Raw genomic sequence first — 560,172 nt, 5'->3', positions numbered from 1 at the left:
CATGTCACTCCCAATTTATCAACTCCCTTTGAGTAACACAGGAAAGCTTTTATTGCCTTGGCAATCTTCTTGTTCAATATTCAGCACAACAATAATAAAGTACAGCAACAGTAAGAGTCAGTGTTGGGGCTATAATCATCACCACATACTTAAGTATGTATGCATATACAATACATAATAGTTCAAAGCTCATGCCACAAGTCCACAATTAGCAAAGTAGGGCCTTTATACTAACAATCCAAGCCCTAGCCAATCATACTATTCAAGCAAAGGAAATGGCAGCCTCAGCTTGACCTTATCTGAGCTCAGAAGCTAAACATGGTTAGATTTGGTTAGGACTTCAATGGGAGATTATTAGGAAATACCAAGGTTGTAAGTTGGACTGGGAACTTGAAAAACAACCTGGAAGACAGCAATGGCAAACTATTTATGTACTGTTGCTACAAAGATTGCATGGCAGACTCTAAATGATCACCAGAACTTAACTCCAACTCAATATAATATTCATTTTCACTTGTCTTTGAAGGCCAAACTATTTATGCCATCCTCAATAAATGTTATTTCCCTAAATTAATCCTGCATGTTGTAAGACTAGACAGGGAACAATTCAACTAGGAAAATGATGAGCACAAGTTACAGTCCTATGCCCAATTCTGTTAGATGAAAGATGTCTTTGAATGATATTTGAAGATTCAGGTGCTGATTGTCACCTTTAAACCCTACATGGCTTGGGGTCAGGTTATTTGAAGGGCTGTTTTTTCCCAGTTACAGCAACTGACCAACAAGAGTGGGGAGGCAGAGCGTGTTATGGTTCCTTTCTTTTAAGGAGGTCCATTTAGTGGGACCAAGAAGAAGGGCCTTCCCTGTGGTGGCTCCCTCCCTCTAGAACAGACATGTCAAACTCACGACATCACGTGCCATCGCGCAATGTATCGGGATGGTTTTTCCATTGCCGGCAATGGGGTGGGCGCAGCTTCCGCATGACGCATCCAGCCTGTGGGCCGGCAGTTTGACATGTCTGCTCTAGAACATCATTTCCACAGAGATAAGATTGGCCTCCACTTGATTCTCTTTCAAAAAGCCCTGAAGACATGGTTTTGCCAGCAGGCCTGGGGATCCCAGCATGATATGGAGCCCATCAGGTGTTCTGTTTGAGGAGGCTGGGTGTTCACTGGGATATATATTTGGGGTTTTAGTTCTGTAAGCCATCCGGAGTCATTGTGAATGAGTTGGGCAGTCATATAAAGGTCTTAATAAAATAAATACCCTGAATCTCAAGCAAAACAACTATGGCTTAGTCCACGGCAGACATGTCAAACTCACGACATCATGTGACGTCACACAACGTATCGGGACAGTTTTGCCATTGCTGGCAATGGGGTGGGCGCAGCTTCTGGATGACGTGTCAGGCCTGAGGGCCAGCAGTTTGACACCCCTGGTCTACGGCATGGCATAAACCTACTTGCCCATCACACACTAGCATGCTCTAATGCTATTCTCCAAGTCTCAGGCAATCTAGGTAATGGTCAAGGTGTCAAACTCAATTCTTGTTCACCTTCAGCACAGAAGCTCACAGTTTGACACCAGCAACTCTGCCAGATGTGGATGTGATTGTGGGAAGAAAAAACAGGAAGGGACATTATATCAGTTTAAGCTGCAGAAAGAAAGGCAGCTTGTAAATCATTCATGTCCATAGGTATGCATATTATATATATATATCACACATAATTGAACCTTTGATTTTCACAGCAAAATTTGTACCAAGCTTTAATGCCTCTTCAAAAATGAGAAACCATCTTTACAAAGTCCTTTCTGAGTACCATGATCCCACTTCATATCTCTCCTAGTCTCCTGCATACTGTGGCTATTTTCAATTTTAAAAGAGGAAAGACAGATTTCTCAAAGTCCACCTTATTTATATTTGCCCATGAAATTCTCCTCTTGCTACAAAAGCTACTCAGAATTAAAAAGCCAAAGCAACAAGCACTTAAAAGTTTTCTACTGGATCCTAGCTTCAGTGCAAGAGCAAACGATCGATCGTCTGTCCCATTTTACAGACAACCATCCTCAGCTTGATAGTGTTTTCTGCTTGAAAAACTGTTTTTCTGGTGAGTCACCATGGCCGTTAAGCAAATCACAGGGGTTGTTAAGCGAATCCAGTGTGTGCAATGTCTGCTGGAAAACAGCAAAAAACCATCAAAAATTGTGGTCATATGATGTTGCAAACGGATGTAAACATGAGCTGGTTGCCGGGCACCAAAATGCAAGTGTGTGATTGGAGGTGGGGGAGGGGAGTGTCAGTTGTAACTGTGAGGATGGGTCGTAAACAACTTTTTAAAAGCTTCTTGTAACTTTGAATGATTGTTAAGTAACTGGTCATTAAGCAAGAACTATTTGTGGTTGTTCTGCAGAGCAGCCAGTCATAAAGAGAACTGGCGAATTTTTGCGTGTTTTTCTCTCACAAACACCGAGACAGACAAGATGGGGATTATAGCAGAGAGACAGGAGACAAATACCCGGAGACGTATAGTGTTTAATAAATGGTTCTGTGAAAAAAATATTAACCCCTTTTTGGATTTTGTAAAGTTGTGAATATCTTTGCCACCAAATGTCATCAGAGTTTTTAATAGGTCCTCATGATGCATGAAACAAATAACCTGAGTATTTTTCGGAGATTCTCAGTCATCCAGGTCATGGTTGTCCCAAAAGGTTTTTTTTTTTTTCAAGAGGCAACTAGACTTTCTTGTTTTGCTTTTGAAGACATCTCGCTTCTCATCCAGGAAGCTTCTTCAACTCTCCCAAAAGTTTCTACCTATCCAACTTGATCTCTATGGAGATTCTCAGTCATCCAGGTCATGGCTGCCTCCTTTTTTCCAAAGGAGCTGAAGAAGCTTCTTGGGTGAGAAGCGAAATGTCTTCAAAAGAAAAACAAGAAACTACACTTGCCTCTTGGAAAAAAACAGCTTTAGGACAACCTCTGTCTTTGGTGCTTACTTCATTTATTTCATAGACACAGTCATCTGCCATGTGAATGGCCGCTGTGAAAAAGCCATTTCCTTCTTAAATTCAGTCATTGGTTGCATCACCTTTGGCTGCAATAATTGCAACCAAGTACAGGTAGTCCTCGACTTACAACAGTTCATTTAGTGACATTCAAATTTACATCACTGAAAAAGTGACTTATGATTGTTTTTCACACTTCCGACCATTGTAGCATCCTCATGGTCAGGTGATTTACATTCAGTGACTCATATTTATGATGGTTGCAGTGTCCCGGAGTCATGTGATCACCTTTTGCGACCTTTTGACAAGCAAAGTCAAAGAGGAAGCCAGATTCACTTAACAACCGTGTTACTAATTTAACAAGTGCAGTGATTCGCTTCACAAATGTGGCAAGAAAAAGTCATAAAAACGGGGCAAAACTCAACAAATTTCTCACTCAACAACATAAATTTTGGGCTCAATTGTGGTCATAAGTTGAGGACCACCTGTATTTCCTGCAGTTGACAATCAGCCTCTTCCATTACCCTGGGGGAATTCTGGTCCATCCTTCCACGTCAAACTGCTTTAATATTTCAGGTTTTCTGGCGTGTACCGCTCGCTTCAGAGCCTGCCAGAACAATTTTATGGGCTTTCAGTTGGTCATTCCAGTAGAAAAGATGATGCAACCACCTTCATGCTTGATAGCTAGTAAAAGGTTGTGCAAAATTGTGCAAGGTAGCATCTGGTTTCTACCAGGCATGCTAATGCCTATATGCTATCTAAAAAATTCCATTTTTAATGTACAGGTAGTTCTTGACTTACAACAGTTTGTTTAGTGACCATTCAAAGTTAAAATGGCACTGAAAAAAAGTGACTTATGACCATTTTCCATACGACCGCTGCACCTTCCTCAAGGTCATATGGTCAAAATTCAGACACTTGGCAACTGACTCGTATTTATGACGGTTGCAATGTCCTGGGGTCATGTGATCCCCTTTTGTGACCTTCTGACCAGCAAAGTCAATGGGAAAGCCAGATTCACTTAACAACTATGTCATTAACTTAACAACTACAGTGATTTACTTAACAACTGTGAAAAAGAAAGGTCGTAAAATGGGACAAAAATCAGTTAACAAATGTCTTGCTTATCAATAGACATTTTAGGCTCAATTGTGATTGTAAATCAAGGATTACCTGTATATACAGGGGTAGGCAATCTTGGCTCTTTTATGACTCATGGACTTCAACTCCCAGAATTCCTGAGCCAGCATGGCTCAGCTTGGAAACCTCTCCCTTTCCCCTCAGCATGGCTGGCTCAGGAATTCTGGGAGTTGAAGTCCACGAGTCATAAAAGAGCCAAGATTGCCTACCCCTGCCATAGAATATTCTTCTACAACTCTAGTGTCATCTACGTGCTTTGGGGCAAACTGGAGATGAACATCAGTGCTCTTCAGAGGGAGCAATGATTTCTTCCTTGCTATTCTCTACAAATCCCCCTTTTACAAAGCCTTTCTTTGCAGGGGATAGAAATTAAGAGCTGTGGTGTCACAGTGGTTAGAATGCAGTATTTCAGGCTAACTCGGCTCACATTGCCAGGAGTTTGATTCCTCGATCCTGACTGGCTCAAGTTTGACTTAGGCTTCCATCCTTCAGAGGGTGGTAAAATGAGGAACCCAGATTATTGGTGGCAATATGCTGACTCTGTAAACTGGTTAGACAGGGCTAGGAAAACAGTATACGTCTAAATGCTATTGCTGTCCTCTATTACTCAGACAGGAGAAAGCAAGGAAATATTGAATTTATAGGCTACATTTTGTTAACTCATGTCCCACTCTTTGCAGGACATCAGCCCCCTCCCCCATCCTCCACTGCCCAAATTCATGTTCACTGCATCAATGACACTATCATCAGCTAGATTAGGAAGTTAAAAAGAAGAAACAACTTGGCATATCAGTTGCCAAGAAAACTATATATGGGCTGCATACAGCTGATTCAAACTGAAGTCTGTTGCATGAACAGCACAGTCTTCTTAATAAGAACATGGCAGAGATATGGACTGCAAGAATTTCAGTAATCAAATTATTTCCCATTAGAAACAAGCTACCTTCTAGGACAGCAGGGACAGCTTTATATAATTTATTTTTAACAGCTTTTGCTTGAGCTGCCCAGGTGCCAGGCCTCTTTACTGATAATGCAGGAGCCTGGAGTTTGTCTGTATCCTCAATCGTCCCTTGAATCCTTATCAGCTGGGCACCTGACCTTAAAATTACATGAATTTCCAAAGAGTCACTGATCAGCAAGAGTCAAGCTTGACTGGAAGGAGACATCTTTTTACTAAGAAGGAAAAAAAATTGCCTTGATACTGTCGATCAACAGCACCTTCAGCTGATCAACTCATTCACCGTGGTTTCCTTTACTAGCAAGAGATGCAGTGTTGCTTATTACAAGCATTATCATTTCTTTTCCATTCTTACTGTATGGACACAAATAGTATGTTGCACTAGCTTTTAAACACTGATTTATCCGACTAGCTTATTGCTTTTTTTGGTTGGGTCTCCTCCGCATGTAAAGTTGCACAAGGGGATGAAGCTGTTTATTACTTTCTAAATATGTTTTAATGCATGGGCTGGGTTGGGGGATTCACATTCCATAGAGGGTTTTATGAGCCAGAGTTACCCAAACACAAGTTCTGGATCTTGGATACACCAGTTTTGGATGATATGTTTCATAACCCTTGTTAGCAGAAGGTATATGGTGTGAAGTGGGGAATCAGGCAAGCTGGTTTGTATCTGTATGACTGATTAGCAATCAACCGTGAAAACCTTCCTAGACCCAGGGCTTTTTTTCTCATAGAACGCTCAGAACGGAGTTCCGGCACCTTTTTGGGATGGGACCTTGTAGGGTAGGCAAGGTGGGTTGTATGACATGTGTGAGTTACGTCACCTTTTTCTTTTACAAAAAAAAGCACTGCCTAGACCTAACATTATCATTTATGCTGGTTTTGTAATATAGGGTTTATTTATTATTTGAGAAACAAAGCACGAGAGAAAAAGAATATGGATTTCTAACAGACTGGAGGTCCAACATCATCAGAGTGATGAGCATCAAATGAAGTGGTAAATGAAGTGAACACCAAACACATTTCAAACTCCCAGATGGACAGAGTGAAATCTACATGAGACATGATTTCACTTATTTTTCACTCAGCTTCTCTTTGTTTGTGTTCCATCTCCTAGCTCAGTCAGCCATGGTTTGCTTAAGTATGTTTGCTAGGCAAATTGCAAGTATTTGGACTCACACAATACACTAAGTTAAATGCTCAGAATCTGAAATGCATTTGCCAACATGTTTCTTTGTATCCATCAAAGTCCCCAGCTTATCTGAATGTTAGTTTTTTTTTTTAAAAAAAAAAGATTTTTAAATTTTTTTAAATGAGAAAATTGATTGCTAGAGAGCAAAACGCCAGCCTGATCTTTATTTTCAACAATATTTTCCAGCCTCACGTAGACACCAAAAATGTTTTTAAAATACTGTATAAAATGGTGAATGGCTACAGTTGTGTTTTCTTTGTAAGAATGCCTAGAGGTTTCCCCCAAATCAGAGAAAAACATAAGATGATAGTAAGCATCCTGAATGTTCAAGAGAGGATTTCTGTCTTCTGGTATCCATTTTCTTAGGATACCCATAACATATTCTCAATATTCCAGATGCGTCCATATATTTATAGTAGAATTACTAGATTCTGTAACAGCTTTGTGCCTTATGCTGTCTATCTTGTAAATTCACAGGATTCTATTTTTTCACCATTTATATGTATACATTCAAACTAGACTGTGATGTTTCTCTGTGTTATATATGTCCGTGTATGTGGGTATAAGGGACGCGGTGGCTCAGTGGGTTAGGATGCTGAGCTTGTTGATCAGATGGTCGGCAGTTTGGTGGGTCAAATCCCGAGTGCTGCGTAGCAGAGTGAGAGCCTATTACTTGTCCCAGCTTCTGCCAACCTAGCAGTTCGAAAGCACGTAAAAATGCAAGTAGAAAAATAGGGACCACTACGGTGGGAAGGTAACAGTGTTTCATGTGCCTTTGGCTTCTAGTCATGCCGGCCACATGACCATGGAGACGTCCTTGGACTAGCACGCATGTGCGGGGGAACCTTTACCTTTACCTTTATGTGGGTATAAGCAAAATGGTATTTTTTTGAGAGCTGAATGCAACAAAATTTCATTTTAATGTATGCTGATTAGTGTACATTCAAATGACAATAAAGATTCTATTCTATTCTATTCTATTCTATTCTATTCTATTCTATTCTATTCTATTCTATTCTATTCTATTCATCCTCCCCATAACATTGTGAAATCCCCCTGTAACTAGGTGTTGCAATCATATTAAAAATGTTCAAACAATACAATAAGGTAACATCAACTAAAACATGTTAGGGATCAGCCAGGTAGTGCTAACAGACCTGGTGTGCAAAAATATGGACCAATAATAGATGGCAATAATGGCTTGTAATTCTCTTGCCTAGACTAGAGAATAAGGCCACTTGGAGTTTTGCAAAGCAGATTTGCTATTAGTGCAGAAACACATCCTCTTAGGTGGGAGAAAAGAGAATTCTTCAAAATCCTTTTCCTAACATCCAAAGTGATTGCTATATAGATATCTCAAAGAGAAAAATACCTTGACATACACTTGCAAGCATAGATGAAACTGATGACTGATTTGAAATTTGTTCTGTGGCTGAAAGTTCAAAAATGGCCCACAGAAACCACAACGAAGAACTTGACCATTATGTTTATAAGCAATCTATGCAACAAATAATGTGGAGAAAGTCATTGGACTCAAATCTTACATGTTTTGATCTTGATTTGCTTAACCTACTGCCATTCCAATAGTCAAGGTGCAATTTGTGTCACACATCCTATGCAGAGCAAAACATATGGAAATCACTTCAGACTGTTTATAAGAATGCTGATCTCCTAAATCCATAAATAGCATTCCTTGGGGAATATTATGAAGGGATTAGGGAAGACTGGGTGAAATTTCATGAGATTGAAAAAGAATGTATTTATCCATCCTTGGTATTGTCTGCCATCTAGAGGATTTGTTCTTTCCTACTCATGTGACATTTGACGATGAGCTAAAAAGTCCTACAGAGATGCTGCTCAGTTTCTCTGTGAGGGCATCACAAAGTCCAGAATAAATGTTTAAAATATATCCTAAGATTAATCTCACTTCATATCCAGATTCAAATTAAACCACAGTTTTCAAAACTGTTTCAAAATTGTGGAATTAACTGCATACTCTTCATAATTAATTACATTCAGTTTTGGTCATCACATGACAAAAAAAGATGTTGAGACTTTGGGAAAAAGTACAAAGAAGAGTAGCTAAGACGATTAAAGGCCTGGAGACTAAAACATATGAAGAATGGTTGTAGGATTTGGATTTGGCTAGTCTGGAGAAAAAAAGGACTAACAGTATTCCAGTATTCCAGTATTCTTATTTATTTGTTTGTTTATTTGATTTATGTGATGCCCATCTCGTATAGATCTATTGTCTTCTTAAGAGAGGGACCTGTAATCTAATCCATCTACCATTATCTACTCTGCTGTAGACCTTAGGTCAGTGATGGCGAACCTTTTAGAGACCAAGTGCCCAAACTGCAACCAAAACCCACTTATGTATCATTGGGTGCTGGGTGGGCGTGGTCCATTGGGTGGGTGTGGCCCACTAGGTGGGTGTGGCTGCGGTGGTAATGGCAGATTGGGTGGGACTAAAAAGTTCAATCAATCCAACTTTGCAAAATCTTTTTCTTTCCCCAAGAGAAGTTGAAATTGATTGATTGAACCTTTTTTTTTGCACACAGCAGCGGAGACCTAAAGCAAAAAGGTTTTATAAAACCCAGCTGAAGGCCTAGGACTGGGGCGACAGCGCACGTGCCCACAGAGAGGGCTCTGCGTGCCACCTGTGGCACACGTGCCATAGGTTCGCCACCATGGCCTTAGGTTAACCTCCACAAGTAGACCACAGATCCTGTGGAAATACAAACTCGGGTCTAGGTCTCTTTGTGCCTCCTTTGGTATCATGCAAGGATAAATGCATATTAGGATTGGGCAGAGTTTCAAATCTGAAGGTGAAAAGGTGTTTTGGAGTGTGCCGCAGCAGGAATGTAGCACCTGTTTGCAATTACCTAAAGCAGCCACACCTTTTCCCAAGAACATATGCCAGGGAGCTGTATAATCCTGTGAAAAGCGCAGACACATTCCAAAGCACTCAAATGGCTGCCTAGTCTTAGTGTACCATTCATAGCCTTTGACATGCAAAGGCCAAATTTATATGTCAGTTAGGCAGAGGAGGGACCAGGAATCTTCTGTAATCTTTTGACTCTAATACTTTGGATTTTCCAGCCCAGCTGAATGGAAAGGATCAGAAAATCCAATGTTCCTTGAGATAAGTACAGTAACTGCTTATTCCCTTTTACAAAGGAGAATATTTGTAGTTTAGGATTGAAATGAGGGATCCTTGGTGCTCTCTGAGTGTGGTTGTTTTGTTTTTGTTTTTTGCAGAGGTTTCATTATCCAAACTAAGTAACATCCTCAGTTGCCAGCACTAGTCCCTAGCACTGATGATGTTATCTAGTCTGGGAAATGAAATGTCTGCAAGAAAACAACCACGCTCAGAGAGCACGCCAAGGACCCTTTATTCTCTCCTGTATGAGATAATAGTGGAATAGGAGGCCAGGTTTTCTGATTTTTCCACCAGGTAACAGATATTCACAATTCACAAAAAGTAAACAAACTAGATGGATGGACGGATGGGTGGATGGATGGATGGAAGGAAGGAAAGATGGATGGATGATTACCTCCCAGCTTGGACCAGTATTTTTAAAAGGTTCAGGAAAAATGTAATCTGAAGGAAGTGAAATAGTTATTTTTTTCAACATATAATTTTAATTACCACAGCAGCTTGTCAGAGGTTTAAATTCTGACAGAAAGCTCCAGGAAATGGTGCATTCTGAACATTTTATGGAAATTAATGACTACATGCGAAGCACAGTGTAACCAAAATCAAAGCAGCAAGGCCTCTGGAGACTGTAGAAAAATAAGGCTGTTTCATTCTAACTGCCATATCATATGTGATACATAAGCAACAATGCGATATCTAACTGTAACATCACATGGGCGTATTGCAAAAGTCACTGGTTTATTCCCACTAATCATTCTAACGACAGGGTGTGCCTGAAATGTAGAGAGGAGTGCATATTTACACAATGTTGTCAATAAAGTCAATTTTAAAAAATGGAGGAAGTCCTCATTTTATAAAAATTGTTCTTACCAAGAACATTTTAGTGCTGCCTTAATCTGTGGCACGCCCTATCTTACGGGTAGTCCTCGACTTACAACCACAATTGACCCCAAAATTTCTGTTGCTAAGCTATACAGTTGTTTATCCAAGGCACAGAAAAACACTATTCACATGATGCTAGTTATTTAAACATGGGCAGACCTCTTTATATGACAGACCCCTCCCACCCTTAGCTTTTTGATAGTTTGACACTGAAGGCATTTCTAGCCAGAGCCTGCTGCTTTAGAAGTTTAAGGCCACAGTTGTAATACTGCATAAGCTTTGGTTGCCACAATGTAAAAAAGATGTAGAGACTCTAGAACAGGGGTGTTAAACTGCCAGCCCACGGGCCAGTTTCATCATACCGAAGCTGTGCCCACCCCATTGCCAGCAATGCAAAAAGAGTGGCGATATGTCACGATATGTCCCCCTTCATGGATTACTACCTTGTCGTGGCGACGGGGCTTGCGTAATTCAATGAAGCTATGAGCTATGCCGTGCAGGGTCACCCAAGATGGACAGGTCATAGCAGAGAGTTCTGACAAAACGTGATCCACTGGAGAAGGAAATGGCAAACCACTCCAGTATCTTTGCCATGAAAACCCTATGGACAGTACCAAAAGGCAAAACGATATGACGCTGGAAGATGAGCCCCTCAGGTCGGAAGGCGTCCAATATGCTACTGGGGAAGAGCAGAGGGCTAGTACTAGTAGCACCAGAAAGAATGAAGTGACTGGGCCAAAGCCGAAAGGATGCTCAGCTGTGAATGTGTCTGGTGGTGAAAGGAAAGTCCGATGCTGTAAAGATTTTTTCTCCATAGAAACCTGGAATGTAAGATCCATGAATCAAGGAAAGCTGGACGTGGTCAAACAAGAGATGACAAGACTGAACATCGACATCTTAGGTATCAGTGAACTAAAATGGACAGGAATGGGTGAATTTAATTCAGAGGACCATCAGGTATACTACTGCAGACAAGAATCCCTCAGAAGAAATGGAGTAGCCTTCATAGTCAATAAAAGAGTAGGAAAAGCAATACTGGGATACAATCCCCAAAATGACAGAATGATCTCAGTTCGAATCCAAGGCAAACCATTCAATATCACAGTAGTCCAAGTCTATGCCCCAACCACCAGTGCTGAAGAGGATGAAATTAACAGGTTCTACGAAGCCCTACAGCACCTTATAGAACTAACACCAAAAAATGATGTCCTTATCATCATGGGGGATTGGAATGCTAAAGTAGGAAGCCAAAAGATAACTGGAATAACAGGCAACTTTGGCCTTGGAGTACAAAATGAAGCAGGGCACAGGCTGATAGAATTTTGTCAAGAGAATACGATGGTCATAGCAAACACTCTTTTCCAACAACCCAAGAGACGGCTCTACACATGGACATCACCAGAAGGTCAACACAGAAATCAGATTGACTATATGCTCTGCAGCCAAAGATGGAGAAGCTCTATACAGTCAGTAAAAAAAAGACCAGGAGCTGACTGTGGCTCAGACCATGAGCTTCTCATTGCAAAGTTTAGGCTTAAACTGAAGAAAGTAGGGAAAAGCACTAGGCCACTCAGGTATGAACTAAATCATATCCCTGGCGAATATACAGTAGAGGTGACAAATAGATTTAAGGAATTAGATCTGATAGACAGAGTGCCTGAAGAACTATGGACAGAGGTTTGCAACATTGTAGAACAGGTAGCAACTAAAGCCATCCCAAAGAAAAAGAAATGCAAGAAAGCAAAATGGCTGTCTGAGGAAGCTTTGCAAATAGCTGAGGAAAGGAGGGAAGCGAAAGGCAAGGGAGAAAAAGAAAGATATGCCCAACTGAATGCAGAATTCCAGAGAATAGCTAGAAGAGATAAGAATGCCTTCTTAAATGAACAGTGCAAAGAAATAGAAGAAAACAATAGAATAGGGAGGACCAGAGATCTTTTCAAGAAAATTGGAGAGATGAAGGGAATGTTTAATGCAAAAATGGGCATGATAAAGGACCAAAATGGCAGGGACCTAACAGAGGCAGAAGAGATTAAGAAGAGGTGGCAAAATTACACAGAAGAACTATACAAGAATGAGCTTAACGTCCCTGATAATCACAATGAGGTGGTCACTGACCTCGAGCCAGACATCCTAGAATGTGAAGTGAAGTGGGCCTTAGAAAGGCTGAGCAACAACAAACCTAGTGGAGGTGACAGTATTCCAGCTGAGCTATTCAAAATCTTAAAAGACGATGCAGTAAAAGTGCTACACTCAATTTGCCAGCAAATTTGGAAAACTCAACAGTGGCCACAGGATTGGAAAAGATCAGTTTACATTCCAATTCCAAAGAAAGCCAGTGGCAAAGAATGTTCAAACTATCGCACCATTGCACTCATTTCTCATGCTAGTAAAGTTATGCTTAAAATCCTACAAACTAGACTCCAGCAGTATGTGGATCGAGAACTACCAGAAGTACAGGCAGGATTTCGAAGAGGCAGAGGAACTAGAGATCAAATTGCCAACATACGCTGGATCATGGAGAAAGCTAGAGAGTTCCAGGAAAACATCTACTTCTGCTTCATTGACTATGCTAAATCCTTTGATTGTGTGGATCATAACAAACTGTGGCAAGTTCTTAAAGAGATGGGCGTACCAGACCATCTTATTTGTCTCTTGAGAAACCTATATGTGAGCCAAGAAGCAACAGTGAGAACTGGACACGGAACCACTGATTGGTTAAAAATTGGGAAAGGAGTCCGGCAAGGCTGTATACTGTCGCCCTGCCTATTTAACTTACATGCAGAGCACATCATGAGAAAGGCAGGGCTTGATGAATCAAAAGTTGGAATTAAGATTGCTGGAAGAAATATCAACAACCTAAGATATGCAGATGATACCACTCTAATGGCAGAAAGTGAAGAGGAACTAAAGAGCCTCTTGTTGTGGGTGAAGAAGGAGAGTGCAAAATTTGGGTTGAAACTTAACATTAAGAAAACCAAGATCATGGCATCCGGCCCTCTCAATTCCTGGCAAATACACGGGGAAGAAATGGAGGTAGTGACAGATTTTATTTTCCTGGGCTCCAAGATCACTGCAAATGGGGACTGTAGCCAAGAAATTAAAAGACACTTGCTCCTTGGGAGGAAAGCCATGGCAAATCTAGACAGCACACTAAAAAGCAGAGATATCACCCTGTCAACAAAAGTGCGTATAGTCAAGGCTATGGTCTTCCCAGTTGCAATGTATGGCAGTGAAAGTTGGACTATAAAAAAGGCTGAGCACCAAAGAATTGAGGCCTTTGAACTGTGGTGCTGGAGAAGACTCCTGCAAGTCCCTTGGACTGCAAGGCGATCAAACCGGTCAGTCCTAGAGGAGATCAACCCTGAGTGCTCTTTAGAAGGCCAGATCCTGAAGCTGAAACTCAAATACTTTGGCCATCTAATGAGAAGGAAGGACTCACTGGAGAAGGGCCTAATGCTGGGAAAGATTGAGGGCAATAGAAGAAAGGGACGACAGAGAATGAGGTGGCTGGATGGAGTCACTGAAGCAGTAGGTGTGAGCTTAAATGGACTCCAGAAGATGGTAGAGGACAGGAAGGCCTGGAGGAACATTGTCCATAGGGTCGCGATGGGTCAGACATGACTTCACAGCTAACAACAACTACATGTTGCGACACGTCACATGGCATGGCAAGTTTGACACCCGTGCTCTAGAAAGAGTGCAGAGAAGAGCAACAAAGATGATTAGGGGACTGGAGGCTAAAACATATAAAAAATGGTTGCTGGAATTGGGTATGTCTAGTTTAATGAAGAGAAGGACGAGGGGTGACATGATAGCATTGTTCCAATATCTCAGGGGTGTCACAAAGAAGAGGGAGTCAAGTTATTCTCCAAAGCACCTGAAGGTAGGACAAGGAGCAACGGATGGAAACTAATCAAAGAGAGAAGCAACCTAGAACTAAGGAAAAATTTCCTATCTGTTAGAACAATCAGTGGAACAACCTGCCTCCAGAAGTAGTGAATGCTCCAAGACTGGAAGTTTTTAAGAAGAGACTGGACAGCCATTTGTCTGAAATGGTATAGGGTTTCCTGCCTGAGCAGGGGGGTGGACTAGATGACCTCCAAGGTCCCTTCCCACTCTGTTATTCTATATTCTGTTAAGTCACAGGAATCCCATAAAAGATGTAAAAATATGTATAAAAGCAAAGAGGCAGGAAGAAGAGGATGTTTCATGAATAAATTACAGAATCTGCAAAGCTTGTTTATTAACTCAGTCTTTAAATGGAATTACTTTGTCCTGTGAATCTTTTTTTAATAATTTAGAATCCATCATTTGCTATTCTTTGTCCTCAGCATAATGGTATGCTAAAACTTGCCTTTTAATTTTTCAGATGGTTGCCAAAAAGAGGACTGAGTTTTTGAGCTTATTTTATCATTGGAGGTAGAACAAAGTGTTCTTTAAATATAGCATGATTTGTTTCCCAAAATGTATGTAGCCATTCATGAAGTCATTACTAGCCAGCAATATTCTACTGTGATTTTTTTTAGTTGTTAAGTGAATCGGAGTTGTTAAGTGAATCACTGCAGCTGTTTAGTAACACGGTTGTTCAGTGAATTGGGTTCCCCCATTGACTTTGTTTGTTGGAAGATCGCAAAAGGCGATCACATGACCCCGAGACACTGCAACCATCATAAATACATGGAAGTTGCCAAGTGTCCAGATTTTGATCACTCGACCATGGGGATGCTGCATTGGTCATAAGTGTGAAGAGCGGTCATCAGTCACTTTTTTCAGTGCTGTTGTAATGGTTACTTACAGCAACAAAGTACTGTAAGTCAAGCACTACCTGTATACTAAAACCAAGAAATAGAACACTCTTCCATGTTGCTAGCATTTAAATCCCCCAATATCTCAAAAGAGGTTTCAGACCAATCCTCAACATTCTGACAACACAAGGAACCAATCCATGCTACCTCCAACTGATCAACTGGAGACTGTTACAAATAGCCTGTAATCTGTTGCCCACTCTCATTCTATGAAAATTTCCTATCTCAAAATCCAAGCAGTTGCCATGTGGGGGAGCTTCATGGCTGCCAAACCACTTGCCCCTTCTGCTTTCTTGAAATGCATGTAAAATAGTAGTATCTCAGAAAGACAGGAAGCTGAGCGTCTATGGAAAGGGGGAGAAGTCCAAAACTGAGCCCACACTGATACAGGAATTCCCATGAATGGAACAATGGCTCGCTCATCTGTGGTTCTCCAGACCTTCAGAATTTCCAATGGGAAACAACTTGATTTGAGATGCGCTACAGCAGGCTCAGAAATAAATTGTCTTGGCTCAGGTGACAGCGTCAGCCTATACAACAGTGAGGTAAGGTCTCTGCCAGGAGATTTAATAGCTTAAATTCCCTTCTACAATGAGAAAGAGTTGAGAAGTCATGGTTCTCATGAGTGAGAACTGATCTTGCTGAACCACAATCATCCTTGAGCCAAGGGGGCCAACAGCAATGGATGATGAATGACACAGTTTCGGCCATGTACTTGTAAATCCAACAAAAATCAGAATAAAGGCACACAAGGCTGACATTGTGTTAGGATTTCAGTGTGCTTGCAAGTGAGCTGATAATAAATTTCTTTGTTTATGACACAACAAGCACACAAAAGCCTAATGAGCTGATAAACATCGGTGAGATACATTGAAACGGAGTTGCCCATTCCATGATACTAATTGCTGAAATAAATGATGATGCATAGACTTGCATTATAACATACTGGCTGAAATTACTGTTCCCCACCCCCACCCCAGATCTGAGCCCTCACCTTATGGAGGATAATTATAAATCCAGATGGGTTATGATGACCATTCCACAAAAATTCCAACAGCCTCTCCAAGGAAGAGCTCCTAATATTAAAGATCAACAAGACTTGTCTGTTCTATCCAAGAACGTTTCTCTAGAGCAGGGGTGGGGAACCTTGGCTCTTTTATGACTTGTGGACTTCAACGCCCAGAATAGCTGACTCAGGAATTCTGGGAGTTGAAGTCCACAAGTCATAAAAGAGCCAAGGTTCCCCACCCCTGCTCTAGAGCAATCTGTCCCTCACCTTCACAAACCAATGGGATATTTATATTACATAACTGTTTCTAAATTTCAGAGGGCACTAACTCTAGCACATTGAAACTCTCTCTCCACAGCAAAAATGTCCCATACAAAGGGCCATTGCAACCAACAGCTAAGGATTCACATTTTATAACTCCTTACCTGACAAAACCTTTCCTTCCCATCTCCTAAATTATTTATAAAACACACATCAACTGCATTTGCAGAATTCATGTCCAGCTTAGAAAGACGTTAAGAAACAATAAATTGCAGAAGGAGGTACCACTCTCCTTTAACTGAACTCAAGAAAGCTGAACAAGTTTATATCTAGCTGGCACTGATAAAGAGACCACCAGGAAATACCAGGATTGTAACCTATACTTAGAAATTGGAAAAAAAATCCAGAAGATAGCAAGCCACTTCAATATCATTGCCAAGAAATTGACATGGATGTGTTGCTAAAATCCCTAGAATTCAACCTCCATTACACTATTACATGATTCAACAAAAGTGTCAGTGGCAATCTGGGGAATCTCGTCAAATCTCTTGGGATCTACCGGTGGTCAATGTGGCAATGTCCCCATTTTGGCAATGGTGAGATAAGATGGACCACTATTTTCATCTCTTCCATCATGACTGAACTGTATGGGGATTAGGGGTGTTGTCTGCAATTCAGAAAATTTGGATTGTAGAAGACTGATCTAACCAACAGTAAGAAAATAAAACGGCTTCCTATGACTGAGTTTGCAGATCACAAACTTCTCTGTGGTTGTTTAGTTTTATTTATTATTCTATTTATTGATTTGCCACATTTTAAAATCACCCATCTCCCTCACTGGGGGAAGGCAGTTTTGGCTTGGCGTGCTATGATAAACCAGGCACTTGCAATTAATCAACCAATGGCTTAGTGCAATTGATTATAGTGCTAGTACATAATATTCAATAATGCTGTGACTTACCTGTTCCTTTTGAGTAATCCTCACACAGGTTCCATAATATTTTCAGGATCAAATTGCAACAGACAAAATCCATTCACCATTTAAGGTATGCATGCATCTATAAAATCTCTTTCGCCATTTTATGGACATGTAACAGAGTTTCAAATAAACCCTAGCAGTTTTCATTCAATCTTGATGGAAGATGGTTTTAATTAGATTTTTTTAAAAAAGTAGTGTTTCAAGGAAATTCTTTTGAGTAAAGCCTGATATTCCTCCATATCAGGAAGTGTAATTTTGTTCTGTGTTTGATCAGCCAGTTCTTCAGCTAGTCCTTGTTTTGTGACTGCCTTGTTTAGTGACTGTTTATAGTTACAATAGTGATCAAAAAGCAACTTTACAACCAATTCTCAGATTTACAACTCACAAAAGTATCAAAGGAAAGCTGAAGTCAGCATCATAAGCTCAGTCACTTTTTCATTTACAAACCCCTTCATTTAATGACCAAGGTGCCAGTCCCAACTGCAGTAGCTAAACAAGGATTACCTGTACTTTTATACAAAATTTTCTTCCTACATTTTTAGTAAATCCCTAGGGAAGACATCAAGAGGAAATCTCTCCGACCATTCCTTTCCAGTAAAACGGTTAGTGAAGAACAGATTTCTGTTCTTAAGACTCTTAAAGAATTTCTCCTTGGGGAAAAAATCCAGTTTCTCTACTTACAAATTTGGTAGAATATTTCAAAAGGACATTTGTTCCCAATTCTATTTTCAAAACTTTCAAGGCTGTATTCACATATCTTTAGGGCATATTAAGTGCAAAGCCTTAATATTTTCGTGTGTGCGTGTATGTATTCATACAATGTATTAAGTTTCCTTTATTTTAATCTTGGTTAAGATTTTAAACTTCTGCCAACCTAGCAGCTCGAAAGCACGTAAAAATGCAAGTAGAAAAATAGGGACCACTACGGTGGGAAGGTAACAGCGTTCCGTGCGCCTTTGGCGTCTAGTCATGCCGGCCACATGACCACGGAGACGTCCTCGGACAAGCGCTGGCTCTTCGGCTTTGAAACGGAGATGAGCACCGGCCCCTAGAGTTGGAAACGACTAGCATGCATGTGCGGGGGAACCTTTATCTTTACCTTAGGATTTTAAAGACTTAAGGGCAGGGCTTTTTTTCTCTTTTTTTTAATTAAAGAGTTTTACAAAAACAAGATTTTACAATATATCCCCAAATCCCCACCACCCCAAACCCGCCCACTCCCCCCCACTTCCTAGAGCTAAATACAGGATTATAGTTATAATAAACATATTCTAAATAAAATTTTTGCATAATATACAATTAACCAAATTCATAATGTGCTTTAACTCCCCTTTAACATAACTACATACAAAGTACCAACACTAAGATCAATAACAATATCCCTCTAAAATCTACTCATAAGCTAAATGGAACTTTTTAGTCCCATATTTATTCTGAATATAATCTATCCATCTCCTCCAAACTGAAATATATCTTTCCTGTGAATGATCTTTCAAGTAAGCAGAAATCTTAGACATTTCTGCAAGACTCGAAACTTTAAACACCCATTCTTCTATAGTAGGCAAACTATCCTTCTTCCAATATTGTCCCACCAGTAACCGTGCTGCTGTTGTCATATTCAACATCAGAATGGAGTTCTGGCACCTTTTTTGGACGGAACCTTGTAGAGTAGGCAAGGCGGGTTGTATGACATGTGTGAGTTCCAGCACCTTTTTCTTTTACAAAAAAAGCACTGCTTAAGGGTGTTGCTCTATTTGCTCAGTTGATGGTTTAATGAAATGTGCAACCCTAGATCAAGGTCTAGAATGAAGTTCAACGTCCCAAGACACTATCCGGATAGGAGACCCTTTAAAAATAAACCTTTTTTTTTTTTGTCAGTTCCCAGACGCTCTCCAAAGCTGAAAGGTGATCTCTGCATTTTTAAATGTTCACTTTTGCGCAGATTTGCATGCAGTACATATAACAAAACTGCCAAGGAAGGGAAAAAAACCAAACTTCCTGGTATGGGCAGTGGTGGCAGTAACAGGAATGCGTGCGATTTTAATGGTTCTGCTTTTCGACAGTCGCACGTTTTAGCACAGTGGGAAGATGAATTTTAAACGTGTCACTCTTGAGAATTATCAAAAACTTTAAGAGGCGGTATAAAGAAGAGATCGAGAGACCGGTCAGAAGTATAAGGCTCTAGTAGGCAATGCTTACTATTCAACGAATGCCATTTCAGACGGCAAAAAAAGAGGAGAAAAATATATTTTATGACTTTTTAAAAAAATGCTGTACTTTGGGGCAAAAGGAAAAAGAGAAAGGAGGAGAGAGGGGGGGAAAATCTCTCTCCAAGAAAGTTTCACGCGACTCCCGTTAGGTGTCCTATGTCCCCACAATGCGGACCGCCAGAACGATCCGCACACGCGTACAGACGTGCTTTCAACCGGCTCCCTGGCTAGAAAGACGCCAAGATTACCTGGACCTGAAGCGGCTGCAAGCGGAGCGTGGCTGGAAGTCGTGGAGAGAAGCCGCAGCGGAGCCATCCGGCGGAGAGTTCCTTCTGCAAAGCTCCTGCAAGGGGCGGGGAGGCCCGGCCGGGAAGGCGTGGACGGATTTGAACACACTCCCGCCCAGGGGAATTCGCACGAGAAGGCTCTGTGTGTGTGTATGTGTACGTGTGCGTGCTGAGAGGCAGGATCCTTAGAGGGGTGCCCCTACGTGAGCTCTCCCAGCAATCCGACTGTCTCTGGACGTTCTTCTCTGGACTCTTCTGCAAAATAAGAATAATATATATAATATATTTAATATATATATTTTAAAAAAATCAACCCTGAAGCTGTTGTTTCAGTTTGGTGTGTGTGTGTGGGGGGGGAAGGGCACCACTTTATTTTTTGTGGTGCAGAGGTGTTTTTTTTTTGTTTGTTTTAAAAAAAATGTAAAGAACAAATTACCTTTTTGGAACAAAATTATGCAAAGCCACTGTGCTCCAGGAAGGACAGCTGGCTCCTGGATGGATTTATGCAGAAGTCCTAAAGGTGCTTTTTCACGAATCAACTGGGCTTTCTTTTTTTTTCTTTTTGAAAACGTTTCGCTTCTCATCCAAGAAGCTTCTTCAGTTCTTGACTGGATGGTGGAGAATGGAAGGATTTATATTCCTTGCAGACAGCTGGTCATTTACGTTCTTTTAAGGGGAATATAAATCCTTCCACTCCCCACCAACCAGTCAGAGCTGAAGAAGCTTCTTGGATGAGAAGCGAAACGTCTTCAGTGAGAAAAAAGAAAGTCCAGTTGCCTGGTGAAAAAAGCACCTTTGGGACAACCGTGGCCTGGATGACTTGAGAATCTCCATAGACATTTATACAGAAGTTTTTCCTCAGCGGTGGTTTACGAAGGGTTTCAGGAAGCTCTCCAGAACCCAAGTAGCCAAAGTACTCTCCTTCTCTCCCAGCAGGATCCCTTCGCCCACCTGATGTTACATTTGGTAGATGGTCTCAACAAGTGGCAGCCGCAAGCTCAACTCAAGTGCTAAGCAGGTTCTGGGCTGGTTTGTCCTTGTAGGACAGGGGTGTCAAACTTGCAGTCTCACGTGACATGTCATGACATATCGCGACTTTTTTGCCATTGCCGGCAATGGTTTGACACCCTTGTTGTAGGAGGAATTCCAAGGAATCCCAAGCCTACAGGTGAGACTGGGCTGTTGAAAGAATCCCAGAAGGAGGCTAGTAGATCACATCTGTGGTCCAGGGAATGCCAGAGAATCTGCTGAGACACGGCCACGAAGTTAATAGGAGCTGGAGGTGGTTCAAACAGACTGTAGAACCATCTGGTTAAATGTGCTCCTGCCTTTGCTGCAGACCTTGTACAAGTAGTCCTCGACTTACGACCACAACTGAGTCCAAAATTTCTGCTGTTAAGTGAGATGTTTGCTCAGTGAGTTTTGCCCCATTTTACGACCTTTCTTGCCACAGTTGGTAAGTGAGTCACTGCAGTTGTTAAGTTAGCCACACGGTTGTTCAAGTGAACCTGGCTTCACCGTTGACTTTGCTTGTCAGAAGGTTGCAAAAAGGTGATCACATGACCCTGGGACACTGCAACCGTCATAAATACGTGTCAGTTGCCAAGCGTCTGAATTTTGATCGCATGAACGTGGCAATGCTACAAAGATCATAACAGTGAAAAATGGTCATAGGTCACATTTTTCACTGCTGCTGTAACTTTGAACAGTCAGTAAACGAACTGTTGTAAGTTGAGGACTACCTTTACATCGTATCTGTGTCCGCATCTTGGCAGAGAACCTGCTGCGACATGGCCCTGAAGCTAATAGGAGCTGAGGTTGCTTCAAACAGAACTGTAGATATATCTGGTTAGATTTGTTCCTGCCTTTGTTACAGGCATTGAGGCAAAAAATCAGAAATCTGATGGCACGTTTTCCAACTAATAAATATTATTAAAAGAGATAAGCTGTCTTCTCGGAATTCTAGGTAACCCACATAAGATTCCCCTCTCCGTTTCTCTACACCAACAATGCTTTGGAGAACATTTGATTGAGAAATAGGGAATCGCCCAATAATGATGAACACATCTTTCATAATGCAGTATCTTAAAAAGCACACAGCACAAAGTGAATGGAAATGGCATCTTTATTTCCCAAAACATTTTTGGGCCCAACAAAGGATTCTTAGAACATCAGAATGGTGGCTGGTTGCAACCTAGGGCGTTAGAAGAAAGGGTGAGAGAGCAGTGAGAGAGCAACTCTGAAGAGCAGAGTTGCTAGAAAACAGATGCTTGTTTCATAATAAATGGGTGTATTTTTAAGATGCCACCTGGCTCACCACACTATGTACTTGCGTAGGTCACGGTATGCTTAACTCTTGTTTATTTGATAAATGACAATGGGTGGTGCTCAAATAATACATTAAGTCACCGGAACCCCAGGCGCTGCCATTTATCAAATAAACTAGAGTTAAACAGCGTTTTAGTTTAGATATTAATCTCCCCCCATTTTGCTTATTTAATTCCTGCCAATTCTTCATAGATTATTGTGTCCTTTTTGGTGGTTCTGTTGCCTTTGATTTTCAGATAATCTTGCAGCTGGTGGATTCCCAGGCATAGTGGAATCAAAATGGAATCTCTCAGATAAAGAGTTCTCGTGCCAAACGTTTCCAAGAAATCCAACAGCAATATCAAAAAAATTAGGTGTTTTTTAAAAAATAAAATAAGGGGGAATGTCCATCCTGGAAACGCACAGTGGCCCTGTAATCTATCTCCTTTAAAATATGTACAGGCAGTCCTTAACTTACCACCACAGGTGAACCAAAAATGTATGTTGCTAAGTGAAATATTTGTTAAGTGAGTTTTGCCCCATTTTACGACCTTTCTAGCCACAGTTGTTAATTGAAGTTAGCAACATGGTTGTTAAGTGAATCTGCCTTCCCCATTGACTTTGCTTGTCAGAAGGTCACAAAAGGTGATCATATGATCCTGGGACACTGCAACCGTCATAAATATGAATCAGTTGCCAAGCATCTGAATTCTGATCATGTGACCAAAAGGATGTTGCAATGGTCGTAAGTGTGAAAAACGGTCATAAGTCACTTTTTTCAGTGTCGTAACTTTGAACGGTTGCTAAATGAATTGTTGCAAGTTGAGGACTACCTGTATATATGTATACATATACATTTATGTTTACATTTACGTATATGTATACATATACATATACATATACATATACATATACATATACATATACATATACATATACATATACATATACATATACATATACATATATATATATATATATATATATATATATATATATATATATATATATATATACCGGTATATGGCTTAGATATCTTTCTTGTTCTGCTCATCTGAGTCTCATGTAGGTAGAAGCTACAGCATTATTTGTCCCTTTTCTTTGCTTTTTAAGTAGTAGTTTAAGTTAGTTATACTGCAATGTGATTTTGTTTACAATTTTTATTAGCAATTTTGGATTCCATTGGTTGAAGGGAGGGTATAATTCAAAATAATAAAGATCCCTTCTGCCAAAGAAATAGTACTCAGAATGACTAACACACACACACACACACACACACACACACACACACACACACACACACACAGACATAAATGTACAAATAAAAATCACAAAAGAAATGAAGACACAATGAAAAGCAAACCTGAATACTCCAATACAACAGTTACAAGCAGAAAACTTAAACTATCCTAGAATAGAGAGATGATTGGAATGACCCTAATCACAATTTACAAATTTGCCCAGTGCAGCAGGTGGGCCTGTCAAAATAATAGCGCTTGAAGGAAAAGTAAGCACCAGAGTGTAGGCCTAGAAGCATGTTGAGCACAGCCAACTCAACCAGTTCTGCAAAAACTGAGGCTAAATCAGCAGCTAAGACCAGGAAAAGTTTCTTAACTGTCCCCTACAGCAGTTTTTAATCTCAGCGAGCGACTCAGAAAGTCTCATACTTAAGGTGAAGCTAATGTTTTTATAGCTTTTCCTTTAGGCAGCTAAAGCAGGTAGAGAAGATGAGCCTGTTCTACCATGGAGCTGAAACTGATGGTTACCTCTGAAGCTAAAATTATGTGTAGCTAGTGATAGTGAAATAGGGACGCGGTGGCTCAGTGGGTTAGGACGCTGAGCTTGTCGATCAGAACGTCAGCAGTTTGGCGGGTCGAATCCCGAGTGCCGTGTAACAGAGTGAGCGCCTGTTACTCATCCCAGCTTCTGCCAACCTAGCAGTTTGAAAGCATGTAAAAAATGCAAGTAGAAAAATAGGGACCACTACGGTGGGAAGGTAACAGCGTTCCGTGCGCCTTTGGCGTCTAGTCATGCCGGCCACATGACCATGGAGACGTCCTCGGACAAGCGCTGGCTCTTCGGCTTTGAAACAGAGATGAGCACCGGCCCCTAGAGTTGGAAACGACTAGCACGCATGTGCGGGGGAACCTTTACCTTTACCTAGTGATAGTGAGGTATTGAAGATCCAAGCTTTGTTTGCCATGTCACCTGTTCTTCTTCATTTAAACTGATGTCCTTCCTTTTCAGAGTTGGCAAAGCGTGTGGATCAACTCTGATTTTCAAGGCTGATAAGTGTTCCTCAGCTATTATAATATAGCCCTTGAAAGCAAGATGAAAGGAGAGAAGAATGATGACCAGTGAGAAATTTCCACTGTTGGCTAAGAAAAGCAGAAAAAGGCCTTGATGGATCAGACAAAAAAGCTGGCCTTCTCCAGTTTTCTATGTTTCAGTGACCTTCATTGTTGCTGTTAAGAAGCAACTTTGAAAAAGTTGCCATTTAGAGGCCTTTATTCCATGAATTGGCTCTGTCCATCATTTTAAAAAAAGGTGGACATATTTATATCCAATGGTGGCAAATTCCATATTTTAACTCTGCATTATATATGGACAGTACAATATAGGAGACATATCAGTGATTATATGAGTTCTGTAGATGCTATGTGATAAAGAAAGAAAGAGAGAGAGAGAGAGAGAGAGACAGAGAAAGAAAGAAAGAAAGAAAGAAAGAAAGAAAGAAAGAAAGAAAGAGAAAGAAAGAAAGAAAGAAAGAAAGAAAGAAAGAAAGAAAGAAAGAAAGAAAGAAAGAAAGAAAGAAAGAAAGAAAGAAAGAAGAGCAAAATTTACTGTAGATGGAATGAAAAACCCTGGTTACTACAAAAAAAACCATTATTCTGCTTAAAGTTTCTCACAATATGGCAAATGTCACAGAGATGTTAATGTAAATGCCAGTATGTGTCATGTAAATGTAACATGCAGGGTCACTCCCCAACTAATCAAGGCTAAAAGTAACTGAGTTTAGCCTATTGCACAAATGAATCTGACATTCAGTTGTGAGAAGTTAGCCATTGTGGCAACAGACATAGCCAGCTTACATTGTGTGGTTCTGAAGATCTTGTTGTGCTTCCTCATATAAACACCGTAATAGTAAACAACAATATTAGTAACAGAAACACTAGCAGAGAGAAAAGAAGCCAGCCCAAACTGAGGTCTCTTTCCCAGGTTGCTACTTGAAATGGCTATTTCATTAACCACAATGATAAGGCAGACTCTGAAAATTGGAATTCTTTGCTGGCTTATGCAGTTAATTGTATTTGTCTTCAGTGAAAAATTGAACACATAAAGGGGAATGCAGTTCGCCTCTTTGTAAATATAAGCTTTTAAACTGTAAACAGCTTAGACTTGTCATATAGACTCATTCATGAGTATAATGTTTAATCCCTGTTTGAATCTGGAATGCTAGACAACCACCACAAAGCAGAAGAAAGTATGATAATAAAAGGCTCTTGAATAAAAATAAAATACTATAAGAAGGGAGAGGAATGGACTTGAGGCTGCCCTCAAGAATAAGCACCTAGATAGGAGTTTAAGTAAATAAATACAGGTACTCCTCAACCTACAGCAGTTCATTTAGTGACCGTTCAAAGTTACAGCGGCACTAAAAAAAGTAACTTATGACTGGTTTTCACACTTACGACCATTGCGGCATTGCCATGGTCACGTGATCAAAATTCAGACGCCTGACAACTGACTCATATTTATGACGGTTGCAGTGTCCTGGGGTCATGTGATCACACTTTACGATATTCTGACAAGCAAAGTCAATAGAGAAGCCAGATTCACTTAACCACCATGTTGCTAGCTTAACAACTGCAGTGATTCACTCAACAGCTGTGGCAAGGAAAGTCATAAAATGAGGCCGAACTCACTTAACAAATGTCCCACTTAGCAACAGAAATTTTGGGCTCAGTAATGGTCGTAAGTCGAGGATTGCCTGTCTTCTCTGATTAATATAGGACAAGTACATGGTAGACCAGGCTTTTCCACCGCATCTAGATTTTGCTGTTTAAAATGACCAGATTGAGTATTTGGTCTGTCAACCCTGAAGATTTGCTCACCTTGGAAATGACGCAAAGCATCCATCCTTGAAATACAGAAGTGAGATTAAAATGGCTCTGGAGGACAGTAGGTCATAAAAACAAGAGCATCAATTCAAGATCCATATCAAAGCGGCAAAAGGCTGACTGCTTGGCCACCTTGCACAAACAGAAGAAGGAAAAGGATACAACAGTACAGAAATTTCCTATATTGGCTCTTTGTATTGGCCTCATATGCAAGTGGAACAGAAAAATTCCTGAGGAAATCTGGGAAGGATCTTCTTTTTGTTCTCACAATAAATACGGTGAAAGAGACAAAAGGACATACGGACTTGTTTAGAAGACTGTAGAGCAGAGAACTAAGAGCATCTCTTTGTTGTTTGCATAAAACACAATGAGAGGCACACTTGGTCAGTGACTTAATGATGCTGGAGATGGTCCTCACTCCAGTAGTTTGAATCCTAGCATTGTATGGTGGGATATGCTCCTGTCACTCACCTCAGCTTCTGTCCACCTACCGTGTTTCCCTGAAAATAAGACCTGGTCTTTTTTTTGCCTCTAAAAGAGGCACCAGGTCTTATTTTCAGGCAGTCTTTTTTCCACTTACCTCCGGTACTGACAGTCCCATCCAGCCGGCCCACTTCTTCTGTATCTGAAGGAGCAGCTTCATTCTGCAGCTGAGAATGGAGCTCGGGCCTCCATTTTGCAATCCATAGCTCGGTACTCAGTTGCATAGGCCTTCTGGAATGCAGGCTGGAGCTCCATTCTCAGCTGCAGAATGAAGCTGCTCCTTTGGACACGGAAGAAGTGGGCCAGTGAGGCAAGTTCAATCCATGGGAGGCCTAGCGGCAACGGTAAGCTCCAGCCCCCCCACCCCTGTCTTAGCTTGATTTTTAGGCATGCGCCTTGGCCCCAAACTAGGGCTTATTTGGGGGGTAGGGCTTATATTAGCCCCCAAAAAATCAAGCTAGGGCTTATTTTCAGGGTAGGCCTTACTTTCGGGAAAACACGGTAGCAGTTCGAAAGCATGTTATATGCAAGTAAATTAATGGCTACCACTTTGGTGGGAAGACAAGCGTCCACTAATTCTAGCTCTAAAAATAATATACGAGTTAAAGGAAGGCTACATCTCCCTATGTTGTCAAGCAAGAACGTCCGATGTTAGCAGCATTGACACCGGCACTTTGTACGGACAGTTAGAATCCTATTGATGCTGGACCTTCCTGGTTGCAATCCCTGTTTGCAAGGTGGCTTTGCTGAAGGGAGAAGGCCCAGGATGACACTGCAGGAAACCATTCATCTTTCTTTCAACTCTGAAGCTAGCTCGCCCCCTTGGAAAAGCAGGCCAGTGTGAACCCAACAGGGCTAACAGTGTTAGCATTTTAGTCTCCTGGCTAATGTAACATCACCATACACTGACTAAATAAAAATAAATAAATAAAACACAGTAAAACTTTAGCAAATGTCCTTCTCTGCTCCCCATTCCTCTCCATCTCTGGATTAGGCCAATACAAGTAATCCTCGACTTACGACTGGTAACTTTAATGACTGTTCAAAGTTCTGACAGATCTATCTGGGACACTTATAACCCTGATTCTAAATTCTGATGGTCGCCCCTCCCCCATGAGTACATGACTGCATTCTGGGTGCTCAGCAACTGGGCTGCATTTACAGCCATTTGCAGCATCCTGTGGTCATTTGACCATGTTTTACAATGACTTTGCCAAAAAACAGCATCTGTTGGGCAGGCTCCATTATGATTAAAATTCCAGGACTACCTGTAGAGCTTGTGAAAAAACAGTCAAAATGGCATTTGTCTATCATGTAGTGCAGCTCTTTGCCAAACCATGAGCATCCGTCTACCTTTTTAGCCACAACTCAAGGATTGCATTTGGAAGCCTCCTTGTGAAGATATAATAAAGGTGCCTGGGATTTCTGGGAGTTGCAGTTCAGCACATTGGGAGGTGCACCAAAGACAAGATTGAACATTAATTTCTTTAAATTAAATATTCTTAAGGACATCGAAAAGCTTAGGTACATAAGATTTTTTAAAATCTTTGGCGTGACTTACATGCAAGATGACTGTGTCTATGTCTGGAAATAGTAATTAGAGCCATAATAATAATAATAGTGTGTTTGTGTGTGTGTGTGTGTGTGTGTGTGTGTGTGTATACATGTGCCTTTGAGTCACTCTTGACTTCTGGGAAATGCATGATTTCCTTGACAAGATTTTCAGAAGTGGTTTGCCACTGCCTGCTTCCTTGGGTAATAATAATAATAATAATAATAATAATAATAATAATAATAATAATAATAATAATAATAATAATAATAATAATAATAATAATAATAATAATAATAATAATGAAGTTGGAATGAACCTTGGAGGTCATCTAGTCTAATCCCCTACTCAGGCAGGACACCCTATACCATTTCAGACAAATGGCTGGGCAATCTCTTCTTAAAAACTTCCAGTGTTGGAGCATTCACCACTTCTGGAGGCAGGTTGTTCCACTGGTTAATTGTTCTAACTGTCAGGAAGTTTCTCCTTAGTTCTAGGTTGCTTCTCTCCTTGACTAGTTTCCATCCGTTGCTTCTTGTCCTGCTTTCAGGCGCTTTGGAGAATAGCTTGACTCCCTCCTCAGCCCCTGAGATATTGGAACACTGCTATCATGTCCCCCCTCATCCTTCTCTTCGTTAAACTAGACATATCCAATTCCAGCAACCGTTTCTTATATGTTTTAGCCTCCAGGGCTGAGAGAGAGAGTGACTGGCCCAAAGTCACCCAGATGTCACCCAAGGCAGTACTATAACTTACTGTCTCCCAGGTTTTAGACTAAAGCTTTAACTACTACACTACACAGGCTCTCATAATTTATACTGTAAAATAAAAATAATCTACTTTGTGCCTATTTGTTACACATATGTATGGTAAGATAATTTATTTATGAGTTAACAGTTGAATGCAGTCATATCACCAAAGATCACTGGAATAAAAAGTAAAATGAGAATAATTTTTTAATTTTAATTCCATTTATATCCCGCCCTTCTCCGAAGACTCAGGGCGGCTTACAAGCTTAGCAGTATAAAAAATAAATAAAATAAATAAAAATATATGGTAAGGAAGGATAGCAGAGCAAAGAATAGGGAACATTTCTGCTTAAGTGTTTTCTAAGCAGACCCAACTTTCCAGTTTCTAACCCTGTTTAGATAACCTCAGATTCATTTCTGTGTTATCTGCAGCAACCACCAAGATGCTTCTGGGAAGCCCACCTGCAGAATCCGAAGCCAAGAGGTGTCTCCCCTGCTTTCTTCCAGCAGCTGATGTTCAAACAGGCATGCATTTCTTCTGGAGTCTAGTTTCAGTTCTCATGACTCAAAACTGCTGGAAGACAAGTTCTTCTATTTTTCCCTTTCAATACCAGCTAGAAACTAATTCAGGCACTTGGAAAGTAACATTGTGGGGGCCATCTGCAGTAAATCTATTTCTGCTGCCCATAAACTGCTGTTGAAGGAAAAGTCTTCATCATGGTTCAGTCCAAGCTGGGAATAAACAATATTAATATTCTTAAATTTCTGGGAGTCTACCTCTGTGAAGATCTGACCTGGAAAGTTAATACAACCCAGGTGGCTAGAAAGGCCCAACAGAGGCTTCACTTTCTTAGGGTCTTGCAGAAGAACAGGGTAGAACAACGGCTAATGACCCTCTTTTACTGGTCTACTAATAGAGAGCGTCCTCTCGTATGGTATTGTGGTTTGGTATGCTAGTCTGACAGCCGCGGATAGGAAAGTGTTACAGAGGGTGGTGAGCACAGCACAAGACATTGTGGGCTGTTCCCTGACACCACTGGATGACATCGCCAAGGCTCGTTGCCTTGGAAGTGTGAGGAAGATTCTCAGGGATGACTCACACCCTGGACGGTATCTCTTTACTCTCCTACCATCCGGTAGGAGATATAGGAATATAGCCACCCGTACCAACAGGCTGAAAAACAGCTTTTATCCGTGGGCTGTTAGGCTTTTGAATGGGATATAATCTCTGTGAACTTATGCAGAATTGACTTGGGAGGCCGGTGTGTGGTGTAGTTGGTTCACATGGTGTGGTAGGATGGAGGGTTTGTTGTCACTGTGTGTTGGGGGGAGGATCAGCTAATCTCAATGTACACATGTTGTACTTTGACAATAAAGGTTTATTATTTATTATTATTATGGCGACTGCTTTAGAAAGAAGGTTGCAGTTTATTGAAGAGGAGTGTACTGTAGGCACCTGTCCAGCCGCCTGATTGGTCCACCTGGCCGGCGGGAATTCTTGGGTTGGGTGACACCTGCACAGCGGGAAAATGGAGCCAGCGGGTTGGCTAGCACTAGGTAGAGTCTGGGGGATATAAGGGCAACCTGGGCAAGCAAGGGCAGTTCGGCCACGTGGAGTGAAATAAAGTAGAGTAACCCTAACCCTGTCTCTGAGTCATCTGTCGCAGCATCCGGATGTAACAGGAGAGCCAGACAGAAAGATGGCTCTGGAAGAAAAGAGAGTGAACACATGTAGGAAGTGGGTTTTTATACCCTCTGAAGCCTTTTTGTTTGGAGTTGTTCCTGTGGCATGAACTTTGACCTGAGTCTGAGTGTGCCTTTCTGGTATTCTGATGGTGGTGGGTTAATCCTATTATGTCCCAAAGGTCATATCCTGCTTCCCTGGGGCTGTGGGTGATGACTCTTAGATTTTTGGTGTGAGGGATTGTTGATTCTAGGGATCTGTCTTCCTAATCCCGGTTTCCTAACTCCAGTCTTTCTGACAAGATTATCACATCTGCATTTCTGCAGACTTGGTTTCTGTTTGGGACAGAGAGACTTGGGGAGGGGGGGTTGGTTTCTGCCTTTAAAATCCTTTAGGGAAATATATTCTGCCTTTTAAATATTTCCAAGAATATTTCTTTCTCTGGGGGGGGAGGGCTGACTCCCCACACTGCTAATTATGCCCTTTCTGTTCTTTACTTTCTTACATTTATCTTAAAATCCACACTAAAGTGGAAGGATTTCTACAGACCTGAAGTTACTGTAACTGAAAATCTCAGTGGAAGCTTGATGAAGTTAGACTCTTGACCACACTGGTTTTGTCAACATTCTGAGGTTTCTCTTCAACTTCCAGTGAATATTTCTGCAGCTCTTCCTATTCAACAGGAGCTGATAAGAGGAACAGGAGCTTTGCCCTGGGTAGTAGGCCTCCTCATCACTCCCTAGTAAAGTGTGAACAAGATTTTGATTGGTATCCTATTTTATAACAACAGATTCTATAATTAAGTCCTGCCTGCATGCTAGCTGGTTTGGGGTACGTTTAAAAAAGCTATTTATCAAACAGGATTTATCAGTCTATCCAGAAAGTCTCAATAAATAACCAATGTGAGCTGAATTTGGTGGGTTGCCACCAAATCAGCCTTGCATTTTTGCAATTACAGCTCATTTGTCACGCAGACGCTGTAGCCAAGGAGAACTGCTGACATTTCAATGCTTAAAGAAAGTAAGAAGAGAGGAAGTTGTTGAATCCCTGCAGATAAAATGTAACTTTAGGAAAGACGTTAGAGGATCTGGTGGCTGAGCAAGGAAACTAACATGCAAGGCAGGCTGAACCTCAATTGTTGGCTATTTTGGGGACGAGGTTATATAATACACCGATCTCATGATCATTAAGGAAGTTTTTTTATGCTAAAGAAAAAAGCAGGTTGCTAAGGCAATTTGGAATAAGGTCCCCAATATTGGGGAAGTGAAAAGGAAGGCTTATACAATTATCAGCCTGTGCACACAGCCACATGGAATAAAATCCTTCTAGATTATGTAGAGATTTATCAGATTAATTTATTTATGTATATGTACATACATACAAAGGGACGCGGTGGCTCAGTGGGTTAGGACGCTGAGCTTGTCGATCAGAAGGTCGGCAGTTTGGCGGGTCGAATCCCGAGTGCCGCATAACAGAGTGAGCGCCTGTTACTCGTCCCAGCTTCTGCCAACCTAGCAGTTCGAAAGCACGTAAAAATGCAAGTAGAAAAATAGGGACCACTACGGTGGGAAGGTAACAGCGTTCCATGCGCCTTTGGCGTCTAGTCATGCCGGCCACATGACCACGGAGACATCCTCGGACAAGCGCTGGCTCTTTGGCTTTGAAACAGAGATGAGCACCGGCCCCTAGAGTCGGAAACGACTAGCACGCATGTGCGGGGGAACCTTTATCTTTACCTTTTTAATACATACATCCTTCTTTTATTAGTTTTGGATGAATATTCAACAGCTAAAAGAAACCGTGTTTGATAGGGTATCGTGGAGAGCACTTGCCTATAAAGTTGTCAAGAATTGAACACAACTGAATGGTTAAAATTAACTAACTTTATCATTTTTACCAATAACTCAAGGCAGCGAACACACCCAGCACATCCTCCTCCTCCTATTTTCCCCACAACAACTCTATGAAGTGGGGTTGGCTGAGAGAGAACGACTGGCTGGCTTTCATGACTAAGGCAGGATCTGAACTCACAGTCTCCTGATTTCTAGCCTGGTGCCTTAACCACTAGACTAAATTGGCTCAGATTTCTTCTTTGGGAAGCTCTGGATCGTACTTAATCTTCAGATTCAACTGCAAATGCTTGGTTAGGAAGGACATTGAGATGAACGTACCAGGTAGAAGAGGCTGGGGACGATTACTCTACAGGTACTCGAATGATCACTCGTTCAGCAGCTGTTCAAAATTACAATAAATAAACCAACATGTGGTACTTACAGCCAGTCCTCAAAGTTCTAGCTGTCCTAGTACCTTCCCCCCCCCCCCCGCCCTGCAATCATGTGATTACAAATTGCGTGCTTGGCAACCAGCTCACACGTATGATAATTGCAGGATCATGTGATGATCATTTGCAACCTGCCCTGCCAGGTTCCAACAAGCCAAGTCAATGGAGAAGCTAGCAGGGAAGGTTGTACTCCAGCAATGTTTCCCCCCAAGGAGCCCAGATCCCTCCCTGTGGCAGCCACTTCTCTCCCACCCAGCAGCAGCCATCGCTGGCCCCACCTCACTTGTGCTGCACCTTGATGGCCACCCACATCGCTTGCACCCCCTCCTTCACCTGGCAGCGGCCACATGCCAGCCCCGTGGCACTCATGCCCCGTGGCCACTTGTGCACAGCCACCACCACCCAACAGCAGCCACTTACCTGCCCCCTAACCTTCTGTAAGCCACCTGGGACTTGTGACTGTCTCTCGTCTTCCCCATTGACTTGGCTTGTTGAACCCAGCAGGACGTTGTGAAGAGATCCTCACTTAACAACCCAGAATTCCCATTTAAAGATGGCAACAGGAAGTGCCAGGATCGCTAGGGACAACCATCGCTGAGCAATGTGGTCGTCACTTACCAATGGAAATTCTGATCTGAAGTGCTGTCGTAATCTGAAGCCTAAAGTGTTGGAGCGTGCAAATAACCTGTTCAGGTAGTCTTCGACTTACAATAGTGTGTTCGAAGTTACAACGGCACTGACAAAAATGACCATTTTTCACAGTTATGACCTTTGCAGCATCCCCATGATCACGTGATCAAAATTTAAATGCTTGGCAATTGGCTCACATTTATGACCATTGCTGTGTCCCAAGGTCACGTGACCCCCTTTTGCGACCTTCTGACAAGCAAAATCAATGAGGAAACCAGATTCACTCAGCAACCGGGTTACTAGCTTATCAACTGCAGTGATTCATTTAACAACTATGGCAAGTAAGGTCATAAAATGGGGGCAAACTCACTTAACAAATGTCTCAACAACAGAAATTTTGGGGTCAGTTGTGGTCATAAGTCGAGGACTACCTATATTACCTAAGTCAAATCTTTGCCTTTAGGAGGATTCTGTCCCATCAGCAGCTTTGACTACTTGTCTAGTGTTCTTTTTTTGTACGCAATGGGTAGGAAGGGACCTGACTTTAGCCTCTGCTTTGAACAGTAATAACATCTTGGGTTGGCCCTAAATCCAAGTCAGATTTCACGACTTCCATGCATTCTCTCTCCTCCATTCCTTTTCAGACCCTGACATGCGCTGAAGGTCTGGTTAAAGCCAGGTGCAGCCCAGCTGCTTCACAGCTACAAGGTCTCAATTTCAGTCCTTGGCGTCTGAAGGCCAAGACGGAAAAAAAATGCAGCCTGCAATCCTGGAAAGTTGTTTTCAATCGTGTAGACAATGCTGGAGAAGAGTTGTCAAGGATCTGACAGTGCAGCTGGCAGATTCCTTCTGTAATCATTATGGTCCCGCATCTGTTGCGAATCATGAAAGGCAATAGAACAGGGCTTATTATGGAAAGAAAATCTCCATCAAATTTCAATTGATGATGATGGCAGTGGTAAAGTAAACGTAAATGTTTCCCATTTTCAGTCATGTCTGGCTTTTGGAGAAAGTGCTCATCTCTGTTTCTTAGCCAAGGGAGCCAGTGTTGTCCAAAGACATTTCCACCATGGTCATGTGGCCAGCATGACTATATGCCAAGCTGCACAGAACACTGTTACCTTCCCACCCATGTGGTACCTGTTTATCTACTTGCATTTGCATGCTTTCAAACTGCTAGGTGAGCAGAAGCTGGAGCATGTAATGGGAGCTCATCCCTCACACAGCACTTGGGTCTTGAACCTAAACTATCAGCTTTCCAGCTAATAAGCTCAGTGTCTTTAACCGCTGAGCCATCGCACCCCTGTTGATGATAATGATGAGTTGCAAAAACATGAATATTACCCCATTCAACCGATGCTGGACAGTTCCCATAAAAGTGAGAGAGGGGGGGAAAACATTAATAAACTAAAATCATGGGTCACAAAATCAATCATAAATTGATAATCACTATACTGAAGGCTCAACAACAGTGGATAGAGTTAGAAATTAATGTTATCTTCGAAGAAATGTCTAAAGAGCATTCTTTGCTGTCAGCCTTCTTAATAGTTAGTCAAAGGTAATGGGGATATCAGTGGTTGGATGCATAAGCTGTTTCAAAAAGCCAGAATATTATTGATATTGGGACCTTTTTAAAAAATGATAATTTTCCAGTTGAGTTCCTCATTTTAGGATGGATCGATGGGTTGATCGATGGGCAGACAGACAGACACAAACAGACATTGGTTACCCACTAATTTATAGGATCGGTGGCAATACAGGGTGATGACAGCCTTCCTAGCCAACCTCATTTTCTAATCTGGTCGACACTTTGAGGTGCCTTATGTCTTTGTGATTGCTTCATTTAGTGCAGGGGTGTCAAACTCAATTTCATTGAGGGCCGCACCAGCATTGCGGTTGCCCTCGAGGGGCCGGGTGGACATGGCCAGGGTGGGCGTGGCCTACTGGGTGGGCGTGGCTAGAGTGCATATGGCCCACTGGGTGGGCGTGGCCAGCTCTACATCGTTCGCATCAAGGGTGCCTATGGGGGCCTGGGCAGGAGTGGGACAGATCTGAGGGTCTCTGGCAGAAGGAGAGTCTCAGGGCCAAGGCAGCGGGGGCCATTCCCTCACTGTATTCCAGGATGGCTTCGTGGGCCGCATGAAACCACTTCGTGGGCCGGATCCGGCCCCCAGGCCTTGTGTTTGACATGTCTGATTTAGTGGTTCAGAATCAAAAGCTATGCTAATTTGGAGCCATGGTTATAGAGCTGTTAAGTGCATGGAGTGGAGGCCTTTGGGGCAGGTTGTCTTTATTAAAAACCAGTGTGTCAAGCCTGACAGAATCTTGGGATTTGGGATTCATTTAGATGAGGAAGGAGGGGAAAATGCATCAAACGGCATCAAATGTTGGCAAATGGTCACTGAATATTGGCAGCACAAACGTAGGAGCTAAGAAGGATTGATTGCTTTATGCCCATCTCTAAGGTCCACCTCCTCACAACTGTTACTATACTACCATATCATGTGGCTTTTCCAGAGTTAGATGCTCTTCTGAGTTAGACCATTAAATATCTTAGCTTGTGGGCCACATCCTCATTTATGCTTCTCATTGCAAACATCTTCTCCCTCTCCTCTTTACCAACACAGCGCTACACTGTACTTAGAGTGTACATCATTCATTTCTTCTCACCATTGCTGTGGAGAATGCAGTTTTTTAAAAATAAATTTTCTTTTTTCCCCACTCAAATATATGGAAAAGTAAGTCTAACTGAACGAAAGCTTATAAGAAAAAAAATTCCATCCCTTTCTTTTTTCTTTCTGGCTTTGTAAACTATCCAGACAAGGAGTCCTTCTCCTTTTTTGCCAATAAAATAAAATAAAATAAAATAATAAAATAAAATAAAATCCCAAACCAACCAAATCAAAACTATGAAGCAGAATTGGTTGAACTAAATATCTGCATTAGACAGAAGCATAAAAAGTTTGCCTTAATATTATCATTTACATTTCTGAAGGAATTATTGGGCAGCAAATACTTTTCCAGATTGTTGGGTGATCCTTCAAAGCAAACAAAACTACAACAAAACTAAAATTGTTTTTTTTTAAACCGGAAAGAGATTATGATATAGAAAAAAAAACCAAAAGATTGAGCACTGGATGAGTTTAAGGCTGAGACATTTCTAAGAATGGCAGATTAGGAAAACCCGAGAATGCTAGAGCTCCAATTGTTGCTGCCTAGCGACACCTAGTGTTCTTCCCCATTATGACAAATTTCACCGTGAGAAATTAATAATTAGCAAAAAAAAAAGGAATGTGAACCAGATATATAGAGAATATCAGAGTAAATTCACACGAATATGGTTTTGTTTTGTACCTTGAAATGTTTGATTATAGGTTTCTAGTTCTAATGTAGCTGAATCCACTACTGCAGGTTTCTCTCTTCATAAAACTGGCTGGGGAATTCTGGGAGTTGAAGTCCTAATAACTAATCTCTATCTATATTGGGGTAGGCAACCTCGGCTCTTTTATGACTCATGGACTTCAACTCCCAGAATTCCTGAGTCAGCTGACTCAGGAATTCTGGGAGTTGGAGTCCATGAGTCATAAAAGAGCCGAGGTTGCCTACCCCTGATCTATATCCTTGAAGTTACATCTCATTAGTTCTAGTCTTACTCTCTAAGCAAGTGAGAAAAAGTCCAAAATGCTCTTCAGTGTGGCAGATCTTCCAATATATGGAGATAACATTCTCTTAAGCCTCTCTTCTGCAAGGCAAATCTTAATCCAAAGTGGGCAGAATTCCCTCTGAGACCCACCCCCCCCTTTGATAAACCCTTTATATTTAATCCTGAAGGGGGACTGTGATTGCAAGACAGGGCCATGTTTAGTTCCTCCTTCTTAGCAGTTGTCAGAGGTTTTTTTGGGGGGGGGGGTTATTGGGACACACAGGAAGTTCGGTTTTCATCTGAGCTCAGCTGAACGTAATCCAAAACAATGACTCTGACTCAGCCAGAAGGTCAGTAACTCTGTGTACACAAGGAAGTGGTTCATCCTCCTGGGAAATTGGGCAAAAGAGCTGTTTAAGCAATAAATCAGGGCACTTAAAGAGAACTGTCTTGCTTCATACCAGGAATCTCCATTGTTTATAATTTAAGATTGAACATATGGTACAAACATCCCAATCTTTCTTTGCATTAATATTTTCTCCCCAACATCTCGGGATTTTGTTTAATGCCTGGGCCATTGGAATACCATTGGAATGATTAAATTCTTAATGGCAGCCAGCTCTGTGAGGAACTGCTTTGACCCCGCTAATAAATAATTTGTCCTAAACTGTTGCACTGAAAACAAATGGCTTAAATTTTGCAAAACATCTGCTGGGATAGCAAAACAGAGAAAAGCCCAGGAGAGATTCTAAGATATGGATCCAGAAGTTGCAGCTTTCCAGATGTTGCTGAACTACAAAACTCTTCACCCCAATAGCTAAGAGTGAGAGGCTGTAAATAATAATTAAATCCCTTCTGAAAAAGCCACTTTTTCTCTGCCCTTTTTTCTGGATATGTACTGAATCTTTCCCTTTTTCTCTCGTCTCAGCAATGTCAAGGTAGAAGCACACTATTCCTGATCCATTGTTGTATTACCAGCCTTTGCCATAAGCTGAAGATCTTGTGCAGTTCACACCGAGAGGTTTTCATTTGTTTTCCTGCCACATGTCTTTCCTGCCACATGTGTTTCTTCCACATTCCTGAGATGCCAGAGACTGTATTCCCATTGGATGGAGCCTTTGGCTGCTGGCTTTAGCATTAAGCAGAGTGATCGGATCACTTTAGGCAACAGACACCGAGAAGTGTTATTATTCCTCCTGAATTTCTCAGTCACCCTCCTCTCTTTGAAAACAGAACTGTGTGCTACCCAACTTATCCTGCACCCCAATTGCAGGCCATTACCCTGCGGTAACAGGGAGACGGGGTCAAATAAGAACAAACTGAACAGCTGACTTCTTTATGTGTTGGTGGTGCTTGTCGACCTCAGAACAAAATCGCTTGGATCAGCCCCATAAACTTTCTTCCGAAAAGAAAGCAGCCATGGAATAGTTCTGTGAAGTATGAAGAAACTGTTAAAAATAATGTCTTTTGGCTCAGGAACGTTAAAACCCTTCATGGCATGGGTCCGGTCTATTTGAGAGACCATCTCACCCCACTGTTGCTGACAGATGATGGGTTGGGTTTTTATTGTCATTTTTAATATATGTATTTACTGTTTTTAGTTGGGCATATGTTTAATTTTCTTTTAACTTTTGTATTTTTGTATTTTTTATATATCTGCCCTGTTCACCGCCCTGAGTCCTTCGGGAGAAGGGCGGTATATAAATAAAATTATTATTATTATATTATTATTATTATTATTATTATTATTATTATTATTATTATTATTATTATTATTATTATTATTATTATTATTATTATTATGTTGCAGGTCCCATCAATCCGATTATTCTGGACGGCTAGATCCCGGAGGACAGTGTTCTGTGCTGTTACTCCTGCCTTCTAGAACATCTTGCCGCCCCAATGTGAGGTTGTTCCCAACCCTCCCATCCTTTTGTAAGGGCCTGAAGACCTGGCTCTGCCAATTAGCCTGTGGCCCCAACAGGGGAGCAGCACAGTCGAGGTGGTTGATCCACTAACAGCAGATCCCACCTCTCTCCACTCCATCCCTGCCGTCTCCACCTGTCATTAGATTTTATTTATTCATTTATTTATTTTTGGGACTTATATGCCACCTTATCTCCCGAAGGACTCAGGGCAGCTAACAACAATAAAACACAATAATACAAATGTTAAAAAAGATTAAACTAACAAGCCCCAATGATAAAATATTAAAAATATTCTACTTAAAAATCCCTATCGTCAGTCCAGGTCAGCCTGATGGAAGAGAAATGTTTTAAGGCTGTGACGAAAGGACCGGAGATCCGGGGCCATCCGGAGCTCAAGGGGAAGTTGATTCCACAGGGCAGGTGCTCCCACAGAGAAGGCCCTCCCCCTGGGGGTCGCCAGCCGACATTGTCTAGCCGATGTGTAAGCGCACCGGGCGATGGGAGGTCGTTCCTGGCAGCAGACGGTCCTGCAAATATCCCGGGCCTAAGCCATGTTGGTTGGTTTTAATTTATTTATATTTTTAGTTTATATGTCTATGTACATTTTTATGACTGTAAGCCACCCAAAGTTACCCTGTGGTAAGATGGGTGGATAATAAATTTGATAGATAGATAGATAGATAGATAGATAGATAGATAGATAGATAGATAGATAGATAGATAGATAGATAGATGATAGATAGATAGATAGAGTCACTCCTGAAAGGATGCACAAAAGAACCAACTGACAGCCCTACAAGGTAGACCAGATTGAGAAACCAATACCTAGTAGTCAGAACTCCTATAGAGCTATGGTAAACAGGATCTTACAAGTCTGAATGTGCTTCCCCCCTCTCTCAAGTTACCTTTGTGTGAACTAGGGAGGGGCTTGTTTAAGATATGTAGAACAGAACAGAACAGAATAACTAGAGGTCTTCTAGTCCAACCCCCTGCTCAGGCAGGAAACCCTATACCATTTCAGACAAATGGCTGGCCAGTCTCTTCTTAAAAACTTCCAGTATTGGAGCATTCACAACTTCTGGAGGTAGGTTGTTCCACTGGTTAATTGTTCTAACTGTCAGGAAGTTTCTCCTTAGTTCTAGCTTGCTTCTCTCCTTGGTTAGTTTCCATCTGTTGCTTCTTGTCCTGCCTTCAGGTGCTTTTGAGAATAGCTTGACTCCCTCTTCTTTGTGGCAACCCCTGAGATAATGGAACACTGCTATCATGTCACCCCTAGTCCTCCCCCCCATTAAACTAGATATACCCAGTTCCAGCAACTGTTCTTTATATGCTCCTCTGGTTAGTTTCTTGGCTCATATTCAAGCCCCATTTGTCTGACCATTGCTTTTTAGCAGGAGTTTCTGCTCTCCTTCAAGGCCACTCTTTATAGCCTCTTCACCAACCTTCTCTCCTTGATAAATCTTGAGATGTGCTTGCATTGAATTTCAGCTAGGAATTTTGGAAATCCTAACATACTTTGTTATCTTAAACAAAGTGGGGGATGTCATCTTACTGAATTCCCTTCTGAAGAATAGACCTGTGTATCAGCTGTGACACACTTTCTTGCATATGCTACAGGTAGTCCTCAAGACCAATCACTTCATGACAAATTGAAGTTATGATCTGTTATGTACTGGGCTTGTGGTGTTACACCATGTGCGTTGCTGGAGTGGCTAACGGCTCTCCAGCAACCCAGACTAGCTGTCTCCGGTCCTGTAATTGGCTAGCCCCAGGCAGTAAGAGTGGGTTCAAACCTATTGGCTGTCGCCTAGGGGCTAGACTATATATTGTGGCTGTTTGCAGCCCAAGTTTCAGTACAGTTCTAGCAAGAATAAAGTATGAGTTATCCTGTACTCAGCCTCGTGTCATCATTCCTGCACCCAAGAGCCCACGACTTAACATGACCTATCCTGAAAAAAAGGGACTTATGAACCTGGATTTGAAGTTCTAATGTCCACCTGACCCTGTAATCATATGACTGCACTTTTGGTGCTTGGCAATCAACCTGCATTATGGTTGTTTGCAACCTCCCACATAGTCACATTATTATAATTTTGTCTTCTTTTTTCTGGGAACTAGTTTCCAGCAAGGAATGGATTCACTTAAGACCAAAAGAGGCTTAATGGTTGCTTAATGATCTCCTCTTTTGCTTAACAACTGCTGCAAAATGGATGTAAATTGAGGCTAATCATGTGGTGATCTGCTGCACAACATCACGGTGTGGGAAGAATCCAGAGAAAGAAATATTTTGGGAAATATTAAAAAGGCAGAAGATATTTCGCCAAAGGAATATGGAGAAGTTCTTTTAAAAAAAAGACAGAAACCAGCCCTCAGAAATCAGAACCAGCCCTCTAGGCAGAGGCCAGCTTTTAGAAATGCAAATTCAATAATCTATTCAGAAACGTTGGGGCCAGGAAGCTAGAAGCTATGAGATTAGGAAGACAAAGACCTCTAAAATGTACATAACCCACCCAAACTCTAAAAGACATGACCTTTGGGGACATAATAGGATTAACCCACCAATACCAAAAGGACATACTCAGACTCAGGTCAAAGTACGTGACACAGGAAATACAAAGCCTCAAACAGGAACAGGAAACAACCTCAAGAGTCCCAGACATATAAAAACCCACCACTCCCAACATGTGGTCAGCTTTCCCAGAGCCATCTTTGTGTCTGGCTCTCCTCTTCAATAAACTGCAACCTTCTTTCTAAAGCAGTCTCTATTTTGTTTATTCCCAGCTTGGACTGGACCCTGAGGAAGATTTTTCTTTCCACAACAGTTTATGGCCAAAATTGTAGGCTCAGTTGTTAAGGACTACCTGTAATTGTTCCTAATTCCACTTCAGTGCCATGCATTTCAATTATACAATGAAATGTGATCACCTGAGCAAGCAAACAATAAGGAAACACCCCTGACAACTGTCTCCAAGACACTTTAGTGTGTAGTGGTATGTGTCAGCCTATTGTACAATCTTGTGCAATTTACAGAAGGAAAGAAGAAAGATTCGAAAATGAACACAAGGAAATTGTTTTTAGTTACTGGAAAAGTGCTCATTTCCTTTGGAGTCCTAAGCCTCATTTCGGGAATTATTGCTTTTTTTCCTGTTTTTTCTTATAAACCAGGGTTTGTTGGATGGAGCGTTCACCTTGCTTCTCCCATCTGGAGTGGATATTTGGTAGGCAGAATTAATAGATGTCTCAGAAAGAATGTTGACATGGTGTTTATTTAAGTGACTGGTTTAGAAGATAACTTGGTATCTAAGTTATTAGAAGTTTATTATACCAATGTGTTTGGAAATACCTGTCAAATATTTGAAGCTTCAGTATCATGGTTCTAGAATGCAGTTTTTCTACAATGTTGTTGTTGTTAGCTGCGAAGTCGTGTCTGACCCATCGCGACCCTATGGACAATGTTCCTCCAGGCCTTCTTGTCCTTTTCTACAATACTAATGATTAATTTCTAGTGAAAATATGCAAATGGACTGATTAATTTCTAGTGAAAAAGTTACCCTAAGAACAAAAGGGCTGTAAAAGCTTTTTTTTTCTTTTTAAGCCAAAGATACATAAATTCTTGGTAAGCTTGGTTGCGGATTTCAGGGGCTTCAAAAAGCAGTTACTAAACATAATTTGTAATATGATCGTGGAGAGAAACTATGAAATATAAAACCGAAGAGTAACTTCATTAATCATATTTATTTTTCATAATTATAAACATCAAATGAAATCAATTTCCATTTTTACCCTGGCTTTATCAAACCAATGTTTTTAAAAAGTATAGCTCAGATCAATTGCAGCTCAAAGTCAAGATAAAGTCAGGCACTTCTTTGAGATTGGTGTATGGAGATTGGGTAAATATTTGAAATACTGAAACAAAACCCGTTATATGAATACATGTTTTTCATGCAGAAAATTACTAGTTGAATCAGTGTAAGCTTCTTTAAAAGGGTGCATAGAATGTGATAGAAAGAGAACAATGAGAATGTGAAATTGGTCAAATTGTCAGAGAAATGTAACTCATTTGTAACCACCAAATACATAAAGAACTTTAATTTCTGATCCAGAAACTTTAGTATTTTTGTTGTTGAACCTGAGATTGCTTGCAAGTTTGTTTACAAGTAGTCCTTGGTTAACGATGGTAATTGGGACCAGAGTTTCCATCATTAAGCAATGCACCCATAGTGTGATGTCATGTAACTGCATCCTTAATCCCAGCACTTGCCATTGCTGTTGTTAAGCAAGGATTGTGGTTTGTTAAGTAAGTCCTTGATGGCTCTCAAGCAGGCAGCAGCAGGCAGGTAAATGGATTCACAAAATGTACAGGATGGATAGTATGATGCAATGCGAGGACTTCAGGACTGGGGGCTTGGTGGCCACTGGATGGGGGAAAGTGTAAACAGCTTACTGGACAGACTTGCAATTCTTTTCTGCCAACTTCTCCATTGAATTTGCTTGTGGGAAGCCTGCAGGGCAGATCATGTATGGCAAAACCGTCCCGATATATTGCACGACATCACGTGACATTGTGAGTTTGACATGTCTGATATATGGCATTACATGACTGCAGGATGCAGCAATTGTTGTAAGTGTGAGATGGTTGCCAGGCATCCAGATCACAATCACGTGACCACAGGAGCGCTGGGACAGCTGGAAATTCAAGGACTGATTGTTCAGCAACATTGTGACTTTGAACAATTGCTGACTGAATGGTTGTTAAATGGGGACTACCTGTATATTTTTTTTTGCCTGGGCTTCTTAGGGCTGTGCAGATATCTGGGTTCAAAGGACATATGTGAGTGGACCTGTAATATTAATTAAGAATATTTTAAACCAAATGTGTTTTTCCTCAAGATTGTACATCAGTTGCTGAAGGTGCAAAAGACAGCTATTTAAGCTCAGAATAGATGGGATGCAGCCTGCTTTAAGATAAGGCATTTCATCATGCAACGGGGGCACTCATGCATTTCTCCAAACACATTTTGTCCTTCAGATCTGATTCTCCACGCAGTCCTCTTTTGAAGAATTACATGTTCTAAATAGTCCTGGGATTAATCACTGTCTTAATGTATTTAAATGTTTCGAAATGGGGGCGTTGTACACAATTTAAAGGAGGGCTAATTCCAGCCACTTGGTGTGGAAGGGAGGAGAGATATATGTCATTCAGCTCTTAAATCCAGGTTCAGCCTGTTTCATCTTTTGTACTGCAGGGGAATGGCTCAGAAATCAAGAACCAAGGAGAGTTATTTGCAATTCTTCAGTACTACTGCATCAGTCTTAGAGACAAGATCTTAGAGAATATGAACATTTCAGATTTCTTTTTCTTAAAACTTCATCATAGAACTTAGCAAGGATACGCGCTTCCAAAAGTGCAAAACGACATACAGTTTGTAAAGCTAGCAGTTTAATTCTTCTGGCGTTCATGGTTATCTAGAAGAGGAATCTTACCTTATTGGCCTGTGATTTTTCTAGATATCAGGATAAGATAGGCCACCAAGAACTCTTCCATGGCTGTGAAAACCATGTGCAATATTGTTTGTTGACAGCAGAGATACTGAAGATTAAGCATGCAGCAGAAGAAACTAAGGTACAGCCTTGGTGGAGCAGTGGACTAATGCCTCCTTAAGTAACACCAGCTGCCTGCAATTAGTGCAGGTTCGAGTCCCACCAGGCTCAAGGTTGATGACTCAGCCTTCCATCCTTCCGAGGTAGGTAAAATGAGGACCCAGATTGTTGGGGGCAATAAGCTGACTTTGTAAAATGCCGCTTTGGGGGGGGGGGCGAAAGCCCTAATAAGCAGGCATATACATAGAATGAAGATTTGTCTCTTGAGAAACCTATATGCGGGTCAAGAAGCAACAGTGAGAACTGGACACGGAACCACTGATTGGTTCAAAATTGGGAAAGGAGTCCGGCAAGGCTGTATACTGTCGCCCTGCCTATTTAACTTATATGCAGAGCACATCATGAGAAAGGCAGGGCTAGATGAATCAAAAGTTGGAATTAAGATTGCTGGAAGAAATATCAACAACCTAAGATACGCAGATGATACCACTCTAATGGCAGAAAGTGAAGAAGAACTAAAGAGCCTCTTGTTGCAGGTGAAGAAGGAGAGTGCAAAACTTGGGTTGAAACTTAACATTAAGAAAACCAAGATCATGGCATCTGGCCCTCTCAATTCCTGGCAAATAGATGGGGAAGAAATGGAGGTAGTGACAGATTTTATTTTCCTGGGCTCCAAGATCACTGCAGATGGGGACTGTAGCCAAGAAATTAAAAGACGCTTGCTCCTTGGGAGGAAAGCCATGGCAAATCTAGACAGCACACTAAAAAGCAGAGACATCACCCTGTCAACAAAAGTGCGTATAGTCAAGGCTATGGTCTTCCCAGTTGCAATGTATGGCAGTGAAAGTTGGACCATAAGAAAAGCTGAGCGCCAAAGAATTGAGGCCTTTGAACTATGGTGCTGGAGAAGACTCCTGTGACTCCTTTGGACCGCAAGGCGATCAAACCGGTCAGTCCTAGAGGAGATCAATCCTGACTGCTCTTTAGAAGGCCAGATCCTGAAGCTAAAACTCAAGTACTTTGGCCACCTAATGAGAAGGAAGGACTCACTGGAGAAGAGCCTAATGCTGGGAAAGATCGAGGGCAATAGAAGAAGGGGACGACAGAGAATGAGGTGGCTGGATGGAGTCACTGAAGCAGTAGGTGTGAGCTTAAATGGACTCCAGAAGATGGTAGAGGACAGGAAGGCCTGGAGGAATGTTGTCCATAGGGTCGCGATGGGTCGGACACGACTTCGCAGCTAACAACAACAACAACAACAATACATAGAATGAAGGCTATTGCTAAGCACATTGATTTGTGCTTCTTAGATTGTAAGCCAGCCTGAGTCTTCGGAGAAGGGCGGGATATAAATGGGATTAAAAAAAATACTTTGATAGACATTCAGTAGGCTTTATGTATATGCAGACCAAGAGTAGTACACCACAGGATGCTCGTGCAAAATATTTTGACTCTGCCTTTTGCAGTCTTATAAAATTTAGCATCTACAGTAGGGAATTCCAACCTGTGATCTTAGGGACAAATACATCCTGCTCTCCAGGGTTTTGAACTTGTTTCTCTTTATTTATATTGATGTTCCTGCTAAAATGTAACTTTCAAGTTGACTGAACAGGAAAGCATTAAACACGCAGGGGAGCACCTTAGAGGAAACGTATTATTGAGATATTTTTTTCAGACTGTTTTGACACTGAAATAGATTTGGTAACCCTAATGGATGATATTTAGCAGGAGAAATAAGAGATCTTTGTATACCTTTGGGTACACTGACCACGGTATCCTTTTAGAGTACTCAATAAATTGGAGATCAGAAGCTCAATTTTGTTGTGTGTCCTTTTACTCTCAGAAGAACCATTTAAGGATCAAGGGTTGCCCTATAACAACATTTGAATGCTTTGGGAAAAAAAAGGATGATAGGGCTCTTCTGTCTATAAGCTCATTTCTGAAGTGTTTTTCTTAATTTCTAGCAATTGGAACTGTAATTGCTTGGAACCGAATTAATCTGACCTGCTATGAAAGCTCCATAAATAGATCATGAATTAATGATATTGTGCCAATATTTTTAGCAGATTTATGTGCGGATGAAGATTTTTTTTTTTAGGGGAGGGAATGAGGCACTTTTTTGGGGGGACATGAGGATGTACCGTGGTACTTTAGAAATTACGGCTATTTTTTTTTTAGGGGAGGGAATGAGGCACTTTTTTGGGGGGACATGAGGATGTACCGTGGTACTTTAGAAATTACGGCTATTTTTTAACAGAAAAAACCACTCTGGGAAATATTAAAATGGAATTCCAACATCATGTCTAGTTTGACCCAAGATGGTGAGGGAAGCACAGTATGGGCTTCCAAAGGGTTCTTGAATCTTTCTGATGTTCCCTGTAGGTCAAAGTTCAAGAATATCATGGTGAGCATCTTCTAGATAAGCCACAGGGTTAGCAAAACTGTTGTTGGAATCAGTAATGGCACAAAAAGTGAACAGAAGTATTCGCCTGCATTTTCTCTACTAGTTTCCTGAGTAAAATTCCTTCAGGAATATAATTTTGGAGAGTACTGTACTTTATCTCCAAATTAGGCATATTTAGTGATAAGGTGGCCACAGATTATGTCAATATCCTGCCTTTTAATCTCTCCCAATGGTCTGCCGTTACCCACATTTCCATTAAATTTCAAGGAAAAAGAAGACATTTTGAAGGAACTCTTCCAAGTCAGCTTTTCTGGAGAAGTATTACTACAATTTTCAAAGAAAATTTCTACCATTAAAAGCTCTCGGGGAAAGAAGAGAAGAAGAAAAGAAATTCAAAGCCTATCTTTCCTAGTTAATGGGTTTTTAATTGTTGTTTTGTTTTTGCTATGAAGACACACAAATTGCACATGTTTCCTAAGAAATTTCGCTCCCTCAGGCGAAGGAGAATATGTTACCCCATCCCATATTTTATAATAGCCAGTTGAAATGTAGGTCAGTAGTTCTAACATGTTGGGCGAGATCTCCATTGTGCTTGAGAAATCTGACTGCTTAGGGGAGGGAATAGGACAGACTGTCTGGAAAACACTGGAAAACTTAGAGAAAGTAGCCAAATCATATTGATACCTGCTGTCAGGCCTAAGGAACTAAGAACGACACAAGGAATTACTTTAGCGCAGTGTCTTTATTGTTGCTCGCCTATAGACAGAAATCTTGCCAGACCAGAGCATTTATTTGCATAACTCCTAGGTATACACTGTGAACTGCTAGGTGAGGTTCCCCCTTTGCCCCTTTCCTGCATGCCACAGATTCCAAGCTTCTCTGCCTCATTGCTCCCTGGGAAAGATTCCCCACTCTCCTGCAACTATGGATTACATTCCACCCATACCTATGCCTCTTCTTCACAAGATGCTTGCCTTAGATTGTCTAACGCAGAGGTGGGAAACGAAAGCCCCCTTTATGTCAGGAATTCTGAGAGTTGAAATCAGTGCTGGGATTCAGATATGTGAAAAACCGGTTCTCTTTGTGGATGCCGCTTCCGGAAGTCCATTTTGGGCCTGGGCAACAAAAAATGAGCTACCGGTTCTGCCGAACTGGACCAAACTGGCTGAATCCCACCACTGGTTGAAGTCCACAAGTCATAAAAGGGCCATCATTCCCCTCCTGTGGTCTAATGGAATGGCCCAGAATACTTGAGGCAGCCAATCTAGGATGATATAGCAGAATAATTACGCAGCAATGGGAAGGGAGGCAGGAGATTGAGACAGGAGTGGGATAGGAAGGGGGGGCAGGTGACTGAGAAAAAGAGAAGAATGTGAGAAAGAAAAACAAACCTGGTAAAGCAGGAAGAGGCATATAAGCAAGAAATCCATCATTTTAACAAGGCTGTATTTTCCATATTATTTTGAAATCTTCAGACCTATTGCTGACCTGTAGCTTAGAACATTTTGCAAAAGATGAAAACTTAAAATGGCAGAATCAGGGGAAGACGGACACCCAAAAGAACAACAACAAAATCTCTGCAAAACCATACTTTCGCAATGTTTGGGCGGAAAAAGCAAGAGAGATTTCTTGCCATTACATTGAACGCAATGTGGAAACTGATAATCTAATAGCTTAAACTCTCCTCCTGGAGTTGGCCCAGCAGCCATGAAATAATCTCTTCTCTGTTCTGTTTCTCTTAGTTCCCTCCACCACATGTGTAAATGAGGGAGTCTGGGTTGGAAAGGCAGACGGTGAAAAAAAAAAGGCTTCCCAAATGTTCTTATTCTGTTGTGTTATTTGTTCTGGCCAGAAACACTGCAAGCATTTTTTTTTTACCTGATATATTTTGCCAACAGTCACTCATGAGTCCAGATGTTTCTGCTTTTGTTCATGAGAACTTTTTCATGGTGTGGAAATGCCAAGATTATAATTTCAGGCTTTTATAAATTATCTACTCAAACTTTTATTTTAATGTTGCTGTTAAGACCACAAATGTGAACATCTAGATTTTTAGACTATTGGAATGGAGTGTGGGAGGGGGTGGGGGGGAGGAGGGATTGGGCAGGGCAGGGTGGGGAAGAAGCCTAATGAAAAACTAAAACCCAAATCTTTATTTATCCCAGTTCAAAAATATTACCGGGTAAATGAATTGAAGTTGGAACCAATGAATATTATATATAAGGGAATGCTATAGAAGATCGGCAGTTTGGCAGGTCGAATCCCAAGTGCCACGTAACAGAGTGATCGCCTGTTACTCATCCCAGCTTCTGCCAACCTAGCAGTTCGAAAGCATGTAAAAATGCAAGTAGAAAAATAGGGACCACTACGGTGGGAAGGTAACAGCGTTCCGTGCGCCTTTGGCATCTAGTCATGCCGGCCACATGACCACGGAGATGTCCCTGGACAAGCGCTGGCTCTTCGGCTTTGAAATGGAGATGAGCACCGGCCCCTAGAGTCAGAAACGACTAGCACGCATGTGCGGGGGAACCTTTACCTTTACCTTTACCTTTACCTATAGAAGGAATGTTAATGAACTTAGTAATCACACCCCTCACAGTGGTTCAGGTGCCTTGGCTGGAAGAAGTCACCTACGTATGAGTTGAGTGGTTCTATAAATTTGTTTAATAACATACATTTAAAAAAATTATAAATGGAACTCATCCCTAGAAGTTTTTGTTTCCTCAGCACTGGAATGCTCAGGCAATCACACAGTGTTACAAGTCACATGAGCAATCAAGGAAGTGGCCATTTGAAAGAGACTTGGGTTAGGAAGGGTTCTCCTGATGTTGCTGTTACTGCAAAACAGTGGCAGGTGCAGGAAACCATGAACTGCTTCCTAACCCCAATACCTCTGGTGGCACAGTGGTTAGAGTGCAGTATTGCAGGCTAACTCTGCTCACAGTATGGAGTCTTAGGCTGCACTGAGTTAGTACCAATTTATAATGGCTAGATAAGACCACAGTTGAAATATTGCATCCAGTTTTGGTTGCCACCATGTAAAAAAGAGACTCAGGAAAGAGTGCAGAAAAGAGCAAGAAAGATGATTGGGGGACTGGAGGCTGAAACAAATGAAGAATGTTCAGAAATTGGGTATGTCTCGTTTAATGAAAAGGACAGTGATAGCAGTGTTCGAATATCTAAGGGCTGCCACAAAGAAAAGGGGGACAACCTATTCTTCAAAGCACCTGAAGACAGGACAAGAAGCAATGGATGGAAACTGAATTGTATAAACAGAGGCATAGAATCAAGATCACGCCAAGTTTATAAAACCCTAGCCTAGTAAGACCACACCTGGAATACTGCAGCCAATTTTGGTGGCCATATCACACAAAAAATGATGTGTGTGTGTGTATGTGTGTGTGTGTGTATGTATGTATGTATATTCAGTTCTTGGCAGGATTGGTGGTTGAGAAGTAATTAGCATTTTTTTCATTTTTAAATTTGGGGTCACACTTTTACACTAAAAATTCAAAAAAAGATTTTCAATTCACCAAAAAATTTTTAAAATAAGAAATTATTTACCTTTTGCACGTTGTCAATCACTGTACACACACCCACACAAATCAGTTGTGTAACAAAACATAATGATCGCTGCCCCGCAATAAGCACTGAGCATGTGACCACACGACCAATCACAAGCCGAGCAATGCCACAAGCCGAGCAGTGCCATCACAACCAGCGTGGACGAAGTACGCATGCATCGGACTCGACACACAAGCAGCCTGCATGCACCATTTTAATGATTTTGCTGCCGACCTGCTACACTCGACAGGGCGATTCAAGTCCACGTGGACCAAACATCAAAGTTTCAAAAGTTATTCTTTATTGTTGCTCGCATATTATATCTTGAGGAGAAAATGTGTGCATACTGAATCCATCAGAAGCTAGATCAACAGGTGCTCTCTTGAATCCTGACCCCAAATATGAAAAGATCTTTGAAGCCAAGAGATGGATGCCAGTTTAAAGCTTAACACTCTTAGTAAATTCATGAAAGGGATGAGATTTGTATTGAGTGCTTTCAGGCTGTCACTCATAGCAACAATGCAACAACTCCACACCAGCTTTCCTGAGTTCATCATTAAAAAACAAAAACAAACAAACCACCGTGCTGAACAGACTGAGTTATTTTGTCTTCAGTTATAGATTGCCAACTCTTTATTCCAGAGAAGATGTAAGCAAATATTTCAAGTAGGAGAGCTTGAACTTCAGGGCAAGAGAGATATTCAATAGAAGCAAGATTTCATCCCTTTGTAATGAAAGGACAGTTTAATAAGCCATACCTGTCATCGCTGATTGCAAAAATAATATCACCGGCTTGAAAATAGAGTTCCTCCACTTTCTGGAAAGTGGATAAAAGAAAGTTCTTAACAGTATGGTTTTTGTTTTTGGGTACAGAACTGTGATGGCAGGGATATTTTCAATCAGCAAGTCATTCGGCATGTCGGTCCAAGGGGGCACTGTCTGTTATAGAGGACTCCTATACAGTTTATTCCCTTTTTCTGGTAATGTAGATCATTGCTATGAATAAAGAAAACCAATATCCTTTCAGACTTTAGTTAATCTCAGTCATTTTTTTTAGAGCCTATATACAAATAATGTTGATTCTCTGCTTGTTCCCTGCTGCAAAGGGGGCCATCATTCTTGGTCATTCTTGACATTTCATAAGTTGGACAATGCAAAGTGGTTATCCTGCCAAATTGATGTGCTGTTGCGTAGCTACTTTATCAAAGTAGAAATAAATATGACATTAAGATTGCCCAGAATAGCAAAGGCATATCTTCCCCCACTTTATTCTTTGAAATATTCTAAGAGAAACAGATGACATGATAGATATATTTATATATTAGAAGCACTAAGCTCCATATTTTAAGTACGAAGAGGAAGAAGTTGTGCACTCCCTTTTCCCAGACTGGCTAATGAACTGAGACTACACTCCCAGAATTCAACAATCTGAAAGGTACTTACATTAATAAGGTTGCTCTTACTTGGAGAGTTATATAAAAAGAACAGCATTTATCAAAACAAATGCATACTATATGTCTGTGAGCTTTCTCTCATTGCATGGAGAAAATGGACAAATGTCTTATTGCTATAGATAGCCTATGTAGGTTTTCATTAATGAGTACTCATCAAAAGTAGAGAAATTATTATGTTCTATCCCTAACCTTCCTTCTAATAAATAATGGTAATTAGAGCTTTCAAATTCTTGTTCACTGAGCTAACTCTTTCCTGTCTGGATCACAAGAAGGGAAATTTAACATATGCAATTAAATTAAATTATGATTTCTCTTGTATCATCAATTGTTTTCAACCATGCTATGATGGATAGAGTAGAATAGAGTTGGAAGGGACCTTGGAGGTCTTCTAGTCCAACCCCCTATATCATTTTAGATAACTCGCTGTCCAGTCTCTTTTTAATAACCTCCAGTGATGAAGCAACCACAACTTCTGAAGGCAAGCTGTTCCACTGTTTAATTGTTCTCACTGTTAGGAAGTTTCTCCTTAATTCCAGGCAGCTTCTCTCCTTGATTAGTTTCCATCCATTGTTTCTTGTCTTGCCTGCTGGTGCTTTAATAGGTTGACCCCCTCAACCTCTGTGAGGTAGTTCCTCAAATACTGGAATAGTGCTATCATGTTCCCCCAGTCCTTCTTTTCTCTACTATCCAAACCCAAATCCTGCAAAACATCTTCATATGTTTTAGTCTCCAGGCTTATGCTTTGCAGTCACATCCATTCTCTTGGCAAACTAGTTTGCTAATTATTGCCATACCTTTCCATAACCATTGTTTCCAGCTTAACCGCCTATAAAAGGTAAAAAGGTAAAGGTTCCCCTGCACATGCATGCTAGTCGTTTCCGACTCTAGGGGCCGGTGCTCATCTCCGTTTCAAAGCCGAAGAGCCAGCGCTTGTCCGAGGACGTCTCCATGGTCATGTGGCCGGCATGACTAGATGCCAAAGGCGCACGGAACGCTGTTGCCTTCCCACCGTAGTGGTCCCTATTTTTCTACTTGCATTTTTACGTGCTTTCGAACTGTTAGGTTGGCAGAATCTGGGACGAGTAACAGGCGCTCACTCTGTTACGTGGCACTCGGGATTCGACCCGCCAAACTGCCGACCTTCTGATTGACAAGCTCAGCATCCTAACCCACTGAGCCACCGCGTCCACCATCTATAGATGTATGCAGATTTCAGAAAATCCCATTCCTTCATTCTTACTAAGCCCGTGATAAAAAGATAAAGTGTTGTCTTTGGAGATGCACCCAAACATTGGCCAGTCATTTTCAAATTTGTCTATATTTAGAAGGACAATAAATTTGTTGTTGTACGCCTAGAGCAAAATTTTCTAAAACTGAGTAACTGCTGCTCCTGATTTCTTATTTTATTCTCTGTTTATCTTTCCATTTTGGGATCAGTAAATCCACAAACATACACTGAACATACTGAAAATTCAATTGCCCTCACTACTTTACACTGATGCCAGGATTTAGAACTCAAACTAATAGTGTGTATGAGTCAGGTCTGCAGGAGATATGTGCTGAAGGGAACAAAATACATGAGTAAGCTATCACATGGTTCCTTACCCCATTGGATTAATCACTGGGAGTCATTATGGACTGCAAATATCATTTCTACTTAATTATGGTTTAATAGGAACCTATCTAAATCTCAGTACCAGATAAAACATATAAGATTTTTTTAAAAAAATCTATAGCAAATCCCAAAGGTGCTTTTTCAAAAGACAACTAGACTTGTCTTGTTTTTTTCTTGAAGACGTTTCGCTTCTCATCCAAGACGCTTCTTTAGTTCTGATTGAAGAAACTGCTTGGATGAGAAGCAAAATATCTTCAAGGAAAACAAAGAAAGTCCATTTGCCTTTTGAAGAAGCACCTTTGGGATAACCGTGACCTGCATGGCTGAGAATCACCATGGACATCTATACCACATCCTTTCTGTGCATGATGTAGAAAGTTTTTCTAATGTTAGTGAATTTGCTTCCTTGTGCTATTTTTTTTAAAAAAAGTCTGTTCTGCAAAATACTTCAGAGAGAACAAAGGGACTGTTAACATTGTTCACTTTATGATATAAATCCATATGTTTTTCCTTCTGTCTACAGGCTGTTATTGCAGGTGTCCTTATTACTCTGGCTGAGAAACAGTGGACTTCGGGATACCTGGTAAATTTATGTGGTTATTTCATATGATGTCACATTCTAGACAGAATTAAACTAGCATAGATACAAACTGGAAACCAATGGGGTTTTTTATGCCTTAGGATATAAAATAAAAATAATGTAAGGTTTTTGAGTACTGTATACACAATTTAAACTTGCCCCAATTTACAAAACTGGGCAAGAGCTAGAGATATTTATTTCCTGACTTGAAAGAACCAATAAAAGCCACATCAAACAAATCAATTCATTTTAAACAAAATAAATGTTTTGATGCTTTTTTGATGCATAGGAAATGAATAAATGAGATATGCATTTGGGGAATATCAAGTAAACATGAAAGTTCATTCTTACAGTATAAGCTCCTTAGAATAAGGGTTTGAGGGCATCTCTTTTTTTTATTAAAAAGTTTGCAATACATTTTATCTTTAACAAAACAACCCCTCCGCTCCCCCATCCCCCCTTCCCAGCCCAACCCAACCCTCCCCCCCTCCCCTTCCCCCCTCACCGACTTCTCAGAGCTAAATACAAGGTATAAAAGTAAAAAACAATCATAAACTACCATATGCTAACAACAATAAACTATTAAGTCTATCGCACTTTAGCTCTATAAAATGACTACAAGCAATATAAACACATCAATACTTACGAATTCAAATGCTAAATGAAACTTTTTAGTCCCATACTTATTCTGGATGTAAATTCCTCCAAGTTTGAATCCTTTTTAAGAATAGGTATCATTTGAAATAAAAATAGAAATTTCGGCAAAACATTCATTTGCACTGCTGCAGTTCTTCCCAATAAAGACAATTGTAATTTTTTCCAGCTATCCAATTCTTTTTGAACTTTACCCCATTTTGTTGTTGTTGTTGTTGGTTGCGAAGTCATGTCCGACCTATCGCGACCCTATGGACAATGTTCCTCCAGGCCTTCCTGTCCTCTACCATCTTCTGGAGTCCATCTAGGCTCACGCCTACTGCTTCAGTGACTCCATCCAGCCACCTCATTCTCTGTCGTCCCCTTCTTCTATTGCCCTCAATCTTTCCCAGCATTAGGCTCTTCTCCAGTGAGTCCTTCCTTCTCTTTAGGTGGCCAAAGTATTTGAGTTTTAGCTTCAGGATCTGGCCTTCTAAAGAGCAGTCAGGGTTGATCTCCTCTAGGACTGACCGGTTTGATCGCTTTGCACTCCAAGGAACTCGCAGGAGTCTTCTCCAGCACCATAGTTCAAAGGCTTCAATTCTTTGGCGCTCAGCCTTTCTTATGGTCCAGCTTTCACTGCCATACATTGCAACTGGGAAGACCATAGCCTTGACTATACGCACTTTTGTTGACAGGGTGATGTCTCTGCTTTTTAGTGTGCTGTCTAGATTTGCCATGGCTTTCCTCCCAAGGAGCAAGCGTCTTTTAATTTCTTGGCTACAGTCCCCATCTGCAGTGATCTTGGAGCCCAGGAAAATAAAATCTGTCACTACCTCCATTTCTTCCCCATCTATTTGCCAGGAATTTTGATATAATGCCCTAATTGGTTGTAAAAATTTATCCCCAAAATTCATTTTATCTAATACTTTCATCAAGAATTGCCAATTCAATTGATCAAAGGCTTTCTCAGCGTCCAAAAAAATCAGCGCTGCAGGGATCTGGTTGTTTCTTTCCAGAAATTCCAACAAGTCAACTATATGCCTCACATTATTTTTCATTTGTCTACCACTTATAAACCCAGTTTGATCACCATGGTTTGAGGGCATCTCTTTGTCCACCCAAAGATATTTAGGTTTTTAACATTTTATTTTGAAGAATGTGTGTGTGTGTGATGTGCATAGTTTTAATCACATTACCACCACCAGCTTCACTTTTTCATTGAAAACCTGAGGACATCCCTGTTCCTCTGAAGAGTAGTGCAAAGGAAAATGTTTTATATAAATGGACAGTAATAATAGCGGTGGTAAAAAGGACTTGGAATGGAGATTTTTTTGGGCCCATCCTCCAAAATCTTCAGCCAGCAGAACAGGAAAACCATGTCAGACTTGTGAAAATGTTCACGGCTTGATTGTCTGATTCCTGACATACATAAACATTACATAGAAAATAGTTTAATACAACATTATTTTGTGAAGATATGAAAAGTGAAACCAAAAGTTAATTTAGTTTTGAATTTCATAGCCTGTGATTGTCCAAATTTACACCATAGCAGATCTTGCTTCTTGGCAATAGGTGTTTAAAATTGCAATTTACCTTTCTAAGTTCAGTATGCTTCTTTTGATTTTTCGTAGTGTTTGTGATTCCAAAGGCGTCAAAGAACAAAAACAATGTCAAAAGGTACATGAGAACATCACTAGCTGTTAATAGGCAAAAAGATTGCTTAGGAATCACTAGAAAGAATCACAACTATTTTGTGTATTATGTGATGGCCAAATGTCACCACAGACTTTTGTTTCTATTGCAGTGGGAGGCTGCTTTTGCCTTTAGCATCTTCAGTGTCATCAGCTCTCCTGTTCAAGGCGCTATTGCAATGGCATCTCTCCTTCTGGGCCCCTATTGCTATTATTCTTTTGCTGGGGTTTCAGGTACAAACTATCTCAGTTATGCCATTTCATCATTTTTTCCTTACGGCAAGTTTGATTCTTCATGCAAAGATCCACTGCATTATGAGTGGTATCACCTGGTGCTGCAAATTCTAGACTTCATCTCTGGCCTTGTCATTCTATGTGCATCCTTGACCACTTTGATCAAGCTCACAACAAGACTCTTCCAATTTGGACATTTAAATGTGAGTATTAATCCCGAGTGCCACGTAACAGAGTGAGCACCTGTTACACGTCCCAGCTTCTGCCAACCTAACAGTTTGAAAGAACGTAAAAATTAAAGTAGAAAAATAGGGACCACTCTGGTGGGAAGGTAACAGCGTTCCGTGTGCCTTTGGCATCTAGTCATGCCGGCCACATGACCACGGAGACGTCCTCGGACAAGCGCTGACTCTTCGGCTTTGAAACGGAGATGAGCACCGGCCCCTAGAGTTGGAATCCATTCATATAGTGAGGGCTTTCGCACAGATCCCATGATCAGTTATAATCTATCCTGTTTTAACATGTCTTTTTGAAAGGTGGCTTTTTGTCCTTTTTTGCGTGGCTTTGTTTTAGAAAATCAGAGGCTGAGGAAATTGAGTTGAATTTGTTTACTTAATTGCTCAAAATGGCCTTACTTTTCTTCCTTTTATATTTGTTATGTTGAAGTGTTAGTACCACTTTATAATGCCCTGGTAAGACCACACTTGGAATATCACAGTTTTGGTCACTGCCATATAAAAAAGATGTTGAGACTCTAGAAAGAGTGCAGAGAAGAGCAACAAATATGATCAGGGGACTAGAGGCTAAAACGTATAAAGAAAAGTTGCTGGAATTGGTTTTGTCTAGTTTAATGAAAAAAAGGACTAGGGGGTGACATGATAGCAGTGTTTCAATATTTGAGGGCCTGTCACAAAGAAGAGGGGGTCAACCTATTCTCCAAAGCACCTGAAGGCAGAAGCAATGGATGGAAACTAATCAAGGAGAGAAGCAACATAAAACTAAGGAGAAATTTCCTGACAGTTAGAACAATTAACCAGTGGAACAACCTGCCTCCAGAAGCTGTGAATGCTCCAACACTGGAAGTTTTAAAGAAGAGATTGAACAACCATTTGTCTGAAATGGTATATGGTTTCCTGCCTGAGCAGGGGGTTGGACTGGAGGATCTCCAAGATCCCTTCCAACTCTGTTATTCTGTTATTTAAAATATCTACCTGTTCCCAATAGCCTGAGGCCATTGTGAATGCTATCCCATCAGTGCTTCTTAAGGTGCCAAGATAATGTTTTAAATTGAAAGCTATCAACCCTCCTTGCACCACATGATGTTATGCAGGAGGAGTCAATAAGATGTTAGCTTTCTGGATCTACTGGGAGCAAAATTCCCATATTTTTCCCCTTTACAGTAGGTGGTGGCTAGTGTCTCCTTTTTCATATTTAGTAGCCTTGTGTGTTTTTTTCTTTTGCATCTAAAGTTGAACCTCTCTTAGATATCAGGATTTATTTATTTATTTACACTGGAGTCTGTCTTCCTGTAACTTTAATCCATCCCATGTTTGGAATGCAACAGTGAGCAAGTCCATGCTTTCTTCTACATTAGAGCCTTTAAGACAGTTCTTAAACATGGGTAATTATCTCCAGAGGGATAATTTGGGCATATCTTGGGAGTAATGGAGCAGTTTGCAATCGATTGTGAGTTAAAAATCCAGTTTGGAAATGATGTTGCTGAAAAGCTTCTGCAAACAAGATGGTCTGCATTTTTCTTTTGTGTGTGTTTGTGTGAAGGCAGTAATGGCATTATTCATGACCAGGAAAAGAGGTCATTGGGTCAAACAGTTTAAGAACCACTACTTTAAGTTGTTTGAATGTTACTATCATCCTGCTTCCCATCATACTGAGAAGCTAGAGACCACCAACCTCAGTCTCTCTCCCTGGAGAACTTAGCTTCTTCCAGTTTCTTTGAATTGGATACAGTATTTAACACAGAGTCTGCTTGATGAGTGCAAAATATATCTAGTTCCATCTAGTTCTGTGTCATCTGTGTCAATTTAATAAACTCTGACTCCACTTTTTCATCCAAGTCAGTAATGAAAAGGTTGATGGAAATTGGGCTGAGCAGCTGAAGCCTATCTGATGTACCACTCTAATTTGATGAAAAACTGCTGGTGACTATGCTTTGAGTAGCAGTTTCAAGCCATCTATGGACCTACTTATGCCATCCAGCCTACGTTTAACCAGATTGCTAGCCAGAACGTTGTATGATATTCTGTTATTTGCTTTGCTCCCTATTATTTTTTTTCTGAGGCTTTACTAAATAAGGAAACAGTGCTACTTCAATGAACCCAGGCCTAGAAGTCAAAAATTCAGAATTAAACAGCTGGATGTTGAAAATGAGAACAAGAAATCTGCAATCCACTAAACTATGCAGTTGTTTATCCCTCTCAAGGGCCTTATTTATAGAGTTCCAGAATTGTTGGCCCTCTTCACAGGAGACCTGAAATGACCCTTCACAATTATTAGGGAAATTGATTATTTTCTACCCCACTTTCCTGCTTCTTCATCCAGAAGCAATAAGATCAACCAGTTCCTTTCCTTCTTCTTTGGGTCTGCAATAGAAATATCAGTAGAACTAGCATTGGCTTTAAGCCAAAGTGAAGTTTAATGCCTTGAAAACCAATATGCACTGAGTATGTGTGTGTATTTAATCATTAAACTGTAATGTATTGGGCTTTGTCTTGTTAAGGGAACACCACGTGGGTTAATCACTGGAAGGTTGCTTAAGCAGGGAAGCTGGCTAACGGCTCCCAGCTGCTCAGACAACCCGTCTCCAGTGCCGCCATTGGCTGCCTCTAGGGCGGCAATAGTTTGCTTCAAACCTATTGGCCGCCGCCTAGAGGCCAGGGTATAAATTGCTGCATTCGCAGCCCTATTTCTCAGTTCAGATCCTGCAAGCAATAAACAATGATCTTTGCTGAACTCACTCATCTCATCATTGAAGCAATGAACCCAGTATCCAACATAAACAGCCTATGAATTTGAATTTGAGAACATAGTTCTGGCAACTGTAGGATTGTAGCACTACTTAATGCACAGCAGTTCCTAAGGCATGTTAGATCCAGATAGGATGATCTAGTACTGTTTTTACCAAATTTAAATCAAGCATGCAGAACTGGACAATTTTTATTACGGTAGGGCTAGGCAGATAAGAAGAAAATGTTCAATATTTCTTCCCTTCCCTTCCCTCCCCTTGCCTTGCCTTGCCTTGCCTTGCCTTGCCTTCTCTCATCTCATCTCACCCCTTCCCTTCCCTTCCCTTCCCTTCCCTTCCCTTCCCTTCCCTTCCCTTCCCTTCCCTTCCCTTCCTTCTCCTCCCCTCTGCTCTATTCCTCCTGTCCAGTCTCTTACTGCTTTTCTCTCAATAGAAATTAGAGCCTCACAGGAAAAAACCCAAAACCCTACAGAGAAGAGCATGCATTAGTACGTTTGTTTATAGGATTCTGGTTTTAGCTTTGTTCTCAATATGGACTAAGATCTCAAGCTCATCAGTCAGACAGGAATGAGCAGGATAATTTTCTTGGAAGCCGATTTATGTTCCACATCATGCTAAGAATAAACTATGGACTCCATAAAGCAAAGCAGTCTCTAAATCTACAACAGAAAACCAATCAGGTTTTTCTGATTCACATTGCTCTATCAGCAGCAACACCTAAAATAGATTGTATTCAATTTATTTATTTATTAAATTTGTTTGACACCCATCTCACCACAATGATACCTAAATAAGGTTGCTAAGAAACCTAGTTTTAGGAAAACCAGAAGTAGGGTTGTGGTGATCTGCCATATTATAGCCTGTTCCTTTGAATCTTAGAAGATGTGTTAGTCTTTCATATCAGTTAAATGCAATTTGGTTGTGTTTATAGTTAACCAGTGGCTTATCCTGGTTATGGGAGCAAAATATTTTTCTAACTGTTTTGAGGGATGTGGCCACATGACAGTGCTTCTTTCATACCCCTAATCCACTGCTGGGGCAGCTGAGAACCATTTTTAGTTGCTGTAGCTTGGAAGTGGTGTTTTTCTTGTTTTTTCCCCCTGATATAAAACATCCCATGCTGACAATTTAAGGCATCTTGGAGATGAGTCATGGGATGATATCATCAGGAACAGCCATCTTCTGAGTTCCACTTAGCCTTGTAATTCCACTGTGGAAACATCCTCTTCCCATTCAGTGACTGAAGATTGCATCTTCAGGCTATTTTTACCATCACTGGATTATCAGTCTCCCATAAAATTGACAGATTCATCAGACAGAGTCCTGTTCCTGTTTGTGTGCATTATGTTATGTATGTGAATATTTGTATGATAGCAAAACTGCATGGGACATATAAAAATAAAGGAGTCCCTATGGATTTTAGTCCTCTAGTCATTGCCAACTATAGGGGGTGGTGTTCATCTCTGTTTCAAGGCCACTGAGCTAGCGCTGTCCAAAGATGTTTCTGCAGTCATGTGGCCAGCGTGATGTCACAGAGCGCTGTTACCTTCCCACTGAAGTGGTACCTATTTATCTACTCGCATTTGCATGCTTTCAAACTGCTAGGAAGGCAGCAGCTGGGGCATGGATGGGAATTTACCCTGTTACTTGGCGCTTGAGTCTCCAATCATATGTATCCTGAGGCAAAGCAGCAGTGAGAGCTCTCTGAATAGGACTTTTTCTGCTTTATATTTCAAATCACAGTTTTTGAAATCAGTCATTAGGAATGCTGGGAAGGGGGGGGTTGAGATATGGGTATATTGAACTTCTGTAACAAGACTATCAATTTACTGGAAGATTGATACAATCATCACATAATGAACGATGAAAAATTAAGACTAAATAGGTGAAGATTTTAAAAAAATTAAAGCTTGGCACACATGCCAACTTGAGGGAAAGGAAGTGTTTAGTTTTCCTGCTAACCTGGTTCCACCAATCACTGCCCTGAAACTATGCTGCATTAAGTTGTGTGAGGACAGCAACACTGCCCATGGTTGAAACATTATAAAGATTGGGTGTGGGCAGTGCAACTTATTTCTCAACTCAAGGATGGCTAGCAAATATATTATTGTGATTGTGGGGAAAAGCCTGTGGTTGTTGAGTCCTGACATAAAATGCTAAGCATCCTTAGTGTTAACACTGGTGAGCTTTACTTGGCCTAGTGTGTAATGCAATCCAGCCTGTTTGGTTAGCGTATAGATCAAGATATGGTACCTCCCAGAGAGTGTGGTTAAGGGAATTGTGTAATTGCAGCTGTTGCAATGGTAGAAAATTCTTCCGCAAGTTTTTCCCTTTATTCCGTTGAATAGAAGAAAATATGCTTTCAAAAGTCTTTCAGAGAAGAGAATTTTACGCTCTTGAACAGAGCAGGATGTTCTTGCCCTTATTCAGGGACAAGACAACTGAGAAATGTGTTCGAATGTCCTGTCTTCCATTGTGCTATAATCAGCCTAGCAGTCTGCAGCTGCTCTTAGGGTTAAATGGTAAAGGATTTATGCTTCCATTAAATCCCAAGAGAAGACAGCATGATGAAACAGCTCTTCCGGGTTTTTTTTTAAGCAGTGGTGGGACCAGTAAGTACTAAGTCAGATTCCTGTCCTTGAGCAATCATCTGAGAATTTCTCTTTCCCCTGGATAAATTCAGAGAAATGTTCTCTTCCCCAGTCCCTCTGCCCACACATCTGGTGAAGAATTTGGAAAAGCCATTTGGATCCCGCTCTAAATTTGTTTGCATCACTAAGCCAAATTCTAGCTGCATCTTTCCAAAGTCAAGTTTGCAAAGTTGCCTTTGGTTATTCAAACCATACAGTAAATGCTGGGTGTTAAATTGAATTAACTCATTTCTGCCCTCTGAAGCCAAAATGGAGAGAACAAAATGCATTTACGGAGCGTTTTACTAAGCCAAATGCAGAAAAAAATCAGCACAGCAAAGAAAGAAAGTTTTGTGGAGCACTCACAAAAAAAGTCAACAAGTGGGTAGAGCCACGTACCAGAAGACAATATAACAGGTGGTAGCTGCTAGTGGATCCTGGCTGATCTCAGAACAACTAAGCAGAACCAGATCTTGTCAGCCATTGAATGATGAACATCATTGCAAGAGAACATCAGGAAGTCCTAGGACCAAGGGATAGATTGGAAGATTGAAAGGATCCTAACTTAAAAATCCTGAGATTTTTTTTCCCTAGACTATCAATCTACAGGTTTGCTTTATCTTCTTTGGGATGGGATGGGAACAAGGGGATGCCTTTCCAAACAAAACAAAGGTGTAGATATCAACCATTTTTTTTATTTTTGAAGATGAATGGGTCCCAAAAATATAGGTGGAAATAAAGGTAATATCGGGTGCCAATGTCTTGCTTTCCAGATATTTATTTCATTTTTAAATATTAAAAATAGGAAACGTACCCAAAAGAAATTGATCAGAAAGCTTAGTTTGTGCTTAAACTGCAACCCCTGAACACCATGTTGCAACTCCAGTGATAGTTCAACTCAACATTTTTTGGACGGCTGATTCAAACTGGACATTCACATATTTAGTAGACTAGATTAGACTCTTAGAAACTTTCTTGGTCACTATCTTTAACATGCCTATCTCCTTTAAGAGAAGCTGCAGTGTAAAAGCAAGATGAAGCTAGATAGACTTGTGTCAATCCATCAACGACACATTTGTGATACTACTTTTGGAACAGTAATCTGCCTGAAATGGTATAAGGTTTCCTGCCTGAGCAGGGGGTTGGACTAGATGACCTCCAAGGTCCCTTCCAACTTTATTATTATTATTATTATTATTATTATTATTATTATTATTATTATTATTATTATTATTATTATTATTACAAAGTGAATATAAATGAGTAGTGTGAGGTGGCTATATATAAAAGATAACTATGGTGGGTTTTTTTAAAAGTTTGTGCCTGTATCAAAGAGTTTCCAGTCTCCAGTCCACTTTCTTTTTCGCTGGGCAGATCTCTTCTCCACTATTGGGACACCATACTTTAAGAAAGATTTAGAGCAGGGGTGTCAAACTCAATTTCATTGAGGGCTGCATCAGCATTGTGGTTGCCCTCAGGGGGCTGGGTGGATATGGCCAGGGTGGGCGTGGCCTACTGGGTGGGCGTGGCTAGAGTGTGAATGGCCTGGGTGGGCGTGGCCAGCTCTACATCGTTCGCATCAAGGGTGCCTATGGGAGTCTGGGCACGAGTGGGACAGATCTGAGGGTCTCTGGCAGAAGGAGGGTCTCTGGGCCAGGGCCAAGGCAGCGGGGGCCGTTCCCTTATTGTATTCCAGGATGGCTTCGCGGGCCACATGAAACCACTTCGCGGGCCGGATCCGGCCCCCGGGCCTTGTGTTTGACATGTCTGCTTTAGAGAAACTGGAAGAGATTTGGAGAAAGGCACCAAAGATTATCAGAGGCCTGGAAACTAAGCTATTAATTAATTAGTTTATATTTCATATTTCTGAACTGCCCATCTCTCGGAGAGGAGCTCTGGGGGAGTGAAAAGAGATGGAAAGACCAAAATCTTGAGCCTTGAAACAAGACCAGTGAGAAGAAATTGGACAGTACCGTTTAGATACCTAAAACTATCAAGACCTCTTCTCCACTATTCCTGGATAATGTACAGAGAGGATCATGGATTTAAGTTACAGGAAAGCATATGCTGACTGACTGACTGAATGAACCTTTATTATCAAAGTACAACGTGTATACAGTGAGATTGGCTGAGCCTCCCTTCATGCCCCCCCCACCACAACTCACAGTGACAACAAACCCACCATCTTGTTACACCATGTGAGCTAATTTCACAACACACCGGCCTCACAAGTCAATCATACATAGAGTTATTTCCCATTCAGGAGCCTGACAGCCCATGGATAGAAGCTGTTCTTCAGCCTGTTAGTGCAGCTGGCTATACTTCTATATCTCCTACCCGATGGTAGAAGAGTACCTACCAAGGTGTGAGTCATCCCTGAGAATTTTCCTCACTCTTCCAAGGCAGCGAGCCCTGGAGATGTCATCCAGTGGTGTCACGGGGCAACCCACAATGTTTTGTGCTGCGCTCACCACCCCCTGTAATATCTTCCTATCTGCAGCTGTCAGGCCAGCATACCAAACCACAATACAGTGCGAGAGGACGCTCTCTATAGTAGACCAGTAAAAGATGTTGGGGAAAACTGTCTTTACAGAAGAGCAGTTCAAACAGTGCAACCAGTTACCCCAAATGGTGGATTTCTTTTTTCCCTGAATGTGTTTACAGGGTATCTGAACTTGAATTTCAAAAAGCAGAAGCAAATCAGCTTCTTTTAATAACATTAGTTTGATTCTACCAGACTCCTGATTTTTTACCAATGCAGTTTTCCTCCTACAGTTTGATTCTAGATGTCTGCTCAGAACAGGAGTTGGACTTGAAGGCCTCAGTGGTTCCTTCCAATTCTGTTTCTTTGATTTAAGAATGCAAATGTGAAACAGCCATTGGTCAAGATCTGTGTTTTTCTTGGCACAGTCTGAATGGGAAATGAAAGGTTCAAAACAGTGTCTCCCAACTTTGACAATGTCCAGGAGGTGAACTCCAATTTCTAGAATACAACAGCCAGCACAGCCATTGAGAATACTAGGAGTAGAAGTCCACTCACTTAGAACTTGCTAGGATTGGGAATGATTGACCCAGAAATTCTCAGCCAGATATGGCCAACTAACAGGGATCATCATTTCTTTTTCCTCTTCTTCAAAGAACCACTCCTTCCTCCACTAATTGTGATCTTCCAGCTTGTTTTCATTTAATTATTGGAAGCGGGGATGGGGGTGGGTGAAGAGAAGAACAGCTGTGAATAGACACAGAGAAAAGCAATACTGCAGGAGCTTTTCAGACTTGATCCCAGCCAGCTTCTTTAAAATAAAAGAAGAAAAGAACACTTGTTAAAACAAACATCAGTCTCACTTTGAGGGGTAAAAGAGTCCATGAAAAGAGAATGGTTTACTATGCATTAAAAATGTTATTTAGTAAAACCATGGATAGAATCATTAGCAAGAGAGAGAGGGGGGGTGGAATATATCTATCTCAGTGGGTGATTTCGAAAGTTTCTATCTCTCAGAGTTATCAGTTTATAATGATAAGGATTTAATAAGATTCTCTCCCAGGGTGTTTACCTTCCCAAGGAAGAGGGAAATCAAAGGCCCTGGTAAATGTGATTTTAAAAAAATCTATTTCCTTGAGGACAAGCTGACCTTGATGGCTTCATGGATACATTTGCATAGTTTTGGGCAATAAAATACAAGTAGTTTGCCATTGTCCATATCCAAGCTCAGCATCTTCCGGAGAGGTAAAAAAAGGCAAGATGGCAGCTGTAGCAGCAAAAGGACGCCTCACCCCTTTTGCAGTTGCATTAGCATTGACAATGCACATTGATAAAGGGGTGCATTTGCCACTGTCTTGTCTTTTATGATCTGCAACCCCACCATGGCAGACAAGCTTTAACAACTTCCTGATCTAACTCAAAGCCTAGAGCAGGGATCTTCAGACTTGGCCCTTTTGTGACTTGTGGACTTCAACTCCCAGAATTCCTCAGCCAGCGTGCTTGGCTGAAGAATTCTGGGAGTTGAAGTCCACAAGTCATAAAAGGGCCAAGTTTGAAGACCACTGGCCTAGAGTGAGGCCAATAACCTCCCCCCCCCATTGCTCTTGCACAGGCATAGGATTTAGCATTGGTAGCTCAAACACTCAGGCAAGCACGAAAAGAGTGCTTGGGCTGGCAGAAATGTATATTTAATTCAAAGTAATTATCCCAATGGGGGTGCCCACAGGATACAGTCCAAAGAATCAAGATGGTGTAGCTCTGATTATCATCATCTTGACTTTTTTTTAATCATAACCTGTAGACACTTTTCCATCTAAATATGTTGCTGCTTCTGTCCAGTCTGTACAGGTAGTCTTTATGACCACAACTGATCCCAAAATTTCTGTTGTTAAGTGAGACATTTGTTAAGCGAGTTTGGGCCCCATTTTATGACCTTTCTTGCCTTAGTTGTTAAGTGAATCACTGCAGTGGATAAGTTGGTTAAGTGAATCTGGCTTCCCCATTGACTTTGCTTGTCAGAAGGTCACAAAAGGTGATCACATGATCTTGGGACACAGCAACGGTCATAAATATGAACCAGTTGCCCACACATCTGAATTTTGATCAAATGATCATGGGGATGGTACAAAGATTGTAATTGTAAAAAGGGGTCATGTCACTTTTTTCATTCCTGTTGTAACTTGGAACAGTCATTAAATGAATTATTGTAAGTCAAGGACTACCTGTACTTAATTGTGTGACTGATCAAATGAAATATTTCATGTAGCCTTTTCTTTATAGGGAGAAAGGAATTCATGGTGATCTGGGACCTCCGTACATCTGGATTGAGCGTCATGGAGGTGCTTGCATGTCAACATCACAACAGGAATAATTGCCAACTAATCTCCAGTTAAATGATACAATAAACATTTTAATTTAGATGCATAATCATATAGGAATATAGATTCTTAAAAATCCAAATAGCATTGTAAACCATTGTAAACAATTAGCTTCTGGTACAGAAATCTACATTTTTCATCTATTTCAGCTGTATGAAATTTGTTTTCAAAATGGCCACCCGGATTCTCTTAAAATTCTCTTAAGAACATCTAACAAAGGAAGATCAACCACCTCCTAAGGCAGCTCTGTTCCATTGTTGAACAGTTCTTATCATTCAGACATTTTTTCCTAATGCCCAGCTGCAATGTACTTCCTTGTAAATAAACCATTGTTTCCTGTCCTGTTTTCTGAACAACTATGACTAATTCTATCCCTCTTTTACATGACGGTCATTCAGATAGAGATAGTCCTCACATTACATCTATTCATTCAATTACCATTCAAAGGGGCACTTATGACTGGTTTCATAGTTGTATCAGTTGCAGCATCTCACGTGATTGTGGTCACATGATTGTGATTTGGTGTTTGGCAACCAGCTCACAGCTGCAACATTGCAGTGTCCCACAATCATGTGATCACCATTCGTGACCTTCCCTGCCAGCTTCCCATAAACAAAGTCAATGGGAAAGTCTGAGGGAAGTCACACAGTAAGTTGCTCCTGCATGTTGCTCTTCTGTGGGTAGTAGGAAGATACTGCCCTCCATAGCTCCTCTCTACACTCCATAGAACCCACCCAGCCCCTCACACCCCTTCTTGCACCCACCCATAGCATCCACATGTGACTGCCTATGAAGGCCATCTGCTGAGAAACTAGTGAACTTCCTTGTGCAGTTGTTGGCCACTCTGAGATTAGACAGCAGGACTACATGGCAATTGATCTGCTTATATTCTTCTGAAGACAGTTCAAGTTTCTGCAAACTTTTGTTCTCCAAACTAAACTCATCTGATGCCTCCAACCATTCTTCATATGGTTTTCCTTTCAGCTCCCTTGTCATCTTTATTGCTCTTCTCTAGACATGCCCTATTTTGTCAATATCTTTATTAAGCTGTGCGCCCAGAACTGGACACATTGTTCTGAATGTAGCTTGATTAATGAAGAATGGAGAGGAACAATTATTTCTTTTTGATGTGCATATCAATGACCTCACTTTCACTGTATTACAACAGTGGTCTTCTATACTTCTATTAAATCCCAAGAAATGATATAACGAGAGAACTCATTTGGGGCTTTTCAATGGTAACTCAACTGCCATTACTAAGGGAAGACCTGTCCTTGAGAAAGTCTCTTTTTCCTGGAAAAGGTCAGAATAATTGCCTATTCAATTTCCCTGCTGCTGAATTTGGTGAAGAATTCCAAAAGGCAATTTGCACTCAGCTTTATATGTATCGAGTAGGATTTAGAGACTTCCATGCACAAAGAGTGTTTCTAAGTAGAGCTGGACTTAATTTGTTGACTTTTTCTTCAACACCAGCCATTCATGGATTGCAACACTGAAGCACCTCTGTTTGATGGACTTATATGCAAAGAGAAATGAACCACACACAGGAGAGATCTGAAAAGCTTTGCATGTGCAGGGAGCACAGGATTCAGGACTCTGGATATTGAAATATTGTTGAATTACAGATCCTACTAACAATTTTCAGTAGTAATTCAGAGAAGAGCTAAAGAGCGTTTCCTGCAACTCTCTTAGCTTTCCATGAAGGTATCAGCAGTTCTAGCATTGCAAACTAAGTTTGCAAAAAAAAAGTGAATGGAAGATATAAATCAATGATGTTCAATTGCTTGTTGCATGAAATGATGCACCTGGTATTTGAAAGTTCTTCTAAGGACTAAATACCAAAGAAATCAGTCAGGATCACAACAAAATCTAATTTGATTTAATTTTAAATTTCATAAAACACAGTTCAAAAGTTCATTCTTAATAGATTTCATTCTCCCCTCTGTTGCCATATTCAATATAATAACCTAGCTCCATAAAGATTTTAAAGTGGTTGTGTATTGTGGGTTTGATCTGTGGTCTCAGGTAGTTCCTTTGAGTAATAATGAGTTTAGAATCCAAACTACAGACCAAAATATGCATTAAATTTATGTAGGGCTTGTTGTCATATGTGGAAAATATTTATGCCTGATTTGACAAGCTCATTAATATATAATATGATTTCTTTAGATATGACTTAGCAGACACATGAACCCCTCCTTCTTAACAATGATGATGTTACCTAGTTTGGTAATGAAACATTTGCAAGAAAACCACTGAGTGAAAAATGTACCCACAGTTTTTAGTGGTGGTTTTTGGCAGGTTTGGGTAACAAAGATTGTAACCACCTGAGATCCTCCCATCAAAATTGACTGGCAAAATTACTAAGTTTAGATGCTACAGTGTTGGATATTTGAGAGTAAGCAGGGATTTTTAAGGATGTGAAAGCAACCAGTTTCTTTCTCGGCGTCCTTTTAGTGTGATTAGGATGGGAATCATAACAAGAGGACTTTGAGAAAGACCAACCTCAAAGAATCTCCTCCCAAAAGAAAAATAGACCAAAAAAAAAAATCAGCCCAGTCCCTTTCCAAGGATGTCATTGTGTAGTCAGACAGGCATCTGGAACTTTGTGAAAAATCGAAAGGGTGCATTGTAGCATATGATTTCTCACGGCTAGCACATCTTTGATTTCTGGCTGAAAACAGTGCGTGAACTCAGGGAAATCTGGCTAAATAAACACTGAAAAACACAGAACCCCGAGGTTGTTCCTCATCACTCTTCTCCGTTCTGGTACCCATGATGGACTCGACTACAATCCCAATATTACTCAAGCAGCATGGCTTTGGACAGAAACTGATAGGAGGAACTAATTGGAAAAGCTAATTTTCTATGACTTTGAATTAAGAGCTATCCTCTATGGTTTTACTAGTATAGTTCTCCTGGAAGTTTTTTTTTTCTTTCCAAAATATGATTTATAAAATGAAGCGTATATATGTATTTATTTATAAGCATGTATGTCTTTCTTAGAGAAAGCCCAAGTCTGAGACTTAACTTTCCTGTGCTAACAGAGTGGTTTGTTGATAGCCATAGCTAAGAAACCCATTTGCACAGAGTATAGCACCCAAAACATCTGCTCCTAAAACTTCCATGGTTTCTTTAGCCCTGTTACAGCAAGTGAAGAGTTAATTACAACCTCAAAGATTTCCAGTAAATCCTGTTAATTTGGAGTACTTGATTCCTGCTCAAATATACACTCTGTTAGGAACATGGTGAGATAAAGCTTCAGCCAACCAACCAGTAGGGACTGAAGACTCTTCCTCCTTTTTTTGTTTTTACTTATCAACCACATGTTGCAAGTACAGTGCAGTTTAAATGTAAGGCCTGACCTTTTTAAGATCACAGGCTGTTGCTCTGCAAAGACAAAGATCAAAGGTCCAAAATGTTTGCAAGGGCAGAGACTCTTTTTTTTATTGTTTACTCAACCTAACTCATTTCTTTTGGAGCTGGTTGACACTGGCAGGTTAGATTCCATGTGCCTGAACAAAGTTTTCCACTGAGCAATATTCACATGGAGATGCAATCTCTATAAATCACACAGGAGAGTTCTCTTGTATTACTGCAAGAATGTGCGCAGCTATGAAAAATGTATATTAATTATGGCTAGGCAGTGTGCTTTTGGCCAGTTCCAGAATAATGTTTAGGAGTGCATGAGAACATGAACTTATCTGCCTGCAACTCTTTACACTGGGATTGTGCTATTTCTAGGATTGCATAGAGATTGTTTTACAGAGGCTCCCAAGCTAGTTTAACGAGCTGCTGATAGATACTATTTCATGATATTTTATGTTCCAAAGCTCCTCTTTGGAACACAGTCTTAAATGCTACACAAACCTTAATATTATAGGTCTCCTTAACATATGACCTTCTAAAATGTACTTAAGACCACCAAGGATAGGCCAGGGCAGAACAAAATTATAAGGCTTTAGCCAGCCTTCTTCAACCAAGTATTTTCTAGATAAACTGAGAATACACCTCCTCTTGTTTGTAGCCAGTATGGCTTCTGAGCTTGGAAGAATAAGAGTTGTGATCCCAGAATTATATCCAATAATATATAATTATTGCCCAGGGTACATTTTGCCAAGTCTTGAAAACTTGACCTTTTTTAGACTGATTCATATGTAACTGAAGTATTGTGCCTCACTAGTAATGGTTAATATCACAAGTCATAGCTTATTCAACTAACTATGGCTTAAAACACCTTGGTTTAGCATTATGTTTGGTTGTCAACAGACATTGGGAGGAGTACTATTTTACTTACCGTTTGGCTTCAAGCTTCATTTTTCCATTTGATCTACTATCACTGTGCTAGGAGGTCAACCCTACTTTTCCTGTGGCAGCTAAATATTTCTGCCTTTGTTGTTGTTGTTATCTACTAACATTTGTCAATCTTTCCCATCCTTGTGGACTTATCAACACCCCATTTTTCTTTCTCTAAATATACTCCCATCCCAAATCTTAACATCTTTTGCAAACTTCATCTCAGATTGCACTCTTCCTATGAGTCTGACTCTGTTTGTACTTGCATTTGGTGATCTGCGTCTCTCTTTTCTATACATTTCCCCATTCTATTTGTATTCAGTGGAATTCCTTCTTCTGTATCTGTCACCGCTCTTTTCAAATATCACCACTTTTCCTTGCTTCCTAGTGTAGATTACCGCTGTGCCTTTAGTATCTTGCTTTTAGGGTATCAACCCATTCACCTTGTTAGGGTCTGTATTGGGGCAGCAAGACATGACATTTAGGTATATTTCCAAAATTGTTGGAAAAACAATGCAGAGTAACCCCTGCTGTTTCCTCTATTTATAAAGGAAATTAAAAGGGCACACACCTTTTAAAACCAGGATGAGTTGGGTGGGATCAAGAACCATTTCTGGATGGAAAGTTCTTTTTTTTTCTTACATTCAAGAACTTTAGGCTGGTGACCAGTAAAGTCAATGGAGGGGATTGACATTTACAGTCTTTTTTTGTCAATTTGGAAGGAGATGAAGGAGAAAATGCTTGCATAAGTTTTGCAATGGTTTCACATCTATTTTGTCTCCTATTTTGGTTGAAAAATGAAGGGGAAATGGTGAACATTTGGTAGTTTTCTCACCAAATTTTAACAGTGATGAGGCAAGGTGGAGCACAAAATAGGGCTGGGGTATATTGGATCATTGGCCATGCATTACCATCCTCTAAAGAAGGACATACTACAAAGACCATGAGTCTTTTTGTGTCCAATTTCCACTTGGCACCATGCACTCATCTTTCTTCCATTCTTTCTTTCTATCCACAAGTATAAAGAGACTTCAGTCTGTTGCTTTCATTTTTGTGGTACTTGTGCAATCAATAATCCATAATCCCTTTATAATAAGGGAAGCTAAGGGACATTTTTTGTCTCCTGCAATCCCCCTTTCTAGGCCAATGTTTTTCTGGGCAGGAGAATTCTGGGAATTGACATCCATTCACACATGTTAAAGTTACCATGGTTGAAAAACTCCTCTCCAATCAATCAGAAAATACAATCTCAGTCCATTCCGGCCAATTTCACAATGCCTGAGCTTGATTTGCAGTGCTTACAGTATCAATTTTGTATATATCTCTGAGTAATGTCCACATGTTTAGATAGAGCTTCAGCTTTGACAAAATGTTCCTAAGTGAAGTGGGAAATTGATTTTTGCGGGAAAGTATCATCAGAAGACTGATTGTGTATTCTGATTGCTAGGCTATCAACACACTGATGGCTATAACACCTCTATAAATCAGCCTTTGAATCTTTTCCTCCTGCAAAAGTCATACCCATGTGTTTAACTTTCCTAAGGCCTATGTTTTTGTGAAAAGAATTCAAAATGTGTGGTCAACTATCATTTGAGGCACTCAATCTTTTCATTCCATTCACTACGCCAGCTCTGTTGATGAGGTAGAACATAGAACACAGAATAACAGAATTGGAAGGGACTGTGGAGGTCTTCTAGTCCAACCCCCTGTTCAAGCCTGAGACCCTTTACCACAGGGGTGTCAAACTCAATTTCACTGAGGGCCGCATCAGCATTGCGGTTGCCCTCAAGGGGCCGGGTGGGTGTGGCCAGGGTGGGTGGGGCCTACTGGGTGGGCGGGGCTAGGGTACGTATGGCCTACTGGGTGGGCATGGCCAGCTCTACATTGTTCGCATCAAGGGTGCCTATGGGGGCCTGGGCAGGAGTAGGACAGATCTGAGGGTCTATGGCAGAAGGAGGGTTTCTGGGCCAGGGCCAAGGCAGTGGGGGCCATTCCCTCACTGTTTCCAGGAAGGCTTTGCGGGCCACATGAAACCACTTCACGGGCCGGATCCGGCCCCCGGGCCTTGTGTTTGACATGTCTGCTTTACCATGTCAGACAAATGGCTGTCCAGTCTCTTCTTGAAAGCCTCCAGTGATGGGGCACCCACAACTTCTGAAGGCAAGCCACTGGTTGATTGTTCTCACCATTAGGAAATTTCTCCTTAGTTCTAGTTTGCTTCTCTCCTTGATTCTTTCTCTCCATCCATCCATCGTTTCTTGTCTTCCATTGTTTCTTGTTCATGCTTATATGTGAACTTAGGTGAAATACTCAAGGCTCAGTTCAGAATGATCATAAGAAATAACAGATATGTGATCATTTCTAAAATATCTTACCTCATACTCCCTAAATAATTATTTTCTTTCAGACCATTTTGTCTACATGCCAGCATTCACCAATATCCTGTGTTAACAAACAGTGTACACAAATGTTCAACACAATCTTAGGCACTAAAACCAAAGCAAATTGCTGCATTAAAAAACTCTCATTCAGCCCTTTTTTCTCCCTGGGACACCTGCTAATGATTTATTATAGACAATCTAGTTCTTGTCTGGATTTGACATCAGGTTTTCCCTCTAACTTCCTGTTAGTCCTAAGAATGTATCCTTTCTCTCATCTTTTGCCTGCAAGGCAATTTTTTAAATAAAATAAAATAAAATAAAATAAACCAAATGAAAGTTGGTCATGTTCCACTCCATTTCTGATATGTGTGGGTTGTTGTTGTTTTTTTTTTAAAAAGAACCAAAAGTAAAGAAAAAAGAAATGAGTATATGGTAGGTGGGAGGAAGAAGGGGGAGATGTGAGCAGCAGCAACAGCTGTCATTAATGCTGGGGGAAAAAAGATTCCTTTCCAACCATCAAAGGTTTTAAAAGCTGCTGTTAATGGCAACACTTTCCTAAAACAAAACAGAAAAATCCCTTTGAAGAAGATGACAGCTGAGGGAAGAAGGCTCAAGTGGGTGCCCTGGTTGTAACATGTAGTAGTGATCAGAGGAAGGGAAGAAGAAGAGAAGGAGAAAGAGGAGGAGGAGGAGGAGGAGGAGGAGGAGACATTAACTATGGCATGCTCTTCAACATATCAAAGCTTTGCCTAGCATTTGGAGTAAACCTGCTCCAATTCAAGAGCTACAGTGACTGCACTTCACCAAAAATAGCCTCAAGTCATAGACTTCTTTTGCCAACTGTTTTGCAGATCAAAGGGAAGCCCAGTTAAATCACAACTTATCCTCTTGAGATAGATACCTGGGAAAGAAATGGGGGCATTATGTGACCAGCTTTCCAGTGAGCTAAGATATAGCTTTATATTCTATTTTAGTGCTATTATCATAGCTGCAAAAAATGTGATTAACTGCTTGATGGCAGAAATGGCCAGTTGTAACACCTTGCCACCAACCGAGGGTGATTTGCAATGCAGAGATTGTGGGTCCAATCCATTTCCTAGGGAAATATAAGATTTTTTTTAAAGATAGACTTTACCTGTGCTGATCCACAGTTACAATAATAACCATCTTTTAAGGCAGGTCTATTAGGTAATTATTATTTTTTTATTTTGGCACCATGAGATGAAGCTTCATTTCAAGAACCATGATCTGATCCCAGAAGAAAGCAATGTTAAACCATGTATCTTTCTGTTGTGAAGAAAATGATATGATCTGGTAGGTAACTACCAGAAATCAAATTTAGCTTCAGGAATGCTTTGCTTTTAAATATTTTGACCCCCTACAGCAAAAGTGCTTAAATATCACCTAATGTGACTTGCTTGCTATTGACTTTGTGTGTTGTGCCAAATGGGCAATGAATAAATCACGGTTTCTTTAAGAACATTAAACCATAGTTTTCAGTTCATTTACCAATAACTTTTATACTATTTCAAAAGGTCATGATCACTAATTTATTTAATCACCAATAAACAAATAGTCTACAAGCAGGCATGAAGCAAGCCTGTACCTTAACAACAGATGCAAACAAGGTTGTGTGGTTTGTGATATTCTGACTTATCCCTGCTTGTATTTCTCCCTCACTGAAGTCTCTAATCGGCCTACAGTGATATAAGTCAAGTCCAACTTGAAAATCATGGGGGTAACCAATGATATTTGAAGGGAAAAAACAGCCATTATTCCTCAGCTTGTTTGCAATAATCACTGTCTTGTTTTGGGCTTTGAAAATAAACCATGACTAAATATGATGGAAGGGATTTGAATATGAAACTATTTGATCCTTTGTTTGTCGCTGGTTGTTTATTGTAATATGTACTGGCTAAGTGACAATCAACTCAAGACATTGATAACTCCCTATCTAGCTTCATTTTAAGATAAGATAATCTTTATTGTCATATTTTTACTGTGGGCACATTGGCACACATTAAAAATGAAATTTCTTCAGCTCATGAGTCTATTCATCCATTGTTTCTCTTGACATTTGGCTTTATATTCACTTCTTCATCAAATGGTGTAAAACACATAAATAGGGATAAAGATTTCAGATCATTGCATCATTTTATCCTTGCAGTTGATCTGATTCTGAATTTTGTTACCTGCTCCATTGCTTTCCACCCAGTGGTGGGATTCAGCCAGTTCACACCAGTTCAGCAGAACTGGTAGCTATTTTTTTGTTGCCCAGGCCCAGAATGGAATTCTGGAAGTGGCGTCCACACAGAGAATCAATTGTTCACATATTTGAATCCCACCAATGTTTCCACCCTGCTGTTTGACCCATCCTGGCTTTATCATTTCTGCTTTATAGTTTTTGTTCTACAATTATCTTACTTTTTACATTTTTAATTTTATTAATGCTTCCCAGAGAACCTCAGTGGTTGGGCGGGCTAAGCATTCTTTCATTCATTCATTCAATCAATCAATAAAAATAATCAGCTGTACATGGAGCTTTCCTTGTAAAGTGTTTGAGAGTATCAAAAAGTGAAAAATATACCAACTGGTCTGTCCTTCTATCAGTGCTTGAGATCCAGAATGTGAATCAACTACATTAACATATAATTTGTTTCAGACTCAACTAATGGTACAACTCTGCACTTATCTACCCCTCAAACGGTTTAGGACATTTTATGTAAATTATATAGTGTGTATGGAGAGAGAAAAAGAAAATTGTAAAGAATGTAATTAGAGAAAGCAAGCAATTATTAAGGTTAAAACCAGCAAATAAATGCAGAGCAATTTTGAGGGAAATAAAACTAATGTTTTCCAAATATGTGAAAAGAGATAGATATGGATGTTTCAGCAAAATTCAAAATAAATATGTGAAATCAAGATGAAGCGAAATATTAGTAAAAGGTAAAGGTAAAGGTTCCCCCGCACATGCGTGCTAGTCATTTCCGACTCTAGGGGCCGGTGCTCATCTCCGTTTCATAGCCGAAGAGCCAGCGCTTGTCCGAGGACGTCTCCGTGGTCATGTGGCCGGCATGACTAGACGCCAAAGGCGCACAGAACGCTGTTACCTTCCCACCGTAGTGGTCCCTATTTTTCTACTTGCATTTTTACATGCTTTCGAACTGCTAGGTGGGCAGAAGCTGGGACGAGTAACAGGCGCTCACTCTGTTACGCGGCACTCGGGATTCGACCACACCTGGAATACTGCAACCAATTTTGGTCACCATACTACAAAAAAGTTGTTGAGACTTTGGGAAAAGTTCAGAGAAGAGCAACTAAGATGAGACTAAAACATATGAAGAATGGCTGCAGGACTTGGGTTTGGCTAGTCTAAAGAAAAGAAGAAGCGGGGGTGACATGAAAGCAGTATTCCAGTATTTGAGGGACTGCCACAAAGAAGAGGGTGGTCAACTTATTCACCAAAGCACCAGAGGGCAGGACAAGAAACAATGGCTGGAAACTGATCAAACAGAGAAGCAAACTGGAATTAAGGAGATACTTCCTAACAGTGAGGACTATTAACAGTAGAACAGCTTGCCTTCAGAAATTGTAGGTGCTCCATCACTGGAGGTTTTCAAGAAGAGACTAGAGTCTAGACAGTTACTTCTATAAAATGGTATACGTTCTCCTGCTTGAGCAGGGGGCTGGACTAGAAGACCTCCAAGGTCCCTTCCAGCTCTATTCAATTCAAATAATGTGTGATGAAACTAAGATGAGGGGATTTTTAGAGTTTGTTTTAGAGAATTATATAGGAACTATAGTGATGCGTTAAAGGTTGGGTCTGAAACGAATGATGTTGTGTTCTCTTGCAAATTTATCATTAATGGGAGCAAACACGACAGGTTGTTGATTTCCATTTGCATTATGAAATTTGTATTGTGAAAAGCAACCAAAGAGAAGAATTCCATGCATTTAAGTAATGCTGCATCATAACCTCCCTTGCAGTTTTCTTCTTTTCTGAAAGAGGTTTTTTCCCCTCTTTCTTGATACTTTCTTCTTGCATCGTTGCGTAAGGATTTCTTTTAAAGACACATTGGGATCTGAAAGAACTGCTAGAGAGAAGTTCCCTGAAGTTCAGAAGACAAAATTCTGGTCCCGGTGACCTACCCAGCTTGATTTCTGATATAATTGGTGGAGACAAAGAATGCTTTATTGTTTTGACATTTCTTGGTCATGTTTTGTGGGGTGAACCTTGATAGGGCTTATTTTGAACGTAGGGAACGTTCTTCAAGATCTCGGAAGATCTGAACCCTAATTTACACATATTTTAACTCTTGGCTACATGGGCCTGGTAAAATGCTATAAAATTAATTGCAATATCAACATTCAAATTCTGCCAGACTTGTACTCTAGTTATGATGCCACAGTTATGAAGTGGGGTGGAGTTTGCATTAAGATGTCCTAAAGCCTGTTTTTGTCTCTGTTAAAAATTCTGGATGGCTGTGTTTGGCCCTTTGGAACTGAAAAAAATGTGATAATATGACATTTCTCTGATGAAGCTCTCCAAACATCTCTTTTTCAACTTTGAAAGTAAATGCTTAATCAAACTGAATGAGAGCTGGCAAAGGAAAAGCAGGAAAATTGGCAAGAAAATTAATCATTGGACCAGCTTGCCTCTAGAAGCTGTGGGTGCTCCAACACTGAAGGTTTTTAAGAAGAGATTGGACAATCATTTGTCTGAAATGGTATACAGTTTCCTGCTTGGGCAGGAGGTTGGACTAGAAGACCTCCAGAGCCCTTCCAACGATGTTATTCTGTTAAAAAATTACTGATTTATAAGATAATTCCATATATTGTCATTCAGAGAGTTGTCAGGTCTGCACATAAAGATGATTTTGGGATCAGTTTAAACTAGTGCTTCCCAAACTTGGATAAAGTACCCAAAACTGAATAAAAGTGCTCAAAACTGAATAAAAGAGCCTTGGTGGAGCAGTGGGCTAATGCCTCCTTAAGTAACACCAGCTGCCTGCAATTAGTGCAGGTTCGAGTCCCACCAGGCTCAAGGTTGACTCAGCCTTCCATCCTTCCCAGGTAGGTAAAATGAGGACCCAGATTGTTGGGGGCAATTAAGCTGACTTTGTAATAATGCCACTTGGGGGGGTGTATGAAAGCCCTAATAAGCAGGCATATACATAGAATGAAGGCTATTGCTAAGCTTGTAAGCCGCCCTGAGTCTTCAGAGAAGGGCAGGATATAAATGGAATTAAAATAAAATAAAAATAAAAATAAAAATATGAACATCGACTGAAAATGCTTTATCTACAGTGAGTAAAAAGGACTTTCTGATAAGTGGTTTTGAATAATGAAGGACAAAATTTGGGAGGCCCTTGGTTTAAACTGTTTTGAAAAGCATCAAAAGCAAACTATATGAGCTCTGAGTTTGACAGCAAAGTGTGTACATTGGCTAATTTGAAGAGTTGTAAGTAAGCAGAAAGGATTACAAAAAATACGTGAAGTTTAAAAACCACTTGAATTATACAGAGGAAGGAAAATGAAAAGATGCCAAGAAAGCGGAATTCATGAGAAATTTAGCTTCTTTCTTTGAACAGTAACGGTAAACTTACTCAGGGCAAGGGAAATTGATTTAAAACATGCTGGTTTAGAGAATTCTTTTTTGCTGTTGCTGTTGCAAAGATTAAAGGGGGAACAAATACTCTTGCAATTATATTGCAAATCATTCAGAGACCTGCCATTATCTAATCCCAAATTAGCCCTTTGAAAAAGAAAGCTGAACCATACTTTCAACTGTCTTTAAAGCAGCATACTGGGGTCACGCTAAGCCCTCAGGTGTAGCTTTTTATCTTGCATTTTGCTTAGGTGCCGAATGGAGTCAGAATTCCACTGGCAATCCTGAGTCCAGATTTCATTTCCTAGTTGTGAGCTTTTCTGGTTTTGATAACTTCCTTCCTCACTTCTGAAAGCAAGACTTAAAATGAAAAATCCTAAAGGAATTATCTCTTTGCCAGTCATCCTAAAACACAAATGTAGGGGAGTGAGTCTATACATATGTTGTATTAGTATGTTTTAGGTGTGTATCATGTGTGAGTTTTACTTTGAGAGCGGACAACTAAATTTCATTTTTGATGTGTGCCGTTGTGCCCACAGTAAAAAAAATAACAGTAAAGATTATCTTATCTTATAAATACCCACCCCTGTAAATTTTAAAGCAGCATGCTGGCTGAGGAATTCTGGGAGTTGAAGTCCACAAGTCATATTAGGGCCAAGTTTGAAGACCCCTGTTTTAAAGGGTTCGTGTGGCTACTCAGTTCCTAGTAAGTTAGAACCTAACCTCTTTTTTGGCCTTAAAGACCCCCAAAAATATGCCTTTTAAGCAGATTGTCAATGCTGATTTTATGTATTCTTGTGAGGTGCTAAACTATCTTATTGGTCACTTATATAGTCAGTTGAAAGCATGCGTTAAATAAGCCAAAGACCATAAAATAGTGCCATTTTGCCCCTTGCTGGCATCAGGATCAATATACAGTACGAAAACAAAATGTACTGGTGGGTGTCCAGGGGAAAAAAAAGAAGAAGGACTAAATGGTAGGAAAGGTCCATGTTTGTACTGTGAAATCTTACCCTGTGTGTGACCCTTCACTAAGCATTTTTGTTTTTGAAGCTGCAAATTAATTGGACCCCAGTTAGAATTAATCTTCTGCCTTCCGCCCCAAGGCTTGCCTGCTATAAGTTACATAAACAGATATGGAATTAGAACACTTTTAAATGTCTTAATTATGGAAAATTAATTAAGAGACTTTGCCCTGTGGGCTGTTTGAAGTCAAGCCGTATGATTGGCCAGGGGATAATTTCCAACTAATATTGGTTTAACATCCTGTTGGATTGCTTCCTGTGACTCATGATGGTGGCACCAGAGCAATATAAAAGCTGGCACGGTGCCTTTCAACATCAATCCTCCTTTATGGGAAAAAGGAAGTCTTAAGCTTCTTATTTGTCAATTTGCAGCATGAAATCGGAGAGCCTATTTCAAACATTAACACATATAAACAAACACAATGTTCTGCTTTAGAATACTGATGGCAGCAAAACCAATGTTTTTGCTTTAAGATTAAACCATTACTTAAAATAACACAACAGTTTGGAAACCAACACAGTTTTACTTGCAAAATCTTTGTCAGGAAAGCATCAGGCTATAGACCTGGAAGTTATTGATGGTTGGTCAACTACCGACTGCAGAAGAGCAATTTGAATATTTTTAAGATTTCAGACACATCCTTTATACATGTTATTCAGAGCAATTTCAAGGCAATCGTTTTATAGGAACAAAACATGTAGTTATTCCATGTAGTTATTTAGTGGGGCTGTACAAAATAATTCTGAGACAGAGGTCCCCGACCTTCACGGCTCTGTGGACCGATGGGGGTGACGGCAGTGGGGAGGGGAGAAAGGATGATTTTGCACAAGCAGTGGGTGCGTGCACTCGCATGTGAAGATCCATTTGTGCAAGCAGCACTGCTTGTACAAATAGACTTTCGTGTGCTCACCCGCTCACCCACTGCTTACATGGCTTGGTTCCCAGCGAGCCATGGCCTGGTACCAGGGGGTTGGGGACCCCTGTTCTAAGAGACATTGTGTATCTCTAAATCCATTACTCAAGTACGCACTTATCACAAGTAACTAAGCCAAGCTTCAGGAAGATATTGCCCTTTGATACCAGTTCACACACTTGCTTTGCTCAGATGATACAGCATTTCTCCAGAGTGTCAATGGAGATTCTCAGTCACCCAGGTCATGGTTGTCCCAAAGGTGCTTTTCAAAAGGCAATTAGACTTTCTTGGTTTTTTTTTCCCTTGAAAATGTTTTGCTTCTCATCCAAGAAGCTTCTTCAGCACTGAGTGAATGGTGAAGAATAGAAGGATATCTATTCAGTCCCAAGAAGGTTCTACACCCATTTGCACTCTGATTCAGGTGACCCTGAGGGTACAGATAAATCCCCAAATGGCCTCAACAACTCCCAGAGAACAAATGACAGACCGTCAGAGTGCTAATGGCCAGATGACTAAAGAATATAAATCCTTCTGTTCCCCAGCAGTCAGTCAGAACTGAAGAAACTTCATGGATGAGAAGTTAATTGTTTTCAAGGAAAAAACCATTTCTTGGTTTGTTTGTTTTTCTAGTTGCCTTTTGAAAAGCACCTTTGGAATATTTCTCCAAAGACTTTTGCAGACCCCTGGCATCTAATGACTTTAACAGAACGGAACAGAATAACAGAGTTGGAAGAGACCTTGGAGGGTCTTCTAATCTAACCCCCTGCTCAGGCAGGAAGCCCTACACCATTTCAGACAAATGATTGTCCAATCTCTTCTTTAAAACTTCCAGTGTTGGAGCGTTCACAACTTCTGGAGGCAAGTTGTCCCACTAATCAATTGTTTTAACTGTCAAGAAATTTCTCCTTAGTTCTAGGTTGCTTCTCTCCTTGATTAGTTTCCATCCGTTGCTTCTTGTCTCAGGAAGCAAAAGTGACTATCGCTTGTTCTCAAATGGTAGAACTACCTACCTTCAAACTCATCTTGCAAGCCAACATTTTAGATGAGCAATACAACTTAGAGTCTGGTCTTATGATCTAATAAGGTAAAAATATTTGCCTATAGGAAATACACAAAACACAAGATCTGCCAATTCAAAGGAAAATACCAGCTTATGTGAAATTTCCAAGAACCTGGAACAGAATCAGAAATAAGTTGAGCCAGCTCTCTTAAACAAATGACATCTTTGGGTTAATCAGTTCCAGAGCTAATTCTGGGTGAAAGAAGTATTGACTGTTGGCTCTTTCCTTTGTACTAACTCAGCTTCTCCCCAGATTCTGGGATTTGTACTTGGTATTCTAAAAATAGTTCCTGCAGGTTCTTCATGTAGCTTACTTTCTCTGTTGTGAAAGCAATGAGAATTCTACACTGTACTCTAAGCTGCTGGTCTCTCACGCTCCCATCAGCTGTTTCTTAAGCCAACTTCAGAAATTCCATTCCAGATGGACGTACATTAAAACCTGGACAGCCTGATGCTAAGTCTGGATTACAGTCACCATAAGACCTGACTGGTCATTCCCCTACCTCTTGTTTTCCTCACCCATGCTGGAAAAGCAAGTCTCAATGGGTGACTTTTGGGTGGACTGATCTAGCAGCACTTGACTGTATTTTAAAGGATTATTCATTCCCAGCCTTCTCACTGTGGGATTCAGAGACCATTCATCGCAGGGTGTCCAAAATGTCTCTCTGCCTACGGAGAGTTTATTGTCTTTTATACAGTTTTAACAAGCAGGAAATAACGCACAGCAAAAGCATTGTTTATTGGTGTACTCCCTAGTCAATCTTAGAGAACATCCGAACATCCCAGCCAGGGCAGAGTCTCTCATATCTAGCTGGTTCCTGGCAGTCCTTGGCAGTGCTAACTGGAATGAGCTCATAGACATGCGGATAACAGGATACTAAGGCAGGCAGTTTGCTGCACACGGTCCCTTCATATCCTTGACCTCCATCTCTACATCTCACATTACCTCCTTTGACATTGCCATGCCAACTTCTCTTTTTTTCCTTCTTATGATGGCATCACAACTCTGATGCTACAATGATCAAAGCTATAGGAAACAGGTGGTCCTTTCATCCTTACCTTCCTTTGTAGGTCTTTGGTAAGTGAAATAATTGATAGTTTCTAGGAATATTCTAGAATATTCTTATCATACGGCATAAAAAAAATAAAGGCAGTGGAAAGGAAGCTTTGCATAACTGTGGGAAGGGGGGGGAACATGCTTCAACTAGTCTGGTCAAAAAATGGAAAGGGTAGCTACTAGATACTAGAAGGTGGAAGGACAGAATGGAGCATGAGTATCAACATCCACCTCAAGAATCCAAATAAAACTCCAGGCTCATTCTGTCTCCAAAACTTTTACTGTTTATTGAATACACTGCATGGTACTGTCAAAGCAAAACTAACTCTGAGGTTCCAACACCAACTCATAGACTTAAACAATAATATTCCCAGCCAAATCCACAATGTCTGCTTCAAATCCACACATGTTCTGGGTTCCTTGAAAAGGTTTCAGGCTCTCAAGGTCTTCAGTTGAATTGTAGAAATTTTATTTTTCCATCTAACTGGCTTGAAAATAACACCTCCCCCCCTTTAATCTAAAGGCAAATTGAAACACGGAGGCATGTAGCTGCCAAAGTTTCATCCTTGACAATGAGCTTCTAGGGTTGAAATACAAGTAATCCTTACTGACCATTCAGCAAGCATTCAAAGTTATGACAGTGCTGAAAAAAAGGAGACTTATAATCAGTCGTCAAAGTTCCAGCCATTGCACCACCCCCATAGTAACATACTGTAATTGTTATCTGGGTGCGTGGCAACCAGCTCACACTTATTTATTTTTTTAACCCATCTTTGTCATTCTTATAAATAACTCAAGGTGGTGAACATAACTAACACTCCTTCCTTTAAAATTAAAATAGTATCTTTCCTTCATAAATGCTTCTTGGATTTCTTGACTAAGATTGTTATGTATTAGACTTTATTGGAACACCTAAAGCTTGTATAAGAGTCACCACCGGGAGGCGTTGAACTGTAACTGTTTTGGTGGGAAGCATTTTCGGCGGGAAACAGAGGTTCAATCCGATTGGTTGGTTGAGTACCTGGCCAGGTACTGGCCAGGTATATATAAGAGTGCAGTTAGCCCCTATTCCCCCGTACAGTCACTTCCACTGAATAAAGTGCTGTTATGTTGTACTCATCGGCCTGGCATCCTTCCTGCTCTCCAGAACCCACTACACAACAAAGATCATTCATGGTAGGACTTACAAAGGTTTTCCCAATGAAATTATCTTCTGGATCTTGCCTGCTTAGCTTCAGAGATGGAATTACAGCAAGTCACCACTAGAGAAATTCCCTGACATTATTTCCAACCAGTTCCTACTTGGTTTAATGGGGAAAAATGTATTTGAAAAAGTGAATTGCAGTGAAAGTGGAGATTTTGAACTTATTTAGTTACAGAGGTGATCAAGAGATCTGGCTGACTATCCTCTCTTTCATTGCACCATCATCTTGCCAGCCTTCTTTATCCACCCCGGCTTCCCGGGCTTCTGTTTAATCCCAAGGGAAAGAAAATCATCATGAAGCTTCCCCTCAGCTGGACTCCTTCTTTTGCAATTTTTCCTTCTTGTGGAAAGTTGCAGTGCCATCATCTTACCACATTATCTGCCAGAGTGTTTAGTGAAAGATTTGCAAAAAAATATTGTGCCCAACTTTATATTTTCTGGACCACTGGATTTCCCCCACTCAGGCCATCAACAGGAGAAGTGATGACTCACTGGTTAAAGATGCTGAGCTTGTCAGCTAGGAAGCTGACAGCCCAGGTTTGAGACTGAACACCATGTGACAGGATGAGTTCAAAATCATGCAAATGCAAGTAGGTACCACTTCAGCGGGAAGGTAACAGCGTTCTATGCACTTGGGCGATAGTCATGCTGGCCACATGACCGTGGCAATGTCTTTGAATAGTGTTGGCTCTCTTGGCCAAGAAACAAAGATAAGCACCCACCCGCCCACCCCCAGGAGCTGGAAACGACTGGGCAGGGGAAACCTTTACCTCTAGGCCACCAACTAAGCTTAGATATGGAAGGCCTTATGTCTTGACTAAGTAGTCCTGCTTTCTGTCAGCCAGCATTGCATATTACAGGACCTTAATTGCCTGTTGCTGTATGAAACATGGATATTTGGTTAGTTAGATGTTTTCTTTTTTAATCTAACTGTGTGAGAGTTTTAGTTCAAACAATAATGTGTTTTTTTTTCCAACAGCCAGACTTTTATCCTTTGCCCTTGCGGAGATTCATACTAACACAATCCATGACTTGTCCTTGAGGCTTATGTGAAGATCTGTGAGATTGCTCTGTAAACCATCCACTCATTAATTTCAGCCACAAATAACTGTGCATCATCCAGCCCAACAAGAGAGCAGCTGCCTCTCAGAGTGCCTAGTGTGAAGAACACAGGCTAGCAGGATGCAAAAATAGGAAGATGAGCTCACAGTATTTGCAATTTTTATTATGAACAAAGGACCATTTTCAGGTTCCAGGGAGATCATCTGAAAATAAATCCCCATGCTGAAAGCTAGATAAAATTCATGTTGCCACCCAAATATTACCCAATATTTATGCTATATCTTCTTTGGATCTTGGTTCCTGGCTTGCTAGAATTGCCTTTCATTTAGGAGACACCAAGATATTGATGGCAATGCTAATGGTTTGAATTCCGTCCGAGTTTTTTTTTTTACTCGACTATTCAAGGAAGCTAAAAACAGTTAAAATGCAAAATACAAAATATAATTTGAAAATAATTTAAAATAATACTCACCTTAATTAAGATTATATCGAAGTCTTGGCATATTTTACTGCCCCACTGAAATATTTATTATTCTCTTGATAATTGATTTCATAAATTGTTATAAGCAAATAGAAATGTTCCAGGGCTTGCTTGCTTGCTTGCTTGCTTGCTTGCTTGCTTCCTTCCTTCCTTCCTTCCTTCCTTCCTTCCTTCCTCCCTCCCTCCCTCCCTCCCTCCATCCTTTCTTTCTTTCTTTCTTTCTTTCTTTCTTTCTTTCTTTCTTTCTTTCTTTCTTTCTTTCTTTCTTTCTTTCTTTCTTTCTCTCTCTCTCTCTCTCTCTCTCCCTCTCTCTCTCTCTCTCTCTCTCTCTCTTTCTTTCTCTCTCTCTCTCTTTCTTTCTTTCTTTCTTTCTTTCTCTCACTTTCTCTCTTGACCATTACACTATCTGCATTTGTTTTACGAGGCAGTCTTCTTCCACACAAAAGTTCTGAGAAAAGGAAGAAGGAAGGAAGGAAGGAAGGAAGGAAGGAAGGAAGGAAGGAAGCAAGCAAGCAAGCAAGCAAGCCCTGGAACATTTCTATTTGCTTATAACAATTTATGAAATCAATTATCAAGAGAATAATAAATTTGTGTGGAAGAAGACTTCTGAGAATACCATAGACAACCTAGAAAACAAACCAGTGGATCATCAAACAAATCAACCGAAAGTCTATGGATTCTCAATCATCCAGATCATGGTTATCACAAAGGTGCTTTTCAAAAGGCAACTGGACTTTCCTTGGTTTTTATCTTTGGAAAAGCACCTTTAGCAAATCATCCAAAAGTTCAAAGGCATCAATATTTTTTCCTATCCTCCTTTTTTAATATGAATATTATTAGTGTTAAAATATTTGAAATATTAGTCTTTTATGTTGCTACTCAGCGGTAACATTAATCTATAAAAGGTAACGGTAAAGGTTCCCCCGCACATGCGTGCTAGTCGTTTCCGACTCTAGGGGCCAGTGCTCATCTCCGTTTCAAAGCCGAAGAGCCAGCGCTTGTCCGAGGACGTCTCCGTGGTCATGTGGCCAGCATGACTAGACGCCAAAGGCGCACGGAACACTGTTACCTTCCCACCGTGGTGGTCCCTATTTTTCTACTTGCATTTTTACGTGCTTTCGAACTGCTAGGTTGGCAGAAGCTGGGACGAGTAACAGGCGCTCACTCTGTTACGCGGCACTCGGGATTCGACCCGCCAAACTGCCAACCATCTGATCGACAAGCTCAGCGTCCTAACCCACTGAGCCACCGCGTCCCTTGTAACATTAATCTATATCTATATCTATATATCATTTTTGTTCTATATGGTACTTTGGAAGAGTGTTTAGTTTAAAAGTAACTTACATATTTGAATTGTAACATAATAGGAGGAAGTGTCTGGAATCCAGATCAGGGATCATTCAGACCTGCAGTATTTCCTTGCTGGTTTCGCTTGTCCATTCTACCCCAGCCACAAAACCCAGGGGTGTGGACACAAATCCCAATCTGAGCATTATTCACTTGTTGCAGCCTTTGGGTAATTTCCACAGCTGTTTTGACTGGGCCGTATGTCCTGTTTTAGCAACAGGAACAACCTTTTTCAGTTGATTAAGAATCATTCTTGCAGATTCTAGGGGAGCTATTATTCTGCCAGTATCAGGAAATGATATTTCAGAAAATAAATTTCTTTGCCTTGAGGCCACAGCAAAAATTAACTGTTCCTAGGAAGCAAGGAAACAGTTGGCTGAGTCTAGATGCTGACAGATTTATCATTCCTGTCAGTGATGATAATGGGGTGATTATTACCTGAAAAAGGCATCTGCAGATTCTGAAGGGCGGCAGCAATGTCATCTTGATGAACTACGAATCCCATAATTGGAAACAGGCAGTCTGGGTACCATATATCCAAGTCAGTGCTTGCAAACCAATCTTTGTGTACCACTCTTACTGTAGTTCCTAGAGCACAATCAGAAGGCAAGAATGTCTTTTCAGCCAACCCAGCCTGTTCTAATCTGGCAATTTCCAGATGTGTTTGACTACAATTCCCATAACAACCATTTGGGAGAAAGCTGAGCCAACCTGATAGCTGATTGATACTGGAAACAAGGCAGTGATTTATTTTTCTGGTCCTTCTCAGCTTTGATTTCCAATTTTATTCTCCTGGTGCCTGGAAGTCTTGTTCTTTAGAGGTACGAAGGGGCTGGATATATATCTCTACATATCTAAGTGACTGGATCTATTTTTCTCCCTTTCCTGTAATAGATTGGGGAAGGTGAATTTGAGCAGAATACAGAATAACAGAGTTGGAAGGGACTTTGGAGGTCTTCAGACCCTTGCTTGAGCAGGAATCTCTATACCATTCAAGATAACATCAGACCACCCCCCCCCCAAAAAAAAAGAGCATCGATGCACATCTGGAACGTTTTTTTGGCTCCAATAAAAGGAAAAGGGAACAAAACGAAAGAGGTGATCTTGCCGTTAATTTCTAGTCATTAAGTCATTTTATGCTGTGATGGTCCATAATCTAAAAAGTACCATGAAAAGGAAAGATTCAGAAAGATTAAATTATCCGTTCTATTGCTGTTCCTGCTTCCTCTTCTTTCCTCTCTATGTGCCCTCAAAAACAAAGATGAGTTTAGATGTCCTGTATTTCTGGTCACCATTTTGTTTAGCCTACAAAATGAGGATAGGTAAAGGTAAAGGTAAAAGTTCCCCCACACATGCGTGCTAGTCGTTTCCGACTCTAGGGGCCGGTGCTCATCTCCATTTCAAAGCTGAAGAGCCAGCGCTTGTCCGAGGATGTCTCCGTGGTCATGTGGCCGGCATGACTAGATGCCAAAGGTACACGGAACGCTGTTACCTTCCCACCATAGTGGTCCCTATTTTTCTACTTGCATTTTTACGTGCTTTCGAACTGCTAGGTTGGCAGAAGCTGGGACGAGTAACAGGTGCTCACTCTGCTACGCGGCACTCGGGATTCGACCTGCCAAACTGCCGACCTTCTGATCGACAAACTCAGTGTCCTAACCCACTGAGCCACCGTGTCCCTTATAAAATGAGGATAGAGATAACCAAATTATATAAATAATACAATCCCCTCCTTTTCAGAATGTCCATATAAGCTAAAAGGAAGACAAAGTAGACTAGGATACTTGAAAATTAGACTAAGCACTCATCACTGAAGGAATAACCAGGCCTGGTAAGAGTCTGCCTTTATTTATTTTGGCCAGCAGGGACCTTGGCTGAGCATCAAACCAACTCTGAAGAATCCATGGAGAAATCAGAATAGATCCTCGTTTTCCAAATTGCCAGAAGTGATGATCAAACACCAAAGGTGAATAAGTGCCAAAAAGTAATCGCTCAGTAAAGGTTAGCTTTGACAAACCAACAAGTGATTAAGACAGTCCTGACTTATTTTTGAATTAATCATCATAATTAAGGCATGCTCTGCTAAAAATTGGGTGTGTTCTAAAATGCCAATCCAAAACATTTTTTTTACTAAAAAGGATTAGTGAATGATGCTCCTTTCAAATCAAAATATGGATAGGTAGTCCTCGACTTACAACAGCACTGAAAAATGAGTTATGACCGTTTTCACAGATACGATCTTTGCAGCATCCCCATGATCATGTGATCAAAATTCAGATGCTTGGCAACTGGTTCATATTTATGACCGTTGCTATGTCCCAAGGTCATGTGACCCCCCCCTTTTGCGACCTTCTGACAAGCAAAGTCAATGGGGAAGCCAGATTCACTTAGCAACCAGGTTACTAACTGATCAACTGCTGCGATTCACTTAACAACTGGGACAAGAAAGATCATAAAATGGGGCAAAACTCACTTAATAAATGTCTCACTTAACAGAAATGTTGGGCTCAGTTGTGGCCATAAGTCAAGGACTATCTGTAGTATATACTCCCAAGCAGCCACATTTTTGGTCTATGAAGTAAAAAAATTCATAAGCATTTTTTTTCAACCCAGCCATAAAAATACACTCAAATTAAGTTTGCTCATTTTAGTAGTTAACTATTGGAAAGGTGTGGCTTTCACACACTAATAGAGCAACCAGGCATACATTGAGGAATACACCAGGCTGTTTGCATAGCACACTTGCCACTGCCGGTTTTGTTTTTAATCTGTACATTGCCCAAAGTTGCTACTGAACTGGGCAGCTTTAGACACCTAAATTTTAAGTTAAGAAAATCTTTGTGGCTACCTAATCAGTTAATTAGATGGGGCAAGTCATCCTGGACCAATATTTTTCTGAGCCATATACTGTAGGTAAATCCATACTAGAAGCTCAAATCACTTTATCCAGCTGAACTGACAAAAAACAACACCAGCTTTAGGCATCCTAATGCAGTCCCTGATAACCAGTGAACTTTTTAGCCTAGTAAATGGCCCACGAAATAATAATAATAAAAACAAACAAACCTGCTGCTGAGATTCTTGATTCGAGTTTCCAGGTACTTATTCATCATAGTTTAAAGCTAAACAAATTATTTTGAACAAAACCTTGTTGATACTCAAAACAGAATTAAACCTGTCAGTAAAATTGACAAGAAATTGCTGGCAATGAAATCTGTTTAGATACCCACTATAAAGACCTCTCTGTTCATTCCAACCGTTCCTGCATGTTATTTAACTTAATTTATTTAAATTAATATATAGTTTAATATATTTTATTATACTGTATCTAATTAAATATGGCAATCCACCCCATTGCAAGTTCCAAATATTGAATGTTTTAACTGTTTGTTTATTTTCTTGTTGATGTTGGTTTCCATTCTTGTACAAGGCTGTAAGGTTTATTTATTTAGCCCGTTTGTGTAGCTGCCCACTTGACAAGCAACTCAGTGGCTTTACTGTTAAAACAACAAACAGAACTATGAAAATAAAACACAATAAGACACAAAGTAGATTATTTCAGAATCAATTCAACAGTACAAAGTAATAAAAATTGGACAGTCCGTCTTAGGACTAAACACCAGCTGGGTGACCTTGGGCCAGTCACTCTCTCTCAGTCCTAGGATGGAGGCAATGGCAAATTACCCCTGGAAAAAAAAAACTTGCCAGGAAACTGCAGGGACTTGTCCAGGTAGTCTCCATTGAATGAAAGAAAAAAAAATGTAATAAAAGGAATAAACCTTATAGTGTTAACATTTCAGTGAAGTGTTTTCTATAAGCTAAGGCAATAAGTAAAAAAAAAATTGCTGCTACATTCAGCAGCGAAACACCTGACTGTTGGTCATTTAATAAGAACAGCTCAAGTTGCCTCACCATGAATGGTACTTATCAGATTCAAGAGCAGATGTATTAGTTCTGATTGCCAGGGTGAGAAGCAGTGGTGGGATTCAGCCAGTTCACACCAGTTCGGCAGAACCAGTAGCTAATTTTTTGTTGCCCAGGCCCAGAATGGACTTCCAGAAGCAGCATCCATACAGAGAACCGGTTGTTCACATATTTGAATCCCACCACTGGTGAGAACCATAGGCGCCCAGTTCTCTATGTTTGAACAAACACATACTTAACCATCCAGAAGAAACAGCTGTTTCAAAATGCAACAACCCAAGCAGTAATGGGTGCCTCTTGATGTGCCAAAGTATTACTCCTGCAAGCTGCACTTGCTGCCAGTTGGCTTTCAAGAGCAATTGAAAGTGCTGGTTATTTCCATTAAAGCCCTGCATGATGTAGAGTCTGGATAGCTGAGTCATCTCTTGTTTCCAATTGTTTCTGGCTACCCAGTATGTTCCAGCAGGGTGGCCGTGCTCCAGATCCTTTCTTTTAGATGTTATCATCTTGCTCGACCAAGGAAGTGTGACTTCTCTGTTGCATGCCCAATCCTCTGGTACAGCATCCCCCAGAGATAAGGGCTCTGAAAGTCTGACTTTGGTCTCAGGTCTGGGCTTGAGGTCTGTTATTTGTTTAATGGCCCCTGTTTTATTTTGTTGATTTTGTTCTTTGTCATTTTATGCCTGCATATCTGACTTAGCAATTTTATGGGGTTTTTTAAAATTTTTGTATGCTGCCCAGAGTCCATTGGAGTAGAGAGGGAGGGAGGGAGGGAGGGAGGGAGGGAGGGAGAGAGAGAGAGAGAGAGAGAGAGAGAGAGAGAGAGAGAGAGAGAGAGAGAGAGAGAGAGAGAGAGAGAGAGAGAGAGAGAACAATAGCACTTAGACTTATATACCACTTCATAGAAGTTTATAGCACTTTCTCAGAAGGATGGAAGGCTGAGTCAATCTTGAGCCCATAAGGATTGAACTCATTGCTGTGGGCAGAGTTTGCCTGCAATACTGCATAGATGAGCTGGATGGATAGGTAGCTAGGTAGGTAGATAGATAATAGATAGATAGATAGATAGATAGATAGATAGATAGATAGATAGATAGATAGATAGATAGATAGATAGATAGATAGATAGATAGATAGATAATGGATGGACAGACAGATATAGATAGGTGGATGGATGAATGGATAGATAGATATAGATAGGTGGATAGATAGATAGATAGATAGATAGATAGATAGATAGATAGATAGATAGATAGATAGATAGATAGATAGATAGATAGATTAGATAGATTAGGTAGGTAGGTAGGTAGGGAGTTGATGGATGGATGGATGGATGGATAGACAGATAGATAGATAGATGGATAGATAGATAGATAGATAGATAGATAGATAGATAGATAGATAGATAGATAGGCAGATAGATAGATACCGGTAGGCAGATAGATAGATAGGCAGATAGGCAGGCATAAGGATCCAGCTGTCGCTCTATAGGGAAAATAACTATGTTGGTGAAGGGGACTCTTCCATGTGGGGCTATATAGAATCATTTAGAAGAAATCAAGGAGTGTCAATAACATTCAAATATCAGATTTTTTCCAGTTGAATTTTCTTCTAATTAAACATTCAAAATAAAAATTCATAGCAAAAGGATTTTTAGCCATAGATGCTCAGTCTTCTTCAGAGTTAAAACAGATTGATCAATGTCCATTTAAAAAAAAAACTACCATAACTAAAGGATTTGTTTACAAAGCCAGTTTTATGTGCTTTCATGGTACAAAATATATAATTACATAGAAAACATTCTAAAACTGTGGAAAGGATTAAAATATAAACAGCAATAAATAATGTGCTTGTTTAAAAAAAAAAGAAAGAACAGAAACTACACTTTGTTCCTCCCAGACGTGTCACTTCCTTGCTCCAGGAGATGGTCTTCCTATTACATAATGAAATCCAATTATAAACAGAAAATCTCTTTCATAAATCTCTCTGTCTCTCTTTCTTGCCCCCACCCCTCTCTTCCTCTGAGAGAAAGAGGAAACCCGACAACTTTATGCACAGGATTCTGACAGGTGCAGTGTAGGTTAAATACATACGTAGCAAAAATCTGCATGCAAAGTAATATAGTACATATTTAAGAAGAGAACAAATTAACCTTATGCTGTGCAGGACATGACACAGAGTGATCCCTTTTTTACTGGGATTCTAACTTAAGCTGAAACTGCAATGATGCCGTTGCTTGGGGCAGCTGTGCTTCGCCCCTGAAGCCAAAGTTGGCACTGTCAACTTCCTTATTGAGCATTGGCTCTCTTGGCCAAGAATGGGTTTGTTTTCCTTAAGTGATTTCTCTTCCCCTACTTGATCCAAACTCTGACTGGTCTTGAAAGAATTTGGCAGCCCCTCTTTCTCACTTCATATGTTTCTTTTCTTTTCTTTTTTCCTGGAGTGCAACATTGCCATTTTGTGGAGCAAAACTGTACGTTAATAACCAGCTTTAGCAGAAAAGCACTCCATACCTAGCTGACCTCGGACATGACCCTTTGCAGAATAAATGGATGAGACTGCAATCTGAACAGAGGCTTCCTTTAGTTTCCACCAACTTGTTGCCCTTGAGAAGTGTTGAACTACACCCACAAACATTACCTTTATGGCAAGATTATGCCAGGTGGAGGTATCCTACTGCAGTGATAAACCAAAGCTCCACTCACACGAGCAGAGGGCACTCAAGTGGAGGCTGCTTGTGCTCATATGCAAAGCTCTGTTTGTGCAAAATGGAGCTTCACGCCTGAGCACTCTCCACTTGCACGAGGCCATGGGCTGTTAGCCTTTCTATTTTTACATCTGCTGTTGGGAGGTCTTCTCATAAATTTCTTGAACCACTCATCTTCAAGAACTGAAGAATTCAGGGAGTGAAAAATTGAGATGATTTTCATTTATTTCTGCTAATGTCAATGTATCTTTGCCTGTGGGAGTTTCTAGATTTGTACTTTTGTATACTTTGAGCTAAATGCTTGGGTTTATCCTATTTCCTGCATTCTTTCCCATAAGATGGATAGGGATTTAGCTCTGTTGTTGCTATGCTTACTTAAGCCTCTACCATTTCTGTATATCATTTTGATCAAATGGTCTTCTAGTGGCTAACCACAGTTCTGTTGAACAAGTACACATTCACAAAAGTCCTGCCATGTCTCTTGAAATAAAGCCATTGGAATTTAATCCCAAATAATTGTGATTTCAATTACAAATTGAAAAAACCCCAAACCTAACAACCCTAAACCAAAACACAAATGATCAGTGATTAACTGCAACAAATACCTTTCTAATATGGTAGTTTTAACTGCCTCAGTATGTTCACTAAGCAAACATCTTCAGGGATAATATTTCATAAATATGGTCCCATGACTTTGAAAAAACCTGATTTTACCAACAAAATTCTATTTTCCTGAAAGGAAAGTAATTCCCAGTTTAAGAGAATGCTATTTCAAAAGAAAAATGGACTAAAATAAAAATAAAATAAAATAAACTCAAAGAGTGTCCCATTCTCCACTTTATCAGCCTGAAACTGCCCAATTTGATTGGAATCAATTCAGAATATTTCCCCTTTCTAGTAAATGTACATTTTTATCATCCCTTGATTAATTGCCTGCAAAATAAAGTGTAAAAACAATTGCCATAATTATCTCTCTTGCAGATTAAAGCATTTCCGTGCACAAATACTGTACACACATTTTCATATTTGGAACTCTGGCGACTTTAAAATTTAAAAATTCCCAGAATTCCCCAGCCAGCATAAAGTCCAGAGGTCTTGAAGTTGTCAAGGTTCAGAAACCCTGTTCTAGTAGGATCTAAAGAAAACTTGTAAATATAATGCTAACAGAATGAGGAAAGCCATAGCTCAGAGGTGTCCAACCTTGACAACTTTAAGACTTGTGAACTTCAACATCCAGAATTCCCCAGCTACCCTAGGGTAGCTGCATTGGGACAGGAAGGAAAATGAGAAGAAGATTTAGTTGGAAGTGCAGGTGAGTAGAAATTAGAGAAGCTGTACCTGGACCTTGCACAAAGTGATAACTCACCAAATACAGGTTCTCTCCTTACAACAGTTCATTTAGTGACCATGCAAAGTTATAAAAGCACTGAAAAAGTGAACTATGACTGTTTTTCGTATTTATGACCATTGTAGCATCTTCCTGGTCATGTGATCAAAATTCAGATATTTGGCAACTGAGTCACATTTATGACCGTAGCAGTGCACCCAGGGTCATGTGATCACCTTCTACCATACCACACCATTAATTTAGTGAATTTTTACTGACCTTTTAAATATTTTAATGTCTGTTTTCTATTTTACTGTGCAAAATGCCCACCTAGTTTTGAACACCACTTGGGAGAAAGCAAATGAACAAACGTTACAAATAAATGAAAACATACAACTGTACGCCATTTTCTATTTTGTGCCAATTTCACTAGTGGCCTGGCTCCCTATTTTCAAGCAATGATTTATCATTATTTTTCAGAAGTGGTTCCACATACTGTTTCAGCAATATTGTTTGAAGAGATGTTCCAGACTGTTGGGGAAGGCATGAACATAGTCACTGTAGTTTGCAAAAATGGTTTACAGTTGTGTTTATTAACTCATCATGATTTCACAAATCATGTCTTTGTAGGAGATGACCAGGCTGAGCTCGAAGGAGGGGTCAAACGTGTCATCAGCCATAAGTCCCTTCATGTCCACAAGAGATCTAAGTCCAGCCCACCTTGAATGCCTTCTTAATTCCCACTCATTTCCCTTGACAGTTAGTAGCTCAGATTCTTGTAGAGAGCTTAAGCTTGCAACAAATCTTTATACTCATTTGAAGTGCCTGAATCTCCTGATTTCCCTGATTTGACAGTCTTACTGCAATGGGGAAATTAAATCACTTGTCAAATTCACATATTGCATTAAGCCACATGGGTTCATTCATTCATTCATTCATTCATTCATTCATTCATTCATTCATTCATTCATTCATTCATTCATTCAGTGTATGTGATTGCCAGTCTGGGGTTCATGACTCTGAACAACTAACCATAATTAAAAAACATCAGAAAATATAAAAAGCAAGAACTAGCAACACACATTTGATTTTAGCTTAGCATAGTTCAGAGCTCCCCAACCTTTCCAGCTTGGCAGCCTGGAAGGAAAGGCAGCAGCAGGGAAAGGTGTGCATGCACATGTGCAAATGGGCACATGCATGATGGTGGTGCTAGCATGTGCATGCATGCACAAATGGGGCTGCTAGCAACCGTGTGCAGCAGGGCTACCACGAGTGGGGGGGCTTGCCAGCTATTCCTGGGACCTGGTGGCCAATAGGCCACAGCCCAGTACCAGGCCACTGACCATAGGTTGGGGACCCCTGGCATAGTTAACATTGGTTTGGTTTTAGATCAGCTTGTTTTATGACTGCAGATATTGATTTCTTTGGTAAACTTAAGCAAATCTTGTTTTTGCACAATGTGAAAAAACTGTTACCATTATTTCTTGTCAAACAATGGCTTGTTGCAGTGAAGACAAAGTAATTCAAACTTACTTATTTCCAAGTGGCACCTAGGTCAAATTATTCCAAAGTATATGTTTATCCAGTGGATATTACCAGCATAGTATTCGACAAAGTAACGTTAGCTTTTTCAATCTGAAAGAACCAAACACAGGCACTCTAGTTATATGCATTCAAGTAACATCAGGGAGAGGGGGAATTTAACAGTTTTTATTACCAGCTTTTATTTACAAAGTCATCAGAGCCAAAGTATATCAAAGTGTATTTGAAATACCGGTAGTCCTCGACTTCATTTAGTGACCATTTGAAGTTACAAAGGCAATGAAAAAAAGTGATTTATGACCCTTTTTTTTATTGAAAAGTTTTACAATACATTTTTGAATACAAACCCCCCCTCCCCCTCCCCTCTCCCCAACCCCCCCAATCCTCCCCTCCCCCCTCCCCGACTTCCCAGAGCAAAATACAGGGTATAAAAATACAAACAAACATAATCTAAAATATGCAAACAACAATAAAATATTAAATTCTATCGCACTTTAACTCTTGGTAAAATAACTACAAGCTAGTTATACATCATATATATCCGCTACTTATTCAAATGCTAAGTGAAACTTTTTAGTCCCATATTTATTCTGGATGTAATCAATCCATCTTCTCCACTCCACAATGTATCTCTGTTGCGAATGGTCTTTCAAATACGCTGAGATCTTTGCCATTTCCGCCAAATTGGAAACTTTTAAAGTCCATTCTTCTATAGTCGGCAGTTCTTCCTTCTTCCAATATTGCGCTACTAAAAGTCTCGCTGCCGTAATTAAATTCAACATCAGCTTAGTGTCCACAACGGTGGTATCTGTGATAATACCCAGTAAAAACAGTTGCGGAGAAAACTTTATCCTTTTCTTAAATATTTTTTGCATGTTCCACCAAATTTTAATCCAAAAAGCTTTAACCTTTTTGCAGGTCCACCATATATGAAAATACGTTGCATCCTCACAACCACACCTCCAACATTTGGGCTGACAGTTCGGATACATACTTGCTAATTTTTTAGGATCTAAGTGCCACCTATAAAACATTTTATAAAAATTCTCTCTTAAATTTTGGGCCTGTGTAAATTTTACATTTCTAACCCAGATCTTTTCCCAAGTATCCATTGTAATAACTTCTTGAAAATTCTGAGCCCACTTTATCATACAATCTTTAACAAGTTCTGTCTCTGAATCAATTTCTATCAATGCAATATATATCCTTTGCAATATATATCCTTTTTATTTATGACCATTTTTCACATGACAGTTGCAGCATCTCTGTAGTCCCATGATCAAATTTTGGATGCTTAGCAACTGACTCATATTTATGATGATTGCGACATCCCAGGGTCATGTGTTCCCCTTTTGTGACCTTTTGACAAGCAAAGTCAATAGGGAAACACACGGACCAGAGGGGCCATGGTTTTCCGTGCTGCCTGCATCCTGCTGATGGGGTTCCACTTGTTTGCACGGCCTGGTTTCTGGTATGCCATGGATCCCTGATCTAGCATGTAAGAGTTGGGGTTCTTTGCTGACAAACCTGTTGAAAGCAAAAGAGCGTTTATGTTTTTCCTGCCATAAATTGCTCAGCGTTAGAATCAGGTTTATCTTAAATAAGGGGCAGAAGTTACAAGATTTTAGTTTATTTAGAATCCTTCAGTCAATCAAGATACTGAAAAGTCAGAGGACAAAAGGAGGGGGTTAAAACCGGTGTAACTTTGAAGCCATGTCTGATCCAAGTTTTAAATATTGATGGACTAATAACCAGTTTACGAATAACTTAACATACACATCAGCAGACTAGGGGTGGCAGTAGTCAATCCACAGCAGAGAGAAACAACTCAACCAATTTTTAGCCTACAATTTTTAAGTCACATCAAAACCAAGTTATACTTAACAGAATAAGGAACCTTGCAGGTCTTCTAGTCCAACCCCCTACTCTAGTAGGAGACCTTATATCATTTCAGACAAATGGTTGTCCAATCTGTTCTTTAAAAATCTCCAGTGTTGAAGCACCCACAATTTCTAGAGGCAATTCGTTCCACTGATTAATTGTTCTCACTGCCAGGAAATTTCTCCTTATTTCTAGCTTGATTCTCTCCTTTTTTACTTTCTCTGCCTTACTTCTTGTTCTGCCTTCAGGTGCTTTGGGGAATAGGTTGACTCCCTCTTCTTTTTGGCAGCCCCTATTGGAACATTAAGGGACGCGGTGGCTCAGTGGGTTAGGACGCTGAGCTTGTCGATCAGAACGTCGGCAGTTTGGCGGGTCGAATCCCGAGTGCCACGTAGCAGAGTGAGCGCATGTTACTCGTCCCAGCTTCTGCCAACCTAGCAGTTCGAAAGCACGTAAAAATTCAAGTAGAAAAATAGGGACCACTATGGTGGGAAGGTAACAGCGTTCCATGCGCCTTTGGCATCTAGTCATGACCACGGAGACGTCCTCGGACAAGCGCTGGCTCTTCGGCTTTGAAATGGAGATGAGCACCGGCCCCTAGAGTCGGAAACGACTAGCATGCATGTGCGGGGGAACCTTTACCTTTACCTTTTATTGGAACATTGCTATCATGTCACCCCTCACCCTTCTCTTCGTTAAACTAGACATACCCAATTCCTGCAATTGTTCTTCATATGTTTTAGCTTCCAGTCTTCTAATCTTCTTTGTCGTTCTTTCTGAAAATCAAACCAAGCAAAGTTACTATGACATCACCCAATGATCCAAAGCTGCAGAGTTTGGGTGTGTGGGAGAGAATCTGTGTGGATAACGGGCTGGAAAAACCTTATAACCCAATGGAAGGCCTGTCATGTCAACCCTGTTTCTTGTTAGTTCATGAGCCGATAACAGCTGGGAAAAAAAAATGCATATTGTAAACAGACCGCTGTTGCGATAGCACTGTAGCCCATTCAGTTACAAACTCCACAAAGCAGAGCAATTAGGACTTTCTACAGTTGCATTTGTTTTGGGTTATCCTCTCCACCTAATGATCTCCTTTCCTTTATCTTCTTTTTTTTTCCTTTTTGCATTTTCTTATAGCAAAAGTGGCCTGTCCTGGCTGGGCTGGTTCTGTCAATTAAGATCCAGCTGTGCAGAAATAGCCCCAAAGCCTCTTGTCATTACAGTTCTAGAAAATGATGTGCCCACCACACAAACACATATACACACTTCTTTTTAAGTGCTCAGGAAGGACCAGACTAACGTTTCATCTTTACTGTGCTTTCAAGTTCTTGAAAAACAAATTCTCAGCCCTGCTTCAAAGGAAATGACCATATCCTAACTGCTATTGAGATTAGAAACTTCGGGTGTGTCAAATTCCTGTGAGGTTTTCACCTGGTCTGAGTTTCAAGTACCTTATTAAATAGATTACAGCTATAGAAACAGAGACAGAATAACAGAGTTGGAAGGGACCTTGGAAGTCTTCTAGTTTAACCCCCTGCTCAGGCAGGAAACCCTATACCGTTTCAGACAAAAGATTGTCCAGTCTTTTCTTAGAAATTTCCAGTATTGGAGAACTCACAATGGAAGCAAGTTCTTCCATTGATTAGTTGTTCTAACTGTCTGGAAATGTCTCCTTAGTTCTAGGTTGCTTCTCTCCTTGATTAGTTTCCATCCATTGCTTGTTGTCTTGTCCTCAGGTGCTTTGGAGAATAAGGTTGACCCATTCTTCTTTGTGGCAGCCCCTCAGATATTGGAACTCTGCTATCATATCATGCCTAGTTCTTCTTTTCATTAAAGACCATCTATATCACCTGCAGACGGAGGAATCTTCTTTGGAATCCCAGTTTTTACCCTTGTCAAAACACAGTTTTGGACTTGCCAGTCTTTAAATAAATTAGCATGTTTTGTTTGAGTTGGTCAGTGTTAGTATTAGTGTTAGTCCTCAACTTAGGTAAAGGTAAAGGTTCCCCCGCACATGCGTGCTAGTCATTTTCAATTCTAGGGGCCGGTGCTCATCTCTGTTTCAAAGCCAAAGAGCCGACATGACTAGAAGCCAAAGGCACACAGAACGCTGTTACCTTCCCACAGTAGTGGTCCCTATTTTTCTACTTGCATTTTTACGTGCTTTCGAACTGCTAGGTTGGCAGAAGCTGGGATGAGTAACAGGCGCTCACTCTGCTACGTGGCACTTGGGATTCGACCTGCCAAACTGCTGACCTTCTGATCGACAAGCTCAGCGTCCTAACCCACTGAGCCACCGGGTCCCATTTAGTGATTGTTTGAAGTTATATCAGCACTGAAAAAAATGACATGACCATTTTTCACACTTACGACCATTGTAGGAACCCCAGAGTCATATGACCTGCGGGAAGAATCCAGAAAAAGAAATATTTTGGGAAATATTAAAAAGGGAGAATATATTTCCCCAAAGGGATAATGGAGAAGATCTTTTAAAAGGACAGAAACCAGCCCAGCCCCTAGGCAGAAGCCAGCTTTTAGAAATACAAATTCAATAATCCTTTCAGAAAGGTTGGAGCCTTCCAGCTAGAAACTGAAGAAATTAGGAAGACAAAGAGCCTTAAAATCTACATACCCTACGCAAGACAGAACATAATAGGATTAACCTGCCAATACCAAAAGGGCACACTCAGACTCAGGTCAAAGTATATGACACAGGAAATACAAAGCTTCAAAGAGGAACAAGAAACAACCTCAAGAGCCCCAGAAGGTAAAAGCCCACCAATCTGCTCCATGTGGTCAGTCTTTTCCAGAGATCATCTTTCTGTCTGGTTCTCCTATTCAATAAACTACAGCCTTCTTTCTAAAGCAGTCTCCATATTGTTTATTCCTGGCTTGGACTGGACCCTGATGAAGATTTTTCATTCAACAGACCAAAATTCAGATACTTGTCAACCGACTCATGTTTATGATGGTTGCAGTGTCCTGGTGTTATGTGATCACCTTTGGCGACCTTCTGCCTTCTGACAGGAAAAGTCAATGGGGAGGCCATATTCACTTAACAACTGTGTTACTAACTTAACAACTGCAGGGATTCACTTACCGTCTGTGGCAAGAAAGGTCGTACAATGGGGCAAAACTCACTTAACAGCTGTCTTGTTTAGAAAAGGGAATTTTGGGATCAAATGTGGTCGTAAGTCAAGGACTACCTGTAATGGTCCATCTGTAAAAGAAAATATACATTTCACACATAGCTCAGCCCAACCTACCTCACAGAATTGCTGTTGTGGGGAAAATAGGAGGAGGAAGGAATATTAGGTACTTTCACTGCTGTGTGTTATTTATAAATATAATTACAGTGGAAAATAAAGCGAGAGAGATAAATTCAGTGCATTTAGACACAAATATAGTATGTTTGTGTGTGTGTGTATGTGTACGAGCATTTATGTATGTAAATGTGACTACCTCCTACATTTTCCAGACTTGTTCCCTTTCAATTTGAGGAAAGAAAATTGCCCTTTCAAGTTTATTTAAGATAGGGGTCCATGTTTATTTAAGACTGGGCCGTGGCCTATTCTGAACTGGGCCACGTGAGGGGTGGGTTGAGGCACACACATGTACACACAGCTCAGCAGGTGTGAGTGGCAGGCCAGCATGTGCACGCACATGTGCGCAGCTCAGCTTGCACAAGTTGACTGTGTGTGTGTACATGTGCATGCATGCCCGCTTGCTGCTCAGGCAAATCGAGATGCATGCCGGCCCACTGTTCAGGCAGCCTGGTTCTTCTCCCCCCGCTGGCTGGCCCACCAGGGTTGGGGACTGCTGATTTAGGAGACCGAAAAATTAATGACATTCTCATGGGTGGACTATGATGCCCTCAAGATGGCTAAAGGGTATGTTCAAATGTCCTGATTTTTACTGTCATCTGCAGATTTTCTGGTTTCCACAATTTTAATGAAATCACACAGATGATCTTCCTAGGGGCCCTTCTCAGAATAGGATGCGTGGGCAGCAGCAGAGGCTTTTGAGTGGTTGAAAGAGGTGTAGCAGAAATAGCACCAGTAGTAGCTACACTGCCACCTCCACCAATCACATTCACTCAAAATCTTATCAAGAGGACTTCAAAGCAAATGATCAAGCACCCTAAGAAGAAACTGTTAAAAAAAACCCAAAAACCTCTTTCCTAGGGGAAGAATACATTTGAGAAATTGCCAGACAGAATGTGGCACATTAATTAAAATTCCACCCATGTTCTGCTTTTATACTGACAATAAAACATCTTGAATCTGTTAGCAGCTTAGTTTAAAAAAAAGCTTGGAATTTAATAAAGGTGAAAGAAATTCCCTTGCTGGAACAAAAACCTTCATAAGACCACCTTCCCCAACTTGGAAAAAGTTTTACAATCTCTGTTATGCATCACAACAGTGGCCAGGTTGATGGAAATTTCAATCCAATGCATGTTAGAAGTAGGAATTGATAATGCTCCTAAATAGAAAAAAAGATGTTTGGAGTCATTCAAAGCGATGATTAATCACACCAAAAGAAGCTCCATTTTTTTTTAGACTAGGTGATATCTAGCTCAACAGCAGTAACTGTGAAAGGATCTTGGAGTCCTTAGTGGACAACCAGTTAAATATGAGCCAGCAGTATATTGCAGCTGCCAAAAAAGTCAACACAATCCTAAGCTGCATTAACAGAGAGATAGAATTAAGATCATGTGAAGTGTTAATACCACTTACCACCTTGGTAAGACCACACTTGGAATATTGCATCCAGTTTTGATTGTCATGATATAAACAAGATGTTGAGATTCTAGAAAGACTGCAGAGAAGAGAAACAAAGATGATTAGGGGACTGGAAGCTAAAACATATGGAGAACGGTCACAGAAATTGGTTATGTCTAGTTTGATGGGGGAAAAAATAGCAGTGTTCCAGTATTTGATGGGCTGTCACAAAGAACAGGGAGTCAACCTAGTCTCCAAAGCACCTGAAGGCAGGACAAGAAGCAATGGATGGAAAATAATCAAGGAGAGAACCAGCCTAGAACTAAAGAGAAATTTCCTGACAGAACAATTAACCAGTGGAACAAGTTGCCTCCAGAAGTTGTAGATGCTCCAACACTGGAGGTTTTTAAGAAAAGATTGGACAACCATTTGTCTGAAATGGTATAGGGCAGGGGTAGGCAACCTCGGCTCTTTTATGACTCATGGACTTCAACTCCCAGCTATGCTCCCAGCTATGCTGTCTCAGGAATTCTGGGAGTTGAAGTCCATGAGTCATAAAAGAGTCGAGGTTGCTTATCCCTGGTATAGGGTTTCCTGTCTGAGCAGGGAGTTGGACTAGAAGATCTCCAAGGTCCCTCCCAGTTCTGTCATTCTGGTTTGGTTTGGTTTGTTTTTTATATGAATTTTAGAGTCTCTAGCAACATTGTCAAGGAATTTTGGTACCTAGAATTATACTTTCAGACTTCAGAAAAATATTAGTTTCCCTTGTGCTACACTGCATGAGCAAAAGCTATACATTGCCCATTGCCATTAATCCAGTCTTTTTGAAAATATTATAGTTTTAGATCCTGTGATGCAATGCAGAGAAGGAAACTCTTACAAAAATTGCCCCCGAATTGTTAGAGATCATAATCAACATCTTGGACTGGGCTTAGAAAATAATAGGAAGCATTTGGCTTTCAACTTACCCATATATTTATAAGAATGAAGAATCATGCATGCTGGACATCAAACCTAATTGACTGGACTTACAGGATATGTTAAGCCATGAACCAGCATTTACAAACTGCATTTGGCATATTAAGCAAAGCCAAATCAATCATATTATTACACAAAGGGTGAATCAAATCAGTCTACCAGGGATCAAGCTATGAGCCTGGAGAGTAAGGTAAATTTTTTTTTTTCTGTCAAAACATTATAATGAAAGAAAACTAATTAGTTCTGGGTTGTGCTTTTCTTTTCCTGAGACGGGACAGCTCTTTGCAGGTGTTACCACTGGTCTGAAATAATGAGATGCCACTATGAAGGAGTAAGTGGCAGCAGAATTATTATTTTTTTAATTTTAATTCCATTTATATAACCCCACAAACTTTCCCAACAGGCAAAAATGTAACTTTCACCCCTTTCACCCCTTCCAAATGCAGTTTGGTTTACTGCTTTAATTAAGGTATGAAAACAACCCAGAGGTATGGAGGAGAAGAAAGGAAGGATATGAGTGGCATAGGAATAAATAGCATCCATCTTGTGGAAACTGACTCTCCTTGGAGGCTGAAATGTCTCCCAGTTCCTTATTGTTCTGGAAATACTGTTGTGAGAAGCACTGATTATGCTGTCTGCTGCCCCTATCTTACCAAGGGCCCCTCCCAGATTAAAATGAAAGTGGTTTTCCCCATGGGGGGGGTGCGATGGCTCAGCGGTGATGTCACAATGCCTGTGTTGTCATTTTGTCACCATGGTGACCTGCCATTGACGCCATATTCTAGGGGTGTCAAACTGCTGGCCTGCAGGCCAGTCGCGTCCTGCCAAAACCGAGCCCACCCCAGTTCTGGCAATGGGGAAAAAGTCGTGATACGTAGTGACACATCACGTGATAAGGTGAGTTTGACACCCCTGCCATATTCAATTAGAGTTATCCTTGATGGTGGGAGCTGAGTGCTTTAGTGCACTTTGTTTACTTTATGATTCATTGTACTATATCAGGGGTCTTCAAACTTGGCCCTTTTAGGACTTGTGGACTTCAACTCCCAGAATTCCTCAGCCAGTGTGCCAGGTTTGAAGACCCCTGTACTATATAAACCCTGAAAATGGAACTATATTATGTTCTTAACTTATATGCCTACCTGTATTCTAAGATCATTTTCCCATTCTGATAGTGGAAGGTAGAACAGACCTTTTTCAATGTTAGCTTTTGCAATGCCTTTCCAGTATCCTATAGCTGGCATCCCTTTTATTATTTTTTCATTAGCAAACACATTGGAACTATCTTGAAATGTTATCTTTTTTTAAAGATTATAAAATCATTTACGGGTATTGTTCTGGAGATATTTGCTAATTTTGTCAATTTGCTAACTTCTTCAGTCTCCTGAGATTTGTTGCTGTAAGCTGCTTAGATAAATGAAACAGCATTACAAATGCAATTAATTAATTGCACTAATTTTAAATGCATGGTTTTCTAAGAAATTTAACCAAGGATAAGCACGTCCCTCTCACACACAAGTAATAAGACCCCAGTGACACAGATGCCACAAAGTTTTCTCTGAATTGAAATCTTATGGTTTTTCTCATTAATGAATTAAAGTTCTGGTTCTCAACTTCCCCTCCTACCCAATCACTGAGTTAGCACAAAACAAAGCCAACATAAAACACGTTCCTATATGCTCTTATTTAGTCTATTTTGAGTCACCGCTTGTTAGAGGTAAGCAAGTTGGTTTTCTGCTCTGGTTTTGCTCTTGCCCCTCTCAGTAAGTCACTGATCAGCCCTCAGTCAGGTCTTTGTAGCAAGGTTGAGGAGAATCTGACTTCAAGGTTCTATCTTCTCTAGGGTTTGAGAATCTGGCTGGGGAATTCTGGGAGTTGAAGTCTTAAAGCTGTCAAGTTGAGAAACATTGGTCTAGACATCCACTTTGAGAGTTTCCCAAGTGTAAAATAAACTTATGGAAGAACACAAGGCAGTTAGCCCAGGAGACCTATAATGATTGTGCAACCAGCTGAATCTTGGAGAACCAAAATGATCTAAGCCTTGAAGCAGTCACTGGAATTGAGTGATTATTGGACAAATATATGACAAAACAATGTTTTCTGGCCAGTGCAAGAAGAAAACAGAAGTGTGATGGCCATAAAGGATTCATTTTGTGTATTTTTGATTACTTTTAAAGCAGACTAGAATCTGCAGCTAGAATGCTGGAGGTCTAGTACTTATTTATTTTTTAACTAATATTTACATAGCAGCCTATCTAACATGTAAATGACTCTTTCTAGTACTTTTAGAACATTGTTAACACAAGTTCTTTTTATACTCCAGATAAAATAGTGGAGCTCAGCTCTGCTCTCCCTTGTTAGAAGCCTGCAGAAAATTTGTTATAAAAAGTAAGAGGGCAGAAAAATACAACTGTAAAAGAAACTCAGGGTACAAAAAACCTGGTTGTTTGAACTGTCTGGCCTGGACTGAGGGATTTTAAATTTTAAAGTATTTTAATTAAATCATATTAAATTATATTAAATTAATTTTAAAATTTTATTTTTTTATTGTTATTATTAATTGTGGGCTTGTACTAATTTAATTCCATTTTATTCTCTTTTTTGTACTGTTTTAACTGCCCTGTGAACCGCCCTGAGTCCTTCGGGAATAGGGCGGTATATAAATTCAACTAATAAATAAATAAAGTGCTAGTGCAGAGAAATGAGTGTAATGGAGGGTGGCTAGTGAGCCAAGGAGAGGGGACATGCTCACACCTCCTAGCACTTCTAAACTACACTTCTGATTGCTCTCGCTACTGAGGCTGGATTTTGCTTCCACGATACTCAGTGTCAAAGTGGAAAGGAGTTTATGCACCTTGAGGTTCTGCTAGGGTAGCATTGGAATAAAGGGCAAAAGCTTCTTTGATGTTACACCTAAGCATATCCCACAGGTGCTTTTTCATGAGGCAACTGGACTTTCTTTTTTTTTCTCTTTGAAGATGTTTCGCTTCTCATCCAAGAAACTTCTTGGATGAGAAGTGAAGCGTCTTAAAAGAGAAAAAAAGAAAGTCCAGTTGCCTCGTGAAAAAGCACCTTTGGGGGAACCATGATCTGGATGACTGAGAATCTCCATAGACACCTAAGGATGATTTTCAGGGAGAAGACTGGCATAGACAGTGTGTAAAGGTGCAAGTAGGAGGTACCTCAAACAAGAATAATATAACATATCTAACTAAAGGAGATACGTTAAGACATCCTTCAGTCAACCAGGTTCCTGGTACTCTCAGAAAGACTTGTATCTAACATGAGTATTACGACCACAACTGAGCCTAACATTTTGGTTGCTAAGAGAAACATTTGTTAAATGAATTTTGTCCCATTTTATGACCTATCTTATCATAGTGGTTATGTGAATCACTGGAATTGTTAAGTAAGTAACACAGTTGTTAAGTGAATCTGGCTTCTCCCTTGACTTTGCTTATAAGAAGGTCGCAAAAGGGGATCACATGACCCCAAGACACTGCTACCGTCATAAATATGAGTCAGTTGCTAAGTGTCTGCATTTTGATCACGTGACCAGGGGGATGCTCATAAAGATGAAAAAAAAGTTCATAAATCACTTTTTTTCAATGCCAGTTGTTCACATATTTGAATCCCACCACTGGAGAAAGCTGATGTATTCAAAACAAGTAAAAACAATTTTGAGCTGAGTTTGATGATGTATCCATGCAGTTTCTTGCAGCATTATGAATATAATTTACTAGTGTTTTCTGCTGGGGTAATTTTTCACTTCCCTATCCAGGTTACAAGCCTGAAATTGCCAAGGAGTCTCCCACTAATTGGGCCAACCCTCCTTAGCTTCCATGATCAAGTGTGTTTAGCTAGATACAAGGTGCAGTATCAATCTTATATGCAAGTCCTGCAATGAACTTTATGAAGCAGTGCTTTCTTCTTTGAGGAGGACATATTTTTGCAGATAAAGGCTGATATCAAACCTGCCAAAAGAGATAAAACCACCTTCTTTGTACACAAGTGACGTGCAGGTCAGAAAGTCCTAACTATTGGACAGTGACCTCAACTTAGTGCTGAAATAAATGTGACCTGAATGAAAGTTAGTTAAATATGTACATATTTATATAAATATGTGTTTTATTGACTGATGATAAAGGGGTTGTCATGAAAACCTTGATATCCACAGTATCTGGATATTACACTGAAATTTTGAAACCAGCAGCAGAAATCATGTATTATGCAATAAATTTTCCTTCCTTCCTTCCTTCCTTCCTTCCTTCCTTCCTTCCTTCCTTCCTTCCTTCCTTCCTTCCTTCTTCAGGGTTTTCCTTTTAATATTCCAGCATAAGACAATTGTCTATTTGCTTATTAAGAAGACTGAATAAATAGAAGGCTTTGGATCTACCTCAGCGTGTCAAACTGGCAGCCTGCAGGCCGGATGTGTCACTTGCATGCCACACCCACGCAACTCCACAAAGGCACAAAATGCACTGAAATGTTATAAGTCGAGGACTACAGATATAGGTATAGATATAGATATGATATAGATCGATATAGATATAGATCGATATATAGATATTCATGCAATTTCTCAGCAATCATACAGAAGTGGTTTTCTATTATCTTGCTGTAGGATATTTTTTGACACCCACATCCAGCCTAGCCTACAGCCTTGGAACTCCCTAGCAACTCTACACCTACGCATCTACCAGCCTGACACTGTTTAACTTCAAAGCTCAGACTAGGTTGGCCTGGGGGTGTCACGTGGTAAGATTTGAACAATGGGATGGGGTTACCATTCAAGGCTGCTGCTGAAATCCAGCATTCTGTCATTCTTCATGTGCAGGTGAAGGTTTTATTTGCAGCTGGTCATCATCCCCTGTACAACTTTCATTACAGCTATGGTCTACTCTTAGCTCTCGCCTTTGTAGATTTTTATCATGGAAAGTCAAGAGCTGAGTCAGTGAAGGCCCACTCTGAACAATTAAATGTAAGCCTTCAGAACAGATAAGCCTTTGCAATCCTTTTCACAACATGGTTCATCAACCACTGCCAGATTTGTTTAGGTGAACAGTTCAGCTTGTAGCAGATTATATTCCACCATTATAAGTGATTTGGATATTGCCTCTGCTGTATGACTGATCCTGACAGTGGTTTATAGTAAGAAGCAGCATGACACATACACAATGGTGTGCAGCCATTGTTTGCTAGCTGCTAGTTTGCAGAAAGTAGGAGATTTAGAGACCAGATGGGACATTGGAAACAGCATTGCAAGGAAATATGGGACTCACATACTCTGGGGTTTTTGGGTTTATTTATTTATTTTTGCAACTAAGGGATGGGAAAAAAGCAGAGTTATTTTAGACTTTATGGCTGGAGTTTAAGGAGCTTCAGAAAACTGATCATTCCACTTGCATTCTTAGATCAGTATTTCTCAACCTTGGCAACTTTAAGATGTGTGGACTTCATCTCCCAGAATTCCTCAGTCAGCACATCTTAAAGTTGCTAAGGTTGAGAAACCTACCTTAGATCTGTATTACAAGGGTGAGGAGTAAGGTAGTCCAGTCACATTTCTTCAGATTAAGTATCTATTTTGAAAACCTTGATATATTGCTTTAGCTCTCTTAGGTTCTTCTTGTACATTCTTATATTTCTGATTGGCTAGTAATCTTTTGTACTAGATCTGACAGTGTGACATGCCTGGGTATGAACTACACATGGGTCTACATCAACTTAGGATCCTTCTCAGAAAGTGGGGTTGCTGAAGTTATAAGATGCTCTTTCTCAAGAAGACTATCAAGTTATCTTACTTCTGGCATACTCCAGATTTTCTGGGAATGGAACTGCAGTTCTATTCTCAAAGCAGAATACCTAATTTGAATTTGAAAGCAGAGTATCTAAAAGCTGAGATCAATCTTTTATTATGGTCATAGACCAGAATTAAAAATTAAACAAAATGGAGCAAGACGTAATAGTATATTACAGTTCATGGTGAGATCATTGATGGACGGCCAAAGTCTGCCTGATTTTATGGACACTATAGCAGAATTTAGCTATGTTCAATTTAGCTATATACAGTACTAATCCAATAGCAACAGCTTTACAAAAAGGAGAGCAGAATTTCCCAGTTATTTTATCAGATAAGGGGGTATAAAATGAATCAAGGGAACAATATAATAGGACATGTGTGGTTTCAATGGCCCTTTGTCCACAGGGGCACAATCACAGCTCCTATGGGACTTTTTGTATCCAGAACTGCTATGGGGACAGCATTATAACATGGTAGAGTTAGCGCCCTCCAAAATTTAGAGACAGTTATGTAATGTAGATACTTTGCTGGTTTATGAAGGCAGCCTAATTGCTCAAGAGAACATTTTTAGATAGAGCAGACAGGTCCTGATGGACTTCTTGATCTGTAATACACATTGTTTAAGTGCATTGAATGCAAACTCATAGCCTATCAGTTTGGAGAGATCAGGTAGGTCACGGGTGTCAAACTTGATTGTGTCACATCACATATCATGATGTGTTGCGACATTTTGTGCCTTTGTGAAGCTGGGTGGGTGTGACATGCGCATGACACATCTGGCCCATGGGCTACCAGTTTGATACCCCTGAGGTAGGTTGAAGTTTTTGTGAAATAGGCCTAACCCATGTTAATTTATACTGTAATTATCTTCTATAGGAAAGTGCTCAAACCTGTGAAAAAGAACAGTAATTACATCCAGTAAAGCTGAGAATTTGGAGGGTATCCAGTGGGAGAAAGCCAGTGATGGGATTCAGCTGGTTTGCACCACTTCAGCAGAGCCGGTAGCTAATTTTTTTGTTGCCCAGGCCCAGAATGGACTTTCAGAAGTGGCATCCACATAGAAAACCGGTTTTTCACATATTTGAATCCCACCACTGGAGAAAGCTGATGTATTCAAAACAAGTAAAAACACTTTTGAGCTGAGTTTGATGATGCATCCATGCAGTTTCTTGCAGCATTATGAATATAATTTACTAGTATTTTCTGCTGGGGTAATTTTTCACTTCCCTATCCAGGTTACAAGCCTGAAATTGCCAAGGAGTCTCCCACTAATTGGGCCAACCCTCCTTAGCTTCCATGATCAAGTGTGTTTAGCTAGATACAAGGTGCAGTATCAATCTTATATGCAAGTCCTGCAATGAACTTTATGAAGCAGTGCTTTCTTCTTTGAGGAGGACATATTTTTGCAGATAAAGGCTGATATCAAACCTGCCAAAAGAGATAAAACCACCTTCTTTGTACACAAGTGACGTGCAGGTCAGAAAGTCCTAACTGTTGGACAGTGACCTCAACTTAGTGCTGAAATAAATGTGACCTGAATGAAAGTTAGTTAAATATGTACATATTTATATAAATATGTGTTTTATTGACTGATGATAAAGGGGTTGTCATGAAAACCTTGATATCCACAGTATCTGGATATTACACTGAAATTTTGAAACCAGCAGCAGAAATCATGTATTATGCAATAAATCTTCCTTCCTTCCTTCCTTCCTTCCTTCCTTCCTTCCTTCCTTCCTTCCTTCCTTCCTTCCTTCCTTCCTTTCTCAGGGTTTTCCTTTTAATATTCCAGCATGAAATAATTATCTATTTGCTTCTTAAGAACATTGAATAAATAGAAGGCTTTGGATCCTATAAAACCTCAGTTCACTTCCATAAACCTTTTCCTATCCACCTCCTCAATCCTTCAGCGGAAGAAAGATATTAGAACTTCACACTGTCACATGAGAAAAATTGCCAAGGACAATCTATAAAATTTAGTAGTCCTCCTAAGTGTACTGGGCTACATTTAGAATAACTTGGGTTCTAATGTCAGTTGTTACTCTTTTCAACCCAACAGAAGTTGGAAACAAATTACTGCGTGTCAAGATGTTTGGGATTCTGCCTGTGTATCTTTTAGCAGGATAACTCTCAGATAACCTAAAGCATACATGTCTAACTCACGATGTCTTGTGACATTGTGCAACGTATCGGGACGGTTTTGCCATTGCCGGCAATGGCGTGGGCGCGGCTTCCGCATGATGCATCCGATCCACGGGCTGGCAGTTTGACACCCCTGACCTAACGGGACAAAACCAAATTTGGTAGTGGTGGTGAGGACTGACAAAAGAAAGATCTAGCTTAAAATTGGCTGCATTTGGTTGAAGTCTGTGGTGGAAACAAAATCCAGGGGAAAAAATGCCCCGATGTATCTCTATGGGACAAGCAGCTGTAGAATGGTTCAGACTGATGGTGACTGCTCTCTTGTAACCCACTTTCTTTTCTCCATCTGGTCACATAACCCAAAACATATGCAGCTTACCTTATGTTTTTCAGTGCACACATAGAAATGCACACAGTTGCAATAGAGGAGGAGAGCAAAGACAAGCAATGCAATTCATTACTTGTTACACAGAAGAAAAGAGAGACATCTCCTATGACCACTTGCTGGTGCAAGGTTGGAAAGAATGTGTATGTATATGTGTATGTGTATGTGGCAAAGATTGCCATTTGCCTGGAAACCCATTGCACTGCTCTACCTGACATGGATTGAAAAATCAGATTCCTGAATTTGAGGTGGGCGGCCATATAAATGGAATTAATGAATATGCAATCTCCCTTTGGACTTAAAACAATCTCTTGGGTGAAATCAGATATGTTAGCCCATTTCAAATTAATGTCTACATTTGTCAGTAATCTGCACATGTGATAGACCTTCAAGGTTGTGCAACTGAAAAAAAGCACACAACCTTCATGAAAAAGACACCTGTTATCAAGGAAATTTATCAGGCAATTTACATCATGAATTTTTCTGATAAAATCTAAATGCAAGGCAGTGCTCAGGGACAAAATTCTTCCTTCCTTCCTTCCTTCCTTCCTTCCTTCCTTCCTTCCTTCCTTCCTTCCTTCCTTCCTTCCTTCCTTTCTTTCTTTCTTTCTTTCTTTCTTTCTTTCTTTCTTTCTTTCTTTCTTTCTTTCGATAATATTTTAAATTAAGACAAAACCATAATAAAATCACCATAATATGGAGCCCATAGAATTGCAATGGGATAGCACAGCATTTCTCACAGCAATTTTAAGGTGAGTGGACTTCAACTCTCAGAATTCTGGGAATTGAAGTCCACTCACCTTAAAGTTGCTGAGGTTGAGAAACACTGGGATAGAGGTTAATATAACAGGATATGCAATATAAATTATCTCCACGATGGTATACCCCAGGCAACTTTCTGTCTTAACAGAGCAGCTAAAAGTCTATACACATGGTGACCTAATAGGATATTGAATCCCTCATGGTCAAAAACAGCAATTAGACTACAACAGTTCTTTTAAGAACTCACTGACAAAATATACTGGACCACAGATCCATATTATTTTTTCTTTCTTGTGACTTGATTTTTATTTAGAATATTTTTATGAAACAAGTATTTATTCTCCATATTTGAAAATCTATGTTGAATTCTTAGAATGGAACATGTTCATTTTATAGGTGTCCTTAACTTACAGTGGATCCCTTGGAGACCATCTGAAGTTTCCACAGATTTCCCTGTGAACTACTTATGACACGAATTCAAAATTCCAATGTTTAGGCTCCTCCTACAGTCATGTGACCATAAGTTGGGTGCTCGCCAACTGGACACATTTATGGCTGTTTGCAGCAGAAGTAATTTCCAGTTTTCTGCAGTCACTTCCAGTTTTCAGGAAAACCAGCCCTGTAGCAAACCACAGGGTCACTTAATGTCCATGGTGTTCACTTAATGTCTAGGCTATTCATTTCATAACTGCAGCCACAAAAAAGTCATAAAATCAGATTGGTCAGGTGACAAGCCTGCTTTACAACCATCACAATTTATGACTGTAATGGGTAGGCTCCATTATGGTCATAACTTCAGGATTACCTGAATAAAGAAATGGAATCGACATTTCTGCTCTGATATTCTTTATCAGTTGTTCATTTGTCCTCAGATACACTTTTAGTTCATTTATATATGGGACGATCTAGTTGCTGCAAGTTTTTGCTGTCGTGGCCTTTCCTGAGTCACTGAGCACTATGGGTTATTTGTCAGACTGACCTGACAAGCAACATCAGTTGAAGAAAACCACTTGAAAAACTCCAGCTGCAAAGAACAGAATGAATACATAAGGAAGAAAAGTTTTAATGTGCCCATCTGTTCCAAGATGCCTTCTTATGAGTCATCAAAGAGTAAACAATAGAACACAGAGATTTGCATTTCATAATTTATACACAGGGATACAAATAGAGAAGTTACTATTATAAATGAAAAGGAAATAGTCACTTCTACTGGTACTAAGAAAGATAGTAAGCAGGGAAACATATGCTTGCTTTCCAGGTGCTGTTAGGTATTAAGTAACTGGCTGCCTTTCTTATGGTGGTTTATTTTTAAACCAGACGTGAGCAACTCTTCAAAAAGAGGATGACTTCATACAAAGATTGTCCTCTGTAAAGTAGGATGCACCGGTATTCTACTTAACTCACTGTATTTCTTTTTAAACTGCTGGGACTTTTTTTTAATGTAGGAGAGCATTAAAAAAAATAGGATAATCTGATTATCCCCTTGAATAAAAAAGATATTGTTAATGTGTATGATTTAATTCTTCAGATTAAATCAGAGCCATTTTCAGAGCAAACTAAAAATGCAAAGCAAAAAAACAGTAATATACCATACTTTTTTAAAACTTTGAAAGGCCATAGAGGCAACCATTTAATAGCAAGTCGTCAAACTGACAAGGTAGTTTAAGCAAGAAGCACCCTCAGTAATACTAGTGCTGAAAGTACATCCTCCCCCACACTTTACAGTCCAAGAAATGTGGAAGGCCTCTTTCTGAAATGTTTCTACACCCCCATTTCTTCTATACACTTAGCAATCTTTTATTTGTGACTCTTCCTCCTTCTTCCTATACCCCAAGCTCATTCCTACATATCACATGCAACTTATAAGTACTAAATACTATGCTGTGCAAAGCTTTAGCTTCAGTTCTAAAAGGTTGTGTTGGAAATTTTGGGTAAATAAAGGTAACATCTCTCTACATCTCATTAAAATTTCCGTGGTTTTTTTTTTGGCAAAACCACATCCTTCGGTTTGGTTAATGTCTATGGTGGCTATTTTACAACCACTGTGTTTGCTTAACAACTATTGTGTAGTGGGTTCTGGAGAGTAGGAAGGATGCCAGGCCGATGAGTACAGCATAACAGCTCTTTATTAGGTGGAAGTGACGTATTGGGGAATAGGTGTTACCTGCACTCTTTATATACTGTACCTGGCCAGTACCTGGCCAGGTACACAGCCAACCAATCGGATTGAACCTCTGTTTCCCGCCGAAACTGCTTCCTGCCAAAACAGTTACAGTTCAATGCCTCCTGGTGGTGACTCTTATACAAATGCTTTAGGTGTTCCTTTAAGCCTAAATACCCCTTCCCCCTTAAGGATGAAACAATATACATATACAAGGAACTTACATTCCCCCCGTCACCTTCAGTGTTGCATCTTGATGGATTGCCCCCCCCCCTGATTTACAATGACAACCGATCCTCCCCATGGACCTTGCCATCCGGCTTCCTTATTTGTGCACATAGTCAGCGAGGTAAGTGGGTGGCCTATGGGGCCGAGATGAACGTCTTAGGGTTTCTCCCCCCTTGTGGCCTGGCGCCTTACTCGGCATATCCTGGATGTCCAAGTTCTCCTGAACTGGAGAGTCAGCAGGTAAGCTCTGGCTGACCGTTTCTGGTAGAACCCCCCCCCCCATAGTCAGACCCTGTGGCAGGGTTAGCCCAGCAGTCCTGGGAGGGTTGCTGTCCTGGTTGATCGGGGTTCTCCCGATTCAGTTCTGTGTCAACATGGTCCTCCTCGGGCTCGGACGCAGTTGTTTGTTGGTGGTGCTGGTCGGGGAAATGTGAGCTAGCTTGTGTGCTAGCTTGAAAACTTAATGAGGGGTAATTCTGCCCGTGGTCACTTGGTGACCATTCTGGAACTCTTTTCCTTACTTGGTCTATGTGCCGTCTGACCTGACGACCCCCCCTCCACCCCTACTATGTAAGATAAGGGCCCAGTTTTGTCAACCACCCTCCCCAAAATCCACAAGTGTCCTGGCCCAAACCAAGTCACCCGGGTGTAGTTCTCTTGGGGTTTTGGGTTGCACGGCCTCAGAAGCCACTCTGTCGGGGTGAAGCCTGTCCAGTTTGGTGATGAGGTGTCTGCCCCAACGGAGCTCCGCAGAACTCTTCCCCGTGGCTGTACATGGTGTGAAGTGTTGAGACAATAGGAATTCCGCCAACCTGTGGTGCCAGTCACCGACAATAATGCGCCTGAGTGCATCTTTGGTTGTTCTCACCATCCTTTCTGCTTGCCCATTAGTCGATGGGTGGAAGGGCGCGGATGTGGTGTGTCTAATCAAGTTTGCTCTCATGAAGGCCTGAAATTCAGCAGCGGTAAATTGAGCCCCATTATCTGATACCACAACATCAGGCAGACCATGTGTGGCAAAAAGTCTCTTGAGCACTTGGATTGTTCTGGCCGTGGTCATATTTGGGACTGGCACTACCTCCAGCCATTTTGAATGGCTATCTACTACTATTAGGAAAAGCTGTCCTTGGAATGGACCAGCGTAGTCTATATGGACCCTGGACCAGGGTGTATGTGTTGCCTCCCACTTGTGGACAGGCGCTTGGGTCATCTCAGGTCTGGACCTTTGACAAGTGTAGCATCCATGTACCTGCTCTTCCACTGCCTTATCTAACCCTGGCCACCAAAGGTAGCTCCTTGCTAAAGCCTTTATGTGAACTATGCCAGGGTGCCCTTCATGTAGAGACTGCAGAACTCTCTCTCTCAGTGTTGATGGTATAATAACCCTACTATCCCACAACAGGCATCCTTTATGTGTGGACAATTCATGCCTCCTTAAAAAATATGCTTGGAATTCCAGGCCTGGACTTTTATCCTGCCACCCTGTGAATACCCAAGACTGAACTCTGCTCATGATTTTGTCTGGGGCTGTCTCAGCTGCAATGTCCCTTGCATGGAGAGGGCATTCTGGTAGCTCTTGGAGTGCCAGTATCTGTGTAGCGGGCACCGGATCTGGTTCTATGTTTGCTAGGGGTAGCCTATTTAACCCATCTGCATGGCCCATTTCTTTCCCTGGCTTATGAACCAGTTTAAAATTGTAAGCCGATAAGAATATGGACCATCTGAGCATCCTTGGGGAGAGTATTTGTGGGGTTTGTTTGTCAGTGGTGAATAAGCCTGATAGAGGCTTATGGTTCGTAAGCACTGTGAATTCCCTACCATACAGATAGCTGTGGAATTTTTTGACCCCAGCCACTATTGCCAGGGCTTCCTTGTCTATCTGTGCATAGTTCCTTTCTGCCCCTGACAAGGTTCTAGAGTAGTAGGCTATGGGAACCTGTGTATCATTTTCCTCCAGATGGCTTAGCACTGTTCCCACTCCATAGGGTGAAGCATCACAAGCAATGCAGATAGGCTTCGTTTCAATGAAATGGGTGACTGTGGACTTGTTGGACAGTAGAGACTTTAGGTCCTGGAAGCTTTTGTCATGGACATTGGTCCATTTCTATGCAGCTTTTTTTTTATCAATGAGCCTATTCAGGGGTTCAGTTATGGCTGCTTTGTGGGGTAGCAAGGAGTGGTAAAAGTTTAATAATCCCAGAAAGGCTTGCAGTTCAGCCTTGTTTTTGGGAGTTGGGGCCATCTTAATTGCTTTCACATTTGATTCTGTGGGGTGAATCCCCCTGGCATCAATTCTGAACCCCAAAAATTCTGTGGCTGCAACCCCTATGCTGCATTTGTCTCTTTTTAGCTTGAGACCTGCAGAGCGAAGCCTCTTTAAAACTGCCCTAAGTCTGTCTGCTAACACTTCCTCTGTTTCTCCTGCAATGAGGACATCGTCAAAATAAGGGCATACACCTTGGATGCTCTTAAGTGTTCGCTCCATTACCTCCTGAAAAATTCCTGGTGCTACACTTACTCTGTTGTGGCCCCAACCCCCGAGCCTGTCCTACCCGAGGAAGAGGACTCTGAGGATGATGGGGAAGAACTGGCAGGGCCTCCCTCTCTGGGGCCCTCTCTTCTGGCAAGGCCTCCCTCTCCAGGGCCCTCCTCTCTGGCAAGGCCTCCATCTCCATCTGAAGGCCGACAGGAGCAGCCTTTAATTAGCCAGGGTGGGATGGAGCCCGAGCAGCTGCAGCAGATACAGGCTAGCGAAGATGAATCATGGCTAGACCCCCAAGAAAGACGCAGGGCCAAGCGTTTACAGCAGCGTAGGAAGAGTAGGAGGGCCAGGGATTAGCTGAGTCACTGAGCCACACCCCACAAGGTATAAAAGGGGGTGTGGCTGCTCTCAGAACTTTGTGATGAACAATAATTCAAACAACTTCTGGTCACGTCTTTGAAACTCTGGTCTGGATTCTTGACAACGTTTATTCACTTCTGTTTTTGGATTGTTTACTTGGATTAATTGTTTGGCAGTTATCTCATTTCAGCGGACGCTTGAGGTAACAAGCTTATTTTTTGCTGACTGTGGGTATCTTGCTGCCAAGGCTTTATCGGAAAGCAATTACTACAGCATAGTAATTTACCGGTCTACTATAGAGAGCATCCTCTTGTATGGTATTGTGGTTTGGTATGCTGGTCTGACAGCCGCGGACAGGAAAGTATTACAGAGGGTAGTGAGCACAGCACAAGACATTGTGGGCTGTTCCCTGACACCACTGGATGACATCGCCAGGGCTCGTTGCCTTGGAAGAGTGAGGAAGATTCTCAGGGATGACTCACACCCTGGACACTCTTTACTCTCCTACCATCCGGTGGGAGATATAGGAATATAGCCACCCGTACCAACAGGCTGAAAAATAGCTTTTATCCATGGGCTGTTAGGCTTTTAAATGGGACATAATCTTATGCAGAATTGACTTGGGAGGCCGGTGTGTGGTGTTGTTGGTTCACATGGTGTGGTAGGATGGAGGGTTTGTTGTCACTGTGTGTTGGGGGGAGAGAGCACGGGGGGAGGCTCAGCTAATCTCAATGTACACATGTTGTACTTGGACAATAAAGGTTTATTATTATTATAAAGACTTAACCCTTGTGAATCGTGCCTGCTTGTCTGTCTGTTTGTACCTTGGGAGGGGGGAACAGAACATACGCCAAACTGCAGGCGGTTAACTCTGAAGGCTCCCTTATAAGTTACAATTGTTAGTGCTGCTGCTGTCTCCATGGTAACTGGCAGCTGCTGATATGGCTGCGCGAGTTCTAGTTTAGCAAAGATGGTACCGCCTTGGAGGGAAGTGAGAACGTGGCTGACCATGGGGACTGGGTAAGTGTGCTGGTTTAGGGCCTTATTTAGGGTGCATTTATAATCCACGCAGATGTGGATCTCCCCGTTAGCTTTGAGGGGGTGACTATTGGGGTCTCCCACTCTCCCCCATCTGCTGGCTGCAGGACCCCCTGTTCTACTAGTTTGTCTAGCTCTTTTTCAATTTTGTGTTTGAGTGTGAAGGGGACTCTCCTGGGTTTAATTCTAATGGGTAGGACACTGGGGTTTAATTTAAATGAAATGGGGGGCCCTGTGTACCTTCCCAGCTTACTATTGAATACGTCTGCAAACTCTTTGCAGACAGATTCAATGTTGTTTCCCTGCATTCTGTGGATGCCAGATATTGCATGCCCAATGCCTCAAACCAGTCCAACCCGACTAAACTGGTTCTATGGCCTTCGACTACGATAACATCCAAGTGCCCCTGAAACCTCTTAAACTGCACAGAAAGGGTGGCCTCCCCCTTAACTTTTACTGGTGCATTTTGGAAATCAGTTAACATGATACTGGAGGGCCTCAATTTAACACACTGCTTGCTCCGGCCGCATACAAGTTTAAACGTCTTGTCAGAAATAATCGAGACTGCAGAGCATTTTAGTTTGGGTTTAAGCAGCCGGCGGGCCCTGGTTCGGCAGATGGCCCCCCGGCTTCCAAAAAACCCCACGCTTGTTGAGCTCTGAGCCCCGGTACCTTTCCACGATGAGTTCTCTGACTGTCACTTGGGTAGGCTCTCTCGGAAACGGCTACGGCAGACTGCTGCAATGTGGCCCGATTTCCTGCAGGCCTGACACGTGGCCGACCAGAACTTGCATCTCACCCATGCATGGTTGCCACCGCAGCCTCCGCATTTCGGGGAGGGAGCTGCCCTCTGCTGGCTCTCCCTGTGCTCGTGTCGTCGATCCCATTGTTCTGTTTTTCGCTGGATCTGGTCGATGTCGGTTTCTTCCTCATCTGTGTGCTTGCCGTACGTAGCACCTTCGTAGTGTATTGCTTCCACTGTGCTGCTGGGCAGGGGAATCTGTACTGCTTGCACTGCACCTCCGGCCACCTCGTCAGCCAAGATCTCGTCTTGAGTGTCTTGGAGAGTTATCTCGGGCCTTGTGAAAAGCCTCTGTTGCAGTCACTTGTCTCTTAGGCTGCACACAAGCCTGTCCCGTAGTCTCTCATCCAGGTTGGAAAACATGCAGGGGCGGGCGGCCTGTCGCAAACCCGGATGTAGATTCGCCCGGCTGTTGCACTCTCTGGTCAAAACGGAACCGCCAGGCCAATTTGGACATTCGGGGCTTGAAATGCCCGTTCAGCTCTTTCGTAAAGTCTTTGTATGAGATGGTTTCGATCGGCGTCAGTACGAATAGGCTTTCGGCCAAATCAGTGATTTTGTTCGCCTGGAGATAGTTCTTGACTTGCCCCAGGTGTGATGGCCACCGTTCAGGATGGCGGATGTCGAATTGTCTGGGCTGGTCGACCTTTGGCATCTTCTTTCTCTTGTTCTCGGATCCTGCTCCGCCGACTCAGACAGTTGGTTCTGAGTATGTGTGGCCGCTAGCGTGGTGACTAACCGGCCATGAAGGGGGGGAAAGATGCCTCTTTCCTCCAGCACATGAAGCCGTCCCCTCGTGAATTCAGCTCTTTAAGGCAAAGCAGAATCCCATCCTCATCACCACTATTGTGTAGTGGGTTCTGGAGAGTAGGAAGGACGCCAGGCTGATGAGTACAGCATAACGGCTCTTTATTAGGTGGAAGTGATGTACCGGGGAATAGGTGTTACCTGCACTCTTTATATACTGTACACAGGTACACAGCCAACCAATCGGATTGAACCTCTGTTTCCCGCCGAAACTGCTTCCCGCCAAAACAGTTACAGTTCAAAACCTCCTGGTGGTGACTCTTATACAAATGCTGTAGGTGTTCCTTTAAGCCTAATACATAACAACAACCACCAGGAAAAAAGATAGTAAAATCAGGTTGGTGACATGACTAACCCATTTTACAACTGTCATGATTTATGACTGTGATGGGAAGGCACCATTAAGGTTATAAATCAAGGGTTATCTATATTTTAATTGTCCTCTCCCTTTGAAATGATGAGGAATGATGGAAGCATCTTATCCTTGGTGAAGGCAACAAAATGTCTTGGACTGTCAAAGAGGAGGCAGGAAGTGAAGAGCTGATGAAAATTAATTTTATGAAGCTCTCCATTTTTATCTCATCTGGGAGGCTTATTTATGAAACAGGCTTAGCACTGCTTGCTTCTCAGACTGTGAATGCACCAAATATTTGGGAATCCATGATAGATGACTTAAATCCTACTGTCTATGAACAATATTCTCTTTTTTCTTTAGTATTGTCTTTTCCTACCACAGTCCCTTCATTAGCTGAAATGACAGTTATTTCATTTATAAGTTCATTTATATACTTATAATAATTTATAAACTTCAAATAATTTTGTTAGGAAAAGAAAATGTAAGACCGATTTTCTCCTCTTCCAGAATAAAAAAGAAATAGCTAAGTTTTTGTTTAATTCTTGCCCATTTCTTTCAAACCTATATTCCTCGGTAGCAGCGGGGGAGGAGAAGGACGGACGTTCTCAGTTAACTTACATAAGCTTGAATGCGGCAATTTGCTTAATCATAGTATCACCTTTCTTTTCCTGTTTAGTTTTGCAATTTCTAGCAGTAACTCGCAAGGCCATACTGTGGATTCATTATTCTTCTGCAGCAAGGTTTTGAAATGGAAGTGTTTGCTACTTAAAATGTGCCCCTGTTTCTGAACAGGGTTTGTACAAATCTGGATCTCCGCTCCATGGTAGCAAAAAAAAAAAAAAGTGACTAAGATATTGAACAATCTCCTACAAAATGCTTTTACTTTAGAAGTCAAAGTGTTAATACAGTCAGTAAGTAGCATTTGCTCTGTTTGTATTTTTAAGTCTCAATGGCAAAATCAAAAAGTTATCAGCCAAAGGAATCAAAAGTTTTCCTTAAGAAAATGTTTTGATTCTGTTCAGGGCCAGTTTTATGCATTTACTTAAGAGTTAACTTGGTCCAGTGAACACTCCACACTATCTGACTACAGGCTAGAAGTTCACTTTCCAAATGCGAGTTTCACCGAATTTGTGTTTCAATTTTTTTATATATATATATAGCGAATGATCCAAAAACATTTCAGGAGAGGACACAAAAAGAGAAAGAAAAAGAAAAATCAAGCATAAAAAAACAAGTTTTTATGCTAGCTCTTATTTTCTTATTATAAACTCAGTGACAGTAATAATAACTTATTTGAAAACAGCAACTTCAACCCTGAGTCTATGAACTTTATATCTTTCTCTGACGATAGAAAAGCATTAATTTTGCTAATGATCTCCTCATGTTTTTACTTGAAATGAAACGCCCAGACAAGTCACTGGAAGTCCAAATAATATAAATAGCCTGGTCTGGTTATCTTATTTCTTTTGGAATAAAGGCTATTAAGAAGGTTGACTTCTGGGAATATTTTGTTATCACTGAAATTGGCCAATGGGTTTCAGTATTTTCATCCCTTGAGACATGCAGATTTTCCACATCAGGTTAATTTCTTAATAAGGCTAGAAATACTCTAGAAAATATTCTAAGATATACAGTACCTCCCCAAAGTATACATCTGTGGCCAACTCCCACCTATCCCTGCCAACAAGTCCGACAGATGTGGCTGATAGAACTTGGAGTCTTGGAGTCAACTTGCAGTGAGCTCTATAGATTTTCCCACTCATTTTTTTAGGGTCTAGAGCATAATTTCAGCATATTCTTTGCAATTAAAACATAATCTCTTAAACTGTAAGGCAGCTTGTTCATTTCAAATTTGTTTATCTAGGAACCATGAAAATATCTGAAGACGTCCAAGGTTCCTAAGATCATAGCTTGAAAACTAGCGAATGTAATCATTTCAGCCAGATGTCATAGTTAATTATGATTAATTTGGATGGCAATGTGCCTAGCCTTTCCCCAGATAGATTTGCACATTCCTTCTTTCTTCATGCAGAATGAAGAATACACTTCCATTTCTGATGCATCCAAGCTTCATTAGAACTCAGGAAGTTGTGATATATCTTAACCACTGTTTGTTTAAAATTAACCAACTTTAGAGATTATAAACCTTCATCTTATTTAAATCAGAAGAAGAAATTTCTAATCTCCCCATGACTATACTGAGGAAAAGGGAAGGGAGGGGAAACATGTGTGTCTGAAGACAGACAGAATTGGGTTTTTTCCTCTTAAGATAAGCCATAATACGTCATGACATTTTAATGTCTTCTAGGATTTGTCTTCTAACCAAGCAGAGAGAGATCACTTCAATCTGAAAATTTAAAAATAACACATTTGAACACCTCTATTAAAACAAAACAAAACTGGAAAATTAGCATGTTCAGGAATCAAAAATTCAGCCTACTTTTTCTAACACGTGCATATTACAGCTGTCAGATGTAAGCTGCAGAAATCTAGGTCGCAGATCAGAAACTATGGCCCATGGGCCAAATCTGACCCACTACCTGTTGTTATACTGTGAACTAACAATTGCCAGGGAAAGTGGTAGATTACCTGGGGTGAGCTTTAGCTAAGCTACCAGTCCAAATGGGCAGGTTGTTCTGGGCAGCACTGGCATCTATTCAGTGCCTCTGGACGTGGAGGAGTGGCAGGATCTAGCTCATTTCCAAAATGTTTGCAGACCCCTAATCTAGATAATCACTAGATGAGAAACAACTTGATGATGTTCTAAAAATGGCCAAACTTACCTTATATAATTCTTAGATTTTGGCTAGAACCAGGAACATATGAAGGGGGGAGTGTGTTGAAAATGATGACAATGGCAAATACATGTAAAATAAGGACAGAACTTCAATTTCACACTGATGGCTGCCATCTTTACTTTTTTTGTGAAGTCCTTAGTTGCTGTCTAGTTTGATTGTTTGCTTGCAGACATTTTATTACCTAGGTAGGTAACATCTTGCTAGAAGGGAGTGAGGTTTGCTCTCTGATTATGTACACAAACTTGTCCTGTTAGTATTAGTGGGAGTGTTATTTTCTCTTTGATAGTTCCATGATTAGAGTATTGTTTACTGCTTGGTTGTTTGTCTGGTATTAATCCCTGCTTATCTGGACATTGATTGCTGGTTAGCAGGAGTTCTTTTTTTTCCCTTTTTAACTTTTTATTGTCTCTTTTGAATTCAGTAAGCAATTTGGCAAGCAAGCAACCAAGCTCAGAGAGCGCCAAGGGCTCCGCAATTCATCCCTGAACTACATAGATTATGTTACTTTCGAACACCCCTGCCCAGAATTATAAAGAGGAAGAAAGTTATCCTAAACTTCGAACTTTTCTAAGGCCCATATGTCAGGAAACTACTGTCAAAAATGCAGTCCTTTACAAAACAAAGAAACATTAGTTGGCCTAAATTAAGGAGAGTGTCTAATTTTGCAACTATAATCCAAACATTTTTTTCAGGAAAAATGTATCTATTACACAGACATGTCTGGTCTGCTTTCAGCTTGCCACCCGCCACATCTGAGAATATTTTACATTCTTCTGTCAGTGAAAACTTGAATACCCCTTTATTTGATGTAAGATGTGCTCCTTGCCAAGCTTGTATTGTAAAGCCTTCATATACAGTGTTCTCAGCTCTCTCCTTCTACTGAATTTAGTTCCCCTAAATATAACTTGAAAGCATTCCTGAAAAATTATAGGCTAAGAATGGTTGGTAGTTTGCTTCAGTTCCAAACTATAGGTTGCTTGCTGGGCATAAAATGATACCCATATCATGCTCTTTTTTAGAAAACTCAAACCCTCAAGGTCAACTGGGAACAAGCAAAGATGGAGAGAGAGAGAGAAAGAGAGAGTTCTGTAGTGTAATGGCAGAAGGAATGACTCTTAGGAACAGGAGGAAGAGCCAACTAAGGCAGTGGACAGATAAAAAACATCTGAGTCAGGGCCAGAACTGTATTCTGATAAAGCATCTCAGACAGAATGCAACCCTCCCTATTTCTTATGAGGGTAAAGGGAGGGACAAGTGAAGTATATTCAGACTTGAAAGATTCTGTTTCTATAACATATTAAAAGTAATGTTAGTCTACATGACTTTGGTTTCTTTGTCTGGTCTATCTCGAAGGGCTGACACATACCTTCCAGATTTCTTCATGGGATTTCGTTTGAATGCTTCTTTATATGTGTTTTCCAGGTTCTAAAAGCACATCCATGTTTTATATAATATATCCAGGTTATTATCCTCCTATCAATACTCCACGATCTCTGGCTGGCACAAATCCTTCCCTTGGCAGAGTTTTCCTCCTTCTCAATTCTTGATGCCTGCAATTACTGCTCAGTGTTCTGGATCCATGTCAGCCCTACAAGGAAGACCAGACTAAGAAACAGACACTGCACGGACCTAAAGCTACAGTATTTTCATCACAACAGCAGCTGTAACAAAATCTTGCAAGTCTGAATGTGTTTTTCTTTCTCTTTTGTTTTCATGAAAATTGGTGAGGGAGGGGAAGTGACTGAGACATTTTCACAACTTGCTTTCTTGGTCTGTTCATTTGATTATTGCCTTGATAATGAATCTTCCGTCTGTTCTTCAAAGCCACCCTATATATTTTCTTTACAATCCAGCAGCTCTGACAATAGGATGCTCCATTCTGGAATAGAAAACTCCATTCTGAAGCTTCAAGCAATAAGAGCTAAATTGTCTGCATGTAACTTATGCTATATAGTAATATGCAGTAATAATAGCAAAATAGAAGGTTGTTCTTTTATAGTCTAAGAACCCATTTTTTAAAATGAGCAAAACTGGACAAGTAACCATTTTTTAAAAATATGATGTTGGGTAAAATGTAACAGGAGTAACTGAAACAAACAAAAAAACAATAATCCTAACATTTAAAGTCTCCGGATTATGATGTAAAAGCGAATGAGAAAAGCAATTTTGTTTAAATGCATTTTGAAAAGCTGAGCAATCATTTGAATTACATTTAAAAAATAATTATTAGAAGGAAGATGTAAAGAAAATATTGTTAGGAAGTTAGTATCAACAAATCAAAACAGATTTTTTCCCACCATTCAGGCTCTTTGTGCAGATGAAAAGTAGTTTGGACACATCAGATAAGCAATATAAATATATAATTTTTGTGAAAATAAAATACATTGCTAGCAGATTTCAAGGTGAATCGTATGTTTAAAATTTGAAGTTCTGTTTTTATAGAAGCATAAGTATAGGAGGACCTTATTAGCAAATTTGGTTTATTACAACTTTGAGTGCAATACACAGGGAAAAAATTAACATTATCTTTGATGGAGAAATGACTTTCAAATTTTCAGTAAAATTAATGTCAATTCAAAAAGATTTAGGTATCGTAGAAAATCAACACTGCTAAAAATAGGAAGGCCTACTGCCTTATACTCCAATGAAACTAAAATATGCAACCACATCTGTTGAGAATTTGAATATTTTGTTTGATATTTTGAAGATGATATAATAAACATTTTGAAATACTGAAATTTTAAATCCATTTTTTTCTGATAATATATTATACGCAGTATTTGCAGTTTCCCAAATGGATTTTCTTCTGGAGATTTAGAGAAGCATAACAGAATAAGTGATTTGTATCCATCAAGAAACATATTATATCCAAAGAATGTATTGCCATCATTCTAACAAAGTTCCATGAATTTCCCAAAAAAATTCAAGGGCGCCAAAAAAGGAATATACAGGCAATTCTTGACTTACAACAATTCTTTTAGCAACTATTCGAAGGGACAACAACACTGAAAAAGTGACTTATAACTGGTCCTGACAGTTATGACTGTCATAGCATTCCCAAAGGCACGTGATCCAAATTCAGGCCCTTAGAACTGGCATCCATTGATGATGGTTGAAGCATCTCAGGCTTCCATTTATCGCCAACTGCGGTCTCCTCAACCTGCTTCCAACAAGCAAAATCAATGGGGCAAGCCAGATTTGCTTAACAACCATGGAGATTCACTTAAGGTAGTAAAAACGGGTGTGATTCACTTAACTGCCTCATTTAGTGACAGAAGTTCTGAGTCCCAATAGTGATCATAAGCCAAGGACTACCTCTATAGTTTATAAAATACGGGTAGTTGAAAGAGTGCTATTAAGAGTTTATCCTAATGAATTTTTTTTTAATCCATTTTTTTCAACTACATTTAGAATGGACAATAGAAATCATGATTAAACAAATCGCAGCTTAGTTCAAAGTATGAATATTACGCATGTAATATATCCAAGAAAATGATTTATTTCATTTTTGAGATTTATACAGCTGTTTTTCATAATTGTTTTATTGTGTTTTCCATTACCATGCATGATTTACAGCTTGACTTCTACAGAATCCAAAAAGTTCATGCTCTGTAAAGATCCTCATAGTATTTAGAACAAACAAATATAAATGAAGAATAAAATTATTCAGAGAGCTAGATTTGATGCCTAATGGCATGTGCTGTCCAGTTATTCCTTCAAACCTAGCTTTGTCCTCATTTTTAACATTCACTGATGTTATCTAGCCTGGAATGGTTGAGAGGATTGAGCCTTGATAGTGCTTCCTATGGAAAACCATGAAATAATGCTGTAGCCACCACTACATTATTGTCAAGAAAAATATATGAATACCTCCGTGAAGTTATCAGGGGTCAAGTTCAATGGAAAGGCAATTTTGTAATTTTCCATTTGAGATCCAAACAAATTTTAGAAAATATTATCAACATTATTTAAATTATTTTGAAATTGCTCGAGAAATTTTAATAGCAAAATATACCACAAACATCTCAATTTTATATACTGACCCAATTTGGTTGATAACAAATTTAAGGCTGAATGTATCATCACTGCAATAAAGTGATTGTCAATAAGAGAGGTAATTTTATTGATCCCTTAAGAGTGTTCAAACCATCAATGGGGGGAAAATTGTTTTTCCTCCCCTTGTTTAAATATTTATTTTTAAATACCTCCAGTTGTTCTTTCTGTATCATAGTCATTCACAGCCCTAAGGTAATTTCTGACTAAATTAAATCAGTGACATTTTTAATCACTGTCCATCTTGGCAGTTAGTCAGTCATTCTTACTCAAGACTGTAATTCTCTTTTTCCTTGAAACACTTAAATGGAAGGTGTAATGTTAGGTAAATTTGCTTCCAATAATCTTTCTAATGTTCCTCAGCATTGATCTAGAGCAGGGTTCTGCAACCTTGACAATCTTGACAACACAGCTGGCTGAGGAATTCTGGGAGCTGAACTTCACAAGTCTTAAATTTGTCAAGGTTGCAGATCCCTGATGTAGAGGCTGGTAGTTTATAGTTTCATTTGCAAATGAGTATTTATGCTAGACTCTGTAGATATTGGTAGATTCATATTCATATTTCTCAAACCTTAGAGTGAGGGACAAATGAATTGATAGTTTTTCAATTTCTAATGGTTTTGCCACCAACTAAGGTACAAGTTAGAAATCATGTTTGTCTTTCTCCATCTAAATAGCTCAGGAAATCTATATTATTTTGAATCCCCCTTTCCATATGAAGTGTCTGAGAAGAAATGAACAGAATAAACAAATAATGTACTAAATAGGTCTAATCATTGAACCTCTTGAGGAAGTTAAGGTATTTTGAATCCTATTGATCAAAGTAGAATAGAATAGAATAGAATAGAATAGAATAGAATAGAATAGAATAGAATAGAATAGAATAGAATAGAATAGAATAGAATAGAATAGAATAGAATAATATAATAATAAGTTGGAAGGGACCTTGGAGGTCATCTAGTCCAACCCCCTGCTCAGGCAGGAAACCCTATACCATTTCAGACAAATGGCTGGCCAGTCTCTTCTTAAAAACCTCCAGTGTTGGAGCATTCACCACTTCTGGAGGCAGGTTGTTCCACTGGTTAGTTGTTCTAACTGTCAGGAAATTTCTCCTTAGTTCAAGGTTGCTTCTCTCCTTGACTAGTTTCCATCCGTTGCTTCTTGTCCTGCTTTCAGGTGCTTTGGAGAATAGCTTGGCTCCCTCTTCTTTGTGGCAGCCCCTGAGATATTGGAACACTGCTATCATGTCAACCCTCACCCTTCTCTTCATTAAACTACACATACCCAATTCCAGCAACCGTTCCCTATATGTTTTAGCCTCCAGTCTCCCAATAATCTTTGTTGCTCTTCTCTGTACTCTTTCTAGAGTCTCAACATCTTTTTTACATCGTGGTGACCAAAACTGGATGCAGTATTCTAGGTGTGGTCTTACCAAGGCATTGTAAAGTGGTATTAGTACTTCACGTGATCTTGATTCTATCTAGAATAGAATAGAATAGAATAGAGTAGAATAGAGTAGAGTAGAGTAGAGTAGAGTAGAGTAGAGTAGAGTAGAGTAGAGTAGAGTAGAGTAGAATAGAATAGAGCTGGAAGGGACCTTGGAAGTCTTCTAGTCCAGCCCTCTGCTCAAGCAGGAGAACCTATACCATTCAGACAAGTGACTGTCTAGTCACTTCTTAAAAATCTCCAGTGATGGAGCACCCATGATTTCTGGAGGCAAGCTGTTCCACTGATTGATTGTCCTCACTGTCAGGAAGTTTCTCCTTAATTCCAGGTTGCTTCCCTCTTTGATCAGTTTCCAACCACTGTTTCTTGTCCTTCCTTTTGGTCCTCTGGTGAACAACCTGTCCCCCTCTGCCTTGTGGCAGCCCCTCAGATACTGGAATACTGCTATCATGTTTCCTCTATTTCTTCTTTTCTTTAGACTAGCCCAGGGGTAGGCAACCTTAGCTCTTTTATGACTCGTGGACTTCAGTCCACGAGTCATTAAAGAGCCAAGGTTGCCTACCCCTGGACTAGCCAAACCCAAGCCCCACAGCCATTCTTCATATGTTTTATTCTCCAGACCTTTGATCATCTTAAGTTGTTCTTCTCTCTATTTTTCCCAAACTCTCAGCATCTTTTTTGTGATATGGTGACCAAAATTGGCTTCCAGGTGTGGTCTTATTAGGGTTGCTAAGTTCTCTTTGATATACCCTAAACCAGAGGTCTTCAAACTTGGCCCTTTTATGACTCATGGACTTCAACTCCCAGAATTTCTCAGCCAGGCATGCTGGCTGAGGAATTCTGGGAGTTGAAGTCCATGAGTCATAAAAGGGCCGAGTTTGAAGACCCCTGCCCTAAACTGTGTTAGAAGGACCATCTGGGAGACTGTATCTAGAAGAAACCCAACTGCTAGTCCTTCTATCCTTAAACACTTTTTCACAAAATATCTGTGGTTTCCATGGTGGATGAGTAGAGAACATTTCAAGGAAACTTTAGTTAGAATTTTCTAGAATTCTCCAGTCATTCATTAGGGTTTAGATTTAGCATACATCTATGGTTGAGGTAAGCCTATTAAGAAAATCTAGAGTTTCTCAGGATAAAAAAAATCACTAAGAAAATGACATACTCCAGTAGAAAGCGAATATTTCAATTTTCATACTGGGGGAGACAAAAAGAAGAAAGAGTCTCTCTCTTTTTTTCTGGTGGAAGAGCTTGAAAGTATCCACTTTCCAATCAGGGAAAAGCAGAGCAGACACAATAAGAATTATAAAGAGAAAGTCTTTGCTTGTGATCTCTATTTGCAATGTTTTCAGTATAGTATTCCATAGTAAAAAGGTTGCAAAGAACTGATGGTTCTAATTCTGGCCAAAGTGGCCTAGTGGTTAAGACATTAGTCTAGAAACCAGGAGACTAGGAGTTCTAGTGAGTCCCACCTTAGGCAGAAAAGCGGCTGGGTGACTTTGAGTCAATTACCAGTAGACAGTGAGTTTTAGTCCCGCTTTAGGCATGAAAGCAACTAGGTGACTTTGGGCCAACCATCAGGACACTGTGAATTTTAGTCCCATCTATCATATAAAATCCCGAGTGCCGCGTAACAGAGTGAGCGCCCGTTACTCGTCCCAGCTTCTGCCAACCTAGCAGTTCAAAAGCACATAAAAATGCAAGTAGAAAAATAGGGACCACTACAGTGGGAAGGTAACAGCGTTCCGTGCGCCTTTGGCGTCTAGTCATGCCGGCCACATGACCATGGAGACGTCCTTGGACAAGCGCTGGCTCTTCGACTTTGAAACGGAGATGAGCACCAGCCCCTAGAGTCAGAAACGACTAGCACGCATGTGCGGGGGAACCTTTACCTTTACCTTATCATATAAAAGCAGCTAGGTAACCTTGGGCCTATCACCAGGAGACTGTGGGTTCTAGTCTGGTCTTTGACATGAATGATGGCTGGATGAGTTTGGGGCAGTCAGTCTCTCTCACCTGAACCCACCTCATAGGGTTGTTGTTGTTTTTTTGAAGAAAATAAGAGGAAGGAATATTAGCCATGTTTGTTGTTTATCACATTTCTAATTTCCTTTCTCTGTCAAGGAAGGACTCTGGGCAATGTACAAAAAAATATTCACTGCCTTGAATTGTTTGTAAAAAATAATAAAGGTGGTATATCAACAAACAAACAAATAGGATAGAGCTTCAGCTGGTGGAAATAAACTCAAGGCAAATGACCTCAAGTTCAGCAGAAATTTAGTATGGGATTGTATTTTCAAAGCAGTTTACATACTAAAAGATCGACCGCTTTTCTTTAGAAAAGAAAAAAGAAGTCAAAATTCTATGAATAGATTTTGTAGGAAATCTGTGGGGGGGAGGGGGAAATGTGGTCTATGGGAAATAAGAGCAATGTCATGGAGACAAGGTGGAAAGTGGCTGCAGCCCAACTATAAATAGCATTCCTCCAGAGAATCATTAGATTTCTGCCCTGACAGTCTTTGAAACTTGGGGTGGGTGGGTGGGGGGTTTAAGGTGAGTGGCAAGCCCCTTACTCTGGGATTTTATATGTAAGGCTGAATATTTTCTCTTCTCTTTTTCTTTGCATTGTTTTATGCTCCTTATTATTTTTAACAAGCAGACACGGTGGTGCAGCAGGTTAATGACACTAGAACTGCCAGCCAGAAATGGTCTGCACTCCAGCAGTTTGAGTCCAGCTGTGCAAGACAGGATGAGCTCCCGCTGCTTGCTCCCCAGCTCCTGCCCAGCAGTTCAAAAGCATGCAATATTGCAAGTAGATAAATGGGTACCACTTTGGTGGGAAAAACCTAGCCATGTTCATGTGTGTGGAGAGCAAAAGCTGGCACTGTACCAGATGTGAGGCAAGGCAAAACAAGGCAAGGCAAGGGGAGACCAAAAGAGGAGCCATGGAAGAGCCACCAACCCGAGCACCTCTAGTTGACTGGTGGAAGCTAGTTCATCCGCCATGCTGCATCAGGGATACGTATGCAAGAGCTGAACAGAATGAAGAGCAATTTAGACTGTCAGGACTGTCTAGCATGTATAGATTTCCCTGGACTGGCATGCCATATGCTAAATAAATAAATATTATTTCTAATATTGTAAAATCACCAAGAATCTTTACGGAGGTGGGAGGTCTTCTAAATATGATCAATAAATGCATGTGCTGTGCTTAAATGCAAGCAGGGGCAAGCAAGACCACAGACACTGGAAACTAGTGAGCTAAAGCTGTTGCATTCACAAACATTTCTGGTCAGTGCTGGCAACAGCCAAGATAACCGTTTCATTGGAACTATTGATTTCCTGCTTCCTTGATTGTTTTGGAGGATTATCAGAGCTAAAACACATAGCTGAAGAACACTTTGTAAAGGACTGGGTCTGAGAAACATTTGCTGTCTCCAGATTTGCAGTTTCCAGTAAGTATGCATGCTTATGGCTATGAGTTGACATAACTCACATTTTTCTGTCATAATACTGTTAGTACATTATGCAGCTGTAACAAGGGTTTTTGTTAAAGTTATGCCTTGTCCTACGCTGCCCAGAATCACTTGCTTGGGGAGATGGATGGCAATATAAATTGGAAAATTAATAAAATTAAAAAGTTCATTTTTAAAAAAAGCAAAGTTAGTTGTTTGCTGGTCCATCAGATTGATCCTGGGCCATAGGATATTGTGAGCGGGCAGGCTGCCTGCAAAATACTCTGTCCCTTTAACACCTCTCCATAGCCAGTGACTATAAAAGCTGAGCAGAAAGCCAGCTGGAGTGGGGGTTGTTGATGTGAGAGGAAAGGTGGGTTATGTTGGTTTGGAAAACAAGCAGCCTGAAGCAGCCTAAGGCAAATAGGAGAGTTACTATTCTCCAGAAGTAGGGCTCACAAAGAGTAGTGGAGGAACAGGATTTCTAATAGAAGTCAGGAAGAATGGTATGCCAGCTTTTGAGTACGTGTGGGCTGTGTTGTCTGGAGTACTTATGGAGTTTTGTTGGCTCTCTGGGGTTTGAGAGCCCACTGACCTGGGAATACCTTAAAGAACACTTGACACTTGGTTTCCCTTCTGGAGAAAGAGCATCAGAAGGATCAGATCTAATTCTCCTTCTTGCTTCACTGTTGGCAAAATAGAAGGTGACTCAAATAGAACTGACTTCTTCATCATCCTAAAATTGCCCTCCGGCCATCTACAATGAGTTCAGATATCACTTTGATTTAGACCAGCTTGAGAATTGCTCAAAGTTTTTTTTTTTCTTTTCCCTACTCTTGTACATAAAGAGAGGAAAACCACAACCATTACAACAAGATGTGAAACGTAAACATATCTCTGTGCTCATTTCTGCCTTGCTGGCTGCTTTAGGCTTCTTCTGCTCCCTCTTATCATCTGGGTTTTCTCACAAAAGAAATCCAAGCAGCTAGAACAATCAAAGATCAATAAAAACCAGGACAGAAGTCATCTGAAAAAGTAAAAAAAAAATATCACTGCAGTTGGAAAGTCAAAGAATTAGCAAATCTGACCAGCCTTCAGCAAATTTAGTCTTGAAATCAGTCAATCAATCAATCAATCTGTAAAGTTGCTCATCTCAACAAGTGGCTCTTTCTTAAGAGGTTCCTGTTACAATACCAAGTAAGCAGCTAAGTAAGATCATAGGCAGGAGATTAAAAAAGTCAGTCCAATGTTTAGACCAGGGTAAAAGAATAACAACCAGACCACAAATTGGATTTAATTTAATTTAATCTACAGTTCGTTTGATTTCCTTTGCTCCCGTTCAGCGGCCTCAAATCTGTCCTTTATTCTATATGACAATTTTTTTTAGTCTAAACAATAGTTGTCCAACAGTGGAACATCTTGTCTTGGAAGTAAAATATTTCTTTCATTATAAGTTTTAGCCATCAAACAGATATCCTGCCAGGCACTAGAGTGTACTATAGAAGGGACTAGTAATGAAATAGCCCTTAGCAATAGCACTTAGACTTATATATTGCTTCATAGTGCTTTCCAGCCCTCTCCTAAGAGGTTTACAGAGTCAGCATGTTGCCCCCAACAATCTGGGTCCTCATTTTACCGACCTCAGAAGATGGAAGGCTGAGTCAACCTTGAGCCCTGTCAGGATTGAAACCCTGGCAGTGGGCAGAATCAGACTGTAATACTGCATTTTAACCACAGCACCACCACGGCTCTTATTTTGATGAAGCAAAACAGATTGTACCAGATTGTGTAGCTGACTAGCTTCAGAATAAAGGGAAATATTGCTTCCATACTAGTCCAGTAAATAACTGACAGCCATTCCATGAACCGGGGATGAGATGAAAGTAAAGACCTGAGGTAGAAAATGAGGCTTATAGCTCAAATGCTAGTTGAGCCTTAGAGATACTAAAAAGAGTAGCCTTGAAAATAACAAGATTTCCAGTTAAAATCAATAATTGCTTTAACTAGATCAGCCCAGGTGACATTTAGAGACCAGGCTGGTCTCTATGCTGGCTTTGGTCCTATTATTGCTAGCTTTGGTCCTGTTATCGCTTAACCATGATTTCTGAAACAAATCATAGGCCTCACACTACATTTTGCCATAAATGATTGTTTGCCAATCACGTTTGCTGAGTTCATACTAGGCTTATATGAAATGGCTATATTGTACATTGTTTAGGCACTGGGAGCTCTGGAGCAGCACCATTTCCTGTAAGTACTATATGTGTTTATTTGATTTATATAGCCACCCATCTCACTTTTACTTGATTCTAGATGCAGTAATAGTGCAGGTTATCTTGTCACAGTATTCTAAAAAGTAGTCTTCAACTTGTGTCAGCTTGCTTAATGACTGTTCAAAGTTACAGTGGACCTCTGCTATTTTGTAGTGTCCTGCAGCCACATAACCATATTTTGCCACATTATACCACAGTTTTGCCAAAAAGAAATGCTCTTTTTTGTGCAAAACCAGCTCTAGTAAACTGCTGGTTCACTTTACAACTGTGCATTTGCTTAATGACCATGCAAAAAAGATCATAAAATTAGGCTGGTCACACAGATGTCCTGTTTTATGATCTTTATGATTTGCAGTCATACTGAGCAGGTTCCATTATTGTCCTAAGTGGAGACTCTCTGTATACATCTTCCAGCCACTGGAAGTACTGAAGGAGGTGTTAAAACAACACAAAAGCTTTGTTTTCTTTATTGGAAGCAGTGGTTATAGTCCCAGTTCACAAATCAGACTAAACAAAAGCCAGACAAATTTACTTGATTTCCTATTATACTTGCATGATCTAGCCAGAGAAAGTTCAAAGAATGATACTGTTATGTGGGGATACCTTACCACGTGTACGCTGGAAAGCTAACGGTTCTCCAGCAACACAGATAGGACTTTCCAGTCCTGGCTGCAGTCATCTTGGTGGGAATGATGGGTTCAATCTGATTGGTTGTTTAGACTACGGGAGACTATATAAAGACTGCATGGTTACCCTTAATCCTCAGTACAGTTATAGTTATGATAAAGCAACTGTTCTTCTGTACTCATCTGCCTGGCGTCTTTCCTATTCATCCAAACCCGAAACATAACAGATACTATCTGAGCTATTCATTTATGAGATCAAACTGTGGGTTAATAGTCATACCTCCTAAAAACATTTTCAAAGAGAAGACCAAAAAAGGGATCATGGGATGACCTTTATTTCTCTGTACCTACAGTAATACCGCTCCACAGGTCTTTAAAGCAAGTTCAGTAAATTTGAGATACAAAAGGCTGGGTTGTCAGTTGAATCTACCAAGTCAATATGAGACCGTCAGTAAGTTCTCATCTTTTTCTAGTTACTTCTAGAATAAAAGGCAGCTCCGTTTAACTGCCAGCGACCTGGCTGATCTCAGACCCAGATGAAAATCTTATCTCAATATTAAAGACTAGTTTACTTGCGAGAAGACTCCAAGCTACAGTACTTGTGACTGAGCCCAGAAATTATGTTGCTAAGTGAGAAATTTGTTAAGTGAGTTTTGCCCCATTTTATGACTTTTCTACCACATTTGTTAAGTGAAGCAGTTGTTAAATTAGTAACACAGTTGTTAAATGAACCTGGTTTCGCCATTGACTTTGCTTGTCAGAACATTGCAAAAGAGGATCGCACGACCCCAGGATACCACAAGCATCATAAATATGAATCGGTTGTCAAGCATCTGGATGTAAATCACATGATCATGGGGATGCTGGAACGGCCATACGTGTGAAAAATGGTCACAAGTCACTTTTTTCAGTGTAACTTTAAATGGTCACTAAATGAAGTGTTGTAAGTCGAGGAATACCTGTAGCTTACTTCAGAATTATTACATTTTTGCCTGCAGAAGATCTACCAACATATTGGTCTATGCACTGTGGTGTATTTACTAGGCCTTTATCCCTATCACATCTTTTTGAGTCAATTGATTTTTCAGCGGTTTTCTTGCTAGCCTTAAAGAGACATTTGATCCGTATTAACATAGCAGTTCTCTCTAATCTGAGAACATCTGGTTTCTGCTTCACCAGCTTCATTTCTTACAAGTGCAAGAAATCTGCCTGTGACTTATCAGATGCAGCTACTAGAAACTGTGTGAGATAGAATACAGGGCTTGATAACACTTTGGCCTAAACCTGCAGGATTATTATTATTTTTTTATGTGCTTCTAATGGAAATATGAAGATCCAGGTGAGGTCAGCAACTGGGGTTCTGATTGCTCCTGTTCATAAGGGGCAGTCACTGGAATATGTAGATATGAACAAATCAAACGTGCTGATCAAAGTAAGAAACTTTAACATGTGTTTTAAAGTTGCAACATGGATTCTTGGGCCAGGAGGGGAAAAAAATGAATTTGGCAAAGAAATAAGAAGGGGGGGGGAAGATGTTTTCTCCTTTCAGTGTCTGAAGTAGATGAAGCCCAGATGTTTCATAATAGCAAGTATGAAGTTTCACGGAGGACACTTCAGACTAAGAAGGGACATTTTTCTACTGCAATATAGTTTTCCCCCCCACCTGTAATTGAGGTTGTGCTGTAATTTGCATTGGATTGCTTTGGACATAGGAGACCTTTGTGAATATTTTGTTGAAAATTCAGAGATCTATCAATGTGTAATGATCACATAGGTTTTTCAATTGCCTCTTTTGGAGGCCAAGTTAACCCTGAATTCCAAGCTGAATTACATAGCAGAGGTTGTCTCCTCCTACCCCACAAATGTGGGAAAATTTAGGAATGAAATTTAGTGAGCCATGTAAGAGGAAAAGCTTATTTTCTTAGTTTGGATACAATGTTTTCTTAACTTTTTTTTTATTTTGGAGAGAAAGCAGTAATAAAAGTTTTCCAGGCAAGGCTTCTAATAAAGCATTCATTTTCCAAATTGAATTTTCAGAGACTATTGATATTTGAAGTATTTCCTCTTTCTCCTTCCTGGAAATTAAATCTTTAGAAAGGCAAAGCAAGTGGGGCTACATTCCCTTGAAATGCATGAATTCACTCGTTTTGCTAGGTTAATAACAAGCATAGACAGGAGACTTCGAACTATGTCACTGAAGATGCAGAAGTGACTTGACAGATTGCTAGATGGATAGAAATCGTTTGTGATCAATTAAAAAAAGGCAAAATTTAGTGTTCTACAGTACGCCTCAAAATTTTAATTTTAAGTATAAAGACAAAAGAGACTAGAATGGACCTTTGGAAACAATGCACGTCACCGCTGTTGTTAGAGGATTCAGACGTTAATGTAATTGTTATTACTGGGGATAACACTATCGCTTTGAGTTGGGGCATTGAGGGCACCGTGATTCCCTTTTATTGAGAAGAAGTTCTCTTCTTTTATCCCAAAGGTGCTTTTTTTTTTGAAAAGGCAACTGGACTTTGTTTTATCCTTGAAAACATTTCGCTTCTCATCCAAGAAGCTTCTTCAGTTCACTTCTTTTACTTTACATCTTCTTTCCTGATTCCAGTCAGGGAAAATTGAGGAGTAGAGATCATTTCCCAAGCCCCTGCTTTGTGGGGTGTGGTAGGGTTTTATATTCTTTCCCCTCCTTTTCAATACCTACATGAAACCACTGGGTGAGATCATTGACCAGTTTGGGGTTCAGTGTCATCAATATGTTGAGGATACCCAGTTACATCTTTTGACTCTGGGCTGGTGAAGTGAAGTTGTTGAGATTTTCTCCCAGTGCCTGGAGGCTGTGCAGGTTAGGATGAGCAGGAACTATCTCCAGCTCAATTCTACTAAGACTGAGCAGCTGTGGGGGTTTGGACTACCCAGCTCTGGGGATATTCCAACTTCAACCTTTGATGCGGTGGCACTTCAAGGATGGTGTGCCTTTTGGAATCTTCCTGGACTCCCAGATCAGTGGATGGCAGCTGCAGCTTGGAAAGACTTTGTATTGGAGGAGTGGCGCCATTTCCTAGGTCAGGAGGCCCTTTGCGCTCATGCCCTAGTCACTTCACAACTTGACTACTGCAATGTACTCTACGTGGGGCTGCTCATGAAGACCATCCAGAAGTTTCAACTGATCCAGAATGTAACAACATGGGTGGTTAATGGAGATGCCTCAGAATGCCCATGTAACACCACTGCTTTGCAAGCTGCCTTAGTTGCCAGTTTGCTCCTGGGTGTGAATCAAGGTGCTGGTTGTTACCGACTGGTTAATTGAGGCACTATCTGTCTCCCCTAATACTTGCCCAGCCAATCCGATTGGCAGGATTTGTTGCTAGCACCCCAGATTCCTTTGATTAAATGGTGCTATCTCTCAGAATCCCAGAAGCACACATTTCTGGAGCCATAATACAGATTCAAACAGTCCTCACCCTGCTAGTGTTTCAAAGGGCCCTGAAGATCTGGCTCTACTCCCAGGCCTGATTGTGAACGTTGTTGTCTTTGATTCCAGCCAGTTTTAATTTTTGCCATTTTTTTTTGCTACTTTGTTGTTTTTTAATATTTTTTTAACAATTTTTTCCACTGTCCAGAGTCATTGGGAGTTAGTTGGCATGTAAATTTAATAAATTATTTATTGATCAGTGACTGAAATATAATGATGGACTCTTATTATGGTTGGTCACACAGATGTTTAGACTGGATCTGATATTTTTACCAATCTATCAAGTCCTTCCCCTGGATCTGGGATAGGAAGATATTGTTTGATGGAGTTAAAGGATGTAAAGCATGGGGATTCAAACTTGGCCCTTTTATGACTTGTGCAGTTCAACTCCCAGAATACCTCAGCCAGCCTGGCTGAGGAATTCTGGGAGTTGAAGTCCACAAGTCACAAAAGGGCCAAGTTTGAAGACCCCTGATGTAAAGGATATTGTCGCAGGATGTAAGCAGTTCCAAATAAAGTGGACTTTTACAATTGACTGATGGTGATTTTTGTCAGTGTCGATGGTGTTCAAGTGGTGCTCCAGATGTTTTGGGATTGCATCCAAGGTACCTATTACTATTGGTACTACATTTGCTTTCTTTGGCCATAGTCATTCTGTTTCTATTTGTTTCTTTGTATTTTGTTCTTTTTCTTCTACACTGCTGTCTTCAGGTACTGTGACATCCACAATCCAGAGATATTTTTTTTAATCTTTCTTATTCTTATTATCCCTAAATTGGTGAGCACCACCCTGACTAACTTTCTGCCAAGCACTGCTATAGGGAAATGCTATCATCAAAGCTTCAGTGACATACCCATTTGGTTTCTGCATGCAGCAGAATGAAAGGCAACATCCTGCTTTTCAACTTGAGTAATAAAATAACTGAGTTCTGGGCAAGCAACATGAATGTTAGTCCAGAGGCTTTTTAAATATATATATATATATATAGTTCTAGAACATTTCCCCCATGACACTTTCAGGGGTCCTCAAAATCAAAACTATTTGTCAGATATTGAAGATACTTGCAGATGTTTAAAGCAATGATACTCTTTTCATTTTTAAAAACATTGCCTAAAATATAGGATATCTCATGAAGAATATTTTAATTATGTTAATACTTATGGATTTAATTATTACAATAATAAGCTTATTAATATTAATAAATCTGATTTAATACTGTTATTTTTAGTCTATTTCAGCATTCTACGAGATCATTAATTTTTTTTTAAATATGGTAAATATTGGTAAATATAACCCATGCAAGATAATTTTAACAATGGGACCAAAACGTTTAAGAAACACTAGGTTACACCATGATTTCTCAGTTATGTTTTTTTTTATAGATTTTGTTAAATAGATGTGATCAAAGGGCTAGGGTTACCTGTGGTTGAGCAGGGATGATTTATTTAAAACTAAAGGTAAAGGACTCCTTTGAATTAGCTTGATTCCTAATGACTTCTAGACACAGCAAACAAGAGTGGTTTGTCACTGCTCTTTCTAGGACACATTTTTTTTAAAAAAAATCTCCCGGACCAGAGAGGACTCGGATTTAAACACCGACTAAGCCTGGCCGGCACTTTGTTGTTTCCCAGGCTCAGAGGGGGGAGTGTCAGGTGCTGCCACCTGCTGAGATCCAATAAAAGACAGGTCAAGGGGCTGCCAAGAATTGCTCCTGTATGTTTAATCATTGTACAAGAGGCAGACATTTATGAACATCCCACCCAAGGAAAAACAAAACTCCAGACCCAACATTTCTTAAAGTTCTTGTCTGAGACAAGAACAGGGGGCTGGACTAGAAGACCAGAAGGCCTCCGAGGTCCCTTCCAGCTCTACTCTGTTCTAAGTTAAGGGTGCAGAATTTCAATCTAAGACGAAAGATGGCATTCTAGAAGAAAGATGAAAAAAATAGACCTGGCTGGGAAATGACTGTATTTAGTTGGGAAGAATGGGAGGATTGGACTGCACAGAAGGTAGATGTAGAATACAATATTTCAGATTTGTTTTTGTTTGTTTATTATATTCAAGTTAGGGTTGACTCCTGGCAACACCTGGCAACTTCCTGGAGCAGTCCCTGCTTGTTTCTTGGCTACATTTTTTGGAAAGTGGCTTGCCATTGTCATCTTCTTCCTAGGGCTAAGAGAGAGTGACTGGCTCAAGGATGGCCAGCTGACTTTCATGGTTAAGGTGAGACTAGAAGTCACAGTCTTCCAGTTTCCAGCCTGGTACCATAATTTCCTGCACCTAGCTAGCTCTCTAAATTATATTGGGTTTTTACTATTAAAATTAATACAAATATTAAACTTCTTGTTTTGTGAGTCCTCTTTATAGCTAAGCTCTTTCCTTCTTATTTGTCTTTCCAATGGCCAGGAAGAACATAAATGGGGAAAACTGCAGAGAGCTAGAAGGAAAAGACTGGGGGATATAAATGCTTAATTATGAATTTCCTGAAAATACAACATAAGCAGGAGCAACCGGATAAGATTAGTATTGCAATTTTCATGTCCAGCTGGTGTTTTATGAAAATATCATGGGATTGGTACAAAAAACCCCACCACATTTCTGGAAACCTGCAAGCAAATATAAAATACTTCATTTCTTCTTAAGTAAGATTGCCTAGGTTCAAAGGAGAAAAACAAATACACAAGAATGAGTATCAAGGGACTTATCTTCTGTATGGTCAGGTGCAAACAAGTAAATAAAGAGGTATATAAGATCTTAAAATAACTGCTCAGGAATATCTCCCTGTCTCCTTACAAACAGATCATAATTACTGAAAAAATAGGTTAAAGTACAAAACAGGTCATGTATGGTGGCATTAAGCAAACAGCCACACTCCCCAAAGACAGTGGCATATGAATAACTTTAGAGACTCTCCAAATTGAGAATAAACACATTTGCAAAGATGGCTCTAGAAAAACACTGCGACCTGCATGCTTTCTATTATCTCTGCAGCTGTTAACAGCAGTGCTCTACAATGGAGGGGTGCCAAACATTTCCAAACCAAAGTACTTAAATGTCCATTTCAAAACCAAATCCTAAATGTCCCATTCTGAACTCAACAGAAGCATTCGGATGTTGGGATGGCCTGTTTAAGACAAATGGAAGAACTTTACTAGAAATAATCTGATCACAAAATGGGCCACTCTATATGTCCAAGAATTCTGTGGGAATTGTTCTGCTAAATACCCAAATATTCCAATTTCTTGGCCCACCTTAGACAGGAAGGCAGCTGGGTGACTTTGGGTTAATCATTCTCTCTCAACCCTAGAAAGAAGGCAATGGCAAACTACTTCTGAAATCTTGCCAAAAAAACTACAGGGATTTGTCCAGGCTGTTGCTAAAGGTCAGAAAAAATTAAATGTAAGTCCCAGCTAGAGAAAGTTTTAAAAAGTGGAAATCGGGCTATCATATGCTATATTATTCCTACTAGTGGTGCTTTGCTTTGTTTATATTGAGTTTTTAAATAATGTGCAAATTTATAATTTGTTTATTATATTAAAAGAACCTAACATTTGCTAAGTGCTTGCCATAGATTAAAACATAAAATAATATCTGCACACACATTTAAGAGCCGTGGTGGCACAGCCATTAGAATGGAGTATTGCAGGCTAATTCTGCTGACTGTCAACTGCCAGCAGTTCTGCAGTTCGAGTCACACCGGCTCAAAGTTGACTCAGCCTTCCATCCTTCAGAGGTCGGTAAAATGAGGACCAGATTGTTGGGGGTAATAAATTGACTCTTTAAATCGCTTAGAAGGGCTGTAAAGCACTGTGAAATGTTATATAAATCTAAGTGCTATTGCTGTTGCTATTTATCATCTAAAAGTTACAACAGAATGGAAAAAAGGATCTGCAAAAAGGAAAAATAACAGCCACCGAGACCCATCAGGAATCCTGTGGGTAGTGTAGTTTGCATTTATACCCAAAATATTGTGTTCTGGGAGCAATTCAGTACTAGAGACTATAATATCAAGCAGTATCTAAAATACTCAGGAGGACTTTGACACTAATCATGGAATCCAGTAATCAAGTTCAGGAGAACACAGAGTAGCAGAGGAAAATTTCAATTACCATGGGATAGAGTAACTGTGTGTTTCAGTCAAGAAAAAGAGGTAAGCTTCCTAGCTACTACATAGGACAGTGTCCTAGAACATTTGGTCACTGAACTGACCAAAAGAGAGGTGACCCTGAACTCAATCCTAATCAGTTGCAGACTTTGAACAGGATGTGACCATTTTAAACTGACTGGAAACAGAAGAGGTCATTGGTCTCAATGTAAATTCAAATTAACCCTAAGCGGAACTGTTTACTCCCATTCTTTTCACACACCCTCCTACCAGTTCTTAATTTTCCCTTTCTTCTTGGTACTTACTATTTTTATTTTTTTATTTAGGAACAGTTATGAAGCCAGGGATATTCTTGGAAAGAAAAACGATGCGGTTGGTGGATTTGATTTTTGTACCGTGTGAGTTTAGGTTTAAAATGAAACATCAGATGGTCTGGAGATCTTCGTAGGGACCAAGGAGTTTATTTGAAGGGATTCTGATGCCATTGCAGTCTTCCCACCCAGAATTTAAGACATCAGTTTAGAGCTGATTTCCCCCCCCCTTTATTTGAGTCTGCCTATATGAAATGTAGCACAAAGGCTACACAATTCATTACCTTTCTGAAGATGTGAGTGTGTATGAGTGGGTTGCTAGGTAAAACTAATAAATAGTTGTCATGAGTTCAAAAACAACAGTAAAAACAATAGCGCACTCAAAGTTAGGACAGGAATGAATGCACTTCCATCACCGGTTTTTTTAATTTTCCTGCACATTGAAGTGCTGATGCGGTCTTTAACTTTCCAGCATGGCAAAAAGCTGATTCATACCCTTGTTTCCATATCCTGCTTTTACAAGGCTGAGTCACCATGACAATTTTGGATCCCAGTCCAAAGTATTTATCATTATCAGCCTATCTTCTGTGCATCTTCAATACTGCTGAGATTCATGGATAAGCGATCTGAGTAAGAGCATCTCACTATTTTTGACTGATTCTCTAATCAGGCTTACCCAACTCATGGTTGTGCATATTTACTCATATCTACTGTGTTAAATGAGCCTTAATAAGAACACTGCAGATTACAGCCCTAAATATATTTACTTTTGTGCCTAGATAGATAACACGGATTCAAGAACTGCAAATAGGTTTTAATATCTGCCTTATGAATAGGAAACTTGGTGCCCACTCACCAAGCCCATTTGGCATAGTTAATGACTACAGCCTGCGATTATGGCAATTCAGAACATATGGAAAATGAGGGGTTCTTAATGCTCTCTGAACTTGGTTATTTTCTTGCAGATGTTTCATTGCTTAATCTTGGTAACATCATCTATGCCTAATGCTACCTAGTTTGGGTAATGAAATGTCTGCAAGAAAACAATCAAACTCAGAGCACCAAGGACTCCTCATTTCAACCCTGAGCTACAAATATTCTCCTTTATTGGCAACTGGAAAATGCCTGGTTACCTATCTCTAAGCTAGTTGCTAAGTCAACAATGGGCAAAGACAGTCTTAGTAATGGTTGAGTTAGGCAGCTTTTCATTCTGGCATAAACTGATGTGGAATGCCAAACTAACTTGATACACTCCCCATAATTCTGCAGAGAGCCAGTTTGGTCTGGTGATTAAGACACCAGACTAGAAACCAGGAAACCTTTCAGTTTGAGTCCAGCCTTACCCAGGAAAGCTACCTGAGTGACCTCTTTTTCTTAGCCCAACTCACTTCACCCAGTTGTCATTGTGGGGAAAATAGAAGGAAGAAGGAGCATTAGATATGTTCACAGCCTTAAGTTACTTATATATATATATATATATATATATATATATATAAAATAAAGGCAGAATACAAATTAAATAAATAAATCCTTATTTCATTTCCAATATGAGGTTATATTTTAATGTACTTATTTTCTTACTGTTCATTTTTTTAATAATATTGTTTTACCAGACTGTAAGCTTCCCAGAGTTGCATGATAGAGAGATGGTTGGTGAATAAATTTCATAAATAAATAAGTATTTTGATGATGCAAAATATGTTTTAATTTTGAGGCAATATTAAGAAGAAAACTGCTTTTATGTTGCAGTGACTGTTGATTTTAGGAACAAATTCAGTGTTTTTGGTGACTTTGTGGAAGTGGTTTGCCACTTCCCATTTCTGCCTACTAGGCATTGTTTCTGTTGTGGTGAGGGTACTGACTCTTTAGCACCTCATGACCTACCCCAAGGGGACAGTAGACTGAAAATAAGTTAAAAGTAGCCCTTCTGATTATTTTGCTTAAGAGCCTGCTAATCTGAGGTTACTCTCTTCTGTCCATGTTCCTTGGCAAATGTGCACAGAACTCATGATCTTTGATTCTCATTCTGGTAAAAGGTAGCTAGCTAGATGATAGGCTTAGCCTATCTCTGCAATTCTGGGGGGAACGGGGGTGGGTGGACCATTATAGTACATTTTCCGAAGACCGTATGAAAAACTGGAACTGTTTTGGAGAGCCACTGCTCCTTCACCCACTGTGTCCACCCTGTCTGTCCCCACCTCACCCCCTCTGCCTTGCTCACCACTGCCCTCTGTTGCTGCTCTGTCCACTGCCACCTGTCTAACACCCTAGATCGAACTGGAAAGCCAAAGGGCTGGATATGGCTCGGGGGGGCATAAAATACCCAGGCCTGGGGTGGAATGTAGTCTGGATTTCCAGGAGGAAGGGGTTGCATTCCAGAGGTCAAGGAGGCAGCAATGTTTTGATTGTTTAGTTGGGAGAAAGAGAGTTAAGAGGGTTCCTCCCTAGCAATTCTCAGAGTATATCTTTAATGTTGCAAGTAGTTCCTTCAGTTTGGCAAGATTTCTGTCTCCAGGCAAGAAACAATAAAGGAAACTGCTCAGAAGTAATTCTGTATGTCTTTCTTGGTTCTTGGGGCCTGACAGCAATGTATTTCCTATAAGTAAATCTCCTTTTCGTATGCTTTACTAACCCTCAATGACCTCATATTCCTACCAGTATCTTTGCCATGAAAACCCTATGGACAGTACCAAAAGGCAAAATGATATGATGCTGGAAGATGAGCCCCTCAGGTCGGAAGGCATCCAATATGCTACTGGGAAAGTGCAGAGGGCTAGTACTAGTAGCGCCAAAGCCAAAAAGACGCTCAGCTGTGGATGTATCTGGTGGTGAAAGAAAACTCCAATGCTGTAAAGATTTTTTCTCCATAGGAACCTGGAATGTAAGGTCTATGAATCAAGGAAAGCTGGACGTGGTCAAACAAGAGATGACAAGACTGAACATCGACATCTTACGAATCAGTGAACTAAAATGGACAGGAATGGGTGAATTTAATTCAGATGACCATCAGGTATACTACTGCGGGCAAGAATCCCTCAGAAGAAATGGAGTAGCCTTCATAGTCAATAAAAGAGTAGGAAAAGCAATACTGGGATACAATCCCCAAAATGACAGAATGATTTCAGTTTGAATCCAAGGCAAACCATTCAATATCACAGTAGTCCAAGTCTATGCCCCAACCACTGGTGCTGAAGAGGATGAAATTGACCGGTTCTATGAAGCCCTACAGCACCTTATAGAACTAACACCAAAAAATAATGTCCTTATCATCATGGGGGATTGGAATGCTAAAGTAGGAAGTCAAAAGATAACCAGAATAACAGGCAAGTTTGGCCTTGGAGTACAAAATGAAGCAGGGCACAGGCTGACAGAATTTTGTCAAGAGAATACAATGGTAATCACAAACACTCTTTTTCAACAACTGAAGAGACGGCTCTATACATAGACATCACCAGACAGTCAACACAGAAATCAGATTGACTATGTGCTCTGCAGTCAAAGATGGAGAAGCTCTATACAGTCAGTAAAAACAAGACCAGGAGCTGACTGTGGCTCAGACCATGAGCTTCTCGTTGCAAAATTTAGGCTTAAACTGAAGAAAGTAGGGAAAAACACTAGGCCACTCAGGTATGAACTAAATCATATCCCTGATAAATACACAGTAGAGGTGACAAATAGATTTAAGGAATTAGATCTGATAGACAGAGTGCCTGAAGAACTATGGATGGAGGTTCACAACATTGTACAAGAGGTAGCAACTAAAGCCATCCCAAAGAAAAAGAAATGCAAGAAAGCAAAATTTCTGTCTGAGGAAGCTTTGCAAATAGCTGAGGAAAGGAGTGAAGTGAAAGGCAAGGGAGAAAAAGAAAGATATGCCCAATTGAATGCAGAATTCCAGAGAATAGCTAGAAGAGATAAGAATGACTTCTTAAATGAACAGTGCAAAGAAATAGAAGAAAACAATAGAATAGGAAGGATCAGAGATCTCTTCAAGAAAATTGGAGAGATGAAGGGAATGTTTCATGCAAAAATGGGCATGATAAAGGACTAAAATGGCAGGGACCTAACAGAGACAGAAGAGATTAAGAAGAGGTGGCAAAATTACCAAGAAGAACTATACAAGAACGAACTTAATGTCCCTGATAACCATGATGAGGTGGTCACTGACCTCGAGCCAGACATCCTAGAATGTGAAGTGAAGTGGGCCTTAGGAAATCTGAGCAACAACAAAGCTAGTGGAGGTGACAGTATTCCAGCTGAGCTATTCAAAATCTTAAAAGACGATGCAGTGAAAGTGCTACACTCAATTTGCCAGCAAATTTGGAAAACTCAACAGTGGCCACAGGATTGGAAAAGATCAATTTACATTCCAATTCCAAAGAAAGGCAGTGCCAAAGAATGTTCAAACTATCGCACCATTGCACTCATTTCTCATGCTAGTAAAGTTATGCTTAAAATCCTACAAGCTAGATTCCAGCAGTATGTGGATCAAGAACTACCAGAAGTACAGGCAGGATTTCGAAGAGGCAGAGGAACTAGAGATCAAATTGCCAACATACGCTGGATCATGGAGAAAGCTAGAGAGTTCCAGAAAAACATCTACTTCTGCTTCATTGACTATGCTAAATCCTTTGATTGTGTGGATCATAACAAACTGTGGCAAATTCTTAAAGAGATGGGAGTACCAGACCATCCTATTTGTTTCTTGAGAAACCTATATGTGGGCCAAGAAGCAACAGTGAGAACTGGACACGAAACCACTGATTGGTTCAAAATTGGGAAAGGAGTCCAGCAAGGCTGTACTGTATACTGTCGCCCTGCCTATTTAACTTATATACAGAGCACGCTGATTGGTTCAAAATTGGGAAAGGAGTCCGGCAAGGCTGTACTGTATACTGTCGCCCTGCCTATTTAACTTATATACAGAGCACATCATGAGAAAGGCAGGGCTAGATGAATCAAAAGTTGGAATTAAGATTGCTGGAAGAAATATCAACAACCTAAGATATGCAGATGATACCACTCTAATGGCAGAAAGTGAAGAGGAACTAAAGAGCCTCTTGTTGCGGGTGAAGAAGGAGAGTGCAAAACTTGGGTTGAAACTTAACATTAAGAAAACCAAGATCATGGCATCCGGCCCTCTCAATTCCTGGCAAATAGATGGGAAAGAAATGGAAGTAGTGACAGATTTTATTTTCCTGGGCTCCAAGATCACTGCAGATGGGGACTGTAGCCAAGAAATTAAAAGATGCTTGCTCCTCGGGAGGAAAGCCATGGCTAATTTAGACAGCACACTAAAAAACAGAGACATCACCCTGTCAACAAAAGTGTGTATAGTCAAAGCTATGGTCTTCCCAGTTGCAATGTATGGCAGTGAAAGTTGGACCATTAAAAAAGGCTGAGCGCCAAAGAATTGAGGCCTTTGAACTCTGGTGCTGGAGAAGACTCCTGCGAGTCCCTTGGACTGCAAGGCGATCAAACCGGTCAGTCCTAGAGGAGATCAACCCTGACTGCTCTTTAGAAGGCTAAAGGCTGCTCTTTAGAAGGCTGAAGCTAAAACTCAAATACCTTGGCCACCTAATGAGAAGGAAGGACTCACTGGAGAAGAGCCTAATGCTGGGAAAGATTGAGGGCAATAGAAGAAGGGGATGACAGAGAATGAGGTGGCTGGATGGAGTCACTGAAGCAGTAGTCATGAGCTTAAATGGACTCCAGAAGATGGTAGAGGACAGGAAGGGCTGGAGGAATGTTGTCCATAGGGTCGCGATGGGTCGGACACGACTTCGCATCTAACAACAACAACAACAACAATTAGTTGGATTCCCTACCACAGCACTGTCCTTTTTTCAGACTTGCACATCATCCTGAAGAAACTCAGGCTGCTTTAATAAATAATAAAGACACGCTTGCCCAAAGTTCAAAGCACTTCTTCTGAATCACTTCTTCCTAATAAAGATGAACTTTTAGTGCCCAAGTCTGTTTGTAAAGCTTCAGTAGGTGGAAGTTCCTGGATGATTTTGTATGGATTAGGAAGATAAGTAGGATTAAGCCTGATTAGCACTTGGATGGGATACATCCAGGAAACACAGAGTTCTACAGTTCTAAGCTAGAGTGGAAAGTTGAGAAAACATCTGGAAGAAGGAAGTGGCAAACCATTTCTATGCTATTGCCAAGAAAACTACATGGCTATCCACAAAGTCAAACCAGGAGTTTTGAATGAATATGCAAACCTACATGGCTATCCAAATGTCAAACCTAAAGGAAATTATGTATTGGTTATTCTCCTCCCTTTCCTCTCCTCCTCCTCCTCCTCCACCACCACCACCACCACCACCACCACCACTATTTCTGTTCTGTACCAGCCTGCTACCAGCCCTGCAGCAAAAGCAGGGACAACCCCTTTACAAACGGCAAGAGGCTGGAATAAAGCCTGCCAAATTTATTAACATAAAACAGAGCAAGACAAGACACCAACCATGAAACAGGAGCTAAGAAACAGGAACTATCCAAGCGGTTGCCTTCAGCAAACCAGCCCTCCCACACATTCCCCTTAAATACAGTTCAGGGCGTGGCCTCTCTCTGCCTCCTTCCGAGGTGCCCCATTGCCTTCCTCTGTTTACTCCTGATTGACTGCCTCCTGCGTCGGGCGTCCTTGAACAGGGCCAGCTATGGGTCATCTTCATCCACGCTGTCAGGCTCACACAGCTGGGTCTCCATCGTGACCAAGTGGGAGGGGCCCGGCTGAGGGCTCTGCGGAGCCTCAAGGCCATCATCAGCAAGCTCTTCAACACCCCCCCTCCTCCTCTGAGTCGTCTGACCCAACTGCCGAACCCACAGGCTGACCCTGAATCACAACAATTTCTTGTGTTGAGGGAGATATAAAGTTCTGGTTCTTGCACTTTTGGCAGCCTCAACCTTTGTTATTTCATGCTGCTGTGTCTTTGGTATTGTCTCTCCAACTTCTGAATCTGCCTTGTATTCTTTGGCCTTCTCCTCTTTTTGTATATGTTTTGTATGGTATAGAATTCCAAGACATTCTTTCCAGGTGAGCAAACCACTTAACTTTTTGTATGTAGTTTAAGATTGGTTCTATTCCAATTCTTATATTAGTTTGCTTTTAAATTAGGGGCACAGAGGCAATTCTTTCTATCAAATTTACTTTCTCTCTGGGAAAGTCTCTCCATGAACAAGACTGAGTTCAAAGGGGGAATAGGGTGGCAAGAAAAAGGTCCAAGGTAAAGTTGGCCCCAACTCACCTGGCCTTCCAGAAGGAGTGCAAAGAGTTGGCTTTGCCAATTTGCATGGGGACTGAAGAACAACACACAACCCTGAGGGTGGTTGGTGGATTGAAGACACTCTGTTCACCTTTTCATCTTTGCTTCAACTTTGTTTTTAGTTCTCTTTTAATTGTATGTGGTTTTATGTTTTTTATCTGTAAATCGTCGAGAGTCACTTAGTTAATGAGATGGGCAGTGTCTAAATTTGAAAAATAAATACACAAAATAAAACCAGAATTAACTGAAGACTATTTATGAACCCATACACACACACAAACACACACACACACCCCAGACTGTACAACCTCAATGTAATGGTAGCTGTATGGAGTAAAACATGCCTTTTCTAGAATTTTCTTGATTGTAATATTTATTGGAAAGTTTAGTAATGTTTTTCCGAGATTGTAACAAGTACTCTTCTTAGCTTAGGTTTCCTTTACAGACTTAAGCGTTGGCTAATTTGAGATATATTATGAATAAGTTTTAGCTATAGTCATAAGGTACAGCCTGATCCTATTTAGTTGGAAATACTCTGACTATGGGACTCAATTTCAAGAAAGAATGTAGAACATTGCAATCTCACTTTCTAAAGTGGTATATTTTAAATGCACGGGTGGCCATGGCTTTGTATGGTTCATAATAAAAATAACAAAGTTCAACTCAAAGTTCTTTCATGGATGAAGAATGACTTTGTGCTTTCAACGTACAACTATGGTTTTGTACCCATTGTAATAGAAAGGAAAATTCAACACGTCAGCTCTTTCCAATCATCTGATTCTTAAAAAATGAAACAAGTCAAAATAGAGACCCACCCACATACCCACATACCAGTAAAACTGGCCTTGCACCAAAATGAAAATGTTTGGTTTAAGGAATTTCAGGACCCGATGCCACAGATATGAAATTAAAATGATGTGTTTAAAATGGAACAATTAAATAAGTATCTAAAGGAAACTATTTGATCGTCTGTCTGTCTGTTACCTACCTACCAAATGCCACTCCTGTTGCTATCATTTTTTAAATATATATTTTTACTAAAAGTTTTCTTAATATCAAATACAAGTAAAGACAATGGGAAAAAGGGGAAAGGAAGGGGATAAGAGATAGAATGAGGAAACTGGAAAAAGAAATTTTTAAAAAGAAACATCAAGCAGCAACTTTTGAGTTTTGTTGGTGTGGTAAGATACACAATAAAGCTACAGTATCAACCTTTTAGTTGTACCGAATGGAAACTACAAGCCATTTCTCTAGCAGTAACCCACTTAATTGTCAAAGCCCAAAGTCAGAATTTTAATTATTTTCTCCACATCTGCCCATCCCCCTATCGAATGGGCAGCTTACAACATCATAAAAACAAGAATATAAAAAATGTTAAAAAAATTAAACACATTAAAATTAACAGAAATTGGGTAACTGGGACCCCGTACACGAATGGGATGGAGGTATAATCTTCTTAGTCCACTCACTACACATCTCAAGTGTGGGATGTCCACACTGGGGCCCCAAACCAATTGGCAGAAGCAGGTTTTAAGGCCTGTTTGGAAGGCCATGTGGGTGGGGCAGATTTTTTTTTATTTTTTATTTATTTTTTTAATCCCATTTATATCCCGCCCTTCTCCGAAGACTCAGGGCGGCTTACAATCTAAAGCACAAATCAATGTGCTTAGCAATAGCCTTCATTCTATGTATATGCCTGCTTATTAGGGCTTTGCCCCCCCCCAAGCGGCATTATTACAAAGTCAGCTTATTGCCCCCAACAATCTGGGTTCTCATTTTACCTACCTCGGAAGGATGGAAGGCTGAGTCAACCTTGAGCCTGGTGGGATGCGAACCTGCACTAATTGCAGGCAGCTGGTGTTACTTAAGGAGGCATTAGCCCACTGCTCCACGATGTTCCAAAGAGTGGAAGCCACCACAGAAAAGGATCATCTCCTGGACCCCACTAGAGTTTATTGACCAGGAGGTTCTGCAGCATGCCCCTTCTGCTGGAGCGAGTGTGGCAGGCCACTTTCCTTGAGGTGAGATGATTCCTCAAGTAGCCTCCTTTCATCCATAAAGAGCTTTAAATATGATAACCAACACCTTGAACTGGATCCAGAAGCAAACAGCCATCAGCACAGCTCATGCAACAGAGATGTCATATGGGCCCCTAAGACTGTCCTCGCAGCTGTGTTGTATGCCAGCTGTAACTTCTGAGTACTTTTCAAGGGTACTTGAACTTCAAGAGACCACACAATAAACTTTGGACTCTCCAAGGCCCAATCAACTGGTTGTCTACAATCTGATTGGCCAAAGATGCTCACTTTGGGAGTGGGTGATTGAGCAGGCAGCTTTCATGCTCCCCCAGTTGGTTGTCTTTTTTACCTGCTACTGCCTGCTTTGGGGGAAGGAAATTTTTCTGGGGTCCAGTGCAGCCTCCTATGTTGCAGTCCCCCCTTAAATTGGCTTTGTTTTGATAGATAGACATGCTTTTGAACAATGCAAAGGATTATACCTATCCTCTTTTTTGCCCCCTTCTTTTTTTGAGAATGCTGGGTGGAGTCATTCTTGGAAATAAAGAAGGCGCAAGAAGCTTGCCAACCAATCACATTAAAGGAAATAAATCATTTCTTTGTTAAGGAGGAGCATGGACCAGCATCAAGGGATTGAAATGCAGGAACGCTGGTGTCCATGGGCAGGATGCCATTCTCTTTTCTCTTTCATCTCTTTGCTTCAACCCACTTGGAAATTTACCTGCAGTGCCCTCAATATATGTTACTAATTAATCCCAGGTTGGAAAATGAAAGGGAATGTGCTGCCTCCAATTTCTTGCAGAAGGGCATGTTGACTTGGCTTATGTCATTGATGGATTTGAATTTGCCATAGTTTTGACAGGCCCCAATGTGCCTTGAACTAGCATACAATGGGATCGAGCCATCTGGCTGGTTTTCAGCTTGGACAGCAGGAAAACACCAAGACATGGTCCCTTCTCTTGTTCATTTTAATTACTGAAATCAGCAAGAGGCAGATATCTATTTCAGGGTGGTACAACGTCACGTGGGGAAGTTTTTCTTCCATTTCAGGGAGCCTTGAATGACAATTATTGTTTAGATCAGTTCCATTTGGGAACTGATCCAATTTCAGGCCCTGCTTTGGGATGGACACAGTTTGTGTGGCCCAGGAAAAAAAAAGGTTCCGCAATAAATTATGGAGAGGAAAATTGCAAATGGGGTGGTGATCCTTCAAAATTTGGCCTACAAAGTAGCTGAAAAAATAGCCGCTCACCTTTGCTTTAATTGAATTAGGACTATGTGGTTAAAAAGGTTACAATTATAATAATAATGCCTCAAAAAGATGGCAGCAGCTGGTCTTTGACTTTGGGTGATTTATTTAAGGATGATCAAAGTTAAGAGTGGCACAGAAAAAAAAATAGCTGGTTACAGGTGGAACTGACTTATGACTGGTCCTTGCACTTAAAACTGTCACAGCAACCCTATAGTCCCACATGTTCAAAATTTGGGTGCCTGGCAACAGCCATGTATTCACAAACCTTATAAGCATCCCAGAGACATTTGATCGCCATTTGAACTCTTCCCAGGGGCCTTCTGACAAGCAAAGTCAAGGTGGGAAACTGGGCTTCCTTGACTTTGTGATGTGCTTAACGACCATAGCAAACATGTGATAAAAATGAGCGCGACTCATTTAATGACTGCATCATTTGGTGACCGACCTTTTTTGTGGTCCTAAGTTGAGGACTACTTTTATTTGGGCTTAGAAAATAATTAGGGATGGCCTGGTTAATATTTGGATGGGAGACCACTAAGAAACAAGAGGCTGGTAAGATAGATGCTGAAAAACTATTTCAGAAAACCTGTCTTAACTCTCGGCAAGCAACCTGAAGTGATGTGTCCTTAAAATCACCAGGAGGGCTCATACAACTTCAAGGAAACGTATCCCATTTAATAAAGTTACACAAATAACCATATCAATATTTTATCTCCATGAGAAGTGGATATTGGAAGAGGTTCGGTGGATTAGGGGGTATTAAAGTTAAGGCATATGATAACTTTATAGTTATCTTGTAAATGCAAAAATGATGATGAGATTGTAACTTGTAACTGTGAGAAAGGGAAAATAGCAATTCTATTGATTTCACAAAAATATCGATAGCAGGGAACCCCAACAACAAAAGAGAAAAGCTAAATTTTTGAGGATTTGGTATCTCTTCAGGGGCGATTACAATGAAAATCTAAGTAAGAGCTCGGAATGCATGTAATTTATAACAGGTAGGGCTTCTTACCCTGGCTATGTATGGAAAAAGTTATTGAGCATTAAAAAAAGTTATTGAGTATTAAAAAGAGGCCTAGCATGTACTCTGATACTTTCATTCTTCCAAAGCCTCTGATCTAACTGGAGATTCCGTGGAGCTGCTGATTTTATGGCAAAACTTCTGCAAAAATTTATGGTACTCTTTGTCCTGCTTGACTCAAGGCGAAACTGGACGTGCCTGTCACTGGGGCTAGAATTCCATATATAGCCCCTACACTCACACGTAAGGGGAGGGGGAGATCTCCAGCCAAGACCACATTTGCAGCCAGAATCTAGCCCTACTAATAACCCTAACCCTATGGATCTCCTGCCAATCCACAGGGCAAGATTCCTAGTTTATGTGACGTCCACTCAGAAGAAACCCACGGGCGTTTTTATTAGGTCTGTTGTACTGGCCCTATTGCGTGGACCTGCTTTCCCCCTAGTCCATTTTCCGAGTTTTTAACACGACAGCTCGAATGAACTATAAGTCTCTCTCTCTCTCTCTCTCTCTCGCCGCTAACCCCCAAGGCAGAACGCATTGGGTTAAAAAGTTAAGGCTCTACTAGTTCGTGTCTCGGCTGGTCTTGCGAACTCGACCCGAGACGGCAGGCTGAACGAAGGAAAGCCGCCGTCCGCCCTTCTGCGCGCATCTCGCTTCTCAGTTTTGCAAGAAGTTGAGTGAAGGAGAATGGAAAAAGGGCAGTCTCGTGTCCGGGTATATATCGTAGGGTGGTGTCCGCCGTGTCGCCCCCTCCCTCCCTCCCTCCCTCCCTGGCCTGCCTCTCTCCCTCCTTCCTTCCCTCCCTCCTCCCGTTCCTTCCCAGCTGATTACTCTTCCCCCCCCATCCTTTCCCACAGTAGCTTCTAATCCAGACTGTATGGTATGTGGGCTGGTCACAAATCCCATGTGGTCCGACATCATTGACATGGCGGAATCCCCCTCCGAACCCGCCTGGTAGTTAATCCAGCTCGCTCACTCTCTCTCCAGCCAGGCGGGGATTTATCGGACTGCCGGTCGCCTCCCTCCCACCGAAGGACAGACTCGGCACATTTCTCCTCGCGCGCAACCCCGTTTCCAGCCCCAAGGTAAGCCTTTCGCAGCCCGCCGTCTTCTCCGTGCCTGGAAAGCTAGAGAGAGAGAGAGAGAGAGAGAGAGAGAGAGAGAGAGAGAGAGGAGAAGAGGCGGTTTTGGGGGGTGGGGGGGAAATGCCCTGCGTGAAAACGGATTTCTCTCTACCGCTCTTCTTTCCCCCCCCCCCCCTACGACCCTACTTCGCGGTCCTTGGAAAAAGCAAGCGAGACGCTTCTGATTGCAAGAATAAAAAGCGTCCCAGTTTCTGCGCGGGGTTTGCAAAAAGGCAGAAAGCTTCTCAGCCTCCTCGCTTTTCCAAAGTGTATATACGTGTGTCTCTGTGTGTGTGTGTGTTTTGGGGCGGGGGTGTCGCGTCGTTTTGGTTTTTCCCCTTTCCCTCTTCCCGATCCGGGTTCCTTTTGTTTTTCAGAGTGCGAAAATCTTCCGAGTGGGAATCGGGATTATTTTATTTATTTATTTTTTGGGGGGTGGCGGCGGGAAGAGAGCAGGGAGAAGTGAATATATCGTAGTAGTCTAAACTGGGAGAAGAGCTGGAAAGTTGAATTGGGGGACCCCCCCGTGGGAGGTGAAGCCCGAAGTTAGTGGTTTGTTGTTGTTTTTTTAGTTGTCCCATTTTTATTATTATTATTATTATTATTATTATTATTTTCCTGGAGATACCCCTGGCGGTGCCTTTGAAATCTGCCCGGTCCGTTTCTTTCCCCGCGTTTCATACTTTCCTGCTTACTCTTATTACTCAGCCCCGAGCGCCTTGATTCTTCACCACTGCTTTAATTATTATTATTTTTTTTAAGGGGAAACGGGGAGAGAAGGAAGGAGGAGGGGGGGAGAAAGAGAAAGATCTCGTTTTAAAGAAGCGAAGGGAAAAGAAGGGGCAAAAGAAAAAGGAAAAAAAAAACCTCGGCTCGATTGGAGCAGGATCGGTCCATTTCTCGGGCTGCCCCGGCCGGGGGCGGGTGGGGGGGTGGGTGGGCGGAGGAGGAGGAGAAGAAGAAGAAGAAGGGATCGGCGCAGTTTCCGCTCGGAGCCAGCCGAAGTTGGGCCGGGGTTGGGCGAGGGAAGAGGGCCGATGCGGAGGGTCAGAGGCGAAGGGGGGGGTGCGCTGGGTCTAACCCTGAGGGCTGCGGAGGGAAGCGGGGCGGAAGGGAGGGGACGGCTTGCTTGCGCCTGGCGGGGCTCTTGCTGGAAGGAAACCCGCGTAGAGGGCTGAAACCGGCGGGGAGGGCTTTCCTCAGCGCTGGGCGGGTGCGGAGAGTCACGCTCCATCCTATCCTAGCAATCCAGCGAGACTCCGCTCGGCTTTCCCGGGTGGGGGAGGGGGGGGGGCTGGAGCCTTTCTAAACCGCGGTGGTCAAGCAAGGGCTCCCCCACCCCGCTCCTCCGTCAGACCCCGATTTACCTCCTCCCCCCCCCAAAAAAAAGAAAAAGGCAGTGCCAGGTCAGGGGCCAAGCGAGTTCTCTCTGTCTCTCGCGCGAGCGTATGCCCGGGAAAGCGGAGCATGGGCTTTGTCGTCCCCATGCCTCCTTCCCACCAATCCGCCAGCCGCCGCCACCCACCCTCTTCCTCCCTCGCCCACGGGTGTGTAGGTAAGGGCAGAGTCAGCCGACCGGGACGAACGAATGAAGCCGTGTGTGTGTGTGTATGTGTGTGCTTCGGGCGGGGAAGGGTCTTGTCCACCCTGCCAAATGCCGCGCAACGTCTCTCCCCCTCCTCCTCCTCCTCCTCGCCTGGACGGCGAGGAAGGAGGTCTGTCATTCAGGTGGAGGCGATGCAGCCAGCGCTCCTCCCTGCGGTGGCGAGAAAGCTGGAGGGTAGAAAGAAAGAAAGAAAGAAAGAAAGAAAGAAAGAAAGAAAGAAAGAAAGAAAGAAAGAAAGAAAGAAAGAAAGAAAGAAAGAAAGAAAGAAAGAAAGAAAGAAAGAAAGAAAGAAAGAAAGAAAGAAAGAAAGAAAGAAAGAAAGAAAGAAAGAAAGAAAGAAAGAAAGAAAGAAAGAAAGAAAGAAAGAAAGATTCTTTCCTTCCCCCCCGCCCCATCCCCCCCCCCTTTTGGCAAAATGTCTCTGTCTAGGGACACGTTGGAGAAAGCGATGGAAAGACGCAGACCGGCCAGTCCGTCCTCCAGGGCTCCTCCCGTTCTCGCTGACGCCAAAAGTGAGGAAAGATTTCTGGAAACTTTTGATTTCCTTTGCCAAACGTACAGTCTCTCCCCCCCCTCCCCCAAAATAACACATTGGCAGGAAAAGGAATGCTGGCTGATATTATTATTATTTATTATTGGTCAGCCTGATGTTTAGACTGGATTTGACATTTTTCACCTATCCAGTCCTTCCGAAGGACCTGGGACAAGCAGGCATGTTGTGCTTTGATGGCCTTCACACTTATCTTTGCAGAACGTAAGCTGTTCCAAGGCTGCCTTTTTGCAATTGACTGATGGTGATTTTGTTAATGTCAATGGTGTTCCAGCGATGCTCCAGATGTTATTGATATTATTATTCTACTTTCCTAAGCCAGTCTTTTCATTCTCCCTCCCCTTTTAAAGGCTGAACCTTATTAGCAAAATAGGGGGTGCGTGTTTCTGTGACTTGCATCTGTAATTCCAGTCAAAGAGGAATACATTCTATTGAGAGGAGCACTTTTTTCTCTGTAGCTGCAACCTATCTTCCCTTCTTAAGCCTTCCCCCCCCCCCACCACATCCCTACCCCCATTTTGATGGCTGATTCAGAGGAATAGCCGGGAATAGTTGGAAAGGGTAGACTCTCCTAGAGGTTTTTGTGGGGAGAGGAAGAATCCTCAGCAGATGGGTGTTTGTGTTGAAATCCAGAGAAATGGATTTTTTCTAGTTTCAACGTGTGTCATTTGGGGTGGGGGTGGGGGTGGGGGTGGGGGTGGCCATGTCCACCAGATACAGAGCTGCAGATAGCCAGAATTGATCCTGCAACCTTCCGTTGTCTCCCACTGACAGCTCCACTTAAAAAAATATTCCACAGCTTGGATTTTGGAAGGAGGTGGCATCAGTATGCTGATGGCATTTTGCTTGCCTTGTGTTTGGCCCGGAATCAGTGTCTGAGATCAGTAAGGGGTTGGGAGGGAGCCAGTCAACTAGCTGAGCTGATTGTGCAGTCAAATGGTGTCAGTCTGCTCTCCTTTCCTCCTGAATGCATTTTCTTCAACCGGATGCCCTCTTGATGTGTTGGATTAGAATTTGCCTCAACTGATGTGATCAACTAGTGATCTGGAGATACAGGTCTTTGATACGGTTTTGGTAACTTCTGCAAATGTGCTGCCTACGACTTCTGGTTTGTGGTTTGGTGATCTCTGTGTTTTCTTGCAGATGTTTCATTACCAAACTAGGTAACATCAAACTAGGAAATGGTTTGGTAATGAAATGTCTGCCAGAAGACAACTAAACGCCGAGAGCACCAAGGATCCCACAGTTCAACTGTGAGCTACAAATATTCTCTTCTCTTGGTCTGCCGACTATGCCATTTTGGATGGAGTAATCAGAATAGGGAGCCAGATGTTGCTGAATCTTTTCCGGGGATGAGGGATGCTGGGAAACGTAGTTGAGAAACATTGAGAAGGCCACAAGTTCTCATTCTTGGATTGGACCCTAGTGATGTGAAGCTGGCTTTGTTATAAACTTGACTTATTTCAAAGTAAGGCCTCCAAGTTAACTATTGATACTTATTCAAAGAACTGCATGGCTTTAATGTCTTATGTGTGGGTGGTCATGGGCGGTGGGGGATGTATTCTGTATTTATTTTTGTGTAAAAGACTGAAATTTCTGTGCTCCACTGAATGATCTTTTAACAGCATTTGCAAGCAATTAGAATCTTAAAGTGCCTATGCCTTTCTGGATAGTCCTGCCAGCATTCTGTGCATATTATTTCTAAAATATCTGTCCTAGCTTCCTTTTCTGCCAATTCATACAAGCAGTTCTCGACTTATGACCACAGTTGAGCCCAAAATTTCTGTTGCTAAGTGAGATATAAGTTAAGTGAATTTTGCCCCATTTTATGACCTTTCTTGCCACTGTTTTTTTTTTTAAAAATCCCATTTATATCCCGCCCTTCTCCGAAGACTCAGGGCATCTTACAATCTAAAGCACAAATCAATGTGCTTAGCAATAGCCTTTGTTCTATGTATATGCCTGCTTATTAGGGCTTTCGCCCCCCCCCCAAGTGGCATTATTACAAAGTCAGCTTATTGCCCCCAACAATCTGGGTCCTCATTTTACCTACCTCGGAAGGATGGAAGGCTGAGTCAACCTTGAGCCTGGTGGGATGCGAACCTGCACTAATTGCAGGCACCTGGTGTTACTTAGGGAGGCATTAGCCCACTGCTCCACCAAGGCTCTTGTTAAGTGAATCACTGCAGTTGTTAAGTTAGTAACATGGTTGTTAAATGAATCTGGCTCCCCCATTGACTTTGCTTGTCAGAGAATCATAAAAAAGGGATTCACATGATCCCGGGACACTACAACTGTCATAAGTATAAGTCAGTTGCCAAGCATTTGAATTTTGATCATGTGACCCTGTCATAAGTGTGAAAAGTGATCATAAGTCACTTTTTTCAGTGCTGTTATAACTTTGAATGGTCATGAAACAAACTGGTAAGTTGAAGATTACCTGTACTTTCATAGAAATGCATTTGCAATTACAGTGCAAGGGTGTTCAAATCCAATTGTTCAGGCTGTATTCCCATGATATACCCCAGCTGAATTAACTATCTTTCTCAATTTGGAAAAAAACCCACTGTAAATGGATCAAAGAAGCCAGGTCTGCACATCATACTCACTCTTGCCCCCTGAATAATAATTAATGGTTTATTGAATTTATATGCAATCCAAATCCCCCTGACTGTGAGGTTTACAAATATTTAAAACAAGAAAACAAAGCAAAAAAATAAACCAAGATGGCAGAGATAACAACCCCTGATGGGAACAAGGAAAAAGAAGAAAAGGGGAGATTCAACCATTTTTGCCAAAGACCTGAATCAAGAAACAGGCATTCTCAGGGCCTTTTGAAACACCTGTAGCTGGGAGCTGTTCAAATCTTGCATCCAGTTTTGGTCACCACGATGTAAAAAAGATGTCGAGACTCTAGAAAGAGTACAGAGAAGAGCAACAAAGATGATTAGGGGACTGGAGGCTAAAACATATAAGGAATGGCTGCTGGAATTGGGTATGTGTAGTTTAATGAAGAGAAGGGTCAGGGGTGACATGATAGCAGTGTTCCAATATCTCAGGGGCTACCACAAAGAAGAGGGAGCCAGGCTGTTCTCCAAAGCACCTGAAGGCAGGACAAGAAGCAACGGATGGAAACTAGTCAAGGAGAGAAGCAACCTAGAACTAAGGAGAAACTTCCTGACAGTCAGAACAATTAACCAGTGGAACCACCTGCCTCCAGAAGTGGTGAATGCTCCAACACTGGAAGTTTTTAAGAAGAGACTGGACAGCCATTTGCCTGAAATGGTATAAGGTTTCCTGCCTGAGCAGGGGGTTGGACTAGATGACCTCCAAGGTCCCTTCCAACTTTATTATTATTATTATTATTATTATGGACAAATTCCAGAAAAGAGGCTTCTGGGCATATTATTTCTAAAATATCTCTTCTGTAGCCTGTTTCCTTTTCTGCCAATGCTTGAAATTAATCAAGCAATCCATGTTTTTTGAAGGTACCCATGAGATCTCTCTTTAACCTGGTTATGCGTATTGTGTACACATAGCAACCAAGGCTATTGCCTACCTTGGAATTATATGACATTATTTGCGTGTTTTAGTTGGTACCTCTATGTACCTCTTGGGTTGCTTGAGAGAAAATTTAGTAACATTAATTCATTTAACTTTTCTTCATAAACAGTCTCCTAGCACCTTCAAGTGCTATGTATGAATGCTATCAGATTTCTATGGATGCAGGTAGGCAGGAAAACTGCAGAATGCAAGATTGGGCAATGAATTGTACAGCCCCAGTCTTTAGCTTCAGTCACATCTGAAAGGCATGTTTGTAATGGTTACTGTGTGTTTGAATGTATGTGGAAAAGCCTGGTTAAAATTGCAGAAATTTCTAATACTCACATGCCATTCTTTATACTTCTTACATCTACAAAGAAAAGCCCTGTACAGCTCATGTAATAAAGCACATGTTTTGGATATACATTTGCAGCCAGACAGTGTATAAGTCTGGACATGCAAATGAGCAGATTTACTTTAAGGCATCTTCCTATGTTTGTAAACGTACAACAGAAATGCATGCAGAAGCCAGACCTTGGAGATGACTATCTTTGTATTGTTTTTATATATACAATTCTGAATAAAATCCTGATGCATCTCTGATTAAAGCAGTGAAAGAAATTGTGGATTGGAGGAGCAATATAATTCCACTAATTAACCTATATGATTGTTGGCTTTATTTGTAGAAGTGGTGTAATGCTTTGCCTCACTCAGAGAGCGCATATCTGGAAATAAGCTACTATATTTGATCCTTGATTTTATTCTTTCCTCCCAATACTTAGATCATACTTTTCTCTATATATACGTTTTTTTTTTGAGGGAGGTCAATTTGATGAAAAAGAAAGGAAGAAAGCATTGGTGGGTCATAAAGGAATACTGTACCATATGATTAGCCAATTACTGGCTTGTTATTTTTTTTTTATGTTTCTAGCAGAGTTTGTGTCTGTCCTGTCATGAAAATTAGCCCCCTTGCCATTATTTTTAAAATGGATGAACTCATTCGCTGAGGTCATTGCTGGGATAGAGATGATGAGCTGTTACTTTATAAAGTTTTCCAAGTTCCTACATGAAATATTTTTAGCCTACATTGCCTTTATAACTTTATTTCCTTTTGAGAAATTTGTTCTGTCTTGTCTAATGGAAAAAAAAGCTGTCTCCTGCAGTTGAGCTTCTAATTGCAGTTTTAGAAATGTGGTTGAATTCAAATGTGGCTTGGGATGTAGACAGCTTTTATTTTAAGGATGCTGTCCAGTGGCTGGATTGGTTATTTTTCTTTCCTAGATTCTGTCTTATGTTACTAGTTCTAGTTGGCTAGAATTAGTAAAACTAAACCAAATTTCTTGGCCATGATGATTTTGGTTCCATCTAATTGCCACTGTGGTAGGAATCACTAATCGGTGTCATGAATCTTATATTATGTAATTTTTTTTTAAAAAAACCAAGACTTTAGTTAAAAAACAGAAGCCATATAAAAACCTTTCTTTCAAAAATAAATATATCCAGACCTTCATAAAGTGACTTTTGAACTGTTTTCTTCTTGGAAATTTATCAGCTGAACAGTGAGAATATTCCCTTAAAACTGTCTTGTCTAGTGCTGCTGATATTCTCCTGGAATGTGCAGTTACAATGAGGATTGGCCTAAGATATTTGGAGGCCTCCAGCAGAATAGTAAATCACCCCTCATCCCCCACCTTCACAATCCACACTCCAGACCAGGTGCACAAATATCTGTGGCTAGTAAAATTAGTTTGGCATCAGAGGCAGAAGATTTTTTTCTGCTTCTCAAGCAGTAAAAAAATGCATCATTGCAAATTCAATATCTGTCCCTTGTCATTGCAAAGGAATGGTATTGGTCAAAAGGTGTGACCAGAGAACTGCTTCTGAAAAAGCATAGCTTTTGCAGTGATTTATGCAGTTGGAAGGCAGAGTTAAACATGTCATCAGTTTAGAGTATGTTGCCATAAACAATTTAGTCCAGCCCTCTTTACATTCTCTTGAATTTTATCAGGCACTGACTTGAGCTATAATAGTAACTTAACCTATATCATCACAATCCTTTGCGTGTGACAGTTTAGGGCTGATTAGCAATTGCTCAGGGATCCTTGGAAAACAAGCTGATGGGGTAAGGATTCAGTGAAGATGGAAAATGAGAAAACCCTTGCCAGTTTTCAACTTAAGTACTGGTAGCTACTCTCGTTGTTCTCAGGAGAAAGCTATATTTTATAGATATACAGCAAAGTTGTTGGGATAGTAAGGTTTTTTTTGGCCCGTAGTCATATTGCAATGTCTTTATTCTATAGTTTTGGTGGGCTTCATCTAAAAGGGTTCTAAGATGTGACGGATACTACTGGAATTGATATAGCCTTGTTGATAAAAAGTCAAAAGTATTTGCTTGGAAGGTCAACAGATTTTCTCCCTAAATAATTACTTTTGAAGTAAGCAGGATGCTGTACATTCTCTCCTCTGTGGATTTCACCCAGTGAGACAGAGATGATGGCATTCTTGCTTCCTTCTTCATTGGCAACCATCTTCTTTATATGAAGGGCAATGAGAAGTAGAATCAGAAATTCACAGTTAACTCACCATGACCAACTCGACACAGGCAATTCACTGCAGGACAACTTGCTGTGTCCAACTCACCGCAGGACAATTTAACAATTCAATTTAATTATTTAAAATAATTAAAGCATTATTTTAATTTTTGTCATCCACATTTTATTATGTCCTTCCTTTTGCATCCTTTCTGTAATGATTCTATTCCACCATTTCTTCGATATTAGTGTAACTCTTGTTTCGCAGCAAGTTGGCCATGGTGAGTTGGCTGCAACAAATTGGCCACAGTGAGTTGTCCTAGACCCATGAGAAGAAGACCATGTCAGCACATTTTCATCTTGCTCCTTCTTGAATTTGCATAATTTCTTAGCAACTAAATAGGACTAGAAGATCTAAGCATATTTTCTGGGGACAAAGCTGTTAGGAAAGCTATTCTGGGATCAGTACATAGAGATGTGTAGTTGTTGAGCTTCATTCAACTTGTTTGAGCTGTAGTGATGGAGAAGGCTCCTGTGCATTCCTTGGAGAGCAAAGATGACAAGCAAGCACTGGAGCCTATGAAACCAGATATACTGCTTGAAGGTAAAATCACAAAATTCTGCTTTATTGATTTTTGGCCATGTCATGTGCTCACAGTCATTGAAAAAGGCAGTTATGCTTGGAATGGTCAGTGGTAAAAGGGAACAAGGTTGCCAAAAAAGTGGTGCCAAATCATAAAATAAGTGAAAGAAGCTGTAAAAGATCAGAGAATGTGGAGAGAGTTGGGCCACAGAATTGCTGAGAATCAGACACAGTTGAATGGATAACATTATCATCACTTGTTGAGCCTATCAAGAATCCTTGATCTTTCTGCCAGTTCTGTCTTTTTACCATTCTGTTCCAGCTTCTGCTTCCCCTTACCTTGTCACAGTCAAATTTGATTCCCTACTTTTCATTTCTGTTCCTTCACAGTATAGGGACACCATCTCCATCACCTCCATCCTTTCCTTCTCTATCATGTCCATTTCCATCTGTCTCCATCTCCATCATCTCCATCTTCTCCATTTTCATCAACTCTGTCTCCATCTGTATCTCCATAATTTCCATCTCTGCCTCTGTTCTCATTATTTTCCTCTGTTTCTTCTGGAAGGAGGATGGCTAATAATATGAATGTGTATATTTTTGTGCATGGGTATATGTGAGAGTGGTTTATGTGTAAGAAGCTATATTTTACATGTTCATCCAGTTGAATGCAAGAATAAATAGGGTTTATTTTACAAAGAATTTTAATCCTTCAATATTGATGATGATGGTGTCATACTATTGCCCATTTTTTGAAGGGTAGTATTTGACTATAAATGCATACACATGTACATATACACATAGAAGTGTGTCATCTGCACATATTTATTAAAGGTAAAGGTTTCCCCGCACATGCGTGATAGTCGTTTCTGACTCTAGGGGCCGGTGCTCATCTCTGTTTCAAAGCCGAAGAGCCAGCGCTTGTCCGAGGACGTCTCCGTGGTCATGTGGCCAGCATGACTAGATGCCAAAGGTGCATGGAACGCTGTTACCTTCCCACCAGAGTGGTCCCTATTTTTCTATTTGCATTTTTACATGCTTTCGAACTGCTAGGTTGGCAGAAGCTGGGACGAGTAACAGGCTCTCACTCTGTTACGCGGCACTCGGGATTTGACCCGCCAAACTGCCAACCTTCTGATCGACAAGCTCAGCGTCTTAACCCACTGAGCCACTGCGTCCCTACATATTTATTGGGGTGGGGGAAATATCTTCAGGAATAATTTCATCTTGACTTTGCAATCCCAGACTGGCAAATTAGGGAAATTAACATCTGCATGAGCTTTTTTTCCCCCCATACCTTTCTTGATTCAGAATTGTTTTTGTTTTTCTTTTTGGTAAATATAGTAGTACTTGTTACATTTGAGCTTCTCGCTTTTTATTTGTAAAAAGGGCAGCTTGAAGAGAAACTATACTTGTTTGTGTGGTGCTGGAGAATAAAGCAGCTGGCAGTAGGGTTTGATTTCCATCCACTTGCCACTTGCCTGTTGCTTTTCTTTGTAGGAAGAAGCTTCGTTTCCCACACATCCAACTGAGAATGCAGCAGGTCAGAGGAAAAGAGATAGATTGCTTTGTACTTCCTCTACCAATTTAATTTCTGCACTGGCTGAGAAAGGAGGAGGGCTCTAACCAGCATCAAAGTGGAGTGAGTTGGTGGGGAAAGGATAGAGTAAACTTAGTTTTCTTCACAAGCTTGCTCATTCTCTTAGAAAGAATGTCCAAATGCCAATGGCAACAGATTAATTAGCAAGCTGTTAGGATTCAATATTTTCTTGAAGAATCTTCCACTTGAAAGCCCCTGGAAATTCTGATTAATTGTATAGCAACTTTGCCCACACGATTCTAAATTCAAGAGATGGAAATATTAAATATTGTTCTTTGCTGACTGTTTGAAAAGCATCTGAAAAACCAAGACAGAGTCATTAAAGTGGTCATGACACTAAAGAGTTCACTGAGAAAGCACTCCTTTGAACTCTTAGAAGGAATCTAAACATTGAATGAAGGAATGGCCTGTGTTTGAATTGTACAACGTATACTGCAATGCATCTTCTTCCATATCAACACACAGCATTTCTGTATTGGTTTTTTGCCCATACAAAATGAGCAATGTGTAACGCTCATTTTCTTTCTTGTGACAATTTTTTTTTGGAAATAGCCTAAAGTAGGCTGTAATGGGCCTGGTTAAATGGCTGGTCTATAGGGATAAATTACAGGTAGTCCTCTACCAATACACAGTTGAGCCCAAAATTTATGTTGCTAAGCAAGACACTTCATTAAGTGAGTTTTGCCCCATTTTATCACTTTTTGTGCCACAGTTGTTAAGTGAATCACTGGTGATCACATGACCCAGGGACACTGCAACCGTCATAAATATGAGTCTGAATTTTGATCACGACACTGTGGGGAAGCTGCAATGGTCAAAAGTGTGAAAAACGGTCAGCCACTTTTTTCAATGCATTGTAGCTTTGAATTGTTACTAAGCACATGATTGCAAGTCAAGGATTACCTGTACAGAATAGAAACAAGAGCTTTTGGAGAGAGAAAAAAAAACCCCACCATGAAATCATGGTATGTTTCCCAATTTCAGGGGCAAGAGAAGGAAATACATTAAGCATTATAATGATATAAATGTATATTTTCAATTTTGGCAAGTGCTTTAGTGCAGAGGTCCCCAATCCCTGACCCTGGCCCACTACCAGGCCATGGCCTATTCGGAAATGGGCCCCATGCGTACATGCACTCAACTTACACGAGTGGTTGGCCAGCAAGCATTTGCGCATGTGTGCACGGTCCATTGCTCGTGCAAGTCAAGCTGCGTGCATGCGTGCTGGCCTGCCACTAGTGTAAGAGCTTGCTTGCAGACACACATGCACCAGCCACCACTTGTGAGGTCCAGTTCGCCTTTCCCCCCCCCCCCACCGGCCAGCCAGGCTGCCAAGCCCAAAGGTTGGGAACCCCTCTTTACTGAGCAAAAAGGTCCATTTGGTTGGAAGTTATGTTTGTAATCCAAACACAAATGAGCAGCAGTCATGTTCAAATACCATTGTACGTCTTTCCTTTCACACACTAGCTGGCTGTTTCAAGCCAATCTAACCAATGTGTTTTGGGGATCCTGGGAATTTTTTGTTTGTAGGATCTTATGGTTGCAAGGTAACACAATGTAAAATTCTTCTTCCCAGCAGACGGCTCATGTATCAAAAGAGTTTTGTCACTGCAGTCTCTCCCCACGGCCCAAAGCTATGTGGAACAAGGACAGCTTTTCAAACCAAAAGGGAAACAGGAGTTGATGGATGTGCAATCAAAACAGGCCATCTACAGGCTGGAATCTTTGTCTGTTTGAAAGATAAAAGACTTTCAACAGTTTTTCTTCCCTCCCCCCACATAATAAGTAAATAATGGCTCCTCCTCCAAGTTGAGGTCAACTTTTGGTGATTCTACAACAATGTCCATGTTTCTGTCTTAAAAATGGTAAAAACTCCTTTGAGATAAGCTTGATTTCTGGTGATTACAGCTATTCCGTAGCTGAGAGTTGCTTTAGATTGTGGTGGATACAAGTGGAATAAATAAGTAGAATAAATAATGTCCATGTCGCTTTTTTGACAATATGAAAGTGGCCTGTTGCCTTTGGGATTTCTTTTGACTCCCTGGGATGGTTTACAACCTGTGGTTTTTAAAAGGCCTCCTGTCCAAGTAGTAATCTGGTCTAGCTTTGTTTAGCTTTTGATATACATCAGCTTCAGTTTGTTGTTGTTAGTTGCGAAGTTGTGTCCAACCCATCGCGATCCCATGGACAACGTTCCTCCAGGCCTTCCTATCAGCTTCAGTTAGTTGCTTATAAAGAAATAAAACTGTTGCCTGGGCCTACAGGTAGTCCTTGACTTATGACTCGTAGTGGAGCCTGCGCATTACATTCGTAAGTCATGATGGGTGTATTGTGGGTCACCCTTTTCCTATTTTGCAATGGTTATTAAGTGAATGTGGTGGTTGTAAATCGAATACCATGGTCATTAAGCAAACCAGTTCTTTGCTATGGGCCAAATGTGCTGAAAGCCAGACATAATGCTTTTATGATTGTGTCATAAAATATAGTCATGTGATCATAGTATGTTGCCAATTTTTATTTTTTTAATTTATTTTTTATTTTAATTCCATTTATATCCCGCCCTTCTCCGAAGACTCAGGGCGGCTTACAAGCTTAGCAGTAGCCTTCATTCTATGTATATGCCTGCTTATTAGGGCTTTCACACACACCCCAAGCGGCATTATTACAAAGTCAGCTTAATTGCCCCCAACAATCTGGCTCCTCATTTTACCTACCTCGGAAGGATGGAAGGCTGAGTCAACCTGGAGCCTGGTGGGATGCGAACCTGCACTAATTGCAGGCAGCTGGTGTTACTTAAGGAGGCATTAGCCCACTGCTCCACCAAGGCTCCAATGTCTGTAAATGCAGCCAGTGACCAAGCAGATGACCACAGGATGGGATCCCCAAATGTCAGAAGTATGAAAATGGGTTGTAAGTACCCCAGGGGAGATCTGTTATAACTTTGACTGGCTGCTATTTTGACTTTTATTGGGTAAATCCAGTCATTATTACTTGCAAACCACGATCGGTGACCTGGCTGCTTTGTGGAAATAGACTTGTGTCTGGTGCATTGTCCTTTGGTTTCCAAGTGATAACCAGGAATCACAGTGGCATCGTGGCTTCTGATTTGCTTTCTATTCATCTTTGTAATGTGGCTGAAAAAGGCCCTCTTGTTTGCCTCTATGACCCCTTTATTCCTGGATGAGTCCATGTGTTATAACAAAAGATGGGCTACCATTGTAGCTTATTCAGAAACTACAGTTGGTCAACAATGCAGTGGCGCAGACAGTTTTGGAGGCCTCTAGGGTGGCACATGTAACACGTGCGCTGTCTTGCTGCCGATCTGCTTCCAGTGCAATTCAAAGTGTTGGTTATTACCTTTAAAACTCTTTATTGTCATGGGTCCAGGATTTCTACAGAACTGTCTTTACCCAATGGGATTAGCCCACTCCACTCATGCTGACAGAAGGGTCCAATCCAGATGCCATCAGCCAAAGAATTTTGGCTGGTGGGAGCCAGGAGAAGAGTGGTTTCCTGCCATGGTTCCTGCCCTCTGGAACATCTTGCTACAGGAGATAAGATTTCCCCTCTTTCTTTTAGCCTCCAAGAAAGACCTTAAAACCTGCCCATGCCAACTGGCATGGGGTCCTGAAGGAGAAGCTGTTGGCTGGAAGTAATCCATAAACTAACAAGAGAAGGCATCTCCAGCTCTTCCCTCCAAACCCTGGGTTTTTTAGTTTGTTTTAATTTTTTGTGATTTTAATCAGTTTTTATATTTATAAATGTTGAATGTTTGTTTTATCTTGATGTAACCACTCAGAGTCACCTGAACTGTGAGATGGGAGGCAAATACATTTGATAAATAAATAAATAAATAAATAAAAACAAACAAACAAATGAATAAAAAAATGAGAATGTAAGATAATTTCCCATAGGTCATCTCCTGCTTTCATCAGACTTCAGAAGAAGTCTTGGGACTGGCGTCATGCACTGAGAAAACTGACTCAGAGGAAATTCTTGCAAGTCAAATGCTGTGGTTGGAGAGGGTGTTATCTTGAAATAAAGCCAATTATATGCAGTGTACACACTAAAGGAAGTGCTGGCTTTCTTTATTATTTAAATGCCACAGCAAGAGAGATGATCTCCAGTTCTTGCCTTCCTGTAACAGGCCCGATTGCCCCTTTCTCCAGAGTAAGCAAGTAAAGGGTTGCCATTTCAGTCTACTTAAACATAAGCCCCAAGAATGTCCCTGCCCATCTTTATGCTTAATTTCCTTTCCTTGGGAGAGAATTAGCTGATTTGGGGACACAAACATGTTCCTCTGTGATTAATGGGTTTGGATAGGTTGGTGCTGAAGCAGTAGGCGTGAGCTTAAATGGACTCCAGAAGATGGTAGAGGACAGGAAGGCCTGGAGGAATGTTGTCCATAGGGTCGTGATGGGTCCGACATGACTTTGCAGCTAACAACAACAACATAGGTTGGTGCAGGAAGGAGTTAACTTAAACAAATAGCCTCAGGATGGATCAACTGGGGTGAGCTGTGCACCATTCTTGTAAGATTCTGCCTAGGGAAAAGACCTCTTTGACTCCAAGCTACTGACTGAGTCTCAATATTCTACTCTTCTGAAGAAGCTTCTTGGATGAGAAGCGAAAGGTCTTCAGGGGAAAATCAAGCCCAGTTGCCTTTTGAAAAAGCACCTTTGGGACACCATGATCCCAATGACTGAGGATCTCCATAGACGATACTCTTAAACTGCTTAAAGGACTAAGAGTCTGCTAACACTGTACCTCTAATTCTATCGGGGCTAATCATGTATACATTTATTAGATCTGTAGCCCATCTTTATTCAGGATATCAAGGATAGCATACATGACATTTCAACAGGGATCTCCAAACCTGGGCCCCTTTAAGACTTGTGCCTTGTGCCTCTGCATGATTGGCTGAGGAATTCTGGGAACTGAAGTCCACAAGTCTTAAAGTTACCAAGTTTGGAGACCCCTGCCTTACAACGACCACTCTATGAGATACATTGGGTGGAGGAGTAATGACTGGCCCAGAGTTATTCAGGAGCTCCTTTGGCTGAAAGGGGAGTGAAAACTGGATCTGCCAGTTCTTAGACCTTTACTTTAACCAGAGTAGTACAATTTTCAAGTGGTCAGATGGGGTAGTCTCTAGTCCTGTGAAAACTTAGGTAGAAAAAACATAGCCTGGGTTTTGGCTGGATTTTGGGAATAGTTTCACTGGTAATACATAACTTGCTTTACCAGGTTAACAGAGAGAATTCCATAATGGATGAGCACACATGGCATATTGAACACCAGACTGGTTTATAAGCCACAATAGGTGAGCACAGGTGAGCTATTAGGCAAATTAGACACTGAAAAGTGTAAACTTGGCTAAAGTATATTCTTGGCTCCTGCTGCAAGCAGGCAGTGGACTTTCTGCCTAATCCTAATTCCCAGTCCCACCGAAAGGTCAGGCATGATCCTTCATCTTCCACAGTTATTTTGAACTGCCTTGTCTCCTCTTAAACTGGTGTCCATCATGCTTTCTTAAACTATTTTTTACTTTTATGTAAAAATGGCAAAGGAATGGAATGGAGGTGCTTGCTAACGGTCTCAACAGTCAGCAGTCCTCCATTGAAGAAACCATTGGCTGAAAGAGGGAATACTTTGCCATGTGTTGCAAAATAGCACAAGTACAAATAGACCTTGACTTGCAACAGTTCATTTAGCGACCATTCACAGTTACAACAGCACTGGGGGAAAAAGTGACTTATGACCATTTTTTACACTTACGGCTCACGCGGTATCCCCCTGGTCATGTAATGATATTCAGATATTTGGGAACTGGGTCACATTTGTGACCATTGCAGTGTCCCAGGGTCACATGACCATCTTTTGACAAGCAAAGCCAATGGGAAAACTAGATTCACTTAACAGCAGTGCAACTAGGTCAACAACTGCCGTGATTCACTTAACAATTGTGGCAAGAAAAGTCATAAAAGGGGGCAAAACGCACTTAACAAATGTCTCACTTAGCAACAAAAATTTTGACCTCAATTATGGTGTAAGTCGAGGATTACCTGTAGTGTCATTCATGAAGTCTGGAGAGGGGAAATATCATAGGTATCTGCTGAGGCTTAGCTCAAAGTCATCTAATAGTTAAAATGTTTCTTCTGCACTTTGTTATAATTTGATTTGCAGGAATTAGTTTTCCAAATTTGCTTCCCTTCTGGTAACAGTAGATTAAGTGGAGGCCAGGTTTTTCCTGAGGTGCAGAGAGAAAAAATGATAAGAGAAACCTTCCTCAGCTATCTGGCCAGGGTCAAACCTAGATGGAAGACAGATTATTCTTGAAGACAATCATTGCTTTCTCCACAATCCATTTAAGTCTGTCTGTTTAAGTTTCTCGACAGCGCAACAGGCTGCCACAGTGGAAACTTTTGAGATGAAATCTCTGCAGCCAGATGTGTGTTCTAGTAAAGGGCAAGCTATGAAAAGAAAGAGCAGACAGTTGAAAGTAACAAGGAATATGCATCTACACCCTGAGGCTGTGGTCCTTGGCATAAGAATAGGGGTGTTGAAAGTGTACCTTATTATTTTCCGTCTGTGGAATGCTAAAGGAAAGTTAATGGTGTCATGAAAGTTGTTGCCCAAGGCAAGAAAGGACACCTTAACTTTTCCTATTAACAGGTCCAGATGTTGTTAAAAATAGGATGGGTTCTACTCAGCCTACTGGTTTTTAAACCTTTGGAGTTTGTAAGTTTTTACTAGCTGCTGTAGTAGAATTAATTTGACTGCTTTTCTTTCCACGTCCATATGGTTGTCCACCCCTCTTGTCTGCCCACTTGTTAAAATATAAACATGCTGAAATATCACTTGATTCCTGAAAGAAAACTCATGCAAATACTACTCATTTTACTTTTCAGGATCTGGTTTGTACATTAACTAGATTCCTTACCAAGAAGAAAAAAGAGTGTTTTCCCCCCTCTCCCTTGTCTCTTTCCCTCTCCATTCTTCCCTAAATGTAAAAGGGCAAGAGCTTAGATGAGTATTTAAAATTGAGTTGGATAGGAAACAGCAGAGGTCCAAGGACAGGAAGGAACCAGTAAAAATGGCAAACTGGTTCTTAGATCTTTCCTAGGAACCTCTTCACGGTTGGGGGAAAAACCCCCCGAATGTTTTCTAAACCTACATGTTAGTTATAAAAAAAAAACCCAAAGTCTCTTTGGAGGAATTTTTAGTGGCTGTAATGATCCCCATTGCACGGCAGCCCTACAGTAAGGTGAGAACGAATTCAGCCTTTCTTGAGAATAAATAAAGGCTGTGATTTTCTTTTTTTAAAAAAAAAAATTCCAGTGGGGAAAAAAATGACAGGACTTCATGTAAAGAGTGGGTACTTTTCTCTCCCCCCCCCAAAAGGTGAGATTACCGAAGAAAAAAATGGGACACCCCCCCCAAGGTTAATAGGTAAGGCTGAAAGTGGATGTTCTATATTTCAGGAGTGAGAAGTATGCAAAGTGGTTTATGTCCTTTTAAGCTGGACATTCCTGGGGTGCTGTAATGAACATTTAATGGGTGGAAATTCAACATTATAGAAATATGGTTAATACCAAGCAGACATATGGTGCCATCGAATGAAGCTTGGGTAGATTTGTGCTTTGTACAATCCCGATGGAGGAAAAAAGCTTATGATGCAAGTAACAGTAGACGTGCAGAGCTTGAGGCAATGCTACAGTCATAGGTATTTTATTAGAAGTTTGTGTAACAGTGGTGCACAGTCAAAATTGCACTGAAGTGTTAAATCAAGTTGTGCTGCGTTCCTTTTTGTCAATATTCAGTCTGTTCCTCCTTTTCATTCATAACATTCTGGAAATCCATGGCCCTTTTTCCTTAATGTAATTTTGCACACTCCACTTGAAGTTTCCTGGTTGATGTTTTTGTACTGAAGATTTACCTTTATTTTCTTTTTAAAATAAATTCAGAGAGCCAAGAACACAACACACTCTGCAGGCTTTGTACACTGCTGTTTTTAACCATAAGAGCATTATAGAGTATGCTTATGCCAGTCCAGAGAAGGAAAAAAGAAATTGAGCTGAGAATTAGTCAGCACTTTATGAACTTAAAGATACAGATGGACTATAACAACCTTCTGGGCACCAGGGACCAGTTCTGTGGAGAGAGGTTTTTCCGCGGACCGGAGGGTTTTGTGTGCTGCCTGCATCCCGTGGATGTGGCTTTGCTTGCTTGTGCAGACTGGTTGCTGGCATGCCGCAGACCGGTACTGGTCTGCGGACCGGGGGTTGGGGACCCTTGGACTATAACATACAGGTAGTCCTCAACTTATGGCCAAAATTGGAATCAGAAATTTTGTTGCTAAGCAAGGTAGTTGTTAAGTTTCCCCCAATTTTATAACCGTTGTTTTGCTATATTTAGTAAGTGGATCGCGGCACAGTCATTAAGCAGATCTGATTTCCCCTTTGACTTTACTTGTAAGAAACCGGATGGCAAGGTAGCAAAATGATAATCACATGACCTTGAGACTCTGCAACCATTGTAAATGTATGCTTGTTGACAAGTGTCCAAATTTTGATCATATGCTATGATGGCCCTTAGTGTGAGGACCGGTTATAAATCACTTTTTTCAATGCCTTTGTAACTTTGAATGGTTGCTAAACGAATGTTTGTAAATTAAGGACTACCAACCTTGTATTTTTTTAAAAAATCATAGCATTTATCACTAAACCAGTTTATTATGTGCACTTTGGAAAGAATCCTAATGAAGTTGCAGCACTTCAAAAGAAAAAAGAAAATCTCAATTTCTGCAGTAGATTTTTGTTGGTTGACAAAAATCTACTCCAGGGGTTTCCAACCTTGGTGACTTTAAGACTTGGGGACTTCAACCCCCAGAATTCCTCAGCCAGCATGGATGACTGGGGAATTCTGGGAGTTGAAGTTCACAGGTCTCTTAAAGTTGCTAAGGTCGGACAATCCTGGAAAGGAATTGAATTCGTTAAGCTCTATAACTGGATAATTTGGTGAGTAGTGAAGAAAGACTGTCCAGAGTTAGCTAGACTAGAAACTTTACAAATGTAGTAAAAGTAAAGAGAGACTCTTCTACAACTTATTAAGGAAGTCATGAGCTTTCTCAGTGTCATCACCAGTATAGAGAGCCTGGATAAAAAAAAAATTCAGTTGCCAATTAGTAAGAATACTTTTTGAAAACATGTATTGCTCTCTTTGGGATATGCTTATTTTTGTAATCTGTACTGTTTTGTTTTTCAATTGAATATACTACTGTAAATGACATAAACCTGGCTCCTATATAATACATTGAGTTTGTTTGGTTTTCATTTAATGTACTGGGAGACCCCAAGCAACTGTAGCTTGTGAACCAGAGGCAATGGCTTAGCATGATGTGTGAACCAAGCCAAGAGAATTTGCTCAACTGTTCATTCAGCAGCCAAAACAAATTTAATATAAAACATCTTTGTTCATGAAGCTGGCAAGATGGGTCTACATATATCCCACACTTAAGAAGTGATTTGTGTGTTTTAATTTGTTTAATTCATGGGAACAGCTAAAGAAACAGTGCTACTTATCAAAAAGTGGGAGTGATTGTGAACATATCCAGGCATGCATGTGTGCAAACACACTTATTGTAAGAGAGAAGTGAAAGGTGCATCAGACGTGAACCAAAGATACAGGGCAAAGAGACTAGGTTTGCACAGCATGATAAAATGTTACTAGAAATTTCTGCTTGTAAAAAGTCAACCATGGACTTAGCAATGTTGTGTACCAAATCATCACATTAAGATGTGGCATGGTTTATTGATAAAGTCTAATGTGTCATGTGAACAGAGCATTTGTTGCTTTGTGTACCTGTCTTCAGAGTTTACAGCATTGTGGAACAAAGCTGCAAAAAGATCCACAGATCTCACCAACTTGAGAAAGAATGCAAAAAATGCTGCAGATGTGAATGTTTACTTCATTTAGGGCTGATCTTGAAAGAATGTACAATATTTTTTTGTGGCATAAGACTGATTTATGTAGCACAAATTGTTATTTCAGGAGATTTTTCATTTTACTTTCTGCAGAGGGAGTCAGTTTCTGAATGATAATTGTAATAATCAACTACGATCCACAGCCGGCTCTGTTATGTAGCCTTTAATTGTGTCTGAAACCATTACACACGAGTCAATCAATACAGGTACTCCTCGACTTACAACAATTCATTTAGTAACCATTCGAAATTGTAACAGTACTGGAAAAAGTGACTGACAGTTTTTCACACTTACGACTGTTGCTGCAACCCTGTGGTCCCGTGATCAAAGTTCAGATACTTGGCAACTGACTCATATTTATGACGGTTGCAGTGCCTTGGGGGTGGTGGGTGGTCGTGGGATCACTTTATGACAAGCAAAGTCAACCATGTTATTAACAACTGCAGTGATTCACTTAACAACTGGAGCAAAAAAGGTCATAAAATGGGGGAAAACTCACTTAACAAATGTTTCACTTAGCAACATAAATTTTGGGCTCAGTTGTGGTCATAGGTTGAGGACTACCTTTGTGCATTATGTATATGTCACATATAAGAAAGGATAGAGAGGTTTATCGCATTATCTTGGCCGTCATCTTGACTTTTTTTTAAAAAAAAATTTGCCTTGCCTTCCTGATAAGGCAGTGTTTTTGAAAAGGACAGAAACAAAACTAACTGATCAAGCTGATTTCCTACTTTTGTTGAAATTGGCTTTCAAATGTAGTCTACTGACAGTCAAATGGTTTTCTTTCTCTCTCTCTCTCTCTCTCTTTGGGGTTTCACTTCTTCCTTCCCAGAATGATCTCAGCAAGTTCATAGAGTCTTGTTAAATTGCTTGGCAGCAGCAGACAGGAAACAAATCTGTTTATTTTAGTTATGCAACCTCTCTAGACAAAGAGAAAAGCCACGTGGGTGATAGAAGCAAAGGGAACATCTGTGATACTTGAACTTGCAGTAACAGGCTTCAGAAGAAGAACCCCAAAGAGGTGTGAAGTCATTGAAAATCACAAGAGCAATTGCAAGCAGGCGCTTTGCAGCTGTGGATCCAGCTTCAAGCCACCCTTAAATCATTGCTATTACCTGTTTCATGATGTAATCTTTTTTTTTAACACAATTAAGAAGGGGCTTCAGCTGCGTCTCAGACCGCTGTCTTAAAAACCCAGTTGGTCCATTCTTGTCTTGCTGTTTTTGCTTGGCCTCTTCAGATTAGTGGAGGAAAATTTTTAGAGTAATTTTCCGTAAACCCCGTTTTAATATCATCAGAACCTGCGGGTGCCAGAGAAATTATTTCCAGAGTGTGTATGTGAATTCAAGATCAGGACTTAAGAAGCTTTCTCTTGGATATAGTTAGAGTACAACTGAAACAAGTGGTATGTATTAAAGAGTGTGTGTGTGTGGGGGGTAGTATTTAAATTCTTTGGCTATGTTTACTCACAACACCAGGCCAGAATTGTAGAAAAGTCAGACTCACCAGTTAATGCATAAAACCTGTTTGCCTCTACTTGGCTCTCCTCGCCAGTGGGAACTGCTAAACTAACTATGGATTAAAAAGCTCAGGGCTTTGTCTGAACTGAAAGAGGAAACTCCCAGTATGTTTTTACACTTCTGTCTGGAATTCCAGTGGAAAACCTGATATCTGGGCCTTAAGAGACTAGTTTTTAGAGAGTATAATCTTGTGGAAAAAAATAATAATGTTAATGTGTTTGAAGTTATTCTACTAGCAACTAAGAATGCAGAGAACTCTTAACAAAAGACAGCTTCCCCCCCCCCCCAATTATGTTGCCTTTCAGGTGGGTGGAATTGAACTTTCAGAGTTCTCCTGCATGGACTGCTGAGGTGTCAGGAGTGCACACATTCTGGACAGCCCCCAGATTGAGAGCGACTGCCTTGACATATTTGCCACATAGTTTGCTAAGTTAAACTCCATTTGCTAGATTGTGTTCATACTGCTATTTCTCCCACTGGGAGCTGCTGGTGAAAACAAAGTTTTTGTGAGATCTTTTTTCTGCTTCGGCCAGCTACCAACAACTCTTCCCAAATGGCTTTTTTCCCACTAGCCAGCAGTTCTCTTGTGAACTTTCTTCCTTTTCCCCCATCTGGATAAGGAGAAGTCCTTTACTGGGAAGCAGCCCAGTTCAGTAGGGCTTCCTCCTTGAAAGAGATTTCTAGCCTGCTGTGGCTTTAATTCTGATAAACGTTCCTGTGTTGTGGTTTGATTTTCTCTAGCTGGTGAGCAGTTGCACAATTCTTCTGATCCAAGCCAAGTTTATTGTTTTTATTACAGCACCTATCAGAGCTGGCTGTTCAATCTGTTTATCCGTCTGTCAGGTCTTCCTTCCTTCCTTCCTTGGGCATAGTTGCAAGATTCTCAAGGCCCCATGATTTTAGAGAGAAGGTCGTTCACCTTGAAAAAGCAGTCCAAAGAACTAAGTGAAGGTGGCAACAAAGGTAAAATTGAAACTGAGGCAGTGAAATAGAGTTTTCTAAGGCTCTTTTGCCATTAGGCTTCCAATTAGATTGAGCTCCTTGTTGTAAGTATATTAATTAGCAAAATGCCAGAGTGTTGCATTTAATTGCTGGAAGTAACAATTCGATCAGCAGGAGCCTCCAATGTTGTCTATGTAAACTCAGAGAAGTTTAACTATTTGCAGCTGCATAGAAAATAGAATTTTAAAAAATGTTAGAGTCTGGAGGAAGAAGGGATTGCATACATGCAAATATCCTAGAAGCATTTAAAGCACCCTATTTTTTCTCTTTTTCATTTTTCCTCTTTTTCATACCTCTGTTCCTGAATGCCTCTGGCTCAAGAGAAGAAGGTAATGAAGGCAAACAGTGGGTTATACCAGCATTGTAGAAGAATGTTCTCATCTCCCGGAATGCTTTATTGTTTCCATCATGGAAAGTCAGAGCTTCTTCTCCTGGTCTAGGAAAGTTGGAGAGCATTTGAGGGGCAGGGGAAGAAGTTCAAGGAATCATATTTCATGTGGCTCATTTAATGACCAAATGTGATCAAAGATGTTAATATTTATGGTTTGGGAACTTTTCTTCCACTAGAAGCCTATTGACCTGAACCTTTCTTGATCTGTTAGACTTTCCTCTTCAGACTGGCATTAAATCAGTCTGAGCAGTGGAATAGTGCCAACGCCATTGGGTGTATTGCTTTCGTGTTATATACCATGCAACAGTTGTAGATGCCTTGATAGAATTCCATTTAGACAGTTGCAATATGATTAACAAAGTCAAACTTTGAAGCTTTGCCTGAAAGCTTCAATTGGCATATAAAGTGCAGTAGGTAGCTTAGCGTAGAAAAGTGCTGATCAACCTATCATAATGATCATATCACTCCCAATATCCTGGATGCTAGTTAAACACGAAAATAAAGGTGTTTTTTTAAAAAAAAATCGTTCTTTTAGAGCATTGTTATCTGGGAGAGCCCAAGGAGATTTTTTCAAAATGCAACCGGATTTTGTTTCTCCTTGAAGACGTTTCACTTCTCATCCAAGAAACTTCTTCAGTTCTGGAATATAAATCTTTCCATTCTCCACTGTTCAATCAAAACTGCGAGGTTATTGGTAGGGCAATATTGGAAGAAGGACTGTCTGCCTACTATAGAGGAGTGGACGCTTAAGGTGTCAAATTTAGCAGAAATGGCTAAGATTTCTGCTTACTTGAAGGATTATTCACAAGAAAGATACATTTCGGTTTGGAGAAGAAGGATAGATTATATTCAGAAAAAATATGGGACTAAAAAGTTCCATTTAGCTTATGAGTAAATTTTAGATTGTTATAATTTAAATTTTTTTAATATATTTTTTGTATATTTTTTATATTTTTAGAGAGTTTGTAATTATGTTATAGGCGGGTTAAAGTGTATTATGTATTTGGTTATTTATATAGTTGATTAATGTTAGTTAGATTATGATTATTATATATTTGTAACCCTGTAACCAGCTTTGGGAAGTGGGGGAGGGGGAGGGGGGTTTGGGGGGGTTGGGGATGGGATAATAATGTAACATTTATAAAACTTTTCAATTAAAAAAAACAAAAAAACAACAAATCAAAACTGAAGAAGCTTCTTGGATGAGAAGTAAAACATCTTCAAAGAAAAAAAACAAAGTCCACCTGCCTTTTGAAAAAGAACCTTCGGGACAACCATGACCTAGATGAGTGAAAACCTCCATAGACATATCTGGGGAAAACATTTCATTTCCTGGGAACCAACCCTGTTAGTCAGATGTACAAGATAGGCAGCTTACCATTTCTTAATATTTAAAATTGCTTTTCCGGCTGAATTAAAATTGGTTAGGGTTTCTCCCAGCCTCTGACCCTAAGCTCTCAAGAAACATCTCTTGCATATTGCTTTCGAAGTTGTGAATAATCCCTTTAAGCTGTTTTAATATCTTAATGTGATAATATAATTATATAAATTGCTGTTTATTGTACAGTGTGTTGGCAACACTTACATGAAGCCAGTGTATTATAAGGATAATATTTATTATAAATATTATAAGGAACTGTAGAGTGGATGTGTGCTGGTGCTAGCTTTGACTGAAATGGCAAAACACTCAAGAAAGTTTCTGTGTTGTAAGTTGTTTCTGCCTGGCTGTGAACTAACCCTGTGGGATTTCAAGTATGTTACTGTCTCACAGAAGGGACTAAGAATAATTGATAACAAATTCTGAAGGGAATTTTATATCAAACATCTGACTGTGTTGATTTTTGATCCTTCTAGTTTTCCTTCTTTTCTTGAAACATCTATGTATAAGAGAGAGAGAATGAAAATAGTACTTCAATGGAAATAGTGATGACTTTCAAGATGTTTTGACCAATGATTCAAGTTCTGCTTTCCTGCATTGTATGGTGATAAAATAGCCTCAGAAGTAATGCTCACACGATATATGTTTGGGCTACAATTTTCATAATTCCTAGTGAACATCAGTTAGAATTGTGATGAAGTGCCCATAGCAACTGTCACTTGGCTTCAAGAATGGTGGGTACAACTGGATGATGGAAGACCTGCCCTTTCTTACATGCATTTGGCATACTAAAATGAGACAGGGCCCTCCAACTTAAAGCTGATGTCTGGATGCAGATGCCCCTCAACTGTGAACATGGCACAACAGAAGCTAAGTATCCTGTTGTTTTCAACTGTTGGAAAGAGACCTTCTCTTAGAGTTGCCATCTTTTCCCCTAAGTCGACTGAACAACTTATACATTAGTTACTAAGGGGCGCGGTGGCTCAGTGGGTTAGGATGCTGAGCTTGTTGATCAGAAGGTCAGCAGTTTGGCGGGTCGAATCCCGAGTGCCGCGTAATAGAGTGAGCGCCTGTTACTCGTCCCAGCTTCTGCCAACCTAACAGTTCGAAAGCACGTAAAAATGCAAGTAGAAAAATAGGGACCACTATGGTGGGAAGGTAACAGCGTTCCATGCGCCTTTGGCATCTAGTCATGCTGGCCACATGACCACGGAGACGTCCTCGAACAAGCGCTGGCTCTTCGGCTTTGAAACGGAGATGAGCACCGGCCCCTATAGTTGGAAACAACTAGGAACCTTTACCTTTACCTAGAGTTGCAAAGAAGAGGAAACATAGAAATGTGGCTGAATAATCTCATGCATTATAAATATAAATATAATGCTGTGGTGGTGCAGTGGTTAGAATGCAGCATTGCAGGCTAATTCAGCTCACTGCCAGGAGTTTGTATGATCCTCATCGGCTCAAGGTTGACTCAGCCTTCCAACCTTATGAGGTCGGTAAAATGAGGACCCAGATCGTTGGGGGGGGGAATATGCTGGCTCTGTAAACCACTCAGAGAGGGCTGTAAGTGCTATTGCTATATACAGAAGACCTCATCATCAGGAACCCGATTCCAGAATAGATTATTTTCTGTTGAACTAGAGAAAGACACAGATTGGAAAGATGAGACCCATCTTGTTTTTGTCACACAGAAAAAATGTCTACTCTGTGCCCACTCAAGTTGACTTGGTCTATGTGGCTGCTAATTTCAAACAGGTGGACTGTGAGTCGTATAATGTAAAATTGGTGCAGTCATCCTAGGTGATTCAATTACCTTGTTATAGAATGTGGCTTGAACTTGGCCTGTTATTTCGGTCAAAAAAATAATAATCTGTTTTGACTAGAAATTGTTGATGCCACAGCAAACCTCTTCAGCCAGCCTACTGTTGTAACAACATTTCTCACATCCTTGCTAATTGCAATAACGAATGCAACTTTTGGTTGAGTTGAGAAGAACCTCCTGCTGTTTTTTCTTTGAATGGATTTAGTGAGGTGCGGAAGGAACCAAGTCACATGAAACATCACAAGTTCTCTCTCTGTGTGTATGTGTGTTGTGTGTGCGTATTCCAAAAACAACAGGGCTATTAAAATAGCATATTTATTTTTTCTGTCCTCATTTTGAAACTGCTTTTTATTATACTTGTAAAGAATTTTGCTTCATTAAAAAAAAAATCAGAACAGAATATACAATAGAATAGAATATCTTTATTGTCATTGTGTAACTCACAACGAAATTAAGTGTTCTCCACAGTGCACAGTGCACACTACACACAAGTAAAAACCACATATAAGAACATACATTACACACACACACACACATTATACACACATACATTATATACATTATATACACACATCCTTCACATTCTATTCACCATTGTACTGCCTCTAATATTTCCCCTAATCGTGTCCTGGAAGTTCTTCCTTTCTCGTTTGATTTCCTTTCCCAGTTTTGAAATGTCACGCCATCTCTCTGGTGAATATTAATGGAGTTATGCAAACAAATCAATATCTATTGACGCTTTGCAAAGTAGCTGGTAAATAGTGCTAAGATTCTATAGGCATAAGTGTGTATAGCTGAAATAAAGTAAATAAAAGAATGTAGGTTCTCCTAGGTCAGGGGTAGGCAACTTTGGCTCTTTTATGACTCGTGGACTTCAACTCCCAGAATTCCTGAGCCAGCTGGCTCAGGAATTCTGGGAGTTGACGTCCACGAGTCATAAAAGAGCCAAGGTTGCCTACCCCTGACCTAGGTAGATCAAACCAAAGTTTTATATGGACCAGCATCCTATGATCAGCAGTCATCATACAGGTGTTTCCTAGAAGTTCATAAACGAAGTGTGAGGAGAACAACTATGTCTCTGTGTTCTTTATCTAACTTCAGTATTTAGTGTTCTCTTAAGACTTAAGTTATGTAAAATCCTATTTGATTCTATCGCAGTTGATTAGAATGAGGAAAAGAGATTTCACACAGAAACACACACACACACACATCCTTTGTCACTAACCCCCTTAGTTGATTTTAAAACAAAGAGGCCTGAAGGTGTTATCTTTCCACCACAGCCTCTTTTTTAGATGCTTACTAGTACTACTATATGGTATACCTTGAGATGTGGTGATGGGAACCAAGTATGTAATGCATTAGTTACAATTGCAGCATTTCAGATTTATATAATAGCTTTTTATTTTCAGTCATTCCTACATTTGTCTCTGTTTTTTCATGGTTTGTACCAAGTGGGCTGACATATCATTGAGTTATTAACCTCAGTCACAAAATGGTTTCTGGGTATTCAGAAATAATTCAGATCCCATCAGTATCATCTATACTAGAGTAAGGGGTTGTTTTTTTAGCTCAACAACAAACACATTAAATGTAATTTGACAATGGAGATTCTCAGTCATCCAGGTCATGGTTGTTCCAAAAATGCTTTTTCAAAAGACAATTGGACTTTTTTTTTTCTTTGAAGATGTTTTGCTTCCTCATCCAAGGACCTTCTTTAGTTTTGATTGAATAGCGGAGAACGGGAAGATTTATATTCCTTGCAGTCATCTGGTCACGCTAACAACCAGGTGACTGCAAGGGACATAAATCCTTCCATTCTCCACCATTCAGTTAGAACTAAAGAAGCTTCTTGGATGAGAAGCGAAACATTTTCAAGGCAAAAACAAAAAGCAAAGTCCGATTGCCTTTTGAAAAAAGCACTTTTGGGATAAATGTAACTTGCTGCATGTTGCCAATTCAACCATAATCCCACGGGAACATTCCTGAATAATACCATCCTGAATAATTTAAAGCTGTTAAGTGTGGGGTCCTACCTTTTGGTCAGTTAAATTTCTCTGCTTGCTTCTCCTGTCCTTGGGTTACTATTTTTTAAAGGACCTGGAGTATTGGAAGTCATGGGATATGATTATCTGGAAATCTTTGATGTGTAAATTTGTAAGAAGCTCTTTGGAAGTCCAAGGAGCATAATACCTACCAGATGACCTCTGTCTGCATGCTTGATACTTTTAAAAGAAGATAAGAAAAAGCATAAAGTATAACTTATTCTGTTGATATAAGAATAATTCATGCTAGTTAGGTGGACAGAGATGCATTTTCTCAGATACTCCTAAACTGTCTTTGAAAAACTATCTTAAGATGGATTATGTCCACATTTCAAGCAGGCAAGTGACTTCAGTATCACTGCTTATTGCGGTTGAAAGACCAAATGTTTTGGTTGTTAATAATAATAATGATAAAGTTGGAAGGGACCTTGGTGGTCATCTAGTCCAACCCCCTGCCCAGGCAGGAACCCTATACCATTTCAGACAAATGGCTGTCCAAATGGCTGTTGGATTAATGTCTTGTGTATTTCACATCCATTAGAGGGCTCTAAAGTTGCTTTTTGTCCCATTTGTTTCAAATAACTCTGAATTAAAAACATAACACTCCTTTAGTCCAATATGAACAACACTTCAACATCTATTGTGCAGACAAATTAAAAGAACAAAGGTTTATTTTCTCCTGGTCCTCTTGTGATAGCAAGGATGAGAAAGTTGTGTCTCAGATATTATAACCTCCCTAGCTCTCATGCTGGTAAGAGACGAGAGAGCAGGCCTGTGCAATTAGCAGCCTGAGGGCTGTATGCTTCCTGCCCTGCTGCCATGTGTGGCCCACTGGCCTTTTTAAAAGGTATTAAATTAGTTGTTGCCCTCAAAAGATGTGTGATGAAGTAACTCCAAAGACCAAAGTATCTGCAGGCCTTGCTGCCAACTACAACTTTGCCACCACTTTGCTAGCCGCAGAAGAGTTGATGGGCACACCAGCTACTCCTTGGTAGCCTGCAGTGATTTTTAATTTATCAATGTGTCCCTTTCTGTTGACAAGTTGTATAGTCTGACATTGAGAATGCATTTAGAATACCTAGAAGGGAAAATTAGTATTGAATGTTCTTGGCATTAAAACACGAAAAAAAAAACATTTCAAACACACTTGCAAGAAAATAATCCTAATCAATAAAATAAAATGAAATAGAGGTGAAATGCACTCTCAATAAAATGGCTCAATTTACAGAAAATGCTGGACTAGCATTTAAACGGTAATTTGTTGTGTGGAATAAACAGCCATTTAATATTATGTATGAATCAGGTTTCTGAGTTCTACTTTCAGGTTAGCATTCAAATGCAAGGCACAATCACTTTGGTAAAACAAGAGTATCACATTGCAACTGGTAAGCATGCAAGTTTCGCCGAAACTGAGTTTAGACAATTCAGTGAAACTGACCTTTTTTTTAATTATTCTTTGCAACATGTAATTATCTTAAAAGTCTCCATTTAAATTTTATTTTAATTAATATTACACACTGGAAATGGAAAAAAATGGAAATTTTCCTTCAGAATTTCAGTTGTGTTCTAATTTATGGTTTTAAGCAGCTGGTAAGGTTTTGATGATAATTATTGCTATTCATCCACATGGGTTCACAGTCTAATTGACCTGGTATTGATTGCAGTGATTTGGATCTTGCCAAGGACCTAAAATTCATGGAAGCATTACTATCCAATGTACATTGTTCGAAATAGAGTTATCTTTTGCAAAATTAGTACTGTCAAATTTAGTAAGTTTCAAATTTCTAAATATTGTGTGAATCCATTTCGTATTGCACTAAGAATTCCAATTAAATTCAGCATTTTTCCCTCCATAGTCTTTCAACTACAATTTGTAAATCATGAATATTCGGTAATTTTGTCCTGTTTGTTCTTCGGTCTATTTCCCAAGTACTTGCACATCAAAGAACTGCATTTTTTCCCCATAGCAGTAATGTTTGCTGTATTGTGTTCTAAATGGAGATCAGCTTGAATTTTGAAATCGAACCAAATGTGATTTTCCAAAACTTTCTGAAGTACATGTTTTCAGTAGCTTTTGCAAACAGTTAATTCAAATTTTCTACATAGTTTCTGGTGGACACTGCTGTCCTAATGTTCAAACTTTTACATTTTTATTCATTCTTTCATTCAATTTCTATAGCTGTACAACTCAGCCAAGTGATTATGAGTGGCTTACAATTCTAAAAACCATGAGAGATTTTTAAAAAGCCACGAGAGTCTTAAAAACAATAGGAGCCAATTTGGTCTAGTGGCTAAAGCACCAGGCTAGAAGCAAGAGATTATGAGTTCAGTTCCTACCTTAAAGCCAGCTGGATAACTTAATAATAATTATAATAAAAAAGTTGGAAGGGACCTTGGAGGTCTTCTAGTCCAATCCCTATACCATTTCAGACAAATGGTTGTCCAGTCTCTTCTTAAAAACTTCCAGTGTTGGAGCATTCACAACTTCTGGAGGCAGGTTGTTCCACTGGTTAGTTGTCCTAACTGTCAGGAAGTTTCTCCTTAGTTCTAGGTTGCTTCTCTCTTTGGTTAATTTCCACCCATTACTTCCTGTCTTCAGGTGCTTTGGAGAATAGCTTGACTCCCTCTTCTTTGTGGCAACCCCTGAGATATTGGAACACTGCTATCATGTCACCCCTGGTCCTTCTCTTCATTAAACTAGACATGCCCAATTCCAGCAGCTGTTCCTTATATGTTTTAGCCTCCAGTCCCCTAATCATCTTTGTTGCTCTTCTCTATACTCTTTCTAGAGTCCCAACATCTTTTTTACATCGTGGTAACCAAAACTCGATGCAGTAGTCCAAGTGTGGCCTTACCAAGGCATTGTAAAGTGGTATTAACAGTTCATGTGATCTTGATTCTATCCCTTTGTTAATGCAGCCTAGCAACTCTGCTGGTTTTTTTTTTTTTTTGGTAGCTGGCTCATATTTAAGTGATTGTCCACTAGGACTCCAAGACATTCACCTCTCTTTCTCAGCCCACCGCACCCCATATGATTGTTCTTGTGGAGAAAATAGGAGAAGGAAGGTGTGTTGGATATGTTCACCATCTTGAATTTGTAAAAATAATAAAGATGGGATAAAAATAAGTACAATAAATATATAGAAACAGTTTTACTACAGTGACCAAAGTGATGATCTATAGTTTTATCCTTAATTTCACATAATTAGGATTGTCATATTTAGACTTGGACCTAAGTGGTTTTCAAGGTTTGTTCCCACCATTTCTTTCTTAAGCTATCCAGATTTCAACCCCAATCATGTTAGATTATGATCTGCTTCTCATTCAATATGATGCATATATTGGTTGTGGCGTAGTTTGCTTTTCCGGATGTTCATCTGATTAAGAATTACTTCTTCTTTTTTTGTACCAAAGTATAAGTATTAAAAACCTTGTAGTTCATCTTTTCCTGGAACAATCCAGTTTTTTAGCTTTTGGGGTTGTATTTCTGTTGTGATCACTACTCCATTCATTTGCTTTTCATAAAATTATTTCCTAACTTCCTTGAATTGTTGTGCTTTTTATTTTGTGTTCTTTATCCTTTTCCCACAACGGATCCCAATATTCCATGGTTTCTTCCTTATTAGGACTTTTAAGTGTTTTATATTTTTCTTGGACAGCTTCTAATTAATTCTAAATACAATATTTTATTTAAACTGAATTATTATGCTTTCCTAGGGTTGAATTTTTTGTGCCACTTTCACAATTTGTTGTCTTTTTTCATATAATTTGTATTAAAGATTTCTCTTAAAAAGAAGATAAATCTAATAAAAACTAATATAAGGTGAGGAAAAAAATAAAAGAGAATGCTAGAAGTGCAAGAAAGAGAAAAAAGTAAAAGAAAAATAGAAAAAAAATCTAAAGAAGTGGCTTCTGATTTTCTTTAAAGTAGTTGTAAGTACAATTATAAATTTGCCTCTTTATGGTACAACATAACTTTCATCTGTATATAATTGTTTTCTTGCTTCTTTGGAGTGTTGGTAATATTCTTGGGTCCAGCAATATATAATTTTATAAGGCTAAATATGACATTTTAATAGAGCCTTACTAATTTAGACTCTTCAGATTCCTCAAATCTTTTGGAAGTTATTTGACTTTCTGTTGTAGGCAAATTTTCCATTTTGGTTTTCTCTTTATAAAGGCGTTTTATCTTCTTATTTTCAAGCCAAGTTTTGTTGTTGCAACATTAGGAGTGGTAAATATGTGTTGCTTTGTTTTACAGATTCTGTTGGAATTGCTTTAATTTCCATGATAATGACTTGTAAAAATTTAGCTATGACTTTGTATTTGCTTTAGTGGTGGTAATTGTAATCTTTCTGGTTGTTTCACTTGACTTACCACTGAATAAATTAGATTAAGAAAGTGAATTCAGATATTTAATGGTTTAATCGGAAGCTTTTTTAAGATAAAGAAACCACATTCCATGCAAAACTATATGGCGTGTATTCATCCATACTGAACCATATTTAAGAACATTTTATATAACTAGATTGTTTTATGACAGGTTGGGAAAGAGTTATTAAGTAATCAAGGACAATACTTTGTAATGTATATATTAAAACATTTTGGGGGAAAGGTTAAAGTGTTACCTTGTTAATTACTTCTTGTTTGCTTTGCTTTTAGTTCCCCATCATTGTATTTAGTGAGCCATCAAATCTAGTATAATAGCTTTTTCGCCTTAATCTAAGAAAGACTAAAGGCTTCATAATAAATGAGGTGATCCCAGTGTAACATTCTATAGACATACTCTGTTTAACTGGGAGATAGTGTCAAGCAGGAAAGATCAGGTCCATACATGAAAGTCCAATTAAACTTATTTATTGCTACTCACACCTATGCACAGGCATATTTTCAACTAACAGGCACCAGTTTGGGGTTATTTATTTATTTAGCATATGGCTGGTCACACACAGAATTAAAAGCACTTCATATTTACAAGTTAGAACAGTTAAAACAATTTTTTTAAAAAAGAAGCAATTATAAAACCTAAGAGGAAAACAGAAATAACATTTCAGAGTTTAATGTCGAGTTTGGCGATCCAGTCAGTAGCTGCCCTTACGCAGAGGAAGTCCTTAAAACCTCCTGGGTATCTTCTATTAGTGCATTCCCTCACTATATGTTGGATAGTCTGTCGGGGAGCCCCACAATCACATTGTGCTGAAGGTGTCTTTCCCCATTTATACAGAGAATCAGCACACACCCCAAGAGTCATTCTAATTCTATTGTATGTCACCCATATGTGTCGGGGTAGATTAAAACCTGGAGGTATACTATTAGGATTAATATGCTCAGAAATATCTTGGGAGGTATAGCTACTCCATGCTTCCATCCACTTTTGTATAGTGCTCTGATGTTCGGCCAGCAGCTTAAGCGCTGTGAGGAGTGGTGGATTTCTTGACTTTAATCGACATCTTAAGAGATCAGAGGTATAGGAACGAATGGGTAGAGAGGAGTTTAGCAGGATCTTACTATACTCCCGTATGAGAGCTTCTTGTTGTCGTAAGTGCGGGGGAAGTATGTGGCTAAGAACTGGTAGCCAGTGAATAGGTGTAGATTTTATGCACCCAGTAATTAATCTCATCGTATGGTTGAGTTGAACATCGACAAGTCTTGTATGTGGGCTGTTTATCCATACAGGTGCGCAATATTCCGCTACAGAGTAGCAAAGCCCAAGGACTGCGCATTGAAGAGTTGGAGCTGAAGCTCCCCAAGTTGTTCCGCATAGTTTTTGCAGAATGTTGTTTCTGCTGTTAACCTTGGCAGCCAAATTCTGAATATGTTTTTTAAAAGACATAGTCCTGTCTAGGGTGACCCCCAGGTTTTTTGGTGTAGCCTCATGTGGGAGCAATTTATTATTTAGGTATATATTGAGTTCTCTTTTTGCTAATTTATTATTAAGGTGGAAACATGATGAAACTGTTTTGCTTACGCTTGGGATTAGCCTCCATTGGTGGAAGTATGTGCTCAGAGGTGTAAGGTCGGCTGTAAGTACACCTTCTGTAACTTCGATGTCCTTGTGGCTATATGCTAATGCCAGGTCATCAGCGTAAGAGAACTTTGTTGATAGCGTAGATGGTATATCGGAAATATATAAGTTGAATAAAGATGGGGCCAGTACAGAGCCCTGAGGGAGTCCATTATTCAGGTGTCTTTGCTTACTAATTTTATCACCCATAATGACTTGAAAGGTCCTTGCTGAGAGCATGTTATTTATTAGGCGGCCCATGGTCCTACAAGGGACAGTGTGGAGGAATTTGCTTAATAAACCATCCCTCCACACTGTATCGTATGCTGCTGTGAGGTCCACAAATACAACAGATGTTTTCAATTTATTCTGATAGCTGCTTTCAATGTGGCTAGTAAGACTATGTTGTTGAAATATCAACAACCTAAGATGCGCAGATGATACCACTCTAATGGCAGAAAGTGAAGAAGAACTAAAGAGCCTCTTGTTGCGGGTGAAGAAGGAGAGTGCAAAACTTGGGTTGAAACTTAACATTAAGAAAACCAAGATCATGGCATCTGGCCCTCTCAATTCTTGGCAAATAGATGGGGAAGAAATGGAGGTAGTGACAGATTTTGTTTTCCTGGGCTCCAAGATCACTGCAGATGGGGACTGTAGCCAAGAAATTAAAAGACGCTTGCTCCTGGGGAGGAAAGCCATGGCAAATCTAGACAGCACACTAAAAAGCAGAGACATCACCCTGTCAACAAAAGTGCGTATAGTCAAGGCTATGGTCTTCCCAGTTGCAATGTATGGCAGTGAAAGTTGGACCATAAGAAAGGCTGAGCGCCAAAGAATTGAGGCCTTTGAACTGTGGTGCTGGAGAAGACTCCTGCGAGTCCCTTGGACTGCAAGGCGATCAAACAGGTCAGTCCTAGAGGAGATCAATCCTGACTGCTCTTTAGAAGGCCAGATCCTGAAGCTAAAACTCAAATACTTTGGCCACCTAATGAGAAGGAAGGACTCACTGGAGAAGAGCCTAATGCTGGGAAAGATCGAGGGCAATAGAAGAAGGGGACGACAGAGAATGAGGTGGCTGGATGGAGTCACTGAAGCAGTAGGCGTGAGCTTAAATGGACTCCAGAAGATGGTAGAAGACAGGAAGGCCTGGAGGAATGTTGTCCATAGGGTCGCGATGGGTCGGACACGACTTCGCAGCTAACAACAACAACAAAGTAAGACTAAGGACTTGATCGGCACAGCTCCAATAAGATCTAAACCCAGCCTGTTCAATCGGTATTTGTTCGTTAATTTTCTGTCCAATTCTGTTAAGTATCAACCTTTCAAGTAGTTTATAACAAACAGTTTGGGGTTAGATAAGGGTCAACAATTCAATGGAAATTGAACTTACTTCACTTGTGGCTATGTAGGGATTCTAGGCTGATTCCTCTTTTAACTCCGCCCTTAGGTTCTGCCACTCCTTCTCCTACTCTTTGATACCCTAAGGCAGAACCATAATTCCACGTTCTTATAGTAGCATTGTTCTCATTGTCTGGCCATAACTCCCTGAGAATTCTAATTAGAACATGTCCATTTAGATGGAATATATGTCCTTTCAGTATCATATCCCTTGTATTTAGCAGTGGCTGATCCTGCCTCTTTAACAGTTTGTTGCTGTAACAGTGAAAATTCACTTCTGGCTGAAGACCAGTTTGATTGGTGAGGAAAGGAGGAATGGCCTGTGCTTCTTTGCAGTTCTACCTAGGAAATGTTTTATTAAATATTCAGATGGATTAATGATGAATACTCCTTCAAACAGCTAAATGTGTAGAAGTGGGCTGGGGCTGTCCTTTCTTAAACCTTCTAAAAAGCTGTAGCTTTTTTTTTTCCAAAATCTTTGCATCTTGGCATCATTTAAAACACATGTATGGGCAGACATATTTTATTTTTAGTTATTACAAAAAGATACTTTGCCATTCTTGGCTTTTAAGAATCTTGGAAACCAAGCAAGTTTTGGGGAATACAAACTGCATGTCACATAAAGGCAGCCTAGTTCAAGCTTACTGAATCGCAAGCATATGTTGAGCTGTTTCTCCTTGGCTTTCAGCACTGCATTTAGAACTAAAAGAATTCTAGCTTGGGAGAGTTCATATATTAAGTGTTGAATTATGAACTATTCACATCTTCTTTGCTCTCTCATCTTGTTTTCTGGACTGTCCTTGAAAATAATCTCTTTATGTCTGGAGACTTATATTGTTCTGAGATCTGGTTTGTTTTAAAAACTGGGAACAGTCAAAGTGTGGCCTGATGACAGATATTATCAAAAACATGACAAACCACAAGCTTCATATTGTGCAACATGCTAAACTTTGCTATGCTTTATGTTAAGGTCTATTTTAAGGGACTGTATTCATCTGCTTGAAAAGCTACACATATTTTTTTTTTCCTGACACTCATAATTCCCTGTTGAGTTGTAACAGTTATAGGAGGTGATATAATACAGGGTCCCAATAGAAGCTGGCTTCTTGACTGACTTTCAGCTTGATGGCTACAAATTGTGAGAAATGAAATTTAGCAAATTTGGAGGCCACCAGCTTACAAGGATACAAAATTATCTTTACTTTTCCACAGGATTATAGAGCGGGCCAGAACCCTTTTGATGTATGGGAGTTTGGGAATCTCAGAAAGTCTTAACAAAGCATAGGGATTTTTTTTAACACATTATAAATTCTAATTGGGGGGATCCAATGGCTCAGTGGGTTAGGACGCTGAGCTTGTTGATCAGAAGTTTAGCAGTTTGGCAGGTTGAATCCCGAGTGCCGCTTAACAGAGTGAGCGCCTGTTACTCGTCCCAGCTTCCGCCAACCTAGCAGTTCGAAAGCACGTAAAAATGCAAGTACAAAAATAGGGACCACTATGGTGGGAAGGTAACAGTGTTCCGTGTGCCTTTGGCGTCTAGTCATGCCAGCCACGTGACCATGGAGACGTCCTCGGACAAGCGCTGGCTCTTCGGCTTTGAAATGAAGATGAGCACCAGCCCCTAGAGTTGGAAATGACTAGCACACATGTGCAGGGGAAACTTTACCTTTACCTTTTAAATGCTAATTGATCATGCACCTGCAGTCTGGTTGACGTACATCCTGTATCTGCATAAGTTCCCCTTTTCTCTTATCATTCCTTTTGGAAATCATATTATTTAAGTGTTCAGTGCATCTGCTAAAGTGAGCTACAGCATATGCCTTTTAAGAAAATTTGTTAGTTGACAAAGTGCTACCAGATTCCTAATTCCTACCATGGACTAATATTCTCTTTTCACAGCATCCTTGATATAGTTTTTCTATACTTTTTTAAAAGTTGGTTTTGTTTTATTCTAATATTCGCTTTTCACAGCAAAAATTGATATAATTTTTTCCTCCTTTTTTAAAAGCTTTGCTTAAATATTAATGCATAAGCAGGAAACAAAAAATAGAGATAGAAGTGATATAAAATATACAAAATACATTGTATAAAGAAGCATTTGGTAATATAATCTCCCCCTTCCTCCTAACCACTATAACTTTAACATGTGCAAAATTTATTAGCACTGTGATTGCCAAACTTGGATTAAGACTGATCTGATATCAGAAACATATTGTTAATCCAATCCAGTTGACAGGTGAAATGTCAATCTGAAAACACATTTCTTTATTACCTAATGAAATATATAACAAGTTGATTTTTAAAAGCTCTTAAAACTTGACTGAAAATTAACTAGGAGCTTGGCTTACAAATTTAGTTCTCATTAGATCTGTTTTGTAGACATCACATGCAGAAATAACAAACACCTGAAAAACAAGATGTTTTAGTATGGCAGAACTCTTGGTGAGTTGGAGTGTGTGTAACAGCTTATGCTGATTAAAAATGTTCTATTGGTAAATGATAGTTCTTTTCCAATCTGGTGACCTCATTAAGTCAAGCTCTCAGATTTCTCATGAGCCATAAACTAATTGGGAATTCTGGGTCTTTGTGTTGTGGATTCCTTTAGAAAGTACACAATACTGAGAAAAAACATATTGATTGAAAATATTGTTGGGTGCCTGTTTGTAAGAAAGAGAGACTCCAAAGGAAGTTTAAGACAAGACAAGACAAGACAAGCTTTATTGTCTTTTTTTTTACTGTGGGCACAACGACACACATCAAAAATGAATTTTAGTTGCCCACTCTCAAAGTGAAACACATAACATGCACCTAACCATACTATATACAACATACATAAATACATAACATACATATATATATATATATATATATATATATATATATATATATATATATATATATATATATATATATATATATGTGTGTGTGTGTGTGTGTGTGTGTGTGTGTGTGTGTGTGTGTATGTATGTATGTGTATATGTATATGTATATGTATGTGTATATGTATGTGTGTGTGTATATATATATATATATATGTGTTTGTGTGTGTGTGTGTGTGTGTGTGTGTGTGTGTAAATTTTTTGGCTTGCTAACAAAGAATAAAGGGAGACCTTTCTTTGTTAGCAAGCCAAAAAATTTACACAAATATGAGCTGCCACTGCTGTGGCTACTGCCTGTAGATGGCCTTGGGCTAGGCTGAAACAGGAAATAAGATTTGTCCCATGTCTGGGACTAAGCAAGTGTATTCTGAATGCTTAACAAACATTACACACACACACACACACACACACACACACATATTGCTCAAAAAAATAAAGGGAACACAAGATAAGACATCCTACTATTAAATACAGTACATTGTGTTGTTTAAATGTTCCCTTTATTTTTTTAAGCAGTATATATATAGACCCACACCCCTACATATACATAACAAATAAATATAAAATTTTACTGTCCATCTTGAATATATAACAGAAGGAGCAAGGTTGAGAGTTCACAAGGTTAATGCTCTCAAGCTTCCTCCTTCAGATATTTACGAAGGTTGAGGGCTACCAGGCAGGAAGTCCTAGGGATCTATTTTGCTGACCAGTTTGGAGAAACCAAAGAAGTCTATCTTGGTGTATCTGAAGTTAGTTTGATTTTTAGACAAAACCTTTCAGAAGGACAGTAGAGCTGGGAAAATCTCAGGAGAGACAATTGAGGTCATCTGGCTAATGGAGGATGGATCACTGGGATTTCTTATTTCTTTCTTAAATTTATTGATTTCCTAGCTTATTACTACATTGCAGTTTCTTTATGAAGACTGTCCTTGGGATGTACTGTGAGCTGGTTGGGAGGCTTTTATGCTTGAGTTTAAATGGGATTGCAGGGAACTTTGTCTGAGGTTAGGGAGGATCAGTTTGCTTCTGATGGGATTAGACAAAGTGGATTTGACCTTGATCGCATCTAAAATACAGAGAGGAAAAAAGGGTGCATTTAATTTCTGGATTTATTTCTCCACCATATTTCTGCATCCTGCCTGCAAAGTGAGGGTTCTGCTGTGATGTGACCATGTATTTATACAAATTACACTAGACAATAATGGTTATCCTTGATATTGCCTAATCACCTTCTTGAAACTGCACCTGAGCTTGTTCCCACATTGCAAGAGCCCAAGATAGTACTTTAGCTACCTGATTGCTAGCCTCTATGATGATTTTTTCTTAGATCAAAGCAGAGACTCAGCGGCTTGCTTGTTACTCTTCAGTCATGAAGAATGTGAGGTCATGTCTTCCTTTACTTAATTAAGAAGCAAGCATCCCTGCTTTGCTTTTCTGCAGAAAGTTTCAGTGTGTTCTTCTGCTAGTTAACCTGCAATTCATTGCAAAAGGAGGAGATAAAAAGGGGGCCACATTTTTTTTTATTAAAGAGTTTTACAAAAACAAAATTTTACAATATATCCCCAAATCCCTCCCACCCCAAACCCCCCCACTTCCCCCCCCACTTCCCAGAGCTAAACACAGGATTATAGTTACAATAATCATATTCTAAATAAAAATTATGCATAATATACAATTAACCAAATTCATAATGCGCTTTAACTCTCTTTTAACATAACTACCAACAACATACCAATATCCCACTAAAATCTACTCATAAGCTAAATGATACTTTTTAGTCCCATATTTGTTTTTAATATAATTTATCCATCTCCTCCAAACTGAAATATATCTTTCCTGTGAATGATCCTTTAGATAAGCAGAAATCTTAGACATTTCTGCAAGATTCGAAACTTTAGACACCCATTCTTCTACAGTGGGCAAACTATCCTTCTTCCAATATTGTCCCACCAGTAACCTTTCTGCTGTTATCATGTTCAACATCAAGTTAGTTTCTTTAACATCACAATCTACAACAATGCCCAATAAAAACAATTGCGGGGAAAACTTTATCTTTCTCTTAAAAATCTTTTGAATGTTCCACCAAATTTTAATCCAAAAAGCTTTTATATTTCTACAAGTCCACCACATGTGAAAATAGGTAGCTTCTAAACTACCACACCTCCAACATTTAGACTGTAAATTAGGATACATGTTGGACAATTTCTTGGGATCCAGATGCCATCTATAAAACATTTTATAAAAATTTTCTCTTAGATTTTGAGCCTGGGTAAATTTAACATTTCTAACCCAAATTATCTCCCAGGTGTCCAACGAAATTGGTTCCTGAATATTTTGTGCCCATTTTATCATGCAGTCTTTAACCAGTTCCGTTTCCAAATCCAATTCAATTAAAGCATTATATATCCTCTTTATATGTGCACAATTTGAATCTCTAATTTGCTTTACTAAATTTTGATCTGTAGTTGTGATGCCAACCTTTTGATCTGACTTCCACCTAGCTTTCAATTGGGTATATTGAAACCAAGAGTAACTTATGTTTTCTTGTCTTAACTCCTCTACTGGTTTAAGTTGCCAATCATTCCCTTGCAATCTAAGTAGTTCCTTATAAGAAACCATATCCATACTCACTCCCATAGATATGCCCTCTATCGCGTGTCCAGGAATTCCCCAAATCGGTATTTTATAATTTAACTTATAATAATACTTTTTCCAGACACGCAATAAAGCACTTCTAAGAATATGAGATTTAAAAGCCCTGTCTACCTTCTTATCATAAAGCAAGTATGCATGCCATCCATATACCAAATCCCATCCCTCAAGATGCAGTATTCTCTTGTTAGTTAGATTAAGCCAATCACTAACCCAGGTCAAGGCAACCGCATCATAGTACAATTTCAAGTTCGGCGCCTTGAGTCCCCCTCTTTCCCTGGCATCTTGTAAAATCTTGAATTTAACTCTTGGTTTTTTCCCCACCCAGATAAATTCGTTAATACCCTTCTGCCATTGATCAAGGTTGGCATCCTTTTTCAATATAGGTATCATCTGAAACAAAGGGGGCCACATTGAAAGGTACAAATCTAGGCACTCTTTTGGTTAAAATCCAATTTATTTTCTAACAGAGGAAATGAGGGTATGCATGTTTCATAATTTAATAGTGAAGATATGGATGTGTCCTTTGAATTCCGTGAAATACTTAGAGTTGCCATGAACTGTGAGATGGGTATCAAATAAATTTAATAACAAAGAAAAATAAGCAAATAAATGGCAGATCTGTTTCCTACCTCCCTTGTGGGAATTTCTATATTTCCATCTTTGTACATATAATAAACTTACTGTCCCTCCTTTTTTTTTTAGCCTTTTTAAATTTTTCTCTTTCTCAAGAGTACCGTTTCTAATTAAAATAAAAAGCATCTCAAAATGTCAATTTGGCATGATGCTATGCAATTTGTTCAATGGCTGGTAATAAAGAATGATACTTTGTTTACTAGGAAATCCTAGTGAAAGATAAAGAAAATATTAATTGGCTGCACAATTGGTAATTGTTCTTAATTCCTGACATTTGTGAGGAACAGGTTTATTGACTGGTACTGATATTATCTTTGGGGGAAAAATTCTGTTACTTTGTATAGGAGTCCTTGACTTACAACCACAATGGAGACCACAATTTTGGCCACTAAGCAATGTTGTAAAGTGAGACATCACATGACCTCATTGTTTAGCAACTGTAACCTCATCTCTCCCCATTGTGGTAATTAACTGAGAATTATGGGTCATTAAGTGATACCCACCCAATCCAAGCTATTTTGGGTTTGGTCCCCCCTAACCTTGAGATTTGTAAGGGACGCGGTGGCTCATTGGGTTAGGATGCTGAGCTTGTTGATCAGAAGGTCAGCAGTTTGGCGGGTCGAATCCCGAGTGCCGCATAACAGAGTGAGCACCTGTTACTCATCCCAGCTTCTGCCAACCTAGCAGTTTGAAAGCACGTAAAAATGCAAGTAGAAAAATAGGGACCACTACGGCGGGAAGGTAACAGCGTTCCGTGCGCCTTTGGCGTCTAGTCATGCCGGCCACATGACCATGGAGACGTCCTCGGACAAGCGCTGGCTCTTCAGCTTTGAAACGGAGATGAGCACCGGCCCCTAGAGTCAGAAACAACTAGCACGCATGTGTGGGGGAACCTTTACCTTTACCTTAACCTTGAGATTACTCCCACCATATTTTTGTCTTTTCCCTCTTCAGTCTATCCCCTTTTGGCTGCAAGCACCCTAACAGCTTCTGCAAACTCCACCATTCATTCACTCCCCACCATTCATTCTTTCCTGCCAAGCAGCAGCATTTGCTACCTAGTTCTCTGCCAGTTCCCTGCAGAAATCTTTGGCACTTAGCAACAATGACCAAAGTGGCTGTACCTGGCTTCTTTCTTTGCTGTCTTCCTTTTCAGACCCAGCTTCTCTGGTGAAAACGTTACTTCCTGCTTTCCAATATGGTAGCATTGCCAGCTTGGTCTAGTAGTGGTTAAAGCACCAGGCTTGAAAGTGAGAGAGTGTGAGTTCAAGTCCTGCCTTAGTCATGAAAATCAAATAAGTGACGTTGAGCCAGTCACACTTTCTCAGCTCAACCCACCCAAGAGGATTTTTGCTGTGGGGAAAATAGGAGAAGGAAGTTGTATTGGATATATTTGTTGCCTTAGAGTTATTTGTAAAAAATAATAATGGCAAGGAAGGAAGGAAGGAAGGAAGGAAGGAAGGAAGGAAGGAAGGAAGGAAGGAAAGAAGGAAGGAAGGAAGGTGACCATTCAAAGTCACAATGGCACTGAAAAAAATCAATTTATGACTGTTTTTCACACGTGTGACCGTTGCAGCATCCCCATGGTCACATGATCAAAATTTGAATGTTTGGCAACTGGTTCGTATTTGATGGTTGCAGTGTCCCGGGGTCATGTGATCAATGTTTGTGACTTTCTGACAAGCAAAGTCACTAGGGAAGCCAGAGTCACTTAACAACTTTTTTTTTAATCCCATTTATATCCCGCCCTTCTCTGAAGACTCAGGGCGGCTTACAATCTAAGAAGCACAAATCAATGTGCTTAGCAATAGCCTTCATTCTATGTATATGTCTGCTTATTAGGGCTTTCGCCCCCCCCCCCAGCGGCATTATTACAAAGTCAGCTTAATTGCCCCCAACAATCTGGGTCCTCATTTTACCTACCTCGGAAGGATGGAAGGCTGAATCAACCTTGAGCCTGGTGGGACTCGAACCTGCACTAATTGCAGGCAGCTGGTGTTACTTAAGGAGGCATTAGCCCACTGCTTCACCAAGGCTCTTGCAGTGATTCATGTAACAATGGTGACAAGAAAGGTTGTAAAAAGGAACAAAACTCACTTAACAAATGTTTCACTTAGCAACATAAATTTTGGGTCAATGGTGGTTGTACCTGTTAATAAATAAATCCTTCCTGAAGTGTGATGCAAACCGTAAGAAGAAGACTTCGATTCAAATCTCCCATCAATCCTACAGCATAAGCCCAGCTTTCTCTAGCAAATCTGTCACTTTGAAAGCTGCGTTGACTGCATTATCTTTGGAATGGCTTCGAAAAAGAGACCGTGGCTTGCTTTGGAGCAGGTGGGATCAGTACGACAGTATTATTGCCTCTTTGCGCAAAGTAAAACCAGGGTGCCTTTTCAAAGACCTCCTTCAGATAGTGCAGGGTTACAGCGTTAGCGCAGCTTGAAAGGCTCATGGACCCCTGTGTTGACTCGAGAAGCCGGGTTTGTGCTTTAGGAGTGGTTGAGGATTTAATCAAAAGCTTTCACCCCTTAGAAAAAGTTTGGGGCAGGGCATTGGGAGAAAAGGCATCTGGAGAGCTATGGCTGCCACTAGACAGGAGAGAATGAATACGGGGTGGTGGTGGTGGTGGTTAGTGAATAAATGCCATTTGGAGAGAGAGAATGAATGCCGGTGTATGAGTGATGCTGCAACTTGCTGAAACCTACTACCCCACAGGGCAGCATATAGGGTTATCCAGGTCTAGATGGGGGGATAGGCTGATGGGGGGGAGCTGCAGGTGGGCTGCCAAGCTCCCATATTTTGATCACATAACCAAGGGTACTGCTTGGTATGGCTATAACTTTAGGCACAGGTGGCAAGTGCATAAGTCAAGGACTATTTGTATTGCACTCCAAGCCTTTTCTTAGTTTTTCTGCATCTTTGCGAAGAGAAATGGATGTGCAATGATCTGTGCTACTTATCAAGTGATTCAGGCATTGCTACAGGAAGTCCCTGACTTACAACAGTTCATTTAGTGACTGTTCAAAGTTCCAAAGGTGTAGAAAAAAGTGACATACAATCATTTTTCTCACAGTTACGACCTTTGCAGCATCCCCATGCTCACGTGATCAAAATTCAGATACTTGGCAACTGGTTCATACTTATGTCCATTGCAGTGTCCCAGGGTCATGTGATTAGTTTTTGTGACCTTCTGACAAGCAAAGTCAATGGGGAAGCCTGATTCACTTATGAACCAGGCTACTAACTTATCAACTGCAGTGATTTGCTTAACTGTGGCAAGAAATGTCGCAAAATGGGGCAAAACTCACTTAACAAATGTCTCACTTAACAACAGAAATCTTGGGCTAAATTGTAATCATAAGTCAAGGACTTTTCATTTTCATTATGCTGTGCTGACCTCTAGAATGGGACTGGACAATATTCACAAATGAAGGCAAATATACGTGTCCCGAGATAATGATGCAAAATTGAATTTGGATCAGTCACCGGGACCAGAGGTTTTGTTCTGTGCACCTCTACGTTGAGATTACGTATAGAAATGTACTTAATTAGCATTTATCATGGTTAACTTGTGTATTCTGCAGTAATGAGAGCAACATTGTGAACATAGGACAGATACTTACAATTGTGAGCTGAGAGGAAATCAACTGGTTACATTTTATGTTTCTTATCGCCTATATATTAGAAACCGTTTGAAAATTTGCTCTGCCTCTGGTTTCAAACCCAAAATGTAAAATAATGTTCAGCAGTTCTCCTTTTGTGAACAAGCCAAGCCACACATGAGATGGGATAGGATGGGATAGAGGCAGACGAAGTTTGACTATGTTTCAAGGGAGCAAGAATTAGCCCTGCAGTTCTGAAAATTGGGCAAGGTCTCTAAAATTATGAGTATCCCAAAGAGGGGTGAAGAATTGCAAGTTTCCTCCTGAACTAGATTTTGCCTAATGACATTAGTGCCTAAGTAACATGTTAGTATGTTTGCATCTGTCTGAAGTATTGTAAAGTGAAACCATAAGGCTGATGCAATATATTGAAAAGAAGTGTGAATAACACTTCAAAAAATGTTCACCTTTCTGTGTGCAGTGCTTCATCTTGCTGCAGGAAGGCTGAAACTGCACAATTTTAAAAAAAGTAGAGCATGTATATATGGCTGGCATATAATGAGACCAAAATTAGGTGAATGCCCCTGTTTGTGCAGCTGTGGGTTTCAGAGTCTGCTGATTTTCAGGCATGTGAGTTCACACCCAGCCATACACATATCCACTTGCGGCATGTGCACTGTGTATTGACTTTTGAGGTTTTCCTGAAGCCTTTTTTGGGGCTTGCTAGGTTGATTGGGGATGAATCCTGTTTGTGTAAGAAGGGCTTGTTGTGTGTTGTCCAAAGGGCTGCAGAAGATCTGTTAGATGCATCTGCTGGCTGGCATCCTTTAATTCCAATTCTATTTTAGAGAGATTATTTTATACAGGAATTCTAGCTTGCTCTAGACTTGTGAAAAATGAAGGCATGGTTTCTATAACTGCCCTTTTGCAGAGAGGTAGGTATTGAAACATTTAAGAAGGAAGCAGCTGGGACAGAGACAAAGCATATTTCATACAAACTAATTAGTTTGGGAAGTGATGTTGCATTTAAAACTGTTTGCCTTCTGAGTTCTTTTGGTTGGTTTATATTGTTTATAGCAAAGGAGTTGTGTTGCTGCAAAAGTTTCCAATTCAGACCTTCCTAACAGCCAAAACAGACAATACTGAATGGACAGTGAAGGCAAGATTGATCTGGAATAAGCCATCAGAGTCACCTTCAGCGAGATGAGCATATAAGTTTGATAAATAAATATTCTGCTTGTAGCATCGATAACTCTGTCCATGGAGATTCTCAGTCCTCCAGGTCATGGTTGTCCCAAAGGTGCTTTTTCAGGAGGCAACTGGACTTTCTTGTTTTTCTTTGAAGACGTTTCGCTTTTCATCCAAGAAGCTTCTTCAGCTCTGACTGGATGGTGGGGAATGGAAGGATTTATATTGCAAATGACCAGCTGTCTGCAAGGAGTATAAATCCTTCCATTTCCCACCATCCAGTAAGAGCTGAAGAGGCTTCTTGGATGAGAAGTGAAACGTCTTCAAAGAAAAACAAGAAAGTCCAGTTGCCTCTGAAAAAGCACCTTTGGGACATCAATATTTTGTTTATGGATTTTTGAGCAATAGGATAAAGCTGGCTGAGGAAGGAAGCTATTTCATAACTACTGGACATGCAAAACTTGGCAGATGCAGCTATTTAAGCTGTGAATATTTTTTTTAAAAAATTTGTTGTGAGTAAGTGGCCAGCGAAAGAGATTATACTGCAATTGCATTTCTTCTGTACACTTGTGTGATCTGCATTTTACATACTAAATTGAGTTAGGCTAGCGTTGAGCATTGAGTTGGTCAGTCCTTCTCCCCTCAGGTGTAAACGAGCTGTCTCCATCTTGAGCCAAGTGAATGAAAAATTCATTTTGTGACCTTGTCACTTCTACTTGTGCTCAAAAACAAAACAACTTCCTGATTCCAAAAACTGTTGTGAGTCTGGGAACAGCCTATACATGGTTTCCTGTGCACACAAGGAAGGAATGTTTTTGGAGTAACAACAGTGAAAGGAGGGGAGTTTTGGCAGTCTGTTTAGCTATTGTGACCATTTTCGGACAGAATCTGCTGTAGCATTGGGCACGGTTCTCACAAAAGGCGGATGAGGAGGTATTTTGAGGAACCACTTCAGGCTTCTCCTATATAGGCTCACATGATTGAGCGTTCCTTGCATTCAGAAAGTAAGCACAATAACACATGATCTAAGGCACCAAAACATACCAAACCAATACTAAAAACCTGACTTTTCTAGTTAAAACTCCATTTTATATTTTGAAGATTGGATTTGTGTGCATTCAGAGAAATATAGGAAAAGAGAGGTTTTTATTGAAGAGAATTGGACTTTTTTCAGGGTTGGGAATCTTTTTGCTATTGTCATATCGTAATGTTACTTGACACCTAACCCAGTGATCTGCTGTTAGACCATTGAAATAGGACACCTCTCCCCACAAGATCCTTAACACAAATAATTAGGGCCAATGACTTTAATGGGAAAGTTGACCTCTTTAGAAACTTATGACTTTCAAGGTACAATATGCTACAAATGAGCAGCTTTCAAATTCTGTGGTTCCATTCCTTAATGAAATTATAGCCTAGCCCCCATCCTCAGCACATCGTAAGTATTTGGTATTTTAGTATTTTTCAAAATTGTGATGATTTAATATGTTTTAGCTTGCTATAGACATAATTTGCTGACTTAGGGCAGACTGTAGTAGAGATAAAGATATAACCATATGCAATTGTGACTGTAAAAATAGTTTCAAATAAATATATGAGCCATAGTTAGGCTTTGGAAATTTGCATTGTAGGAGGAGTTCAGAAGCAGTTTCTCCCAAAATATCTTGCCAGATGGTTCTGTAGTATCACTTTTGATGGATAAAAATGGATATATTCTAAAAGGGCTCAAAGCAAAGTGCAGAAGTTGCAATTACTCATAAAAATTACAGTTGCATGCACATTTACCTGGGTGTAATTTCTTTGAAATCTGAAATGAGGTATCATTCTTATACTGCTGATAATACAGCTCTTTGTTCTGCCATCTCATACTGAGCACATGTTTAGAAAGTTTTGTTCTTTCAGCACGATAATCAGTGGGATTTTGATTCCTAGCAAACGAGAATGTTCACCCACCTTTAAGAATATAATTGACTATGCTTCAGGGTAAAAATACCATTTCAAAATTAATTTTGATGAAAAGTCATTTATTTCAATGTGTTGGCTGCCCAGTTCTCTAGATTTTAACCTTCCTTCCTTCCTTCCTTCCTTCCTTCCTTCCTTCCTTCCTTCCTTCCTTCCTTCCTTCCTTCCTTCCTTCCTTCCTTCCTTCTTATGCTACAGCTTTTAATATAGTTGGCTATGCTCTATATGATCATAATGCAATTTCAAAAGGACACTGGATTTCCTCAACTACCTTCAATCCTAGCACAACCATTTCAGGAGAAATCTGATTCTTTTTATGCCAGAAGTAATCAACTTGCTACACTGTTTTGTTCAATGTTACTTAATCATAATCATAATAGTAAAGTTGGAAGGGACCTTGGAGGTCATCTAATCCAACCCCCTGCTCAGGCAGGAAACCCTATACCATTTCAGACAAATGGCTGTCCAGTCTCTTCTTAAAAACTTCCAGTGTTGGAGCATTCACAGCTTCTGGAGGCAGGTTGTTCCACTGGTTAGTTATTCTAACTGTCAGGAAGTTTCTGCTTAGTTCTAGGTTGCTTCTCTCCTTGATTAGTTTTCATCTGTTGCTTCTTGTCCTTGCTCTTCTCTGTACTCTTTCTAGAGTCTCAACATCTTTTTTACATCATGGTGACCAAAACTGGATGCAGTATTGCAAGTGTGGCCTTACCAAGGCATTGTAAAGTGGTATTCACGTGATCTTGATTCTATCCCTCTGTTAATGCAGCCTAGCACTGTTTTGGCTTTTTTGGCAGCTGCAACACACTGTTGACTCATATTTAAGTGATTGTCCACTAGGACTCCGAGATCCCTCTCACAGTTACTTCTATTGAGCAAGGTATCCCCTATACTATACCTGTACATTTGGTTTTTCTTGCCTAAATGTAGAACCTTACTTTTTTCACCATTGAATTTCATTTTGTTAGATAGCGCCCAGTGTTCAAGTCTGTCCAGATCCTCCTGTATCTTAAGCCTGTCTTCTGAAGTGTTGGCTATTTCTGTCAGCTTGGTGTCATCTGCAAATTTGATGAGTTCCCCATCTATCCCCTCGTCCAAATCATTGATGAAGATGTTGAAGAGCACTGGGCCCAGAACAGATTCCTGGGGCACCCCACTACACACTTCCCTCCATGTAGATGCGGTTCCATTGAGGACCACACACTGAGTACGGCCTGTCAGCCAGCTACGAATCTATCTGGTGGTGATGCTGTCTAACCCACATTTTTCTATCTTATCAAGTAGTACTTTGTGATCTACTTTATCAAATGCCTTACTGAAGTCCAAGTAAATTATATCCACAGCATTCCTCTGATCCACTAATTTTGTCACTTGGTCAAAGAATGCAAAGAATGCAGTTGGTTGAGTGGTACTTAGGGCTATAGCAGTTCAGTAGTATTTCAGATGTTCTTAGTTGACTCCTCCTGTTTTAGATGATAGGAAAACAAACATCTAGGCCAGGGGTAGGCAACCTTGGCTCTTTTATGACTCGTGGACTTCAACTCCCAGAATTCCTGAGCCAGCATGGCTCAGCATGGAAAAGTTTCCCTTCCTCTCAGCATGGCTGGCTCAGGAATTCTGGGAGTTGAAGTCCATGAGTCATAAAAGAGCCAAGGTTGCCTACCCCTGATCTAGGCTTTCAAGAAGTGGCATGACATGATTGGTTGTACGCTTCCCTGATGTTTGTCCTCTCCATTTGTTGGTCCTAAGATATGCGTAAATATATTTTAAACAGCATACAATTTAACAGCATATAATTTAAAAACAGATTATATAATAAGTTATGTGTTGAATTAGTGAACCAATGGCCTTGGATTGCAAAAGTCCATTTTTGTGAAAGCTTAAAATGTGCAAAATTTGAAAAAAATTATGCTCTGGCTTGTTCCCATGTTACATGATGAGACATCCTAGAGTTGTGTTCATGCCCCAGACTTAAAGCCTCCGTTCCTCTCTTTCAATCTGCTTGGTGTAGAGGCTGTAAATAAGAGACTGTTGCTAGGTTTGCAATTTTAGAATAAAATACCTTCAAATCGTAGCTACGGTATAAATACCTTGAAACACAACCGCTGCTTTATTGGTATATTTCTCACAGGGATGAAATGAAGCATGACTGGCTTCAAGTAGTTGACATTTAAGTAATCTGGTTATAAATTCCTGTCTTGTTTTTTCCTGGTGCTTCAAGTCAAGATGCTTGCAGTGGGGATGTTATATGAGTCAGTACAAACTCCCTCCTCTGCTTAGAAATCATATGACTGTATTTAGAAAATAATATTGCTTAATTTGTAAGTGAACAACTTCACAAAGGGATAGCTTTACCTGATTGGAAATTTGGAAAAAAAGTAATTAAGCTTCAAAGATGCTGCTGCTGTCTAAAACCTCACTCCACTTACCCATTTATTCCTGAATCCTTACCCAGTTTAAAAAAGGAAGGCAAACGTTCCCCACAATCACAACCCTGTGAGGTGAGTTGGGCTGAGAGAGGATGACTGACCCAAAGTCACCCAGCCGACTTTCATGCCTAAAGTTCAGGACCAGGGTTTAAAACTATAACTCCCAGTCACCTAGTTTTAACTTGGGTGGCTTAACCACTAGCTCAGAGGTTGCAAAAGGTCCTGAATAGGGTGTTAAGTTAAGAATTTTTTTTTTCTTGTGAAAAAAGAGGAGAGTGTCAACCCTGCATCCTTGGGCGGTTTTCTGCTCTACTAAATCAGAGATAGGTAAATTTAACTCCAGATGTCTTAGGTGCACAGCTTCCACAGTTTTGACACTGGCCCTGCTGGCTGGGATTGATGGGAGTCCCAAATACCTGCAGGACTTCAAGATGCCTACCCCTAAGGAAATGTTTACCTTTAAGCCAGCACTGACTCCTGGTAACTGCTTGTAATAATCCCTGCAGCCCTTCTTCCTAGGGTTGAGAAAAGGTGACTGAAACAACGTAACCCAATTGACTTTGTGCGTAAGGCAGGACTTAGAACTGACAGTCTTCTGGTTTTCTGGCCTGGGCCTTAACCACTTCACCAAACTGGCTCCCTATCCCTAAAGGAAAATAAACCTCTACACTGGCTGCCTGTTGTGATTCAGGGTCAGCCTGTGGGTTCGGCAGTTGGGTCGGACGATTCAGAGGAGGAGGAGGGGGGTGTTGGAGAGCTTGCAGAGGATAGCCTTGAGGCTCTGCAGAGCCCTCAGCCAGGCCCCTCCCATCTGGTTACGACGCAGACCCAGCTGTGTGAGCCTGACAGCTTGGATGAAGATGACCCACAGCTGTCCCTGTTCAAGGACACCCGACGCAGGAGGCAGTCAATCAGGAGTAAACAGAGGAAGGCAATGGGGCACCTCGGAAGGAGGCAGAGAGAAGCCACGCCTTGAACTGTTTAAAAGGGGAATGTGTGGGAGGGCTGGTTTGCTGAAGGCAACCGTTTGAATAGCTCCTGTTTCATGGTTCGTGTTTTGTTTTGCTCTGTTTGCTCTGTTTTGTGTCCATAAATTTGGCAGGCTTAGTTCCAGCCTCTTGCCTTCTTGTAAAGGGGTTGTCCCTGCCTTATCTGCAGGGCCGGTAGTAGGCTGGTACAGAACACTGCCAATTACTGTAAGACAGGGGCCTTCAAATGTGGCCCTTTTATGACTTGTGGACTTCAGCTCCCAGAATTCCTCAGCCAGCGTGCCTGGCTGAGCAATTCTGAGAGTTGAAGTCCACAAGTCATAAAAGGGCCAAGTTTGAAGACCCCTGCTGTAAGAGCTCTGTCTGCCTCTTGTTTCTTCTCCAAGTCCTCTCCAGTACTAGGGACTGGTTGTTGTTGTTGTTACTTTATCGATCAAAATCTGGATATTGTAATGCTCTTTGGAGTTTTCTGTACCTTGAACATAGACTGGCCCCCTTCTCTCTGCTCCCCTTTAGGCCTATTTTCAAATCTGGCTTTTTTGGCATCACCTCAATTGTTTTTTCTGCCTTGCTCTTTCCCATTGCCATAAAGGACAGGAAATGGTTTTAGTGGCAAGAATGTTTTAATAAAAGGCTTTTAACCCCCTTGAATGCTGATGAACCTTGAAACTTGAGCTAGTAGCTGTTAGGCAGTGGGGTGTATGTGTGAAGGTTAGAAGTCATGAAGTCATCAGTAGCTAACAACATCTGAATTTGGGCATGGCTAATGAGTTTGTGAGTCATAGATGCAAAGACATGACTCCAGTGTTCTGGTATTTGAATAAATTTCCAGCAGCCTCTTTTGTGCAACTTGCTCTAAGCGTAACAGCATATACTTGTATAAAGTCTGTCTTTTTAGAGAAACAGAATGAATCATAATATCAGACAGGTGTGCAATTCAACCCTCAGAATGTCTATTCCGTCCTGCTACCACATTCAGAGCATGGCTATACATCACATATGCCTTCCAGTCGGTATGGCCAATGGATTGGTGGCTTGCGAACCCTGATGGTACAGTGGTTAGAATGCAGTATTGCCTGGAGTTCAATCCTAACAGGCTCAAAGGTTGACTCAGCCTTCCATCCTTCTGAGGTTGGTAAAGTGAGGACCCAGATTGTTGGGGCCAACGTGCTGACTCTGTAAACCGCTTAGAGAGGGCTGTAAAGCACTGTGAAGCAGTATATAAGTCTAAGTGCTATTGCTGTTGTGGCATAATCTCTAGGTAAGCAATCTCACAGAATAATATGAGCATGCTTGGGATACATCTACTGTAGATTGTGATTTGAGCCTGTGACATATGGGTCAAAATGTATCAGACCTGACTGGTACTGTCTTTTACCATTAGCAGCAATATTCCTTGCAATAAAGTTATAAGATAGTTGACTATACAATTCTGATTTGGCATATAAAAAGGTGTGCATCTAGTAGAATGCAAAGAAGAAAAGGTACATTTGATGTAGCACATGTGGACTTACTGTTCCTGTGAGCTCCTCTTTAAGTGCCTCATTGTTTCAAAAGCCATTAGTAGGTGGACAGAGTATAGTTTCATCAGACAGAAGACCTTTTCTTGTTCTATCCAAATGGCTGCAGATCCTAGTAAACAACAAAGAGCATGAATGAATAAAAATGTGAGCGAAAGGTCTAAGATGTATCTCAGAAAGTAAGGATTGGTGTCATCCAGTTGCGTGTATATATAAACACAGCAATCTATATGATGATGACAGCTGCATATCATGCCCTAATAAAAGTCGGAGATGACTTTGGGTAACATTGTTCAGAGTTCTGAATGAAAGAAACCAGAGGCAAAAGTTATTTTGGTGAGTGATATGAATAGATAGATGAAAATGAGATGAGTATGGAAAAAGTGATTGGGCCATTCAAAGAGGCTGAGAATGATGTATTTACTTAGAAATAGGCCTACTTGTTTTAAATGCACGGTTTAACACACAACTGTACACCTGTACAGTTCAACTATACACCTGTACAAATGGTGAATGTAAATCTGAAGAGGTAATGGATTTGCTTGTGAAGAAAGAAATATTGAGGAAATCCTAGTGAAGGATACAAGGATGGAGAATAATGCCATCTTTTGAGTAAAGTTATGCATGGACCATTGGAAGAAATGGACATGAAAAGGAAAGAGGTCTAAGAAACAAATGAAAGTAGAATCCTTGCAGAAAGAGAAAGTATGAATCAGGTATGAAAAAGTGTCAGATTTTTCCTCTAATAGAATGAATGGAAGGCAGACATAATATAGAAAATATGTATGTAGAGAAAAGGGTAATCTTAAAGAATGTAGTCAAAGCATCCAAAGAATACTTAAGATTAAAAGATGAAGATAAAATGAGTGTTTTTAACCAAAATAAAACATTTTGGAAGTGGGCGATAAGGGATAAACAAAGAGCCACCAGCAGAGTGATTGGAATTACAAATAAAAGGGGTTAAATGGTTTGGGATGAAAAGGAAGTAAGGAATGTTGGAAGGAATACTTTGAAATTTGTCTGTAAAGGATTCCTCAAATATGTTTTGGAATCAAATGTCAAATTCTATTAATGTTAATGTCAAAGAACACTTTGATAAAAGAAAGATATGAATTCTGTAAGGATGTAAAAACGGTACAGAAGTTGATAAAAATAATTGGGAAAATTTTAATATGTGGGTGACATTTCCTGTTATGATTGTACAAATTGTTTTGTGTATGTGTGAAGACTGAGTTTGTGCCTGAAGGGTGCCCTTATTGTTCTTCTATATGAAAATGGGGGGCGGGGGGAAATTACAGATGTATTAGTTTGTTCAGTGTGCTTGGGAAGGTGTTTGGATCAAACAGTATAAGAGATGACAATTAGCCATATGCTGGAAATTGATAAGTAATAATAAGAGCAGTGCAGAATGGTATACTGAGTAATGTTAGTATATAATTAGTCCTCATTTAATAACCGTTCTTTCATGAGCCATTTGTACTATTGGCAGTGCTGAATGAATGGTAGTTACAACTAGACTTCATACTTATGGCTGTCAAAGCACCCCTGCAGTGACATGATTGTGATTTGCAACCTTCCCTGCTGGCTTCCACAAGCAAAGTCAATGAGGAAGCCAGCAGGAAATCGAAAGTTGCAGGAGTGCGAGGTCCCTGCTTAACAACTGTACAGTTCTTGTTTGATGGCAACCAGGATTGTCTAAACTGCCATCACTAAGCAGTGCAGTCATGTGGTGGAGTGTTTTTTTTTTTTGCTTTTTTTTTGCTTAAAAATAGAGTTTCTTGCCCCTATCGGCCTACTGAACAAGGAATATACCTGTAAGTCATCTTAACAATGTTTTCCTTTCTATTCTTAACATGCCATTATTTACTTTGGCTTAATAGTTCTTTTTTTCTGCTACATTCTACAAAATGTTGCTAACCCAAAAAAGGAAAATTTTGATGGGCCCACTCCACCATCAGCCAAATAATGTTTCAGTGCTTATGGATGAGAAATAGCAGTAACTGCCTAGGATTTCCACGGATTGGAAATGTGCAAAATTGGAGCAAGTTTAGGCAGGAATTTTCTTCTAAAAATGTCTGCTATGCAACATTTTTAATAAATAAATAAATAAATAAAGCAAGTAGATCTTATAACTAGGCAGATATACATTCTAATTATTTTGCAAACAAATTGCTGCTGAGAAAACACAAGCCAAACACAGACTTTCCATATCTTCAAGAGAGGGTGGATATTCTTTGTTTCTGTTTTTAATCCCATATCCTTTTGAAAGAACCTGGAGTTCATCTTTGGAGCGGTGTGGTGCGGATTGAATTGTTGCCAATTTTATAAGCGGATTGGCACCAATTAGAAGATAAAACGAGAGGTGTGAAAGAACTTATTAAGAGATCTAAGCTCTGATAACTGTTGTAAGTGCTTGCCTTTTTGGTATTCCTGGTGCCAGAGTTGCATTTTGTGACTGGCATATGTTGCGAGCATGTTGAAACACAAATCCAGCGTTGAAGAAATGGTTGACACTGAAACAAAAGTATGGCCTGTAATAAGGAGCGCAGTGGCTCAAGTGGTAGGGATGCTGGGCAGGAGGTTAGCAAGCCTGCGTTTGAGACTCCAGAGCTGCTGTGGGGCAGGGTTGAGAGGTGGGGCAGGGGTTGAGTTCTCATCCTTCACTCCAGTTCCTGCCGAGGCCCCAAATGAACTTCCCCAGGGCAACCATAATGTCACCAGCTAATCCTTTCAGCGGGGAAGCACCTCAGTGCTTCTGACACAAGTGCAGGAAACCCGGAATACTTGGTAGATGCCAGGAGCTGTTAACTCTTAATGCCGAAAGGGTGCACTTGTGTTTTTTTTAAAAAAACTGCACGCTCCTGCTGTAGAAATATTGAATGAAAGGAAGACTGCTTCACATTTGCAGTGGGCTGATCTAGATTGGAGCCACAGCACAAGCCAAAAGAGTTACCACTTGATGGGGTCTTCATCTGAGTCAGGTTTCCTGTATCGTGCCATAAGTCCACACCACACTGACCTTAAGTGTATTATTGGACCTAGTGCTTGGTTCTTTCCGTCACCTCTATCGATTAGTAGACTAAACACTGCTGGATATCTGTGAGTGCAGGGCAGATACAGTGAGTATAGATAGTCCTTGAGTATGACCATAATGGAACTTGCCCATCATGTTTATCACTTGTGATGGTTGTATTTTATTTTATGACATTTTTTGATGATTGTTAAGTGATGCCACAGTTGTAAGGTCAACACCACAGTTCATAAATGCCAGGTTTTGGCAAAATCATTGTAAAATACAATCACATGATCATGGACCACTGCAAAGGCCCAGAAATGGGAGTCTGGTTACTGAGCATCTGAAGTGCAATCATATAACCACAGAGGGTAAGCAGCAGCCAACCATGGAAACTTTGAATCCATGTCCTAAGTAATACCCAGGTTGCTAAGTGACTGGTACGTTAAATGCTAACTGTGTCTGTATATTAAATGCTAACTTGATGATGAGATATGACTGTTAATCAGGCAATCAATTTGATTATTTACAAATTGACAAATCTTTTCTGTTCATACATTTTAGCTGTGATGAAATGAAGAATTAAGGATGCAAAGCATGGTTAAAACATATTAATCAGGGGTGCCCTCTGGATCCAGCTGGAGGGCTGTATTTTTAATTTACGTTTAAGACAGGATTTTACGCATTATTTTAATACAGAAAAGGCAAGGGACAGACACAATTTCAGAAGATAATTCTCACTGTCGGAGAGAGCAGAGGAAATGTCTCTTCCAGACATCCAAGGTGAATACTTGCTGTGCAGATGTAATACAATATTTAAAAACAGTCAGCAGACAATTTCTCTTAAAGGAATATTGTCCCCATGTATGCACATTTAAGCAGTTTAAATAGAACTGAAATTTTGTTACTTGAATTCTCTAACTATACAGTAACATGTAAAGTTAAAATGGTGATACTAAAAAACAACACAACTTTATATGTCCATTTCACAAGGGGAAATAAACGTGTTGATCTTCAAGGGAAACAATTTCACCCATAGGTTCTCCATTGCATGTGCTTTGGAAGTCCTGGCTAATAATTAATTATATAGCTTGATATAAACCTGTATAACTTGCCGTTTCTAACTCAATGTTTCCTTAGTCATTGATTTTAACATAGTTCAGATACTTCATAACGGTTTCAGGGTGATTTACGAACGAGCTTCAGTGAATTTATAGACGAATCTTAAAAGTATAAACTTAAAATAGCGACATATATAAGGCTAGCTCTAATTTCTCCAGCAATATTTTGGACTGCAACTGTACAGGTCCTTGCTTACTGACTGCCTCATTTAGTGACCAAATTTACAACAGCATTTAAAAATAACTCTGTGACCAATCCTCATTTTTAAGACTGTCATGGCATCCTGGTATCTTGTGATACCATTCAGGTGCTTAGCAACAAGTCCCTATTTATGACTGTCATAGTATCCCACGCTCCATGTGATCTCCGTTTGCATGCTTTGTAACTGGCTTGCGACAAGTAAAGTTAATGGAGAAAACAAAAGTGACATTGTAAGTCACGGACATCTGAAATGTTGCTTAGCAACCCTGGCACTTCACTTAATGACCAAAGTGACAGACCATTAAGCTAAGTCCATCAGAGCCATGTGGTTTTCTACTTAGCAACCAAGTTGCTGGTCCCTATTGTGGTTGCTAAGCGAGGACTGTCTATAATTATGACTATCCAGTGTGTTCACGTACAGCAGAAACCCGTTGCAAATGCTTGTTATATGTATCACCTTGTACAGATTTTTTTCACACTACCTACATAACCCAAAGAACAGAGGCTGGATTTGCAGAAAGGTAAATCATATGCTTCCCATTGGCACATCTAGGTGTGGGATAGCCTTACTTACCCAAATACATATGATATGCCAGGTCTTAGAATTATTTGCTCTTCGATATAATTATTTGCTTTTATAAATGGTTATTGTTTTTTATTTCCTAATAATTATAGCCCACCCTCATTGAAGTGGGCACATCAAGTTCAAAGCAAGGTAAACAAAATGTTTTTCCAAGTACAGATAGTCCTCGACTTACAACAGTTCATTTAGTGACCGTTCAAAGTTACAATGGCACGGAAAAAAGTGACTGATGACCGTTTTTCACAGTTACGCCCTTTCCAGCATCCCCATGATCATGTGATCAGAATTCAGATGCTTGACGACTGGTGTCCCAAGATCATGTGATCATGACCTTCTGACAAGCAAAGTCAATGGGGAAGCCAGATTCACTTAACAACCAGGTTACTAGCTTATCAACTGCACTGATTCATTTAACAACCGAGGCAAGATAGGTCAATAAATGGGTCAAAATTCACTTAACAAATGTCTCACTTAACAACAGAAATTTTGGGCTCAGTTGTGGTCATAAGTCATAAGACTCTCTGTACAGGCAGTCCTCTAGCTATGACCATTCGTTCGGTAACTTTCAAAGAATGAATGCTACTTATAATGTCTTCATAGTTCCAGGTCTTCATAGTTCCAGCCATTGCAGCAGCCCCCCCATCCCACCCCACAGTCATATGATTGCGATCTGGGCATTTAGCACCCAACTCACTATTACAGTGTCACGGTGAACTACGATCACATAATCATGATTTGTGACTTCACAGCAAAGTCAATAGGAAAATCATCAGGGTTGAAAGTTGTGATCCTGTAAGGTCCTCTCTTAATGACCCACATAACACTTGGTTTACGATGGCAGTGATCCTGTGACATTGTGCATATGATCATATCACTTAGCAACATCAATTCTGGTCCCAGTTGCCATCACAAACTAAGGATATAAAAAATTAAAACTAGGAGCCTCAAGAATAATGGGTTCCAATAAAATTAAACCAATTAAGGACCTGCTGAAAAGCTTGCTTTGGTTTCTTGATGAAATGCCATGAAGGTTGGGTCATCCATGTCTCCTGAGAAAGGAGGCTCCTCAAAGTGGGAGATGCTGCCATTATTTGGCTAAGTAACAATTCTTCTGTGTTTGCTTCTATTCATGGTTCTGCATGAGGATGCACCCACAGTCTGTGTTTAATCTTAATGCCATAATAAGATCACACAGACTGACTACAAACAACAGCATGACAAAATAGCTGGAAGATCTGTAAGAAATACTATTTGCCTTCAAGCAAGAACTAGTGTGACCACAAAGTAGACAAAGTAATAGAAAATGAAGAAGCTAAAGTGCTCTGAAACTTGAGAATTCAAATAGACAATCACCTGCCACCTAACACCCTAGACTTAAAAAACAATTGTCAGTCAGAAAGGCAAGAGTGGACATTGCATAGCTGGAAACAACAGAAGAGAAGAGAAGGAACTGGGGGGGGGAATCATAAAATGCAAAGACTTGCAAATAGAAGTAGAAAGACTGTGGCAAAAGAAAGCAAAAATAGTATCAGTGGTAAAAGGATTCTTGAGCTCAGTCCCAAAACACCTGAAACTTCATTTGAACATCATCGGCATTGACAAAATCACCATCAGTCAATTGCAAAAGGGAGCTAGTGAAAGGTTTGTTCCTTTAATTTAGTTGCTGCCCATCTCACTGCAAAGCAACTCTTATTAAGAGGTTATAAGCTCCTGTTATTTGCCCCTAGCTCTTAGCCCACCTAGCAGTTTGAAAGGTGGGCTCCCTTGGCCCAGAAACTGAGAACAAATACTGTGCCCTCGAGTCTGACAACACATGCCTATCCCAGATTCTTAGGGAGAGTTCAATAAGTGGATAAAAATGCCAAACGCAGTCTAAACATCTGGCTGACTCTGCAGCCAACCATCATAATGGGATAATAGAATGTTCATTTTAGACAGGCTCTGTATCCACAAGGATCTGTAGCTTGTTATAATGATATAAAAATGACAAAATGCGTGTTACAATGCAACCTCCCAGAAGAATCTGATGGTTACTGCACACTCTACTTTCTAGAGAGATCGTTTAAATTTGGAGAATGTTTTCAGATTTTATTGAACTTTCAATAAATTAACTATTAATTTCAGTGTGCTGTTTAACTGAGACGGTTTTCTTGCTGTGTCAACTGTCTTCAGTCTGCTTCAATGGCTGCAATATTTTTTTTATTAGTTTTTGTTTGTAGCAGACTGGCATTTCTTATTTTAATGAAGAGAAGGACCTTTTGTCACCATTGTTGCCTTTGCGTAGTCTGACGCCTACTGAATTTTTTTGAGTGCTTGATGTAAGGAGGAATGCCAAGATGAGAAATTGTGATCAGAGGCTCTGATTTTGTTTTGCTTTTTTTCTTCTTCTTTGCTCCGTTCAAGTCAGTGGAAAAAATTGCTCAGAATTCATTAAGGATGAGGCTATTTCCTTAGCTGAATGTTAAAGAGGATATGCACAGCTGTCTACAGAGGCTTAGAGCAGGAACTTGATGCAGAATTTGCCTATCCATTGACTGACTTAAAAAGTTGGTAGATTTTGGGAATCACTTAAATATATATATATATATATATATATTGCCTCTGTAGGAGAAACCAATGTGTGAGAAAGATTTTGAGAGTGATACCTTTCACTTAACTTGGTTGTCTCTTCCTTTCTCAACTGCTTGCATTCTGAGACAGGTGGAGAGTTATTTATTTATTTATTTATTTATTTATTTATTTATTTATTTATTTATTTAATACCATACACAACCACACAATTCTTGGTTGCAGTCACATATATCATTCCTACATTATTATATGAAAAACAGTTCGGCCAAAATTAAGCTAAAATTCAGCAATTGATAGTGGTGTATCTTATAATTACAGTGGTAACTTGGCACTCAACTGGTTTTGAAACTCATTGAAGTTGGTACTCGACTCATTTGGATGTGAAAATTTTGTCCTGATACTCATCGTTTATTGGTACTTGACGCGTAAGCTATAACTTGTTGTCGGCTGCCTTGTAACTCACTATATTATTTCTTATGGGGAAAAATGTTTGGTACTCATCATTTTTTGTACTGATTGCACCTCCCGGAACCAGTTTATGCTTAGTACTGAGGTACCACTGTACATCAATCAATTAATCAGAATAAAGCTGGAAGGGACCTTGAATGTCTTCTAGTCCAAGCAGGAAACCCTATACCATTTCAGACAAGTGGCTATCCCAGTCTCTTCTTAAAAACCTCCAGTGATGAAGCACCATCAATTTTTGAAGGCACTAGTTAACTATTCTTACTGTTAGGAAGTTTGTCCTTAATTCCAGGTTTTCATCCATTGTTTCTTGTCTTGCCTTCTGATGCTTTGGAGAATAATTTGACCCCCTCTTCTTTGTGGCAGCCCCTCAAATACTGGAATACTGCTATCATGTCCACCCATCCCTTCTTTTCTCTAGACTACCCAAAACCCCAATCCTGCTACCGTTCTTCATATGTTTTAGTCTCCAGGCCTTTAATCTTACTTGCTCTTCTCTGCACTTTTTCCAAAGTCTCAACATTATTTTTTTTTGTAATGTGGTAACCAAAAAAACTGGATGCAGTATTCCAGATATAATCTTACTAAGGATTTATAAAGTGGTACTAATACTTCAGGGACGCGGTGGCTCAGTGGGTTAGGACGCTGAGCTTGTCGATCGGAAGGTTGGCAGTTTGGCGGGTTGAATCCCGAGCGCCGTGTAACAGAGTGAGCCCTGTTACTCGTCCCAGCTTCTGCCAACCTAGCAGTTCGAAAGCATGTAAAAAATGCAAGTAGAAAAATAGGGACCACTACGGTGGGAAGGTAACAGTGTTCCGTGCGCCTTTGGCGTCTAGTCATGCCGGCCACATGACCACGGAGACATCCTCGGACAAGCGCTGGCTCTTCGGCTTTGAAACAGAGATGAGTACCGGCCCCTAGAGTTGGAAATGACTAGCACGCATGTGCAGGGGAACCTTTACCTTTACCTTACTAATACTTCATGTGATTTTGATTTTATGCCTCTGTTTAGAGAGTGAAGGATTTAACTTGGAGAATTAAACTTGGGGAGTTGTGGAGCTTTCCTAGGGATGAAATATAAAACTCCACAACTCCTCCTGTTTTCTCTCGTGACCCCTCTTGTCCCAAAGATAAGGGGATTCCATACAATTTCTCCTGGAATATTCATATTAGGTATTGCAGGTTTAGCCATTCAAAATCCAGGCCATTTATGCCCAGAAGACCCAAGTTTGGTGTGTTAGCTATATATGTATAAGCTACAGTAAATGGGTAACAGATTAATATGAGAACATATTTCAGTGAAATTTGTTTACCCTACCCTTATTGTCCTTGGTTATGACTTCCTTTTTATTCCCAATCCTGAATAATGCCTTCCCCTTCTGTTCTCTATTTAGATTGATGCTAGGAAAAGGAATCATCTGCGAAGGAAAGATCTGCTTAGACAAAGATTGTGGCTGAGGGATGATTTAAATTATATAATAGGAAATGTGGTATTGGTGCTAATAATGTGGTGAGATTATTTCAAGTACATGCTTTATTTTCTTTAAAACTGCTGTTCATATTTTTCGTTGTATCCTTTTTAAAAAGCAGCATGGATGAAGAATATGGCATGTGAGAAAAAGAAAAAGCTAGGTACCTTCCCTTTGAATTAAAGTGCTCTTTATTTACAAATTCAATTTTGGTTTTTTGGGGGAAAGAATACGATGTGTGTTTCATACAAGTTTAACCATTGTCTGACTTTCAACTCATGTGGTTTTTTCCTAGGCTTCCCTGGAAAAAAAAAGGGGGGGGGATCTATGAGTCATTGCAAATTCTGTTACAAAATCTATTAGTCATGTTTACTTCTCTTTCCTGCCCCCAGTTTTGTAACCAAAACCTTTAAGAAAATCTCGAAGGAAAGAGGGTAATAATGTGGATTTTTTTTTAAAAAAAATTCACATTATGAAAAGGATCCAGATAGTTGTTTTCAACTATTTTGGCGTTTATCATCAATGTATTCTGTTAGATAGCACAGCTTAAGGAGACCCAAATGGAATATATATATATATATATATAAATAAGTGCAGTAGGGTTAGTAATTTTGTAAACTGTATGGAAACCTTTTAGGTATATTCATGACACAGGTCTCAAATTGAGACAAAATGATTCAAAACCACTTAGTAAGTGGGTCTGATATCCTTCTACACTTGGAAGAGAACTCTTAATTGGAACCTTTTACTGATCTGACAATTAGAATTTTGATTGACAGCTCAGCTTTTAGAATAGCATACAATATTGCCTGTGTTTGCTAGACAAAGTTAGTGCCGATATAATATGTTAATACTGATATGCAGGTGAGGGCTGGTGCGTTCCCCATCCCAAGATATACATTATAGCGACTCGTGCAGTGTTACTATAAGTACTATAAGACTTCTAGGAAAAGAAAAGCAAGCTCTAATTTGTAAGTTATATTTACTGTCATGACTCAGTATTTATATAAGAAGATCAAAGCTGGAAAGCAAAGTCATCATAATGAAGATTGCAGTGTAGGCACACATCATTGCAAAGTGCTTTGCAGTGACTTCATCCTAGACTTTATCCTGAACCATGTATGCATTCCCAAGTTCTGAATATTTTAGTAGTGGTTTTCTTGATTTATGGACTTATTTGGTACATTGCCAAAAAAATGATTAAGCAACAATAATATTTAGAAATTAGACATTTTTGGATACCGGAATATATGAATCGTATGCCCTAGCTGTTCCTTTAGTTATTCTAGGCACATTAGTCTCTTTTTTGGTAGTAAGATTGTTTCACTCTGAGCTGTTGTACTTTTAACTTGATAAAAGAAATCACGTACAGGTTTTGATTTAGTAGGTCAGCCTTTTGCACTGTACACTTATATTCCTTCTGCACACAGCTTTCTCCAAGAGTCAAACAGCTTTGCATGCAAAATGTGCACTATAGCCTATCAACCAAAATTGCATTGTCTTCAAAGTAACTAACTGTCTTCCATAATGAAGGTAAACTCAAGATTGTCTGTTGAATCTAGATCTTCAAATCTGTCTTCCCAGTTACTTCAGAAGCATTTTTCGATTCTATCCACCCAATCACTACTGTGAAGCAGTGCAGAAAAAAAGGGGAAGGCATCAAATACGCAAACAAAGAGGAGCAAGCTTCAGAAATGCAGTCGTTTGAGCTAAAAGCTCTTCTCCTCTAGAGATTCTGATTCTGTTCTTTCACAAAATACCAGTGCCTGGAAAAGCCACTGTTCTGAGCTGATAGGTGAAACTTCTTTGTCTTCTCCCTTGCAAGAAACAATTCAGAACTGTTGCTAAGAGGAAGAGCTTTTATTCAGGATTGGATACTGCTCAGTTGTTAAGTTCATCTCTATCCTTTAAAAGTCCAAGGGAACTTACCTTCTAGGTAAATGCTGCAATTTACTCATTAAGTAGGCATGGTGTTTAATCAGTATAGGTTTGCATAATTTTGCTAATCATCACCCAGAGTCATTGTGAAATATAAAGAAATGAGTGGCGTTTTCTTTGATTTCCATGAATTAAATGATCAGCTCTTTACAATCTAAGAGGTCGAATGGACTGAACTGAATAGGCCAATTTTCATTCATTGTTATCCTCTTTTATTATTGCATCTGACTGGTAAGGTGGATTTATCATCAAAAAGAAACAGCGGAATGCAAGAAGCTATGTTATATTGTCAAAACCCTGGTCCAGCTAGACTAGAACTGGTGATATTGGCTGGAGACATTGGGCATTGTACCTGAGATAATTAATACGCAGAATTCATGCTCTTATTGTATAGCTGTAGTCAATATTAGCTCATATGCTATGTCTGAAGGTTGAATCATGGCAACTGGACTTATTTTTCTTATTTGAGATATTTTGCTGCTTATCCAAGCAGCTTCATCAATCAGAGCAAGTTAGTTGGGCAGAGAGTCATTTGAATATATCAGCTCCTTCCACACCAACCACAGGGGTTTTTTCTTCAAAGTGTGGCACAATATGTTGATGAAGATTCACAGCCATTCAGGTAAAGTTGTCTGAACACTGAGTCTGGGAAACTGGACTTATTTCTCTTGCTAGTCTGGCTAACTTGGTCTGACTGATTAAGCTGTTTGGAGGAACAGTGAAACATCTCAAACAAACAAGAAGAATAAATTCAGTTGCCATGAAAGCAGCTTTCAGACAACTTTACATGGATGACTGAGAATCTTCATTGACTCCTATGCTATGCTTGAGCTTATCTATCCCAGGCCATTTAGTGATGTTCCAATTAATTATGGATTAATTGGATCCACAACTGCCTAAAGCCCAATAATTTATCCCCAGAAGTACATAATCAGGCTAAAGAGCGGGGATCATTCTTACAAATTAATAAATAAAACAAGCTGAAAGATGAAGTAAGCCATATCGTCGCAACTATATCCCTCAAAATGATGATTATGCTACATCAGGCTCATTTTTCCAGAATTGCTATCTGCAAAATACGGTATGTATTCAAGGGTTTTCAGTAGATTTCTTTGCAGTTTCAGCTCCCCTAGTATCATAAACAGTCCCTGATATCAAATAACTCTCTTTTTTTATTGCATCCAAACTAAAGAGGGACAAGGCACGTTTTTCATCCTTTCCCCTAGCCCTGAAAGGCATTCGTTTGTTTTATCCTTCGATCCAGGCAATTAAGGCTTATGAATGTGGCATTTACAGTGTTTCAACTTTCCCACTGTGTTAGAAATTCCTTCAGCTAATAGCCAGAGGTGCCCTATTCTAGTGGCTTGTCTAAACCCCTGTGAATGGCTACTGCTAAATGCCCTGCTTGAATGAGAGGTTTGTGCAAAGTTGTTTCCCACAATAATACAATGCACTACTCATTGTCAACATGACTTCAGCCATAGGTCAGTTGAAGAGCGGTTGAAATAAAAATAAAATATTTCACAGGAGGGAAATACATGGCACGGTGGAGAACTGCTGCTGATTTTAATAACTTTGATTTAAATACCCTCTGCTACCTTGTTCTGTTGTGGCTGTGCAAATATGAATAGTGATCTGTTGCTAGCACAGATTTGTGTTTTACTTATAGTGAAATATCACTAAAATATCAAAGCCAGAAAATTTATTTCACACTCATTATAATTTCCATGTGACCAGAAGTAATTTTCCAGCCTTTTTCATGATGGTTGGTAAGCAAATGCCACAGCTGTTAAGTAAACACATTAATCTAATGGGTGTTTTTTTCCTGTAAATCAGCAAAAAAAAAAAATTTGAACTGTGGTTGTTTGGCCATGGGGCATCACAATCTGTGATAAAGCTGACCTGTCTGATGTATGATCACATGACTGTGGAGTCCAGCAATGTGGCCATTTATGATTTTGGGGAAAGCTTTATGGGCCATTCTATGACTGTCATAGCTTCAAATGGTCATAAAACAAATAGTCATTAAGTGAGGACTACCTGTACACTACTAGCACAAGATTTGAATTTTGGGTTTCTTCCTCTTGCTTTTTTGAGTCAATGGCCATGTGGCTACTTGATTCCTGGATATGAAATGCTCTTCCCTGACAAGAGAATGGATCTTGCTTGCTATTGGAAGAATATGTAGAAAACTAGTTTACATATATTAGCTTACAAATTTAATTTCCCATATTCTGTGTTTCCCTGAAAATAAGACTGGGTCTTATATTAATTTTTGCTCCAAAAGTCGCATTAGAGCTTATTTTCCGGTTAGGGCTTATATTTGGGGAAATACGGTACTAAATATGTCCATCTGGCTGAGAATCTTAACTAGGGTTTATTTTGGGGATGGGGCTTATATTACAAGCATCCTGAAAAGTCATGCTAGGGATTATTTTCTGGTCAGGTCTTATTTTTGAGGAAACACAGTATTACCAATCCTAAATAAATTGATTTAAACACCATGTACCAGATGCTACAATTTAAGGGAATAGATCAGTACCTGGGGATACGTAGGAAGATGTTTCTTAATAATGTTTTACCCATGACTTTTTAAACAAAAATTGCCTGGCGGAGCTGGGAGAAAGCACAGTTATCTTTTTTCCACATTTAGCAGGAAGCCTAAGCGTGAAAAACAGAAAAATCCTTCTTTTCCCATGCTGGAAAAAGCACAGAAGTATTCCAACTGCAGTCTCAGTGGCTCCATTTACTAAAATAATCTGTCAAAAGGCAGGATTACATTTGACCCATCCATTTATTATTAGTGCAATCAAAATGTGATTGCACTACCTAGTCTGAGCTGTTCATAACAGGACAGTAAGGCGGTGTTGATTCTCCTTAGTCAATATAAAAGGGCTTATTTTCATTGTTTGGATGACTAAAGTTCCCCCTTTGTGTTATGCCTTTGTTAGAAACTCTTAGGAATCCAATACATCTTCTGAATTTGATAAGCCAATTTACACAATCCTTTCACTCCTGAGAACCATGGATTCCCCTTTTCATATTCTCTAATCCGAGGATATGAAAATGCAACACAACACTAGACCTAATGAACCCCAGTGCTTCTTTGAAATGGTTGAAGACCCCTTTATGTCAATGAACAGAATAAAACTGGAAGGGACCTTTGAGGTTTTCTAGTCCAAGCCTATGCTCAAGCAGGAGACAGGCTTAAACCATTTCAGACAAGTGATTGTCCACACTCTTCCTAAAAAGCTCCAGTGGCGAAGCATCTACAACAGGGGTGTCAAACTGCCAGCCCGCAGGCCGGCTGCGTCATGCTGAAACCACGCCCACCCCATTGCTGGCAATGGAAAAAAAGTCATGATACGTCACAACCTGTGAGGTGGTGAGTTTGACACCCCTGACTTACAACTTCTGAAGGCAAGCTGTTCCACTGGTTAATTGTCCTCACTGTTAGGGAGCTTCTCCTTAATTCCAGATGGCTTCTTTCCTTGATTAGTTTCCATCCATTGTTTCTTGTCTTGCCCTTTGGTGCTTTGGAAAATAAATTGTCCCCCTCCTTTTGTGGCAGCCTCTCAAATACAAACAAACACAAACTCTCAAATACCCAAGTTTTTTGGCTCTTGTATTCTAGGGTCTTTCTTGGTTGTGTTTTCCGGATTGATTTTGTCTACCTTATGAAAAAAGATGCTCCTGCTTAATGTCACTTAAACTAATCTCCTCATTCCTCAGATTCCCTTCTTCTGATGTGCTTGCTAATTGCATGTCCTCCACTGCACTGTTTATCAGCACAAGAGTGATACAATTTATTGGAATGTCAGCTTTTTGCCTAATTATTTTGACCCTTGTGAACTCAGCTCATGGGAACGGTTGGGAACAGATCAACTTCAAACTGGAGAGGGTGGAGGAGAGGAACCTACCATATGTTAAAAGTTATTGTTGTGTTGGCTTTTAAATAAACAAAATGGGGAGGAACCAACATCTGGAAATGGCAGGCCTATAGGTCTGGATATTGAAGAATATCGCCATTAACTTAGTAGAGGCACAAAGAATTTGCAGACAATTTCAGTATCTAGAGTTGAGAAGGCTTGGAAAAAAACCTGCAAAAACATAATCTTCAGGGAAAGTTTTAAAGTTTTTTTTTCTTTGTGTTTCAAAGACTTGGAACATAAATTTCTTCACATTTACATTTTAATTTTAAATAAAATGAATGTGAAAGAAATTGATCTGTATCTCTTAATTGGGCGCAGATATTTTTAAACTAACACCCGAAGGGGCAGAGAAGCTTCGGCAGATAGCTTTTGAAGAAAACATGATAAGACAAAGTTCACATGCCATGCTAAGCGATAAACAATAGTTAACAAATCAAAAGAAACTTGATTTGTTAACTATTGTTTTTTTTGCTAAGCATGATGTGTGAAAGCTGTTTATGGCTGAGCATGATTCGTAATTACCGTAAGCCAGTGTTTTGTTACAACACTATTCGATTTTAATTAGCTGTAGTGCTTGCTTCCATTTTGAACCTTTGCCATTTAAATAATGCCTGTTCAATGAAATGCTATTAATTGATCTCTGTTAAGCAATTGGACGCACATGCAAATATTTCTAAATCTGTATATTTTGAGTAGATGTGACTTGAGAACAATAAAGGTCAGTTACAGAAAATAGAGAATAACCAAAGCAGGTTACCAAAATATGTTTATAATTGGGGGATCTAATTCATAATTGGTGGTGGGAACTTGTATTTATCTACATAAGGCAGCTGGATTCTAACAGACCCTTTTCTTGCATATGCTATTGTATCATTATTTTATAAATCTCCTCCAGATGTCTGTACATTATAAGCGAATGCTGGCAAGCAAATCTCATGAGCCAGTGATGCAGCTTTATTGAGTCTTCTTGAACCAGTGATTTATAAATTTATTATTTACTGTGTTATTTTAAGGTGGATTTGTTTGGTCAGTTTTCCCTCATGTATGCTGAATTTATTCGCCACATGATTGATATCAGTTGCTTCAAGGTTTTCTCTGGAGGACAATGCATGGTGGACTTCCTTAGGCTGGAAAATATAAAATGGTTCAGACTCAAAAGATACCATGTGCATAGCTGAAACAAAATATTGATGCGAAGATTGAGAAAGTTTGTTTTCTCAAATGAGTTGAATGTAGAATGAAATAAGCAAAGTTCATTTTGAATGGGTGCTTCAGGACTGCATTTGTGGATCAGATTTTGCAGATTATGGTGCTGTTCCAAAACTAGTAGGTCAGAGTTGATGGGGAGAGTTAAATGCAACATTAAACTCTTTCAAAAACAATGTAATTAGTTCTGTATAGAAGATCATGTGTTATGAACACATAAGCAGATCTGAGGTCTCTGGCATTTTCAAGTACTGCCAAAAAATATGTAGTAGATAATCTTTGGATAGATTTGCACAATATATTTTAAGTCAATTAAAAATGAATGCCCACAATATAACTTACTCTAGTTAGCTTTAATCTTGGTTAATTATTTTGTACCTTAGCATATTGTGAGAATGCAACCCATTTGGTTAGTTTATATCTTGATATTTTGCACCAAACTGGTCAAATAGGGTTCAAGTGAAGTGAGTTGTGGAGAGCCGATATTTGTCTATTCAGATATGGCTCCTTGGGTGCTAGGAACCTGTTCCACAGAGGATCTGGATCTCATGCATGTGCGGATGAGGCTTTGTTCACTTGCGCGGGCCCAGTTCTTGGAGGGTCACAGACTGGTGTCAGTCTGCGGCCTGTGGGTTGGGGACCTCTATTGTAATGCACAGATGCTCCTTGTAGATAGGCCTTTGACCTGTGGACATCTGTCTTGAGTTCCCTCAAGTAATTTTGGATGGGGTCATTTGAAACAAGGGCTGGAAAAACATTAAATTCTTATGGCACTTTGGACAGACCAGTCCATTTTATTTTGGACTAAGTACTGATATGTAATGTAAGTACTGAAACTCTGTAGCCTCTAAGCCTTCTTTAATAACCATTCCTAAATGCTGTTATGTATTCCTAGGTGTTTATTTTTAATGAATTTATATGAGTGAATTTTATTGAATCTATATATCAGTGAATTTATCTCACTGATATGGTGATTCTGGGCATTTGTTAAAAACAAGATGGGCTACATTAAAGTCCTAATACCAGAGTTCATAGTTTTCATAATAACTTGGGATGGTGCTGTGTAAGTTCAGTAGCAAAATAATGTCAATGGTTTATTACAAAGAATGCTTAAATAAGAAGATAAATGGCACCTTAAGACTCTGTAACTCATTTACTTCTACTCTTAACTCTCGAAAACTCACACTCTTTGCCTCTTACACACACACACACACACACACACACACACACACAAATCCACAACCATCATGCTGAATATGTTCAACTCCCAACTTCCTAAAAAAACAGATTCTGTTTAGATCTGAATTACTGATTTCTTTCTCTTTGTGTCTATCTCACTGGAAAAAAATAGTAGTTTTTCTGCAAAAGGTTCTTTATGCTAATTGTACAATTGTACAATTCTGTACAATTTACAGAAGATAAATCCTTTATATGAAGTTGTTACAAATAAGCTGTCTTGTTTGCATGCTGTCAGATTAATCCGCTCTGCTGGCAATCAGGTATATAAAGAATTCTTTTAGGGATAAGGAAACGTGAAAGCAGATGTGATATGACTATTTTAATAAATGTACAGCAGACAAGGAGACACATTTAGGTTCTTTATGCTTTGACTGTCCAGCTGTGTGCACATCTTTGCTTGTTGCTGTTTCTATATGAACATTTTTTGTCTCCACTCCCCAAATTGAGCAGCAAGTCATGACATCTCTTCTGCACAGATGTGCCTGGTTTTGGTGCTCAAATTTTCTTGATGCACAAGTCATTCCGTTATCTGCATTCATGGATCATAAAACACAAATGATTTGTGTCACACTGGAAGCCCATCCCAAACAACCACCCAGTTTGTGTTGCTGGACACTGCTTTGTCTGTCATTTACCCCATCTTCTTTGGTTTTTCAAATATAATTTTTAGTAAAGTTTTTTTTAAAGAAAGATAAAAACTACTGCAAACTAAAGAAAGAAAGAAATCAAAGAGAAAGCTAAAAATTGCAAGAAAGAAATAGAAAACAGTTACAAAAATTGCTTCCAATCTTCTTTACAGCAATTATATCTACAAATATAAATTTATCTCTTTCTCTAAAGTTATATCATGACTCTCTTCTTACTGTAATACATGTCGTCCAGTCATCAAAAACAAATCATAAGATTTTTTTTCTGTTTTATGCAAAAAATCCATAAGGATTTCCAGTCAGCAATAAATGTTGATAATGTCTTTTCTCTGATCAAAGAAATCAATTTAGCCATCTCAGCAAGTTCATTCATTCCAGCAATTGGTTGGTGCATACATTCCTTAGACTGGTACCATCTATACTGATTTACTAATTATAAATAAATCTATAAATATCTGTAGGGATATTCTTATTTAAGAAAAAAGTACCTGTGCAGATGTAGCACCATCAACAACAGTAACAGAATGAAAAACAGTTTATTTTAACAATGTATTTAAATGTATTTTCAGTACATTTTTCCAGGCGGAGAATGTTTTACTACCAAGTTATTGGTTTATTATAGCTATGGATATTATCCCTGAAATTTGCATAGTTACAGCATATTTTCAAGCGTATAGAATTTGTCTCTCCATTCAAAGCAACCTGTACTTGATATAGTACTTTCATTTATTATCATTATATTCCATATTATTCTCCATTTGATTAACTGAAAGTAACCTGAATTAGAAGAAGCCTTAGATCTCATCATTCTAGGAACTATTCAGATATAGTTAATAATTTTTAGGCATCTATTTTTATATCCTTTAATGTTTCTGGAAATTGAGATGTAATAGACAACATAATAGGCCTGAGAATAACATGCATAAAACCCTTGCTTAAAATAACCACAACATTGTTTTTGGTAAATATCATTACTGGTCATTATGTCTTTTAAAAAAATTACTTAAGCTACTTTAGCAACTGAACCTTGCACTGTATCCTTTATAAAAGCTTCTTTTTTATTTAAAAGTTTTACAATAGATTTTTAAATACAAAAAAAACCCCTCCTCCCCCTCCCCTCTCCCCAACCCCTCCCTACCCTACCCTCCCCCCTCCCCGACTTCCCAGAGCTGAATACAGGGTATAAAAATACAAACAAACATAATCTAAAATATGCTAACAACAATAAAACATTAAATTCTCTCGCACTTTAACTCTCCATCGTCAAAATATTAATAAAATAACTACTAACTAGTTATACATCATATAGATCCACTACTTATTAAAATGCTAAATAAAACTTTTTAGTCCCATATTTATTCTGAATATATTCAATCCATCTCCTCCATTCCACAATGTATCTCTGTTGCGATTGGTCTTTCAAATACGCTGAAATCTTTGCCATCTCCGCCAAGTTAGAAACCTTTAAAGTCCACTCTTCTATAGTCGGTAATTCTTCCTTCTTCCAATATTGCGCTACTAAAAGTCTCGCTGCCGTAATTAAATTCAACATTAACTTAATATCTATAACAGTAGTATCTGTAATAATACCCAATAAAAACAATTGCGGAGAAAACTTTATCCTTTTCTTAAATATCTTTTGCATATTCCACCAAATTTTAATCCAAAAAGCTTTAACCTTTTTACAAGTCCACCATATATGAAAATACGTTGCATCCTCACAACCACACCTCCAACATTTGGGCTGGCAGTTCGGATACATACTTGCTAGTTTTTTAGGGTCTAAGTGCCACCTATAAAACATTTTGTAAAAATTCTCTCTTAAATTTTGGGCCTGTGTAAATTTTACATTTCTAACCCAGATCTTTTCCCAAGTATCCATTGTTATAACTTCTTGAAAATTCTGAGCCCACTTTATCATAGTCTTTAACAAGTTCCGTTTCTGAATCAATTTCTATCAATGCATTATATATCCTTTTTATATGTGCTTGACCTTGATCTCTATTTTGTTTTACCAAATTTTCATCAGTCATCGAAAAACCAACTTTCTGATCCTCTTTCCATCTAGGCTGTAATTGCCCTTTATAAAAGCTTCTTGTTGAGGTTCACCAAACAGGGATTTTTATTCCCAGCTTTGAAAGCTACCAGGTGTTTTTAGTTATCAGTTGCTAAGTAGTTATATTTTGATTTTGAATTCACATAAGAAATTACTGAATTTTGAAAATAGGGAAGATGTTTTATTGTAACGCCCGGGCTAATCAAAGGATCAATAGTTTTAAATCAGTTGATGAGGGGTTCTCGATGCTCTCTGAACTTGCTTGTTTCATTGCCCTAACTAGGTCACATCATCAGTGCTCATTGATTTCCAGTAGTTCCAAAGATTTGAAGAGATGGCTACAATATTTGTGTGATAATATGTACAGTTGACAAATTATTGTTCTGTGATGTTACCACCTATCGTATAAAAGGTAGCTTTTATATGATAGGCTCCTATATAATTACTTGTGTAGGGATGAGCCATGAAATTGGTATTTAAATAAGAGCGTGATGCAATAATTCCATGGAGAAAAACTGACATGGTTGGATCATTTAATGTTCTATCCTCTCTGTGGCTCTAGGCATATGTGGTGAGTGATTAATTTAAATTCTCACTTAGAACCATGGATTTGGGTATGTGAGTAAATATTTAGAATAGAATATTGCTGGAAAGGACCTTGGAGGCCTTGGTGGGATTCAAATATGTGTACAACTGGTTCTCTGTGGGGATGCTGCTTCCAGAAGTCCATTCTGGGCCTGGGCAACAAAAAATTAGCTACTGGTTCTTCCAAATTCGTGTGAACTGGCTGAATTCCACCACTGCTTGGAGGCCTTCTAGTCCAGCCCCCTGTTCAAGCAGGAGAACCTATAACATCTCAGACAAGTGACTGTCTAGCCTCTTCTTAAAAATCTCCAGTGATGGAGTGCCCATGATTTCTGGAGGCAAGCTGTTCCACTGGTTAATTGTCCTCACTGTCAGGAAGTTTCTCCTTAATTCTAGGTTGCTTTTTTCTTTGATCAGTTTCCAACCCTCTGGTGCTTTGGTGAATAATGTGACCCCCCTCTTCTTTGTAGCAGCCCCTCATACTGGAATACTGCTATCATCTCTTGATACTGGAATACTGCTATCATCTCTTTCCTATTTCTTCTTTTCTTTAGACTAGCCAAACCCAAGTCCTGCAGCCATTTTTCGTATGTTTTAGTCTCTAGGCCTTTGATCATCTTAGTTTTTATTAATACTAAATATTAATTTTTTAGATGTGATGCGTATCTACAGTTACAACTGTTGTGCACTGCATTGCATTTTTTTTCTTGCATCTTTGGCATAACAAAGTTTATGGTTTGGTTAGCATTGCCTGACCCTTGGTGCAGATGATTATAATGATGGCCATTTGGGTGCATTATACAGCCTCTGGTGTATAATTCTTTCTAATTGTTTTTGGCATTTTATTTTTTTCTGTGTATTTTTTGTTCAGTAGATATAACTTTCAAAGATACTTTCCATTATTCTGGAAAAAAAATTAATTTTAATTTTTTAATTTTAATCCCATTTATATCCCGCCCTTCTCCGAGGACTCAGGGCGGCTTACAATCTAAAGCACAAATCAATTTGCTTAGCAAAAAGCTATCATTCCTGCAATAAAATATTGGGGGTGGGGGTGGGGAAGCAACAACTCTTGAACAAAGAATTGATACAGAATTCACTTTATCTACAATGACTGTCTTATCCAGTTTTCTGTTAACCTGGACTCAGTACAGTATGATATTTCAGTCAGTTGCCTGGCCGAAATTTTCTGGATTTACACGCTAAATTAGATGGGCCTGAACTTGGAGAGGACATTTCCAAAGAACACCTGAGATGCACATTAGATTTGGAAGTTTTTTTTTTAAATTTTTTTTGCAAGAGAAGACCACAGAGATGTTCATGAAGCCACCAATATTGAATTAGACTTGACCTCATTTTTTTACTTCACCAGATTGGGAGGCCAAAATAACATCTCGGAAGCAGGAAATGACAATCTGTTTCTGTAATCTTCCCAAGAAAACTGCATGGATGAAGTATCCAGGAATGGAGTTCAACTCAACCTTCTCTTGTACTTGTGATTCTGTATATGAATTCAGCAGTAATTTCCATCCAGTTCAAATAAACATTACACTCTAGCAAAGATGCATTTGGTTATAAGTTAAACTGAAATCTAAATTGCTCTTCAGCTAGGCTTTTTCAGACTTAGGAAGTGTGTGCTTTATTTTTTAATCGTAGCTGCCTTTAATGCTCCAAAGACTGTAATGTGGGATGGATGGATGGATGCACACACAAATACTTTTCTACACCACCCATCTCAGTTAAGTGACGTACACACAGACACATATACACAATAATAATAGTAAAATGTATAGGTATTTTGCCATTAGAAAACAAAAGGAAGATTGAGAAAAAATATTTTCTTAACATGTTAATATATTACATGGGTGGGTTTTTTTCCTAGAAAATTTAAATGCATTGTAATATTAAAAATTTGCTTCAATCTTGAGCAAAATTGCAACTTTTATTGCAGTTCAGCTGATAGATGACTTAAAAAGATGCTTTTTTACTTAGAATTACTGTTGACTGTCTTTTGCTATATGAAACCAAATTATGTGTTAATAACCCTTCACTTTTTTTAAAAAAATAATCGAATTATTTTATGGTTCTATTACTTTACCTCTGTTTTGTTTACAGCCTTTTTCAGTTCTTCCTTTTTATTGTTGTAGGCCTCCTAGGGTAGCCACATGGTGAGAAAGGTGGCAAATAAATTTTAGCAAATAAAGTTTTAGCAAATAAAATAAATTTCCAGAATTTAGGGAGTCTGAATTAGAAGAAAGGTGAACCACAATTGAGTAGCTCTTCCTATAGTTCCTCCCAAGATCAGGATATTTATTTGAATTCTAAATCAGAGATTAAAGCATTACATTTGGATTGATCTTTGAATAAGTGATGTGCAGTCCCTGAGTTTTAGTTTGCACAAGAGGTTCCTTTTGCTTCACTGCTGCTTAAAAAGTATAACGGAAAATGACATTTGCTGTAGAAATTCAGCTACCGTTCTGCATCCTTAATTATGTTTGTTACTTAGCTTGATAAGGCCTGGCTTTGGCTTGAGAACTGAACAACAATGCTACCTCAGTCCCTTGTGGGTTTCTTACTTTCATAAATGCTTATGATTGTATTAGAATTTTAAAAATCACTGCTTTGGAATGTTGAACTTTATCAGGCATAGAGCTCTGTACAATATGGGTTTTATTTGTTTTAGTTCCATTTGTATCCCATAGGATACATTTAATGCATGTATACTATCTTTCAATCTCTTAGAGCAGGGGTGTCAAACTCAATTTCATTGAGGGCCGCATCAGCATTGTGGTTGCCCTCAGGGGGGCGGGTTGGTATGGCCTGGGTGGGCGTGGCCTACTGGGTGGGCGTGGCTAGAGTGCGTATGGCCTACTGGGTGGGCGTGGCCAGCTCTACATCGTTCGCATCAAGGGTGCCTATGGGGGCCTGGGCAGGAGTGGGACAGATCTGAGGGTCTCTGGCAGAAGGAGGGTCTCTGGAGAAGGACCAAGGCAGTGGGGGCCGTTCCCTCACTGTTTCCAGGATGGCTTCGCGGGCTGCATGAAACCACTTCACGGGCCGGATCTGGCCCCCAGGCCTTGTGTTTGACATGTCTGTCTTAGAGTCTCCTTAACAAACTTTTATAAGTGTGCTTGAGGTGAATAGGGAATACCACTGATTTTGAGTGACTGACTGTTCAGATGAAAGAGGCCTGTATTTATGAGGGGCTTTGCAATGATTGACGGGTTATGATAACAGGCCGAAATACTCTTGAAGTTGCTGTGAGAAAGTGCCATATGTATTTTTCTAAGCTATAGGTAAATAATAGAAACATGTGTTTCCACGCCAACCCCTAGAATTAATCTTTCAGCATGTCAAAAGTAAAATAATTCTTAAATATTAAAAACAAAACCCATAATTTAAAGCAAAGTCTTGTCTGAGCAAAATAAGGGTATATCTAGATAGAATCAGTTATTTCTTGGTACTCATAAAAAGTGGAGAATTATGGATGGAATATGTATGTAAAATGATAGCAGTCTTTTTATCGGCATTTGATAGTTTGTGTGAATTTGACTTTATCATATGGAAATAATAATAATAATAATAATGATGATGATGATGATGATGATGATAATAATAATAATAATAATAATAATAATAATAATAATAATAATAATAATAATAATAAAGTTGGAAGGGACCTTGGAGGTCATCTAGTCCAACCCCCTGCTCAGGCAGGAAACCTTATACCATTTCAGGCAAATGGCTGTCCAGTCTCTTCTTAAAAACCTCCAGTGTTGGAGCATTCACCACCTCTGGAGGCAGGTTGTTTCACTGGTTAATTGTTCTAACTGAGTACAAATACCTGTTGTACTCTGTTAGAAAAAGATTGGTTGCTTCCAAATGTAAATATAGAAAAATCTAAGTCCATTCTACAGCCCTAGAATATTTAGTTCTGTAATTCTGCACCCAACATTATATAATTTTCTCCATTTTGTAATATTGACAATTTCAACCCAGTTCCTGCTTCAGTGTTGGATGAATGCTACTGGTCTGGGACCAATATGTTTTCTCTGAAGTAGATTTTTGTGACCAAGAGCCTTTCTTGAATCAAACTGTTACTATTGCCAATGTTTCTGTGAACACTAATTTCTTGGTTATGACTTGGTTAAAGCTTGTGTACATTTTGCATCTGAGACTACCATGTTGATTGTCATTAAAGTAAAGAAAAAGAAAGAAAAAGAAAAATCACATTATCCACGGTAAATTTTATTTCTTTTAGGAAGTCCGTAGAGGAAAATTCTCCATGAATGTACGTCACAATGATGATGACCGACCAAATCCCACTGGAGTTGCCATCACTGCTGAATGGGGAAGTAGCCATGATGCCTCACTTAGTCAATGGAGATGGAACACAGCAGGTCAGTATAGTCTGGTAGTGGTGGCTTGGAATGTGTATTTCAGCTATTTGTGACTTGTACACTGATGGTTTGTGTGTTTACTTAGAATTAAGGTCCATGGTATAATAGAAATAATAGTATTTAGGCTTATGTACCTAAATACAATACTTTCAGGGTGATTTACAATGTAAGGATTATTTGCATATTGCCCCCAACAATTTGGATCCTCATTTTACTGATCTGGTTAAGAATGGAAGGCTGAGTCAACTTTGAGCCTTGTCAGGATCGAACTCGTTCCTGTGGGCAGAGTTTGCTTGCAATACTGCACTTTAACCACTGTGCTACCAGGGCTTAAAATGGAACTAATTCTTGAGGAAGACGAGAGAGAGAACTTTAGTATTATTTTTAATGCCTTTCAATAATTTACTTTGTTCTGTGATAGGGTTGAAGACTATGTAATGCAAGATTCCCCAGAAAGTGTCATAGCCAAGAGACTTGAATTGAAATTCCACCCCTTTTATATATGTGGCAAAGGGGTGAGGCTTTGATCTCAATAGCACAACTACCATCTTGCCTATTTGGTCCCCATCCTTGAAGACTACCATTTATCTAATGAATTCATCATGTTGAGTTTCCTCAAAAGTCTAAATGGCCAACTTGTCTAGGGAGATATAAACACTGAGGACAAAACTAATTAAAAAATTGGGTGAAGCATGGGTGTGTCTGGAATTAAAGTAATCTGTATCACATTTTCTCTCTAAAAACAAGTAATTTTCTAGTTAGACAATGGCAGATGGTCATTTCTCATTTCTCGTTCTCGTTCCGTGCGCCTTTGGCATCTAGTCATGCTGGCCACATGACCACGGAGATGTCCTCAGACAAGCGCTGGCTCTTCGGCTTTGAAACGGAGATGAGCACCGCCCCCTAGAGTTGGAAACGACTAGCACGCATGTGCAGGGGAAGATGACATATTCATTGAGTCAAGCTTCAAAATCCCAGAATATTGGTTGATTGCAGAATCATCAACTAATTCAGAAGCTGTTGAGATTTTTGATATAGTCATGGCATGAATAAGACTCAAACTGGTCCATTTAAAGGTAGCATGTTCTTCAGTCTTTTTTTAGTGTAATAATACTTTAGATGTTATGACTTGGACTGTTGTTTACCTTCCTTCCTTCCTTCCTTCCTTCCTTCCTTCCTTCCTTCCTTCCTTCCTTCCTTCCTTCCTTCCTTCATCATTTCCTGCTCGCATGGTAATTACCCAACTTCTTATGAAAAGTATGAATGAAACTTTTTTTGTAAATTGAAAAACTAATCACAGCAACACTAAGCAGTAGCAGCAACTATTTTTATTGGTGTGCCATGTATATAAATATCTGTATATTTGTATATTCCCTATCTACAAAGTTTTGGAACCAGATAATTCATACCTGCTCAGGATATTCTTAGTCAAATTCCCAGGTGGACTCTAGAATCTCTTCAATTAAAGTTTAGCTGGAAAGAATGCAAGAATGGGCCTTTAATTTTCCTTGTTTGCAACAAGATTTTTTAGTTTTTAAGAAAGTGTTTCATCTTAATGGCTAATTATTTTTGGAGATGAAGCAGGAAGACAGAGAAGGGGGAAATGCCCATTTTAATTCACCATTTTGAAAATTAACATGAGTCTGAAAGTATTTCCAGGATGTAAAAAAAAAGGTTTTGGAAGAGTTGAGAAATAAATCTTGTGAGCAAGATTGCTTACCACCAAGACATTCTCAGTCGCTGTGTATAAACAAAAGGCAGCACAATCCAACCCAGCGTTATTTGTCCCAGATGGAGTTCTAAACTTGGCTGTATCTCCAACACTGATGTCATGGTGCACTAACAAAATTCTGAAAGAGAGGCGTATGTAGCAACCATTTTATTCCTGTGTGATTGGTGTGGGAGGAAAAGCTGAGGGGGTGTAGGCTGGAAAATGTGTTTCATGGTGTTTCTTCTCCTCCCCCCCCCCCCCCCCCGTTTTCTCTTGTGGAGAATGGTGATCACAAATGTGGGTCTTGATGCCAGAGAAGAAACAACACTGAAGAATGGGCTATCTTGTGGTGTTGTTTTCCCCCCAATTATTATTATTTTTTGCTTTCTTCTATGTCCTGCATGGTAAGATATAGCCAAAGGATTCCTGATAGCTTAGTACGTGAATAGTTGAGGGAGAAGTAAGCTGCTAATCCTATTTTACAAAATATCCATAAAACAAGATGCACTTTTACACAACAGGTCTTTGTAGCTATTTCTTCTTCAAGTAGATGGCATGAGTCACATATCAGTCTGTCGTTCTGATCCAGTAGGCTTCAAATAGAACGTTCACCAGTTTCAGACTTAACAACTCCTAAGAAAGTATGCTGAAAACCTCATCCATATAATACCTTTATTGTAGGGCCCTTAAGTTAATGGCATGAACTGGAGTGGGGGGTGTGTGTGTGTGTATGTGTGTGTGTGTGTCGGGGGGGGGAGCCATCATGAACTACATTTAAGCATCCATAGTATTTGGGGGCAACTGCCAGAGCCTTATTGGCTTGACAGTGTCTATTGTTGTTGCATACTTTAATGCCCTCCTTGGCAAATTTTGTTTCTAGCCAAATAGCTAGGCTTAGATGTAATGTTAATTTTTTAACACAGTTGCTTTGGGTAGTGAGATAGGCAGCATATAAATTAAATAAATAAATTTAACAGCATAATTGCTGTATATTTAGGCAGCGAGGGGAGCCTTAACATGGTGTCCATTAGTGTCAAGATGCTTTGTACTATTTTTTAAACTACGTTGCGCCCCCCCCCCCAAGCTTTCTGCCTTTTAAAAAGGCATAAAACACACAAAATACACACTTTAAAGTAAGTAACTAAATTGGAAGAAGAAACACTATGGGCCAAAAGTATATTTTTCAGAATTATGTTTCTTTCATTCATTCTAAAAGTTGTTGAAAGTCACTATGTGTATGGAAGCTCTCTGTGAATATGCCTTGATATGGTTCTTAGTTGCCCATTCTCCTTAAATAAAATACATTAGTCTCCAAACTGTTCATGATAAGAATGGACAGGAACAAAGGACAGAAGTATGGACTCAGCTTTAAGTAGGAGTAAATACCTAATACTCTGTTTTCTTATATATACTTTCAACCTGATGTAGCCCCAGTTTGTGTATCTGCTTAATTAGTTTGTCTTCATCCATTTTGAATCACTTCCACTTGATTATTCAGGGGTTCTAACCCTCAAAAAACAGAAAAAGAAAGAAATACACCTACCGTATATGTCACTTATATACGTCTTAGTTCAGATCTCTAGATTAACTTTGATTCTGACAAACTCCAATGGCCAACACCTCTAGGAAAAAAAATCAGTGAATTCACTGCTTGAGAAGGCAGTAGAGTCAGGATGTGACTGGGTCTTGAGACCTCCCATTAATTCACGGTTGCTGCTGATGTATTTGCAGACAGCCTGATATCCAACTTTATTTTTTAAAAATATTAAAAATTAACAAGAACGCTGCAAAGCAAAGCAACCTCAAATGGGGGTATTTATTTTCAAAATGCCTTGTAAGCTCTCTGAGAGTCTGCTTGAAGAGCTAACAACCAACCGTCAGAGTGCTAATTTTAATTTTAATTTTTAATTTAATTTAATTTTTATACCGCCCTTCTCCCGAAGGACTCAGGGCGGTGTACAGGGCAATACAATAAAATACAATATATAAAAATTAAAAAATATTAAATACTACAGCCCAATTCAATAAATTAATACAATAGCGTTAAAATACCCCTAAACCCATCAGACCAGGCCGGCTTGTTCAAATAAATATGTTTTTAGGTCACGTCGGAAGGAGCGAAGGTCAGGAGCCATCCGGAGCTCCACCGGTAAACGGTTCCAAAGGTCTGGCGCGCCCACAGAGAACGCCCTCCCCCTGGGGGCCACCAGTCGACACTCTTTGACCGACGGCACCCTAAGGAGGCCCTCTCTGTGGGAGCGCACTGGACGAAGGGAAGTTGATGCCGGCAGCAGGTGCTCCCGTAAGTAACCTGGACCCATGCCATTTAGGGCTTTATAGGTCATAACCAGCACCTTGAATCTTACCCGGAGGGCAACTGGAAGCCAATGCAGCTCACAGAGTAGAGGTGTTACATGGGAGTATCGGGAAGCCCCCACCACCACTCGCGCGGCTGCATTCTGCACCAGCTGAAGCCTCCGAGTAGTCCTCAAGGGCAGCCCCATGTAGAGAGCATTGCAGTAGTCCAAACGGGAGGTCACGAGTGCATGAGTGACTGTGCGCAAGGCATCCTGGTCTAGATAGGGCCGCAACTGACGCACCAGGCGAACCTGGGCGAAGGCCCCCCTAGTCACAGCTCCTATATGATCTTCCAAGGAGAGCTGTGAATCTAGGAGGACACCCAAGTTGCGAGCCCTATCTACGGGGGGTAATGACCAGATGACTGCAAAGAATATATATCCTTCCATTCCCCACCAGTCAGTTAGAACTGAAGAAGCTTCTTGGATGAGAAGTGAAATGTTTTCAAGGAAAAAAACACAATAAAGTCCAGTTGCCTTTTGGAAAAGCAGCTTTGGGACAACCATGACTGGATGATTGAGAATCTCCATATACATACTTTCATAGGCTGGTTAAGCATGGCAGGTCTTTTATGAAGAATCTTTATTGTTGTAGTTGTGTTTTATCCTTTCCTTTGAGGAAAGCAGCAGGAAAAATTCCATAATCAGGATTGTGGGTTGCCTGATTATACTTTTGGAGCAAAATTATGTTCTTAGCATCATATTTCTGCTTAGAAATGATGACTTTTGCTTTTTGAGAAAAGTGGTGTTTTCCGGCAGACTGGCAGAATTTGCACAATCTGAATTTTTAGAAAGTTCCTGAGAAGGAAATCTAAAGATAGAAATTATCTGCAGATTCCTCTCTTAAAGAAACAGGTCTTGGTGGAAACAACCCAAAAGTGGGAACAGGCAAAGAGAAGCCTGCACAAAAATAGTTTTCCCCCCTTTTAAGAGCATCAAGCATGTGATTATATTCTGAAAACAGACTTGAGAAGCATGCTGTGGCAAGCCATATAAGACTTGCTTGCAACTTTCATGTATGCATAAATGTCCAACTTGCATGAAATCAGCTCATACCAGATTTTTGTTCCATGCTGCCAAAAAATAACTTAATTGAGACAAGAGGGAAAATAATGGCTTGCTGATAGGAGGATAATTTTTTTAATTTTTCCTCTCTGTGCAATGAACAAGGCTTATACGTGAGGTTCTCATAATGAAGTCTCATAGTTTTTTTCTCCCAGATGTTCCTCCATTCATATGCCTTTGTTTTTATATGTCACCATTTAGTTTTGCTTATCAGTTCCTGTGATACAGGCTGAACTTGTCATGCATCACATGTGCTTTTCAACTTACCTCTACCGAGGCAATCCACCTACTTTATATCCTAAGTAATGTGGGGAAAAATGGAGAAGTTTCACTTTCTCTTTTGAAACGTACATATAAGAATCATCCAATGAAGCTATTGAAAGGAAATTTAGAGCAAACAAAAGAGCATTTACTCAAATACAGAACACACTGTAAGATTTAGTTATGGCTACTAACTTGGATGATTTCAAAATCGGATACATTTATGGAGACAGGTCTGCAAAGGACCATTAGTCTTGAAGATGCAATTTACGTTCAGTTGGGGACAGCATGACTTCCACAGATCCATTATTAGAGAAAAGTAGTTTTAATGGCTGAGGATGGATGCATCCTTTTGCTGTGGAATATAGCAGAAAAGCAGGAAATACAATAATAGGATAAGGCAATAGATTCCATAGAATTGAAGGGTGAATAAGAATGCATTCAAGATTTAGACTTTGCTTGATTAATCTTCATACGTCTTGATTTGGAAGCTATGTTAGTTAGATCCTGATGTTTCTGTGACTGAGGGTTTTGTTCATTTGACAACACCATCAGAACCAGCATTAAAGGTGGAATTAGATTCTGACTCATCCAGTTTCTGTACTGCTCCTTAATTAGATCAGGTTCCTTAGCCAGAATTGTGTATGTACAATTTTTGACCATAATCTTACGAATTTCGACTCCTTCCCAACCTGCTTGTTGTAGATATAGAATAACAGGGTTGAAAGGAATCTGGATGTCTTTTAGTCTAACGTCCTGTCCATTGTTGGAATCTTCATTCCATTCTGAACAAATGGCTGTTCAGTCTTTTCTTGACAACCTCCAGTGATGGAGCAACCACATCTTCAAGAGGCATTGCTTAGTAAGCACTCACAGTGAGGAAATTCCTCCTGAGATCAAGTTTGGAACTCTTAGAGTGTAATGCTTCCACTCATTGTTCTTGTCTTACCATCAGATATTAAGAAGAATAAACCTACCTTCTCTTCCTCATGATACACCTTGGTGGGTCAGAAGACTAGGCTATGATGATTCCTCTTAGCCTTCTGTTCTATGTTTTCCTTGTGTCTGGTAAACCATTCTCTATGGAAGGGAAGCCTTGAAAGAATGAATATGAAGTGTGTTCAGGTTCACGAAACATACCTTTATTATAATTTTTATGGTTGGTTGCACAGTCAGCCAGATATTTAAACTGGATTGGGCATTTTTGCCCACCTATCAAGCCTTCCAAGGACCTGGTATAGGCATATGTTATTTAATAATATTAACGGTATCATCGCAGGATGTAAAGTGTTCCAAATAAAGCTGCTTTCTGCAATTAACAGATGATGATTTGGTCAATGCTTAATAGTGTTCAAGTGGTGTTACGATGGTTGAGATTACATCCAAGCATGTATTGTTTTCTACTGTTATTTGCAGGATTTTATATTTTGTGGTTATCATTGTTACCAAAAGTATATGAAGAGTAAGCCATGATTCTTCAGTATATTAGCAATAGCACTTAGACTTGTATATCACTTCATAATGCTTTACAGCCCTCTCTAAGTGGTTTACAGAGTCAGCATATTGCCCCCCCCCAAATCTGGGTGCTCATTTTACCAACCTTGGAAGGGTAGAAGGCTGAGTCAGTAAGGATCAAACTCTTGGCAGTCGGCAGAACTAGCTTACAATACTGCATTCTAACCACTGTATCACCATGGCTGTTTTATACAAATGTGGGCAATACTCCTTTCATTTGAAATCAGATTTGAAGCATTGTTTCTCGTTGTGAGGTCCTCAGGTTTGCCAAGACTACAACTCCCAGAATTCTTACCCAACATGGACAACATGATGGCAGACACAATTCCAATACAGCTTGGAAATGTAAAGTTATGTTTATAAGCTTCTACAAAAATGCATATATGAATAGATTTTAGTAATCGTAAGAGAGAGGTATCGCTGAATTTACCAGTATCTTTTTTACGTCCCAGTGAAACAAAGAAGCTATTTTTTTGATGAAACCTGGCTATCACTGCAGCACTTTGGAAGGATGATAATTTTTTTGCATCTTTTGTCAGAGGAAATTGAGCATTAAGATGCTGAAGCTGGTCCAGTGTTTTGAGGTGACACTAGATTATTGTCTGGTTGCTATAGTAACTCAGCAGGCCTGAATCATGGAAGATGTAAACACTTTGAAAAGGCAAAAAAAATTCCTTCTTTTCCACCACTGGTGCCAGGAGTAACTAACCTCTTCCAGGAGCACTTTTAATCTCAGGCAAAGTGCATTTCCTATATAAGTAAGTTAGTAGTAAGCCAAAGTTTCAAGATCATGTGATACCACTAGACCAGTGGTTCCCAACCTTTTCTATACCCTGCACCCCTAGAATGCTTCTGATATATTCTCGCACCCCTTACAAAAGTTTGAAATAATGGCAACGAATTATGCATATACACTATAATTTTGAAAACCCAAGTTTTCGCACCCCCTGGAACATCATCTTGCACCCCCTGGTTGGGAACCTCTGCACTAGACAGATGTAAGCTTTGGTACAGTTTACATATATTTAATATTTATTGAAAAAGCAAAGCAAATATTGATTAAATAAAGTAAGCATATGGAGAGAAAGGCAACTAAAAGAAAAAAGATCCGTATAATATCAATACCAGATTGATTCAATCCTTAAATTTCAATCTATTCAATCTAAAATACAGAGAAACATATTGCTCTATTTTTCCTCATTTTTAGAGTGCTAAAATACTAAAACATTTCAAGAAAATTTGATAGGAAACACATATGTTGGTTCTGTTCCCGAACACTGGAAGAATAATACATCTCATCTTTAAGGAATGAAGTCTTTGTGGAATTTGTACATTAAAGGTGGCCTTGTGCCAAAGGAGTGGTGGCAGCGTGGAGTCAATTTTGATTTCTAGAAAGCAGACTTCAGGGCTTAATTTCTGAAAGTCCAATAGTTTGAATGTTATTGAAATGCCACGTAACTTAAAGAACATGTGCCTTTAAAGAGCAAAGCTCAGCTTGATCTTTCGGTTCTAGCACTTTGTTTTGCATGCTCTGTCTTTATTTGAAGGAAACAGTGGTCCTTGTGAATAATTCATAGGCCTTTCCAGTCTGCGAGACAGATGTCTCTAACTGCTGATTGAACTAAGATTGCAGATAGATTGCCTTTTATCAGTGTATTTTTCTCTTTCCTGGAATTCAAATTGTGATCTCTTTGCTGTCCCTGCGCCTTCTAATGAGTAACCTGTCAAATCCTTGCTGCAGATCTAACACAGCAATCCACGTTGGCGTTTTTTCTTCCTAAAACTTATAATTTAGCCCTAATAGCAAGCTATAGCAGAATTATAGTGATTTCAGAGCCAATATAATCTCTAACATTTTTCTTTTAACTTTCTAAACTTTTTGTTTCTAGTCCTGAAAAGGGTTCTTTGCTTTGACAATTTGGTAAAGGTCCCTGGAATTAAAAGATAGTAAAACATCTATTAGAACAGCTTACATATCCCAAATGTGTTTCAAAATTTTTAAAGGGAAGGAAGTCAGGAGAAATAAATTATCTGTTTAGTTCAGTCAACTAAGAATGTAAGTGATGTACAATAAAAAAAGCTCCCCCCCTTATTAGAATATCGTGATGATGATGTATGTTGGAGGAGATTGCAGTACCCCGTGTATTAGAATTGAGGGGCGGACATATTAAAATATTTCCTCAAAGCAGTATAGTGGTTAAGACATTGAAGGAATTACCAGTTCGGGTCTACCTTGAGTCATGGAGCTGACTTATGACCATAACTGAACTTGGAATTATGGTGGTAAGTCATGCCAATTATTAAGGAGTCACCAAATGATCATGCCTGATTTTATGACCTTTTTGCAGAGGTCATTATGTGAAACCATTGTTTCCAATGTGTGTTTTTTTCCTTCCTGGAAACCAGACGTTTTTGCTGAAAGCTGACATTTTCTGGCAAAATATGTAAATTGTGGTCATGTGACCATGGACATTACACATGACTGTAATGGGGGCAGTTGCTGAGCACTCAAAATGTGATCACATGACCATGGGGGGAAGCCGTCAGAACTTCAAATCCAAGTCATAAATACCCTGGGGAGGTCCTTCATATCTTCAAATGGTCGCTAAGCAATTGGCTGTAAGTAGAAGACCACCTGTAATACAATTGTAAAATCTATGAGTGAAGGGACATTTTTTTAAAAATGTTGCTGGGAATAGTGTCAAACTGTTGGGCATGCAATAAAGTAGAGTACGGTAAGTGTTTCTAAGATCTCCTTTCCAGATGGACACTTTTAAGAAGTCTCTGTCCCTTGTTCCATTTCTCAGGTAAAATCAGAAAACAGGCAAATATTTTTTAAGGATCTAGAGAGATATGCAATACATGTATTTATCTCAATTTTCTACTGTACCTATTTTATTGATGGATTAATGTTAACTGGCCAATGCTTTGAAGGGGGAATGCCAGACTCTAAAATTGGGACTTATTGTGTGTATTTGACATTTTGCTCTGAGAATTCTGGGAGAAGAGCAGTGCTTTTCCTTTTCATGAGTTTGATTTAAAAAGGAAAAAAAACAGAAATTAAATGATTGCCTTTCCAGGTGCGTTATCTGTCCCATTCTTTTACAAGTTTCATCTGCTGAGAATCTAGCTTGCTCCTGACCTGTTAGACAGGGGTATGCAACCTTGGCTCTTTTATGACTCGTGGACTTCAACTCCCAGAATTCCTGAGCGAGCTGGCTCAGGAATTCTGGGAGTTGAAGTCCATGAGTCATAAAAGAGCCAAGGTTGCCTACCCCTGTGTTAGACCATCTGTGGCTCACTCTATGTGGTTTCCTTTCTTGGTGGTTCAGATTAGGCTAAACTTTGAACTTCTTTTTAATTAAATTAATTTTTTTTGTTTAACAAAATTAACCTTAAGCCTGTGTTCCTTCAAGAGGCCAGGGAGTATCACACTTTCATTCTCAAAGCTACCTAAATAATTCTGCATGATTCTTAGCTTGGTCACTGTAATTTTTAGGATATGATCCTTTCAGGTTTTTTTAATTTGTGTATGCTTTTTTTATGCTGTTGTAAACTGCCAGGGTCACAGCTGAGTTGGTTGGTATAGAAATTTAATAATAATAAAAAAACCACAATACTTTATGTGTGATGGGGAAAAAAATGACCATTGTGAAAGCAGCTTACTTCCCCAAATGTTTTTCCACCATTGCCGAATCAGGGAGCAATGTACATGACTGATGTTATTTTTCCCCTATGGGTATAGTAGAGATAGTTATGTTTTAATATGTACTTCCCTCCTTTCCAATTCCATCTTGAAATCAACTAAAGGATGCTTTTCAGGCACTGTGAACTGGGATGAAGCATTGAAGAGTTGGTGCAGATGTTCCTACAGCCGATTCTTGCCCAACTTATTTATCAGGAACTGAAGCATGATGCTGGTATATGTTAAGTCCCCAGACTCTTCCACCTAATATCATCTGCCAGCAATCATCCCTTATGTTTCTTGAATTAATTTTGCTTTTCCTGTAACTTTTCATTATATGTCTTATTGTCAATATCCATTGTACTTTACTTCCCAACAAGAAAAAAGGCGAGTTCTTTTCCTGAAGTTATTGTCTAAAATTGGACACAAGGGAGGTAGGAGTAAAACTAATGTTTATGTTAGCTATATATTTCTAGCTGTGTTGATTTGGGGACTAACAACATATGTGAAAAGGCTGCACTTAGGCCTTTTTAAATTAAAGGAAAGGAGGGTGAGCAGGACTATGGAGATTTCTAACATTAATCTCATTGTGAGAAAATAAATTCCATCCAGCTAGAATCTGGATAATCATCCAAAAATTGGCATGATGACAGATTCAGAACAGGCAAAGGGAATTCCTTTTTCATGCAAGGCATGGTTTAGTGATCACAGGATGTAATAATGGCTGTAAGGAGGCATTAGATAAATTCATGGAAGGTAAAACAAACTGTAACTGCTAATCATATTGACTAGATGCTAGCTCCAAAATCAGAGGTAGTGTGCTTATGAGTATCAATTCGTGCAGGTGTACAATTCATGTTAAAGGATTTAAAATAAAAGAGCTTCTGAAGAGCTAGACAGCTTCAAAATGCTGCCACCAGTCGCAGACATCATTGCAAGCATTATTGGTAGATGTCACTTGGTCATATTTTTTTTCATCCTCTTTTTGCCTCAACCAGTAAGGACTACTAGACATTGTATATGGCTATCATGGCTAAGAGTATCCAGAAGAAAAACTTGTATCCTGCATTAGGAATGGCCAAAAGAACTTGAAAAAGTGATATTGTTGCAGAAGTTAAGAAATGGCTTTTGGAAATATTCATATTCATATTCATTACTTTGATGACACTGTCTAACCATCTCATCCTCTACTGCCCCCTTCTCATTTTGCCTTCAATCTTTCCCAACTTCAGGCTCTTTTCCAATGAGTCCTCTTTTCTCATTAGGTGGCCAAAGTATTTGAGCTTCATCCCTTAGAATGCCCATGGCAATAAATGGTATCAGCTGTGGACTTGTTTCAGAATGCTTATTTGTGTGAAGTTTGGCTCTACTATGATCCAGACGCATTGATTGAAGCAATGTGTATCTCAAGGTGCTTTTTACTTTGCTATGTGGCATTATAGTCAGAAAGTTGGGTTAAGAAAATCCAGATTGAAATTTCTACTTTTTTTAAAAAAATTGGGTCAATCATTGTCTTAACAGAGCCTTTGTGAGAATTAAATAGAGGAGAAAAACATGATTTACTCTTCATTCTAGGCTTCTTGGACAAGAGGGACAGTGGGCAGTTCCAAATGATGTTCTACTCCATTATTTTCCCCTTAAACAAGAAAATCCCAACTATTAAATATTTTTCACCGTAGGGGAGAAAACTACTTGATCTTTTCTCTTACTCTCCATCTTGCTGATATAATAATAAAACAGAATAACAAAGTTGGAAGGGATCTTGGAAGTCATCTAATCCAACACTCTGCTCAGGCAGGAAACCCTATAGGGGTGTCAAACTCAATTTCATTGAGGGCCGCATCAGCATTGCGGTTGCCTTCAGAGGGCCGGGTGGGTATGGCCAGGGTGGGTGTGGCCTACTGGGTGGGCGTGGCTAGAGTGCAAATGGCCTACTGGGTGGGCGTGGCCAGCTCTACATCGTTTGCATCAAGGGTGCCTATGGGGGCCCGGGTAGGAGTGGGTCAGATCTGAGGGTCTCTGGCAGAAGGAGGGTCTCTGGGCCAGGGCCAAGGCAGTGGGGGCCGTTCCGTCACTGTTTCCAGGATGGCTTCGCGGGCCGCATGAAACCATTTTGTGGGCCGGATCCGGCCCCCGGGCCTTGTGTTTGACATGTCTGCCCTATACCATTTCAGACAAATGGCTGTCCAGTCTTTTCTTAAAAACTTCCAACTTCTAGAGGCAAGTCATTCCACAGATTAATTGTTCTAACTGTCAGAAAATTTCTCCTTAGTTCTAGGTTGCTTCTCTCCTCAATCAGTTTCCATCCGTTGCTTCCTGTCCTGCCTTCAGGTGCTTTGGAGAATAAGTTGACCTCGTCTTCTTTGAGGCAGCCCCTCAGATATTGGAACACTGCTATCATATCATCATCCCTAGTCATTAAACTAGACATACCCATTTCCAACAACGGTTCTTTATATGTTTTAGCCTCCATTCCCCTAATGAGCACCCCAGATGTGGGTGAATTGTAGGATGATAGAGTGGTATTTATCCTTGTCTTCTTTTTAATGCCTTTCCTAAATAATTCATAATGTTTTGTCTTTTCTCTGGCATGATGTACTTTTTTTCAGTCTCCTTCCTCTTTTTGTTCTAATACGTTGATAGCTTACAAAGACCCCTTCAGTTGGAATGCACCCCTGTGAGGATGATTAATTTATTTTGTGGGATGATAAGATTGCTGCTCTGTTCCAGTCTGCAGTACGTCCCACTATGTTCAGTGAATCTTGTCTCTCTATAATGGTTTGTAGGAACGTGACTTTGAAGAGGGAAATATGCAGTTTCTACTTTTAAGGCAACTCATCTGGAATAAATTTTATTTTATTTTTTTAAAAACATTTGTGTGTCTTCACTCACTGGAGCTGGTGCATAAGCAAGTCGAGTTTCTTAGGCAACTGAATGCTGTGATATACTATGAAACAATGACACTGACAATAAAATGAAGAACTACAAATAAATAGTTCAAACTAGTTTAGTACAAACTAAAATGGCCAAAGAAATAGTGATCTTTTAGTCTAATTCTGTAATGAAGCTGGTTTCAGAAATTATTTGGTTATATGGTCACAGTTGTATATAGCCAGATCAGCACTTTTGTTGTTGTTGTTGATGATGATTATTTAACCAGCACCATTGTTTTCCTGGCTTCTTGCTGGGATTTACATTTATGAGCAATTAGATCATGAGCAATTTGGGCTTGGAACAGCAGGTTTGTAATTTGATTTATTAAAATATATTCTGCTTTAAGGGGAAATTCTTCAGTGAGTTTGCCCTTTGAGCCTCTTTTATAGGTAGACCTTGGTAGATGTCAAATGAAAATTTGGGCTCCTTTTAAAGAATACTGTATGTTTGCTTTTCTATTATAGGTTTAAACATAGCTTAATTTAAAGAATTATGACTTGTGTAATTATAGTTTGGGATTCCATTTATCCTGGTGTTTTTTTTCTGAAAAAACTTTTCTGTGTCGTACTGTAAACTGTGCCGCTAAACTGAAATGATTTGAAGGTTTTCATGTTAGTCTTTCTCTTCTTTTCTGGGCAGGTCATTTTTGTTCAAGTTAATCCAGGTGAAACTTTTACCATAAGGGGTGAAGACGGAACTCTTCAGTGCATTCAAGGTAAGGAATTTTATAGGACAAAAATTTCATTTCATGCTTTATTTTCTTGATTATTCATCTGTGATATGGTTAATGAATTCCTGATGACATTGACTCTTCAATTAAAGAAAGTTCATAAAGCTCAAATATACAAAATGTTAAAGGTTTTCAGCAAGGGGCTGAAAAACCATCTGGATAATCTGCAGCTCATACAGGTACAGATTTTTTTGACCCTTACCTTTTCCTTTTGAACCCAATAGCTTAAATCATTTTCCGACATCTATTCAACAAATTGTTATACCTAGGGCAATGGAAGACATTTGGCAAGAAGATCTTTAGTGATACAGATTTACGCTATAACAGGAGTTCATTTTTTTATAGAAATCAGAATTTTTACAGGCAGAGGCTAGAAAGAAATCTGTGGGGATAACCTACTTCTGATTTTGACACATCATGTAGGGGGTTAACTTTTGAGTTTGGAAGCATTTTTACTTTCTCTTAGTTTTGTTTGCTACTATCATCTTGAATTTTCTGTTGTGTATACTGCCCTTGTTTACATTTTCAGACCTTGGAGTTTTGGAGGATTTAAAGGATAACACCTTCTGTTTAATTTGCCAGTGAAGTCATGAATCCCTCCATCCTTCATTTTTTATGTGTGTTTCTCCATCATCATCCTTGTGGGTTTTTTTCTCTTTTTGTTGCTCATTAAAAAAACCATAAACTGTAAATATCTTTTTAAAAAATGAATCCCTCCATCCTTCGAAATACTAGGCTGATTTTCCTCCTTCCTTCCTTCCTTCCTTGAAATTGATACTTTATTCTCATTTCATTCCTTCAAACCCACCAAAAGCATCCCCCTCCAAAATAAGGAAAAAGTCCTGCAATGTAGATAGGGGCCATTAGTTCCTAGTCTAGTGATGGGCTGCAGAATTTTTTATCCAGTTGTATAAAGGAGCTATCATACTGAAAAGGAATCCTGTGCCACTGTTGTTGAATAATCATATTGGGAAGGAATCTAACAGGTTATCAAGTCCAACTCCCTACACATTTTAGAAATAACTACACTATCCCTGATAAATGACCCAAAGGTTCTTTTTCAAGAGGCAATAGACTTCCTTTGTTTTTCCTTGAAGATGGTTCACTTCTCATCCAAGAAGCTTCTTCAGTTCTGACTCAATCCCTGATAGATGACTACCTGGTCTCTATTTAAAAAAAATGTACCTTCAACTGAATGAAAGAAAAAGCTGAGACCGGCTGTGTGCCCTTCCTCCCTCCCTCTTTCCCATGATCAACAAAATCTCATGATCCATACACACACACAAAATCCCACTTCATAAATTATTATAAAACAAGGGAGGTGAATTTAAAGTAGTCCGACCCACATTGGAAGCAAGATGGCCCTTTGTTCAGAAGATGTTTACCCTCAATTTGTGATGTAGCAAGATACATGAACCCACTCGAATTTGACTTAGTTCCATAAGCTTTGGTTTAAGGCAATGTGTGAGCTCACCCAGTGAACTCTATATGGATAAAGTATTGGACAGAGAATTCACATTTCAATTCTCCAGTCATCCATGCAATTTATAACTTGGGATTAATTGCTGTCAGCTTTAACTTATCTCACAAAATTGTTGTGGGGATAAAAGGGATCAGGAAGTTGAAATGATATGTACAGCCCTAAATTCCTTAGGTGAAACATAGGGTAAAAAAATGTACTCAAGTAGAAACACTGCTTACTCTGTTTTCTATAGGGTAAGTAATGGCTGAAACTTAAAGAAGAGACCTTACCTTAGACCACCTAGGGAGCATATAATTTAGGCAAAGTTTTAAAACACAACTTCAGATTCACACTTTTAGGACAGTATAGAATTCTAGGACTTGGCAGAGTTTTACTTCTAGTACAACTTGGGTTTTGTCCTTGAAAGTGACACGGAAAGCCAAAAAAATAAATGTCAAGTTGTATTTTCCTTGCTTTGGCCACATGAAAGATGTTTGGTCAATATATAATTCATGCTTAATGTTGAAAGAAAAGCACATTTGTATGGCTTATTATAATGCAGAAACTCTTCAAGTTAAGCTGAGGCTTGGGGGTGGGAGGAGAAATTGCTCCCTGTAACATTGCCAGGTTCTGGGAGAGGTGACGCCCGCAGTCATGCATACTATGTGTGAATCATTCATGGTAAATAAATCTGTCCGATGGCTACATTTTTTTCTCACATTCTTTTTTTCCCTGCTTGAAGCCGGTGATCATGAAAGCAAGAAAAGTATTCATTGGGGCTCCATATTATAAAAGGAGCAATTCACTCATGACCCTCCAATAGTATAATTTCATGAAATGATTTATGGTTTTGCTTTGCTTTTTTCATTTATTTATAGGAAAAGCGAAAAAGGAACTAATGAAGATGACTAGTGCTTATGACTAACCTATTCATACCTGTCTAGTTCAGAAGAAGCAATAGTCCTAGAAACTATTTGTGTGTCTTTTCAAGGAAACTTGTGATTGAGGCTTTGTACGTGGGTTCAGAAAATAATTGTATTGGTTGGGTCAGTTCTGTTAGATGACTGCTGAACCTCTTCTTGAAAACCATAAATTGAAAGACAATCCAGTTCTATCTAAGCTTCCACTGAAATGCCTTTCCTGTCTTTTGACTCTGTTGCTCTGATCCTATCAGAGTGTTCTTCAGATGCTGCCAAGATCTAAATCTTTTTTCTAAGCAATTATTTTTCCATCTTTAGTGTCCAGCTGTGTAACAGCCATCTGGAAATGTACATAACAACAGAACAATGAAGGTGGACCACATAGGTGTGGTATTACAGCTTTTGCCTCAAGGCTATGCAACCTTTTTGGGCAGTCACCACACCACTACTATTCTGTGGAAGTCTGGTTATTTGGTTATTTGTTTACAGACATTTAAATAATGTCATCCCAGTGAATGAGTGTAGGGTTTGTTTCCTGTTTTTATATATATATATATATATATATATATATTCGGCTTTATTGTTTGTCTGGTGCTGATCCTTGATCACTTGGATGTTGGCTACTGGAAGAGATGAGTTCCTCAAAACAACTCCAAAATAACCAGAAAGCATTAAGAACTAACCCTGAACTGGTCTCTTCTATATTTGACAATGTAGCCACATCTACCACAACAGCGCTTTTACCGCCCCAAATACTTACTTAACAACAGGCAAGTAGGTGTGGTGCTGCTACTCCCTCTCCTTCCTACCCCTTCCCTTTTGTCTTTTTATGAGCCTTCCCCAAAAAGCTCTAGGGCAGGCAGAACTACCCACATTTTAATTTTATTGGCTAATATTGTTTGTGCTGTTTTGGTGAGGCCCAGAATCATTAAGGGGCGTGAAGCTGGTGATTCGCAGCAAGGTTCTTTCTCGTATGGTTATTGTTTAATTAAAAATATATACTTTTTAAAAGGCAGCAATTGGGTGAGCTTTATGGATAATCTGTAGGCACGCTGGCACCATGGCGACTATTCTCATTCTGTACAAATACATGTCTTTCATTCCAAGTTCTGCCTCTATTGGTAGCCCTAATTTTCCTTTTTTTGAAAAAACGATCATGTTGTGCATACAGCTTCTATTCATGAACATGTGTTTAAGATTAGGAGGCTCCTGTATCGCCTGTTTTTATTGAGTCTTTCTCTGTACTTGTTTTTAGTTCTCAGTCTTGAAAGCTGGTGACATGCTCTGATCAGTCAATTCCTAATCTCAGTTGGTAGCCTTGCTGCAGTGTTGATTGACTTTTAATGAAAAGCATTTGTGTTAATGCTCTGGGCTCTGCTTTAACACTCAGTCCCTTGATGAAGAAAGGAAAGAGCATTTTGAAATATAGGCACAAAGAGTTGCCTTTTAGCTTGTTACCTTCCATCTTTCTGGCTGTCATAGAGCAAATCTTTCTTTTAAACCTAGTACTGGAACTAGTCAGTGGCCGGTGGATGCAAATGCTATAAATCATATACCATTTTTGTCCAGTAAAATCAAGACAATACAGGTAGTCCTTGACTTACAACAGTTCGTTTAGTGACCTTTCAAAGTTACAATGGCACTGAAAAAAGTGACTTATGAACATTTTTCATACTTACAACCATTGCAGCATCCCCACGATCATGTGCTCCAAATTCATATTTTGACTCATATTTATGACGGTTGCAGTGTTCCAGGGTCAGGTCAGGTCTTTTTTGCAGCCTTTTGACAAGCAAAGTCAATGGGGAAGCCAGAGTCACTTAACAACCATGTTACTAATTTAACAACTGAAGTGATTCACTTAACAAATGGGACAAGTTGTAAAATGGGACAAAACTCAACACATTTCTCACTTAGCAACATAAATGTTGGACTCAGTTGTGGTCATAAGTTGAAGACTACCTGTAACTACAATACTCTTAATCTCCCAACTCAAATGAGAAACAGCTTTTTTTCCTCTAAAAATTTAATTAATTTAATTTAATTTAATAATTTGATTTCTATACCGCCCTTCTCCCGAAGGACTCAGGGCGGTGAACAGGGCAATACACAATAAAAATCAGATACAAAAATTAAAAAACCATTAAAAACCAATTAAACATCATGCCCTTAAAATCAATACATATTAAGTTAAAAACTAATTTTAAAAACCCAACCCCATCCCGTCAGACCAGGCCAGCTTGTTCGAAAAAGAATGTTTTAAGATTGCGCCGGAAGGAGCGAAGGTCGGGGGCCGTCCGGAGCTCAACCGGTAAGCTGTTCCAAAGGTCTGGCGCGCCCACAGAGAACGCTCTCCCCCTGGGGGTCACCAATCGGCATTCTGAGGAGGCCCTCTCTGTGGGAGCGCACTGGACGGAGGGACGTTGACGCCGGTCGCAGGTGTTGCCGTAGGTAATCTGGGCCCATGCCATGAAGGGCTTTGTACGTCATAACTAACACCTTGAACCTCACCCGGAGAGCAACCGGTAGCCAATGCAGCTCGCGGAGCAGAGGTGTAACATGGGAGTATCGGGAAACTCCCAAGACGACTCGCGCGGCTGCATTCTGCACCAGCTGGAGTCTCCGGGTGGACCTCAAGGGCAGCCCCATGTAGAGAGCATTACAGTAGTCTAGACGAGAGGTCACGAGCGCATGAGTGACTGTGCGCAAGGCATCCCGGTCTAGGTAGGGCCGCAACTGGCGCACCAGGCGAACCTGGGCAAAGGCCCCCCTAGTCACAGCTCCAATATGCTCTTCCAAAGAGAGCTGTGAATCTAGAAGGACCCCCAAGTTGCGGGCCCTATCTACGGGGGGTAATAGCTCACCCCCCATTGCCAATGATGGGATAATCGGAATTTCCCGGGATGCCGGCACGAACAGCCACTCAGTCTTGTCAGGGTTGAGTCGAGCGTTGTATGTACGTACGTGATCAATACCATCTTTCTCTTCAGACATGCCCTTTACGCAGTTTAGGTTTCGCATATCCAAAGGAATCCAAAGTGGATGTTCTCCATGCTGTGGTGAATTAGAATTCCTAGAACGGTTAGCCAGTATGGATGGCAACAGCTTGAGAAAATCTATTATAGAGACCCTATCTGAATTAGAAATCTGAAATTAAGTAAATCAAATCAAGTTGCTGTTTTCTCAAAACATGCCTTACTTTTAATTATATGTTTTAGTTTCTGGTTAGTAGGTAGACCAGAGATTGGTAGGATTGAAGTGCTCGGAATTTCTGATTGGTCTCTGGTCTTAATGGTGCAGGGCTCATGAAACTGGATTCTAGCAGATCAGTCTCTCAAATCTTGTGTATTTTGTTTCTCAGTGCACTTCAGCTTTATGTTAGAATGATCTTGCTCTGTCGACTTCCTTTCTAGAAGCCTAACCATCTTATGCTTGAGTTTTAAAGTCCCAGTAAGCTACCGCTTTAAGAAAATTCAGCTGTGTGTGTCTACTGTTGTCCGCCTGTCTGTCTGAGTTTCTGTTTTTTTGTGGTGGTTTTTGGTTCAGCTTCCTAGCCAATGGATAATTTAAAACATAAAAGAATCCATGAACAAGAATTGGGGAGAGAAACTGAAAAGCAGGACTTGATGCAGTGATGATCCTGATTGCTTTGTTTTGGCTTCAACAGAGTCTCTGAAGTTTGGAGCATCTAAATTTTTATTGGTGCATATAGTCTAGTAAAATGCTGAATACATGTGTATACAAAAATTGTAGTTCATCCTTCCTTTCAATATCAACTCGGTATGCAGGTTTTCCATCCTCTCATTCTGTTTTATTTCAGACTAACATTGTGATATAAGGTTTGTAGAGAGATAGTGACTGGCCCTTGGCTGAAACAGGACTTGAGAAAGATCATCTTCAAACTATTAAGTGAAGTGGATCAGGAGATATATATGGAGGGGACAGAGGGGGAGAGAAAGAGAAGGAGGAAGAGTTTGATCTTGTAATTAAGGCACCAAGCTAAGATCGTAAGTTCAATTCCTGCCTTAGCCATGAAAATCAGCTGGGTGACTTTAGGCCAGTTATACTTTCTCAGCCAAACCTACCTACAGAGTTGTTATGAGGAAAATACATGTAGGAGATGACTAGGCTGAGGTGGAGGGAGGGGTCAGATGTGTCATCAGTCATGAGTTCCTTCACACCACAAAAAATCTTAGTCCAGCTCACCTTGAATTCCTTTGACTGTTATCTACCACCAATTTGCTTTGACCATTAGTAGCTCAGATTCTTGTAGAGAGCTTAAGCTTGCAATAAATCTTTATACTCATTTGAACTGCGTGGATTTTTTTTTAAAATTTCCTTGGGGTTTGACAATAGGAGGAGGAAGGTATTGAATACGTTCAGTGTCTTGAGTTATTTGTAAAAATAATAAAGATGGAATAAAATAATAAATATATTTGTTTTGACATTTCCACTTGATTTATATTTATATATGTTTTTATTCTATTTATTCTAAATTTTACTCAAATTATTCTATTTTTTAAAGATTTGGCATAAGAATTTTATATTTGCTGGAATCGAAAACTTATTTTCACAACAGATTATAAATTAGCATATATTCCATATTAATTGGCCTCTACAGCAGAGGTCTCCAATCTTTCTCAGTTGGTGGAATGGAAGGAAAAGGAGGGGAAGCATATAATGCACACGCATGTGCGCATACACAAATGGGGCCACGAGCATGCGCAATGCAAATGAGACAGTGCTAGCACCCATGTGACACTCACTAGCACGGCCCCATTTTCACCACACGGCACCCTGTTTGCGGAGTGATTGTGTGAGTGAGTGTGCACACATGCACACACTGGCCAGCCTATTTCACAGCCCACTGTCCAGCAGGTTGGGGACCCCTGCTCTACAGGACCTTTCCTACATGCATGTGATGTCACATCATAGTTTAAAAAGGAACAGGATTTGCATCGATACACTGATGCTGTATTTGTCATTTTGTCCTTCTCTCTCTCTCTCTCTCTCTCTCTCTCTCTCTCTCTCACACACACACACACACACACACACACACACACACACACACACACTCTCTCTCACACACAAACACACACAGAAATGATGCCTCTGTGCATATTCAGGCAAAACATTCCACAATTCATGCCTATTCATCTGATGATGCGCTTTCTCCAAATCAACAAATATGGAATACGTTTTCCACATTCATACATATTTCGGTGACTTATTGAAAAGTAAATATCTGTCTGCAGGAACATAAGACCATACTGCATTTTTCAAATATTGCTCATTGTCACCTCTCCTGCTCTTTCATTTAGAAATTCCCAAAGGAACATATAACACTTTATAGATTTTGCATTCATTCATTCCTGATGTCTTTATCAAGAATCATAGCATTCTTTTAATTGTTAGCTGCAGACAGAGGCTTCACATGCAGACTTTAAACAAGTCGCGCAGCTACTCCATAAGCAAACCACAGACATATTTTATCATATCTTCAGTTAAACAATCTACATTTACAATCTCACCATTTTTCTAACATTCTCTCACCAATTATGATCTTCTTTTCATTTTTTTTGTCTTCAAAACTAATGTGTATAATAACATTTATTCCAGTTCCATTCTTTGGCACATCATGACCACACTCAAATAATATCTAAAATTCCAGTGTGTTTCCATTGCAGTTTCATCCCTAATCATTTCATCAGTTTTATTTTTAATAACATTTGCTCTGCTGGAGTCTCTTTGCATAATTCTCTGAAGCCACTTCCAAAACAATTTTATTTATTCCACCCAACTCACACTGCGTATTCTCTGCCTTTTTTTAACTTAACCATTCCTTGCTGTCTTTGATTACAGTCTTTGCAGCATTCTTTTTATCTCCCTACACCAGGGGTGTAAAACTGCCGGCCCCCGGGCCAGATGCATCATACAGAAGCCACGCCTACCCCATTGCTGGCAATGGCAAAACCATCCTGATATGTTGCGTGACGTCATGTGATGTCACAAGTTTAACATGTCTGCTCTACACAATATAGAATATTTCTCATGTTCATTTTTTATAGTAATATATGCGTGTTTTCTCATCTACTCCCTCTTTGAGGTCACAATTCCATCCATTTCATTATTTATGTATATATATATATTGATCCAGTTTTGATGGCTGCTCATCTATCCAAGAACCTCTGAGTAGTGAGCACAATAAAAACTGAGAATTTCATTAAAACCCAAAATCACTAACCTGAATTAGGGCTCAGTAAAAGTCACTAGAGCATACAACCATGCCAAAGTTGTAACCTCCCAACTGAAATACCTACTTCTTAGTGCACTAATTCTTCACATTAATGTTGCTCCTCACACATTTATAGTATACTATAAAGCCATTCTCTCCGTTATGTTCGATGTAGTTTCCATATTCCTCTATTTTTCATTCATTGTTTCTCTTCCTACCATAATTCATTTACTCTTTTTTGGCTTTCACTCTCATTTCTTTCATTTTTATCCTTTTTCTCCATGTCTGCTTTTTCCTAAGATCCGCTCTTACCAAATAATGGTCTGTACCACATACAGGGCTACTAAACATCATCTTATCCTTCATACATATCCCAGTCTGTAATAAGGAATTGACTCAATCCTGCATTTAGGTTTATATTTATTCCTTTGGCATATACACATATAAGTTGCCATGTTTAAACCATGTGTCCAAAACATACCTTTTTTCTAAGCAGATACTCATAACTCAGGAATCTGATTCATTCTTCCATCACTGAGTGTGCTCTGTTTCTATTTCCATTCATCTCAATTTCAAAATGGCTTTCCCCCTAGATCCTTCCTTCCTTCCTTCCTTCCTTCCTTCCTTCCTTCCTTCCTTCCTTCCTTCCTTCCTTCCTTCCTTCCTTCCTTCCTTCCTTCCTTCCCTCCCAAAGTTCTTATGTGGTGCCTCCATTATAATTATGCACTAGAGTATAACATGCAAATTTTGTATTACTATTTTTATGTACACCCTCAACAACCTATTGTAGATGATATCACTTTATACTTTCTGATGAACATTTTGGCCTTTTTGTAAGTAAACCTATTTCTCAACTGCCATTTGTCCTCATATTTTCTTCTGTTCCATTCACTGAGTTGAGAACGTCTAACCACTTTGCCACCCTCATTGCGTCCGCAGAGAATCGCCCGGCCGCCCTGTTTAGGGTGACTCGCTCTCTCCTTAATCAGGAGGTGAGGGAGGAACCCTTGCAGGGTCGAGCCGAGGAGTTTAGTCGATTTCTGTCGGACAAAATCGCTCGGATCCGGACCGGTTTGGACTCCGACTGGGCAGAGTCTGACGAAGAGGATACGGGCGGTCTTGTCGATTTAATCTGGGAAGAGTTCGATCCTGTGACCCCTGAAGTAGTGGACAAGATCATGGGGAAGCTGAGCTCCACCACGTGTTTGTTGGACCCGTGCCCCTCCTGGCTGACTTATGCAGCCCGGGATGGGACACGAGGCTGGCTCCAGGCAGTGATTACTGCTTCTTTGAGTCAGGGTAGTTTTCCCGCCGCCTTGAAGGAGGCGGTGGTGAGACCCCTCCTCAAGAAGCCTGCCTTGGACCCAGCAATTTTAAACAACTATCGTCCGGTCTCCAACCTTCGCTTTTTGGCGAAGGTTGTTGAGAGCGTGGTGGCGCATCAGCTCCCTTTGTTCTTGGAGGAAGCTGACTACCTAGACCCGTACCAATCGGGTTTCAGGCCCGGGTACAGCACGGAGACGGCATTGGTCGCGCTGGTGAATGATCTCTGGCGGGCTCGGGACAGGGGTTGTTCCTCTGTCCTAGTCCTTTTAGACCTCTCAGCGGCTTTTGATACCATCGACCATGGTATCCTGCTGCGACGTCTCAGGGGGTTAGGAGTGGGAGGCACGGTTCTCCAGTGGTTCTCCTCTTACCTCCTGGGACGTTCGCAGTCGGTGTTAGCAGGGGGGCAGAGATCGACCCTGAGACCTCTCATTTGTGGAGTTCCTCAGGGATCGGTTCTCTCGCCTCTCCTGTTTAACATCTATATGAAGCCGCTGGGTGAGATCATTCGTGGTTTTGGAGTTGGGTATCACCAATATGCTGATGATACCCAACTTTTTATTTCTACCCCAAACCACCCCAGCGATGCCCTCGACGTGATGTCCCGTTGCCTGGAGGCGGTCCGGGTCTGGATGGGGAGGAACAGGCTTCGACTCAACCCTGACAAGACTGAGTGGCTGTTCGTGCCGGCATCCTGGGAAATTCCGATTATCCCATCATTGGCCATGGGGGGTGAGCTATTACCCCCCGTAGATAGGGCCCGCAACTTGGGGGTCCTTCTAGATTCACAGCTCTCCTTGGAAGAGCATATTGGAGCTGTGACTAGGGGGGCCTTTGCCCAGGTTCGCCTGGTGCGCCAGTTGCGGCCCTATCTAGACCGGGATGCCTTGCGCACAGTCACTCATGCGCTCGTGACCTCTCGTCTAGACTACTGTAATGCTCTCTACATGGGGCTGCCCTTGAGGTCCACCCGGAGACTCCAGCTGGTGCAGAATGCAGCCGCGCGAGTCGTCTTGGGAGTTTCCCGATACTCCCATGTTACACCTCTGCTCCGCGAGCTGCATTGGCTACCGGTTGCTCTCCGGGTGAGGTTCAAGGTGTTAGTTATGACGTACAAAGCCCTTCATGGCATGGGTCCGGATTACCTATGGCAACACCTGCGACCGGCGTCAACGTCCCTCCGTCCAGTGCGCTCCCACAGAGAGGGCCTCCTCAGGGTGCCGCCGATCAAAGAATGCCAATTGGTGACCCCCAGGGGGAGAGCGTTCTCTGTGGGCGTGCCAGACCTCTGGAACAGCTTACCGGTTGAGCTCCGGACGGCCCCCGACCTTCGCTCCTTCCGGCGCGATCTTAAAACATTCTTTTTCGAACAAGCTGGCCTGGTCTGACGGGATGGGGTTGGGTTTTTAAAATTAGTTTTTAACTTAATTATGTATTGATTTTATGGGCATGATGTTTAATTGGTTTTTAATGGTTTTTTAATTTTTGTATCTGGTTTTTTATTGTGTATTGCCCTGTTCACCGCCCTGAGTCCTTCGGGAGAAGGGCGGTATAGAAATTAAATTATTAAATTAAATTAAATCTTAATTCAAAAGTTACATAGTTCCCCTTTCTAACTAATATACAGCAATATACAAATATAATCTAGTGCATTAAGTCATACTCTTTACCCTGTATTTGTCTTTCATTCCAAGTTATAAAATTTCATATATCATGAAGTCACTTTATGAGTCAGTGTGAGGTCACTGCCCTTACCATTTCTCATGGCTTTAGTCAATTGAGGTATTCCCAAGACAGTATTTTAGATTACAGAGAAGACAAAGAGAGAATAAGAGAGAAAAGACAGTAATAGAAAAGATATAATCCTTAGCTGTACATGTGTAAAATGTAAAACGAAAGACAATACTGGTCAGTGTTGATACTTCATGGCCATTTTGCTACAAATACAACCAAAAGCTAGATTTATCCTACATAATCTCGTGCTCTTCTATGCTACCCATTATCTCTTAAATCCTTGCATTCCAACCCACATTGTTCAAGCGTACACTCAGGAGCCTTGTGATAATCTAGAATTAAAATTAAGCAAACTCGCAATTGCAAAAAAACAAAAGATAAACCCTCCTTTTATTCTAGGGCCTACAATTTAAGGTTTGGAGAGAGGTTTATGAAGTCCAGTCATTAATATTTCTAAGCTGAAATGTAATGAAATTTAATGAGAGACTGTCATTAAGGCCTGTTTACATCTAAAGAGTTTATAGGGATAATTACTTATGAGAATAATACAACAGTAAGAATACTTGCTGATTTTGCTAAAGGTTGACCATAGATCAACATCTGCTTTCTTTTTCTAGAACCTTTAAAATAAACTGCCCCCCCCAAAAAGAGGATGCTTTCAAACAAGAAATTGTCCTGAATAAAAATATATATCATACAGACACCCTACAATTGAAAAGATGATAGCACAGGGGTGTCAAACTCAATTTCATTGAGGGCCGCATCAGCATTGCGGTTGCCCTCAAGGGGCCATGTGGGTACGGCCAGGGTGGGCGTGGCCTACTGGGTGGGCATGGCTAGAGTGCATATGACCTACTGGGTGGGTGTGGCCAGCTCTACATCGTTTGCATCAAGGGTGCCTATGGGGGCCTGGGCAGGAGTGGGACAGATCTGAGGATCTCTGGCAGAAGGAGGGTCTCTGGGCCAGGACCAAGGCAGTGGGGGCCGTTCCGTCACTGTTTCCAGGATGGCTTCGTGGGCCACATGAAACCACTTCGTGGGCCGGATCCGGCCCCCGGGCCTTGTGTTTGACATGTCTGTCATAGCACAAGTCTCCAACCACTGGAATGTTGTGTTCTTTGTAGAAAAGAAGTTTATGACCAAAATACTTTCTTCTGAAAACAAGTCAATCTCAGAAACCTTAGGAGAATAATGAATTTTAAGTTACAAATCTGCACCCAAATTCTGTCAGACGTTACAGAGACTGGAATGTAAGCTATTCTCTTGAACTTTTTCTTGTTGTTGTTGTTATTGTTATTGTTGTTCTACTAGCCAGCTGGTTCCAGGACAAAGTTAACTAGCTGATAAGAAAGCAGCAGCTGCAATATCTGATGTTCATTGATTAATACCTTCATTTATTTGATGGACAGTGTTTTGATTAAAATGCCTTTGGGGTAATATGCGTGAAAGGGGGGTGCTCTTCAAAGTCATTGCCTAATGTTTTCAGAGCTGATGGTTAATTTCAGGCTCAGAACGGGCTGTATATAAGTATACTAGAAACTAATTATGCCACCTGCCAAGTCAGAGAAATGTTTTCAGCGTAATACCTGCCAATAAACGTCCAATATTTTTTAGAGATACTGGTGCTAATCTGAAACCACACATAGCGCAATAGTAACCAGTTATATTTTTTTTAGAAAAATTGTCCACAATGGGAAATCTGCCAGAGTTTTAAGTTTCAGAAACTACTAGAAGAAAAGAGGAATACAGGCAATTTTGGGGAAATAGAACCATTTTCATGAAATATTAGTATTTTATATTTTGTGGTCCTGTTGAATTGACAACTGTCTTGCTCATAAAGACTATGTTGTTTCCTTCAGGTGCTTTCACCCTAAATTATGACTTAGTAAGGGAGAACATTGAAGAATGGAAAAGAATGGAAACTTTAAAAACATAGATAATTACAAATGCTTACTCTTTAGTTCAAAGTCAGTTTTAGCCCACTTTATTTCCTCCTTTTGTTCTCCAGTGTAAATGAATGAATGAGGAAGGAAAAGAGAAATGTTTAAAAAAAACCACCCTCCATTGTACAGTGACTAGATTTCCTGAGGGTGAACTTAAGTATCACTTGTGATTGTCCTCCCAGCAGTTAATGTTTAAGACATAGGGTTTCAAAGGTAGCATTCATCAATTGCTCTGTACTATAAGCATTTGTTAGTTCCTTTTTAAAACTTTTTTCATCCTTCACAATTTTAAGATGTATGGAGTCTAGATCCCAGAATTCTCTAGCCAGCTAGGAAATTCTGGGGGTCAGGCCACATGTCTTAAAGTTGCCGGAGTTGAGAAACACTTTTCTAAACTGCCACCATATCTGATGGCAACAAATTCCATAGTATAAAGGAATGCTTCGTTTTATTGATCTCTCGTGTCCCAATGTTTTGTTTCAATGGAAGATCTCAAGTTCTCAAGCTTCTAAATTTACAGAACAAGCATTGTAGAACCTCATCCTGGGAACTCAGTGCCTAACCCCACTGAGTTGGAGGAGTTGCAAAAGTGATGCTGTTTATAGAATTTCTAGGGTGGCTCAGGACGCTGAGCTTGTCGATCAGAAGGTCGGCAGTTTGGCGGGTCAAATCCCAAGTGCCGCGTAACAGAGCGAGCGCCTGTTACTCGTCCCAGCTTCTGCCAACCTAGCAGTTCGAAAGCACGTAAAAAATGCAAGTAGAAAAATAGGGACCACTACGGTGGGAAGGTAACAGCGTTCCGTGCGCCTTTGGCGTCTAGTCATGCCGGCCACATGACCACGGAGATGTCCTCGGACAAGCGCTGGCTCTTCGGCTTTGAAACAGAGATGAGCACCGGCCCCTAGAGTTGGAAACGACTAGCATGCATGTGCGGGGGAACCTTTACCTTTACCTTTAGGGTGGAATTTGGACAACCAAGGAAAAGTTAATATTGGAGATTTACAGTTAGAAGTTTTAGGACAGCTGATGTTATTAACAGATGTAACAAGGATAAAAGAACAGAAAAGATAGATAAGTTTGAACTGCATTTAGAAGGGACTAAATAGGAATCGTAGCCCTAAAAGAGGACTATGAAACTGTAAAAGTCTGGATGGCCACAAGTTAAATGCAGTGACGTGGTGTCTCTTTGTTGCTGTCAGACTGTCACTTACATTTTTACAGCCTGTGTGTGGTAGCTCTAGATAAGAGCATCATTTGAATAGCTTTACACAGAGTCCATTTTCTTCTTTGTAAATAGGATCAGTCGAAACCTTTTCCAGATATTTATCTTAAAAGTATAAAAATCTCTTAAGCAGCTTGACATGTCTCCTTCCCAGCTTTAGCTGTTATGTGTTTAGAAAGTTCTTTTATGTACTGTGAGCCAGAATTTCTAAACCCAAGAGATCTGAAGGGTTTTTAGTAGAAATAATTTGTAAGTATAGGCAAAGGCTTGAAGTCAGAAATGCAATATTAAAGAAGAAAGTTTGCAGTAAAAAATAGCCAGGGGTTTAAGAATAATAACTAAAATGAGAAATTGGTAGATTTGAGCAGATGTTTTATTATACATTGAATATATACTTCCATGTACGACCACAATTGACCCCAAAATTTATGTTAAGTGAAAAATTTGTTGAGTTTTGCCCCATTTTACAACCTTTCTTGCCACAGTTGTTAAGTGAATCACTGAAGTTGTTAAATTAGTAAGACGGCTGTTAAGTGAATCTGGCTTCCCTATTGTCTTTCTTGTCAGGAGGTTGCAAAAGGTGATCACATAACCCCGGGATCTTGCAACCACTGTAAATATGAACCAGCTGTCAAGCATCCAAATGTAAAACATGTGGCTCTAGGGATGCTGCTTATGGTTGTAAGTGTGAAAAATGGTCATAAGTCACTTTTTTCAGTGCCGTTGTAACTTCAAACAGTCACTAAACAGACCACTGTAAGTCAAGTCCTGCTTGTATAGGACCAGTTTCCATGTAGTATCAGCTGTTTAACTCCATTGCATTGATTCTGGCATTTCTTTAGGCTGAACAATTAGACCTAGTGATTTCTCACAATTACTTGTTGTTCTCTCACACATTATTTTAAAAAACCCCATAGTTTTAGCTATTCAGTTATATTAAGATGAAAATAAGCCTAGGCAGAGTTTTTCAGATTTTATAATTGAGTTTTACCCTAAATTAGAAGTGTTGGGGAAAACAGACAAGAGCCTACCGGTAGTAGTCTAAACAAAATGAGTCTCACTTATCAAAATAGGCTTGAGAGCCTGCAGAGAATTTGAATTAATCACAAACAAGGTTCTTTTTTATCTTTTGCATTGTAACTTCAGCTAGGGTATGCAAACATCTGTTTTATCATTCTGAATAGCTTATTTGTTAGTGCAATTAAATCTGAATTTCTTATCTTAATCTTACTTTACAGACTATCCAAATTTTGTTTGGCTATCAAAAAATGTGATCACAGTTGTCCTGTGTTCCTATCCAAGTAACCTTCATTTTATTATCTAAACTGTTTACGTCTATTTCTCTTGCAGTCTTCTTGTGATTCTTTGTGAAATTGTTTTAAATTGGTTTGGTGTCTCTGTGTGTTTTCTTTTTGAGAAATTACGCGTTCATATGTTTTAAAACATTTACATTTCATTCATGGCTTTATTAGAGTTATCACAAGGACACTGCTTTGCTTAGAAACTAGTCAATATTAGCAAATGGAAACATATTTAATTCTTTTTATTTAAACAAGTCAGCAGATTACAGCTTATTTTGGAATGGGTTGACTATATGTGGCATGGGATTACACAGAGTTTGCTTTACGTTATAAGATGGCGGCCCCCAATCTTAGGGGCACCAGGGACTGGTTCCATAGAGCAGGGGTCCCCAACCGTGGCAACTTTAAGGCCTGTGGACTTCAACTCCCAGAATTCCCCAGCCAGCATGGCTGACTGAATTCTGGGAGTTGAAATCCACAAATGTTAAAGTTGCCAAGATCAGGGATCCCTGCTTTAGAGAGAGATTTTTCCATGGACCGGAGGGGGACGTGGTTTAATTGTGCTGCCTGCATCCCGTGGATGGGGCGTCACTTATTTGCATGGCCCAGTTTCTGTTATGGTGCAGCCCAGTGGCAGCCCACAGACTGCCACTGTTCTAAGGTTTCTTTTCAGAAGGATTAGTTTTTCCAGTAGTACTGTCTGAAGAAGATAAACATGAATAAAACCCAATGTAAAGTAAGGAAGAAAACAGAAAAGGGAAGGCATAAAAGATAAAGCAATAAGTGCAAGAAAAGAAAAGGTGAAGAAAATAGAAAAGAAAGAAAAAAGATACAAAGAAGTGTTTTCCAATATTCTTCATGGTAAGTACAATTATATTCTAATCTCTCTCTCTCTCTCTCTCTCTCTCTCTCTCTCTCTCTCTCTCTCCTCGACTTACAACAGTTCATTTAGTGACTGTTTGAAGTTACAACAGCTCTGAAAAAGTGACTTATGACTGTTTTTCACACTTGCCACCATTGCAACGTCCCCATGGTCATGTGGTCAAAGTTCAGACGCTTGGCAACTGATTCATATTTATGATGGTTGCAGGGTCCTGGGTTCATGAGATCACCTTTTGGGACCTTCTGATAAGCAACATTAATGGGGAAGCCAGATTCAATTAACAACTGTGTTACTAAGTGGACAGCTGCAGGGGTTCACTTAACAACTGTGCCAAGAAAGGTCGTAAAATGGGTTAAAATTCACTTAATAATTTCCTCACTTAGCAACAGAGATTTTGGGCTCAATTGTGCTCATACGTCAAGGACTACCTGTACTCCTCTTTCTATAATCTATCCTGAATAATCATCAAAGCCATAAATTACAAGTTCTTTTCTTTTTCATTTTTATGCAAAAATCCATCAGAGATTCCCAGTCACCAATAAATGTAGTGTCTTTCCTCTAATCAAAGAAATAAAATTATCCATCTCTGATGAATCTTTCCATCTCTGCACATCTTGCTGCACTAATGAGGCAAATATGAGATGTTCTACATCGGGGTGTCAAACTCAGGACGTCACGTGATGTCGCGCGACGTATCGGAACTTTTTCCCCATTTCCGGCAATGGGGTGGGCGCGGTTTTGTTGTGACGCGTCCGGCCTGCAGACCGGCAGTTTGACACCCCTGTTCTACATCCTTAATCTCCTCCCCACCCCCCACCCCCGCCCGAATGACTTCAGATTTTAAATTTTTCATCTTAAAAGTAAACTAAGACCTTGAAGAATTCTAACTGAAAATGTTGGCTCTTTAAACAAATGCACACACTGTACCTTGAGAATGGAATTGGAATTTCTACTCAAAATAGAATGGTAGGACATAAAGTGAATATAAATGGCTGAGGCGGCTGTAAGGCCAATTTTAAAAATAAGATTAGGAGGAGAGGAGGAAGCAGAAAATTACAGGTCTGTTAGCTTAACATCTGGTCTGAATAAATTGGTGGAAAGTCTTACTAAACCCAAAATAATTGAATAAAAGATAAAATAGCACGTAAACAGGGAAGCATGTCTAAACAAGAATCAACATGGCTTCTGAAAAGTAAAGTCACAAATTTATTAAAGATGAGTGAGATGGGATAGAGGGGTGTGTGTTTTTGAGTTCTTTGAGAAAGGTAGGTTGGGATAATCTAGCAGACCTGCCTTACTTGGATTTTTCAGAAGGCTTTTAATAAAAATTTCTCTACATTTGTGAGAAAAATGTAACAGTAGTGGCAGAAAAGCTTCTCCGCAGGTAAGCATAATCTGTAGATCAGTGATGGCAAGCTTTTGGGCTCAGTGGGCCCAAAATTTGGAAAATGTCAACTTGACTTTGCTGACTGACATGTTTGTCCTTCCTTCCTTCCTTCCTTCCTTCCTTCCTTCCTTCCTTCCTTCCTTCCTTCCTTCCTTCCTTCCTTCCTTCCTTCCTTCCTTCCTTCCTCTGACAGATATATACACCCCAAACAAAAGAGAAACAATTCTTTATATATTTACATATTCATTTATTCAAAAATTGTGTATGAGCTCCAGGATCTGCTGGGTGCCGCTTATGCTGTGACCGATCTGAGGTCTCACACAGCCTTCGTTCTTGAAACAGCTTCAGAGAATTTTCTTCCAGAGCCCCTGGAGTTCCCAAATGTGTGCAAAAAGCATGCACTGTTTTTGCATAGTTGTTGGAGGCTGCACAAGAACATCACCCTGTCATGCAACTTTCCCATTCTCACACATCTTCTGCAGCCTCCAAAAATCATGCGAGAACGAGGTGTGCTTTTGAGAATAGTTGTTGGGTGTTGGTGAATGCTAGTGTGTCACCCAAAATGCCATGGCATGTCCCTTTTGACACACATATTATCGGTTCCCCATCACTGCTGTAGATCTGACTGTGAAACTTTCCTAGTTGCTAGTTCTCCTCAAGCTAAAATGTCACTTAGCTGCATCTAGAAGTTAACTTTAAAATAAAGTCCACTAAATGCCTGTAAGATTAATGCACTTAGACACATTTCAGGTGGAATGGAACAACTCACTGAAGCCAACTCACCACAGCCAACTCACTGCAGGACAATTGAACAATTCAGTTTAATTATCTAAAACAAATAAAAAAATATTTTAATTGTTGTCATTCACATTTCATTTTGTCCCTGCTTTTGCATCCTTTCTTTAATGATTCTATTCCACCATTTTTTTTTATATTAGTGTAACTCTTGTCCTGCAGTAAGTTGTCCCATGGCGAGTTGGCCATGGTGAATTGTCATAAACCCCATTTCAGGTGCATCACTTTACAGTCGGAGCAAGACTGCATTGAGGGATTGCTCTTTGAAATAAAATGTATATTAACTAGTTTGCTGCATAACTCTGGAGATCTGGACACGTGCAAAGACTGGACAATATCCCTGGCCAAGCCTCTGTGGGCTCAGAAGTAAGAATTCTTGGGCCTGTTTAGTACTTGAATGAGAGGCAAACAGATAATAGTGCCTTAGGCCAGGGGTAGGCAACCTTGGCTCTTTTATGACTCGTGGACTTCAACTCCCAGAATTCCTGAGCCAGCACAGCTAAGGTAGCCAAGGTTGCCTACCCCTGCCTTAGGCTAATTGGAAAGGTAAGAAAAATATTGCGGAATAAAGCAGTGGCACATCACTCTTGTATGGTTGCCAAGTAAGTTAATATGAAATCTTTGAAATCACCAGGACTCAAAATTAGGTTAATCAACATTTTGATTTTCTGAGCCATAGAGGGAAGTATAATCACCTTCCCATATAGGTAGGCTGTCTGGTAAGCAGATGAAAAAGTACAGAAGGGTACTATCAACATAAATTACTTTACATTTGGAGGAAGGGGAGAGGGGATTGAATCTCATTCTGCTTTAAGTAATGGTTTTAATATCTCCGCGCGCCCCCCCCTTCTGTCTTAATGCTGGTGAATAAATCACAAATGGAATTGTCCAGAGCTAGCCAGCTTTTCTTTTTAAGGGGGGGAGGGGTGTAGGAGGAGAGAATGTGAAGTTTGATTTGGCATTTATTAATCCTTTCCAAATATCTCACTTTGGCTGCTGTACTGTACACATTGGAGGACGGGAGACTCTGTGTGAATGGAAATATTTCTGGAATGCAGGAATACGGAAACTTCAATCTGAAAAGTCAGTGTGAAATCATAGGTCTTCTCTAAGCACACAGTAGTGACTGGGATACTGATAGCATTAAGGATTCCCCCCCCCCCAGGAAGAAGAGAAGGGAGCAGGCTGTGTACTGCATGTGCTGTCTACTGTATTCTGCCTGCTTTAGACAGTCGTGTATGTGACCTGGCAACCAACATGATTTCCTGATGACGTGGCTTCTTGCAACCGGAGCGGGACAGAGTGGCTATAGTTTGCCACAGCGTCAAAGAGGCAAAAACATGAATCATAGACAGGATGAGAAATAAATGAAGAATTGGGACTTTCAGATTCTAGGGAATTAAAAGGCTAATAATAAACAAAGGCATCTCCCTTCTGTTTAGAGAAGGAGGGAGCAATATGATCATACCAAAACAGAAGACTTTGCTTATACTAGGGCTCCTTCATAGTGATTTTAAAGAGAATATTGAGTTGTCTTAGAACAATTTGAATGGAATTCTCCCCTTCTGGCCAAAACTGATGAGAGTGCCCAGATAGTTCCAATAGAAAATGCTGAAACAAGTCTTTCTGGCCTTGATCCTAAGGTTCAGCAACAGCTCTCAGGAACTTACGGCTTATGACCACAATTGGGTCCGAAACTTCTGTTGCTAACTCAGGCAGTTGTTAAATGAGTTTTGCCCCATTTTATGGCTTGTCTTACTCTTGAAGTTGTTAAATTAGTAACACCGTTATTAAGTGCTTGTAGAAGGTCGCTAAAGATGATCATGTGACCCAGGACATTGCAACCGTGGTAAATATGAACCAGTAAATATGAACAAGTGTCTGAGTTTTGATCACGTGATCATGGGGATTCTGCAAAGGTTGTTAGTGTGAAAAATGGTCAGTGCTGTTGTAACTTCAAAGGTCACTAAATGAATGGTTGTAAGTCGAGGACTGCCTTGATTTTCTGATTTTCTACCTAACTGAAGCAACTTTTTATCATATGGAGATTTAATTTAATTTAATTTAATTATGGGACTTATATGCCGCCCTATCTCCCGAAGGACTCAGGGCGGCTAACAACAATAAAACAACAATAGAACAATAAATACAAATATTTAAAAGAGATTAAATTTACAAAGATGCTGGCACTACAGCACTGGATTAACTGGTCTTGTATCATTTAGGTATGTATCATGATAATTGTTATCATTATAGTCATCATCATCATCACCATCATCATTATTATTTAGATTTTTATTTGCCATAAGCAGACTCTTGGCAATTAACACACCCAAAATAAAATGATGCAGTATAAATTTTAAATTATGTATCTCATTCTGAGGAATACATTAACTCTTAGAGGTTGGGCTGATATGACTTGTTAGGTTCTTTCTTACTTTCAGACTACCAATTTTGAGAGTATGCCTGCCACATATTTTATGAAATACATCTTACACCCTAAGACCTATTTGTTTGTACATGAGAAAAGATAAAAAGAAATTCATTGATTTTGGCATATTGTCACACGCTGTTTCTTAAATACAGTTGTGAAGTTGCATATAACATTCCACTGTTTCCCAGCTGGAATGTTCCTAGCACCCATGTCTTCTCCATCCATTTCTTTTGAACCAGCTTTCTGGACAGTCTTCAAAGTAGCAATGTGTTGCAAAGAGTCATATAGGTTATTTGGCCAAGAAGGAACATAGAATCCAGAATCTGTCCGTTATCCATCACACCTATTAGTAGCGGCCTTGCAGATGTACCTAGAAATGACAGAGATTAAAACTTGGAATCAAACATATTTCACTATAATCTGGAACAAGAGTTTGCTCTGCTTTCCAGCTTCAATTGTGTGGTAGACCTACAGTGTTGTTTCCTACTAGTTCTATTTTCTTATTAAATTTCTACATCAGCCATCTCATCTAACTGACTCTGGGCATTATATTGACATAGAGAATATGAGAGAAAGTTAAAATGCAATTGCTTTGTATAAGTGTCTTTTCTGCATCATCGTGTCCTCCAATATCATGATGTAAATGCAGATAAAAAGTTACTTGAATGACGCAGGTAGTGAGTCAAGTTGTAGTATAGTCAGCATTCTCTTCTTCTGAGAATAAAGCAACACATTTTAGTTTGTGTTGTACTTAAGGCAAAAGCACAGTCCAAATGGAGTTGATCCACAGGAATATAATGAAACTCTTGCTTAAGTGCTTTGCTGGCTATATGCCCAAAGAAGCCCAGAATCTTACAGGATGGAACCATTATAAAAGTAAATTAAGACTGGCAATTGACTAACTCTGCAGTCCTCCGTTGTCAGTACTTTGGATTAAAGTCGATCTCAGCCTGTTTTCAAATATTGAGTAGGCTGGTATCAACTTTTTACTGAGGAAAATATTCAGACAGGAGGGCAGGTAAGTCTGTCTGGTAGCTTCCTTTGAAAGTTTGTGCCATGTGGTACTGGCTTATTTTTAAGAGGAGCTGCCATCCACCAGGATTTAGCTAAAACCGTCGAATTATAGGAAATTAAGATGGAATAAATAACTTGAGACAGTAGTGTGTTTATGTTATAAATTATCCTTTACCTCAGACATTCCAATAGAGAACATGTGTATCATACGGAATCTTGTGTTTTGGATCCTTCTGTTTTGCAGATGAGCTATTTTGGATAAAGGCTTTGTGGAGATATAGTCATCTGCACCTCGTGAAGTACCAAACCACTGGAGGGATGAGGAATTATCATCCCAAAATGTCAGGCTTATGTGGTTATGAATTACCAAAGGTTAAAAACAGCTGACTTATTAAAATAAACTTGTATACTTTCTTTCTAAGGAATCACTTCTACTAGCTAACTCCAAGATGCTTATTAACTTCATCTGTTTTCCATTTTGCCCCTTATCTGATGTGAAACAATTATTTGACCTGCTTTTGTATAACACAAGCCAGGCAGCTGTTTCCTCCCAGTTTAGGAGGGCTGTTAATTCCAATAAAGGAGAGGTCACTGCCTTGGTGATCAATATTTTCTGGTCCCGTCGCTTGCCAAAAGATGAAATTACATAGAAAAGAAAAAGAAATTGACACAAGTTACAGTTCTGTAAATCTATTTTCTTTGAGGCTATGAATTGGATAATGACCCACAAATAAAAGATCCTTCAAATTAGTAAACATTTTATTAGATGCCAGAAAGGAAAGCTTACCCCTGAGTATGAGACATCAAATGTCTAAGCCCTGCCAAGTTACAATCAGCCACACATTCTAGCTGCCAGCTGTTTAACACCTTACCCACTTTTTCCTCCAGATCCAGATAGGTGGGAAACAATGCTTATTTAATCCTTTGTAGGTAAAATACATGCTGTGTGAATTATTCCTGACATGGTAGGCCCCAGTCTTAAGAGTCCTGCTTAAGTTGAAGCTTTCTTTTGACAGCCCTTTATTATTTATTTACTTATTAGATTTATATCCCATCTTTATTTGTACAGTGCAAAGCATCATGGATAACGTTTCCTCCTATTTTTTCTACAACAATAATCATATGCGTTAGGTTAGGCTGAAATAGTGGTTGATCCAAAGTCCCACAGTGAGCTTTGTGCCTTTAGGTCTTGATCAGAGGCCTTCTATAACACAGCATGTCAGGGCAGGTGAGTTTTTAACATGTGGAGCATTTTCTAAGCTAGTCGGAATGGCAAAATATATTGTGTGTGCAAGTCAGAATTGTGGTTGATTTGAGGTTGGCTATCTGTTTCTGTCTCATGGTTTATCCAGTCACTAGCAGCTTGTGACTTAATTCTTGCTTAGCACAAGATCAGAATCCGGGCATACTTAGCTATCAAATATTTTGTTACTCCTAGAGCCGTGGTGGCAAACCTATGGCACACGTGCCACAGGTGGCACGCAGAGCCCCCTCTGAGGGCATGCATGCCATCATCCCAGTCCTAGGCCTTTAGCTGAGTTTTATAAAACCTTTTCGCTTTAGGCCGCCTCCGCTGTGCGCAAAATTTTTTTAAAAAAGCCTCAATCAATTTCAACTTCTCACGGGAAAAAAAAAGATCTTGCAGAGTTGGAATTGATTGATTGAACTTTTTAGTCCCACCCAGTCTGCCATTACCATTGCAGCCACACCCACCCAGTGGGCCATACCCACCCAATTGGCCACACCCACCCAATGGGCCACGCCCACCTGGCACCTGACGATACATAAATGGGTTTTGGGTTGCAGTTTGGGCACTCAGTCTCTAAAAGGTTCGCCAGAGTAAAGAAAGTTCATAGCCTTTCTCTCAAAATGTTTGGACTTTAGGATCCTCTGACCACATCAACTTCAAATGAGTAGGGTCCCGTAGAATTGACAGAGGCATAGTCTTGTCGTGTTACCTGGCAAGTGTTTGATCTAAAACTCTTAAGGTAGTGGACAGGGTCCTTGGGACTGTTAACCTAGTTACCTCTGCCTTTTAGATTCATGTCCTTCATAGCTGGCTAAGGCTGGGTCCATGCAATGGTATATTAATTCATCTTTGTGTGAGGAGTTGGTTCCATCTGCCGCGAAGGAGGCAATGGTCTGTCCCTTCCTCAAGAAACCATTACTTGATCCAAAAATCTTGGATGATTTTTCTCCAGTCTCTATGTTTTCTTTTTTAGAATAAAATTGTAGAAAAGGTGAAGGATTTGCAGCTTTAGAGGGCTCTGTAGGAAGGGGATTATCTGGGCATTTTCTGTTCAGATTTCAGGTCAGGATATAGTATTGGGACAGTATTGATGACACTTACTGTTGACTTGATAGGGATGGGAGTAAGTTGACTATCCTGGTTTTCTTTTAATCATTCAGTGGTGTTTGATACAAATAATCATAATATTCTTTTGGAGCAACTGCAGCTAGTGGGAGTGGAAGGGACAGATGGCTGTCCTTTCTGTGGTCTGATTTCAGTTTGTGTTGATTTTTTTAAAAAAAATGTTTTTAATTAAAATTAAAAATTAAATACATAAATATCTAATGGTTAAGCATAATATAGATGTCTGTGAGACATTTCTCCATTAATAAAGTCGAAATTATTTTATGGAAATTTTAGTTGGTGGATGCTAAACTATTAAAATTCCAAGTTAGTCTTGCAGCTTGATGGACTACAAGCTATTTTTAGTTCTCACTGACATGTTCATTCCAGAAATACAGCCAGAAAGATTTTAAAAACAGAGTCTATAGAAATGGATGCAATTGTACTCCCTCACCCCCATTTCTCTAAAGCAGGGGGTCTCCAAACTTGGCAAGATTTGTGGACTCCAGAATTCCCCAACCAGCATGGCTGGCTGAAGAATTCTAGGAGTTGATCCACAAATCTTAAAATTGCCAAGGTTTGGAGACCCCTAAAATTTTCAGGTTTGGGAGAAGAGGACTTGTTTCCTGCTTAATTATAAAGTATTTGCTGCACACTTTGAACTCAGTGTTTGCACTGCATATTTTATAAGCACCTATTATGTTGAGGTTTTCTAAAATTTCAAAATAATTCTTTTAAATACTATTTTACAAAAAGCCTCTATTTGTGCTTATGTAACTTTCGCGGCTTATTCCTTTATTCAGGACCAGCCCTGCCATTAGATAGAATTTGTGGCTGTTTCAGGCAGCTGATTTGAGACTTTAGGGAAGGGCAACAAAGTTTTTATTAGAACTGCTATTTTATTTTTACTGCTGGAAAATAAAAACTTGAGATTGGATTTTTGCATTTCAGAGTGGGATGGAGATGTTTCTGCTCTACCTCCAACAAGAAGAAAAGCTTTGGCATAAATCACTGATTCTCAAACACTTTCCCTTTTGAAAATTGCTTACGTGCCATGAGAAATAAATTGAGCTTTAAAGACTCCCATGAGTGGAAATATTGATCTCCAGAGGAGTTTGCCTGCTGTGCCTCTATAATTTATGTCTTTGGTCTTGCTGTTGTTTCATAAAGCTCTAGCGGGATGGTGCATTTCTGAACATATATCACTTAAATTCTGGTGATTGCTTTATTATTGTTCCCATGAATGGAAATGTTAACAAATACACACATTAAGTTAATATTAGACTGATACCATCAAGCATGTTCTCTATCGTCCCCACCAACTATGGTTATAGTTCAACAGTTCCCAGCTTAGTCATAACTGCATTTGATACAATCCTCCATGCATGATGATTGATACGTTATTTGATTCTGCTAACTTTTTGTGATATATATATATATATATATATATATATATATATATATATATATATATATATATATATATATATATATAATGCTTGTTAACTATTTAGATTACCTTGCTAGGCCCCAAACATGGGACAAATCTTTATTTCCTGTTTCAGCCTAACTGAAGGCCATGGACAGGCAGTAGTCACAACCGTGAGAGCTCATATTTGTGTAAATTTTTTTAGATTGCTAACAAAGAATTAAAGGGAAACTGATATGCATTTCAAACTTGTTTTCATCAGTCAGCCTAGAGGTAAAAACAACTGCCTTATGTGCAATCAGCCCAGGTTCGAATCTCAGAAGGGTATGGCTGACTGATGAAAACAAATAAGTTTGAAATGCATATCAGTCTCCCTTTAATTCTTTGTTAGCAATCTAAAAAAATTTACACACACACATATATATATTTGTTTGTTTTTCACCCAGAGTGAAATGCCATATATTTGGAATACTCCAATCACTCATCCCTGAAGTTGAATACACTTAATTGGTAACTAATTGGTAGAAAAAATTAGGAAACAAATGTTTAAAAAGCAGCAAGTCCTGAAAGTCGACGTAAAACATCTTGCCTTTACAACTTATAAAATTGTCAAGTATCATGTTATAATTTTCTTGGCTGTGTTTCCCCTCCCCTTTTCTAAAATAGCTGGAACAGGCTTTGCCTTCTTCTTAGGTGGTGCCTTCTGCAGTTAAGTCTAGAGAATTATAAAATTACTGTGTTTAGTTCTGGCGCCTGTGTGTAGGAGGCCAAAAGAATACAAGCTAAGAAAAGGGCTAGGACGCTCACCACAATCATCATTGTCATTTGAATTTAGGGAAATTGGTTTGGATTTGCAATAGGGGGTGTGAGGTAGAAATACAATGTCTGCAAGCAAACAACAAAGCTCAGAAGTAACAACAAAGCTCCATGGCTCAATCCTGAGCCAAAGATATTCTCTTCCACTGTCTCTTCTGTTTTTGGGAATCCCAGATTTTAAATAGTTACATTCATTTAGCTGCTTATCTTCCATCCTGCCATCTCCCCAGACTGGGTTTTATTTATCATATCTTACGAGTGAAAATGCAAGCATCTTTAAAGCAGGATATAAATGAGACCCAAAGTCAATGCTGACAGGCAGCTTTCTCATTCCCATTACCCTTGGCCAATAAACACGAAGCACAGTGCAGTGAAATTGCTAAATGAGTAATTAACAGAAGCAGGATGATCAGGTTGAGGGTAGTCATAGTTCTCTTGCACTCTGCACTTGTCATATCACATCTGGAGTACTGTTCGGTTCTGGGTACCATAATTTAACAGCACTAGCAAAACTGGGAATTTTCCAGAAGAAAGGATGAGAATGAAAACAAAGCTCAGTGAGGTTCAGTTGGAAGAATTTTGTGTAGAGAAGAGAATATTGGGGAGAGACATAAGAAATAGCAGAACTTGGTGGGAGGGAAAGAATTCTAGGAAGTGGAAGGAATATTAGAGAAATGCCTTAATGATAAGGCATGTTCAGCAGCATAGCCAGGTCACTTGAAAATGATGCTATTTGGAGGTGTCTAAGCAGAGGTTAAGTTGGGGTTTCAGTTACACAACCAGTCAGCATGTTCAATGGATGGTAAGAGTTGTAACAAAATTTTTAGGTCACTAATTTGTTGGGAATTTCTACAGTCCCTCCATTTTGAAACTAACATAAAAGGTAACATTGTTCAATGTATCAACTATAAATATTGACTGCTGTCTCATTTAAGATAAGAGCTCTCCACAAAGTTCTTTGGACAGGCCTTGCCCTTATTCAACTGCAGTCCAAACTTGTCTTTGTTAGAATCACTTTTTCTGACTACAGATAGCTCTTGATTTAAAACCACAGAGGAGCCCAACATTCATGTTGCTAAGGGAAACAGTTGTTAAATGAGTTTTGGCCCATTTTATGACCTTTATAGCCCTGGTTGTTGAAATGAATCTAGCTTCCCCATTGACTTTGCTTGTCAGAAGGTTGCAAAAGATGATCACGGGACCTCGGGGCGCTGTAACCACTGTAAACACGTACCATCTTTCAAGCATCCAAATGAAGAAGTTTGATACTGCCTAGACCAGGGGTAGGCAACCTTGGCTCTTTTATGATTCATGGACTTCAACTCAGGAATTTGACTCAGGAATTCTGGGAGTTGAAGTCCATGAGTCATAAAAGAGCCGAGGTTGCCTACCCCTGGCCTAGACTGTTTGGTAAACAAAATTGAAACAATGAGCTTCTGGTTATTACAGTAGTAGCACATATCAACCAATTGAATATTATTTACTATATTAAGTCGACATAGTTTTGTTCCACTTCATATTCGTCAGTCAGGTTTTTACCCTACCAATAAGTATACTAATCCAATTTGAGAATGGTTGGGTTCTTGATGTTTGCTGAGCTTGATAGTTTTCCTGCAAATATTTTATCATCAGGCTAGATCTGCAAACACCAATCTTCCCTATACTGATAATGTTACTTAGCCTGGTTAATGAAACCTCTAGAGCAGTGTTTCTCCACCTTGGCAATTTGAAATTGCCTGGATTTCAACTCCCAGTATTCCCCAGCCAGCAAATTCAGCAAACACCAAGAACCCAACAGTTCAGATCGGGCTAGAAAGCCTTCAAGGTCCCTTCCAACCTTGTTATTCTGTGTTCTGTTGTGAATCAATAAGCTACTCCGTGGCTCTCAACCTTTTTTTCACTGCGGACCCCCTTTAAATACCTTTTGTATTTAAATCTTGAGTTAGGTCTTGGGAGTCCATGGCCATGGGCTATGGCCATGGACTCTCAAGACCTAACTCAAGATTTAAATCATAACATTTCCTCAAACCTTCGTGGACCCACTGTGACAACATCGCAGTTCCCCCAGGAATCTGCAGGTCACAGATTGCGAACCACTGGCCTACTCATCAATCTGATACTCCCCAAATGTGTTAGGTTATGTTTTCAGAATTCTTGGGCAAGATCAATTCTAGAAGTTTTAGTTCAACATATTGCAAAGAAATAGTTGGAAAGCTGCAGTGATAGACTATTTGTCACCAATAATTTGGGGTAGCTGTTTTGGACTACCACAAATCACCTGTTTTAATGAGCTGTCTAAAGTTACATCATAATTGACATTTTTCATACATGAGATTGGAGCTCCAAATTGTATAGTATTTTTTTTTCTTGATGAACATAGCTGACTGGCCAAACTCCAACTTGGGTCATATAAATTGTTAAATTTCCTTTGACCCAAGAATGCGCGCTTTTTCCAGTTCAAGAATGCAGATGTTTATTTGTACAATCTATATACCTCGCTGGTACATCCATTTGCGTCCCAAGAGCAGCTAACAAAGCTCTTTTAAAATGAGTTCGAGACACCACCTCCTTCAGTGGACCAATATTCTTGGTTCAAAAAAGCTTAGCAAAGTTTTCAATCCTTTTCATTTCCAGTCCATTTTCTTCCTTTATCCTTACTGCCTGCAGATTGCCATTTCCTTTGGTTGGGCTGATTCCCTTGATTTTGTCAGAGATTTTTCACTGATGTAACGACATCATGGATGCCTAGAAACAAAACCACCTGGGCCACTGCCGTCAGTTAAATTAAATCTGAGTGCCGGTTGGACGATCTGGGAGGGGGTTCCCCGTCCATCACCCCTCTGTCATGGTCAGATCACCACCTCCTGAGGCTGGTTTTCCGTCATGCCACCCCCCCGCCGCTGGGCGGCGGAACCGTCCAGGTGGTTCTGCCCCAGGCGCCTAATTTGACCCGGATCGGTTCCAGAGGGCGCTTGGGCCTATACCTATCACCCTTACCCACAGCTCTGGTGGAGGCCTGGGAAACGGCTGCCACCAGGGCACTTGACTGCGTTGTACCCATGCAACCTCTGACCCGGCGCAGATCCCGTTGGGCCCCATGGTTCTCTGTGGAGCTCCGGGAGATGAAGCGTCAGAGACGAGGTCTAGAGAGCGGTTGGAGATCCAGCCGATCCGAATCCGACCGATTGCAGTTAAGAACCTTTATAAGGTCTTATCTTGCGGCGATAAGGACGGCAAAGTCTAACTACTTTGCCGCCCTTATCGCGTCCGCAGATAATCGCCCGGCCGCCCTGTTTAGGGTGACTCGCTCCCTCCTTAACCAGGAGGTGAGAGAGGATCCCTTGCAGGGACGAGCCGAGGAGTTTAGTCATCATCTGGCGGACAAAATCGCTCGGATCCGGACCGGTCTGGACTCTGACTGGGCAGAGTCTGACGTGGAGGAATCAGGCGGTCTTGAGCATGTTATCTGGACTGAGTTCGACCCTGTTTCCCCTGATGATGTGGACAGGATCATGGGGAGACTGAGCACCACCACCTGTTTGTTGGATCCGTGCCCCTCCTGGCTAGCTTATGCGGCTCGGGAGGGAACACGAGGCTGGTTCCATGCAGTAATAACTGCTTCTTTGAAGGAGGGTGTCTTCCCTGCCGCCTTGAAGGAGGCGGTGGTGAGGCCCCTTCTCAAGAAGCCTGCTTTGGACCCGGCTGTTTTAAACAACTATCGTCCAGTCTCCAACCTTCGCTTTCTGGCGAAGGTTGTTGAGAGTGTGGTGGCGCATCAGCTCCCTCTGTTCCTGGAGGAAACTGATTATCTGGACCCGTACCAATCGGGCTTCAGGCCCGGACACAGCACGGAGACGGCATTGGTCGCGCTGGTGAATGATCTCTGGAGGGCTAGGGACAGGGGTTGCTCCTCTGTCCTGGTCCTATTAGATCTCTCAGCGGCTTTCGATACCATCGACCATGGTATCCTGCTGCGGCGTCTCAGGGGGTTGGGAGTGGGAGGCACCGTTCTACGGTGGTTCTCCTCCTACCTCCAGGGCCGCTCGCAGTCGGTGTTGACAGGAGGGCAGAGATCCGCCCCGAGGTCTCTCATTTGTGGAGTTCCTCAGGGGTCGGTCCTCTCGCCTCTCCTGTTCAACATCTATATGAAGCCGCTGGGCAAGATCATTCGTGGTTTCGGGGTGGGGTATCACCAGTACGCTGATGATACCCAACTTTTTCTTTCCACCCCGAACCAACCCAGCGATGCCCTCTCCGTGATGTCCCGGTGCCTGGAGGCGGTTCAGGTCTGGATGGGGAGAAACAGGCTTCGTCTCAATCCCGCCAAGACTGAGTGGCTGTGCATATCGGCATCTCGGGTTAACCAACTTATTCCACCTCTAACGATGGGGGGTGAGGTGTTACCCCCCGTTGATAGGGCTCGCAACCTGGGCGTCCTCCTGGACTCACGGCTCAATTTTGAAGACCACATAGGAGCCGTGACCAGGGGGGCTTTTGCACAGGTTCGCCTGGTGCGCCAGTTGCGTCCCTATCTGGACCGAGACGCCCTACGCACAGTTACTCATGCGCTTGTTACCTCCCGTCTGGACTACTGTAACGCTCTCTACATGGGGCTGCCCTTGAAGACCACTCGGAGGCTTCAACTGGTGCAGAATGCGGCCGCGCGAGTTGCAATGGGGGTCTCCCGATACTCCCATGTAACACCTCTACTCCGCGAGCTGCATTGGCTTCCGGTTGCCCTCCGGGTGAAATTCAAGGTGCTGGTTATTACCTATAAAGCCCTACATGGCCTGGGTCCGGGCTATTTGAGGGAACACCTGCTGCCGGCATCAAACGCCCTTCGCCCAGTGCGCTCCCACAGGGAGGGTCTGCTCAGGGTGCCGCCGGTGAGAGATTGCCGGCGGGTGACACCCAGGGATAGGGCCTTCTCAGTGGGAGCGCCTGCCCTCTGGAACCAGCTGCCGGTGGAGCTGAGGACTGCCCCCGACCTCCGATCATTCCGCCGGGGCCTGAAGACCTGGCTCTTTGAGCTCTCGGGCCCAGGCTGAGGAGAAATTTTTAATTGGGGTTTTAAGTATACAGGGTCAATTTAATATTTTTTAATTTGGTTTTTTTTTAACTTTTGTATGGTGGGTTTTTTAATTTCCTGTAAACCGCCCTGAGTCCTCAGGGAATAGGGCGGTATATAAATGTAACTAAATAAATAAAATAAAAATAAATAATAAATAAATCAAAAAGACGGCCAAAAAAAGAATAAAAGTTCTTCAAACAGGGCAGTGCGTATGAACTTATGCGAGAGTCATTTGCTTAGTCGGTTCCAGTGAGGTGACTTGAGATGACTACTGAAATGAGAAGTTATTTGACACAACAAGGTTTTTGGGGTTGTTGAAAATATTTGGGGCTGCTTATTTGGATGCATTTTTCTGCAGTTGCTATGATTCATTTGAGTCAAAGAAGGACAATCGTTTTTATTTGTTCCAACTGTGATGCCATGGATAATATCAAAATATGTATAATGCAAGCTTTTTGTCTGTAACCTAAAATGCTATATTTAACCAAAATGACTGTCGTAAATGTATTTCTCCATTGCTGAGTGCAAATTTCTACCTATCCTTGAACTGTTAGAAATGGTATAAAAGGAAAGCAACCATTCCTTAACTTATTTCAATTATTGTCAGTTCTTACTGTTTTTCCTAACATCTGATCCATATCTACATCCTTGAAGTTTTATCGCATTAGTTCTGTGATAAACCCCTTACGTATATAAAGGCAGCGATAATGGCCCATCTCTGCTTTCTCTCGTGCTAGCTAAACATACCTACACCTTTGAATTGTCCCTTATTGGGCTTAGTTTCCAGTCCTTTCACCATTTTGGTAGCCCTTCTCTGGCTAAAATGTCTCTTCTCTTGCTTCATTTTTTACCAGTCTTTTTAAAAACTGGGATGTGGGTTCTTGTACACTCCATTCTGTTGTAATTTTAATTGAGTACATAAGCGATTAAAATTATGAAAGGAACTACATTATAAGCAGTTTATCCGAGAAGCTGTGAATATCAGTTTTCAGATTCCTCCATGTTCAGTTCAGAAGGAAAGGGGTGGAAGATTTGGTCTTGGCATCTCACTGTTAACATCATTCCCTTCTTCTGCTGTTTCAAGTTCCAGCAAATAATTTTTCATTCCCTGCCACTTTTTCTAGGGAGAAAATAGTAAAATGACAGGGGAGGAAATTAACTGGTGACAGGACAGAAGAGTCTCATGCTCTGAAATAGCCAATAAGCACCTTTCTGCTCCTATCTGCTGCCAGTAACCTTATTTTGCTTCCAAAGTAATAAGTGGTAAACTCTTAACTGTTTTTATATACCTTACAGCTGTCATTGGTTGCTGTTGGCTTAAGGAGAAACCACTAGCAATACAGACAAAAGTGGCTTATTTCTGTCTTATTCATGCGCTGTGTCAAACATGAATGCACTGTCATGGTGACGTGGCTAGGAAAGATACATTTCTAGAGATGTTTGCAGGAAATCTAGGTTAAATTTTTCATTTGGACCATGCTAAGATAAAAAAAAGGGACGCGGTGGCTCAGTGGGTTAGGACGCTGAGCTTGTCGATCAGAAGGTCGGCAGTTTGGCGGGTCGAATCCCGAGTGCCGCGTAGCAGAGTGAGCGCCTGTTACTCGTCCCAGCTTCTGCCAACCTAGCAGTTCAAAAGCACGTAAAAAATGCAAGTAGAAAAATAGGGACCACTACAGTGGGAAGGTAACGGCGTTCCGTGCACCTTTGGTGTCTAGTCATGCCGGCCACATGACCACGGAGACGTCCTCGGACAAGCACTGGCTCTTCGGCTTTGAAACGGAGATGAGCACCGGCCCCTAGAGTCGGAAACGACTAGCACGCATGTGTGGGGGAACCTTTACCTTTACCTTTACCAAGATAAAAAAGTTCTTATCCCATTGATAAGAATCCCAGGTTCTTATCATCCCAGAGCTGTGGTGTCACAATGGTTAAAATGCAGTATTGTGGGCTAATTCTGCCGACTGCCAGCAGTTTGATTCTCACTGGCTCAAGGATGATTCAGCCTTCCATCCTTCCGAGGTCGGTAAAATGAGGACCCAGATTGTTGGCAATATGCTGACATTGTAAACCTCTCAGAGACTGCTGTAAAAGCACTATGAAGCAGTATAGACATTCCAGTGCTACTGCTATTATGAAATATTGCCTATGGAACATTTTGATTTTAGTGTAATCTGCCGAGGACAAGGAACTTTTGATTCACGGAGAACATAGTAATTGAGATAGATTAGTTATCTCTATGCGGAGATTTTCATCTTAAATTAAGGGTTGTCTCCCTTTGGGGTAAATGTAGTAAGGTCCGTAAGTAATTTAATAGGTATCCCCCTCCCCCATATACATATCTCACAGTGAAGAGTTTCTCTTATGTTACACTTGAATTGCCTTTCAGGAAATTAATTGCAAGCATGTTTTGCAGTGTACAGGTGGGTGTGTTGTTGTATCTGGAATGGGTAAGGAATAATAAAGCTTTAGAAAGCAAGAAATTAAATAGACAGAGTTAATTGGACTCCACTCATGTAAAAACAAGAGTGAATACAATTAAAATACAATTCACATAATGTTTTTCTCTGATCTTTAGTTAACAGTCTAATTTTCTTTGGGGCTTTATTAAGTGTTTTAGACTAAATTCTTCTAATATTTCCATTTAATATCAAGAAAGAGTAAATCAGGGCACAAACTTTAATTGTTCACTTTTTAAGTGCAGAAAACATTTTATTTTTATGATACTGAGTTTCTGTCTTCAGGACAGAATTAGTCAGTAAATAACAGATTTTAAAATCACATTGCTTTTATTAATAGCACAGTGATTCTCAGGAGTAACATTTTAGATATTTATCGGAATTTCACAGTGATAAGGTTTGGAGTCTTTTCATCATCATTACAGATTAAATAGCGCTTAGAAATACAATAGCACTTAGACTTATAACCTCCTTCATAGTGCTTTACAGCCCAGAGTGGTTTACAAATGTCACCATATTGCCCCCAACAATCTGGGTCCTCATTTTACTGACCTCGAAAAGACAGAAGGCTAAGTCAACCTTGAGCCCATCAGGATCAAACTCCTGGCAGTGGGCAGAGTCAGCCTGCCATACTGCATTTTAATGACTGCGCCACCACAGCTCTAAAAGTATTTGCCAACTTTTTCAATTTTTCATAATAGTAGTATATAAAAGTGCCTGTCAGGAATAGTTAAATTTTATATAAACCCTCTCCCAAATGATTCCCCTCGAACCTTGCAAAATTTGGAGATTGATTTTTTTATCTCATTTATAATAGGAGTTCTGTCTATATTATATGTCTCGTGTCCGATTGTTGGATTAGAGATCGATGTTCCTCTTATTTAACAAAAACACTCAAGGTCGATGGGAATTGGTCAAGAAGGGACAATATCCCTGTAGGTCAAACCTGGGCAGTTTACAACCTCTGAGTTATATCTGTCTATATAAAAAAAGATGTAGAGACTGTGGAAAGAGTGCAGATAAGACAGACAAAGATGGCTAAGGGTGCCTGGAGGCTAGAATTTACAGTATGAAGAACATTTGCAGGAATTGGGTATGTCTAGTCTAGTGAAAAGAAGGAGTAGGGATGATATGAAAGCAGTGTTCCAGTATTTGAGGGGCTGCCACAAAGATGAGGGGGACAAACTATTTTCCAAAGCACCAAAAGGCAAGACAAGAACCAATGCATGAAAACTAATCAAGGAGAGAAGTAACCTAAGAATTTTTTTCCTAATGGTGAGAACAATCAACCAGTAGAACAGCTTGCCTTCAGATGTTGTGGCTGCCTGGTCACTAAAGGCTTTCAAGAAGAGACTGGACAGCCATTTGTCTGAAATGGTACTATAGACTTTCCTGCTTGAGCAGGGGATTGGATTAAATGACCTCTGAGGGTCCCTTCCAACTCTGATATTCTATGTTCTATGTACCAGCTCTTTGGCTGTCCCTGTGTGGTCCACATGATGTCAATCAGAAATTAGAAATCAAGTGTAAATAAGTATACATTACAACTGCATTGCTTTTATTTTGAAGACAATTTTTTTTCAATTTACATATATGTGTACATGCCTATGCACTTTCATAGCCATTGTGGTTCAGCCCTCCAGTCCCAATTTTTCATGTGGCCCTTTGGGAAAATTAATTGCCCATCCCTGCAGCAGCAGCTTTTTCGTTTTCATTGTGTTTATAATGTTATCCAAAAATCTACTTCACCTTGCTTTTTCCTCAATGTTCTTTATGAGGCTTCCTTGTTTTGGGGGATGTTTATATTGTTTCATTCCAAAGATTTTAAAATGGAACCAAATGACAAACGAAACAGTCGTGAGGTAAAATAGCTTTAAGTTGAGTGCTTTTCTCTGAGGCTCAGTCCAATATGTTGAATGTATTGATTTCATTTAAGTATATCCATTAAGTCACAGAGGGCAATCAATTTCACCATATATATCATCCATCCTATTAGACTTTTTTAAAAAAATAATGTGTGCACAAGTTGAAAACAAGAATGTATGTGTGTGTGTGTGTGTGTGTGTGTGTGTGTGTGTATTTGAACTAACATTTTCACACAACAAAGAACAAACCTACCAGCTAAACTATTTTAGCTAACATTTGAAAGAGACAAACTCTTAGGTCTGTGCAGAATTGCTAAATATGAGGACAGCACTTCACAAAGGCAGAAGGTTGCACGTATGGCAGTGGCCCTCGTAGGAGTAAAGATGAGAGAAACAGTAATAACCACTCCATCCTCCTCAAAGCTTCTCTTTCTTTCTCATGCCAAGATTCTTTGGATGGAAAAATGGTAAGGGCTGCATTCCATCACCAAGCCAAACAACCTCCCTATTTTACTAAGGAAATACTATCTTGCAGCAAAGGTATTCCTGGAAGCGACGTTTTGTCTGCTGATTAGGATGGGCATTTCTTGATTATTCACAGTGTTTTGAAATGTGTCAAGATTTTTAGGGAGCAGAAAATTTTTTGTGGCTCCTATGTCTCTACAATATCCTTTTGCTGAGATTTTTTCCTTATGTGCTACTAAACACAGTTGATTTGTACCTTTCTCTGCCAACTGAACAACAAACCAGGGCAGTGAAGATCTATGAGAAACCTAATCGCCTTATATTTTCTTTCCAAAAGGCATGTGGGGAATGTTGCTGATTTGTATTATGTTCATAACTCCCAAACTCCTATTTTGACATTAAGAATACTATATGTATATGAGTAATGCAGATTCCATTGGCAGAGGAGTTGTATTTATTTATTATTTAATCATGAATTGTATTGGCTGCCCATCTTAGCACAGGGTAACTCTGGGTGGCTTCCAATATTAAAAGATAAAACTATACAAATAAAATGGTACAAAAATACAAAATATATGTAAGACAGAGTCATTGCCCTTTGTGAATTGAGAACCAGTGGGGAAACAATGCAATCACTACCAACAAGTAGTACTAACAAAGGAAGAGGAAAGAAGAGAAAATCTGTATAATATTATTATAATATTATATTTCACAAAACAAAATAATAATTTTCTTTTCCAGCAAAGTTTACACTTAGGACTCCTTTATTTCTCAATACTGTTTCATTCACAAAGTGCCACCATTTTAATATAAAACAAAATAGTGCTGCTCTTTTGCTGAGATTATAAGCAGGTATGTAGAAAAACCCACAAAATTTACATTTCTGGCAGCAATGCTTGGCCATATCCATCCTAGCAAAGGTCTAGCTTCAATACTCCCTTTTAAGCCCATCTCAATCTCTCTGAGTCTGTAGGCACCTCCATTTTATTTTCTTAGCATTATGGAAATAGATGATATCTAAATAAACTTCCAGTCTCATCTACTATTCTTTACTGATATTCTCCAATGCAAATATAATTGCTTTTTTTTAAGCAATAGCAATAGCTTAGATTTATATACCACTCCATAGTACTTTACAATACTCTCTGGGCAGTTTACAATATCAACAATCTAGGTCCTTATTTTACCAATCTTGAAAGAATGGACGGCTGAGTCAACCCTGAGCCCGTCAGGATCAAACTCCCGGCAGTGGGCAGAGTCAGCCTGCAATACTGCATTCTAATCAATGTACCATCATGACTCCTTTTTTTGTTTTATAGTAGCCCAGATCAGCTGGGTTTGAATTCCCTAAGAATGAGTATCCAGTGAATTTCACATCAAGACCATCACTATCTCTTGACATGATATTTTTTTTAAAAAATATACCCAATATATCTTTGATGGCTTACCAAGTTCTGTGTGTTCAGCCAATTATGATTTATTTAATGCATTAAACTAAAGCAAATCCTGTCTCATCATGGTGTGCAGACTTTTTCACCTTGTATTTGTAGGGGTGTGGGGGGTGCTATACATCTGTTTCATGTAGAGGCAGAAGTTGAAACATACAAGACCTTGCCGCAAGTGTATTGTTTATATTTGCAACTGGTGATCTGAGCTGCATCTTTGACTTGGGGAATAGAAACTAAAATGACTCATATGTTTCCTGCATGCCTAACCAAAAGAAAATAATCCAAACTTCAGGGTCAGTCAATTAAGAGCAATAGGGAAAGGGTTGCATCTCAGAAAAAGCTTCTAATGAACCCGCTTCTTAGACATGTTATGGCTAGATTGTATTGGGATGTTCCCATGAGGACGCAGTCATAAAGAAATGATAGCAAATAAGTGACAAGTCTTGTGGATTTATCTGGATGGTTAGACAGTCTCTTGGAGCAAAAAAAATAAATAAATGTTGTGAATCTATGAATGTTTCAGCGTTGGCAGAACTGTGTTTTACAGTGGATATTAGAATGCAGAATTCTGGTTAGGGAATTAAGCTAGCTGGAAACCAAGGGTATAAGATGATTGATGAACGCGGTACAATTTAAACGTGAATAGTTAAATTGTAGCAGGTTAATGAACTTAAAGGAAAAGATTACAGATACACACTGACACGTGAAGTGCAACATCAGGACAAATATGAACACCAAGTTTTTTGTTTTTGTTTTTTTTTAAAAAAAAACCTAAGGCACAGGTGAAAAAGAGGCTTTTCTTTGTTTCAGAGTTCACCTGAGCTAATACATCAGATGTAATTTTACTTTTAAAAATCCATAGAAATGGGAGCCTTAATTTTTAAAAAAAGATGGGAGGCCTTGCAAATGTGTCTAATCACCAAACTTTAGTGTATGGAATGAAACCAAACAAGCAGATAAGAACAATTACCTGCACTAAATATCTGCAAACTGTCTATTTCTCAATGATTTGGAATAGAATTGATCTCGGCCTCTGCTACGTTCCTGTTCATAAGTAAAGTTCAGCTAACTAGGACTAAAGACTAGGGCAGTGAATTCTTCAAATTTGTGTTGGAAAAAGTGTTTTGAACTTCATGGGCGAAGGTTCCAAGTGTGCTTGAAAAAAATGGTCCTGCTGTTTTAGAAGTCACTACAATTTAAATGATCGGATTCTATGAATCACCATTTTTCCAGACTCACCTGAAAATCTTTAGTGAATGCTTCACATACACAGCACAAACTGAATCATTTCTGAGGCCCGCACAGTCCTATTAAATCCTTACCCTTTCACAATAAACATTTGGACCATTTTCCAACTGGTCCAACTGCTTAATTGTTGTTGTTGTTGTTGTTGTTGTTAGTTGCGAAGTTGTGTCCGACCCATCGCGACCCTGTGGACAACATTCCTCCAGGCTTTCCTGTCCTCTACCATCTTCTGGAGTCCATTTAAGCTCACGCCTACTGCTTCAGTAACTCCATCCAGCCACCTCATTCTCTGTCATCCCCTTCTTCTATTGCCCTCAATCTTTCCCAGCATTAGGCTCTTCTCCAGTGAGTCCTTCCTTCTCATTAGGTGGCCAAAGTATTTGAGTTTTAGCTTCAGGATCTGGCCTTCTAAAGAGCAGTCGGGGTTGATCTCCTCTAGGACTGACTGGTTTGATCGCCTTGCAGTCCAAGGGACTCGCAGGAGTCTTCTCCAGCACCAGCGTTCAAAGGCCTCAATTCTTTGGCGCTCAGCCTTTTTTATGGTCCAACTTTCACTGCCATACATTGCAACTGGGAAGACCATAGCCTTGACTATACAGTATGCACTTTTATTGACAGGGTGATGTCTCTGCTTTTTAGTGTGCTGTCTAGATTTGCCATGGCTTTCCTCCCGAGGAGCAAGCGTCTTTTAATTTCTTGGCTACAGTCCCCATCTGTAGAGCCTTGGTGGAGCAGTGGGCTAATGCCTCCTTAAGTAACACCAGCTGCCTGCAATTAGTGCAGGTTCGCGTCCCACCAGGCTCAAGGTTGACTCAGCCTTCCATCCTTCCGAGGTAGGTAAAATGAGGACCCAGATTGTTGGGGCAATTAAGCTGACTTTGTAATAATGCCGCTTGGGGGTTTTGTGAAAGCCCTAATAAGCAGGCATATACATAGAATGAAGGCTACTGCTAAGTTTGTAAGCCGCCCTGAGTCTTCGGAGAATGGAATTAAAATAAAATAAATAAAAATAAAAATCTGCAGTGATCTGGGAGCCCAGGAAAATAAAATCTGTCACTACCTCCATTTCTTCCCCATCTATTAGCCAGGAATTGAGAGGGCTGGATGCCATGATCTTGGTTTTCTTAATGTTTAGTTTCAAACTGCTTAATTACAACTGGGCATAAATATAAATGTTGTGTTATACAGAATAACAGAGTTGGAAGGGACCTTGAAGGTCTTCTAGTCTAACCCCCTGCTCAAGCAGGAGACACTAGTGACTAGACCCTTCTGGACAAATGGCTGTCAGATCTCTTCTTAAAAACCTCCAATGTTGGAGCACCCGCAACTTCTGGAGGAATTTTTCTCCATTGATTAATTGTTCTTACTCTCAGGACATTTCTCCTTAGTTCCAGGTTGGATCCCTCCTCATTATGTTTCCTTTATTTCAGCTGAAAATGGTCATTAGCTTTGAAAGAAGCTGTGATATATTTATGAGAAGGAGGGGTGCATGGCAGTTTGGCCAGCTACTCACCTCCCACACCAATAAAAATGTATTTTTGTTATCTGTCCTATACTTTGGCATTTCATATTAGTAGATATGTCATGGAAACCTAAATGTCGCCTTTGTGGTGTGAGATAAAATGAAGGACATTTCACGTTATCACTGACATTTAGGCAAAAATGTACAGAAATAGAGGTGAAAACCCTCTCTGCTCAACATTAGCTTTCTGAATTTTACTGGGACCAAAATAGAATGGCAGTAATACTGCCAGCACTCAGCTATTTGTATTCTAAACATTGTACTGTATGGATTCCAGATGTGTTTCTCTTTTATATTAAATGTTTTATCTTGATGTGTCTTGGGCACCAAGTGAAAAAGTCATTTGATTTAAATGGTACTGTATATCTGCTGGTCAGAGAGCCTGCATGAATAGAGGGGCTTGACTTGGACAAGGAAAGTAAAGATTATCTTCCCATCCATAAAATTAAAATAACCTTTATTGTCACTTTTTACTGTGAGCACATTCTCTCTCTCACACACACACAGTGTACACACACACACACACACACACAGTCAACCAGTTAAAGTAGAATATGGTTCTGTACGCCATTTGGACTAGGCCAGGGGTAGGCAACCTGGGCTCTTTTATGACTCATGGACTTCAACTCCCAGAATTCCTGAGTCATGCTGACTCAGGAATTCTGGGAGTTGAAGTCCATGAGTCATAAAAGAGCCCAGGTTGCCTACCCCTGGACTAGGTAGTTGAGGGCATTTCCTTGTGGCACTACATTTGTTCCTTAGTTCCACTAAAACAATTTGGAGAGACCTGTGATTGTTTTATTCCTAACAGCTTTGGAATACAGAGAATAGACAGTGAAGGTAGTGAATTAATCAATATATTTCTTCCAGCTGACCATCCAACTAGTGCCATTTAATGGAGCAAATTCAAGGGAAATGAAATAAACTGTGAATGTCCCACCCTACTAACTTTGTTTTCAGTAGGTGTTATACATGTTTAATTGTTTACAACAAAATTAAGCATTTGTGATACAGTGAAGCTGTTAAAGTATTGTTCTTTAGCGACAGGTGAAGGTGATATATCATCACATCAATTCTGCAGTTAGAACTTTCCACAGTGCCACTAACTAGGAGTGTAGACTGCAGGGAAAGCTGAACGAAGGTGAAGGAGCGATAAATTGGAAGCAAAAATGTGTATTCTTTTTTCGATTGCAAGAAGTGAATGTCACCGTAAAAGAAGGTCTGTGCTACCAACATTGCCATTCCGATGGAATATAACCAACATCCCTCGCCCCCTTGCTCAGCATGAAAAGGCAATAAAATGAATTATATTTTATAAAAGAAACCAAAACAGCCTGGAACTTTACATACTTATTTCTTCCCAGAAAGCTTTGGGAAAAACAGAATTCCTGTTAATTTCATTCTGGTTAAGTCAATCTGCCATTCATCTTATTACTAGAGAAGCTGAACCTCAGAACATAGGAGGGCAGATGAGGCAAGAATTCCCTCCCATTGGAAGCAGACCATCAATAAACTCTCCACTTTCACTGTTTCCACAAGGTTTATCTTCTTTCTCTTTCCCCTCATAATGTGAACTCGACCACCCATTCTCAACCTTCTCATAAGGTAGATGTGAAGATGAAATAATATATATGAAAGGGAGAAAAAGGATGCTATCCCACGTTCCCTGGCAGAAAGATGGCTTCAACAAATTATATAGAACACATTGAAAAATGAAATGCAATATTTTAATTATGTTTTTAATAGAACAAAAGGGAGAGTGAGGTCAGCATATGACAGAAAACAGAGGCAGCTTGGAAAACATTGCCTCCTGGCCCAAATCTGTTTTCATTCCTCCTTGCTGTTATAAATCTGAGGTGGGAAACAAGGAGATTTATTTTATTTATTTTATTTTAATTCCATTCTCCGAAGACTCAGGGCAGCTTACAAGCTTAGCAATAGCCTTCATTCTATGTATATGCCTGCTTATTAGGGCTTTCACACACACACCCCAAGCAGCATTATTACAAAGTCAGCTTAATTGCCCCCAACAATCTGGGTCCTCATTTTACCTACCTGGGAAGGATGGAAGGCTGAGTCAACCTTGAGCCTGGTGGGACTCGAACCTGCACTGATTTCTCTTGAACAATTCTGCTTAAGATCTAGTTTGGGAGATTAGAAAAATGCAACTGAAATGACTTGTGATAAATCTGAACTTCTTGATAAGACCCCATCAAGCCTTTTCATGCTCTTTTCTCCTCTTGATGTTCCTTTGTTTTAAGATTACCTACAAGGTCATCAACAATGTGTCATGGAACACAGATGTATTCTCTGAGTTGAGTGGAAAGTACATTAATAAAATTATTTTACAGCAAGATATTTTGAAAAACGAAGCGCTTGGCAAGCAGCTAGCATGTATGGCTATTTGTATCATATTGTGGTCACGTGACTTCAAGTTTTGGCTTTTTGTTGTGGTTGATTTTTGACATTTTCTTCTGGTTCTAGCAAAAAACACCCACTGGGAAAAACAGACTTGTTTAACAATCACAGTATTTGCTTAATAACAGCAGCATTTGCTTAATGACTACCACAAAAAAGAACAGTCATTAAAAAAGGTATGGTTGCATACTTAATGAACACTACAATGTACAACTATATTCCAGGCTCTCTTACTTGTCATAAATCGAGAACTTTTGTTTTAAATAAGTCTTCTACAAGTTGAGTTCTTTGTTCAGTGCATTTTAGATTTTCTATCCATTGTAACCAGTATGGTCAACTCTCAAGATTGGAAAATAAGTTTGAAAAACACTTTACAGTTACATAGTAACTTCATTCTTGCTGCCATTGATTGATGCTCAGCTATTTGGCATCAGAAATTTTTATGGGACTTTTCAGGATGTCTCTGTATGTGTAGTCTGTCAGCAGTAATATATTACTAGTTGGTGGGATCTCTGTGCAGGATTGGAAGGGCTAATGTTCAACTCTCTGGTCAACAATGAACTAACTATTGTCTGTATTTCTATCTCAGTCCACCCCAATAAATGGTGTAAAACTATAGAGATGAACAGAAAACCATCCTAGTTTATAATTGACAATCTTCTGAAATAGAAACTTCCTACAGGTATAATAATGCTATATGTGGGGATTTATATGTATGTTCACTGTCTTGAGTTATCACTTACAAAGGAATAAAAGTGAATTTTTTATATATATAAAAAAATCTAATAGATATATAAATAAAATTTGTGTGTGGATTGAGGAGCTTGGGAAACAGTATGCAAGAATATTATTTGTAAAAATGTTCCAAAGCAACTGCATACTATACCAACACACACTGCTTATATACAGCATGACTTGCTGAATTTCACTTGTTGAAAACAAAAATGCTTTGCACAAATCTGACATTGTTTGAGCTGTAATGATCACCTGGCTATAAGACTGTACTGTATTTGCTGTAAGATAATACTATTTGTTGCATTTGCGCTCTACAAAGGGAGGGCTCGTTGGAAGCTTCTGCTCAGTCCAGACATGACCATCTGGAAAAGAGAGACAAAGGGCTTCTGTATTTGGTTTTGTATAGTTCTCCAAACAGTGTAAGCTGAACTGTGGGCTTGGGGCTGTCCTGTGTAGTCTTAGGTTGCACTACAGGTATGTCAAAAGGTTGGAGGTAGATTCCTTAGCCAAGTGATTTGGGAGTCATAATGTAATTATGTTGCTATTCAAACAGTACTTTGCAACCGCTTTTCAGATCAGTTGAGGAGGACATCCTATAAAAATAGCAGAGTTATTTCTTTCCAGCCTATCACATTTTCCTAAATAAGCATATTTAGTTTGTTTAAGGTTTCTTCCTTTCAGTCCTGTAAATAAGATTCATTGTGATGACCCCACCTTTCATTTTAGTTTAGCCTTGTGAGCATGATTTCTGCCACAGTTTCTCTGCCTTGGATTTTTGGTGTCAGAAGGCTGCTCTACTTTTGCTTTGTATTCTCCTTTGGCAGTAAACTCACTAAACTATTTGCTTAATCAAATCGATTAATTAAAAATGAAGGAATGAATTAAACCCTTTTAAGTTTGGCACTGTGATTTTGGGTGGTTTAAATTTTGGTGATCGTATTTTCAAATTTTAATTCTGTCTTTATGACTTTTGGGAAATTGCTGGTTGTTGTTGTTAGCTGCGAAGTCGTGTCCGACCCATTGCGACCCTATGGACAATATTCCTCCAGGCATTCCTGTCCTCTACCATCTTCTGGAGTCCATTTAAGCTCACGCCTACTGCTTCAGTGACTCCATCCAGCCACCTCATTCTCTGTCGTCCCTATGGACAGTACCAAAAATGGCTGGTAGACTTTAGCCATCAGGACAAGATTTAGCAGTCCACCTGCATTTAAAAGACAAAGGCCAGTCTTTCAAAGACAGCAAAGTCCACATTTTGGACAGAGAGGACTGATAGCTTAAAAGAGGGGCAAAGAAGCCATCTATGTCCAAATTAAACATTCTTCTCTCAACAGAGGGGGAGGGATACAACATTATCTATCTCCAGTATACAACACAGTCCTTTTAACAGTTCCAAGAAGGCTCCACACCCATTTGTACTACTCAGGTGACCCTGACGACACAGATAAGTCTCCAGGTGGCATCAATGACTTGCTAAAAGAATGCAAATGACCAGCTGTCTGCAAGGAGTATAAATCCTTCCATTCCCCACCATCCAGTCAAAGCTGAACAAGGTTTGTTGAATGAGAAGCAAAATGTCTTCAAGTCCAGTTGCCTTGTGAAAAAGCACCTTTAGGACAACCGTGAATTGGATGACTGAGAATCTCCATAGACATTTGGTAGTTAGTGATTTCAGAAAAGGTTTCCTGAAATAAATAATATAGGAGCGGATCTTTTCAGGGTGGGGGCAATGGCAGAGAAGGCTATCTTTCTGATCCTGTCAACTGGAATTCTTTAACCAACGGTGTCCGTAACATACCTTCCCTGCCTAACCAGGTGCAATGGGCTGATATGATGGGACGGAAACCATACCAAATATAACCTGGCCTCATGTGATGTAAGGCTTTAAAAGTCGTAACCAACACCTTGAATAGGACCTGGAGGTGAACTGGCACCCAGTGCAGCTCAGGCAGCAAAGGTGTTACATGTGGCGACTCTTTTATTGCATTTTTCTTGATAATGCATATTGCAGCTGAATAGAAGCAATATGGCATAGCTTGGTCTGGAATTGGTTTAGTCCTGCAAAATGTTGCAACATCAAGCAAGACAGCTGTATCCATTACTAATAGAGGCATTTTGACAGGACACCAGCATGGAGATTTTTCCCACAAGGAACAGATGTGTACAGTACATTGCTATTTTCCTTTCTGATCCCCCCCTCCCTTCTTTTTTTTTTTTTGCATACAGCTGCAAGCCATGTCATTTTCTTTAGACTATTGTAGGTGTGGTGTTTGCAATATAGCTGTCAAGAAGGAAGAATTTATTATAAAGATATGATGGAACAATTATGTTGTGACTCAGTACGATCTGTCAGCTGACAAATCTTGTTTTAAGAGAATGTTCTGTTTGGCCATTATCTTTCCATAGGTATGTTTATTTTCTCTCTTTGTTTTATTCTGCCTTGCACACCCAGGCACGCTTTTGTTCCTCGTAAGTGAATATCCCTTTCTGGTAAGCTCTGGTAAACAAAATGTCAGCAGATAAAAATAAATTTGAAAAGTTGCCCTACATGCCTTCTGGCTACCTTATGTTAATGGAAACTGAAGTGATTTGGGGATTATCACAGAGTACTTGCTATTTTATTATAGTAAGGTATTATCCTCTTTTCTCCTAAGTGGCCGTTTCTTTCACCTATAAAGGGTAAAGGTAAAGGTTCCCCTGCACATGCGTGCTAGTTGTTTCTGACTCTAGGGGCCGGTGCTCATCTCCGTTTCAAAGCCGAAGAGCCAGCACTTGTCCGAGGACGTCTCCGTGGTCACGTGGCCAGCATGACTAGACGCCAAAGGCGCACCTTCCCACCGTAGTGGTCCCTATTTTTCTACTTGCATTTTTACGTGCTTTCGAACTGCTAGGTTGGCAGAAGCTGGGACAAGTAACAGGAGCTCACTCTGTTATGCGGCACTCAGGATTCAACCCACCAAACTGCCAACCTTCCGATCGACAAGCTCAGCATCCTAACCCACTGAGCCACCGCGTCCCTTTCCTTTCACCTATAGCTACATGTAATAACAGCTGGGCTAAAAAATGAAGAGCCATTTTTGGGATACAGGTTAGTCCTTGACGTATGACCACAATTGAGCCCCAAATTTCTGTTGCTAAGTGAAACATTTATTAGTAAGTTTTGCCCGTTTTACGACCCCTTATCACAGTTGTTGCGTGAATCACTGTAATTGTTAAGTTAGTAACACAGTTGTTAAGTGAATCTGGCTTCCCCATTGACTCCGCCAGTCAAAAGGTCAGAGAAGGTGATCACGTGACTCCAGGACACTGCGAAATATGAACCAGTTGCCAAGCGTCTGAATTTCGGTCATGTGACCATGGGGATGCTGTATTGGTCAGAAATGCGAAAAACTGTCATAGGTCACTTGTTTCAGTGCCGTGGTAACTTCAAACAGTCACTAAATGACCTGTTATAAGTTGAGGGCTACCTGTACTACAGAAGATAAATTGTATTCTTGTGACAGTATTTCCAGCTTGCTCTTCAGCATATAATATCAGTTACCCTGGGCTGTGCATTGTTCATTTGCAAATTGCCACTTTTCATCAATGTAGGCCCACAGGAGGCACTCTTAAAGATCCTAAAATTACATAGGGGAGATAGAGGAAAAAATCCATGCAATTTCTGTTTCAACAAAGGTAGAGAAGGATAAGTGACTATTTTTGGAAGGAGTCCCTTGAATCAGTCTTAAATACATGCGTGTTTTTTTTTTAAAAAAGAATGGGCTTTTCTTTAGTTAGCATTACATTTTGGAGTAATATTTTGAAACTCAGCAAGCTGAAGTTGGTTTGGTTTGGTTTCCTGTGTTACTAAAATCATCTGTTTCCCAGCTGTATCTCCAATTAACAAATGCTCGGTTTTGTACATCCCATATTTGGGGGAGACTGTCTCCCTTCACCCCCATTCTTGTCTATCCTTTCAACCCAGTAAAGCGAATGGGAGACGTTTACCATATCAGTCTTCTGTCTTGCAGCACATAACCAGTGGATGTTCTTTACTTTATCAAGTAAGAGCAATAGCACTTAGACTTATATACCGCTCCATAGTGCTTTACAGCTCTCTTTGAGCAGTTTATAATGTCAGCATATCGCCCCAAACAATCTGGGTCTTCATTTTACCAAACTCAGAAGGATGGAAGGCTGAGTCAACCTTGAGTCGGTCAGGATCAAATTCCTGGCTGTTAGCCTGCAGTGCTATGGAACTGCTCCATCACAGTTCCATAGAGATACATCCAGGATGGGATGAGACCAGAGATAAAACCCTGGAAATAAAAAAAGAAAAGAAAATCTACCGATCTTCATAAGTATTTTTATGGAACTAGAAGGAAAAGTAAAGTATAGTGTAATCCAGATATCTTGGGGATAATTCCTAAATATAATGGGAAGAGTTCTAATTTATCATTTTTATAGGATCTCCTGAATTAAAGAGCATCTTACTCTGGGAAACCTTATACTGGCAGAATCTGCAGGCTAGAAAATTCAAGGAATTAGCAGTAACTTGCCAGGTGGTTCGCTATCTTTCCAGTGGCCTTCAATTTTATGTAAGCATCTTGGTGGAATGCTTTAAGATAAATTCTTGGCATGATAGTAACATTTAGTGACCTAGGTCCAGTTGACCTGACTTGGTAATCCCTTTTTTCCTAGCCTGATAATGAGAAATAAGTAACCTAGATGTCCAGGATATTATAGAAATAAATTGCTGAGTTTGTCTCAGAACAAATATTAGTAATTGGAATCTTACGATAATAGCATTTTGCTTTTTGAGATACGTTGCTATAATTTCTAAATTTATCTGTTCAAGATAGCATACCTACCATCTTTCCCTTCTTGCAATAATCCTGCAAGTATGTTAGATTGATAAGCAGAGTATGTTGGGATTTGGATATTAAACCCTAAAAATGTTTGAACATAGTTGGACTCTGCCTGTATTTGGGCAGTCTAGTCACTATGTACACAAATCTATCATTGCAGAAAGTTAGAGGTAAGACATGTAACTTAGATTTGTGTAGGTCAGTGTGCTTGCATGTGTAGTACTTTTTATTATTTTATTTATCAGATTTAGAAACTGCGCATCTCCCTCACAGAGGGACCCGGTGCAAAACTAGCTCTTTAAGCAAAGGGAATGTTAGGCATATGGTGATAGCCTACAATGTTGGGTTGAAAATATATTAACCATGATGTTGTGACTTTAAGATGTTAATTGGCCAATGGGTGTGTAAGTGTTCTCATGGCCATAAGAGGGAGCTAGGAACATAGCTTCCCTCTCTCTGAATTCACTGCTCTCTACTATTACTGTTTTTGCTCTGTTTTGCTGTACTGTTGGTTTACTACTGTGATAAACCTGTACAATTATATTGACCTCTGGACTTTGTATTTTGGATTACTCCTTGGACTGTTGCTATTGTGTATGACCTGGACTGTTTATTTTTGACCGTGCATTTTTGTTTTTACACCACTTCAAAAGTAAAGTACTTTTTGCTTTCACAACTCAGTGTACTCTTGTGGTTACTGTGTGACTCTTACTGCTCTCAGTACCCTTCCTTGTCTGTGCAACTCCTTGGTAGCACAAGGAGACCTCTGCACAACAATTTCTAACAGAGAACTATGTAACAACCCATTTGTGATGCAGCAGAAACAAGTGCTGCTGATGTGTGATAGGATGACAAATAGGAATAGGAAATACAGTTCCAGAACAGATGACTAAAAAGGATACAGCTTTGCAAATTAAGAAAAATAAATAGAATTGAAGTAGAAATCCAATATAAGCCATCCCAGCTGGGAAAACTAGACAAGCAGATGTGTGTGCTCGCTTATCCTGCTGCCCAAGTATTAACTGGAGGAGGCTTTTAAAGTTCCTGATGTCTTTTATTCCATTTTTGAAAAGAAATTTGCAAACTCTTTGAACTGGACATCCCTGCAAAAAGAGGACACTTTCAAAGAGGCTTGTCTTCCAAATTGGAGGCACATGGTCATGGTAGTTGTGGGGAATATATGGCTTATGCTTTATGGTTGTAGAAACCAATTTATTTTTTAACAGAAAGTTTCTGGATAGCTCTCTAGAGGGAGAATTCTTTTCTTTCCTTTTTATTCACTGAAGCACTCATGGTTGAAAAAAAATAAATTAGATTCGTCTTCTGCCCTATTCGGCATTTTATTCATCTGACTTATATTGTTTTTTCTATATGGCTCTGACTCAGGTATGCTACATACTGACGGTCCCAAACCTTTTTGGCACCAGGGACCAGTTTCATGGAAGACCTGGGGGGGAAAGGGAGGAGTGCACAACCTAGATCCCGCACATGCACAATTTACAGTAGGATTTGTGCTCCTATGACATGGGTCTTCAAACTTGGCCCTTTTATGATTCATGGACTTCAACTCCCAGAATTCCTCAGCTAGGCACCCCTGTCCTATGAGAATTAATGGCTGATGATCTGAGGTGAAACTGAGGTGATGATGCTAGCGGTGAGGAGAGGCTGCAAATACAGATGAAGTTTTTCTAGCTCGCCTGCTGCTCACCTCTAGCTCTGAGGCCTGGTTCCTTGCAGGCCATGAACTGGTACGGGTCCAGGGCCCGGGGATTGAGGACTCCTGCTATATACGTTATACATGCTTCTTTTTCTTTGCTGAATTCCAGTAACCTAAAAAGTTCAGAGTTCCAGTACTGGGACATCTAAGGACCAAAAGTTCTATCTGGCAACAGAGCAACATCTTTCTTCCTGCACTTGAATGGTCTTTGTTATTCTCTTCAATTATGTGGAGGCAATTTTCTCAGTCTAGCTCTTCGCCAATGGATGTGAACTCTGTGCTTGCAATCTAAGTCCTGCTCCTGAAACACTCAGATACAATTGGTGCTTTAGAGAAAAATGGAGCTATGTTTGTAGTGGGTTGTAGATAGGGAACAAGAGAGGACTGGCATATTGCTTTTCTCATCTGACACAGTATTCCTGAAGGTATTTGACTAAGTCAATAAGAAACCAAGTGATGAATAAGACTGGCAAATTATTGAATTCAGCTACTGTTTTAGTTTTATTAGCCCAATACCTTTTGCCCTCTTTAAATAGTCAGCTAATATTTTTGTGTATCCCAACTGAATAGACTCATCAGATTCATATTAATTTCAAGTGTTGTACATGTTTTAAAAACTTATCCAGCTCCTTTTGTTCTTGGTAAAACTTACATACTTTCCAACCTCCTAAAAGTGATGTTCTAACGTTGAAATATAGATGATCCTTTATGTAGGAAAATACTTTTGTGGTACTACATTTTTCCCTCAAAAGAGAGTAATGAAACTAGAAGTGATGCCTTCTGAAGATAACCCTAATGAAAAAGAGGGAAAGGGAAGGGGACAGGCAAGGGGAGGGGGGGCAGAGAATAGAAAGGAAGTGAAAACTGGTTTTTTTTATTGTGTACAGACATTTATTACTTACCTTCACTCATCTTGAGACAAAACAGCCAACCCTCAAGGCTCATTACTGAAAACTGGTGCTTTAAATACCACTGAAAACACTATATTAAGTTGCCATTTAGGAAGGAAACATTCCTCTGAAACAGCTCATTTTAGTTAAATGATTGTTTAGGGAGAAAAAAAAAAGCAATAGGAATAAAAAAGCCACCCAGAACTGTGTTGCTATTTTAGTCTGCTCTGGAAGCTGCCAAACTTTTAGTTGGGGTGGGTGGGTAACGAGGGACATTTTTTGAGTATCTCACCAAGAATTCTTTATATCAAAGTCCCACTGGCCCACTTAGTGCCTGAATTTGCCATTATTAATGAATTCTGAAACTAATTTTGAATGGAATTCATTAGAAAAAGAGCTTCTTTGAGTACTATTTCATTTGGACAATTAGTTGAACATTGGTGCTGTAATGGGTCAATGAATGAATTCATTAGACATGAGTCACTTGAGTCAACCATATCTCGCCCTGCAGATTAAAATTATCCCTAAAGAGACTTTTTTTCTTTTGCTTTTTTTAAGAGACACTTTGGTGTAGTGCTTAAGGCACCAGGCTAGAAGCCATGAGTTTTAGTCCTACCTTAGGCACAAAACCAGCTGAGTGACCTTGAGCCAGTCATCCTCTCTCAGCCCTAGAAAAAAGACAGTGGCAAACTGCTTCTGAAAAACTTTGCCATAACTACTGCAGGAACGTATCCAGGCAGTCTCTGAAAATCAGACACAATTGGACAGAAGGAAAAAATGAGACTTAATCATTCCCATGGGTGCTAACAGTAGCACTTAGTAAATACTGCTCCATAGTACTTTACAGCCCTCTCTGAGTGGTTTACAGACGTCAGCATGTTGCCCCCAACAATCTGGGTCTTCATTTTACCAACCTTGGAAGGCTGAGTCAACCTTGAGCTGGTCGGGATTGAACTCCTGGCTGAGGGCAGAATTACTCTGCAATACTGCATTCTAACCACTGTGCCACCACGGCACTTGTGAGTAGTAGCTACATTCATATAGTTACTTATGTAGCGGAGACATGTAATCCAGTCAGTTTACTTACTTTTTTCATATCTAATTCTCCAAATAAAAGAAAGAGTAATTTTTTAAAAAAGTAAACCTATCCATTACAGCAGGGGTCACCAACCTCCCCTTCCCCCCCAGGCCTCAGACAAGAAAGGTTGTAAAGGTAAAGGTAAAGGTTCCCCCGCACATGCGTGCTAGTTGTTTCCAACTCTAGGGGCCGGTGCTCATCTCCGTTTCAAAGCCGAAGAGCCAGCGCTTGTCTGAGGACATCTCTGTGGTCATGTGGCCGACATGACTATACGCCAAAGGCACACGGAACGCTGTTACCTTCCCACCGTAGTGGTCCCTATTTTTCTACTTGCATTTTTTACGTGCTTTCGAACTGCTAGGTTGGCAGAAGCTGGGACAAGTAACAGGTGCTCGCTCTGTTACGCAGAACTCGGGATTTGACCCGCCAAACTGCCGACCTTCTGATCGACAAGCTCAGCGTCCTAACCCACTGAGCCACCGCGTCCCTAACATAATAATCGTGCTACTAGCTTAACAACTGCAGTGATTCATTTAACAACTGTAGCAAGAAAGGTTGTAAAATGGAGCAAATATATACACATGGTCATTACATAATTGCAGAATAACAGGACAATAACGTTGGAAGGGACCTTGGAGTTCTTCTAGTCCAACCCCCTGCTCAGGCAGGAAACCTTATACCATTTCAGACAAATGGCTGTCCTGTCTCTTCTTAAAAACTTCCAGTGTTGGAACATTCACAGCTTCTGGAGGCAGGTTGTTCCACTGGTTAATTGTTCTAACTGTCAGGAAGTTTCTCCTTAGTTGTAGGTTGCTTCTCTCTTTGGTTAGTTTCCATCTGTTGCTTCTTGTCCTGCCTTCAGGCGCTTTGGAGAATAGTTTGACTCCCTCTTCTTTGTGGCAGCCCTTTAGATCATGGATGTCAAACTCGCCACATCACGTGAAGTGTCGTGACGTATCGCGACTCTTTTTGCATTGCCGGCAATGGGGTGGGCACAGTTTCGGTATGATGAAACCAGCCTGCAGGCTGGCAGTTTGACACCCCTGCCTTAGATATTGGTTTTCAAACACTAGGCAAATTGCAGGAATAGGATCTCCTTGTGTAGCAGAACTGGAATTGTTCTTGCAGTTACCTTTATGTCTACTTAAAACACTTTGTTAGAGAGAGAGAAAAAAATATATGTCTGTATTAGTGGAAACTGAATAAACTGCAGCGCAGAGGAGCTAAAGGATAGTCACATACATGCAACTTTCAAACATCTGCCTGCTTGCATAGGTTGCCATGGCTTGATCTTCAGCTTTCTTTTTGCATGGATAGAATTTAATTTAAAGTAGACCACTGAGACGGTCACATTAATTTTGCACTACTGCCCTTTTGTCTTGGGAGTCTCTTTGTCATTTTTAAAGCCTTTGGAAGAATTGGGCTAAAGAGTCTTAAATTCTGGTGAAAGGATCTTAGAGAAGGTTTCTCAAACTGAAGTATGTGATAGAGATCTAACGCTGGAGTACTATCTGGATGATAATAGAAAAAAACCAGAGGTTTTTCTGTGTGAAAGCAAGTTGTCACCAGCTGCTCTCCACCTGCCATGCTCTGAACTTTTAAATTCCTTTCATACTTGGCATCCTTCTAATAGAACATTTGTGTTGCCCAAGAAAGTAATTATCAGATATGTAGCAAATTGCTCTAAACATCATCTGGAGAAGTCATATGTAATATAAACCTGTACTTGTGAGTATGATTACTGTTAAAATGTCAAATTACTTGCATTACTTTGCATTTTTTTCTTTATGAGATCTAAGATAAGCCTAGAGATAAAATTCTTGAAACTTAGCTTTCATTCAGAGTAAGCTAAAGAATTGTTAAGATAGAGTGCTCCATAATCTGCTCTTATACATTTTTTTTTGGATTTGTTGTTAATTACAAAAGCCACTTTGCTCAGATGAAAGCTTGTAGACATGTGGTATTAATGATTTCAAAATAGTTTTACACCTTATGATTTTTGCTAACATTATCTTTAAAATTAGTACAAAGAAACTTTTTCCCATCTCCAAAAACTGGTTTAAACAAGATAGATGGCTGAAAGTACGTATTTTCAAAACATTGATTCCAACTACTGTTCTGCTACTTCAAAATCTAATTTTGCATAACTCTATGAATATATAACATATATTTGACACATTGATACACTGATACATTCTATTACTAGCTGTATAATATATATCAGAGGTCCCCAGCCTTTTGGGCACCAGGGACTGGTTCCGTGGAGAAAGGTTTTTTCCATGGACCTGAGAGGGGGGCGTGATTTTGCATGCTGTCTGCATCCCACAGATGGGGCTTCACTTGTTTGTGTGGCCCAGTATCCAGCATGCCGTGGCCCAGTGCCAGTCCACGGGACCCCTGATATACATTATAACTTGACTTAGGACCCCCAATTGAGCCCTAAATTTCCAGTGCTAAGCAAGACAATTGTTAAGTGAGTTTTGACCCATTTTACAACCTTTTCTACCACAGTTGTGAAGTGAAGGCCTGCATTTGTTAAATTAGTGATGCAATTGTTAAATGAATCTGGCTTCCCCATTGACTTTGCTTGTCAGGAGATCGCAAAAGGGGATGACATGACTCCAGGACATTGCAACTGTCATAAATAGATGGAAGTTGCCAAGTGTCCGAATTTTGATTATGTGACCATGGGGATGCTGCAATGGTCATAAGTGTGAATAATGGTCTTCAATCATTTTTTTCCAGTGCTTATTGTAACTTTGGTCACTAAACGAATAGTTGTACATTGAGGACTACCTGTATACATATTATACTTACATATGCTTATACACACACACACACAGAGAGAGAGAGAGAGAGAGAGAGAGAGAGAGACAGACAGACAGACAGACAGACAGACAGACAGACAGACAGACATATATATATATTTGTGTGTGTGTAAGAAAGAGAGAGAGAGTATTTGTATATAATAAAGAGAAAGGATTTATGCCAGGAAAACATTTTTCCAGCTTAAGTTCATGTTTGTCGATGAGCCAGGGAAGAAAATTGTGTCTTCAAGCCTCCAAACAAATTAATCTTGGAGCTTTAGCAAAAGAGTGCTATTGTGTTGCTTAGCAACACTTTGCATTATGTTGCTGAGTTGTCATGAGGAAATAATGGCAGCTGTTTGTTCTTTTTAGACTATGGATATTCTATTACTTACCTCCAGTAGGTGACATGAAGCCTTTTTTTTTCTTTATATCTCAACTTTCTTTCAAGAAAGATGATTCAAAATTTAATGACTAATAGTTTTTTTGTTTTTATTTTTTAAAAATCAAATAATTATTGGGCTACTCTGATAAGTCTTCATCTATGAATAAAAGCTATTTATTTCCACTCAATTTCTTTGCCTTGCACTCACTCGGTTTAGTTGTATTATCATCAACTAAATTGGAATTTTCCAAAAAATTTTCATGCAGCCTGTGTATGCTCATCTACACATACTGTAAAAGGAAATGCTACTCCCAGATTCTGAATTCACTCCTGGTGATTACAACAATGCTATCATTTTATGTCAACAGTACCAAAATTATTTCCATTGTTTTCTTCTGGGATGCTTTTCAATTTCCTGGCTTAGCCAACACCTTTGGAATTTCCTTCGGGTCTCCCACCCGAAAAGTAACCAAGCCCAGCTTTTCTTAGCTTCTGAGTCCAGACAACATTAGCCAGGAGCTGTCAAAGGTCATTGCACAGTGGCACACAAAGTAGTTTGGGTTGAGTTTTGTTGCTGGGCACTTTGAAAATACTCTTTAGCTTATTTTTAACCATTGCAATAAGGACAAGTATCAATAATAAATTACAGAAGTAAGGTACTTGGATGTCCACTGGTCTGAAACTATAGAAGAAGGAGTGGCAGAATCTGCGGGGTGGGGGTGGGAGTTAAAAGGGAGAATCAGCCTAGAATTCCTACATAGCCACAAGGGAGATATGTCCAACTCCTCTTGAATTTCGTTGGCCCTTCTCTTAACTCTCAGTGCTAACTGTTCCTGCGCATAGGCTGTTTAGCAATAAATCAATGTAATTGGGCCTTCAGTCTGGACCTGGTCTTTTAGGTCAGACAGAAACACAAATCTCTATTTTTCTAATCACCCTGATAGGTATAACTCAGGGGTCCCTAACCTAGGGTCCGTGGCCCAGTACCAGGCCGTGGTCTGTTGGTCATTGGACCCCGGGAATACCTGGCAAGCCCCCACCAAACTCATGCTAGCACCACCACACGGGCATTAGTGGCCTCATTTGCACATGTGCGGGGATGCTAGCACAGCTGCCAGTGTCACGCAGGTACTAGCGGGATGCTTGTGTATGCGCACATGTGCCAGCGGCCCACGTGTGCATACATATGGGCACCAGTGGCTCCCCCTGTGCAAGCACACAGGCGCCAGTGCACATGCCATGAGTGCACACAACTTGCTTGTGCATGCACGCACACTAGCGCAGGCATCGTGCACACACCTGTTTGCACATGCACGCTCGGGGCCATGCACATGCACATTTTGCTGTTGGTCCCTTTCCTTCTAGGCCGTCAACCCAGAAAGGTTGGGGAGCTCTACAGAATAGAATAGAATAGAATAGAATAGAATAGAATAGAATAGAATAGAATAGAATAGAATAGAATAGAATAGAATAGAATAGAATAGAATAGAATAGAATAGAATAGAATAGAATAGAATAGAGCTGGGAGGGACCTTGGAGGTCTTTTAGTTCAGCCCCCTGCTCAAGCAGGAAAAACTACACCATCTAAGACAGGTAATTGTCCAGTCTCTTCTTAAACATTTCCAGTGATGGAGCGCCCACGATTTTTGGAGGCAAGCTGTTCCACTGGTTAATTGTCCTCACTGTCTGGAAGTTTCTTCTTAATTCCAGGTTGCTTCTCTCGTTGATCAGTTTCCAACCATTGTTTCTCGTCCTTCCCTCTAGTGCTTTGGTGAATAACGTGACACCCTCTTCTTTGTAGCAGCCCCTCAGATACTGGAACGCTGTTATCATGTCTCCCCTATTCTTTTCTGTAGACTAGCCAAACCCAAGTTCTGCAGCCATTCTTTGTATTTTTTGGTCTCCAGGCCTTTGATCATCTTAGTATAACTGAAGGAAAACAAAAGTCACGGATAAGAAAGGCCAAGAAAGACAGGATATCAAAATTAGTTAAGGAGATGGTTAGGGAACTTTGTGCAATTATCTGATGAAGCCACATTGTTGAAGGTAGATCAGAGTTCAGGCTATCTTCTTACAAAAATACCTGAAAGTAGAGCTTGTTTCAGGTCCCTGAGTTCTTGGTACTTCACCTTTAAAGACTGTGGGGACAGGCCTTCTGCCAAAATAGTATAACCCTGATACAGAAACATTCCAACCGTGTTATGGATTGGGTTGGCCATTAAGAGCTGGCTGTTTGGGGGAATGATTTGACTCTTGAGTCTTTTTGAGAAATTGTGTTTGCTCCCTGCTAAAGCCTAGCTGCCATATTTTATTTATTACTGTATTTATTTTTGTTTTTAGTCTTTATCTGGAGCTATAAGCTGCTCAGCCTTGCTTTGGGTTGGAGCAGCAGACAGGCCTCAGTAATTGGATCCCATATTCTGGTGGCATGTGAGTTTTAAAGGAAGTTGTATGTAGCTGCCTTTAAAGGGAACATTTGGTAGAGGAAAGACAAGAAAATCTTTTATGAAAATGCAGATAGGGTTTTGTTTTATCCTATGTATCCTCCGGCATTAGCCTTCTTTTGTCAAATTTCTTTCCAGCATACTTATGTTGCAACTTAGCAGAATGTGGGTTTTATTTGTCTCCGTCTGGTTTGAGAAGTGCAGGTGACCCTTGAGGCGTGTTTTTGAAAAGTTCAGAAAAGAAAGAAAATGTCTTTATGTCATGGATATGGTTTGAGTTTCACTTCGTTTAAAAAAAGCCACTTTTTAACTGAAAAGTGCAAATGATGACTGTTTAAGTCTCCAGTTTGTTTAAACACGGTTTTGAATTCTTCCTGAATAAAACTTGGCGAGAGGGCTCATCTTTATACATGTGAGCAGTTTTAATGACCTTCTAACATCTTTCCTCAGCCAGGTGCCTTCCGGATGTGCTGGAAGACAACTCTTATAACCCATCCGTCAAATTGTGAGCAACCTGCATTCTGGGCTTGATGTGGAAATAATTTGTGGTTTACAGTCAAGCACATACATAAAATTCCACTATCCAGTTAACTGACTTTGTAATAATGCTGCTGGGGGGGGGGCGCGAAAGCCCTAATAAGCAGGCATAGACATAGAATGAAGGCTATTGCTAAGCACATTGATTGTGCTTAGATTGTAAGCCGCCCTGAGTCTTCGGAGAAGGGTGGGATATAAATGGGATTAAAAAAAAAAATCTCGAAGTTGCTCAGTTATTTATTTAGGAAATTTATATGGCTGCCCAACTTGAACAATTTTGACTTCAGACAGGGTACAGTCAACAAACAGAAAAGCAAAGAACAACAGACCCATGTGAATAAAAATTGCAAAAGAAATTAATCATTAGATAGCTTATTCATCGATTGCCAGAAGAAATTAATAGGCAATTGGGCTGCCAAATCTACCTTACATCTGAAATTCTAATCAGTTTGGTCCCAATGTCCAAGGAAAGAGTCATGTTTTTCTAACTTTAACCTTTTCTGAAGACTACCAGGATCAAGGAAGGAAGGAAGGAAGGAAAGGAGGGAAGGAAAGAGGGAGGGAGGGAAGGGCGGAGGGAAGGAGGGAGGAAAGGAAGGAAGTCTCATGTCTGCTCATTGAGATATAGAATGAAAAGTCTCCTAAAACTTAAGAAATCTAAGCTAGAGCTGTAAGAGTATTTTCCATTGTAGGTTTTCAAGTAAAAACTGACCATTCAGACAAATTACAATCCACCTCTCTCACTTTCTGGGAAATCTGTCTTTTTCCTTTTCGTTGCCTTTGCTTTCCTAGGCATTTTTTTTCATCCTCTTTTTCAGTTTAATCACTTCAGTGATACTCTCCATGTAAGATCATGGTACAGACACAGTTTTGCAGAACTTTATTGGATGCAAAAAAGAAAAAAAGAAATGACGATGAATCCTGGCCTTTTTTTTCCCCTCCAACCAATATGCTGGCATCTTCTACTTGGTTTCTTTGCCAATGGGAGTGGCTACGGTAACCCAAAACTCAATAAGGAAAAAAAAAAGAATAATCCAACAGTCATATATCCAAATAAGAATTGCAGGCTTTGGCCATGTTAGAATTTCCAATAATATATACTGTACGTTCTCAGCCATAAACAATGAGAATCTGATTTTCAGAAGGCAGGCCTTTCCAAAAAAACACTAATTCCTAAGAATGCGTGAGAGCTGCTGATGTTCTAATTGCCATTTATTTCCGTTTTCTGCTTATTTTGCCATAAACAGCTGTCCTTTGACTCAAGGCTTCACTATGCCAGTCCAAATGAATCCCATGGCTTATTCTGAAATAAGCAGTTTTGTAGAGTACAACAAAGACCGGTGGAAACGATTAGAAAGATATCTATAGTGTTTCTGAGGGTATTCACAGGTACGTTGAATTCCAGAGTAGTGGTTTCATTTATTATAAAATTGCAAATATGGAAAGAGGGCAGGACGCAAGACAAAAATTGAAGCCCTGTGCTGTATTGATTGGAAGGCTCTTTTTTTTTTGTTCCACCATAAAGCCTCTCCTGATGAGTTACTAGGGGCCCACAGTAGCTGGTTTCCCCTGCTATGGAGTCACAGGAATCTTGCTGTTTGCTGAGTAGATGGCTGTTCTTACTGTCCAAACACATGCATATTTGCAAACTGTGAGTCTACTGGGGTTTTCTTAGTGCTCCACTGTGCCTTGAATGGTAGTTCTTGTCTCAGGCAATGAGAGTCAATTTTTTCAGCTCTTATTAAGGCAGGTACAGTCTTGCCGAGCCTTTTAGCAACCAAACAGCAATGAAAGCTTGCTTTTTCCAAGCAATTTAAATGATGCTTAGGATGAGCGGCTCCTTCTTATAATTTGACTTTAACCATGATGACATAAATAGGTAATCAATACTCTGACACATCAGCTGTCTCGTTTTTAAGGCGGTTATTCCAAATTAAGTGTTCTAGATTTATTATTTATTTATTTATTTATTTATAATTTACCTCAGAGGTCCCCAACCTTTTGGGCACCAGGGACTGGTTACATGGAGACAGGTTTTTCCGTGGACCGGAGGGTGCGTGGTTTTGCCTGCATCCCTCGGATGGGGCTTTGTTTGTTTATGTGGACCAGTTACTGGTATGCCACAGCCCAGCACTGGTCCAGAGATTGGGGGTTAGAGACCCCTGATTTACATGAGGCAATTTAGGATTTTAGAATGGTTTTGTTGTTAGCTGCGAAGTCGTGTCCGACCCATCGCGACCCTATGGACAACATTCCTCCAGGCCTTCCTGTCCTCTACCATCTTCTGGAGTCCATTTAAGCTCGCGCCTACTGCTTCAGTGACTCCATCCAGCCACCTCATTCTCTGTCGTCCCCTTCTTCTATTGCCCTCGATCTTTCCCAGCATTAGGCTCTTCTCCAGTGAGTCCTTCCTTCTCATTAGGTGGCCAAAGTACTTGAGTTTTAGCTTCAGAATCTGGCCTTCTAAGAGCAGTCAGGATTGATCTCCTCTAGGACTGACCGGTTTGATCGCCTTGCAGTCCAAGGGACTCGCAGGAGTCTTCTCCAGCACCACAGTTCAAAGGCCTCAATTCTTTGGCGCTCAGCCTTTCTTATGGTCCAACTTTCACTGCCATACATTGCAACTGGAAAGACCATAGCCTTGACTATACGCACTTTTGTTGACAGGGTGATGTCTCTGCTTTTTAGTGTGCTGTCTAGATTTGCCATGGCTTTCCTCCCCAGGAGCAAGCGTCTTTTAATTTCTTGGCTACAGTCCCCGTCTGCAGTGATCTTGGAGCCCAGGAAAATAAAATCTGTCACTACCTCCATTAGAATGGTAGCTCACTGCAATAAAGTTGCCTATTCTAAATCTATTAAAAAAATCTTGCTTTGTAGATTTTGAGTGGTTATAAAGGACTTGATAACAAAGCTGTTTTGGTTGGTCTCTTGTATACATACATACATAGATAATAAATATCTGGAGTTTTAATTCAACCATGTATGTTGTTAACTGAGATGAAGGCATGAGCGTGTTACCCAGTAACCTATTAAAAGTCATTGTATAATAGGCACAATATATGAAAATATCTACAGTTATTTTCACTTAACTGAAAATATCTACAGACCCCTCACATCCTGGACATAAATTGTTTCTCCTTAGGATGCCGGTATCAGACATTGCATGCCAAAACAACTAGACACAAAGAGAGTCTTTTTCCCTTGTGCCGCCATTCTGCTGAACACCTAATTCCCACAGAACTGTCTTATGTCTCAGGATATTAACCTATGTAGTATGGCTGTATTACTGTTATCCTTCTCATCTGTGCCACTGCCTTATCTTATTGGTATTACTATTATGATTATTATTTTGTTATTATTACTTTGTTGTTTTGCATTTACACTGAGAGCTTGTACACCAGAGACAAATTCCTTGTGTGTCTAATCACGCTTGGCCAAATAAAGTATTCTGTATTCTAAAAAAAATAATCCCTTTTTTTTTTACTAGAATCTGTCATAAAATATTGGATGCCACTGGCAAAAATATTCCATTACTGCATTCTTAAAGCATGCATACCTTTCAACTGGCACAAATAGGATTAAGACTAGACTGGTCATTGATGTTATTAAGTTTGAGGCAGCTTTATATTTTCAAATGCTCTCTATTTTAGGAAAGCAGTTTTACCTAGAATTTAAGCATGAACAGTTTGCTGGAGCTTAAATTGGTTTAGCTAATGGGGTTACTCATCTACTTTCAAACTCAGCATTGTTCATCAAAATTAGATTGACATTTCTGTAAATGAAGAAGAGAATAGAACTTGTGGGATTTTATAGTGTAGTGGTTGCTTACTTTTTATATACCCTTGTTTTCATGCAAATCAGTCCTCACAAATATGCCACTGAGTTTGGTTCAGTTTTGTTTTGTTTTTTTGTTTTTTCATCTGATGGGAAAACAGAAGTGCAGAGAAGTATTGTGGATCCCTCTAAAGCCATAGAGGAAGTTAGCTTCAAAACTGGGATTAGCAAACATTTGAATCGCTGTCCTGGGTTCCAACATCATAGTTCTTCCCAGGGAAGAGAAACAAGGAATAATTTGTTGAAAAGTATTCACTATAAGAAGTCGTTGTGCAAACAGTTCTTTTGTTTCTATAGAAACAGCCAGTTTGGGGGGGGGAAGATTGTTGTTACACACTGTCATGAATCTTTTTAACAAGGAGGAAACTGATCCATTATTGTGTAGGGAGACACGGAAATGCTTGCTGAAATTTCCTCTTGTTTTCTTCCCCCCCCCCAAGACTTCTGTGTCCTATTTGTACTCACAGTTTTACAGTCATTTCACACTACATTATATAATTGCAGCTGGATGTGAATTCATTGTCTTAAGGTTCCCATACTAGTAGTGGCTGGGGAAAAAAACTACAACATTGAAGTAATTAAATTAGCAGGAATACAGAAAAGACACACAGTTTATTGAAATAGAGTGATTTATGTTTTTTCTTTAGAAATCATTGGATCAATCCACCATGTGCTTTTCACTTAAACCAAGTTTATGTGTAGGCCAAGCTACTGTAGACTTGCTCAAGATGGCTACTGAAAAATCCAAGTACATAGAATGTGAGAAACAGCTCTTGCTTCATTCAAGGATATTTTGCCATTGCATACGCTTGAGCATTAAGATGCACAAGATGTCATGGTCCTTCCTTCCTTCCTTCCTTCCTTCCTTCCTTCCTTCCTTCCTTCCTTCTTTCCTTCCTTCCTTCTTTCCTTCTTTCCTTCCTTCCTTCCTTCCTTCCTTCCTTCCTTCCTTCCTTCCTTCCTTCTTGGATCCCTCCATCCTTCAAAATATTAGGCTGATTTTCCTTCCTTCCTTCCTTCCTGGATCCCTCCATCCTTCAAAATATTAGACTGATCTTCCTTCCTTCCTTCCTTCCTTCTCTCTTCCTTCCTTCCTTCCTATTTGGATCCCTCCTTCCTTCAAAATATTAGGCTGATCTTCCTTCCTTCCTTCCTTCCTTCCTTCCTTCCTTCCTTCCTTCCTTCCTTCCTTCCTTCCTTCCTTCCTTCCTTCCTTCCTTCCTTCCTTCCTTGATCCCTCCATCCTTCAAAATATTAGGCTGATTTTCCTCCCTCCCTCCCTCCTTCCCTCCCTCCCTCTTTTCATTGTATTTTGCATTTGGAAACAAGACAACAAGACTTGAGGACTCACACTAATCATGTAGATAGCTAAATAGGAAGTAGGAAAGATGAGAAACGTCTTTGTGTATTTCTGCAAAGACAATTGTGAAATTCATCTGTAACAGCTGGAGAATTTGGAAAGCCATTGCATCTGTGTTTGTAGAACAGCAAATTGTTTGTTGCAGTTTTGAATCTCAGCTTTATAATCCTTCTGTGCCTCAGCCCCACCCCTGATTTTAAATAGCCTTCCTGGAACAACATGCAAGCTGGGTGGTGATATTTTAAAACTGATCTTAGAGTGCAAAAGATGTGTTGTTCTAAACAAAAATGGTCAAAAGTTATTTTTAATCTATGAATTTATAATATTTTATCATAGCTATGTTTCTGGATGCCACACAAAGTATAGGGCTTCTTGTTTAAGCTGCTTTTGAGCTTGTCTTTGTATTCGGAGATATGTAGTCCAGTACTTCTGGAGGCCATTTGTGTACAATGTGATTTTCAGTAGGATAAAGTAGAATTATTCCCTGATTCCTCAAAGTCAACAAATCATCTTTATTTAGAATTACCTATAAGTGCTGAGAACAAAAACTAAAAATCATTATGAGCCATGGTGGCGCAGTGGTTAGAATGCAGTATTGCAGGCTGACTCTGCCCACTGTCAGGAGTTCGATCCTGACTGGCTCAGGTTGGCTCAGCCTTCCATTCTTCTGAGGTCGGTAAAATGAGGAGCCAGATTCTTGGGGGCAAACTGCTGACTCTATAAAACCACTCAGAGAGAGCTGTGAAGCGGCATATAAATCCAAGTGGTATTGCTATTATTGTGCCCTGAGCTGCCACAGAGCCCAAAGTAACAATCTCTGCAGTTCACATGCCCTCTCTTCTCCCGTAGAACAGAAGAGGGAAAACTGACAGTACTGTACAGGTAGTCCTCAACTCTCAGCCATTTTTTTTAGTGACCTAAGCTATAATGACACTTTTAAAAAGTGAGTCATGACTGTTTTTCACACTTACGATCATTGCAGTGTCCCCATGGTCACATGATAAAAATTCAGATACTTGGCAACTGGCATGTATTTATGCCGGTTGCAGTGTCCTGGGGGTCATGTGATCCCCTTTTGTGACCTTCTGACCAGCAAATAGATTGCCTGTAATCAGTTTCAGTGAAAGACTTCCTATATCAGCTAAAATCTATGGTGGGATTCAGCCAGTTCGCACCAGTTCGGCTGAACCAGTAGCTAATTTTTTGTTACCCAGGCCCAGAATGGACTTAAAGAGCAAGAAAAAGCAAACATCGAAGAATATAAGGACTAAGAAAAATAACATAATAAAAAAAGATTGGCTTAGCACCAGAAAACTTGCAGAGGCTTTGGAAATCATATAACAGCAATAATTGAGAAAATTAAATGCTATGAGGCCTAAATCATCCAATTAAAGCAAAATCGTCTATTTCAATCAAACCAGAGGCAATTCTACCAAAGTATAAATAACAATAAAAATTCTTAAACTGGAAAACCAAACTAAAAGGAAACAATTCGATTTTGGAAAGATCTATGGAAAACTCAAAAAGACTACAATAAGAAAGCTGGGTGGATAAAAGAATTTGAAGATGAATGTAGTAAAACTCAAATGGAAGAACTAATAATAACAGCAAACATGGTTAAAAGTCAAGTGAAAAGGATTGAAAACTGGACATCTCCAGGAAATTATAGCATGAGCTATAATTTGAGCTTAAATATCTGACTAGCTTACATCCAACTATAGCTAAGCAGCTTCCATAAGGGATCTCAGCAAATGGTTAATAAAAGGCAAAACTTATCTGATTCAAAAAGACCAGCAAAAGAGACAACACCGGGAAACTATACTTCAATAATAAGCTTGTCTATTATATTTAAGTTAATTCACAAAGATAATAGTTGATAAAATCCAAGATTATTTAGCAGAAAGCTAAATAAGAGTAAAGAAAAGCAGAGATAAAAAAAGATCAACTTTTGATTGATAAAATGTCTGGAAAATAGCAAAAACTGAAAACCAAGTTATATATGGCTTATATTGATTATAAAAAGGCATTTGATTCATTACCACATGGTTGGATCATAAAGCATTTGGAAACAACTGATAGCAGTAAAAACATTAAAATGTTTATAGAGAAAATAATGAAGCAGTGGAAGACAGAATTGATGGTTGGAAATGAAAAATATGGGCTTGTCATTATTAGCAATATCTTCCAGGGTGGCTCATTATCACCCTTATATTTATCATTACCTTAATCCCACTTTGAGTGATTTTTGAAGAAAACAAATTCTGGCCATCAAACAGTTTTTAAAAATGCTACTAAATTGCACATTTGGTTTATAGGATGATCTGAAGCTTTATGGAAAATCAGAAATTGAAACCTAGTCATTAACAAATACTGTAATTTTTAGCACCAATAAAGCAATGGGATTATAGCTGTAATTTTTGGCACAGATAAAGCAATAGAATTTAGCCTAGAAAAAATGTGCTATAATAGCAATACAGCAGGATAAAATCACAAACAGTAATGGAATTGAAGTGCCAAATGGCCAAACCATCAGGAGCCATCAGGGTGAAGCCTACTAATATCTGGATATTATACAGTCGGATAACATCAAGCATGGACAAGTTTAAAAAAATGTGATGAGTAAAAAATATATTCAAAAAGTGAGAAAACTGCTAAAGACAAATTTGAACGCCACCAAAGCCATCAACACCTAGACCATATTTGTGATACAGCACTCTGCTGGAATTACTACGACAGCCATGTTGGGAGCAGTAAAGCAGTAAAGCGACTTCAACCTTGCCCAGGGACCCTCATTTGGGGGCTCCTTTCATGTCCATGTTAGGTTGCCTGCCAAAGTGGTACCCTTTTGTCTATTTGCGGTCACTCACTTTCAAACTGCTGGTTCGACAGAAGCTGGAGCATGTGACAGAAGCTCGCCCCCTTTCACAGCAGCAACAGGGTCTCAAACGGAAGTCTGCCTTGCGTTAGCCCAGCCTCCTACCCACGTTTGCCACCGCACTCCTACTGCTAGAATTATTAAGTGGACACAAACTGAATGGATAATTTGGACCAAAAAACCCCAAGAAAACCGATGACTCTTTACTATGCATTACATTCCCATAGTAAAACTGATAAATTATATCTGCCTCCCCAGACATGGAGGCAGTGATTGACTTCCAAGTCAGACAAGCTCCATGTGTTCAGGAGCACCAGGAATGGGACATTTTAAGATGCCGCAGCTGAGCAGCTGCTTTTAGCACTTTTCTTTTTTTTCCATAAAGGGCCAGGCTGGGCAGTCGTGTGGGAGGGAGGAAACTGTGAAGGTCATCTGAGGTGGTAGGCTGCAGGGCAGCGAGGATGTTAATTTCCCCCCCCCCAGAAAAATAGTAGTTTTGTTGCCCTTTCACCTATAAGCACAATAGATTAATTCGATTCTTCAGTCCTGCTGATGTCACGTGATTAAAGAGATCTAGGGGTGCTTTTGCAGAAACTTAATGGTAAAAGTCTGCGTAAAGTTTCTTGTGGCAGTACTTGTCCAGTTTTTTTAGACCACAGTCCCTCCCAATCAGTGGTGGGATTCAGCCAGTTTGCACCACTTCGGCAGAACCGTTAGCTAATTTTTTTGTTGCCCAGGCCCAGAATGGTCTGGAAGTGGCATCCACACCGAGAAACCGGTTGCTCACATATTTGAATCCCCCCATTGCTCCCAATCATATCTGAGAAGGTTGCAATTGATAAACATGGAGTCTTTTGCATGAAACCTACTCTGGATCTGTATAGCCCTTTGCTTAGTTTTGCCCTAGCAACTGGGTGTAAGAACAGAAGGGACAGAAGGAAGGAAGTTGACAAATATTAGAAATTAGATACCTAAATTTTATTCATGGATGTTTTCTTTTTATGATTCCATGTCCTTGGCACAAGGAACTGCAGATAACTCAAACCTGTTGCTTGGCCATTTCTTCCTTGCTCTTCATTCATCTTATCTATTCTTGCTTTACTGCTATTGCTAATGTGCTTCAGAGGGTCCCCTCTCATTGGCTGTACTGGCTTAGGGTTACGGACATCGAAGAAGATTGCTGCAGGACTCATGAAATTAAAGGAGGCTGCTGCAAAGATCTTCACCACAAGAAGCAACCTAGAACTAAAGAAAAATTTCCTGACAGTTAGAACAATTAATCAATGGAACAACCTGCCTCCACAAGCTGTGAATGCTCTAACGCTGGAAGTTTTTAAGAAGAGACTGGACAGCCATTTGTCCGAAATGGTATAGGGTTTCCTGCCTGAGCAGAGGTTGGACTAGATGACTAGGTCCCTTCCAACTTTACTACTACTACTACTACTACTACTACCACCTTTTATTCATTAAACATGAACCTCAGTCAACTGAACATTCAAATTGACTAGCGCTGTTGGTTGACACGGGTTGCTGCCAGCATTGTTGTTGTTAGCTGCGAAGTCGTGTCCGACCCATCGCGACCCTATGGACAACGTTCCTCCAGGCCTTCCTGTCCTCTACCATCTTCTGGAGTCCATTTAAGCTCACGCCTACTGCTTCAGTGACTCCATCCAGCCACCTCATTCTCTGTCGTCCCCTTCTTCTATTGCCCTCAATCTTTCCCAGCATTAGGCTCTTCTCCAGTGAGTCCTTCCTTCTCATCAGGTGGCCAAAGTATTTGAGTTTCAATTTCAGGATCTGGCCTTCTAAAGAGCAGTCAGGATTGATCTCCTCTAGGACTGACCGGTTTGATCGCCTTGCAGTCCAAGGGACTCGCAGGAGTCTTCTCCAGCACCATAGTTCAAAGGCCTCAATTCTTTGGCGCTCAGCCTTTCTTATGGTCCAACTTTCACTGCCATACATTGCAACTGGGAAGACCATAGCCTTGACTATACGCACTTTTGTTGACAGGGTGATGTCTCTGCTTTTTAGTGTGCTGTCTAGATTTGCCATGGCTTTCCTCCCCAGGAGCAAGCGTCTTTTAATTTCTTGGCTACAGTCCCCATCTGCAGTGATCTTGGAGCCCAGGAAAATAAAATCTGTCACTACCTCCATTTCTTCCCCATCTATTTGCCAGGAATTGAGAGGGCCGGATGCCATGATCTTGGTTTTCTTAATGTTAAGTTTCAACCCAAGTTTTGCACTCTCCTTCTTCACCCGCAACAAGAGGCTCTTTAGTTCTTCTTCACTTTCTGCCATTAGAGTGGTATCATCTGCGTATCTTAGGTTGTTGATATTTCTTCCGGCAATCTTAATTCCAACTTTTGATTCATCTAACCCTGCCTTTCTCATGATGTGCTCTGCATATAAGTTAAATAGGCAGGGCGACAGTATACAGCCTTGCCGGACTCCTTTCCCAATTTTGAACCAATCAGTGGTTCCGTGTCCAGTTCTCACTGTTGCTTCTTGGCCTGCATATAGGTTTCTCAAGAGACAAATAAGATGGTCTGGTACTCCCATCTCTTTAAGAACTTGCCACAGTTTGTTATGATCCACACAATCAAAGGCTTTAGCATAGTCAATGAAGCAGAAGTAGATGTTTTTCTGGAACTCCCTAGCTTTCTCCATGATCCAGCGTATGTTGGCAATTTGATCTCTAGTTCCTCTGCCTCTTCGAAATCCGGCCTGTACTTCTGGTAGTTCTCGATCCACATACTGCTGAAGTCTAGCTTGTAGGATTTTAAGCATGACTTTACTAGCATGAGAAATGAGTGCAATGGTGCGATAGTTTGAACATTCTTTGGCACTGCCTTTCTTTGGAATTGGAATGTAAACTGATCTTTTCCAATCCTGTGGCCACTGTTGAGTTTTCCAAATTTGCTGGCAAATTGAGTGTAGCACTTTTACTGCATTGTCTTTTAAGATTTTGAATAGCTCAGCTGGAATACTGTCACCTCCACTAGCTTTGTTGTTGCTCAGCTTTTCTAAGGCCCACTTCACTTCACATTCTAGGATGTCTGGCTCGAGGTCAGTGACCACCTCATTGTGATTATCAGGGACATTAAGCTCATTCTTGTATAGTTCTTCTGTGTAATTTTGCCACCTCTTCTTAATCTCTTCTGCCTCTGTTAGGTCCCTGCCATTTTGGTCCTTTATCATGCCCATTTTTGCATGAAACGTTCCCTTCATCTCTCCAATTTTCTTGAAAAGATCTCTGGTCCTCCCTATTCTATTGTTTTCTTCTATTTCTTTGCACTGTTCATTTAAGAAGGCATTCTTATCTCTTCTAGCTATTCTCTGGAATTCTGCATTCAATTGGGCATATCTTTCTTTTTCTCCCTTGCCTTTCGCTTCCCTCCTTTTCTCAGCTATTTGCAAAGCTTCCTCAGACAGCCATTTTGCTTTCTTGCATTTCTTTTTCTTTGGGATGGTTTTGGTTGCTACCTGTTGTACAATGTCGCGAACCTCTGTCCATAGTTCTTCAGGCACTCTGTCTATCAGATCTAATTCCTTAAATCTATTTGTCACCTCTACTGTATATTCAACAGGGATATGATTTAATTCATACCTCAGTGGCCTAGTGCTTTTCCCTACTTTCTTCAGTTTAAGCCTAAACTTTGCAAGGAGAAGCTCATGGTCTGAGCCACAGTCAGCTCCTGGTCTTGTTTTTATTGACTGTATAGAGCTTCTCCATCTTTGGCTGCAGAGCATATAGTCAATCTGATTTCTGTGTTGACCGTCTGGTGATGTCCATGTGTAGAGCCGTCTCTTGGGTTGTTGGAAAAGAGTGTTTGCTATGACCATTGTATTCTCTTGACAGAATTCTATCAGCCTGTGCCCTGCTTCATTTTGCATTCCAAGGCCAAACTTGCCTGTTATTCCGGTTATCTTTTGGCTTCCTACTTTAGCATTCCAATCCCCCATGATGATAAGAACATCATTTTTTGGTGTTAGTTCTATAAGGTGCTGTAGAGCTTCATAGAACTGGTCAATTTCATCCTCTTCAGCACTGGTGGTTGGGGCATAGACTTGGACTACTGTGATATTGAATGGTTTGCCTTGGATTCGAACTGAGATCATTCTGTCATTTTGAGGATTGTATCCCAGTATTGCTTTTCCTACTCTTTTATTGACTATGAAGGCTACTCCATTTCTTCTGAGGGATTCTTGCCCGCAGTAGTATACCTGATGGTCATCTGAATTAAATTCACCCATTCCTGTCCATTTTAGTTCGCTGATACCTAAGATGTCAATGTTCAGTCTTGTCATCTCTTGTTTGACCACGTCCAGCTTTCCTTGATTCATGGATCTTACATTCCAGGTTCCTATGGAGAAAAAATCTTTACAGCATCGGACTTTCCTTTCACCACCAGACACATCCACTGCTGAGCGTCCTTTCGGCTTTGGCCCAGTCGCTTCATTCTTTCTGGCGCTACTAGTACTAGCCCTCTGCTCTTCCCCAGTAGCATATTGGACGCCTTCCGACCTGAGGGGCTCATCTTCCAGCGTCATATCGTTTTGCCTTTTGGTACTGTCCATAGGGTTTTCATGGCAAAGATACTGGAGTGGGTTGCCATTTCCTTCTCCAGTGGATCACGTTTTGTCAGAACTCTCGGCTATGACCTGTCCGTCTTGGGTGGCCCTGCACGGCATAGCTCATAGCTTCATTGAATTACGCAAGCCCCTTTGCCACGACAAGGCAGTAATCCATGAAGGGGACTGCCAGCATACTAGGTATCAACCACGTAGCTCCTTAAAATGTAACATGTTCCAAGTAGCGCAGTTTTTTGTAGCATTGCTGGAGTTATTGCAGGAAGCTGCAGTTTCTTGATGTATTATTATTATTATTATTATTATTATTATTATTATTATTATTATTATTATTATTATTATTATTATTTCAAAATTCTGGTAGTCCTCAACATATGACCACAACTGACCCCATTGTTCAGTGAATTTTGCCCCACTTTACAATCTTTCTTGTCATAGTCGTTAAGTGAATCACTGCTCTTATTAAGTTAGTAACATAGTTAAATGAACCTGCCTTCCCCATGGGCTTTGCTTGTCAGAACGTTGGAAAAGGTGATCACATGACCCCAGGACACTGCATCATCGGTATGAGTCAGTTGCCAAGCGTCCAAATTTTGATCACATGACCATGGGGATGCTGCAATGGTCATAAGTGTGAAAACCAGTCATAAGTCACTTTTTTCAGTGCTGTTTTAATTTCAAACAGTTACTAAATGAATGGTTGTAAGTTGAGAGTTACTGTACATGCCTTTTCAATTATGCCAGTTCAGGGATTGTTGCTTTCTGCTTAAAAAAGGAGGAGGATTATTAGGAGAGAGAAGAGAGAGGGAGGGAGGGAGGGAGGGAGGGAGAGAGAGCATGCAAGTTGTCCTATGCACTTTGTTATCCTATTTTTCCTGGATGTAGAACAAGGTTTCTGCTCTTCTCCCCCCCCCCCCTCAGTTTAGTCTGTAGCAATCTAAGGCTGATAGAGGAAATGAAAGGGAAGTAATGCACATGTGACTTGCATTGACATAAAGCTGGTTTATTCAGCAGGTTAGAAATGAAGTGCATACCATACATATCTGTTGGGAATACAAACATTAAAAGCAGACATTACGTAACTGATGAATACTTGATAGGTGCCTCAGTGCTGTGATAGTGGAAATTCACACAAATACTAAGGCCTTTCCCCTCGATCTTTGTAAATGTAATTCAGAATATCAGCTTCAGCTTCAACTTATTCCATAATCAGTGTACTGAGTTACATCTTAGTCTGAAATGTTTTGGCTGCTGGCTGATGATGAATTAATTTGATAGAGCTGATTTTAACATACTTCATGGATTTTTCCCCTTCAGAAGGTGAACTGATTTCTTTAACAGTATTTGCAATTTTAGACAGATGTTTGTCCCTAGTCTAGACAGATGTGATTTACACATTGTAGCCTAGCTGATAAATTGTTCTGGGACTAAAGCTTATTTTCAGTACTTGAAAGGTCTATGAAATAATCTTTGCTAGTAGCTTTCCATGATTTAATGTGTTCAAGTTATAAACCACAAGATAGGAAAAAAAGAAAAGTAGCAGAGGTGACTTAGTTGCATAGTGACTTTAACTCCAAAAATCCTTTCAAAGGCTAAGAAACATGATATTTTATTAGAGTATTTTATTAGAAATAGATTTATTACTTAGATAGCTAGCTGTGAGCTGTCAGTATTTTCAAGTGATGTATTGCCTCACTGGGCCAGCCAACATCCTTTTTTAAAAAAGCTATGAGTCCAGCTATCATATTTGTGCTCTTATACATGCCCCACATATCATCACGTTTCATGCCTGCCAGCTGTGAGCAATGACGATCTGTTGCCCAGTATTCTATACTGCTAATTAGACTTTGTCTTTATTGGCAATTGGAAGCTTTCTTAAGCATACTTCATTTTTCTCCTAAAGTTGGGTGTTCTTGAATTGGGGTTCATGAATGCCTCGGGGATCTGTAAATATATTTTAAGGTATGTATGAACTTGGAAGAAAAATTAACTTAAATTTCACATTATTATTATTATTATTATTATTATTATTATTATTATTATTATTATTATTATTATTATTATTATTATTATTATTATTATTATATATATTTTGATTAGTATTTTGATACATGTAGTCCTCGACTTAATGATCACAACTGAGCCCAAAGTTTCAGTTGTTAAGGGAGCTGTCAAGTTTCCGACGTATGGGCTTTGCCCAATTTTATGACCTTTCTTCACATAGTTAAGGGACTCACTGCAGTTGTTAAGTTAGTAATATGGGTGTGAAATGGCTTCCCCATTGACTTTGCTTGTCAGAAGGGCACAAAAGATGATCACTTGATCTTGGGACAGTTGCCAAGCATCCAAATTCTGATCATGTGTCCATGGGGATACTGCAGCAGTTGGAAGTGTGAAAGTCATAAGTCACTTTTTTCAGCGCTGTTGTAACTTTGAACAATCATTAAATAAATGCTTGCAAGTCAAGGACTACTGGGACTATATTTGAGTCACATATATTTTGTCTGGCCTTCAAAGGGATCTGTGTGACAGAAAAATTAACAGCCTGGGCTCTTAATTTTTATTAGTATACGTCAGCAAATTTTGTGATCCTGCTCATCCGAATGATTGCTTGCTTGTTCACGGGTCACATACAAATCCACACTTCGATGCTGAATATATCAGCACGTTGATCACTCCTTAATATTATAGGATACCTCAGCTGGTTAAGTAATTTGTGGTGAAGGCTTGCTTCTTATTCATCACATTACAGCCATCTTATTATCATGACCCAAGAGACCTCAGCTTTCATTAAATAATTCCCATTCGGATCACTTGTGCTGGACTGCATTTTCAGGCCACATACCCTCTTGAGAATATTTTGTGTCTTTTCAAACAAATCAGTAGTGATGTGCATGATAATACTGGCATCAGAATAGGAAAGAAGGAACAAATGACCTCAATAAAGGGAAATTAAATTAGTGGCTTAGTTCGGTAGCTTGGCCATGCTAAAAGCAATATCAGTAGTGCGTTCATCGGTAATAAACAATCACTCACAGGATTGATACAGAAGACCCTGGGACTGTTGCTGTTGTGAGCTATCCAGAGTTATGATTCTTAGCCATAAAGTCAAATAAATAAATAAGAACACTATATCACGGTAGCAGTGTTTCAACATCTAAGGGGTTGCCACAAAGAAGAGGGAGATAACCTATTCTCCCAAGCACCTGAAGGCAGAACTAGAAGCAATGGATGGAAACCTATCAAGGAGAGGACTAACCTAGCAATAAAGAGAAATTTCCTGACACTTAGAACAATTAATCAGTGGAATGGGTTGTCTCCAAAAGTTGTGAATGCTCCAACCCTGGAGGTTTTTAAGAAGAATTTGGAGAGCTATTTGTCTGAAGTGGTGTAGAGTTTCCTGCCTGAGCAGGAGTTTGGACTAGAAGACCTCCAGGGTCCCTTCCAACTTTGTTTCTTCTGTTAACATGATCTAAAACTAAGAACCCCTCCTAAAAAAATTCTTGAAGCAACTTAATTGAACTGGATGCTACTTAGGTTATTTAAAGTAGGTCATATAGAAAATCCCATATTCTATATATTTAACATGAATAGAATAGAATAGAGCTGGAAGAACCTTGAAGGTCTTCTAGTGCAGCCCCCCGCTCAAGCAGGAGAACCTATACCATCTCAGACAAGTGACTGTCCAGTATCTTCTTTAAAACCTCCAGTGATGGAGCACCCATGATTTCTGAAGGCAAGCTGTTCCATTGGTTAATTGTCCTCACTGTTACAAACTTTCTCCTTAATTCCAGGTTGCTTCTCTCTTTGATCAGTTGTCAACCATTGTTTCTTGTCCTGCCCTCTGGTGCTTTGGAGAATAAGTTGACCCCCTCTTAAGGCTTCCTTAACTGAATTTTACACTAAAAAAACTGAAGAATATAACTCAGGTATAATAGTACAGTATAAATTTCAAAATTTAAATGTAACACTGGGAGAAATTCGAATTTTGAATGTAAAAAGAAACTTCTGTGGAATTTTTCAGGGAAAGAAGAAACCCTCAAAAGGGCATCTATTGACCATGTTGGCTGGGGATGATGGGAGTTTGGCCCAAGAAATATAGAACCTGTTTGGTTAAGGAAAGCTGGACTGGAGTAACAATGAAAATCAAAATAACATGAGGCAGTATTTCTAGATGCTTCCTCACAGAACTAAAGTAATAAAGAATATACATGAATTAATTAATGACTATGTAAAAGTGATATATGAGCAAGCAAATATTGTGATCTGTGCCAAATAGCAAAAAAAAAACCTTTGTTGCAAAGGAGTTGGGAATTTAAAATGAGAGGGTGATTAATCAGACAGAATTTCCTGAAACAAGACATGACTTCATTCTGGAGAAGAAGAAAAAAAGGAAGATAGTCATAGGATATGACCACTTGCATCAGAGCGGAATTGTGATTATTTCTGGAAAGTGATGCAAACTTGAAGGACATGGTTCTGCTGCTGGATTTAAAACCATTCACTCAATAAGGCAAAGTAATTAGTGTGCCATCTAATAAGTTGCAGAAATAATTGGTTTCTTGTTTATTTCTTTAGTATTTAGATAACTCCAATAGCTCTTCATATATTATAGTACCGTCCATTCTTCTTAGGCAGACCAAATGTGAATTGACTGTGGTACATGATTACCATAGTGAAAGCCATTCTTTAGAAAAACTTTTAAGGAGATACTAAATTATGTATGCGAGTGTACAATAGTTTTGCATAACTACCTTAGTTAATGAGATCAGGTAAGGATCTAATAGAACAGGGGTAGGCAACCTTGGCTCTTTTATGAACCAGCCATTCTGGGAGCTGACGTCCACAAGTCATAAAAGAGCCAAGGTTGCCTACCCCTGGTTAATAGAACCAAGCTTGTTGGGTTAGAGCTTCTTCATCTTTGGCTGCAGAGCACATAGTCAATCTGATTTCTGTGTTGACCGTCTGGTGATGTCCATGTGTAGAGCCGTCTCTTTATTTTATTTATTTTTTTTTATTTTAATTCCATTTATATCCCGCCTTTCTCCGAAGACTCAGAGCGGCTTACAAGCTTAGCAGTAGCCTTCATTCTATGTATATGCCTGCTTATTAGGGCTTTCACACACACCCCAAGCGGCATTATTACAAAGTCAGCTTAATTGCCCCCAACAATCTGGGTCCTCTTGGGTTGTTGGAAAAAAGTGTTTGCTATGACCATCGTATTCTCTTGACAAAATTCTATCAGCCTGTGCCCTGCTTCATTTTGTACTCCAAGGCCAAACTTGCCTGTTATTCTGGTTATCTTTTGGCTTCCTACTTTACCATTCCAATCCCCCATGATGATAAGGACATCATTTTTTTGGTGTTAGTTCTATAAGGTGCTGTAGGGCTTCATAGAACCAGTCAATTTCATCCTCTTCAGCACTGGTAGTTGGAGCATAGACTTGCACTACTGTGATATTGAATGGTTTGCCTTGGATTCGAACTAAGATCATTCTGTCATTTTGAGGATTGTATCCCAGTATTGCTTTTCCTACTCTTTTATTGACTATGAAGGCTACTCCATTTCTTCTGAGGGATTCCTGCCGGCAGTAGTATACCTGATGGTCATCTGAATTAAATTCACCCATTCCTGTCCATTTTAGTTCGCTGATTCCTAAGATGTCGATGTTCAGTCTTGTCATCTCTTGTTTGACCACATCCAGCTTGCCTTGATTCATGGATCTTACATTCCAGGTTCCTATGGAGAAAAAATCTTTACAGCATCGGACTTTCCTTTCACCACCAGACACATCCACAGCTGAGCGTCCTTTCGGCTTTGGCCCAGTCGCTTCATTCTTTCTGGCGCTACTAGTACTAGCCCTCTGCTCTTCCCCAGTAGCATATTGGACGCCTTCCGACCTGAGGGGCTCATCTTCCAGCATCATATCTTTTTGCCTTTTGGTACTGTCCATGGGGTTTTCATGGCAAAGATACTGGAGTGGTTTGCCATTTCCTTCTCCAGTGGATCACGTTTTGTCAGAACTCTCTGCTATGACCTGTCCATCTTGGGTGGCCCTGCATGGCATAGCTCATAGCTTCATTGAATTATGCAAGCCGCTTCGCCACAACAAGGCAGTAATCCATGAAGGGGTGGTGTAGCCATTCATAAAATACCCTTATATAAGGAGTCAAACCTAATACAGGGAGTCCTTGACTTATAACAACAGTGGAACAATTGCTTTGGAAGGTGATAGATTCTCTTCCACTGGAGATATTTAAACAGAGACAGGGTGGTCATCTGTTGGAGATATCATAATGTCTACCTGGGGAATTCACATCTTTAAAAGTTGATAAGGGTGAGAAACACTGGTTTAGGGAAAGCAGGGATATTAAAAAGTGGACTTCTAGCTATTGGATTGTAGTGTCATTTGTGTGGGCTGAGCATTCATTTATGCACACCAATATTAGTCTTTTAAAAGAACCAAGGAATTGTTATAGGCAAGAGAAGGTTTCAGGCTTCAGATAGAGTTACCAATAGTAGTTGTTTGGATAACAGGCAACAAAGATGAGTAAGTTATTTTTGCAGTATTGACATCAAGGCAGTGAAATCATCCTTTAGTAATAAATCATCCACACTTCCAGCATACTCTAAACTCTTTATCAAAATGATATTAACAGTCTGAGGGTCACACCTGCAGTTAAGAGACTGCTTATGAAGCGCACATATGATCTCTCTCAGAGAGAGAGAGAAAGAGAGAGAGAGAGAGAGACTGAGGCTAAAATAAGTCTTTTGTAAAGGGAATTTGAATATAAAAGCATGTAGCAACTGCTTTGAACTAAAAGTGGAAAATAGTATGTTAATTTTGGGAAACACTGACACACAGCACCTACCTCAAGCAGCAGATCCTCAGGATCTGAATTAAATCTGCTTATTGTTTTATATTTATTTATCCGTGATTAGCTGGCTGTCCCAATTAAAATAATTCCAAATTCAAGTTCTGCCAAATTCAAAAGCAGCACGGATGAACCCCCCAAGTTTCCACAATAGAGCTCTCAGCACTCTAAGGGAGTACTAATGACCAGATGACTGCAAAGAAATGCAATCCTTCCATTTCCCCCTCCATCCAGTTTGATCCCAACCACCTTCACCATCACCCCACCATCCAGTCTCAACTATCAGCACTTATCCTTCTATCCCCCCCCCCACCATCAGAAATGATGAAGCTTCTTGGATGAGAAGCGAAATGTCGTCTTCTGTTTCCTCAAGGAAGCCTTTTGAACAGAAAAAGCACATTTGAGACAACTATGACCTGGATGACTGAGAATCTCCATAGACATTTGCTTAGGCAAGACTCATTTCAGGTTGCCTTGCATATAATACTCAAGCCAAGATGTAGCCCTGTGTAAATTAATCTCAGCTAAGTGACGGATTTTAATGCTTCTTTTATTCCTGTGAGGAGAATTTAATGGGGATTTATTCTGGGTTTTTTTTTCCTTTCCAGCTCATTTCTTATATATTGTTGTTGTTGTTGTTAGTTGAGAAGTCGTGTCTGACCCATCGCAACCCCATGGACAACGTTCCTCCAGGCCTTCCTGTCCTCTACCATCTTCTGGAGTTCATTTAAGCTCACGCCTAATTCTTCAGTGACTCCATCCAGCCACCTCATTCTCTGTCGTCCCCTTCTTCTCTTGCCCTCAATCTTTCCCAGCATTAGGCTCTTTTCCAGTGAGTCCTTCCTTCTCATTAGGTGGCCAAAGTATTTGAGTTTCAACTTCAGGATCTGGCCTTCTAAAGAGCAGTCAGGGTTGATCTCCTCTAGGACTGACCGGTTTGATCGCCTTGCAGTCCAAGGGACTCGCAGGAGTCTTCTCCAGCACCATAGTTCAAAGGCCTCAATTCTTTGGCGCTCAGCCTTTCTTATGGTCCAACTTTCACAGCCATACATTGCAACTGGGAAGACCATAGCCTTGACTATACTCACTTTTGTTGGCAGGGTGATGTCTCTGCTTTTTAGTGTGCTGTCTAGATTTGCCATGGCTTTCTTCCCCAGGAGCAAGCGTCTCTTAATTTCTTTAATTTCACCCCGTCTGCGGTGATCTTGGAGCCCAGGAAAATAAAATCTGTCACTACCTCCATTTCTTCCCCATCTATTTGCCAGGAATTGAGAGGGCTGGATGCCATGATCTTGGTTTTCTTAATGTTTACTTTCAACCCAACTTTTGCAGTCTCCTTCTTCACTTGCAACAACCTCATGAGCTGTTGTTTATGTGTATATAGGTTGTCCTCAAGTTATGGCCATTTTCATTCAGAAACTCTTCCAAGTTATAATAGTACAGAACATGGGGAATTTACAACCAGTCAACAATCATCACAGCATCCCCACAGCCCCATAATTGCAATTTGGCACCTTGACAACAGACTTTTACTTGCCAAGGGGTGCAGAGTCCCTTGATTATGTGATTGCCATTTGTGATTTTCCCTACCAGCTTCCCACTAGGGAAGTCATTGGTAAAGCCAGTGGGTAAGGTCATAAATTGCTCCCGTAAGTTGCTCCCATTCCCACCATTTTTACTTACAGTAAAAATTTGGGCAGAATTCTAGCCTTGTAACTTTGGATGATTTATGGCATTAGTGAAACTAGTTGGCCTGTTCTCTTCTAAACAAAGTCTCTGCCCAATAGATTTTCCTCTAGATGTTTTGGGAGTACAATTCCCAGAAAAGAACTCTAGGAATTAGGATCCCAAGATCGCTGGAGGTTAACAGTTTAAGGAAGTTTACTTTTAAGCTATTATGTCTGTGGTTTTTATTTTCCATTTTACCTAGATTTATGTAACTTTTAGTTCAGGATTCTAATCCTTATGTTACATGCGTGGCTATATTTATATTTGATCCTCCAGAAAGGAATTTTTCACATCCAAGGCTGGAGCTTTGAGTGGAAACTTTTAAGTCTCTTGCTTATATAACCACATTCTTTGGTTATAATCTGGAACACTGAGGTGATGAGTTGTGTGATTTTCATATGTTCCTGAGATAGATCTTCACATATGTAAAACTGAATGTGACTGTGATAAAAAAAAATATCTAGATGCAGATGTCAAAAACTTCATCCATGTGAGTGGCAATTTGGTCTGTGTTTAACTCTCACATTGTGCCTTTTTTCAGTGAGTAGTGTCAGACATTTCAAAACTAAGCTGCAACTGTTTCTTTTACGTGAGGACAGTATTCACATTATGTGGTTTACTATTTTATTTATACAACCTAAACGTTGCTTGCAGATCTTTGTGAATGTTTCTGCACATAGCTGGATCTCTAGGTAGGATCAAGAGTTAGTGTGCCATAAATAGCAACGACCAAGTTTTGAATTTGATGTCTCTAGCTTGTATCTTGTACTCTGTGAATTGACTGAGTTTTTCTGTATCAATTGTTGTTCTATCTTTCAGTTGCTTCTGACTCTTTATAACCCAATGAACATCACTTTTCTGCATCAGTAATAGTTCCCTTGAGTTCTTGTAAATTTATGCTTATGTCATCAGTGACAGTCACTAGCCATCTTACACATACAACAAAAAAGATGTCCAGACTTTGGAAAAAGTTCAGAGAAGAGCAACTAAGATGATCAAAAGCCTGGAGACTAAAACATACAAAGAATGGCTGCAGAACTTGGGTTTGGCTAGTCTAAATAAAAGAAGAAATAGGATGACATGATAGCAGTATTCCAGTATTTGAGGGGCTGCTACAAACTTATTCTCCAAAGCACCAGAGGGCAAGACAAGAAACAACGATTGGAAACCGATCAAAGAGAGAAGCAACCTGGAATTAAGGAGAAACTTCCTGACAGTGAGGACAATTAACCAGTGGACAGCTTGCCTTCAGGAATTGTGGGTGCTCCATCACTGGAAGCTTTTAAAAAAAGACTGGACAATCACTTGTCTGAGATGGTATAGGTTCTCCTGCTTGAGCAGTGGACTGGGCTAGAAGACCTCCAAGATCCCTTCCAGCTCTATTCTATTCTATCTTGTTTTATGTCAGTCTCTCTCAATTGCCTTCCCTGTTCCAAACTTCAAGGTCTTCTCCAATACTTTTCCGTTGTGTGTGTAAAATATCATAGTTTTAATTTCATTAATGATGTTTCCAGTGAGCGATCTACTTTTATTTCATTTAGGACAGGTTTATTTATTTAGAGCATTTATATAGTCACCCAAGGTGATTGTAAGCAACGTAGGGATGTTTGTTCTTGCATTCCAAGGTTCCTCAACAATTTTCTCTAGTACTGTACCACAGTTCAGAGGAATCAACTTTTCATTGTTCAGTTTTGGTGATTACCCAAAGAGATATTACATTTGGAATAAATATTGCCTTGATAACATCTTCTTAAGTTGTCAGTATTCTATCTCTGCAGTTTAATATTTCTCCAAACTTGGCAACTTTAAGACTTCTGAAATTCAGCTCTCAGAATTCCTCAGCCAGCCATGCTGGCTGGGGAATTCTGGGAGTTGAAGCCCACAAGTCTTAGGTTTGTAGACCTCTGGTCTAGATCTACCTTAGTTCTCTCAAATAGTAGACATCCTTTTATTTCATGGCTACAAATATCATTCTTGTGACTTTTTGTGATTATGAAAAATTAAGTTTGATACTGTCACCTTCCTGTTGTTTAACTTCCCACTGGGTTGCCTGTTGACATTATCTGGTTTTTGACCATCAGCAAGAGTCTCCTTAAGTCTTCTTCTCTAGCTATCATCAAATAGGTATCTTCAGCATATCTGAGCATATCTTTGAAGGATCATAATTCTGATTTATTGAACCATTCAGATTTTTTAAGTTGTTATATAGATGCTTCCTTAAATGTCTTCACTACATCTGAATAGCTCCCTGTGAATGTAATTCTCCAAAATTATTTTGTAGTATGTAGTAACACCTAAGTTTTTATTACCATTGTAAAGCATCAATCAACAATTTCTGGTGCAGTTTAGATTTTGAGATATACACTAGCAAGAGCTATTCCTATTGGATGAAAACTTATCAGTCATGAAAGTCAGTATGATTATTTCAGCCTCATGTTTGATAAGTCAGTATGATTATTTCAGCCTCAGGTTGTTACTCCAAATGTAAACCAAGATGTACCCATGTTTGATACTCAAGCTTTGTGAATCAGATCTGGGTGTAAGCACAATAAACCAAATTGCTCAAAGTTGACATAGGTGTTTGATTGTAACTAGGAGTGTTGGAAAGGTTACTACAAACCTGGGTTTAGAAACCCTTAACAAAAATACTCTTGTACCTGGAGAGATGTGGCTACTGCCCTTGTATTAGTTTCTTTCATGTTACTTTAGAAACAGTTGTGCATTCTCATAACTATCACGTAGGTGTGTGAGAAGGAAAGCAGGGTTTGCATAAGTTGGAATACAAAAGAAAGCCAGAACACATTGGAAACAGTGGTTGCTTCAACATTAACAATACCATTACAAGGACAGATGCAGCCCAAGTTTGTCTATCTATCATTTGTTAGTATTTATAATCTACCCCCAAAGCCAGGAGACTCTAATGTGCAACCAGTACAAAACCAGTCAAGATAGATTCTCTCAACTGGGGAAATAAGTATAAAAGTGTGACTTTCTCTTCCATGTAACCTCCCCCCCCCCAAATGGGCTTTATAACAAAACCAAAATTATCCTGGAAATTTTCAGCAGAGTGCACTACATTAATTGTGTCTCAGTTGTTTAATTTTCTTCTTTCCTGTCCCACAGGACCTGCAGAGGTACCTATGATGTCCCCCAATGGATCTATTCCTCCCATACATGTGCCTCCAGGTTATATATCACAGGTATGCTTTCTTCAGCAGTAGAATGTAGCACGGCTGGATTGTGTAATCTCCACCAATTCTGTAATGGCATTTCTGTAATTTCTCTCCTTTTCGTTTAAAGAAAAACAGTCAAATGTCAAGCTTTCAAGACTGGCTTCAAAGGCACGATGTGAGTGTATGTGGACAATGACTAGTTAAATCTAAAAAACAGCATAGATTTGATATGCAACAGCAACTCTTTGCCCGGTACTTAATTACTATGAGCTGAAGGGAAAGAATTCTTACTCACTGTGACATTTTAGTTCATTGCCTTTTTTTTCAGGCCATAAGGAAGATAATTTTGACACTGGTTTATAAGTCAGGCATTTCTAGTAATTCTATTTTGGCTTCTTTTATTGTGACAGTTCCTGTTTTTTTACTCTGTCAGACGAAGTGTTTATTATGTCATCTCTTGGGTTGAGTATCAACTGCTTTTTCCACCTCAGCTTAATGCATTTCCATTGCAAAAATGGATAAGGATTTCATTTATTGTTTTTCCTTTCTGTCTTGGTAGAAAAATCAAATACATTCTGTAACTGATTTCCATACATTTAAACATATAGATCAGAAGGAGCTGAAGTAATGTTCTTAATAATGTTGCTAGTTTCCAGCAACTGACCAGGTATTTGTTAATCTGGGAAGACATCCAGAGTTCTGCCTATCTTAAAGAGACTCTCCCATTTCCATCTGGTAGGCCCTGTCCGCTTATTTTCTTTTAAGTGCTCCAGCATGAGATAGTTATGGTCCTTTTGCTGATGCTGAACTTGTGAAGGAATGCAGAACTGACCTAGGGGACAAGGAAGGAGAAAGGGAGCCATTGCAGAACAGATTCTGAGAAAGTGCACGAGAAAGAAATTCAAATTTATCTCACCTTGATTTTTATTTTATTTTATTTTATAAAATAAAATGGTATATTATGGAACAGGGAGTAACTTAGGCTTTCAAAATTCTGACAATCTACCTCACTACAATAAGGTGCATTCCTAAAATCCTTGCCATGTCTATCTCTTGATCTAGCCTACTTCAAGGGATATTTATTCATAATTCTGTCATGATTTTATTATCATATTTGACATTCATTTTTGATGAATTATTTCAAATTATGCTTTATTAGGACATTTATTTATTTAATCAAGCAATTGAGTTCTAGAGTTTTCCAGTCAATACTAACTTAAGGGGATGTGCATGATTGAAAACAATGAATAGTAACAAAAAAGATGTAGAAATATAGCAAAACATCTTGTGCCAGAGGCAACTTCAGAGAGCATAAAACTGTCAGAAATCATCAAGATGGGCACAAAATCCCTTGACTTAATGCCTAAGAGAAAACAGGTTTTCAGAAAGACAAAGAGAATGAAGTTGATCTGAATTTGAAGGGACAGATGTTGTTTCATTAGACAGGCACAGTGACAAAGAAGACATGCCTCCTGCGACCCACAAGATGACATTGTTTAAGTCAGGGGTCCTCAACCACCAGGCCATAGACTGGTACCGATCCATGGCATGCCAGAAACCGGGGTGTGCAAACAAGGGAAGCCCCATCTGTGGGATGCAGGCAGCATGCAAAACCACACCCCCTCCGGTCCGTGGAAAAACCCTCTCTTCAGGGAACCAGTCCTTGGTGCCCAAAGGTTTTGGGGGCACTCTGGTTTAAGTGACTAGACCTGGATCATGGCCACCCTAACAAAACTTTTAGCCAGGTAGAAGTAAGGAAAGGAGGAAAGTCCCTCAAATGACCTGGCTATGTACCATGAAAGTCTTTATAGGTAGTAACCAGCACCTTGAATTTATTTGCTTATTTTTTTATCAAATTTGTACGGCCGCCCATCTCACAACATGTGACTTTGTACTATGAAGATATAAATCAACAAACCTACGTAAACTGTTATTATTAAAAAGTTTTTTAAAAAAAACACATAAAGCATATAGAGATTAGATGTTAACAACAATAATGGAACCACCTCAACATTCCACTGATGCCCTCGGATCAACAGGCCCGATTACATGGCCAGGTCTTAGAAACCTCTGGGAAACAATTAATGATGGATCCAACTTTACTTTCGGTAGGAAAATGTTCCATAAGGCAGATGCCACAACGGAGAAGGCGTGCCTCCTGGGACCTGCCAAATCCTCAACTTATGACCATGATTGAGCCCAAAATTTTTGTTGCTAAGTGAATCAGTTGTTAAGTGAGTTTTGTCCCCATTTTATGACCTTTCTGGCCATAGTTGTTAAGTGAATCACTGCAGTTATTAGGTTAGTGACACAGTTGTTAAGTGAATATGGCTTCCCTATTGACTTTGCATGTGAGAAGTCCACAAAAAGATGATCACGTGATCCAGGGACACTCCAACCATCATAAATATGAGTCAGTTGCTGAGCATCTGAATTTTGATTATCTAACCATGAGGCTGCTGTAATGGTCGTAACTGTGTTCAAAATGTTTAAAAAATCACTTTTTTTAAAGTGCCATTGTAACTTCGAATGGTCACTAAATGAACTGTTGTAAGTCAAAGACTACCTGTATAATTCTCTAACAGACAGGATGAGCAGCAAGCCTCTTCTGCCAAATATGATGGGAACCACCATAGGCAGATGTAATCGGGGACAGACAGTCCCTCAAATCACTCAGTTCCATGCCGTGAAGTAGGTTAAAGATAAAAACAGCACCTTCAATTGGGCCCGCAAACAGTTTGGCAACCAGTGCAGCTTGTGGAGCAGAGGTGTAACATGTTCTAGAAGCACACATAACTGCTCGCACAGCTGTATTTTGCACCAGCTGAATTTTCTGGACATCCCATATAGGGTACCATGAATTGTACCCAGAAACCAATGCAACACTCTTAAATACTAGTTTTATGAGAACAGTGAGATGCAGCCATAACTACTCAAGCTACTCCATCTGGACCAGATACAGCTTTCGAGTGGTCTTCAAGGGCAGCCTTATGTAGAGTGTATCACATTTAACCCAAATGACAGGTGACTCTGGCATGGATGACCTTGAGTATGGTGTCACGGTTCCGACTGATCAACCCAATGAAGTAAGCATAGCTGAGATGACCCAATCTCTAATACAAAACTTTATTGAGCAAATCATTTCAGCAGAGATGAAAGGAAAACCAGCTCTGGTTAATTGGTGCCTAAATCAATATAATAAAAGTACAGAATCTCCCTCCCCCCAAATAGTGCAGGTCACATTATCCAATAAGGGGTCAGACAATTGTTATGAGAGAGTGTTTCAGTTCTCAATAAGCATTTCTTGGATGACCTTGGTTTTCAAGGCTTGGCAGTCTGATGTCTGAAGCCTGCATTCCATTCTCACCCCCCTCCCCACAACATCTGTAGGCAAGCTAAGAAGCAGGTGATAAATGAAAGCAGCGTAGGCATATAGCCTCCTAATTGAAAAATAGGTGGAGCTGGTCCCCAAGATAAATTTGTGCCAGGGTTCTTCAAGTCACAACTGCCACCTGCTCTTTGACCAGGAACCATGAGTCCCACCTAGAAGGAATTGTGTCTGGGTAGGGCGATTCCATCCATAACCATAGGCAGAAATTCTCTGTATCCAGATGGCCCAAAAATACACAGCTGCTCAGTCTTATCAGAGCTGAGGCTGAGGCTGCTCTTCTCGCATAGCTTCAAGACACTGAAAGAGAATCTCATTGACGTTGCTTGGTATACCAAAGATTAAGACATATAGCTGTATTTAATCAACATACTGACAATAACTAACCTGGTGCTGGTGGATATTAGTCAGTATCCTCCCCTAGAATCAAGACTGAGGCAGTAAATGTAGTGAGGATTGAGGGTTAGACTCCATCAGTACCAACCAAAACTGATCCTAGAGGAAAGAGGGAAACCACCATCATGCCTCCCACTGCCAGAAGGATGCTATGATACAATCTGCATGTCTTCAAGACATTGTGCCCAAGTAAGAATTCTTATTTCCTCTTCTGGAATTCCACTGCTAGTAACTCCAAAAACAAATTCACAGAGTTCTCTTTTGCAAATTTATTTAAGATGAAAGATTTGTGGTACAAGAATTCCAACAGTTGGAATTTAGAACCAGCGTATTTATGTGTCAGTCATTCAAACTTTAACAAGCTCATAACCAACCCTATGTAAGGTAGAGAGATGGACAGACAGAAAAACAGAGACATGTATACTTGCGTACAGACATTCACACCTTTCTCCAAGCATTTTTAATAAGTCACCATTTTAAATGAGTGTATTTATTTGCTGCTTTATTAAACGTTCTTATGCTTTGTATAAACTTTGATTATACATCATCCCTGAACCCTATCCTGCAATATAAAGTACTATAGGAATATTCTCTCTCTTTCTCTCTTTCTCTCTCTCTCTCTCTCTCTCTGTTTGTATTACTTGTCACTTCCAAGTTAATAGCTTCGTGTAGAGCAGGTTACAGTAGACAAGTCGTAGCCAAGGCATGAGAGTCTTATGTCATTATCTGAATAAGATCTGAATTGGAGTAAGAACTATGTAGGAATGAAGTTAAAGCAAGTCAGGCTCCACTTCTGGTAACTTCACAAATATGCCTGTGAGATTTTCTTGGCAATAGATGAGCTTGGTTTGCCATTACATTCCTCTAGGAAGCTATTTTCCAGATGTCCAAATTTAGTCTCCGTTTGTAGGATTTCTGGTAATCTCTCATCCAGCGCTAACTATATCTGAGTATGCTTAACTTTTCAATATCAACCAGGATTGGTTCAGTGCTGCAGTTGCACTAGTTAAAAGTCTCTAATTAAAAGGAAGAAATAGCACAGGATGGGGGAGATTTGAAAGCAGCTGCCAGTCAAAGTAAGTTCAAGTCTGGGCCAGATAGAGGAAAACATCTCATCTTGTATAAAACTGTTTCTTCTGCAGTTGTGTAGCTTTAATGGCTCCCAGTTTGCCAGGGAATCAATTGCTTGTCATTGTTCACAAGTCCTATGCAAAGCAAATTTCATGAAATACTCTTTTTTAAAAAAAAACATTTAAATAAAGCAGCTGGTTTGCATAGTAAAAAGAAAAGCCTATATATTATTCCCCCCCCCACCTCTCTCTCTCTCTTAAATCAAAATCTATTTCTCACCATGTGGTAAATGAACATTCTGCTTTGCAAATAACTTCATACAAAATAACAGCTTGAAGCACGTAGTAGTCACTTGGTTGAGTTTCCTGTTGTTGTTTGTTGATGCTGATGTTATAATAGCTGTATTTCCCTTGTTTGCTCTTGCCTAGCTACAGTGATGTAGGTAATTAATGGGATTATTGAGTGATTTTTTAATTTGCCTCATGTTTGTTTTGGCCCTGGAAAGATATGAATGTAAAGGAAATAAGAACATTCCAATTTGTGAAGAAAAACATATTTTGACTTCAGTTTGCCTATATCCTCAAAAGCCTACATCTTGAAAATTGAGCTAAAAACGGATATCCCCATGGAGGAATAACCTGTTAAACAAAAGCCATTACACTCTTTTTTTCCATTTTATTATGCCAGCTTTCAGATCGTGATAGAATATGCTTGAACATTATCTCGGCTACCCATTGATTGCAAATCCAGATTAAAATGTTGCATTTATTATATACGCTGTATAAAAATGATCAGGAGAAAAAGAGGTTATCACTTGTTGGTATGGAACATGCAGGAGGGCTTGATTAGTTATTCATCTGTTTGCCAGAATGTTTAATAATATACTTAATCGGGCCAGGTAAAAATCTACCGGTTGCATACATAAAACTTGCTAAGTTCGGGATATGTTGACCATTGTTACTTTTTTCTGACTTGCTTTCTGTGACGCAACTGTTTTGGACAGTTTATGGTTTGATGTATTCTCCAGATGCAGAAAATAGGTTAATGCACAACCATGCTGAGCTCATTGTTGAATACAACCCATGTGTCATTCCTGGGCTGCTGGAGTCCAGTTGTGTTCTATTCTGACTGTTGTAGAATAGAGTTGGATCAGATGGCTCTTCATTCAGGAATTGGGATAGAACCTTGACAATCTGAATTGACCAGCCTGAAGTCAAAAGATACAGTATAAATAATACACTGCTCAGACTGACAAATGATCCATCACAGCCGTTTGGAGTAGGTGTTGATGGGGGGGCGGGGTGGGGAAAAAAATTGTGTTCTTTGTCACCCCAAAAAAGAGGGGCCTAGGAAGCAATCTCTCCCTCTCAACCTATATCAATGCAAACCGCTCTTAAAGGGAGGATGAGAACCCCTTTCCTTGGTGGACTTTGCAAGGTGCAACTCTTCCTTCCAGAACTGGCCCAGAAGGCTGGGAGCAAGGAGCAGAAGGATTGATATTGTTGCAAATCTATATTATTATTAGATACTACAGGTAGATTGTCTAGACTAACAGGGTAAGAGTTTGACACACAGACTGAGCAGCCGTCAAGCTGGTCTTGATTTCTAGTGAAAACATGCCTGTAGTTTTGTTGACAGTATTATGGAAGTGGATTGCTTTTGAGATATTGTTTTGATTTCTCAGTCTAGTCTTCAGCTCTGCATCCCCATTATGATGAAAACCAGACATATCATAGATTGTTAATTCGATGCAAATAACAATACTTTAGGATTGAGTTTGCTTGTATTACCCCATCATCGTTTAGAATACATGGCTTTTAATCAGTGTCTAAAGGTTCAATCATGGTAACTGAACCAAACTTGGTTAATCTGAGATGTTTTGTTGCTAATCCAAGCAACTTCATCGATCAGCGTGGTTAACTACTTTTGGCTGTAATTGTCTTTTGAGGTAGTAAGTGTTAGTTACTTAATTCATTTTAATGGACATTTCATTGGTTGCTGTGCCTATTGTGAAGCAAAGAGACAATAGCCAACTGAGATGGAGCTAAGGCTAATGGCTTTTAGGGTGATCTCATTTAATGACCATACATTCAGTGACCATTCAAACTTATGATGGCACTGAATGAGGTGTACTCATGACCACTCATTGGAGTTCTTCTAATCACAGTATCACCAAATCACATGATCACAATTTCTGAGATTTCCTTCTCGTTTCTCACAAGCAAAGCCAATAGGGAAGCTGGGTGGAAGTCATGTGAGGTCCTCACTTAACAGGCTGCATGACCCTTGCTTAACAATGGAAACCAAGATTGCCATAACTGCCATCACCAAGTAAAGCCTTTGTGTGACATTACACTTTATGACTGTGTTGCTTAGTGATGGCAATTCCTGCCCCGATTTGCCATCCTTAATGGAGGATTATCTGTAATAGGCTAACTCAGTGCTTCTCAATATTTTCTTCACCACAAACACCCTTTAAATAATTTTTCTGGCCATGGACTATAGCCATGAACCCCCAAGACTTAACTCAAGATTTAAATCATAACATTTCTTCAAGCATTCACAGGCCCTCTATGACTACATCGTGGCCCCCAAAGGTCCGAAGACCACAGGTTGAGAACCATTGGGTTAATTCAAGGCCACTCATGGGCTGATACTTGCATGCAAATAAATTCTTTCTTGCAGACACATGCATGTGCTTGTGAAAACCCCAAATTATTCAAAGGATAATCTTAAGGCATTCGGATTTAAGTAAGGAGTGTGATGACCTAGGGTCCTCTAATCCATCAGCCATGAAATCCTATTGGGTGACTTTGCACTAGTCACCTATGGTACGCATGCCACAGGTGGCATGCAGAGCCCTCTCTGTGGGCACGCACGCTGTTGCCCAGTCCTAGGCATTCAGCTGTGTTTCATAAAACCTTTTCACTTTAGGCCTCTGCCACCGTGTGCAAAAAAAAAAAGAAAAAAAGAAAAAATGTTCAATCAAATTTCAACTTTTGCAGGGAAAAAAAAAGATCTTGCAAAGTTGGAATTGATTGAACTTTTTAGTCCCACCCAGTCTGCTGTTACCACCGCAGCCACGCCCACCCAATGGGCCAAGCCCACCCAGCACCCGACAATACATAAGTGGGTTTTGGGTTGCAGTTTGGGCACTTGGCTTCTAAAAGGTTCGCCATCAATGCACTAGACAATCTCTCTTGACCCAACTGCCTCACAGGGCGGTGGAAAATAGGCACAAGAAATATACATATGCTTGCTTGAGTTCTAGAACCAAAGGAAGGATGTAAATCTGATAATGACATCCATGTGTATTTATACCTCTGTTATTTTTCTTTCTACCATCTGGCTAGCCCCCATGAGCATCTGTCCTCTCCTGTCTTCAATTCACAAAAACTTAGAGAAAAGCAGTGATAACACTGTCCCCAAGGATATAGTTGCCCTTTTTCATCTGCTTGCCTCCATGCCAAATCCTTGTGATGCTACGTGACTTGTTGGTTCTTTAGTGTGTTCTAGCAGCCTAAACCACAAACAAAAAAGGAGGCGTCCTAAAAATATTGCTTACAGTGGAAAATAATGGAAGATGATTCCCTCTCTGGCTTTACACATACTTCCTCCCTCTTCTGTATAGCCAAGGAATGAAACATCCATCTTTTTCTGGCTGACACACTCTCTTTGCTATGTCACACTGGGGAATTAGTGACAGAACATGGAACAAGGCCATTAAGGAGTGCAACCATTTGATAGGCTGGAAAGATTGTTTACAAATGTTGCCTTAATAAATAGTTCTGTCTTGCCTGCCTTATTGGCAAGCTCATGGGCTGGAGCTCAGCAATGGATTCCTCACAATTGAATTGGCAAAGCTTGATTAGATTTAAGGACTCAGACCTTGGGCATGGCACAAGACAACTCTTTAGAGCTGTCAAAGAGTAGCACATCAAATTGCAAAACTGTGTCTTGATGTGTGAAATAACCATGTATTTGAAAAGGAGAACTGACCTAGAATTTAATTCAATGTGTAAACGATAGTTGGATTATGTTTCCATGTATGAATTTCTACCTGATCTGAAATTTGAAGTTTATTTTTTTAAAACAAACAAACAAACAATGTTTACAATGGTAAGCACAAAACTTTTTTGACTAGACAGAAATTATTGTAACTTTATATTTTGCTTCACATTGTATACTGTGTTGTTTCTTGTATACTAATTTAATTTTAATCATGACCTGAAAATTTAAAATTATAGGGAAATTGTAAGCAAAAGAAACTTTAAAATGACATAGCATGCAAAACCAAACTACAGCACTATTGAAAATTCTTATCAAAAGCTTTGTAGGATTTTTTTTTACTTTTATGATATTTGTAAATTTCTGCTTTATTTGGTATTTTATTCTTTTTAATCTCAGTTTTCTTTTTGTTTTCTGGTCATTCTTTTTCCTTTAAAATGTTTTTTTTAAAAAACAAAAACCCTTTATTAGAAATTATGATGGAAACACTAAAATAATTGGTTGGCATCTGTCATCTTACACTAATGGGCCTTGAACTGGATGAATGTTTAATTTGTTCACATTACTGGCCTCTCTGCTCTGGAAAAGTCTGGCTCTCAAGTCAACTCTCACATTATTTTATTGTTGTTGTTGTTGTTAAATTTATTTGCCACCCATCTGGTTTTGAAATGGCCTCTGGGCAGCTTACGGCATAAAACATTAGAATCAATAAATATTCCTAATCCAATAAAATGACAATTACCTTTAAACTAAAATCATGGTCATAAAATGAGGAAGTGGGGGGAGGCTGGGGAGATGGGATTATGAGTTTCTCCAGGCCAGAACCGGGTGGAAAAGACAGAAGAACTGGAAAGAAAGTGTGCTTGACATAAAATCTATGAAAGATATCTAAAGAGCAAATGGGAAGCCGTTCTTATCATTAGGGAACAAAATTAATGCCTTTATTAGGACTAATTGAAATGTCACAAAAGAAGACAGGTTGTTGATACAGATGATTGACTCTGAGTAGTGCTAGTATACTTGGTTAATATGTAGTAAATGTTTGTTAATCATCTCCATAATTCAGTCTTAAAAAGAACAGCAATTCATCCACTGCTCCCAACGTATCCCTTACTTTAGCCAAAATGCTGTATGTTGTCCATATAGCCAACATTTTGTAAATGACACCTCAGATTTCTGCCAAAGGTGGATTACCATTGCTTGATTTATTCACATAGCAGCTTAGGGCAGAGATCCCCAACCTTTTGGGCACCAGGGACCAGTTCCATGGAAAGAGGTTTTTCCTTGGACCGGAGGGTGTGTGGTTTGGTGTACTGCTTCATGGATGGGGCTTTGTTTGTGCGGCCCAGTTGCTGGCATGCCACGGCCCATTACTAGACCAGGGACCGGGGGTTGGGGACCCCTGGCTTAGAGAACAGATAATATAATTAAAGCACAATATTTCATAGTTCTTAAAAGTACCGACAAAATTCATATTTACAATGTGAAATCCATCCTAAGTGTATAATAATTGGAATAGGGGTTGGAATAATTAGAATAGGATTAGAAGTAATGAGATATGGGAAGATCTACCAGTTGAGTAATAATTAAAAGACTGACTATTTTTCTGAACTGCCTGAATTTTTCCATGCATTTGTTTCCACTCTCTTTTGGCTCAGCCTTATTTCTAACATAATCCAAACCTCTTGGGATAAATTATGGGGGGAACTTTTATAATTTATAGGCTAGAAATATTGGACTGATGGGCCTCTGAAATTACATAGATTATCTAAGACTTGAAGTAACTGCGGATTCAATCACTTTATGAAGCCTTGGGTAAAGGTCCAAAAGGACAGATGTATGGAGCATCTAATTCCCATGGCAATAATCAAAGTGAGACCTTCCTTTAATCCAAGGACAATTAATATACCGTTTGACAGAATCTTTTGGCATGCTCCTCTAAAGCTAGAATCTTTGAAGCTACATCATTTTCAGGAGAATAGCTGAACTTGGAAAGCCAAGGACACTTGGAACTTGGAACTTTCTGGGGATTAAACCTGATGTAGTGGCAACTGTCCGATCAACTGTTCCAACGATAGAATTCAACTTCTAAATTATTTTATTCTTCCCAACATTTTTTGGATGGCAGCCACTACTTTTTTTTCTAATAGCCCAAATTCCTTTATACTTTCCAGCAGGAAAAATGCAAGCAAGCCAACCATCAACAGCTGCTTGTTTGCCTTTTCCTTGTTACCATTCAAAAAAAAACCAACAACAACTAAGTAGGCAGTACTTTCTAACCAACACAGATCCACCCTTTGGAGATGACCCAGGATTCTCCTTTTGGTCAAGAAAAATAAGTAGACCCTCAAGTCAGTTTGACTGTCTTCTTCTTATTCCTTTTTCTCTCATGCACTTTTCTTTCAATCACTTGATTCAGAACTGGACCTCCAGTTCCAGCATCTTGGAACAAAATCTGCCGACAACACAGACATTTGGAAGCAATCCATGGATGAGAGAGACAGATTCTTCTTGCCCTTTAGCTTTTAAAACCAGCAACCCATCCAAATGTATTTATTTAATAAAATTTGTAGGGCCACTCACTCACTCTCACTGATTCTGGGCAACTTACAAAAGTAAAACCCAACATACAAACAATAAAAACAATAATCCCTACCTACCGGCAACAAAAATTAATCAAGTCAGTAAAAGAGCTCCATTCCACTCTGGATTCCCCAGGCCTGTTGGCAAAACCAGGTCTTCAGGGCCTTGTGAAAGAGCATCAAAATGGAGGCCGATCTAATCTCGGGGATGATGTTCCAAAGGGAAGGAGCCACCCTAGAAAAGGCTTTCCTTCTGGGTCCCACCAGATGTACCTCTGTAGGAGACGGCACTTGCAACTTTCCCTTTCTCCCCACTCTCTTGGGTCGGGTAGATGTGACTGGAAAAAGACAGTCCTTCAGATAACCTGGTCACAAGCCTTATAAGACATTGTAGGTGACAATCAGCTTCTTGAATTGTACCTGGAAGCAAATCGGCAGCCTGTGCAGCTCCTGCAGGAGAGAGAACACCTTTACACATCTGGGTCTGCACAAAACCAAGCAGGCCACTTCATTTCAAACCAGTTGGAACTTTATATGAAATATCCTCTGCACAGTGATATACGGTGTTTTTTTTTGTAACAGAAAAAGGTGCCAGAATTCACACATGTCATACAACCCACCTTGCCTACCCTACAAGGTTCCATCCAAAAGTGCCGGAACTCCGTTCTGAGCATTTTATGACAAAAAAAGACCACAACAGGCATAATGTCTGCTTTGGCTGTTAAGTCTTGATTTCTGACACGTCTGATTGCCTTAGTTTTTGAAATCCCTGCTTTTTCTGTCATCAAACTCCACAAATAATATTGAACGAAAGACACTTGTTGGTATTCACCCGGTTCCTTACGTTGGCATTTGAATTTGTGCAAAAAAAAAAAACAAATTGTGTCCTTTAAAAGGACAAGTAACCTATGCATGCTGGCGCTACTTTGATCTCCATTCAAATTCTGATTGTTCAAGCAGTTGCAAAATGCCTTGCTATAATTAGGAGGGCTGCCTGAATGTCTGCTGTGAGCTGTTATCATGGAAATTTCTGGCATTGGATTATCTTAGATAGACATGGTCTTCCTTACCCTAAAAAAAAGCTTTTCTGTTTATTTATTTATTTATTTATTTATTTATTTTAATCCCATTTATATCCCGCCCTTCTCCGAAGACTCAGGGCAGCTTACAATCTAAGCACAAATCAAATATGCTTAGCAATAGCCTTCATTCTATGTATATGCCTGCTTATTATTAGGGCTTTCGCCCCCCCCCCAAAGTGGCATTATTACAAAGTCAGCTTATTGCCCCCAACAATCTGGGTCCTCATTTTACCTACCTCGGAAGGATGGAAGGCTGAGTCAACCTTGAGCCTGGTGGGATGCGAACCTGCACTAATTGCAGGCAGCTGGTGTTACTTAAGGAGGCATTAGCCCACTGCTCCACCAAGGCTCTTGCAATTTAATGGAAGGAAAAGAATGACACGTGAGTCGTGACTGTTATTATTTTTGGTCATTCGGGTTTTTTCCCATGTAGAATTGAAGGTATAAGATCTATATATATATGCTAATTTTATTCATCCAGCTGCTTTTCCTTTGCAGGTATTAGAAGACAGCACAGGCGTTCGGAGGGTGGTGGTCACGCCTCAATCTCCAGAGTGCTATCCTGCTAGTTATCCTTCTGCCATTTCTCCCACTCACCACTTACCACCATACCTCACTCATCATCCTCATTTCATCCATAACTCTCATACAGCTTTCTACCCGCCTGTTACCGGGCCTGGAGATATACCACCTCAGTTTTTTCCTCAGCATCATCTTCCGCCTACCATTTATGGAGAGCAAGGTAAACTCAACTGTAAACATTTCAAATCTAGGTTACATGTTTGCTGCGCTGTCTTAATTGTTGAAACAGGACGGGCACGAGCAGTCCTCAACTTACAACCACAGTTGGGATCAGTGTTTTCATTGCTGAGCGAGACAGGTGTTAAGTGAGTTGTGTCAGATTTTTCTGGGTTGTTGTTTTTTTTTGTCACAGTTGTTGAGCGAATCATTGCCATTCTTAAGTGGATCATGTGGTGATTGAGCAAATCCAGCTTCTTCCCACTGACTTTGTTTGTCGGAAGCCAGCTGGGAAGGTCACAGATGGCAATCACATGACACCAGGACACTGCGACTTGATTGCCAACATTTATGACAGTTGCCGTGTCCCGGGGTCATGTGATCCCTTTGGCCACCTTCTGACCAACAAAGTCAATGGGTAAGTCAGATTCACTCAACAGCCGTGTTGCTAACTTAACAACTGCAGTGATTCCCTTAGCAACTGTGGCTATAAAATGGAGCAAACCTCACTTAACAAGTGTCTCACTTAGCAACAGAAATTGCGAGCTCAGTTCTGCTTGTAAATCAAGGACTATCTGGAAATAAATGCAGATGGAATTTGCATTGGAATCTGAACTGCATCCCTTGATCTTGTTTCATTTCAGAAATCATATATGGAATGTCAAGTTACATAACCAGGGAAGATCAGTACAGCAAACCCCAGCACAAAAAAATCAAGGACAGACAGATTGATCGCCAGAACCGTTTGAACAGCCCTCCAGCCATCTACAAGAGTCATCCAGTATGTACGACGGTCTACAATGGTACCCTCAAGGCTCAAAACGGGGCCACCAATGGGGCAGGAAGCATGGGAGGCGTAAGTGGAGGAGGGATGCCAATCGTCAAAAAGGCGGAACGCCGAGCAAGAAGCAGCCCCAAGACCAGCGACCAGGATTTGCATGGTAAAACCACCCATCTTTTGCTCCCCCTTTCTTTTCCGTTCTTCTTCTTCTTCTTTTTGCATTTCTTCCTATCGTTTCAGATTTCTGGAAACAACCAAGGAGAAAAATAAAGAAATACAAGGGACCCAGGCCATGTGTAGAAAAGACGTGTGTGTGTGTGTGCGTGCGTGTGTGTGTGCATGCGCAAATATATAAATATGTGTGTTTATGTGTATGTGAATATGTGTGTGTATGTATGTATGTGTATGTATATGTGTATACACACACACACATACACGAGTTTGTTAAATCTCAAGTTTTCAAAAGAAAGAGAAAACCATTGTTTCACATAGAAACACAAAGCAGGTCTCTCCAGCTGTTCTTACATGCTACACATTTTAGCAAACATTTTTAGGTCAAAACCATACAGATATGAGACCTGATATATTTATTCTTGTTCTTTTAGGCTGCAATTTTATGTTCCCCAACCTGGGACCAAGTTCCACTGAATTTCATCTTCTGAGTCAATGTTTGTTAGACTGCACAATGAAAATAGCTCCAAAGGGATTACTGCCGTTCTTGCTTCCTAACTCACCTTGTCCACAGATGTACTTATCCTAAGTCCTATCACATTCAGTGGCCTTTTTTTAAGTAGACATGGAGTGAATCCCTAACATGATATTTCAGTCAATTCCCAATTAGTGCTAAAAAAGATTAATTGAAAACATACATGTTGTTTGTTTAAATGTTGGGTGATGCTCATTTTGTAAGTATAGTAGTCCTCGCCGTGGTATCACAACTTAGCCCAAAATTTCCATTGCTAAGTCATTGAGTGAGTTTTGCCCCATGTTGTGATCTTTCTTGCCACAGTTGTGAAATGAATCACTGCAGTTGTTAAGTTAGTAGCAAGCAGGGTTGTTACGTGAAACTGGCTTCCCCACTGCTTGTCGGAAGGTCGCAAAAGGGGATCATGAGTCAGTTGCCAAACGTCTGAATGTTGATCACGTGACCAAGGGGTTGCTGCGATGGTCATAAGCGTGAAAGACCATCACAAGTCCCTTTTTTCAATGCCATTGTAACCTGAAATGGTCAGAAATGAATGGTTGTAAATCGAGAACTACCTATATGTTCCCCTTAAAGAACATTGCAGGGCTTGGTTTCTTCCTTCACTGCTTTTTCTCCTTCCTCCAGATTCTTACTGACTGCTTTGATTGGCCCCTTCTTTTCCCTTGCAGTTATTCTTCATTTCACATAAAGATTCTAGTTGCCAGCCCTTATTTTTAGTGCCACATCACACACAAGAGATCAGCATATGCTGGCATGGAGATCTAAGCATTTGGGAAATCTTCCCGAAGGCTTGCTTGTTGTTCTGGTTGCTAGTATTAGTATTCTGAAATAAACTTGCCATCAGTGTGAATGCCTGCTGTAGAAAATTGTGAAGTGATCGTATGAAGTCAGCAGTCATCATACTGTTAATTGGGGTTATTGTAATTCTATGACAGAGTTCTTTATATACAGAAACCCTTGTATTTGTTCCCTGGCTTATTCAGAGAAAAAGGTCAGGGAGCAGTTTAATATTCTACTGGAGATTCTTTTGCCAGGCAAAGTAAACTTACTTGTCTCAATTTAGGACCTTGCCTAAATTGGGATTATAATTCCCAGAATTTCTCAGATGGTAATTCTACCGTCTCAGCATACTTGGAGGGCCTTGGGGATGGAGAAGGCTGGAAAAGGTAGTAGGTAGTTGAATAAACAGAATAAGGCAGGCATGTCAAACTGCTGGCCCACGGGCCAGATGCATCACACCGAAACCGTGTCCACCCCATTGCCGGCAATGGGGGAAAAGTTGCGATACATCGCATGACGTCATGTGATGTTGCGAGTTTGGCATGCCTGGAATAAGGAGTCTCCTGTGTTCCTCTTTCATTGCATCCATGTTGGAACCAAATTCTACTGGCTTTTGTCTTTCCTTATAAACAGAGTGTTTATAATGCTTTTAAGCTATAAAGTAATGAATTGCAATGGCTATTCTGACTGTGGAAACATTTTGGAAGGCTGGGGATAAAGGGCTAAACCTAAGCAAAAAGAAAATCAATTCAGTTAATTGCTAGAGTAAGCTGACTGAGTAAAGTCTGGTAATCTCCAAACATGTTCATGAACCAGCACAGGTAGTGATTATCAAATAATACCCAAGTCTTCTTCAAACCAAGTGTGCTATGCAGTTTAAATTCTGACCACGTTGTATAGCAGTGAAAATTAGTTATAATGTACTTCAGCAACAGTGACTTATGACAGTGACAAATTGTGTGAGCTCCCTGTCCTTCAGTCTATTATCTGATGGATGCTGCTTCTTCTGAATTCTAGTAAAGCTGTCTTTGACTTTTGGGGATTGCTTTTGAAATGGACAAATCATAACTAGCAGTAGACTATTGGCACAATAGTGTGTGCAAATCTTTCTTGATTGAGAATATCTCAGTTGTAGAATGGAATCCTTTTGGAGAGAGAGAAAGAGAGAGAGAGAGAGAAAAATTGAGGAGACCTTGGTGTTCTCTTGGAGCTCGGTTGCTTTCTTGCAGATGTTCCATTACCAAAACTAGGAGGCTTGGTGGAGCAGTGGGCTAATGCCTCCTTAAGTAACACCAGCTGCCTGCAATTAGTGCAGGTTCGCATCCCACCAGGCTCAAGGTTGACTCAGCCTTCCATCCTTCCGAGGTAGGTAAAATGAGGACCCAGACTGTTGGGGGCAATTAAGCTGACTTTGTAATAATGCCGCTTGGGGTGTGTGTGAAAGCCCTAATAAGCAGGCATATACATAGAATGAAGGCTACTGCTAAGCTTGTAAGCCGCCCTGAGTCTTCGGAGAAGGGCGGGATATAAATGGAATTAAAATAAAAATAAAATAAAATAATATCATCGGTACCCTGTTTTGGTATGTCTGCAAGAAACATCTGCAAGAAAACAACCAAGCTCAGAGAGCACCAAGGAACCCTCATTTCAACTCTGAGCTACAAATATTCTCCTTTATTAGAGACAATTGAGCGAGACCAAGTTGAGGCATGCAACAAAAGTTGATCTATGATCTGCAATATGTGTATGTGTATATGTACTTCATCACCTTCTAAGTCTACACCCACTTCACCTGCAGATGTGATAAGAAAAAGTACTTTGGGACTTTCTTGCCAGCACAAGATAATAGCTTCCCATTTCCAGATAAAGCAAACTAAAATGTGAACTGCAGCCTTTTTCATACTACCACCGTCCAAGTGCAATGGATTCCAATTGCTCAAGGAATTTATATCAAGGGGTAAAGGCAACAATTGAAAAGGATTGACTGCTTTATTTGGTAACTCTTGTGCTTCTATAGGCAAATGTAGCCTGAGTCTGAACATGCAGTTGAGGTAAGGGCTTCAGATGTCAGAAGACAGAATTGGGGGACACCATAGTAGAGTAGAAGGGATGCGGTGGCTCAGTGGGTTAGGACACTGAGCTTGTCAATCAGAAGGTCGGCAGTTTGGTGGGTCGAATCCCGAGTGCTGCGTAACAGAGTGAGCGCCTGTTACTCGTCCCAGCTTCTGCCAACCTAGCAGTTCGAAAGCACGTAAAAATGCAAGTAGAAAAATAGGGACCACTACGGTGGGAAGGTAACAGCGTTCCATGCGCCTTTGGCGTCCAGTCATGCTGGCCACATGACCATGGAGACGTCCTCGGACAAGCGCTGGCTCTTTGGCTTTGAAACGGAGATGAGCACCGGCCCCTAGAGTTGGAAATGACTAGCACGCATGTGCGGGGGAACCTTTACCTTTACCTTTATAGTAGAGTTGCAATGCTAGGGTTGCCAAGGCCTGAGTGTGTAGTTGCAGTAAGCTGAAACACCTGTGCCTAAGCTCAGTACTTTTGTTTTCCATGGCGATGCCCTGCATGTCAAAACTACAGTGGCATGTCTGTCCTGTCTTCCAATCAGCTGGCCATGTTTGTTGACTTCAGCAAGTAACTTCAGCTGCTGAATTGGAAAAAGGGCAGCACTTTAATTGTTTGCCTTTTTCTTCTTTTGCTTTTCAAGTTGGAAGGGCTAGATCAGGGGTAGGCAACCTCGGCTCTTTTATAACTCATGGACTTCAACTCCCAGAATTCCTGAGCCAGCTTGGCTGGCTCAGGAATTCTGGGAGTTGAAGTCCATGATTCATAAAAGAGCCGAGGTTGCCTACCCCTGGGCTCGATAGTCTTCTGCCTTCTTTAAAGAAAACAAGCATCATTGGTTGCTTCAGGTTTACAGCTCACCTCGTGTCTGTAAAGCTGGCTTCTGGAATCCCAGAACAAAGGACCTGTTTGTTTGTTTGTTTGTCTGTTTGTTGTTTGCTTGCTTTGTATCCCGTCTTTATTATTTTTACAAATAATTCAGTATGGTGAACGTATCCAACACACCTTCCTCTTCCAATAACAACAACCCTGTGAGGTGAATAGAGCTGAGAGAGAGTGACTGACCCAAACTCATCCAGCTGGCTTTCATGGCTAAGGCAGGACTAGAACTCATGATCTCCCATTTTCTAGCCTGGTGCCTTAACCACTAGACCAAAGCGTCCATCTTGTTTTTATAAAATGTAGAATGTTAAGTTTTTCATCCACATACCTTTAATACCCATTTCTGCGCACACCCAGTGGATACCTATACCTTTGTTAATACAACAAAACTAATTTTTTTTGGCTTTTTCATAAAATATATAGACTTGAATTCTTTCTGTTTCAGCAGAAGAAATAAGTTATTTCTGTAGTGGCAACTGTTCCTATGAGGCTGTCCAAAATGATTTCTATTGTTAGGCTGGTGTGCATTGTTTTTATATTTATAGCCATATTAAAAAATATTTATAGCCATATTAAAAAAATCATATTGAAATAAAATTATCTGTTCCTTCTTAGCTTTTTTATTTTGATAGTCTGCCTGAAAACAGAATTGTCCACCCCATTTTCATTCAGTCTTTGTCCGTTCCATATCTTTCAGTTTGACGTAATGATTCTGACATAATGATTCGTTTTTGCAGGTATCTGCAGGATGAGAATTGAACTTACCTTTCCATAAATGCCTGCAGGAATTATATAAATCCTGTTTTTTCCCTTACTATTTGAGGTTTCACCTAAAAAAAAGAATATGTGTGTGTATTCGTACATATGTATGTGAGAGTGAATTTGTTGGCACATACAGATGGTGTTCATCTGATTTTGTAAAAGAGTTTTCTTATTGCAGAGGTAATTAATTTTGATTAGTTTGTTCAATTAATATAAAAATTGCACTGGTTCTGCCCTTTTCTCAAATATGACTTTTAACACAGAGACACACACAGACTGATTGGTTTTAGCTAGAGTTGGCAATAACAGCTTCTTAAGGAAGGAAATCTGGGCATCATCTATCCATCTGGATGACTTCTTAAATTCAGGGTAATTTCTCTGCAAAAATAAACATATTTTGCTTTCCGGTCTTCATATATTTGTCCATAAATATTAAAAATATTAAATTGATTCTGCTGCCGATATTTAGCTTATCTATTGACATCTCACTTCTGTGTCAACTAATAATCCAAGCTTAGCACCTGCATTGCAAAAAAAAAAATAGCAATTCCTTTCCTAGAATATGGCAGGAAAAAACTGTCCTCTAGGACAGGGCTTTTCAACCTTTTCACCCATTGTACCCCTTTAGGATATGGCAACATCCGAGTACCACCAGTCGCCTAGCAAAGTGGCAATAACTTGATGACCAAAAAAAGAAAAAAAGAAAAAAGTACAGGTAGTCCTCGACTTAGAACAGTTTACTTAGTGACTGTTTTAAGTTAGGATAGCTGGATGTATATAGAGATTCAGGGGGAAAATTTCAAGATTAAATTCTGTAAATTCCAAATAAGTGGAAATTCTTCAGGATACCCATTTAGGTGGCTAGGCTATGTAATATTGTCCCTGCCCTTGGTTATTCCCCCAGATTTTGCAGCGAGGGAGGATTTGCATGAAACACTTTTTTAAAACATCAATTGTAGTAAAATTGTCTAACAATTATTAGCAGTCTCTGGAACTGCCATATCTTCTTCCTTGGTCCCCACCCTTTCTCCCTGTTGTATCCGAAAGACTAAAGTTAGCACAGGCTTAGATAAAGAATGGATATCGGTCGCCATGAATGCAATAGTAGAATAAGGGATATGGAAGAACATCAAGCTAATAGGAGGGTCCAGAGGAAACTGGCAGGAGATGAAAAGAACTTGTCCAGGGTGTGACAGGGGCAAACTGGGCAATCATGTTAAACTTTTAATAAAGGAATGTTTTGGGACAAAAATAACTTATTGTAAAGCTGAGCAGTTAGCACAGTTTGCATGTCAATCTTGTACAGAAAGCGATCCTGTGTTGTGAGTATTTTGCCAATCGTGGGGAAAGTTCTACTCATGTGTTGGGGACATTTAAATGAGCTTGAAGTAAACAAAGTTAGCGACTTCAGGAGTATATTTTGTGTCCCTGTGGGATCCAGTAAGTACTCATGAAAGCCATTACACCAAATAAAGACCACAGTAATCTTACGCCAAGCATCATCATACATGTTTGCGGGTGCAGGTTATAATTCTGACTAGATATGTCAATTTTAATGACATGCCACTTTAGATGGTGAGCCAAAACTTTTTAAAATCCTTTAATCCAATTTTGGTAACCCTGTTATACAAGTAGTCCCCAACTTGCAACAGTTCATTTAGTGGCCATTCAAAGTTGCAACAGCACTGAAAAAAAAGTGACTTATGACCGTTTTTCACACTTACAACCATTCCAGCATCCCCATGGACACATGATCAAAATTCAGAGCCTTGGCAACTGACTCACATTTATGATGGTTGCAGTGTTTCCGGGGTCATGTGATCTCCTTTTGTGACCATCTGAGAAGCAAAGTCAATGGGGAAGCCAGATTCATTTAACAACTGTGTTACTAAACAACTGCAGCGCTTCACTTAACAACTGCAGCAAGAAAAGCCATAAAATTAGACAAAATTCACTTAACTCCTCTCTCACTTAACAATAGACATTTTGGCTCGATTGTGGTCGTAAGTCAAGGACTACCACTACATTGCGGAAAAAGCAATGTTTGTCTCTTCTTCACAGCAAAGTGTTATCTGGAAATAAAAAAATAATATCAGGACCCCTTATCTGTGAACGTGTTTCCAAGTCCTATACTTTAAATGAGTATGTTAGGAGTTCTTTGGTGACCTCATGGAACTATTTTATTTGTTCAAGAATTCTTTAACTAAAAGAAGGGGATCTGTTTTTGTCTGTCCTGGCTCTGATTTTAAGATATTTGGAAGCTCCATATTCTGGGAAATTCTACAGACTTTACAGCTACAGAAGATGAGCACAACTGAAAAACGGCAAGACATTGAGTGAAGTCAGGTCTCTAGAACATCCACTGGGTCAGCCAGAGAATGCTTTTTCATTAAAAAAAAAAGCAAAAAAACCCAAGGCAATAATTGGGAGCAACTTTGATCAGATAAGTGTGTGTAAGAGGGTGAGGGATTGTGTAGTGTGAGCATCTATTTTTCTGTACTACACCCCTTTCAGGTTATATCACGTTTGGTTCCAACTGCAACACCAGGAAAATCATAAATGGCATCAGTTCTGCAGCTCAAATTCTAAACCCTCAAGGAGCAAATTAAAGCAAATGTTTCCACCAAAGATTTCAAATATGATTTTCCATAGCTTATTGGACAGTTCTGCACCATGGAGGCCCTTCATTTAAAACCTAGAGCCAAATGTGAAATGAGGTTTGAATAGAATCCTGTTGGTTGGCTGTCTTCCCCTTAAATTGACTGGGGAAGTCTTGCCACTGCACCTGTCAGGCTTCTTAGCAGGATACAATGAGCTCATTAGAGCATTATAACCATCAAAGGTCACATATATTGAGTGCACCGGTTTACAGAGAATTACACTAAAAGCCTTTTAACTCCTGGAATAATTAAGATTTTGATAGTAGATAATTATAGCTGAATAGGCAGCTAAATCGTCCAACTGACTAGATTATGCAGGAAATCCAGAACTCCAGGATCTCCAAAAATGTAGAATAGAATAGAGCTGAAAGGGACCTTGGAGTTCTTCTAGTCCAGCCCCATGCTCAAGCAGAAGAACCTATACCATTTCAGACAAGTGACTGTCTCTAGTCTCTTCTTAAAAACCTCCAGTGATGGAGCACCCACGATTTCTGAAGGCAAGCTGTTCCTCTGGTTAACTGTGCTCACTGTTAGGAAGTTTCTCCTTAATTCCAGGTTTCTTCTCTGCTTGTTTGGTTTCCAACATTGTTTCTTGCCCTACCCTCTGGTGCTTTGGAGAATAGTTTGATGCCCTCTTCTTTGTGGCAGCTCATCAAATACTGGAATACTGCTATCATGTCACCCTTGTTTCTTCTTTTCTTTAGACTAGCCAAACTCAAGCCCTGCACCCGTTCTTCATATGTTTGATCATCTTAGTTGCTCTTCTCTGAACTTTTTACAAGGTCTCAAAATCTTTTTTGTAGTATGTTGTCCAAAACTGGTTGCAGTATTCCAGGTGTGGTCTTACCACTAGGGTTTTACAAAGCATTTTATAAATGTGGTGTCTCAGTGGGTTAGGACGCTGAGCTTGTCGATCAGAAGGTCGGCAGTTTGGCGGGTCGAATCCCGAGTGCCGCGTAACAGAGTGAGCGCCTGTTACTCGTCCCAGCTTCTGCCAACCTAGCAGTTCGAAAGCACGTAAAAATGCAAGTAGAAAAATAGGGACCACTACGGTGGGAAGGTAACAGCGTTCTGTGCGCCTTTGGCGTCTAGTCATGCCGGCGACATGACCACGGAGACATCCTCGGACAAGCGCTGGCTCTTCGGCTTTGAAACGGAGATGAGCACCGGCCCCTAGAGTCAGAAACGACTAGCACGCATGTGCGGGGGAACCTTTACCTTTTTAAGATGATTTTCCAGGCCTTAAATACCTCCAAAGAAAACTAGGAAAGATACTTTCAAATGTATTTTATTTATTTTTCTTAGTGTTTTCTTTGAACAAACCAGTGTTTTGATTCAGGTAACTTGGCTGTTGTGCCTTTTTTCCCTTTAAAAAAAAAAAGAATCTGCCTTTACCATATCCAGTTAGATGGCAGTATCTAGCTGACTTTGGCTGATGTCAAAAAGACAGATACAGCAAACCAGGCCAAACCTGATTGTATAAGGATGAGACAGCAACGATAAATCTCAACGCAATAGGCTACTCCAGAAAATAATATTTTTTAAAAAAAAAATCCTAGAAGAAGGAAATTGTAAACTACTTTTACATTGTTACCAAGAAAACTACATGGAGATGCGAGGAGTCACAAGCTTGACTCAAAAAGGAGATTTTATTTTTTCCCCCTCTCCAGTTTATTTTAAAGGTAATTAGGAAATAGCACAGCTAAGAATGCTTTGTGGTTCACCACCAAATTTTAGGAGACAGTCCCAATCCAATTAATAGTGGAGAATGAGGATCCTGAGTGGCCGCGGCTCCCTTGCTTGTAACAGTTAACTAAAACAGTTTGTAACAAACTTAAAATCCCCAAAGAAACAGATTACATTTTAAAGTGAACAAAGAAAATGTATGACCATTGGATTGGTTGGCACTTAGCACACATTGGATAAATTCTTGATGTGTTTAGGATACAAGGAGCAGTTTCTGCGGCAGTTGTAAATGTAAGAGCATTTTTTTTAATGCAAAAATTCAAAACTTGCAGCGTGTGGATTGCTAAAACGAAAACCGAGCAAGCAGTGTATGACAGTTGCAAAGAAAGTCCACGGTTTAGCTGACATCTGTATGAAATGGCAGCTGGCAGTCTCCTTCTGGATCTCCACAGCAATCTGCAGAGCCAGCTTCTGCGATGTGATTTTGGCAGGCATGTTACTGTCAAACAACAGCCTTATTGCCACACAAGCTGCTGAGGAATGGTGCTTCAGGATCCCTATACATAGCTGGTGCTGAAATGCTCTGGGATTGCCTTCTCCTTGCAGAATAACTATTTGAATATAAGAGCACCGGAGAGCTTTAGAATCTAACAGCCAGGCTGCTTATGAAAAATACAGAATTTTGACAACCGTTTTATGGAGTTTTAGATTATTGTTCATTTGTACAATAAGAAAATTAACTGCTTGTTGCAAAAAGCCTCTCTTCTTCCCACAGTTGCTTCATCTCCTGTGGTGCTTTAACAGTTCTCCTACACAAATGTTTGTCCCAGAGCAATGTGGTCGTGATCCAAATATCAGGCTTATTGTAATAGCAGATGTTGCATCAGTTCTAGAAGTGCCATGGGTACTTAGATGGAATATTTGTATTTATCAAAATCAATTTAATTTATACTCCATATTTCCATCATACATTTTCCCTGTTTTAGAAACAGAGTGACTCACCAATACTGTACTGGGTTCTGGAAATGTAAATCAAGGATGAAAGTCTATAATGTGTGAATACAGATCCAGAAAAGAGGCATATTACTGGGTGTTCAAGTAGGATGCTATCCCTATAGCCCAATGTTTTTCAAACTTGGCAACTTTAAACATATAGGGAACATATAGGAAACGGTTGCTGGAATTGGGTATGTGTAGTTTAATGAAGAGAAGGGTGAGGGGTGACATGATAGCAGTGTTCCAATATCTCAGGGGCTGCCACAAAGAAGAGGGAGTCAAGCTATTCTCCAAAGCACCTGAAAGCAGGACAAGAAGCAACGGATGGAAACTAGTCAAGGAGAGAAGCAACCTAGAACTAAGGAGAAACTTCCTGACAGTTAGAACAATTAACCAGTGGAACAACCTGCCTCCAGAAGTTGTGAATGCTCCAACACTGGAAGTTTTTAAGAAAAGACTGGACAGCCATTTGTCTGAAATGGTATAGGGTTTCCTGCCTGAGCAGGGGATTGGACTAGATGACCTCCAAGGTCCCTTCCAACTTCTTCCTCATTATTATTATTATTATTATTATTATTATTATTATTATTATTATTATTATTATTATTATTATTATTATTATATATTTAGACTTCAACTCCCAGAATTCCTCAGCTAGCATCTGTTGCTGAGTTTGAAAAACATTGTTATAGGTCAACTTAATGCATAATGCTCACATGCCACAACAGGGTCTTTGGTCTTAGGAAAGTTGTCCCTAAAGGTCATCACTATCTACTTCTCTGGCTTGCTATTGAGGGTGAGTATAGTATTTAAGGATATATCTTTAAGAGAACAACATCATTACCCTCACCCAACCGTATCCCCACCTTGGTTTTTAAAAAAAATGCCACAAACAAGCAAAGTGTGAAGGATCTTGCCCTGTTGGGATCCTGCACCCAACTTGACAAGGATGGGGCTCAAGCTCAAAGTTAGCCTGGAGTCACTGCACAACCAAAAAAGAGCTAGGAACAATTCCCCTCCCCCGTTCCTTGGGATCTTACCTGTTTGCCCCCAAGGGAGATTCCTGTATTACAGGCAGAATGTGTGAATCTGATTATTTGCGCCCGACATCCCCAGAGGTATGGCACAGAAATAACACATTGTATCTTGTACTCCAAAAGATAGAGAATTAACTAAGAAGTCTACTTCTAAGTCGTCATCAGCTATTCACCTGTGTTTGACCCAAGACCAGTCTCTGGATCAGGGGTCTTCAAACTATGCCCGTTTATGACTCATGGACTTCATGAGTGCCTGGCTGAGGAATTCTGGGAGTTGAGGTCCATGAGTCATAAAAGGGCCGAGTTTGAAGACCCCTGTTCTGGATCAACACTCTCCATGCCCCTCTGTCTTGTACTGCCTCCTTCATGCCCTTTTGTCTTGTACTGCCTCCTTTAGATTTGCCATGGTCATCCCACTGTCATCCGTTTCGTTTTCTTCAGAAGAAAAAAATGCATCCAGAGCTGGGTTGGCAGCTTATTATTTAGTAATAATAATTGCAATACATCTGGACTCGGGTGAATTAATATTTTCCACATAAGGACTGGGGGAGCTGATATGAGAAAATAGGGCTTGGAGGTAGGAGCACTGGATTTGTGGAATGAATCATCCAAATTGCAGAATGCATAGCTCAAAAGCAATGCTAGTAAAAACAATGTGGGGAAAAAATGAACCTCAAGATATTTTTCTTCTTCCCAGCCAGCTCTTCAAGCTGGAGAATACTGTTTCTGAATGAAGATTAAGGCAAAATTATGTACCTTTTATACACATCTTAATGTAAAAAAAAAGAAAGTCCAAATTTAATATTCTTTCTTCCATTTGTTTAACTTTCTTATAAATATTTCCCCACTTAGGGTTTGATTTAGTGTAATGTAATGGTTCAGAGACCAAAATAGGAAATTCAGTTGCTTGTTTGCCAGGAATTTAATTACCTGGACAAACTACTGTTCACTTAGCAATTTGTTTCTAACTGCATTATAGAGATAGTAATACAGGTAGTCCTCGACTTAACAAGGACAACTGAGCCCAAAATTTATGTTGCTAAATGAGATATTTGTTAAGTGAATTTGCTCCATTTAAGGACCTTTCTTGCCACAATTGTTAAGTGAACCACTTACGTTGATTTTTTTTTAAAAAAGTTAGTCACCTGGTTATTAACTTGGGGAATCTGGCTTCCCCATTGACTTTGCTTGTCAGAAGCTTGCAGAAGCTGATTACATGACCCTGTCATAAATATGAACTAGTTGACAAGCATCTAAGCTTTGATCATGTGGGATGCTACAACGGTCATAAGTGTGAAAAACAGTCATGTCACTTTTTTCAGTGATGCTGTAACTTTGACCGGTCACAAACAGTTCATGTTTGTGAGAGTAACTAAATTAATGCATGTGAAATACTTTAAAACATACTGCTACTATTTATACATTATATGTTTCATCTTATTTTTACCACGATCTTTAAACACAGAATGCCTTAACATTCATTATGAAATCTGTTTGCTTTTCTGGAAGGAGGAGGAGGCTTCTGGGGGGGGGGAAGGTGGGGGGCTTCATTCATTTTTTTGGGAGGGGGGGAGAAGAAGCATTTTTTCCCCATTGTAGATTATTACTTAAACACCATCGGTGATTTGTAAATTGCTCTAATCCATTATAAACAGTGTAATCAAGAGCTCATTTTCGTATGGAGCCAAAATGGTATTTATTCACACACAAAAGGAAAGTATCATTAAGCTCTGGGGAAGACTTGCAAAAGAGTGTGTATCCATGTATGCATGTTAAGAAATTAATCTTAACAAATTAATCTGCCCCCAAATTTCCAAACCTCTGTTTAATGATCGTGGGGCGCTACATAATTATTTGGTAGCAGAGTGGGAGGGGGGGAAAACAAATAAATGTAACAGAAAATCCTGTAGCTATAACATCCAGAAAACACTCTGCATACAAGAACATTTTGCTGTAGCTGTCACACGCCTATAATATTATGTAATATTGCATTTTGCCTTGATCAGCAACTGGTTTTCAAGAAGGAAGCAAAAGGGCCAAGTCACTTTAATGAGAGGCTTGGGAAAATGAAAGCAGATGGTCATGGATGACCAAATGAAAAGGGAGGAAAAAGGATATTTGTTGACTGAACAACTTATTGAAATTTAGAATCTGGAGTGAATAAGTTTGGGGAAGGTTCTGTAATATAAATGAATCACTAGTTTTGCATATAAAGGGATGGTTTGCATTTAATACTTCAAAGATGCATTCTAGTTCTAGGCTGGGATCATCTGTTGACATGCAGCCAAGGATGCATTCCTGCATTTATTTCTTTGATAAACAGCTGAAATTACATATAGGGAGGTTCTTAGTATTGGGTGCCCAAGGCAAAAATTCCAAGCAATAGGCCCTCTGTCACAATGCCTGAAATAAAATGATAGATAGATAGATAGATAGATAGATAGATAGATAGATAGATAGATAGATAGATAGATAGATAGATAGATAGATAACCTTTACTGTCATTTTTTACTGTGGGCATGATGGCACACATTAAAATGAAATTCTGTTGCTGCTCTCAAAAGTGTACACATACATAACACACATATAAACATGCTATAGGTATAGACCAGGGGTAGGCAACCTTGGCTCTTTCATAACTTGTGGACCTCAACTCCCAGAATTCCTGAGCCAGCCATGCTAGCTCAAAAGTTCTGGGAGTTGAAGTGTACGAGACATAAAAGAGCCAAAGTTGCCTATCCCTGGTATAGACCTATACCCGTACATATAAATAACATAAATATTAATCACTATCCATCTTGAATACATAATGGGAAGAGGAAGCTTTAGAGTTCACAAGGTTAATACTGTATGGAACAAAGCTGTGATTGAATCTGGATGTTCTGCTTTGGATACCACAAAGCCTCTTCCCAGAAGGTAACAAGGAAAACCGGTCATGAGGAGGATGTGTAGTGTCCCAGACAATCTTGTGGACCCTGCTCAAGCAGTGCTTATATGCTATGTCCTGGATGGGAGAGAGGGAACTGCCAATGATCTTTTCAGCCATCCTCACCACTCTCTGCACCGCCTTCCTGTCTGAAGCAGTGATGTTTCCAAACGAAACTGTGATGCTGTATGACAGGAGGCTCTCGAGTGTCCCTCTGTAGAAAGTGGTCAGGGCAGGGGAAGGTAGATGTGCTTTTCTCATCCGATGCAGAAAATACAGGCACTGCTATGCCCACATCACCAGTGTCTCGCTGTTGAGCGACCAAGCCACCCTACTCGTTAACTGCACAACCAGAAATTTGATGGCTGGTAACCATCTCCACAGGTAAATCATTAACACAGAGAGGAGCGTGGCTTGAATTGACAAGCAGATTACTTGATAATTTTATTTACTTATTTTGAAAATCTATATGGATGCCTATCTTATACCATATCTTTCGGCAGTTCATAGCAAAAGCAATAAAAACACATACAAAAACCATGATATCCAGAAAGAAATCTGCTTCGCCATACTTTTAATTGTGGGGTCAGCCTTCCGTATATATTGCTGAATTGTTTTAATCTGGTGAATGAACATGCCTGTACAGGAGTTAACAAATTGCATGGGCCACTTTGGTGATGGCACCATAATTCTAGAATTCCACTTCTTTAGATAGAACAGCATCTTGTCCTTATAGTGGGCATCAGCAGGTTTGTTTTAAAAGGGAGTCTGTTCTTGCTTGCCTTTCTTTAATAGTGCCTGTTATTATAAATCTGCTGTGCCTAATGATGCTGTACCTGTATGGCTTTGATATTTTACAATTATTGGTTGTTTCACATCACACGGTGCCATTGTTTCTCAACCTTGATAACTTGAAGAGATGTGGACTTCAACTCCCAGAATTCTCTATTCAGCAAAATTAAGAAACTGACCGATGATGTCCAGAAGTGGGGAAAAATATAATGAAAAACAGCCTACAGGAGCTGAGTAGCCAGGTTTTTGAGTTTTTCAGAGTAAGAACCATACAGATCTCTGGGGGGATATTATTCAAAATTTAGGCATCGCAACAGAGAAGGCGTGCTTCCTAGGTCCTGATAAATGTCATTGTTTAATAAAAGGGACCTCAATTAAAGCCTACTCTAGAGGTTCTGCAGTTCCTATACCAGAATGTTCGCCATTGTTTCAGGTCCATCTTTTTGTAGAGTTAACTTCCATGTTACTCCAACATTTCTGTAAAAAGGTAGATGTTTGGTAGAGTAAGCACCAGGATTTCTTGGAACGGTCCATTATGTATATATAGCATTTGCTGAACAGAAATATCCGTCTAAAAACAGGTAGAGGAAAAGGGAAAAGTTTTCTGGCACTGAATGCAAAGAGAAAGTTTGAAGAACCCTGGATTCTTACAGGGGACAAGCTGAAGTTATTAAAGAGGATTAGGGTACGCAGCTGCTGAGCGGATGAAATGTTTGCAATTTCAAAGCGGCATTCAGCCGTAAACCAAAATTTACACAATACCACAATATCTATTAGCTTCTCCTTTTTTAATTAGAAGTTAAGTTACTGCTACCTGGCTGCATAATTCATTTCACTTTTTGAAGCTTGCTTAAAACAATATCTAGCTATTCCACAAGCATTTTATTGCTTTGGCTGCATTTTAACATGGCCGGGAGTTGAAAGACTAATTTTGAGAAATTATTAATCAACTTTGCTTTCTTCTTTTTTTATTGAATCATGACTTGGCTAAGGCTCTCTATTCACCTTGTCTGCATCCAATAAGCTGCAGAAATACTCCCTTTTTCTCCCCATGAAAGTCAAGTGGCTCTTGAAGTAGTTGAATGGGGAAGCCAAGAGATTAGTCTGAATTTTCAGCTTCCCTTTCATTGCTCTTGGAAATCCGTCTTTTCAAAATTGGTATCTTAACTTTTGAAAAGGCCTTAGAGTACAAAATCATTCACATATCCTTGAAGGCATGTTAATTATTAAAAAAAATGGACAATATCACAAAACCAAACCTAATTAAATGAAAATTGGATTACGATGTTTTTCCGCAACCAACATTCCCTCCTCGTGGGTTGGATTTTGACATGGCCAGTGTGAAGACTGAAGTCCAGCTCTGCTAGAGTGACATCAAGTTGGATTTTCAAAGATGTGTTAGGAAACTCCACAATAATTTTATTATGAGAAAAGATGTGTCCACTTTGAAGAATTACACATTAGTGTAATTACACAATTGATCTACCCTTTGAGCCTTCCCATATATTTAGATTGAAAGGAGGTATACATACTAGCATGCATCCACAATTTCCATGAACATGGGAATGCAAAGGCTTGAGTGAAATCTTTATCTGCAGCTGGAGATGGGAGGCTGACCATAATTGAAGTCAAATTAATAGGCTCAGTTTAAGACTTTATGGCTATGAATGAGAGAACTTCAGGCATTATTGCAAATGCTTCATTATTGTCTTCTCCTCTTGTTCTTTTAATAGATGAGTTGTTTTGTTTTTATGATACTCTTATGCCTTTTTAGGAACCTTTGTAATTATCTTGGCTACAAATCTCTTTCTAGTCCAGAGTGCTATGTGATTTTCTGTGGAATTAATTGTGTGCAAACCAATAAGCTCTCTTGATCAAACTTCGTTGCTTATTATCTTTGTTTTTAAAAGTATATGGTGAAATTCACACTTCCCCATCATCCCATTACCAGACATAATTCGTACTACCAAATAATCTATTAAAATATTTCTAATAAGATCCTTTTCTCTTCCTTCTCCATTTCCTCTCTCTTCCTTTTAGGAGCTTATGAGGGGAAACTGTCAAACCCAGTACAAATGCCCTTTGAGTTTTTAACATTCATTCAAATCTTACTTGACAGGCATAATCTTCACTTTTAGAGAACTAATCTACATGGGATAATGTTAACAAAGCACAATGAAGTAGAAAGAGCTTAGAAGTTAATTTGATGCCCAATTTCTAACTTAGCCAATTATACATTTCCAAGATTATGTGCTGAACATAATCATCCTTTTATCATCTTTAAGTTGCCTTTGAATTTTGCTGTGGATTTAAAAGCATGTGGACATTTAAAAATGGAGTGTTGTATGCATTGGGGAGAAAAGACTTAGGAATGGGTTTGTGGAAGTTGCCATAGTTTCAAACTAGATTGATCCACTTACTTCTGGTAGAAAGTAAAAAAAAAAAACTGGTGCCTTCTTTTCACAGCATAGTTTCTTTGAGGATTAAAGACACCCCCACCATATCTTCCTCTGACCATCACTACCAAAATATAGATGCCTGTCCCCTCCACTGCACTAAACCAACTCCTCCTGAACTCTGCCATCTCTTCTCCAAGCCCAAGGATCCCATCAGCCTTCAGATGTTACCAACTGCGCTCTGCAATTTAGCACCAAACAGCTAATTAGTAGAATCTCTAGAAGAAAATCTTCCAGTGCTTAACAGTTGATCTATTGCAGAGGCCTTCAAACCTGGCTGAGGAATTCTGGGAGTTGAAGTCCGCAAGTCATAAAAGGGTCAAGTTTGAAGACCTCTGATTTATTGCTTCTGCCACCAAACACCTGATCTTTGGCTCCATTTAAACTATTTTACTTCTATCTTGGTCACCTGCTGCAACACCTTCTTTGGCTTCTGGATCCATTCTAATAACACTAACCCCTGTCAGGAGCCAGTTTCCTATAGGGCAGTTTCAAGCTACACACACCATTAATTTCTGAGGGAATTATAGCTTCTGGTGTTGCTGTTCTAAAAAAGTAGTCAACAGATGCAGTGGATTGTCAACACTATCGAACTATCTAAAAAAATTGTGGCAGCAGATAAGGTGTCTGATTTTGCCAATTATCTTAAATCCAGAGAGTGAATCAAAAATAGAAGTCTGAGGTCCATCCATATGTCCTTGTTATGTTTGCCTATAAATGTAGAATATTTTTTTGAAAATAAAGGATACCTATCAATCCTGTCCATACATATTAGTAGTCCCAAAGGTGCTTTTTCAATAGGCAACTGGACTTTCTTTGTTTTTCCTTGAAAATGTTTTGCTTCTCATCATCACTTCAGTTCTTCAGAAGCTTCTTAGATGAGAAGCTAAACATCTTCAAGGAAAGACAAAGAAAGTCCAGTTGCCCTTTGAAAAAGCACCTTTGGGACAACCCTGACCTGGATGGCTGAGAATCTCCATAGACCAGGGGTGTCAAACTCGCAATGACACACGATGTGTCGCAATGTATTGTGACTTTTTTTCCATTGCTGGCAATGGGGTGGGTGCGGTTTTGCCATGACGCATGTGGCCCGCGTGCCGGCACTTTGACACCCCTGCCATAGACACTTAAGTATTTGTAATTCTCTGCTAGTCAATATATTTGCAGTTTTGTTTTCCCAGTAATCAAATTGTTTTAGGATTATAATAGCCATAGATCAGTGATGGTGAATCTTTTAGAGACCAAGTGCCCAAACTGCAACCCAAAAGCCACTTCTGTATTGTCGGGTGCCGGTCGGGCGTGGCCCATTGGGTGGGCGTGGCTGCGGTGGTAACGGCAGACTGGGTCAGACTAAAAAGTTCAATCAATTCCAACTTTGTGTGATCTTTTTTTTCCCCGCCAGAAGTTGAAATTGATGATGATGATGATGATGATGATGATGATAATAATAATAATAATAATAATAATAATAATAATAATTATAATAATAATAATAATAATAATAATAAGAAGAAGAAGAAGAAGAAGAAGAAGAAGAAGAAGAAGAAGAAGAAGAAGAAGAAGAAGAAGAAGAAGAAGAAGAAGAAGAAGAAGAAGGAGGGATCTTGGAGGTCATCTAGTCCAACCCCCTGCTCAGGCACGAAATCCTATACCATTTCAGACAAATGGCTGTCCAGTTAAAAACTTCCAGTCTTGGAGCATTCACTACTTCTGGAGGCAGGTTGTTCACTGGTTACCGGTAATTGTTCTAACTGTCAGGAAGTTTCTCCTTAGTTCTAGGTTGCTTCTCTCCTTGATTAGTTTCCATCTATTGCTTCTTGTCCTGCCTACAGGCACTTTGGAAAATAGCTTGACTCCCTCTTCTTTGTGGCAGCCCCTGAGATATTGGAACACTGCTATCATGTACCTCCTCATCCTTCTCTTCATTAAACTAGACATACCCAATTCCAGAAGCCGTTCCTTATATGTTTTAGCCTCCAGTCCCCTAATCATCTTTATTGCTCTTCTCTGTATTCTTTCTAGAGTCCCAACATCTTTTTTACATCATGGTGACCAAAACTGGATGCAGTATTCCAAGTGTGGCCTTACCAAGGCATTGTAAAGTGGTATTAATACTTCAAGTGATCTTGATTCTATCCCTCTGTTAATGCAGCCCAGCACTGTGTTGGCTTTTTTGGCAGCTGCAGCACGTTGCTGGCTCATACTGAAGTGATTGTCCACTAGGATTGATTGAGCCTTTCTTTTTTTGCACATGGCGGCAGAGGCCTAAAGCGAAAAGGTTTTATAAAACCCAGCTGAAGGCCTAGGACTGGGCCGATGGCGTGCGTGCCCAGAGAGAGCGCTCTGCGTGCCTCCTGTGGCACCCGTGCCATAGGTTTGCCACCACTGCCATAGATGTTTATTAATAATTTTTATCTGCTTTTGATTGGAGTTTAGGATATATTTATCCCAACACATCTAAAGGAAATTAAGGGAAGAAAACTGATCTAAAATAGTTGTGCTTATTTTACAGTGTTTGTGTCTTATTCCTATGTTCTTGAACTAGAAGACACTAGTTATCATTAAGCTGGAAAAGGGTTAATGTAAGGATCTAGTATGTTAGAAACCTGCTGCATTTTTCACAGTTGAAAGAAAATTTTCCTTGATCTTCGGGATTTTATTTTTATCTCATTGCTGAATATGCTCTAAAGCAGTCAAAAGATAGAAAATCTGGTCCATGTGTTAAGGTTTAAAGGTCAAGAATGACTCAGTTCCTGCTTCTGGTAGCTAAGGTGATGTAATAACAAAGAATGTTGTTATGGGGAAAAAGGAGGAATCCTCCTCCTTGTATTTGCAGAAGCAGTGGAAAACCCTGGAAATTATGTTGACTCTTAAGAGCCAGACTGGAAAAAAAAAATCTGTTCAGAAATTTGCAAAGCGAATATTGCAGTCTCAGATGAGATGGTTTGTATCAATCTTAATTATAGCTAGAATGATACATTCCCCTGAGTTTCAATTCAGCATGCACAAAAAGTTGAAACAAGTTCCATGTCCTAGAAAGCAATGTGTTTCTGTGTGTGTGTGTTTGTGTGTGTGTGTGTGTGTGTTAAATGTTTTTTAAGCATTCAAAATACACTTGCTTAGACCCAGACACGGGACAAATCTTATTTCCTGTTTCAGTCTAGCCCAAGGCCATCTACAGACAGTAGCCACAGCAGTGGCAGCTCATATTTGTGTAAGCCAAAAAAATTTACACACACACACACACACACACACACACACACATACATATGTATGTATGTACACATATGTATGTATGTATGTATGTATGTATGTGTGTAATTTTTTTTTGGATTGCTAACAAAGAATTAGCAATCCAAAAACATTTACACAAATATGAGCTGTCACTGTTGTGACTACTGCCTGTGGATGGCCTTGGGTTAGGCTGAAACAGGAAATAAGATTTGTCCCGTGTTTGGGGCCTAGCAAGGTATTCTAAATACTTAACAAACACTTAATGGGCAGGCTGTGTAAGAAAAAAAATCCCCTTGTACAGCTAGTCCTTCAGTTACAACTGTAAATTGAGTCTGGAAATTACGATTCTAAGTCATCACAGTCATAACGTGGGCCACTACATGAAAAGTGGTGTCCAATGACTTGCTAATATATTAAGGCTATAACGGGGTCTCTATCAGCAAATGAGTAATCATCCTGTGTTTTCTTGGTATGTGTCTGTGCAACCAAAATAACTAGGTGCTGGATTGTTAGAATGTAAATAGGCATTGAACTGGATTCAGGTAGCAACAGAAGACAATTTTGCTAGTTAGCTCTACCGTAAATTTCATACCAGTAAAAATTATAGGCAGATACATAAGTCTTTTACGCTGCAGAACGTAGAATTTTGTTGACATGAAATAAATAACCTAATTTTATTTATGACACTATAAACAATTCTTCTGTTTTTTTCAGATGATGCAAAATACTCTTTTCTATCAATGCATAGGAGATTATTTTTTTTGACCCAAAATTCAGGGTCTGGTTCTTGTTTAGTTGTGGCATTAATAGTGTGAAACCAAAGGGACAAAAAAAGTGGGGGAGGGAAGCAGTTCTTTCCAACCACATGATATGGTGATGGCCAACAACTCTGATGGCTTTGAAAAGGAATTACAAATTCACAGTTAAACTCTAGTGGAATTTTTCTAGCAATGGACATACTTTTGTTTCTGGAATCCAGAAAAGGCTCTTTGCTCTTCTCCTTCAGACCCTCCTGACAGGCTTTCAGAATTTGCCACAGATGCTCCTCTGGCCCTGCAGAGCAGATTGTTGAGTGTGTATTAAAAAGGACCAATAGAATGAGTGGAAAACAAGGAAGACAACATACAGAAATCTGTCTGTGCAAGGTTGTTTGGGAAAAATAAATCTACCCGTGCATACGGGTATTACTCCACTTACGACCACAATTGACCCCAAAATTTCTGTTGTTAAGCGAGATAGTTGTTAAATTAACTTTTGCCTCATTTTATGACCTTATTTGCCACAGTTATTAAGTGAATCGCTGCAGTTGTTAAGTTAGTAACACAGTGGCTAAGTGAATCTTTTTTCCTCCTTGACTTAGCTTTTCAGAAGGTCACAAAAGATGATCACATGATGCAACTGTCCAACCTTCTGCTCAAGCAGGAGACCCTATACCCATGGTGGCAAACCTATGGCATGTGTGCCACAGGTGGCACGCAGAGCGCTCTCTGTGGGCACGCACGCTGTCGCCCCAGTCCTAGGCCTTCAGCTGGGTTTTATAAAACCTTTTCACTTTAGGCCTCTGCCTCCATGTGCAAAAAAAGAAAGGTTCAATCAATGAATCAATCAATTTTAACTTCTCACGGGAGAACAAAAGTTCTTGCAGAATTGGAATTGATTGATTGAACTTTTTAGTCCCACACGGTCTGCCGTTACCACCGCAGCCATGACCACCCAATGGGCCACGCCCACCCAGCACCCGATGATACGTAAGTGGGTTTTGGATTGCAGTTTGGGCACTCGGTCTCTAAAAGGTTTGCCATCACTGCCTTAAACCATTTCAAACAGGTGACTGTCCAGTCTTTTCTTAAAAACCTCCAGTGATGGAAGGCAAGCTGTTCCACTGGTTAATTGTTCTCAATGTCAGGAAATTTCTCTTTAATTCATGTTGCTTCTCTCCTTGTCTAGTTTACATCCATTCTTTCTTTTGCTTGCCTTCAAGTGCTTTGGAAAATAGGTTGATCTTGTCTTGTTTGTGGTAGCCCCTCCAATGCTGGAATACTGCTCTCATGCCCCTCCCCCTGGTCCTTCTTTTCACTAGACTAGGTAAAGGTAAAGGTTCCCCCGCACGTGCATGCTAGTCGTTTCCGACTCTAGGGGCCGGTGCTCATCTCCGTTTCAAAGACGAAGAGCCAGCACTTGTCCGAGGACGTCTCCGTGGTCATGTGGCCGGCATGACTAGACGCTAAAGGCGCACGGAACGCTGTTACCTTCCCACCGTAGTGGTCCCTATTTTTCTACTTGCATTTTTACGTGCTTTCGAACTGCTAGGTTGGCAGAAGCTGGGACGAGTAACAGGCGCTCACTCTGTTACGCAGCACTCGGGATTCGACCCGCCAAACTGCCGACCTTCTGATCGACAAGCTCAGCGTCCTAACCCACTGAGCCATCGCGTCCCTTATCAGACTAGCCATACCCAAATCCTGCAGTCCTTCTTCATTTGTTTTTGTTCTTCCAGGCTTCCAGTTATCTTAGTTACTCTTTTTCCAAAGTCTCAACATCTTTTTTGTAATGTTGTCAGTTGCCAAGTATCTGAATTTTGATCACGTGACCATGGGGATGCTGCAATGGTTGTGTGAAAAACAGCCACAAGTCGCTTTTTTCAGGACCGTTGTAACTTTGAACAGTCACTAAATGAACTGTTGTAAGTCAAGGACCACTAGTCATCTAGACTTGGTAGCAGGAAAGTTCTGAAGACCAATATAGGATAAAACAGCTGTGAGAAAGAGGATGCTAAACCAGCTAGGACTTTGGGTCTGTTCCAGCCTGCTCTTTGGAATGGTTTATTTTACCATTTCTCTACATCAGATTCATTTGGCTCATCCAGTAGTTCCTGAAGCCAAGCAGCTTCTAGGACAAGGAATTTGCCCATTAGACCTCTGAATCACAATGCTGGGCTTGGTAGAAGGCTAAATACATTCCTCTAATAGGTTTCCGTTTTCCAAGAATCTGAACTTAGGAAGAGTTTAGCTGAAAGCCTGAAATGATTGTTCTATGAAGTACAGTTACAGTGATTTTATCTTAATTAGCCTCTTGGCAAAATCCATTCAAAGCAATGTTCACATGGCTTTTCCAACTTATGTTAGACCAGTTTCATACTATTTATAAATAAGTAATAGTAGATGTTATTGTTCTTTTAATTTATATCCATCTTGCTGCCTAAATGACATGCAAAGAGAAAAATGTGGATCTATAGCAACATAGAGTGTCTTTTTAAATTTGTGTCTCTGCCAGTTTGTCCTTCCTTCCTTCCTTCCTTCCTTCCTTCCTTCCTTCCTTCCTTCCTTCCTTCCTTCCTTCCTTCCTTCCTTTCTTTCTTTCTTTCTTTCTTTCTTTCTTTCTTTCCATCCAATTTATAACTACCCATCTCACTGTCTTAAAGGCAAATTCAGGGAAGACAAAGAGATACATATGATACAATATTTATCTTTTTATCTAATCTTATTTATCACACATAACTTTTGCAACATTATGCAAAGTGCAGAGCAGGAATAAGAAAGAATAAACTGAAGAATTTAAAAGTATGACTGAGGTGGAAAAAAGGAACTACAGCCATATCTAGGCTCTATCAATACCATTCCCTTATACCTCATTATATATCTTTCAATGCTTGCAAACCATCCAACCATTCACCCAATTCATGCACAGCTTCGTACGCTGCTTTTTATTCTTCAAACATTTCATCTTTGTTCTTGAAGATCTCCGGTCTCTTTAACCATGACTTTCACAGTCTTCCTGTTCTTCTTGACCCATTGACTCTTCTTGCTTACATTCATTTTGTAACTAAGTCCTCATTCATTCTTTTTCCATGACCAAACCAACTGGAAGTACTAGTCCTTGATTTATGACTACAATTGGGATTGGAATTTCTGTTATAAGTCATTGCAGTCATAAGGTGAGTCAGGCCCAAATTTTGCTACCATTTTTACTGCAGTCATTAAGAGAACACAGTTTCCCCAATAGGTGTTTTTGCTGGAAATCAGCAAAACAAGTCACAAAGTCACAATCATGATTGCAGAATGTTGAAATAGGTCTTAAATGTGTTATGTGCTCCTGGCTACTTTCCTTCGTGACCAGAGGCAAGCTTGCCTGACCAATAACCAGCCAAGACACAGTGAAGGCCTTTTGCTTCGTTCTTTGCAATAAGTGGGGAGAAAAGCTATCAAAGCTTGGTTCTCCCCAAAGTTCCAACCCAAAATATTCCCTTCTTTATAGAGCCCTATCCCGGCCACCACATCCCTCCTCTTTCCCCATTGGCTGAGGTACTATCAGGTTACACTCTTTCCGACCACCTCCTACATATTTCCTGCTACATACTAAATCATACATCCCATGTACATTAAAATTAAGAGATAATTTATGCAAAGTGTGTCAGTTAATATTACTCAATTAATTGCACATGCTCAGTTCTGGCCCCTGTTTTTTCATGACTTCTTAGAAAAATAGGTTCTTTCCTGTTTTGCTAGTTATCTCCTCTTACAACTCCTTTTCCCATTCTGAAGACCCAGATAACAATTTTGCCTATGTGTTTCTCTTACATCCTTCCTTTATGCTATCCTTTCCTGATTCCCATCATTCATTCACTCATTCATTCATTCATTCATTCGTTTATTTGGACTTATATGCCGCCCTATCTCCCGAAGGACTCAGGGCAGCTAACAACAATTAAAACACAATAATACAAATGTTAAAAAAAAGATTAAACTAACAAGCCCCAGTGATAAAATATTAAAAAACATTTTAATAATTAAAAACATTTTAATAATTGCTTCTCCATTCAGTAAATTTCCACTGCAGCAAATTCAGTTTTAAATTTCTCTTTCAATATTAAATTTTTGAAGACCTTTCGTTTATTTCTATCAAATGCAAGCTGGATGCTGAGTACACAGATTACTATCATGTGTCCATGAGGTGGTACGATGGTCATGAGTACAAGTTGCAATTAATGTCTAAGAAGAGACGATCACTTGTCTGAAATGGTATAGGTTCTCCTGCTTGAGCAGGGGGCTGGACTAGAAGGGCTAAGCACATTGGTTTGTGCTTAAATTGTAAGCCGCCCTGAGTCTTCAGAGAAGGGCGGGATATAAATGGGATTAAAATAAACACATGGTTGCTAAACCCATGCTAATTTGTTTATAGCCCAACTCAGATTCTCTGTAATGAGAGCATTTAGAATGCACAGCCTCAAATACATCAATCCTATGTAGTAATTTGTTGGCCCTCATTGCCCCTAAAGGTAATGTTATAACTAACCTGTCTTCCTCTTTTTCTTTCCGGCATAGAATGTGACACAGAAACAAAGAAAGTTCAAGATGTTCTTTCTGGAATTGAGAAACCACAGGTATGTGACAGACAAGATTAATCAAAATGAGCAGCATTAAAGACAAGCTGTATATTCTGTCAATCTATTACAATAAGTACAAGATGGTTATTTGCAAGATGGTGTGAACTGAATTGGTCTTATCATTATAAATACTAGATTCCTAGTATACTAGTGACTAGTCAAAGGAGCAGTACATCCCATACTATAAATTATAACATTTTTTGAGGGGGTCTGGCTTCACATACGCTAAGCCATTTCGTTTTTCTTATACCTCTCCCTGTTTTAGTTTAGCACATTGAAATAATTGAATTAGCTTGTGAAGGGCTTCAGATCTGATTCCCAAATCTGTATGCAGGGACTTCTCTGCAATTCTTTAAAGCAGCTTTGTCTTTTCCCAGAATCACAGTTACTTTTAAGGAGTTTTAATGTCATATTTGCTTCCTGCAAGCTCTAGAAACTGTTTCTAGGTCTGCCTCTGAAGGACTGCAAATCCATAGAACTCAACAAGCAGTTTACTCAACAAAGTAAGATTAAGTCAGCCCTCTTAACATCATGCCTGAATTCAATGAAAGAGTCATTTCTCAAGATAAAGCATCTGGTTCTAACTACTCATTTTAAGATTTCTGAGTTTAGATGAAAGTATCTAATTGATTTCCAGTGTGAGCATGAACATATGTCAAATTAAACTACTCCAGCTGGTAAACATGATTGTATCTTCCGTCTCATTACCCATATTCTACACATGTGAACTCAGAGCAAATACCTTTAATGATTAAGCAGAATTTTAAACCAACAAACAGCCATGAATTCAAATTTCTGGTCCATGGTGGCTAATCCAGCATTGTTACATCCTGCTGAATGGTGAAAAAAGTAAGGTTCAACATTTAGGCAAGAAAAACCAAATGTACAGGTACTGTATAGTATAGGGGGTACCTTGCTCAATAGTAGTACTGTGAGAGGGATCTTGGAGTCCTAGTGGATAATCATTTAAATATGAGCTAGCAGTGTGCTGCAGCTGCCAAAAAAGCCAACACAGTGCTGGGTTGCATTAACAGAGGGATAGAATCAAGATCACTTGAAGTATTAATACCACTTTACAATGCCTTGGTAAGGCCACACTTGGAATACTGCATCCAGTTTTGGTCACCAAGATGTAAAAAAGATGTTGAGACTCTAGAAAGAATACAGAGAAGAGCAATAAAGATGATTAGGGGACTGGAGGCTAAAATATATAAGGAACGGCTGCTGGAATTGGGTATGTCTAGTTTAATGAAGAGAAGGACGTGGGGGGACATGATAGTGTTCCAATATCTCAGGGGCTGCCACAAAGAAGAGGGAGTCAAGCTATTCTCCAAAGCGCCTGTAGGCAGGACAAGAAGCAATAGATGGAAACTAATCAAGGAGAGAAGCAACCTAGAACTAAGGAGAAACTTCCTGACAGTTAGAACAAGTAACCAGTGGAACAACCTGCCTCCAGAAGTTGTGAATGCTCCAACACTGGAAGTTTTTAAGAAGAGACTGGACAGCCATTTGTCCAAAATGTTATATGGTTTCCTGCCTGAGCAGGGGGTTGGACTAGATGACCTCCAAGGTCCCTTCCGTCATCATCATCGTTGTCATCGTCATCATCACCACCATCATCATCATCATTATTATTATTATTATTATTATTATTATTATTATTATTATTATTATTATTATTATTATTATTATTATTATTATATGTCATTAAGGAATTAGTTAGAGAGTGCAATAGTTCTCATTGACCACTTCCAGTGGGTGTTACTTCACAATAGTCTACTCTGCTTCTAAACTCTTGTGTGACTTTTGGTTATTTTTCAAAGAAAATATCCATTTAAAATACTGAACCCCTCCCACACAACTCTAAAACAGCAAAGACCTACAACGAAGTTGCCCCTAGAATCATTTTTGCTCAGCCTGAACAACTGCTACAGTGCTAATATGCCATCACTCCTGATTCCTTATCTGAAATGTTTTATTGCTACAGCCGCTGCTACAGTCAGATTGTGACTCATTTGCCTTTTCAAAACAAGCCAATGTATAGAAACACCCCATAAATAAATAAAACATTATATCTGGCATTCCTTGCATTTTACTTCTAGCTTTCTTTTCACATGTGGGGTATTCAAAGATTATGTAGGAAAATAGCCTAGTGAAAAGCATTTACTAGCATTCATTTGTGATGACCTGTATGCTTTACCTGTGACTCCATCACACATGCAAGTAATACGCCCCCCCTTGCATTCCAAGCAGTAATAACTTTATTCTGCCAGATGATGTTGGGTAAAACCTTAACTGATCAGGATAGGCTTACACTATCATTGATGGTTTTATTTATTATTAGTTGTACATTTTAGATCAGGGGTCTTCAAACTCAGCCCTTTTATACCTCGTAGACTTCAACTCCCAGAATTCCTCAGACAGCTTGCATGGCTGAGGAATTCTGGCAGTTGAAGTTCATGAATCATAAAAGGGCCAAGTCTGAAGACCCCTGTTTTAGATAAAGGTAACATTGATAGGCGTACATGGCATGGGACCAGATTATCTGAGGCCACTTCCCCAGTTACGTCTTCCCAGGTCAGGCATGGGAAGAGACACGTTATGGATCCCATCTGTTAAGGAATCCAGGTAGTCCTCGATGCATGACTACAGTTGAGTCCAACATTTCTGTTGCTAAGCAAGACAGTTGTTAAGTGAGCTTTGCCCCATTTTATGACCTTTCTTGCCATGCTTATTAAGTGAATCGCTGCATTTGTCAAGTTAGTAACATGGTTATTAAATGAATTTGGCATCCCCATTGACTTTGATTGTCAGAAGATAACAGAAGGTGCATGCCATTTGCCAAGCATCCAAATTTTGATCATGTGAGCACAGGGATGCTGCAACGGTCACAAGTGTGAAAAACAGTCATAAGTCACTTTTCTCAATGCCTTTGTACCTTCAAACAGTCACTAGTGAATGATTGTAACTCGAGGACTATTTATAGCAGGGGTCTTCAAACCTGGCCCTTTTATGACTTGTGGACTTCAACTCCCAGAATTCCTCAGCCAGGCACGCTGGCTGAGGAATTCTGGGAATTGAAGTCCACAAGTCTTAAAAGGGCCAAGTTTGAAGACCCCCTGATCTATAGCATCTGATGGGGCCTAGCAGCAGAGGCTTTTCTGTCATAGCACCCATCCTTTGGAACATTCTCCTGGAGAATAATAATAATAATAATAATAATAATAATAATAATAATAATAATAATAATAATAATAATAATAATAATAATAATAATAATAATAATAATGAGGAGGAGGAGGAGGAGGAGGAAGGGACCTTGGAGGTCATCTAGTCCAACCCCCTGCTCAGGCAGGAAACCCTATACCATTTCAGACAAATGGCTGTCCAGTCTCTTCTTAAAAACTTCCAGTCTTGGAGCATTCACCACTTCTGGAGGCAGGTTGTTCCACTGGTTAATTGTTCTAACTGTCAGGAAGTTTCTCCTTAGTTCTAGGTTGCTTCTCTCCTTGACTAGTTTCCATCCATTGCTTCTTGTCCTGCTTTCAGGTGCTTTGGAGAATAGCTTGACTCCCTCTTCTTTGTGGCAGCCCCGGAGATATTGGAATATTGAGATTGGAATATTGAGATAAGATAGAATCTGTCTCTACCGATTTTAAAAAGACTCTGAAGTTATGGTTTTGCTATCCGGCTTGGAGGATGGGGTCCAGTGGGTCTTATGGAGTCTATTTAATAGATTTATCAAATGCTATGAATGTTTTATGTTCACTGCTGATCACAGTAGTATAATTTTGTTTAATATGGTAATATTTTATTTGCTTTTTCCTGCAGATTTCTTATTGTGTTGTTTTCAATTGTTGCAAGCTATCCTGCATCATGTATATAAATAGAGCAGCTACACCAAAAATAAATAAAAAATAAATCACTATAGTATAATCCTGGAAGTTTAAAACAAATTGTTCATGGTCAATCTCACTTTCCTTTGGCTCTGAAAGCATTGCCAACTTGCCAGTATTGAAATGTTTGGGGAACAGGACCAGGGGCTGAGAATTGCGGAATATGAAGGATTAGCATTTCTGGTAGATGCCAAGTGGGAGAAGGTTGTTTTGCAATATGACTTAAACCACTTGAGGTGGTTTTAAAAGAATGAAACGGATTAAATGAATTACTGTCAAAGATTAATGCAACATTTCTTTTACTTTACTTACTCGTTGACTTGAATGCAGAAAAAAACGCAGAATGCAGGAAAAAAAATGTCGATCACTATGTAATCCAGGCCTTGAGTTAATAGGCAGTTTGGAAGTGTTTCCTGGAAGATTTAAAGTAGTATTTTAACTTGAAAGATGTTTATTTTTGACAGGCACATAGACAGGATGAACTGTCATCTGCTGCGTAATTGAAAACAGACCTTTTTGCTGTAATGTAATAACTAGTAATAATTAATGTGCAGAACTAAATAACATGGATGCCCACATAAATAAAATGTTCCTTTGGATATTCTACTTGCATTTGATTCTGTGTAGTAAGAAATCTGTCTCTGAACATAAAAGGAAGCTTGTAAAAAAATTTAAACCAGATTATCATAATTCTACACAAAAATATAGATCTCACTTATTTCTTGATGCACTTTCCTTGCCCGTTTTCAATAGAGTATTCACAATGGTCAAATAACCTTTGAGAATAGATTGTGTGCATCAGCAACATATCTCATATATCCTAGTGGTTCCCCCCAGTTCCAATGAATGGAGTCTTCCTTAGCTATCCATACAAGTAGACACATCAAATTACACATAATGTTGTGAATACAGTATTCTACAAGGCTTTGTGTCACTGTGTTGGACACTCGGAAGATCTGTGGGCAATTTCATAAAATGAATATCTACCCATATTCAATTGCTTTTTCCAGAGAAATCTATAACCAGGAATTAAACATCAGTGCAATCTCCTCTAAAGACTTCCTGGTGAAGGGCTTAGACATACCTCATGCCCGAGATGGATCACTGTTTAAGAACCTGGCCAGGCAGCTTTTTGCTTCTACATAGCACCTTCAGGAAACCAAATCTCAATTAAAAAGAGCAGCGCAATCTGTTTAGCATTTAACCTGACCTTCTCTCCAGTTTCCATGTTTACTTCTACTGTACAGATAAGAATACTATTCATTTTATTCTTTGGATTCTCCAAATTATTAAAGTTCATGAAAGGATAAAATGTTTTGATTTTTTTTTATTGGGCCATATGTTCCACATAGCTACGTGTGTCCTAGCTGGTGATCATAAAAGAAAGAAAGCATTCCAATGTAACATTGGCTGACTATGGTACATTAAGTTCCAAATCCCTGTGTGAATTTATGCAAAACAGTTATGCAACCATATGTCCGTAATAAAAGAATTAGGAAAAAGCCCTTTCTCCTTAGCTGTACTGGTATATGTCCTAATGCCAGAAATCCAATTCAGATGTCCGTTTGTCCTCATATTCCCCCCTCTCTTTTTTTCAGTTCATAAAATCCTTAATTGAGGTCAAATATGGTATGTTCACTGTAAATATCTGTCTTCTTGGCTACCGTTTCAGTCCTGTAGTACAGGGGTGTCAAACTCAATTTCATTGAGGGCCGCATCAGCATTGCGGTTGCCCTCAAATGGCTGGGTGAGTATGGCCAGGGTGGGTATGGCCTACTGGGTGGGCGTGGCTAGAGTGCGTATGGCCTATTGGGTGGGCGTGGCCAGCTCTACATCGTTTGCATCAAGGGTGCCTATGGGGGCCTGGGCAGGAGTGGGACAGATCTGAGGGTCTCTGGCAGAAGGAGGGTCTCTGGGCCAGGGCCAAGGCAGTGGGGGCCGTTCCCTTACTGTTTCCAGGATGGCTTCACAGGCCACATGAAACCACTTCGCGGGCCACATCCGGCCCCCGGGCCTTGTGTTTGACATGTCTGCTTTAGTATAACTGAGGCACTTTAATTGATCTAATCTGAGATGGTGCAATATTTCTATAGATTCCTGGCTTAATTTAATGGCCCTCTTAATTAGTCCAGGTTCTCAAAGCCATCAGTGTTAGAAGTTCATAAAAAAAATGTTAAGGCTACACAAACTCTTCCATTGGCCAATAAACTGAAGTACGCTTTTTGAAGTTGGGGTGTTTTTTAAAAAAAACAAAAAAAAAGAATCAAAGCAAGATCAAAATACCATTTTGTGAAAAAGCTTAACCTGATATGGTTCAGGATGAATGGAATGACAATTATAATTCATAACTTTGGGGTCCTTGGTGCTTTCTGAGCCTGGTTGTTTTCTTGCAGATGTTTCATTACCCAACTAGGTAACAACTGCTAGCTAGTACTGACGAAGTTAACGATACCTCAAATATAGGCACTTTAAAATGGCAATATGCCTCTTGGCATGAAAACTAACCTCGTCTTGTTTTTATCTCCCAAGGTGTCAAACATTCAGGCTAGAACAGTTTTGCTCACTTGGTCTCCTCCAAATGGTCTTTCAAGTGAAGATAGACTCAGCAATGGTTTGCCTTATACGTGTACTTACGAAGTTGCCTTATCAGACAAAGGGAGGGATGGAAAATACAAAACAATCTACAGGTAAAAATCTGCATGTGTGTGATCTTACATGTCATCTTTTATATTTCAAGCAGCAAGGCTTGGAAGTAAATCCAGAAGTGTTTTTTTCCAGAACTTGAGTACCAAGTTCCTTTCACTATCACAATGTTTCCCATTTTTGTCATATGCTCCTCCCTGCCAAGATGTTTTCCCATGATGTTCACCAGCTGGAAAGGTTTCCTGTCAAGTATCTAAATGCACTGTGTGCCAAACTGGGATTTTGGGATTTTGTCAACTTAACTATTGTGCATTTCTCCTAGGAGGAGGAGAAGAAAAAAAATGTAGGAAAGAAATGTATAGAACTTCCTATTGGCTGAAAACAGTCCAAAAAACTGGATGCCACTCCATTGTAATAAAAAGCCATGGGACTTAAACAGGTTGACCAAGCTTCTGCCATATAGATAGATCTTGATTTATAACCACAGTTGGAACAAGAGTTTCCATTGCTAAGCAAGGCAGTTGTTAAGTACCCGATTTTAAAATCTTTTTTTTTGCCACAGTTGTTAAGTAAATCATGTGGTTCTTAAGCAATTCCAGCTTCTTCTAATGTTGAAAGCTGATTAGGAAAGTCGCAAACTGTGATGACATGACCCCGGGATGCTGCAATCATTGTAAAAACATGCCCATTGCCAAGCACCCAAACTCTGATCACTTGACCGTGCAACCACGGTCATAAGTGCGAGGACTGGTTGTAAGTCAGATTTTTTTTTTTGAACAGTTGCTAAACGAATGGCTGTAAGTCAAAGAAATAGGCTGAATCTCACCCAATCATAAGTGTTACAAAGAACATTAGATGCAAGATAGTTCATACAACCCTTTTTGTCCATTCATTCAGCACAATTTTTAAATTATGGGATGTTTACAAATATGGCATTAAGTAATCTCATACATTTTGCTAAGGGGTAGTAGTGTTTATTTGGTTTAAATTTAGCTAGTTTACAGAACCAATCCACTGTATATGGGTCCTTAAGCCAACACTTATTTATTCCATCTTTTTAGCCAGTGCAGGCCTTCAGGTATATTTCTGTATCAAATGAATTGTTGGCTCACTACATATTTATTCTAAAAAGCAAGATTCTTACAAGGAGGCAAATTTATTGCAGTAAGCTAAGACTTAGATCAAAGGATCATTTATCAGCATGGTTGTTAAGATGAGGTCTCCCTCATGCCTCTGATCTCTTTTCTTATAGAGAGTTGATTTAATGAGAAGAGTGCTAATTTCTTATTTGATATCGCAAAAATGCCCACCTGTAGTTTTCTGCAAATTTTTTGGAAATATTTAACCTCCAAGTCAGAGAATTCCTTCATTTATTTTCTGGGCAAAGGGCTTGAGAAGAGTGAGTCCCATGCAATTACATTGTCTCTAGGATTGAACAACTGTACTACTATTGTTTCTGCACAGCAGTTTTTTTATATTGTTTCCATTGTAGTCTCCTGAACTACACAATGGCTCTGTTTTTACCTGGCTGGGAGGGTTTCAGGGTGCAATGTTGGATGACTGTACCTTTATTCCTTGGTAGGGAAGGGATGGATAGCATAGCACTGTTCTCAGATCTGTTTTAATGTCTAAATGAAACCATGATGGGTGGTCCTCAGGAAATTTGGAACTGAATATTACCCATATGCAAATGATACGACTCTGTTTTCCCATAGCCTCTGAATCAGGACAGGCTATCCATGCCCCAAATCAGGGTTTGGATGCAGTGATAGGAAAGATTAGGGCAGTGGATTCAAATATGTGAACAACCAGTTCTCTGTGTGGATGCCACTTCCGGAAGTCCTTTCTGGGCCTAGGCAACAAAAAATTAGCTACCGGTTCTGCCGAAGTAGTGCAAATCGGCTGAATCCCACCCCTGGATTAGGACTAGTGAATTGAAATTAAATCCCAGCAAGATCTTTGAAGATGGCAGATTCCCAGCTTTAGGAGCTAGGGAGTTTCTAAACAGGACCACAGTTACTCATATACAAGATATTTGGGGTTGCTCCTAAGGGCACTGTTGTGGCCTACACAACATTCATGGCCTATTACAAGCTTTGGCTGGTGTTTCTAGGGCAAGGTCAGAGTAGCTCCAGTTGCAGATTTCATATTTGGATTAGCGCACCATGAATGTGTGTGGCTATTCTTGTGCTTAGTCCCAAAGCTGCATCTGATACACAGTACTGGAGAGAAGTCTTTTATAGAACGAAATTCCATGTCTGCCAAGCACCTCTCAAACCACATACCAGTAGGTCCTTGTTCATGTATCCAGAGATGTGGAAGGCAGTTTGGTTGCTGATTTGCTGATTTTCAGGAAAAAAAACACCCATTCGGAAGAAAGTGTTTGCACTTACAACCCCACCATTCACTTAATGATTGTGGTATTCACTTAACAACCATTATAAAAATGATTGCAAAATAGGGTCCAACTCAATTTACGATCACTTACACTTAGAATAACTTTATTGTCACTTTAATTGTACACTAATTGGCAGACATTAAAATGAAATTTTGTTGCATACAACTCTCAAAGTGTCACCACCTCCAATATACACTACATAAATATGACACACACACCCCAATTTTTTTTGGCATATACCCACATACCCACATATATTGTATGACACAGAGAAACAACACAGTCTAGTTCGGATTATGTATACATGTGCATGGTGAGAAAAACGAATCTTGCAATTTTACCAGATGGATGCCATAGGGAACAAAGCTGTTACAGAATTGGGTAGTCCCGCTGGAATCTGAATCTGATCACAATAACTTATGACACAGACTGCAGCCCTAATTGTGGTTGTAAGTCAAGGACTACCTGTATTACTTTATATTCACTGATGTATTTATATAAACTGTTTATGGGATGCTTCAGCATAAGAAATAGCATATCAATACAATTAATACATCAATCATTTTTATTAATAATAATAATAATTTTAGGCCTGTAATCCTTCAGTTACATCATTCTTCACATGCCTTTGAAGTAATTTACAAAAAGAAACAGTTTAAAAAATCTTCAGAAATGTGAAATATATTATGAAGTCAATAAAATATTTGTTAGTTTCCTTTTCAACCTCTGCAGTTTGCCTACAATTGGAATAATTTTTAATTGAGAACCACATTTTATTATTATATTGTTGTAAAACTCACATAGTACATTACTTCAATACAGTGGTGCTGATTTAAAAGTTCATTAGATCAACACTGTATTATTACTTTATGTTGTTTGTACATATTGAAAAGGGTAAAAGAACAAACAAGTTTGACAATGAGCAGAATACCAATAGGTGAAAAAAGAGGGGGGGAACTCCCTCCTTTCATGCGCCTGTTTATTACAATACTAATAAATGTTTAGGTCTATTAGAAACCAAAATGATTATGTCTACCATGCTACATGATTTATGCATGCAAAATTTTGTTTAAATTTGGTTAAACTACCGTTGTGAACATTTACTGTTAATTTTCCCATAGCTGCATATTCTCCATGTGTAACTTCCCAATAAGATATTATGGGGATTATATTTTTCTTTTGGTATTGGGCAAAATTTATTCTCATTATTGAGGTCATGTATATAATTGGAATAGGGGACGCGGTGGGTCAGTGAGTTAGAATGCTGAGCTTGTTGATCAGAAAGTCGGCAGTTTGGCGGGTCAAATCCCAAGTGCCGTGTAACAGAGTGAGCGCCTGTTACTCGTCCCAGCTTCTGCCAGCCTAGCAGTTTGAAAGCACATAAAAATGCAAGTAGAAAAATAGGGACCACTATGGTGGGAAGGTAACAGCGTTCCGTGCGCCTTTGGCGTCTAGTCATGCCGGCCACATAACCACGGAGACGTCCTCGGACAAGCGCTGGCTCTTCGGCTTTGAAATGGAGATGAGCACCGGCCCCTAGAGCCGGAAATGACTAGCACGCATGTGCAGGGGAACCTTTACCTTTACCTATATAATTGGAATACATTGGATGGGATCTTAATATATAGGGCATATTTGCTAGATAATTCAGTACCCCCTTTTAATTTTGTTTGTTTGTTGTACAACTCTACCTCTTTTCCAGTGGAGAAGAATTGGAATACAAACTGAAAGATCTTAGGCCTGCAACAGAATATCACATCAGGTGAGCCTCCGTAATTTAATTCATTCCATTCTAGATATCATAATAGATGCCCCAAATTTGATGGGTCCTGCCATTTCCACATAATTGCTGACAACAATAACAATGCAGTGAATGATTTAAAATAAGCATGTTTCTCACTTTGGGGATTTAGCCAAGTGAATGCTGACAAATGTCCCAAACTAACTATCAGCTTTCAGCAATGTGTCATGGAGGGTTTTTTTTTTAGCTGTTCACAATTTTTTTTAGGCTTGTCAACATTCATAAGGCTTAACACAGCATGGAATCTTTTGGAACATGGTAAATAAAGTAGATAAATTAAGGTGAAAATGTGAAAATGCTGTGCCGTTTTTTAAATTACATTGGACAAAGACAAGTGATTCTCTTTGCTGTTTCTCCATTTTTTTCAATTCTGCTGATTCCTAAATCTCAGGTTAAATTTTTAGGAAGGGTGTTTACATCATTCTCAGATGTATTACAAGCTCCTTGCAATCCTTGACTTTATTCTGGCCAGCTCCAGCAACCATGATCGTTTATTTATTTATTAAATTTATATCATATTAATTTATCATTGTTTTTCTACTGCTGTAAAAACCCTAAACTTTCCTTAACTTTCCATCATCCCCAAACCTGCGATCTCAAAGGAAATGCCTTTAATAGTCAGGATAACTTTGCAAGCTTTTTAAAGACTTTCTTCCTGATTTGAAGAAAAGGGAGATTTCTTTCTCTGTCCTGAAAGCTTTTACATCTAAGTATGATGGGAGCATTGCAGGGTAATCATTTCTTAAACCAAACAGAAAGAGTTTGTCAGTATTACTGGGAAATAAGAATGAAGTCATTAGAATCAGTTTCACTACATGGCTTTCTAAAAAACAGAAGCAATCATTGAGTTTCTCTTTGTAAAAACTGAACAAGAATGACATTTTGTATCTATGATCAGGAAATAATTCAGCTTTTCACATTTGAAGTGACTTTAATCTTTCCAACCATTTCAGAAGGGTGAAAGAAGTAAATAGAAAATCTGTTATGGAACATTCACTATGGATAAACATGTCAAAGTGAATAATCACAGAGGCTGAGAACTGTGGGATAGATCTAGACTTAGTTAAATTAAGGCAACCTAAATTTGTAAGTATCTTACCCCACTGATTTCTATTGAACCACTCTGAGGATAATGCCAGACTGAGGAACATATTTCTGAATTTCTCTTTATAATCAGAAACCCCTTCCAACTACAAATAATCATCCAAAGCCAGGAGTATATTCCAGAATCATAAAAAGAAGCTTGCATTATCCTATCAACTTAACAAGGATTATTTGAAGTCTTGTTAATAGAATAACGGACCTTGGAGGTCTTCTAGTCCAATAACCTGCTCAGGCAGAAAATCCTACACCATTTCAGACAAATGGTTGTGTCAGGACCCACCTCAATCCACATCTTAGGAAATAAGAACTCTTGGATGCAAGTTTAGTCCAAAAGGAAAATGTTTACTAGGATGGAATCGATTGTGGGAATACAAGACGGAATCTGACAAAAGTTACATTTCAATCCTATATAAACCATTCCCATTTCAGCCCCTCCCCTCATCCATTTGGTCAGGCTGTCGTCAGTTGCTTGGTGTCAGGTCCTTCCATGGGAAAGGGAACTCTCCTTGGTTTTATGGTTATTGCTTTCCTTTTCAGTTGTAAATGAAGATACAATCCAGACCTGTCTGTCCCCCTCCCTTCCCCAGTTAAAACATCCCCTGTTGTTTGAAAATCGCTTTAGTAACCATCCTCTCCCCCCCCCTCGGAGAGATGGCAGAATCCCCAGAAATAGCACGTTGTTCTACCTATACAATTATGAAATGTGATATAAATGGATTCTGACATTTGGCTCTCCTTTCAGAAAAAAGATGAGTCCATCTGTGGGGAAAGAAAACATATAAATGTTAGCCTGGTTTGTTTGGATATTCTGTATGAAACCTCTTAAGCAACTTAGGTGCTTTAACATGGAGTTTGTTAACCCACTCATTTTCTGAGGAGGGGAGGTGTTTCCATGCCACTAAATATTGTATCGTTCCATGGTGTTTTCTGGAATCTAAGATTTCTTTCACTTCAAAATGTTGTTCTCCTTCCACCATGATGGGGGGTGGTGGTGGTGGGATTTTTTCTCGTAGTGGTGATTGTTGTTCTCTCTTTAATAGACTACAGTGGAAGGTTGGGTGTATTCGTCTAAGATTTTTGGGTAGTTCTAATTCAACTGTTACTGGGTTTATGATTCTTTTAATTGGAAAGGGTCCAATATATTTTGGTCCTAGTTTTTTACAGGGTTGGAGTGATTTCAGGTATTTTGTGGATAAATATACCATCTCTCCTACCCTAAATGGTGTGGGATCGGTTCTTTTTTTGTCTGCCTGTGTCTTGTATGCTTTTCTGGCATCTTCCAACGCTTTCCTAACGATTGGCCATGTATTTTGTAATTGAGCAATCCATTCCTTCAGATCAGGGATAACCGGTTCTTTTGGGGTTAGTTCTGGTATTGGGTTGAAACTCTGGCCTGTAGCTACTTGAAAAGGAGTGTAACCTGTGCTTGAGTGGACTGCATTATTATATGCTACTTCTGCAAAAGGCAGTAGGTCCGTCCAGTCGGACTGCTGAAAATTAATATAGCATCTCAGATATTGTTCAAGTATATTATTAAGTCTTTCAGAAGCTCCGTCTGTCTGAGGATGGTGACTAGATGACAGTCCTTGGGTGGTTCCTAAGAGGGATAAAAATTCTTTCCAAAATGCCGATGTAAATTGCACCCCTCTGTCAGATATGATGCGTTGTGGTACCCCGTGCAATCTGTAAATATGCTGTACAAAAAGTTTTGCTAATGCTTTTGCAGTCGGGATTTTTTTGGCAAGGTATGAAATGTACTTGCTTAGAGAACAGATCTGTGACAGTCCAGACTACGGTGTTTCCATTACTTTCTGGCAGTTCTACGATAAAATCCACGGCTATTTCTTTCCATGGGGCTGAGGGGTTTGCCACCGGTTGTAACAGACCTGGCGGTTTCCCTTGCAGTCTTTTGGCCATCGCGCAAATTTGACAGCTACCCACATAGCTTTCTATGTCCTTTTTCATAGATGGCCACCAAAATTGCCTTTTAGTTAAATGTAAGGTTTTTACAAAGCCAAAGTGTCCTGCTGATTTTGTATCATGACACAGTTGCATGAAATTGATTCTCTGTGTGGCAGGTATATATAGCTTCTCCCCCACCCACGGCAGTCCATCTTTAATTGTGCACACATGTTTATTTTTCTGGAACCATTCATCACTTTCCAAAGATTTCCTGAATTCTATTCCAGTTTGGCTATCTACCTTCGGCTTCATTTTTTCTTGTGCCCTGGTGGTGACTGGTGCTGCCAGTTGTTGTTCCGGTACAAGTGGTTTAAAGTCAGTAACTCTTGTGCTGTTATATTGGGGCATGCGGGATAATGCATCTGCCAGGAAGTTCTTTCCCCCCGGTAAGTGTTTGAGAGTGAAATTGAATCGGTGAAAATGTTGGGACCAGCGGGCTTGCTTAGGAGTGAGCTTCCTGGGCGTTTTTAGTGCTTCCAAATTTTTGTGGTCTGTCCAGACCTGGAAAGGTATTTTATTTCCTTCTAAAAATTGGCGCCATGTTAGTAATGCCCACCTCAACGAGAATGCCTCTTTTTCCCATATTGGCCAGCGTTGTTCTGTTTCTGTGAGTTTTCTGGATGTGTATGCGCATGGTTGCAATGTCCCCCCATCATTTTCTTGTAATAGTACGGCTCCTACCGCTACATCACTCGCATCTGCCTGTATTACAAAAGGTTTGTCGGGATCTGGGTGTTTTAGGACAGGTTCAGCAGAAAAAAGTCTCTTTAGCCTCTCAAATGCTGCTTGACATTCCATTGACCATTTCAGAGGCTGGCTGGGTTTCACGGGTGACCCCCCCTTCGTTTTCAACAAATTTGTGAGGGGCATGGCTATTTGGCCAAATGCGGGGATGAATTGGCGGTAGAAGTTTGCAAACCCCAGGAAACTTTGCAATTGCTTCCGTGTGCGGGGGGGTGCCCACTCTAGTACTGCCCTGACCTTCTCAGGGTCCATTTCGATGCCCTCTGGAGATATGCGATATCCCAGGTAGTCGATTTTTTCCTGATGGAATTCACACTTCGATAATTTAGCATATAAGTGGGCAGCTCGCAACTTCTTCAGGACTGCTCTGACTAGTTTGATATGTTCCTCTTTGGTTTCTGTGAAGATAAGGATGTCATCGAGGTAAACCAGGACCCCCTTATATAGGTGCTCTCTCAGCACGTCATTAATTAATTGCATAAAGACTGCGGGGGCCCCTTGCAGTCCGAATGGCAATACTTTGAATTGATAGCACCCCATTGGGCAGTTGAATGCAGTCTTCCATTTGTCTCCTTCCTTAATCCTAATACGGTAGTATGCTTCCCTCAGGTCTAGTTTGGTAAAAATCTTTCCTTTCGATAGGTGGGATAACATATCCTTCATTAGGGGAAGGGGGTACAGATTACATTCACTAATTGTGTTCAAATTTCTATAGTCCACAACCAAACGAAAGGACCCATCCTTCTTCTCTCTGAACAGAACCGGGGCGGCCACTTTGGGTTTAGCAGGCTCAATAAATCCTCTTTCTAAGTTTTTCTTTATGAATCTCTCCATTTCTGCCATTTCCCTTGGGCTCATGGCATACATCCTGGGTTTTGGGAGTTTTGCCCCAGGTTTGAATTCTATGGTGCAGTCTGTGGGGCGGTGGGGGGGAAGCTCATCTGCTCTTTCCTCACTGAAAACCTCAGCCAGGTCCCTGTATTCCTCCGGTATCTCTGGTAATCCCTTCTCTTTCCCCACTGCTGCTGTCTTCTCCCTCTGGGTTGGGGGGGTGCTTTTGGAGTCTAAGTTCTTCTGCCCCCCCTTTGGGAAATTGAGTTCTGCTGTCCTCCAGTTTATCCCGGGGTTCCATTTCTTCAGCCATTCCAGTCCTAGGATCATTGGGCATTCCATGTCTGGGGCCACTATAAACGTTATGTCCTCCTCATGGGGCCCCAGTGATAGGTGGATTGGTAAAGTGGCTAGGGTGGCTGGTCCTCCCCCTGCTATTGTCCCATCTAATTGACTAAAAGAGATTGGTTGTTTTAGCCTCCTCACTGGGATGCTCAATCTCTCCACCAGCGTTGGGCTGATAAGGCAGCGGATGCACCCAGAGTCTATCAGAGCTTTTATTTTGGCTGCTTCAGGCATAGGGGAAGCTAATATAGTCACTGTCTTAAGTATGGGTGGAAGGGGTCCACTTACCAATGGTTCTCCCTCTGAGCTGTCTTCCGAGTTGTCCACCGTCCCTGCGGTGCAGGCCGGAGTCCAGTCCCAGTTCCTGGCAGGAATTGTGGACTCTACAGCCTCTGTCCCCTTCATGGAAGATTCTTTTGTGTTGCCTTGGGGCTTCCCCGGCTTCTTGGAGGATGATGCCTCTGGTTTTCGTGGGGGGGCTTTTGAACGACATTCTGCAGCACGGTGGCCCTCTCTCCCGCAGTTGAAGCAACTTGTTGATTTTTTGGCTGTGGCTGGTGGTTTTTCCCCCTCGCGTGTTTGCTCGGGTGGCAGGCGGCCCCATGGTTTTCCTCTGCGGTGTCTCTTCAGTAGGTCTATTTCCACTTCCTCCGCCAGGATGTACCAGTCGTCGAGGTGGGATGGGTCTCCTCGAGGCAGGCAAGCATCATACAGGTCGTAGTTCAGACCGTCTTTGAAGTGGCTAAGGAGGATGTCTTCTGGCCAGTTCAGCTTGCTGGCAATGGCTCGGAATTCTTGGGTATAATCAGCCACTGCTCGCCTGCCCTGCCTCACCATTTTGATTCTCTCCCAGGCCTTACGGTCAGCCAAAGGATCCTCGAACCGTCGCCTCAAAGATGACATGAATCGGTTGAAGTCGTTGAGTTCTGTGGCGTTGGAGTCATGCAAGTTCACCACCCAGTCTGCAGCCGTCCCGTCCAGGGCAGATTGCACAATTCGGATGCGTGTTTTGTCACTGGGGATGTCCCGTCCGTACTCTTCCATGTAGCTGAGGACTTGGGTTAGGAAAAATCCCAGTCGTGATGGCTCCCCCTTGAATTTGACTTCCAGGGGCGGGAGTCTTTGGCTGGAGCGTTGTCTGCGCCGTGGCCGGTATCGCTCCTCATCCTGGTCCCCATCTGTGGTTCTGGGGGGGGCGGTACTGCTGAGGCAGCAATTCCTGTTCCATTGGATGGCCCCGGGGTTTCAGGTGTTGGATCCCCTCCGTTACCTTTCCAGTTGCGTCCCCAGGCGCTGCCTCGGTTGCGATTTTCAGCTCTCTCCTCCCTCAGTGAACTCAGGGTTGCTTTCATCAGATCAATGGCCTTTTCCAGGATCCGCTCCTCCTCGCTGGCGTGCAGGGAACTCTCCATCTCTTGCCTCCATTCCGGTTGGTGGTTACTACGCCTCAGGGTCGTTTCTCCCGAAGCCTTTTCCCACTCACTTTTCCTTCCAACGCCCATCGACCACCGGGGTTTTCGGTCGTACTGCTCCACCGCTTCTTCCCCGGGGGAATATGCTGCTTCAGCTTCCCATTGTCTCTGGGATTCCATTTGGGGGGAAGACTCCCCCTCCATGGGGCTTCCCTCCTCTCTTGCTTCGTCGCCAGACATTGTATTTGTTGCAAAGTCCCCCGGTAAGGTTTTCCCTTCCAGGTTGACTCTTAAAGCAGATTCCGTCTACTGTCAGGACCCACCTCAATCCACATCTTAGGAAATAAGAACTCTTGGATGCAAGTTTAGTCCAAAAGGAAAATGTTTACTAGGATGGAATCGATTGTGGGAATACAAGACGGAATCTGACAAAAGTTACATTTCAATCCTATATAAACCATTCCCATTTCAGCCCCTCCCCTCATCCATTTGGTCAGGCTGTCGTCAGTTGCTTGGTGTCAGGTCCTTCCATGGGAATGGGAACTCTCCTTGGTTTTATGGTTATTGCTTTCCTTTTCAGTTGTAAATGAAGATACAATCCAGACCTGTCTGTCCCCCTCCCTTCCCCAGTTAAAACATCCCCTGTTGTTTGAAAATCGCTTTAGTAACCATCCTCTCCCCCCCCCCCCTCGGAGAGATGGCAGAATCCCCAGAAATAGCACGTTGTTCTACCTATACAATTATGAAATGTGATATAAATGGATTCTGACAGGTTGTCCAATCTCTTCTTTAAAACTTCCAGTGTTGGAGCATTCACAACTTCTAGAGGCAAGTTGTTCCATTGATTCAGTGTACTAACTGTCAGGAAATTTCTCCTTAGTTCTAGATTGCTTGATTAGTTTCCATCCTTTGTTTCTTGCCCTGCCTTCAGGTGCTTTGGAGAATAGCTCGACTCCCTCTTCTCTGTGGCAACCCTGAGATACTGGAACACTGTTATCAAGTCACCCCCTAACCCTTCTTTTCATTAAACTAGACATATCCAATTACAGCAATCGTTCTTTATATGTTTTAGGCTCCAGTCCCGGTAATCATCTTTGTTGTTCTTCTCTTCACTCTTTTTTATATCATGGCAACCAAAACTGGATCAGTAGTCCAAGTGTGGTCTTACCAAGGCATTTTAAAGCTGTGTTAATTCTTTACGCAATCTTTATTGTATCCCTCTGTTAAATGCATTATTGCCTTCTTGTTCGTCCTTCTGAGAAAGATTGGTGCTTTATTTTTTGTTTCATGTTTGTTTCATTTTTTTGTTTCATTTGTTTCATCTTATTTCATTTTATATTCACATATTAATACTATGTGGTGGTTAATAAAGGTGATTGTCAAAAATAATAAAAAGAAGTAGACTCTCACCCAAACGCTAACCAAGGACAGTCCTACTTAATTTATGAGACTAGCTAAATCCTGCCATTTGCTGAAAGTTTTTGTTATTGTTTTTTATGAAGGTATCCAGGAGATAAAATAATTTGATTATTATTATTATTATCCTAAATTATGAAAATGAAGTTTATATCAAGGCAAACCATTAAACTACACAAAGATCAGAATGTTATTTTAGGTCTAGATTGCAGTCATTAAAAATTGGATGTTGTTTTCAGAAGTGACGCTTTTACAGGGATAAACTGTTCTGGGAAATACATATTTATTTTTTGTTCCAATGCAACCTAAGCAGGATATTCACATCTATCACGAGTAACATCTTTCTAGAATTAGGTATCCTAATTCTTCCCAAGGTGATATCAATCAGTCTTTTTCAAAAAAACTTCAATTTCCTGTATAATTTCTCGATAAACATTGACATTTATTTATTTCACCTGCACCGACTCTAGGGAAAACATGGTCCTCCAATTTGGGGGCATGGTAGCACCAAAACTTCTCAGCTTATTCACAAGTATATGTGGTATTATTATTATTATTTTATTTTATTTCTTTTGTACAAAAAGTACAAAACTGCCAGTTAACAACAACGAAAAGAACCAATTGCAAATAAAAACTAAGACGAAGATAATAAACCTCAGCAAAAGGCACAAGAAAAAAATGGCAAATCATTTAATTTTTCACCTATATGTACAGTATTCAACAATATCACAAGATAAAATCAGATCTCTCACATTTTTACATAAGCAACAGAGAAAATCTGACATCCATTATTTCATCCAATAAGCCTGAAATAGCATCTTTTGATGAATCAATTTCATCTAATGAAAATCTGATGAAAAATTTAACATTCTTTAAAATTTGCAGCCATAGGTGTGAAATGATCTCAACTTTTAAAACATTTAATGTTTGATACAAATAGGGTGCTGGTTTGGTTTCAGAAATGGACTCAGAGAAAAACAATTCAGAACCTTAAAAGCAGCGAAGGCATCTGCTCCATACTGAGAGCTGTCAAGACTACACTTGAGTTGATTTTATTGCTACTTTTGTTAATTAGGCAAGCAAAATTATATGTGAGATTAAGAGAGAGCTTTCAAATAACAATAACAGAGCAATTGGTTTAAAGTAATTATATTGGATTCTAGCCATAACATCTTGTCCTCCATTTTTAAGGTAGAATTCTTCCATAAGTTTAAATATGTAGGAGCCTCATCATAAAAATCTGATCTACAAAATACAAAAGTTTAAAATAATGATGATGATGATGATGATGATGATGATGATGATGATGATGATGATGATGATGATGGAAGGGACCTTGGCGGTCATCTAGTCCAACCCCCTGCTCAGGCAGGAAACCCTATACCTTTTCAGACAAATGGCTGTCCAGTCTCTTCTTAAAAACTTCCAGTGTTGGAGCATTCACAGCTTCTGGGGGCAGGTTGTTCCACTGATCAATTGTTCTAACTGTTTAACTGCTATCAGTGCCAGAAATGAAAGGCCTTTTTACTATATATATTTTTTAAAGATTTTTATTCACTTATAACATAAAATACAAGAATACAAAAAGCCAATAGTGAGGAATCATGGTAGGGGAATGAGAAAAAGAGAAGTGTGGAAAAGGGGGGGGGGGAAGGCATTGAGTTCAGACTCCCTCTGTTATAGTAGAATAAGGCATTATCATCAAATCTGAACTTTTTACATTTCTATAGTAGTATGAACTAGCCATTTCTATATCAACAAATCAAACTAATCAGTAAAACCCAAAGTCATACTATCATTTTTTTTTCCACCTCAAGCACAAAGTTCAGAAGCGGTTTCCAAGTAGAAACAAAAGTACTTAAATTCTTTTCTTTTATCAAAACAGTCAGTTTAGCCATATCTGCTAACTCCATCAGCTTTTGTAGTCCTTCGTCCATGGCGGGAATCCAAACATCCTTCACAAAATCAGCGTTCCAATTTTTTTCCCCCAAGTCTTTTTCCATTAGACCCAGAAGGAATGTTTCTGGTCTGATCTTTATATTCACTTTAAGAATTTTCTGCATTAAAATATGAATCCTACTCCAATATTTCCTTGCTTTATCACATGTCCACCATAAATGATAAAAAGTCCTTTCTTTACATTTACATTTCCAACATGCCTTTTTACTATATTTTGACCCAGGTAAGTATCAAGATCTTAGCGGAAATCAGTAATAGCATTCCAATGTTTCCCACAAAGGATAGTCTTCTACATTTTCAACGCTCGATGCTATTTTTCGAAATATTAACCTTCATGTGGTTGTATGAAAAGTACAAGGCATATTGGGTCTTGTCACTAGCCTTATTGCTAAAGAATGCCACAATTCTTGCTTCCCCTGACAAATTCGGATTTGTTGTTTAGGTTGTCAGAAGACAGATACAGAGAGCTGGGTGGGGGGGCGAGCCATATTCAAAAGCCCAAGGACAGAGACACCTTTAAACATTTTCCCGTTTAGCAACGGGGTTAGATAGGGATAGTGGCGTCACCATTTGAAAAATAAGACTAAATTTAGCTGGACTCAGAGTTGGCAAAGCGTTTGTCTAGACTTGAGTGCAGTTAATTTTGTGTACTCTGGAAGATTCTTTTTTGGAAACTGAGCAATAGCCCTTAAACACTGGAGCAGGTATCTATTTTTTTTTCCAGTGGTGCCACAATCCTTTCCTACCAATATCAGCACAGTATAGTTCTTCTTCCCTTCAATCCGTTGCATAGTACTGTTGTTGTTTTCTTCATCTGACCTAACCTGGCATCTTTATTTCATTTATTTAAAACATTTCTATCCTGCTTCCTTAAAACTACAATGACAGGGTTTATCCAGTTCTTTTCCTTTTTCTCTCCAATCTCTCTCTTTCTTTTTAATCCCATTTATATCCCGCCCTTCTCTGAAGACTCAGGGCGGCTTACAATCTAAAGCACAAATCAATGTGCTTAGCAGTAGCCTTCATTCTATGTATATGCCTGCTTATTAGGGCTTTCACACAACCCCCAAGCGGCATTATTACAAAGTCAGCTTAATTGCCCCCAACAATCTGGGTCCTCATTTTACCTACTTCGGAAGGATGGAAGTCTGAGTCAACCTTGAGCCTGATGGGATGCGAACCTGTACTAATTGCAGGCAGCTGGTGTTACTTAAGGAGGCATTAGCCCACTGCTCCACCAAGGCTCTTGTATGGAATTTCCATGGAATTCAGTCTTAATTTAAAAAATCAGATCACCTGACCATGTTTTAGGATGGTTTTACCAAAAACTGGCATTTACTTCCAGTTTTTAGGAAAACTGTGCCAATAGCGAACCATTGGTGCGCTTAATGACTGTGGCGTTCACTTAACAACTGTTTGGGTTTGCCTAACGGCAAATTGGGGGGGGATGTGATTGGCTGTAAATGCGGTCCGACTGACGAGTGGCTGAAGTGAGGTCACATGACTACAGGGAAAGGATGATCATTAGAACTTTGAATCCAGATTGTAAGTAACTCCAACGTTGGAGTTACCTCGGAATGTTGAATGGTTGTTAAGTGATTAGTCATAAGTCAAAGACTACCTGTGTAGTTGATTTATTTCACTCTTGCATGGAGTAAGATTCTCAATGCTCCATAACAGGGTTAGGCAACCTTGGCTCTTTTCTGACTCATGGACTTCAACTCCCAGAATTCCTGAGCCAGCTATGCTATGCTAGCTCAGGAATTCTGGGAGTTTGAAGTCCATGAGTCATAAAAGAGCCAAGGTTGCCTACCCCTGCTCCAGAACATACAGCTGATGAGGGCAGTGCAAAATTTGTAATTAAATTAGAAGTAGAAGCTGCCATTTATTTCAGCATCCACCCCTTGTGCCCAGAATGACATTCCACGGTCCTTATTCTAAGACAATTAAGGTGAGCATTTTCAAGCTACTTTTGATGGATTGAGTAATGTTGTGAAACTCACACAGTTAGATCAATAATAACAAGCGCGTTTCTTAAACTTTCTTCCGTTTTTTTCAGGATATATGCTATGTACAATTCCGTGAAAGGATCTTGCTCAGAACCCGTCAGTTTCATCACGCGTAGCTCTGCTCCAGAATGTCCTTTGCCACCCAGACCTTCACACAGGACCAAAAATTCCTTGAGTTTGCAATGGAAGGTAAATCTTCTCTTCAGAAAATTTGTGCGTGGGCAGTCTTCTCTCTTCTGAAACTCTTCAGGTTTTTGTTCTCTTCTCCTTAATCCAGGTAGATGAAACTGATTGTTGGAGGTGTATATCTCCACCATGCCTTGAAGGTGTCAAGCTAGGAAACACTGTTTAGATTTTCTCTACATGTGAACATATGTTGTGTCTGTGTCTGTAAAAAAATATATGAATGAACTGTTTTTCACTGCATACAAACAAGGCAATTTAAAAGGATGAAGATTTTTTTAGGTGCGGAACTCAGCATCTTGGCCTTCCAGCTATCAGGAAAACCGAGACTTGCCAATTATTATTCTTTATGAAATTTTTACACCATTCAACTTCCAGTTCCTCTGGCTGATTCACACACACACACACACACACAAACACACACACACACACAGAGAGAGAGACAAATAAAATGATTGATTGATTCTGTATTACAGGTAGTCTTCAACTTACAATCACAATTGAGTCCCAAATTTCCATTGCTAAGCAGGACAGTTCTTAAAGTGAGTTGAAAGGGACCTTGGAGGTCTTCTAGTCCAACCCTTTGCTCAAGCAGGAGAACCTACACCACTTCAGATAAATTGTTGTTCAGTCTTTTCTAGTTGGGTAATGAAACATTTGCATGCAACCAACCAAGGTCAGAGAGCATCAAGAACTCCATCACACAAGTTTGCTTGTTTATTTATTTATGTGTAAAAATTATATCCCACTTTTTCTACAGATGTTCAGGGTGATGTAGATTAAGGATCTTTCAGAAGATACTACTATTGCAAATAAATAAGGGATTATTTTAAACAGATAATAGAATTAATGTATCATGTGTAGTGGCATAGGCAATCTTGTTTTGTCACTTCCAGCTAGAGGTAGCCCTTGGATTTTTCTGAAACGGTACAGGGTTTCCTGTCTGACCTCCAAGGTCCCTTCCAACATTATTATTATTATTATTATTATTATTATTATTATTATTATTATTATTATTATTATTATTATTATTATTATTATTATTATTATTATTATTGTTATTATTATTATTATTATTATTATTATTATTATTATTATTATTATTATTATTATTATTATTATTATTTGAAATGATGTCTCGTGGCTGAAAGTGCTCTTGAACCTGGTACTCCCAGTTCAAGTCCAACATCTTAGTTACTATACCACACCAGCTCCTTTAAAATGTGCTGCTCTCTTGCCTCGTCTTATGTCTTAGAATCCAGCATGTAACTGCTACGACTGAAGATGCAGGTTACAACCTCATTTAATAGGAGGCAAGAATTCTTACAGTCTTAATGCTTTTGAAGAAGAGCAGGCTGTCAGCCATGAAGACGTCAGTGAGATTCATAATGATCTTGTTTTCCCTTCCCTGGCACTGCCACCGATTCTAAGCTTTCTGTCATGGAATTTTCTGCTCTCTCCTCTCTCTCTCTCTCTCTCTCTCTCTCTCTCTCTCTCTCTTTCTCTCTCTCTCTCTCTCTCTCTCTCTCTCTCTCTCTCTCTCTCTCTCTCTCTCTCTCTCTCTCTCTCTCTTTAATAACATTTATTCCATGACCTTCTCCAACCTTCCATTATGTTTATTTACACAGGCCCCAATTGACAATGGTTCAAGAATCACCAGCTACCTTTTAGAGTGGGATGAAGTAAGTGCCAATTATTTTAGGGGGGAAAAAACAACCTTTGTCCTTTACCTTAAACTGTTTCTACACGCTTTATCAAATGCAGGGGAATGAGAATGTGGAAAAATTGTTCCATTGGTTTGTTGATTCATTATTTAAAAATAATGAGCCTTTTAGCAAATTTAGTTTCTATCTATTTGGAGAGAAGCTGATCTGAATCTACATAGAAACAGTGGATATGTCTTCTGTGTGAAAGGTGAGGGAGGAAGAATATTCATTTATTTATAAGGATAAATAAATTCCACAGGATAGACTGCCCATCCTGTGGAACATAACTCTGGGCAGTTACAACAATAAAATCACACAAAAAAATACAAAAAAGGAAAAACTAGAACAGCAGGTGCTTGGTCCATCATCTCCAAGAGTATACTGAAATTTTATAGATGAAATTTTTGATGAAAGAAAAAAATAGTTTGGGAAGGAGAGCTTTCAATTTACTAGTTATAGTTAATTTTATCCTGCGTCTAGACTACAAATTCCTTCCCTCCCATCTTTCTTTTCCTCAGTTTCTCTCTTTCTCTGAGAGTTGTGATGGAGAAATACCTCTGGTTGTATACATGTACAAGTGGTCCTCGGCTGACAATAGTTCATTCAGTGACCGTTCGGAGTTACAACCGCCCTGAAAAAAGTGACTTATGACCATTTTTCACTCTCATGACCGTTGCAGTATCCCCCTGGTCATGTGATCAAAATTCAGATGCTTGGCAACTGACTCATATTTATGACGGTTGCAGTGTCCCAGGGTCATGTGATCCCCTTTTGTGACCTTCTGAGAAGCAAAGTCAATGGGGAAGAAAGATTCACTTAGTGACTGTGTTACTAGCTTAACAAGCTAGTTATGCAGTTATTCACTTAACAACAGTGGCAAGAAAGGTCGTGAATTGGGGAAAATTCACTTGACAAATGTTTCACTTAGCAACAGAAATGTTGGGCTCAATTCTGGTCGTAAGTTGGGGACAACCTGTATATGAGTCAATAGGTATGCTTAAATGGTTTTCTTTCTTTCTTTCTTTCTTTCTTTCTTTCTTTCTTTCTTTCTTTCTTTCTTTCTTTCTTTCTTTCTTTCTTTCTTTCTTTCTTTCTTTCCAACCCACCATCTTTCCCCTCATATTTACAACTAGTTCCTTCGTAATTCTAAATATATCTCTTTTTTTGTAATAATTTATTGATTTTCTAATTTTACATTTAAGTATTTAAAAAGCAACGTGGCTGGGTTAATGGATAATTCAATAACATACCAAAATCTTTAGTACGAATCTCAAGGTACCACATGAAATATTTTCTCTTTTTTCCCCTTAATATCTACTGTCTCATATTTGAACTAATACAGTTCTTATTATGTCAATTAAGTAAAAATAGCATTGTTAAATTTATCAATAAATTTTAGCTTATGCATATCCTTTAACATTCAATCTTTATAGACAATGTCCTGTTATTAGTTTTCCCCAATTTTTAGTTTCCCATCAATATTTAAGTTTAACATTTGATATTTATAATTTCCAAGTTTTAGGTAACCAAAGTTTTCTTTATCACAATTCATAACAAAGTCTAATATTCAAGATACACATCTTATCTATTTGAGTATATTCTATTTCCCATCAACTTACATCATCTAGTTAATAATACAGTATAACATCCTTTTTCAACTAATTTCCAAAATGTCTTAAATTTAATGGCCAAAATTTTCCCTATTTCAACATCAAATATTTCCTCTCTCATATTTAAGCTAATACAGTTCTTATTATATCAAATAAGTAAAAACATGTTTATTACATTTATCAATAATTTTTAGGTTATACATATATTAATTACTTTGACATTCAGTATAGACAATCAATATCCTATTTATTTGTTTTCTCCAATTTTTAATTTTAATTTCCCATCAGTATTGAAATTTAACTTTTGATATTTATACTTCCAATTTTTAAGTGACCAAAATTTTCTTTATCTCAATTCATAACAAAATCTAGTATTCCAAATACATATTTTGTCTATTTGAGTATATTCCATTTTAATTAGTAATATAAAATCCTCTCTAATAAATCAAAACCCCAGTTTTCTTCAGCCTTATTCTGGCTTTCTTCCTTTGCCAGCACACCTTCTATGTCAGTGCTTTTAAGTCAGCAAATAAATCTCCCTCTCTTGTTTTATACACACACACACACACACACACGTATGTATGTATGTATGTATGTATATGTGTATATGTGTATATATATGTATGTGTGTGTGTGTGTGTGTGTGTGTGTGTGTGTGTGTGTGTAAATTTTTTGGCTTGCTAACAAAGAATAAAGGGAGACCAATATGATCATTTCAAACTTATTTGTTCTCATCAGTCAGCCATACCCTTCTGAGATTCGAACCTGGGCTGACTGCATCTTAAGCAGTTGTTTTAACCCCTAGGCCACAGGCTCTCTCTCTCTGTGTGTTAGCTGAGAAGCAAGAAGATATGTGTTAAATGTTTGTTAAGCATTCAGAATACACTTGCTTAGTCCCAGACACAGGACAAATCTTATTTCCTGTTTTAGCCTAGCCCAAGGCCATCTACAGGCAGTAGCCACAGCAGTGGCAGCTCATATTTGTGTAAATTGTTTGGCTTGCTAATAAAGAATATGTTGCAATGCAAGCCAAAAAATTTACACAAATATGAGCTGCCACTGCTGGGCTTCAAGCCAAGTCTCCTTTAGGCAATAACAAATTGTAATATCAAACATGGCCACAAGATGTCACCAATGCCGTTTAAGGCTTTTTAAGTCCAAAATTTTATAATCCTTTTTCCAATATTTTTTTTTTTGTAAATAAAAACCAAAGTCTTCAGTAAAGTTAAAAAATCTTTTGGTCCCCAAATTTTAGAAGCATATAAATCCAGTTAGATGAAGGTTATTCTTTCAATATTTTAACTCCCCTGTATAGTCAGTCACCACTATTCTTAGAGGGTGGGATAGAAGTTCCCTCTCCTCACAGGGGGGAAGATACTTTGGGCAGCTTTTACAGGAAAAGAAAATACTTAGTATTGAAGAGAGGTTCAGATCTCACCCGTTCTGCTTTAGAAGTTCCTCGTGGCAAGTTTGACTTCGGCTGTCTGCAGCTTAGTGATGAACCATATTTCTATGGCCGGTCTTTAATCCACTGGTTTGCAGGGCTGCCCCAGATCAAGTGGAAGGGCTACCGTCGTCCCGCAATCAAGCGGGGGTCCCCTCCTTGCTTGTCACCCCTACAGGGTGACTTTCAACCCTTTCCAGGGTCCCCCAGTAGAGCGAAACTGAACGTGGAAGACAGAGCTTGCCTTCCAGTGGCCGTGGCGGCCATGATGGCAAACCAGAAGTGGGCTCCATAATTCTAAATATATCTTGTATACACAATTACAGATAATCTTGCCCAGGAAATATATCCAGGCAACATGAGGATAAACATGAGAGAGAAGTGAATTAGTACAGTACTCTGTTTCATCAACAGATGCTTTGGTTTGTATAAACTCTGGAGAATTGCTCTGTTTTTCTCCAGCAGTGTCAAAGTACAACTGATATATTTTCATAGAGCGAGTGGGCTTGTCCCAGGGCAGCTGACCTTAAGACAATAATACGTATTGTGAAATTTAGGAACGTAGGAGAGAGGATTTGCCTGACCTTTGTAAATTAGCATTGGTGTTTCTTCTCCTCTGTAGAAAAGAGGGGGCAGCCCTTTGTTTATATCGGACAACGAAATTGGAGGGGGGAAAATGAGACATAGCTTAGGATTCTAAGAAATCAGTAAGTCAGATGGGTCATTTGCTTGTGGTTCTTGCTCAAAACTACAGTTTTCTTGAGAATACAAAAGTTTCCAAGCAATTAATGCCTACATTAATTAGAAATGTCAGCCAACCTCTGGTGTCATTGGCAGGTGGGATATGAAATATGATACCTTGTGAAACAATTGAAAAGGCTCCAATCAGAATTTAGCTTGGGGACATGAAAATGTCAAATCTGATAGCAAATTTCTGAGCCTATGTGAAGGATCATCTTAGAATCTGAATAATCTGAGCAGCAGCATCCAAACGTTATTTAGAATGTTTCTATAGACGCTTTTGCATATAAAATACTAGCCTGTTGTTGGAGCAAGTTCTGAGTCACTTAAACTTGACAATAGTCCTAACTGTCCATTGCAAGAGGTCAGATTTATTGGAGGAATAGCATTTCCTTTCAAACCCTATTCTTTGGTGGTTGCAGAAAATGTTGCAATCTGGGAGAAAACCATTAAGTGAATAAAATCTGCCCACAAATATTTCTTAATGTTTCTTGGAAGGACCAGTTGCAAAAGTACTGAAAGGGAATGGAAAAATGGAGTGAAGGAATACCAAAACATCTCCAGTTTCCTTGAATCTAAGTTCTTATCCTTCGGTGACCCTAGTTCCCAAATCCATGGTCATCAATTGGGATAACATCCAATGAATTGGTGCCTGTGGAATGAAATCTGCACCACTGTAATTCTAATGGTAGCTAACATGGTGTCTGACATAATGCTTTTTGCAATATTAGACTTAGAAGGATATGTGTCACTCAAAAGCCCCTTTAGGTCAAAATTTGGCACAAAGCCGAATCAATTAGCTTCTGATTGGATCTGATCATACTTCAAAGCAAAGTATGTTTTGCTGCATTTCCTCTTGAGTTGCAGTTTCCCATTTGTGGGCTTTATGCTTCGTTGTTCTTGGTTCCTGGGAATTTTTTCACCTTCTCCGATGGAGGAAGGGAATGTATTCCAGAGGATCAAAAAACAGCAAGGTTTACATAGTTTGTGTGAGAGTAAGAGAGTTAAGGTGGCTCAGTGAAAGGGGTGTGGTGGCTCAGTGGGTTAGGACGCTGAGCTTGTCGATCAGAAGGTCGGCAGTTTGCCGGGTCGAATCCCGAGTGCCGCGTAACAGAGTGAGCGCCTGTTACTCATCCCAGCGTCTGCCAACCTAGCAGTTCAAAAGCACGTAAAAATGCAAGTAGAAAAATAGGGAGCACTCCGGTGGGAAGGTAACAGTGTTCCGTGTTCCTTTGGCATCTAGTCATGCCGGCCACATGACCACGGAGACATCCTCAGACAAGCGCTGGCTCTTCGGCCCCTAGAGTTGGAAACGACTAGCACGCATGTGCGGGGGAACCTTTACCTTTTTAAGAGAGTTAAGCTGGCTCCTTCCTAGTAGTTCTCAGTAGATGCTAAATGGTAGAAGTATTCTGTTTTAGTTTGGCCAAGATTTCTGTCTATAGATGAGGAACCATAAAGGAAGTTGCTTGAAGGACCTCAACGTGTCTTTCTTTGTTTTTTGAGCCTGACACCTTCCTGATGAAGCCAAGATGCCTGCGCCCCTTGCCAATCTTCCTTCCCTCGTTCTTTAGAAACTATTGGAGCAATTATTTAGCCAAACACCCCTCTCAGTGATTGGTTCTCTTCTCTTCGGATAATTTTTTTCATGACCCCATTGGGCATCTGGTTATCGCTTCTGTTTTCCATCGTGTTCACCTGCCTCGCCGCTGGCGAATCGTTGTGAAGATATTCTTGTGGTTAAAAAGTGTTGCAAAGGATAGAAAGGCGAGATTAATAGCTGAGTGGAAATGTCCAGGAAGAGTGCATCTTACTGTGAAGATGAGTAAATGATGAACTGTTTATGTCCAGTCAGAAGAAAATGCTCTTTGCTTTGAGGGGAGGGGGAAGAAATTAAAAGCGCAAGCTCATAGAACTCACACCTTTGTCTTTCAGGGAAAAAGGAGTAATGTTTTCAGAGAATGTTACTTTGGAAACCAAAAACATTACAAGGCGACAAAGCTTTGTCCTGCTGTGGGTTACACATTCCGATTAGCAGCTCAGAACGATATAGGCATAAGGTAAGTCCTGGTGCCTGATTGATAACATGCTTCAGCCATCAGTCATGCTGTTTCTAAAGGCCAAACTCAGTTAAGAAAGAAAAGCTTTGCTGGAGAGCACAAAAGATCCTTTTTATTCCAGCATCCTGTTTCTCACAGAGGCCAAACCAGATGCCATTCAGTATTGTTTCAGGGTTAGAGATTTTTCATTTCAGAGAGAGTTTGGACTAGCTTGCTTAAAGCAGAAATGCAAATGGATACACATCGAAGCCTAGTATGAAACAGCATCAAATAGGCATAAACAAGGATTATAAAGAGAAGCACAACCCAGTCCAACTTCCAGGAAGTATTTAAATAGTGGAAAGCAGAATCTTGATTAAAAAATCATGCCAGACAGAAAGGCTGTCAAAAATATCCATCTCTTGCACTGTATCTAATATAATTTAGAACATATAGAAATCACTAATGATCAAGGAACGGGGAAATGTCTATCTTTTGGATCTCAGATAGAAATCAAATACTACAAAGTAATACCACCCCTTGCTGAATTGAAGGATTTCTGAACTTGTCCATATTGTCTCTAATCTGATAAGTATAGCTGAGAATCAGTAGTGTAATCTCTGCTTAAAGATGGAGAAGCTTCTGTTATGAAACACAAGCAAGTTCTTTTTTTCAGAGAGAGAATGGAATTTAGCATGCACATAACACGTGTCTGGCAAACAAAGAAAGGGCAATTAAAATAATAGACCCACTGCACTTCCACATGGTGTAATTCCAGACTTTTACTAAAGACCATCCTTTCTCTCTTCCCCATCTCTCCCCCCCCCACACACACACTCCACAGTGACTTTAGCCAAGAAGTTGTATGCTACACTTCAGGAAACATCCCTCAGATCCCTTCAGCACCAAGACTGGTCCGTGCTGGGGTAACGTGGATCACACTGCAATGGAATAAAGCAGAAGGTTGCACATCAGAAGAAGTGATTACGTACACCTTGGAGATTCAGGAGGAAGATAATGTAAGTTTTGAAATCTAAAATAACAGAACAGAATAACAGAGTTGGAAGGGACCTTTGAGGTCTTCAAGTCCAACCCCCTGCTCATGCAAGAAACCCTATACCATTTCAGACAGATGGTTATCCACTCTCTTCTTTAAAATCTCCAGTGATGGAGCACCCACAACTTGTGGAGGCAAGCTATTCCACTGATTAACTGTTCTCACTGAAACATCTGCAAGAGAACAAGTTCAGACAGCACCAGTCACCCCTCATTTTTATAATGCCCCACATTTTGCTTTGCCTTCATAGAAAGCTAGCACTACAGGGTGGCCATAATAATTCTGTTCCATGCTCTAAATCAGGAGTGGGGAATTATGCCCCTTGTATGACCTATGGACTTCAACTCTGAGAATTCCTGAGCCAGCGTGGAATTCTGGGAGTTGAAGTCCACAAGTCATAAAGGGGCCATACTTCCCCATCTCTGCTCTAAATCCATAAATGAAGCTGAGCCAATAGCCAATTCTAAACATTCTCAACTGTCCTTAGTTTCTACTGGACCTTGCAGGGTACCAATAGAGATTTTATTTTCTTGTGTGGGCAGCCGATGCATTTTGTTTCTGTAGAGTTTGCGCAATGTGCTTCTGTAAACCTAATGCACCCCAAGGGAATGTAATGTCATCTCCTCAATTTCCTGTGAGAGATTTAAGGGGTCCTCCTGATTTTTCCCCTGGACTGCAATCCTATCCTAACAGCTTATTGTGGTAAATGAGTCATAGAACTTCTTAAGTATCTGAAAGGCCTTTTAAATATCTGACGAAGTGTATAAAAAGTTCCTGATCTGTCCTATCCTAAGGCGGCTCCTAGGAGACATTTGTTCTTGGCAACTTTTCCAGTTGCACTCAAAGGGAAATTGCTACACCCATCCAGAAACTTGGTTTTACATATATTGTTGGCGTTTTGCCCCAACATTTTATCCTGCGCTGGGGAGCAGTGCCATACTTCAATCTGATTTCCATACATGCTAGCACAACAACTCAAACTGTTGATACTTAAAGAAAGAATATTGCATAGCTATTATGTTGGTCCCTCCTAGAAATGTTCTCCCTTTACTTTATTGCTTTGGCAAAGCTCCTGGATTTTACCAGCACGTACCTGATGGACAGATAGGATGTTACTAAAAGAAGAACATGAGTAACACAGTACTAAGTGTGTTGCGGTTTTTCTTTTTGACACAAGGGGGAGCCACTTTATCAAAGTAAAAACATGGAAGGGCCCTTGAAACTATTATTACACTAGGAATGCAATGGGGATTTAAATTCTTTTTTTCTTTTTTCTTTTTTTTTCTTTTTTTCTTTTTGGAATGGTAGTGATTTAGAGTAAAACCAGCCTAGAAATTTCAGGTAAGGGTGGTGTTTGGGAAATGTCGAGCTTTCATTTATGGTTCTCAATCTTAAAATTTCAATTGTTTAAGATTTCATTAAAAAAAAACTATAGTAGGTTACCGTACTATGATTTGGCAACAAATAACCAAAGTTCCTTCTCAGCTCATAATTAAAGAAGGTAGATTAGGTTCTGAGGCCAAAGACAACTAATCCAGAACATAGCAAAATTCAAAGGCAGAGAATTAATTTGCAAATAATGGCAAATTTCACAATAGAAGGACAAATATTTCATGCCCCACTTGGAGTAGTATATTGCTTGCTGCATAACACTATGGGTGATATTCCTGAATTTATTGTCGCTTGCTGTTACTCTTTAACTGGTAACCTCATTTGCCCTGTAGGATAATGCATTTCATCCAAGGTACACTGGAGAAGACCGAACCTGTACTGTGAAGAATCTTAAGAGAAGCACACAATACAAATTCAGGGTAAATTTCTTTCTCTTTCATTTTTATTTTCATTGTCCTGTTCAGCACAAGAGTTTACACTGCCATATCGTGCATGTTTATTATTGGAAAGAGGTTATAGGTAGTCCTCAGGTTGCAACCATTCGATTAGTAAATGTTCCAAGTTACAACAGCATTGTTTTATCTCTCAAGAAAGTGCATGCAGAAATCTATATATCTTGTTTACTTTTAAGCAACACTCTCACGCCACATGTTTTCAATGTTCAATTTTATATGCAATTTTAATAAGGTGCCACAAGGGGGCAGCCTGATTTTTTTTTTCTCGGAACTGCTGAATTTGTACTTGCAAAAAATTCTCCAATTACTGTGAAATACATCCTGATGTATCCACAATCAAATAAACATAGGAACAAGACATAAGAGGTGATTGTGGATTCAGAATGAAAAATCTAGTTACAGTGACTATTTATTTTGGTAAGATGACTGAAATGTAATTGGGTAAACTTTTACAGAGCACTTTGGCAGATAAATATACTGTGCCACACAACATGTAGACAGACTCACAAAAGATCTTTTTTTTTATTCCAGCTGGTTGTCTCCAATGTAGAAGGGAAAAGTAGTCCTAGTGATGTCATGGTCTGTACCACAAGCCCAGACAGACCAGGACCTCCCTCCAGGCCCATTGTTAAAGGGCCTGTAACATCTCATGGCTTCAGTGTGAAATGGGGTAAGAATACATCTCTGTATCTTAAAAGCACAAGAAGAACTGATTTAACATGCATGACATTGCTGTAGAGGTGACTGGTGCTGTTTTATTGTAATATATTGCACTCTTGCCAGCCACACGTATAGTGTATGCCTGCAGAGAATTGACATCGAGTATTGATTCACTGAACTGATGCTGAAAGGAAAATGGTTTGCTTATGTTGTTCAAATGCTGCCTTATTTATTTAGTTATTTTTTTTCATTCTGTCTATTATTGTTATAAATAACTCAAGGCGGAAATAATATCTAATACTCCTTCCTTCTCCTGTTTTCCCCATAACAATAACCCTGCTACTTGAATTGGGGTTGAAAGAGAGTTACTGACCCAAAGTCACCCAGCTGGCTTTCATGCCTAAGGCAGAACTAAAACTCACAATCTCCTGCTTATTGGCCCAAAGCCACCCAGCCAGCTTGCATGCCTAAGGCAAGACTAGAACTCATAGTCTACTGATGATTGCCCAAAGTCACCCAGCTGGCTTTCATACCTAAAGCGGGACTAGAACTCACAGTCTCCTGTTTTCTAGTCAGGTGCCTTAATCACTAAACCAAAATTATGAATGTACTATATGCAATTGTAGAACGACATAACAAATGAGTGTTGCTCCAGAAACGAAATATAACAAGTCATGACAATATAAACAAGTGACAAAGAACATTTAAAAGGAAATTGTTTTGTTATCTGCGCCAGCAAGAAAGGCTTCATTTAAGCATATGCAGATGTATTCATGTTTTTTTTTTAAAAAAACCTGTCATCTACTTGTGGATTTCATTTGGCAAATGAGAGGGAAATAAGTTCAGAGAATTGAGGGAAAGAGGAAAGGCCTGTTACATAATTTCTTGGTCTGCTAAAAAAGCTATGGAGTTGGAACTTCTATACTTACAAACTTTTAGCAGTTCTAACTCTCATCAAACAAGGACATAGACCAAGGGTAGGCAACCTTGGCTCTTTTATGACTCATGGACTTCAACTCCCAGAATTCCTGAGTCAGCTATGCTGACTCAGGAATTCTGGGAGTTGAAGTCCATGAGTCATAAAAGAGCCGAGGTTGCCTACCCCTGACATAGACTAACAACCATACTGGAGGTAATCTTCTGCCAACTGATTAAAAAATAGATTCTGTATCTAATCACCACTGGAAAGAATTTTTTTCCCATGTTTATAAGTTGCTTATTATTTCTTTTCCTCTCCAATCTTTTTTTGTTTGTTCGTTTGACAGAGCCTCCTCAGGACAACGGTGGTTCAGAAATCCTAAATTATCTGTTAGAAGTTTCAGAAGGAAGCTGTGAAGGTAAATTTGATTCATAAATAGTCTGTTATCTTTAATTATGCATGAAGTTCATAAGAAAATATAACTGCATGGAGCCAGGTAAGAAAAATATCACTGCTCTCAAAACCTTTGTATCAAGTAACTGGAAATTTGTCAGTTGAATTTATTTGATTGTAGTGATTCTTCACTATCCTCAAGGGTTTGATTAATTTATCATTAAACAAAAATGGTAAATAAATCAAAATGGGGAAAAAATTGAAATCTGTAGTCCAGATATGGTAACCAAATTTTTAAAAGTTAATATTACTTTCTGAGCTGTAATATTTAATTATACTTGCCTATTAAAATTATATAGGACTGATAAGTTTCCAGGTAAATCTAAGTTTGTTTGTTTGTTTAATTGCAAAATACAATTGCAAACAGATGTATTTATTTAAATGTGCACTTAACTTTGCTTTGCAAAATGAAAACTATCGTTAGCAATGTTGAATTGTTTTCAAAATAGGATTCATTTTTATTTAGATTAAGATGGGGGTTTCTTGGTCAACTTTCATAATTCATTGAAATGTTGGTCTCGCCAAAAGCAGAATGGTGCCTTTTTTTTTAGCAAATGCAAATTCAGCAATTAAGCAAAACCCTACCTCTCTAATCCAGCTTTCAACTAATGAAAGGGCCTGACTGAATGGGAAAGACCTGATTGAAAAGGTCATAGGCCATTTCTTCCCATAAAGGAGCTATTGCCGTACATAAATCACTGCAAAATCAGGGGCTTGAATGAAACCTAGATGAAGATTAGTAAACAAAGTTTATATTTGTTTCTACACGTCATAACAGCAGTAAGAATAATTTCGCACAATGCTAGAAAAATGAAGGAGTACCACCAGAGGAAGAAATAATTTTAAAAAATATTGGAATGCGCAGAGACGGACAGATTAACTATGAGATTGAAAGATAAAGGAAGAAACAGAATACTACCAAATCTGGGAGCCATTCTACAAATGGCTAGAGGAAAGAACTAAGGATTAGGAATTGATTATGTATTAGCGCTTTTGAATCCAGACAGCACGCTGGTTGAAAAAATAATGTATGTCTGTAAGAGAAAAACTAATAAAATCTTTATTTAAAAAAATGAATGAAATCTAGATGGTATCTTAACAGTTGTTTATCATTTGCCTGAGCAAATCCAATTAACCTTACAGCAAATCAATGGGAAGTTGCATATAGAGGACCTGCTACCGAATATACGTGTGCATACTTGAAGCCAGGCACTTTGTACAAGCTCCGGGCATGCTGTATTAGCACTGGTGGACACAGTCAGGTAAGAAATAGATGAACAGCAAAGGTTACTGTTTTCTTTCTGTCCATTCTGCCAACTTTTGTAGAGCTGATCTGGTATTTTATTTTTTTGCTAAGTAGGTGTTCTGAGTCATTAACCTCTAATCGTTTTCTATAAAGTTTTGAATGTAGTGTGCCTATTGTCACACTTCAAATGGTTATGCTGACTGTGATGTGTATGAGCTTGTAGGTTGGTTTCTGAATGGTTTGTTTCCAGGCTAGGGTAACATCTTCAGGGACGTTTAGGGGAGTGTCAGTGTTCTTCTGTTGATAAGGGCTTCAGGTGTGGGTGTGTTGAGTGAGGGTCTGTGATGGGTCTTGTGATAGGGAGGTTACATCAGGTCAGAGATTTTGGGAGGAGAACTGCTGGTGGGAGGGGGGGGTGGGTTGGTTGAGGGTCAGTGCTGTTGGTTGTGCAGTTGGCTGTGCAGTTGATCTGGAGTCTGGGGGGTTCGTAGGCTGGTTGTCGGTCAATGTGTCTGTTGATGGCATTGCTTGTGGAGTGCCAGCCTTCTCAATGAACTCACGAGCATGGCGGGTGGTAGCATGGCCGATGATTGTTGTGTTGCTCCAATCGAACTGATGCTGTTTGGTGTCGTTGTAGGTAGAGATTAACGATCGTGGTGTTTGACTGCCAGCTGGTGTTTGTGGATCCTGGTTTTTAATTGACGTGATGTTTGTCCCACATAGAATTGGTTGCAATGGTTACAGTTGATTTTGTGGATGACCTTGTTTCTTTCATCCTTCTGTATCTTGTCTTTGGTTCTGGGTAATTCCTGGCAGAATGCGACTGTGGGTTTGTGGGCTATTGTGATGTGTATATTTTCAGCTGCTCTTCTAGGCTGTGTTATGTTACAAGTAGTCTTCGCTTAATGACAGTAATTGAGATTGGAATTTCCATTGCTAAGCAACACTATCATAAAGGACAGTGTTGCTTAGCAATGGCAGTTCCAGCCATGATTAAGGTTATATAAAGAGAGAAAGGTTAACCTAGTAGTAGTTTGCTATTAATAACAGAAGGTTCCTCTTAAACCATTGTTATATTTTCACAACACTGTGCTATAATTCATCCCTTAAAGTTCACTAACACAGATTTCGGACTGAGTTTGTACTGTCTTAACTTCTGACCTATATCAAACCATATGTCTTAAAAACATGGAACTCATTTGCTAGTGAAGTTGGGTGAACAGTTAGCCACTTTAGCCAAAGGTGCTTTTTCACAAGGCAACTGGACTTTCTTGGTTTTTTTGAAGATGTTTCGCTTCTCATCCAAGAAGCTTCTTCAGCTCTCTGAATCTTCTTGGATGAGAAGCGAAACATCTTCAAAGAAAAACAAGAAAGTCCAGTTGCCTTGTGAAAAAGCACCTTAGGGATAGCTATGACCTGGATGACTGAGGATCTCCATAGACATTTAGCCACTTTAGTTTCCTGAAGTACTGTGAATTTCCTGAAGCATATTTTATTTCTGATGTGCATTTTCATTTTTCCATTCTTTCTGAAGTGTCAAATGCCAACTCTGTTTCTTCCACGTGGAAGGCAAATGCATAGAGGCTGTATTCACATAACAGACCGAACTACAAGTTATCCAACCACATTTTAGCATAGTGAATGGTGTCGTCTTCTGTGGCTCTTTCATGATTTAGGGGAACCCAGAAAATTGGTGTCTTATAGCTGAAGTAAAATAGACCATAGCTGTTGTGAATTTAAAATAAGTGAATTTGGACTAGAGCTAGATAGCTCTATATCTTACATGTTTTTTTGTCTTTTTCTAGTGTTCTGAAAGTTTACTTGTTCGTACGCTAAGCATTGCTCCAGACCAGTGTCAACCACCCAGAGTGCTTGGGAAACCAAAGCATAAAGAAATACAATTGCAGTGGGGTAAGTTATTAGGATTTGAAAATCATTCCCTTCTTCAATGGGGCTTAGTATCCTCCCCTCACGGTGACTGCGGGTTCCCGTGTCAAACTGTAGATCACATTGTGACCAGCTGTAAGCTGAGGGCACATACCAGTCGAGGGTCCATTTTTTTTTCATATAAACTATGCTGTGCTTCAGTGGATAGATGGCCTAGATCAGGGGTGTCAAACTTGATTTCGTTGGGAGCCGAATCAGCATTGTGATAGCCCTCAGGAGCGGGGAGATGGCTGGATGGGCACGACCAAATGGTTGGGTGTGGCTGGGTGGGCATGGCTGATTCAACATCACTCGTGTCGGGGAGCATCTCTGGGGGGCTGGATGGAGCTGTGGGGGGCATCTGGGGGTCTCTAGCAGAGAGGGACAGGACTGGGCAGCGGGGGCCAGTCCCTCACTGTCTCCAGGAGGACCTGTGGGCCAGATCTGGATGCAACCTGTGGACCTTGAGTTTGACATGTCTGGCCTAGACATTGGTCTTTGAACATAGATCTTTTAAACATTTATTTATATTTTATTGTGTTTTACTAATCTAGGTGTTAAATATTAATATGTATTGCTAGTTCATGTATGATATGCCATACGCTGAATAAATAAATCATTCTTCAAAATTTATATATGAAAGTCACAGGATGTAAGCCCGTTTTGAGTAAAACTATCTTTTGTGATTGACTGATAGTAATTTTGTGGGTGCCAAAGATAACAGAATAACAGTGTTGGAAGGGACCTTCGAGGTCTTCTAGTCCAACCCCCTGCTCAAGCAGGAAACCGTACACCATTTCAGTCAAATGGCTATCCAATCTCTTCTCAAAGAACCTCCAATATTGGCACACCCACAATTTAGAAAATGGAAAGTTAAGAGAATGTAATTTTAGCTAAGTAATAGTAGCAGCTTCATTACCATTATATTAATTGTCTCAACATTTCTTTCCAGATGCTCCCTCTGTATCAGAAAGTAGCGGTCATATCTCAGCATACAGCGTAGAAATGACTGGGCCTGAAGAGGTGGTTTCAGAGGTCTATCATGGTCCAGATCTTGAATGTACCGTCAGCAATCTCCTGCCTGGAACAACGTATCAGTTCAGAGTGAGGGCTTTGAACAATGGAGGGGTAAGGAAGCTTACTCCAAAATATTGCATATAAAAGCAACCCAATATTTGAAGACGGTCCTTGTGAATCTGTTTCTTTAAAGAGTTTGCCTTCCCCAATCTTACATAATAGGCAGCCAGTGTTGATTTGCCTGCCATGGGGCCATCATAAATGCTGGCAATCACCCTATCAGTGAAGGAACGAATTCTCCAGGAACTTCTCAGTTTGAGGAATATCCACGGTGGAGGGAGTGGAACATCTTCCGTTGTAATGGAAAACTAGCCCAGTGATGAAATGTTGAAATAGAAGAGGGGAGAGTTGTGCGTCTGGAATTGTAGAAATGCAATATTGTTTATTAGGAAAGTGCTTGGAAATAGACCACATTCATTACTCTATATGAATTTTTGGGTGGTGTCTACAATGGGCTTTTTCCCTACTCAAGAATCAAATAAATACATATTTATCAAACATAAAAGGTAAAGGTTCCCCCGCACATGTGTGCTAGTTGTTTCTGACTCTAGGGGCCGGTGCTCATCTCTGTTTCAAAACCGAAGAGCCAGCACTTGTCCGAGGACATCTCCGTGGTCATGTGGCCGGCATGACTAGACGCGAAAGGCGCACGGAACGCTGTTATCTTCCCACCGTAGTGGTCCCTATTTTTCTACTTGCATTTTTTACGTGCTTTCGAACTGCTAGGTTGGCAGAAGCTGGGACGAGTAACAGGCGCTCACTCTGTTACGCGGCACTCGGGATTCGACCTGGCAGACTGCCGACCTTCTGATCGACAAGCTCAGCGTCCTAACCCACTGAGCCACCACGTCCCTTTATCATACATAAATTCTTATAAACTTCTTGATCGATAGACTACAATTCATAGTCCATCTGAAGAACATCAAGGTGGAGAAGAACAAATTATTGTGCTGTAAATTGTTCTGCTATATGGAGTGTGTGCATGAGTTTTCCTGTTTTTCCTTTAGTATGGGACTTACTCTGAAGCTGCAAAAATCACCACTGTGGCTGGACCTCCAGGGCAGTGCAAAGCACCTTGCCTTACCTTCCTTTCAGATTCAAGTGTACTTGTGAGTTGGGAGGTAAGAGAATATGAATTTTTGGACTTCTATCAAACCTCAATTTAAATGAACTGAGATTAGGGCTCCCTACAGAGAAGGCATGAATTGGTGGAATCACTACGTTAAACCATCCGTTGTATTTACAGACGGTTCTCAACAACCACAACTGAGCCCAAAATTTCCACTGCTAAGCAAGACAATTAAGTGAGTTTTGCCCCATTTTAGGACCCATTTTGCCACCCTTGTGAAGTGAATCACTGCAGTTGTTAAGTTCGTAACACGGTTGTTAAGTGAATCTGGCTTCCTCATTGACTTTGCCAGTCAGAAGGACACAAAAGGTGATCACATGACACTGCAACCCTCATAAATATTAATTTTGATCATGTGACCATGGGGATGCTGCAACAGTGGTGTGAAAAATGGTCAAGTCACTTTTTTAAATGCTGTTGTAACTTCAAACGGTCCCTAAATGGATGGTTGTAAGTCAAGGACTACCCGTATTGCAACGATCAATTCCCATAGTTTGAATATCACATTAAGAAAAGATGTAATTCCCACCCCCCCTTTAAAAAAAAAAAGCAGGGCAGACAGAAAAAGTGGGCAAGGACACACACACACACGTATGGAGTTTTACACAAAAGTTGCAATAAGTGATGACCTTTTTCCATTATGGTCATCCATGTATAGTTTACGACTCCACGCAAATTGTTCATGAATCACAAGTAATGTCACATCTCCAGCCCATTGAGTAATTAGGGTCATAAATTGATTTTGACAGTCTTGAAGAACAAGTGTTTTAGTAATAAGAGATTTAGTAGCCCAGTTTAGTGATAAGAAGGAAGTTTAGTAATATAAGAAGGATGTGGAGAATCCAGGGCTAATCTAAAGGTAAAGGTAAAGGTTCCCCCTCACATGCGTGCTAGTCATTTCCAACTCTAGGGGCCGGTGCTCATCTCCGTTTCAAAGCCGAAGAGCCAGCGCTTTGTCCGAGGACGTCTCCGTGGTCATGTGGCTGGCATGACTAGACGCCAAAGGCGCACGGAACGCTGTTACCTTCCCACCGTAGTGGTCCCTATTTTTCTACTTGCATTTTTACGTGCTTTCGAACTGCTAGGTTGGCAGAAGCTGGGACGAGTAACAGGCGCTCACTCTGCTATGCGGCACTCGGGATTCAACCCGCCAAACTGCCAACCTTCTGATCGACAAGCTCAGTGTCCTAACCCACTGAGCCACCGCGTCCCTTGTAGGGCTAATATAACCTCAGGGTAAATGATATTGCAAAGTGTGGGTGCCAGAGCAGAAAAGGCTCTCCTTCCAGCCCTCACCAGCCAACACTGCCCAGACATCAGTGCCGAAAGCCTGCCCTTCCTGCCAGATTGGATAAGATGGCTAGAAACAATTGGGGAGTGACAGTCCTATAAGTATCTTGATCCTAAACCATGAAGATGACAGCTGCTGCTTTGAATTGCTCCCAGAAGCACAGCAGAAGCCAGTGTAGACCACCGAGCAGTGATGTCACAGAGGCCAAGTAATTGGCATCCAGTAATTGACCCCATTTTATACCAGTTGAAGTTTCTGAATACTCTTCAAGGGCAGCCCCAAGTAAAGCACACCGCAGTAGTCCAATCTGAAGGTTCCTGCTTGCGAGGTTCCCAATATCATATCAGTTGCCTACTATGAGAAGAGAATCCTGGTTTTGGGGTTTGAATTAGAAAGGTTTTTCTTGTATTCCTGTGAAACATCAGCCACATTTTTCCCCCGGGTATTTAGTAAATAAAGATTAAGTACTTGAATGTCATTGCCTAAAGTGCAGCATTTACTTAAAAGCAGTACAGTCTGCCCAAATGCATTTGGGTTCTAACATTCTCTTCAACTTAGCTGAAAATTGCAGGTGGATATTTGGGAGCATTCCCTGTTAATAATAATAATAATAATAATAATAATAATAATAATAATAATAATAATAATAATAATAATAATAATAATAATAATAATAATAATAATAATATAATGATGATGATGATGATGATGTTTGAAGGGACCTTGGAGGTCATCTAGTCCAACCCCCTGCTCAGGCAGGAAACCTATAATATTTCAGACAAATGGCTGTCCAGTCTCTCCCTAAAAACTTCCAGTACTGAAGCATTCACAGCTTCCAGAGGCAAGTTGTTCCACTGATTCTTCTAACTGTCAGGAAATTTCTCCTTAGTTCTAGGTTGCTTCTCTCTTTGTTTAGTTTCCATCTGTTGCTTCTTGTCCTGCCTTCAGGTGCTTTGGAGTATAGCTTGATTCCCTCTTCTTTGTGGCAGCCCTTGAGATATTGGAAGACTGCTATCATGTCACCCCTCGTCCTTGTCTTCATTAAACTAGACATATCCAATTCCAGCAACCATCCCTGATCATCTTTGTTGCTCTTCTCTGTACTCTTTCTAGAATCTCAACATCTTTTTTATATCATGGTGACCAAAACTGGATGCAGTATTCCAGGTGTGGCCTTACCAAGGCAATGTAAAGTGGTATTAATACTTCACGTGATCTTCATTCTATTCCTCTGCTAATGCAGCCCAGCACTGTGTTGGCTTTTTTGGCAGCTGCAGCACACTGCTGGCTCATATTTAAGTGATTGTGAATGCATGCAGCCAATGGCAGGGAAGCTTTTTAGAAGATGGAAAGCCACATCTAGGGCTGATTTGGTGAGATTCTAATATTGTTGCATTTTCAGAAGAAATATATAAAAAACTACCATTTTGGAAAGTTGAAATGGATTGGCATCGGTCTTTTAATGATAATCCACCTTTGGTAGCTATTTTCTGATCACCTGGGCTGTTGAAAGTTCAGTGTTTGTCTATAGAATTCAAGAAGAAAGTTTTGCCCACAAAGAGCCATTTGTTGTTTTCTGATCCATCATTTGAGACATTTTACGTTAAATAGGCGCTTTATTAAACAGTTTTCTCCAAATATTTCTAATTGCTCTAATTGCCCTCAAACCAAGGTTCCATTTTGTTGAGCTCTTTTTCCAGTGCTATCAAAGCAGAGAAGTTCACAAATAAAAGTGTGCTGAAAGATTGGAAGAAAATCAGACAATCGGGTAGATGAGCTCTTATCCCCTGCAGGGGTAATCAACCCTAGCTATTCATTCTGGTTTTGTAGGACTTTGAGCCTGAAATGAAGCTCAGGTTCACTGAATATGGGTTGTAAGCACCCTTTTTGCCTCGATCATAACTTCAAACAGTCACTAGACAGCCAGAGGACTACCTGATTTGCTAAATGCATACCTAACTGTTCCATTCACTAAGAAACATAGCAGATAAGCACTAAATCTCCCTTTATCACATTAGAATAGAATAGAATAGAATAGAATAGAATAGAATAGAATAGAATAGAATAGAATAGAATAGAATAGAATAGAATAGAATAGAATAGAATAGAATAGAACAGGGGTGTCAAACTGAATTTCATTGAGGGCCACATCAGCATTGCAGTTGCCCTCAGGGGGCCGGGTGGGTATGGCCTGGGTGGGCATGGCCTACTGGGTGGGCGTGGCTAGAGTGCATATGGCCTACTGGGTGGGCGTGGCCAGCTCTACATCGTTCGCATCAAGGGTGCCTATGGGGGCCTGGGCAGGAGTGGGACAGATCTGAGGGTCTCTGGCAGAAGGAGGGTCTCTGGGCCAGGGACAAGGCAGTGGGGGCCGTTCCCTCACTGTTTCCAGCATGGCTTCACGGGCCACATGAAACCACTTCGCGGGCTGAATCTGGCCCCCGGGCCTTGTGTTTGACATGTCTGATTTAGAGAAACTGGAAGAGACCTTGGAGGTCTTCTAGTCCAGCCCCTTGCTCAAGCAGGAGAACCTATATCATCTCAGATAGGTTATTGTCTAGTTTCTTCTTAAAAACCTCCAATGATGGAGTGCCCACGATTTCTGGAGGCAAGCTGTTCCACTGATTGATTGTCCTCACTGTCAGGAAGTTTCTCCTTAATTCCAGGTTGCTTCTCTCTTTGATCAGTTTCCAACCGTTGTTTCTCGTCCTTCCCTCTGGTTCTCTGGTGAATAACCTGATCCCCTCTTTTTTGTGGCAGCCCCTCAGATACTGGAACACTGCTATCATGTCTCCCCCTATTTCTTCTTTGCTTTGCTCAAATTGGTGGCTTCAATCACAACGTATCTTTATCAAAGGCCACTCTCAACCAATCCTGGACACGTTAAAGATTCAATTACAGTTCAATGAATTGACCGCAGTTCTGCTTCTCCTGCTGAGTTTTTCTCTTTGAGATTTTTTTTTTCTCTTGACGGTTAACCCTCTGCACTAAAGAGGAGGCCTTGATCACCGACGTGACTCAGATACGGATTGCCCAGTTTTACATATAAAGCAGAAAAAGATAGAAAAGCATCTCTTAGGACTCAAATATGACCCAAACATCTGTTTATTTTGCAGAGTCCTGAGAGCTTTGGTGCTGACATCTCAGAATACAGACTGGAGTGGGGAGAAGACAAGGAGAATTTAGAACTGGTGTATACTGGCACAGCCAACTCCTTTGAAATCCACCAACTTTCAGCTGCAGCACATTATTTCTCTAGACTACAGGTAAGTCCAGACAAATGCACTTAGGATTAGATATAAAAAAAGATGAAGATATACAGTAAGTTTCTGCTTTCCTCATCACCTTACTGTAAAGGGTAACATTTTTGGAGAAACAAAGCAGAGCTAGGGAATAGTGGGAAGAAGCTTTCATTCCAGTGAGTAATCAAAGAGGATTATGTTATGATGAACAAACTCACGTTCTCAACCGCATACATAACTGTAGGAAAAGAAGCTGATTTATTTGAAGATTGAATGCACTATGTGACCTTAACATTTGGGGGCATGTCTGGGTGCTGCAAAATGGGTGAAGCTACTTCACAAGTACAGGTAGTCCTCAACTTACAACAGTTCGTTTAGTGACCATCCAACGTTTTCATCAGCATTGGAAAAAAGTGACTTATGACCATTTTTCACACTTAGGACCGTTGTGCCATCCCCATGATCATATGGTTTACATTCAGACAATGGTTTCGTATTTATGATGGTTGCAGTGTCCCGGGATCATATGATTACCCTTCGCAGCCTTTTGACAAGCAAAGTCAATGGGGAAGCCAGTTTCACTTAACAACTGTGTTACTAATTTAACAACTGCAGGGATTCACTTAACAAATGTGGCAAGGAAAATTGTAAAATGGGGCGAAACTCACTTAACAAATTTCTCACTTGGCAACATAAATTTTGGGCTCTGTTGTGGTTATAAGTTGAGGACTACTTGTAAGTGAGACCAAATTTGGGGAGGGATTTTAGAGATACTTTTCTTTTAAAATTCAACATGACTATTGTATGACTGATTCTGGAAAGGGAAGCAGAGTCAATGGGGTTAGGGATTCACTTAACCACTGTGGTAACAAAGGTCATAAAACGGGGCAAAATTCACTTAACAATTGTCTCTCTTAGCAACAGAAATGTTCGGCTCAGTTGTAAGTTGAAGATTACCTGTAGTAACAGATGTATGTGAGCTAAACCAGCGGCCATCAACCTTTTGGGCACCAGGGACTGGAGGAAGCGTGGTTTTGCATGCTGCCTGCATCCCACGGATGGGGCTTCGCTTGTTTGCGTGGCCCGGTTGCTGGCATGCCACAGCCCGAGTTAGGGATCCTTGATCTAAACCTTTGTCCCTCTATAGTTCTGCCATTTGACTATGTAGCTAGTTTGTGGAATAATGAAATACAGCCTATTTATTTTCCAGGCAATAAACCAGGCAGGAGCGGGATCATACAGTGACCTGGTATCCTGCAGAGCCCCAGCCTCTGTACCTGAGGCTGTGACCACGCTTTATGTGTCAGAGGATGAGCACCTGGATGCCTGTCCAACGCCTGTTGTATGCCTTGTATTGAACTGGGAGGAACCGTGCAATAATGGGTCTGAGATTGTATCTTACAATATTGAACTGGGAGATAATATTTTGTCCGTGGGTAAAGTCACAACCTATGTAATTGAGGACCTGCCTCCAGAAACCACATTCCGGTAAGTGTTACTGCAAAGCGTTGCTTCTGCAAAAATCCAAAATTTTCTTCCTTGGATTTTATAGAACACAATCAAGAACTAAAAAATGTTTGGAAGGCATATTTCAGATCTTTCTGAAGTCCTCGGGGTCCCTGTGTCTTTTCTTAGAAACTATACTTTTTTAAAGTACGTGGTGCTAAATTTGCCATCCCTCCAACTTGTGGGTACCAACATTTGTTCCAGGCATTGGAACATGGCATTTCTATATATTTTAATCCTAATTTATTATTTATATAAGTAACTGAAGGCAGTGAACATAGCCAATACTGCCTCCTTCTCCTATTTTCCCCACAACAACAACCCTATGAACTGGGTTGGGCTGAGAGAGAGTGACTGGCCTAAAGCCGCCAAGCTGACTTTCATGCCTAAGGCGGGACTAGAACTCACAGTCTCCTGGTGATTGGCCCAAAGTCATCCAGCTGGCTTTCATGCCTAAGGCAGGACCAGAATTCACAGTCTCTTGGTGATTGGCCCAAAGTTACCCAACCAGCTTTCATGTCTTAAGGCGGGACTAGAACTCACAATATTCTGGTTTCTAGACTGGTCCTTAACCACTAAATGAAACTGGCTCTCATAATTAGCATTACTAGTTATGAGGAAGAGAGAAGGGTACAGAGGGAGAAAACCCACTCCTTTCCTATTCTTTCACATTTCAAAGATAGACCTCCAGCAACAAACTGCTGTGATCTCACTCAACTTCATACATACTGTGAGATCATCATCACGGTGTTGCTTTCACATCTGGTATAAATGTGACATTTGTATGATGTCATCATCACAATACTTGTTGTTTGCCTCCCAGTAGATGCTTTTAATCTTTTTACCCCTGGCTTCAACAGCTTCAATCTCTGCCCTAAGGAATAGCACACTTCTGTTACTTCTAGCATATGGCTGATGCCGTTTTGCTTTGCAATTGCTTAGTCTGCAGGAAAAAATAATAATTCTGCTAAGCAGAAGTAACCATCTCATCCCACAGAATAAAGCTGTTGGTGCTTTCCATTGATATCCTTCCTTAATTATCTTTTCTTCCTCGGTGTTTTGAACTCTTAAGTTGATTGAGGATATCTGCAAACAATGCTCATTTTTTACTTTAAATTCCTAACCATTAAACTAATTAGAATATATGTTGGAAATAATAGGAAGCAATTAAAGGTTTCCAAACTAGAAAGATGGGCATAATCTGTAATGTAATATAGTCATTTTTAGGTCCTGGGTAGTAATTATTAAATGTGCATATTAATTCTGTTAATGGGCCCGTGGAGATAAATAGCTGAACTTATAATTCTTTTTTTCTTTGGACTTGTGAGAAATTAATTTAGGAATTAATATAGATTAAGGATCAGCTAGCAAATATAATTCTAAAAATCTAAAGTAACCCTAAGTCATTTCCATTTCAAACAACATCATAATAGTGTCTCAATTCAAATTTCTGCTAATAGCAGCAGAGAGCAAAGAATGCATTATTGTTAGTTATTGTTATTAGTATTGTTAATTAAACTTTAAGAAATTTATCAAATCAAATATAAGCCCAATAAGATGAACACGGGAACTTGGAAGTAATAATATTAAGTGCACTGCGGTATAAATATTTTTCTCTTTCATCCAATTCCATTGTTTTCTAGATGGGATCACAGGATCTTCAAAACTAGAGCATAACCCAGTACTGCTGTATATTTTATGGAGAATCTCAAGAGATCTGCTGAGATCCTAGAAGGATATGTCAATAACAAGAAGATAGGATACTGTATTTCGGTTACAAAAATCATAGAAAATCCCTTCCAATCCTATTTTTCTGTTAAATCCACATGACCACTAGATAGCAGCAAGGAGTTGAAGTGTTTTTATGCTGCCACCTATGGTTGAAGATTTTGCAGCCCAAATAAAATTATCTTAAACATAAACATAGCCTTCTAGTTAACATTCGATATCTCATTATCTCTAAATATTACCTTTTAAGTGAATAGTACTGTTCTTTGGAGTTTCCAGAGACTATCTAGGATAGTGTTTCTCAAACTCAGGAACTTTTAAGATGGGTGAAATTCAACCCTGAGAATTCAGGCTGGGGAGTTAAAAGTCCCCACATCTGAAAGTTGCTGAGGCTAACAATGGTCAAGAAGTCCAAGGAAAAGGAGCTATCTAGATTTGTTCAGGACTGTATTTTATGCCGTACTAAATTTTAAATCTGGTTTCAATTTAAATATACTGTTTTATATTTCTGATTCCTGCTTGTTAGGGGAAGTAATTCAGTTGCACGTATCTTGTAAGGAGAATGAATGTAATCTGCAGCTACAAGCTGGTGTTAGTTCTGAAATGGGAAGAAGAGAAGACAACTTTCCTTTGTGACCTAATCAGATAATCTGATGGGGGGAAAGTTAAAGGGGTATCAGAGATAACTGTTGACTTCATCAGCCCTAATATGCTCGAAGTGCAGCATAAATGCTCAAGGCTTGGAGGAAGAAATAAAATAAATGCCGTGACTTGTATGAATTATGCCACTGTTGTATTTTTATTTAACTTGATAGGTGTTTGCTGTTTTTGCAGCGTATTCGAATTCTGTCGCCCCAGTTCTCTGACACGTGAGAAGCACAACAACAATTATTGTAAAATAAACATTGCAAGGAAAGGCAAAACTCAGCCAGTGTAAAAGAAATGAAACTTCCCTTTAAGTGGTCTTTATCAGTTGGTGTTTAAAAATAAGGGTTCTTTTTTTTTTCCTCTCAAAAATTTGGCCACATTTGTATGAAGCTGCCTTTGACTTTTAATTTGTTCTGATGACTTTTCAGTGCAACCAACCTTTTCCTGTGGCACTGTCAGGGAGCGTTGCATAGCATATGAATGGATAGGTCCTGTGTATTTATGGCACCCTTTCTGAAGAACCATTAGAATTTTCAATTAATGTTGCACAAATAATGACTAAGGAGAGCTGTATGACCTTGTTAGCACAAAGGAGCATCAAACAGAGTGCTTTGGCTGCTGCTTCGTGGAATGTGATGCTTTGTTGTTGTTTTTTAAAAGGAGAAAAGTATCTAATTAGGCTATTAATCAGTGATACACGATACCAGAGCGGGTTTGGTTTTCAGACTTCCTACTATGCAATGCGTTGGAGGAACTGTTCATGCTGCTTTCGGCTGAGCAGATGTGTTTTGGGCTGGTGTTACTACCCTTTTCAGATAGTCCAGGCAAGAAGCACAACCATCAATAATAACAACACTTAACTTTATTGCAAGATTGCTTTAACACAGTCATGAAAGATTAGGGAGGGGCTTCTTCTGGAAAACTTCCAGCACACAAACAGACCCCCTTTCCTTCTGTGATTTCTTATACGCAGGGCTTTTTTCCCTCATAGAACGCTCAGAACGGAGTTCCGGCACCTTTTTTGGATGGAACCTTGTAGGGTAGGCAAGGCGGGTTGTATGACATGTGTGAGTTCCGGCACCTTTTTCATTTACAAAAAAAGCACTGCTTATACGTGACTGTTGTCCAGTCTACGACTCTTCCTATGTCTTTTTTTCCTTGTCCCAAGGTCATTTCCTCATACAATTATAAGCGTGAAAAGTCAACTCTACATCGCAGTTGCTGTCACATCTATAAAATAGGACAGTTTCTGGTTAAGAGGAATATAGAGAGAGGCATACAAGTATATTCTGTGTTCCTGACTGAATCTTTCTAAATGTTGTACTTCAGGAAAGCTTGACAATTCTTGTTGACTGAGAGCAGAAAAACACACAAAAGAGTATATGTATGTGTGTGTATATGTATGTACGTACGTACACACACACACACACACACACACACACTCGATTTTCAAACACAATTGAGCCTAAAATTTCTGTTGCCAAGTGAAACATTTGTTAAGTGAGTTTTGCCCCATTTTACGACCTTTCTTGCCTCAATTGTTAAGTGAATCACTGCAGTTGTTAAGTTAGTAGCATGGTTGTTAAGTGAATCTGACTTTCCCATTGACTTTGCTTGTCAGAAGGTTACAAAAGATGATCACATGATCCCAGGACAGCACAACAGGCATAAATATGAGTCAGTTGCCAAGCATCCTAATTTTGATCACATGACCATGGGGATGCTGCAACAGTCATAAGTGTGAAAAACGGTCATAAGTCACTTTTTTCAGTGCCATTATAACTTTGAACAGTCACTAAATGAATTGTTAAAAGTTGAAGAGTGTGTGTGTTAAATTTTACTGACAAAATTAAATTAAACCATTAGACCGGTTCCTCCGGTAAACATTGTGTCTGTGTGTGTTCATGAAAAGCAACTATCTTTATGCAGTGAGTTAGTGGCAGTGTCAATAGTATAGGGTGTGCATCCATGTGTGAGAGAGATATTGAAAACGGATACCATCTGAAAACTCTTCTTGAAAACTTGAACAGATCCACCACAGTTGGAAAGATTATTGTCACAGAATGTAAATTTCCAAAGAGGAGGCATTGGTCTAAATTTTTCATAGCATCCATTAGTAAAAAATTAAAAGAGAACTATCCCGTCTCTCAAAGGATCTCTTTTGAATTGATGCTGTTTATATGCATCCATTTAAAACTGTAGCACGTAAAAGTCACCTGCTGGTTTCCATTGCCATTTATTGGCTACATAGAAGTGCACGCTCAAATAACTCTGAATGACTTTGAAAACTAGTGTCATGTCCATAATTTTAAAATGTTGTTTGCTGTAGTTTTTGAAAACGTTGCTCTTCCTGAGCTTTTATCCAATGTAAAAATGTAGAAGGCAGGTTTTTAGGAATATGAAATTCCTTTCTGTAAACTGTAAGTCTTGTAGATTCATTTCTTGTTTTTGTGTTTTTGTCTCCTCCCAATCCATATTCTGAGTTAGATTTAGTGACCGAAGAATCTTCTTGTACAAATCTCAAAGAAACACCACTGTGAATATTAATGAAAGTTAATAAAGAGAGAGACAGAGACAGAGACAAACAGGCAGACAGACATGTTTTGCATTAGAGTAGAATCAGTGTGTGCCAATTGGTACATTATGCAAACCACTCAACAGGCTGATTTCAGTGTCAGGCGCTGTTTTTATTTGTTCTAAAGAATTATTTCAGGCTAATTTTACAGAAATATTACATTAATTGTCCGAGTAATTTCCATCCGAGTACTGCTCTTAGCTGTTTTTGTTCTATTCCTGATACATTTTCTTTGTGGAAAAATTGGGCAGCCTAAAAATAGGATAATTTCAAATCACACTGATGGTTTTTAAGCAGTGGTCTGAGTGTGTTACAGATACTTTTGACATAAAATATTTGCTCCAAGAAAGAGGAAGGTTTTGTTTTTGATTCCAAATAGTTACCTCTAACTTGAGAAGGTCATTTTATAATTCACTAATTGTAACAAATGAAATAGATAATGATTTCAGGGACCAGGTTGAAAAAAACAAGAATGCCACATTCAGGGCCTTCCTTTCTGGTACATATAGTATAATTCTATAGCCTGCTCTGTCTTTATGGCTGCTTAAAAATCAAAAAGCATTATATAATCAAAAAAAGATATAAGCATTAGGATATCTGCTATAGTCAAACCAATGGGGGCAGGGTTTGGGGGGGGGGTTACTGCAGAATATCCAAGGATAATATCAGATACATTTTTTTTGATTTAGGGAACATTGTGATATGCATCTTTTATGATGCCATTCTGACTTGCTAGTAAGATCTCCTTGAAAGCTGGTGCAATTTCTTTTTTCCAGTTATAGCATTCATAATTTAGGTAGAATTTGGGAGAAGGAGAGCTGTGTGGGTCTGCCATCTAAGAGATGCTGTTAGCCTTATCTACAGCAGCTTCCTCAACCAACCATGATGGCACCAAAGTAAGAGTAGACAAGTAGTGATATTGAAATATGAAAATGTATTTATAACTCCTATTCTGTCCACTTTAGCCTTCTGTACTTTCTTTTTCTCTTCCAATGATAGGATCCGGATTCAGGCCGTCAATGAGGTTGGAGCTGGGCCTTTTAGCCACTTCATTATAGCAAAGACCCGGTCGCTGCCACCCTTACCTCCTCGGCTAGAGTGTACTGCAGCAGGTCCCCAGAGCCTGAAACTGAAATGGGGGGAGAGCAGCTCCAGACAGCATGCTACTGATGACATGGTCTATCTCTTACAAATAGAGGACAAGAACAAGAGGTAAGCAAGCATATAGCTCAGTTAGCACTGCTCATCTGGAAGCTATCCTTCTATAAGTGAGGATCATTCAAGATGGGCTTGGCTTAGTGCTGATTATAGGAAGGGCTATGAGTATGTGCCTGAGTAAGCTGGCACATTGACACTTGCAGTGAGATAATAAGTTGGAGATGAGGACCCCCAGTGTTGTTAATACAGGTATACCTCGACTTACGACCACAACTGACCCCAGACTTTAAGTAGCTAGGTGAGAGAGTTGTTTAGTGAATTTTGCCCCATTTTATGACCTTCCTTGCCACAGTTGTTAAGTGAATCACTGCAGGATTTAAGCTAGTAACATGAATGTTAAGGGAATCTGGCTTCCCCATTGACTTTGCCTGTCCAAAGGTCGGAAAAGTCAGTCACATGATCCTGGGACTCTGCAACCGTCATAGATATGAGTCAGATGCCAAGTGTCTGAATTTTCATCATGCGACCATGGGGATGCTGCAATGGTCGTAAGTGTGAAAAACGGTCATAAGTCACTCTTTTTGGTGCTCTTGTAACTTCAGATAGTCACTAAATGAACTGCTGTGAGTCAAGGAGTACCTGTATACCAACAGTAGGGAGCAAAATTATCTCCTAGCAAAATTCTGGTCAGTTCAGTTCAAAGGTGTGGGATTTCTAAGCCACAGTGAAGTACTATGACTTTACCCCTCTTTGTAGTTGGCTCTGTTTCTATCTCAGCTTGTAGCTTTGACTGGTTTCTAGAGATGAAGCATTCACTCTGATATAGCTGAAATTGAAGCCAATCTGATCTCTTCCTTTGAATCCCTGCTGTAGAAGGTAACAGATGTAGTTTTCCCATTGCTGTTCTCCTGCTTCCTGGTTGAAAGTAGCCCTCCTACCCAACAGAAGATAAACCATTCACTTCCTAGACCTTCTCTGAATCCCTTATTTAGAATTTATTTTTCTTTTGCCCCAATCCTCACACATAATGAACAGGTAACCATGGTTACAGCTATTGGGAAAGCACCAGGTTGCAAACTCAGTGAACATGCTATCATTTTACATCACAACCTGCCTAGGTTTTTTTAAAAGCAACAGGTGGTCAAAAAGCTGTGCTTACAGAAATCGCTTCATTTTTTTTTTAAAAAAAGCAAACTACTGAATGCCCGCAGCATATATTGGGGAAAAAAACACAGTGTGTGTGTGAAATTTATTTATTGTGTGTAGTGGGAGTTAGGGGATTTTTCTAGGTGATAAATCAATCAACCCATATTAGATGGTGGGTTTCTTGCACCCTGCAATTACCTCAACAGAAGAAAGGCTTGACTGGTTCTTGGTGTTTTCTCTATATTGGCTACATTTTAAGATCAAGTTGTGGGTCATTGTTCATCTTCTAAATGTTCCCTGAGGGATTAAGAATGGGTGTATCTCAGTTGTTCTTGTATTGTTCGTTTGTTTTGTTTGCTAGCTTTATGAAAAATCACTTCTGGAAAGACAGGGAACAATTAATTCCATGATTTGAATCAATTGAGGGAACTAAGACACGCTAACCCGGGGAAACCAATTCCTGAATTCTCAACAGGGGTGGCTTCTGGGCTCACTGATTGGTACAATGGAAGTTGAAATCAAGAATATTTGGAGAGCATCAACTTGAGGAAAGTAGCAATGGATTTATCCAGGGAGAATTTAACAATATATTAAAGCAGGGGTCCCCAACCCCCAGGCCATGGACCAACACCGGTCCAGAGCCCACCAGGAACCAGTCTACACAAGCGAGTGATGCCCCATGTGCACATGCGCAGCATCCGAGCAGCGCATGAAACCACACTTCCCTCATCCATGGAGAAACCACCTGGCAGCCAAAAGGTTGGGGGCCACTATATTAAAGAAGTGGAACTGAATGAGACAGAATTAAACTGAAGGGGAAAGAGAAATGCTAAATGTAAAGAAGCAAATTTGTTTTGAAATTAAATTAATATAGTTGTCTGTTATCCCACCACAGCCCATCCAAATTCAGCAACAATAAACCCTTGCTATTTTCCTTTTCAAGAAATCCCAAGAGATAACTGTCAGAAAATAGAGAAAAATAAAAGACCTAAATTCAAAACCATGTCTGGAAGATATATAGTCATTGGCTTAATAATAAGCAACATCAAATTATTTGCTCTCTGGTTAGCTCGTTTACTTGCTGTATGCTAAAATGCTAGTAAATATAATTGTAATTTTTAGCACATACAATAATCCAATGATCAGTAGGTCTCTTGCTGTACTAATGTTAATATATTTATTAGCAGCTAAAGTAGTTGTCTCTGTCGCATTGTTATTGGTAATTAATTGTTGCTTGTAACTTTTGCATAACAAAGATTGGATTTGCCATTTGAGGAAGGATATTTATTAAATATCCTTTTGTTTGTTAGAAGCTCTCTTATTACTCACAAGCCTCCAGTATTTGTAGTAAAATAAGTGGCTTGTTTACTAGATATACATGATAAAGATTGAAATATTGCTTTCATATTTTGATGAACATATCAGGCAGCCTCATATGCTAAGTTATGTTTTGGTCCATTAAAGCTGATTTCACTTTAGGCTATTATATTTGGGTTGTAAACAGTCCAGATGAACATCCATTGATGGCATCAATTAGTTTTTCCTTTCTCTTCTAGCTGTCATCTAGTAATCGTACGTATTTTTTCAGCCCATATTGGTAGCAGTACTTTTCTGTTCTGGTTGATAGCAGCTTCTGGAACTTTCTAGCCTTGCTGAAATAAATTTAAAAAAATGTGCAGAGAAATATCTGCTGCCCCTAGATTTGGTTTAGGTCATTAAATATATTCTTGAACTATCTTCTGAATCTTACCGTGAATCTCGTTCCTTTCTCCCACTCTGAAATGCTTCCTCAGCAATATGTTAATAGACGGCATATCATTTTAAAAGACTTGAACATTCTCAACCGTAAAGTGAGCTGGGAAGGAATGACTTTCAAAATTCCCTACCTGGTTCATGGGCAAAGCAATTTGGTGCACCTTTTCCCCATGGGAAGATGAGCTGTGTGGTAAACAAATGTAATAAATAAAAATAGAATCAATTATCCAAGAATTTCTCAAGGTCAGCACCTCCAACCATAAAAGTAGAAATGCTATTTAAAAATGCCCACGATAAACCTGTTATACTGCCTCTTCCCATAGAGATTTAAAGGAAGCTTAGCAAGCCAGGGGACAATAGATTTCTGTGTCAATTGATGCCCTGGGCATCTCTTGGTTGGATTACAGGCAATGCGCTGTGCATGGGGTTATCTTTGAAGAGTATTTGGAAGCTATAACTGATACAAAACACAGTGATGTGGAGAGTTCTGGTGGCCCCTCAAGTGACACATGTAACTACTGTTACATGAGCTGCACTGGCTTCTAGTTTGCTTCTGGGTTCAATTCGAGGTATTGGTTATTTCTTTATGGCACCGGTCCAGGGTATATGAGGAACCATTTTGTCCCACCCGACCTACTTTAGATCCCACCTGCCAAAGATTTTTAGTTGGTGAGGTCTAGGAGAAAAGAGCCCTTTTTGCTGTGGCCCCCCCACCCTCTGGAATATTCTCCCCCTGCAGGTGAAGTTGGCCTCCATGCTCCTGATCTCCTGAAAGAGTCTTAAAACCCAGTTGGCCTGAGGCTCTGACTGTTGTTACTCAGCCACTAAGTCATGTCTGAGTCTTTGTGACCCTATGAATCCCAGGTCCCCTGCCCCCCCCCACTGTCTCCTGGAGCGTCCCCAAACTCATGCCCGCTCCTTTATTGTTACACTATCTAACCGTGTCATCCTTTGCCATCCCCTTCTTCTTTTGCCTTCGGTCTTTCCCAACCCTTTCCCAGGGTCTTTTCCTGTGAATCATCTCTTCCCATTTGGTGCTCCAAGTATTTGAGCTTCAGTTTCAATTGCTGTCCTTTCAAAGAACAGTCAGGGCTGATTTGCTTAGGATTGATTGATTTGATCTCCTTTGCTGTCCGAGAGGCTCTCAAGAGTCTCCTCCAACACCACAATTCGAAAGGATGGATTTTTCAGTGCTCAGCCTCCCTTACGGTCCAACTGTCCCAGCCATGTATGGGGCACTAATAGGGGCACTCTATGCTGGGGGTTAGGGTTAGGGTTAGGGTGAGCGTCTGTTACTCGTCCCAGCTTCTGCCAACCTAGCAGTTCGAAAGCACGTAAAAATGCAAGTAGAAAAATAGGAACCACTACGGGGGGAAGGTAACAGCGCTCCGTGCGCCTTTGGCGTCTAGTCATGCCAGCCACATGACCACGGAGACGTCCTCGGACAAACGCTGGCTCTTCGGCTTTGAAACGGAGATGAGCACCGGCCCCTAGAGTCGGAAACGACTAGCACGCATGTGCAGGGGAACCTTTACCTTTACCCATGCTGGGGGTGGCTGTATCCCCAGCCCTGTATCGTCTGTCCCCTTGGCTTTTAGTTTTTATTTAGTCTTTTCTAGATTTTAACCATTTATCTTTTTTTACCATTTTGTAAGCTGCCCAGAGTTGCTGCAGCATTAGAATTAGCAGCATATAAATTTTAATAAATAATAATGATACAGGGCACTCTCACCCATTCCTTGGTCACCTTGCCGTTAAATAAAAACAAGCACGACACCCATGAAAATGTCTTCAAAATTCCCTTCAGGTTTGAAAGAATTTCTGATGCAAATTATCTTTGGTCAAACCAAATAAAAACCAGGAAGAAAAAGGAAAGCAGAATTTATTTATCAAGCTTCCTTATCAATAAATCTGGATAAAGTGACCATTTGGCAAACATCCAACTAGTCTCTTAATTAGGGATACATAACTGTTTGGATTTCTGAAGCAAAATATATATATATATTTTCAAGGGATATATTATTATTTAGTGTCTGGCATACAATGTCAGGGAAATCTACGCGTACTAGACACAATGCAGTCCTGGCAGCCTAGATTGCTAGTTTGTTCTGTATGGCGCTTGGTGCACCGCGGGGGACAAACTAGCTCTACTCCAGTTAGTTAGCGGTACTCAGGCTGCTGGTTCTTCCAGGTTTCCCCAGTCTTACCTCGCCTCACCTTTTTTTGCAATGCCTCTTGTCCAGCCAGGTCCAGCGCACGCACAAACACAGCTAGGTTTTTCCCACCAAAGTGGTACTCATTTATTTACTTGCAATATTGCATCCTTTTGAACTTCTGGGTGGGCAGGAGCTAGGGACTGAGCGACAGGAGCTCACTCCCTCTCCAGAGCCAGGTTCAAACCACCAGAGTGAAGACCATCTCTGGCTGGCAATTCCAGCATTATTAAGTCATTGCACCACCACATCCCCACAAGGGATATAATCCCAAAATATTACCCTGGGATTCCACAGCTACCACGCAAACTCTAGAAAGTGGTGCCGACAGGTGCACATCACATCTCCAAAGGAACTTTTCCACTTTGGATCTGAACAAACTGCGCATAACTATTCTTGATATGCTGCCAAAATTCCCACCAAGAAGACCCAATTTAGAGTGCTTTATTTTCAAGCTTGGGCTGGTTTCTGTGGAAATTGGAATGCGGGTGACTTTTAAAAAAAAAGAGCTGTGGGTTATTACAAGGTGGTTGTAATCACCTTTATGTTAACCAAACATAAAGTTTAAAAAAAATCCAGAGTGTAAGGTCATCTTTTTAAAAAAGCAAGTCAAACAAATTAACATTGTTACATCAACACTTTAATTTCTGATGGCAGTAATTAGTTTGAACTCTTCAACAATCATAGCTTTTCTAGGAAGCTTGTAGGTGTTTCCAAGAACCAGTGCTAAAGTAATCCAATTAACTGGTGTGCTAATTATATGTTTGTCTGCCAATTGCTTTCAAAGTTTCCTTTAGAATTTGTCTGTGAAGTTGTCTCCAGTTTGTGTAAGCTTTGCAAAAGGCTAGAAGGTATATTTAATCTTTAAACTACATTTTACATCTATTTCAATATATTAGAAAAAATATTTTGTATGGATTAGCCTTCCACAGCTTCAGTCATTAATATGTCCAGCGTGAAATCAACCTTCTCCAACTCTCCAGATACATGAAGTTCAACTCCCAATCTCCCTCATGTGTGAACTGCTGAGAATTCTAGGAAAGAAATGCCATTTATTGGGGTGGGGGTGGAGGGTTATCCAAATAGAAAAGGGCTGGTCGAGAGAAATGAAGCAAGGCAGTTCAGGGCAGGACTAAAACAGATAATCCTGTAGTTTGATTTAAGGCAGTTTCTTGCATTTCTAGATAAAACTAAGATTTATTTTCTTAACATTAATGTTAACATTAAAGTACATGTAGTCCTAGATTTACGGTCACAAGTGAGCCCAGAATTACAGTCATTGTTGCTGTTCTTAAACATGAACACTCCCAACCCTCCCCCTTGCAGTCATTGTGCCTAGCATGGGGTGCCTCAAGGGGTGGGGGAGACTCTGGGTTGCTGAACAAATGGTTGTAAATTGAGGAATGCTTGTACTCTCACCATTGCTGCAAGTACACATTAACTGCACACCTCTCTTGCCAATTATGAAAGCTGTAGTATTTTAGTTTCCAAGAGAGAGTTTCACATGGTTAGATTTTCCCACGGATATTGCTTAATTTCCTCCTGCCCATTTAGCTGTTCAAATGCATGCAAATGGAACAATCTCCCATCGCCCAGTACACTCACACAGAGAGGGCCTTCTCAGGGTGCCGTCAGCTAGACAATGTCGGCTGGCGACCCCCAGGGGGAGGGCCTTCTCTGTGGGAGCGCCAGCCCTATGGAACCAACTTCCCCTTGAGCTCCGGATGGCCCCGGATCTCCGGTCCTTTCGCCGCGGCCTCAGAACACTTCTTTTCCATCAGGCTGACCTGGACTGACAGGGATTTTACAATGTTTTTTAATTTTTAACTTTAATTTTAACTTATTCTATTGGGGCTATTAATTTAATTTCTTTTTTAACTTTTGTATCATTGTATTTTATTGTTGTTAGCCGCCCTGAGTCCTTCGGGAGATAGGGCGGCATATAAGTCCCAATAATAAATAGATAGATAGATAGATAGATAGATAGATAGATAGATAGATAGATAGATAGATAGATAGATAGATAGATAGATACCACTTAGTGGGATGGTAACAACATTCTGTGTGCCTCAGCATATAATCATGCTGCCCACATGACCATGGAAGTATCTTTGAACAATGCTGGCTCCCTCGGCTAAGAAATGGAGAGAGCACCATGCCCTAGAGTTGGACATGACTGGACCTTTATTCCCTTTATTCTTAAAAGGCTTTCTTTTTGGCTAGTTCATTCTTCAAGTATTTTCCAAAGGAATATTTTGATTCTGCCTTGCCTTACCTTGCTTTGACTTTTGCTTCCTTCATGGTGATTATCACTACATCGAAGTATTTAATTACAAAGACAGACTTTAAGATTAGTTTTTGAATTTCTACAATAGCTCTTGCATTAGGCATTTAGTGTCCTTAACAGATTGAAGCGTTCCCTCAATTTCAGTGCTGGAAAAGTTTCCCTTTGTAGCAATCATGCAAGAAAAAAACAGGACTGCTTTAATGCATCAGGTTGATACATTTCTTAAAGTGTGTCTTCCAAATGCTTGGCATTTTGCCACATCACATTTTTTTATTACTTCCTGGTTTATTACAAGCCAAGTCCAATCCAAACCAGCATTGCAAATTACAGTTTGAAGTTGGTTTGCAGTATTGATTGATAGGACAAAAAGATATCAGCACATAGGTAAGGCCAAAACTGTAACATAAAACAATTTTACCTAAACAAGATGATTTACATTAACATTTAAATAACATAAGCATTATTTTGTGCTACGAACAGAAAACACACTATAAAGGCTGTAAATGAGTTATCTTTCAATCATGAGTTTTCAAGTTTTAACTAGAAAATCATTTGTGTCTAAACTAAATCAAAACCATTACCACCCCCTTGTACTGTAGTGTCTCTTTCCCACTTAGCTTGGACAGCTTTTAGAGTGACTTTCAAAAGATACCCTGCCCCAAATTGCATTAACGTATTCAAATAATCAACATGCAAATATTGAAAGGCTTTGGCTACTGAATAAGGAAAGGAAATTAATAATTAAGAGTGAGTCATACAGTTGCTATAGCCCGATTCATTATCCAGATTGAACTATTAACAACAGCAACAACTAATAAGCTGCTGATATCCAATTTATCACTGAGTAACTAGGTTTTTCCCCCAATCTGACATCATCTAAATACATGGTGCCCCAAACTCTCTGAATTCTATATGATGGCTCCAATTGCAGTCCCAGGCTTTGGTTTGAGAAAGCTGTGGCGCATCAGATTATATTTCTACTCTCCCTTCTATTTTCTCTTCTGTGATCAACTGATCCTCAACATTATTCTCGATTCTAAGAGGAAAAAAGGGAAAGGGATTTCCACAGCATGCTTCACATACATAGCTAGGTTAAAAAAGAATGAAGAATAATTATCCTGCTTTGTCAAATTAAAGTAGTAGTAGATTCAGTAGAAATACAATCTGATGCACCTCAGCTTTCTCAAACTGATGCCTGGGAATGCAGTTGGAGCCATGATATCATAGAATTCAGAGAGTCTGGGGTGCCATGTATTTAAGAGGATGTCAGACTGGGGAAAAACCTATTTACTCTAGTTATTAAAGATCTGAAACATTATTGGCCATGCTCTTTAGTGCTCCTTTATGCCTATCCCTAACATATTGTTGCACAAAACAGCTTACTTGGGAATAATAATAATAATAATAATAATTAATAATAATAATAAAAGTCCAAATGGCAACTGTGATGGTGAATCTAAGCTCCTCCTGTCTTTTAGGTGCATTGCAACATGCATAAAAATGAGCTAAGCTTAGATTACACTGTTAGTGTTACCACCATTTTGTTTCTTTTGACCGTATCCTGTGGAATTCCAGGATGGGCAGCTGTAAACAAAGATTGTGCAGGTTTCCTCCAGTGGTTCTCTAGAGCAGAGGTCCCCAACTTTTTGGGCACCAAGGACCAGTTCCATGGAGAATGGTTTTTCCACAGACCACAGAGTGTGTAGTTTTGTGTGCTGCCTGTATCCCACAGATGGGGCTTTGCTTGTTTGTGTGGACTGGTTGCTAGCATGCTGTGGCCCAGTACCTGTCCATGGACGGGTGGTTGGGGACCCCTGCTCTAGAGCTAATACCCTGCTGTGTTCCAATTTATGACCATAACTGGGATCAGAATTTCCATTGCTAAACAAAGTGGTTGTTAAATGAGTAGCACTCGATTTTAACAACCTTGTTTGTCTTGGTTTTTAAACTGTTCGCTGCATTTGTTAAGTGAATTGTCCACTCATTAAGGAAATCCAGCTTCTCCCATTGACTTTGCTTATCAGAAACAGCTGGGAAGGTTGCAAACAGCTGGGAAGGTTGCTGCTAAGCTTGTAAGCCGCCCTGAGTCTTCGGAGAAGGGCGGGATATAAATGGAATTAAAATAAATAAATAAATAAAATAAAATAAATAAAATAAATAAAATAATAAAATAAAAAAATAAAATAAAATAAATAAAATAAAAAAATAAATGATGGATCACATGATCCCGGGACACTGCAACTGTTGTTTAATAGTTGCCAAATTCCTGAATTTTGATCATGTAACCGCGGGGATGCTGTGACAGTTATAAGTGTGAGGACCGGTTGTAAGTCACTTTTTTCAGTGCTGTTGTAACTTCAAACTAAATGAATGGTTGTTAAGTCCAGGATTATCTGTAATGGAGGTCACCCTGTTTTCTACCTCTGCCATTCTTTTCCAAGCTTACAACATCCTGTAAAAATGTTCCTGTACGTGAATGTGTTTCATCTTGGCAGCATTTTTCAGAGTAGTGAATTGGAGCATAATCATTCAGTTCTAAAAATCTCAGGAATAAATTGCTGCCTACTGACAGTCCAATGTTTATTATGGATCCATGTTGATGTGTAGACTTATCCACAGAGCTATATAGATTGAGAATAGACTTGATGATGTTGTTAAAATAATTAGCACTTGGCAGAAATCTTACTGTTCTAGTGTAAACAAGTTTTCTTCTTGGTGTAACCTTCGATAAAGGATTTATGGCAGTTGGTAAGTCCAAATATCTACAACATCATATGAATGAGATGCTTTTTCCCCCTGTTACAGCACTGCTTGGAATATCTTGTTCATTTATGGACTACATTGTTTATTTCTAGACTGACACACAGGGAGTGCTAGACTGATAAATATGTTTGATATGCAGGATGGCCAAGCCATTAAAGTTTTTCAAAAGAGCAGGAAATGTGTGCCACTATCTAAAAAGAAGCTCTTCCCTCGTATGGTAATTTCATTTAAATATTAGCAGCTTTTGTTTGCAGAGATGGGTTAACCTCAATTTAAAAATGCTCCAGTGGTTTGTGCTGCAGAGAAAACAGCCTTGGGTCATCAATTTAACTCACTAACTCATTTCCCCACCTGGGTTGTTTCCACAAGAGGACAAACAAATAGCTTCATTTGCAGCCAAGAAGGTAAAGCAAAGCTCTGATTCCTGTTTACACCATTGTACACTGCCAAATTCAGCTTTGCACCATATTATTCTTAACTGATTCTTGTTTATTTAAAGCTTCAGATCTAAGTGTATTTGTTTTAAAACCAGATTGGTAGTGGAAGAATAAGCTTCCCTCCAAAGGAAATAAATAAGTAAATTGTACATCATACATAAAGGAAATCATAATTCTATTCCTGCTCATTGTTTGATTGCACTAGCTTAAAAAATCAACAGGAAATTGATAAGGTGACATGCATCTTCTTTCCTGGAAGATCCTTACAGAAAATTTAAAAAAGGGACTGGTCACTAAATCGCAGTCTTGTCGTGTGTTAAGCATTTTTAATAAGAACCAGGGCTGCTCATTGGGAAGAGAGAAGTTAAAAAAAGATCGCAAGTGTGTAACATGAAAAATGGGGTAAGGCTTAGACTGCATGACTGTGGCTGCCATCTTTGGATTGAGGTGGGTATAACAAATCTAATAAATCATCACCATCAACTTGGGTTTTTGATGCACATATTCCTGGGGACATCCCTATAATGTTTTATTCTGTATATGTGTCTTTATTGTTCAACATTAGAAAAAAAAGAGTATAGGGCTAGTTCAGGCTGTTAATAGAAGAGAAGCAACATGGATAATGTTAATTGATTTGAGAAGTTGTGAATACTCCAACACTGGAGGGTTTTTTAAAAGAAGAGATTGGACAACCATTTGTCTGAAATGGTACAGGGTTTCCTGCCAGAGCAGAAGGGTAAAGCAGAAGACCTCCAAGTTTGGCTGATATTATATGAATGAAGCTGGATCTTCTAGTATTGAGTTGTACAATAGAAGGCCATGATAGGTATCATCAGACCATCATGGTATTTGAATCAGTGTATTTTAGCTGACATTTTTAATACTTTTCTTTTTGTTACTACTTTCGCTGACCAGTACTTTTTGGAAAGAATTGCGATGAGATTCAGTAATGATGACATTTGCTACTACTGTATTATTATTTGTGTTTTATCTGAGAGCTCGAAGTGTTCACACCCAGTTTTCTGCTTTTATCCTCCTGAAAAGAACACCATAGTTGTTTGAACTGAGATTGAATGACTAGCCCAAAATGACCTGATAAAATTTGTGTTTGAATGGCAACGTGAACCTGGTTCTGCTTGGTCCATATTAAGTACATCTGTTTCAAATTGTTGGTTCTGTGAATAGATATTTTGGGGGATGCAAACGAAAGTAGATATCCATAGGTTATTGTTCAGTGAATAGTGAATGGAAGCAAATATGCGTTTTTGAGAAATGTTATATGGCGTTCCAAATTTGAAAAGTTATTCTGCTAGGTGACATGAAATCATAGAGAAGAATAAGAGGAAGAAGTACAGAAAAAGTAATTGGGCCATTAAGAATAAATTAGGGTCATCACTGATTATCTGTATTTAGTTTGAAAGTTATAACCCTGTCTATTCATATATACATGGGATAGGAGTTAATACAAATCTGAAAACATGGATTGGGTTCATTTATTGTCCCAAAATAGTGAGAGCATTAGCAAAGGTCATAAGCTGACTCAGGAATTCTGGGAGTTGAAGTCCATGAGTCATAAAAGAGCCGAGGTTGCCTACCCCTGCCCTATACCATTTTAGACAAATGGCTATCCAATCTCTTCTTAAAAACATCAAGTGTTGGAGCATCCATAACTTCTGGAGTCAAGTTGTTCAACTGATTAATTGTTCTCACTGTCAGAAAATTTCTCCTTAGCTCTAGGTTGCTCCTTTCCTTGATCAGTTTCTATCTATTGCTTCTTGTGCCATAATGTTATTTGTGTTATCTTTTCTTGCTTGATATTGGAAGTCTGTGTCCATATATCCTTCTTGTTGCCAGTTACATTTATCTTCTGGTACCTGGATCTTTTCCTCTTTGAATTTTGGGAACATTTTTTTTTAAATTTTAACAATGGCTCTTATCTCTTTCCATAGCTTCTCAGGTTTATGTCTGTTTAAATATACTAAACGTCTTCCTTACATTGATCTTACATCTGTGTCCCCCATAAATCATCCATGCTTTGAACATTGTTTGTAAGGCTTGTTGTTGTTAGTTGCGAAGTCACGTCCGACCCATCGCGACCCCATGGACAACGTTCCTCCAGGCTTTCCTGTCCTCTACCATCTTATGGAGTCCATTTAGGCTCACGTCTACTGCTTCAGTGACTTCATCCAGCCACCTCATTCTCTGTCGTCCCCTTCTTCTCTTGCCCTCAACCTTTCCCAGCATTAGGCTCTTCTCCAGTGAGTCCTTCCTTCTCATTAGGTGGCCAAAGTATTTGAGTTTCAACTTCTTTTTTACATTAAAGAGTCCCAAAATAGAGATTCAGTGCACCAATTTAAAACAATTAAAATTAAAATGTCACAATAAAAAAATAAGCAAATTGTCCACTGTCTAAAGAACAGCAAACATACCTTAAATCCTAAAATACAGCACAGAAACATTGTCGTCTTGAACATCAGTAACAAATCCAGACTGCACATTTTTCTAGTTCCTAGATTTTACCACAGAATAATATTGTTATTTTCTTATTCACATGGTTGAATAGAAGAAACTCATCTTAATTTTTAATGCTTGTGAGATACGATTATATCTTAGCTGCTCTGTAGTGTTTACTAATGTATATTCCAGGAGAGAAGTATTCCGGTTTCAGATCAAGGATAAGACTGTTCACAGCACCCATATTTTAAAGAAATATTTAGATAAGGTCAAAGCAAGATGGGGGAAAAAAACAACCAATGAGAACTTCCCTCTAGTGATTTCGGGCTTAAATGAGAATCCCATTGCTGTTTGCAAAAAGAAAGTTGGGAGTCACTTCTTTGCTTTCTGCAGCTTTGGCTTTGCTTGCTTTTTCATTGTTTTATCTTTTTCTTGTTGTTGTTGTTGTTAGTTGCGAAGTCGTGTCCGACCCATCGCGACCCTATGGACAATGTTCCTCCAGGCCTTCCTGTCCTCTACCATCTTCTGGAGTCCATCTAAGCTCACGCCTACTGCTTCAATGACTCCATCCAGCCACCTCATTCTCTGTCGTCCCCTTCTTCTATTGCCCTCAATCTTTCCCAGCATTAGGCTCTTCTCCAGTGAGTCCTTCCTTCTCATTAGGTGGCCAAAGTATTTGAGTTTCAGCTTCAGGATCTGGCCTTCTAAAGAGCAGTCAGGGTTGATCTCCTCTAGGACTGACCGGTTTGATCGCCTTGCAGTCCAAGGAACTCGCAGGAGTCTTCTCCAGCACCATAGTTCAAAGGCTTCTTTTTCTTTCTTCTGTGCTAATGATTAGTTTCTGTTTGTTTTTATCTCTTTATCTGAAAAAATCTAATAAAGTTTTCTTTTGGAAAAAGGAAGAAGTCACTGTGACTTCTTCCCAGCCCGGCCCAGTGACAGTAGGTTGAAGTCTCCTCCAACTGAGATCCAGATAAATTACTCAAGTCCAGGAATTGTGTTAGTTTTAAACCCTCCACAATCAGCATTCTCTGCACAATGCCACTGCACTACATTCTCCTGCTTCTTGCTGTACGTAATGTTTCCCAACAAACACAACTCTCAATCTTCTCTTCTTTCTCTCAGCCATCTTGTCACATCTGCTCATCGTGATTCAAAATTGTATTGCTTTTTAACAGAGCATAAAATACACAAATATAAAGAAAGATGATGGTAAAATAAGGGAGGAAAAGGGGAAGTGAAAAATTTGGGGTAGAGGAGGGGAAAAAAGCATTGACTCCTGACTCCTTTTGGTACAGTAGAATAAGATAATAACATGAAACCTCAGCTTTTTACTTTTAGAAGGGTGAGGGGTGACATGATAGCAGTGTTCCAGTATCTCAGGGGCTGCCACAAAGAAGAGGGAGTCAAGCTATTCTCCAAAGCACCTGAAGACAGGAAGCAATGGGTGGAAATTAACCAAAGAGAGAAGCAACCTGGAACTAAGGAGAAACTTCCTGACAGTTAGAACAATTAACCAGTGGAACAACCTGCCTCCAGAAGTGGTGAATGCTCCAACACTGGAAGTTTTTAAGAAGAGACTGGACAGCCATTTGTCCGAAATGGTATAGGGTTTCCTGCCTGAGCAGGGGGTTGGACTAGATGACCTCCAAGGTCCCTTCCAAATTATTATTATCATTATTATTATTATTATTATTATTATTATTATTATTATTATTATTATTATTATTATTATTATTATTATTATTATTATTATTATTATTATTATATAATAGTATATACCAGCCATTTCTATAGGTGAAACTCAAAAAATTAGAATATCGTGCAAAAGTTCATTTATTTCAGTAATGCAACTTAAAAGGGGAAACTAATATATGAGATAGACTCATTACATGCAAAGCAAGATAGTTCAAGCCCTGATTTGTCATAATTGTGATGATTATGGCATACAGCTCATGAAAACCCCAAATCCACAATCTCAGAAAATTAGAATATTGTGAAAAGGTGCAGTATTCTAGGTTCAAAGTGTCCCACTCTAATCAGCTAATTAATCCATAACACCTGCAAAGGGTTCCTGAGCCTTTAAATGGTCTCTCAGTCTGGTTCAGTAGGAATCACAATCATGGGGAAGACTGCTGACCTGACAGTTGTGCAGAAAACCATCATTGACACCCTCCATAAGGAGGGAAAGCCTCAAAAGGTAATTGCAAAAGAAGTTGGATGTTCCCAAAGTGCTGTATCAAAGCACATTAATAGAAAGTTATGTGGAAGGGGAAAGTGTGGAAGAAAAAGGTGCACAAGCAGCAGGGATGACCGCAGCCTGGAGAGGATTGTCAGGAAAAGGCCATTCAAAAGTGTTGGGGACTTTCACAAGGAGTGGACTGAGGCTGGAGCCAGTGCATCAAGAGCTGCCACACACAGATGGATCCTGGACATGGGCTTCAAATGTATTCCTCTTGTCAAGCCGCTCCTGAACAACAAACAATGTCAGAAGCGTCTTACCTGGGCTAAAGAAAAACAGACCTGGTCTGTTGCTCAGTGGTCCAAAGTCCTCTTTTCTGATGAGAGCAACTTTTGCATCTCATTTGGAAACCAAGGACCCAGAGTCTGGAGGAAGAATGGAGAGGCACACACTGCAAGTTGCTTGAAGTCCAGTGTGAAGTTTCCACAGTCTGTGTTGATTTGGGGAGCCATGTCATCTGCTAGTGTTGGTCCACTGTGCTTCATTAAGTCCAGGGTCAACACAGCCGTCTACCAGGAGATTTTGGAGCACTTCATGCTTCCTTCCGCAGACGAGCTTTATGGGGATGCTGACTTCATTTTCCAGCAGGATGTGGTACCTGCCCACACTGCCAAAAGCACCAAAACCTGGTTCAGTGACTGTGGGATTACTGTGCTTGATTGGCCAGGAAACTCACCTGACCTGAACCCCATAGACAATCTATGGGGCATTGCCAAGAGAAAGATGAGAGACATGAGACCAAACAATGCAGAAGAGTTGAAGGCCGCTATTGAAGCATCCTGGTCTTCCATAACACCTCAGCAGTGCCACAGGCTGATAGCTTCCATGCCACACTGCATTGAGGCAGTAATTGCTGCAAAAGGGGCCCAAACCAAGTACTGAGTACATATGCATGCTTATACTTTTCAGAGGTCTGATATTGTTCTATGTACACTCCTTGTTTTATTGATTGCATGTAATATTCTAATTTTCTGAGATTGTGGATTTGGGGTTTTCATGAGCTGTACACCATAATCATCACAATTATGACAAATCAGGGCTTGAACTATCTTGCTTTGCATGTAATGAGTCTATCTCATATATTAGTTTCCCCTTTTAAGTTGCATTACTGAAATAAATGAACTTTTGCACGATATTCTAATTTTTCGAGTTTCACCTGTATAGCACCAAACCTATCTAATCAGTAAAACCCAAAAGCAAAGTTTCATTTGTTTTCCAACTCAAGCACTAAATCCAAAAGCAGTTTCCAAGTAGAAACAAAATTAATTGCGTTCTTTAGTCCTTAGTTGTGCTAACTCCATTTAACTTTTGCAGCCATTTGTCCATTGTCCACATATAACATCAAAGTTCTAATTTTTTTTAGGGAAAAAAATCACATCTACCCATCAATCTCTAATACTATAACTTTCTGAATTCCTTAACATCTCTATGCGTAATGATTACCACTTCACTGTTTTGCCAATTTTTATTGCAAAAAAAAAATGGTAATTTTCACTACCCCATGTGGCCATCCTTGGTGCCAGATTAAAAAAAACACCAAAATAATAATTCCAGATTTATTCTGAGAAACATTAGTATTCATTGACTGCATGGTGTTATGCTCCTGCTGTTGCTAATTAGAAGTACCGAAAATCCAATTCACCGGCTGCCCATGCAACAAAAACATCTGATTGCCAAGTCGAAACACTAACATTCCAAAAATGGTAGAAAATGATCTGGTTAGGAGAGGGAGAAATCGTTCAGTTCTGATACATTTTGAACGTTATACTCTCCTGGTTAATGGCTGTGCATATCTCACATAAAAGGATGCATGGGGCCATGTCCATTTATTTATTTTTTGATCTTCCAGGGCCAAAGTGTCCCAGGGTCATGCTCCTCTTTTATGACCTTCGGACAAGGAAAGTCAATAGGAAAGCCAGATTTACTTAACAACCATGTTACTAACTTAACAACTGCATCATAAGTGCAAGACTCAAAATTAACATCTGTCTTAGCAATGAACATTTTGGGCTCAATTGTGGCCGTAAGTTGAGGACTACCTGTATTTTGTTAAGATTTAGAGGGAAATTCTAATACAGATTTTATAGTTTGGGGGTGATATAATATATATATATATATTTGTGTGTGTGTGTGCGTGTGTGTGTGTGTATGTATACATATACGTATATACATACATACATATACATACACACATATGTATACATGCACACACATATACATATACACACACACATACACATATATATATACACACACACATATACATATATATATATATATACACATACACATATACACAGTGCTTTTTTTCTAAAAGAAAAAGGTGCCGGAACTCACACATGTCATACAACCTGCCTTGACTACCCTACAAGGTTCCATCCAAAAAAGGTGCCGGAACTCTGTTCTGAGCGTTCTATGACAAAAAAAGCCCTGCATATACATATATATATGTGTGTGTGTGTGTGTGTGTGTGTGTGTGTGTATTCTTAGCAATTTAAAATTTACATATATATATATATATATATATATATATATATATATATATATATATATATATATATATACACACACATATACATATGTGTGTGTATGTTTGTGTGTGTATGTGTGTGTGTATGTGTGTGTGTATGCGCAAACCACTGAGAGTCTGCTTGGGGTCAAAAAGTATGCAAATACTGTGATAAATCCATCTAGAGAACTTGAACCTGAGCTTCTAGATTAAGCTATCCTTAACCTTTTGTCTCTGAGGCAACAGACAGCCCATCAATGAAAACATTGTAAACAAATAACAACAAATTTGTACTTCTCTCCTTTTTTAGGTTTATTTCAATCTATAGGGGACCTAGTCATACTTACAAGGTACAGCGGCTGACGGAATATACCTGCTACACGTTTAGAATACAAGCTGTAAATGGTGCTGGGGAAGGGCCTTTCTCAGAAGTGTTTAGCTTCAGTACAACTAAATCCATCCCCCCTGTCATTAAAGGTAAGTAAGATACACCTCCTGATTTTGGTGGTGGGGCGGGGTGGGAGGAGGGAATGTTTAGTGGATATAAATCCTCCCCTCCAATCACTTTTCCTCCTATAACAATGCACAGGTAGTCCTTGACTTGCAACCATTCATTCAGCAACCATTCAAAGTTACAACTAGACTGAAAAAAAAGTGACGTGACAGGTCCTTGCACTTACCGTTTGCAGCGTCCCTATGGTCACGTGATCAAAATCTGGTTACTTGGCAACTGGAACCGTTTGCAGCGTTCCAGGGTCATGAGATCACCATTTGCAACCTTCCCAGAGGATGAGCGAAGCAAATGGGGGAAGTTGGATTCACTTAACAGCTGCAGTGATTCATTTAACATCCATGGCAAAAACGGCCCTAAAAATAGGTACATCTCACCTAGCAACAACTGCCCTGCTTAGCAATGGAAATTCTGGCCCCAATTGTAGTCACAAATCAAGGACAACCCTGTACCGAGTTTGTCATAACCCTAGATCTGTATCGTCTCCATTGGACCATCTTGAGAATTTTCGAAAAGGAAAAATTAGGCTGTAGGAATTGATTCTAGAGATGTCTGATTGAAATTAGGTCCAAGTAGTCCTCAGTTTATACCCACAACTGGAACCAGAATCTCCGTTGCTAAGCAAGACAGTTGTAAGAGCAGGCACCCAGTTTTACAACTTTTTTGTCCCAGGTGTTAAGTAAATTACTGCAGCAGTTGGGTGAATTGTGTGGTCATTAAATGAATCCAACTTTCCCCATTGACTTGGTTTGTTGGAAGTCAGTTGGTAAAGTGCCAAATGGCAAGTGTGACCCAGGACGCTGCAACCATGGTAACTACATGCCGGTTGCCGAGTGCCCAAATTTTGACTGCATAACCATAGGATGCTATGAGGATCAGTTGTAAGTCACTTTTTAAATGTTCTTGTAACTTTAATCACTAAATGAATGGTTGTAAGTTGAGGACTACCTGTATGCCTTTTATGTACAACAACTTTGCTCAATCTTCTTGTATGTAATTCCTTCTCTCTTTTTTAAACTTATTCTCAAAAGAAGGTAGAAAACATCTATCCTCTGTTGGGCATTCAGTTCAATTGGCGTGTTTTGTACTAGTTTTCCAGATTATGGAACCCATCCTAATATTGAATTTAGATCTTTTTTGCTCATTTCCCATTTGAAATCTACCATTAAATGAACATTGATTGTGGGAACTGATGCTTGACTATAGTTGACTATCGCTGAAAACTTTGTATGTTTTTGATAGATGAGATCCTTTTAGCTGATAAATGACATATGATGGATTTTAACTGATGGAAGATGACTTTTTTCCCCAAGGGTGTTAGGTAGGAACTGCCTCAAATAGATACGCTTCAGAAAAGTGTTTGTCTCTTGTATTAAAAACAGTTTTTTGCCACCTGGTGGAGCAATAAATCCATCAAAATATCGTATGTTTAACCAACTCTTATCTGGTTGATACCGCAAGGAAAACTAAAATCTTCAATAATTAACATGTTTTCCTTCTTTGCAGCTTGATTCTTTGTTATTTGCCTACTTGTTCCTCTACTGTTTTTCACGTTTCTAAGAACAAAATAACAATAGAGGAAGATGGTTGATAGATAAATTGAATAATACATTACCTTATCTTCTAGGCACTTCAAACTCTTGTTTCTGTTTCTATTTCCATAACCATTCCAGTCATGTATATTTCTTTCAGGGCCATCCATATGTATGCCTTTTTGCCTTCTTTTATTTGCCTTATTTTGTTGTTGTTAGCTGAGAAGTCGTGTCCGACCCATCGCGACCCTATGGACAACATTCCTCCAGGCCTTCCTGTCTTCTACCATCTTCTGGAGTCCATTTAAGCTCACGCCTACTGCTTCAGTGACTCCATCCAGCCACCTCATTCTCTGTCGTCCCCTTCTTCTCTTGCCCTCAATCTTTCCCAGCATTAGGCTCTTCTCCAGTGAGTCCTTCCTTCTCATTAGGTGGCCAAAGTATTTGAGTTTTAGCTTCAGGACCTGGCCTTCTAAAGAGCAGTCAGGATTGATCTCCTCTAGGACTGACCGGTTTGATCGCCTTGCAGTCCAAGGGACTCGCAGGAGTCTTCTCCAGCACCATAGTTCAAAGGCCTCAATTCTTTGGCGCTCAGCCTTTCTTATGGTCCAACTTTCACTGCCATACATTGCAACTGGGAAGACCATAGCCTTGACTATACGCACTTTTGTTGACAGGGTGATGTCTCTGCTTTTTAGTGTGCTGTCTAGATTTGCCATGGCTTTCCTCCCCAGGAGTAAGCGTCTTTTAATTTCTTGGCTACAGTCCCCATCTGCAGTGATCTTGGAGCCCAGGAAAACAAAATCTGTCACTACCTCCATTTCTTCCCCATCTATTTGCCAGGAATTGAGAGGGCCAGTTGCCATGATCTTGGTTTTCTTAATGTTAAGTTTCAACCCAAATTTTGCACTCTCCTTCTTCACCCGCAACAAGAGGCTCTTTAGTTCTTCTTCACTTTCTGCCATTAGAGTGGTAATGGCAGAAAGTGGTTGCCTTATTTATATACTAATAAAACTCTTACTATAACCTTTAACTGTGCAAAACTGTGCATTATAGGGCAGCGATTTTGGAACCAGTATCTTAAATGGGCTAACTTACAGAATATGTCCAAAATTCAGGAGCCATAAATCCCAAAGGAATGAAAATTGGGAGGTTGTGGCTGCTTCAGTGCTATTGGCTGCTGCTGGACTGCTGCTGCAGTCACACGATCTTCATTTTCAACATTCTGTGACAGTTTTCCCAGCCACTCTCACAATCCCTCGCTCCCTCCCCCATTCAACCGTAGCCACTTACTACTTGCTAGAAAGGGAGGGCAGGGGGTTGGACTAGATGACCTCCAAGGTCCCTTCCAACTTCTTCTTCTTCTTCTTCTTCTTCTTCTTATTATTATTATTATTATTATTATTATTATTATTATTATTATTATTATTATTTAATTTATTTATTTATAAAGGAGAAGGGAGGGAGGGAGGGAGAAAGGGAAGAACAGGGGAAAAAGAACTCAGGCACACCATGCTGCCCCCATACAGGCCTTCTCCAACCATGCCACCTCCTCATCCACAGAGCATCCCCATGCATCTTCCCTAATTAACATCTCTCCTCCATATGTCTTCCCTGACCCTCAAAGCACCTCTTGCACATTCCATGCACTTTTCCCAAGCTGGGCCCCTCCCATGCGGCACCTCTTGGGTACTTCCATGCACCCTCGCTGACCTGAGCCCTCCTGTGCACCTTTCCTGATCAGCGCAGTATCTTTATGTGCATTCCCAAGTACCTGTAGGAACCCTTCCCAACCCACACCACCACCCCATGTGCCGTCCCCAACCAGTATAGCTGCTCTTGCATACTCATGCAACCCCCATGCATTCATGACCTGCACTGGCCCCCTCATGCACCCTACCTGAGCTGCACACTACCTCTTAGACACACACGTGACCCCTGTGCAATCTTGTTGACCTGCGCCCCCTCCCCTGCAAACCCTACCCAAATAGCAGAGCACCTCTCAGGCATCCCTGGATACCTTCCTGAGTTATGCTGCCCACTCACATGGCTTCTCCAACCCATACAGTATCTGGCACACACACAAACACATCCCTCCCAACTCCAATAGCACCTCTCATAGACTCCCACGTACCATTCCTAATCCTCACTCCCGCAGTGATCTACCTGCTGGCCTTGCACTTGCAGCTTCCTGCTGTCTTCCCTGTCGACTTTCTCCCTTCAAGCTTCTCACAAAGTAAACAGGAAAGAGGGAGGAAGGGAGGAAGGAAGGAAGGAAGGAAGGAAGGAAGGAAGGAAGGAAGGAAGGAAGGAAGAAAGGAAGATTTCCGAAGATTTCCTGCCATCTTCCCACAAGGAAACTCAATGGGGAAGCCAGCAGGAAATTAGAAATCGTTCCTGCTCCCACTACTTTTTTGGCCATTCTGCTTCTCTGTTTAGGCAAGGAAATGTCTCTGAAACAATGACCCAAAGGGGCACACGTTGTCTAGTTTACTTAGGTCTTGTTTTTTGCCTTTATCATTGTATCATTTATCATTTTATCATTTCCTAGAAAATGCTCATATGTAATGAACATCCCACTCATTGCATCTGTTCTCTTGGATCAGATGTGTGATGCAGTAAATATGTATGGCGGTAGTGATACACAGATACACGTTCTTCTTTGCCTAAAGAAGTGCACAGCTGGAGAAACTAATACTAGGGTAATATGTTCCCAGGCCTAGAAATTAAGAAGACAGCTAATACTACATGACAGCTTTTAATAAGTCCAGAGCAATGATAAGTAGGATTCTATATAGGATGAGAAGCTGATAGAAAAAGAAGCTTCTGTGTGTGTGTGTGTGTGTGTGTGTGTTAAAATAGAGATCAAGCTTAGTAAAATTTTGGAGGGAAAAGGAACACGTGTAGAATACTAAAAGAAGAGTTCAGACCGATAGCTCAAAACTATGAACAGGAAGGTGAAGTTTAGAATGAACTAAGATTGCTCAGAACAACTGAAAAGGCTTCTTCCTAAATAAAAAGAAGAAATAAGCTTCACTATATCGGCTGCTCACTGAAGATGGTAATACACTACTAACAAGAAAAGGGCAGAACTTTTGAATTTCTGTTTTATTGTTGACTGAGAAAAATTGAATTGCTAGAGAGTGCCACTTACTTTGAGTTAGTTTAAATATCCGGGACTAGATGAATCGCATCCCATCACATTCACTGCATCTTATCTGTCAGTGATAACATTCCCAGTTGAAATTCTGAATTTTTAAAACAAATAAAAATCAGTATTGAAAGAAGGAAAATGAGAAGTGCGCCTTCCTTCTGCACATGCCAATTGATATGTGGTCACCTTTTTTTTTAATAGCACCTCGAGTGAGACAGTTGGAAGGAAACACCTGTGAAATTGCTTGGGAAACGGCACCCCCAATGAAGGGAGACTCTGTCAACTATATTCTGCAGGTCCTAGTTGGAAGAGAGTCTGAATACAAACAGGTAAGAAGGAGTAATAGTTTAACCCAAAGTAGATACAACAATCCTGCACTCTCTTACAACGTGTTTATAAGTAATGAGAGGCAAAAAGTGGATTTATTTTGATCTAATTTCCAACTTTTGTTATCTGGTGGAACATTTTGTTTTTCTGGAGGAGAGAACTGTATTCACGCATACAGAGAACTGTATATAAACAGTTTATATCTGCCATTATATTAGTATTTCATAACAAAAATAACCCATATGATAAAAATTGTACACTTGTTGGAGAAAAATGCCATGTCTGACTTTTTTTCTGAGTCATTTTGAGATCTCCGTCTACTGGATCACCTTCAAGCTGGTTCTTTTCTATTATCACCATAGAAATGATGCCAATAGCTTCTCAGAAGCACAGTACGATCTCCTAGCAGCCCCGGAGTCACGTCAATTTTATGCAAATTTTTAAAAGTTGGAAATAAAACAAGAGAGGCTGGGTTTGTCTAGCCACCATTCTCTGTGCATCTCTCTCCATTGATTAAGGCATACGTCCCCATTTTGTTAAGCAAATTTCTGAAGGGAAAAAAAAGGTTTATGTGCTTATTCATTTTAGCTGTGTGTCTTGATGAGAACTTAGTACAGGTAGCCCTCATCTTACGATCACAATTGAGCCTAAAATTTCTGTTGTTAAGTGAGACATTAACTGAGTTTTGCCCAATATTTTTTGCCACAGTTGTTAAGTGAATCACTGCAGTTGATAATTTAGTAAGCCGGTTGTTAAGTGAATCTGGCTTCCTCAGTGACTTTGCTTGTCCGAAGGTCGCAAAAGGTAAAGATATATGATCTTGAGACATAGCAATGGTCATAAAAATATGAACGATTTGCCAAGCATCTGAATCTTTATTGCATGATCATGGGGATGTTGCAAAGGTTGTAACTGAGAAAAACAGTCATAAGTCACATTTTTCAGCACCGTTGTAACTTTGAACAGTCACTAAATGAACTGTTGTAAGTCAAGGCTACAGATCAGAGGTCCCCAACCTTTTGGGCACCAGGGACTGGTTATGTGGAATGAGATTTTTCCATGGACTGGAGGGGGCGTGGTTTTGTGTGCTGCCTGCATCCCACAGATAGGGCTTTGCTTATTTGTGTGGCCTTGTTGCTGGCATGCTGCGGCCCAGTACTGGTCCACAGACCGGGGGTTGGGGACCCCTACTATAGATCCTTACTTCAGTTGCATCCAATTTTTCTTCAGGAGACATTGACATACTCCTCTTTGATGCGTGAAAGGAATTCTATTCAGCCTCTAGTTCTAGAAAAGCAATTATGTTTAGCTACATGCAGAATCTTTATTTAACATCTGGTACTGTTGAAATATGTCTAGTCTGTCTTTGGTTCCAAGATCACTGTTGTGTAGCCGGTTCTTTGCAGGCATTGAGTGAGATGGGAGGTTCAAACAGCAACAGGCTTTATTGAAGGTCAGAACATAACAGAAGCAACATTGGAGCTGCTGCGCAGCTATTTATACAGTTAGCCGATAGGTGGCAACCAATAGGTTTAAAGCAATGGTTTCCCACCCAAAGACCTACTTAGCCAGCTGGAGACAACCAGTCTGGCCGGCCCAGCAACCGTTACAAACATACACTTGAACTAAGCAATTAGCAAACAGTACAACACAAGCAAACACTTACAGCATATAAAGGCCAGTACATTACAATCACTTCTCTCTTATGCAATGAAGTGATGCCTGCAATAGACCATCGGAATAGGACAGAATTTCCCTGTTTTTAACCTTTCATAAATGTTAAAGCGCACAGTAATGTTGTTTTTAAAGGGACATCCACTTCCTGACCTCCAAATTTACATACAGGTGGGCCTTAACTTACTACAGTTCATGACCATTCCAAGTTACAATGCATTGAAAAATGTGACTTATGGCCGTTTTCACATTTACGACCATTGCAACGTCCCCATGGTCATGTGATCAAAATTTGGACGCTGGGCAACTGACTCATATTTAAGATGGTTGTAGGGCCATGGGATCATATGGTCATCTTTTGCGACCTGACAAACAAAATCAATGGGGGAGCCAGATTCACTTAACAGCTGTGTTACTAATTTAACAACTGCAGTGATTCACTTAACAACTGTGGCAAGATAGGTCGTAAATTGGGACAAAGCTCAGATAGCAACTCTTTTGCTTAGCAACAGAAATTTTGCGTTCAATTGTGGTCACAAGTCGAGGACCACCTGCACACTGTTGCTAGTGCACAATTGCTATATAGGGCTCAGTTGGGATCAAATTACAACATGAGCACCTTAGAAAGGATTCTTAAACAAAATTTCTATGAAGCAGCTTCCAGGTGAGCCACCATGTTCCAAAAGCACTGTGACAGGAAGCAGAAATCAGTGAACCTGGATAAATATCTTTATCTACCAGTTAAAAGTGGACTGACCCATCTAAAGTTGGCAAGAAAACTACAAGTCTTCCTGGGAAATGACGAACCTAAAAAAACTGAGCTTCTTCTATGGTTTCTTCAGCGATGCCATCTTAACCTTAGAATCAGATCAAGCTAGTTCAGTACTAAAACACAAAGGATCTTAGATATAGAAGGTCAAACAGAAATTTCTGCCTTCTCTCATAGTATAATTGCAAAGAATCCAAGACTAAACCACGCTCACATTTCTATCATATGATAATTCCCAAATTCAGGAGAGCCTTATCTTTAGCTCAATTTAATGCTCCTCCTGGAAGGGAAATATATGAAAAACCTCATATGAAACCTGATATTGCCTCTGTGATATGAATATCTCAATAAACCACAGTTCATGTTCTTCTGTATTGCCAGATCTAAGTGATTACCTCCATTTTTACTCCAATTTACAGGGCACTCTGTTACTTTTTATTTGTTCTACCTCTTCAACAATGAAAATAAATTACTCTTCTAAAAAGGAGTAGCAAAATTAGTAGCAAAATTTTGCAATGCAGGTAGTCTTCGACTTACAACCATTTGTTGAGTAACCATTTGAAGTTTACGATGGCACTAAAAAAAGTGACATGACCATTTTTCACACTTATGACTCTTGCAGCATCCCCCCCCCCGGTCACGTGATCAGAATTGGAGCACTTGGCAACTGGCATGTATTTATGACAGTTGCAGCATCCCAGGGTCATGTGACTTTCGGACAAGCAAAGTCAATGGGGAAGCCAGATTCACTTAACAACCGGGTTACAACTGCTGTGATTCACTTAACAGCTGTGGTAAGAAAGGTCGTAAAAGGGGGCAAAATCACTTAATAGCTCTCTTGCTTAGCAACAGAAATTTTGGGCTCCATTGTGGTCGTAAGTTGAGGACTACCTGTGTTATGTGTAGGTTTCACCTGCAAATGGTTGCCAATAGCCCTTGTTGTTTAGGGGGATAGTTTTGAGGCTGGTGGTTTCATTGAATGTACTTTTTATTGGTCAGTGACCAAACTAAAGTATTTGTCTGTCTGTCTATTGTGGTTCTCTTTACCACTCATACTGCCTAAAGCCTGAAATTACATCACTTTATGAAGTGCCAGGAATAAATTTTGTAGTGTGCACAAAGTAACAATGGATATGCTCTTTCCAAAATTGCTCAACTGAGCAACAGGATGTAAGAGGGGAGGAAAAGGCAAAGGAAAACTGTTAGTTTGAGACACATTTCAGTTATCAAGTGGTGCATAGAGACTTTGGTTTCTGTAATAACGGTAGGATTGCAGAAAACCATCAAGTGAAGGTTGCCTGGCTCGAATTCCATTTAGTGTTGTTAAACTGCAAATGGATTTCCATCAAACCGAGACATACAGACACAGACAGATTTAATGTTGGTGAGGTTTTTTTATTGCAATTTGGTACCCTTTTTACTGCTGTTAATGCTGTTATCACTAACTTTGTTTTTTTTTCCCCTAAGCTTGGGCAAAGTTATGAAGTGTTACCTAATGTAAGAGCAGCATGGTTGAATCAGGATAAGTAGTCCAATATTTGGATTTTCACAGCGCCAGTCTAGGTGGCTCTAGGGTGCTCATAAACCAGAATTGGAAGCAGGCTTCTCTTGCGCTGTTATCCACCTACACATAGATTTAAGACATAAGATTCCAAGTTAATCCTGAGTCTTCAAGTCTCTTCTTCAGCTTTCAGCCTTCTCTGATAGCCATCCAAGCTCATTGCCATTATATCAGTTGGGAGCTGTTGGAAGTAATTTATTTTGCCTGCTCAAAATCTCTTTCCAGCCATCTACGTTCTACTCCAGTTCCCAGGCTCTGGGGGAAAGGAGAAAAACTTCCCCCTGCCCAATGTCTCCATGCCATGTGTGATTTTATGTACCTCAGTTACAGATAATTCTCAACTTACGACAGTCGCTGACTGACCATCTGAAGTTACAGTGGACCTCCCCAGAACCACTTATGACCAGGTTCTGAAGTTCTGACAGCCATTGGCCACCCCCTACCCTCATGGTCACATGACTGAATCTGGTACCTTCAGCAGTCGGTCCACATTTACAGTCATTTGCAGTGTTCCATGGTCACATGACCACGTGTTATGACACCTCTGCTGAAAGCTGGCATTTACTTCTGGTTTTCAGCAAAACCAATTCGTAGTGAACAATTTGACTTGGTTCACTTAACAACCGTGGCATTTACTTAATAACCACTGCAAAAAAGGGCATACAATTGGGGCAGTCTTTGGGGAGACCCACTTTACGACTGTCACAACTTGCAACCGTAATGGAGAGGCTCCATAGCAGTCATAGCTCAAGGTGTACTTCTATGTAAGCCTCAGTTAGCTTGAGGGTCACAAATGTACTCTTTTCTCACAAAACAGGATTTCCCCTGATCCTTTCGGTAATTTCTTCTGCACTTTTTCTGGCTCTATGTTGCCCTTTACTCTACATAGTTTTTCATAGAGTATTAACAGTGTTGGTTATACTATTTTTATTCCAGTTCCTAATGAGCCCTACTATAGCACTTCCAACTGCTACACACTTCTCAACTGAGTATTCACTACAATCCCAGTGTGATATACTTATTTGACAATGTTTGACCATGCTGTTTAAAGAGATTCTTCTGAAGCTTTTCATGGCCACTTTGGGGTTTTTTCTCCTGAATAGTTTAGTTATTATCACCATTTAAAGAATGAAAACAGTCTTAATAATTTTTGATATCAGAGGTTTTGAAAAATAACAAATTCAGTGGGTATCTGAAAGTGAAGATAATGTGTAAAAACAACTTAGAGAGAGAGAGCAATGAAGTCGAAGATTAAAATAGCATGGCAAATGGACAATAATCACTCAGCACTTTTCAAAAGTTGCTGTTCGTTTATCATACTAAGCTGGATTTCATGCACAGTAGTGTGGAAGTCACTTCTCAGACGCAACTGAGCAAACATCTGCGTACACACAGTAGTATAGCTTTGCTAAACACAATTAAGAAGCTCATCCTGTTAAATCAGATCATAATAGCAGTGGATGTGCCTCATGTTAAGAAAAAGCAATACAAAATGATAGTATCCTTTCATAGTAGGGCTTATATCTTTACCACAGAGCTGCAATGACAAGGGAGAGCATTCAGCAGTATGCAGCCATGTAGCTAACAACCACACATTACTTGATGTTCTTTTTTTTTTGTAATGACGTGGGGAAAAAATTCAATTCACTGCCTTGTTTACAACCAATATCTTCTGCGTAATTGACCAAACGTGCTATAGTGTAGCTTACAAACAAGGGAAATGTGGCTGTACCTCCTACTGGTTGACTGTTGCTTCCATTTTTGTGCATTTGTCATGAATTTACACCCTTGTTTTCAAGAAAGGAGCAGAGAGTTGAATTTGTGCTAGCATAGAAAGTTGAGAAATAAGAGCAATCAATGAAATGCAATCATATTCCCAATGACCTGGGCTGCTTCCTGGAGCAACCGTTGTGTAACTAAGGCCAGTTTACAGGGAGTCTGGAGACATTTACAGGTTTTTCAGTTGCTCAGAAAGTTGCATCAAAAAATCTTCCAACACAGGAGCAATCGGTGATCTTCCCATACCACTACAACATTGATAACATGTTAGAGGATTGTTTATAGGTTAGGTTAAGACCTAGAGGTAACTTTGACAAAACATAACACAGCAAGATGAGCTTATTCTACTTACAATAGTACATTAACAAAATATTGCAAGTTTGAAAAAAAAGACATTTCTCCCCAACTCCATTACAGACCAAGAAGTTAGGGAAGGTCTCTTTTATGCCACTTGCCCATCCACATTCCTGCTGCAGACTACTTTGACTTTTATTTGGCTGTTCCTTTGGCTTTGTCTCCTTCCCCTGCCTTCCAAGATCACTCCATATGTCATTACAAGCAGTGTAAAATAGGTTAGTTCACAAACGAACTTAGATGCATTGTATTCTTATGGTATATGTGGAGGAAGGAAGCAGTCTTTAGTTTGTTTTTGCTGTATAAATACTTCTTTGCTATGGGTGTGATTTAATATTGAGTGTAGGCTCCGTATGTATCCTTTAGCCAGGCCTAATAGTTGGTATTGATCCCAGCTCTAATTCGAAGTCTCTATACTTCTTTAACAATTTGAAAGTGGGGGGGGAAGCAGCAGAAACCAAAGCAATTCACTTGAGAACCACAGAATCTATGATGGGATTCCTCTAGGCCATGGGTAGGCAACCTTGGCTCTTTTATGACTCGTGGACTTCAACTCCCAGAATTACTGAGCCAGCCATGCTCAGGAATTCTGGGAGTTGAAGTCCACGAGTCATAAAAGAGCCAAGGTTGCCTACCCATGGCCTAGGTTATCTAGTCCAACTCCTTACTCAGAACAAGCCCAGCAAGTAACACCACCAATTGATTCCATCAAGAAACTTCTTTTACAGTCATCTTGAATCTCTTTTCTTTTAATTTTAACTCATTGGTTTTTATCCAACAGACAACATGTGACAGCCTACGTCAAGGGTCTTCAAACTTGGCCCTTCTGTAACTTGTGGACTTCAACTCCCAAAATTCCTCAACCAGCATGCCTGGCTGAGGAATTCTGGGAGTTGAAGTCCACAAGTCACAAAAGGGCCAAGTTTGAAGACCACTGGCCTACGTGTTAGGTAATTGTAGGCTGCTGTGATGGCTTCTATTGATCTTCTCTTTTGCAAGTTAAATATGCCCAGCAATTTAAATGGTTACGTTTGGGTTTTGGACTCCTTCTCGTTCTAGTAACTCTCACCTCTACCTTCTCCAGTGTCTCCATTTCTTTTTTAAGACAAGGGCTCAGAACTATTCACACTTTTTCAAGAATGGTCTAAGCATAGCAGAATGCAATCGAACTATTACTTTCTGTGTTTATTGTTAATGTGGCACAGGATTAAATTGGCATTTGTAACAGCTACAGTTAGCTAAATCATGATCAAGTGTCGGTCCATTGGGATCCCTGGATCCTTCTCGATTGATTTGAGAAAACAGTGTCCATTATTTTTGTGTTAATATACAACTGAAGATCACCAAATTGCACCAGAGTCCTCTGTGTTGGTGAAAGATTAATATAAGAAAAATATCACTGAAATATCTTAGGGCAGTTATCAGTAATCCTCGATTTACAACAGTTTGTTTAATGACCGTTCAAAGTTACAACGGCACTAAAAAAAGTGACTTATGACCAGTTTTCACACTTATGAGCATTGTAGCATCCCCATGATCACATGAACAAAATTCAGATATTTGGCAATTGACTCATATTTATGACAGTCGCAGTGTCCCGGGGGTCATGTGATCACCTTTTGTGATCTTTTGACTAGCAAAGTCAATGGGGAAGCCAGATTCTCTTAACAACAGTTTGATTAATTTAACAACTACAGTGATTCACTGTGGCAAGAAAGGTTGTGAAATGGGACAAACTCACTTAACAAATGTTTCACTTAGCAACAGAAATTTTGGGCTCAGTTGTGGTAGTAAGTCAAGGACTACTTATACTACTATCACTAGTACCCAGCAGACACTACTATCACTACTTCATTATAAAACATTTTATACATTCTATGCAGCCCACATTTAATAGAAACAGGTTTGATTATTATTATTATTATTATTATTATTATTATTATTATTATTATTATTATTATTATTATCATCATCATCATCATCATCATTATCATCATCATCATCATCATCATCATCCTACCATCGGGTAGGAGATATAGGAGTATAGCCAGCCGTACCAACAGGCTGAAGAACAGCTTTTATCCATGGGCTGTTAGGCTCTTGAACGGGAAATAATTTTATAAACTTTATGTATGATTGACTTGCGAGGCCGGTGTATTGTGCAGTCAGCTCACATGGTGTAATAAGATGGAGGGTTTGTTGTCACAGTGAGTTGAGGGGGGCACGAAGGGAGGCTCAGCCAATCTCAATGTATACATGGTTGTACTCTGACAATAAAGGTGCATTCTTTCATTCTCTTTCTGTAATAAAATTATTTTCCTTTCTGCATATTTAACTTGAGATGCATAAATAGGTTTAGTGTATATTGATGGGAAACACTGGTAAATACATTGCATAGCTGGCAATTCCAAGCAAAATGCTGCTATCCAAATAATGAAGACTCTTGTGATTAAAGCTGTTTATCTTTCCCTCAAAAAGAACCCATATTTGATTCTCAAAAATATATCCAAAAAACAAGGGGCTGTTCTCTAGAGAAGTGAGGTGAAGTTGAATCCTGGCAAGAGTTACCGAAATGTACTGTAAGTGGTATATCTTCAAAGTTTCCTGAAAAAGTTTGTTACTGTAGTCTGCTCCCATTCACATCCATGGGATTATTTTAAAACAAGGGGTATCCAACCTTGGCAACTTTAAAAAATAGCTATAGCACTTAGACTTCTGTACCGTTTCACAGTGCTTTACAGCCCTCTCTAAGCAGTTTACAGAATCATCCTATTGTGCCCAACAATCTGGGTCCTCATTTTACCAAACTCAGAAGGCTGGAAGCTGAGTCAACTTTGAGCTGGTCAGAAACGAACTACTGGCAGTCAGCAGAATTAGGCTGCAATGCTGGATTTTAACTACAGCGCCACCATGCTGGCTAGGGAAATCTGGAAGTTGGAAGTCCACAAATTTTAAAGTTGCCAAGGTTGGACACCCCTTTTTTTGAATTTCAAAAAAAAAATGAGGTCCTTTTGTGGCATGAGAACAGAATATGTGAAGGACCACCTTTTCTCCAATTGTCTGTTGCTGCCCTATTATATCTGCAAGATTCAGATTCTGTCAATTAAAAAATGTCATTTGGCAGGACATTGGACACCTCTTTTTAATTATACTTTTGTTTATCTCTATTGGTACCGAAGTTTGTACCTTGTTCACTGCCCAGATGAATCACTTTGGTGGGACAGACAACTATATAAACCAAAAATAAATGACTGCGCAGTATGAAGATCCATAAAATTGATTGGAACCATAACTTTGCAGGACAAAGCTCTATGGCATATTTAGATTTTAAGAATTTAGTGTTTATTTTATTTATTCAGCCAATGTTCAGCAAATTCAAAAGAACAGTAACAGAATGAAGTTAATTAATCAGCATATACTAAAAAGACAAATCATATAATGATATTACATTCCCATTTCTATTTCTATATTAGTATATTGTCTAGCCAAATAAAAATAACTTAAAAATTAAAAAGCTATAATATAGAGTAAATATCCCCTAGAAACTTATTAATTGAAAGAAAATAACTATCTAAATGTAATAGGGGATAAAAGTGAGAATTTTTTAAACCAATTACTTGTTCAACCATTTTTGTTTATTTTCATTGCAGCCACACAAAATTTGCCCCCTGCACAGCTAATGTTGTTGTTAGCTGCGAAGTCGTGTCTGACCCATTGCGACCCCATGGACAACATTCCTCCAGGCCTTCCTGTCCTCTACCATCTTCTGGAGTCCATTTAGGCTCACACCTACTGCTTCAGTGACTCCATCCAGCCACCTCATTCTCTGTCGTCCCCTTCTTCTCTTGCCCTCGATCTTTCCCAGCATTAGGCTCTTCTCCAGTGAGTCCTTCCTTCTCATTAGGTGGCCAAAGTACTTGAGTTTTAGCTTCAGGATCTGGCCTTCTAAAGAGCAGTCAGGATTGATCTCCTCTAGGACTGACCGGTTTGATCGCCTTGCGGTCCAAAGGAGTCACAGGAGTCTTCTCCAGCACCATAGTTCAAAGGCCTCAATTCTTTGGCGCTCAGCTTTTCTTATGGTCCAACTTTCACTGCCATACATTGCAACTGGGAAAACCATAGCCTTGGCTATACGCACTTTTGTTGACAGGGTGATGTCTCTGCTTTTTAGTGTGCTGTCTAGATTTGCCATGGCTTTCCTCCCCAGGAGCAAGCATCTTTTAATTTCTTGGCTACAGTCCCCATCTGCAGTGATCTTGGAGCCGAGGAAAATAAAATCTGTCACTACCTCCATTTCTTCCCCATTTATTTGCCAGGAATTGAGAGGGCCGGATGCCATGAACTTGGTTTTCTTAATGTTAAGTTTCAACCCAACTTTTTCACTCTCCTTCACCCGCAACAAGAGGCTCTTTAGGTTCTCTTCACTTTCTGCCATTAGAGTGGTATCATCTGCATATCTTAGGTTGCTCATATTTGTCCCGACAATCTTAATTCCAACTTTTAATTCACCTAGCCCTGCCTTTCTCATGATGTGCTCTGCATATAACTTAAACAGGCAGGGCGACAGTATACAGCCTTGCCAGACTCCTTTCCCAATTCTGAACCAATCAGTGGTTCCGTGTCCAGTTTTCACTGTTGCTTCTTGACCCGCATATAGGTTTCTCAAGAGACAAATAAGATGGTCTGGTACTCCCATCTCTTTAAGAACTTGCCACAATTTGTTGTGATCCACACAATCAAAGGCTTTAGCATAGTCAATGAAGCAAAAGTAGATGTTTTTCTGGAACTCCCTAGCTTTCTCCATGATCCAGCATATGTTAGCAATTTGATCTCTAGTTCTTCTGCCTCTTCGAAATCCTGCCTGTATTTCTGGTAGTTCTCAATCCAGATACTGCTGTAGTCTAACTTGTAGGATTTTAAGCATAACTTTACTAGCATGTGAAATGAGTGCAATGGTGCGATAGTTTGAACATTCTTTGGCACTGCCTTTCTTTGGAATTGGAATGTAAACTGATCTTTTCCAATCCTGTGGCCACTGTTGAGTTTTCCAAATTTGCTGGCAAATTGAGTGTAGCACTTTTACTGCATTGTCTTTTAGGATTTTGAATAGCTCAGCTGGAATACTGTCACCTCCACTAGCTTTGTTGTTGCTCAGCTTTTCTAAGGCCCACTTCATTTCACATTCTAGGATGTCTGGCTCGAGGTCAGTGACCACCTCATCGTGGTTATCAGGGACGTTAAGCTCATTCTTGTATAGTTCTTCTGTGTAATTTTGCCACCTCTTCTTAATCTCTTCTGCCTCTGTTAGGTCCCTGCCATTTTGGTCCTTTATCATGCCCATTTTTGCATGAAACGTTCCCTTCATCTCTCCAATTTTCTTGAAGAGATCTCTGGTCCTCCCTATTCTATTGTTTTCTTCTATTTCTTTGCACTGTTCATTTAAGAAGCCATTCTTATCTCTTCTAGCTATTCTCTGGAATTCTGCATTCAATTGGGCGTATCTTTCTTTTTCTCCCTTGCCTGTCGCTTCCTCCTTTCCTCAACTATTTGCAAAGCTTCCTCAGACAGCCATTTTGCTTTCTTGCATTTCTTTTCCTTTGGAATGGTTTTAGTTGCTACCTCTTGTACAATGTTGCGAACCTCCATCCATAGTTCTTCAGGCATTCTGTCTATCAGATCTAATTCCTTAAATCTATTTGTCACCTCTACTGTATATTTGTCAGGGATATGATTTAGTTCATACCTGAGTGGCCTAGTGCTTTTCCCTACTTTCTTCAGTTTAAGCCTAAATTTTGCAACGAGAAGCTCATGGTCTGAGCCACAGTCAGCTCCTGGTCTTGTTTTTACTGACTGTATAGAGCTTCCCCCGTCTTTGGCTGCAGAGCACATAGTCAATCTGATTTCTGTGTTGACCATCTGGTGATATCCGTGTGTAGAGCTGTCTCCTGGGTTGTTGGAAAAGAGTGTTTGCTATGACCATCGTATTCTCTTGACAAAATTCTGTCAGCCTGTGCCCTGCTTCATTTTGTACTCCAAGGCCAAACTTGCCTGTTATTCTGGTTAACTTTTGGCTTCCTACTTTAGCATTCCAATCCCCAATGATGATAAGAACATCAATTTTTGGTGTTAGTTCTATAAGGTGCTGTAGGGCTTCATAGAACCGGTCAATTTCATCCTCTTCAGCACCGGTGGTTGGGGCATAGACTTGGACTACTGTGATATTGAATGGTTTGCCTTGGATTCGAACTGAGATCATTCTGTCATTTTGAGGATTGTATCCCAGTATTGCTTTTCCTACTCTTTTATTGACTATGAAGGCTACTCCATTTCTTCTGAGGGATTCTTGCCCGCAGTAGTATACCTGATGGTCATCTGAATTAAATTCACCCATTCCTGTCCATTTTAGTTCGCTGATACCTAAGATGTCGATGTTCAGTCTTGTCATTTCTTGTTTGATCACATCCAGCTTGCCTTGACTCATGGATCTTGCACAGCTAATAGAGAGTTATAAATCCAGGAGAGATAATTCAGATAAAATTGTTCCTATTTTACTTTTCCAATTATAGTGAATGATTTCCAAAACCATCTTAGCCATTGTCCTGAGGTAATATAAAGCAACACAACAGGCAAATTTATTTTGAGAACAAAATTAGAGAACAACTTGAAAAGAAATTTCTTAAGGATTCTTCGCTGCTGGAAACAGAAAGAAAGTTTCCGGGCATATTTGTGTAGCCAAAAAACAGATTTTGGCATGACTTTATCTACAGATGCACTGGTTTGTTAGCATGATAATTGCTTGATGATCATGCTTTCAGCTGTCGTAGAGGGCATATGTAATAAGCAGGTGGGCTTTCAAATATAATCAGCCACATTAAATTTTAAAAAATTGAGACCTTGTAACATGAATTAGAGGTGATTTTTCCTAAGCTTAGTGGCTGTTTTTTTTTAAATTTGTTAGCTGAAAAAACCAGTAGATAGCTACAGTATTCATTCACACAAGTTGGCTCACACAGGTTGAAAGTAGAAAGGGGTTGTGAGAGAAAAAAGTTTAAGAAAACCCTGGTATAAGGAATATAAAGTATGGATTGTGCTTTGACACAATCAAGATAGGATAGGATAGGATAGGATAGGATAGGATAGGATAGGATAGGATAGGATAGGATAGGATAGGATAGGATAGGATAGGATAGGATAGGATTGGATTGTTACTAGTCACCAAGAATTCCTATTTTTTTAAAAAAAACCTTAAGAAACCACATTTACCTGTAAGTAAAGCTGTTAGATTTTTACAGACCCTTCTGCAAATAATAATATCCATTTTGCATGGATAACATAGATACAAATCTCCAAAACAACTTAATAAGTAAAATATCCAGGGATTCCTTTGTTGAACTTCTGCTTATCTGGATATATTCATTTGAAATCTGGCTGTATGAAGTGGAATTCAGTTTCTTTACAATCTCAGCAGCTTTAAAACTAAGCAGATGCACTTAGTTGAACAAATTCTGGTTACTAAGCAGCCAACTCTATATAGACAAAACTTTCAATACAAACCATGGTAATTTTGAACAGTACTTTTGTGTAACAAGTGAGGATTTGATAGCTGGGATAGGTGAATTCTTCTTAATTCTCTGGCAAAACTATTTGTCAAAGTCTCTTAAATCAGGTTGCCAGTATCAGAGTCAGAAATCCTTCCAAAAATTGAGACAGACTAAAATACAGGTAATCCTCTACTTATGACCACCATTGAGTCCAGCCTTTCCAATTGCTAAACAAAACTGTTAAGTGAGTTTTACCCCATTTTACTACATTTCTCGCTCTAGTTATTAAGTGTAGCAATAGCACTTAGACTTCACAGTGCTTTAGAGCCCTCTCTAAGCGGTTTACAGCGTCGGCTTATTGCCCCCAACAATCTGGGTCCTCATTTTACCAACCTCGGAAGGATGGAAGGCTGAGTCTACCTTGAGCCGGTGAGACTTGAACTGCCAAACTGCTGGCAGTCGGCAGAACTAGCCTGCAGTACTGCATTCTAACCACTGCACCACCAGGGGTCCTAGTGCAGGGCTTTTCAACCTTTTTCACAGGTTGTACCACTTTCAGGACATGACAGTATTCAAGCACCATCAGTGCTTAGCAAGGTGTCAAAACCTTGAAGGCCAAAAAAGAAGGAAAACGTACCAGTTTTAATTTGGTGGCGGTTCCCTTGCTGAATCACTTTCCCTTTGCACTGACGAACATATGCTGAATTTATCCATATTTATTAATATGCACCACTAACTTGGCGGTCAGGTGGCTGGTTGACCCTTCTTCCTCTCTCCCTGTCCTTTCTCTCTCTTTCACAGCCTCTACTCCTTTGTTGATCCCTCTGCTTGTCTTGTCTCGCAGAAGCCTCTCCTCTTCTCCCTCTCTCTGTTCCCCGTCCCCTTCTCCTTCCCTATTGTCTTTTTTCTCTCTTTCCCCAAACCTCCTCCTTTTATATCCCCTCCTCTCCTCTCCCGCTCCTCCTCCTTTTCTCTTCTGGGTGCACCTCTCTGGGGCTTACGGAGAGCTCCGGCATTGCTCACTATGCCGGTCTCACTCCCCCATGCAGTCACCCACTCCCTGGCTGGCCAATGCACACAGCGCAGATCAGCTGGAGCTGCGCACACCGATCTTGGAGCCTCTGCAGCTGACTCTCTCACCCCAAGGCCTCTCTGCTACTCCCGGTGATTGTAGAGGCTGCCAGAAGTGCTGATCAGCTGGAGCTGCATGCGCCAGGCTTGGTCCCTCAGCAGACCCCAGCAACACCACAGCTCCAGCTAACTCTATTCCAGGACTGTGCGGTGCTGCCGCTGCTTCAGCTCATGCCCCCTGCTATATTTGTCTAGGTTGCATACCACCTGCCTGGTGCCGAAGTACCACCAGTGGTACCCATAGCACCAGTTGAAAAGCCCTGTCCTAGTGTATCTCTGCAGTCATTAAGAACTTGGTTGTTAAATGAATCTGGCTTCCCCGTTTGCTTATCAGAAGGTCACAAAAGGTAATCACGTAATCCCTGGACTCTGCAACTGTCATAAATACATGCCAGTTGCCTAGCGTCTGAAAATTGATCATGTGACCTTGTTGGCCATATCTTATGTATGCCTAAAAACCAGCATCCAAAAATTGCACTACATTGGACACTTCTTGGAGGAAAGAGAAAACAAGGCCAGCCTCGGAAAACTTGGCACCAAATACTTAAAGAAGATTTTAAGATTATTAATGTCCCTTGGGATAATGCGAATAATCAACTACTGGAAAACACTTGTTGCTGATGTGCTCTGGACAGGACTTAATGACTATGATGATGACCATGGAGATTATGCAATAGTCATGAGTATAAAAATGGTCAAAAGTCACTTTTTTTCAGTCCCATTGTAATGGTCACTAAATTACTAGTTGTAAGTTGAGGACTATCTGTAATGCTGTTGGGGACCTCCAGGCATACAAAGTTGGCTACTGTTTGTTTATATCCTTTGGGGCTTCATGGACAAATGGGTTCACTATTGACATTAAAATAATGTCTGTTTGAAAGACATTTCCTTTCAAAATATGATTGTCAATAAAGCTACTGCTTTGGCTATGTCTACCATCCAACTCTGAATACCCCTTGTCATGCTTTATGCAAGTTCATTTAGTGACTCATGTGCCATTGAATATAATTTCCCAGTTTGTTTAGCCTGAACTGGTGAAATCTCTAGGGAGATGGGATAAAAATGGTACTATAGGTAAATCTCTGAGGAAGATGGGAGATTTCAAAATACGAAATATACCTAAATAAAAATAAAACAAAATTATGCATCATCATGATATTGTCTCATTGTTTTCTTTAATTGGCTTATGTGCAAACAGCTGTTTGCAGCTGTTTTCAGTAATTTTTGAATAAAAGGAGCAGTTTATCCATTACAGTAATAAATGATTCTCAAATTTGAGGCCCATTAAGTATGCATTTAGGGTATCCTTTTTCCATCTTTGTAATTATGGCAATTTATGGATTACACATGCAAATTTCTAACTATTTGACTGCAGGGAGCTTATCTTATTTGGAGCATAAAACTATTATAATAGGACCTGAGAGGAAAAGATTTTATATTTTTGCTGTAGCGTCCCTATTTGTCATGTTGTGTTGTGTAGCTTAGAGCTGGCAATTGTTTAATCACAGCAGACTAATGGGAAAAGATATTTTGTTCCTTTCTCTGCCAGAATTTGATCACCATTATAATCACCTTTCCATCTGGCACAAAATAATTGAGTCAGCTTTTGAAGTGTTATTCTTTCTTCCGTACATTTCCACTATCACAGTTTTACTTCAAAGCCACAATTTAAAAGATCACTCCTGGGTGGTAGTCTTGGTTAAAATAAATTATTGGGTGGAAACTATATTGATAGATGTTGAATTACCATATCTTGGCTGCCTAAATTCAGAAGACCACTTGATGGCAGCTAAGAGTAAGATTTTTCTATGTATCTCTCCTGCCACCTGGTGGTCACCCAGGTTTTGCACCCCAGTTGTAGCCTTAATAGAGTTGGGTTGGGTTTGCAATTACAGAATTTTGGGTCTTAGTTTTTATTTGCATTTCCAGGTGTATTACTTAGATGGAGCATTAGTTTCATAGCTCAGGTATAGAAATAATAATTTTTATCTCTCTATATATACTTTTCTGCTAATTTTATGTTAACGATGTATTGAGGCAATTCATAATATGGAGCAGTGGTATAAAACATACATCACATTGCTATCTCACAAATGCCCCTCACTACTTAAGGAAAAAGAAATAGATGACAATTTGGGAAGTGATTTTGAGTGATGACCTAGACTGCATTTTAGAATGGAATTGCACTAGCAAAAATTGCAGTGCTATGTGGAAATGACTTTGGGGGTGGGGTGTGCTGGGGTGCAGGAAGGGATACTTTCTAGGGAACAATCCGATAAGAGAGTGCATAGTCCACAATTACATAATGGTCAGAGAAAGAGACTTAGAAATGAACTTCCCTAATTTCTCATGCTGGAAAAAAATACAGTGGAAGATTTACTTCCAAGATTCGGTTAATCTAGCCTTGTATGCAGCCTATATTACATAAAGTAGAATTTGCCCAACTGGTCATTATTCCTGTTTGTCTACCTAGGAAGTTGGAAATATTTGTATGGCTACTGTATGATAGGGTCAGGCAATATTTAGTATTTGTTATATTGTACACTGCCATGTGTTGTTATTTTTTTTACTTGGCAGTGGGAAGTTAAAATTTTTACGCATCTATAAAGAGGGCAAAAAATACGTATTTCGCATTATAACACTCTGTTCTATCACTGGTGTTTGTCCATACAAAAATGCATATTTAAGAATAGTGAAATACATTGTGTAATGTGTGTATAGACAACAAGATACTTGCAGTGAATATAGTCAGATCAAGGAACAATTAAGAATAATTTAAGAATAAAAGAGGGAAAGAAAATGAAGATGATGGAGATGACAATTAGAATAACAAAGTTGGGAGGGACCTTGGAGGTCTTCTAGTCTAACCCCCTGCTCAAGCAGGAAACCCTATACCATTTCAGACAAATGGCTGTCCAGTCTGTTCTTAAAAACTTCCAGTGTTGGTGTACCCATATCTTCATTTTGTGATGAAGTTAAACAAGGGGTCACCAGCAGAGAAGCAATGAAAAGATTTTGGGATGCAAATGCTAGAAGGATAAGCTATGTGAAAATGATTAACACTTAAATAGGGTTGATCATGGTATGTTGAATAAAATTCTATAAATCTTGGTGTCAAAGAAAAAAAAGAATGAAAAGAAAAGAATAAATGTTGAAAAATGGCAAGGTTGCAGGTATAGATGGTATAACTGGAGAAATGTTAAAATATGTACTGTGTGTGTTTTTCTTATCTAGTAGTTGTATAGTAATGTGTACAAAGAGTGCCACCTACAACTTCTTCTGGAACAGGAGGCTCTTCTGACAGTCCATTCATGCCCTGATCACCTCTTGCTTGGAATTTTGCAATTGGGCTGCCCTTGAAGAGCATTTGGAAGCTATATATATTTGGCCACTGCATGACCTCTATTCCCAATTGTTTAGACCTTTCCAACAAATTCAAATAGTGCAACATAGTCTGTATTCCTTCTCTTAGGAAATGTCATCACAGGGACCTTGGAAGTAAGTCACTCAGTAGCTGCTTCCCATGTCCCAAGAAATCTCAATAGCTCCTATCTTATTGGTTTTTAGGAAGGTCATTAAAAGTTGGTAATAAAGCACTTCTCATGACTAGGACTACTCTGTCTAGTTATCAAATTCCTTTTTCTGAAATGAAACTTTTCTCTCCAGATGTCTGTGGAGATTCTCAGTCCTCTATCCAAAGATGCTTTTCCGAAAGACAACAACTGGACTTCCTTGGGTTTTCCTTGAAAATGTTTTTCTTCTCATTCAAGAAATTCGGAACCGAAGAAGCTTCTTGGATGAGAAGCGAAAACTTTTCAAGGAAAAAAACCCAAGAAAGTCCAGTTGCCTTTTGGAAAAGCATCTTGGGGGTTTTCTCTCCAGATGTTCTCTCTCCAGGAGCTCAGCCAACTTTGAGACAGCGTGTGCTGCAATTTTAAGCAAAGCTCCTTTCCAATCTGAAGAGTTTGGACTTAAAGCTTCATAACAATTTCTTGTGCCACCTAAATGTTCTTTCCCCGCTTCTTGTTCCTTCAAGGTGTACAAGGGAGACGAGACAACGTACCAAATCTCAGGCCTTCAGGTGAACACAGATTATAGATTTCGTGTGTGTGTTTGCCGCCGATGCTTGGATACCTCACAAGAACTTAATGGACCTTTCAGCACTTCTGTTGCCTTTATTCTCCAGCGGAGTGAGCTCATGCTTACAGGGGAACTGGGAAGAGCCGATGATCCCAAGTCTAAGTGTATGATGCCTTCTGATGAACAGTTTGCAGCCCTCTTAGTCCTCGGCTTTGCAAGCGTCTCCATCTTATTTGCTTTTATACTACAGTATTTGTTTATGAAGTAGAGAGTTCAACACAAATATTCGAGGTATCATTTTAATTAATGCTTCATACTATAATCAATATGTTTTATTCAGATAGTCCTCTTTATTTTTTCAGTGCATTTTTTTCCTGGTTTATTGTTGTTGTTGTTTTTAAGGGGTGGCGGGGGAATGATAGTCCTATTTAGAAAATAAAAATCGACATTCAGGTGCACCTTTTGGACATTCAAGGTTAGGAAATGGTTGAATATATCCAAGCCAGAGACCAAAACAAATATTTAACGTTTGGATGTTCTTTGCCCTGTTCCTGTGATTTTATTCACGTAACTAGTTTTTATTTTCAGAATGTAGAAATGTAACCAGTTTGCCTTCACGTTTTTTGCCTTAGTGCTAAACTTGTTGCAGTCTTTAAGTTGCAAGTTTATTAGAATAACTGCTTTAAGCTCCTCTGAATTTGCAAGACTTACCCATCATTATGTAATAGCATTGCAGCTAAGCATTCCGCAATGCATCTGTTGCACAAGTCGTTAATTATAAATATCACATATGGTATTCATTACATTTATTTTCTCTTCAACCCTCATACCACGAATTTTGCATTGTTTTTGCGTTATCCCCATGGGGGGGGAAATTAATCTCAATTATGTAATCAAGTATATTTTTACCACATTTCCATCCCGATAATTTATCTTGCAACCTAAAGTCTTCTTTGAATTGTAAACATTTTATTCAAGCTGTTTGCGCACTATAAATTCCTGTATAACAAATCTGATAACCAGATAGCTTTATCAATGGAAAAGCATTACCATTCTACCATTTTCTTTATTTTATAGCAGTAAATTTAAGAGGGCATTGTGCAATAGTTACTCTCATGTTCAGCTGTTTTTATTTTGTTTAAAGAAAAGCTGCTTTTAACTAGTTTGTTTGCCTTTGTATATAAACTTACTTTTAATCCAATCACTAGATTTGTTATATTCATTGTGATCGTATGTGTTTATAACTGGCGAAAGCTTGCTGCCTTTGCTATTTAAATTAGATTGTTACTTTTTATCATAAGCAAACTCTCAATCAGCCTTGAAAGAAAAAGGTCCATCTGCATTTCAGTTTTGGAAAAAACATGGTAAATTCATATAGACACCTCAGATGCTAAATACTGTAAGTAGAGCTGACATAAAAAGGTGCCATTTCTTCCATCTCCTTCTCTCCCTCCTTTCTTCTTAATGGCATCTCCTATTACAAAATATGCCAGGTAATATCCATTCATTTCCCTCTTCAATTTCATTAGCTACAGCCTTCAGAAGTGATGGCGGGAGGGACACCATAGTTCACATGACAACACACTATGTGCATTATAATAGTAAAGCAAAACAAGCTTAACAGCGCTGTGTTGCCAAGCATCAACCTCAAACATTATTGGTATTTCCAGGAATGCCTCTGAGACGTTCTCCAGCAATTCATTGAATGGCTGCTGGCTACATACCCATGCTGGCTTTATCTTCTGGCAAATTGATATATTACAATTGGCAACTATAGTTTGTGAATGCCCTTATTACACACTCAAAATTCCCGGAATGCTCACTGGGCCTCAAATTTTGGAGATTCCTTTAGTGGCCATGGCCAAAAGGAGAAGGCAAGGAGGAGATGTGAAGCAGCTGATTTCAGCAGCAGCTGCCGTCTTGACACCTAGCTCTAGTTTCAACTAGTGCTCAGATCATAAGGATCAGGTGTGGTACATTGCAAACCTGGTGGCTTTCCTGTTTGGGACATTGTATGTGCTTTTACATCAATTGCCAAGGCATGTTCATTCAGTCCATCAAATCCCTTGGTTATTCTTATTGTTTTAAGAAAAAAAATTTCTTTGAATCAGTGGGTTATTTTTATGACGTCTAAGTGCCTCAGGGATATTGAGCAGGAGGTGCAAAGTAAATTACACGTAGAAATGGACAGAGCTACAATTTACTAGGAACCACTCCCAGATTGTGCAGTTACAACTCAAAAAGCATTGCTACAGAGTTCATTTCCACTAAACAGAGGTGCACAACACTATGCCCTTCCCACAGAGCCTCGTAAAAGGCCCCCCTGCAGAGATTTTCCATGTTAGCTTTTTTAAGTACTGGAATAGGGAGGGACTGGAGGAGTAATCATATCAGCTCTGTTTAATTTTTTAAGTCAGTTGAAATAAAATGTGCACTCTTTCCTTAAAGCCTGTGCAGGAAAACAAAAAATGTGATCCGGTAGTTCCTGATCTAGCTCTGCATGAATTGGAAGAGTTCCCCGTGAATTGTGTCCCAGACTTTGTGTACCCTTGCATTCATTCATTCAAACAAATAGTTTTGTATATTTTTCATCTCCTTTGGGTTTTGCTTGCATTGTCCTTTTTTTTGGGTTTTCTGTTTTGCTATCATACAGGGTGGCACAATGGCTTAGTGGTTAAGATGCTGGGTTTGTTGGCTGGAAAGCCAACAGCCCGGGTTTGAGACCCGAGCATGCCGCAGTTGGGTGAGTACCTGTCTTCGCCTAACTCCTGCCCACCTAGCAGTTTGAAAGCATGCAAATGTGAGTAGATAAATAGGTACCACTTAGGTGGGAAGGAAATAGTACTCTGCGATGTCATGCTGGCCACGTGACCACAGAAACGTCTTTGGACAGCGCTAGCTCAACAGCTTTGAAACAGAGATGAGCACCGCCCCCTATAGGCGGCGACAACTAGCAGAGTTAAAACTCCCAGAGACTCCTCCCTTGCTTTCTTTGCTATGATACAGTGTCCTGTACTATTCATTCATTCCCATAACCAAAGTAATGGGGAAACCAACATTATTTTTGTTTTAAGATTATTTATACTATATACTGCATTCAGTACTTTAAAATGCCAATTAAAGTGCAATCCCATTATTTATTGTAAAAATAAAAAGTGTACTTATGTACTAAATCTCTCCCCTTTTCCCTCTGACCCCTTAGTAGCACACTATTTTTCTATTTTGTTTTATGTAAGTATAATTTAGGTTGAATATTTTCATTTCCCAGCACCATTCCTAGTATTAACCTTCTTATAGTATATTGTATGTTTAAAAATGGGAGTGTTTATGAATTGCCAAAAAAAAAGAATAAAAATGTACCCAAATATCCTGCATGCAAATAAACACCATGCGGGAACCACATCCATTCCATCTGCGGTACATTAAGAACAATCATCTTCAAAGTTTACATGTAGCCGAAAAAAAAATCATAAGCATCTTTTGAAATAATAGTTCGAAACTGATTATTCTGTGTGCCTCTCTTGATGTAGCAAACTAGTACAAAGGTCCTTTACTTTTTCTTTCCTAATGTTAGTATGCATATTTGCCTAGCAAACAAATGATATTGAGCTATTTTCTTCTTTTTAAATCTCCTCCTTCCCGCCGGCTCCAGTTCTGGCCTTGGCAAACGTGGTATTGTTGTCATTGTTTAATTCAACTTTATTCCTTTTATATAATACTTGGTTGTCTTCAAATATAAAATTATTTTTAAAAAAAAGTTAGCAAAATTTTAAAGAATGTAGATAGCATTAGCTGGGCTTCGATCTCCTTTCAATCATTGGGAACAATTAGCTAGGAGTCATTGGAAACCTGTTCGTTGTCATGGTTCTGAAATCCTTTCCATTTTTCCGGATCGGAGACAATCCATTTGGAAAGCCGCATCTTTGTAAAACAGCTGTTGTCACTTTTACCGTGCCTTGTGATAATCAGCCCACTGCCATAACAATCCCTACCATTTCCGATTAGAGAAGAAACTTGCTGCACGCGCTCTCCAAGCTTGCAGACAAAGCCAGTCATGTTGGCCGGTCATTGAAGCCTAAGTCCTTTAGCTGGAACTTTTCCCATTGATTTCAGCGGGACTAATGCCAGGGGTCAGGAGAAGACAACTTTGTCTGCAGGAAGTGGAGGGAGATTCCCATCAGAGCCAATCAGTGCCCTCAGCCCTCTGGTTCCAAGATCAATATTTTCTCTCCCGTTAAGGGAGAGAGTTAATTACACCAGCTGATGGATTAGAATAATTAACTCTTTTGAGCTAAATTGTAGTTCTGATGGCCTTTCACAAAGTGATGAAGACATAGGGAGAGTAGGTAATAGTTGGGAGCTCCAGCATGGATGAATATGTCTAACTGCAGATTTGTATTTTTGTTGAGTCTCAGTGGGGTTTAAGTTGATTTCTGTTTTCGTGTAATTTTTTTGTTCACTGCCCAGAGTTCCTCTCAGATAGATGGGCAGCCATATAAATCAAATGGATAAATGTGAGAGTGATCTGGTGTGACATCTGTCCACCCTATTGTTTACCAGATTTGATTTGGCTGATCTGTCTGGCTAGGTGGGTGTCCCTCTCCTTTATCATTCCATGCTTCTCCTTTATGAAGCTGTGCTGGGTGGGACAGGGCAACCATCTCAAATAGGAGTGCATAATCTTCAGCTAATAAATAAGGAAGGAAGGAAGGAAGGAAGGAAGGAAGGAAGGAAGGAAGGAAGGAAGGAAGGAAGGAAGGAAGGAAGGTTAGGAACCTGGAGACTGACCTCATTGTGGGTCTCATTGTTAGCAGAGCACCAATCCTGGGAGGGATCATTTTAATCCTACCCAGAGTAAATCTCTCGTAAAAGACATCACTCTCTCCAGCAATAAGAAAGTTCACCAACTTCTAGTGCTCCCATGAACAATCATGAGGAGAACATAGGATTGCTTCTTAATCCAGAGCCAACCATTTGTGCGTTTAGACCAAAACAAAAAGTCATTTTGTGCAAGATTAAAGAAAAGTGATCTGAAAAAAGGTCAGATGTGTTTCATATTTTTATTGAAGATTCCACATCTGCCCCCATTTGTGTATACTGTACGTACCATGCACACGCCAATGCGTTTTAATTTGCCAGGTTAGACTGAATCAGATATCATTGGTTATCTTGTAACCCCTTTCAATTTCTAATGCAACCGTTCTGTAAAAGATAATTCCACCCATTCCTGTTTCAATTTCCATAACCTTCAGTTTATTGAAAGAAAGAAATTGGTTTCTATTACCTTGTATGTCTTTTTCTGGCCCAGTCAGTATCGGCTGTGTGAAATCAATTTCCCTCGTCCCCAGTTTTGTGTAAAGAAATTGTAAAAAAAAATACAATATGGGGAAAGTATTTTAAGAAGTTATTTAAGAAGAAAAAGAAACATTTTTATATTATCTGCCTTTGTCCTTTATGAACTTGAAATGTTGTAGTTTTCTAATCATGTTTTGTCAGCAACAATAGATGAGTAATCACCGTTTATCATGGAAAAGTGCCCTAAAATTGAATGTTTCTGAACATTTTTCTTGCACAATTTAAATTGAAAAAGAAAATTAAAAGTTGTTTTTTCTTTTTATTTTTTTTACCTCACTTGTAGGACATACATTCCAAGCTTTTCAACTTTGAAATAAATAATCATAAGTTTTCTTGTAAATTTTAACTATTTCATATGCATTGTATTAAAACTGCCATATCAATTTTAATGTATAGATTTTTGCAGATATTACGCTATGTATGTAAACTGTTTATCTGTAGTGTACATGTAATATATTTATGCCCAATAAATGTTTTAATTCTTTCTTGATGGCAAGGTTCTTTATATGAAGATTCCTCTGTGAAAATCTTTGCCCCCACAGACCTCAATTGGAGGATGTGTAAGAATTGCAAACCTCAGAATTCCTAGCTAGCAGGATAGCATATTAGGCAAGGTTATAAAAAAAATTCTCCATGTAATTGTTATGCCTAAACCCTCTCACAGTTTTATTACAATCCCAACTATGATCAGAATTTCCATTGCTGAGCAAAGTGATGGTTAAGTGAGTTTGCAGCCAATTTTATGACCTATCTTCCCATGGTGGTGAAGTGAATCACTGCAATTGTTAAGTGAATCACATGGTGATTAAGTAAAATCGACTTCCTCCCTTGATTTGGCTTGTTGGGGAAGTTGCAAATGGCGAACGCATGAACCGAAGACACCACAACTATCATAAAAACATGCCGGTTGCCAAGCATCCAAATTTTGATGATGTAACTGTGAAGAGCCTTGGTGGAGCAGTGGGCTAATGCCTCCTTAAGTAACACCAGCTGCCTGCAATTAGTGCAGGTTCGCATCCCACCAGGCTCAAGGTTGACTCAGCCTTCCATCCTTCCGAGGTAGGTAAAATGAGGACCCAGATTGTTGGGGGCAATTAAGCTGACTTTGTAATAATGCCGCTTGGGGGGTGTGTGAAAGCCCTAATAAGCAGGCATATACATAGAATGAAGGCTACTGCTAAGCTTGTAAGCCGCCCTGAGTCTTCGGAGAAGGGTGGGATATAAATGGAATTTTAAAAAAAAAGATGATGCAACGGTTGCAGGTGTGAGGACCAATCATAAGTAACTTTTTTTCTCTGTTGTTGTAATTTTAAACAGTTGTTAAAGAAACGGTTGTAAGTCAAGGACAGACATGTCAAACCCACGACGTCACGTGATGTTGCCCAACGTATCCGGACAGTTTTGCCATTGCCGGCAATGGGGTGGCTGTGGCTTCTAGATGATGTGTCCGGCCTGTGGGCCAGCAATTTGACACCCCTGGTCAAAGGACTATCTATATTCATATTGCTTATAGCTTCTCTTGTAGATCCAAATTACTTATAGCTCTACCTTTCTTTCTGCAGATGTGAGGCAGATGCCGGCATATTTCCCTTTACAAAGACTCTAGAGCAGGGGTAAGGCAACCTTGGCTCTTTTATGACTTGTGGACTTCAACTCCCAGAATTCCTGAGCCAGCCATGCTGGCTCAGGAATTCTGGGAGTTGAAATCCAGGAGTCATAAAAGAGCCAAGGTTGCCTACCCTTCTCTAGAGTCACATTTTCTTAATCTATGAGGTTTATGGCAGATGTTTTCACCCATGAACATCTGTGGAGAGGATTTAGAATCTAGTTTTCTAGCTCCAAAGGTTTTGATACACTTGGGCCTTTGTGTCACATTCAGCCATCTCTCCACCCCGCCCTGCTTCTGTCTTCTGAGAGGCTTCTTAGTGCTGTTGCCTCAAATCAAGATGTTTTGCGTCTGCCTCTACCCAAGAGTTGCAGTTGAAGGTGTTACACTGGTGGCATTTCACCATTTGAAGTCATCATTCGTCAAGATATTGGATAGGCTTTGAACAAAAGGTATAGGGATAGATAGTATCTTTCTGATGAGAGAGAGAGAGAGAGAGAGAGATGATATAGATATGTCAGAAAGATACTATCCATCCCCATATCTTTTGTGCAAAACGTATCCAATATCTTGAAGAATTTGGGAAACATTTAGGATAACTGGTATCATCACAAAACAAAAGAGTTGCATGTACTTCAGAGTTAGGTTTGTTACATCTATTTATGTGATCCAAGCTTCTCTTAAAAATAAGGAACAGATTTGTCCACTTACTTTTGGCAGCAAAATTGACTACTTCACAACCTTGAAAATTTCTTGAAAATATAATAATTTGTGGATTAAAATTGCTTATGCAAGTGCCATGTTAGAAAAAAAATAGCAGGAAGCCTGAAAAAAAGGAAATTTCAGCAGCAAGAATAAGACTTTTCATCACTTTGGGGTAGATTATATTCATTATGTTAGCAACAATTGGTGTAACCTATTAGGTGTGTTGATAAATACAGGTAGACTTTGACTTACAACAGTTTGTTTAGTGATTGTTACAAAAGCAGGGGAGTAAGTGACTTATGATCATATTTTACACATACAATCATTACAGCATCCCCACAGTCATGTGATTATAATTCAAACACTTGGCAACTGTCATATTTATGGCAGTTGCAGTGTCCTGTGTGTGTGTGTGATCATCTTTTGTGACCTTCTGACAAGTAAAGTCAATAGGGAAGCTAGATTCACTTAACAACCATCCATGTTACTAACATAGCATCTGCAGTGATTCACTTAACTGCGGCAAGAAAGGTCTTAAAATGGAGCAAAACTCTCTTAACAACTGTCTCAGCAACAGAAATGTTGGGCTCAATTGTGGTCGTAAGTTGAGGACTACCTGTATTTGCACTATATGGAAATTCTAAACAATTTTCAGACCATTTACTTTTTCCAACAAAAGGAAATGATCTATAGCTCAGGGTTGAACTGTGGTGTTCTTGGTTTTTGGTCACAATAACATCTGGTTGAGTAATGAACATCTGGTTGAGAGCACAAAAAAACTCCATGTTTGTATTTAATCATATTGCTTTTTATATAATGCTGTCTATTGTTTGCTTGGATGTTTTTTTTCTTTGTGTAGAGCAAGAAAAGCTGATCTATTTTAATAATTTCCATTCCTCATCATCCATTTAAACCAGGGGTCTTCAAACTTGGCCCTTTTATGACTTGTGGACTTCAACTCCCAGAATTCCTCAGCCAGGCACACTGGCTGAGGAATTCTGGGAGTTGAAGTCCACAAGTCATAAAAGGGACAAGTTTGAAGACCCCTGATTTAAAGTCTATACAAAGCCTTCACCAGACACACCATAAGGACTTGAGAACAAATTCCAATGTAACATTTGTACAGAAGCAGCCCAAAGTTTAATGTTTTGAAGAGCAGCAAACAAAAGCAAACCACAAATCATATCCAGAATAAATGGAGCACTTGTCTTGAACAGTCTCATCTTCTCAAAATTGACACAACCAATTCTCTTGAACAGAAAAATCATAATAATACAATCTGGAGATTAGGCCCATGGATTTTACAGAAAACGGTATGAAAAATAAAGTACCAGGTTTTACAAGTACATCAAATACATATGCTGGTTCAGATTTCATATTTTAAAGCCCTGAGATCATGAACATAAATAGCATCATGGCATAAAAGCTGGAAATATAAGTCACATTGAATCGATAATTTAAATAGAACCAGATACTTGTATACCCATGTGCTTGAAAGGATTAAATTTTGTGGACCTATCTTGCTTGCTGTACCTGTAGAAACGTAAACACTACAGAGGGTTCTTGGCTTATGGGCACAATTAAGATCAGAATTTCCGCCGCTAAGTGATGCAATCATAAATAGAGATGTCACATCCTTAGTGACAGCATTTCTGGCATTCCCCATTGCTATTAACTGAGCATCGCAGATCGTTTTGCAAGTGAAAGTGATGGGTGTTTTGGAATGCGATAAAAAATAAAAATATCTATCCTAATCCAAGCCATTCCAGCTCCAAGCTTTAGGAACTGGTTTCAACTCTTTCCATCCACCTTTTTCCTCCACCTCTGCTCTTCTGGCCCCCTGCCACCCTTTGCTATGCCACTCCAGCAGATCACCATCGTCTTCTTGCACCCACTGCTGATGAGGCATGCCCAGCCTAACCCTTCACACCTGAAAGCCCAGCCCAGCTCAGAGCACCCATAAGAGGCAGAAGCAAGCAAGCAAGAAGCAACTCCAGATCCATAGCATATTAGGAAGAGCATCCACAGATCCGTGGTGTACCCAGCCCAGCAACACAACACAAAGGGGCTTGTTGATACAAAGGGTCAGGCCACATTTGCTTGGTCAGCTGAAGGTCATTTAGGTTGGCAGGGGACCAAAAGGACACAGATGGAGACAATAGGCAGATGGAGGCAAGTTGAAGCACGCCTGGGGGTATTGCAGTGGCTATAACTTTGGACAGGGCTCAAGTCATTTGGTTCGTTGATGCTGTAACTGTTTAGTCACTGAACAAATGGTTGTAAGTCAAGGACTATTTGTATACCCTGTTAAAAGATAAGTTGAATTCAAGGATTTACTGCTTAACTTTTTCCTAAGATTCCCCTTCAAAAGACATCTGGACATATACTAGGACTGTCACATTGGTGCTGTAAAAATCTAGACAACCATTAGATAGCAGCAAAGACATACAACTCCCCAAACCTTGTTGCCATCTAATGGCCACCTGAATTTGTGCAGCTGAGATTAAACGTAGTTTGAACGTCAAAGTAAATGCCTACTCAGAGGCAAATATACTTTAAAGGTATTTAGTGAAGACATCTCTTTGGACAGAAATCTGCATTAGTTATAGGAACTTTATCTCAGAAGGGTAGACCCAACTGACAACAAATACCACATTCCATGGTCCCATTAATTAAGTCTTGATGAAATGATTTTGGAGAGAATCCTTCTGTATAGCATTGATGAGCATAGTATAGTTCGGTTCCACATCTTACCTCAGACGCCCTCTTGAAGTTTAGGCTTCCGCTGGCAAAATCATTTTGAGAACGGAAATGTTTAGTTGTGCCAGGTTCTTTTAGAAAAATGAACTTCCAAAATTCACAAAATATTTCTCAAATAATGTTTGGTAATGTTGAGCCCATATTGAACAGCAAAAATAATAACTCCGGCCCACTCCTGTTATTAAGCTTTAGCAATTGTACTCCACATTTATAAGGCAGCTTCAGCCCAAACTTTATAAGGTTGAATTGTTGTCATAACTCAGGCAAACATCCTATATCTGGGGTGACCCAGATTAACATTGTTATCCTCAATTGCAAACAATTCATCTGGTTTTCTTACCCATTACAACATAGATTCTTGATCCTGCCACTGCACACAATACAGTATGTCCAAATAACTTCCACCCACCACATTAATATATAAGAAGCCATTCCTGTAGGCATATTCATCAGAGTAATCTGTTGCATGAAACAGTCATCCATATTTTTTTAAAAAAACAAACTAGTAGATGTCTTACTAGGTCAACTTAATTACAGTAAATTTCCAGTGTTTGCTGAAAGCTATTCTACAGTGAACCGTAAGTCCATATAGTTGTGTTTATTAATCAGGAATACCCATTTACATGGGGTTTTTTTTAATTGAGCAAGTAGATGTGACTATAAATATAATTAAATGTTGTAGAATCTAACCTGGGTTGGTGACCAGGACCAGAGATTTAGTTTTCCGAGCTTTGGGGCTTGTGTTGGAGCCCATCCTCAGGGAACTTCTGTCTAGCAGACATTTCACACACTGCTAGACACACACACTTCACTAGACACACACACACTGTCTGCTAGAGAGAAGATCCCTGAGGATGGGCTCCAGCATGAGTCCAAAAGCTTGGAAGACTAAACCTCTGGTCCTGGTGACTGGCCCAGATTGGATCCTGCAACATTATCCTGGGACATGAATATTTGCCTTCATTCATAATTAAATGTACCACCTACCATCCATTTTTTTGAAAGAATGCAAATGAGCTAGCATTCTCCCTGGCGCTACTTTTTTAAAAAAATAGATTTAGTATTGTCTCCCTGTGTTAGACCTGAAGGCAGAAGCTCTCTAAAGAAGAGCATTCCAGCTGTTGTATGTAAAATAGATGTGTATATGTGCTTGCTACAAAATGAAAGTTGTACATCAGCCATCATTTGAACTTCTCAATGTCCCTCTGATAATTGATACGTGCAAAGCTGTGTTTTGGCATTTTCAAAACAAGGCAGAAAGGGTTTTTTTTTAATGTCTCTCAAAGTCCCCTACCACTTCCATTCTGGGCATCTTAGATTTGAATTACGGTTGACCAGATTTGGCCAGAACTCAATCACCTATTGATTGGCACAGCTGCTCCCTTCTCTGTATGCCATGATACACTTCTTCTAACTGACAGATATTGACCATAAAAGGATACCTTCTACTGGGTCTCTATCTCCAGGACCACCACATTCCTGTCTCTGCAAAGGGGGTCTGATCCACTACAACTTGATTGTCACACTGATGAGGTGGCAAGCAACCCATAGCAGGCTGGTGCATACTGTTCCGTAGGGGTGAAGGAAACCATCTTTTCTGGCCTCTATCAAGGTCTTCCTGCTTACATAGGAAAGGGAGGTTTTATTTATTATTATGGGACTTATATGCCGCCCTATCTCCCAGAGGACTCAGGGCGGCTAACAACAATAAAAACCAACAGTACAAAAGTTAAAAAAAATTAAATAACAGCCCCAAATATTAATTATACAGTTAAAATTAAGACTTTTAAAAACCCATCATCAATCCAGGTCAGCCTGATGGAAAAAGAACGTCTTGAGGTCGCGGCGAAAGGACCAGAGGTCCGGGGCCATCCGAAGCTCAAGGGGGAGTTGATTCCAAAGGGCTGGTGCTCCCACAGAGAAGGCCCTCCCCCTGGGGGTCGCCAGCCAACATTGTCTGGCCGACGGCACCCTGAGGAGGCCCTCTCTGTGTGAGCGCACTGGGCGATGGGAAGTCGTCCCCGGCAGCAGACGGTCCTGCAGATATCCCGGGCCTAAGCCATGTAGGGCTTTAAAGGTAAGTACCAGCACCTTAAATCTCGCCCGGAAGACAACCGGTAGCCAATGCAGCTCACGCAGGAGGGGTGTAATATGGGAGTATCAGGATGCTCCCATCACTACCCGCGCGGCTGCATTCTGCACCAGCTGGAGCCTCCGGGTGGTCTTCAAGGGCAGCCCCATGTAGAGAGCATTGCAGTAATCTATCCGAGAGGTAACGAGTGCATGAGTGACCGTACGTAGGGCATCTCGGTCCAGATAGGGGCGCAACTGGCGCACCAGGCGAACCTGGGCAAATGCCCTCCTGGCCACGACTCCAATATGATCTTCAAAACTGAGTCGTGAATCCAGGAGGACGCCTAAATTGCACGCCCTATCAACGGGAGGTTTCCTTGCTTTTGATGACATTCCTTCCTTTACCCAGTACAAAATACGTAAAGATCCCACCTGACGGGGAAACCTTTTCAATCAGCTTCTGCGTCACAGCTACTTCCTCCCCATGCTGGGCTGCATAGCATAAAGACAGGCTCTGTTAGTTCACGTCAGTGCTTTATAAACATAAAACACCTCAATTCCCATCTTTATGCATAGAATCATAGGCACTGGAAATGATTCAAAAGGATAGCTGTTTCACCCACTGCTGATGAATATATTTACACAGAACATCTGTCATAATATTTCTCACAGTTCTGCCTTTTTTTTTAAACTCCTTTTCATTACCATACCTGAGTTTTCAATTGCAAGCCCTCCCAATCATGGAAAGAACGAAATACTTCCTTTTAGCCAATCTGAACACCTTTCCCCCTTCTCCAGTGGCTTTACATGACACCTCGGTCCAACCTCTGCGGTCACGTTGCTCTGACCCTGGGCTCTGTCCAAGTCTGGCATCTTCTCTTCTTCATCACCAAAACCTTTTTCTTCCTCGGTGGCTTCCTCCCAAAGAGCCTGTAAACTGCCTTCCGGTATTTCTTTGACATGATGTTGTACAGGATTGGGTTGATGGCAGCACTTAGGTAGAAGAGAACGAAGGAGACTACATTGCAGTATTGGCTGATCACGGCAATATCCAGGGATTCAACCTCAATGGATTTGGAAAAGAGATAACGTCCCAAGTAGAAGGGCAGCCAGCAGAGGACAAAAGCCAAAACCACCACCGCTAGTTTAAAAAAAAAGAGAGAGAGAGTGGGAGAGAGAGAGAGAGAGAGAGAGAGAGAGAAAGGGCAGGTGCATATGAAAGTGAATTAAAATATTTGCTAAGAGTTCTCCCTTTAATTCAAGTTTCAAGGCACAGAGGAAAGAAAACCAAGCTGTATTCGAGATCAGAATCTGGACTATCCATCTTGGAAGAAGAAGCAGGAGAAAAAGGAATGCTTCAACTATTCTTCCTGCAACGAATGTCTTCCAGCTGTTCCTTGTTGTTCATCACATCGAGAGAACTGTGACCACAAGGCAGAACAAGAGGCCGTTGGAGAAAGATGCAAAGAGAAACCAATGTTGGCTTCTCCCTTTCTTCACCTCTCACCCATAAGCCTTGTACAGAACCTACTATTTATTTTGTTTGGTTTTGTGGAAAGGTTTCTGGCCTTAGGCAGCTGGCTATCTCTCAAATTCCTGTCAGCCTTATGCAAAAGATGGTGGTAGTCCACTTTATAATTTTTACTTACATCGTGTCTCCAAAATGTTAAAGTACACAAAAGCTCTTTGAATAGATGACACAGAGGGGCACAAAAGAAGCATGCTGTAATCTACAGGTTCACAAATTTGAAATCTTGACACTGGTTGCTGATATGTTATCAAAACCAATGTTTCATGTCATTCCCCAGCAAAGTTTCTACTCAAGACCCCAAAAGAACTGATACTATCTTGGTTGCTCATTTGCAGGCAAAGCCCTAGGATCTAGTTCAGGGGTGTCAAACTCAATTTCATTGAGGGCTGCATCAGCATTGTGGTTGCCCTCAGGGGGCCGGGTGGGTATGGCCAGGGTGGGCGTGGCCTACTGGGTGGGCGTGGCTAGAATGCGTATGGCCTACTGGGTGGGCGTGGCCAGCTCTACATCGTTCGCATCAAGGGTGCCTATGGGGGCCTGGGCAGGAGTGGGACAGATCTGAGGGTCTCTGGCAGGAGGAGGGTCTCTGGGCCAGGGCCGAGGCAGTGGGGGCCATTCCCTCACTGTTTCCAGGATGGCTTTGCGGGCCACATGAAACCCCTTCGCGGGCCGGATCCGGCCCCCGGGCCTTGTGTTTGACATGTCTGATCTAGTTGTTCCTCTCATGTACCAAGCAACTCTGGACAGTCAATGCCTCATTCTTTACAACAACTTCCCCAGGTATCCAAAGAGCTACAATAGAAAGGAGAAGTTCACATAGTCCTGGTACATATAAACTAGGTACCTATGGTCAGTAGTTGGAGTCAGCCAGTTCGCACCAGTTCGGCAGAACCGGTAGCTAATTTTTTGTTGCCCAGGCCCAGATTGGGCTTCCGGAAGTGGCATCCACAAAGAGAACCAGTTGTTCACATATTTGAATCCCACCACTGCCTATGGTCCATGTTATACAACCTTATTTTTTTTAAAAAAAAAAAACCTCAGTTGCATCTAAGTCTTGTTTATGAATTGACACGCATTAACTTACTTCATTCATTTCAACTGGATTTGGGACTATTTAGAATCAGCTTTAGAAGGGAGATTTAGTAAAGAAAAATAATGTGGAAGTGCATAAAATTGTGCAGAGAATGGAGAAAATGAGAAAGGGAAACCTAAATTATCTTCAAGTGCTCAAACACATAATGCTGGAAGTCAAGGATCTTGACAAGCAAAAGGTATTATTATTCACCAAGTATAGAATCATCTTGTGTAATTCATCATAAGTGAGATCACTGGTGGTTGCCACTCACTGGTGGAAAATAAGGTGAAAGACAGCTACAAGCTAAAGCATCAATATATTACTTCAAGAGTCACAGGCCGGATATTGTTGACCACCAGGTTTCTCACAGAAATCTGGTTCCTCTGAGAAATTAATTTCCCTTGGGGGGGGGGGTCCTACCACAGAACATAGGTAAACACAGATGAAATTATTTCTTAGGAAGACCATGGAAGTTTTCAAATGTGTATCTTGTCTGTGGTAGAAGTTTCTATGTCAGGGCTTGATAGATCGATGATCTGATAACAATTCCAACTGGAAACAGAAAAGGAGATGGTATCATTTGGGGTAGAACTGTGATTTCAGTTGCTGAAAATAAGAAGGGTGGGTTATAAATCAGGACAAAGAGTAAGGTGATGATCAACTTTTAGGACTTGCCATGGACCCACATGATTCATTGGTTATAGCAGCGGTCTTCAAACTCGGCTCTTTTATGACTCATGGACTTCAACTCCCAGAATTCCTCAGCCAGGCACGCTGGCTGAGGAATTCTGGAAGTTGAAGTCCATAAGTCATAAAAGGGCCGAGTTTGAAGACCCCTGGGTTATAGGAATCAATGTAGTGTAGTGGTTATATTAGGAAGACCCAGATTTAAAGCCATCCTCTACATAGGCATTTCCTTGAATGACTGAATCACTCTCTCTCTCTCTGCCCAAACTACTCCTAGGGATGAGATCCTCATGTAAGCTGTCATGAGCAATTGAAAGAAAAGCAGGACATAAATCTGGTAAATACGTAAGATATATCCTCAGCCCTTTTGTTCCCTGAAGCCATATAAAATACATTAAAGTCACCTTCAAATCAAGCAGGGTTCTTGGTGACTTTCTGGATATAGCCATACAGTTCTTCTGCTGATATAACATTGAAGGACATATCAGTGGTCTCAAAACATTACTTTTCCTCGTGATGATGGGAATAAACAAACAAGAAATAAACCTGCCATTTTCTTCACTGCAATATCTCTACCCAGCTTGGATATCCCTACCCGAGGCAACTTTTAAAGAAAAGCAGCAAGTATTCATCACTCAGTGAACTTTCAGGAGGATAAACAAGTCTTCCTCTTTGAGATCCTTCATTTATTACTACCTTAATTCCTTAATTTATTACTGCAGTCTCACTTTCAAAAATGAAGAGGTCCTGGGATTTTCTGCCTGAATGCCAAAATAAGGGTATTAACAAAGGAGACGTCATATGCCTGTTGGCCCAAAATGTTTAAAGCCAGCCTTGTGGGAAAAGGGGGGTTAAAGCTCAAGGAGTGAAAGATCTGCAAAATAAGCCTGATGAGAGATGGCTAAAAGTTTGGTTAGGTTTAGCCTACTAAGAGATTATTGAAGGGAAATACAATGGCAGTCTTTAAAATCTGAAGAGCTGTTCTACAAAAGAAGTGGACCTATTCTCCATTTTCCAAAGGGGAAAATCACAAGTAATAGGTGAAAACTACAAAGAGGCAGTTCATATTAACCTTAGAAGAAATTTCCTGACAGTTACAACAATTAATCAGTGGAGCAACCTGCCTCCGGAAGCTGTGAATGCTCCAACACTGAAAATTTTTAAGAAGAGACTGGACAGCCATTTGTCTGAAATGGTATAGGACAGACATGTCAAACACAAGGCCCGGGGGCCGGTTCCGGCCCGCAAAGTGGTTTCATGTGGCCCACGAAGCCATCCTGGAAACAGTGAGGGAACGGCCCCCACTGCCTTGGCCCTGGCCCAGAGACCCTCCTTCTGCCAGAGACCCTCAGATCTGTTCCACTCCTGCCCAGGCCCCCATAGGCACCCTTGATGCAAACGATGTAGAGCTGGCCATGCCCACCCAGTAGGCCATACACATTTTAGCCACGCCCACCCAGTAGGCCACGCCCACCCCGGCCACACCCACCCCGGCCCCCTGAGGGCAACCGCAATGCTGATGCGGCCCTCAATGAAATTGAGTTTGACACCCCTGGTATAGGATTTTCTGCCTGAGCAGGGGGTTGGACTAGATGACCTCAAGGTCCCTTCTGACATTATTATTATTATTATTATTATTATTATTATTATTATTATTATTATTATTATTATTATTATTATTATTATTATTCTATTTCAAAAAGAACCCAAAGCAGCACTATTTTAGGGGAGATTGGTCTCTTAAATTAATTGAAAATTGCCTTGGATATTGTTAATTGTTGGTTTTTATTCTCCTGATATATTTTTAGTGCACTTCGCTAGATTTTGTTGGATCCTGGAGTCTATTAAACTGGAACAAACTATAGCTAAATATTGCTAATAAATAGATAAATAAATAGACTTGTTTGAATCCCAAACCAATCTTATTTAATTCTTTGACAAAGTGACTAAATTAGTAGACCAGCGAAATACTGTGGACATAGTATACTTAGACTTCAGCAAGGCTTTCAACAAAGTAGACCACAACATACTTCTTGGTAAACTAAAAAAATGTGGGGCAGATAGCATCACCACCAGATGGATTTGTAACTGGCTGACTTTTCAAAAAGATGTTGAGACTTTGGAAAAAGTGCAAAGAAGAGCAGCTAAGACGATTAAAGGCCTGGAGACAAAATCATAAGAAGAACAGTTACAGGGATTGAGTATGGCTAGTACAGAGAAAAGAAAGACTAGGGGTGACATGATAGCAGTATTCCAGTATTTGAGAGGCTACCACAAAGAAGAAGGGGGTCAATTTATTTTCCAAAGCACTAGAAGGCAAGACAAGTAATATTAGATGGAAACCAACAAGGAGAGAAGCAACCTGGAATTAAGGAGACACTTCCTAACACTGAGAAAAATTAACCAGTGGAACAGCTTGCCTACAGAAGTTGCAGGTGCTTCATCACTGGAGGTTTTTAAGAAAACAGTCATGGATAAGTCACCTGTCTCAAATGGTATGGGGGTCTCCTGCTTGAGGAGGGGTTGGACTAGAAGACCTCCAAGGTCCTTTCCAAGTCTATTCGGATTGAATAAAGCTACACTGTTCAACTGAGCTACTCTAAACTGAACAACTTAACAGAGCCACTGTTTCTTCATTGACGAGTGAAAGAAGCTGTTGGAGCATAATCAAGGATTGGCTTGGCTGGATCCTAGAGCACAGCAACTTTAAAACTCCTTGAGCCACTATCGTACATCAATTCTTCTCTGATCCTGAACACTTCAGAATGCCCCCATTCTGCATACCGTACTAAAGTCCATGTCTCCTCTGTTCTTTCCTTGAAAGCATCTCTTTCAAAAATCAGGTCATTATTTTAAGATGTTACAACAGCAGCCCCCAACCTTTTGGGCACCAGGGGTGGGTTCCGTGGAGAGAGATTTTTCTGTGGACCAGAGCGTATGCGGTTTCTTTGTGCCACCTGCATCCCATGCATGGGGATTTGCTTGTTTGCGTGGCCCAGTTTCTGGCATGCTGCAGACTGGTGCCAGTCCATGGACCGGCGGTCGGGGACCCCTGAGTTAAAAGATGGTAATCTTGTAACACAGACAGGTCAAACACAAGGCCCGGGGCCGGATGCGGCCTGTGAAGTGGTTTCATGTGGCCCGCGAAGCCATCCTGGAAACAGTGAGGGAACGGCCCCCACTGCCTTGGCCCTGGCCCAGAGACCCTCCTTCTGCCAGAGACCCTCAGATCTGTCCCACTCCTGCCCAGGCCCCCATAGGCACCCTTGATGCGAACGATGCAGAGCTGGCCACGCCCACCCAGTAAGCCATACGCACTTTAGGCACACCCACCCAGTAGGCCACACTCACCCTGGCCACACCCACTCTGGCCCCCTGAGGGCAACCGCAATGCTGATGCGGCCCTCAATGAAATTGAGTTTGACACCCCTGTTGTAACATCTTAAAATACTAACCTGATTGCCCTCTCAAATTGCTACATGCTTATTGGCACATTTCAATAAAACACCACAGAGCTTTAGTGTAACTTTAATTGTGATTTATTGGGGAGAACCAAATTGTCATGTCTATGTTGAGTGTTCTTCTGAAAAGAAATCAGAGCTGGGAGACAGCCTTGAATTCTGGCGGGGAAACGGCAACTGAGGGCAAATTATGTCTATTGAAAGGCAGCACTCAGAACTTTAGTCATAAACTACTTTAGGATTTTTTTCCCACTTAACCAAAGAAATAAAATTCAGAGATGTGCAATTGTTCCACCAAAAGAAACAAGAATGACTAAAACCATAATTTTTTTTACAAATTGACGCTTTTTGTAGCTATTACCTCCTCTTTGGATCACAGGTAAAGAGTTTGGGAGAAAACAGGGTCAATAACTATTTCTGGAGTTAAGAGGCAATTATAACTTTTAAAAAAACAATAAGGGGGAGCGGGGGAAAGCCCAATCCCTTTTATTGCAGTTTGTAAAATCAATGACTTTCTATAGCAATACAGAAAGACCTTTTTCTTTTCCCCAACCATCTTCCTTGCAACTTGGGAAACATTTTTTCTTAATCTAATAGGATGGCTGTTTCACACAATGTGCTTAACCAGGTCAAGTAAAGTCCTAGCAGATGCATTTGCATAACCAGTTAGACATTTGCTTACTTAAAACCTTTGTAAAGTACTTGGGAAAAGATCTGGGTTAGAAATGTAAAATTTACACAGGCCCAAAATTTAAGAGAGAATTTTTATAAAATGTTTTATAGGTGGCATTTAGATCCTAAAAAACTAGCAAGTATGTATCCGAACTGCCAGCCCAAATGTTGGAGGTGTGGTTGTGAGGATGCAACGTATTTTCATATATGGTGGACTTGTAAAAAGGTTAAAGCTTTTTGGATTAAAATTTGGTGGAACATGCAAAAAATATTTAAGAAAAGGATAAAGTTCTCTCCGCAACTGTTTTTATTGGGTATTATTACAGATACCACCATTGTAGATATTAAGTTGATGTTGAATTTAATTACGGCAGCGAGACTTTTAGTAGCGCAATACTGGAAGAAGGAAGAACTGCCGACTATAGAAGAATGGACTTTAAAAGTTTCTAACTTGGCGGAAATGGCAAAGATCTCAGCGTATTTGAAAGACCAATCGCAACAGAGATACATTGTGGAATGGAGGAGATGGATTCATTATATTCAGAATAAATATGGGACTAAAAAGTTTCACTTAGCATTTGAATAAGTAGCGGATTTATATGATGTATAACTAGCTTGTAGTTATTTTACTAAGAGTTAAAGTGCGATAGAATTTAATATTTTATTGTTGTTTGCATATTTTAGATTATGTTTGTTTGTATTTTTATACCCTGTATTTAGCTCTGGGAAGTCGGGGAGGGGGGAGGGGAGGGGAGGGGAGGGTTGGGGAGGGTTGGGGAGAGGGGAGGAGGGGTTGTATTCAAAAATGTATTGTAAAACTTTTCAATAAAAAAAAACCTTTGTAAAGCTACCCACCTTAAAACCAAACTATGAGCAGCTGACAGCCTAACGATAAAAACAATATATATAAAACCATAAAAACAAACAAACAAAACCTCAGTAAAACCAAAATCTAGTGCTTCAACCATACTTCAATGATGCAACCAGGGCTTTTTTTCTCATAGAACGCTCAGAACGGAGTTCCGGCACCTTTTTTGGATGGAAGCTTGTAGGGTAGGCAAGGCGGGTTGTATGACATGTGTGAGTTCCGGCATCTTTTTCTTTTACAAAAAAAGCACTGGATGCAACCTATTTCATTCATATATTTGACCACATTCTACTCCAGTGTGTTGAGACAGGGCCAAATCCTGAATCAAGAAAATTAAAATGATGGGGACTGTCAGATCTTCAGTAGTCTACATGGCAAGGGCTGCTTCCAAGCTCTCCAGTTTTGAAACAGGGGCCCTGGGCTGCTATCAGCCAACACAATACAGGCAAAGTATGCTTCACCACCCTTATCACAAGATAAGTCCTAATAAAGACTCTTATTGATGCTTGGTCAACTTCTCTTTGCTCTTCCTAACAACAACATTTGTCAACAATCATAAAAGTTTACCTACTGAACAACCACCTTCTCAATTCACAGGGGCATCTATTGGGGGAGGGGGTCCAAGAAGTCTATGTGATGGCCATGCAATCAAAGTGCTCCCCCCCACTTTTATGTGTGTTGCATATGAAACGGGTGAGGCTTTGACCATAAAATCATGGATTGACCTTTTGACGCCACTATGCAAATGCTCCCACTGAGTCCAAAGGAGTTCATTCCTGAATGTTGATTGTGACTACGCAAGTGAGTCTCCCTGTATTCTATAAAACTTATTTTTAGTAGTGTACAGGATTATGACAATAGTGTTAACTTTCCAGCTCTATTATTCTTTACGATATGTTCATTTTCTTTCAATAACAAGTAGCAGAAGTGCCAAATTTGCGCTCCACAAGTCTTTGCAAAAGTTGCTTCAAAAATGTAAATATTTTTAATGTGACCAAAGGAAAAAGCTATTAAATACATGAAAAATGATTATTTTTATTTCTGGCAGCATTATATGTTTAACTCTTTGTAATGTTTATTACACAGGAATCTCTTATTGGATGCAATCCAGTCCAATGGGTATCTGGAGGCAAGTTATCACATTACTCTTTGTCACATGTTCCCAAGCAGAAAACTGAACCTTTCAGGCATGATGGATTTCCTCACTCAGGCTTCAAAATGCAATCTAGTCTATCAAACTGTCTTGTACCAGTTTTCCCAAGGGAAAATAAATTTGTAGATTCTGACCATCATATTTAATCAACCATGCTATATGCAAGACTGACTTAAAAATCTATCCAACACAATATTCAACCTGATCATTAAAAATCCAATGGATATTCATAACTAAAATGTTAAACCTGATAGCTTTAACCTAGGTTAGGTTGTGGCTCAATCACAATTTGGTAAAATTATGACTCCATATATTGCAGAAAGCTAGAAAGCCTGTTAGCCAAGCTAAGTGTTCTGCAAACTGAAGCTTTAAGTAGTCTGACTGTCTTTTGTGTCTTTTCTAAATCTGGAAGCCTTTCCTAGTTATTTCAGAGATGTTGGAAAGTCATAGCAGGAAGAAATGTGATCATCAGAGCCTTAAGCATCTCACAGTTTGCCTGAGGAACCAAACAGATATTTGAGCTAGCCTAACCTGTTGACTGAGGACAGTAAAAAAGGGCACCCTGCAGGAGCCCAGAGGCAATCATTTCATTTTTATAGGTGTTCAGATCATGTCCTCGGGTTCTTATTTACGTTTTATGACCATGTCAGTTCAGTTCAAAATGTGTACACTTTTTAAAGTTATTTATTTATTATGTGAATATCATGCTTTTCCTCCAGTAGCTCAAATAGCATCCCTCCACCAATTTTTGCGTCGGCCACAGCAACAGCCTCGTGAGTTAGGATGGGCAGAGAGTGAATGGCTGGCTCACAGTCATCCAGTGAACTTCCATGGCCGAGGATGGAGTTGAAGCTGAATGTCCTCACTCCTAATCCATCGTAACAACTCTACCGCACTTGGAGGCAGGGAAAGCTAAAGCTGAATGGAACTTTCTGATCAGTCCTGTCCACATATCCAAATGGATATTTACTAGGACCTCTTGGTCAAATGACAATCTGGAGAATCATTGAGGAAGAATCAAACTTTTCCTTATGTACCAATGAGACATGCATAGCTAGTGTGGCTATTCTATAATGTAATCTGCTAAAGAATGCAAGGCTACGCAAGCTGTTTTAAGTTACATAGCATTTTTCATCAATCAAATCAGTCAGAATAAAGCTGGAAGGGACCTTGGAGGTCTTCTAGTCTAATAACCCCTTGCTCAAGCACGAGAACCTATACCATTTCAGACAAGTGGCTGTCCAGTCTCTTCATAAATCTAATCTGAAGGACATGTTACTTAAAATGTTGCATGTTTCAACCTGACTTTTAATTGGTTTAATAGACAATACTATGGATCTCACATCTTGAAATTACAAAATAAGCAGGCTTTTTCTTGGGAAAAGTATATTGTATCAGGTACCTTACCTAGCATTTTTATTGTTTGTCTGTTGTACTTGTCCCTGATGGAGGTTTTTGGCCCAATGTCTTTCTTCTTTCGCTTCCAAAGCTTTCTGACAATGAGGCTGTAGAGAACCGTCAAGCAAAAAACCGGCAGGAAAAAGAAGACACTAGAGGTCCAAACCATAATGGTCAGCAACCCTGAATGAATGGCATACTCTGTGATATGACATTCATTGGTATCCAAAGGATTTGTCCCATTCTCATGCTCAACTCCAACCAGAATGAAGATGGGCCCAGCACTGACAAAAGATATCACCCAGAGCACAAGGATAAGGAACTTGACTTTGCTCTTGGTGATCACCGCCTTGGCTCTGAGTGGAAAGCAGACAGCAAAATATCTCTCCGCGCTCAGGGCTGTGATGCTGAGTATGGTTGAGTATGTACAACACTCGCTAACAAATTGGAAGAGCTTGCAGAGAAGATCCCCAAAATTCCAGGGCCGATACTGCCAGAGGCGGAAGAGGTCTAGGGGCATGCAAAGGAAGATCAAGAAATCTGACAAAGCCATGCTGGAGAGGTACAAGTTGGTGGTTGTCCTCATATCCCGGAACTTGAAGACCACCAGCATTGTCGTCATGTTTCCTAAAACTCCAATCATGAAGAAGAGCAAACAAGTCACAGTGACACCTGTGAGAAGAGGTGCAGGGAACAAATACGAATCATCCGTCTCTGTGCTGTTGTCATAATCCATGATGAGCTGCAAGTGGCCCTTGTTATGCATTCAGTCAGTGTTTGATGATCTGAAGGGACTACTATATCAGCTGCTCCTCATATCTGAGAAGGAGGAGGCAATGGCTCTGATGGTGGCAGGAAACAGAACTTGAGATATGCTAAATGAAAAGAAACATGCCAGGTAAGCAAGACGTGGATTGGAGGAGAGGAGAAAGAGGAAACTAACCTAAAAACTTTCCAGTCCTTTCACGAGACTCAGCTTTCTCTAACAAAGTAACTCATCTATGATATTCATTGTTTTGCTTCTGCATTAATCATGAGCTAGTTCATGTGTCTATTTCATCATTGGAGTTCTCTCGGTAGAAGGAGGGCTGCTGCAAATGGGAATGTCTACTTTGAAAAGGTGTGATTCTTCTCTCCAGAGGGACCTGCTCACATCCCTTTTTGGATAGAGGCTGCAGTCACTGACTAAAAAATGTGCACGTAGGCACCGGAATATAGAAACAACACTCTGAAAGAAACCAGGCTGAGCTTCTACTTCCATCCTTTTAACCAATATGACCCTTTGGGTCAATATCACTTCCACTTCGGACACCAAAGTATTTGTGAAACCTTTTCCACCAAGAGGCATTCTTTTGCATTATTTACCTGGATTATCAAAGGTCACTGTGGTATAATGAGAAGCTTAACCTGTGAATTTAATAGTGCCAACACATCTGGAAGGTATCAGTTCAGGGAAGAATCAATTATTATGCAGTGAAATCAGACTTAGTTGACCGGTCAAACTCAGTCTGTATATTTCAGGACTTGTAAGCTGCATTCATTCACAAAACACAAGAAACCCCTTTTCTAATCTATTACGTTAAGTATTAAATTCATAAAAAGTCTGCAATAAAATAACCCAAGAATGACAATGGACAAATTTAACAAGACCAATTATTTAGTCTTTCATTGACTTAGTTGTATGAATTCAGCTTTATTCTCTTAACCTAGCCTAACCTGCACCATTTTTACACAGATAAATTTTACGTAAGACAAATGAGGCTCTATGAAGAAATGGTCTGTTGTTCAGCAAGAGTGGAGTAAAAAGTAAATATCTGAAATTTCTAAGATAGAAATTCTAGATATTTAGTTTCTCATGCTTTCAGTCCACATAAATGGTATTTTTTAAAATAAATGATGAAATTTAATAAAATATAACGTAGCTGAAGAAATATAATAGCTATAAACTAACGGTGGAGCTTTTATTTTCCAAAAGTGTTAAAAGAAGGGGGAGCACCATATCTTACAATTTGTCTGATTGTCCGTCCATCCATCCATCCACCCACCCATCCTAACCTAGTCAGATGCAGATCACCAATCAAGATAAAAATCTCTCAGTCTGGAGTAATGTCAAAATGCTGGCTTACTCCACTGAATTCTGTTTGAATGTGTCCCAATCTCATTGTTTTATTTTCTTTTGATTGTTGAGCCTTTTGATCAAATCCCCTTTGATGAAATATTCTACCGTATTTTTTCTTTTTTATGGACTCAGGAGAGCAGAGCAAATTAAAGTAAACTAAAATACTATCATTCGGCAGGATAAGTCTTCCAATGGCTATAGAATTCCAGGGCACACGGGAAAGTGCCAGCCTCCCATCTATTATTATTATTATTATTATTATTATTATTATTATTATTATTATTATTATTATTATTATTATTATTATTATTATTAGGCAGTATCATTAATAATTCTATTAACGCTATTAATAATATTGTTGTTAGGCAAGACACCCGCTACCTCTAAACCGCAGCTACAACATCTGCAAGAGGCAACTAAAAGATCAGGAGGGAACCTCCTGCGTTTCCATTATGGGGTGGGGGGTGGGGGTGGAATGAGGGTCCCCTAAAGCAGAAAGACCGATCCCTCCTTCCTGGAGCAGCTCCACCACCACGATCCCTCCCCCGTCCCCGGCTTACCTAGCCCACTTCCACGACCAACTTTTCTCCTTCTGCCCGCGTGACGCCGGCGGAACAGCAGGAACGAGGCGAAGCGGAGGAGAGGCAGGGCCGTCCCCGGGGAAGGCTAGGCGTCCCCGGGGAAGGAGCCCGGTCCCAGCTTTCAAAGACGCCCCGGATCCCCGGCTGCAGAGAGGTCAGAGTGCGCGGCTTCAGGCATCGGAAGGGAAAAAGGGATTCTTTCTGGGTAGGACTGTTGAAATGAAGCAGCAGCAGCAGCCTAGTATGATTATCATCATCATCATCATCATTTTTACTCTTATTTCCATGCATGCGCGCCACTCCTCGGAGTATGGAATCGTCCCCAAAAGGGATCGACGTTCGGGAGCCTCCGCAGCGGCGACAGGGCTCCGCTCTGCCTCCCTCCCCGACGGGCACAGCAGTCTCCCCACTCCCCAGCAAGGACCCCCGATCCGGTCCGGAGCGCCCGGGGGAAGTGAGGATGGCCAGCGCGCACATAAAAGGCCACCAATGCGCTTCTCTGTCGAACAAGAAGACGTGCCGAGGGGGGGGGGGGTTGGATCGGGAGGCGATGGTGACGGTCCCCAGCAGCGGGCTAAATGGAAGAGTGTTTGGAAAGAACACGTGAGCGGTCGCGTCCTCACGGCGTGGTCCGTTATCAGCGACTTGACTGACCTGATTCTGACGACTTGATGGGAACGCCTTTCCCTGGTCCTCCTAATCTACGGATCCATGAATTAACTAAGCGGATCAGGTTCGGAGAAAAGGCTAAACCCCAGAGCCAAAGTTAAACCAAACCAAGTTCGGCGCACAGTGAAAACGCAGCGGCAAATCCTTAGCCACGTGTGTGAGGTGAGCTCTGACACTGGCTGAGTTCCATGGTGCATTAAGTCCTAATCTGTCTGTGTTGGGTTGGTTTTAGCGGATTCAGTGGACCGATCAGTTTTCAATTGCAAACTATGATTTACTGGTTTTTCAGTATTTACATATACATGTATTGGTGAAGCAATATGGTGGTTGGGTAGTCAAAAGTAACAAATAACAAATTGTTTGTAAATAGTTCAGGTTGCATCCATAAAGATTCCCTCTCTGATTCCCTTAGTTTTCACATAGTCAAAGTGATCAAGTTAGTACATTTCTAGATATGGCCTAATCAATTAAGAAAGTTTTCAATGTAATTAGACTAATACATATCAAAATCCTGTTTTTAAGTTTTACCTAATTGCAATAAAATACTCTAAAGTGGCTTATAATATACAGAAGAAAGCTTACTTTTGGGGTAACCTACAATTCCCTATTTCAGTAAAGAATAATTCTCTTGTCTACAAAACTTACATTGTTCATTACAAATCATTCTTATGATTGAACAGTAAATTCTAGTTTTCATCTTAACAAATCACCAATTGTTAGAAAAGATTTTTTGTCTTAACCATTCAACACTTATAAAATACTATCTTATATTATAAGATTCTAAATTCTATAGTATAATTCAATTTTTTATTCTAAAAGCTTAATTGTTGGGGGCAATTAAGCTGACTTTGTAATAATGCCGCTTGGGGTGTGTGTGTGTGAAAGCCCTAATAAGCAGGCATATACATAGACTGAAGGCTACGGCTAAGCTTGTAAGCCGCCCTGAGTCTTCGGAGAAGGGCGGGATATAAATGGAAATAAAATAAATAAATAAAATAAAATAAAAATCTAAAACCTAAATATGAAATCAGTTTATTTTTTTTAAGATTCCCCTTGGTCCATCAAAAAAGATTTTTTAAGTTCTGTCCTTACAAATCCTGAAAAAAAGACAAGTCTAAATCTTTAAATCTAACTCTCACCTTCCTTTTGTGCCAATCAGGCTTCCATCTTAGTGTCTTTAAATTCTCAAATGTGTCTCCCTTTCTTCCTCCACCTCTTATTTGAATCCACGGAGACCATCCAAATGACAGTTTTGCCAAGCTGGTGTCCCCTTTATAATCATTGAAATATTGCTTTAATAGCTCAGTTTTTGATGTTTGATGTAATTCTTGTTCCATTTCCATCTGGGTTAGGTAGAACGTAGTAGCTAATGTTATCGTTTGATTAGCTCAGGGGTGTCAAACTCAATTTCATTGAGGGCCGCATCAGCATTGCGGTTGCCCTCAGGGGGCCGGGTGGGTATGGCCAGGGTGGGCGTGGCCTACTGGGTGGGCGTGGCTAGAGTGCGTATGGCCTACTGGGTGGGCATGGCCAACTCTACATCGTTCGCATCAAGGGTGCCTATGGGGGCCTGGGCAGGAGTGGGACAGATCTGAGGGTCTCTGGCAGAAGGAGGGTCTCTGGGCCAGGGCCAAGGCAGTGGGGGCCGTTCCCTCACTATTTCCAGGATGGCTTCGCGGGCCACATGAAACCACTTCGCGGGCCGGATCCGGCCCCCGGGCCTTGTGTTTGACATGTCTGGATTAGCTGAATCCTCAACATACTGTATTTGAAGGCCTTTTATAGCAAACTATGATTTACTAAAGTTGCTTTTGTACCAAGGAATGGGTCTGTCTGACTAGTCTATGACCTTTCCGCGACTTCATTTTAAAAAATGGCACTGTTTCAGGTAGAGAGCTTTCTCTGCTACCAACGTTCTTTATAAACAGGAGAATTTAGAATTTGCAGCACATTAAGTGTGTGAGTTTTGTTGTTCAATGATTCAGTTTTGTCACTTGGCCACAATTCCACCAGAATTGTCTGTGAGAAATAACCTCACAGTTTTGCCATTGCTAACAGGGTACAACCATTTTGTCTTCTGTTGCTCTCCTCTTTAATTGCCTTCAGTTTCTCCAAACATTAGGATATTTCCAATGACTTTGTTTTGGCCATATGTTCCCAATTATCTGAGCTTTGCCTTCATTATTAAAGCTTCCAATCAGCATCCTGGTTTCACTTCACCTAATATCTTCTTTGGGGAAGGCAATGTGCTAGCAATGAGCCACTCTCTCTTTGTTTAAAGCTTTGATGGAGCCCACCCTCCAATTGAATGGACCGATGTGGTAATTGCAGCCAGGATCTCTAAGGGTTAGAATTATACTCAGAGACCTACAAATAATAGTTTGCCTTTTTATCATTTACCCTCACAATTTCATTACATACCTCTTACTTACTGGGATAATAGCTACATCAGTCTGTTATCAACAGCAGGTTTTAGCAGCTGGCAGGCATCCATTCAATATGATTTGAACTGTGCAGAAGTTAACACTGGTAGTGCCAAATTAAGACACTGTACTGCACTATAAGGGAAATAAAATCTAGTAGTTCATGAGAGAGCAGGACCGTGGACAGCTCCAAGTGAGACTCGTTGGTCCTGGCTCTCTCCCATTATTAGGAAAATGGGAGAATGTTGATTCAGCACCACAACTGAAGTCTTTTTTAGCAGCCCTGAAGTGTAGTGTTGTATAAGCTAGCATTCTCTGCGGAGAAAGGACTTCCCTTGATTTTGGATTCCTAGATTTCTGTTAGGCTACAAAGATGGAGAAGCTGCTGATGAAATACTGGCATTGAGAGAGCAGATCATGAATGTGGACTGAATTGCCTTTCTCTCAACAGTCAATCAGTTTAACTAGGACATTTGAAATTTGTCCAATATATCTAGAGGGCGCCAAGATAGGGAAAAGTTTATTATCCCGTTCTACTATCCTGTCAAAAGTATAAGAATTTAAGACACATGCTTGTATTACTTGGTTGGTTGTTTCCACCTAGCAAGTTGATTGAACCAACTCCATATTTCAGGTCTTTTTAGGTCTACTAGTTAATCTTTGAGGCAAAGAGATTGTATGAATATTAAATATAAGCTTTAAACAACTTTCAACAAACACACATATTGGTCTTGTGGAGGGAAAGCATGTAATGGGAACAAGAAAAATGGATCAATTACCCCAACTGCTTAGCTCTAAAGAAATTTAGGACTAAACTAATCCCTCTTATGTATTGTCTGAATGGCTCCTGTGACTTTTGTGACAGAGTTCTGCAAAAAATGGAGGCTCCCTATAGCTGTTTTAGTCTTCATGCTACAGGAGATAAATGAAAAAGAAACAATGGGAAGACAGCTATAGACTTGTTGGCTCCTATGTATGGTGGCATCCTTGTTCATCCTTTTTTTTTAATCTGCTCAAGGAAAACAAATTAAAAGGAGGAATCTGGAAAGGTTCCTCCGAGCCTCTTTTGGGCTGGCTAAAATCTAAAGACAATGGCCATGGGACAACCAAGCTTGCACTCAAGCGAACAGAAGTACATTAGCTGGCTAAGAGAAGGGATCTGTGGTATAGTTCTTGCTTTCTGCCTGGGTCCTATTTATTGACGGAATTTTCATACAGAATACCTGTATCACAGCTGTCTAATCCACCGGTAAGAGCATTCTCTGATGTTCCACTCCATTTCAGACCTGTGATGATTTTAAGAGGATGCAATAATGTCCACTAGGAAAATGCTGGGTTGATGAAATGGCAGATAATAGCCAATTCCTTTCCCCATATCCATGATGAGAAATGGATAAAAGGTAAAGGTTCCCCCACACATGCGTGCTAGTCGTTTCCAACTCTAGGGGCTGGTGTTCATCTCCGTTTCAAAGCCGAAGAGCCAGCGCTTGTCTGAGGACATCTCCGTGGTCATGTGGCTGGCATGACTAGACGCCAAAGGCGCACGGAGCACTGTTACCTTCCCACCGTAGTGGTCCCTATTTTTCTACTTGCATTTTTACGTGCTTTCGAACTGCTAGGTTGGCAGAAGCTGGGATGAGTAACAGGTGCTCACTCTGTTACACAGCACTCGGGATTCAACCCGCCAAACTGCCGGCCTTCTGATCGACAAGCTTAGCGTCCTAACCCACTGAGCCACCGCGTCCCCATGAAAAATGGATACTGATACCTTTATAATGGTCATGCAACATTAACATTACTTCTTTAAAAAGAGTTCAGAACCAGATGCTGGGAAATGAAATAAATTACCCAACTGGTGGTGGCAGTTTCAGAATTTTTTTTAAAAAAAAACCTATTTAAATTTGCATCTAGTTTCGCTCACCACGATATAAAGAAAATGTTGAGACTCTACAAAAGTGCAGAGGAGAGCAACAAAGATGATTAGGGGATTGGAGGCTAAAATATATGAAGAATGGTTGCAGGAATTGGGTATGTTTAGTTTCATGAAAAGGACTATTGAGCGACATGATAGCAGTGTTCCAATACTTAAGGAGCTGCCACAAAGAAGAGGGGACCAACCTATTCTCCAAAGCGCTTGAAGGCAGAAGAAGCAGTGGATGGAAAATAATCAAGGAAAGAAGCAACATAGAACTAAGGAGGAATTTCCTGACAGTTACAACAATTAATCAGTGGAATGACTTGCTTCCAGAAATTGTGGGTGCTGCAACACTGGATGTTTTTAAGAAAACATTGGACAAGCATTTGTCTGACATGTTATAGGGTCTCCTGCTTGAGTAGGGAGTTGGACTAGAGGACCTCCAAGGCCCCCTCCACCTCTGTTATGCTGTTATTCTATATACTGTATACAGGATCACTTAGGAATGTAATTCTCTCAGTGTACCCTGAAATCATCCCTCAAGATTTTCCATCCTATTCTTCTACACCCCAACCTTTTTTAATGTATTACACAGCATGGAGCTAAGAAAACAAAACTGCGATGCTGGGGAAAGAATAAAAATCCAAAGAACACCTCATTTTACTGTTTAGCTAAACAAGATAAACAGTTGAAAGCTCTTGACAGTGCTTTCTGTTACTTCCTGAGGCATTTCTCAACAGCTGGTCTGCGTTGTGAAGACATCTCGTCTAACCCGATGGCACTTGCAGATGGAGGACACGCTACAACGACAAACTGGAGTTGGAGGCAAAATGGCAGTCCTTCTGTTACACAGACTAGCTAAGAGAACTATACTGAGGCTGGAAAAAGACTATTATTTAAGCATTAAGGGCTGGATTTAAGAACCATTTATCAATTTTCAAAGGGCCGTTTTCCCTATTAATTCCCCCACACAAACACACACACACACAAACGCCAACATCCCATGGCACAATGTTTTTCTTTGGCTTAGATTTCCTATTTCGCCAGAAGCAGGCAGTTTAGATGTGAGCTAGGCCAAGTGAGAAGTGAGTTTTGCCCCATTTTTTGACTTTTCTTGCCATAGTCGTGAAGTGAACCACTGCAGTTGTTAAATTAGTAACATGGTTGTTAAGTGAAATCTGGTTTCGCCACTGACTTTGCCTGTCAGAAGGTCACAAAAGGGGATCACATGACCCCAGGACACTGCAACTGTCATAAATATGAGCCAGTGGGCAAGCATCCAAATGTAAATCATGTGACCATGGAGAGGCTGCAATGGTAGTATGAAAAATGGCCATAAGTAACTTTTTCCAGTGCCTTTGTAACTTCGGTCACCAAGCAAACTGTCGTAAGTCGAGGACTACCTGTAATTTCATATTTTAAATATATAGCTTATTCAAAGGTTTATAACAGTTTTAGCTTTAACCAACACAACTAACATGTCTATTCTCTTTTGTGTTCTTCCATTCGTTCCATTAATATAATAATTTTACCTGTTGGTCATTTATTACTGTTTCCCATCATTTTCTTTTGAATGATTTTTGTGTTTGTGCATTTTCTTTCATGCTTGCAATATGAAAAGAAAAACACACATGGAAAAAAAACCTGAGCGGCCTTCGAAAACAGCCTGTCAGTATTTTGGCAATATGCATTTTTTTTTTAAAAAAAACCTTTTGCAGGAATACATTGTTGCAGTTTGTATGTTTGCCCACCACAAAAACAGTCAAGTGATCCATTGCCCAAAGATCCGGTGATACAGTTCTATGGAGGAATAATTAAGTCTGTCATTTGTACCTTAATAACTGTCTTGTTTGGCACAGCAACCAAACAGGACAGGTACAAACTTCACCTTAGAACCACAGAACAAACAATTACTACTTGGTGGAGCAGTGGGCTAATGCCTCCTTAAGTAACACCAGCTGCCTGCAATTAGTGCAGGTTCGCATCCCACCAGGCTCAAGGTTGACTCAGCCTTCCATCCTTCCGAGGTAGGTAAAATGAGGACCCAGATTGTTGGGGGCAATTAAGCTGACTTTGTAATAATGCCGCTTGGGGGGGGGGCAAAAGCCCTAATAAGCAGGCATATACATAGAATGAAGGCTATTGCTAAGCACATTGGTTTGTGCTTAAATTGTAAGCCGCCCTGAGTCTTCGGAGAAGGGCGGGATATAAATGGGATTAAAATAAAAAAATAAAAAATAAAATACTACCAGCCTGCCTTCCACTGAGGACCTGTGTAGTACATGAGCCAGAAAGAGGGCTGAGAAGATATCCTGGACAGTTTCAACTTCTCCGCTCTGGATTCAGCTACAAGGCATTGATTGCATGCCAAAACATTTAGACCAGGGGTGTCAAACTCAATTTCATTGAGGGCCACATCAGCATTGCGGTTGCCCTCAGGGGTCCGGGGTAGGCGTGGCCTACTGGGTGGGCATGGCTAGAATACGTATGGCCTGGATGGGCGTGGCCAACTCTACATTGTTCGCATCAAGGGTGCCTATGGGGGCCTGGGCAGGAGTGGGACAGATCTGAGGGCCTCTGGCAGGAGGAGGGTCTCTGGGCCAGGGCCAAGGCAGCAGTGGCCGTTCCCTCACTGTTTCCAGGATGGCTTCGTGGGCCATATGAAACCACGGGCCGGATCTGGCCCCCGGGCCTTGTGTTTGACATGTCTGATTTAGACAGACAGTCCCCACACCCACCCACCCACCCCCCGTGCCATCACTCTGAACACCTAATTTCCACGGCACTCTTAGGCCTAAAAATATTTACCCATGTAGTAGGCTGTATTGCTATTATCCTTCTCATCATCTCATCTTTCCTACCACCTTCCCCTATTAGTATCTATGATTAGCATTGTTGCATCTTATGATTGACTGAAACTATGATTTATGATCTGTGGCCTATCACTTTGCTGTTTGTATACATACTGAGAGCTTATGCACCGGAGACAAATTCTTTGTGTGTCCAATCACACTTGGCAAGTAAAGAATTCTATTCTATTCTATTTTAAATTCTATTCTTCTATCCTATCCTATCTCCTACGTATCCTATCCTATCCTATTCTACTTTCTACTCAACTCTATTCCTATTCTATTTCCATTCGTTATTCTTCCTGGTTTTTTGCCATGCTGACTTCCTTCTCTTACTGGAGATTACGGCTCTCAGCCTTTTTGGTAAAATTCCCAAGAATTCCCATCCGGAGGCTACTGAATAGCTTGCAAAGGGTTTTGTTCAGATGAAAGGGGGTGCGACAACAACAACAAAACAAACAAACAAGTCCACAATTAATTCTAAACTTTTTATTAAAAATGAAAGTACAAAATCTCAGGACTCAATAAGAAATTTCACATTTAAAAAAACAAAATACATAGGAAGAATTGCATCATTTTCTCATTGGTTGCATTTTCAAGTCTGCTGAAGATCCCCAACATAGATGATCTCTGAAAGGCATTTTATATCATGTGCAAAAGGGTTCATACTTGTTTTTAAACTTAAGCTTTTTTTAAAAAAAAAATTGTGTGATTTTAAATTGTATGATCAGCTGCACAAAGTGAAAGTGCTGCTAGATGGCCGGTCATCTAGCAGCACTTTCACTTTTTGCAGCTGATCATACAATTTAAAATCACACAATAGTGTGGAGGGGTCTTGATGCCATCGACTGGTGGTCTAGATTTCCCTGCCTGTAAACGGATTGTCCTAAAAAAAGAGTTTGGCGATCTCCTTTTTCCCTGCTCAAGTAACACCTGTTTCTTCTGACTGTTTGAGGCATTCAGAATAAACCCATTTTTTTAATCAAGAAAAAAAGAATAATATATACCACATGTGACAGTATTTTTGATATCCATACTATGGCTTAAAACAACCCAAATGGTCAAGAACGTGCTATCACATTCCCTGCCTCCATTTGTTAAACCAACATTAATAAAGATGAACTATCTAACGAAACCGGTGCTTTGCTTCACAGTATACAAACCACACTCGGGCTGCAAAACTGTCCCAACAGACTTTTGCTACCCGTTAATGGTCATTCAGAGTTTTGTCCCTCTGATTTGTTAACTAAGTTCACAGGAATGGGTTGTGGAGGCTTTCTCTCCAGAACTTTCCAATTCTTTCTTCTCTAATATCACCACGAGCATGACAACTGAGGTTTGAGGATTGCCAAGTTTTTACATACTTGCTACTAACTGGGCAAAATCACCCAGTATTATTTCAGCATGGCCTCCAAGTCAGACATCCTCAGATTTGTCATCGCAAATTGGAGACCATCGAATTGATTGATTCAGCTCGGAATTAAAGAACATGTGTTTTACAGTGGTGTGAACAAAGGATGGTGATCCTAAAATTGAACGATGCAACATCATGTTAATGTCACTGCTACACACTTACACCCCAACATTGGACACAGTATGTAACTTCAGTATCTCTTTGCGTATATTTAAAAGCATTTTGAAAGAAATTACTTCTGAAGATGCAGTTGGCCTACATTTACATCTTTTTCAAACGCATGTGGCCATCATAGTAAAAGTATGATAACCACACTGTCCAAAATTAGTTACGATTGTATTTTCCTTCTACAGAAGCAGTTGGTCAATATTTGTAACTCTTTCAAACATATCGGCCAAAGAAGTAAGGCTACAATCAGCACATTGTCCAAAATTGTAGTTATGGTGGGATTTTCCTTCTTAACCAAACTAAAAAGATTTAGGAAGCCCACCGAGCAGTTGAGCTAACAGATCACATGAAAAACCACACCAACGACAGCAGAGAAATCCTCAGGGGTTCGCAACAGAGCAACGAACAATGGTATTGACTAAGCTGTGTACATCAAAAGTGGTGTGCTGTGGGAGCTGGAGAAACAGTTGGCGACTGTTGTGTCAATCACAGTGCAAAATACATGCAGCAGGTGAAAATTTTCATGGCATTTCAATACAATGTTGCCACATGGCAAATGCTACTAAATACCGATCCAGTACTATTTGGCATTACAGAAATAAAACTGATTTTTATCCCGTGTTAAAGAGTTATGTGATACGTGGAAGCTTCTTTGACCATCACTTACCTTCTGGAATAAAACAGTAAACTCTCAGAAACATTTAATTGCTTTTACAGAGTCTGCGGTTAAGAATTACTTACTTTTTTTTTAACCTCCTGTGTCTTCAGCAGAAGTCTACAGGTGATAACACTAATTCTCACAAGATCAAAAGGCACCATTTATTGATTTACTGAGGGTTCCTCTAAATTACATCCCTCTCTTCAGTTTGTATCTTACTGCATCTGGAACTTTGCAAAAAAAAAAAGATTGCTTTGATTCTCCCGATTTTTGCGAGTGTGCTACTTAAAAAAAATCTTAAACTTTAAAACAATCTATTCATATGCATTAAAAGGAGGTGCTCAAGTAATCTGAAGCCTGTTTCAAGTCTTCAGAGTAATCTTTTACTTTTTTTTATCCATTCAGCCCAATTATAGAACATGAAGCAAATCCTGTTCTTTGCAGATTTCCCAATGGGATTCACATTTTTCATTCTCAAAAATGAACAGCATGTTTGGACATATTGCATGATACAGCATACCCATGTCTGTACCATTTCAAACCGCATGAAGGGGTGCAGGCATATGAACGGTTCTCCTTGATGGAAGCGAACTTAGGGTGCAGCTTTGCAATAAGTGATTCTTCTTGCCCTGCAATCAGAGATGGTACCTTTCTGGATGGATCTTCCAGGTGCTATTCTAAATGAGCAGTGCAGCTCTCGCCATTCTGATTTGAAAAAAAAAAGAAAACTCAGGGAATCTATTTTGCTTTATCTTTTGCACTCTGCCATCAGAGTCAGTCCAGCAGTTCAGCAAATGCAACCCATACCACAGTGACAATACGCACCCGACAGTATAGCTCGAATCACTTGTCACTATGTAGGTCTCGCTGTTAGGAGTCTTGTTAGGTGCATGGATTCCATGCATATGATCAACAGAAATTTGCTGAAACAAACCCAAATGCAACTATCCCGTTCCAAACAAAAACTAAAATCCCTGGAAGAGTATTCATGGACCCACAACAGCTTGTGGGTATCTATAGCATGCCAACCATTCACTGTGGAGTTTGTGAACTGGTCTCACTGGTGGTTAACAGAGAAGCTATATACTTGGTCGAGTTCTGTGGATAGTGCAACTACTTCTTATTCTACTTCAAAAGCAGAATTTTCCAGATCTTCCACAAGCTCTTTATAGATGTCTAATTGTTCTCTCATTTTCTTCTTTAAGAGACCAGGAAGGCTCCAAAAAAGCTGGCTTCTTTATCCATATCCACTAGTTCTTTATAGCTGATGGAGACAAAAATCCTATCATTTCTCCTTAACTGAAACACTCCACCCTGGTATATGGAATACAGTCCATATTCTTGGTTTCTAGACCAACAACTGGTTCTTGCGCTTTTCATTAACAGGATGGCTTCTGGGTAATAATCTGTAAATTTGGAAATGTACTGAACCATCTGCTTTGGATTCCTAATGCTGTCCGAGTCAGGATCTGCATTGGATTCAACCCCTTCTGATTCCCGGAACCGAAAATAAGTCTGTGCATAAATGTAATAAAATCCAGGCTGCTGTATGATAAGTTCTCCATTGTTCAGCAATACATTGTGAAGAAAGGAAGGATACACCGAAGATTGCCAAGAGATTATTTTAAATCCCAAATTGTTTCTGATAGGAGAACCTGTGATTGATTGAAAAAAGGCAGAAAATAGTTTAGGCATGTAAAATGCTAAATAAATGTAACGCTGAATAAATCCCACCTCCTTTTTTTTAAAAAAAGACGAATCATGTAAACTCTGCATCTTCTTTGCAGCTTTTACTGCAATATATGAGTCCTAAATCCCAATGCCTTGGTGGAGCAGTGGGCTAATGCCTCCTTAAGTAACACCAGCTGCCTGCAATTAGTGCAGGTTCGCATCCCACCAGGCTCAAGGTTGACTCAGCCTTCCATCCTTCCGAGGTAGGTAAAATGAGGACCCAGATTGTTGGGGGCAATAAGCTGACTTTGTAATAATGCCGCTTGGGGTGTGTGTGAAAGCCCTAATAAGCAGGCATATACATAGAATGAAGGCTACTGCTAAGCTTGTAAGCTGCCCTGAGTCTTCGGAGAAGGGCGGGATATAAATGGAATTAAAATAAAAAAATAAATAAATGTATGATCAACATTCGTATGGATTAAGGAACGTGACCCATAGTACTGTTGTCATACATGTTACAAAATGGAAAGTTTTATCAAGGCTTTGGACCAGCTCTCTTCCAAGACTCCCCAGGCAGTCCTTGACTTACAACAGTATATTTAGTGACCGTTCAAAGTTACAACGGCAGTGAACAAAGTGACAGATCACCATTTTTCATATTTACAACTGTTGCAGCATCACCAGAGTTACGTGATCAAAATTCAGATGCTTGGCAACTGTTTCATATTTATGATGGTTGAAGTGTCCAGGGGTCATGTGATCACCTTTTGCGACCTTCTGACAAGCGAAGCCAAGGGGGAAGCGAAGTCCAATTCACCTAACAACCCTGTTACTAACTTAGCAACTGCAATGATTCACTTAACAATTGTGGCAGGAAAGGTCGTAACAAATGCTTCATTTAGCAAGATAAATTTTGGGCTCAGTTGTGGTTGTAAGAGGAAGGCTACCTGTGTTTGCAGACTTTCCCAATGTGGTGCTCTGAAGGACGTGTTGGAACATCAACTCCCAGAATCCACTGCCACCATGGCCACCTGACATAATGCAAGCCATCAGAGGAAAAAAGGCTGCATCATGCTTTCTTCTCCAGGCCTGGCATTAGTCTTATATTCCTGACCATGTTCTATGGCCAGAACATTCTTGCTAGTTTCCCATGGGCTGCTTTGGAGTCACACTTGAATTTCCCCTTAGAAACTCTAGATAGTATAGTTTCGGTTAGGTTACATAAAGGTTGCATGCAGAGAATACAAGTCCTTTTGAAAAATAGCATATTTATATCCCACGTAGTGTTTGGCTTTACTTAAAAATGCAACACAAGTAGCCTCTAAATTATACAACAAGAACATCTATATAATATGCCCACACATTTACTTGGGGAGGTAGCATTAAATAATTAACAGTATCTAGCAAAAGATGGACCCAAACTCTCGTATTTAACCACTTGATCAAGTGAAATCATTACAACTTAAAACAAGGACAATTAACTTCCACTCCACTGATTTTAATGCAAATTGATTTAATTGAAATAATTATGTTCATCTAGTCTAGGTTTCACAAGCCTAATATCACAGGGAAACAGACTGCATTCATCCACTCTATTTTCATTGAGTTTTAGAACATGAAAATGTTCACTTCACCTTGGTAGAGAGCCCAGGATGGTGGGCTCTAAAGGATATTTGCGGTTCTGAGCTAAATTTGTTAAAATCTTCTGTTAACCCCACAGATTTCCTGCTAGGATTGGTCTCTGGGTCTGTCCCTTCTTCTCAACATATTAATTTTGTCTTGAGTTACAGTATGTATCACATTTGCATAGTCTGCAAAGGCAGTCCTCAGTGAATAAATGGGGAAAAACCCAAAAGCCTGGTTTTTATGCTAAAAACCATATTTTAGAGCCCCTTTAGAAGTCTGTGCCTCTCTCACAATGTGTTTCAGGACCATTCCACGTATCCTAAAACTCTCATGTCTGTAACCTTTAACTGGGCAAAAAAGTGTAATATGATGTCTATGGACATTCTCAATCATCCAGGTAGGCTTGTCCTAAAAGGCAACTGGACTTTTTTGACTGTTTTTTTCCCCTTGAAAAATGCTTGGCTTCTCATGCTTGCAATATGAAAAGAAAAACACTTCTTCAGTTCTGAGTGGTGAGGAACAGAAGGATTTATATACTTTGCAGTTATCTGGTTATTACAAGCCTTGGTGGAGCAGTGGGCTAATGCCTCCTTAAGTAACACCAGCTGCCTGCAATTAGTGCAGGTTCGCATCCCACCAGGCTCAAGGTTGACTCAGCCTTCCATCCTTCCGAGGTAGGTAAAATGAGGACCCAGACTGTTGGGGGCAATAAGCTGACTTTGTAATAATGCCGCTTGGGGGTGTGTGAAAGCCCTAATAAGCAGGCATATACATAGAATGAAGGCTACTGCTAAGCTTGTAAGCCGCCCTGAGTCTTCGGAGAAGGGCGGGATATAAATGGAATTAAAATAAAATAAATAAAAATAAATTAGCAGATCTGAGGTTTGGTCGTTAGCTCTCTCTCTCTCTCTCTCAGAGTCATCGAGGCTAGCAGTCCCAAGAAACTTCTACACTTGTTTACACTCCAATTCTGGTGATTCTGAGGATACAGGTAAGGTAAAGGTTGCCCTGCACACGTGTGCTAGTCGTTTCCAACTCTAGAGGCCGGTGCTCATCTCCGTTTCAAAGCCGAAGAGCCAGCGCTTGTCCGAGGACGTCTCTGTGGTCATGTAGCCGTCATGACTAGATGCCAAAGGCGTACGGAATGCTGTTACCTTCCCACCATAGTGGTCCCTATTTTTCTACTTGCATTTTTACGTGCTTTTGAACTGCTAGGTTGGCAGAAGCTGGGACGAGTAACAGGTGCTCACTCTGTTACGCGGCACTCGGCATTCGACCCGCCAAACTGCCGACCATCTGATCGACAAGCTCAGCGTCCTAACCCACTGAACCACCACGTCCCTGAGGATACAGATAAGCCCCCAAATAGCCTCAACAACCCTCAGAGTGCTAGTGTGTTTCCCCGAAAGTAAGACCTACCCCCCAAACAAGCCCTAGTTTTGGGGTGAGGCAAATACCTAAAAATCAAGCTAGAGTGGGGTGGTGGTGGTGTGGAGCTGCAACACATGCCCTGCATCCACTTACCTTACAGTCAGGCCTCTCCTTGCCGGCCTACCTCTTTTGCGGCATCCCCAGGCCTGCATTTTGCAGTCAGAAGCCTTTCCGGAAGGCCTCTGCAGCCGAGAACCAAGCTTTGGATTGAATCCATAGCTCAGTTCTCAGCTGCAGAGGTCTTCCAGAAAGGCCTCTGGCCGTGAAATGCAGGCCAGAGCTTCATTCTCAGCTGCAGAATGAAGCTGCTCTTTCAGCCACAGAAGAAGTGGGCCAGCTGGGTGGGGCTGTCGGTGCCAGAGGTGAGTGGAAAAGACCCCCTGAAAATAAGACCCAGTGCCTCTTTTGGAGGCCAAAAAACAAAAAACGGGTCTTATTTTCGGGGTAACACAGTAGGTGGGCAGAAGCCTGCAAAGTATCTTTCCATTCACCGCTCAGTTAGAACTGAAGAAGCTTCTTCTATGAAAAGTAAAATGTGTTGCAAAAAGAGGGGGGAAAAACCTAAGAAAATCCAGTTACGTTTCAGAAATAAAAGCATCTTTGGGGTGTACCGTAATGATAATCAAATGGGCAAACTTAGAGAAAGTGTTCAAAATCCCGGTTCTATGATTCCCATGAAATTAAGATTTGGAAAATTTTATACAACATTTTATCACAAAAATTATCACCAAGCATTTTATGACATAATAAAAAGTATCACGTCCAGCTGACAGGATTTGTGTTCCTACCTGGGACTACTTAGTGGGACTACCACCATTTTTTGGGATGGGCCTGCCTAATACAGAGTTTTGCTTTCCATTTTCTGGGTTCTGATTTACAATTTACAATTAATTATCAGCTTCTTCTCTTTCTCATAAGAAAAAAGATATTGTCAAGTTTGATTCCTGCTGTTTATAAGGACACAATAAAGCAGCTTTATACCGTATAAATGTGAAAGTGGTTTCCCACTGCCTTTGCCTAAAATGTATTTTGATTTGCTTATCTGAAATCCCCCATCCAACCATTAACCAGGCTCCACCCTGCTTTGCTTCTAGGCCAGGGGTAGGCAACCTCGGCTCTTTTTTGACTCATGGACTTCAACTCCCAGAATTCCTGAGTCAGCATAGCCAAGGTTGCCTACTCCTGTTCTAGGCTCAGACAAGTGCTGCCACCTATCTGTAAAAGAAATAATTGCATTCCTCTAAACATTAGCTTCTTTCCCCAGAATAAGGAAGGCATTGTCTTACTTTGTACAAATAAACCTTTCCTTGCATTTCTGCTTGAGGTGAGATGAGCTGCGACTCGGGGGTTCCTAGGTACATCTCTTGCAATGGCATCTGGAGAAATGTTGTCTGGATAGAAAGAAATGCCAACATTTAGCTTCCCATCAGGAACTCCTTTTAAAATCTATGTTAACCTTAGCTTTGTCATACCAGAAACATCCATGCCACCCACATCTCAGATCGTGTCCTTCTAATTCCAAAAGCCTTCTATTTCTCAGCAACCCCCAGTCTTTCATCCAACCTAAATAACAAGTTGCAAAACATAATTTTATATCAGGTAAACCCAATCCTCTTCTTTCCTTTACATCTTACAAATACTTTATATAAATGTCGTGGGTTTTTTCCCCTCTTACCGTACACATTTAGATATATATTACCGGTACATATTACAAGAAAGGACGAAATAGATACATGGATGCTTATACCAGCTTATATGGGAAGGAATGTAGGAGGCTCCCTTAAACAGGTCCGACTACAGAGGCTACTACAGTACTAATACTACAGTATAAAAAGGTATAACCCAAAAGAAAAATGCAACATGGATGTTGTAAGAAAATGAGGTATCTCTAGCACTTTAGGGAACTAGTTAAAATGGAAACCATTGAAGAACTCAATGGAATTGTTCTTTCAGCAGAGGTGATGGCTTGGTCCTTCTTTCCATCTTCCCCACAACTGTAGTTGAGATAAAGTGTCCACATATTTATTCTGATGACCAGCATCTCCTCAGGATCACTGGTAGAAGTTTTGTCCATCACTTAATGGGAGAGTGAACCTCAGACCTTTTGCAAATTAAACTCTGCTCTGTCCCTTGACTGTGGCCTCCATAAATGATATTATCTCCTTATCCACTTATGGAAAATGCAGTAAGGACGAGTTCAATTTAATCATTTTCTTAGACACGGAAGTGCCTCCTAGGGCCAGTGCTCCATGTTCAGATTCTTTAAATAATCTAGATTACATCATAATCTGGCTTTCAATGACTATCTCATTCATTTCCTCAGTGCAACAATGCAGCCATTCATGAATCATGAATCATAAACTTTTTTAACCTTGTGTTAAAGTTGATGTTGCTTCTTCTGCACGATTCTTGGCCACCATCTGCAATTACAAATATAATTAATTATTATTTTTTTTCCTCCTGGTGTTATTAGAATACAGCAGCATAAACCCAAATACTGGATTTATATATACTTCCATCTCCCCCAAAACTATTTTTTGGAATGAGTCTAAGGAACCTTCCTTCTGCAAAAAATGTACAGAGGGGAAGCCAGAATTGTTGATATGTATATTAGCCAATGAGCATGTACTTAAGTTCTAAACCAAGAAGTTAGTTCAGCAGTCGCAGCTTATTGGATAATCTTGAGCCTTATGGTGTGATCCCAATGTGTACTTTATATGTTCCAAAAAGAACACAACTTCTAAGGCAGGGATGTCAAACTGCCAGCCTGTGGGCCGGATGCATCATGGCGAAACTGCGCCCACCCCATTGCCGGCAATGGAAAAAAAGTCGTGAGACGTCGCGAGATGTCATACGACATTGCGAGTTTGACACCCCTGCTGTAAGACAGCTCTAAGCCTGTCATATTACGTATATAGGTAGTCCTTGACTTCAAACCATTTGGTCAGTGACCATTCAAAGTTACAACGGCACTGAAAAAAAGTGACTTACAACCATTTTCGCACTTACAACCATTGCAGCATCCCCAGTCACAAGATCAAAATTGGCAATTGGCTGATATTTCTAATGATTACAGCGTCCCAGGGTCATGGGTCACCTTTTGCAACCTTTTGACAAGGAAACTTAATGGGAAAGCCAGATTCGCTTAACAACTATGTTATTACTTTAACAATTGCAGTCATTTATTTAACAAGTGTGGCAAGAAAGATTGTAAAAATGGGGCCAAAACTCACTTAACAACAGTCTTGCTTAGCAATTAAAATGAGGTCATAAATTGAGGACTACTTGTAGTTACTGAAAACTTTAAAAAGGGAAGAGAAGAGACACATCCTTAACTCTCTTCCTGGAGCTCAATTCAGCAACAGAAATAAACACATCTCCCAGAACAGTTTAAGACAGGTGCCATTTTCCCTCTCAAAATACCTCACATGAGCATTAAAGCTCTGAAAGTCTTATAAAGTGGCAGTAGTGGTTAAACTAGGTCTATAAAAAATTCAGAACAATCTTTACAAGTAGTCCTTGACTTATAACCATAATGAAGCCCAAAATTTCTGTTATAAATCATGATGGTTCTAAGTTGAGGCACTGTGACTAACTCCATTTTTTTGAGGCAGCCGTTAAGTGAATACCTCAGTCGTTAAGCAAACATGGCAGTCATTAACTAAGTCAATGCATTCTTATGGATTTTTTTTTTGGCTGGAAAACTTTTTTGGCCAGTTTCCAGCAAAAAACATTAATCCGCATGACCGCAGAATGCTACAATTGGCTGTAAGGGCAAGCATTCAAAATGTAGTCATGTGGCTATGTGTGGGCTGCATCTTAGTTTTATTAAGCTCTTGCTGTTTTTATCATATTACACATTATCAAGATGCTTTTTTAATTTTCTTTCTATGTGGAAATCATTAGAATTTCAAAACTAGGTCATGAGTACCATTTGGGGGAGAATTCATTATAACTTTGAACAGTCACTAAGTGAACAGTTATTAAACAAGGACTACCCTGTAACTACTTATTTATTAATGAAATGTTTCTTCTATTTTTCAGGATCCAATAAATAAATAAAACCTCAAAGCAGGGCAAATTCAAACCACTCTCTGACAAATTGAAACAGTTGGACTAGAAAGAAATTAAGAAAAGCGTATTAATAATATGCAATATGATAAAAACAGCAAGAATTTATAAAACAAAGATGCAGCACACACTTTGAAACACTTTTATCAGTCTGCTATCAGTAAATCTGAACAAGTTAGGAATTATGCAGCCACGGCCGTCCCAATGAGGGATTTTATTCATTTATTTATTTGCATACCTTGCATTATTTTTACAAGTAACTCAAAGCGGCAAAATATATCCAATTTCTTCTTATTTTAACCCACAATGACCACCCTATGAGGCGAGTTGGGTTGAGAGAGAGTGACTGTGCTAATGTCATCCAGCTGGCTTTCATGGCTAAGGCAGGATTTGAACTGTTTCCCGCTTTCTAGCCTGGTGTCTTAACCACTAGATCAAACTGGCTCTCCACTAGTATTTCTTACAAAGTATGGATGTAGGAATGTAACCCTCTGGGCAATCTCACACATACACAGAAGCTGGTGTGATAATCTGGAATATTTGATTGCAACTGTTTCTCTTTCTATCTGCATTTTAAAATTTTGAGAGCCTACTCCAGAAAGTTCAGACATAATTTATTAAAGCACAGACACTATAAATCTTAGAAAGGAGTAAAATCCTTGAAACCATCTTCCCCCATTTCCATTTGGTACAAGACTGATGGGTATTTTAAAAAAGATGTCGAGACTCTAGAAAGAGTACAGAGAAGAGCAACAAAGATGATTGGGGGACTGGAGGCTAAAACATATAAGGAACGGTTGCTGGAATTGGGTATGTGTAGTTTAATGAAGAGAAGGGTGAGGGGTGACATGATAGCAGTGTTCCAATATCTCAGGGGCTGCCACAAAGAGGAGGGAGTCAAGCTACTTTCCAAAGCACCTGAAAGCAGGACAAGAAGCAATGGATGGAAACTAGTCAAGGAGAGAAGCAACCTAGAACTAAGGAGAAACTTCCTGACAGTTAGAACAATTAACCAGTGGAACAACCTGCCTCCAGAGGTGGTGAATGCTCCAACACTGGAGGTTTTTAAGAAGAGACTGGCCAGCCATTTGTCTGAAATGGTATAGGGTTTCCTGCCTGAGCAGGGGGTTGGACTAGATGACCTCCAAGGTCCCTTTCAACATTATTATTATTATTAGTAGTAGTAGTAGTACCTTTCTAATGAGCCTCGACAGCTGCCATTTGACCTCCCAGCAAGGATCGCCATCTTCTTTATCATTTGGATCCATATCTTCCAGGAAAAAGTGTTCTCTGGTGAAGCAAGCAAAGCTACTCTTTGCATACGTGTCTCGGAGCTGTGTTAGAAAAATGGGGGAAGCCAAGTGTTAATTAAATGAATGGAACTGTGGAGGCAGGAACATATACAGTATGAATAATACAGTAACTGAACATCAGCAACATTTATTTTTGATACATTTAGCCAACTTCCATTTTTGCAATCTGGTGTTGGGCTGCCAGAGAATCCCAGTTTACATTTTAAACATCTTTAATTATCTTACACTTTTTATCGGGCGTTGTTAAGTTACTATCAACCCAGTATTATCTGTTCAGACTAGCACCAGAGATTAACAGATCTCTGCTTCCTCTTCTGCAGTTTCATAATCAAACTATGAGATACACTCACAATCCTGTGGGTGGGGATTTTAGCACTTTTATAATTGATCTACACTGGTGATTTTGCAGAAATTCCCAGGTTGTAATAAAGCTCCCGAACCATTATTTGATTTTCAGGCAGGCTGACACATGTCTGATCAGAAGCAAACCACAGTGTGCTACACAAGACTTGTCATCCCAAATAAGTAGGTGCAAACTAACTAGAAGGCAGATCTAATTAAACCAAGTAGGTGAGCCAAGAATTTCCATTTGATTTAAGATGTCAATTGCCATTAATCCCAGCTTCCACAACAGTGGGAAATGGAAGTCCCAAAACTATAGAACTGCACTAATAATTCCCATTGAAAGAAGAATTTGGAATAGACTTCCCTCAGATTGCAGTCTTTGTGAACTGATGTTTTTATGGGCTTTTCCATAATGGTGTCAAATCCATCTGAAAAATAATTGACTGTATATACATTTTTTTTATTTACGTAAGTTTATTAAGCCACCTTAAGATACAAAAGAAGCAGAAAAAAATCAGGAAAGATTATAAGATACAGCAGAATGGGAACCTGCCTCCCAAAAGGTCGTTACAAATGAGAAGCAAATTTATTCATAGTACACTATAATTATAATGCAACTGAACAAAAACAGTGTGATCCAGAAGAAGGAATCCAATGAAAAACAAAAACAAGTTGAACAAAACAAGGAAGTCTTATTTCCCTTCCATCTGCCATTTTCCCCCCACAACCCTCTCGGAATGACAAATGGATCACACAGAAGGATAGCCATCTTTATAAACAGTTACTGGACCACAAAATTCTCTCTTGCAGGACACCAGCATCGATCTCCCATGGATTTCTAGAAGCTGAGCCTTTGAAATATCTTGATATGCAGTTCGATCATGAAGTCCAAGCCTCAAACCCACCAAACTGTCTTCATGGACAAACTATCGAATTTATGAGGTTATTTAGGCCTTCTCGGTCAAAGGACAACTGGTAGCTGTATGTGGCTCTTGCCATAACTTTATGCAGATCTAGCTCCGTTTCTTGTTCAATTATGGTAGGTTTTCTACTGGAATAGACCTGGGAAGATGCTACTTTAAGAACTGCACCATTTAAGAGAGAGTAGGCTAAAAATGTTTTTCTCCCTTGCCTCCTCCTATTTTTCCATCCTGATCCTGCCTACCTTTTAGTGGTATGTTGAACATTTTGAGTTTGCAACAGCTGTCCCAAAATTACTGAATGAATGCATTCTGCCTATTTTGGAAAGTATTCTAAATTCCAAACAGTTCCCTTTCCAGAATGGAGGTATTGAAATACTTCCAATAAGCTCAGAGCACTAAGTTTTCATCTCAAGACAACTGTTTCAAACTTAAAATATTTTGCACACCCTTTTTTTTTTAATGCAGGACTGGCAGACCATTTAAATTTCAGCTCTTGATCTTAATTGTATGTCTAAATCTACTTTAAAACTGAAATCAAAAGAAAAAAATACATTAAGGGCTACTGCAATAATCAGGCAATCATGACAAGTCTTCTACTGTATGTGACATGATTTCGGTCTCCTGCACTAAGCAAAATACCGAATTTATGACATGCAGACTTTTGAAACTTGAATATCTCAATATTCCATCTTTGGAGTTCTGTGTGAGATTCGCTGAGAAGAAAAAAAATCCAATCCAAATGTTTGTTCATTTGTGATTTTTTGATTGGGCCTAACAAAGGTCCCAAGACTATTTCAACATGATAACCTACTCTTTTGTTCCAATCTAGGAGGAACCCAAAATGTTTATCTAGAATCGGACTTTATCTCTGCTTTAAAAGTCCATTAATGCTATTCTTTACTTATAAATGCACTACTCAGCTGGAACTTATTATTTACAGAAATAAGTATTTTTTTTATTCCTGCTTCTATGCAAACTATTTGAATTCTACAGATGGCTACTATGAGAAGTATGACAATGACCTATTAATACTTTGGGGAGTTACCAAGAGAAAATATTTATAAATGAACTAAGTCAGGCTACTTTGTTCAGAAAATTCAAATAAACAAAAAGCCAAGTTATTACAAAAAAATAAGTGAAAACTTTATTCATCAAAGTTACAAGGAAAAACCTACTGTTTGTAACAACCTGTTTATGTATTCTACCCAAAATGGTAAAAAGAATCATGGATATTCACAGAGAACCTTGAAAATAGTGGATAATGGAAGTTTGCCCAGCTTTTGAAGGAAGCTGAAGCCTTCATATTAACTTGCTGGTAGAGCTTCAGTTCAACTGCAAGGTGGCTTTCCATCTGCTCTTCTGTTTTCATCTGGCGATTAATCTGTACAAAACAAATTTGACAATATGTTTAGTTTGGTCTCTATTTATCCACTCCATTCTTTCTCCCCTTGTTATTCACCTGAAATAAATTCTAAAACATCCCTCAGAGCTGATGTCCTAATATAAATGCAATTGATTACACGTTCTTCCTTCCTTTTTGCTACTTAACAGGGAGAACATTTGCAAATTGTGCACATGCAACTTCTGCCTCCAGCTTCACCCTAGGCTAAATTTTTCTTATCCCAACCAACCTCATGTTAATTCATCCTCACATGTGTACATACCTATGCAAAAATCAATGAAAGATGTCATCTTTGCTTCATCGCCAGGATTCAGCGTTTTTTCCATTCTGTCCCAGTAACATTCTACAATTATCCATAACTTTCATTCTCCTTCTGTTTCCATCCTTCCATCTCTACTTTCGTTTTATTGCTGGGAGTACTTTCATGCAATCCAAACTGTGCTTTATAGGTCATACAGAAATAGAGTTACTGTGGCCATCAATGACAGAAACAATTCCTCATTCATAAATGATAAAGTGATATGTGCACATGGTCCATGATGCTCCATTCACTGCCATATGATCAAATTTCAAAAATCTACTGAGTTATGAGTGCAATTAAGCCAAAATTTCTATTGCTAAGACAAGACAGTTGAGTAAATTTTGCTCCATTTTATGACCTTTCTTGTCAAAATTGTTAAGTGAATCACTGCAGCTGTTAAGTTAGTAACAAGGTCGTTAAGTGAATCTGGCTTCCCCGCTGACTTTGTCAGAAGGTTGCAAAAGGTGATCACATGATCCAGGGACACTGCAACCGTCATAAATATGAACCAGTTGCCAAGCATCTTAATTTTGATCACATGACCATGGGGATGCTGCAACAGTCGTAAGTGTGAAAAATGGTCACAAGTAATTCTCTTCCAGTGATATTGCAACTTCAAGTGGTCACTAAACGAATTGTTGTAAGTCAAGGACTACTTGTACAAGTATGAAGGCTTCTCATCATATGAAACAAGAAAAGATGGCACAAACTGCTTTTCTGAACAGTGTCAGATGTTTCTTGAATTTGCAATGAAGCCTCTTCGAGATATATAATTAGGTACAAAATGTTCAGAGGATAATCTATAAAAAACAGCAAAAACCATCAAGCTTCCTCTCAAAGTTGACCAAGATTGAGTCTTCCTTTCTGTGTTATTATAGAACTGAGCCATAAATAGCAGACAAAAACATTCCTTACCTAAACTCATCCCTTAGTCTCACTTCAAGGCAGACTGAAAGGGAAACTCTAACTATGTTGGATAGATTAACTTGAGGAAGGTAATATACAAAATGAGAGGAACAGATGGTTTGCTTTTAACTTCAAAGCACCCCTTTGTGCAACATTCTGAATGCCTTCTACTCAAATGAAGAGAGCAAAAGAACAAAACCATGGCTTCAGTATCTTTCTTCATATTTTCTCCCATGATATAGTGAATACCATGCTTTCTAGTTAAGTGGGTGGAGCTTCATAGTTTATTACAGGATTTCCTGGCTTGGTGCCAAGGCCTTTGTCCTCTCTCTACACGAATCCTAGCCATCCTATGCAAGTTACATGTTGTTGAAACGGAGCTTGTTATCACCCAGCCACATGGCTAGGGTTCCTGTAGAGACAGAACAAAAGCCCTGGCATCAAGCCAGGAAATCCTGTAATAAACTGTGAAGCTCCACCCACTTAACTAGAAAGCATGGTATTCACTATACAGCTAGACAATTCCCATAAGCCATCTCTTGAGGAAATAAAGTTTAACCCAGTAAATGCTACATGTTCTTACATACAATGCTGCTAAGGATGCTATATTAACCCTGTTAATGCTAAATACTCTAACACAGTTCTTAATTTCTAAACTAGATATAAAATGGAGCAGCTGAATATATACTGGTCCAGCAAAAGGCTATTAAATAAATTCCAAAGTCTAAATCATTGCTATAATCAAATTCAACAATAAATCATTGCTATAGTCAAATTCAACAATGACAAACGTCTACAAGGTAATTTTGGGTAGCTAATCTTTCCTCCTCACTATTTGATATCAATAACTAAGTATCAACATTGGGTATCAAGTATTTTGAGTTTAATTTTATGGACTCTTAAAATTACTGCCAGTTATCATTTCAGGGCTTCCAGGATTTCCACTGCCTTTTCACAACTGGGAAATGGAAGTGACTGATGAAGGACACGAATGGAAATAGAAAATAAGAAATAGAAAATTTCCAGGTCTTGATGATCCTCACCCCACCCACCCCGATTTCTTAAAAGTATATCCTAGAAGACTCCCAACTGTTAATCAACTATGCTCTTTCCAAATGCCTCCACAGGGTTGATGTCAAGATTGGCGTTATCGGAGACCTATCAAAAACTATAATATTAGATGGGGACACTCATAACAGCTCATGGACTTATATTAGGTCTTTATCATTGGCTCCCTGGTCTTCTCCCTAGAGAGGAGAAGCAGAAGGCGCCAGTTTCTTTGCTTAATGACTTTCTGTCTGAGAAGCAAGAAGGTGGGAAGCAAGATGAAAGGAAGCAAAGCAGGTAGCAACAAGGTTGGGCCATTGAATGTATCTGGCTTGAGGGCCTTCAAAATCTAATAGAGGCAGTCACTGCTGACTAGCCTGCTTCAGAGTTCTGTTTTGGCTTGTCTTGCTTAAGGTGTAACCTTCCTGCACTGTCAGTTGCCAGAATTCCTATTCACCTTTGGGTGAACAGGATGCGTGCCTTTTCGTCATAACTCCTGCCAGATCCTAATGCTTCCTAGGTCTGACTTTGATCAAAAGCCACCCAGGTTAGACAGGAATATTTTCCTGGCTCCAGTTTGGCAAATGGAGAAACAGTTTATGATCATGCTTTATATGGCTGCCTTAAAAAACACAACCAAAGAATTCATGAATTAGAGAAGCGTTTTTCCCTTTAGAAGAAAGATTAAATAAAGAAAGTGGGTTGTGCAGGTTAAGTCTTCCAGTAGACTAGAGTAGACCAGGAAGGCTCCAGTAGACCTGGGAGGCGCCATGGCAGTATGTAAAAGTATGCATGAAGTGAAACAGGTAGATAGATTGAGATCTCTCCCCCTCTGGAACTACAGTATACTTCTCTCAAGTAACTAGTCCAGGGGTAGGCGACCTCGGCTCTTTTATGACTCATGGACTTCAACTCCCAGAATTCCTGAGTCAGCTGACTCAGGAATTTTGGGAGTTGAAGTCCATGAGTCATAACAGAGCCGAGGTTGCCTACCCCTGAACTAGTCATTAAGGAACTGGAGTAGGCGTGGGTAAGTCCAGATTCTGCTCTAACTTGGGAGCAATTTTGGGCCAGTCACACTCAAACCAATGTACCCACATTGTTAATGTGTGGAGGGGAAAAACAGGAGAAGTACTATGTATACCACCTAATGCTCCTGAATGAAAAGCAACGTATAAACCAAATAAATAACCAACCAACCAATCATAAAAGAGAACTGCTGCCTTCCTGTCAAATCTCTGAGCTTCTCAGATATATCCAGATTGTTACAGTCTGATGCAGAAAGCTGGATGAAGGGGATCCAAGCCTCTTCTAGCAGAGTGTAAATTAGGAACATCCAGCAGATGTTCTAATCTAATTTACATATGGTGGTTTACTAATATTCTTTCAGCCTGATCACTTTCTGTTGCAATGCTCATTTTTCAGGCCTCTGTTTTGATCCCACAGCAAACATACCGTGGTAATAGGACCACCTTGCAATACACAGACCTATTTATCCCGTCAAGACTGGGAAGCTGTTTCAGACAACTGAGTAAGAAAAAAAATATATACAAGGTTATACGCTACCTACGTTTCTCTTGCCAGAATTGCACTTATGCAAAAAGGAGGAAGTTGTCGCTGGAATTAAAAACTGAAGGAGGCAGTTGTGATCCATGTCTATTTGTTTCATCACCCTGGTTTTTTTTCTAACATCATGCAGGAAAAACCCTTGGTGAGAAACTCTTTTTTTATCTCCATTGGAAACCACTAGTCCTGAAGATAGGATCTCTAGCAGAAAAAGCCCAAACTGAATAAAAAGAAGAAATTGATAGGCCAGCCTGCAGGAACCATCATCAATGTTACTATTTCAATCCTTCAAGATTACAAGACCCATGCAATTCTTCACATCTGGTGAAGAATCTTTCCTGTTCGCTTATTTATTTAACTCGGCATGCCGCTTGCTGACTGCCCAAAATCTTCAGCCATTTGGAACAAAATCTTAAAACCCAGGCATTAAAAACAGATGAAATAACAAGAAAAGACACAAAGGTAGAATGGGTAGAGTTCATAATTAAAAGTAACAATGGGAATTAGGGGTGCAAAAGTCTAGACCAAGGAATGTGTTTAAGGAACTTTTTCAGAACTGTCCAGCATCACACCCACGAATTCTGCAGTTTCTTCTTTAGCTATTCCAGAGAAGCAGACAAGATTACAGGAACACATCGTCCCAAGTGACTGACAAATGAATCTGTAGAAATTGTGGGAACCTTTCTCCCCTGTTACCTCAGTAAGCTTGGAAATTCAAAGGGAAGAAGGCATTCTCTCAGAAGAGATAAAGGAAGAACACCCACAGGGATTGACCCCACCGAGGTTTAACTGTGCACTTAAACATCATTTCTGGACTGAAAGTTATGCTGTGTTTCTACTGGGTATTTCCAGAGCTATTTTCAGTTTACAAAAGACAAAACTTGCTATTAACTGAAAGGCTTTGTGTGGGAGGCAGGCTTCTGTGATAGCTCACCGTTTCTGTTTAGGTTCTGTGGTCTCATTGTCTGAACGAGCTATAGACAATTCTAGGAAAAGAAACATCTGGGGGAGATTTATATAAAGTCACATTATCCAAATGTTTTTCACTATAAATGAAGATAGGCAACAATTCTAGCATCCTCCACAATTAACAACTAGTTGGAAAGGGAGGAGAAAGTATAGGGCAGGAGAGGCACTGGAATGGGTCCAGAAGCAGCAGCATTAGGAACTAGGATCAGATACTACTCATACCAAAGATATATCATAGACTACATCAAGGGAAAATGTCTTTTTATATTTACTTTATAACCAAGGCTTGTTTCAAAAACCAGAGAGCATAGGAGAGCTTAAGGAAGGCGTTGTCTAGCCATAAAACTACACCCATGTCAGGAGCAAATAACCAGGAACATTAGTGGAGTTCAAATCACAGAAGAGTTTATTATTGCTACCTATATACAGGTAGTCCTCAACTTACAACAGTTTATTTAGTGACCGTTCAAAGTTACAATGGCAATGAAAAAAATGACTTACAACCATTTTCCAGTTACAGCCTTTGTAGCATCCTCATGATCTTGTGATCAAAATTCATATGCTTGGCAACTGGTTCATACCTATGACCACTGCTGTGTCCCAAGGTCATGTGATCACCTTTTGCAACCTATTGGCAAGCAAAAGCAATGGGCAAGACAGAGTCACTTAACAACCAAGTTATTAACTTATCAACTCCAGTGATTACTTAACTGTGGCAAGAAAGATTGTAAAATGGGGCAAAACTCACTTAACAAATGTCTCACTTAACAACAATCTCTGGGCTCAGTGGTGGTCGTAAGGTGAAGCCTATCTGTACAAGAATCTAGTCAACTAATGGTCAAAAATAAATTGGCACTAGATAATGGACTTTGGGGAGGGGGGAGGTAGATTTGAGTTTCTTGTGGCAATGCAATGATTCCAAAGTGATAACACATTTAACTCCTCCTTCTAGCTCAGCTTGCTTTTCTCCTATAACATGCAAGTTAAAAGCTGTTTTAACCCAGACACACATATGTGTGCCCTGTTTTAGTTTAAGATTCAAACCAAAAGTGGCATTCGGGTAGAAGTGGCAAAGAGTATTCCATGCGCCTGAGTTAAGAATAAACCAGATGGAGTTCCTGAACACAATTGTATCTAGAACTGCAGGTGAAGTCCTCTCATCTCATCTGCAGAATGAATTCCACAATTCAGATTTTGAATCAGGCCCTGAATGGTGATAGGCCAGTGCTCAAAGATGGGCAGCCAATCAGGAACCTTTCAGCAGTCAAGCTCCGCATCTCAGAGCTAGAATATGCACAAATTTTCACAATACTCAGGAAACTGTCATGTCTGGCAATGCATATTCACCTAGAATAGCTCCATGGTGAAATACACAGCAAATAAATTTAATAATAATAATTATATTCAATAATATAATACTTCCTCCTTGGAATTTTTTTCTACTCTCTTAAGAAATGCTAGGTTTAGAGAATTGTACTCAGTCACCAAAAAAGTTCCCCAGAAACTGCATTTAGGGAAGTATTAGAAGTTAGTCACACAGCAGGAAGCATTTCAAATGTAATGTAGCTGGGTTTAGTTGCTGCCTAGACAATTCAACAATTGTTATTTCAGGAAACAGATGTCAAGAAGAAAAAGGAGGTCAAGAAAGGCAACTGTAGGACGAAGGAATAGTCCACCCTATTTTCTAATGTGTGCGGGTAGTGAAAATCGTTAAAAACAGAACAATCACAGGAAGTTTTAACTCCCCATCCCACCCTTCCAAGGCTACAAAAGCGAAGTGCTAAGCTAAATGAAACAGAGTACTATGAAAGAAAGTCCCATTTTACTACTGGATAGTTTAAAATTATTCTCTACAAGCCTAAAAATTTATCTTTTAAAGAAAAATTACAACCAAAGCTACGATAATTCCCAGGATGCCTCCAATGCAGCAATAGATAGATCGATTATGTTCAAACAATAATGGTTTCAGTTCAACAAACTTGTTTTCGTTGGAAAATGTGTGAAGATAAGCAAAAGTGGATTTTTGGACAGCTTCTTAAATGAGAACACACCCCTTTATAAGGCTGATGTGAAATCAAAAAGCAAATAATCAAAGCTCATGTATGACATACATACATACATACATATATATATGCATGCATCATTTTCTCCTTTTTTTGAAATGTATAAATATCGGTGCTTGTCTTTTTCTATATATGTATGTGTGTGTGAAAATGGACGTGGTGGCTCAGTGGGTTAGGACGCTGAGCTTGTCGATCAGAAGGTCGGCAGTTTGCCAGGTCGAATCCCGAGTGCCGCGTAACAGACTGAGCACCTGTTACTCGTCCCAGCTTCTGCCAACCTAGCAGTTCGAAAGCACGTAAAAATGCAAGTAGAAAAATAGGGACCACTATGGTGGGAAGGTAACAGCGTTCCGTGCGCCTTTGGCATTTAGTCATGCCGGCCACATGACCACGGAGACGTCCTCAAACGCTGGCTCTTCGGCTTTGAAACAGAGATGAGCACTGGCCCCTAGAGTTGGAAACACGCATGTACAGGGGAACCTTTACCTTTTGTGTGTGTGTGGTGTTACTATGGGAGAAGACAAACCCTGCAGTATGTACTGAATAATAAAACTAATGTGTTCTCATACTCTACCTGTATGAAAAGAGATCACAATCTTGATTGAAGTAACAGTGGTAGGATGAATAATCTTTTTTTCTGGGAAGCAAAGAGTCAATCTTCCTTGTTTCTCTCCACCCAAATCTAGTTTTACTGTTCTCCAGAGTCCAGCCTAACAAAGTTTTAATTATCTTACACAATTCATGCAAACAAACAAAATAAATAACTTGAGCCTGTGCATTGTTAAACACATCTTGGAATGCACCAAGTCAATTTCTATCACCTAGCACAAAAGCTGCATAAACAATATTCGACACTGCAAGTTGCAGCACAGTCTTTCTCTGATCAGATTCCACTGAAGTTAACTGCAAGCAAACCTAATTTACCACATTTTAGCCTCCAGTGTTGGGCAAGTACAGGCTGCATTGGTTATCCTCTGATCTAATACGCCTCAAAAATCCTGGCTTATTTGGCTAATATCCTTGGCTTATTTCACTAACCTCTGGTTCAGTTAAGCATGGGTAATGGTGCTGGGTTTGCACCCAACCTCTTCCTCTGGCCAAGTCCCAAAAGAATATAACAGAACCGGGACATGGAATATAGCCCACTTTGGAGCATTTTGTCTTCAGCAAAGTAATAATAACCTTCCACTGTTTAGAAAGCAAAGGCTTATCTGGGACACTTTACAATAATCTACTGACCAAAGGTTATGGGTGGTAGTTCAATGTTGAGAAGTGTACATAATGCAAAAACAAGGAACACCTGTTTTGACCCCTGGAGGAATAAGGCGTATACACTTCATAAGGGTACTATTTCTCTCCAAACAAGAAATACATCATTCTTGTTTTGGCCACCAAGGTACCAGGTATCACACAGTACCTTGAAGTTTTTCCTACTCTTGGAGCCATATTTAATCTGCTCAGTGACTCGGGTAGGTAGGTAGGTAGGTAGTTGTGGTCTACTCAAAAGTTTGTGGTTGAGAAAAATGGGATAATAGAGATACACCTTTGGCAGCATTGGCTGATTAATGTGCTAGTTTTAACCTGGGTTTCAAAGAGCTGAGTGGGTGCTGTTTTTTACAAAGCACTATGTAAGACTAGGGACGCGGTGGCTCAGTGGGGTTAGGACACTGAGCTTGTCGATCAGATGGTCGGCAGTTTGGCAGGTCGAATCCCGAGTGCCGCGTAACAGAGTGAGTGCCTGTTACTCGTCCCAGCTCAACCTAGCAGTTCGAAAGCACGTAAAAATGCAAGTAGAAAACTAGGGACCACTCCGGTGGGAAGGTAACAGCGTTCCTTGCGCCTTTGGCATCTAGTCATGCCGGCCACATGACCACGGAGACGTCCTCGGACAAGCGGTGGCTCTTTGGCTTTGAAACAGAGATAAGCACCGCCCCCTAGAGTTGGAAACGACTAGAAGGCATGTGCGGGGGGAACCTTTACCTTATGTAAGACTAGTTTTTAGCAGACAAAAGTGCTATTTCCTGCTCCCAATTCTCCAGCAATTGTGATTGCAATGGCCTCTGAATGCCATGGAAAAGGGGGGCTGGGGCCTCAAATTGCAGCCCCCATCCCTATTTGCTCCTCCGTAGGCTGAGATAAGATAAAGGGTGTTTTTATCTGAGCACTGCATAGGTGATTCCAGCCACTGGGGGTCTTGAGCATCCAGAGTACCACATTCTCCTGCCTTCTTCAACAAGCCAGGATCCAGAAAAACAAAAGCAATGTGAATCCAAGAAAATGTGAATCTAAGAAAAGCAGGGAAGGAGGCAGGATGGGCAACTCCCTTGCTCTTCCTGATCAACTGGTTGCAGGAAATGTGTTTGAGTTGTGGAAATGTGTGAAAGGAAAGAAGTCAAATGCAAGCTTAGCTCCCTCTCCTTGCTTGGAACATCAGAATGGAGCTTGCACACAAAGTGAGTTAGTTTCATAGGTGCTGTTCATTTGGAAACAAGTCCCATAGGAGTTAAGAGCCAATTTTTTAACCAAGTTTTTTTTCCTTTTTAAATTTTCCAGGCAGCAATATCAAAAAAGGCTTAGTTTCTGCTTAGTTATTATTTTGCAATAAGTGAAACATTCAGTTTTCTCCCAGAGAAACCCAGAACCATGTTAAAGATCATTTAGTCCAGCAGCCAGACCTGCGCAATACAACTTTTGCACATAGATGTTCAGTGTTGCAAGACAAGACTGGAACTGCTTCAGGGAAATTCAGTTACGACTGGCTGGTACGAAGAAATTACTGCATTATTGCCAATTGCAGAAATAGAAAGCTTATCTCGTGGGAATGGCCCATGGTTAGATTCCATTCTCCCAGGTTCTGGTTTGTTTTTTTTGAAAAAAAAACCCACTAAGAAAAACAAAACAAAACAAACCAACCGAGATTGCTCCCTACATGCTTGAATAGGCACCATACCAGTGTTATTCAAACTTGCTTCTCAAACTTTTCCCAACACGCTTGCTGGGGAATTCTGGAAAAGCTGGCAAGTTTAAGAAACTCTGCCTTATTATTAACAACCCAACCCAGCCCAACGCAATCTCTGCGGTTCTGTAAAGAATTCAAATCTCACACCAGAAGCCAACGTATGGCAGAAAACCCACAAAGGCTCTCAAGACAAAGGGAGCCCACTTTTTAAGACTGAGGCAAAAAAAAGGCCTATCATTTTGCAGCCTATTGCGGATTTTTACCCTCTCACGGGGAGGGGGGGGAGGGGAAGAAATGGCTCGTGGTTATTTGAAACAAGGTTAGTTCTGAGTCACATTCTTGAAGCCGTTCTTTAATGTACGATTAACTGAAACACAGGATGGCAGACAACGAACAGGCGCTGTGCCTTTATTTAGAGTAGTGGAGTTGCGCATTTATTGACAAGTGAAGTACAGTCACTGGAGACAGCGAAGCTAAGTCCCGCTAAAAATCACGACCATCTCCCGCCATTGACTTCTCTTCCCTCCCCCAGCCCCCAAATCAAACCACCACCTACAAAGGATTTCCGCCTGCTTGCATCGCAAGCCGTGAACGGTTTTGGCGCTTGTAAGCTCGCTGGGCTCCGTGGGGCTTGCTTACTCTAGAGCAGGGATCGGCAACCTCGGCTCTTTTATGACTCGTGGACTTCAACTCCCAGAATTCCTGCTGGCTCAGGAATTCTGGGAGTTGAAGTCCACGAGTCATAAAAGAGCCGAGGTTGCCGACCCCTGCTCTAGAGTAAGTAAGCAAGCAAGCTTAATCCGTTTGTGGAGAAGGAAAGAAAGGGGCGACTGGCGGATTCGGTCGGCCCCGAAGCTCTATTTTGTATTTGCTAACAAAAGACCGGGGGAAAGCGGGGGTGGGGTGGGGTGGGCCCGAAGCGACTAAATTGGTGGGGCGAACAGGCCTGACTCGAGAGAGGAAACACAAAAGTTGCAGATCTGGGAGTGCGAAAATGGCAATACGAGAAATTAAAAAAAAGTAGACGCGGTGCATTGGGGCGAGTGAGCCAGAGGCACGCCTGGGCTTTTGTTTTAATACCCGATCCGGGCCAGGTCACCAGCGATCTAACTGAAAAAGGATCGGATCCTGCGTTTTCCTCGACGTGCAAGTAAATCCGTTGGAATTGCAAAGGGCATATGCATCCGAAGGGACCCATCTTGCAAGCTGACGGTGGGGAGAACAGGGGTGGTGGGGTCGTCTTAAGAATCCTCCTTTGCAACCTTGAGCAAACCTTCCCTTCCCTTCTCTTCTCCCCCCGCACCCGCACCCGCTCCGCAAGATGGAACCGATCAACTTCGCACCGACCTGTTGCAGCTCGTTGGTGAAATAAAGGAAAGTGATTGCCACGCAGATGGATTGCAACAGCACGGCGAAAATCAGGACGAGCCCGCAGGTTTGGCCCGTGCTGGGACCGCCGGAGGCCACCATGGTGGTCGCTGGCGGACAAAAGGGGGACTCGCACGAGGGAAAGAGCGGACGGGCGATGGGCGACGCTGCCCCTGTGTGGAGGGGAGAGGCCTGCTGGGCTCGGATTAGGGTGGTTGAGGTGGAGCCGCGTCGGGACTTCGCCTTTCAAAGCCCTCTTGCTCCTCCTCCTTTTCCTTTCTCTCTAGGCGGCGCGGATGTGGCAATTGTTTGAAAAGTCTGGGAAGTTGGAGAGAGATCCCGGGACGCTGAAGGAAGGAAGGAAGGAAGGAAGGAAGGAAGGAAAGAAAGAAAAGAGAGAGAAAGGAAGGGAGGAAGGAATGTCTATGGAAAAAAGTACCTTTGGGAGAACCACGACCTGGATGATTTGAGAATTTTTATTTTTTATTTTTTAATTCCATTTATATCCCGCCCTTTTCCGAAGACTCAGGGCGGCTTACTGCTAAGCTTGTAAGCCGCCCTGAGTCTTCGGGAAAGGGCGAGATATAAATGGAATTAAAAAAAAATTCTCAAATCATCCAGGTCGTGGTTCTCCCAAAGGTACTTTTTTCCAAAAGGCAACTGAAGAGTTTCTTGGAAAAGAAGCGAAACGTTTTCAAAGTTTTCACCCAAAGTTTTAATTCAATACCTAGTGTCATCACAAAAGTTGGCTTTTCTGGCAAAGATACAGAGTAGTACAGGTAGGCCTTGACTTATGACTATTGTTGTTGTTAGCTGCGAAGTCATGCCCGACCCATCGCGACCTTATGAACAACGTTCCTCCAGGCCTTCCTGTCCTCTACCATCTTCTGGAGTCCATTTAAGCTCTGCTGCTTCAGTGACTCCATCCAGCCACCTCATTCTCTTCTCTTGCTTTCCTAGCATTCGGCTCTTCTCCAGTGAGTCCTTCCTTCTCATTAGGTGGCCAAAGTATTTGAGTTTCAGCTTCAGGATCTGGCCTTCTAAAGAGCAGTCAGGGTGGATCTCCTCTAGGACTGACCGGTTTGATCGCCTTGCAGTCCAAGGGACTCGCAGGAGTCTTCTCCAGCACCACAGCTCAAAGGCTTCAATTCTTTGGCGCTCAGCCTTTCTTATGGTCCAACTTTCACTGCCATACATATGACTATAATTGAGCCCAAATTTCTGTTGCTAAGTGAGATAGTTAAATGAGTTTTGCCCCATTTTATGACCTTTCTTGCCACCGTTGTTAAGTGAATCGCTACAGTTAAATTAGTAACACAGTTATTAAGTGACTCTGGCTTCCCATTAACTGTTTGTTGGATGGACACAAAAGCTGATCACATGACCCCAGGACACTGCAACTGTCATAAACATGAGCCAGTTGCCAAGTGCTTGAATTATAATCACATGACTGTGAGGATGCTGTGAAGGTCGTGTGAAAAACAGTCATAAGTCACTTTTTTCAGTGCTGTTGTAATTTTGAGCAGTCACTAAATGAATGGTTGTAAATTGAGGACTATGTGTATATTACAATAGATCTCCAAGAAGTATCCAGATGTTTTCACCCATTCCTCTACCTGTCCCACTGAAATTTTATCAGGTGGGTTATTTTCAGTGAACATCCATTAGGACAAACTTTAACAGTTCTCCCCTACCCATAAGAAACAACATCTATGAGCAAAGGAACATACACACTTTTTGTCTAGGACTGGATTGAGGGCTTTCTCCATAACTGACAGCAGTTCAGAAATGGTGCCAATGGTTGGGTTTTGCAACCACCTTCACTGGGTATTCCCAGAGTTTTGCAGCTCATAGAAGTGATTGTCAACATCCAGCTCAAGAATCCAAATAAAATTCCAGGCTCATTCTGTCTCTGAAAATCTTACTGTTTATTGAATACACTGCATGGTTATGTCGAAGCAAAACTGACTTTGAGGCTCCAACACCAATTCATAGACTTAAACAATAATTTTCCCAGCCAAACCCCCAATGTCTTATGTAGTCCATATAAACAAGTTCAGTTGTTATGGGAACTGTCTGCTTTAAATCCACATGTGTTCTGGTGTCCTTGAAAAGGCTTCAGGCTCTCACAGTCTTCTGCTGAACCATAGAAGTTTTGTTTCTCCATCTAACCCACTTGAAAGTAAAACCTCCGCCCCCTTAATCAAAAAGCAAGTTGAAACGCAGAGGCACATGGCTGCCAAAGTTTCATCCTTGACATTGATGATGATTGCAGGTGGCCTTCAGAACATTGTTAGAGATGGGGGAGTGGAACTGGCAGCAGGGAAAAGAAATTTGGAAATGAAATGAACTCCTGTGGATCCTTGAATGGGCACCAGGACTGTTCTGGGCAGTGCAAAAACCATTGGATACTAATCCCAGGAAAAACAGTTTAGGGTAGTGGTGCACTGGGGTAGAAACCAGGAGGTGGTGAATTCTAGTTCTATCTTAGGCATGAAAGTCAGCTGGATGACTTTAGGCCAATCTCAGCCCTAAAAAAAAGGAAGGTGGAAGCAAGCAGTTTTGAAAATGTAGCCAAGAAGGCATTCCTGGAAGCCAGGAATCAAGGTTGTCTTGAAGGTGCAACATCCCACCCCACAGATCGAGGTTATTTTCCTTCTAATATGGATTAGAGATGGTGTTTGAGTTCATCCCCTGTAGCAGTGAGTCGCTGTTTTGCATCAACTTAAAAATTGACAGTTCATCATGATTAGGAATACTAAAAGACTTCCCTGAATCAGGATGACTAACTCATTCTTGTCTGCAGTAACTAGGATTTCATTTTTCCTAGCTTTTACAACAGATCTTTTTGCCTGAAACACTTTCTTTGGAGCTGTTTTGTTCACGGAGCTTACAATTTTAAAACTATGCATCCATACCTGTTTAGCATTTACGCCATACAAATCAGTTAACACACCTGATTGCTAGTAAAACACACCAGGTATTTGAGTGTAAAATGCAAATTCTGAAATGAATTTTCCTTTGGGTCTTCCAGGAGGAAAAGACACAGAACTGAATGACATGGAACAAGATTTATATCCAGACGTTAGGTTTCAGTTTTTCTTAGTCACTTTAATTTCCTTGTTGGCTCTTTTGAATATCATTGGTCTCCTGATTTCACTTTCCTACAAACAAGCTGAAAATGTATGAGTGGCTAAAAAAGAAAGAAGTGATCTAAAAATCATGTGTTCCGAAGCACTGGAAAGGAAAGAATGGGTTATTTATCACCAGAACATTTTTCCTGTCATCATGAGTATGTTTTGGAGGCTCCAAGATCCAAATTCTGCGTACCATATTATTGGCTCTTGTAAAGCTGGTATCCATAGGTGACTGAGACCACTAATTTTTTGGTTTTCAGGGTAACCCCTATCCAGAGTATCGTGGAAATATTTTACATATTGATGTAAAAAAGTAATTTACATAATATTTTACATATTGATGTAAAAAAGTGATTTACATCAGTGTGTAAATTATCTGTCTATCTAAAGATCTGCTACTGTACGGTATCTTAGCCTCTTTCAAGTCTGAATTTATCTTTCATTTCCCGAAAGTTCTTTAACTGATTCTAACCAGACAATTTGTCACTGAATGTTTCTGTTTCCATTCTGACTGATTTTAACCCATCTTCAAAATTGTTGTGTATTTCTTACTGCAAAAAAGGTTTTTTTTTGTCATACTGGAAGGGCTGTAACTTGGAACAGAGGACAGGATTTGTCCATAAAAAGTCCCAGTTAGGATTGAAGAAAAATACATGGGAGAGCAAGCTTGCTTCTGGGTTCACAATCACTGTAAGCCCCCTTAACCATGGTTTGATGAAACTACAGTTTTCTGGCTTTGCATCTTGCACTAAACTGTAAATGATTGGTCTGGTTTTAGATTAATGTGGTATAACCTCCACTATTGTAATTTTTTCTATTCAACAAACAATGCTTATACAAATTTGGCTTTTGTATATTCGGCTGGGAAGTGTTTCTCAGTACAGGTAGTCCTCAACTTACAACAGTTCACTTAGTGACTGTTCAAAGTTACAACAGTACTGAATAAAGTGACTTATGACCATTTTGCACAGTTACAACCTTAGCAGCATCCCTCTGGCCATGTGATCAAAATTCAGATGCTTGGCAATTGTTCTGTATTTATGATGGTTGCAGTGTCCCAGGGTCATATGATCGCCTTTAGCGATCTTCTGATAAGTAAAGCCAATGGGGAAGCCAGATTTACTTAACAACCAGGTTACAAACTTAACAACTGCAGTGATTCACTTAACAACTATGGCAAGAAAATGGAACAAAACTCACTTAACTAATGTCTCGCTTAATAACAGAAAGCTTGGGCTCAGTTGCGGTCATGAGTCGAGGACTAGCTTAATCTATACAAGAAAAATTGCCTTACAAAGGGGGAGTCAGATTAATGATGTCAACACAGATAACCAAAAACGAAAATTTGAGCCCATGTTGAGTTTCTTCACATGACATTGAAGTTGTTTAGAAAACTGACTTAAGTTGTCTGGACCTCAACCCCCAGATTCCCCAGCAAACCATGACATGCTGGCTAAGGAATTCTGGGGGTTGAAGTCCACACATCTTAAAGCTGCTGAGATTGAGAAACGCTGCTATAGATAATCCCTTATCTAAATATTATTAACCACATCTAATCACTTAACTTTCTGAATCGTCCAAAGTTTAACAAAACAGGACTAAAAGTCTACTTCTTTACCACTTCTGGACTTCGTGTAAATAATCTTGTAGGAATTTCCTCACAGAAGCTGAAAACTTGCTTTGAGATATTTCTGGACAGGAAATACTCTATTTTGGGCACTATTAAAATGTAAACGAAAGTTGTGTAGGTAGACTTTTCTGAGTATCAATTGTAGAATACAAAAGAGCTGTTCTTACTAACCACTGGCAAGCTTGAGTCACACGGAGATCCTTGTCTCATGTTGAAAGTGTCTGCCAATGGGTGGAAATGCAGCTGCAGTGGCATTATAGCTGAGAATGGCATCTTGAAACTAATATTTGCCTTATTATTATTATTTTTTGGTGTCTCTTACCTCTTTTGTGCCGTTCTCTAAATATATTATCTAGCAAGTAAATACTCTCTACAAGGATTAGAGCAGGCATGTCCAACCGGTGGCCTTTGTCCCTGGACAGCTAGTAATATAGTTGTACAAGATTGTAAACTTTTAACATTATTGTGTGATTTTATATTATAAAACTATTTTATATGTGGCCCAAAACAATTCCTCTTTACTCATTGAGGTCCAGGCAAGCCAAAAGTTTGGACACCCATGGATTAGAGTAGGGGGTCACAGGACTTTCTGGGCAGTTTACGTCAGCATATTTCCCCCAATAATCTGGGTCCTCATTTTCCTAATCTCGGAAGAATGGAAGGCTGATTCAACCTTGAGCCCATCAGGATCAAACTACAGACAGTGGGCAGAGTTAGCCTGCAATACTACATTCTAACCACTGCGCCACCAGATAATTCTATATCTGTATTCTATATCTGATCTCCCAGCATTTAGTAAATGGTTTGACTTTCTTGATAGGATAATTATATCTGCTCTTTGCCAGGCTTTGGCAGGAGACCAGTTGAAGACGTAGCTCTCATGCTAAGGGATGGCGCAATAACTATTTATCCCTGAATAAAAGACATGCTACATTTCAATCTGACACTGATATGAAACATTTGGCTTCATCTGTAGACTTTCCTGCTTTATTTTCATCTTCTTCCTCATTGCCTTACGAAGAGTTCTGGGGAATTTGAAAGTTTGCACACTGGGCTGTTTAATTATGATGATGATTACATGCCATGAAGTTGTCGTCAACTCTTAGTGAGCATGTAGGTAGCTTTTCTCCATGATTGTTTGTAACAATCATGTCCTTCAGATCTTCTGAAAATGCACTAATCGCTTTTCATTTGTCTACCTTGCTACTGATAATACTTTTCTTATCTTTCCTTTCACCTTTCCGAGCATTAAAGCCTTCTAAGAGCTAGGTCTTCACGTAATATGTCTGAAGTAGGCTAGTTTGATTCTGGACATGTGTACCTCAAATTAATACAATCCTAGGTTGTATAAACAGAGGCATAGAATCAAGACCTCACCTGGAATACTGCAAACGATTTTGGTCACCATACTACAAAAAAGATATTCAGACTGGAAAAAAAAAGTTCAGAGAAGAGCAACTAAGATGATCAAAGGCCTGGAGACTAAAGCATATGAAGAATGGTTGCAGGACTTGGGTTTGGCTAGTCTAAAGAAAAGAAGAAATAGGGCTGAGATGATAGTAGTATTCCAGTATTTGAGGGCTGCCACAAAGAAGAGGGGGTCAAATTATTCTCCAAAAGACCTGAAGGGAGGACAAGAAACACTGTTTGGAAAGTGAACAAAGAGAGAAGCAACCTGGAATAAGGAGAAACAGTGAGGACAGTTAACCAGTGGAACAGCTTGCCTTAAGAAATCATGGGTGCTCCATCACTGGAGGTTTTTAAGAAGAGGCTAGATAGTCACTTATCTGAAATGGGATAGGTTCTCCTGCATGAGTAGGGGCTGGAGTAGAAGACCTCCAAGGTACCTTTCCAGCTCTGTTCTATTCAAAGTGGGAATTCTGGATTGATTTGTTTGACGAACCATTAGTTTGTTTTCTTGGCTGTATCTCAGAAGTCTTCTCCAACACCAAAGTTCAAAAAGCATTAGTACTCTTTCTATCCCACTTCTTCAAAGTCCACGAACTCTTTGGGTTGGTGGTAATAATACAAAAGGTACTTAGCTACTCCTTGGTGGTTTCTTTTCATGATGAACTAACACAACAGACAGCTTTTTTATGTCTTAATTAATCTGTGACATTTAAGAAAATGGATATCCAAAAAGCTCAATATAAGTTAATTTATAACAAACAGGGTTGAGACAATTTTCAGTTTCATTAGCAGAAATTGACCCTGAGCGTTTCTATTTAAGCATCCTTATTACTATATTACTTATTAATATAAACATCAAAGGAGGAGCAGGTGTTCCTTACAAACTTGGTCTCACTTTCTAAAACTTGTCCTCACCAATTACATTTTGGGCTTCTTCTAACAGCTACATATTTCACGTTTCATGACACAAGTGTAAACCAGATTTCTCTGCAGTATTTGAGGCTTCCAACAATATAGGTAGTTCTCAGCTTACAACAGTTCATTTAGCGACTGTTCAAAGTTACAGTGGAACTGAAAAACGTTATTTATGACTGTTTTTCACACTTACGGCCACTGCAACGTCCCCATGGCCACATGGTCAAAATTCAGATGCTTGACAAGGGGCTCACTTTTATGACGGTCAGGGTCATGTGATCTCTTTGCAAGCAAAGTCAATGGGCAAGCCAGATTCACTTAGCAACTGTGGTACTAATTTAATGACTGCAGTGATTCACTTCACAACTGTGGCAGGAAAGACCATGTAATGGGGCAAAACTTAACTGTCTCACTTAGCAACTAAAATTTTGGGCTCAACTGCAGTTGTAAGTCGAGGACTACCTGTATCTCAATATTCTGTTTGCTAATTTTAACATTTCAAATCCATTCTTTCTAGAAAGTTCAGTAAACAAGATGAAGGAAAGAAATATGGTATGCAAACAAAACATTCTAGGCAGAATCTGTGCAGATTCCAAGAACAACAAAGGAGATAGCATAAAATCCACCCTCCTTTTCGTTGTGTCCAACTGGAAAAACTAGACTAAGCATATTCATTTTGATCTTTTCAGATGGGAACAGTAGTATATCCTATAATTCACCGTTGGAGATGAGGAAAATTGTAGTCTTACATATCTGAACAGAATCAAATTGAGAAGCACGACTAGTGGACTCTTGACAATGAATGCTTCCTGTATTGTGCTAAGTTCTTTACTTAACCACAGTGCCTTGAATAAGTGATAGTTGGCTGTGTTGACAAAATACACAAGACCACAAGAAACCAAAACTTATTGTTGCTTAGATTTATAAGCTTACCCAACATGTTTGGAATGAAGAGTTGGGGTGATCTGGAATGTCACTCTTAAGACAAAGTCAATACAAGTTCAGAAAAATTGAAGATAGCCTTAAAAGGGTTTATACTTGGAGGAATTGAGCTATGACTCTGATTTTATAAGTTCCCAAGATACACCAAAATAAAATGGGAACTTAGAACAATAATTAGATAATGAGTGAAAAGTTAACCATTTCAGAATAAATACATAATGTGGAAGTTGCTAATTGTTGTTTTGGGTTCATCTATGATAATCCCACTATTATGTTCTTAGGATGTTTCCCCCAGAAAATTTCTAGCTATGAAGAGGACCCATTTTTAGGATCTCACTACTATTTTCATATTCTACTTTGTCTCTTTCAAATATGTGAACTGAAATTATAGGAAATTATAAAATTTGTGGATGACCGGTACACATATTTTCCCAACGTATAAGCATACTGTTGTAGAAACAACTGCCAAGAATACTTATTTATTACACTAGAAGAAAAGATAACTCCTTGAGAAACCATATCAGGTTTTTCTGGAAGATGTAGTAGGATCACACCCTTCTCTCAAGTTTCTGTGAAAATTAATGCTTTTCTATTTTGTTCTTGATTGATTTGAATCTGAGAAGTTCTCTCTCCCTAACCTGTTCCTATGATTGGTACATATCTTGACTTTGGTGGGTCAAACACCAGACATTTAGTGGAGAATAATATGAAAATCAGTGACTAATTGGAACGTCATCTGTTCAGCCCTCTAATTAGACATAAAACCATCCCCTCTTGAGTCAATGCTGTGTCAGATATGAATAGATAAAAAACAGGCAAATTTCCTTGTTTACAGTGTAGGATATGATGCTTATGGGCGAACGCATCACACAAAACCTCAAAAGTCAGCATAAATTTGTGTGCAGATGAACAAAGCCTTTGATCTAAATAGCATCTTCTACATTTTATCCAGCTGTACACTCTGCTGTTTGAGCATAATGTCCTTGAGTTTTAAACTGGGCTTGGACTGGATAATTCCTCAGATTGAAGTGGAAAGCAACATCTGTTCTTCATCCATCAAACTAAAATCTAATTAGTTCTCCCAAATATCTGCTGGCCTCAGTTTTAAGAGAATCAGCCTTCCTAGGCTTCTGAGCCTTCATTATATGCTACTTTTTGTCATCTCATGTTCTGTTTAGTCTTCTGGAGAAATTAAACTTGTGTGTTTGTGATCTTCTAGTAGTTTTCCATAAAAAGCATTTCTCTACTGTGGCTTTTGAGTTGGGTATTTCTTCAAGGGAGGGATAGGGGCTCAGATTATATCCTACCACAGACTATGCTAAAATGAGGTTGGAAATGTATGGTTGTAGGATTGCATCGTCACCTTAGCACAGGGGTCGGCAACCGGAAAAAGGCAAAGAGCCACTCAGAACCGGTTCCGTCACAAACACAAAAAAGTGGGAGCCGCAAAATGTGCGCGCGCGTGCATGCACGCACGCGCAAAACAAGGCAAAACGTGCACCAGCCCTGCCCCCATCCACCTCCAGTATGGATGGCTCTGCCAAAAGAAAAGCAGCCGAAGCAAGCCTCCCATTGAGAGAATAGGGCGGCGGAGGCTTGCAAAACGGCGGATCCAGCCTCTGCCGGCGGCTTGCAAAACGGCGGATCGAGCCTCTGCCAGCAGACACGCTTGCAGAATGGCGGATCGAGCTCGAAGGAATCAGCTGCTGGTGGGAGCGAGGCGAACTGTGCGGTCCCGTGACAGCCAGTTGGGCAAGCAACGCGAAGAGCGGCAGGGCTTTATTTTTGCACTGTGGAGCTCCCCCTCCCCTTCCCCCCAAACTCCCCCTCCCTCCCCCTCCCCCCCACTTCCCAGAGCTGAATACAGGGTATTAACCGGCGGCGGAGGCTTGCAGAACGGCGGATCCAGCCTCTGTCGGCGGCGGAGGCTTGCAGGCGGATCGAGCCTCCGCCGCCGACAGAGGCTGGATCCGCCATTCTGCAAGCCTCCGCCGCCGGTTAATACCCTGTATTCAGCTCTGGGAAGTGGGGGGGGAGTTTGGGGGGACACAATAAAAGTACGATACATCAATAAAAAGATCCAATTTGATTTTTTCCCCCCCGCCACACACACACACACACACACACACAGGTTGGAGACCCTCCGACGTGGCTTGGGCACCCAGAGGCTCCCTCTGCCCCCTTTTCTCCACCGGGCGAGAGAGGCAAAACGTGCACCAGCCCTTCCCCCATCCACCTCCAGTATGGATGGCTCTGCCAAAAGAAAATCAGCCGAAGCAAGCCTCCCATTGAGAGAATGGGGTGGCGGAGGCTTGCAAAACGGCGGATCCAGCCTCTTCCGGCAGCGGATCCGCCGTTTTGGAAGCCTCTGCCGCTGGCAGAGGCTCGATCCGCCGTTTTGCAACCCTCCGTTGCCGGCAGAGGCTCTATCCGCCGTTTTGCAAGCCCCGGCGACAAGAGGGAAGGTGGGGAAGCGCGCACAGCCCCGGCGACGAGAGGGAAGGTGGGGAACCACGCACAGCCCCGGCGATGAGAGGGAAGGTGGGGAAGCGCGCACAGCCCCGGCGACGAGAGGGAAGGGGGGGAAGCGCGCACAGCCCCGGCGACGAGAGGGAAGGGGGGGAAGCGCGCACAGCCCCGGCGACGAGAGGGAAGGTGGGGAACCACGCACAGCCCCGGCGACGAGAGGGAAGGGGGGGAAGCGCGCACAGCCCCGGCGACGAGAGGGAAGGTGGGGAACCACGCACAGCCCCGGCGACGAGAGGGAAGGGGGGGAAGCGCGCACAGCCCCGGCGACGAGAGGGAAGGTGGGGAACCACGCACAGCCCCGGCGACGAGAGGGAAGGGGGGGAAGCGCGCACAGCCCCGGCGACGAGAGGGAAGGGGGGGAAGCGCGCACAGCCCCGGCGACGAGAGGGAAGGGGGGGAAGCGCGCACAGCCCCGGCGACGAGAGGGAAGGGGGGGAAGCGCGCACAGCCCCGGCGACGAGGGAAGGGGGGGAAGCGCGCACAGCCCCGGCGACGAGAGGAGCCAACGGGGGGCGGGCGGGTGAAGCGCGCCTTTCGCTCGGCGGGGCTCTCAGCCCCGGCGACGAGAGGAGCCAACGGGGGCGGGCGGGTGAAGCGCGCCTTTCGCTGAGAGCCCCGCCGACGAGAGGAGCCAACGGGGGGCGGGCGGGCGGGCGAAGCGCGCCTTTCGCTCGGCGGGGCTCTCAGCCCCAGCGACGAGAGGAGCCAACGGGGGGCGGGCGGGCGGGCGAAGCGCGCCTTTCGCTCGGCGGGGCTCTCAGCCCCAGCGACGAGAGGAGCCAACGGGGGGCGGGCGGGCGAAGCGCGCCTTTCGCTCGGCGGGGCTCTCAGCCCCGGCGACGAAAGGAGCCAACAGGGGGCGGGCGGGCGAAGCGCGCCTTTCGCTCGGCGGGGCTGTCAGCCCCGGCGACGACAGGAGCCAACGGGGGCGGGCGGGTGAAGCGCGCCTTTCGCTTGCCGGGGCTCTCAGCCCCGGCGACGACAGGAGCCAACGGGGGCGGGCGGGTGAAGCGCGCCTTTCGCTTGCCGGGGCTCTCAGCCCCGGCGACGAGAGGAGCCAACGGGGGCGGGCGGGTGAAGCGCGCCTTTCGCTCGGTGGGGCTCTCAGTCCTGGCGACGCGAGGAGCCAACGGGGGGCGGGCGGGTGAAGCGCGCCTTTCGCTCGGCGGGGCTCTCAGCCCCGGCGACGAGAGGAGCCAACGGGGGGCGGGCGGGTGAAGCGCGCCTTTCGCTCGGCGGGGCTCTCAGCCCCGGCGACGAGAGGAGCCAACGGGGGCGGGCGGGTGAAGCGCGCCTTTCGCTCGGCGGGGGTGTCAGCCCCGGCGACGACAGGAGCCAACGGGGGCGGGCGGGTGAAGCGCGCCTTTCGCTTGCCGGGGCTCTCAGCCCCGGCGACGACAGGAGCCAACGGGGGCGGGCGGGTGAAGCGCGCCTTTCGCTTGCCGGGGCTCTCAGCCCCGGCGACGAGAGGAGCCAACGGGGGCGGGCGGGTGAAGCGCGCCTTTCGCTCGGTGGGGCTCTCAGTCCTGTCGACGCGAGGAGCCAACGGGGGGCGGGCGGGTGAAGCGCGCCTTTCGCTCGGCGGGGCTCTCAGCCCCGGCGACGAGAGGAGCCAACGGGGGGCGGGCGGGTGAAGCGCGCCTTTCGCTCGGCGGGGCTCTCAGTCCTGGCGACGAGAGGAGCCAACGGGGGCGGGCGGGTGAAGCGCGCCTTTCGCTCGGCGGGGCTCTCAGCCCCGGCGACGAGAGGAGCCAACGGGGGCGGGCGGGTGAAGCGCGCCTTTCGCTCGGCGGGGCTGTCAGCCCCGGCGACGACAGGAGCCAACGGGGGCGGGCGGGTGAAGCGCGCCTTTCGCTTGCCGGGGCTCTCAGCCCCGGCGACGACAGGAGCCAACGGGGGCGGGCGGGTGAAGCGCGCCTTTCGCTTGCCGGGGCTCTCAGCCCCGGCGACGAGAGGAGCCAACGGGGGCGGGCGGGTGAAGCGCGCCTTTCGCTCGGCGGGGCTCTCAGTCCTGGCGACGCGAGGAGCCAACGGGGGGCGGGCGGGTGAAGCGCGCCTTTCGCTCGGCGGGGCTCTCAGCCCCGGCGACGAGAGGAGCCAACGGGGGGGCGGGCGGGTGAAGCGCGCCTTTCGCTCGGCGGGGCTCTCAGTCCTGGCGACGAGAGGAGCCAACGGGGGCGGGCGGGTGAAGCGCGCCTTTCGCTCGGCGGGGCTCTCAGCCCCGGCGACGAGAGGAGCCAACGGGGGGCGGGCGGGTGGAGCGCGCCTTTCGCTCGGCGGGGCTCTCAGCCCCGGCGACGAGAGGAGCCAACGGGGGGCGGGCGGGTGAAGCGCGCCTTTCGCTCGGCGGGGCTGTCAGCCCTGGCGACGACAGGAGCCAACGGGGGCGGGCGGGTGAAGCGCGCCTTTCGCTTGCCGGGGCTCTCAGCCCCGGCGACGAGAGGAGCCAACGGGGGGCGGGCGGGTGAAGCGCGCCTTTCGCTTGCCGGGGCTCTCAGCCCCGGCGACGAGAGGAGCCAACGGGGGCGGGCGGGTGAAGCGCGCCTTTCGCTCGGCGGGGCTCTCAGTCCTGGCGACGACAGGAGCCAACGGGGGGCGGGCGGGCGAAGCGCGCCTTTCGCTTGCCGGGGCTCTCAGCCCCAGCGACGAGAGGAGCCAAGGGGGGGGCGGGCGGGCGAAGCCCCGGCGACAAGAGGGAACGGGGCGGGGGGAAAGAAGCAGATCTACTTACGTTTTACTTCTTCCTCTCTTCCTCCACTCTGCCAAGTGCAGTAAAAAAACAAAGGTTTGTGGGTAGCCCACAAACGGTTTGTGGGTGGTCCCACAAACCAACCAATCAATTTAAACTTTACAAGTTTTTTTGTGAGAAGTTTAAATTGATTAAGTTTTTTTAGTACCACTTTTTTTTTCAAGAGGGAGGAGGCCTGGGAGCCGCATGGGACGGCTCAAAGAGCCGCATGCGGCTCCGGAGCCGCGGGTTGCCGACCTGTGCCTTAGCATATTGTTCGAATCAGGGCTTCACTTACTGTAAAGTCCAGTCAACAGTCCTCGACTTACCATCAGTTGCTTAGTGACGGTTCAAAGTTTCAACCGACTTTATGTACTTAAAATCCCTGCATTTACATAACTATACTTCAGGCACTCAGATGGAATGGAATGGAATAACAGAGTTGGAAGTGACCTTGGAGGTCATCTAATCCAACCCCCTGCTCAGGCAGGAAACCCTATACCATTTCCAACAAATAGTTGCCCAATCTGTTCTTTAAAACTTCCAGTGTTGGAGCATTCACAGCTTCTGGAGGCAGGTTGTTGCACTGATTAATTGTTCTAACTGTCAGAAAATTTCTCCTTAGTTCTAGGTTGCTTCTCTATTTGGTTAGTTTCTATCCGTTGCTTCTTGTCCTGCCTTCAGGCGCTTTGGAGAATAGCTTGGCTCCCTCTTCTTTGTGGCAACCACTTAGATATTGTAACACTGCTATCATGTCACACCTAGTCCTTCTCTTCATTAAACTAGACATGCCCAATTCCAGCAACCATTCTTTATATATTTTAGCCTCCAGTCCCCTGATCATCTTTGTTGCTCTTCTCTGCATTCTTTCTAGAGTCTCAACATCTTTTTTGCATCGTGGTGACCAGGCTACATTTAGGCTATTTGCAGGGTTATTTAGTCATGTAACTGCTTTTTAAGAATTTTGCCAAAACCTGGCATTTCCTTCTGGTTTTCAGTCAAAACCGCACCCATAGCAAATCATTGGCTTGCTTTATGACTGCGATGTTTGCTTAACAACTGCAGATTTGCTTAGTGACCACGGTGATTTGCTTAACAACCACCACAAAACCACCCATTGTATGACTGTCATGAGTTATGATCCTGATGGACAGGTTCCATTAGAGTGAGGACTTCAGGCCTACCCATACTGTAGATTTATTTTAACATTATAACTAGGGATATGTATAATTGAAGAGCCAATTTGATCTAGTGGCTAAGGCACCAGGCTAGAAAGCAAGAGGCTACAAGTTCAAGGCCTACCTTAGCCATGAAAGGCAGCTGGGTGACTTTCTCAGCCCAACTCAACTCACAGAGTTGTTTCTTGTGGAGAAAATAAGAGGAGAAAGGTGGGTTGATATGTTTGCCACTTTGAGTTATTCATGCAAATAATTAAGGGGATATATAAATAAATATAAATGTGAATAGTTAATCTTATTGAAGTTGAACAAATTAACTATTTTTTCCTTATTTACAATCTTGTCTGGAAAGCAGTTGAGAGTTCCTTAATTGTGTGCAGCTCTGGACATGTTTTTGTTCTGCACATTGCAATGCTGAAAAAGATGACTAACTACATTTGTATATTTTGGTAGAATAACTCTTCTGTTATTTTTTTTTCTTAATCCTGCAATGTTTTCAGTGCTGCCTAAGACTGTCTGCTAAATAGAGCAGAGTGCATACCACAGATTTAAATGACCTACTTTTCAAAACCACTTTTTTGGTTTGTTGTGGTGGTATTTTTTTTTTCATTTCCTTGTTCCATAACATGATCTACACAAGAATGCAGTTTTATTATTTGTATCATATTTTATTTATTTAAAAAAATTTTTTTAATTCAATTCTATTACTTGATCCTGGACTAAGAACACAACGGAATGATCCTCTCTATGTAAATACCTCTGGAATGTGAAATAAATGTTTGCAATCAAGTCTCACTTTGCCAGTGTTAGGGAGGATTGGATAAAAGTTTGAGGAAGACAAACGATACCCCCTAATGCAAGGGGTCTTCAAACTTGGACCTTTTATGACTTTTGGACTTCGACTCCCAGAATTCCTCAGCTAGGCAGGCTGGCTGAGGAATTCTGGGAATTGAAGTCCACAAGTCATAAAAGGGCCAAGTTTGAAGACCCCTGCCCTAATGCCTCTTGCCAACTTTCATTGTCACGTTGTCACTGTTTATTAATTTAGATTTCTATGGCATCTTCTCATCACGGTAAGACAATTCCCAGGGTGTGGGTCATCAAAGGAGAGGAATCTTTTGAAGCACCATCAATAGATAAAACTCCTGGAGAGTTATCAGCAAAAGGGAAAATATTTCTTGCTTCTAAATAATAATGGCTGTTGGTTAGAAGAGATGATATTAGATCTGACAATTTTTTGGTTCCCTTTATTCACCTGGAGCCAGGGTATAGGATCTTTCATATAGAAATTATGTATAAAAGGTAAAGGTAAAGGTTCCCCCGCACATGCGTGCTAGTCGTTTCCAACTCTAGGGGCCGGTGGTCATCTCCATTTCAAAGCCGAAGAGCCAGCGCTTGTCCGAGGACGTCTCCGTGGTCATGTGGCTGGCATGACTAGATGCCAAAGGCACACGGAACGCTGTTACCTTCCCACCGTAGTGGTCCCTATTTTTCTACTTGCATTTTTACGTGATTTCGAACTGCTAGGTGGGCAGAAGCTGGGACGAGTAACAGGCGCTCACTCTGTTATGCGGCACTCGGGATTCGACCCGCCAAACTGCCGACCTTCTGATCGACAAGCTCAGTGTCCTAACCCACTGAGCCACCGCGTCCCTAGAAACTATGTATATGTGATACCAATAGAAGAGAATATTTCACGTTTGGCATTGAACTATGGAGTCCTTTTGCTCTCTGAGCTTGGTGGTTTTCTTGCACATATTTCAGACAACCAAGAAGTATACAATACCCCAGTATTTCTCAACCTTGGCAGCTTTAAGAAAAGCAGACTTCAACTTCCAGAATTCCCCCATCAGCCTTGCTGTCTAGGGAATTATGGGAGTTGAAGTCCACCCATTGTAAAGCTGCCAAGGTTGAGAGAGGGTGCTTACCCAAGTCAAGGAACTATCAACTCAGGCAAACTAATGGTAAAAAAACCACCCTGATCAATGAACTATCAAGATCAGTGCCACCAACACTGACAGGGGAAACAAATAGTACATGAATAGAGAGCAAATCCTATTCCCTTCTAGCATTGATGAAGGGGATTTTGGTTTGGTAATGAAACATCAGCAAGAAAACAACTAAGCTCAGAGTGTGTGTGAATTATTTGAATCAGAAAGATTAACTTTCAAAAGTTTTTTTTTATTGAAAAGTTTTACAGTACATTATATTTTTAACAAAACAAAACAAAACCCCTCCCAGCCCCCTCCCCTCTCCCCAACCCTCCCCAACACCTCCCTCCCTCCCCCTCCCCCCTCCCCGACTTCCCAGAGCTAAATACAAGGTATAAAAGTACAAACAATCATAGTCTACCACAGGGGTCAGCAACCTGAAACAGTGAAAGAGCCACTCAGAACCGGTTCCCTCACAAAAGGAAAAACTGGGAGCCGCAAAAAAATGTGCGCCCATGCGCATACATGGGCGCATGCGCAGAACAGGGTTTGACTGAAGAGTGGAGCCAAGGCGAGATATGCACCTACCCTGCATATTTGAATTGATTGGTTGAACTTTTTTAGTCCCACTTTTTTTTTTTTTTGGACTGCACATGGCAGAGGACTGGGAGCCGCAGGAGACGGCTGAAAGAGCCGCATGTGGCTCCGGAGCCGCGGGTTGCAGACCTGTGGTCTACCATATGCAAACAACAATAAACTATTAAATCTATCGCACTTTAACTCTTATAAAATAACTACAAGCAATATAAATATCACATCAATGCTTATTCAAATGTTAAATGAAACTTTTTAGTCCCATATTTATTCTGGATATAATCAATCCATTTTTTCCACTCCACAATATATCTCTGTTGCGAATGGTCTTTCAAATACGCTGAGATCTTTGCCATTTCCGCCAGGTTGGAAACTTTTAAAGTCCATTCTTCTATAGTCAGCAGTTCTTCCTTCTTCCAATATTGCCCTACTAAAAGTCTTGCTGCCGTAATTAAATTCAACATCAACTTTTAAATATGTCTAAAATGCTGTGACTCCCCCCCCAAATACAATATTGCCAGTCTGTACGTACATAAAAAAATTATTTAGAGGAGCAGAAACAATGTTAGGTTTCTGACCTAAAGAGCACATAGTGACTCAATTCAGATTGTCTTTTCAGGAGTGAATCTCACCCAACCACAATCCTATGCTATCGTTCAATCCTTGTCTTCCTGGTTTGTTAACTGACAAAGTCCACAAAGGTCATCTGATATGAAAGTTAAAGTAAAACTTTGGCTTGTTTATGATCAAGATTCATGAAAGTGGTACACGGCAAAAGGTGAAGGGAGAAAGAAAGTTCTCAGTGCCAATGTTCACTCCACATTTCAGAAAGCCCAGGTAATAATTGATTTATCGGATTGTGCATTCAGCAGATGGGTGGGAGGAGGGGAAAGCTGAGTGGGTGATTGGATTTTGAAAGGTTGCTTGATGTCAGTCTGCCCTAGTCTTGTGCAAATGATTCCAAATGGATTCAAATTAACACAAACACAGAGGTAGGTTTGCAGTTTGCAGTTGCAACTAATGGGCACTTGTCATTTATAGAAAGGGCCAAGCTGTTTCTACTGTTCATTGTAAAGATCTGACCATACAGCTAATTAACATCTCTGAAGGCAGAAATACCTCAATCTTCAAGTTTTGGATGAAGCCTGCTGGATCAGATGTCAGAGGATCACATGCACTGAGGCAAAGGCCTCTGTGGGCTGCAAGGGGCCCTGGAATGTAACATCAAATAATACGTTTATCTGAAAGAAGACCTTTTTATTTTCTGCTGACCAATGAAATAGGCTGTACATCTTGTGGGATTATCAAAGAGGGTAGATTAAATTCCTTGTGGTGAATTATGGCCATGCTAGATGACTGGAAATGCATAGTAGGGATAGGCTATTATTTAGTTTACAGCCAGCTGCTAGCTGTTGGGAAGATCTGGGTGTCTTTTGAGTATTGTACTTGGGGCTGTGGAAGAAGAAAGAGGAGAAGAAAAAGAAAGTAAAACATTATCGTGGCTTGAGGCTGAGATGGAAATCTGGAGAGTCAAGCCTGAAATTCTTTTTTTTTATTGAAAAGTTTTTCAATACATTTTATCTTTAACAACCCCTCCCCCCACCCCCTACCCAACCCTTCCTAGCCCTCCCCCCTCCCCTTCCCCCCTCCCCATCCCCGACTTCCCAGAGCTAAATACAAGGTATAAAAGTAAAAGCAATCATAAACAACCATATGCTAACAACAATAAGCTATTAAGTCTATCGCACTGTAGCTCGTATAAAATGACTACAAGCAATACCAATATCACATCAAAATTTATGCAAATCCTAAATGAAACTTTTTGGTCCCATATTTGTTCTGGATGTAATCAATCCACTTTTTCCACTCCGTAATATAATGTTGTTGCGAATGGTCTTTCAAATAAGCCGATATCTTTGCCATTTCCGCCAGGTCAGAAACTTTTAAAGTCCATTCTTCTATAGTCGGCAGTTCCTCCTTCTTCCAATATTGACCTACTAAAAGTCTTGCTGCCGAAGCCTGAAATTCTTGACTCCCAAATTTGCATGCATTGAGCCACTGGTGGGGTGTCCCCTGTTGATACTATAAATTACTTGATTTAGCCCTGCAAGGGCAAAATCAGTATTCAGCAAAACCTTAACTGCTACAATCTTTTGTGTAATTTTCCTTGGAAGCAGTATAATGATTATGAATTGATGTATGGCTCAGTTGCCAGGATATGAGGAGAATTGTGCTCTTGCTGTTTATTTTTTTTTCAAGTTGCATAAAAAAATGAAGTTTAGGCAGCAAATCCTTTAACCCAGTGGTCACTATCCTCTGAGGCACATCATGAAACCAAAGGCATAGTTAACCGGTCATAAAACTAAAAGCAGATTCTTTGATAAAGAAGGACTTGCTTTGACTTGGTTTGAACTGGTGGATTTAATGTCTCTTGATATATATTTTATGTTGGGGTTTTAACAACAATTTTTTTTAAAAAAAATAAATAAATCAGAATCTTGCAGGTTTCGATCTTGTCCCATAGGATCCACAACAAGCAGCTTTTGTATCCTCAGGCAATGTCCCTTTGAGATCCAAGAAAGGATATCTGTGAAAATTCAGTGGACATTCTGCTGGGAAGAACACAATCCAAGAAGATAAGAAGTCCACCTTCCTTAGCCTGGCACTTTTCAATGGAATATTTAATTTTTATTCTTGCAGTAGGAAGACTTGATAGCTTAAATAGCCCTTTTCAATGATTCCATGATTCCTGGGTAGGACTGGAGTTCCTGTGATCTTCACCAGCTGACTAAACAAAGTGAAAGTCTCTGTGTATAGCTAGCAGTTATTCTGTGTTAGAATTGCACACAAAAAAGGAAGACATCTGGAACTGACTTGGTTCTCTACCAAAATCCTGTGGGAAAAAGGGCAACCTGAACTCCTTGTGGAGTTCCAATCCTATTTTACAGTTTCTAGAACTCCAAAAATCATGCTACTGACATTAGTTTCAAATCACCAACAATTGGCCATAAAACTCTGCATCTGTTTGCCAGGCTCTATGCTCTAATTTAAAGGGGACGCGGTGGCTCAGTGGGCTAGGATGCTGAGCTTGTCGATCAGATGGTGGGCAGTTTGGCGGGTCGAATCCTGAGTGCCGCGTAACAGAGTGAGCGCCTGTTACTCGTCCCAGCTTCTGCCAACCTAGCAGTTCGAAAGCACGTAAAAATGCAAGTAGAAAAATAGGGACCACCACGGTGGGAAGGTAACAGCGTTCTGTGCACCTTTGGCGTCTAGTCATGCCGGCCACATGAACACGGGGACGTCCTCGGACAAGCGCTGGCTCTTCGGCTTTGAAACGGAGATGAGCACTGGACCCTAGAGTTGGAAATGACTAGCACGCATGTGCGGGGAACCTTTACTTTTACCTTTATGCTCTAATTTAATGGCCTAAAATATTTACTTTTCCTTCTCTGGTGTCACCACTGCGATCTCTTACAGCCTGCAGAGATCCCTCTTCCTTTTAAAAGATTGACTTCCCAGTCACATGCACATCTTTATAATGATGTACATTCTGATGTATATCCCTTTAAAATTACCAGGGGGTGCCATTCTGTTAGCACTCATCATAGCTTCAGATCTTACAGAAATAGAATTTATCTGCAGAAGGAAACTGTCCTTCTCTTAAGAAAAGTTAGAAAGTCAGCTGAAAAGTTCTCTTAAGTCCTACCGTTCAAGAAGTGAGCAAAAATATATTTGGATTTCAATGACCTTGTTTGCATCCAATTTCTGAGAAGGCAAAAATATCCAGAAGTCCCTATTTTTAATCTATAAACTACCAGGTATAAGTTAATAGTTGGCAAGTATAACATTAGCACATGTCACCAAAACGATCCCTTGCATTTGTCTGTAAACGTGACTTTTTCTGCCAGTTCAGTGTTTATAGAGGGAGGTTCTTGAGATATACTGCATAGTAAATGTTTTTGCTTTGCCTCACAATAATTGCTTGCAACCTTTGGCTTTTGGCAGGAAGGAGTTATATTTTCAGGTCCTATCTGATTCAAAAAAACACCCCCTCCTTGAATAAGGAAATTATTTCAAACAAGCTGAAGATTAATTTGCTGTAACTGTTTCTTGCTGACACCTAGACCCGTTGGGACACTTAAATCTTTACTACATTTACTTTACTTTACTTGTCCTGGGTAGTAATAAAAGTTAAATACTGTAAAGGGAGAACAAGAAAAACAAAACAAATGAAATGGGAGTTGTTATAGTTCAGGTACAACAGAGAAACAAAGATTTCCCATATGCCCTTCAGGTGGCAGTTGTTGAACTGTACTTTTTTGGTTACTGATTAATTGTCTATGCCGGAAGTACTTATAGACCTCAGTTATAGGTTTGAGCCTACATTAGTAAGGTTATAGGTTTGAACCTACATTAGCCTACATTAAGACCATCTTCCATTAATGACTCAAGGTGTTTCCTTTGAGAATCTCAAGGCGGTGTACATAAACTGTCTGTGTAAGGGGAAGGAGGAATAATCTTGAGAAAGGGAGGAAAAGCTGCAACCAAAACAGATAACAGAACCTTGAGTCAGGGCAGTAATTCAAGTAAGTTCCTAGTTCTCAGGAAGATAAACAGAGGAGGAGGAAGTGCATTCAGAATTGCAAGTTCCCCTTTTTTGAATCCTTATTACAGGCAGCCTCAACTGATAACAGTTCATTTAATGACTGTTCAAAATTACAACGGTACTCGAAAAATGGACATGACCATTTTTCATACTGATGATCCTTGTAACATCCCCATGGTCACATGGTCAAAATTCAGAAGCTTGGCAACTGACATGTATATATGCCGGTTGCAATGTCCCAGGGTCATGGGGTCACCTTTTGTGATCTTCTGACCAGCAAAGTCAATGGGGAAGCCAGATTCACCTAACAACCATGTTATTAACAACTGCAGTGATTCCCTTAACAATTCTGGCTAGACAGGTCATAAAAAGGGCCAAAACTCACATAACTACTGTCTTACTTAGCAACAGAGATTTTGGGCTCAATTGTCATAAGTCAGGGACTACCTGTACTGGCATTCATGACTTCAGTTTCCTAATCTATCTTGAGGGCTGATGTCAAGTCTTGCAATCTGAATAGGCTTTCCCATATTTTCGTGAACTACATTTCTTCCCCGGCCTCGCGTTTCTGTTATCTGACCATTGTCTTAGTGGTGGCTGTTCCTCCTGTTTCACATGATTATTCCTTCTGCTCACTGCAACTTGTTATGTTGTAATAAATATTGACCACCATTAAAAAAAAAGCTGCTCCTTTGCATGAATTAGACTAGGGTGGACATGACAGCTCTGAGGCTGCTTGTGGCACCTACCAAGAGTTACCTGGGGTACCTAGAGTCTTTCTAAAAATTGCCATCCAACTGGAGCATATCTATAGGAGCAACAGGTACATTGGACCAAGGTTATATATATATCACATTTGCAGGGCTTTAAATTCTAAAGTAGGGAATATGTGCACAGGGTTTTGCACTTCACTCATAGTACAAACACTATGTGCATATTCCATATTTTAGAATTTTTAAATCTCTGCAGATGTGATATATAACAGGGTAGGCAACGTTGGCTCTTTTATGACTTGTGGACTTCAACTACCAAAATTCCTGAGCCAGCCCTGCTGACTCAGGAATTCTGGGAGTTGAAGTCCACAAGTCATAAAAGAGCCAAGGTTGCCTACCCCTTCCCTAGTCTAATATACTTGCTGCTCCTACAGATATGCTCCAATTGGGTTTTGGGGAGAAGTGCAAAGCCCTATTAAGGCTCCCACCTCCTGACTTTTCGTAAGAGCCCAAAGACCTGGCTCTGCCAGATAGCTTGGGGACCCAAAGGGGAACTTCACACTAGACACATTTGACTAAATAAAACCTAATCCCTCCCCCTCCCATGGATCCAGTTCCTTCCTTTGCCATCTTGTATTAATGATTTTATCTCCTGTGTTATTTTATAATTGGTTATTTCAATGTTTCTTAATGTTTTTATGTTGTAAGCTGCCCAGAGGCATTGAACAGAGACGGCGGCAAATAAATTTCAAAATAGAGACAGAGAGAAGATGGATGGATGGGTGGGTGGGTGGGTGGGTGGATGGATGGATGGATGGATGGATGGATGGATGGATGGACAGTCTTCAGGGACCCTAAGTTGTCGTGCCTTAGGCACAAAGCCAGCTTGGTGTCAACTCTCTCAGCCATAAGAAGGAACAATGGCAAAAAAAAACCTTGCCAAGAAAACAGCAGGGATTAGTCCAGGAAGTCACCAAGAGTCAGCACTGACTTAAAGGCACCTCTCTCCCAAAATACAGCTAGGCTACAGTGCATACAAAAAAAGCCATCAGTCTGAATACAATTGAATTCCAGGATGTTCTGTCTCCATTCTCCCAATTGCCATTAACACTCCAAAAAGGAAATGGGTTGGCTTGTGCTGCCAAAGTTAAATAAGTGTGAATTTATTAAATGGATGCTTTTACCTTATGTGCACTACAAGGCAAGAAATAAATGGCTCCAGACATCACCCAGGGCTTCAAACTTGCGTGTATATCTTCACTTATTGATAGTCAGATGTCTTTTATTATCGCTGCTCTTTCAAAAAGAACACTATTGAAGGAGAGAATTAAGGTGTCTCAAGTGGGAACTATAAGGACATGAAACAAAATGATCACAGCATTTATGCCCAAGCTGATACCTATATCAGTTTACAAATCTCATTACAATGGACTATGCTGTCTGCTATATCAAAAAGTGTAGACCAAGACCATTCGTACTGAAAGAAGAGAATATTTGTAGCTTAGGGTTGAACTGTGGGATCCTTGATGCTCTCTGAGCATGGTTGTTTTCTTGCAGATCTTTCATTACCAAACTAGGTAACATCATCAGTGCGCTGGTAATGAAACGTCTGCAAGAAAACAAGCTCAGAGAACACCAAGGACCCCACAAGATCATTGGAGGTGCCAGCTAGAGGAAGGTTCTGTCATACATGGTCAAGTTACAGATCCAACAACCAAAGAAAGATGGAAGGATTGCTCATCAGATCAGCAGTGGGACAGAGTACCATAGAAGCAGGGCAGTTGCCTGGAGGAGGGGGCAAAAAATCAAGGTGGCATCCGACCATTAAAACCACCCTCTTAGAGTATGAGGGAGTGAAGCTGAGGTTGATGTCTGATCTTCCGAAAAGTAGCTGCAGTCATGTAGACAAGCTCCTCACCCATTCCCTGTATTCACTGTACAGGGCATGGATGGATGTACTCACAGCCAAGCCTTTTAAGATGCTACTCCAGCTGCCTGGCTAACTTGAGCTACACCCTGGGGATTTTCAGGGATGTGCTGACAACCAGAGGTGGTGTCTACACCACCTGGTCAAGCACTTAGTTTCGAACAGTAAATGCTAAGGCAGAATGAGGAGAGATGTATTTACCGGGAAAGGTGAAAGCAAACAGCCTTTAGACAAGGAAATAGTAGCAACGTCTAGGGACTGGCAGTTATTACAAGCAGGCCAGAAGACTTCCATTCAATTGCCAGGAGCCCAAATTATGGATAGTAGCATATCCTGGTGGGAGTCTTGCTTGAAGGTTTGCTGGAACCCATTAGCAACTGGAAGAGGAACAACCACACTGAAACAGCGACTCATCCCAAGTAGTGCAAGAATGTTTGGAAAAATGGTGAAAGGTTGCATATTGAAGACTTTGAGGCTTTAATTTGAACTGAGCATTAAAGACATCTTTGTGTGTCAACATCACCTTGCAAAACCTAGAACACAGTTGATCCAGCACAATAGCCTGTTGTTGGGGAAGGCATGTGGTACAACAAAATATTTTGACAGACTTGCTATGCTGTGGAGTGTCCCGTCCTTGGACAGCAAAGAGCCCTCACATGTTGACTTTGTTTGGAATGAAATGTTCTTCACTGTGTACAGGAATAGAATGGGCGCACCTATTTCCTATTCTTCCTGAAGTTATAAAAGTTATTAAAAACTAAAATTACCTAAGGAAAACAATGGGTAAAAATAAAATGCCGTTCATACATTGCACTGGGAAGATTTTAAATGTGTATAAAATCCCTCAACACAATGTAGTCTGCATCCTACAAATCAGACTGTCTACTCTATACATTTACAACAGTCCCCAGGGGGAATATAGACTATTTTAAACTGGCATTAAAATAATAACAGTTTGAACACCAAGCACTCTTTCCTCAACTTTTTTGGAGACCAACATTCATAGGGTGGCAAGGTACGGTCAAAAAAGTCAAAATGGTGGGCCTAATGGCATGATTAAAGCTGGGCTGTCCATCTCAGACTGCTACAAAGTTGCTACAAACAAGTACTGAATGGATGCTTATTTTTTAATTGTTAAATTTACACCCCACCTTTACTTCAGGAGCTGATTATCATCATGATCATCATCATCTCTCAAATGTATGCCAACAAAATCAATTCTGGGTTGGGCTAAGAATAGCATTTGAATTGACATATTGACCTAACCACGAGGTAGATTGCCTGGTTGTTGGTTAAGTTTGTTATGTGAACACAGCTAGCAAATATTTATATGATGAACAGGCTTTAGAGTCCAGATACAGACTGGTTGCTATGCCATACCTTGTAGTTTATAAACCGCAGTAGCTGAGCTCCCATGCATTAATGACCACACAACTGTTGTGACCCAAGCCCTGGCTATTTTGTACTTGTACACGTTGCATGCATTTTTAAAAGGTGCAGGGCTTTGTTTACAATACAAGTAGTCCTTACAACCATTCATTTAGCAACTGTTTGAAGTTACAGTGGCACTGAAAAAAAGCGACTTGCAATCACTTTTCACACTTATGACTGTCACAGCATCCCCAGGGTCATGTCATCAAAATTTGAGTGCTTGGAAACTGGCCTGTTTTTAAGACAGCTGTAGCGGTGGCTCAGTGGGTTAGGATGCTGAGCTAGTCGATCAGAAGGTTGGCAGTTTGGCGGGTCGAATCCCAAGTGCCACGTAACAGTGAGCGCCTGTTACCCGTCCCAGCTTCTGCCAACCTAGCAGTTTGAAAGCACGTAAAAATGCAAATAGAAAAATAGGGACCACTACGGTGGGAAGGTAACAGCGTTCTGTGCGCCTTTGGCGTCTAGTCATGCCGGCCACATGACCACGGAGACGTCCTCGGACAAGCGCTGGCTCTTCGGCTTTGAAACGGAGATGAGCACTGGCCCCTAGAGTTGGAAACGACTAGCACGCATGTGCGGGGGAACCTTTACCTTTACCTTTAGCATTCCAGGGTCACTTCCCAGCTGGCTCCTGACAAGTAAAGTCAGTGGATTTGCTGGATTTGCATGATTCATGTAACATCTGCAATGATTTGCTTAACAACCATGAATAAAAGGTCATAAAATTGGGTGTGACCCATTTACCAACAACACCTTCCTTAGCAATAGAAATTCTGATGCCAATTATGCTACCTGAACCATGCCTGCCTTTTTCCAGATTTTGATGTACCGTGTGCAGACACCCATGTTCAAGTTCCATCACACAATGGGACCAATGGATGAGCTGAGTCACCTCTAACCCAAAGTCATCTGGTGAGCTTCAACTAATGAATGTAGATTTGACTCTCGGTCTCCTTACTCCTAGTCATATGCCCTAACCACTACACCACACTGTTTCTCCATTACTCTTTTGTATTGGTTTGTAAACAACTCTTCAGGTTCCTAATCCCCAGATTTCTAACCCTTGCCCCAAAGCATGAAATAATGTTACAGTACAAAGTTTGACCTTTCTGCCTAACGTTCCGAGGGATGACTTGACTTTATTATACACAGGAATAGTTATCATGGAAAAGTTGAGTAGTAATTGAATTGAATTTATTGAATTTATATGCCGCCCTTCTCCCTAAGGACTCAGGGCAGCTCACAACAAAAATTTTTAAGAAACATGGAATGCAAAATTTAAAAAAGAATGAAACAATAAATATAATAGATACATGGCAATTTAACTCAATAAAAAACCAAATTTAAAAAACATAGTCTGTCCAGACCTGCTTGTTGGAATAACCAAGTCTTCAGGTCACGGCAGAAAGACCGAAGGTAATGTAATGATTTTATAGTCACAGTTCTGCATATAAAAAAAAGGTTCGTGGAACAAGTTGTTAAACAGCTAGTGCAACCTGGTTCCGTAATTTTATTCACAACCTTTGGCTTAGAGTAATGGTTTATTTACTTTTTTTTCCCTCCTGCCCTAATGGTTGCCAATTCTCTCTCTCTCTCTCTCTGTCTTCTCTCTCTCTCTCTCTCTCTCTCTCTCTCTCTCTCTCTCTCTCTCTCTCTCTCTCTCTCTCTCTCTCTCTCGCACACACACACACACACACACACACACAAATACACAACGAAAGAGAGTCAGGCAAGCAGGCAGACTGTTATGTATATAGTGGGGTATTGTTGTGGTGTCCAATTACAGTGTGGCCACTGATAACACCAGGTGGCGCCTGTTTAGTGTCCGGATTGGCCGGCCTCTCCGTTGCGGGAAAACCTGACGTGGGGATTGGTCTATTAGGGGATTTGGGCAAGGTATTTAAGAGACACCTGGGGGGCTGCTTCTTTGTCTTTGTCTTGTACTTCAATAAAGGCTGTTATTGCTGGAACCTTGGTCTATTGTCTCCACGTGGTCCTGAACCCACTACATTACACAGACAACCGCACAGGCACAAATTCTTTATAGTGTTTCTATAACAAACTTTATTGTGTTGGTTGAAACGTCTGCCTTTTCCTGTTCTGATGATTAGAGGGAGACCTTCCTGTCCATCTATTTGACCCAACAATTTGCCTTACTTCTAAGTGACAGGGAAAAGGGAAAATCTCAACCTCCTATTCTAAAAAGAAGTTCAGGAAAGTAGAAAAGATTAGGTAGATTTGTACTTTACCACTTGATATCTCTGGAGGTGGCAATCGTTATGTTCACCTCACCATCTGCATCTTGTCCCCTGCCCATATATAAGACATTCTTTTTCATTAATTTTACTGGCACTGCACTTCCCTACATTATTCTGGCTCACCATCCAAGGGTGTCTTCGGAGTGTGTAGAACTTGTGAGCTTTTATGCCCTTTATCTTGGAAGAAAGTTACATGACTAAGAACCAGAAGCAGGGAACAAAATTCATGCCAAGTATGGATGGAAAGCATTTTAACTTGAGAGGAGAAAGAACTCTAGTTTTAACATGTCCAAAGAAAATGGTACCCATCATAATGTCCACCTATTTTAAAGTCAAGTTTGAGAAACACTAGAGCAGTCTTTCATTGAGCATGGCTGGCTGGGAAATTCTGGGAGATGAAGTCCACCCATCTTAAAATTGCCATGGCTGAGAAATACTGCTCTGACAGATGAGAAGAACATCATGAGATACTTGTGTCCCAATATCAGATGCAAATATTTGCAACATTTGAGTGAGTGATGACGTCATGTCCATGCCAACATTTGCTCACCTTCCCCAGTATGGATGCTTAGATAAATGGAAGGACACCTGCTGGAATAAGAATTTCCCATAATTGTAGCCAAATCATTTTTAGCTTCTCTTGATCTTTTCCTGTGTCAGGAAGGAGAATGCTGTGCTTCCTCTGGATGTCACATTGATCTGAAGTTATCGATCCAATTATAGATTGGAACTGGTGACTGGTGCTGTTTCATGCTAAGTAGTTACAATTTTCCCATGGAAGGTAGGTTTTTATAGTGTGAACTTCCTCCTAGACCTAGTGGGAGCAAAGTCATTCCTGAATCAGGTGTATAGTGCCTACATTATTCTGCAATCTCTTAATTTCATATTGCTAACAAATGCTGACTTAGAACAGTGAAAGGGAACTGGGTGCATTGGTGAAACATTTGATTTCATTACTTTTATTGTTATGCAAGCTTGGCTCTCTCTGTGATGCTGTCTGCAATTAATTTTGGCAAGACAGTTTAACTAATGAAATGAATTTCATTTCTGAAGATCTCCTGTCTCCACTTTTATTTTAAAGCATCGCCTTTCTTTGATTTATATTGGGGGAAAGGGGCATCAAGAAGACAGAGATATAATCAGGTGCCTTTGGCTCCCAAAATGAAAATTTAGAAGCACCATTAAGAGGAGGACTGCAGGAAAACACACAAGCTGAAATATTATTATCCATTCACAACCTTTTTCTCTCCCTTTCTGCTTGTCCTTCCATTCCCGCTAAGACTTTTTTCAGTGCAGTTAGTTTTGACAAGATATTTTTAAGGTTTGTCTTAAAGGCAATATAGCCATTTAGACAATACAATGGGCGGAATTAAAAGAGGGGGAAAGGAAATTGTGGGATAGGGTCAAGGCAACCTTTTTGTCCTTCTTCCGAACTTAGCTTACTAACTTTTAAGTTAGTTTCTATAGAACGAACAGGAAAAGTTAGTTCTAGAGCAGGAGTGTCAAACTGCTGGCCCACGGGCTGGTTGCATCATGTGGAGGCTGCGCCCACCCCAGCTCCAGCAATGCGAAAAAAAGCCACGATATGTGATGACACGTCACGTGATGCAGTGAGTTTGACACCTATGTTCTAGAGCAGGGGTAGGCAGTCTGAGGAATTCTGGGAGTTGAAGTCCATGAGTCATAAAAGAGCCGAGGTTACCTACCTCTGTTCTAGAGCAATAAGAACTGTTATCCTCCTTGGTATCAAAGTTTACTTATAATGTTTAAATTGCACATCTCTGAGCACAAGAGTCATAGGTTGGCAAGCTTGCTTTCAATTACTTTGAATCCTAATGTTGCAAGCAGGAGAGACTTCAACTGGGGCTCTGTTCTTTGCTCAATTAGTTATCCAACACCTTGTTGCACTCATACGTTGTACTAAACCATATTTTGATGTGTTCAGTTCCGCATAGCATGTTTTGCAGCCTCAGACATAATTTTTGTTCATACTGTACATACCTATCATTTTGTTCTCACAGCTTATGATATGACATAAGCAATATCAGGCAAACTGGAAAATCAGTAAGCATCCACAGCAAACTGATGAT

General features: G+C 40.3%; 4 protein-coding genes across 7 annotated transcripts; 2 read left to right on the top strand and 2 right to left on the bottom strand.

The window, feature by feature from the left end:
- Positions 1-42,317: 42,317 nt before the first annotated feature.
- Positions 42,318-67,493, top strand: TMEM212 (transmembrane protein 212; the record flags this gene model as incomplete). The annotated part of the gene is made up of 4 exons (XM_081328242.1): positions 42,318-42,482; positions 54,426-54,485; positions 56,923-57,246; positions 67,419-67,493. 4 exons carry the CDS (start codon positions 42,318-42,320, stop codon positions 67,437-67,439), a joined length of 570 nt encoding a protein of 189 aa, XP_081184368.1. The 3' UTR covers positions 67,440-67,493.
- An 89,977-nt stretch (positions 67,494-157,470) lies between these two features.
- Positions 157,471-471,869, top strand: FNDC3B (fibronectin type III domain containing 3B). The gene is made up of 26 exons (XM_081329788.1): positions 157,471-157,552; positions 236,696-236,834; positions 251,002-251,077; positions 334,663-334,739; positions 347,738-347,981; positions 348,622-348,918; positions 375,067-375,125; positions 381,554-381,711; positions 385,768-385,827; positions 397,699-397,837; positions 399,460-399,513; positions 405,268-405,392; positions 406,216-406,390; positions 408,153-408,239; positions 408,807-408,945; positions 410,201-410,272; positions 411,451-411,569; positions 413,359-413,464; positions 414,432-414,607; positions 415,564-415,677; positions 420,093-420,242; positions 421,429-421,706; positions 427,675-427,887; positions 445,950-446,116; positions 451,038-451,165; positions 470,009-471,869. The coding sequence occupies exons 2-26, from the start codon at positions 236,724-236,726 to the stop codon at positions 470,318-470,320; spliced, it is 3,636 nt and encodes a 1,211-aa protein (XP_081185914.1). The 5' UTR covers positions 157,471-157,552; positions 236,696-236,723; the 3' UTR covers positions 470,321-471,869.
- Positions 471,870-483,384: 11,515 nt separating this feature from the next.
- On the bottom strand, positions 483,385-494,162 carry GHSR (growth hormone secretagogue receptor; the record flags this gene model as incomplete). Its single annotated transcript, XM_081329985.1, has 2 exons — positions 483,385-483,692; positions 493,406-494,162. 2 exons carry the CDS (start codon positions 494,160-494,162, stop codon positions 483,385-483,387), a joined length of 1,065 nt encoding a protein of 354 aa, XP_081186111.1.
- A 10,278-nt stretch (positions 494,163-504,440) lies between these two features.
- On the bottom strand, positions 504,441-530,699 carry TNFSF10 (TNF superfamily member 10). 4 transcript variants are annotated; one of them, XR_014026726.1, is made up of 6 exons: positions 530,133-530,699; positions 516,185-516,325; positions 513,292-513,340; positions 512,207-512,311; positions 504,769-507,847; positions 504,441-504,683 (listed from the first exon to the last, which is right to left on the bottom strand). XR_014026726.1 is itself a non-coding variant. In XM_081329837.1 (5 exons), exons 1-5 carry the CDS (start codon positions 530,253-530,255, stop codon positions 507,393-507,395), a joined length of 873 nt encoding a protein of 290 aa, XP_081185963.1. In that variant the 5' UTR covers positions 530,256-530,699; the 3' UTR covers positions 504,441-507,392. The 4 variants fall into 4 exon arrangements, 1 of the variants encoding a protein (XP_081185963.1); XR_014026727.1 differs by having other exon boundaries at positions 504,441-506,897; positions 507,018-507,847; XR_014026728.1 differs by having other exon boundaries at positions 504,564-504,582; positions 506,276-507,847.
- Between the last annotated feature and the right edge of the window lie 29,473 nt (positions 530,700-560,172).

This window comes from Vipera berus (assembly GCF_964194415.1).
Source record: "Vipera berus genome assembly, chromosome: 5".
Classification (NCBI taxonomy): Eukaryota; Metazoa; Chordata; class Lepidosauria; order Squamata; family Viperidae; genus Vipera; species Vipera berus.
The sequence above is the reverse complement of the archived record's forward strand: the minus strand, read 5'-3'. Positions and strand labels throughout refer to the sequence as shown.

Excerpts from the sequence above, each read along its gene's own strand:
- FNDC3B (XM_081329788.1), top strand. The coding sequence starts at position 236,724 with ATGTACGTCACAATGATGATGACCGACCAAATCCCACTGGAGTTGCCA. Across the intron at positions 421,707-427,674 it reads CCTCCAGAAACCACATTCCG|GATCCGGATTCAGGCCGTCA; the intron begins GTAAGTGTTACT and ends TTCCAATGATAG. Across the intron at positions 451,166-470,008 it reads GAGAGTCTGAATACAAACAG|GTGTACAAGGGAGACGAGAC; the intron begins GTAAGAAGGAGT and ends TGTTCCTTCAAG.
- TNFSF10 (XM_081329837.1), bottom strand. The coding sequence starts at position 530,255 with ATGGTGGCCTCCGGCGGTCCCAGCACGGGCCAAACCTGCGGGCTCGTC. Across the intron at positions 516,326-530,132 it reads TCACCAACGAGCTGCAACAG|CTCCGAGACACGTATGCAAA; the intron begins GTCGGTGCGAAG and ends TTTCTAACACAG. Across the intron at positions 513,341-516,184 it reads TGTCGAGGCTCATTAGAAAG|ATGGTGGCCAAGAATCGTGC; the intron begins GTACTACTACTA and ends TTGTAATTGCAG.